The 551,992-nt window shown below is 40.7% G+C and overlaps 1 protein-coding gene across 1 annotated transcript; it reads right to left on the reverse strand.

Moving 5' to 3' along the window:
• Nucleotides 1–17,136: 17,136 nt before the first annotated feature.
• LOC309575411 (VPS10 domain-containing receptor SorCS1-like) lies at nucleotides 17,137–279,138 on the reverse strand (the record flags this gene model as incomplete). The annotated part of the gene is made up of 28 exons (XM_082285827.1): nucleotides 17,137–17,193; nucleotides 18,526–18,644; nucleotides 20,097–20,257; nucleotides 20,437–20,542; nucleotides 23,826–23,925; nucleotides 33,389–33,520; nucleotides 35,889–36,001; nucleotides 36,979–37,102; nucleotides 38,923–39,056; nucleotides 42,965–43,151; nucleotides 51,832–52,003; nucleotides 52,801–52,914; nucleotides 60,482–60,612; nucleotides 62,337–62,454; nucleotides 63,414–63,521; nucleotides 64,560–64,651; nucleotides 65,868–65,944; nucleotides 66,420–66,522; nucleotides 73,082–73,228; nucleotides 77,288–77,467; nucleotides 82,599–82,688; nucleotides 84,903–85,021; nucleotides 93,478–93,542; nucleotides 108,323–108,396; nucleotides 121,743–121,901; nucleotides 162,167–162,266; nucleotides 195,349–195,416; nucleotides 278,497–279,138. 28 exons carry the CDS (start codon nucleotides 279,136–279,138, stop codon nucleotides 17,137–17,139), a joined length of 3,792 nt encoding a protein of 1,263 aa, XP_082141953.1.
• Between the last annotated feature and the right edge of the window lie 272,854 nt (nucleotides 279,139–551,992).

The raw sequence follows: 551,992 nt of genomic DNA on the forward strand, positions 1-551,992 counted from the left end.
TCGTTGTGTGCTGTGCCCATCCTACAGAACACAATAGGACTTACCCAGAAAATGGATCTGATAACCTGGCAGCCAGTGCCATGCTAATTCTCACGCTGTTGTGCAGCCCAGCGACTAAATTACAGTTATGCAGGATTAATTAGTACCATTTGCTATAAAGCTAATACTCAATGTAAATGAGGGGGATTAGCAGGGAGTTGTGCAGTGACTTACGAGAAATGAAACACATTTTTAAACAGGGATCTTAGGGCATATAAATTAAACACCAAGGGATTTACTTTCAAATATCAATGGCCCACTGCATCAGGTAGGGTTTTGCTTTGCCATGGCACTGAAATATGTCTGCAGAGATTGAGCCGTGCTCCACCAGCTGCAGCTAAACATCCTTAAGTATTTCAGGAGTCATCAGCTTCTATATTATAAAGCCCAGAAGGGACCTGCAGTGGACTTCTAAGGGATTAACTCATGTAATGGGGATATTGCAGCTAGTTTGATCTACATTTTGTTTAAGTTTCTTTCTAAATATTTCTAGGAAGAAAACAAAGGCAAGCAAAATCTATAAGCATTTGATGCTCATCTAAAATTGCCCAGTGATACAGTGAAAGTTCTTGTTTTGCTATTGTAATGATTAATATCTTCCTTATTAAGATATATGTATCTTATCACACGCTGTTTGTTCAACTTTGGATTCTAATCCCTGGGTTTAGTTTAGCTCTATCAGCTTGAGTTTGAGTAATAAAATCATTCTCCCCACTGAAATCCATATGAAATGGAATGAAGCTACTCTACCTCTTTTAAAAACTATTAGATTTAATTCTTTAAATATTTGTCTTTGAGGCATGCTTTTTTAGTGATTCATTCATTCCTCGTTCTAGAGCAATGGGTAATATCCTTCCTGAACTGCAAATGCCAGACCTGGACATAATATTCCTACTGCAATTACACTGCTATGAAATGCCAAGTAAATCCAGCATCTTGATCTCTACTTAGAATTCTCTTGTTTATTCTGTAATACACATTTTTCCCTGGAGTCTTCTTTTGGCAGCATCATGTTCACTTGATTCAAAAATGCTTATCTTTGTTTCAAATTCACTACACAAGAATTCTTCTCTTCCCCATTTACGTAGGCTGTAGCTATGTCTAGCACTCTTCATTCCCCTTCTATCTCTGCTGGGATACACTGTTTACACACACATTAATTTCCTTAGGAGGTTAAGGTGCAAGGATCTTTACAGCAGGAACTAGACTCCTATGTAGTGTCTACATTGGGCACATTGGGTGACACTGCAAGTTTGGGAACACCTGGTACCCAAGTGGTGACTTCATTGAACAGAAAAGGGGTTTGCTATTCGTTCTCACTTCAGAAAGGTGAAGGATGGTACCACAGGTGGCTGAATGTTTATGTTGTTCCTTATACTCTTCTCTGAGAATCTGCAAACGGATACCATCTGAGATAGACAGACTTAGTCTGATCCAGTACAGCAATTCTCAGTTTGTTCAGGAGGGAAGAAAGAAGAGGAAAGCTAATAGGAAGATGCAGTAAATTACTCTTCTGTCCCAGAAGAAACAAAAAAAATTACTACCGAGCAAGGTATTTTGCTCAAGACTAGGCTGGGCTTTGATTGCAGCCTTGCTCTCTCCAGCTGGCTGGGCCCTGCCCATGCACAGCCCTGTGTGTAACCCTGCCATGCTGGGCACTACACCAGGGCTTAAACAAACTCCTGTAAGGCTGGACACTGGAGTCTGCCCCAAGACTGAATGTGGCAGCTACCAGAGACTGACCCTTTCTGTGGCAGTGGCAGAGAGGAGAGTATGGAAACTCCCACAGACCAACACTTGCACACTGCCAGCTTATTTATGCTCCCTGGTCCCAGCAGGCCACAGAGTTTTGAAGACATCATTCTTCACGTTGTGAAGAAGGATGGTAGAGAAATCAGAAAAAAAGACAGAGCCAATAACTGCAATCAGCTTATATTTATCTCCCCCTGTACCCTGCCCTTGCTTTTTTATGAACTGGTTCAGAGCAGAGTCTCCAAATATCTCTCCTTCCCCATGCCAGGGTGTATTGAGCATTTAAATTGCACAGGGTTAGAATATTTTTCTAATGAGAAGAGGTGCTATGAAAGCTTTTATGTTGTTTTCTTTTTTATTTGGTTAATACACTTAGTGAGTGTGAATGAGCATCTGTGTAATGTTTTGTTAATGTGACATTTATTGACCTCTTCTTCCAGCCCCTCCTCAAGCTTGTCTGCAAATCAGTCTGGTTTTGTGTTTAATGCAAGTTATCAGTCATCTTTTGATGAGCAAATGGTCTCATATTAAGTGGAAGGAAACATTCTAATGTATTCATTCTATTATTGTTTCTTGGAAAAGATCCAGGTTTGCAATAAACCAGTGATTGGAAATGCTCAAAGTATTTTAATATCCTAATTATTTTTATTTAACTTCCTCTAATAGTTTAAATTGATACTGAATTTATTTAGAAGCTCTTACAAAGGGATTCCCCTCATCCCCTGCCAAGTAGTTCAGAAACACATACTGAACTTAAGCTGAAGACAAAATACATTATCCCTATTCCAAACTGCCAATGACATGAGAAGGGGAAACTTTTGAATGAGAAAGCAAGGTGGAAGGAAATGAGAAAAAAAAAACAAAACCAAAAGCAAAGAATGCTGCTATATATACACTCAATTATTGTTTTAAAATTCATCTGATTTAAAAAAAAATTGTTACAATGGTAAATTTTCTGTCTTCAGGAGATGATAATCAGGCTTCCTGACTTCCTGCATTTCTGGCACTAAGACAGATTTGACTACGTGGAAAGACCTCCTCATAAATTGCAGGTCTCCCAGCCGACCTTTTTTTCTTTTTCCATGCTATCTGCATTTTCAATTGTTACAGCCATGCTTTGCATTTTTCATATAAATTTTATTTGAGGTCTTCCCAGGAATGCTTTGCCCATGTCCAGTATTTCTAAGCATCCTTTCACTGCCTGGATGGACTGAGGTGACTTTAAGGTGATAATGCTCAGTCCTACAACAGACGTCTCAGAAACCTGAGGGACTGTAACGAGAGGGCTCATTGCTGCTATAAAGGTCCATGGGACAATTCTTCTACTAAGAGCTTTGTAAGGACTTAATACAGGCATGAAAATGTTATTGCCAGGCTCTTCCTGAGCTGAATCCAGCCATGTAGATGGAAAGTGTGTCAGTTCTAGGGGTCCAAGTCTTTTCTAGGTATTTCATGGCATTAGAGACATCAGTAAAAGCTACAGGTAGGACCAGTGGCCCACACTGCTCCTGATGCTTCTGGGACAGTGGCTATCCACCCTTGCCTGGACAAGCTGATGGCTCCAGGCCTGGATGTCCAGAGGGACTTTGGACTACAACAAGCAAAGCTGCCATTTAGGGCAGTAGTGGATTGACTTGTTCAAGAAATTCCTTTTCAAACTCCCTTCAGCTCCCTTCACATTGTTTTGCCCCTAACAGAATCAATTCCATTACATTAGCATAAAATCAAAGATGTGGAAGACTGAAAAAAGGTGAATAGGATTTCTTATAATAAGTTAAGAATTTATGGCCCATGATAATTTCGAAAATAACTGTAGCTTGACAGTAGCTATGCCTGTAAACCAGCATCTAAGGGTACATTACGTAGGAATTAAATTCATGATGATGACACAAAAGTTTTTCAAACAATTTTGCAGACCCTTGCTCATTAAATTAATTTTGAAGTGCTGATTTGGCACATTTTTTTTAATGCACATTAATTCATTATATAAACCTTGACATGTTCAGATTTTTAAAAATAGAGTTTAAATGCCACTGGAATTTGTTTGAGAAATTTACTCTATTTTAATATAATATAATTCCAATCCCCATGTCTTACTTCTTTGTTTAGTTGCACATGAAGAGATGAGTGTTCCATGTCATGCTATGTCACTCCAGGAGAGCATGTGAATGAAGTCCTTGAAACTATTTAATAGCATCATTTTAACTGCGGTACCTGGGTAATACTTATCATTCACCCATCCAGACCACAGACGGGGGTCAAACCACACCTAAAGCCACTTTAGATGGAGTATCTGCATTCTGGATTTTGTCATGCCTGTCCCTGTGCATGGGAACAAAGCATAAGCTGTTAACACTGTGAAGGACTGATGGTAGAATGGTGTGATCACAGTGCAAAGGCATTTAGTCCAATGATAACTCAGGGTTTTCTGAATATTTATCTAGGTATGTACCTGACAGATTAACAAGGCTATGATTATCTGGATTTGCTTGAAATACTTAGCTATGATCTAAGTATTTATTGATGTAATAATCTTCTCCCAAGTCACCAAACATGTACTGAACCCCTCAAGATGTTTTAACTCAGTGTCTTAAGGCAAAGATTTCCTCCTTGAATTAATCAGGGAGTTGGAGTATGTCTTTGTTGCTCTGTTCAGTCCTTTATGTGATTAATTGCAGATTCTTCCTTTGACTATTGTAGCAATGCTTCACCCACTCCACTTTGATGTAATCTACCCTCACAAATGAGGTCATTTTGGTTTTTTTAAGTCTATTGTCTGTCCAAAAATGCTCTAAGATGTCACATTTTCATATACAAAAAAAAGGTGGAAGCCACTGGAAGGTGTTTAGCCCCTACAATATATAGTGCTGAAGACTATGCATAATTGAGACAAAAATCAGTGTTTCAGTGTACAGGGAGGTTTCTTTTTTAATGCACTTTTGTAGGCAAACATGAACCTTGCAGTCCTCTCTAGCACACCACTTCTGAGCTCGAAGCAGCTCACCTCCTTGGAGAAGTTAAGCTGAAGATACTCACTGGAGCATCAGTTAGAGCATCCCACCTTCAAAGCAAATGTAAGTTCTCCAGATGGTAGCAGTTATCCTTGCCTGTGAAAATGGGATGTAGATTTATGGTCCTTGAACCACAGCAGATCACAGGAAATGTGTCTCACCCCTTAGTACTGTAGCTGTACAGCATGGACATCCTTAAGAGACTTCTGACTGGAGTTGGGGTTTAGCTCTTTTATACAGCAAACACATGATTTCTTTCCAAAAAGAGACCTTAGATGTGTGCCTAAAACAAATTTCCACATCCCTTCATCAGACTGTTCCACCCTCTCTCCTTTCTCTCTGCCCCTCCTTTCTCTTTAATAACAATGGAAACAATTTGCATGATAAACTAAACACAACTTAATTTCCTTGTACCTTATAGGAAGAAAATAATTTGCAAACTAAGTTAAGTAAATGAATAGTGTATGAACTGCTGCCATCTCTTGGTTATATTCATCACTCCAAGTATTTTGGGCGTATTCATCTAAATCAAGAAGATTAAAGCATTTCTTAGTGTTACTTCTCCTTTCCCTTTACATTCAGCCTTGCAAACAGAAAGCAAAACATCATTTTGTTTTTTCTGACACTGTTCCTGAAATTGCCAGTTGCAAGCATTAAGGTAATGTATAAAATTCTTCTTTCAATTTTTTTTTTTTTTGGGGGGTATGCTTAAGCTAAGTAATTTTTCTTATTTTTCTGGGGTTTAATTTTTGTTTTATTTTAATCTCCACCTTTGCCGAGGTAGTGATTATTTTTCCAAGCATTCAGGTGTAATTTTTCTACTACAACAAAGCAAGTTAACTTTATTACATTAGCATTCTGCTAATGAAAGGCATGAGGACAAAGGGAGGGAAGGGCAGTAGAAGTGAGGAATCACATCTGCCTAAGTGAAACAAAATACATCTCTGATATAATTATTTCCATGTTTGAAGACTAACATGCTAATTTTATGCCTTACACAGTTGTGTTCTCTGATTAGAACCCACTGAAGGTAGTGGTATAACCCCAGTGCATTTCAATTGGATGATTTCAGCTGGACATTGTCAGGTTTCTAGTAAAGTTGTCAGTGGAATGACATTGGTTTCTCCCATCCAATACTGTTCACCACAATTTCTGCACGTTTAATCAGCTCCTGCTGATTTCAGTAGGACATCAATTGACCTTTTCTAGGTCAATTGCAATGTGTGGACAGCTAAAATACCCTTTCTGAGCAGTCATTAGATGCTCTCTAAATGATAATACGGATGATGAATTGAAGCAAAATCCAGACAATTTCCCAGTGGCAGCCACAGAGGCAGGATTTTCACCTGTTCCTCACTTTTTGCCACTCCAGTTGATGTCTCACTTGCTCATGAACACATCTGCTTGCAGCCCTGCCTTGCCAGGTGCTGTGGCTGCACCACAGCCACTCACTCCAGACAGCAGCAGAGACTGACCGGCGGCAATTTGTACTGAGAGCACAAACAGAAGGTCTGAGAGCAACCTAATTAAAGCACTCCTGCGTTGTGCCAAAGGTTACTCTAACACCCAGGCTATAATTAGCAGATCCTCTCGCTTTGCTGAGAGAAGGCTCATCCACAGTCTGTCTCTTGGAGCAGAAGCAATTAGGAAATCCCATCACTCTGATAAGCAGTTGCTTGTCATGTCCTACTAAAAACACCTCGTGGAACTGAGGCCTTACAAAAAAGTTTCTTTATCTGGAAGACCAGAAATTGCATCGTCTTTCCCCAGCTGGCAAGAGACACCCGGTCATAGCTGAAGATCTCTCTCCCATGGGATGGACACAACCCTGCAATTCTGGGCCAAATGACTCTTTTAGCTTTCTTTTTTTATGACTAAATTATGTAATTATACCCAAACTCAGCTAACCCCCCCGGCATTAAGTTTGAAAGGAATTATAGAAAGTAACAAAAGTCACCCCATATAGCAGGTTTTGCTTCACTGGTTTTTATTCATGAGTTCGGTACGTGACAATTTACTGAAGCTGATTTTCTTCCTCACTGACGTGATTGAAGCAATATCACCCCAGAGAGTTCCTGTTTGCCTGTACACATCACTGCAACCCTCTCAGCTTCCTCCAAAGCAAGGGCAGAGCCCCACTGTGCTGGAAATTTGGCAGGGTGATGTCTGTTCTCATTTCATAATGGAGCCATTTTTTCTGCTCTCCTTTTGTCTTGCTAAAATTTCTTCCTGATGACTTGATTAAAGGATTTTAAAAAAAAAAAAAAAGGCAAAAAAGCAGCATGGTAATTCTGATCTGGAAGAGCACAATAAATACCAGTAAAAGTGCTGTGAAGCAGTGCTTCACCCTCAGCGTGACTCAGAGATAGATAAATAAAGTGCTTTGGGCTGGGAGCTGAACTAGGCTGCTCTGATGAGCAGGTAATTGCCAGAGTGAGTATGACTGGAAGCATGAAAATGGGGTGAAAAGCCACTGTAGAAGTACAAGCAGGACCTTCAGTGCTAAGATCCGGTTACCTAAGCAGTGCTTTTCTCACACCACTTATTTATCACCTCCCAGAAGGAAGGATTTCTGCAGCTAATTTGTGGAACGACCTATCAGTAGGCTGTCTGCCTGAGGATGCAGAATTTGTAGTGATTATTGTAGCCTTTTCCTTCCCTGTGTCCTGCTCACAAGAGATTACATGGCATTGCTCAAAAAGCAGGGAAGTAGCCTTCATAAGCAACAAAACATATTTTTTGGCTTATATCTTAAATTTTTAATTTTGTTTTTTTTACAAAACCAGGATGTTTAAACAATGCCCAGCCCTCAGATGGATTCAGACTGACAGATTCCTTCTGGGTGTGGATACTTCCAAATTGCTCTTCCACTGATTTTTTTTTTTCCTAACCTATCATTAGATTAATTGGAGGAAAATGGTAGGCCACTACCATTTCAAACTCAGACACATCCTGGTGGTTTCCAAACCTGCTCCAAAGACTCATCTTTCCTGCATAGCTGCTTTATCAGGTTACTGGGTGGGGTTACTGTCATGAGAGACCTCCACAGAACCCTGTATGATGCCTTTTATTTTCTGGCATAATTTGCTTTCCTCTGAATGTGAATCTTTACACCAAAAAGACATGAGTAGTTTAATTTAGAATAGATGCCTTTTCTAAGGAAATATCCCAGCTCACGTAAATGCCACCATGCTCAAAGCAATAACTGGACTGAAGTTTTTGTGTTTGTGGTTTTTTAGGGCTCAATGCAACCACTCCACACTCTCTGTGCTGAAATCAGGAGCAGGCTGGGAAAGGGCACAGCTTCGACAGCTCTTGCCTCATGTTCTGACTGCCTGGGAGGATAGACTGATGTAGAGATGTGAACAGGGTTTAGTCCTTACAGTCAGTGGGCAAATGAAGGATTCTGGTTTCTCAGGTGGCCAAGGGCTGAATTCACTTAAAAAAAAAAAAAATCCAATTGAGAAAAATGTTTTATTTACTTTTTTTTTTTTTAATAGCTGGGAAAAAACCATTTCCCTAGATGATATTATAGTAATATTCAAATGTGATTCCCTGAGAAATATCCCAGCCAACACACTTAATTTTAAATTAGTTGAGTGGTTATTTGGCTGAAAGGGATTTTACAAACAAGATCTACTTATGAGTCTTCAGGCTAAGGAAACATTCTAGTGAAGTTAATTAAGAATGGGATTCTTTACTAACTGTGTCTGCTGGTTAATATGATAATCAGGACTATGTTTCCAGCCACTGAGACTCTAATCAAACAACAAAAAAAGGTAATAATCATCCTCATGCTTCACAGGCTTTTTTTTCTTGGAGGAACCTCCTGGCTGAAATGACAAATATTATTCATAGTGATGGTATTACTTGTCTCAAGATCTACAAACTGTTAATATGCTGGTGTTTTAGGATTGAACGAGATTCAGAAGGGGAGAAACTCCGTCAAACTTTATCAGTAGAATCTTCTGATACAGGGAAATGGGCTTTTATTTTTCCTCTTTGTTGTAAATGTCTTCTAAAAGGCTGTCATAGAAAAAAATTAAAATTTGAACTGTTGACAAAAATGAAATACAGTTCTGTTTTCTTAATAAGATGGCACTATTTTTAGGAAGACAATGTAACAGGTTGTTTTGGGGTTTGTTTGGTTTTCTCCAATGTCACTTCATTCTTGGAAAAAAAAAATCTGGTGTTACAAACAGCAGTGAGGAGTTTCCAATGTGTGTGGAGAGCGTGTTGCGTAACACTCCTCAGCACTGCTGTCTTAGCAATTAATCAGCAAAGGGTGTCACTAAATGAGGACCAGCTTGGAAAAAGAGGGGAGGAATCTTCTTGGCAGGAGCCTTTGGGAACAGTATTTTCAAGGAGACTTTGTAGCAATGTGGAAATTATTGCCCCCATTTATTGGCTGATACGAGTTCCTGGTGATGCCATGATGATTTTTGGCCTTTTCTTTTATATACCTTTTATATAGCTCTTATGTATCCTCAGTGCTCTTAGCATGCATCCTTGTAATTCCTTAAGCCTGATAATTTAGCATAGTCCTAGTATTCTGTTAAGACAAGAGGCCAAACATCCTGGAGGCCTCGCAGCTGGAGGCCGAAAAGCCCTACACTATCCTGAGAAACCAAGGTCCTCTCTAGAACACATCCTGTAAACTAAGATAAGACCCATCCAGGCAGGAATTCCTCAGGATGGGAGGGCGTCAAGCTAATCATTCAAGCCTCTCACTGGGGAATCTTTGTTAGATATGCTAATTGGCAAGGTCTATAAAAGGGTATATGCAATCTATCGCGTGTGTGCATTTCGGCACATTCCACCTTGGCACAGTGGTGCACCTCATTAAACACCGGGGTAAAAACCCTTTCTCCCTTAGCCATGTCTGGCTCTTAAGATCAGGAAAAGGCACCACTGGCAGGTGAACATGGGGTGTTGAACTCCAGGCAGCACTTCCAGGGTTTGCTTTGTGGCAATGGCTACTTAAAACAGTAATTTGCACTTCATGCAAGTGAAAATGCTCACAGCGTAAACAATTCCATCTTTCAGATTGGATGCCAAATTTCGTTCAAGAATGGGCCTTGATAACTCTGATGGACTCTCAAAGCTGAGCTTGTAACAAATCTTTTAAACTCCTTTGTTCTTCAAGAAAAAGAAAGCATTTTTAGCTTTTTGAAAATTATGACCAGAATTCACATGAGTCCTCTATGTGCTTATAAAAGTCTCCTTTTAATGTACACTTTACAGTACTCTTCAAAAAAAGCACTCATATATTCAAAGATGCCAAAATCAAAGGCTACCTAGTGTCCAGTTAATCCAACCAGCAGGTGTCTGGAGATAGCTGGTGGAGATTCTCTGCAGACATGATGTTAATGCTTTTTTGGACATCATCTAGTAAAAAAAGAGAAAAGGATAAAAAAGGAGCTTTAAAAATTATTATTATTATTATTATTATATTTGTTTTATTGTTATTCTTATTATTAATGATTTTATTATTATTTTCCCAGGTCTTCAAGTCCTAGCTTCCCCATAATTTGTCCATGATTTTTCATTAATATGAATGAATAGAGCAAGATCTGAAAATGGCATCCAAACCCAGTTTCTCTGTTATCTATTTGTTTCTCAGGAGTAGAGGTGGTCTTTTTCTTCAAGTTTTGGAAAAGTGCATGTTGGTATGTTGCTATGCACAATGTGAAAATCAGAATATCAAAAGAGAGCCAATATAATATTTTTTGCATCTAGTTCAAACAATTCAAAAAGTAATGTTGTCTGCCTTCTGCATTATCATCATAATTAAAAAGGATAATTAGAAAAAGTATTATAGAGATGAAGCAAAAGTTCAAGTAAAACTAAGGATGGAAGGTAAATCTCCTCTCCCTGAAAATAGAACTTTGAAATTAGGAAAAAAAAAATAAGTCCAACAATCAAAGGGAAAATAATCATTGCTTTTAATTAATGAAAATGTTTAGATTAATAGGAAGGCAAAATAGATTCCTATGGATGACCATAATTTCTTTTTTGATAAGAGCTGCTGAATGTAATCCTCCTATATCATAACATACACTGAATGCTTGGAGACTTCGAGCAGCAAAGTATTGGTGAAAATAACCCAGGGTTTATTTTCCCCCGAAGTTAACTCCAATAACCCTGACAGCGCCTGAGAAGAAACAACTCTTCTTGTAACTGTATCAAAGGGCTGAGGAACCTTAAAAACTGCTGTAAATGCAGTAAGTGCTTCTGTTTTACAGATAAACACTAAGGCCACATGAAAGCTGTGGGCTAAGTCTTTGGGCACCCTCATAGAATGAGAGGAAGCAGCAGGCAGTGGGCTAAGCTTTCAGGTCAACATGGTATGAAAACACGGGGAAAAAAATAATCCAGTAATGAAAATGAGTGCATGTGGATGGGCAGGTCAGCCCTTCTGATGGAGCACTGCTGGCAGACTGACCACGGAGCTTTTCTCTGCAGCCACATCCAAGCTCAGATGGGCCCTGGCTCTGACCCTGGGCCAGGCTTAGCTAAATGTGGTGCCAAGGGAGATTCATAACCCAGCTGCTGATTTTAGGACTTCAAGTGAGGAAAAAAAGCCTCTGGACTCATGAGGAGCCTCTCTCTTTTCCATTAAAGGAACATTTTTCAGAGTGTAAACATCATCTGGGTAAGTAACTGCTTTCTGTGGCTTTGAAAATTTCCTTCCTGAGCTGCAGATTATTTTGGGATCAAGTTGTCTTTCATCCTGTGACAGTCAGTAGTGCCAGGGCCTCCAGTCACTAATGGAACATCAATAATTAACCAAATGGTAGTCCTGCAAGTTCATCTATAGTGGAAAAAACTATTATCTACACAAGCCAGTGCAGCAGCAGGGGAGAGCCTACTCCATGAACAGCCCACTGCAAGATTTTATGTAAGAAATCAGTGTCTCAGAGGCCAGTCTCTCCACTCCTGTGACTCTGCAGCTGAAGTAGGATTTTTTTGGCTGTATGTTTATTATGGCTTCTTCTGGATCTCTTGAGCAAGCACTTTCCAGAGACACACATAGGTGCAGCTGTTCAGGGGATTGCAGCTCTGACCAAACAGCTTCACCTCACACATATAAGGCCACAGAAGAAGTGGAAGAAGCCTCAGGTCTTTGGTCTAGACATGTAGCTTCAGGGGAGCATGAAGGAGGATTACAGTGGTTTGGATCTCACACTCTGTGTGGGACTAGGCAGCTGTGGAATGTGGGAAAAAGTTATTTGCTGTGAAATATCTAGTGTAAATATCCCACATGGCGCACACCATCCAATTCTCCACAGTGCTGAGTCTCATCCACTCACTTGATGGGACATCAGGCGCGAGTCACTTCAAGTGAGCAGTCTGCTTCAGAGGTTAAGGAAAGTTTCCGGCTTCAGCCAAAATCTCAAGAGCAGGACTCTGCCCTGGAACTGCCTCAGCCCCAGGAGGGGCCCTCAGCCTGGAGTGCAGCCCACAAGGAGAGATGATGGGGACGTGCTGCAGCCCAGAGCTTTCTGGTGTGGAGACAAAGGTTCAGCCCTTCACTGCAGGGAATCGAACAAGGATGTTCCTCTCATTCGGGCAGGGTTAATAGTCGAAGGTTTTCTCCCCGAAAGCACTCAGTGACACCACATTTAAATGTACTGCATGCATTATTCATCTCTTTGCAGCAAGCAGCCAGAGCAGAGGCAGCTGTCAGTCCAATTGTTGTTTCAGAGCTCTGCCCTACAGCTGCCTCATGGGGGCACAAGAAGGAATGATGAGGTCCATGGGACCAGTGCCCACGCTCTCAGGCTGGGGAGCAATTATTTGCAAGGGTAGCTGTAGTCCCAGAAACGTCACCAAGCTTTGTTTAGGGAAGGCTGGAGGAGGAATTTGTTTCAGAAAGGGAGGGGTTTTTTCTTGCATCTGTGTTGTTCCAAAGGCTGGCAGTCGTGACTCTCTTCTCAAGGGTTTTGCTACAGTCTTTCTCTTGCACCTTTGTCTCTCAGGGCTTCTCCATAAAAAGTATAAAACTCTCAAAACTTTGAGATTCCAGTTTATTTTCTCTGGAGTGTGTAGAGAAGGTCTGTTAAGGTCCAGTCACCAAAATGGCCTAAGATTACACTGTGAGACCCAACCTGCAATGCAGAGGTGGTGAGAAAACCTGCCCCCTAATTTTTTCACCTTTACTGCCGAGGTGCACACAGCACCTGGCACTGGGGTGGCTGCACCACAGTGCAAACAAGAAGGAAGACATCTTGAAATCCTCACACTGAGAAAAATACAACACAGCTTTCCTTTACATCCCTCTTCCAGCACAGAAGATAAAGCCATATTCCCCAGTAGGAAAACAGGGAAAGGAAAAAGCTGAAGTTAAAACTGCAGATGAAATTTATCTCTTAGGCTAATGACTTGGTACATGATAGCTCTTTGATCTTATCAATTAGAAAACAATCTGACTTCAGTCTTTTCTTCTGGGCATTATGGCCAAGATCATACCAATACTCTAAACTAAAAGGATCTGTTTTAGCTCAAGTATTATTTATTCACATGCTTTATGATTCTGTTTCATGGAGAAATGTAGGGACAGCATCTCATTAACTGAAGGAAAATAAAGTTTTCTTTTTCAACACTGAGCTCTGCAATCAAGGGTAATGCTTAAAACACTGAATGTACCTAGAGATACAATGTGACAAAGAATCTTCTCATGCATTCAATGAGAGGTGACAGCACACAGATAAAATACTAATCCCTTGTTATCAGCTCCGGATAACACACTAAATGCAATTGTCAGAAATTCTCAGCAGAGGTTGACAGGACCAAGACAGGGTTTATGTAGGGTCACTGGAAATTCCTGCTTCATTTGCATAAGCACTTCAGCAAGTACTTCAAGAGTCCTGATTTTCAGAAAAAGTTTAAGCAATTAAATGTAGTCACATCTTAAGAGCAAGCAATTGTTTGAGGCCCAAATCCTCAAAAGTATTTGAACGCCAACAACTACTGATTTCCAGGAAAAGCGATCCAGCATCCCAGCTCAAATGTCCTGCTAGGTGGAGAAGTATAAATGTCTCTGAAGCCACAATGTCTGTCTCATCTGTATGTTAAGATGATGGCAGAGAATCAACAGCAAATTAGGAAAATACTTTATTTGAATTTTTAACCGTATTTTAACTCTCTACTCCTTCTGGCAAAGGATGATGAATTTTTTTTGTTCCCTCAAGGGATGACAGTATCCTTAGAGGAAACATATTGGATTTTATAAGTATTTGGTATTCTTTGTTTACTCTCACAGTGTTCATCCATTAGCAGTGAATTACTGTGTTGTTAAACCAGAAAATAACTACAAATAACAATCAGTCTCTGCCTCAGGACACACAACTGGCTGAAGAGAATGATCTGAAAATGCTGCAGAGAGATGCTTGCCAAACCAGACTTAGTGTTTATGGCCAGAACAGATGCCTGCTAATTCAGGTGGGTACTTAAACTATTAAAGCAGATTATGGCTTCACACACCTCACTGAGTCACCTGCACTGTAGCCATTCCAGCCTAAATGGAGAAGGCTGCAGTGTCCACTTGCACATTCTAGGCTAATAATTGTTAATTACACTGGCATCTGCCCGGGATTGAAAACTACACACTCCTCCAATGGAAAACTCATGACTCCTGGACTTGCAACATGTCATACCACAGCCTTGGTTGTTGAGGACACCCAAACCCCAGACCTTTGAATACTTATGTGCATATATAAATTCATATCCTGAGGTACAAAAAAAGTCAGAGCACTGAACCTGTTACAAGAGGTAGAATGATCTGGTGGTTGCACCCTGACTTGAAAAGCAGAGAAGTTCTGTTTTCTTCTTTTTTTTCTCAGCAATATGCATCCACTGCGATATGGCAAGCTGACAGAAACTTCCTAAGCTTCATTTTATTCACATGTAAATGAATCAGTAATGCTAATAATTCAGACTTTCCTTCATCAGTGCTGGCAGAAGCAGAGCCAAAAGAAGATATTTTAAAGGAACCTTCAACAGAGACTGTGCATGGGGAAGGATAAGCATGGACAAGGAATGGAGCTGGATTTCCAGGGAACTGTTCAGAGCTCTATCATTGCTGGTTTGGGAACCAAAAAAACTTGAGGACTGAGAAAGTTACCTTTATATTGGCATCTTGCTTCTAGGAACTGCATTTTCCCCCATTTCTTAACATCCATATCTTTTTTAGGTTATCAACTACCTACTCTTTTAATACTGTTAGTGATCCCAGTCAGGGACAGAGACTAAAATGAGCAACAAAAACATGGGCCTTCATTTAGAGACATAATCTGTTTAATAAATATGACTGTAAAAGCAATAAACCATAGCAATTATACATTACGCTACATAGTATTTAACGAAAGGGAAAAAGAAGATGAAAAAGTACATCAAAAAATAATTTTAAAATTAGAAATAGTTCCAACACTATAAGAAAACTTTTTGATTGGCTTACTATAAAAATAAGTTGGCTAATGTTGGACTTCAGTGGGGACTATTATACAGTTGCAGCCAAAACTTTCCCATCTTTCTTAAAGCTGTAGTTGCAAACACAATAGCAAAGCCATACAAACTGCTGTGTTTCTACCTGTCTTCAGAGAAACTGCAGAAAGAGGCAGAGGACTCTGTACTGTGATAATCCTTTAACTACTATGGGCCTAATGTCCTTGGTATCATTTTTGTTTTGCTAGCAAGTGTGTTGATTTAGGTTTGTGCCCACTTTGTGACTGAGAAATTCAAACCCACCACCACGAAATCCCTGCCCTGGGACTCTGGGCCACACTGACCATGCTGCTTTCTCCTGGTTTTGACTCAAGTTGCCATGTGCAATGTCTACTGCACAAAACCCACCCATGTCAGCAATCAGGCTGCCTCCTACATGTGCCTCACTGATTATCAGCTGGCCTCTACTTGCCTCCTCCTAACATAGTTAGGCAAGTGTACATTGGTTACAGCATTTCTCTCTTTACACTCCAAACCGAAGTCCTGGTGCTAGGTTTAATTACCTGAGTTGGGTTGGAAATCAACAGTTGTAATGACCATGGGTTAGGCTTCAGACAGATATCCAGTGTCTTTGGAGGACTTGTTCGAGGTGTGCTAATCCTGCTTTCTGCTGTTCCCTTGCACAGTCTATGTGAACATGTCCTACAGCCTCATTTCCACTTGCAGCGTAAGATACAAGCTTAAGTTATTGGTAAGAAATCAAATCTTGTGTAAGAGTGGTCCTGCAGTGCTGAGGCTCAAAATGCACGGCAACAGTCCCAGGCCAGAATCTCCCTTCTCTGCCCACAGTGGAAGGGCTTGCAGATCTGCAACCAATGGGGGTGCCAAGAAAGCCACAGGAAAACTGTGCACAGACCTTTCCCTGCTCCCTATCCTATGGACAGGGTGTCTTTCAAAAAACTGACAGGCCTTTGGGTGACTCTGAAAAGGCAGAGATCTCCTGGGACTTCCCCAGACAAATTCAGCCATCAGCACTACATGGAGCTGAGGGTGTCTCTTTCTCTCAGCCAGAACTGAAGGTGTAAGGCTGATACAAAGTACAGCGTGAGTTCTTGCTGACAATAACCTCCTGCCTGCAATGAATGCTTGTTCTGGTCTGTTCAGGGTTAGGAGGCACCGTTATCTCCCCATGGCTCTACCAGTGGGATGCCTTGGTGTGGGCAGGCTAAGGAAGGTGTCTAAGAAGGAGCTTGGCCTAGCAGTTGGCATCACCCAGCCTCACACTCAGCCTCCTCGCAGTGTGGGGCACAGGCAGCAGCTGCAGCTAGAGGAATGAAGGGCAGAGTCCAAACAGAGACATAAACCACACTGACCAAGAATATTTTCAGTGCCTTTAAACTCCAGTGTGATTCTTTTTTTGTGTCCTATGGAAATCTGCTGGGGCGGCTACCCCTCCCGCAGCCCAAAGTGCTAAAAGAGCAGTTAAACCTAAAGCCAAGAACCCTAAACACTCCCTCCCACCTCCCACCGCCCCAGCCCTTCTCCCCCCACATCCCAGCCCACCCCTCTCCCTAAAGAAGAGACCCCCCCATGCATATTCTTGGCCTATATCATTATGAATTTCTACAAATTAGAGACAGATCAGAAAAAAGAGAGTGAAAGGGTGAGGGGAAGGGCCGCAGGAGTGAATAGTGGTACCAGTTCCTCTCCCCCCACCCCCCACTAAAATTGAACACCTGTACAATGCAGTTCCACTATGGTCTCAGTATAATGTCCACATGCACAGGCTTAAAGCTAAAAACCCTTTGTCATCTGAAGAATTAAAAAGTCCAAATGCAGTGAGCTCTCCTTTTTTAGATACAGATGTTGGTGTCCTCAATTCAACCATTTACATAGGTAGGGATTTCTTTTGTGCTCTGGGGCTCAGCAGCTGTGGAAATACTTCCTGTGGCAAAGAACAAAATAAAAGTCAGTAAATAACATGCATTATTTAGTCAGGGAAGACACTTGCAGGTATCAAATTGATAGCCTTTGGGATTCAGCTATTCCAGACTGACACATTCTTTCCAGAAATATTTTCTTGTCATTCAAACACTGAAGGTGATGTCCTGTTCTTTTGCTAATGAAGATGATTCACCCATGCTGAACAGTAGAGGGAAAGGCAGGAGCAGAGGGGTGGAGGGAAGGAGGGGTTGAGGTCCTCAGAGGAAATGTGTAACTCATTTGCAGTGATAAGGTGTTGGAAATTTCATAAATAACTTTAACCTTTGCATTTGCAGAAGAAGTGCCTAAATCACTCACATCCAGAAAACAGGAATGTGAAGTTTTGCTGCTAGAGTTTGGAGAGAAAATTAAATGATGCAGGGACATTAATTCAGATTCCTCCAAGGCAGGATCCCTGAATGTTAGTCAAAGGTGATGAAAAAAAAAAAAGGGTTTCTGAACATGCATACAAAAGAGGAACACCCAATTACAGTCTTGCTTTGTTTTCCCAAAAGAAAGAAAACTCATTAAAAAAGAAATTGCTGATTTCCAGAAACAGATGAGGTGGTTGTATAGGAGAGTGCCTTTGCACTTTCTATTCTGTTCACACCTAGGTCCAGACCTTTTCGTTTTGTCAATGAGCTCTGATTCAGTTTTCTCATTCATCTCACTGACAGGACAGAAAAACACTCTTAGGAAGAAGTTTGTAGGACTGATTCCTTTTAATACATAATTGAGTCTGTGTATCTCACACATTTAACTTTAGTGCTCATTAGTGCAGTTACAGGTGTGAACCAAGGAGTTGTAAAAGGCCAATTTCTGGTTCAACGCAGTGTCCAGTAGCACATCTGAAAAAGGTAGAGAATTCGGCTGTTACAGAAAGCCAGAACTGCTATAGATGCACCAAATGAAAACCTGCCACCAAAATTTTCTTTTCACTTCTCTTATCCTGGAGCCTCCTAGGGTTTAAGTTTCCACCACCAGCAAGAGCAGCTTTGAAGGTACCTTGCATAGAGCTAGCAGTGACTGACCCTTGCCACTGCAGTCTGAGTGACCTGTGAAAACACGTTTTTCCCTGCTCCTGGAACCACCACCACTGCATTCTTTTAGAAAGGGGAAGCTCAAAGCCCAAGCCCACCCAAGTATAGAAAGCGAGTTCCTGACTTGAAATTGGGTGTTTCTCTCTCAGCATCTTACTGCAGTTTTGCCTTGGAGGTTTCTAGGGGAAAAAAAAAAAACAAACCAAAACAAAAACACCAAACGTAAAAAATAATTGTTAAAGTTTAGGACCCACCGCTCTGGGTCTTGGCTTGAAATCTCTTGGTGATCCACAAGCTTTTTGGAAGTCCTCTGTCCAGACTACCTTGGTTGCATTTCCTTTCCTTGGGTTCTGGACTGTGGCCTGAGGTTGCTCTGTATGGGGAATACCACATGGGAAGGTTGGTCCCCTCTCTCCGTCCTGTGTTCTGCTAAGCAGGGCTGTCCAGGTCTGCTGATGAATAGCTGCTTAAAAGCTTTTAATAGCTAAAAAAATCTCCTTAGTGAACAGTTTAGGAGAGATAAGCACTGACTGCAGTGGAGCTTCCAGCTTAGACATCAGTTTCATCAAGAGTCTTTCTTCTTTTTCCTCCCAGGTTGTTTCACAGGCCCCAATCTTAGCACATCACACTCCCCCCGTTAATTGCCCTTTTCCTTGTTCCCTCTCTACAGTAGCTGTGACTCCAAGCCTGCTTTAACAGACACTCCAATAGATTTTGGGGACACCCTCAGGTGAGATCTAAGGTGTGATTAAGCTGATGAAACTGTGCAAGTAAGGAATCTCAGTTGCAACTGTGCTTCACTCCTGCCTAAGTCACAGAATCACAGAATAGTTGGGGCTGGAAGGGACCTCTGGAGAATATCTAGTCCAACCCCCCTGCTAAAACAATTTCACCCAGAGCAGGTTGCACAGGATCGTGTCTAGGAGAGTTTCGACTATCTCCAGAGAAGGACATTCCACAATATCCCTGGGCAGCCTTTTCTCTAAATTCCTCTAAAATAGGTGTATGTCCCTATTTGCAGGGGTACCTCCAGTTTGGACCTGCAGAATTGTCACCTCATGGGTGAAGCTGAGCAATGCATAAGCAATCCTGGCTTTAGAACATGTCTCCAGACTGAAACCTCCCTGCTCTGTCCCAACACTTCTATTGTAGCCAGGGTAACAGAAAACGTAAGCATGAGCAAATGTGTGGCTGATACCAGAATGTACTGTCCAAATCTATTCACTTTAGGTCCTAGAAAAGCCTGCTTTTGGAAATGCTCAAACACAGAGACCTGTGGGAGAAGTCGGCCTGAGGATAAAACCAGCTGTCCAGTACTGAGATCCCAGGTTTTGCTTGGTTTATTTGGGAATCAGCCAGACTAGCATTGCTGCTGGCAACAAGGTCTGGCACAGCACAAAGATCCCAGCAGTCAAAACATCAACAGATATTTAGCTTTTAGTCTTTACTTACCGAATCACCTGCTCACCTCCATGTTCCAGGTGAGGGTGGCTGAAGTTCTTCTGGATATGGGGCTTAGCCCCACAACTATATCAGCCCCAGCAAAATAAATTACATTGCCAGCAGGATTTTTTTGAGAAGGGGAAGGGATCTACGTAGAGCAACTAGGAGAGAGAAAAAGCCTGAAGTTGTTCCCCTCCCTTTCATCACACGGCAGTGAGGGAGAGGGAAGCGTTAGAAGGTTTCCTGTAGCAAAACTAATGTTGCAGCAGAAGAGGATGGGAGGAGGATTGTGCAGGAATATGGGAAGAGGGGAGGCTGAGAAAAAGGTTAGCCAATTACAAGTCAGAGTCTGACCAGCTGCAGGATGCTGCAAGTTATTTACCTATGGGGTGGACTTCCAACTTCTCATCTACTAGTTGCTCAGGGCTCATCAGCTCACTTTGAGGGACATTAGGTATGCTTTCCCTCTGACTGACTGGACTGACCATCTCTTGATCTTTTTCATTCTGCATCTGTGCATATATATTAAGGCCAGGAATCTTCCTAAAACATTAACAGAAACCATCATTGTGTGGTACTCTGGCAGATGATGTAGTATCAGCTTTTACAAATGAAAAAACAACTCACTCAGAAAAAAAAAAAAAATCCCGGTGAAACAAACCCCAAACACCTCAGTGAAAGGCAGCAATGGAGAGAAGGAAATGGCTCAGGGAAGGTCATACCTTTTGAACTTGTAGATGACAAACACAGCTAGTCCCACAAAAACGACAGAGAGGAGCATCAGCATGGCTGAACCACTATGACTGGGAGTGAGGTCCACCAGGGGAGCTGCAAGAGAGGAGAAGGTAAAAGCCAGCCCCAGCCTGAAGTGAAAGCTGCTCCCTCCAGAAATGCAGTTCATTCTCCCCTCTTACTGCACTTGTAGCATGTCTACACATCTCCAGGGCTTCTCCCCCTTTCTAATCCACCTGGGAAGAAACCCAGGTTCAGATCCCTTGTGGTCCCCAACATACCCCTTGATGGGACATTCCACAGCTTTCTCCTTAAAGACTTTTCTTTCAGATTCAAGAAAACAAAACAAAACACACCAAAACCAATCTTAATTAGACAAAGAGCCTCTCTCTATTTCTCCTCAGAGTTTTGCTCACCATTTTGCTGTAAATCCTCCCAAAATAAGGCCACCCAACCCATACAGAAGCATGGATTTCCCAGAAATACAAAGTGAATTGTATTAAACAGAGTTTCCATTCCTCTCACACACATACACAGGAAGGCAGTGAGCATCCAAGCAGTTTCACACGTAGGTGCAGAGGAGTCAGTTGTTCATGCAGACACCAATTCACTGTACTGCAGACAGACACAGAGCTCCATTACAGGGACCAAACACATCCTCACACACAGAATGTGGCCCAGGTAGTGCCCTCCTCTGCAAGGCAGTCAAAGTTAACTTGAACTGCTGCCAAACACATCCTCCCCCTCTTGCATCTCTTCACATGCACTGAACAGACCCCTCCTAAACCAGAGCCAGAAGACACAAGGAAACAGGCACACACACAAAGGCACACACATCACATGCACGTGTTTTCAGCTTCACAGCCAGACTGATAAAGTCAAAATTTACAAAGAGAGAAACCTTCCCCTTCCCACATCAAGCAGGCAGCAGAATGAAATAATCCATTACTATGAATTCCTCACACATCTCCACTCTGTCCCCTCTCCGTCTGTGTTTTGTGGGTCTCTGCAGTTCTGTGGGATGACAAAGTGGCTCTCCAGCCTATTCAGATTCAGCATCACTCAATGTTCTTGCTCTAATGCTGCACTGAGAGCCTAGTAATAAACAGCTATTTAACTGCTTTGTGAGGAATATTGGCATATTTTCCTCTGCCTTAGAGCTGAAGTTGTTGTCTGGACATTGGTTTGTTTTTTATCTCATGAGAAGAAGGAATGAACATGATGAATGAATTGCAATCTGTTGTCTATAATTGCTATAAATTAATCCTTCCTCCAGTATGGTCTGAACAAAAAAGACAGAAGTCTGAAATGAGCTGAGGCCAATGCCTGTCATTCTTCTGTGCTCCAGGGAATGCACACGCTCACACACAACACACACACACAGAGGCTCATTTCTACAGGTTCTGCTTGAATATCCTCTCCAGCCTACTTCAGACACTTGTACTTCAGCTGCTCCCTGCAGCTCCTCTGCTGCAGAAAATGCTGCTGTGCATGGCCAGGCACACACAGGGGTGGAACATACATGTGCACTGAGGCACAGCAGCATAAAGGTAGGTGTACATATATATGTGTGTACACTTCCAAAAACACATGCTGAGCTTTGTGGTTCAGCCAACTACAGCCTGTAACTGCCAGAATCCAACACAAAATAACAGTGAAAAGGCTGGAAAAGAAGGGATAACATAGCCCAGAGCAGCACCTTTGGGCATGTGCATCCCCTGGGACTGTGTTTTCTAAGGGTTGCTTCTGGTGCTGTCCTGCATTCCACGCTTCCCTGCTTCATTTTACTTAATTTTTTATAAAAGCTTGGATTTCCAAAGGACAGTTCTTCTTATTTCTTAACAACCAAAACAGTAGCTTTCAGCAGAGAAATAAGTCTCTCATCGCTTTTTGTCAAATTTTAAACGATTCACAAGTTTCGATATCATGAAATTGGGCCTTTTACTCAGAGAACAGTCATCACCTCTGCAGCTTGTTAAGGAGTCGTAATCCCTCAAAGACCTCACAGTGGCTGCTCTCTGGGTTTGGAAATACATAGTTTGGCCATCCAAGCTCATTTTGCATTCATACTGAATCCTGTTTCTGCAAGAGACAAAATCCTACAGTGTTCCTATAGGACACTGTGAGTCCAGTTACAGCAATCACTCACCAGTGGCTTTGAGAGAGTACAACAAAGCCTACCTTGCAGAACAAAGGAGTGTTTGCATATCTCATGGACAAAATGCACTCTTTCTTGGTGTCTGTGTGTAAATACAAATAAAAACGGGCATTTTTGGAAAAAATTATGAGCAATTGCACATAACTCCATTTTTGAAGCTCACGTTATATACTTTTGGTTCTAACTTGTCTAAAAATAAGCATCTGGTCATCTGTTCCACAGCTAATGGAAGGCAGAAACGTACAGCAATATTCCCCGGACAGATATTAGAAAGTTCTGCTTAGAAAAATGAAATATTGGAAACCTCAGGCCTTTCTTTTGGGGGGATTTAAGTGCAGTTACATTACACCCTTTCTTGATAGTCTCTTCTGCCTTACTGCTTACAAGGCAGCACACGGACTGACACCAGGTTGGGCCATCCATTCATCCCACAAAAAGCTTTTAGGAGAGCAGTTTGCTGGTACAAATGAACTGAGGGTTTAAGATTGCAGGTTATCAAAAGAAGCTGATACCAAATGATCAGAATTATCAGCAGTGCCTGGGGACAATGAACTCCTAAGAGTGTGGATGGGTTTGCCCCATCTCTTGTAATAGTTAAATAGGACCTGTGCTGTGAAATGAGGTTTTAGCATGCAGAACAGACAGAGACATAAGTAATTAAGTATCAGTACTCTGGAGATTACTTATTTTGAGATAGGATTAGTTAAAGTCCAAACTGCCTGATCTTATTTTTGTGCATGTGTATATTGATTCTAGTCTTTCAGACTGCTGAACAACTTTTGAGCAGTGTTTAGTTGCTTCGAATATTTGTTGACTCTAGAATATCTGAACATATCCGAGGCTAGCAGGTAACTTTTGCACTGTGTGACCCAGGCTGAAAATGCCATTGGTGCTGCTTAGCTGTTGAATATTTCAGAGCTAACCAAGAAATACACACTTCCACTGCTATTTATACCACATTTCCAAAAAAACAGTCAATTTTTGCACCTAAGAAAACAAAAGGATTAGCTGTAGATGCAAAAGCCACTATATCTTTTTGGCATGATATAGAAAGGGGAGGTAGAGCAGATATTGTAAGGTCTGATCATACACTGGGTTGTTATTGTGATATAAAAATAAGAAATGTTTAAAATACAGCTGTTAGCACACTACTACCATCAATATATTGCTTGCTGTGCTACAGAGCAACACAGAAGGCATACACAGAAAGAGGATATTCACCTGCTGTTAAGTGGGCAGCATGGACAAGGATTCGAACTCCTGGCTTCAACTCAAAATGGACCAGGTTTTGGTTCAGTTTCTGGATCAGCGTTTCTGAAATCTGGGAAGGAAAAAAAAACCAAACAAACAAAAAAAAGAGGAAATAAGAAACACATTTGTTTCTTGATCATTGGTTTAGATTGCCAATAGGTGGGTAGGAAATGGAGCTGCAGGCAAAGCAAAGATTTTTGCAGCCTTTCCGAGCACAGATTCCTATCACCTTACAATGAAGGAATTTGGACAGAATTATTTGTGCATGGTTAGCACTGACTGAGCAAAACGGTGCCCTGTCACACCTCTGTGGGAGTAGCCCAGCATCAAAAGGGAATTGAGCCCCAAAAGAATGTTCCACCCACATGTGAAAATGTCCACAGGACCAGCCAGCAGCAGCACATCAGTGAACTCATTCACTGTTCAAGGGAAAAGAAATATTTCATTTGTTAATGTACATTTGCACGTAATAAACAACTTCTTGCTTGTTGAGTGGCCAGTTCCATGAGCTTAGAGGATGTTCATAACATGTGATATACCTGAATAAAAATGAATGGTTTAGATCCTTGACACAGCTTGCAGTTAATTTTCAAGTTCTAAAAGCAAATTTCATTTCATCCAGCTCTGAGTTTCAAGACAGCTGCTCCCTAATCCTTAAATATGTACCAGAACCAGCTCAAATCTGGAAGTGTTTACTGACTACAGAATGTGGCTTAAACAAAATGCATGTTCCATCTCTTCTCATGGGTTACATGCATAACCCACTCTCTTCCATGGGGGAGACATTCCATAGAGCTTTCAGATCACCAGATTATCCTGCCATAACTCTGATGACATCAGTAGACCTCTAACAGAAATGAAGCAGATTACTCCTCCTTTCAGGACACAACAGAAAAGATGAGCATTTGCTGAAATAAGACCCCATTAAAACTGTATTTGTACAGTAAAGAAGCCAAACTGTGGTCCAATCTGTTGGCAAACATGCCTTTTTTTTTAAGTCAGTTCGTTGCAATATGCACAGATCCATTTTTTCCACATCACACTTCATTACATGCAAGAAGTTCCAGGCATGTTGCCATTAAAAACAAAAAATCCAGCTAGATTAATCAAGGAATGGAAGCCTATGGACATGGTGTTGATAGTTTGTTGTGTGTCTTTTGTATGTTCATTTGCCTGATGTTTCATGTATTGAACATTTTCTTACAGCGGAGATCAATTTTCCAATTGAACAGTCACAGTTCTCCAGGCTGGCTTATTAGGGAGAGGTGGTTGGAAAAGTGTAAACACAACATCCCCTATAGCCCTTAATATGCAGCTGCTGAAAATGTGTTTTTATAGCCATAGCAGGATCAAGAGGAATTGTATTCTAGTGCCCACCACTTAATTTAATTTGTTTTAAATAAATCCTTATTCGTTCTCAAAGATTAATGTAAAATTGTCAGAAAAAAAGAACATTCCAATAATTTTACACCATCTTTTTCATGTTCTTCACTTTTGTCTGGTTGAGCTATTTCAGTAAATTCTACCCAGATATGATTAGATGTTCCTTGGCTATCATTCATCACAGTATGAGATTTATCTGCCTCTTTTTTTTTTTTTTTTTTTAACATTCTTAATGGTTCTTTCAATACTCTTGGCTCATACACTTAATTTCTGGCTGCTGATCACTTGAATAGGTGCCTTTGGTCCAATATCAATTTGGCAATAACTCTTATAGACATTTTATTTATATTTTTAAATATATCTCTTTAAAGTTACAATTTATTTCATGGGTGCCAGAATGAGCAGTAAATATATTTCTTCCAATAGCAAGAAAAAATACCACCTGCATTCAAAGAGCCATCTGTTGAGCTCAGAGCAGCAGGGATGGTGACACAAAGATGTGCAGTACATGAAGAATGCCTGGGAAGCAAATTATAGCCCTCTTAAAGGATTTGAGCATATTAATAACCAAGATTGACAACTATAAAAAGTTTCTCATCTCTAAAACTGGAGCAACAGATGCAGACTGATATGCTGTAAACCAGGTACATTAATGGCTCAGGGAACTAATGGGAAAAATATCCTGGCTGTATCCAGTCCTGAACAAAACTTAACAGCTCTCTTCCACAACCCTGTAGGAATTTTCCTTTCTGCTCTGATGCTGCTGGGCAGCTGAGCCTCTGGGAAAAAAAAAAAAAAAAAAAAAAAAAAGAGAAATAAAAAAGCAAATACAAGACAGTAAACTAAAGAAAATAGCCAACCACATTGTACCATTCCTCTTCAGTGCACTGTGATAGCTGCACAAAATGGCAGGGAAACAGCAGATGTAAAAAACATACATGATGCCTTCTATACAAACAGAGGGTTAGTGTGATACATAACTGAGTCTGCAGCTAGCAAATGTTGCTGTGTAGTACTGGGGAATGGCTTCCTCAAGGATTTGGGCAAGAAATGGAAGAATGGGAGAATCTGGAGAAAGTCAGCATGAGAAGGTACAAGAGACTTGGTTGGGCACTAGTGACTTGAAAGGACAGTGAGCTCTCCCCTGGCCTGCCTGAGGGCTCCTGTGGCACTGAGTGAAGAGGCAAAACAGCAGCTGAGGGGTGCTGTGGCTGCCTCCCAGCAGGCAAGATGTGTGTGAGAGAGACATCAACAAGTATTCCTGTCTGGAGGGCCCATGGAAAGGAAAAACAAGAAGGAGAGAGGCAGTAAGGGTAAGTAGTAAGGAAAGGGAAGAACGAGAGAAAGAAGGAGTCACAACAGAAATTTATTATTACTGCATTGCATTTTTACTTGGTTATGAATGAGGACTTGATTGTATGACATCCTGTACAAATTCATCTCAGACTAAAATCATTTGTGCCTGAGACCATCAGTGTCTCAGCAGAGGCTTGAAACAGCCGTAACTGTTCCGAGACTACACACAAAGTGTCAAAACTGGCAGCAGAATGGTTCATTCTGCTCAGAGTATAAAGCATATTTCCTTGGCTCGATTAATACATGTTCTCTCAGTGGCTTTTTGTGTACAGTTTTTTGGGTTGTTTTTTTTTTTTTTGCCTCAGTCTTTGTGGACTCTGAACAAGTGAAAAAAGTGAGTAACAGCCCAAGATCTTCAAAAGTGCCAGAAGTTCTAATGAGAATCAAACATCTGCCTTCCTCGGGCAGCTCTGGAGATTCCTGACACACACTTCTGAGGGAAGAACAGATGCATTCAGACATGCTTTTAAAATGTTTGCTTGTTTGGTACAATATTTTCATTTTTCTTTATGTGGAAAACAAGATTCTTTTCAAAACAGACATACAGAGTGAAAATGCATTTCTGTACTCCTAAAAATTATCTGAAATAGAAACCATACATAATGGCTTACAAAAGCCAGTATTTGAGGTCAGTGAGCAGCTTACATAAACCTCAAGGGCCAAATTCACTTTGGGATTGGACACTGCTCTCTAAAGCTGTACCTGGCAATGTTTGTGGTCCTCACATGGTCCCAACGGGACCTGAAAGGTCCGTCAGGACATTTGCTTTGAGATTGGAGAAGATGTTCCCCTGCCTTTCTTACTATATCAAGTCTATTTCTAGCTCAGTTATCAGACTTTAATCTAGGAGTGGTTCTGACTTGTATAATTTGTTTACAATATCAATAAAGTGTCTTTGAAGTAAATTTCCACAAAATGGCTGATCTCAGTTCAATAAAAAGATTTCAATGGTAAACATTTTGGGGTTTGTTCTTCCCTTTATTTCTGCACTCAAGTGATACCATGGATGCATTTTGGTTTAAAAAGCAGAAAAGGAAACATCAAAGTACTTTGACCTGTTTCAAAAATACCAATGCGACTCCAGTTGAGCAGCCAGACCTTCAGCTAGGGAAGAGGTTGGCCTCAGGCCTCTCCCTCTTCATCTCTCCCTCCTGGAGATGCAACTAACTCAGCTGAAGACAAAACTTCTTAGAATAGCAACCTCCTAATTTATAGTCTTCAAGAGTCTCTCTTGTGAAAATAATTAGCTTTCAGAATTAGTTTTGGTCTTTAACTGAGCCTCATTGACTTTATCTGCTTCATTTGCAGAATTAAGCATGATGTGCAAAAATAATTCAGTAATAGGAACTATTCTTCATATATCATTTTTCATCAAAGGACACATAATGAATAATAATAACAGACAATTTGTGAATGGAAAAAAAAGAGATTCCAATTTAAAAATGGAACAAAACAAAAATTAATTTGGCTTCTCTTAGCATTTTGTCAGATTTAGGACTTTAAAAGAACCATGTGCACCAAAAAGCAGAATTATCACTGAGAAGGGCATTTTCCCATGCCTCGACTGACTTTTGAAACCCCTGGTGTAAATTAGTTTAGATTAATTGAATGTGATTCAACTGTGCCAGTATGCACTAGCTAAGAATCTTGATTATTTTATAGATACTGTGTAAAGATCTCAACTAATGAGTGCTACACTTCTATTCAATTCATTGAGCAAATCAATAAACAACTAAGGAAAGAATTATGCACATTGATTTGGGGGGAAGCAACTTGAACCAGCATTGGGAAAGTGCAGCGGGAGTCAGGGCCAATGTGGATTTCTTTAAACTGTGCCACTTGCTCTGGATAAACTTGGACACTTCACATGGGGCCTCTAAAGCTCGTTTGCCTTAGCACTGGAAAGAGCACAGTCTTATTGACTTACTGACTCCAGCAGGAATTTCTTCAGATCTTTAATGAAAGATGCTAAATTCAAGCTGCTGTTGAGGATCCAGGGACACTGTGAGAGCATGAGGCAGAGGATATTTCTGTGGTTACTCTGGGACAAGAATGGACCAGGAGATATGAACCCAAAGAGAACCTGCACATAAAAGCCAGGATCCATTTTTGATGAACAAAGGCAACCAAAAACAGTCTTGAGAATCAAGGGCTGCTCTGTACACTGAGCAAAAGATGAGAGGGAGAGAGGGCTGATAGTCATGTGGCAGGAGTTAAAGGTATTAAGAGACACACACAGCCTCTCCTACAGCACACAAGCAGCTATCAGGAAAAGCTGGCTAAGGAAAAAAAAGCCCCTGGTACAAGGTCTTTTGGCTCATATTATTCCATTCTCTCCTCACCTGCCTTTACTTCTTAATACTGGCCCAACCTCCCCTAAGTACCCAGTGCAAGACTTCATCATCATTCAAAGGTACAGATATTAAAAAAACCTCTCCTAGTAAACATCAAATGATTTACCCCATATATCAACCTCTTCCTGGAATTTAATTTCCAGGACTGATTGTCACAATTTTCTGTAAGATTTGAAGGCTTTCGCTGTCATAATCTTGTTGCTAAAAATATTGTAGTGATGGACACACCTGAAATACATTCAGAGAAAAGAAAAGTACTGAAAGCAAACGTGCTGAAACACTAAAGCTTAGGAGGGTGGGTGAAAGAAAACCCCAAAATATAAAGATAGAAGCTCCATCAGCTACAAAGAAGCAGATGTAAAACTAAATCTGCTTTAAGGAAAGAATCCCAAGAGAGATATATGCCTACAGGCTTCCTGAATGTCACTCACAATGGTTTTAAATTCACATGAGGTATTTGATCTCTGCAGTTCATCACTGTCCAATTGATATTCAGTCATCCATATCATTTCCTATCTTTTTGGCTGCATACAGATACTGGCCACAGCTGCAAAGTGTTGAGTACAGCTGGCTACCAACCAGCTGATGTTACCGTTTACCAAAGTCTCCATCCTGCTATGTTGCTGAGAGCTCTTCTCAGAGAAAAGATTAAGGGCCTCAAATGCCATTACCTGTTTGCTCCTACCCCTGTTTTGCATTATTTTACAGTAATTTTGAATAGGCTAGTGAAAAGCACGCAAATGTAGAACTAAACAGAAATTCAGGATAACACTGAAACCTTTACTTGATATGAAAACATCACTTCAGAATTCTCATGTACCTTCTGCTTCCATTTAATTTGCCTCAAAGAAGATGCATTTGTTATGCTTGACACTAGCAAACAACCTGGAAAGAAGATAATTTGTCAAATGCATAAATAAAAAGATAACCCCTCAGAATTCTCCTATTGAGTAAAACCATACACTGAAATAAACTGAGCAATTGTAACTGCCCTCTACTGAATTTTAAGTAGAATATTTTCCTACTGAGCATTCCTTTTGAACTGGATTTGTGCTAAAAATAACTCATTTTCTTGAAATGTTACTAATTAGAGATTTGCCTTTCACTGAAGAGAAAGAATTTTGTGCTTTTGAAGCGGCAGATCTGAATTCTGCAACCATCAAATTCACCAAGTCCATCCATGAAGATGGTGTTACAACTGCATTCCAGGCCAAGTGGCCAGTGGCAATTCTGTGTGCCTGTTTTTGCAAGATTTGGGATATTTCAGTGTTGTTGCACTCATAGCATGCAAATCAAAGACCAGTGTTTGACAACTGCCAATTATTTCTACATTTTTAAACAGGTTGGTAGTCTGTTCTCAGCTACTGTTAAATGAAGCAGAGCAATCAAGTGACTCAAATTAAAAAAAAAAAAAAAGGAAAATCACAATACTTTGGTCATAAAAGGTTTTATGAATGTGTTTTGGGATTCTGCAGGATAAAAAGGCCTTTTGATTTTTCAGGAAACAGTGAAGAATAACTTTGCACTGACTAAAGTGGAGTGGATCAAGCACTTTTCTTGTAGTTATGTATTAGGTGGAATTGTCCTATGTTGCACATGGAGAAAACTTCCCCAGACTCACATGCAGCAGCTTTTTTCAGCTGTCAACAGCAGTCAGACTTTTCAAAGATACTTTAGTCTCCCATGGAAAATACTAGGAATGAAGAGTTCATATTTCTAAATGCAAACAGATATGACAATAACTGATTCAATGTATACAGGAAGAAAAATAATTTGGGACACTTGTATGAAAGTGATACATCAAGTCAGGTGGAAAATGACATTTAGCATCTAACCACAGTCTCAAAGAGAGCATGAGACACAAATGCACTGCCCTAATGGAAAACTGCATGGAAATGTACATTTGTCAAGTGAGGTACTACTGCAGTCCTACTACTACTGTATCCAAAAATTCATGGCCTACTGTGTTCAGACTCATAAAATATGAGGGGCGCAAAGGAGTGTTACTGACTTTGACAAATGGGAAACCAAGACCTGGATTTTCAAGGGACAGTGGACATCTAAGTGCCTCTGAAGTCAACGGGAGTTATGTACCTAGAGACCACAGAGTGACTGGACAGAGAGACCTAAAAGTATGTTTACAAAGCCAAATGAGTATGTATCAGATAAAAACAGAACAGCTTAATCCACCTCAAGTGGAAAGAGCAAAATGTAAGCCTCCCATGGTTATTAAATATGAATGATATTAACTGGTAAATGTGAAGGTCCATGAAACCACATACCCCCCTCACTGTTACCCATGGCAGAACAGTGGTCTAGCTCAGGTGATGAAGAAAGGAATCTCTATAATAAAGTGCTTCCTTAAGGAACCTTATTCCATTGCAGTACTTGTGAAAACTATTCCCATTTTATTCCTGGTATACTTTGAAGTTTCTCTTCTAAATTAGAAAAAATAATTCAGAACTGTAACTCCTTTGGGTGTTCCCCTGTGAACCGGCAAACTCACACGCGTGCCTTTGAACAGCTTGTTCCTTGCCCATGAGCACAAAACAGACTTCTACCAGAAAAGAGCACTATGCATCAGAAGTACCCCAGAAGCAACTTAAGCAGCAGCCATCAAAAACATCTGCTTCCAGAACTCATACCAGTGACTTCAAGCATGGGGAGAGGCTGTTGAAAGAGTTCTGAAACACTTTGGGAAAGGCACAGTGAAGGATCACAGCCAAAATGGATGACAAAACAGGAGCAGTATCAAAATACGTGTCAGAGCAGAGGGCAGAGACAACTTTGGTGGCCCTTGGACAGTTCTCACTGAAAGCAACACCATTTTCTACTAGAGTTACTAGGAAGGGGAATGCAGGACCCAGAGACCAGAAAGAAAAACATTCTGGCCATCCTGGAGGGAGCAGGGAAGATACTTTGCCACAGGAAAGAGCTGGCTGCAAATAGTTTCTCTCTCCTCCAAAGGTTACCATTTGGACCCTGCAAGATGCCAGAAATGTTGATGGAATTACACTGAAAATGACATTTCTTGTCCATAAAAAGGGCCATGAGAGCACTGCCAGGGCTTCCTTTCTCCACAGCCACAAAGACTCTGGTTTTACAGGAGAGAAAAAGAGAGGCATAAACAGAGGGAGAAAGAGTAAGCTGCTGAGTTCCGGAGGGGGAGCTGGGTCAGATGTAAATTTGAAAGTTTATGGACTGGCTTCCTTTCCAATTTGTGAAAGAAGCGAGGAGAAGGGGAAATGAAGGAGAAATGGAAGGAAAGATTTTGCAGAGCAGTAAGTCTCCATATTTTTTGTTTAGTACATGGGTGGTGAAAATTGCAGAAGAAAGTCATTTGTCAAAAGGAAAGATGACAGCTAGGAATGCTGAGCAAGGGAAAGCTTAAGAATATGGGTGGCTTGGAGGTTTGAGGCTCACTGCTAAGTTAACATGGCTTGAGCCACGGACATGGAGTATGGAGAGGCCTGAGGAAGTGGTGCCTCCCTAAGGACCAGTTATCTTTGCCTCTGAAATCCAAACTAATAAGCTGAGATACAGCAAAGGAGGCACAAGAGGACATTGTTCAGTGGGGCACATGGCAGTGTTAGGTTATCAATTGAAGTTGATGGCATTAGAGATCTTTTCCAACCTTAACAATTGTATAATTCTACGACATTTCAGGATTTTTGCCCAGCACAGTGTTTTTATCTTTTAGTTACAATCCTGCTAGGCCCATCTGGTTGGTAGGACCTTTTGGGTTTGCAGGGAGACACAGTCCTTTCATCATCATAACTTGCTTTAACTGTTCACAAACAATCCACAGTAGCTCAGCTCCACTTCCAGCACCATCAAGAGGGCAGGCAGATTGTCCAGCCCCATCCCCGTGCCTTAACTTAATGAAGTTCTGAACTGCCTGGGTTTACCACCCAGCTCTGTCCTCCAGTGCTTTCTAGACTCTTGACAGTGTCATAAGCTTTGCTTTATGAAGCTACTCCACAGTTCCTGTTGGCAGGAATCATCCCCTAAATCCTTCCTGGTTTCTTCCTGCTTCCATGAAGTAAACGGGACTTCCAAGGGAGAGACATGACATCATACAGATTTATGCCAAATTAACATTACTTACGGACCACAAGTGGGCATCTAAACTTGTAAACAAAGCTCCAAAGCCCGTTTCCAGTGTTGGGGAGAAAAATAAAACCACCACCAAGAAAACTGCCCAAACCAACCAACTAACCAACCAACCCCCAAAGCAAACAAAAACACAAACCCCACCTCAAAGAGGATGTAACATGTGTAACGTGTACCCCAGTGAATCAGATGCATTTCTACCATAATTATCAGTTCTAACCATATACAAATCCCATATACATACATATATATATATATATCTCATATATATATACACACACACAGAAATGCATAAACAAACACTTCTCCAAGTAATGGACACAATACCTGCTCTAGGTTTGCTGCTGTTCTTTTTTTCTCTCCTGTGGCATCTTGATATGGTAAAATGAAGAGTTCAGCAGATGTGGGCAGGCCAGGGAGCACTGCGACCAGAACATGCTTGCTGGAAATACCTGTAGCCTGGTACACAAACAATGGAGACAGAAACAGTGTGGATGGCACTGAGTGCTGAGAGCTTCTTTGTTAAGGCATCACAGTACTTACACCATGTAGGGTATATCTCGTACGTCTCGTTGGCTGAAATTTTTAAGTTAGGACTTTAATATCCCTAATTTTGACATATTGGACAAAATTCAGAAAAAAAGTACCCTACAGGCATTACTACCAGGGTCACCTCTGGTCTTGCATTTCAGTTGATGCTACCATGACACTACACAACCAGACTGTGAAGTTACTATCCACAAAAGGACTTAGTTTGGCCCTCAGGAAGTTCTGTTAGCCAAAGGAAGGAGAAACATAATTTGACGAATCTTCCTCCATTGCCTTTCTGTTGTGAATTATCCACCAAATGCACTTAAATCTCAAGGTTTTGATTTAGCCTGAAGTTTTCAAGTGCTGAATTTAGTCGGTCACTTTTAAAGTGGTGGAAAAAAGCGCCCTCAGATGTAAGAACAGATCACAGATGAACCACAGAGATTCCCTTGCAGTAAGGACTTGGAAGCCCCTCAGACACTAAGTGGACCTAAATCTCAGGAATTCTTCTCCCTTGTAGTTCAGGAGCAAAGACTTGGAGGAGGTGCTCATTGGAGAAAATGGTGGATGCAGGACAAGGAGTCAGCAAAACTGACTACAAATCACCATTTTCTGAGCTTGTCCTGTGGATAACCCAAGTGTGACTGCTTACAGTCCGGGGAAAACCCTGTGGAGTAATGAAAAGGGAACCCTTCCCCTCCACCACACACCAAGGAAAAGCACATGTCTTTGTTACCTTTTTTTTTTTTTTTGCTTTGTTTTGTAATGTGGATTAAGGAAAAAAACCCTATAAATATATAAAGGTCTCTTATATTCTTTCAGAGTATTCTGTGAAGCCAGAGCTTGCATTATTTGTGTTTGCCTAACAGGTTGCTTTAAGGTGTCAAGAAAAAGACACAGTATTTCCTCCATTTTCGGAGGCTGGGAACAATTTTTCTTTTAAAAGTGGGAGACAGGAGTCAGAAAATCAATGATGCGAGCAAATAATTATGATCAAAACATGAAATAGGGTATTTTGTGATAATATGAAATTATCCCTACTCAGAGTGAAGATCAGATTTTAGTACAGAACCATAATTTTGCATGCAGAATTTTATCCAAGTCTGATGATATTCTGTAATAAGAATACATAATAAAAGTTCATAAAAATTCTATAGCACAGCTATAATTTCCTATTGAATTATTTAGTTATTTGACTCATTTTTATACCATTTTCTTAATTGCTACAGAAATCTACTGGGTTTATCTTTAATTTTTACAAGAACTTCTCACAAAGGCTTGTTTAAGGTTAATCATTTAGCTATATAAAGATGGATAATTAGCTATCAATTTTTATTTTTTTTAATCAAATAACAGAAAGACTGTGTTTTCACTGCTCTGCTTTTGAAATGTAGCCTTGGTACTGTGGTTTTACAATTCTTTTTTTATGGCTTGATTTTGTTTTATCGAGATGTTTATATTCTGAAAATTCATCTTGAAGATAAATGGATCCTTGAATACTTGATACACACATAAATATGTCAGAAGATCAAGCTCCAGAAAAACACTATTTTTTTCTCTTTCCTCCTGTCTTTTAACAAAATCTCAGAAACAATCCAGACAAGTTTGTGCACCTGATTAGTATTCAGTGTTTTCCTACAATTTTTGCACAGATGATGTCACAAATAACATATAAGCTTTCTTAATAACGCCAACAAGCCTTGTGTCCTTTCCAAACCAGAGTATCTTTGATTTAAAGAAGCAGAAACACTATTTCAAACAATTCCTTGCACTATTTTTCTACTGAGCTGAGAAACCCCAGCTGTCTCTTCTAACTCTTCTTACCTCCTCAATTTCAAATCCAAATCTTCAGCCACACTAGAATATTTTTATGACATTCTGTTCCATAGTTAAAAAACAACTTCAGAGCTTCTCTATAGTGTTGATGGGAAAACCAGTATCCAATCCTGCCCTATGAGCCTCATGCTATATGAAGGACTTAAAACACTTGCTGTAGTGCTCTTCTGTATAGTAAAAATGGTTTAATTTTTGGTCTCCTAAGTTTTCTACAGCATATTTGCAATTCCATTAGAACAGCATTGCTTTACACTGAAGGCTGACTCTGAGCACCAGATCATCATAGGATAAGATCATTTCAACCTGTCTAACATTTAGGATGCTGGCCTCAAACTGTCTATTCTCCATTTCTGGGTGGTGGAAAGAAAGATGCACCTTGAGAGAACAGCTGACCCAGTCCTAGTGAAGGAACAAATCAGGAATTAGAACCCTTGTGACAAATGTTATGCACACAGCTTACCTCCACCAGAGCTCTCTTGACTACTCTGCTGATGTCCCTTCTCCACTCTGGGATATCTGGGTTGTAGTCATCAAGGTTCGGAGAGAATGATAACCTCAGGGACTGAAACTTCTCTGCAGATACAATGACAGAGTGGTCAGTAAAGACTGAAATGCCTTAATGCCAAACGAAGGGTCAGAACCTTATGAAACCTGGTGCAGCTCATGTTTTGCTTAATCAATTTGCAGATGGTGCACAGACTGAGAGAGAATCCAGCAGTGTGCCCAAGAGACTCAGAGACATGGAGAATCTGGGAGGTTCATTACTTGAGTGTCTTGGAACCAAAAAAGGTGATCAGTCCTTACTTGAGTGGATGAATAGCACTGCAAAGGGAGCTGCGTTGGGAACGTAAATAAAATGTTACCTTCATTTTGACTTCTGGAGCAAGCAAGCCCTGTGAAGGAAGCTGTGATTGGACTCTCACAGATATGCCCCAAACCCCAGAGATCTTAACTGGAAGGGGACAGGGATAAATGTGGGGAGAGGACTATCCTTGGAAAATGTACTTAATCTCTGTTGCTGTTACCAGAGGTGCCCACATCGATCACTGTCAGCTACAACTGGGATTCCCAGTGGGGTTTAGGCTCCATCTACACTATATGGTATTTGTGTGCCATGACTGCTCCTGATGAATGAGAACAATGTCAAATCAGTACAGATTTCTGTGCAGAACTGCAGCACGCAGCACTGATTTATCTTTCAAGCTGAGCAGCTTTTGTGTGAGTTAAGAGGCCTCTGCTGGCCAAGAAGGGGGAAAACCAGCTTGCAAAACAAACTAACATTTTGACAATCATGTAGGATGATCAAATAGTGATAGAGCACATGAAGAGGGCTCTGGGAAGGAGATCAATGTTCTGCAATCATGTCAGTCTGCACTAATGTCAGTCAGTGGCCTTCAGAGACATTACACTGAACTGGTAACACTGGAATTCAATTTATAATCTCACTCAAAGCATCCTGGAATAAAGACCTCTTGCTGCTGCCAGCTAACCTGGCTCTCTAAATGTTGACTATGGAGAATCATGTGTGAAATAAAAGGGGAAGAACTCACCATACACTGCAATAGTCTTTGTGTCCTGAAGAATGGTGTTTCCTGCTGAGACCTGAACGGTGATGGTGTTCATCCCTTCCACAGAAAATGTGAATGTGATGCTCCCTTCCAATGTGATCAGTGGCTGCAAATACATCATAAAAGGCAAAATTCTGTTAAGTTGGCTGGAAAGGAAGAGCAAAAATGAGTTTGGCTCTCTAACCTATTGGGATGGTTTGGGGAGTTAGTTCCAGACTGGAAATTTCAGACTCAGGAGGGGCCCTGTGACATGGCAGCTAATTTCCTGGAGAGGGCAGACAAATCCCAGACACGGATGTCCTCCTGAAGCTCAAAGTAAGGTACCCATAATTTCCAAAGGAGCTATGTTTTAAGATTCCAGTGCTTGCTTTCCACTTATCATGTTGGTTGTTCTGGAACCCATGTTAAAATGCCCATCTTTGCTCACTCCCCAGAGAGGCCCAGATCCTGATACAAAGGCCTGCAACACTCATTGCTCATCACCCTCCTTTCCCAAATCTAGTTAAGTGCTTTGTTTAAGGTGACTGAAGGGGGTTGTCACAGAACCAGCCAAATTAAGATTTCACAGTTGCTGTTCCATGTTATCCTTAGATACAAAGACATCGTTTTTGTTAACTGCTGATCCTTAAGAGGACATAGATCCCTTTAGATCTATGTCCTCTCAATCAACCAATTATCAATGAGTTGTGTCCTCCAGCAGTCTCTGCCTTAACTTCTCTTTTCACTTATTAATAAACTCTGGGTGAGATCTTCAAAGCACCCAATATTAAGTCAAACTGTTGCCATTGTAGTCTAGAGTAAAACTCTCACTTCAATGAGAACAGAATTAGACCAACCCTGATCACTTACAAGTTTAGGAGATCAGAGGGAAGGTTAAAAGGTGACAATCACAGCCTGTAAGTACCTCTAGGGGGAGATGATTGCTGATAGTACAGAGAGTTCTTTAATCTACACAAAAAGGCATAACAAGATCTAACAGCTTGAATCCCAGACTAGATAAATTCAGACTACAAACACAGTGCATGAGTTCAAAGCTCAGGATAATTAGCTGTGGGGAAATAGTTGGAGGAGATGGTCAGAAGGAGAAGAGTGCATTTCCTATCATCTGAGGAAAATTATTAACGCAAAACAACACAAAGTCAGGTTCTGCCTTAGTCACAAAGAGTTAAATAAAGCAGAAGGTACTGATCAAACTCTCCAAGCTGCATTATACAGAAGAGAACCATGTGTGATTATGAAGGTCCCTCTTGGCTCTACAAAATCCATGACAACTTCTCCCCTCACAAACTAATTAGGGTTTCTGGGTACTTCAGCCACAAATTTATGTGAAGTAACAGTGTTAATGTCTGTGAAGATTTACCAAGACTGCAAGCACAGAGGCAGCAGAATGTGATGGATGATACTCTCATATCTGAGCAGAGCCCAGGGGCAGGGAAGTGTGTTGGGGAACCATTTCATCCACCTGTAGTCAAAAGGTGCTTTTGCACATGTGGTTTAGCATAGGGTGCTGGAGCTCAGCATAGGTCAGTTCCAGGGATAAAAACAGGTTCAGCTTGAAAGGTTATTTTCCTAAAAAAACCTGCCAAAGTCCCTTCTTTTTTTTCTTGTTACTGAAGAAAGGAGGGTAAAGAAAAACAGTAGAAACTCTTCCAGATTTTGTTTAACTATGTTCACCTTGGATGGAATTAAGGAAAAAAGCTATTGGCAACTTGCATGAAATAGCAATAAACCCTGCAGCTAAGTCACAGCTACAAACACAAAGCACTACTTAGTTGGTACCTCAAAGAACCATTAGTATCCTAATCTTTGTTTTCTAATTTTCTTGCATAGATGACTACATAGAAGCATTCCCACATCCCCCTCTCCTTTCCTCTTCTGTCAGAGAGCTCCTCCAGGATTATTTTGATCTCAATCAGGAATACAAACCTCTGTGCTGTTCCCAAACCACCAGACGTAAGTGAGTGTTCCCACTTGGCTTGGCCACAGCACTGCTGTGGCGTTGATCTCCTTGTTCTTCGTGGTGACAAAGGGTAGAGATAAGTGAACGTGTTCCAAGGGGCCTGCAGAAACAGAAGCAGCAGGTGAGTCCTCCCTCCATCTGAAAAGTCAGCCTGGGTAGGATAGCCACCAAAAGTCTTCCCTGAATCACCGTGGCACATGACAGAATGTTTTGGCTTGGTACCGTTTCTAGAGACAAAGGCTTAAATCTGTACCTCAGAGAAGAGGAGCCACCCCTACACCTGGAGCTGAAAAACCTGGACTCTATACTTCATGAATGTCATATAGTGAGGAGCTTATATGACTTTAAAAACAGGGACAGAGCCCTGTTGTGTGAATATGGCCTTCCCTGGGAAGACGTAAGAATATGCAGGACAAATGGCTTCAGCAGACATGAAGCATCTCTGCTTGAAAACTGCTAAGTTTGGTGAACTTCAGCAGAAACTGTTTCTGAGGGCAGCTGTTCACTGAGTGTCTGCATTTTAATGGTACCTTATACTCCCTCCTTTTCACCAATAAACTCCTTTATTTCTTCAGTATAAACAGAACATAATTCATTCGACAAGTGACATTATGCCCAGGGTTACACATTTCCCATCTTCTGGAAACAGATGGGTCTTTGTTGTTAAATCTTGTTCTATAGATTATTTTTAAAATGTGTTCTGACTGTTCACTAAGAGAACAAAGCAATTGTCCTGTGTGACAGGGAAAGAAAAACAAAGAAACCTCAGGTGACATGGGGACATGGGTTCCTTAAACAAATTAAGGCCACATCTACACGTCCTCTATCTGTGAGCACCCCAGTGATGAGAACCACAGCCACAGCCTTGCATTGTTCATATGGGGTTGAGATGCATTGCCAGAGAATTTTATTTCCAGGGAGTATCTTTCAGGATACATCCCATGCATGAATCACCACTTAGACCTTGCTTTTCAACCTAAATGAACTCCACACACTATGGAGAAAGCATCCTGTGTAACACCATAGGCAGAGAGAGGGAAAAAATCTCCAAAATCAGACTGTATAAACAATGCCAGAAAAAGGACCAGTGTTCCTGATCTATTACTGAAATGCATCTTTCTCTGGGTTGTAGACACAGCCATTGCTTAACGTGAAGCAGCCCAGTTAAGTTATCCATTATCAGATTCACCAAAGACTGCTATACATGAGACCATGGCTTATTTTGCCTTTTATATGCAGCAGTCAACACTCTTGAAAATTCATGAGATGCCACAACTTCACCCTTATGTTTTTAATGGCATCCTTCTGCTCAGATCCATTTCCATCACCAGGCTGTTCCTGCTGTCAGCAAGACCCCAAGACCTGAAAAACAGCAATTTCCCCAGCTTAATGCAGTGGCAACTGTAACAATGGAGCCCACGAAAAGTCGGATACACTCCAACATAACTGCATCACTGCTCTGAACAGATCTCAAACGATCCTGCACAGCAGAGAGTGCCCAGAACCTCCTTGGACCTTCCCCCATATGCTGGCTAGGAAGGAATATGGAAGAATGGCTCAAGCAACCCAATTCTGCCTGAGCATTTCCCAGCACAGCTGGGTCAAGGAGGCTGAAAAGCTGAGCTGTTATCTGGCCAGCAGATGGGGATAGCTCACTCTGGATAGGCCTTCCCTGTAGGAGACTGCTTTCTCCCAGGTAACTTTGAAGAGGATTCAAGAAAATTAATTTGTGAGCTTCATGCAGGGCCATGGAGGCTACAGGCTTTCACCTGTATCAGGAAAAAAAACTGTGTGCAAGCTCCAGACAACTGAAAGAGAGAAGCTTCTCAAAAGTCTCACTTGCACAGGCAATGTTATTCTGAAGCATCCAGGCAAATCCATAACTAACTTTCCAGAAGCAAATGTTGACATGTCAGGACAGCTAAGAGACAGGCTGTTGGCTTGAGCAGTTTACACACAACAGTTTATATTGTCCATGCCACTCAAAATGCTCCTGTCTCACAATAATCTGCATTTCTGGATCCCTGGGCCAACTGCAGGAAAGGTGCTGCTGCTGTGCACTGGCCACATGCTGCAGCAGGATGAGGAGACCATGGGATGAAGGCTTTACTTTTACCTTTGAGATCACAAGCATTGAGGTTTGGTGCCTGCAGCTTTTTCCTGCAGGAAAAGTGCTGGCCACAGGTAGGGAAGGTGCTGGAAGTCCCAGACCTGACTGCAAACATTCACGTATTAACCCTGTAATGAGGGATGACCCAGTCTGTAGTCCTTCCCAAAACTCTGGATGGTCAGGCTGCACACTGCTTTTCTGTGGATCTTACAATACAGCGTGTGTGTGTCTAATTTAAGGACAGATATTTTTGCAAAACTCCCAAAGGCCAAGCTCCAACACCCCAAGCAGAGTACTCAGCAGAGGGCTGAGTGGCAACACAAGCATTCAAAAAGGATTTAGAAGCTTTTGTGGATCAGGGTGTTAAGACTCTGGAGGGGGCTGGATTTACTGTACATCTCTGTCCTCAGAAAGCCTATTGCTAGTCTGAGCGGCACCATGCTCATTTGTAACCTGTTTTAAGTCTCTAATTCTTGTCATGTAGAGAAAGGTGAGACATATCCCTTAGAGCTGTCACTTCTCCAGGGAGTCTGGCACATAAAATCTGGGCCTGGCTGCAATGATCACTCAGTGTTTAAATCCTGTGCTGGTATTACCTATGCAAAACACAGAAACATACACTATCAGCTGCTAAGTCACACAAACAAATCTGAATATTGTTTATTTCTAGTACAGCTTAAACAATCAAAATGGTTCATAAGCCTTCAGTGACTCAATAAAATGAATTAGAACAGCTGTAGACCAGAAAGACACTATGAGTGAGTGAAGGCTGGACACCTGCCAGCCAAAGGTGTTTTTGAAAGGGGACATTCAGGGAGATATTTGCTCCTGCTCCTCTAGTCCTCCTTCATAAAAATCCTATCTCCCACAGTCATACCTCCCACTGTTCCATCTGTTGATACAATGGTGCTCCTCTAAAGAGCTGCTCTCCTACCCTGAAGAGGCAGCTGCTTTCATGCTGTATGAACTAACCCCAAAACTAGAGGTAAAGTGTAGGCAATGTGCTAAATCATCTGAACGATATGTGGAGTTAATTTGGTAGAGGGTAAACAGTATTTCTGTAAACACAACTTCATGTTTTGGAATTTCCTCTTTTCTCACTTAGTCTGGCACAGAGGCACACAGTTGGAAATATAAATAATAAACAGAAAACCCACACTGCAAAAAGAAAATTATGGCCCCAAACAAAATGCATTAGGAATGTTACAGAATTTCAAAAAATAGGTTGACCCTTTGGCTTCATAACCATGTGCTAGAATAAATAGCAAAGAATTCAATGTTCATTTTATCCGAGAACTTCAGATACATTTCAGTTTTAAATCAGACACATATAAAGTATAAAAATGTTAAAAAAAAAAAAAAACAGCAGAAAAGCAATGTCAGGATGATATTTTTTCTTGCAATACTATTTAATACAAAGATTTTTGGTTTCTATGACAACAGAAACACTGAAATGCACTGGTTTCCATCCCAGAGGTGGGTGTTTCATCAGAGGGCAAAACATGCACAAAATAAAATTCAAAGCTTTTAAAAGTCATTAAAGATCCCTGAGTGTCTTTGTTGTTCTGGAAGTGTTAAGCTTGCTAATGAAAATGCATTTCAGCAAGGGCTGGACAGTCCTTTGAGGTGTCCCAATTTAGACTAGCCAAAATTAGAGGTAGGACATGGTTTAAAAAGCAGAAGTTAATGGCTGGACTCGATGATCTTAGAGGTCTTTTCCAACATTAATGAATCTATGTTTCCTCTCAGTATGGAATCAACAGTCTGTCTGGAGGACAGGTGAACCCTCATCATATCCCACCACTCTGGACCCAGCTGCCAAATTCCAAATGTCACTTCTAGCTACAAGTAATAATTTGTGAACAACAGAAGCTGTCAAGGGGTATGAACATACATACATGTTACATGCAGGTAGAGGACAGCGCTGTCAGAACCCAGGCTGTTTTCCACCAGCACTGTCACTCGGAATATGCCCACGTTCTGGTAGATGTGCTTGATCCCATCTTCTGTTGAGCTGAGATTGGCATATGACACAGCGATGCCGTCTCCAAAATCCACCTGAATGAGGGATCTCTGGAGGTCTCCCTATGGTGAAAGAGAAAGGATTGAAACAGACTCTGTTTGGCTTTTGAGAGACGGGATCAGTGAGGTGTCCAAGAGACCAGAATGTAGTAAAAAAGTCTGATGGGCCAGAGGAACAGCGTGCACATGAACAACCATGGCTGCTAAAGATCCCTCCCTTTCATGTAAGATGCAGTATCTTGCCTTACCTTTCAACATCCTCACTGCCTAGGAGATCCCCCTCTGGCTCTGCATGGTGCTCATGCTGGCTATGGTCACATATGCTGGCTACTGCTGTGGAGCACCACCACAGCCTGGTGCACTGAAGCAGTGGCCACTGTCTGGAATGATGGGAAACTAATAGCTGGGGGAAGTTCATAGAATTTCAAAGGAGATTTCATTTATGTTGGGTTTGTTTCTTCTTCCTTTTCTTTTCTTTTTTTTTTTTTTTCCCTCTTTTCCTTTGAGACAGAAACATTCCTCTGGACATCCAATTCCCTTTCTGGAATGAAAGGTAGGCATGTGAATGGCTGGCATCAGGCAGGTTTCCGCACCAGAAAGAAATATGTGAATGCATGTGACTATAAGAGGAAATTGTAACAGAAGTTTTCTATTCCTCATGTTCTCTCAGGCTTTTTATAACTTGTTGTGAAGGCAGAAATAGTGGAGGCTTGCCTGAATGGAAAGCAAAAGGAGCAGAGCTATACCTGATAATGGCAAGAGCAACAGATTTTCCCAGACACTCTCTTTTAATAGACTGAAGCTTTTTTTAACACTGCCCTGGCACCCTGCTGGAAGCTCTGTTGCTTCCAAATAGATGAGACAAAAATAACAGTGTTGCTCTGTTGTGGAGAATCCCAGACTGAAGGTGTGGCAGGGGAAATGATCTTAAGTACAGAGTTATGACCTTTGTTGACCTATTTGAAAGATGTGCAGCTTCAAACATGATGCAGTGCTTTGGGCTGTACTGGGTGTCTGTTTGACTGAGCCAACAGAAGCCACCAAATGTGATGTGCTTCCATAGCCAGAAGTGAACATGCATGACCTCTGAACCTCTTTCAGAGAGGGACTATATTATCTCAAGTCCAGTGCTGACTCAGATCAAATACAGAGATCTCTGAAGTACCCTTCGATACTCTCCCACTTCCTCCAGGTCCAGCATCATTAGGGCTTTAGTTGTTTTTCTTACTCAAAAGGAGATGATGTCTTTGAACAGTAAAGCCATACTGCTGGGACAAAAGCTTTTCACGTGGTTAAAACTGTGCCACCATAGTGCCCCTGCTGGGTTTATCAGCTCTGAGGATATTCGAGGTCATGCAGCTGAAGCCTGTTTCAGGTCGTGAAATATTCCTGCACATATTTGAGGCAGCAGCAGAAGATGAAAAGGGTGACAGCCTTTTAGAGTAGCCTTATTTCTGCAAGTGTCAAAATTTGTGTTCTAATGAACCTTTTTTTCCTCTTGTCTTCATTTTGTCCATAGCCATGAAACTCATGCTGTCTACAGGTGTAGCCAGGGAAAGGAGCCATTTCTAAGGCATGCAAGATTTAGACTTCAGTTCTAGGTAGAGAAGATGCTGACAGAAACAACTGAAAATATAATTAGAGGAGAGCTTCAGCTGCTGTTCCCTCAGTCTTTTTCATTTGTCTTGGCCTTTCCTGTTTTAAAACCCTTTGAACATTTTCCATTGAGTAAGATCCAGGTTATAACACTCCTCTGAAAATGCCACATTGTGAAAAGCTGACATTTAAAATTCTAGCTTAGGAAGTGGGAGAGAAAAGTCAGGAAAACAAAGAGACTGTGTTTTGACTTGTTCTAATATTTTATCTGTGCCAGGTAAGAGCACGAGCAGAGCAAGACAGGAAGAGAAAGCAGATGAGCCAAAATCCAAACTTTTCCCACACGGCCCACACCTGATTTAGACCAACCCAGCTGTCACTGTCTCTGTCTCTGGCATCTCTCCAGAGCTGCTTGAAAGAGATTGTTTTACCAAGAGAAGTTCTGTTCTGCAACAATTTGATGTATACTGTACATCTTGCAAAAACCCCTCCTGCTCCTTTTTCCAGCTTCTCCTTTTTATTTTGTCAAGTTCAATACCCCACAATAGGATTTTTCTCAAGCTCTTAGCCCAATTAAGGCAGACACGTTCCTGCATTACTTGCAGGAGACAGACACTGCTGCTGTTGGAGTGCTTTCATGGATTAATTAATTGTGTCTTCTTTAGATTAACCCCCTTCTCTGCAATATGCACAAGCTTGGATAAAACCTCAAGTACACTGCAATCTTGATAAAGGCTTTTGTGCAGCACAAGGCTTAAAGCATATGCTGAACCTCATGAACTTTCAGCCTGAAAAGAATCCCTCATCATTAAATTAAAAACAAGTTTCCCAAGGCCCCATATTAAACCTTTTACCTAATTAGACAACATTAGTTACTAAAATGTAAATCAGAAAATTATTATTTTCTAAGGGATTTTCTCATTGAACATCCAGGTTTTTCTCAAGCATACATAAAATATCCCACTCTCCCTCCTTCCTGGTCCTCCTTCCTGGTCCTGCCTCCTAAGCCAAGTGCACCTTCTTCCTGCATCTTGACAAAAGGAGCCTAGAATGCACACAAGACCTAGATATTACCAAAAAACTCTGAAGCTTCCTGCGTCATCCAATACAGTTTGCAACAATATTTTTACATTTTGATTACTTTTATGCAGCTCTCAATATTTTGATGGATGTAAGACCCACCTAGCAGGATTCTCTCTCTCAAACACACCACTGGAATCTTGCCCTGAGAGTTGTTAATAATGCATTTTCCTTATTGACTTTGAGTATTTGTATCTAAATGGAAGTATTAAAAAATGGAACAAACACAGCTCAAGCTTTTTAGCTTTGGTTCCCATGTTTCAGATTTCATTTTTAAGTCTTCAATTATGCACCAACTTGTGTGTCTTCCTTAGAGATGTTGACAATAGATTTAATTATCCTTTGCAAGAAACAGACACTGCTGCTGTTGGAGGGTTTTTATGGATTAATTCATTGTGCTTTCTCTAGATTAACCCCTTTCCCTCTTTGGCATTTTCCTGTCACCAAAAGAAATCATTCATCAAAGATATTTTCACTGGAAATGCGTATCTACACACGGCATACCTTTAGCCTGGATCCATAAGTATATTCTTAATTTTTAACAGATATTTAAATCCAGCTTGATCAAGAACTGAAAAACATGCTTTCCCATTTAAATCCCTGCTTTCAGAGAGATGGCCTTAATTTTTCAAATCAGAAACTGAATAGAAAGGTGTCTTATAGCAGGGCAAATAGCTTGATACTTTTAACATATGCTTCTTTTTCAACACCAAACAGTGAATTGTACTGATCACATCATTCATCCTGACTGCCAGTTGTGCCAGCTGAACTCAGCTATGAGCTCTTTTTACAGTACTAGATCTTCTGTGCCCCACAGGAATCAATAACAGCCTCTCAGGATTATGCAGAATAATTCAGCTTGTGTGACTGGAAGAGCATTACAAGACTGTAGTGCTGTGTATCATTAGGAAGGCAAGGTCCACTTTCATACATTTTCATGGAATTTCGACAGTGAATTTAAAAATGCATGAAAGGCTCTGATTTCTCCCAACCAGCTTGTCATCATCAGAAAATGCAATTATAATTCAGATGACAGTGGTACGGGGGAGGGTACATACTGATCCTTCATTTATGTGTTATTACAGGAGTGTAGTGTTTTTAGCAAGATAAGCAGCTGTGATTCAGCATGTGCATTGAAAGTTAGGATGAAGGTTTCATATTTCTGTAATCATTACTAACAAACTTGTGATATCAAAAGAGGGAACACAATGGGATACCGCCAAAAAAAAAAATACAGACTATGCTTTTAATTGCTACTAGCTTTGCATCTTTAATTTGAGTACATCAACAATCAAAACAATTCTAATGCTAAGCTCATCTCCAGAAACTTCAGCTGAGCTGAATACTGAACTGCACCAAACAAGAGTGCTGAGGTAGGAAATGTTAATGGCATTGTACCCCCAGCAGGATCCCCAAGCTCATTAAATGTACCCGAGACACAGTGTACCTTGTACAGCCATGTATCAACATCGTCATTACAGAGAGCCACGTCAGTCTTCAGGAAATTCAGGGCTTCATTTATATGTTCACGTGGTAAGAGAGAGTTCTCTGGATTTATGAGCATTCACTGTGCAAATGCAAGGCATGGGGGGATATGAGGCAGAAAGCAAAGGTCTGTTTTCAAATAAAGGGAATAGAACATCAGAAAGTTTAAGTTTCTCACTCAAGGTCATGCAGAAGGAGCTCAGAGTGTGGTTCAGGAATGAGTTCAGATTGCCTGAATTCTAGCCTGTGGCCTGAAATGTAGGAACAAATTAGCTGTCCTCACACTTTAGTCTAATCCAAACATCACACAGCAGCAGCAAGTAGTTCAAAGCAAGCCAAAATCTACTCCCAGTGGAGTGACTTTGCCAAGTGAGAACTGAGGCAGACCTGGAATGTCAAAGACTTTTGGCTGTCATTTTATCAAGATAAAAAATAAATTAGAGGAGGCAGTTTCTCTGTGAATTATCTGTAATGAAAGTCAAAGCCCTGAACCTTCCTGCCCCACCAAATGTCTTTACGATCCATTTCCTCAGCAAAGACATGTGAGCAATCAGATGAAACAAGCTGGAAAGCCATTGTGCTGAACAGCATTGCTCTGGAGGCTGCAGCTTTCAGCGTCTCTGCTGAAGCAGTACAGCAAGCACAAGTGTCTGATGTTCATACAAGCAATTCTAACATACAAATAACAATTGTGGTTGTGACAGGCAAGAGACCTACATGGCCACGTGATCAGGAAGGCACACAGAAACAGCACACACTTAATAAAATCCCTCCATTTTCTACAACAGAGAAGCAAAACATGCCAAGGACATTGGGTTGAATAACTTTAGCAGGAAAAGTGCCTTTGTAACTTTGCATTTTCTTTTGTTGCTGTTCAAAAATAAAGCAAGGATTCAGGTTTTTAGACTAAGAAGTAACTCTGTTTAAGCTTTAAACTGGCAGTATTTTTAGGCAATGACAAATTTGCTTTTAAGCATAGCTACTTTTCTCATGTGCTGTCATGTAATGACAAAAATGCTGCTGGTATTCCACTTATCTCCATGGAAATTTAAGAGCAAAATTCCCAGCTTAAGTATGATGATTTGCTTATTAAACAATTCCAAAATACTTCATAAAATGCAACACATGCTAGTTAGGTAAAGGAAATATTGATGCTTCCTGGTTATGGTCACCCAGTGAAAATATCATGATGATTATACCCAGATTAATTGGACAAGTAGCTTGGCCAAACCTTCCCAATAAAGGGACCATACATAGTAAGTGCACGGTGACCTTGCAAACAGTTTTGAGGAAGTCATACAGAAATTCTAAAAGGTGACAGGAAGACTTAGATCACTTTTAAAAGAATTCTTACATTCAGATGATTTAAATATGACCTGTTGGTTAGGTTTGCTTTTAATGATATTTATATGCTGCCAGATATAAATGCTTCACAGAAAAATTTCATGTGAGTCAGGGTTAGAGAAACTGGGCCAGAACCCCAGCTCTCAGAAATCAGCAGTCCTCTGTGTGCTCCTGGGTTTGGTTCCTGCCCTTCCTCCACTCACACAGACTTCAGTGATGATTTTCTTTCGTGTCTTCTTCAATAGCAAAACACTTGTGAATGCCTTGTCCTTGTTTCTCTTCGGGCATCTTTTGCTCACATTGTGTTTTTGTCAGAATACACAGTCGTGGCTCCCAGAATCACTGCAAGCACAACCAGGCTCCACAAGGAACCACTGTGCTGTGGTTCCTGCCCCTGAATTCCACACCTGAGTGAAAACATCAGCTTTTCACTGCTGCCGTTTGTCTCTCCCTGCCCTCTTAGCAATCTGCCCCACTACAGAGATACAGTGAATTTTCAGGGCCTCCAGTGAACCTGCTTCTGCAGTTCGTACCTCTTTTCAGACCCAGGTGGATTCCTAGATGGAGCAGAAAGTCCTAGAAAGATAACAGGAGTACAAATCTCAAACGAACTCTTGTACCTTGGCTCACCAGCTTCTCTTTTTTTTTGTCTTTTTCCTGCAGATCAAGTGGAACATGGGCATGAAAAAAGAGAGCCGCGAGGCTGCAGTGTATGAAACAGCTCTGCAGATTTGAAGGCTTCAAACAAACTGTCTCAGAGGGATACAGGAGATGTTAAGATGCAAAGGGAAAGGCCATTGCTTTTTCACACCCTAAAAGATAGCAGCTGTCACTCACACTAAAGGAGGAGTCCTCACCAGGGTGTAGCACTCGTAAAATATTGCCCACCACTCCGGGGGGGCAAGGGTTGAATAGGACACACTTTTTTCACATGCTGTTGGGGGAAAAAAATGCACAAGGTGACATATCCAGCCTTTTTTAACTTGACTGATGCCTTCCCTTCAGTAAAAATGGAGCGGCACAGATTTTTTGGATACTGGAGATCCTGGATTGTCCTGTGCTGTGTACCTGCCCAGGGCAGAACTAACTAGAAATTGGCAAATTCTTGTCTTGTGATACCTCTGCCTTGTATGCAAGGGAAAGAAACTTCCCTTTGAGAAGTGGGGTCAGATTAAACAATCTCCAGAGAACCCTCTCAACCTCAATTATTCTGTGAAATCAATATCAATTTTATGAAATGTTCTTTTGCTCTTTTGATGGGTTGTTTAACTTTTCTAGTGAGTGGTGTGATTTTTGTTACTGAAACAGTTACATTGGTAAATGGTTTAGTCTATATACACTTTTGCTGCTACAACTACATTTTATTCCCCTATAGCTTGCACATAACTGGGAAAATATTCCTCTTTGTTGAATATTTCTTCTGTTCCAACACCCACACAAAGTCATTGCCAGATTGGGTAGAATTCACCCAAAGGTTTTGTTGGTTGCTCTTTAAGTTGACAAATCTAGGAGCAGGAGGTCAAGATTCATCTAACAGGGAGAGCAATTGGAAAGGCTGGAGGCTGATCAATACTGTTTCAGCCCTCAGAGCGATTCCTAACCTCTTCCTTATCAGATATACTGGAAGAGCTCCCTTTAGATCTCCTCAGAACTGACTCACTCACTCATCAAAACATACATTCTGTACTCCTTGACACCCAGCATGAGAGAGACACCATCTCATACCAGAGAAGGTGTTGCTTCCAGACTCTGGCGAGCACTGAAGCAGAGCTGCCAAAAAAGATCAGAATGAACAAAAAAGACAGAACAATGCACAGCAGCTCCCTGTATGACAGAGTGGTCCGGGTACTCTTACATGATAGCACTCACAGAAGAACGAGCAGGACATTTGTCCTGAGTTTCCCACACTGTGGGTGATTGTCTCTCCCTCTGACTATGGGCATAATTCTTTGACAGTTTTGTGACTGACTATTCAGATTATCCACCTCCTTCTCCCAGTTTGATTTAAAATTTTGCTGAGAATAGAAAGGTGATGCAAAGCATACTTTTTTGACTTTTTTATTTTAGAGCCTGGAGACTGACTCTTGTTTTGGACCTTTTCCTCTTCATCTTTAAATGCATAAATCTGTAATTTAACAGATAAAATTATATGTTCACGCTGTTATTACAGCATCACAGTAGCAATGTTGTATGACTGTCAGTATCGAAATAAAGTGACCATATTTTGGAGAAAATAAACATTCAGGTCAGAAACTGCTTCAGGTTAGGTATGATTTATCAAATGGTGTTGCCTTTACAAGTCAGGACACCTGTTTGCAGGGAAAAACATCACTAACAGAGGTGTAAAAAAACCCTCATTCTCTTTCCTCACAGATGACATTTACTATGGAGAGGGTCAGAAGTAATTTCCATGAATACTCTAAAGGGATGTCCATTGTCCTTTGGTGCTAAAGCATACTTGTTTTATGATTTATTGGCCAGTTAGAGAGGAAAAGGGGTAGAAGTTTAAAAAAATCGAATTAGATTAGGCAAAAAGAGAAAACTGCTACTTCGTAAATGTTCCTGTGAGCCTGCAATTGAACACAAATAAAGAAGTGCTGAAAAGGAAAAAGAGGTGAAAAGATTTAAATATTTTTTACCTATGAATTCAGGAATGGAAGTAGCAGAACAATGAAATACCAAGTTAAGTTACAGATGTAACAAAAACACAGATCAGAGCCTGAATCAGCTTTTGTATTAGCAATAAATTTCAGACTTAGTCCTGCTGAGGACATCTTGAGACTTCACCCACAAATGCCTAAACAATATGTACCAACTTGTGTGATGGGGACCCAGCTGCACATGCAGTATTTTCTTATCTTTGGTTTAAAGTCAGTGGAAAATAAATATGGAAATTCAGTTTCGAAAAACAGCAGGAAGCAAAAAGCACAGTTAAAAGTGGGGATCAGAACTTGAACCTGCAGTCTTCAGTTCTCCTGTGAAATTCCCAAATTAAACCAGTTCCCAGTTTTTATCAACTTCTCCCAGATATTACCCTGGGCACCACAATGCTCTGACAGCCCTTTCATCTCCATACATCATCCGTTACATTTTAGAGCAAACTCCACCCAGCTACATCCTGGCCCTGACTGACTTGGTATCACCCTGTCTCGCTTCATCTCTTCGCAAACTTTGCGAGGCATGAACCACACTCAAATACGCCCATGGGCCTGGGATGCAGTGTAAAAACAGAGCCTACCTCCTCCAGCTGCACCAGGAAGGTGACGTTGTGCCCCTGCTCGGCCGTGAGCCGGCCGTCGGCCGTGACGATGCGGAGGCCCTGGGGGGGCTTGCCCGGGCACTGCTGGGGCTTGGCCGTGTACCTCTCGCGCACTCCGTCCGTGCAGTTGTTGGAAACGACCTTCCGGTACCTGCAAAGGGACGGGGAAATCCGTGCAAGGTGCTGACAAGGAGCACAGCAGGGTTAACTGGGAACAGGTTCCTTTAGGCTAAGGAGATTGTAAGGAAACAAAGATTCCCAAATATATTTCAGCATTTGTCTCAGCCAAGCATTCCTCACGTGCCAAACACACCCGTAGTCCATACTGGTTGTTAATGGCATGTGATAATTTCCTGCATAGAATATCTTGATGTCATATGAGGTACCATAAATGGCCTAAACCATAAAATCATATATGTTATGAGTTAAATAACTATAAAGTTATAAATAAATTACATACACATACAGTATGGCATTGTATTCAATTATTACACTGTTAGGCAATGTTTAATAACTTTTCTCCTATGTTCCCCACTTCCTGTTAGTTGTGAGGGAAATGTCTCTAAAGATGTAATCATCAAGGGCTAGAAGAATGAAGAGTTGAAGCAAAAGCAAATTCTGCCCATCTTTCAGTGTACAAACTCTCCAAAACCAGTTTGGGTTGCTTTGTTTGCTTTAATCACTCGCATCATAAATGAAATCTGCCAGTATCTTAACTTAAACTACATCTTCCATGGACTGCCAAGAGAGCCAAAAAACCATCAGCATTCGAGCTAACTACCCATCTTTTACTTCAGTTCATCTATACATCAATTTCATCTCTCTGCACTAATTTATTTTCCAGTGTTTCTGCCTTCAGCCAGCTCTGACACACCTACAGTAGCTGTAATTGGGTTAAATCCATATGGGTGCTAAATATAGCTAAATAAAGCCTGGTAAGCCACTTACCCAGTGCTGTTGAGATAACTCTGTCCAAGGCTGCAGTCTTTTGACAAGGAGGACGGGTTATACCAAAATGCTGGTAAACACTGGCCATTGCTGTGGCGTTCATATCCATAATCACTGTTGTAACATTAAGAGAAACCGTCACATAAAACCCCAAAAGAACAAACACAGGTATTAGCTCATGCTCTCTACTATTAATACAAGTTCTGATTTTCCTGCATCTGTTTACTAGGATTTCTGATTTTATTCTCACTGATAGAACAGATTCTTCATTCCACTTCAGCTTTTTCATTTGGGGTGGTTACCTTGCATACATCCCAGCATACAAAAGAAGAACCAGAGCAGGCAGTTTATGAGTATTGCATCAACTGTTCTCTCTCTGTAGACTAACAGTACCTCTCAAGATCAAATCTAGGTTCAAATATAAAAAAAACCCAGAAATCTAAGCTAAGTTAAATCATGACTGTCTCAATCATATCTTAGAAAACTGAAGGGCTAAAAAGCTAATTGCATTTGGAAACTATATCACACAAGATGTAGAGGAAAATTTACAGCCCTGAGAGAGCTCTTGCCTGAAGGCATTAACAGCGTATTTGGTAATGGGAAAGAAGTCTGTGATCTTCAGTTCTCTTTTTGTTTGAAAGAGGAAATGCTACCAAAAATCAGGTTAGAAACAATGAGTCAAACTTTAATCTTTTGTCACAATTTGAGTTTAGTTATGACTAAGTTTGCTTTGGTTTCACTAAAAAGATTTCAAATTGTTTCTGATTCCAAGTAAACAAAGACTCTATAAAAAATGTTATTATGGGAAGAAAAACCTCCAACAAACAGAAAACCTCTTTAATCAGTATTCCATTCACATGTGGTTTTACTTTCCAGCCATTGAGTAATGAGGACTACTTGGTTGCATAACCATTCTTGTTCCTTTTACTAAGCCTTCTCCACAGCTCATAATGGAGAAGTAATAGGATGTCATTTCTGAGAACTGCTACACAGAGTCCACCAACTCCATTCCAATATTCCAGTTGCAACACAACCCTTGATCTGAAAATGGCACTTTTCTGCAAAGCATTTTTTATACTTATTATCTACAGTGTCTTGGTATCAAGTAGTCTGGTTTTCTAAGAAAAGAGTATTAGAGCAGCATTAGATTATGTGATTAAGGGCTCATATCTGTATATGTATGTAAAAAAGCAGCGAGAAAAAGCAGGAGATGGATGAACTCCCAACAACCTGGTCAGAGTTAGTGGAGCCCCTGCTACAGCTCCTCCCAGGGCTGTCACAACACAGCCATCAGTCCACGGCCAGGCTGAGACCTAACAGATCATCAACAAGAGAGATATTTATAGAAAAATATTAACAAGAAGAAGAAGAATGTTTAACTTAATGAAGACTTTTTTCAAGTGTCTTGAAAGAGCATGATGACTTAAAAAAATTTAACTACTCACTAATAAACAATTTTAAGAAGCTTGGTACTGGTCTAAGATATAAGACAAAGAAGAAAAAAAGGAGAAAATATGTTTCAATTTATCTTTTTAAAGTTTTTTGTACTGGTTATCAAGAAAAGACATCGAAAAGAATTCTGTCACCACTTTTTACTTCTGCTTCATTTTCTTCTGAATAAAGAAAAAGTGTTTTGAGGCAATCTTAAATTGGCAAAATTAAAAAGATGACATTAAGCAAAAGAAATTTAATGCTGCATATCACTTGGGAAAACTCCTGAACATCTATTAGGCTGCATGACTGTTCCAAAAGAACATTTTGGCAGCTGTGGTGCTTGGGGTATCTACAACAAGTAATTGAGAACATACTCCAGGAAACGGCAATGAAGTAGATGACCTAAATGGTCTTTTCCTCATTTTTTTTGACTGAATTTTCATCCATCTATTTACTCAGATGGTTGCAACTCACTGTTGCTTAATTGCTTTGGAAGCATCAGCCAGCCAACTCTCCCAGTGCCATGTGCTTCTATAAACATCCTTGTTGGAATAAGAACACTATAGCTGCAGAATACACTTTGTAATGAAGAATAACACCATTCTGATTTGCTTGGAGAAAACAAATATTTACATACAAGTGGGACTCCTGTACTTTTGTAATTCATTTGTAAACACTCTGCAGCACTGTATTCCTAAGTTATCGTGTGTGACTCTAATTAAAAAGCTGTAACACTGTACACACACAATGTTCTGTAACCAGGTGAAAACAAAACTAATACAGCAAAATCTGTCTCAGAGGGGATCAGTACTCACAGTCAAATTTGATGCAGTAGTCTGGGATTTCTTACTATTCACGTGCCTAGATTCAAGCTACTATTTTGGTTCCTATTCCTACCTGTACATCTGGGCAACCCAAGCTGGACTTAACTAGTTTTGACTGTACTTGGATCATATCTCTCAAAGTCAAGAGAAAGAAATCCTAGGATTTTCCACAGCAGAAATAGTTACAAGCACAGAAGTTTCACAGTGTTGTTTTTTGGGCTTGCAAATCATCTGGCTCATTAAGGCCCTACAGAAATATCATCCCAGTAAATGACATGAATTGCTGCTCCATATCCCTCTACAGATGCAGCAGCCACTCGTTCACCTCCGCAGTCTTGGAATCTAATGAATTCCTTGGCTACAGGCTGCTGCAGGCAGAACACTGATGCTGACAACAAATTGCTGCCTACAATTTGGCACAACAGGCTTTGTAGCAATCAACAAGCATCACCATCAATTGGATTGCCATAGCACGAGCCAGTACAGCAAAGTCTGGAGATGGGGAAGGCATCAGCCTCAGCCTGCAATCAGCTCCCCGAGTCATTGCCTGGGAACTGGGAATTGGAATTTGCATATATTGATGATATTTTGTGCCTGCCTGAAAAGAACTCAGGTGACATAGATAATGTATCTCCTAAAAAGGAGTGGAGCTTTTGCCATCAGGGATTGCTTTATCAGTATGAAGCAGCCTATCTTGTGGCTCTCACTGAATATGGTTTTACCCTTTTACTGGTTTAAACTGGAATCCTATTTTTCTTAGTCAAGTAGAACTGCAAGCTCTTTTCTGTAATTAGATACAAATTCATTCTCATTCCAGACGTTTTGTATCTCTGCTCAATGCTCATGATAAATTCCTCTACCTAATGTTATTTTCAGCACAGGTAATAATCAAAGAAAAGAAATCCCTTAAGGAAGTTTGTAATTTGAAAACAGACCTGACAAACATACTGTTTGGAAGAACTGTTAATTCACATGAAATTATTAAAATCCTACTGCTGTAAGATATAGAAATAACCAGTTAATTTGGATGAGTGATTGCCATGTTCATAGCTTCTAAAAATCAAGATATGATTTAGCATGTAACAGAGAAATTCCTTAAGATTACCAGCTTCACTTTAAGGTCAACTGTGCCAGAAGCTGGAAATGCTACTTGTGTTTTTCCATGCTGTGCTTCCCAAATGGTTCAGACACTAAATGGGCTGGAATTAAGCTATCTCTGAAAATAGTCACTTTTTTTCTGCAGCTTCCAAAAGCCCTGGTGGGAAAAAACAACTGGAAAAGTCATGGAAATTACAGCAATGGAAAAGTCTCACTAGTTTTATATTCACCCAATACCATTGCCTAGTATTTAACCATGATGCAAGTCTAGATTTGTGTTAAAGGGGAGCTGTGCTTGCTGCCCAGTCCTACAGGACCTGATATGGGATTAAACTCGGAGAAGGATGGATTCAGCTACAGTCTGAACTGTGCATCTACAAAGGTGTATGATTATAATTGCATCACTGTATTTGGAGTCGAGCTATACCAGCTTATGTTAATACAGAACCTAAAATCCCCAGAATCTTTCCAATAAATCCATGCCCAGTAGATATCCAGGACCTTAAGATGCAGAGATGAACTGCAGGCTTTGCACAGTGAATCTGCATTTTTCACAAGCACCCAAAATGAATTAAAAATTCATTCTAAATTACTATTTGTTAGCTACCCAAGCCCATAGCAATGAGAAAGCAAAGTTAGTTAACCAAAGGGTGCAAATGTAGGTGTATTTCAGAGCTGGCACCTGCATGATCTGAACTCATGGCTGCTGACACAAAGGCAGCAGAATCTAACCACACTCAGTGTCCAGCCCCTGCCTCCCCGTGGTTTGTCAGAACAGTTTCTCCTGATGCAGGACTCTGATGTTTTAGCATAGGAACTAACCCCAGCAGGCAGGGCTGTAATTTAAGTGCCAGAGATATAAAGAGCCAGCCAGATCCCTGCTGATATAATTTGTGAAATAAATAGACCTGATTCCCAATTTCACTAAGGCTCCTTTGTGCCTCTCTGGCTATCCAAAACCACTAGCACCAGTATCAACAGGTTCATGCTTCTCATGAAGGCGTAAGATATGGGACTACTGATAGAAGAAGCCCTCTATTAATGACAGTGGGTTCAGAGGGAGGACTGACAGTGAGACACTTTACTCAGAGTTCCTATTAAAGGGCCTGGGAGACAGGTGCCTGAAGGATGACCACCACCGAGGGTTTCCATCTGTGTCTAGGAGGTGTTTCTGCTGAAGAGATATCGCTGTAATAATGCTCAGACAGCAGGGAGGAACACAATGTGAGGAAAGCGGGTAAATTAATGCTTTAATAACACCCAAGTAACGGTGCCATCCATTTACCCAAATCAATTAAATGAAGGAGGAGATTCTTGTTTCTAGGCTGTTGCTAGGACAGATTTGCCGAGGGCTCTTGTGCATCCCGAATCCCCCATTCCTGAAGCGCTATTGCCCTCTGGCTGCCAGCCCCACTCCCTGCACGGAGAGCTGGCACCTGCTCCCAGCCCTTCCCGGCCCCTCTGCCTGCCAACCCGGGATAAAAGGGGTCTGCTGGCAGAAGAGGCCCGGTTCCACGGCTGGAAAAGCTCCAGTCACTTCTAATGTCACTCAGTTTTGTTGCTGCGTGAAACAATAAACAAACGTGCCCTTTTCCTTGAGAAAGGATTACCAACGGGCTGCACACAGATTTGAAATGAATCTGGAGTTCTGTGATATCACAAGGAGAAAAAAACATTAGAAAATCTTTATGTCTTTTATAACTGGTATTTTTCCTCTGAACTGATAAAAAAAGACTTTCAGGATTAACAGCAGTAATACTTTTTCTCACTTTACCTGACCACAGAGACACAATTTTTTACTCCAATCTCTGACAAGCTTAGATAACAAAATTTTCTGCATACAAACTTATTGTTTAAACAGCAAAGACAGCACAATGGCAGGGATGGTTGTTGTCTTCTCTGTATACATGTCTGGGTCCTGTAACCACTGATGTTAATATAAAAAGCTGCCCAATTTATTTCAAGATTGAAAAATCAAGTGTTGGCAACTAAGGGACTTCTCCGTGTCTGGGGGATTCATGTCCCCTTTAATCTCCTTCAGTTAAGAGCCCTGCCCAGCAAAAAAGAAAAAAAGAAAATTTTAAAAAAAGGAAATAGAGTATTCAAAAGTACTGAAATGCCATGAGTGAGGATAATGAAAGTGCTTTTTTCTTCCTGAAAAGGAAAGACCTCCACAGAGGACATCCTTCCATAGCAAGAATTAATTCCCTAATTTTCTTGCAAACCTCCCCCCAACTTCTGCAGGGTAGATTGGCAGTGAAGCCTCATGCAGAGCTCAACAAGACAGGCACTGAAAGTTACAGTGGTGCAGCAAGCAGCTTTGCCTTTCTTAGCAGACAGAATTGCTTTTTTTCTTGCCCCTTTCTTTTCTCCTTTTCTGTCCTTCTTTGGCAGATCTATGTAAAATTATGCTCCTGATGAGTATTGTTGGTAAAAGTTTCTGAACTGGATGCTTAAAGGAATATTTCAGGTTTTTTTCATCAGATGCAGTAGGGAAGGAAGCTGAAATGGATAAGGTAGAAATTCAGGTCTGAGGACTGTAGGAATAACTTGAGCTCAGGGAGAACTGGAGTGAAGAACGACAGTCTGTTCTAAACTAAAACTGATTCCTTGAGAAGGAGAAAGGTCCTTCTTGGTCAAAAAGGACCTAATTCTGCCTCTTCCAACAGATTTGAGGCGTCTTGTTCATGCATGTGAACTGTGAGCGCCTGTTGTACATCCCCAATCATCCAAGCTTTCTCCTACATTGTCCCACAGCCCAGCAGAGCTTTTGGACAAAGTTTCCTTGAGGTGAACATTAAAGAAATAAAAGCATGTTTTCCCCCAGCAAATGTCACTGTGGTACTTTTTTTCTGTACCTAGCAACAAAGTTTTGTAGCAGCAAGCCACACAGTCAATTTTAATAAAATAAATATATTCATTCTCAGAGAAAAGTTCTGGAAGGAAAGCATATTTTTATCAAAAACTTCAGGTTTGTGTGTCCCTTATGAGTGCCAGGGATTTAAACACTAATGGACTGACTGTGAGTCAATTGCAACTATTTTATAAGGCCAGGAGGTTGGCTCAGCATTGTACTGCCTGCCCTATAAGAGGGTCAAAATCTTCAGGGAATTTCCTTGTTTAATGATGGTTTGGGGTTTTTGGTTTGGCTGTTATCTTTTTTACATTACCAGAGAAATGTTAAATGATTGACATCCAGGACCTTTGGACACCTAAATGATGAACTACACACAGATCTTCTTCCTAGAAAAGAACTAAATGGAAAATGGGGAAACCATCAAGAAACCACATTGACAGAATCTGTGCCAAGATATGTCCATAATTGTTATTGTTTGGAGCAAGAGGATTGACTTTTTTTGACACAATATAAAAGCCTCCTGCAATTCTGTGATTTTATGTAGAAAAAATATTCTATATTTATGGAGGAGTGAGAAGGGAAACACTATACATTTCCACACGAAATATTGATGAGATCAATCTTTTCAGGATTCATGTAGCAGATTCTGGGTTTAATTAGTAACATGACATAGATCTGGGTGGGTAAGGCACAAAGGGAGTTTATTGGCACTGCCAAAGAGCCAACATTTCTCTCATCCAAGATACTCAGGAACTTGCAGACTTGGAGGAAAAAAAGTAAGAAAGAGATTTCAATAATGTGGTTCCCTGCCTTTTTTGTGCAAATTGCTGTGAGTCAGCAGTAATACTGAAATTAAACCAGCAGCCGAAGATTTTATCACGCCATGCATAACTCACCCATGGACTCTATTTCCCATAGAAAGCATCACAGAAGAAAAGGCTTCAGGAGATTAACTCAAATCACGAAGGCAGTGTCTGCTGGATACTGTCAAACATGATGGTCCAGATGCAACAAATGACCCTGGAATTTCCTAGATTCCTGACTGCCAGAAGCTGAAGGCATACTTTGCAGATACATATATTTACTTTTACTCATATATACATATGTGTGTATGTGTTAAGAATTTATTTTCTATTTTACACAATGCTGTTACATGTCTAAAGACTGTTTTCAGCCACTCCTGGTCATTGCTAAGGTTAGATGTGCTAAATTGACCTGTTATCTTACTGGTGCACAGAGCTGAGATGTGACCTGGAAAATGGTCAGCTCAGCATCAATTTCGTGGGAACTTCAGGAGATTACAGATACCTATTCCACCTCTCCTTCCTTTAACATACCTGCACTATCAGGGAGCAGCCAATTCAATACCTACATGATTATTAATTTCTACTCTCTGCAAGCTTACAGCCTCTCTAAGGATCTCTGTGCTGCTTTGTGAGGGCACCCAGTCCTTCTGCCCACTGCTCACCAGTCAAAGTCTGCCTCTGTGCACACGCACGGCTCCGAGGTCATAGCCCCAGCATATTTCCCTTGCATGCATTTCTTCTCTGACTTGCGCTTCCTGTAGATCCTTTTTGCTCCCATAATGCAGGCTTCTCCCTGGAAACAAAACCAGAAATATTTCTTTGACGCCCACCAGGCTATTTGTGTCACCCACTTTTTCCAAGCCTGTGCAACAGGACGTGTTACTCAAGGGAAGAGGATGGGAAGCCAAATGCCATCTCAGTACACTGGAGTTAATTAGCTCTAACTGAAACTAAATCAACTTTTCCAATACACACTAAGAAATTACCTGAGATTACTTATATATGTTATTCAGTTCTGAATTCGTTCCAAAGCCAATAAATATTTGTACAGGCCCATTTCACAGCAACTGAGAACATGGTCTGATTCCTCTGCAGTCTAAGGCATAGAGCAGGTTTATTTCTTTGGCCTGACCTCTCCAGGAATACCTTCATTCAGTAGAAACTAGTAGTGTGTGTTTATGTAAATACTTTCCATGGACGAGTTCGGTTTTATGGGGGTTTACTTGTTATGGAGATGCTAAAACTTCCTATCTTCAACACCCTGCTTAATATTTCTATCTAGGGAACAAGGCTCAGCCTTGCAATCTCAGTGGAAAGGAATTCAAAAGGCAAGAGTACACAGCAGCTTTCCTAAAAATAGTTCTGCAAGCTCCAAAGCCAACATCCTCAAAGAAATACTGCAAAATCCTTGGTATTTTTGCTTATTCAAGCACAAGAAAGCAAAGAACAAAATACAGTGGAGTCTCGCTTATTTCCTTTTATGCTGTTAAAATCGTTGTGGAAAATTTTTTCATGGCTTTGATTTGATGATTTGATGGCATGAAACAGAAGAGCCTGAATAGCAACTAGTATAAAATGCTATGCTTCCTTGAATTTCAAGGAAGCTGTAGTGATTTTCAGCATCTAAAGATCTAAGTAATAACTGGTATTTTTAGTGTAAAGTTGTGCCTTGTGTGAGCAGCTAGTCTGAGTCAAGCTACTTTCATTTCATATTCATTATTAAATTCTTGCCCAGCAAGATATATACAGAAAGACAACCTTTGATGATATAAATGTGTGCTTTGCTCTAGACTTCAGTGGAACCTGTGGTGTTTATATAACCACAGAATTTGGGCCATATTTTATTCTAACCTGATGAAACACAGGTTGTTGTGTCAAACTTGGCAGAGCTGGGAAGGTGCCCCGAGGCAGATGCAGGCACTGTGCAGAGCACCTCACCTTGCTGGGCAAGAATTCCATAGTTCAGAGAGGGATGGAGCAGCTACATCCAGGATGAACAGGGCAAGGCATGGGGGCCAATAAACTGGGGAAGAAAAGTGCCCAACTCCCACAGCAGGGACAGACAGAACAGGGATGAAACCAAGTGAGCAAGGAATGAGGCTAAGAGGGCCAACAACTGGAGAAACAAATGTGAAACAACTAGAATGGTCTTAAGACCCTGACTCTGAGGACACAGAAAGATGGAGGAGAGAAAGGAGGAAAGGACGTAGGATGTAAGAGTGAAGGGGTTCAGGCCTCAGGGGCAGTTCTGCTGCTGCTGTTGTTGTATTGTTCAAGTCTGTCTAAGTCTGAAGTAACTGCCTGTGTTCAGGATGATACCCAAAAGACAGCTGTTCACCCTTCAGGGATCACAGAGCCTCAATCTGAGGCCAACACACTGATGTAACAGAACAGACCCACCCAGTAAGGGATGACCTGACACACCAAATTGTTAGGAAAGGATATTGGATCATGCTGATCTTGAACTGTAGGATCATTAGCTACTTCAGGTCAGATCCCAGCCTCCTTGCTTCTCACCTGGCTATGGAGTTGCCAAGGCCTGTAGTCCTCTTCTGCACATCTCCGATCAAAAATGGACTTGTAGTCGACTTTCACTAGCTGCCACTCTGAGCGGTGGCTGAAATGTCCAAACACACTACAGAATGCAGCAGGAAGAACATACAGTAAAAGGAAGTCTGGTAGTTACAGAGGTACAGTCACCACAATTTCCAACAGAGATCGATTGCTTTAGGAGTGACAGTCCTACTCATTTTCACTGGACTGACAAAGTGAAAGTGAAACTTAGCCTGCTAAACATCTATAACCCTATTAGAAACTGTGGAATTGTATGTAGCTTTTATTCTGTTCACTAAGACCCTCCCACTTATGACAATATCCAAAATGACTCAACTCAAAGAGAAAAGTCAAGAGAAGACTTGATGTGGGGCTGGAGACAATAATACCTTCAAGAGTTTTGTCTCAGTTGTAAGCTTTGGGAATCCCTTCCATGCAAATTAAAATCAGAACCTGAAGGAACATTCTTCATACATCTTTATTAGCTCAGGGTAGTTTCCAAGCCATATATTCTTCTTATTACAGGTCAGTCAGAAATTGAATTTACCTCCCGTTTTTACAAATCTAATCTCAGATAAAATATCACAGTTTCTGGCATGATGAGTCCAGATTTATGCATCATGCAGAACTCAGCATAACACATTGAAACTAAACATAATTTTTCATGAGTCAGCCTCCAGGCAACATTTTGTCATTCATTTTTACAAAAGAATGTCTTCACTTATCTGTGCCTCATTAAAAAAAAAGAATGCAGCAGCAAAAATACAGGTATAAAAATACCTCACCATTTTTCTTTCAAATATTAATCTGTCAAGAGTAACTCTGCTTTATATCACATTCAATTTGAGGAGTGAGGTTTCATGCTGATAAGCTAAGTGATAATGTATTTGCAGCTTGCAAGGAATCATGCTGCTAATCCCTCAATCATATCACAAACAAACTGATGATTTAGCAACAGAAGACTCCACACTCTTGGCTTCAGTTTGGTCCCCAACCAGAAATGGTTCCCCTCAACAGCATCATTATGGCATGCTCACTTACGTCATGATGAGGGTTTCCTCTCCAGGCTCCCCTAAAACTCCATCTACAAACAGTGGGAGGGATGTGAAACTGTACTTGCTCCAAGATCTCCCTTCATCAAAACTTAACCTAGAGGAGAAAGCAGAATTGGTGTTTTCTTTCCTTACTCTCCTGTTTTACTCAAGGGGACTTTCTAGTCTACTGCAGCTGCTATGGAGAAGTGAAAAACAGCTTTTCTTTTTGGATTCTGATTTTTTAGTCCTTTAAATAAGTATTTTTTGGGGAAGCATCATAAATCAGAGCATTGATCAAGCTTGTCTGGCATCATACCACTAACTCATGGCCAATATTTAAGTGGTAGAAACTAGAAGTTATGGTTGAAGATTGATGCTCAAAGGGCAAAATGTAGCCTAAGGATAAGATTTTTTTTAAATAAACAAGTGATTTTGAACATCTTGTTTTTGAGTACCCAATATAAAACATTTTAAGGAAGTTAGCTTTCTGGAGCACAACAGTCTCTTCAGACCAGGAGTCCTCCCTGTGGCGAGTGTAAGTGAAAGCCTGGAACCACTCATCATTTCTTAAGACTTGTGTCTGGGTGTTTCAGATTCTGATATGACACTGACTGTGGTGGAAGTAAGTAACACAAAACAGCACAAAGCTCTACTCTGCCTCCTCACTCAAGAGTGCCAACTGGTGAGGACACTTTTGCATTATCAGTTACATAACCCTGAACCTATTCAACAAAATTCTGGTTCATAAGTGCTGCCTGACACACGGAAGGCAAGTTCATGAATAATGTTGAAAATTTAGACTACTTTGGCAACTTAATGAGACAAAGGCATAAACCATATATATCTATATATATATATTTTTTTTTTTTTAAATAAACAATCAAATTCAGAAAGCCAAGCTGTGGTAAACCAGGAGTGTTGGGAGTGTTGGGAGTGTTGTGGAATTACACTGATGGTATCTTAGATCTGGCCCAAGCCAAGATTATGTAAACTGTAATTTCCAGGATTTCTTAGCTTTATCTGACTTAATGTTTGCCAGTATCTTAACTAACGCTTTCTAGATTATATCTGCAGAAGACTGGATGCATACTAACTGCCTGCTTCCTGCCTCAAAAGAGGGACAGCAGACATTTAGCACAGATGGAGTCATTACCAGAGGTGTCTGATGGGAAGAGATGTGTGTTTCATGGCCACAAGTACTCCGCCTTGATCCAGGTACAGAACACTGTGCTCTTCCTCAAAGATCTGGAAAAAAATATGTGTTTATTTAAAGCTATTAACCTTAGTATCCAGAAAATGTAATAGCTCTTTGAGTAGGATCATGACAGAGGACAGTTATGTGCTAAGAAAATTATAAAGTAGAAGAAATTATAGATATAGTTGCTGGACTTGGTTTTTTATTGTTTGGGGGTTTTTTCCCACAGTTTTTCCAGGTTTATGGAAGATTCATTCTTCGCTTGCTTGACAGAAAGTTAGAAATAGGACTTTTTTGCAAGGATCAACAATTTCTCTCCTTTTGATGACAAATTTTTGTTTAAAGAAGAATTTCATGTGTTTGCACATGTCTGGCCCTAGCTCAAATAATTGATTTAGACAGAAAAATGAGGCTAGTCAAACATTGCAAAATAATTAGATTCTTGGATTATCAAATACTGGAAAAGATTTTCTCTCCCTATGTCTTTTTTGTATTAACTTTCTGCAAACATCTGCTCTCCAGTCTATACAGCAGCATTTGTTAGTCTGAGAAAGTTACTCATTCTCTCCATTACTTGATATCCCATTCAGAAAACAGGAGTAACAGAATTTCCTGATCTGAGGATAAACACATTACAGGGTATTTTGTAACAGGTGAGACTCCACTAAATATTAGGAACTAGATATAACTTCATTATCCAGTCTCTTTCCACAATTAATGGAGAGTTAGGCAGCTTTGGAACAAGGGGAACTGAATTTTGTCTTTTCCTGCATTAGCTTGAGAGCAAGGCACAATAATCCATTTATACGGACAATGAATTTAGGACAACTCAGCTTAGGTGAAATGGGTCCCACATGGAGTGACAAAAATTAGGCCAGTGCAACTGCTGATTTTTGGGTAAGTATAGTCATGGACAAAGAGAAAAATGGTTTGGTTGGCACAAAGGATGTACAACAGTAAAAGGTAACACTTTCTCTCCCCTTATTATTCATAATTTATTCTGTTCTCTTTGCTATGGGGTTAAACCAAAGTCCAACTCTGAGCAGAATAAGAAAAATAATTTTCAGTTATATGAAGTCTAACAACATATTTAGTCTTTTTCTTTGAACATCTCTGTACCTTTGAGAAGGGAAGTTTACTCTTTCGTAAAGATTTGCAAAAAGCTACCCTGAACCAAATGAAACAAAAATTAAGTGACAGATTGAATCTACTTTTATGACATTTCCTATGATTAATATTTAAACCAGGTGATTCTGTGTCATTTACCTGCCTCCAAGTGTTCCCAGCATCAGAAGTAACAAACATGCTGATGTCATTGTCTGATAGTTCAGTGCCTATATTACCTGTAAGGTGAGCACTGGTTAGTGAAGGAACCCTCTCAGATACAGCAGAATGAGCAAATCAGGGGAGTAAATCTATTTATTTATTTTGCAATTGCAGAACTTCTGGGTTTGGGAGGAAAATGAGAGGGAAGGGAAGAGGGAAGGGGGAAGAGGCAAGGTATTCAGTTTGATAAAATTTATATAAAAGACCCAATACATGCAACTCTACACACCTCCATATGCAGAGGAGATGCCCTGATTTGGTCTTACACTCACAGGAGTAGAGGGTTAGACATGATCTCCTCAGTCTTGAAAGGCCAGTTTCCATAAAAAGCGTATGACAAGCTGAAGTCCCATAAGGAGTTTCATTTGACAGCCTGCCTCCTTTCCCAATACTGCTGGTGTGACACACCACAGCCACCCAACATCCTCCACAAACTCCAGAGTTTGTCCAGGTTTGCACATCATACCCAGGCAATTTTGAAATGTTTCATACCTGAAGCTACAATGATACTGGGGGCAGTGTCTCGGCTGGCGATGTTTCCTGAGGTATAGGGGTTGTCTGAGACCTTCAAGTGAAGATGAAGGGAGCAATAGGGCTATGGAGAAAGGGGAAATAAAAGTAAAAAGCAGATACAACAATGTATGCTCCTATTTCTACAGGCTTAGAAACACAACAGTGTCTTTCTGTATTTCTTCCTAACCATTGCATTCAGTCACCCTTAGAAAGGCACAGCCACTTCGCTATAATTTTCTGACACAACCCATTCCCAGTGGGAAACTTATCCACTAGGCTGAAACCCTCTCCCAAGGACAAGACCTTTGAGGCCATAGCTCAAAGGAGGGGACCAGGCTTGCACAGGCAGGTGATGGTAAGGAGCCACCCAACTCTCCTGGCTCCTACTCTTTGAGAAGCAATCATGGATGCAGATATGAAATGACTCTCTGAGCAGCACTGCCCAAACTATCTCTGAAACACGAATCAGTATAACCCCACTGGTGTGGTGCTGAATCACCTCTAATTAGCCAAGAAAATACAACTTATTTTGTACCATTTCTTAACTCTTTTTGACATATAGCTGTTCTGAAATGCACTGCAATAAATACAAAGAAGTACCACAACTGGGAAGTGTTAGTTTCAAGTTTAAAGCAAAGCTTCATTGCCCATCTGGATGTGACCTTTAAGATTTCAATACAAATACATCCATGGAAACCTCACCTATTTGCTATTGACTTTGTATGCTGGGTACTCAGGTACGAGTGGTACAGAATAAATCAGCTGAGCATGAGGGTGAGACAGACAGGCAGATTTTCAAAGCTGCCATTACAATTCCCTCCAAATCTGTAATGTGATAATTTCTGAAAATTTCTGAATGCTATTTCCTTCACTAGGGTTTCATTTCCAGCATTTTTTCATCTTTTAAACCTCATGAAGAGCCCTTAATGAAACATGCTAAGAGAAGAGCAGGGGAAGAATACTGGCAAGAAAACATGAAGAAAACTGACCCAATCGAGGTGGATATCATACAGGAACAGAACTGGGGCAAAGCCCATGCTTCAGCTTGCCCAGCTCTGTAAGAGAAAGAGGGGCTGCGCAGAGGGACCTTCAGGCTCAAAGGAGGCAGGTTTTCCTGAATAATACCAGCTGCCTAAAGGCTAGATCTGCAGCCCCAAGAGTCTGGCAGGCTTCCTCTGCAGGAGACCTAGTCCCATAGGTCACTGGAGGAAGACCACTTATCCATCCTGTCTCAAAGTGGGTGAATATGACTGAAATGAGAACTGCCCTGTGGAGAATGGCAGGGTTCTTTTGGCAAAGGCAAACGAGGGTGGTGAGGAGAGATGGGAGCTCTCACTTATGTGAGCCAGGAAAAGGGGACGTGGGCTGTGCAGCTGGGAACATGAGCTGCCAAGTGGAATGTACTGAACAGCCTAACTCCAAGTGACAGCCTTGCGAGGGCAGCCGCTGGAGCAGCCCGGGGCGCCGGAGGGAGTGGAAAACAAATTGAGCTGACATGAATGCAGGAAGTGGAAAAGCACTGCAAGAGCATGAACTCTTTCCTTTTACATTTTGATAGGTTGTGAGAAGACTAAATAGAAAACATATTTTTAAAACTAACATGCTCCAAGCCCACTTCAGCATTTTGAAGACAGAACCTCATGGCAACTCGGCCAATTCCCAACTCAGATGAGACCTTGTTAAGATTCAATCTTTGTGCTACCAGAGATTTCCTTTCAAATTTATCTCATTTCACAGATATAGTATATAGAAATGGAATATATCTCTCAAATATTAAAAGCCAGGCCATCTGTCTAACCAGACAGATGGCCTTTTTAGTGGCATGACTTTTTACTGGTTGGAGTGCAGTACTGGTTGGAGTCTCTAGTGACAACTGGGTGTGGTGTGAAAACCAACCTTTCCTCTCCTAGCCAAACACCTGAAGTTACTGCCCAAGGCCATCCCTGACTGTGTTAGCATTTTCTTCCTCATCCCTGATGTACACCTTCTCCATCTCTGTCCTTATGGTTTATCAACAGATATTTTTCCAGCTGTTTTGTGTGCTTTTGTGTTCCTCATCTAGCTCCCACAGCTGAATTCACATACAGACATCTCACTGGTTTTCAGAATTTTCATCAATTGTCTCTCTCCTTTTTGTTATTACCAACAGGCTACTAAAATCATTATTATCACCAGAATAATGGTTTCCTCTCACTGCCTAGTTCCCAGCCGTGCCAACTGCTGCACAGCCACCAAGGGAAAGGCAGCCACAGCATGCAACATTTAGACCTTAGACAGAAGATAAAGCATAGGTGACACAGGCCACTGCTCTGCTCACTGCCACAGTTTTTATAATTATACTGGATTTTATTACCTGCTTCCTAACATTTTCAAGCCAGCACTCTTATGCTTCCCTCTCAGGAAGCTCATGAGTCCTTAGTAAAGTTTCTCATAAAGATTCACAAACCCACTTTTAACTGTTCTGCAAAGCCTGCCTGAACTGTCTCCAATGGCATGACACATTACAAACCAGTATTAGTGGCTGTTCCTCATCAGAAGTGGGAGAAAATACACAAGGAAAGTAACATAAGGATGATGCTGGTCATTCACAAACCTAGGGGTAATCACAGTATTTGCTCACCTGCAACAGCAATGAGCAATGAAAAGAGATGAACACTTCCAAGAGAGATATTCAAAACACCTCACTTAGATGCCTAAAATACTCTGTAGACAATAGCACAAATGAGGAGAGGGTCTTTGTCCTGAGATCTTTATAAATTCATATGGAAAAGACAAACAAAATGTGGGAGGAAATAAACAGATGTCTGGGGAAGCGAGGCACAGAGAAAATAAATGACTTGCCCAAGGTCACATAGGACGTTGGAGATAGGTCCAAAACTTGAATCAAGATTCTCCTGAGATTCAGCTCTGTGTTTGAACCACAAGTCCATCCTTGAAAGCTAATTGATTAAGTCTCCCAGGCAGATGCTTATTTCTTGCCAGACAGAACTACTCCTTAGTTAACCACTTCACAACACATGCTAAGTATCAAACTAAACCAGCATCTTTGGGATAAAATACCTTGGCAGCTATTTCATGAAGATTAAGTGCATTCATCTTAGGAAACAGGTGATATAGACAAGAAAAACAAAACCCTGGGATTAGATGGAATTTCACTGCTTTCCTCCCTCCTCATTATTTAGAGCTGTCTCACAGAAAATGCGAAGGAATTCTGACTCCCTATGAAAAACCACCTTGAGAGTACCGTCAGTAGAGGGATGGTTCTGTCTGGCTCTCCTTGTGCTTCAACCTGATTCCTTCTTAACCTCCTTAGCCAACAACTTAGCTGCTGTGTACTTATTTCTATTTTAATTCTCACTTAGTTGAGGCTTAAAGACCAGATGCACAGAGGACACAGCACTGCACTCGCAGGCTGGGGACTGTACTGTCACTCTGGGAAATGGCAGATCCCATTTTGCCAGTGAGCTGGAACACATGTCATTGCTGAGTCCTGAGCTATTGCTGGAGACAATTATGCTGAAAACCAGCAGTGGGAAGGCATTAGTCTCTGCCGTGGAGCAAGGATGGGAGCTAAACTACATGTATAATGGACTATGAAGAATTCACTTATCTATGCCATAAGGAAAAGCAGGATCGTGTCAGGAACATTTATGTCTAGAAGGAAAAGGAGCAATTGACATCAGGAGGTAAAACTGGCAATGCAGGGGTGGCTAAAGAGGTGAGTGGAGTTTGTGAAGTGTTTAAATGCTAAGCTATGGCATACTGACAAGGAACAGAATTGCCTCAGAGCAGAGGAAAATTCCTTTTCTCTGCATTTTTCCTCGGCAGAAAACCTTTATGTATCCCTGACTTATTTCCAGGAATGTACACTTACAGTGCTTTTGCTTCAAAAATTTCTCTCCCTCCCACTCCCAGCTTCTGGGGTTTATTCTCTATAATTGCTAGAATTCTTTGATTCCATATTCTGCCTTCGTCTTCCCCACTATTAAGCGTGAACCTCAGATGGGATTTTTAAATAGCTTGTCTCTTGCAGAATTGCTATTTTGCTTTGTAATTTGGTACCTTTTCTGTACTTCTATCCCTCCCTTTCCATGGCAGGCAGACTGCCTGTTCCTGTAAAAACCTAACAAGTTTCTTTAGTTCAGATTCCAGCTATTTGCTTTCTTTCAGATTTGCAAGTTGACCACCTGAGACTCTGCATGCTCAGCTGAGGTTTCCTGCTCCTCTGCCATTCCAGAAGCTTGTGAAAACCTAAACATAGAGGACTGCTCAGACAATGAAAGAGGCCTCTTGCCTGTTTTACCCAATGTTAGGGGAAGAGAAAAAATAAACATGGCTAAATATTCCTCAGGCCTTATCACAGGGAAGCGCTGATAAATTACTTTCCATTCTCCTGAAAGGACAAAGACTGAGATACAAAGTTAAAGTCCATTGAGGATTTGTCCCTTAGCACCCTCAAATCACAGAAAAATTCCTACACTTCAGCCCAAGTCACAGAGCACTTAAAAAGTGTAAACAGCTTGACAAGCCTCCGCCAAACTTGCACAGGTGGAAGGAATTCTCAGAGCAAGTACATGGTTGCACAGAGAGCAAAATAAAAATGAACTCATGTTTAAATAGTGGTTTATGCACAGTGGAGCTCCAAGGATGTAAACGCAATCCACAGAGAACCATGAGCTTCTCTGGGTCAGTTCTCACTGTGTCCCTACAAGCACCCATGATTCTGCTCCTGCTCTTGACCCTTTGTCTAGCTTGTTCAAATTTACCAACCTCAAGGGAATTCCAGCTTATTTAAGCACATCTGGTCTAATTTTAAATGAAGTTTATTGTGTTCTCTGGTGCCCATGGGTATAGTAGCAGATATGGTATGGATGGGAAGGCTTAAGGGAGCCATAACTCTCTCTCTCTCCATAAGAACTGTCCATTTCTGACTCATACACAGATGTAGGACCACTTCCATTATATAATGGGTACCTACAGTGGCAGGCAAAGCCTTGTATACAAAATACCCAATTCCTTCAAACAACTGTTCTGTAAGGGCCACACAGAGCAGTATCTCTGGCTCACTTATAACCAGAATGGCAAGTTAGACTTTGCAAGATCAATGTACCAAAATACCAGGAAAGACCTCTCAGAACTCTAACTTCAAATTTATGAAACAAGAATAAAGTCTACTTTTATTATTTTACTTGCCTATGTGCTTTTTTTTTGTTCTTCTGCTTTGCCAGCCCCCTAGAATATTTTACTGTCATATCATATTGAAGAAACCTTGAGTTTCTGATAAAATTGGTTATAATTTGAGAAGGTCAGGATGTCATTTTTTTACTGAATATGTTCACTTGAGTTAAAACTAGATTATACAATCTATTTGAAACACAAAGGCTTCTTTACACAGTCCCTTCCAAAGAACTGAATTCTTTTATGCCTGCAAAGTTTTTTGCATGTCATCTTTTTTGGTTTTCACCTCATAGAAACATCTGATTAAGAATTCACTTAGTTACAATTTTTAAAAATTTGAAAGAAGAAAACAAACCCAAACAAATTTAGTCATGATCTGAAATAACTCTTCAGTCTTACTGCCCAGTCTTTCCTATTTTGGTTTTTCCAAACTGGACAGAAAATGAAGGGCTTGCATTTTGGCTCAATCAAAAAATCAATTATTTGAACAGCTTCAAATATTTCTTCTTTGCTCTTGCAATAGTGCATGACATTCAGTTAAGATATAAGTGTAGCATTCAGCTGCAAAATATAATGCTGATTCAGATTCTAATGCCTCAAAATGAGATTTTTTTTTTTTTTTTTAGATGGAAAACAACATGCAAGTACAGGACAGCAGCAGGAAGAGTAGTTTAAATAGATTCTGCCTGGAACCATATTAGAATTAGTATAATATGAAAGCTATTGAGAATCCCAAATACAGGGGTTCTGAGTATTATCCCACTACTGTGTATAGATTGTATCAGCTGAAAAATATGTCAAGATCAGTTTAAGCTTTCTAAGTTGATAGAGGTCTGCAATTCTATTCACATTGCTTATACTTCACTTTCCCTCTCAGAAAGTGTTTGCATATAATGATGATTAAAGACTTAGCTATATGTGGATCTATATCAGTAAGTACAGAGATAGATAGAATTTACACCAACACAAAGCGGTACATATATTTGGATGAATGTGTCGATTCTCACTTCTGAGCTCTAAGAGAAAATAATGAATGTTAATAAATATTAATGCCAACAGAGCAGCCTGAAAGAAATCCAAGCTCTCTTTTCCTTTGAGCCTGTTTCCAGCTACTGGATCCCTCAGAGTTCTGAGCTACGGCAGCTCTCGCCTCCCATCTAGTGTCCAGAGAACTGACTGCCAGACACAGCACCCAGCTTCCCCTGCTCTTCCAGGGGACACAGCACTTCTGCAGAAGGCAGCTGATCCAGGATGCTTACTTTTGTTCCAGAAATTAAATTAAATTAAGCTAAATTACAATGCCAGCTCTTGCAATAACCCCTGGCAGCCCAAGCCTGAAGTACTGCACTCCATGAGATACACTTCATGTAGAGAGGAGCTGCCCTCTCTTTCTTGTGCTACCCAGTAGAAAAAGATTGTTTTGGGGTATTACCACTCCCCAAATTCCCCCCTCAGGTACTTACTAGGAGACAGTGAATGGGATTTCCTCTCAGATCTGTGTGCGGAGCCTGCAACAAACTCCAGTCTCTCCCTTTATTGTAGGTGATGAAAGTTTTCACTTGGTTGTCAATCTTCTTGTTAGCCAAGAACATTCCCTTTATCCCTGCTACCTAGGAAAAATTGACATGGCTGAAAAATAGATCAAGTCCATGCAGGTTCTGTGCATGTCCCTTTTTCTCTGTCAAACCCACCAGGGCTCTGGTGGCTGTGTCAGTGTAGTCGGTGTCAGGGCCAGAACTGCCAATGTACATCAAAGGAAGGCAAGTTGGGGTGCTGGGGAAAAGACAAAGCCATCACAGGTGCAAAGGTGACAAACGGGAAAGAAATCTTGTAATTCAGAATCATCAAGGGAACATGGCAAGATGTCAACAGCATTATCTGTAAAGTGACAACCTCTCAACTGTGTAGGCATCCTTCCCCCTGAAAGATGAAACATGTACAGGCAATTATTTTTCTCTTGCACAGCAGCAGCAGGAAACAGCAGCAATTCTGGCTTTGCAAAGAAAACAGCAACACACACATAAACTTGCAGTTTCTATTCTCATCCAGCTTTCTTCAGACATGTCATCTAAGGACCTCAATGTGTTTCATAATTATCAGTGTTTCAACAGGATAACTTGGGGGACAGAGGTATTTTTATTACAGTTTTGTATTTTGAGGAAACCAAAGCACTGGTGACTCAAGCAAGGCCATACAGAATGCTAGTTACAGAGCTGGCAATGAGATCCACATCCTTTTACTTTTTCCTGGTGTTTTACCCAACAGTTTAAATCCACAGACCTGCAGGAGGATTTTGCAAAGACATGACGCTAACAGATTCACACTGGAACCAAGCCTAAAAGTATCTTAGTGAGGAGAAAAAAAAAGTCAACCTCAAACCACAACTCACACTGCAGAATGTTCCCATCTTCTCAGCACACCGAAAATCAATAGCCCAATAGCTGCTGCAGCTTGCGAATGAATTTGTTAGGCTGTCATTCTGCAATCTGAGTGCGGCAATAAAAAGGGAAGTGAAATCAGGAGAAGAAGAGGGAAAGTGAGAAACTTCTTGGTTTCCAGCAAGTCTGTTCAGTCATCCATCTCACCTCTGCTTATGATGTAGAATTAGCAGACAGAATCATTCATCAATACTTTTTATACACAGAGATTATTACTTAAACGACATCACATGGCAAACAGTTACACAGCAGATTCAGAGCTTTTTCCAGCTCAACCCATTTAATTATATGGCTGGGCTTGGATGCTGCAGCTACCAGTGAACAGGACCTTACTGCACTTCTAATCACGTGCTCTGAGAGTACTTGGGTACAGTGCTTTGGTACAGTCATTCAAATAGCACCTTCCTGAATTTCATTTGAAGTTGCATTAAGACTTTGACATGGCTTGCTATAAAGGGCAATAGTCTTTAAATTCAATAGTTAACTAATTCATTGTTGATATAAGCAGAAGAAAGATAACCTTTTCAATTTCTCAGCCAGATTGTTTGATCCTACCCAAGTATTTAGGATTTCTTTGCTGTAGTAGAAAGGCACCCTGAAAAGACAAGGGTACTCCTGTCTCCCAGTGATATTGCATGAATAGACAAGGATGGAAAAATAACATAGTTCTGCCTTTACTACCAGAGGCTACAGGCTATAGTTCCAGTTGTACTTTGCTTTGTTGCTGTCCCAAAATAGTTCTATTATGTAGTCCCTGTGAAATGCTGGCCATAAATGATTAAAGAGCATTTTATATATCAGGCAATAAAAGTGTTCCGAAATCCCGTGAATTTCTTCTTTTTATGATTCTAGTCATGGGCTGGGACTCAGAATCCTTTCCTGAGAAAGCAAAGTTATTCTGTTAGTCTTGGACAGCTTTATCTTCAAAAAAGACTGCACACACTATACATGCTTGTGTACTCTCAGAAGACAGATCTATTGCATATACACATGTATATGACACACATATACTGCATATGACACACATATACCTGCATATACTCATGCATATGACACACACACGGAGCTGTTCAGCCCTGCTGCTCACAGAGTCATAACAGAGGAAGACCCAGGCAAGCAAGTGCATGACCACCAGTGGCCAGAGAACTTTAGAATCCTCACCACCCTGAATGCATTGTGTGCAGATACAAATGCCGCTCTACAGCTTCAGAAAGATCCATACAAGACACTTGAACACACAGCTCTAAAGACATTTTTCACTCCCCATCACCACCTTCATACATCAAACATATACTTCTCAGCCAACATACATACTGTTAGAAAAAATTAAGTTCCAGAGTGATAGGCATATATACCATAGCTACAGACACACCTCCTCACAGTCTGTTACCACTTCAGTCATGGATTATCACAGGCAGGACTGTCTTGCTGTGGACCATTCCAACAGAGCCATACCGCATCACTGGGAAGACACAGGAACTAGAAAGGGCACTCAGACCCAGTGGTCAGTGATTTAGCTCTTCCCTTACTTTAGGAGGTGGTCAATAGGACAGCCTTTTTGGGAACTCAGAGAGACACCGTGAAAGAACTTTTATTTTCTCCTTGTACCCAGTGCAATTCCCTGCTGAGCAGCATTGAGCAGATTTATCCTTGATTTATAATCAGTGTAGGAATTACACACACAAACATGTTCACTAAAATGCAACCAGAAGAACTTACTTCTAACACCTAACAAACATGCACACAGACACCTGCACATTAAACAGGTGTTTCTTTGGCATCTTCTCTAATGATAATGCTTTTTAAAATATATTGCTGCCACCAGAGAAGGACTCAATTTGCAATCTCTCCACTTACTTTTAATTTATCTATGGATTTTTTTCCTTCTCTTGCCTTCCTCTCCATTTTCCACTAGATCACTATAACAACCTGACTCAGAGAACCATGTTGGCTGGCTCTCTGCTCCCTTCTAGCAAGAACATCAAACTGAAAGGAAGGTTTGTGCCAGGTTCCATGTCAGCCAATATTCCTCCAGTCTAGATAATCAGCAGATATGACATTGTAAGTCTGATTCCATCAATTTCAATCCAGGTTGCTGTGGGGTGTCAGCTGAATAAAACAAAACAAAAGATTTTCTTTACCCCCTGGGATGTAGGACACCTTTACATAATGCAGTAAAGCTGCTTCCCCAGCTGACAGTAATAAGAGGCAACAGTTTTTCCATGGGCTGCCAGCACTGCAGAGAGATTAATGGTAAAAGATGTCCAAATGACTGAAATGGCAGTGCCCATCCTCCTCCAGTCCATCTGTGCTGATGTATAACTCGGGCTCTCTGGACAAGGTGGTTTCCAAGTAGAGGACAGCTGAAGGAAAACTAGAGAGCAGAGCTAATATTGAGACAGTGATGGGGAAATACAGGAAGCATCTTCATCTTCAAAGGTACTCAGATCTTTCATGACCTTTATTCTAAATGGTCAGAAAATACCGTGGAGGAGACCTGAAAACAGAACCTGACCCTCAGAACTGCAGCTGAGAACTGAGTTTCTCCTCAGCTGAGTGCTGTCTCCAGGGGGAAAATAGGCAGCAGAGCAAGAGATGTACAAGGGCACATGAAAAGTCCTCGTCTAGGGATGAGTTGTCATAAAAGACAACGCAAATTGTCCTTTTTGCAGGTGAGCTTAAGCAGAAAACACTTGTTCAGAAAAAGGCTCAGGGGTAAAGAGGGCATCAAAACGAGGTAGGAGTTTCCATGCTCATGGGATAGCCCAAGAGAACATATATATAAACACCTAAGTTCCCAGAATAGTCTAAGCTGAGAAAGGTGACAAGGACAGCTGAAGATTGCAGTCTCTCCTTAACTTCTAAGAAAAGAGATTAGACTGCCAGAAATGCAACAATCAGAGAATGATATTATTATGACTCTTTGGAGCTTTCAGAGGCACAGAGCCAATATGGGTCCCAGCAGGATTTTGGCTGAGAGACAGAGTTCTTCTTAGCAACTGAATGAACTATTCCACAACTTTTTCCTATACATCAGAGAGCCATGAGCTCATATGAGAACCTACTGGTGAATACAGCAGTGAATCTAGGGAGGGTAAAACTCTGTGTTTAGTCATTTGTTGGCTTTTCTATTCACATCCATATTACGAGACTGATGTGCAAGGAGGAGATGGTACTGGGCATCATGTGAGCTCCTGAGATAGCAATGGGATGTCTGGAGTTATGACATACCTCATAGAGGTCAATCATCACATTCCCCTCCAGCCCTTGACTACTCTTGACATTTTCCAAGGCCAGGGTGAAGTAGATCCCTCGGGTGTCGGAGATGTACAGATTGTATGTGTCGTTCTGGTTCCACTCTTGTACAGCTGCAAACACCTGATTCTCATCTGTGCTGATAACATGCATGTCCTGGGGAAAGAAAAGAGAGGCAGGTTACTAGAGGGAGCTCTTTGCTGCCATTTCCAAGGGCACCAAAGTAATTGGGGAGGAGCAAGGGATATATTTAGGCTGGAGTTTAATCGGGAACTAAGTAGACAATACTGCTGCATTGTACTGTTGTATTGTCTACAGCCACTGTAAGCAGGTAATTCCATCCAGGAATATTTTACACCACCTCTCTTCTACCAATTTGCAAAGCAGTAATTAACTGATGAGGTACTAATTGAACATTTATATTGGCACTACAGCGTTATACAGCAGCACTTTCACTCCCCTTACCAACACCTTCATTTTAATGAACACTTTGTCTGGGGAATAGGGAGGGTTGTTTATTTGTTTTTTTTTTTTTTTTTCCTTTTGGCACCCGAGTGTTTCCACTCATGACTGTGCAATCACAGATATTAAAAATGTAGGAGTTTAAAAAAAAAAGATCATCTGAAACATCTGCATCTTGCCCAGCATTCAGAAGCCAAATATGCTCAGGATCTGGCACAAGTAGGATCTAATGAGGGAACATCTGCTGTTATCTACTGTTTCTAATGAAAATGTGGGCTGGAGCCAAGGCCCTGGACCATTGTACAAAACAGCACACCCCAAGAAATAAAACAGAAAAACAACCCTAATCCTCACTAGATATAAAGAACAGAAATGTAGTTAGATCACTAGCACTATGAGTGAGGTTTTGTTTTACTCTGTTTGTTCTGTGCATTACAGCAGGCAGGAAACAATGAAAATATTGCATAAGTAAAGAAAAAACAGGAACTATTAAACCTGATCCCATCTTTGAATGCCTGGAGAAATTATTGCCCATTTAATTTTATTTTATATTACAATGGAAAAAGCCACCAAGAGAGATATTGTTATAATGAAATTCCCAGGTTCTATCTGCCCAGCACAAGCACCCTGAGTTCTTTGGTGCCATAAAAATCTGTGGAGGTAGGAAAAGAAATTAAGATTTCTTAGCACCAGGTGATTCCCAGAAGACTCAGCTGTTTGGTCTGTTTTGGGCAGATATCCCAAAGTTATTCTGCTTCCATGAATCTCAGCCAGGCCTTCTATATGCAAAGCTGGGAACTTTATCAGAAAATATACTCTTTGGAAGCTGATGCTACTTCTCCCTTCTGCTAATAATAGTCTTCAAAAATTCACTGTCTGGTGGCTTTTTAGGGAGGATTAATACTTCCAGATGAAGCATTGTAATGTAAAAACAAAAAATAATATAATGAAGAAATTTGATCTATAAATTTGGAAGTGGATTCACCATGGAGTTAAGATTCAGAACAGTTGCTTGTTCATCCAGATCCAGATCTGAATACAGAGTGGATGAATATGCCCTTGATTTACTTGCTTCCCTGCACTGGAGAAAATCGTATCCCAGAAGATGGGCTCGTTTTGTGAAGGAACAGATTGGCTTAATTCCCACGGCAATAGGAAAGGTAATGTAAGTCCCACTGACTTCTACTAATTTTGGCTGTGAACAGACATCCTCTCTCAGCTCCAGCTGTGCCAGTAGGAGTTACAGCCACAGCTGTTTGTCTGTGGCTCCATATTTCAGACTGTCACCCTGGTTCAATCTGCTGGTAGATCTACATCAGCAGGTGTTCCCAGTGTGCTTCAGGCAACATTGGCTAGCACAGCTCTAACCTCAAGTGTTAATTTCTGCATATGTGCACGCATGGGCAGGCCTCTCCATTTAAACACAGACAGAAATTATAAGTAAAACTTTTTTTGTCTGGTGAATGTACTTTTTCATTATCTTACCATTTCATTCAATAGTTTTGTAAAAACTGGGGGAGAGGGGTAAAAAGATACTTTGATCAACACCAGAGAAATCACAAATGCTGAAGAAGCAAACAGGTTAATTTATTTACTAGATGCTTCCTACATTTGATCAGAGCATGCTGTAAGATGGAAGTCTAAAGAAGATTCCAGTAAGGCTGAACAAATTTAAACCTAGGAAAGCAGAGATTGAGATTAAATTGGCATAATAGATGTAATGCAGAAAGTCAAATAAGATAGCATTCCAACTGTGTGTCTTTGGGGATAAATTAACTTTTCCTGTTAATATGGCCTTGTCCAACCGATGTGGCAGCGATGCAAAGCTTTGATAGAAAAGAATTAGTATATGGGCATCAAACAGGTCTTGGACCAGCATCAGGAAATTCTTCATTTCCACATTGGGAAAATTAAAATCAATCAGTGTATCATAGACAGCCTTCACCTTGATATGGCACAAGCTCCTTACAGAGATGGAAGAGGACAGGAATGTGAAGCGAGGCACTTTTCTCAAACAGTCATCATCAACTTCAGGGGCTCCCCTTGCATCTGTCTACTCTATCTCTACTGAGAGCCTGAGCTTTTTTCTCTCTGTTCCAGAACATACTGGAAGTACATTAATATGCAGTTCTACTATCTGTCCTTTTGCTTTTCCAAAGACAACAGTAACATGATGCTGTACATGGGTTTGATCAGGTGTCTAGTCAAATGACTAAAAGCCAAGGCTTTCAGAACTACTAAACAATTGCCCTTTTTGTATTTTGTCAGGGAACTTTTTTCCTGGCAAGTTAAATAGTAGGGATGTGTAATGCCAGTTTTATTCTGCCAGCTCAGTAGGTCAGAGCACGGTGCTAATAACAACAAGGTTGTGGGATCAATGCCCATACGGCCCATTCACTTAAGAGTTGAACTTGATGATCCTTGTGGGTCCCTTCCAACTCAGAATATTCTGTGAAATGTCTGTGAAGATGCTGGCTCTTGCCTCTGACTTCTGTGAAATTACTGGGGCTGTCAGCTTTTTTAAGGTCTGCACTTTATTTATTTATTTATTTATTTATTTATTCTTGTTATTGCTTATTCCATCAGGATGTACACCCTGAGGTTGAAATGAGGTGATGAATTTAAAACAGAGGTACCACATGCACCCATCTCATCACTATTATTATTAACTCAACACCAGTTAAGACAGGTCTTTTCAGAAGAGAAATTGCTTGACTTGCTTCAGTATTCTCAAATGTCTGCCCAGCGTACTCGTCTAAACTGGAGTAAATGCACCCCGTGTGATTATCATGAGTGACACTACAGTGTGTGACAGAGCCCACATTGTGGTGCTGTGGTACAGAACAGGCAGCATCAACCCACAGATCAACGCCACTGCAACAACTAACAGGTCTCAGTAAAGACTATTTACAGGGTTAACACAACCTGTATGTGCATATGCAGGCATCTGCTTGAATGGAACAGAGTTTCAAGCTTATTTAGGCTTTTAATCAAAGTATCTATAAGGCTGTTAATGTCAACAAGAATAATATTTTAGCTTGATTTGCTGTAGGCCATCCTGCCTGAGCAACAGCATCACCTGCCAAAGCTGCCTGCCATCACACGCCTCCAGTTCAGGAAGAGTGACACACAGAGACAAAAAGCTTGGTATTTCCATCCTCAGTTCCAGAAGTCACTTAGTACTGTTCACCATATTTGGCCCCTCTTTCTTATCTGAAGGAGATAAAAGAATCTGGGCATAAAAGAAGCTGTATGTTCCAATTCCTTGAATAATATAACTCTCTCTGCATTTTTCATAAAAGTGACTATCTTGCTTTGATAGCAGCCTCCTAGACAGCCACAGTTCCACTGTAGCTCCTCCCAAGCCAAATGTAGCTCTTCAGTCTTTGAAGATATTCCGAGATTGTGACAAAGCATCTTTCTTTGGGTCAAATAACATGAATAGATTGCTCCAATTCCTGTTCTCTGGAGCACGTTGTAATTTAATTCTAGCTCATTTTCCCTGGCTCTCCAGTGATTTCTTTGGGAAGGTGGACAAAAAAATAAGTATGGGCTAAAGGAAACAAGTTTAAAGCAAATGGTGTCTCTACAGATGGTCTGAACTGGCTGTGAATTAAAATTTTTATTTGGCTTTTACAATAACCATTCTGAAATGCAAGTCCATTGCTAAGGGCTCCTTCAAATAACATCTGTTTAAATCTGATCTGAATTTACAAAGTGATTTCTCTTGCTTGGGCTGAGCAATCTTATCTTCAAATGTGACTGAAAATTTTGAGGCAGACCACAGGTCTCCTGTGTCAGAGCTAAGGTCTCATGGCTTCTGGTATGGTCCTCAATGTCCTGCAAGCTGGGTTTCCAGGTGCTGTGAACAGGAGCAAAGGCTTCAACAGCAGAGTAGAGAAGGTGACGCACCCAAGGGCGGGGTTTCACCTGCAGTCTGTTTATATGAAGGTCACCCAGTCAATCCACTATAAACAGGTCTGTTGGGCTGAGGAATCAAAGATAGCCAGTTGTGAAAGCAGCTGAGTTATCCCTTTGGACATTTCCACCTACAAAATCTGGCGCACCTTCAACTTCTAGGAATCGGCTGACCTTGCACTTTCATTTTTTCCCTTCTGACAATCCCTGCTTAGTTTCTGGGAATACGTTTGTCTTCTGATGTTAGACCTCATATAGAATCCATAAGATAATTTGCTACCTTTCAGCTTAAATCTCATTTAAGACAGACTATATCAAGAACGAAAAGGCAAAAAAAAAAGTCCTCTGTAATTGTTAAGAACCCATTAGGACCTCAGCTGCAAATTGGTGGTTTCTTCAAAATGGAGCTAACATTTTATATAGCTCTTTCAAAACATTCAGCTTCAGAAGGCAGAAATATCCTTTCAAGCTCCAATGCTAATTCACCATTGTTAATTAGGCCAGATACAGAGTAGGCACAAAGACATCTTTCTGCTTGGTTCCCATTAAAATCTACTAATGAGGCAAAGCACAAAAAAGCAACCTATACAAGATAGTGAGAAGAGAGGGGAATTTTAATACAAAAGAAAAAAAAATAGAGAGAGAATCCCCCCAAAACTTAATTAACTAACCATAAAGAAATGGTAATTGATGTGGGCTGTGGTATCTGTGTACATTTCATGCTCATGTCCTTGACTAGCCAAAGTGCTGACTTTTGGTTTTAGTCCTTTCTTGCTTGCAAATGTTCTGTTAAAGAAGAATGCTGTTTTCACACAGTGCATGTCATCTTGCAGTTCCTTGTGCTGTGATCTGTGCAATCAAAATATCTATAGGTTCATATGGACATTCTAGCAGCAGCAACACCTACCTTGGGCAAGGAGTACTTTGGCAGCTTCATCTGTGCAAATGGACTCCTCCTATAAGAAACGTAATAATGTGGTCTTCCTCCTGATGTCAACTACGAGAAAAGCAGGAAAGTTACCATCAGGTTTTTCTTAATATTTTTTTTTTATTATCAGACAGAATATCAGACAAAAGCTGTCAAGAGAAATACCACAGTGTGGTGGCAATGGCTTGAAACTGCAGTGCTGTTACAGCTGAGGAATAAATTTTGATCCAACTGGCAGCAGCTGAAAAAGAAAACAAGAGGAATCCCACTCTCACCAAAGAGAGACAAAGGCTAGAATCTCACGTAGAAACTTGTGAAAAGTGAAGTCTTGACTTCAACTGGGCCATTATGTCACCTGCTGATACCACAGCTCTCCTGTGCCTTACCAGAAAACTCTCTGTTCTTTGCTATCTGCAGAGCTGCCCTGCAGGCTGTTGGTTAGATCAGCAGATTGGCAGACATGAGGCTTGACTTCTATTGCTGCTTCCAGCTTTGGTTCCTGCGTGGCCCTGGACGAGCCATCACAGGTATCTGCTACGAGATCAGCTAAATATTCACAGGTATGGAGGGCAAGAGAAACTTGGTTGATTTGGCATTTTTGTGAATCTGACCATATATTTAAGTGCATAAATACTGATGACAGACCTTGAAAATTCTGGGTTAGAGCAATGTGAGGTATCGTTTTCTACCACCTATTAAAGGAGGGAAAAAGAAAGAAAAAAGCTCTCCATTTTCTCTGGCTTCCAGTACTGCTGAAGTATAATCAATGTTTGTAAAGTACTTTGAAATCTTGGATGAAAGATACTGAAGAAAAAATATTCCAGGGGATTCTCCGTGCAGAACTTTGCTTTAATTGCTTGATACCTGAGCTTATCAAGACTAAGTGTTTTAAAAGGCACGGCAGTAGTTTAAAATGCAAGATACACAGATACATCTGGTTCATACCAGATTAAGTATAATAAGCACTATTTCTCATTCTAAAGCTCTTCAGCTTTTTTTTTAAGGGAAGTGGGCAAAAGTTAAGGAAGAAAGGCCAGAAATATTTTTAATGGGAGAGCGTGAGTTTGTAAACAAAACAAGTTTAGTAGGAAAATAAACTCCCATTCCTTTACCCTAGTGCTTTTGAGCCTACTAATTCCTTCCAAATGGCTTAGTTGCAGAAAAGCCAGATGGAGATCAAGGAAGGAAGGGAAGGCTAGAGGGAGGGTGCTCATCTATTCTTCCAAGTAAACACAGCCTGGCATAGGGTTATTCCTCCTTTGAAGAACAGAAGGGATAACACCAGGTCCAGAGTCAGCCAGGATGGCTGAAGAGAAATACTCCAGCTCCTGTGTCACTCGAGCCACCAACACAGTCATCCTGGAATGAGAGAGCATGGCTAAACAGTGACGCATGCCCCTGTTTTCCCTGCCATATAAACATTTCCTTTTTGCCCAGACACATTAGGCACAGAAGCTGTTCCAGAGCGTATGTCCCAGATTTATTTGTGGATTATTTAGACTGGTGTTTATGACTGAGTTCATTAACTGAAGCAAATTAGCAATCAACTAACCCAATGTAAAATCTCAATCCTCCCTCTTCCCTCCACTCACAAGCATGCTAAAATATAAACTGTCTGGAAGCCCAGTTTAGTGCTAATGATCTCCAGTTCACCTCCACGTTCCCTACAATTCTGTTGTTATTTTTTTCCTCTTCAGCTGACATTAAATGGACACTGGCAGCAGCCTAATGAAACCCACAGTGGTTCAAATCTATTCACCAGCTCTCACCTGGAACACAGCTTGCCTGAGTACATCCCATCTTCTGCCTTTTCACTGTAATCACAACTGAGGCATAACAATACAGCCTGATTACTCCTTTGGTGCTTTCCCTGACTCCCTCCCTTCTTTCGTATTTCCCTCTCATACTCTACAAAAAGCTTTGGTCTACTCCGTTGTAATAGCAGATGAGTGACACTTCCAGCTGGGGGGTTAAAGCAGTAATTCCAGAGTGCTGATGAGATTGCAGGGAGTGGCATAGAGCACTCCAGCACACGCAGTACATACTCCAGGCAGGAACTCTATGGCCCTACAGTGACAAGATACTAGAGCTTAAAGGAACACAGCTAGCATTGTAACAAACTGCTACAATCCATTCCATGCCTTTATGGATCCAGTGTTGACAGGGTAGTTGCAAGCTAACACATATGCACACACATGCAAAGGAACGCAAGAGAAAATAATAGAATATAGAATAATATAATATGAAGTAATAGAATAAATAAGAGAAGAAGGTGTTCTGCACCTGAACAAAGACATAATCACCCTGGACGATCAGGGAGTTATGGTCAATGTAGCCTGGAAAGGGTTTGCTGCGAGTGGCTTCACTGCAGTTCTGCATCTTGCAGGTGATGTATTGGGCGTCTGAAAGGAAAAGAACAAACACAATACACTTGAGATCCTGAGCACAGATTCTTCCTACTGTCATAAAACTGTTTGCTGAGGCAGCACTTTTGCTTCCCAGATTCATGGGAAGTGAATTGACACCAACCATTCAACACCACACAACCCTTCTTTCCCTTACATCCTTTGTAAATCCACTCTTGATTATTTTCTCCCTTTAAATTCTTTACCTGCCTCAGCCTCCCATCATTTCTTTCATTCTGCCCTAGATCAGACATCAGAGCTATACATTTTTACCAAGGGAAAGCCTTCTACGATGTATTTTGTATTTCCTATAGCACTTACACTCTGTAGAGTAATTCAGATCAGCTTGGAAAGTACCTCAGACCAACTCCTGTTCAGGGGTTTTACCTACTTCTCCACTGACATTGCAGGTTGATGCACCCTGGCAGACCTGGGCAATCATTCCACATTCTCTTGTAACTAGAGGCCTTAGCAGCTGCAAATTAAATGGCCTAAATGCAGCCATCCACCTTGCAGCCATGCAAGCCATCTCATCCACTGTCACTATGTGGGATGTCCTCACCTCCTATTCTGAAGTACTGCAAGGTGCTCATCTCATAATCTGGCACCTGAAGAAAAACAATTTGAATTTCTTCATGGGTGCAATTTATCCTAGAATACAGAACCAGATTCTCAGTACTCTGGTTGCACTCTTTCAGATTCGTTAAGAATTTGTACTTTGTTTTATGACAAACCTCATCCACACGAGGAACAATTTTGGCTTTTTAACATTAGCACTTACATGATAGAAACACTACATTGCATTTAATGTTGGAAGTACTTCTAATCATTTTCCTTGGAGAGACACAGCCCCTTGTTTGATATAATTGCCACCTTCAGATCAGAGAAATAGCATTTTACACTGAAATAGAAATGGCTGGAACTTTACAATCTCGTATTTAATCTTGGTTTTAATTAAAACTATCATTTGACATTTCTTTCCTTGCTTCTAAGGGCTGTTGACTTCTGCTTGAAACAGACATGCAGGGTAACGAACCTTCAGGGAAGTTTGATGAGGGATGATTTTTCTCCAGCATGTGCAGAGTTCTTGGAATATATAAAGTGCTAAGTATTATTAGTCACTGCCGTTTATAACATTTTATGCTTTCGCAGCTCACTGCAAAACATTAATGAATACAGCCTGGGCAGCATGATCGAAATCCATTTCCCTTCAGAGGGACATGATTTTTTCCACATTAGCCACGAGAGGGCAGGGAACGACGTAATTCCCAGCCTGCTCATTCCAGTGAGCTCAGGAAAGTTCCCTCTGTTCCCCTGCATCTAGGAAGGAAGGGGACAGGGGGGCCGCAGCCTCTCCTGCCACCCAGCAGTGCTGTGTTGTGCAGCATGTCCCCTCCTTGTCCTAAGACAGAGTACTGAAAGGTCACCATAAGGTCTCCTCGGAGCCTTGTTCCCCAGGCTGAGCAACCCCAGCTATGTCAGCCTTCACAGGGAGAGGTGTTTCAGCCCTGTGATGATCTTTGTGGCCTCCTCTGGACTTGCTCCAACAGGTCCACAGCTTTCCTGTGCTGAGGGCTCCAGAGCTGGACACAGAACTCCAGGTGGGGTCTCTCGCTCTGTCACAACAAGGTTCCTGAGTCAAGTTCGTGCCAATCCTGAGCTTCAGCAAAGCAGCCTCAGTTGAAATGGTCCTACTGCCACCCTGAGCTGCTGCAAAGACTGGGTGGCTTTTCATAGATGGAATTGAACCACCAAGCATGGAGATAACACAGGATCAGACCTCTGTTTTCCACATTATTTCCTTTCCCCTCCCCATTGTTTTCTTTTACTTCCCCTGGTACACCAGCTGTCTGGGACACACTAAGAGGAGAGACTCCACTGCCATCCTACTTCCCATGCAGAGGGGTTATCTAAGCTGAGAGCACAGGAAGTGTTTGCTTTTGGGACCAGCCAGCAAAGAAGATTAAGGAATCTCCTCCACAAGAGATTTTGAAGAGCAGGCCAGGTTGACATCCATTAGAGAAGACTGAGGTTCTTTCAATCCTGCTTTAAATGGAGGAATGGGGACTATCCCTATTTCTGCTGGATTGCAGGAGTCTGGGCAGCAGTGATTGTACCACTGATGAAGATTTACTAAGGCAATTCCTGTGAACTTTTACAGTGCAATTCTCCATGGCTTCAATTCTAAAATGCCAGTAATAACTACTAAAGGGCAGAGCACTGAAATTGCTTAAGCTAATCTCCCAAACAGCCAACACTGAGATGTGCACAACAAGAAAAGCTCTTCTTGCTACAGGAGACAGAAAGAAGGAAAAGCAGGATTCTTGCAGTGCCTGGTTCTCACTTATTTTTTTCCCAGGGGAAGATTTTCTGTGTTCACATTAACTCAAGAATTTTTTCCTTTTCATTCTCGTGGACATTTTATGTGACTCCATTGGCAGAGGTTTGTAATTTAGCATTAATTAATGTCAATTAATGTATTCAGTTGCTAAGCTCTGGAATTAATTTCATTAGTTTTCCTGCACAGATGTTTTCCCTGCCATAGGTAATTAGGACATCATGCTTTTCATTTCCAGAACCCTCACCTCCAACAACAGCTGCTGTTTTTAATATACAACAACAAAGTCACACTGTGTCTGGAGAGGAGAACATAGCAACTTCCAGCTCTTACACCCCCAGACACTTTGATTTTGACAGGTTTAGATACCCAGAGTAGGAATCTTCTCAGGGAATGACAGCTTTTTCTAAAGAGGAAGCAAGAGAAGTCACAGAACACAAGAACGGAGGAGACATCTTGTACGGGAAACCTCTGAAAAAATTAATCTGTTTTAGTGGTGAAAAAGAATTGCAAATGCTAACACATAAAACAAGTTAAGAGGCAGGGGGACCCTGTGCCATGAAATATTTTAGTCTTTTCCATGCTGCATGCTCGTATGTTCTCAACAGAAATGGATCCAGCCTGTCCCAGAGACATTTCTTGGCTCAGCTGGTGGAGATGGAAGATTATTGGTGGCTACTGGAGGCTGGTGAGCCTCTGGAAAAGGGAGAGGTTTAGATCCCTTCCTAAAGCAGTGGGACTTTTTTCAGGATATTTTGTTGACAACTGCTTTTTTTTTTTTGGATTAAATATCAAACCCTAATATCCATTGCTTCCTAGTGTAAGCTTGCATGTATATCTTCTGAAAACCTTATTTAATCACAGGGAGAGTCAGCAAAAATGGTCACTGTACTCTGCAAATGTATGATTTATATTCTTCTTGTCTTCAATTCATTGAGGAATGGGTTTTTCCCTCTATCAATAAACCCACTGAGGACAAATCAGGAGTTTTATACAACGCAATCAATGATGTGTTTCTCTCACAGATTTTCTGTGGAGTATCGCAGTTCATTACTGAGCAACTTTGATATTAAGGGGTAGTTTCTGCTTTGAAAGGCTGACTGGCATCCTGTAACTAATGAACCACAAGAACATGGTAGTAACACGTCACTGAAAGATGCAGGCCTGTAACCCCTCTTTCCCAGTGACTGGTAACAGAAATCTAAGTTGCCTCAGCAGTCCAGGGACACCTTCAGCATTCAGAACCTCCCACGGCAATAAATTCCACAGTTTAATTAAAATTTTCTCCCATACTGTAATCTTTTTTTTTTTTGAGAAACCCACAAAATGACTGTTCTTTATCCATTTCCATCTGGTCTGTATGTTGACTTGTGAAACATTCATGGAATGGGAATATGTTCATGACTCTCCAGGACTCAGCAACTGCAAAGCAATTAACCAGTAATGAAGATCAGTGAAACGAAACCATCCCATTTACTAACTACTCACAAATCTGGTTTTATCCTGCTGCTACTCTTTCTTCATTGCATGTCAGCATCAGAAATCTTTCTTTACATAGGGAAGTATATCCTCTGCCATTTCTGGCATAAAGATGTAATTAGAGAAACTAACAGATGTCATTCTCCAGGACAAATACTAATCATGATCAGGAAAAAACACTAATCACAATCAGGAAAAAAAAAAAATCACTGCATGGGTTTAGGGCACTACAGGAATTAATTCATCACTGTAGCTATGTTAGAAAAAGATTGCCAGGCTAGGTTGCCTACTCATTTTTTCCACAACAGTGATTATTTTATTCTTCCCAGCAATCTTCTGTGAAAAAACAGAAATTAAAGTGCTAGTGCAACTTTGTGATTCAGACACTATTGGCCAGATGCTCAGCCCTTGTGGATCAGCAAGCAGAACATGTCTGCTGGCCCCAGGTGAGACTTTGGTCTTACCTGCATCACAGCAGCACCTAAATTACCTTTCAGTAAGAAAAGTTGCTGTGTAAATCAGGACAGCAGAAGAAAGGCAAAGGATGCAACACTACTTTTTAAATATCAGGAGCTCTCTAAATTTTTGCCAGCACATTAGAAAACCCCTTAGCTTCTTTCATCCACACTTAAAAAAAAAACTATAAATAAATTAATGTCTTATCTACAAAAGCAAATGCATGTCTCATAAATGTAACAGTTGTTTTACTGTTTTCCTGTCTATGGAAACTGTCATTTAGACATCCTCTGAGTCAGTTTTGCCATTCTCTGCAGGGCCAGCAGGTACCCAGTTAGTTTCCAAATGCCTTATAGGAATCCATCTTTCTAATTTGCACCAACAGTCTGGATTCCTCTGTAGGCACCACCTGAATAAAAACTACCTCCCATATAATTAGCTTGAATCAGGCCTTACTGGGATAACCCTACCAAGCTCAAATCAGATAAGCCTGTTAATTTTAGGATCTTGAGTATTCTTTACAAACCTGAACCCCACATGTCATTAAGTTTATACCTTCTGAAAGCACTTCAAGTTGCATTTGAGAAAACCTAGATTTAACTTCCACCATCACCCTGCCTGTAAGAAAGAGAAGCTTATTGTGCAATTAAAAACCGTAGGGGATTGTCTTACTGGGGCGTTGACCTGAAGCCAGACAAAAAAAAAAAAAATCACAGTTCCTGCTGACTTTGCTGGTTTGCCTTTGATCCTGTTCCAATATCAAAGCAGAACACCAGGGACACCCAAGCATATAAATGGAAATGTGAGATAACATTCATATGAACTTCTTCCAACCAGAAAAATCAGTTTTACCACTATGCTCTCAGCCCTGGAGTGATATGGATTGGGCCTGAAGCCTTTAAAAATAAACAAAAGCGTCACATTCCACGAGATGAAAATTTGCGTGGTGCTTTCCAAAACTTAGACAACAGGATGAAAAACATAAATGGCAAAGATTAGCCCAGCAAATCTGTCTCCACCAACAGAACTAAATTGAGCAGGCTGTACTCAGTTTGTTCATCACTACCTGCACCCTAGTTTGATGAGATACAGTGTGTTCAGAAGGAGTCCATCTTTTTTCTGGATCCCAAGGGGAAAAAAAAAGATAGGGAGAACATGCACTAAGGAACAACATTGCTAGCCAGATCCTCAGCAGGTGTAAATCAACACACCACTGAAGTTATATTGATTTATGCCTGCTAAGAGACTCTTGTTTTGGTCTTGCAAGCCTTTTACATGATGTACATAAGCACAATAAATTAAGTACACAGACAGACCACAATCAGGGAGCAGAGAGAGTTACTGGTGTTCTAGCAAGGAGAGCCCAATGCTCAGGTTGTTGCTCACAGATATTCTCAGACAATTCTGCCAGGGAGACCCTGTACCCTGCTGACATTTCTGCTTCTTCTCACCTAAAGTCACAATTCTGCTATTCAGCTTCTGCTGGAAAAGATACCAGCACAGAACTGAGGGGTTTTTTCTTATCTGTATTTAGTTCAGCAGGTTTTTGCTTAGCCCTTTTATGTCCACTTTAGGATCTTTTATTTTACTGTACAGATTGTGTGGTTGTTTACACACTACTCCCCTTTCTTTGCTTTTTTTTCTCTCTGTCTTGTTTTTGCAAATCTACCTTTTCAAATTTAATTCCTTTATTGAAATTTTACACTTGGTTAACTCTCAAAAGAGATGTTCCAAACAAAGTAAAAGTAAGCAAATGCAAGAACATTGAAAAAAACCCCAAAAACATAAAAACTCAAGAAAAATTATTTGCAGATTACCCTCAGTCTGGAATAAAGGTATCTTTCTTACTTCAGCACACTTCACTCCATTATCCCACTGGTAGAAACACACCTGCTCCATTCCAGAGGTTTGTTCATCCTTTGGAGGGTGATGATTACTTCGTGCAGGAAAAGGAAACTGATTAAGTTCTTGAAGAAAGGTCTAATAGACAAGAGACCTGTACATACCAAGTTGCTCATGGTAACTACAGTAATGGACCATGTGCACACTCTGTCTTGGCCTTAAAATCCTGTGACCTGCAGTGCTTCCAAATACCTGGCAAAAAAATGCTGTGAGATGTTCCAAGGTTACTGCTTCCAGCTACCCACCACAGTCCTGTAGGTAGAGACCAACACTCCTTGGAACAAGGGGCAAAACAGAGCACACACTTAACAGAAAATCCAACACCTTATATCACCAATGAGGTGAGCTGGGGACCTCCTGATACATTACGAGAAGTTTCATCCAAATGACTGATTTGCAAGAAGGGTCACCACGGGCTGAAGGTTTGACACCACTGATATATTTGTATTTGTAGTTCTGACACTGAATAAACTGAAAAACTTCAGTTGTGCTCCCTCACAACTCAGCCAATGTAAGTTGCAGAATCTGTTACTGGTGCTGAGTTGATGAAATTTGTTATTCCCCGATATATTCTTTTTACTAATATGCCTGACTCCTCAGTGAAGCCAATTTCATCTACCTGTTTCTTGGTTTCCACTTAGAGAGCTAAAATGAAGACTATTAATTTGTCAAGAGCTCAAGAAGTGTTCTGCAGAAATGTGCTACAGCTGTGCAAAATGCTCTTATTTCAGCCTAGGAACACAAACAAGACTGTTCAAGGCATTTGGAGCATGGCAGTTTCTCTGCCCACTGTGAGCTGAATATCCCTCAAATGCATCACCAGAATACAGCTCCTTAAACATCACTTGTAGTGCTTCATCTCAATGACCTCAAATTTTAACGACTTCTAACAGCAGTATTTTGTGCTGAAATAGGCATTGTCCTGTTAGAATTATTTCCTTCTTATTTAGCACATCACAAGAAAGAAAAAGCCTCACGTTCCCAGCCTTGCTGCCACATCAGGTAAGTGAAATTGAGAGGAGAAATAATAATCATAGATCACAAATTAAAAGAAATAGAGATCATATGTTCTTTCAGTGTCACTAATCCTGCATATCTTGAAATGAAAAGACCTTTAAAACTTTATGGTTTCTATCGCAACTGTTTCTTTTCAAAATTCATCTTCCAAAAAATTCTCTTTCAAGCTAAATTTCCGTAAGTTAAAAACCAGATTGCCTTACAATTAACTCTTCAGGTATTCTTTAAGTTTCCAATGACAAAATGCACATTTTAAGTAACACCAGTGTATTTGAGGGTACAATTCAAGGGAGAACTTCATCCATTTAAAAAATAATTAATTGAAGGCATCATTAATACTTATGTATTGCAAATGGTAAAAACCTTCTTGTTATGTTGCAGGAAAACTGCTATTTACTGAGGAAACAATATGGAATTAAAATGACTGGATCTCTGGCAGCTGGGCTTCTAATGTGATGCCTGCCTGAGGCAATCCAGTGTTATGGAAAAGAAATCCATGGAGAAAGATCTGCAAAGGCAGTGGAGCTCAAAGATAAACCTTGAGAAAGCCTGGATGGGAGGAGAAAAGGCCAGCAGGTGGCTGAGGGTGCCTGAGAGAATTTACAGCCAATTAGGAGAATATTTTGGAGTTGCAGGTAAAAGAGGCTCCTGGAATACAGAAAAAAAAACAACCCAAAACCAAACCAAACAAACAAAAAATCAAACACCTCAAGAGGCAAAGCAGGGAGGGAAAGAAGCTGATGAAAGTGAAGGACAACGACAGGACATGCAGTAACAGTGAAGAATGCACTTACACTGGTCATTAAAAGGTTTCTAATGTGAGAGAAATTAGGTATTTTCAAAGGTAGTACCTAAGGCAGAGTATCCCTGGTCTGCTAAAGCTATAAAGCCATGAACAAGGTGATTTTATTTACTGTGTGAACAAACAGCAGCTAGACTTTGTGACCCAGGAACTTCAATGTCATGTTCCCATCAACAAAAATCATAAGAAAAAATAAAAGTGTTGTGTGTAGTAACTCCAGTTACTGCTTATCACCTATTCTTCCTTACCATGCCCTCAGCTGCTTTCACAGCCTGATAAACCCAACTTTTTGCCTTGCTGGAAAGGCTTCTCTTCTGACAGACCTAACTTGCAGCAGCCAAACTCCTCATACTAAATGAGTGAATCACTAAAAGGAAGTGAGATTTCTATCATCATCATGGTTACAGCAATAAGAGGAGAGCCCAGTATACCACAGTATCTGGAAGGTGATGTACTTACGACCATCCACTGTCCTTGCCTCCAGGTGCACAAGGTCAGGCTCTCTTCCATTCCCCATCATAGACCTGTAAAAGACAGATTGAGACAAGGGCATTAAAAACAACATATACCATGAATGGCTGAGATATTACTTTCCAAGGAGATCCTGTTTAGCTGGACATAAACCCATACTCACAAATAAGAACTGATAATTTTGAAAGAATTTTGGAGTTTTCCCTAACATGAACTTGAATACTTTGAAGAAATTCTACCATTTTATCTAATCAATGTCATTGTACGTATGAGTTCTTTATTGATCACGTCTTTACCTCACTTCTTTCCACCTGGAGACTTGTTCCTGTTCTTGTTGGCACCTGAAATTTTGGTGTTTCTCCTGGTTTGGTCAGAAAGATGCATTTCAGTTCAGGGTGGGATACAGAAGACTTTAACTGAAGAGATAATAGTATTTGCCAGCATACTAATTATAGCTGTTCCTTTATATTGCACATTTTATGCACATTTGCTTTATTGACACGCTTAATGATCAACGTTCCCTCATTAATTAAGAAGTTTTTAAAAACTCATTTCATCCTGAGACATTTTATCACTTCTGATCTAATAAAAACAGTGTTCCATTAATAAAAGAAACATTACAATGAAAATGACTGTTTGTTCCCTCTGAATTAACAAGTAACAAAGACATTGAGGAGTAAGGAGTTTATGGAATTAAGTTTTGCTTCCATTGTTGAGGTTCCCCTGGACTGGCAGTGTTGGCCTCATCAATTCCCTGGAAGAGTCCAAATGGCCAGTGGTTTGATGGGCAGCCTGAATTACGGGAGTACTGACTGCAGTATGTGCCAATCCCACTGTACAGAAGCCTCAGCAGCATCTCTGACAATCAGCCTTGTTTCTGGTCCTGATCCTATCATCCAAGTCATAATCCCGGATTAAAGCTAAGGGTTAAACAACCAGTTTCTTTTTAGCTGCCTGACCTCCTAGTTAATAGAGGCATGACGGAAGACACACATTCATTTCCAGTGATAAGCAAATTAGATGTTCTCTTCAAAGCCCCATTATTTTTCAGGAAATCAGAAGAGAGATTCAAACAGTGATTTAGACCTTAATTCAGTTCCCACTGACTGCAATCAGAGGAACCTCCAGTGCTTAATCATCATGTGCATTAACTAATAACTATTATAAAAATGTTAACAATAACAAGACTGTGTCCTGATTAATCCTTACCTTTGCTTGACAAAACATGCAGCAATTCACTAGGAAAGGTTTTGTTCTCCTTTGTCAGGGACTGAAGTTTCAGAAAACACTCTGAGCCAGCACTGCTTTTACCTCTTCTTCATTTTTAATAAATGGAGAGCCATTTTTAATCAGTTTATGGCAAGGTGTTATTCCCCTAAACATTCAACTTCCACTTAAAATCTCTGCTTCCTGGTAATTGACACCAAGTATGGGGAGAAGGAAGCATTTTCCTGGGGGATTTTTATTATGTCTGCCATGATCAGCAGATTTAGCACCACCATGCTGGGCCTGCTCGCTACAATTCAGTTCAAGATAGACAGATGCCAGTGACAAACAGCTCTAAAAAAACTGCAGAAGGACAAAGTTTGCATTATGGCATATCTCCTCTCTATTCTTGTTTATTTAAGTGGGCTTTAAATACTAGAACTGGAACACTGGAATAGCCCACTTGGAACTGAGCTATTGCAGAGGACACAGCACAGCTTTGTCAGTTCATTCCTCCTCCTGATGTCACACACCTCCGTGGGGATGTGAACTCTCCAAAGAAACAAGGAATATATTCCACAAATTTGAACATTTTGTCATTTCAGAGCACAACAATGGTGTTCATCCAGCAAAGAACCTGCTGCCCTAGTTAAAGCATGTGAGTGTTCACTCAGGTGTTTTGTGAGTTTCCTCCTCACAGAGCTATTCTGACCTCCAGAAAAACCTCTTTTGCATCTTCTCAGGCAAAGACAGCAATTTTATGAGCCATAATTTACATCAAACTCTTAGGTGTCTTAAGAGCAGCATATAAAGATCTGGACCCCTGAAGCCCTGAAAGTAGTCACCTGCATATGGCTTAGTCTCACACTACAACAGCCAGTATTGGGGCTGTAGAAGCTTCAACTCAAGGCAGAATTAAGCCATCAATTTTCCCAAGGGGATACAGAACAAGGATGGCTGACACAGGACTGGTGATAAACCTCCAGGACTTCCTTTCTTTTGATATCTGCTAACCCCTGCGATTTAGAAATGTAATGACAAAGATGAAAACTAAGGTCCAGAGGAGGAAATTCCTGAAGTCAAGTAGGACATCTGAGGTATAGTCAAGAGCCATATCCATGTCTTCCTATCTGCCAGATCTTTCTCCCTACCTTAGAAAATACACATTTCATTGCTTTGATATATAATAGGCTTAATTTATGTGTGACAGCACAAGGTCAGTCATAATATTAAATGACACAGTCAGGCCCATAATATTAAATGACAACATGAACAATCAGCTGTAAAGAACAGGCAAAATACAAATACACATCTGCTCAAATCAATATTAACTGTACAGAGCTGACAGCCAGAAACCTATCACTTCCATCTGGATTCTGCTGAGAATGCTTACTGACCAGGATTTTTGTAATGTCACATTTTTTTTGGATGATGCTGTCTTGTTCCATGGTAGACCTGGGATATTGCTCTATACATCCCTCCATACCACCTGAAAAGCCACATAAATTAATACCATTCTCACCCAGTTATACATTACAGATATTTAACTCTGAACTAATCTCACTCAACTCTCTTTGCAGGCAGAGAGGTGAAACGGGCATTTTTGCACTGTGGATCAGCTGAACAGTGTTAGATAGGACTTTATGAGAAGAATTTATCCTAGAAAGGCCTGTTCTTCTCCATCGAATTTAAGATGTCTGGACACTACACTAGAGACACCCACATGTGATCACATAAAGGTCCCAAAGCAGGAAACAAAACAACCTGAAATATGTTTATTACCTAATTTTAAAACCACAAATTACAGATGAGCTATGGATTGCAATTAAAGGGGTAATTGAATGTCCTGAGCAGTCCCCTTTCTGAGAAATGTTTTATACAGCTTACATCAGCCTTACTATTTACTCTAGGACATATAAAAGCCTAAGAGATAGTCAGAAATGCAATATTGACCACAGTGAGCATATACAGGAGAGAAATACTGTGCTTTTGGTTGCACTGCCCCTGAGAACACGCTCTCCGTAGGAAGATAGACATATCCTTCTACATGCATAGGACAATCTGTTCCTAAAGCATCTACTGGAAAAAAGGTGTTAAGAACTGTAGGATATATATAAGAAATCTTGAATTTTTAGTATGTCAACCAAATCCATCACAACACTACCAAGCAGTATAGCATGCAGCTATACTGTTAGCAGCTTTTCTTGTCTTTTTCATCTGGCTGGAGGAAAAAAAACATCATCCTTAGAAGCTGAGAAGGTCAATGTACCTCTACAAGCCTGGGTATTATTAAGTAGTTTAAACCCATGGCAGCAGTATGAAAAAGAATTAATAACTGATTACAAAGAAATTGCATTCCTGACCAGACTGGAAGGTTCTTAAACTAAAGATAGAATGATCAAAAAATAACAATCTTCACATGGGGAAGAAGGAAACTACATGCTGGATTGGCCTAAGACAGCACCAAAGCCTCCAACACAGTGTTTCTAACTTGATACAAGTGCCCACTGTACTTCATTATCTTACTTCTTACTACACATACACTTACTGTGTGCATGTGGTCAATGCAATGCTTCACAAGCTAGACAAGGAAAAATGCTGTGTGTTCAACAGCTAATAAACCAAGCAACCTACAAAGAGCAGGGCTACAGATGAACACCATTCTGGGGCCCACTCAGCTACTGATTTGTCTCAGAAATCTCTAAAAATAAACAGTCCAAAATTTGCCATTCCCTATTCTGAGCAACTTCTGTTCTCTATGCTGGCAGTGCTTTCTTCTCGTATTTCTCAAATCCATTCTTCCCTTTCAGCATCTGTTCTCAAAGACTAAACACTCATATATGCACAAACTTTTCTTCTTGCCTCAATCTATGTTTTCACTTTGTGGTAAAATGCCAGCATGTCCTTTGTCTGTCCCTTTAATCTTCGGCTTTCTGTAATACTCCCAGAAACTTCAGGACACCAGGGATATCCTTGCAATTCTTTCTGTTGAATGGTGCCTATTGTATTTTTGTGATTAACTTTTAGTGTTTTGTTGGTATAATTGTCTGGATGTTTTGAAAAAAGAAAAAGGAAAAGAAAAAGAAAAAAAAATCTTTTGGGAAAAGGAGGATTTAGAAAAGCCAAAGGGAGGGCAAGGCAGTGACCCCGCTGCCTTTACACTGCAGATGCTTACATTTTGAAAAATTTAGGACCCCCACAGTCCTATTAAAAAGTTGCTTCCTAAAATTTTAATCACTATCAAGCCTGCTAAGTAGTTATCTGCACTTGAGAGCCTCACAAATCGATACCACTGGCTGCAGCACAGTAATTGCTCTGAATGCAGATTCTACATCCACCGTGAGAAGCAGCACAGGGAAAAGACCCCAAATCATCCCCTGGTTTAGAACTAGGCTGAACTAAACAAAAGCAGCCTGGCACTGCCCATTGCACAGTAAATGCTAGTTGGCATATTTCTGTAGTGACCAACCCCTTGCCATCTTCTCTGTCTGAAACATTTCTAAAACCTTGGCTTCCTTGGCCTGTCAGCTCCTCTGAGCCAAGAAAATTCAATAGAGACCCTGTTATCCTGGGGTTTCCACCTCTTCTATCTTTTTTCACTTCCAGGGACAAAAGCAATTGTTTATGGATGCTGGGAACTGATGAGGCTTGCAAGGCAGTCAGACCACTCAGAACTGCAAAAAGGCATCATTGTGAAGAAAGCAAAAGCTTCTACTTGCTGCACCTAATTTCAAACTACTATTTTTTCATAAACAATGAACTCGAAACACCAGACAATAAGGGCTGCATCTCAAGGATTTGTGCATTCTGGAAAGTAGCTTTGAGTGCCTTTGCTTTTGGATGCTTGACTTCAGACACAGACACACTGTACTTGGGACTGTATGCACAAGAAACTTGATGGCAATCTTTTCATATGTATTTCTTGTATCATACATGCTCACAGCAGCCAAGCTCAAGCATCTTTTAAGACAATCAGTAAAAGACATTGATATTTACAGAATCTTCAGTGCAAATGGCCCAGAATGCCAAATGCTACCATGTCCTTTCTACAGACAGAACCAATGTGGATGTCCCTCATTCTTTATATGGACACAGAGGCCTTATGCAGCTTTCCCATGTCTGAGAGGAAGTGACCAAGTGCAGAATTAGGACTCCTGTGACCGTAGCTCACCTTCTTCAGAGGTGAACAGGTATGATTTGTTCATGCAGCAAAGGCTGGCAGACAAATGACATAACAGCATCTCTATGAAGGTAGATGGAAGGAGATTCACACAGTTCTGGCCATTTTGAGCTTATCAATGCTGAGTGGGAGTAGCTCAGATGTGGCTGCAGTGCAATGCCAAACAGAAAACTGACACATGGCTTGGAAAATCCAGTTTGACTACTTTGCATGAAAAATGCTCACGTGCCCTCCTCTGCATTCTACAGATGACTTTGTTCTTAACAAGCAATATATTTGTCTCCTGACCCTCAGCATTCCTTCTTCCTAGTCCCAATTTGAGCAAATCCCCATCTCCACATACACCGCATTACACAGAAAGACTAACTAACTGCAACAATCACATGGAAGAGGGAATGTACTCCTAGAGATCCTCATGCCAAAGTTATCCTATGTGCATAAATATTCTAACAAGCTTTATCCTGTCACAATAAAGCTATAAAGTTGCTTTGTTCAGCACATGATAATGGCTTTGTAATTCAATTATTGGTAGAATTTGCCTTTGGGGATTTATCTTCCTTTAGCCTCAGCACTCATGCGGATCCCTTATCGTAAATCTTGCCAATGCAAAACCAGCCCCTCCACTGCCTGTGGACATATCCTGTCACTTCATGTTAAAAAATTGACACCTTCCTCCAACTTAGTGAATGGCAGGTTTTTGGTTTTGTTTTAAAGAACAGAATGAAAACAACAACAGTGGATGACGCTCATGTTGTCCTCAGTAGCATCAATTTTTTGGTCCCACTGATGCTTCTGTAACACTAAATCCTAATTGCCTTTCATAAAAATAGTAACATGTAGCACTGAACAGGGAACTTTTTGTCCAAAGATACAAAAGTACTTGACAATCAACCTTTAAGTAACCTTCCCTGCATGGTACTGATTTGTTCAAGACCTATGGAAAAGTACAAGACAAGCAGACCAAGTTAGAAATAGGGGCTAAGGAAAATTTTTGTTCTCAGCTTTATAGATAAACTTCACTGATTAGTCAAGAGCACAGGGGCCTCATTGATTTGACCAAGATCACACAGTTGCTATGTGGCAGAGACAAAAATAGAGCCTGAGAGTACTCCAGGCTCCTTTTTCTTTTACTGCTATATTGACTCCATGAGGACTTTGCAGATACTCTGTTCCTTTTTTTTCTTGCAGAGGTCGGTGAATCTGCACCAGGGAGCTTAGTGTGGGAGGCAATTCTTGTGGTTTCTTTAGTTCAGTCCCTATTATGTGAAATTTCACAGGTTTTACTATTCCTGGAATATACTTTAAAGACTGCTTTCTAGCTTTAATATCTCTTAACCACATCCTCCTGACATGTTTTAGAAACACAGGGACAGATTCCAGATAGGTATAAATCAGCACTTCATTTCTATATATCTGGCAAATAAATCTCCCCTGACCATAATTTAATTAGTTTCTCCCTGTTACATCTCTGCACTATTCTTTCCCACATAGTCCAATCCCATGAAATCATACAATTTGGTGCAATTCAGCTGGCAGCCACCAGGCCAGATCCATTCTACGGTTTGCTTTACTTTGTCACACTTTCTTTAGAAGGGATAGAAAACAGCAGTGCAGTGAGCAAAGCCCAATTTCTCCCAACTGTGCCACCCCACAGCACTGACCCAGAAAAGCAGGTGGCTATTGCTGCCAACAACAGTAAGTAAACGGGGGTAGTGGTGTGACTTTCAGGCCATGGGGAGTCACTTTTACTCTCACCATCTCACCACCTAGTTTTAGGGCTAGTTTTAGAGCCTTAGTGCATAATGACCCACACCCTTCCACACTCTGCCACAGCTTTGAGGGCATTAGCAAAGAAAGCCTTCTCCCCTGCTGCTGTAACACCACCGCTCTCCATGGGAAGCTCCAGAGAGGAAACTTGGCTAAAACTCTGAAATAGATGGATGCAAATTCCCAGGAGGTAGCTGTCTATTGCTGGTAACACAGGGTGGGAGGAATGTCTTAAAATGAGGATCTAAACTAAGTGGATAAAATTCAGTTATCAGGACTAAATCCTGATTTTAAGATAGCCCTTCAGTCTTGTATCTTTTTTTCATATATTGCAGGAAACAAGACTCAAGCTGGCTTGAAGAGAAAGGAGGAGGAAAGTACCCTCTAGTTACAGTCTCTGAGCTCCCCTCCTTGATGTCATGGACCAAACCTACCTGATTCACAGCTTCTCTGCTGGTACAGTCTAATAGGATCACAATTTCCTACTGTGTTAAGACCATGTCTCTTGCATCTTGTAGTGCTGTGGCCCAGTCAGGCAGCTCTGGAGGAGGCCAGCAGGTCATTTAGAGCAGGAGTGAAAAGTCAACTCTGGTAACACAGTGTGCTGCTCATTAAACATACAAGAGAACACAGCAGTGCAACCTTCCTGACACAGATCCAGACAAATCCACAGGTGACTTAACTGTGCACTGCTTCACCTTCTCAAGGTGCACACAGAGAAATCAGCTGCTTAGTCCAATGCCTGCTGGAGACTCACACATCCCACAGTGCTGCACAGCACTGAAGGCTCCTGCTGCTGATTAACCCTCAAATCAAGACTCTGAACATGGTGGATGGATGCCTGTTACAGTGGGGAAACTGCAACACGTGTATCAGACAACGAGGCCCGTAGAAAAGAAATATATATGGACAGATTCTTGATAGCTGTTTCAGAGATGTTTATTTCTCCAGCCGCATGGCCGGGGCTCTGCTGAGGAACTGCTGCAATCACGGGACCCGAGGGTCCTTCTGCCCGCACAGGGAACACAAACCAACCCATGGGAACGAGGCTGAGCAGGGGCAGGGAAACCCCGTGCCTGTGCCCTCAGGGCCCCTCTGCCAGGGATACATGGCAGATGGGAGAGACCCCAAAAGATGCCTGCCTACTTCTGCAGAACTTTAACGAGGGAAAGTGGATGATGTAGAAAAGCTGAAGCTCATGGGAGTCTGTACTCATTTATAAAGTATCTCTGCATGATTTTTTAAGAAATATCTGCTAAATTGGGAAAACTAAAACACACCAACCTATGCATCAATCAGACTGAGGCTTCTCGGTCCCAAAAGGCTTATTCAGATGAGTATTTGCTTCATTTAGATATCCTGAAAACTGTTGTGGATTTCTCTGGCATGTACCCGTAACCACCATATTTAAGCTATGAAATACATAGATTTTAAATTTAATTTCATCCCTTCAACTCACTGAATAAGGCTTGTGTGTCAAGTCAAGTGGATGATTTTCTGGACAGGCTGTCACAATGCACTTTGATTGGCATCTTTCCCATCAGCCTCCAGCAGTTGCCCTGCAGTGATTAAAAGGTCTTGTTCAGCTATACACAGCATCATTTGTAAACAGCCCAGAGACTGAGGCATTTAAATTGCCTCAGCCCACCTGGGTGGGCGTGCAAATATCACCAAGCCAAGAACTGACAGGAACACTGGGACAGTTCACCCAGCTTGCTACAAGTGCTTGAATATAATGAAGTTTTTAACAGGGCTTTGACACCTCATCCCCTTGATTTTCAGCTCTTTCAGCTGCTCCAGTGAACACAGTCAGAGCTTTTAAAATACAGTCACCAGCCTCCTCTGGAAAAGGAAATATATATACTCTATAATTATGCTCTGAAGATTAACTTTCTTTGCCACTATGCATAAAAGAAACACAAATATAGCCCTATCTACTCATCTGTCCTCCCAGCTGCTTATAGGTTTTTCTCCCTTTCAGTGTGTGTGCATATTTTTAAATTAATTGATGGGAGAGGTTGGTTGGCTGCTTTTTTCACAATGGTTGCCTCCATTTTCTTCTCCTATTCTCCATTTTTTTCTCATTCTCAGAAAAATACAAGACTGAGTGAAGACCTAGCAACATCTCTTACCAAACTGACGTATCTCCTTTAATTTCTTCAGGGAATCATTAACATCATGGACACATGACCCTACTGGAAATCATCAATGGTGTGGGTTGGAGAGGATCCTAAAGTGCATCTAGTTCCAGTTCTCCTGCCATGGGCAGGGAAACCTTCCACAAATCAGATTGCTCAAGCCCCATCCAATTTGGCCTTGAACACTTCCAGAGATGGGGCATCCGCAGCTTCTCTGGGCAACCCATGCCAGTGCCCCGCCACCCCAAAAGTGAAGAATTTCCTCCCAATATCTTATCTAGACCTGCTCTTTTTCAGCTTAAAGCCATTACCCCTTATCTCTCCATGCCCTTGACAAAAGACAGTCTCCAGCTCTCTTGTAGTCCTTTTTAGGCAGTGGAAGGTGCTCTAAGGTCTCCCCAGAGCCTTCTCTTCTCCAGACTGAACAATCCCAGCTCTCTCAGCCTCATAGGAGAGGTGCTCCAGCCCTCTCATTATTACAGCCCTCGGATCTTCTTGAAGTATGGAGTGGTATTACTTTTGTATTTCCCCTACTTGGTTGTCTGGGTGCAACACTTGAATAAGTAAAAAAATAAAATCAATACCACTGATAGAGATAATGATTGTAATTTGATGACCTAATTTGCTAGCTGGGCTTTTCTATTGTTCATTTTATGTTAGTTTTTAAGACACTTTTATTATTTGATTTTATTTCTTTCCTCCCCCTCCAAGTTTCTCAAGGTTAGCTTCAGATCAGAATTAGATGAGATTCTTTTCAGAAAAAATGTCTCATTTTGATTAAAAAACATTAAATTTGCAGACATTTTAACAAGATTTTTAACCTTTTTTTTTTTTTTTTTTTTAGGGCCAGCTCTAATTGTGATGCCTTGACTTACTGACTTGTAGAAAATAATTTCTGGTGGAAGGCATGACTTATTTTGAGGACCAGAATAAAAACCTGGCTTTTAATGACCAACAAATGTCTGCACTTGTATTTTGGTCATATTGAACTATATGCACTTTGAGCAGTCTTTCTGCAACTACTGGTCATGGATGTTTGGATTTGTAAGCCACAAAGTATCACTATTGAACTATGACTAGATGACTGGACCACTTTAAAAATGGAAGAAAAAAGCAACATAATTCCCAGTGCAACTGGTTCTCTGTCTGGGGTTGCAGTGTATTCTATTACCATCCTCATGAGCTGTTGAAATCAGGTGGGGCAGGGTTTCCTTGCCTCCTCCCCCCAGACTATCTTCTGTTAATGGCCCATCATTGTCCTGCCTCATGACTCAGAGATAACTCCCTCCGGACTATCTTCTGTTAATGAGCCTAATCAACACTTGGCCTCATGACTCATTACCCCATTGTGAGATGCTCCACCCAGAGGGAGCAACCAAGCATCCCATCCTGGATATAATCTGAGATTCCAAACACCACAGACACCTTTCCACTGGATTCCCAGAGGACAGGAGCTACATAGCCAGCACTGGACCTTCTGAGGAAGAGCAGACCCTTCTACAGGATCACTGCTTCAGAAGACTGCAGCCACCATTCTACCAGACTGCTACCACCACCCTGCCTAACAGGGTGTCAGGTTGTATCCTGACTCTGTCAGTTTAACCCAGTGTTCTCTGCCTTTATTTTTTTTTTCCTTTTCTTTTAATTTCCCTGTTAAATTGTTATTCTGACCTGGTGCCTCCCACGGGTTTGTTTACAAACTAGTACATTCACCACTTGTGTTCACATTTGTATCCACTACAAAGCAACATCTATACCAGCAAAATTCCACAATAGGAATGTATACCAAAACCCAACAACTGTCACAAAAATAAACCCAGAACTATTTAAATAAAGCTATTTAAATCTTTATCCAACTCTTTTAACTAGGATCTCCTGCATTCTCTTTTCCTAATACCAACTACATTAGTAAACACTGTGCTATCAGCAGTAATCCATGTATATTAACTTGTTGTTTCTGCATTATGCTGCTGAATTAATACTGCTTAGAATACTCCTTCCTAGCAATTAGGGTATTTTCGTAGAGCACAGTTCCAGAATTACCAAGTACCTTGAAAACTTCCATGCATTTTGCTGTCACAGCACATCTAACAGCAAAATCTCAAGAAACTGCAGGAAAAATAATAAAAAACATGAAAATTGTTGATACAGTGTAGAACTGCTGTGTCTTGGGCTTGTATGCAGTGTGGATTCTTCCATGTCTCCACCTGACACATAACATGCGACTTACTCTCTGAGTGGAGTACATTTTCTTCAGTACACCACTTCCACATCCCTAGATTATGCAAACAGGTATGTGATGATACCCAAATTACAGCAATTATTAGAGGTGTCAGTTTTAGAGTAGCCCATCACTAAAGCCTGCCCAGCCGCAAGTGTGTCCTGACAACCTTTTAATGAGGTAGAAAATTACAGATCTCTTTTTTCAACGTCTGTTTTACTTTGTTTTTTGGTGAAGGATTTTTAAGACAAGAAATCTCCAGTCTTCTCTCATTTTAAAGGTTTGAATTCATCTGCTCATCTCCCACCTGGTAGCTCCTTTCAGAGAGTGACATTACATCTCTTTCATTGCAAGTGTGGATGTCAGGGCATCACTTAGAGCTGCAGGTGGAAAAATGAAATAGGGGAACAGAAGAGCTTTGAAAAAAAAGTATTCTATTTCCATATTAATGACTCCTCTTAATGAAACAGAGGATGCAAGAATAAAAAGTACATATGACCTACAAGGAACTGAGTTGTGTCTGCACAGTGTTTTATCAGAGTTATGTAGTAAGCATCATCAGACTGTTTTTCTTCAGGGGTTTAAATTTCTCTGGAGTGGTAGGAGGAGGAAGTTTTTCACAGAGCAGCCAAAAAAAGCAAATAAAGAAGAAAATTCTCTTGGCAACAGATATAAGAAATGCAGCTGTAAAAGACTACCACTTCTCTGACATGGTTTGCAGGTAGAGCCTTTTCAGAACTAAAACTAGCAAGCTCAGTGGAGTCTATTCACAAGACTCTGAGTGACCCACAAGCTATTTACAAGACAGCATGAGAGACTAAAATGGCGATGAAAATATCAGTGAACAATCAGGAAAATGCATCTTTGCTTTCATCAACCATTCAAATCCATGTAAAAATCTTCTGACGTCTTCCAGGTGCGCCTCCCCTGTCAAAACAAGCAGTGTAACTAAATGCAGCCTCAAGAACGCCTGATGCCAGAGGCCTTGTGTCTTCCAATTTCAGAGAAGTCCTAGCTTAGAGAGTACTGGAAGCAATCTGTACTAGAGCAACTCCTCAACCTTCCTCAGATATCAGAACATTTCTCTCATTCTCTGCCCACTACAGCTGTGTCCTGGTTGATCCCTTCAAAGCCACTGGATTTAGATAAACCACCAGAACAGGAGAGTATCCCTATATTTTGCTTTAAGTTGTGACTTCAGGACATTTTACTTCACTATTTATTTCTGCTCTTAAGAAGTCAGTCCTCTCACTTCTCACATTGATTACACTCTGCATATTTATAAGCCAAAATATATAATTATAAATTTAAAAAGCCCAACCAACAACAAATCCCAGAGCACTGAGCAAGGCTCAGCTTGTACACCAGCACTTGCTACAGATATGGTGCTGTAGAAATCTGGATTTCAACTGTACTTCCACACACTCTTACACCCCAGTTCCCTTTTGCTTTTCTTGCTTGGGGAGTCAACAGTGACCACGCATTCAGTGTAAAGGGCTGCCCTTCTGATTCAGCATTTCAGTGCTGTGTTTTCCTCAGGTACCTGGCTGCACAGAATGGAAATGCATATTAAAGCCCAGTGTTGCTCTCTGTGGTGTTTTCAATCACACATGCACAGCTGTTTTCTACTGTGGATGTGTTTGAGGACAGACAGAGTCCATAGAATTGCAGCTAAAAGCATTCTTTTTGTCCTAGGGTCATTATGATCATCACAAATATGCCAGAATGAGATGCAAGTGTCTCTACAAATTGTATTATTTTCACTTTTGACAGCAGAAGTGCAGTCTAGCTTACACTGAGGTGTGTTATGCAAGGGGTATTCTGTTCAAGGTGAAAATACAGGCTTGCAGTTTCATGCTTTGTGAATGGCTGTAGGAAAATTAGATGGGTGGTTGGAACATCTTTTCATCTTCTAACTTGCTCTTTTCCTTTGAAACTCCAAGCCTGAGTTCCCTTATTTGTTAGTTTCTATAAGGCCTTCAAAGTTTGAGTTCCACAGAAAGGGAAAATTATAACTTCATCATTGTTCTTATTGCAGGCGTCCATCAGCTCAATTCACAATAAACCAGAACTGTAAGCAATGACAAGAAACTTCAAAAGGTTTGGAATACTATACAGGACATGGGGATCCAGGAACAGGGACAGTCTTTTCAGCCCTCTGACCCCTTCAGCAATTACAATTTTGGTACCCAATCAGGATATCCGTATTTCTATAATCTTCTTTTATTAGCCAAAAAACCCCCAGAACACATGTAGAGCTTTGTATTTGCATCTGCCATTTTGAGACCCTTTTAAGAGCTCTGCAGGAAAAAAATAGTGATATGACTGTCTATACAGACACTCCCACAGAAATGGCTTGAAGTTAAAAATGGAATTTAGCTTGCATTTGCTTCAGCTAACACAGGTTCTAAGAAAGGATTAAAAAGCAGAAGCAGCAAACAAAATCTCTGGTACATCCTTTGCAGACCAAATATAAATTCAACTTTAGAAGTAAATTTGACCTAGAGCTCTTCCTTCTTTTATAAATAAAAAGAAAATATTGAACTGAACCACTCATGAATATTGCTGTGTTCAAAACCTATTTTTGACATAAATTTAGAGTTTAGAAACTATGCTGCTGGTCTCATTTTAATCACTGGGTTCAGCTTCTCCTGATTTCACTATGAGTATTTTATCAAAAGCTTCTCCTTGAAAGGCATATTCAGAGGACATAAGCCCACTTCTGCTCACAGGTGGACTACTGCCTCCATTTGGAGTTGATGAGAAGTCCCACAGATTTACAGCAAAACACAAGAAAACAATATCTTTGATTTGGACTATACAACCATGTTTGCAGGGAAAAAAAGGGTCAGCGACTCCTTCATCCCTCAGCTTTCTTTTCCATGTAAGTCAAAGCTACACTAATTGCTGCCTAGACTAAGCAGGTCTAACAGTAATTAAAGCACAACACTAGCCACTACAGGATGGCATTTCTACCTGTGGCAGAAATGCTGGTGTCCTCCAAGACTCCAAGACTTCAGGCTTTGTTCCTTAATTGTAGCAAGACTGGACTGAACTCTTTACTCTCCAATTCTAAGTCAATGCTTTCTACAGACTATTTATTCAGTGTATTTCAGTTCTGCATCACCCTTAGATCAAAGACCCAATATTCCAATGTCGCATAAACACATAATGCCCCTTTCATACCAGTTCTAAATAAATTTCAACAAATCAGCAGTGCAGACTGCATTCAGACACATTGCCTTCAAGACCTCATTCCAACACCTCAGTATGCGTGGGGAAGTTGTTTCAAGGAATCCAGGAAGAGGGTTTTGGTCTTACCAGTAGAACCTGTTTGGTGTAACTCCCTCATGAAGCAGCAGCCATCTTCTGCCAAACTCCACGGAACTGAATAACTGTGGACAAAAATGAACAGTCAACACAACAGTAAAACACAAAGATACCAGAGAAATTAGAATTAGAATTAACCTGAAAAACCCTCTCCCAGTTCTGAGATAGTGACTTGGACTTTTATTTATCCCAGTCTCAAAGGGACACACCTGGGGCAGCTGAAACATGTCTGTGGTGCCTTTTATTGGCATAGAGAATACTAAGATGTGTGATATGGGTATGATACAGCTGGTATTACCTGAGGGATCACTTCATGGTTGCACCCAGCAACCTACCCGGAATGAAAGTTCATCATCCAGTTACCTTCCTGAATACTATGTCAGAAGGACATTCTCTTCCCATCAGCAGTGCCATCCTTAGGAAGCTTTTTCAATCTGGCACCAAAAAATGTTCTAACATGTCTAGATTTCCCTTGCAGGACTGGATGAGTTTAAATAGCACAAGTTCCTTGTTCCAAGGAAACCTGTGATTTTCCCTCTGCTCTTGTACTTCTCCTGCAAACAACATGACACCTTCTCCTTGTCCGGTTACACAAACAATACCCAAATACATCAATCATTTCAGAAAATCTTTCCATGATAAATACCAAGCCAGGCTGAGAAAGGTCAGCAAAAAGGCATGTTACAGGTATTATAAATCCTTTAACATGTCTTTGTGGAATGATATACAAATGTTACTACTACAGAGCACTTACAAACAGCTGCTCTCTGTAAGTGCTGCCATCAGGTAATTCTCAGGAGGCCAGTAGAGGGAAGGATCACTTGGGTTCTGTTATTTCTTTTGTTTTATTTAGCTTCAAATTTGTCATACGGAAGGATGGAGAGGCAGTCAGCCCTACACTTGCAGATTCATCCTATTTCCCCTCCTTCCTTTGCCTGGTAGACTTGGTCAGTCCCCTTTTCTGGCAAGGCAGATGTTGGACATTGTTTTTTGAACTATGATCTCCCTTTTCATGACAACTCTTAAGGGATTTTGCATAAAACGCAAATGATCTGAATCTTTATGTGACAACCATGGCAAATTTTTTTGGAACACATAGTGGCAGTGGATTGGTAGGAAAGAGAAAGATGGATGACTGTGAGAGTAACTGAGGAGAAAAAATGATTATTTAAAAGCTTTGGGTTCATCAGAAGGATGACTTGAATTTATTTTAAGAATTATGAGACTGGGATGTAAAAAACCTTGAGGTCTACTTATTTGGATATTGATTCCAAATGGAAACCCCAATATCTCTCACCCTTCCTATGGTAAAAACTTGGAAGAACATGGAGAAACTAATTAAGAGAGCTTTTTAGTAAACAGTAGACTGGCATGCATTAAAATTTACTTTAAAATATGAAAGCTAAAAATTCACCTCTTTCCCTTTCTCTTGAACACTGTCAAAGAAGAGAGAGGAAGGAAGGTGGAGAGGACAGAAGGTAAGAGTAAGAGGGAGAAACAGTTTAGTTCTGTGGCTACAAATGCATCCAATTTTAAAACTTCAGTGAGTCTGCTATTTTTCCTTAAGTAGAAGATTCTAGGTACATTTTTACTTGAAACTTTAGGAAATCCTAACTATAACAAAGGAAAACTTTCCTTTTTGGAAATTGAAGAAAATCTTTTGGAACACTGAACAACCACTTTTTGAAGTGATTTGAGGTCACCTATTCAAGAACCTTACCATTACAGGAAGTATTTTCCCTCCTTCACATTCAAAATCCATTTCTAGCCCTGCTTTTATAATTGCGGCAAGAAATAAAAACATGACAACAATAAGCTATTTCTATTATCTATCATCTCTCTGATGTCAATGTTTTCCTTTTCATAGCAAAGTAGTTTCTTCTGTGCCAAGTACTGTCTTTGACATACAGTAATTTAAGTTTCAATAAAGCTCATATGATCCTTTAATTAAGAACAGGGAGCAATCCAAATTCAGCAAATCCCTCTGTGTTTCCAGACGAGGGATAAATAGGATGTAAGCTTTCCAGGGACATTGACGTTCAGATGGTTGAAGTCATCATACTGAATTTTGTTTTCCCACCTTTGTATCTCTCACTCTTGTCCCTCTCTGGTTTCCCCAAGCACAGCTTTCAGCAGGTTATTCTCTCTCTGAATTTGCTGGTGACAGTAATGGTATCTACAATGAATTAATTCTCTGTGCTGGTGTAGGACCCTCCTCCACGCCTGCAGCCCCACTGCAGTGCCAGCTGCTTGACAGCCCCAGTGCCACAGCTTCCCTCTGGCTCTTCCAGCACAACTCTTCCTCCAGAGGGGCCTTTACCTGGAGCATCTGTCAATGCCCCCATCACAACAGAGGCTGTGAAGCTGCATAGCACCCAGACAGCCTTGCTTTCTCCTTATCTGTGCCCTGAGGAAGACATGATTCAGGCAAAAATGTGGAGAAATGCAAGAGTTTCTAAGTCTGTTTCAAAGGTAAGAAATGGATACAGCAACTCTACTGTCAGGGCTGGACTCTTAAATTAGGAGCCAGTGCCCAGTGAGCTGGAGATAGTGTGTGAGAAAAGGCAACAGCTCTCAAAGGTAAATACCAGCTCCCTGGGAACCCATATCCAAAGCTCTCATTGTCTTTGATAAGACACTTTAATAACCAGGCTTTAGAAGGCTTTTCATCCTCTGCCATTATCTCAGCACCAGCCTTGGCCTTTACTGACTCACAGCAGCACAAGCAGCACTAATGTATGTCTAGCAAATGGGGAATTCCCTACCTTATGTAGAATCCCCCTCGCCCCCCAAAAAACTCTTTGCAGTAAGGATATTTTATTTTAAGTATCATTCATTTTTAAACTGAGTTCATTTAGTTGGACCAAAAAAAAAAAAAAAAAAAAAAGAGAAGTATTTGAAGGCTACGTTTTTGTCAAGAATCAGTTATGATACAGCTGGGATTATTCTTCCCCTTTTATCTATTGTAGTGCTTGTATGGATATTTTTTAAACCCAGCATGGTATTTTGTTCTTGTTACAAAATCCCTCTCTCTCCTGGGACTTCTTGTGATAGCCTTGTGCAGGCAGTCCCTTCAAAGATGACATTTTGTTTTCTTTGGCAAGCACTGCTGTCTGATGACAATTTGCATTATTAGACTGAAGTTAGATAATGTTCCTTGCTACACTTATTTTTCAAGCACAGATAGAAAAGGAACCTATTACAATTTTATTGTGTTTTCATCTGTGGGCCAAGCTGACATTTCTGTTGTCACAGACACAAAACTGTTATGAAGTACAAATCTTGTATTGATCTCTCAGATTTGACCCTTGCTCATCAGGGAATAATTCTCTTCCTGCTTCTTCTCTTGTACACTTATTTTTCTGTGTAATATGCAGATTCTGTAAAAACCATTAACAGTCTGGGTTTGCTTTGTTTTGCTTTTTTAGATCCTAATATTCTGTGAAGTAGAAACTTACCACTTACCTCATTCATGTAAGAAAACAGAAATGCAAAGCAAAAGAAAAGGCTGGTCTGAGGTTACAAATACTTTCTGAGGCTGAACAGAATTCAAATAAACCCTCTGAATGGCGAGACAATTCCCCAGCCTTCTCACAACACGACACCACTGTCTCCTGGAGCAGGGAAAGCTGACATCTGAAAACTGAACTTCTTTCCTTATCTACACCAGACATGACACAATACTCCTCTCCTCCATCCTTTTTGTTTCCCAACTTGTGTGCGAAGCATAAGAGCTGCTCATGTATTTTATGGGATAGTGTAAGCTTCACCTCAAAATGCTCTGGCATGTCTAGGTAACAGCAGGATACAGTTGCCATGTATTATTCTTTTTCCTATTCTAATTTCCCGACCTTTCCAGCACCAACTTCAGACTTGATTAATTTTTTGTTTTGCCTTTCACAGTACAAAAAAGCCAACTAAATTCTATACAATATAGGGAGAAATCATGATGTCTTCCAAAATGTTCCATTAAGAATAACTTGGATTTATTTGACCCACCCATTTTGATATAATGCCATCTGAAGGGTCATTATGCCAGTCAAGACCTACCATCACCCCTTCTGTTTTCAACAGATTACTTTTCCTAGCTAAACCTTTCATGTGAGGAATGTCTTGTGCTCCCATCTTCACTTTAGTGCCTATACAGATTGCTGCAGATAGAACTGAACCCTGAGTGTCCATCATGTTTCATCATTCAGCATTTGAACTGATTGGATTAAATAATTGATCATGATGCTTCTCTACATACAGATCTTGAATCATGTGGCAATTCCATGTGCTTCCTATGCTGATGAGGATATTCAATTTTATACACTGGTTTAATCTCACGCAAAAAAAAAAAAATGCACATAGAAATTCAAAACCTGGTTAAATAAATGTTAAATTGGATGTTGGAAGAGACATTAGGGAAATACTTTCAGAAAGCTCCTAATATTTTTCTTTTACTTAAGAGATTTCCCATAAACAAGTTATAATGGAATACAGCATGGAGTCTATTTGTTGACTGGGTTTACCAACTTCAGTATTCCAATATTCAAAAAGAAAAGGCTCTCTCACCTATAGTTTCCATGCACTCTCCACTCATTCTCCCTGGACACAGATCAGACCAAAGCAAATCAATCTACACTACATTACTGACTCTAAAAAAACCAGATGCAGCTGGAACACTAGCTCAGAACAGCTTTGAAAGCAGTGGGTTTGATTCAAATTCACCTCCAATTCTATGAGAAGGTTTTTACTAGTCAGTGCTCCTGGTACTTTCTTCACATATGCTCACTTCTTGACTCTCATTCTTCCTGGTGTTTCTATGAGATGATTAAAACTAATGCTATTCATGGTGTTTCCCCCTCACCCCTTCACACAGAATTTATTCACATACAAAAATCCTCAAAACACCAGTGCACCTAAGCCACAGATTTTGCACCGGTGAACCACATAAATATTTTGAGAGATCTTTTTTCCCCTCAAATTTCAAATTCACCAGAGAATGTAACATCCCAAAAGCACAGTTTAGTTTTAACTATAAACATAACAGAGTCCAAATGGATAAAGACAACTGAGATGCAACAACACGACTTGAAATACATGACAGCAAGTCCTTCTTCGTCTTATAATTCATTTATGCAGAATAAGTTTATTGCTGATAAATTGTACTTTGCTACTACTACTTTTACTACTACTACAAATGCAGGCACATTTGAAGAAATTCTAGTCTTCTACAAGGTTTCAGTCATCATTCTTGTTGTTCATAAGAGCATTTTTCAAATATTATTAAACTGTGAAAGACCGTATTTCCAACTGATCTAAAATCTCAGGAAAGCAAAGAACAGTAGGGAAAGCATCATGTGGATTGCTGCAATTTTGGTGATGTACTTCTCCAATTTAATCTCTCTTGCCTTTCTTTTGCTTTCTATGCAGTCTGCAGAAAAAGTGGGGTCAGTGCATTAGGGCAGGACTTCAGATTGAACATGTTTATATAGGCATAATCAATAGTCCTTTATGGTTTTTCACACCCTTTTGCCCCTGACTCTATCTGTTGGATGAAAAAATTACCACAATGGGAAAGAAGTTTCCACGGTGGTAAAAGAGACATTTTGAAACAGGAATGAAATGGAATGAAAAGGGACTTGGATGGACATGTTCCCAACACGCATCCAGTGCAGCTTACTTGAGTATCAAACAAAGTACATTACATTTGAAGAAATTGCTGCACAGGACATTTCTTCTTCAGAGCAGCCAAAGGTTGGGAGGAATGCTGCTATTCCCTGAGTCAGACTATGGACCAGGCTTTTCTCTTCCAACACTGCATTTAACAGAACAGTATGTTTTGTATAAAAAAGCAGCTAAAATCATATATGGTATTTCCTTCCTAAAATAAAGTGTAAGACTCATGATTGAGGATACAGAAACGGACTACAGGGCAGATCCTCATTTACTCCCCTCATCTTTATGCTATTTGTAAGTTCCACTGTTAAGAAGCTTAAATATCCTTGAAGCAATAAAGTTCACAGGATGCTGCAGAGATTTTGAACATTTTAAGTTGCAGGCAATGCATTAATCACGCATATGGAAGCCATCAATAAGGTTACCCAATAATTGGTGTTTATTGAATGCTGATGGAAACTCATCAGAGTGATAAAGCTGCCAGATACCTGCTTCACACCCACTCAAACACCAGTTATGTCTGCAGCTCTGCAGCTGCTTTTGCTGATGAACCACACGCTAATGCCATGCAGAGTTGTTTGGTATGGTCATGACACAGCAATTGCTTTTGTGAATGCTCAGCACATCAAAGCATCCTAAACATGACCCCCAGCTTTCTTCCTACCTATCCCTCAATAACTCCTCACACATTGCCACCTATGAGCCACATCAGCCAGTGTTCTGGTTTTGTGGCAGTTTGCAAGCAACTGCATTAGGATGATGTCCCCAGTTCATTCAACTCACACGCTAAAAAAGCGACAGGAAACATATTTTTTACCAGGAGATATTTAAAGGATTCTGACTGGCATATATATTTTAAAGACAGAAGGAGCCTCTAAGATCATCAGTGTGTTCTCCCCCTAACAGCTGCTACAGCATCTTTACCAGTAACTCAAGCAGTAGAGAGAATTATTCAGGTCAACAACTGATAGCTGAACTAGATTGTATCATTTGGAAAGACACCCAATCTCAAGTCCAAGGGATGATGACTTTACCACTCCACTTAGTATGTTGTCCTCAAGGTTAATTCCCTTCTCTACTAAAATACACTATCTCTGTTACAGGCAACAGGGTACCCAGCACTTGCTTTCTGCTCTGCTATAAATTTACTAAGTAGATTCATAATTGCTTAGATAACTGCAATAAATAAGTGCATTTTTTTGTTTAAACACAAATTTCTGTGTGTCGTATTTGAATGAGAACAGAAGAGAAAAGGCTTACTACACCAGAATTTAGGGCAAAGTGTCAGAATTTTCATGCACACATGCACAGCTTTAAATTTAAAAATAAATTATTCTTTATCATTTGCATTATATTAAAACCTATGGCTTCAAGTGAACGCAGTGTTGACAGGCACTTTGTATAATAAGGAACTGGAGACATACTGGACATACTGTCTGTTTCAACCAAAGGACAGAGACAGAGAAAGAGGAGACAGAGGTGAGTCACATACAGAAAAGTGAAGGAATTGCTCAACACCACAGAATCAGCAGCACATCAAGTGATATGGAGTACATGTCTTTATTCCTAATCCAGTGAACCGTCCAACTCTGATGGAAAGGAAAAAGTAGGGTTTTTTTCATGGAAGTAGGAAAAGCAGAGTTATATAGAGCACAGAAAATCTTGCAGAGAAACAGCTCTACCCTTAACTACAAGTATGTATCCAAGGAGCCCAAACCAGAAAAAGAACAAGTTATCTAAGGGTACAGAGGGCTGATGTTTATACAGATGAATAAGCAAGGACATATTGATTTGCCTAAAGATTGCCTGAGTGAGTCAGTGGTAAAGAGCACAGTGATTACTGCTTGAGAGTCTTTCCTTCTGTTTCACTGATCACACTCCTGGCCCAGAAATCTATCTTCCACTGGGCTCTGCTAGTTGATTTTTTTCTTTTTCCTTTTTATTTTTAGAGTAGGAAACAACATTAGAGATTCCTATCACTTTTAATTCCATATTTTACCTTAATTGTTACCCCAGCACATTATGTTTAGTGAGGTCTGTAAAAGACTGATGGGTACTCTAGGAAACTATATTTTTCAACACACTTTCCACACTGGCTTGTGGTCAATTTAAAAAGGAAAGGGGAAAAATAAAAGATACAATCTGGCACCATTATTCTCCTTTTGATGTCCCTTCCTTGTTTATTTTCAGGATGCTGACTGCCACCAAACACTTATCAATTTGCCTAGAGATAGCAAGGGATATTTGCAAAGGGTTGTGTGCAAGATGTGTTACCAGGATGCCTAACAGGTGTCTGTGCTTTGAGTCCTCACACACAGCCCTAGCTAAAATGAGGGTATTTCTCTGCATTGCTTGTTAAAAACATAACCACATGGAATGTCTTAAAAACAGGGAAGAGCATTCACAAGGCTTTTGTGTGGAAGGCCCTATGCATCCCTGGCACAAGTGCTGGTAACCCAGAAGAGTTATCTGAGATCGAGCAGAAAGTGCAACCTTGCAAAATCTGGGGCAAACAATTTTTAACATGGAAATTACTTGTTACTTTTTCATCTTCAACAATGTGCATCAAAGAGAATCAAGTCTGCTAGAAAACTGGTTTGGATTATTAGTGGTGCCCCAAATATTAACACAAATAGTGTAAGACTGTTGCAGGAGTAATGCCACAGGGAAAGGGGGAGTTATTCACATAGGCTAATGTTAGCTTTATGCAAACTAGCTCCCTGGTTGTGTCCACAGTCTGTCAAAAGAGATAGGCTTTTCCAGAGGATGATTCAAAGTGGCTAATGCTTACCACTCTAGAGAAGCTTTCTTCCTCTCCATTAATTTTAGATGGGATTAGCCTCCCTCAGCCAACATTAGCCCAAGTGAATAGTCCTCTAAATTGTTGTCACTACTGCTGTCAGCAGTGTGGGAGAAGAGAAAAACACACCAAAAGGAGGTCACTTGATGGTAACAGCTTTTGGGGTTTTTTTTGCTTTTCTTTTTTACCTATGGTACAATTTCTGATAAAATTAATCTGAATCTTATTCTTCCTTCTCTGGTCTAAGTAAGAAATTACTGTTACCATTGAAACTAGGAGTGTTTAAATACAAAAGGAATAATTTATGTTGAAAGGAACCCCTGGAAATTCCAGGTGTGATCCTTTCTAAGCAGATTCACCCTCAAAGTAAGATCCTAATACAGTGGAATGAAAGGTTTTAAAATTACGGAGTGTAATCAGAATAGCCCATCACATCTTAAAGAGTGAATACTGGCTACATCTTTGGCAGACACTTCACTGTCAGACACACGTAATAGACCAAAACACATGGATAGATGGGGCTGAAGGTACTTTTAAGTGTTGGCCTGCTCCCTCACAGACACCCTGTGGCCATACGAATCTGTATATCTTTTCTAAGTGGTTTCTCTGTCATCCCAGATATAAGAATACCTTTCTCTTCCACTTACATGCACGAGGAGTGGACATCCTATAATGCAGAAAAATGAAGATGATGACATGGCTTGATGTCAGAAGATAGGGTGTCTCAAAAGTACCAGAATCCTGATTTGCCAAACTTCAGCACTTCAGAAATACAGCCAAGTAACAGTCCCTAACTTTCATCTTCAGCATGATACACAGAGTAATAAAGGTAGACAGATGGAATCAGATGTTTGGAAAAGGTTGAAATGAATAAAGAAAGAAGAAAAAAAAACCCAAAACATAAAACATCTTCATTTACTAGTGCTATGTTGACAGGGCTCCTCTAATTTGGGGTGCCTCACTTTTCAAGAGTTACTCTAAAATGAGAGACGAGAAGCAACAATAACTCCATTTTAAACCTGCTTTTCAGCCTCTGTTGCTGCCTTTCAGTACTTGAGTGCCTCTGTGCATTTATTCCTGAGCTGGGCAATTACGACTCTGCATTTTGCCTGTCTGACTTTTGTTTCCCAATTCCACCTTTATTTCATCTCCCCAAATAGCTCTGTTATTCCTGGCTGATTACTAACCACTCCTCTGTGTGTCTGACCCATCTGAATAGCAGAAGATGTCTCCACATGAACTAGAGGCTCTCATACTCCACGGTCTGATTACACAGCAAACCACTTTTGAAGATTACACAGTAATACATTAGTAATACTCCCATAAAATACAGCCCCTCATTCTACAAGCAAGCTGATTAAACCCACGAGAGCTCACATATACAAGACCTCCAAAAAGCTTTTGCCTCACAAGCACTGCTTTACTGTGTCTGGAGTTTCCTTCTGATTTGTAATTCCTTTACACAGAAAATAGAGAAGCATGCAGTAGTTCTGCAATTATGTGGTAAGAATCAGCCAAGTAACAACTGTACTTTCAGCCAGAACAATTAATGCAATCATGAAGCAATTAGTGCAGGCAGCAGATGGTTTGCTGCTCTTTTTTTTCTCAAGACTGGCAGGAAAAAGCCATGACTGAATAAGGGACTGGTCTGTCAGCAGTGGTAATTCAAGTCCACTGCCCAAGGCAGAGACACAGGAGAAAGATATGTGAACAAAAGCAACCGAGTCACTGAAGCTTAACGAGTTATTGTTATCGGCTGAACCCCAGTAATTAACCACATTCACTCACAAACAACACCCAAGAAACTGGGACATAAAATTACTTCAGTTAAAACAGATTTCCCTACAATTGAGTAAATCCCTATTAAAACAAACAATAAAAGATCTTTTCATATTGATAGACTCAGTGGGCTGTGAAGAGATTGAGGGATGGTTCTGGGTGACCCATTTACTGTTTATTACAACTGAGCAATGAGAGGCATCCACTACTCTTGGCTTTGCCCTCATCAGTCCTCAATGGCAAGGACAACTTCTGAGAACCAAAACAGTCCAAATCCAATGTGATTCCTGTCTCTCCAGCTCTTGCTCTATTCACCACCCGATTTTCCCCATCCCACTTGCTGCAATGACACGATGCAAATGGATGACAACAATCAAGTGGCTTGCTAGAAGGATGTAAAAGTGTTTTCTAGTTGATTATCACCTCCCTCCTGTCAACAGCAAAACTAAATGACTGCACCAATCCTAACTGGTCAAAATCCAATTTACTCTTCAAAGCCCCCATCACAGCCTCTTGAGTCAGTGGCATCAAAGTTAGTGGCCTCAAAATGTAAATTCTTTACCACACAGATATGTTTCCCTTGCCTCCTTGGGTGACTCTCAGTCAGTATGCACATGGAGCCTGGAATCCAAGGAGTAATGGATTCTCTTCCCTTAAATACGGCATTAGCACAAGATCAGGAAATAGCTATCAGGAAATAGCTAACAGCAGTGTCATTTGTTGCAAAGCACCCCTCAGCTCCCATTGCAATTATCTAAATACCTGCAGGACCTCCTAATTACTCTGAGAAAATTCTGCCCTTGGATATACAAACACAAAACCAATGGGAGTCATTTACACTTAGCCATGGGCTGAAGTTGACCCTTAGTTCGAGTTACATTTAATTTAGTCCAAGCTGATTAATACACTTCGCCTGCTGGTTACCCTCTACAGTTCTTGGCCAAAGCTTGCTGAAGTCAGAAAATGTATCCATTAGGCTTTAAAGTAGAAACCAGGCCTGTGACTCATACCCATCCAGTGTACTTTTAAAATTCTATTTTGAAGTTAATTGGTACAGATCTACAGACTTTGTGCTACCTGATTTTTGTCTTGCAACTACAGTATTGAATTACCAACAGTTATCCAATTTTCTAATCAATGCCATAACAAAAAAAATTTTATAATACAGCCTACGTCCTCTCTCCCTAAACACCCCTCACACACAACTTCAACACCAACCCCATAAATTCATGTCAACACACACAGACCCTTTGTTCTTATATCCAGATTGTCTTTTAGGATTCTGTGGAAGAGTGGGAGTTTCCTACGAAATAGTGACAATATACTTCTTGGTAGCCATCAATCATAAATTAAATAAGCCTTAGCTACATGGCCTCTAATTTAGAATTATTTCCTGATTAGACTGAATACCCTAACAACTGAAATGAATTTTCTACTACGTCCTACTTTTATTTGACAAAGTTCCCACTGAAAGTTTCATTGATCTTCATATAATAAATTTCCTATTACTAAAACACAGTAACTTTCATTCCAACGATCCTAAAAAGACATCAGAGACCAACTTCTCTTCTGTTTCACATCAGTCCAGAGAACTGAACAGCCACAAGGGAAAGGAAACATTTTGGCATTGTCCAATTACACACTGTACACACAGAAATAATTTAATCTGCACCTTCCTCAGAACAAAGTATAACCATACTACACTCTACAAAATCCTGTGAGAGGGGTGAGTGAAAAGTATTGCATGCAATTGACTGTACAGAAAGAATTAGGAGGCAAGACGCATTTCTCAGTTGCAAAGGGTATTAAGCTACAGTCCTGGAAGGATTCTGGTTTTGAGTGTGAAGTGAAGGATGGAAATATTCCAGAAATTTCAATATGATCATTTTTCAACTTTACTTACTTAGTTTCCTTATGCCTTTGTTTTCTCAGGCTTACAATAAGAATAAAAACATGTCTAATTAATGCAAAATGAAAATCAGTAGTTTAATTATTTCACAATGAATCTAACAACACAGATGGAAAACATCACAGATTTCAACCTTTTATGTTGATCCTTACATTAATGTATAACCTACATGAACAATTCAGCCAACAGTTAGATTATGGATTACATTCATAGATTCTATTCTCATAGACTCATCATACACAAAACAAAGGCAAGACCACTACATTACTTTGTGTAAAAGCTTATATGCTAAGTGCCAAGATATTGCACTCTTTTACCCTTGCTGGGAGCTCAACAAACTCTTGGTCTTTTCACAGTTTTATTCAAAAACTTTAAAACGCCAGGATGTGAAATCTGCAATTTCTCTGAGCAGTTTGCTCCAAAGGCTAGTCACCTCACAGATGAGTTTATCTGCCAGTGACTCCTAACCATCAATTTTTGTTAGAAGTTTTTATCACTAAATCAAAATGGTTTCTCCTATGATTTGTCCTTCCCCATGGAAATGTTTATGCGCAACAATACAGTTTTCCTTCAATATGCTTTCTGTTGAACTAAACAGATTGAGGTCTATCAAGTCCTTCAGTGTAAGAAAACTGACTTGTGAGTATTGATGTGTCCGATTTTCAAAAAATTCCAACAATGAGTTCTCCACAATAAAGTCCTGTGTTGTTGTTTTAGGTTGGGCAGCAAAAAATGAAGGCAAATCTCACAGCATATTTATTTGGCTGATGGATTACCCATACTGAGGGAACTGGACTTCAAGGGAAATTGATTCACTGCTACTTTTTCCTCTTAGAAAATAAAAAACTACTTGAAAATATGCCAACCAGAGAGGAACAAGGAGTGTCTTATACTGTTCTTGGAGCTGATACTAAACTGGAGGAAGAGAATTGTTGAATAAGAGGCCAAAAAGCCTCATTAGAGGTTTGTGAAGGATCCTAGTTGTCTTCTGTGCCCACTGCCTGTCACACAATACTGCCAAAAGGATGGATGAATAAACACAGACTGGCAGATCAGTAACAGAGGGCTGGGCCCCAGGAACAGAGCAGATGCCCACGTCCTTTACTTTGACCTTTACACTGAGGCTCGGTCGCTGTTTTCTGCTTGGAACTACCAAACTGGTATCACCCTGAAGACTATCCTGAATGCTCTGCAGCAGTTGCACAGAGAGATGGGGAAACTCTAGGTTCTGCCTAAGCAAACAAACCCACAATTCTTACCTTCTGATCTTGGCTGTAGGCTAAGATCCAATCTTCCTGTTTGGGGTGGAAGAGCAGACTGTGGATGTAGAAGTTCAGACGGTATTTTTGATAGGTGGCTCCTTCATCAGAACTGATTAATAAGCTGCTTTCAACTTCTGGATCAGTCAGCAGCATAATCTGTATGGAAGGGAGAGATGAAAACACAGTGGTTAAGAGTCAGATGGAAAACTAAGCAAGCAACTAGGAACTTCAGAGAAGCTTATTATATATGACTATTACAAAATGCTTCAATGTAATGTCAAAACCACCATAGCCAATGTTTCAGGAATGAAAACAGTATGTTTCAGCTATGTATACAAATACATAACGTATGATCAAACAGGCAGAATGACTTTACCACTAGTTAAACCAGACCTAAATGAAGCTGTGCTTAGGTTATTTGAAAAATCAAACCTGAAATTTTTCACACTAGAGCACAGAACTTACCTGGGAGGTACAGTGGGCTGCTAGAGTTTTCAAGAATGATCTACTGGAGTGGCAGACAAAAAGTTAAGTGTGACTGATCTCTAATGGTGGGTTTTGTTAGACTCTGGCAGAAATTTCAGAGAAGGCAGTTCCACTGCCTGAAATGTTACAACCTGGCTGTCTGCAACAAGCAGTCTTGCTTTGGCACGAGAACACATTAGATAATGTACTGGGTTCTTTCCACCTCCAGTTTCTACAGTGCTGTGAATTATAGATTTGGTGGTGTATCAGAAATAATCTCTGCATAGCAAATTTGCTTTCTAGCTCTGTCCAGGAGTGTTAGCTTAGGAGTGACAAAAGATATATATATGGCTTACAGTTGTAGCAGCTACTTTACCCCATTATCTGTGGTATTAATTAATTGGTCTGCATTGCTGATGAATCAGTGACAATAATGAGTTACTGCTCTCATGTGTCTCTGCATGAGAGAATATATAGGTCTGAGCAGTAAAAAGTATTTCAGTATTTCAGCAAGCAACAGAGTAATACCCCTAAGGAATGGGAATGAGGCATTCATGACTGAAAAACATGAAAAGTTTTAAAGAATATTCGCCTTGAAAAGGTATTAAAGGCTCGAATCATTAGCATTTTTATTTTATTTTTTCTAAGTTGCTTTGCAAATGGCAAACACTGATCTGTTTTTAGACAAGCCTGAAAGGAAAGGATCCACACCTGTCATTTCTCAGAGCGAATTCCTATCTGGGTTTGAGCACTGCAAAAATCACACACTATTTCCTTCTCTTCTTTCATTTAGGCAGGCAGAGTTAGATACAACTTAACTCACTACCTATGAATTATAAGGAAACATAAAGAACTATTCATAGGTGAAGGTGTAAATACACATATAATCTACACAGAATACGTCCTTCATTATTGTGCAGCTGCCAAATCTTTTTTTCTATCTCTAGAAACCCCCTTGATGGCCTGTGACATAGACACCTGGGGTTCTGCAAAATCTCTGAACTTTCAGATCTTGAATAATCTCAGACCAGTTACAAAACCCCACAGTATCTCTAACATAAAATAGGTAATGTTTCCATTGTAGCATAAAGGTAGAATCTCCTATTATATCTGATTTACTTTAGAAATTTGTAATGAAAGTGTGCATTTTTAAACATTTTTATTTTCATATAACACTTTCAAATACACCAAGCATATAATTCATGTGATTTTTAAACTGAAGATTGATTGACGGTAGAAGCTACACAGTAGGGTTTATTAATAAAACTATCAATATATATAAATATACTGTCACTAGGTAGCCTATCCAGCTTCTGAAACCAAAAATTGTGATGTTTATCAGTTGGTTCCTTTTTCTTATCACAATAATTTCTGGGACAAGGTTCCTATGTTAAACATTTATTGATTCAGTACTGTGATTCAAGCATGATGATTTTCCTATTTTTATGACTTCCTTCTTGAGTGGATTTTGTTTATGTTGGTATTTGGAAATATCACAGCACAGCATTAATTTGGACTAGAGCAACTAGAGCAGAAACAAGCACAAATCAATGGGCTTGATCCGAGCTCCCTGAAGTTAATAAGAGTCTTGTCACTGCCTTTGGATTGTGCCTCCAAGGCAAGTTGTTAATCAAAGTCCACTCTAGTCTCACATACTTCCTTCTACCTGTGCAAGGAACTCATCTGACCTCATCACCATCACATCCAAGCACATCACTGCCTTAACACATTTTCTGTCAGGCCACTCCTCTGAAGTGTGAAAGTGCTTTTATCTGCATTTCTTAGAAAGGGATTGGAGGGAGAAATTGTTGAGGCACTGAAGCACCTAATTCCTCACCCAATCAATAAAAGTTAAGTGCCTAAACAGACTTTCAAACACTGCTGACTTTGGCTTTAATCTGCTAACTACCACCCTGGGCTACTAGTACTTTGTTTTCAGGTGTCCCTGGTCTCCAAAAGCCTTGGCTTTGCACTGTGATAACCAGCCATTCTGTAGGTAAAAGAGCTTCAGGACACACCAGTTTTGTTTCATATGCCAGTAGCACCTCAGATGTGGCAGAGCTGTGCAGAACTGCTGTAAATTTATGCGAGGGCACACAGAGAGTGGGAGGCAGGGCAGGGAGTTGATGGATGACTCTATGCACCAGTCAGATCGCTAACTATGAGACCAGCTTTCAGCACTATCTGCTCCACTGCTGTACCTTGTATTGCTAATCACTCTGCACACGTGTCATAAACTAAACAAGCCAGAGCTGATTATCTGTCGCTACTCACATCACAGCCACAGCACCATGTTTTTTATACGATAAGAAAAGCAAATTTCATTACAACATATCTGTGTGTAAATAATCAGAGTTACAAGCCCAAAAGATAGTATTTATTGGATAAGTAGAATAAATCGATACCTGTATGAAAAGTATGTCAAAACAAGAGGAAAATGCTGTGTGCATCTATATAAACCTTCCAGAGCAGACCAGGAGTGTGCTTCTGAAATGAACACTCCAAAATTTTTGGGGAAACCCCTGTAGCAAGTCCTTGTGTTCAAACTTGGGCCACGGTGATCTCAGAGCACAGGAAATGCATTCCTTTGCAAGGAAACTAAATGTTTTCCAAGCAGTGCTGGGCGTTCAGATTGGAGTATCACGTTAACACTACTCCAAAGTCAGACCCTCTACCTCCAAAATGCCCATACTGCAGATGTCATCTCAACATCAACCATTTCATTCCACAAACACACTTTCACTGAGCTGCACTACATGCTAATGCAGTTGCAGTCATGTTAGTTTAGTTTTATTGCCTAAGTTGCCTGGAATATAAATGAGAAAGGAGAGAAAGTACAATTAATTTTAATGCTTTTGTTGTTGCAGCATATGAAATACAGAGTAAGTACACTTTAGAATTTCCTTTTAAATAAATTAAGCCAATTTCTGCTTTTAAGTACTCTATTACCCACTGACTTTATACAGCTGTTTATACAGAAAATACAACTGGACAGAAAAGTGTTGAACAAGAAAAGCATAAAAACCAAAACCAGCAACAATAACAAAAATTAATCTAAGTTTAGACGCAATAAACTTGAACAGCTAAGAATATCTAAGATAAAGAAATTAGAAAGAAACTATTTTTGTGATTTTTGGCTTGACTGTAGAAAGCATGCTGGATTTCCTGAAATGTGAGCTGCTCAAAGAAGCATCAAACATCTTGCTCTGCTTCTACAGTGCCTAATACAGCATATTCTGCTTTCTCAGAAATACTGATTTTTGGATGAGTTTATTCCAAACATCACAGAGGATTCAAGATGACTTTTGCACATGAAAATCACACCCTAAATTTAGGTCCCTAGAGGTCCCTAGAGCCTGTAGGGAAAGGCAACCTAGCTCATGAAATCAAATATGATCTTTGAGGTGTTCCCTTGCCAAATGACGTGAAATTGCCATGGGATAAAAGGCCGGAAAATACTTCTAAGATCATCAAGTCCAACCATTAGTCTAACACTACCAGGTCCGCCCCTAAACCATGTGCTTAAGCACCACATCTACACACTTTTCAAACACTTGCAGGGATGGTGACTCCACCACTTCCCTGGACAGGCTGTTCCAATGCCTGACCACCCTTTCAGTGAAGAAATTTTTCCTAGTATATAACCTAAACCTCCTCTGGTGCAACTTGAGGCCACTTCCCCTTGTCCTATTGCTTGTCACCTGAGAGAAATGACCAACCCCCATCCATCTACACAACAATAACATTATCAGCTTGGTTGGGCTCTATGTGAAGACTTGGGCCCATGATTTTCATGTTGACAGTTTTTAAACTACCTCTGATTCCACCACTACAAAATTAAATTATTAATGCAGGAGTAAGAAGAGCCATATTCATCTGCCTCTCACTTCCAGCAAAAGCCCTCTGTAGTGGGAGCCCAAGCTTAGAGTGCCTTTGGTCTGGTTTATTGTTGTCTTATGTTAAACAAAAGCGAAGAGTGTGTATGAGCAAAGACTCTACTTCTTCCCAGCAAGAGTAATTACTCTCTGTTCAGATCAGTGTTCAGCAATGATCAGAATCTGCTTATTCACACCAGGCAGAGCAAGAACACACTGCACTTCCTGATGCTCCAAATGGATGGGTTTTTTCCTCTGTAATAAAAAGCCAATACAGTTGACACAGGCTTTTGCAACCAAACGCAAGACATCCATTTATCATCTCCCCTCTAACAAGGGAGAAACGTGATTTGCTTTTCACAGAAATGACAAATGAAAACCAAACATAATTTACAGACCTTAAAACAGTCCACATTTTTTTCACCCTTCTTTCAGTGCTAACTCTGCTGATGACATTGCCATTAACAATTACATAGATTTTTGCTGTTGTCACAAAGAATCCCAGGAATTCTTAGCAAGAGGACTCTGATTTTGTTTTTAGAGATGGAATTGTGATCCTTATACATCTGCCATAATGCTAGATTTAGTGGCTTAGTAAAAAAAAGTCCAGAATTGCTCTCAATCTTTTATTTTGGCCACTCATATCTCCACTTGGACTAGCTTTTTGGTAACACTGTGTAGAAAAGAGCATAGTGTAAGTGAAATAGAACAGTATGAAAAAAAAATACAAATATATTTCATACAGTTACATGTTTTTTCATTCACTTCTATATCAACAGATATCATCTGACCAGAAATAGGGATAAAATGCAAATCAGGTCAAATCCACTGAAAGAATTTTCACTATCCATACCATCACATGCTTCATGCATAGACCCACCCCTGGTCATCCACACAGGACAAGTAATATTTCTCACAACACACAGCAAAAGAGGAAATCAGCAACAGAAACCAGAAATGTCCTACTCCTAACAAAAGCAGGGCATTCCCTACTTAAATTCGCTAAAGAGCTGCGGTTTTTTCCAGCTTCTCTGCATGTCAGTTGCATAATTTTAGCAGGTTGTGGGGTTTGTTTGACTGCAAGAGGATCAGTGCTGTGCAGTTCCAACATAATGAAATGTCATTTCTGCCACTTTACATACCACTTCTGAATTTGGATTGCCTTTTACAAGTGAGTGTGAGAGTGTGTGAGAGTGAGAGTTTGTGTAACTGTGTGTGAGTGTGAGTAAAGACAGAATTTGATCCTCCAGATTCAGCACTTCACGCATGCATTTCAAAGAAACATGCTCTGGTTTTCATTAACTGAACTCGTTCATTGCTTAAGTTTAGAAGAAGCCTAGAAGAAGATAAAGTGAAACAACGCAAAGAAAGGAACTGCTTTGTTCATGGAATTCTGAAATAAACGCAACACTACTGTAAAGCAAATTAGACATTCCTTTTACAGGACTGAGTTGCTGGAAGCAGTACATGTTTGCAAGAGCAAACAAATTAGAGACAAAATTACAAAAGCAATAACACAAGCATTTAGTTGGATATTAATAGGGAAAGAGGAGACTGACACCTTCATGAAGTTTTAACAATCTTTCCTCATGGCTAACATCAGCTGCTGCAGAACTGTGCACATGAGTAATGTCAATAAAATTTGGCCCAAGTTTCTGCTTCAAATAAATTGGTTAACAGTATGAGCACCTAAATGAAGACACAAAATGAGCTAAAACTGACAGTTTTGAAGCTGTCTCTAATGCCAACTAAAAGACAAGCTTAGTTGCTGAGCAATTTCGTTAAGACACTACTGAAATAATACACCAATAATTCAATTGAGGCATTGTGGAGTATTTCATTGCCAGAAGTTCATGTTAACTCAGAAAGTGCAGCAATTTTGTAAGGAAAGAAAAGACTTCAGTGACAGAATTACACTTTTAACACTGAAGAAAAAAAGAAGAATATTGCCTTTGAATGATGACCTGGTTTGGAATGGTCTCAGAGGTAAGTAGAAATGACCTCTTTAATACAAGGAAAAGGTCTGTGAACAAGTTATTTTGCAACTATTACTCAGTGACTTAAGAAGAAAGAAGTTCTTATTCATACGAAGACACATAATTCAAACTCACTAAATCAGCTTGCACTTTGCTGATATGGAGGGTAACATACTTCAAGTCACTGTCAAAAAAAAATCATACTCATGATGACTAGACAGTGTAATTCAGATTCAGACTGAATCCAGATCCAGACAGTGGAAACTATCATCACTTCCCCCAAGAACCCCCAGGAGGTCCATCCATAACTGGAGGGATATGATCATCTTCTTCAAATCTTGGCTGTTTAAATGTAAGAGAAATGACATGGCAAAAGGTTCAGACAGTGAATTCATCTTGTTTGCACCCATGAAAGATTTAGTACTCATTGAGTGATAAGACAATCTCTTGTCACCAGAATACTAGATGGCAAAGGACTATCTTTTAAGAGAAAAATTACCATCTGCCAGTATTTTTGAAAGCTGGGATTGCACAGTATTCCTAATAAAATAATTGTTGAGAGTTGCATTTGGCATCTTGATGAATGTCATTTGACATAAAAAAGCTGGCTGGTGTATGGAAAAAGAAATCAATTTACCTGTTCTGTATTATTCAAGATGTTCATAACAGGCCAAAAGTGACCGCAGTATAAAGCAGCCAATGAAAGTTCTATTTTTTATTATCTGTAGGAATCATCTGTGGTTGTTTTACTAGATAGAAGGAGTGAGGGTATGTATGAACAACAACTTACAAATATTTTATGTGGTGGTGTGTACTATATATCACCAAAGTCCCAGGTATAGGGTTGGGTCAGTGCAATAAAGACTCAAGTAAAGCAAACATGAGGCTGAGACACCTGAGCAGGTGTGATTCAGTTGTTCTCTGTCAATCCTACTTGATATGAATGGGGTATACAGAAAGTCCAGAGGTGCAGGGAGATTTTTCCTAAGAGACAACAGCGTACAAAAACAACCCCTCCCTTACTCTGAGTGTCACTGCAGCAAACCTCTGAAAGCACCAACTGGGATGGGACTGTTCCTGTTCCTACCAAAATCCAAGAGAGGGCAGTGCACCCCCACAAGCTTTTCTCGTTACTCAGCTTCGGGACATCCATCCAGGAGACAGGTTCCTACCTACAGCCTTTTCTTTTTGTAGCTGAGCGCTGGCACAAGCCCCGTTTGCAAAAGCGCTCACCTTGGACAAGACCCGAATAGATTCAGCTATTTTTTTTTTTTTTTTTTCCATTAAAGCTGAAGAAGTTGCGGCATCTTCAGGGTTTTTGTGAGCTGCTGAGTCACTGCTTGTGGGCTGGGTTGTGCACAGAGAGAAACATCGACCTTCACCCTCTCAAGAGTAAGCTGCAATCCCAGCAGCCAGGGTGAACTATCAAATTATATACTTCTGCTTTGAGGTAATAATTAATTAAAGGATGAAAAGAGATGAGATAGGGGAGAAAGGAGTCACTGAAGATTTGTGTCACTTTTTAAATCTTAGGGTTTTTAAGTCCAGCTTCCATTTCCATTACACCAGAATTAAATGAAAATAAAGATTCTACATTTTGTCCTTACCTGACTTAATGCACCTAGTGTTTTAATGAGGACTGTAAAAAAGGAAACAAGCTCTTATTGCATCATCCTTACCAAAAAATAGAAATTGAATGCTAAAGACAATAAAGACAGCCTTTCATTAATTTAACTTAATAGATTACTGCAGGATGTTTCTGAGTTACTTTTGCCTTACCTAGAACTATACAGTGATTTAAAATTTAAATTATTTAATTTAGATATGTAAAGACATCTAGAGGTCATTTATTTCAAACTCCTTCACACTGAGGCAGCTTCAAAGGTACAGATAGGTTCTCAGGACCTTTTCCTGTCAATATTTAAATATCTTCAAGGATGGAGATTCCACAACTCTTGGGGCCTATCCAATCTGATATTGTTTAGTTTTCATTCAGTGTTAATTTTAAATACCTGGGGTTATGTTAGTTCTAGAATAAACAAAACCACAAATTTTACATTCCTTTTATCTTAAAAGTCTATCTCAACTTAGCAAGAGCTTTGGAAGTTGGAAGTGCTGTATGAGCCCAAAGCACCAAGGTTAGTTTCACCCGCTGGGATCCCGTAGCAGTGCTGAAAATAGAACTCGTCAGGCTCAGCTCCTAATCACAGGCATAAACATGAGCTCTGGAGCAATCAGTTCTGGGGGAAGGAACATGAAAAGATTAAGCTTCTTGGTTTTTCAAATCTCACTCAAATCAAATTCTAGATTTTTATCTCTTCATTCCACAGAATGGGTCTAATTTAGTAACCTGACATGAAATGAAAATTTCTTTTTCCTGTTTCATTATTACTACACACTGCTCTCTTCCTTTACATTTGACATAAAAAGCTTTATCATCATAACCAGCTTGAAAATATATTACTCAAAACTTAAGTAAAACACAGTAGAAACTTCCATTCTGAAATGAAATCTAATTCACAACAATGACAGATTATTATACTTTGAGAAGAAATAAAGAAACAAAGGCAAAACACTCAGGAAATCTACAAGTACTATAGGCACTTTATTTTGGACAGTGCAATCTAGTTTCAATTATTAATTATCCATTCTTTTGCAACAGATGTTCTGCATTGTACTGAACAGAGAAAAAAAAATAAGCTGAGACATTCTTCAGTCTTACTTGCTTTGGGGAGAAAAAGATCCTCAGCTTTGTAGACATCTGGAAGGAGCTGCGTTCATACATATTGCCCCTACTTTGTTCTGTTGCTCAGGAAGGCATTCCTTTCACTAAAGAATCTCATGAGATTAATTAGTTAATCTTCACACCAACTTTGTGCTAGAGAAGTAAAGCGCACAGATCAAGAGGGAAAATTACTTGGACAAACTCCACTAATCAATCAATGGCACAAAAAGAAAGAAGCCACTTGCACTGTAAGCGTATTACAAACAATAGCATTTCCCAGCCCCAAACACTGGGCCCTCAGGGTTGTTAATCCTAATGAAAACAAGAGGAAACTTTTGGCCTAAAAGTGTGGTAACCCAAGCAGAGCTCCAAAAAAGATAGGGAAAAGAGGGTCACCAAGGGAGCAAATTTTCCCTGAAGGGTGAGTTAGTGATAAATGCACGGTTCACATGATGAGCCCTGGCAGGGCTCCAGTCCAGGTTGGACGGGTGCTGAGCTACCTGGTCTGGTGGAAGGTGTCCTGGTCATGGCAGGGGAATTGGAACAAGATGATCTTCAAGCTCCCTTCCAACCCAAACCACTCTATGATTCTGTCTGACAGTTATGCCAAGCCTGGGCAAATGGTCAATTCACTGAATACCCAGGTTCACAGCCAACTGTTTCAAGCCATGTCACTTGCCTGTGGCCAGCCCTGGCACCTGTGTGCCGCTGTGCTGTTTAACATTTTGGGGTTCTTACTCTTGCCTATGTTTTCTAGCACACCCAAAGTGAAGAAACAAAGGGGAGGGAACATCACAAACGAAATCACCTCACACTGGGCAGAGGTGACCTGCTGGTCTCCAGGACATTAATATCCATACCTGCTCACCTCCATCTCTCTGCAAAATGCTGTTGTCCCTTCATTTCTTACAAACGATCTCATCTCATTTCACCTAAAATTCACCAGCTGAAACTGTTCAATGAACATGGCTGGTTTTATCCAGAGCACTTAAACCAGTCCATCAGTTCTCAGGCGGGGACTGGTGCTTCCAGCAAGCAGAGTCCTCATGAACCCCTGGAACCCAGCAATAACTTAGAATAAAAGCTCCTTAAACCAGGTAGGGTTAGTAAGAAACTGCTAATTTGCCTTCATCTGTTTTCCCTTTACTTGCCAAATTACTGGGACTGACTTCATTGCAGCTGGTGGCACTATACCTGTCTGAGGCAAATATCAGATCCTTTAGAATCTGGTGCTTTTGTGTTCTGAAAGTGAGAATTTTAACTGAAAGTGCAACAAGACAAATATGGGAGTATTCAGTTGCTACTCAAAATATATGTTCTGACTGGTAGAAATTGGAGGAAAAGTAGAAGTACAGTTTTTCAGGATAATTATCAATGTTTCGGAAAAAGAGTAATTCACATTTCAGACTTTTCTTTTTTTCCTGAAATTGTACAGAATCTATGTGAAAGAAAATGAAAACTTATACACAGCAAAAATAAGAGCAGTAAGTTTACTAAATTGTCTGCAATAATAAAGGTTATTTTTTACATAGTAGAAGAATTTTTTTCCATTTACTTTGCTCACATGTTTTATAAAGACTTAGTATATTAAAACTTAACTACCTCAAAAATAAGGATCTGGTTTCAAAGAGTCATTCATAAAAATGTAATTTCATTTAGGATTTTTTTTTTACCTTTTTGCTGGTTTTAGGGTGAGGAAAGCAGGTAATTTAGTTGTTGTTTACTTCTTAAAAGCTTTTCTATGGAACTCTGAAGTCTAGAAGCTTTATTTTAACAAAGATTTAAATTCTTTCCAATTTAAAATTGATTCTACCAGCTGACAGCTTTAGAAAAGGTACATATTATAAGACTCCTGACATAATCATCAGAGTTAGCACCACAATTTCTGCACTGAGTTACAGTTCTTTTCTCTTGGGAGATGGCTACAAAATCTAACAGTTCTTAGTGGTATTTTCTTACTAGATTTAAATGAAATTGCTTTCAAGTAATTACCTATCACCACACATCTACACAACAGATGATGGTAACAGCTGAGCATACATTGCTGGATCTATCAACTTTGTCATGGTATACCTGGTTCTGCTACTTCTTGATTTTTAGGCATGAAGATGGGAAAAAAACCTAGTACAGGGACTAGAACTGAACATGAACGAAGTCTTTTTCTTGCAGGTATGAATCAGGTTGATTTTCCTGCCCTGTAACGGGGTCATGGAATTAGAGGAGAAAGCAGCAAACACAGCACAGAATCTTCTGATCTGGTCTGTCAATTTTTCACTTCTCACTGTACAGTATAAAGTCTCTTCAGATTCATGGCACACAGTTCTGTTCTACCATCTACCTGCTTCCAGGCTTTGAGTCATCTTTAACCAGAATATGTGCTCATACAGCTGGAAATTCTTCCTTACTCATGCAAGTAACTGCGCCTTTCCCAAATAAATGACATAACACTTTTTGTACCTTTTAATTCCAAAGCACGTGTCTATGTGTTAGCTCTCCTGAAGCTCCAGGCTTTATTTCATTTTGGCTTCTTACATGGTAATTCTCAAATGTACATGGTAATTCTCAAATGTTCTCTAAAATTTCTACTTAGTTTAGTTTTAATTTTTCCCTCTGACTGTGAATAAAGCATGGCTTCACTAATTATGTCTACAGCTAATTCTTTTTATGCATATTTATCTGATTTGCTTCTCTCCAAAGCATTTTTTGTATTAATGCATTAATTTCATAATCACTTCAAATTATGTTCCATGTTGCATGAACAATTGGGAATTAGCATCTGCTTGCAAATTGTTAGCTTGGCTTTTCATTTTTGTTGTTGCAGTTGATGAACTCAAATTATCCATACTGAACGTGCCTGAAAAGAATTCCACCTCCAACAATAAATAATTCTCTTTACTTTCTGTATTGGTTTTTGTTAAGGGAATTCAGTGCAGTCATGCAATAGAATAAAACACTGTTTTTCTTTATCAGTTTTGGTGTAACAATTGATTACAGTTGATGTAGAGTCACCATGTGACACAGTCTTTCATAGATGTTCTGAGGTAGCTACTCTGCTAAATTTTGCAATTCTATTATCATTCTCTGGTTACCACGATTCAGGCTCTCAAATGGAACCAAAGTGTCACAGACCATCCCTGATAGCAAAGCAAGTTTAATGCAAGCATTGAGCTCACACTAAGCAAGGGCAGCGTTGTTCAGCTGCCAGAGACTCAGTACAGCTGTTTTTGACAGAGGTGACCTCCTGAGCCTATTCAGACATGGGGACATGGAAGCTGTTCTGGGTCACACTGTGATGTTGCAAGAGCATGAGGGCTAAAATATTCATGAAGAAATGATGCCCCATGCCTCATTTCCCTCTTTGCACATACCATACGACATCCAAGGCGGATGGCAATCTAGAAAGTAAAGTGCTCTTATCCTATTACTACTCCATTTCAGAGTTGCCAATGTTTCTTCTCCTTGACCTCTCATTTTTCCCTTTCTTTCCATGCAATTTTCCTTCTAAAATCAGTCATTTCCCCCAAATTTTAAAATAAGGGCGGCAAAAAGAGTATGATACATCAATCTGCTGAGATTTTGTTACTACTCCACCTTCAGCTCATGATATCATCTACATTTACAATGCCTAAAGCAAAGGATCAGCATTCTTGGTTTGTCTTCATATATCAGCACAGCAGGCAGGATCAATTAGTTCAATACAGAGAGAAAACCAATTTTTAAAACAGAACCTCGGTGCAAAAGCCTACTGAAGTTAATAGAGCATGATTAGAAGTTAATGGCATTATTAAAGGTCGAACCAACTGAGGCTATACCTTTCTGTCTTCATCACCTAGTGCATAGTTCCACCAATGAAAAGAAATCCACTTTTTTCAAGAACACTGGTTTTACAGAAATACTACAGCAAGTTTTATGTTTTCATGTTATCATCTCCAAATAAAGCCTTCTTTAAGACTGAATGTCACCTGTGACATGCTGATGGAAAGTTCAATCCATAACCCTCCTTGGCTCTTTAATAAGGTGACTAAAGCTTTTAGCAGTCACACAGTGGTGGAACTTGCAAGAAGGCTTTCTTGCACAATAGACATTTTAGTTATTAAAACCAAACCAGGGCAAAGCATTGCTGGATTTTTGTATGACTATTACTGTAAGACAATTTATCTTTCTGCTTAAAATGGAGCATACAAGGATGAGCATTAAAACCTACTCTAATTTTAGGGGTTTTTTTTAAAGGAATGAAAGATAGTGGGTACTTTAGAGTGACCTTCCTAGCTGTGTAGCTGATCTTGCCAAATCAGAATCCTACTTATTATTACACTAATTGCCAAAACTGTACAGAAGCAATCCTCTAGTGAAGAAAAAGAGGAGTCATACTTAGCAACAGTTTTAAGACTATAGAATTTATGGTATTTTTAGTGACTTGATCCCATGGAGTCAAAGATCTGCTTCTTCCCTTAGCAAAGTTCTGTGAGAGCATGAATTGTCCTTCTGTGTCATTCTTCATGTCAGGTATTTGGGTGTCTGCTCACCAAACTTCAATTAATGTTTGAGAGGTTGAGGCACTAACGACTTCAAGCAGTGCTATTACTCATGAGATGACAAAGGAAACTTGGACTAAGACTGTAATGCTTTAAGGGCTTCACAGAGTGGGATGTTAAACTGTTTGATAACTCACTCCTAATTATGGAGACTACAGAAGCAATTTAACTCAATCAACTAGTTGGCTTCAGTGTTGTACTTTCTTTATCAGAAGCCAGTGATCAGTATCAGCTTCAGCAGCACTGATGCAACAATGGCTGTTGAGTGCCAATGACTGCTAATGAGAACTTGATCAATAGTATTTCTAATGATGCAATTCTGACTGTAATGGGGCTGCTTTAAAAAGGAAAATAAGTTAGGAATGATTCTATCTTCAGTCACTGCAAATTCCAGTGCTGCCTGTTTCTTGCTATTCCACCTGCTGCTTAACATTCAATAAGTATTTCTACAGTTGTTTCTGCATTGTCCAACCCCTCATTCAAGACTTCAAGGGTCACAATGCTTCGGTGGTTATAGGTACTATGCTGTAGAACTCCTGAGTTACCTACTACTGGTTTGGTTTTTCTGTAATGCCTAGTGGATGCAAGGTGAGAGCAAAGCTACCATTTTTTACCATTCAGGCAGCATCAAACAGGATCATCTATTACCAGCATTTTCTCATACAACTTCCTGGAGGGTGCACTCCAGATACAGACAGGTATTAATGTCCAGGTCTGTCTGTTGCTCAGTGATACAGACGAGGCTGTTTGATTGGATGGTCCCAGCAATATTCCAACATCTGCGGTTTAAGCTTTATCTCTGGCCATGTTCACCTCACAAGTAAAAACCAAACAATAGACCATTTTGGCCCCTGGGAAAATTATCCCCACTGCCATAGGGGAAAATTGCATAATACAGTGCAGCTGATTTGTCTAAGCTCTTTTGTGCATAAGTTTAAAAAGTGTCCCCAACACATAATTTCAGGTGGCAGCACATTTCACGCATAAAGAAAACAAGGTGTGGTAAGCTAGTGATTGAAAGAACACGCTCTAGACACATTGCAGAGAAATCACACAGCCATGGGAAAAAGTGGAAAGCTCAGGAAATACATTCTAACAACTTTACTACAGAAAGGGTTTACCTAAGTCAGAAGCTAGAGAGCAGGACTGCATTTTGAAGTGAAATTTCAGAACATTCTCAGTTAAGACAAATGTACCAGCATTACATGTGAATGCAGTGAAAAACCTTTCACAACAAATATGACTGGTATGAAAAACAGAGAGAACAGAGGTGAAGCCAAACAACACTGTGAAGTCCCTACTATTCTGGATCATTTGCTGTCGTCATCAGCTGGAGTCATAAAAGAGTCGATTATATTTTGTTTGTGCACTGCAAGTATTAATAACCCCAAAACATAGGGATCCAGCCAATGAAAGACACCAGTTTAATTTCACTGCACGTGTGTGGGTGAATGAAAAAAATCGTATGTAATAAGAAAGCTAGAAAAGTAAAAACTATGGCTATATAAGTCAATTCCCACAGTCTTATTTATTGTACATTAGGTGCCCATGTGTACGTATTTCTCCTCACTCTCACTAAGGCTTAAGCACCATCAAATTTATCACACTGTTGGAGTGAGCATGTGGACAGTAACTAGGCAGCAGTTAACATGCAGAAATCGACAGCCCAAGGTGCTTGACAGTCATTTGTTATGGAGACATAACCAGAAGCAGAAAACAATCAAGGACTGGCAGGCAGAAAAAAACACAGAGGTAAAAAAATCAAGAGTGTTAGTGGTCTTGGCAACCAATTTTAGCCGCAGCCTCTGCTCATAAATATGTTATTAATTCCAATCATTACAGATAAATCGAGCATTTAGAACAAAAATGTATCCTTCTCTAGTTGATGCACCAACCCTGCTAAAACAATACTTTGGCTGTAAGTAAGACCAAAGCACACACAGAGAGAGTTCACGCTGAATTTTCTGCTTCCCTCAGTGTACCAGCAGGAGAAACCTCGAGGCCACATTATGCTCTAGGGGAATAAAATCCTTGAGGAGCCAGTAGTGTACAATGAACATCCCAGAAAAGGAAGAGAGGATAAACTGATATTGTCAACATCAATAAACTAAAAGATGTTCTTCCTGACTATAGTGGGTCATCAAGTGGTGCTCAGGATTACAAGTGGTGTGATTTTCTAGTAATTATTGAATGTGGTGAAGACATTCTTTTTCACATAATTACTTAATCTTCTTGAGTCATTCAAGGTATTTGCCATTCTCATCAGCTGAACTGTCACTATATGAAACAGAATTCACTGAATTAGAGCTAGGAACATGACAAATAGCAGACTTTGCTAGGACTTTTTATTGAAAAAAATTATTTGGAAAGTATTTCCTTAATAAGTTCTCATTATATTATTCTATTGTACCTGTTCCATCAAAAAAATGTCAGAGATGTCTTTTTCCTCATTTTCCCAAATTCTAATGGATAATGATGTACTCAATTGTTAACATTCAAAGTCAGAGAAATGATTAACATTTCTATAAATGATTTGTGAATTTTAGGGATTTTTTACTTTAGAAATAATTGGCATCAAATTTACATCAATCTCATAATGATAATTACATTTATCTAACATTGATTTCTGTGGGGCAAATGATCCTCAGAAAATTTGATTACCTCACATGTATTCATTGAGTTATCCTTTGAATATCATAAGTACAGCAAATATTCTCACCTTCACTTTTAATCACAGAAAGATAAGGCACAAAGCAATTAAACAGCAAATTCATTAAAAGACATAAGGAAGCCTGTGCCAAGGCTCAAATGCTCAAGTGCTGTATCTCTAACAGAAGACTTTCCTTCTTCCTATCACATGTTTCTGGGCCAAGTGTCTTCTCTGGGAGACAATCAGGCTATAGACACACTGTCAACAAAGGGAACTGTTGTTGTCAAACATGAACTTTGTGACATTCCAGTCCCAGTCTCTGAATAGCTTTGAATACAGCGATTCTCTCCTTTTAGAAATAAGGTTAAAATCCATCCAGCTGAATGACTCAGTCTGAGAAAATATCTGAGGCAGAGATTACATTACTGGAAGTTGGAGGTGGAAGGGCTCCCTCAGGTCACCAGCTCCATTGCTATGTTTATACAAAATATTTAATATATTTTGTATATTTTTTGTCTTTTTGTTAACTTCCAAAGTTCCTGAATAAGAGGGATGTTTACTGCAACTTTTCATACAGTGTCACTGAGAAATAGCTCTCTAAACTGACTTGCACAAAGCCTTTCTGAACTGCTTTATGAAAAACTGCCAAACAATGCTGCACCTTCTCTGATGTGTGTTCCAAAGCTCCCTGGAGTCAAGAGAGGTCTCTCCTGAGGATTCAAGCTGCTGGAAGCCTGAAGTTTTTTATTAATTCACAGAACACAAAACAGTAAATGGGTATTCCCTCGCCTCTGTTCAAGTGCCTGAAGTATAGATGCAGACAGACTGAATTTCAGCCATGTATGTAGTTTTTAGCCAGTGTAACCCCTGGAAACTGAAGTGAGCAGCTCCAGTGCTGGCACAGTCGAGCACAGGGAGGTTCCCCAAATGGGGGAACCTGAAGGGAGAGCAGAGAGACACAGTTAAGGGATAGGGACAGCTGGGACAAGTTCCTGCTCTGCACAGCACATGCATCTCCTCTGTGCCTGCCCCACCTCCCCAGGAGCTAGGACTAATATTCAGAAATATTTCATCACCAGCAGGGATGTCAAGCATTGGAACAGGAGGCTGTGGGATGTGGCTGAACCACCGCCCCTGGAGATATCTAAAAGACACAGATGTGGCCCTTAGGGACAAGGTTTCTATTAACTCGGACTAGGTCAACAGTTGAATTCAATGACCTTAAAGGTCTTTTCCAACATAGATGATTCTATGATTTAAAGCTTTCTAAGACCACTGACCAATGCATGTAAATTTTTATGAATAATGAAATTTGTCCCTCTAGAGCTGGCTGGCTCGCTCTGCATAGCCAGCATGTAACACACAGTATGTCCTATTCTTGGTACACTGGACATCCCCCTTCTTTAGTGAGATTCCCTCCATAGCCTAGACCAAATGTCATGGAAACCAATGAAATCTCATCACTATGAGATAACAATTAACTGCTTTTCTTAATAAGCCAACACTTTCTCCTCCACATATCCTGTCTTCTTTATTAACCTTGAACAGAAGTCGCATCCAGAAACCTTTATCAATGACTCAGACTGAGACAAAAAGTCAGTAAAGAAAATTATATTGCCCAGAGCCTCCTTTCAGCTTTAGTTTCTTCTTTGGTTTATGGGTCATTTGCAAATCTGTTCTGACAGGAATATTAGGCTGCTATATAGCTATAGCAGAAAATTCACCAGAGATTTAAGCTCCAGTGAATGTGCACATTCCCATGGGCCATGAATGAGTTTTTATATCACCATTCAGTTCTGAATTGTCAGCCAGCTTTTCTCACCTATTAAAATGAATTTTAAAAACCTTTATAAAGAAAGCCCAACTTGTGTGCTAACCAGCTCTCTAGGAAGTTTGCTACCTGATTACATACTCTCTCTCAAACAAATATTTAAGTTATAAATGTTTCTTCAGCATGGGAGCATGTGGATTCCCCCCTAGTTCCAAAGTACTTGCACAGAAACATGCAAAGCTTATAATTTTCCAGCTTTGCAAGCCTACTGAAACATTTGCAGTTTTTTTGTAGGCATGTGTCTGAGCTAATCGCATAATTTTTTTACCTGACAAGCGAAACAGATGTCAGATGACTAAATTCATTGATTCAGCTGCTGATTTGGCACAGCTTTCCCCCTTTTATTATACTCAGATCTGCCTTGTCCGTGTTCTCCTGCATAATAAAGTCACTGGAACAATTTAGATAGTGAGTAAAATGGCAGAACTCCAGAAAACTCACTGATTTCAACCTTCTTATATTCTGCAAACAACCTTCTTGTACTCAGAGAAGCATGGTATAAACTTCTATACTTTGAGAAGAGCCAGATTAAAATCCCAGCATGAGAATGGTGCCAGTTTCCACATTTAGTTGTGAATTTTCTAAGAGCTACTGAAAAAATGCATTGAACGCTGTGAACGTCGTCACTAGACATGTTCTTCTCTCCAGGGCCTTTCATGGAGTTGGCAGAAGGCTAATTAAGGAGACTACAGCTCAGTGTATCCTGTCCATACTGACATCCCTCCTCCCAAGCCCCCTCACAACATTGACATCAACTAACAAGACAAAACAGGTATGGAAGAATGAAGAACCTTGAATTCTGAGTATATTATGGCTTCATCACCTGTTTCTCAGATGGGAGATGATGGAGAGAAGAGTAGTTACATTGCTTCACATCAGACATGTCATATACACAGCTCTGAACCCTCTAGGCCAGCAGAGAGAAACAGGTTTTTTAAGACACTGCTTCAGAAAATCTAGTGCCACAGCAGGTATTAGGATCACAGGTCATGGGTGTCGAGATCCTCCTGTCTCCTTCACTTTTACCTGCAGATTTTCTTGTCCTTCTTCTTGTGTTGTCATTGGCACTCATTCAACTCAATCTGCCAACTGGTTTAGTGACCTCCCATTGCAGGGGCACACAGCCCTAAACCAACTGGAAACAATTACTGAGCAGGGCGTTAAGGGGGACAAAGGGGACTTAATCCTGACACAGACTGTTGCAGTGGAACCTTTTGTTTGATTGCTGGACTCCTGACAAGTCCATGGTCTTAATGACAAGAACAAGTCAAGAATGACACTTCATGCCTTTGCAATCTTAATAATAGGCCTAAAAAAGGCAAGGTGAACACTCTTTGTGAGACTTTTCATCCCTTATTTGAAAGGTTAATGGCTGGCTTGATTTGTATCAGAATAAGGTTTTATGTGGAAGCAAATCATCATGCCAGGTTGAGTCAATACTGCTCAATCTCCCCAAATTCTTTTTCAGACCCAGAAGAATTACCTCTTCTGCAGATCACAATTATGGGCTTTAAAATCTAACCTTTTTCCCTTTCCACTCTACCTCTTACTCTTTATACCAAAGATGAGAGTCTTCAGAAAGCCCCAGAAATTAAGCTCTTGAACAGTGCCAAAAAAAAGAAGAGCTGATCAAAGGGTTGGTGGCAGATATGGGACTTGATACCTCAAAGGGCATCCAGCCTACAAGTACATTTTATATCTTTGAAAGCATGGAATTCTCTACCTACCAATCAGAGCAGTATTTATACAGCCTCAGAGGCACTGTAGTTACAAATAAAATGGGAGGTACTTGTTCCAGAGATATTAAATAATTTCTACAATAAGAGATGACAACAAAGAGACCAAAGATGTTACATGAGAGTCAAGATTGCAAAAGTGAGAAACTGTCAGATATTCTGTTCCATACCCTTAATATTATATTCAGACCTCTTGCTTGCTATTTCTCATCCAGCTTCAGTTTCCACCCCATCCCCTACAAATCACGAGATATGAGATCCTAAAATTCTGCTACCCTGAAACGGGAAAATTTTATACTCTACCTCATTTTAGTGGTCCATTCTCAAGGATAACTAGTTGCACTAAAAATCAATACTTCACAAAACCTAGTCACATTTTCATGGTTTTTTTAAGAATCATCATCCAGTTTTGAGTTGGTTACACTAGGAAAAGTCAGAAGTAAAACTCAAGACTTGCAGCCAATTCATCTCAGCTTAACAACTTAATGTGTATTACCTGAGGCATTTCCCTTTCTGTGAACATATTTTTATCCCCAATACATTAGACTTAGATTAACCATTTATCTATTTTGGCCTAAGCTTAGTTCTCCCATTTTGCATTGCCAAGCAAAGAGCACATATATGGACATTGATGCTAATCAATCTAATAACACCTATCAGCCTGGTAAACTCTTTATTTAACTGTGTGCCTGAGACTACAATTCTATACTGTCATTCAAAGATAAAATCAGAGTAAAGAAGTTTAAGGGCAGCAGGTAAGGGAGAGGCACAGGCTACAGGCATTGTGGAAGTTATTTCATAGTATCTGTGACCATGTACTACAAGTCACATAGCTGATGGTCTGGCCCCCCACTTCTCTTTCTAGAATATATTTTATGAGTTTTGCTAACTGAAAACATTGCTGGGAGGAAGCCACACTGACCTCATGTCCAACTAATCCTGTTCCATAAAAACCAAAAGAGCTAATAGAACACCAAAATGTTAAAATAATTTTAACCTATTTCACATAGTAGATATTCCCATACTTAGAAGAACACGTGTGTGCAAATACACACACAAATACTTGTGTGCATACACAGCATTTTAAGAAGGAAAGGTTTGTTTAACAAACTGGTCAACATTTTAATATGTAAGATGGTCTTACTTGATAGGCCCTGAGTAAATTTCCAATCAGTATAAATGGCTTCGGGGTATGTGCAATTCTTCTTCTTTCTTTTTTTCATTTTTTTTAAAGGGGAAAAATACATGATTTTCAGTGTTAATTAAAAAAAACCTCCAAAAGCAGGCATTATTTGCAGCATCAAGCCACTCCCCTGAGGACTCAGCTACTGAAGAAACAGTTAATAGTTGTAAGTAATATTCAAAGACATTAAATAAAATTCCTCTAACAAACTCCTCCAACACTGGCTAATAATGAGCAAGACCAGCATTACACAGATCTTTGAATGATGAAACTGCATTTTAGAAGTTGATTTTGTTTTTCCTCCAATACAACTTCAGCAGATTTCATCTGTATCCTCAGAGAAATCCTACACACCCTGTACAGGTTCGGAAGCCCATGCCCAGACATATTAATGAACCAGTAAGCAGAATATATTGCCTATATCCCTAAATAGGCTCGAATTAGGAAGAGCAGGTGCAGGATTAGCAGAGAATCCGGAGTAGAGAAAGGATTACACAGACAGGATTTGAAAAACCCAGCAATAATCAGCTCTTGGACAGAATTTAGAGCTGCTTTGGCTTAGCTGATAATGTTTCATAGGGTTTTCCCTGGAGTTCCTTTTAAGAACATCTGAGGGAATTGCAAGTTTTGTTTGTGTTTGCTTTTCTTATCTTTTCCCGCAAAGAACAGCTGGATGTGGATGAAGCCAATATGGACACAGGAGAGATGAGAAACTGAGAGTGCACAAAGCTCCTGAGACAAGGAAAATCCTGCGTCGCTTGACACGATGAACCAGATATGAGCCTTCATTTAGAGCAGGGCCCTGAGTGTTCCTACAGATAAAAACAGGTATACAAGCAAGGACATGAAGAACAGCTGGAAAACAAAACAAAACAAAACAAAAAATATTAAATACTACAGTGATAAGAGAGATTTTATTCAGACTGGCCTCCTGACTCACTAGTTATTTAGTAAATTTCCTATTTTCCTTACTGTAAAAATTGATCACAAAGCAGGGATAATGCCACGTATCTAAATCAAAAACAAGGAGAAAACAGGTGAAGTGAAAACAGTTTTTAAGACAAATTCTTAAAAAGCTACATGCAGGACACAGCTTTTTCAGAACAACCAAGGAAAAGCCCATATTTTATAACTATGCTGGTTGATAAACAGTTCTGGTTTCTAACAAGCAGAAATACATATTTTTGTTGCAAATATTTTTCGTGTTTCAAAAACCAGACGTTTCAGGAGAACCACTGTGAAGTCACATATCTTTGAAATCTCAGAAATACCAGTTTAATCTGAAACATCTTCAGGGGGGAAAAAAAAGAGAAAAAAACATGAGGAAAGCCTAAACGTTTTATCTACTTCAAAATGAAATGCTTAAAAATGTGTCACAAAACATTGCTTTGTTTTGCAAATTTTGGCAATAAAAATTAATTATAAAATGTTTGAATATCAACAGAACTGACATGAAAGAGGAAATCAAACAAAATTTTTGACCCTAAGTTATGTTTCCTCCATCTCTTATTTCAGAAAAAATGAAATATCAACTTTCCATAAATAAAATTTTAAAAAAAACAAAGTCCTAACTATACAGAAGGCTAAATATTTAAATATTAAATATTTCCTAATAGGTGTGCATCTCCCAGGACAGTAAAAAGAAGAAAAGAATTGGTACTAACCCTCCTTGTAGACCTGGCCCTGAATTCTTCACAGAATTTAATCCCCCTCAAACAAAGGATGGTTCAGAACTGTAAGTTTAAGCTAGAGGGCCTGGGAATGTTATGCAAATGTTTTAATGCATTGTGCACCCATCAAGCAAACAAAATAATCAACTTGATTTGCAAGAACCCCCTACCTATGATTCTGTAAAGTCCCTCTTCCTAATCCTCTCAATTCCTCCCCCACCTTGACTCCATCCTTTCTTTTCTTTTATCCTCTGATTCCACCTCTTTTATTTTTTCTCTCCTTGCTATTCCAGCAGGCAGGTGACTGCCTGCTCCCTCTCTGGTTCATTATTTTGCACACCTCTTTCCAACTACTTTATTAATTATCACTTGTGTTAACTCAACATCACAACAGTCCAATCATAGTCCAGGAGTCTGTTGCTCCAATTAACATGCAGATATCAACAAAGCAGTGGGTTTTGCTGCAGAGAACTACAAAGAACAGTACCTGCAAAGGTATAAACTAAAGGCAGCCAAAAGTAAGCTGAAACCCAACTATGACCAGGGGTTTTCTGTCATAAATGAGAGAGAGAGAGAGAGAGAGAGAGAGAGAGAGAAAAAGAAAACCCCTTAGTTTTTTTAACTATTGGCATAGGGCAGTGGATGTTCCTTAGAAAGCATCTCCTTCCAAGCATGATGGGCACACTGAGAAACCATATAAAGGCACTTAATTGAAAAGGCTGCAAGCAGAAGTAGGGACTAGAGTCACAGATTAATGGGAGGCAGCAGCTGACCTCCTAATAAGCAAGGTATGGCAAAGATGGCAAAGATAGCAAAGTCTGGAAAGCAAAGACCTGCAGCTCTACTTCTAGTGTGAAAAGCTGGGGAGCAGTGCAAAGAGATGTGTCCTGTGGCTGCAGCAGAAATTGAGGTGTCTAATTTCTGCAGCTCCACTCTCTGTGAATCAGAGATGGCCACATTTGTAGGGGACAGGGCATTGCATTGACTGAGACATGAGATGCTCAAGGCCTAAAACAGGAGCATTAGCCCTGTAGTCAGCAAGGAAAGGCAGCATGTTAGAAACAGGAATGCCAAAAGAATTCGCCAGGCTTTGACACAGCCTGAATAGAAAACCTGGCCGGATATAAACCAGCTTTATGGCTCCCTACAGCTGGAGCCACAGGATGGATGGAGCTTTTTCTCCTTTCTAATGACCACCACCTACAGAGCCAGTCATCTGGATCAAAGAGGAGTTGCCACGCTGCCCTTCAGTAGTCCTCTTAATCCACAGCAACACACTAAAATAGCAACTAACATCTATCAGGCAGCTCAGAAAGACATCTCCTCCTCCTCATCTCTAGCATTAACATTTCAAAAGCAAATAAATCCTGATTCACAGAAAAGGACTCAATGTCCCCACAGACAGGATCATGCAGTGAGTTATTTGGAAGCAAGCAAGGCAGACACTGAGTTTTGCTGGTTCAGAACATCAGGGATGTGTTTCACTCCACAGCAATGAAGGGGAAGCTAGAAGGGAGCAGGATCCAGTGCATACCTAAGTGTGGGTGAGTTCAGGCAAACCACTACTAAATTAATAGTAAAGAATACAGCTGTATCTATAAATAAATCTATTCATTGCAGCAGTACCTGAGTAACTGCTGTAGCTGTAGTGGGTAGCTAATAGCTACCCAGCTCTGATGAGAAAAGTTACAGTTCCCAAACCCTGACGAGGGATAAGAAATGAGGAGACCATCAGAACATCCACCATCTGTGTCTCCCCACCTGTCAGAAATTTAGGCCAGCAGACTTTGGCTCAGTTTGCAAAGGGGAGAAGGAACCCATCTCCTGTTTAACTCTTGAGAAGCCAGAGAAGCTAGAAAAGTATAAACCTTCACAGGTCCTGACATCAGGGACCTCAGAAAAAGCCCAGATGAAGTCAATGATAAAGTAAAACAGTATCAAGTAGGATCATACAGCTGGATCCCTTCATCTGCAGGTTAGAGTATCACCCAGCAGACCAGTGATACCCCAACTGTGACAAGCAATTCAACTGCAAGAAATCCTATTGCATGCAGCCAAAAATGATGTTACACTGCTTCATGGTCCAGTGGGCAGTCTAAACCCTGAGTAGGAGGAAACAAGCAAGAAAGAGACTTCCCTAAAAATGTTTCTGTGCTGTTACAGAGACTGTTAGCTCTATCTTGCAATGACTGGGAGCCATCACCAAACTCACAACTGAAAAACCATCTCAGAGCTTCCCTGTCCTCTACAGTGTAATGTCTGTGGGATGCACGCTCCAGGGGGTGGGATAGTTGGTCATCAGGATCCACCTTTCTTCCTGCTTTGGTCCATCTCTCTCTGTAGTATGTATGATTACACATGTGTGTGTATTCCTCAGTGTCACACTTCACTTAAATTTCTAGAATGCACTGGGTGAATTATTGACGCTAAAAAACTCATGTTACCATTGTTGCAAGTCATGTATATATTTCATTTTTTCTTTAATACAGTAGTTCGTAGACCAGTAGTGTATATAGGGAAACCATAGTGACATCTAAGTAGCATATGAAACCAATAAATATTAAATATGTAGGCTTATATATGCGGCTTGAGTACAAACATGTATGAAACACAAAAAATTTTATTTATCAGGGTAACCTCTGTAACACCTCAAAGGTTTACAGGTTCTGACACCTACTGAAATGACACATTAGAAGGTCTGAAGTCCATGAAGGATGTTGCCTGTGAGCCCAGGCTCATCCACGGGCTCAGAAAGAAACTTGTACTTTCTTGCCAAATACTTTACTCTGGTTTTCTGTGCTGCAATGATTGGAGACTGCAAGAGGAAGCTCTTCTGACATGCTAAGAATAATTTAATTTTGCATTCAAAATTAGTCTTTTTATTAACTTCAGTGGATTCTGGATCAAGATCTGAGAATAGTAAAATGAATGTTAACCAAGTGAGAGCCTGTGTGGCTGATTTTCAAACAGTGGAATACCGATTAAAAATCAGACCCATGACTTACAAAAGGCTTTGATAAATTTGCATTTAAAAGCTTGTAAACCATTCCCAAGACAGGCTTGGATTCTTTTTTCCCAAGTTTTCCTTCTAATTCACTTAGTAGTCTTCTCTGTACATCCATATTTTTAATTTATAATGGACCTTGTTCTTATTTTCACCAAAGACTGCAATAATGTACTATGTTAGTAATTGCAATTTAAGAAGGGTAAAAACATCTTGTTTAACATTATAATCAAACATTTATTTTTCAAATTACTCCAGTTATAATCACAATTAAAATCAGAGCAAAACATTTTAATTATTCTGATTATTACTCAGCGTAACAAGGCTACAGCCTAATAACCAGATTTTATTGCATGGAAAACTTTTGGGCTTCTTAGTCATTTCTGCTTTTCTTTACTATCATTTATTGTAGCTATTTTAATTTATTTTAGTACATGACAGAGAACACATTTAAGAGACATGTAACAAACAAGTTTTAAATGGGCCTATTCTCAACACTGCAAGAACCAAGGTCACCTCAGGGTGGTGGGGTAGCAGAGATGAAGCCTCCCTTTCCTTCATGTTCTTGAATCTAGAACATTGGTGGCCACATGAAAGAAGTTCCTCTCACATATGCAAAGTCCTGTCTAAATGTAGCTTTTAAGAGTCAATAAATGGTTTTACTATCTGAACACTGAAGTGTAAGCAAATTTCCCTTTAAATGCCCATAAAATATACTTACCCTTTCCAAATATCCTTGCTGTGGATTACACATTTATGACAAATATTAACATAAGTAAGTTAAGTATCCTCTTGAAAAAAGTACCTCTAATTTTGCTGTAGTTATTGGGTCTGCTTGTTGTGTTTTTTTACTGCAGGCCTCCAGACTATACTTAAAACTACTGTGCTGATCACTTGCATTTAATAAAGTTCTCAAAACTATGTGCAGGAACAATGTTGGCAATTTCTGTTCTCTCAGGCATTTTTTAGGTTGGCTAATTACATTCTCTCTGCCTAAATTTCCCCTGCAGCTTTAGAAAGAGATTATTTCCTTCTTCCTTTCCACACAAATACTTTTGCAGTTTCACCACATGCTGTTAGAGAGGGCCAAATACATTCTGACCTAGAAAAAGATATATTTCAGGTACAATACAGAAAGGAAATGGAGATTTTTTTTGTTTGTTTGTTTATTTCACTGCTTCTTAGAAATGTTAGGTTATGCCAGCTGAGACAGGCTACCAGGTGTTGTATTTGTGTGTGTTTGTTTGCAGGGCCCTTCCACATACTCCAAGAGGGGAAAAACTTACCTTTCCTGCTCTCCACAAATAAGTGAGGTGGAATATTTTTTCTGGATTGAAACACATTAAGAAGGAGACTTCCATTTAAAGAATACTCACTGAAGGTACTTGCTGAGAGCTGGGTACCTGCCTGACCCTCTGTGAAAATCACTCCTTCCATCACACACCCATCACCATTAACACTGCCTGTGGCCACAGACACCCCATCCCTGGAGAACCCCAGGAAAGAACCCACCTGGGATGAACATCTGACCCAGAAGGAAGAAACACGTGGACTAATTTCACTTTAGATTAAACTCGAGCTGGACCACAGCAGTCTTCAGTGTGAATGATTTGACAAATTACTGAGTAATATTTTATGACATTTAGGAATGGATTTTTCAGAAGGATGAGGCATTTATTTTTTCTGAGGTTTTGCATTTTAAGGAGAGAACAGCCTTTCCACTGTGTGGATTTTGAAAGCAGGCAAAATTTGAGAGAGAGAGAGAGAGGGTTTTGATTTTTATTTTTAAACTCTACCCCTCCCCAGCAAAAATAATGTTGTTTTATTTTGATGAATCTGCTTCACTTATTCACAGTTTCATTAAATATTGGTGCAGCAAGCTTAGGAGGTATCTTTTTACTGAAAGACAAGTATTTTCCATCTCGAGTGGTAGAGACCATATATCTCTCACATAGCAATAATATACAAGTGTGTACAGTATAATGTAGCACCTATTCATATAATTCCAAACAGAACATACACACACAGCTTTAGTGTGGCTGTAATGCAGATATATTGAACAATATTAACCTTCTTTATAGTGGGAACATACTTTTTTATTATGCACATGAATTGACTGTTAATAAAAACGGTTTGCACTTACACAGCACCTCACCCCAAAAAAACTCAGTGAGATTTTCCCAGTGAAATACATTTCTGTTTTGCAGAACTCAGGAGCTACCACTTCCCAGTGCAAAGCTTCAGTGCAGCTTTTTCAAAGTTACGTGCCAAATGAGGAAGCAGGTAAGGAAATAAAAAGTTATAGTTTATTAAAAGTTTTTACATTTGTTAAACTCTCTTCTCCACTTTGCAGAAGTAAGACTCCTACAGATATGAAAATAAATCAGTTAATTTGACTTCTGACATCTGTGGAGATGCAGTGACACAGGTTGCAGCCACACAAGGAAAGCACTCCAAGCTCCTGACAGGCTGTTGTAACCTCTATAGAAGTCTGTGCCCCTTTTGGTGGAAAGTGAATTAGCTGAAGGATACCTCAGGCTGTGCCAGCCTATCACTTGCAGGCATCAGCTACAATAGAGACAGACTCCAAGGCTCAGCTTTATTCACACTGGGATCCTCCTCATCAACCCATGGGTGATTTTGTCAAGGAGGCACCCTAGCAAAATAAAACTATCTACAGATGTGGCTGTATTTACAATGCCTTCAGGGACCTAGATGAAGAAAGGATCTAAACCTCAATTCCTCCTGACTTAGCTCCACCAGGCTACACTGCTGAACACACAAACTGGTTACGTTGCATCTGTTGTCCAAATGGTGGAAGAACCAGCTAAACTCAGACTGCCTGCAGATCCTGCCTGGTTGCAAACACCAGCAACACCCTCAAAGAGCCATTTCATGGCTGACTTTTCTGATCCACATCAACCATTTGGTGAGTATCAATCACATACTTTCATCTCACAATATCCTCACCAAAAGCAAGGGAATCCCAAGGCCCAGAGAAGTGTGGGGTTTTTTTCTCCCTGACTTTCCTTTTAGCACAGACTTGGCATGTTTGCAAATCTCACCTTTAGGGCAGGCTTAGATTCAGTCTTGAAAGACACTGAGGTGGCAGTCACACTTACATAAGAGCAGCTGTATGTAGCATGATTCTAGTGGTTCTAACATCACAGAAGCAGACTGAGCAATGGGTAGATGTTGGAATTTGGAACAGTTCCAGAAAGGACCTAGCCTTAAACATTTTTTTACCCACAACTCTGCTAGTCCTTTGCAGTGGGTTTGGTTTTTTTTTTTGCTTTTACTGCATCTGTATCCACAGCCTCAATCTGAACAGCTAATGGCATGATCCTAATTATATGGTCAAGTAAACAGGCAGGCTGACACATCTTAAGAATAATACATACAATTTTTTTTACTTGTCTTGAGTCTGAGCTTGTGGGTCTCTGCTGTGACAAGCACAGCACTTGCTGATAGCCAGTTACAATACACTGCTTGATCATTATCAACCACCAGGAGAGAAAAATGCTTTTATCAGTATTATTTTACTGTTTATTTACAGATGTGAGCTGCAGTCATACTGTAGAAAGAAAGGTACACCTATCCCGTGTACTGTCATACAAGAAAGGACAGGCCCTGAGACTCAAGAGAGCTGTCAGGTACACAGCTTTTGCTCCCCTCAACTTTTAGAGCACAGCATTATTACTAGTAAGGCTCACAGCATGTTTGTCCTACAGCTGCTGGAAAACCTTTTCTGTAGAATAATTGGGGCACATTAGCTGAAGGAAGAAAACAAAAAGAGGAAGGAAGTAAGCCATGTCATCATGTGAAACATGTCGATTCTTTCACTTGGATTTTTCTTATATCCATGATGACAAGTGGAAGAGAGATTAAATTAAAAATCTCATTAAAATGTTATTGTTGTCCCCAAGGTACATACATATGTGGTTTGGAATTTTCACTCCTGTCATCTTTAGAAAAGTTTCAGTAATAATGAAAAGAAGAGGAAAACCCAACAAGTTCTACCAGGCAAGGAGCCAGAGCTCCAACTACAGCAAATATGATGGGAAAAGAGTAATAGATTTTAATTGGTGCCTGAAGGGGGGACGTCAGTCTCTTTGGAACAATGGGAGCCTTTGGTGGTAATTGACTGAATGCTCCTGTGAGAGCTTGCAAATGGCAGCACAGGCTTGAAACAGTAGCAACAGGAAAGGTTTGGCATCCTGGAGCAGGTGTGAAAGTTTTGCTGGTAGGGGTAGTACAGAAAGAGAACAGTGACACACCTTAACAAGGAACATGACTTGGGAGACAGCTCTCAGCTCCAAGGTTTGAAGTGTCAGACATATTTTTGTTAGAGAAATGTATTTAAGTTTAAAAAGGAATATTGCCATGCCACTGGTGTTAGGCACACAGGGGTCTGGAGCAGCAATGATTTGCCCACTTCTACACTGAATCACTGAATGACTGAATTAAGCTTCCTCTATCACTCCATGATAACCTACTGCTGCTGTCCCAAACAGGTTCAAATGACTGATGCTTTCCTTTCTGCACCTTTTTTTTCTTTTTTTGTGAGAAGGTTTGTTTATATCTTTAAGCAATACAAATGAAGGGCACAAACTTGCATGGGTGGATTGCAGTTTGCAATTCCATCTCAGAAAGAAACGGTACAAAAGGAGATCTGGAAGACTGGAAGATTGTCATCTTCCAGAATCATATTCCAGAATTAGGGGAAAAGATGATTTTATGGATAGGATTTCAATGAAAATCCTGTTGAGCTTCTGTCTGCAGCTGATTATTTTTTGACCTTAGCAAAACATACATTTGATCTCATTCATAAACTAGGACTGAAAATATTTCTCCTGAACTACCTATTAACAAAAATCCATAAATGAGCAAAGGCACTGAGCAGAAGAAGGGAAACTCGCACTTTCTTCCCCAGTTGATACTACTTTGGTTCATCTGCAATTGTTCTTTACTTTCTGGGAGCTGAGTAACATGACACTAGGGAGGGCATATGGATGTGTTTGTATTTCTCCCTTAACTGCCCAAAACTAAGCACAAACTGCTGTCATTCAGATAGGCTATGCTATTACATTGATTATTTACCATCAGCAGTAATTATAAATGGAAAACAAGTTGTGCACCAGAACCCAAAGAACAGATGCTGTTCAAACATGGAGAAAAAAAAATCTCTTCCCATAAATTCTTGACTTATAAATAGGACAGAAGAATCTTGGTCTTGACGCAGAAGGGTGAGTCACAATAATACAATTTTATGTTCTCAGGGCTGAATAATGTCCAGGAACAGCTGTAAGCCCATTGCCATGCTTATTATTAAGGAATTACTTCTAATGGATTGTTTTCACCAGAAAGCTACATCCAGAGCACACAAAATACTCAAGAGTAGAGTTCACAGAAATTGCTGAACCTATGAGGAATCAGAAAGAGAGCCCAGCAATCACAGCAAATACACAAGGCTAAATCCTCTAAAACATATTCTGTCAGAGAAAAAAAACCAGCACAGAAAAATAATATTCAAACTCTGTGCAATGTGCTGTGCAAAGGAACCCTAAGCCAAGGGAAGGAGATTTTCTTTTAACCATATCTGATGAAGATAGATCTTCTAATCCTGCATTAAGATTAGGCATCACAAATTGAGGTTCTGTTGGTAACTGTGCAGTTGCATGGAGAACATATTCCACGGCTTTCTGTCTATCTTTGGTCTGTGTGGAAAAAGATACTGATACAAACACATATGCATCTCATCACACCACAAAAGAGACAAAACCCTGAGAAATGCCTGCACAGAGAGGATTTGTAACGCAAGGACCAGATCACAGTTCCCTTCTAATTCTCCTTATTACCTCTAATGAAGGAATTAGGTACATGGGACTGGAGGCTGAAGAGATTTTGTGTTTACACAGAGGTAAACAGAGACCTAAATGTTATGTGCAGAGGAGAATTCAGTGTTTTACTGCATTGAAGCTGTTCAGAGCAGACTTTTAACAATAGAATCAGCAAAGTGATTAAAAATGTAATTTAAGTACCATTATTATGTTCTCCTGTTTTCAGTAGAATTTATCTTGGTAAATCTCTAGAGAATTTTAAAAGGAAACATTTCAAAACAAAATGGTTTTAGCTTTTTGCACCCAAAACGTTGTTATTCTAACATCAATCTCTTCAAGACAGAAAATTCTTACATGACCTCAGCAGAAAAAAATAATGTTTTGACTAGGAATAAGTGCTTTCAAACAATATGATTTTTTTTCTTTCTCTAAATAACAAAATCCATTATTCATAATATTCTGTATGCAACAGAAAACTGCAAATTTGGTTTTTGCTTGTCAAATACGGTGCTAATTTAAATATTTCTGTAAAACACTATTTTTTGAAAATATTTCACCAGCTTTTTAGCTGCACTGTCAGTTTAAGAAAAAGCAACAAAAGTGTTGCTCACAGATTTATGGTAACAGTTGGCCACACTCAAAATTTACTACCAAGTACTTCCCTCAAATCCTCACATGTTCTTCTTAGCAAACGTGCACAAAAACACTGTGAAGGTGCAAGTGTGCCCTGCATATTCACCATGGTCTGATTTCACTCCCCTGTCCATGGAAAAATGCTCAGGAAACAGTGGTCTAGGGCTTAATCCACAGAATCAGAACACACAGCAAGAACTCCTCTGATAGTTCTTTATGAACACATTTTGGTCTATTTGGTGAATGTCACTCTCAACACCACCCTCAGCACTGCCTCCAGCGATTGCCATTATCACTGCTCTGCTTCCTCAACAGCTTTCTCTCCTTTGTTCTCACGTATGCCTACAGCATTTACCTTTACAGAAACACTGACCACAATCCAGTACTTCTGAACATGGTAGAAGAGATTCCTCCACAGAAAAACGGAGTTTGTGCAAATTTGTGGGAGACCCATGCCCATCTGAAAGCCACGTCGTGGTAAACAGAAAGAGAATGAATTCTGTGTTTCCATCCACAGCCTCCCTATGCCATTACTCTCAAAGCTGTGGCAAGCATTGTATTTTCCTTGCTTCCCAAGTTATAGGCCCTTCCTAAATGTTTTAATTCCTTTTTTGACTACTATTGAGAAACAGGTGGAGAGATGGGAATCAAAAGACACAATAGAAAATGTAGGGATTACAGTGCCTTATTTTCAGTAAGTTTTGACCCTTGAATTCTCTGTTTTCTGTTAAATTCTAGTTGGTTTGTTGTTGTTGTTGGGGGCTTTTTTGTTTGTTTTTTTTCTGGGGGGGGTTGGTATTTTTTGGGGTTTTGGGGGGGGGTTTTTTGGTTTGGTTTGTTTTGGGGTTTTTGTTTCGACTTTTTTATTTTGTTTTTTGAATTATCAGACATAATATTATTACTATTATTATTATTATGCCTCTGGAAAATCTCTCTCTGTCCCCACAACAAGAAACCTAAGCCTTTCACTTAGTAGCACTAAAAGGAAAAGCTCACTTATGGGTTTTGCAGTATCTTTTTCATACCAGACACTTAATTATTCTCATTTTCTCCATGAAGATTGGCTGCTTCCTCAAGGACCTCTTATTCTCAATTTGATATATGAGGCATCACTTGTTGGTCTCTAATTCTCATGCTATTTGCATACAAGTAAAATTCCACATTTTCTTAGCAGTAGATGGCTTTCTAATTACATCCATTAATCTTTGCCATCACTCCCCTCTCTCTGCACTTACTAGCACTTATCAATCAGAAGTTTAATAATCAAGAACATTTTTCTTCTTTATTTTCTCCACTTTCTTCTCCCTGTACTCCAAGTGCAGCTAGACAGAAGGCAAAACCCTCGAGTATCCTGTCATTTCATCATTCATTTGTTCATAACAACGTATCTAGGCTGCAGGAGTGAGCAGTTGCAATCTGCTGGCAAACATGCCCTACAGATTACACTATCTGCTAATTAACATAGAGTACTTTGCTGCAGGCCTAGCAAGGGAGGGCTGAGTGGTCAATATTCAAACAACATTTGTTATTTTTTACATTATCATTTCCAACCTACCACAAAAGAGCCATTGAATGGTCATATCACAGTATCACGTTCTTTTTCCCTTGAAGGTGAACTTTTGAAGATGTATAGTATGAAGACAACTTCCAAATTTGATGACCAAAAAAGTATGTTCCTACCACAACACAATAGGGAAAGGAGGTACATAACTAAATCTCTCTTTTATCTTTAATACCTCAAAATCCAGAAGGTAACTGAAAACAACCCTGCTGTACATATTTTTAACCCAACTTTATGGGACACTGAACAAACTGATTTTCAACCACTTGGGACCAGTTTTTCATAGTAAAAAAATATCAATATTACGGCAACTGGCTTTCTTCCTGGTTTAAACAGCCCGTCTTACTTATGGAAATGGATGGAACTACAAGTTTGAAAATAAGACAGGTCTGTTCTTGCACTACCATCAATCCCAGCTGCCTGTATATGGTCTGCAACTAACAACATACTGCCCCCGTGCTCTCTAAGCTGCTGGCATATATCTTTCCTTGCCAAAAAGGGTATCATCTGTTCCAGGGTATTTGGTGAATCAGGGAGGAATTAAAAAGGGATAAAAGAATTGAAGGACATTCAACAAGAGATTATGTTGCATAAATTTTAATTATCCAGTTTGTAGAAACCAGGGAACAGACTCAGAATGGAAAGAACACTTTTGAAACTCTAAAGTTGAATTCCATGGCTTATACCTCCCTATCATTAGTTTCAACACCCAGTGTGCCCTTGGAGACTTCTGTGAGATACAAAGGCAGACTGTAGAGCTACTTTGAGTGAGGAAATGTCAAAACTGCCACTATTTTTGATAGGCTTACAAGAGCAGAAGTGGAATAAATGGGCTTTGATTTCACTTCATATCCAAGAAGAGATATGGATGTAGAGTAATGGCAAGGGCTTTGTGTGTAATGGCTATTGTGAGAGCTGTCATGTACTGCAGCCAGGAATCAGAAAGTGTGGTAGCAAATGCTGCCAGACATTTCAAAAGTAAAAATATTCACTTTGAAAGATGAGGATCTGCCTTCAATTTGTTACCATGCACTAAATGATCATTAATTATTGGTTTCCCCATGAACTCGGTCTTAAAGACAGCACCAGCTCTACAGTCACTCCACTTGACACATCTTTATTGACTTAGAGAAACCACTTAACTGCCAGATCATATCCAACAGATGTGAGGGACAATCCACCTTTCTAAACTAGTAAAAAATTATCCTTGTTTTCATGGAAGGCAGAAAAGACAGTCTTCTGAAATGGAAATCAAGTCTATACTTGTTCATCTGGCTCACAGCTAGAATTACTCTTGAATCTAAAGGTATTACAAGCAAAAGTGAAAACTGTAATTGCATTAACCCAAGGACATCCCAAGATTATCAGATTTTCCAGTTACCACCACCAGAGGCTTGTAAAGCAGGCGACTTAATCCATCATTACTGCTGAACTGCAGAAAATTAAAGACTTCTTAATTCTCAGTGTGAGACATCCCTTTTCCTGTGGGTAGTGAACTGTTTGCATGTGTACAGTGTTATCCATTGAACCACCCCTGCAGTCCAAGATCATTCTCCTGTAGGTTCAGGATTTCAACCCTTTTCTGGTGAGGTGGAATCTTTAGCTCAAACTGCTGAATGAAACAGATTTAGGCCACCGTATTTAGAAAAACAATACAAGTGAAGAAGAATCCCTACGTTCTCCCACTGGAAGAGCATTGGATTAAAGGCACTATCTAACCCAAACTGCCTATCAGGTAAGTGAAAACAGGAGATAAATCCCACACCACAGTCCCTCGACTCCCTCCCTCCAAAACACTCCCTCTGAAGCAAATTATGAGGCTATGAGGAATCACTACTTGTGGTCATAGCATAAGAGACATTTCATGCACCATTCTATGCTATATAGTGTTTCATCAAACAGAAGTTTTCATTTGACCAAATTCATGTTTTCATCTTTCCATAACATTGCAGTACAAGGGGGTTCCTCCCTTTAAAAAGGTAAGAAAACATTCTCAATAAACATCTCCTTGAAATCTCCTGTCTACTACAACATTAAAAAAAAAACAAAACAAAGAAAAACAGACAAAAAACCCAACCCCAAAAAAACACCAACCACAAAACCCCAAACAATTCCAACCATTCACATATGCCTTTTTGGTCTCTTATGACTGCCTCTTTGAAGGCTGCACTCACAGCCTGCAGCTAACAAGGACCTTTCCTTCCAAATGAAAAGAGGAGAGCAAGAAAATAATTGATTTTATCTCAGCAAGAGGGGACTGCAATCACACAATGTGCTATTGGCATGACTGACAGAGGCTGGTTTCCCAGTGTGCCTAATTTGCTAAGGATGCCATCCCCTGACCACCATGGGACCGACTCAGTCTACACTGAGGTGTGCTCAGAGCTCTGCTGAGTACCAACCTCTCCAATATAAACTGACAGCCTTCACACTACGATTTACAGAGGCTACAAGGAGGACACTGCTGGAAATAACTGTTTTGCCTTGACTGAAAAAATCAAGAGCTGCCATCACATCAGAGTTCTGAAAGCTTCCATGGTGAGGCAGGTCAGAGAGAGGATATTTGGAAGTGTTCCCAATCTGATTTTAGCAACTGAGGGTAAACAGACTCTTGAGAAACAGCAATGCCAGGTGAAACTGTTCACCTCTATGGACATTTTCCCCAACTCTCAGAAGAGTGGGTACAAAGGCAAGTGTAAAGCACACAGCTCTAGGTCTTACCCTTTATCCAAGGGGGCAGTTTGCATTTCAGAAACAGAACTTCCCTAAAGCAAATAAACTCGCCCAATACCACAGGATAGAAAGTAGCAATCAATCATTCCCATTTCAGCTAATAAGGGTAAATTTTCTACTGTCTTGACTAACAGAAACTTTTGCCAACTATTCTGTGCAGTACCACCAGCCAATGCTAGAAAGAACAGAAGGCTAGGCTGCCATTCCTTTAATTTCCTTTCATTTAAAACTCATTAATAGAAATAAATTTGAAGTAGTTGGGGATCTAGCCAGCATTGAAACCCACACAATTATATTTACAATAAGTATCTGCTATCTTGGTGCTACACACTCAACAGGACAATGCTTAACACACTGTAAAGGTGATAAACACAAGCAGTGCATATCAAGGAAGAGGAAGGCATCTGTAATCCATTCATCTTTAAAGAGAGGAAAAAAAAGAAGGCAACACTGTTCCACACAGCAATTAAAATCTGAACAGTTGGAGGAATAAAGTGAAAAAAAATCAAGGCGGGCCTGCGGAAAGGGAGAGAAAAAATTAAACAAACAAAACAAACAAACAAACACTACCACAAAAATTCAAACCCACAGGAAATATCTGATGCACTAGTCCCATTAAAAGCATAAAAGTCACTGGTAGATACTATCACCCAGCATTTATTAATTAACTGAAGATATACAGATACAAGGGGCTCGAAAGTACAAAGAACGAAAGGGCTGCACAAACCCGCTCTTTGCAGAGAACACAGTGTGCTTCCTACAAGGATACAGCATTTAAATTAGCCAGCAGCACTTTCTGAGTCAAAGAAAACCTCCACTTAAACAAATTCTAGAGTCCCCACCATGATCCTTTCACTTTTTATGTGTGTATGCCTATGATTTTCCATGCAATGAGTAAAAATAACCTATCTGAAAGGCTTTTATAGAGAAACACTGTAAACCTTAGTGCATGTGAGTTTCTAGGAAAATGAATGACACACTTCTGTGAAAATGTAATTTCAAGGTATCAACTTGGATTTCTATTTTAGTTTAGTTTGTAACCCATCAGCATTATTCTGAAACAGTATTTCTTCATGTAGAAGCATTCAAATTTTTTTTTTTTTCCTCATTGCAAAAGGCTCTATGAACCTAACAAATAAACCAATGTTGACATACCTAAGCCTAGGGATTTATTGCACATTGCACATACCTCTTCCGGAGACTTGTTGACAAATACTCAAACAGGCTCTGTGTCTTTGGCAAGATCCATGTGGTACACTTTTTACCCCTGATCTGTGCCATCAGTCATACGACCAGGTAGCACAGTAATTCAGTAAAAGGAAAAGAATTCTAAAAAATGTTTCCACTTCTCTTTGCCAAGACTTACACATTACTATGTTAGGAACCACTTTCTGTCATTTCCTTCAGTAAATATTGTAATTCAGAAAAACGCCAAGCAACAGCAATAGGTTGTCAGTTTAAATTGTAAATAATGGTTGACTTTGTTCTAATTTTTGGTTTCCAAGCACCCTTTTGCAATATGACATTGCCTGCAATGTCTGGTTAAAGGATTTAATTTTGTTCAATAAAGAGACAAGAATTGGAAGTCAAAAGCTTTTAGAAATAAATTGGCATTCATGGGCTGTGGAAGCTCTGCAAATACTGGGTATTTATAGACCCATTTTTTTTCTAGATAGAGAAGAGCAAATAAATTACAACAAACAATTTATTCAACACATGCTGTTTGTTCTTTTCCAGAATGTGAAAATAATCAGAAATTCATGAACAAAGCTATCAATTATTTTAATAAATCCAATAACATGCATTCTACCATTCACTGTTCTAACTGTTCTGCTTTGCAAAGAAGAGACAAGACTTCCATAAATGGTACACTTGCTTTTTTCATTACAAGCAATCAGTCCTGAGTCAGCTAAGTTCAAAATTTACCTTCTGTTTCAATGGAACTACTCCTGAAAGTTAAATATGTGCTAAGATAATTTTTTTTTTTCCAAAACAAGGCAACTTCAGTAAGTTAAGTACATGCTGACCCCCCTTATGGATCACTGCTGTAGCAAGGTCTCTCATCCAGTAACTGCAAGATGAAAAATGCACCATTTCTTTTCCACTACTGAAGAAGCCTTTTCTCTCTGCTAAGGCAGGCCTTGTGGAACAAAGGACATCGAAGGCTACTGGTGCAGTCAGAGAAATCACCACATATAGCTAATATTTAGGGAAAATACACTGTCAGCATTTGCCCAGCACTAACTGCAGCAGTGTATAAACCCTTCACATGAAGAATACGAGTTTTATAAAATTCATGGAGTTTAGAGTAGTTGAGTTGCACCTTTTAAAAGTACTTCTGCAGCCATCCACCCAGCCCAGATTAGTGAAACATGATACAACTTTCAAAATGACCAGAATTTCTGAAAGTGTTATCAGAATTTCAGGGGAGGAGAGGAGATCAGGTCCCAGGATCCATAGATTTTTCCTTGGTGGCAAAATTTATAAATATGTTTCCTTCCTTTTCATTCCCCAACAAGCATAATAAAGACCTTGACTTTTAGTATTTTTGCTTTCACTGTAGAAGTACTCTTAGTGTGGAAACATAAGGTAGCTCTACACTTTCTTCCCTGTGCCCTCTTAGCCTTGGGGAACTATATGGGTGTCTAAAATTAAATGTTCATTGATGGAATGGCCTGATACTCTAGAGAAACAGCATGAGCAGGGCCTCCAAAAGTTCTCCCTGCAAGCCTAACTCTGCTTCTGCTGAAATAAACTTTGAAAAATTCAATCTTAGACCATGACATAGGTCCTCTCATCCCAGGTGTTGCAGCTTTCCTCTGGCACTGTCCCATATTGATTGTAGGCCAACTTTACACCAGACTTCTGCCAGAAAAGATGGTTCCACACTTCTGCCTAAAAGCTATTTTACTTTCATCTACTTAGTTTTTGAGCTGGAAGGGGATTAGTCTTCAGGCAGGTCAGTCCTGGATCCAGCTCATCAGATGGCTATACAAACAAGGGTGGCAGAGAAAGGCAGGGAGTGAGAGGGTGCAGGATGCAGCCAGAGGTGATAAAGGCTGTTCAGCACCAGCCTGCACTTCACTTGGCTTAACAAGCATGCTGAAGGACATTTAAGTGATCTGCTAATTTCATTCTTTAGCTCCTAGAGAAGAGCTTCATATCTTCCTAAGGGTCACCTGCAATGAGATGACATCTCTCCACTAATTTGGGGCCATTTAATTGCAATTTGAACTGCCAAGCATTGTCCTCTCTGGTTAGGACAGCTCCCTCTTCCTTTCACAGTCTGTCTTAAAGAACACTTAATTGTTTCAGTATAGTGAGAACAGCATTGTAGTGACCTCAGCTGCCCAAATACACCCAGCCTCCTTTAGAGGTGACTCTTTACTAACACTTTCTGCCAATGCAATTCAGTTTTGCCTGTAGTGACTCGAACTATGCACAAGGACTGAAAACCAAGGAGTAGAAAACGAAAAATTTTGTCAAAAAAGTGTCTCAAAAAAGGCATCCAGATTCCTTTCATGAGTATGTCAGCATTATAAATTCATAGTAAATTGTTAGTCAGTAGGGTGTCTGAATGATTAAAACCTTCTGAGGTTCTAAGGCATTTTCTCTGCAGGAATTTGTCAAATCCTGTTCAGTTCACTATTGGGAGCACTTAAAAGACAGATAATGTTATATACAATCTGGTCACTGTAGATGCATTTCTGCCATTTTAACGAGTCTCTCTCCCTTTCAGACAACAAAATCAACACCATCCAGAAGGTGAGCAAACAATTACATGCGCGGTACATGTGACGCCAATCCATTTAATGGCCATCTTTCCCTCAAGTATTACTGGTAACAGGTATAGGTGGTACTAAAGCCACACATTTTTTCAAGGCAAGAGTGACAGAGAGATTCCTGCCATTTAAATAGTAACAGACATTGAAAAAATTGGAAGAGATCTCCAGGACAGAAATAGCATCATAAAGCCAAAAAGAGCTAACCATATCATCACCTACCTTACGTTTGTTTGTTGGGCAAACATACAAGTAGCTCAAAATAGTCTTCAGACCAACTTTATCATTCAGTTTCTCATATGTTGTCCCATAATCTGTGGACCTACAATTCAAGAGAGATTCTTATAAGTACAAACACTTAATCACAAAACCACAAGTCACTTGGCAGCTTTTCAATGTAAGTCATGCTTTAAATAGCGGAATGGCTCTCTAGAGCTTTTTCAATGATTCATGTAGTATATAATGATACTTAATTATATACACACAGCATCATGTGAGTGTTGATAATTTGCATTTAAATTAGATTAGGAAAAATTAAACCAGCATCTTCCCAAAGCATCTTAAATATGTACAATAGGAAATACATTCTGCATATAGAAGATGATAATGATTGTCAGAGATGCCAAACAGCAGACAGCAAGAGACTAAGGTTACCAGTTCATCATACACTCCAAGCTTAGTTTTGTTAAGATGGCTTATCTCAGTGTATTCCAAAGTACCTTCTCTGACACTGACTAGCAGAGAGGATGGACACATGCATTTTATTCTTGCTTTAAAAGCCACTGTCCAGTAGAGAAAATGAAGCATTTCTGAAATGAGTGTTGCCCATAAAAACACTGACTACGTGTCTTGGGGAAGAACAAAATAAGTGAACAAATGAGACTGTCCAGTATTCCTGTAGGAGCTACACTTCACATGGGACCAGAAGCAGGATCAAGCATCAGCAGAGGTTTTGTTCATTATGCAGCTCATACTTGCCTGAATTCTGTCCCAGTATCCCAGGGATTTAGATAATCAGCCCAAACCAGTACAGTTGGTGCCCATAAATTGCAGAAAGGGACATGTATCTGGGTAACAGACATTCAAAAGCATAACATATTCCTGTACCTCACCTGTAACATGTACAAATGGGCCCATACAGAACTTCACTTGCAAGCAGTAACATGAATTTTCCCTTTTGCTGTGCCCTCCAAAACCAGACATTCTAAAGCAAAATCTTGGCACCCAATTTTTGCAGGTTCTCTCCTATCAGGGCTCCAACAGTGGCTAAATTCACAAAGGCATTTAAGACCTTTAATGCTTACTCTTTTTTTTTTTTTTTTTCTTTTTGGTGGAGTATGGAGTGTGGTACATTTCTGAATCAAGTACCATACCTACATTCATATTTCAACTTCTGGGATTTCAGATTTTGCAATCAGTACATGAACAAAACAAGAAAACAGCAGCCTAGGGTTTTATCCACGAAAGATGAATTGCACTAAAACGTGAATCTGCATTAAAGTTGAGTCTTTCTATTTAGAAACTTTATAGAAGCCTTTGCATGTATCTGCCTGCTCATATAACAATTGCCCTATGGTTTAATATCCATAGATTTCTCCTTTCCTCCAATAAACCCATGCCCTCCCATGTGCATGTATGACCTTTGGTGTTTAGAACATTAACATCATCTGCTGACTGAGCTTTGCCTTTATAAGGTCATCTCTCTCAGGAGCACATAGAAACTAACTGAGCTATTTCCTCAGCGGACTGAAGAGTAGGATACTGTTATGGTTGTTTCTGTTACCAAATATTTCAGAGATGCTCCAGCATCCAGGTAAGGGGATCCACAGCAAGATGCTGAACACAGCCTGGCCAAGGACTGCAGCTCCACTTCGCTACCTTGCCCCACCTCACCACCCAGTCTTCTCAAAAGTGAGTATTTCTGCTGCTCTCTGCCTAAACCCCAAAACCTACCCTTTGTGAAGTTTGAGCTGACAAAGACATACAAAGATTGTAAGGAGTAAATCTGACCTGCTGAGTTAGGAAAAATATATTAACAAAATAATGCTGCTTTTTCTCATACACCAGTGACAGTGAATTCAAAATGGGATCTTTCTAAAGTGGATAGGAGCAAAGAAAATCTGAGACATAAAGCTTGCTTTGAAATTGTTCAAGAAAGGCAGCCAATACCCCTGCCACAACACAGGCAAACTTATGTCAACATCCTATTGCAAATGGTAATCTCAGAATTGCCAGCCACTTCTTACTTCAAATCTCTAGGCAATTGTTTTGCATTCATAGCTTTATTTACAGGTAACACTCTATACAGATGGAAGCCTGTGCTTCTGTCAACATCTATAAAAGAAACTGAAAGATTTAAAGGCTTAGAAAAACATTTTTTTTCAGATGAACGAATTCGCAAGCAATCGAAGGAGCTACTATTAGATCTTACTCTCATTTTCATGTTCTAAACTGACAATAGCCAGTCCTTCTACCTTCCCAGTTACCAATTTTTACTTTTGTACCACTTTACAAATACCCTTAATTTTAATGGGGAGGCAAACGTTATATATACAACAGCAAATAGACATCCATAACTGTTTTAACACAAAGAAATGGTAATACATACATTTGCAGAGCAGTGGAAAAAAGAATTAGATCAAAGGAAACACTGCATCCATGGGAAGTCTCTGCTGGGATCTAACCAGGGGTATCACCAACCTGCATTCATCTTATTGCTATTACATATATATATATGCATGCAAGCCAGCACTGATTAGTAGCCTACATAACGAGCTATTTGTTTGTCTTATTAAATGGGTGTTATAAAGCAGCACGAGACTCCTAACGCATAAAAACACATCAGCCATTGCATGGCCCAGGAAGCCAGCCTAACCTGGAAGTGCTGCAAAAGACAGATGCACCTCAGCAGGGTGTAGGCACTAATGACAGAGTGGGATCACCAACTTCAATCCCAGTTATCTGAAGGGGAAAGGATAAGTAGCAACCAACCTCTCCACATTTTGTGTGGAAGGCTGCTCCTCTGAAGTTCTGCAGAGAGAAATCAATTTTAGTCCATCCATGACAGGAGCAAGAAAATGCCCAGAAAAATCATCAGAAAGGACTAAACCCAGGACATGTCAAGCTTAAAACACAAAAATTAAACTCTGCTTTCTAAATAGCTACAGCTAATGAAATAACTGCATGTAAATGAGTGAACAGGAAGCCCTATTTTATTGTGTCTTGTGTAGATGCGTGTTGCAATGGTTTCTCAAACTGTTCGGGGGGAGAAAGGGGATGTGAGTCTTACATTGTGGAAGTCACTGAAATGCAGATGATAGTAGAAGAATAATATTCAGAAAATAAAAGTATTTAGACTCAATTCTGAACTTCACATTTGTCCCACCATATTAGTTGCAATTGCTATCATTAAATCCCAAATTTTACCAGTAGCTGTTTAAAATCCAACTCCCTATGTTTTCAGTAAAGTGGAAGACAATGCAAGAAGATAAACATTTTCATGATCACTAGCTCATTTCACAGTATAAAAAAGTACCAAAATTATGGGATTGAAACTCTGATTTTCCCAATAATAAATTATAACAAAACTAGAAACATGTGGCATGATTTCTATTTTGCAAACTATTTGCAAGAAAGCTGACATTTAAACAACTTCATTATTATTCATTGACAGGGTTTTTCCCTCTCCTTGCGTCAGGGTAAATGACATTTCTATTACAGTATTATAATAAACTCCTGCACATTTTAAATAAAGTCCCTGAATTCCATTAGTCCACCTACTGTCATGAATATATCTCAATCCATTCCTACCAATATTTCACAATTATAATAGGCATTCTGAATCAACCAGCAACATGAACCCTATGGAAATTTTCTTCTTTCTCAAGAAGCACAGCCTTACATTCAGAGTACTGTCAGTTTGAATATAGAGATTAAATACATCCCCTAGTTTTCTCCTTTGTTACAAACTTGAGGCTGACTGTAGTTATTTTACATAAGATGCTGAAGACCTGAAGAATCGAACAGTTGATCATTTGGTCAAGAGGGGTTTGATTTTTTTTTTGCATCAAGATCTTTCTGGAACACTCCATGAGAAAAAAAGAAAAACATTACTTGCAGACTTTAAGCTGTCTCATGTCTCCTGCTTATTAGAGTACAGCTTTCTTCCCATGTTAACAGATTAGGTTACTTGTTATAACACACATCATTAAGAAGCAATCACTGTAATTGGCACCATTTGCTTTTTTTTCTTCTCCCACCAGTCACGCCTGGTTTTCACACATTAACTTGACTGCTTCACCCAAATCCACCACGAGAACACTGTGTTTCATGTCCTTATTCCCCTCTTCCCTCCACAGTTGAATTTGCTGCTCTAACTGTGGTCCAAGTGGCAGCCGGCCCTGGGAGGCAGGACCAGAAGCAGCTGTGATGTGATCAGTGAGCAGCAGAGCAGGGCAGCCTGTCTGACCAGGAGCTGTGTGAAGAGATGGGCTCTGCCCTTTTTCTCCCTCTGCACATGAATTTATCCCTGACACAAGCCAGGCATTTTTAAGTTAAGCAATGACTATTAGATCTTGTGTTCCAACCTCACACATAACTGAGTTTGCCACCTGGTTTGCCTCCAAAGGGAATGGTCAGGTGAGCACAAGATTTGCCAGTTGCTATCATATTAATCTCTACAAGAACAGATTTTTGGAAAGAAGCCTTTCAGATCACAGAAGGCAGAACTGCAGAGCCTCAAGCTGCACTTACAAAAGGCTTTCAAACAAACAAGTTTTTGAATAAGGAATAAAGACATTAATAATGATCTTTCATGTCTGAATGTGAAAAATACTGGAGCTGGTAATTCTGGAGCAAATTTATAATCCTGTATGCCATGTTTTAAGCCTGTTTGTAAACTTTGCTGTACAGCTGTTGACTCTTGCACTCTTTTTTTCTGGGGAGACTTTGAGGTTGAGGTGCTATTCCTTCATCCCTTAAATTGAAACGCTTTACTCTGGTTTCATAGCCAGGTAGTAAAGTTTCCCATTGATTTTTGTCATACCACCATGTTTCACAAAAGCTAGTAATGTCAAAGTCTTCTTCAACAGCTAGCCATTTATGTTCACATGTTCCTCCTGTTAGCTTTTCACAAGGCATTGATAGATATCACTTCTGGTCTAATGCCTCTTTTGATTTAACTCCTTCATGTGCGACCCTGGTATTTTTTCCAGAAAGTACTAATGCCTCATCTCAGTTTCTTAGGGTGAAACTTTTTTTTTTTTAAATTCATTCTTTATTTTCACAGAAAGTTACTCTTGCTTTGCAGATTACTTTGCTTCACCAGGACACTTCTCACCACTGTCTGTCTTTTTAATTCATTGTATAATTCCCCAAGGCTTTTCACATTTCTAATGGGATCTATTTGCTTAGCTCATGGAGACTGACACATTTTGAATGGAGTTTTACAATCCCACCTGGAAGAGCAATTGCAAGATGTAAACACAGGAAGTTCTGCATCCTTGGACAGAATTTCCATGTAGAAAAGAGTTTCATAAGAGTATTGTAAGAGTTTGGTTCAAGAGGGCAGTGGTCTGACAGCAGGGAAAAGCCAAACAGCTGGTCAGCATTTCTTTAAAAATCTGTAACAGCACTGTGCATGTCACAACACTAAAACACTTCAAATTTAGCCAGGAAGTTGAAATTAAATTTACAGACATTTCCAGAGTAAAGAAAAATAAAGATATTTCAAAACTCAAGGGACCCACATGTCTCATGGCCTAAGTGAACACATTTCTTACTACTTTTTTCTTATGAGGCCCTCAGCGTGCTGGCAAATAGGACTGTTCCCACTCTCTAGGTGGGGAAACAGAGGGAAAGACAAGATAATTAATCCTGCATTTGAAGGAAGTCTGTGACAGAGCCAAATTCAAGTCCCCTCAGGCTCCACCATCTTCCCACTCCATCCTGACACTTGTAATTTTCTGGGGTTTTGTGTGTGCAAATAAGGATTGGAAAAAGTCTTGCTATCAATGGCAAAATGATGAAATACAAAATTAAAAACACTTTAAATAGGCATTTTAAAACAGATTAAAACCTTCATTTTGAAAATATTTTGCTTCCAGTCTGAGTTGTGACTGTAGATTTTACTAGAAATTAAGTCATAAATTTCTATGAGTTTAATGAAATGTGTATTTTTTCCTCTCATGGGAAGAATTTTCTCATCACAAAATGAAGTTTCCCACCTGCAAAAGCCACCAAAAAGACTTGGAGAGGGAGTAAAAAAAATTAAAAAGAAACAATAAGAAACCATTAAATTGACATTTTTCTGCATAATCAGTTAAAGTAATTCAATTTTCTTCTTTTCATTTTCAATCAACTTTTATTTGGAGTAATCTAAATGAATAGAAACCTACACACTGAAATTTCTTGTAATTTTTGGCTTAATATAGTTCAGCTGATTATTGCTATAAATAATTTAAAGATGTGACAAGCAGGAAAAGCAGCTCATATTTTATCATCCAATCCCCAGTCTACATATTGTGTTGGATATTTTTTAAAAATATTACCCAATTTAGAAAGAAAGAAAATAGGGGAGTGAGAGGGCCATGAGACATAATCTGTAGGTGACACAGATGCTTGTTTCTCCTTCAAATAATGGTTGAAGAAAACTCAATTTGCCTATTGCCTTCCATGCTGTTTCAGTGGAGAGTAAGTAACTCAGGTTACCAATCTATGGAAGCAGAGAATACCTGTTCCTCTGCCAAGGTAATAAGAATTTGGTCAATTGCTTCAGAAGTCATGGGATGATGACAGTGGGAATATTCCAATGGAAGACAAGACAGGTTGTATGGGATGAAAGGAAATCCTGCAGTCAGGGTTATTTCTTACTCTCATCTTTGTCAGATGAAAGGTGAAGGACATGGTCAATTATGATGAAAGTGCAAGAGTTTCCAGTTGGACAAGACAGAAGAGCAAATCCACCATAATGCACAGCACTAGACAGCAGCAAGACACATGACTGTCAAATGCAAGGACAGGGAAAGAAGAGTTCCTGTAATAATCAGGGTAGCACATGAATGAGAACCATTATCCTGGTTTTGGCTGGAATAGAGGTCATTTCTCCTTAGCAGCTGGTACAGTGTTCTGTGTTGGATTCAGTATGAGAATAATGTTGATAACGCACAAATGTTTTGGTAACCTACCCTAAGTCAAGGATTGTTTAGTGTCAGTGAGGAAGAGCACAAAAAGCTGGGAGGAAGCATAGCCAGGACAGTTGTCCCAAACTGACCAAAGGGGCACAGATAATCAGTAGTACAGAATCAAAAATATGATGAGGTAAAGCTAAAACACCAATAGAGATGTATCTGTTTTAGCTCTGGGTGACATGTATTTCAAACCCTCCTATCTTACCAAACTAGCCTTGGAACAATAACTCAGAACAAACTTTCATGTGAAAAAAATTAGAGACATTCTGTGCTTGTAAGATGTCATCAAAAGATTTTTGAAATACCAGTTTCTGATGTCACTGCCTTTTTTAGCAGAAGTAACATTCTGCTGTATTGTGGAGAAGGGCTTTTTATCTTCAGGCTTCAGTGACATTGCTGCATAAAGGTTGGATACCCAAAGAAAAGAGCAAAATCAAGTATTTTAGCCTGAAAAAAGATCAAATTTGGATTAGATGGGAATGATGCACTTTTCCCCTCCTCCTTTTACTGCTTTTCTAATTTTAGATGCCTGTCCTATCTTGTTTGATAGATAAACATCCTTTAACTGTACAGTGCAATGGTTTCTCATGTCAGCAGGCTAAGAACAGAAGATTCTGGCAGTTGATAAAATCCATATTCAGATTCTCCACTCCTCTGCTAGCTGATCAGAGATCAGATCCTGATCACACTCTTATGTAAATCCAAACTACTATGGAGATGCACCATCATAAACATGAAACTGGACAGCTTCAATGATCAATTTGCCCTTGCTTGGAAGCAACTGCTTCCAGGAAGTCAGAAGGATCTTTGCTGTCAGAATGCAAGACATGAAGATTTTTATTTCAAGTGTACAATTACCGAGCTTTTGTGTGAAAAATAATGCACTGAGATGTGACTGGACTCTGTTCTAGAAGTATTTCCAAGGCACTGTTTTGCAGGAGTAGACTGTAAATCCACTGTTTCCTATGGGCAGCCCCGTTTTGGGGCGTCACCTACATTCTGGAACCCCTCTCTGCTGTGCTAAATGACCACTTGCAGGATTAGCTCTGGGAAAGGGTATAGAATGTCAAGGGCAGAGGATTTCTGAAAAATAACTGTGGACTTTCCACCTATTTTGCCTGGTTGCCAGACTCCCAGCAAGGCTGGTGTTTTCCACTGATAAGGGGAAGGAACTGGGTCTTCCCTCTCCATTGCTTCCCTCTCCTCAGAGCAGCAGAGTGGGTGACTTTCCGGAACTTTCCCCATCAAATCTCCCTTTCAGCTCCACATCTCCCTGAGGCCTCAAAGACTCATCTCCAGTCCCTCACTGACTAAAGCAGCATAAGTCAAGAGCAGCACAGGGAGGCTGGCGATCACAACCCCTTCAGCTATTCTAATCCAGTGCTGGGTGAAAGCCAGCAGTGAGAAACAAAGGAATAGCCATCAAAGCAAGACCTCCACTTGACCCTCTCAGTGAAAGGCTCAAGAGGCTGGTTCAAGTGATGCTCTGGCTGAAACATTAGTGCCATCTCTCCTGCTCTTTCTGTGAGTCATTTCATGCTACAACATCCAGATGCATGTGGGAAGGACCAGTAACTCCACATTTTTTGGGTGGCTAATTAATATACACCAACAAAAATATGATACCAAATACATACCAAAAGCTGACAGGTTATTGATGCTTGTTCATCTGATGGTATGTATGATCCAAGCACCTTCTCTGTCCCTAAGCCCATAGTACTGGTTTTCAATACTTTTCCATTTGCCTTCACAACATTATTTTGAGTTAAAGACCCCAAAGAAAGGAATGAAAGTATACTGACAACAGGCTTTTTGCTTGCTACCTTCAGAGAATTTTGGGGGATCAGTGGAATGTAAGTGGAAGAGCACCAGTCTGGAAGATCTCCCTGTCCACCTGACTTGTTTGTCAAAACAAATAAACAGGATAGAATGCAAATTTCTGCCCTTCCTTCATCACGGTGGTGAACACCCTGCAACACTGCAACTCAGAATGCAGCCATTCCCACAGACCCAGCCTGGCTTATGGTCATCAACAAAACAAACCTCAGCTTAGCTGTGATGGATATTAAAGTCGTTCTTCCATACGTTTAAATCAAAAGCTGCCTTCTAAATTAGGATTGAGGATGACTAATGATTCTTCTTGCCATATGTTTACAGGGGCATACTGACATCAGCACACCCTTAATGCCAAATTCTTGCTCATAAAGTGGTTCCTTGAGTGTTGATTCTTCCCATTTTCACCCCAGTCTGGTGTAAATCACACAAATAGCTGGGACTGGAGCCCAGCAATCATCACACTATTAACTTTCTAATTGATGGTAATGGCCAGAATAAATTTCAGGCACCCCAAGGGGTTGTTAATGGATTTTGTAGCTTGAGGGCAGAGCAACAGGAAGCTTTTCCATTAATCAGGGAGATGAGACAACCATACATGTCCTACACTTCCCACCCCATCATAACACTGAGGTCACTGCAGCTTGGCTAGAAAAACTCTCACAGCAGGCTGAGCTCAGTTAGAAAGTTTGATACTTGTTCAGCAGAGCTGCCTGAGCATCCACAGCCACATTATACACCCAAAAAGCCGCTTTAGCCCACCTCCAATTAAGAGTAAGGAGCAGTTTTACTGAGCCATAAATGCACTGCAGGTCTTCTTCAGGGTATGTACTAAAAGCCAGAGAAAAGATTTTCTGGCTAGCACCATCCAAGCATTTGCAACACAATACGCAATCTTCATTCTATCCTGCCAGTGCAAATCAACAGCTAGAAAGCTTAAAAGATCCAGACAGCCCAAGACATTATTGTCAAAATCACTGTCCAAGCCCCTTAGTTGTTATAATGGAGTAACTCCTAAGGACCAGTAGCATTTTAAAACCAGCTAAAAATGTGCTTCGTGCATTAATTCCTATTAAAGTTAGCTGGAAGATGCAATTCTCATCCCTCAGGCAATGCTAATTTTTTTTTTTTTTTTTTGCCTTGCTTTAAAATATCATTATTCCCAAAGTCTGGATGGAGTAAGAATACAGGAAGGAAAGAGATTAAATTAAAAAATAGTAATTCAGAGTGTTTCATTTCACTTGTACCAGTGTTACCATTATCCATTCAACTGAATATTTTATAACACAGTCTGGCTGTCACCCTACAGGAAAAAAATCTCCAATGAAACAAGGAGAAAAATCAAAATGAAACACACTTTCAGTTTCAGGTTATTCCTACATTTTCTGTCAAGATTTCATTTTTAAAATATTGCAGAAGATTTATCTGAATAATGCTGCATTTCCCAGAAGAAAATTGTTCCACTGGAATGGTTTTCAATTCATTCTCTGAGTCCAAGCAGTGAGCACAATGAGCTGCTAGCTTGACTCTTACCACACCACAGTACCTAAGAAGAAATTTGTTGTTGCTGGATCTAAAAGCTGTGCTACTGGACTACTCTACCCAAGAATCACTAATTAATGCTTTAAAGCAGATAATGAGTGTTACTTTTTTTTCTTTTTAAAGCAATTTGAGTGATGCATCTCTACCAGTTGTGTCAACTTCAAATAATAAACACCACCCAGAGCCACGCAGCTTTATTTTTTATCTCTTGGTTGGTGGAAGCATATTTATCACTATGTATCTCAAGGATCGGTGGGGTTATAAAACTTGCTATTTATAGCTACTCTTGGGGTATTGAGCAAGTGACAGTAATTTGTTCCTGTGACATCTAACCTTAGGTCAACTCCAGTAGCAGAAGATGGATTTTTACAGGAAATGAAATGAAAGTACACAGCAGAAGATTAATGCTGTTTTCCAGGCCTGCGGAGAATGCATGCTCCCAATCACTCTACGAGAAAAAATGGTCAGGAGCATGTGCTGTGTGTTAAGAACAGAGCAAGCTGTGGTCAAGGTGAGCTGTTCAAACAGTCTATTAGCAAACTGATACACTGGCATTTGTGCATAGAGGAATTGCAGGCTGACAGTCTAGAAATGAGCTCAGCTCTTCGGGTTCTTTGATTTTGAAAGTCATCTTTAAGTCAGCAACAGCTACAGATAAAATGGGATTTGCTTTTATGTTAGTGGTAAAAGATAAAAGTAAGTTAAAAGATAAAAGTAAGCTAAAGCTTGGCTGTAAATTCCATATAAGAAACATTTTGTACAAGATCAGGTTACTATTTTGCCCTGCATTGCAGCATCTTGTTTTAATTACATTTTCTGTTTGTAAGAAAATAAGGACTGCATATTGAAACATGTTCAGAAGAGTCCCTGACACTAAAACCCTTACTGATGGGCTATATTAGTCCACTACTCACAACATACATTAAAGTCTCTTAAAAAAAATATTGACCAGAAGACTTACTTTCCCCACAAGCCAACTGTTCTTAATTTATTTGGAATTAAAATGATAAGGAAGGTCTTTCCAAAGATGTGGGTGTATAAAGACATTAATTATACAATCTAGTCATTAAAATAATGCTACTAACAGGAACTCAGCCAAGTACCTGAAAATTCTTTCCACCTTCTTGTAACAGACCTGTCATCCTCAGCCACCACCAACGCCCTTAATAAAGGTGTGTCTTCTAACATGCTCAAAAAATTTCAGCTTTGCCAACCAAATTTCACACTTGACTACTAAAGCCATATAAGCCCCCAGTGTCCCAAAACAGCTGGAAAAAGCCATGTTAATTTCACCTGTGTGAAAGCCAAGGCTGGTAGAAAAAGTGTTATTAATTACAAAAGGTTCGATTTGAACTTGGAGTGACAAAGGTCACACAGCTACATAAAGATGATATCCTCAAGAAGGACCTTCATAAGTCCCTGGACATTTCTCTGGGAGATGGTTGCCAAGTCCTATCCTGCTGTGTGATAGAAAATCACTGATAAATGACTGTAAGTGGAAGGTCTTCAATTCAGTTTTGATTTATTAGTGCCCAATTAGAACAGACACTTTAAGTAACAGTTGCTACGGTAGCCAAACACTGCAGCTGTGACTCTGGGTGGTGGGGAAGGCAAGGAGTCAAGAATAGGTGCAAGATTTTGAATGTGCAGTTCGAGTGGGGAGCAGACATTAATGGATCACAGGTATGCCCCCAAATCCCCCTTTCAGCACTATCTACACACACACACACCCCTTCACCACCTATCACGCTGCCAGAAATCCACTCATTTATTGCTTAAAGGTCCTGTAGCAGGTGAAATAAGACCAGACAACTGTGACCGATCCTTCTATGTCTTCACAGGTCAAATTCCTGCCAAAAATGCACTGAATTTCCCTTTGCAATAGGAGAGAATTGGAGGACTGGAAATACACCAAAAAAAAGTAGTTGATGATTTTTCACTGCTTCAGAATAAAGTTCCCTGTTCAGCGCATCTAATTTTTGGGTGAATAGGGCACCTTAACCTTCACATCATGTATGGGTTTTTCCGTCTCCATCCTCTTCCCCCTGTTTTAAAATTTATGGTTACCATTTAGGCTGATTTCAATTTCCATTAATAATATGTGCAACTGATGTACATTTAAGTGATTTTAATCATGTTGTAGTGACAAGTTTAGCTTAAAGCAGGGCTTCACTTAGAACTATCAAGTAAATTTCTCTTGAAAAGGTCAGTTTAACATTTAACAGGAGGGCCCATTCCAGACAAATTAGAATTTGCTCCACTTGCTTCAAGTGCAAACACTTTTTAAGCTGGCTTCACGAGAGGCATGTCAATCAGAAGAGAAAAGTGTCAGGCACCCAAGAGAAAAGGTTCACTGATGCCTCCCCACACAGCCAGCCCAAGGACTGCTCAGACACGTGGGCAAAACTGAAATATTCCTGCCTCGCTGTTCAAGATCTGGGGCCAGACCAGCCCAAAGAAAGCAGGGAAGGCAGAGCTGGGGGAGATTGGACAAGCCCCTGACAAGTCAGACTTCTTACTTCTAGTTGCTGCAGCAACAGGAATGCAGTGGGAACAGCCTTCTGTGAGAGAGAGGGGTTATTGTGTGTGCATCCCACGAGGATTTCTTATTGCTCCTGCGCCTGGCAGAGGCAGTTGGGCTTTCCAGGAGAGCAGCACAATAAGCAGAGAGGCAATACCTGTAATGCTGTCTCAGTGGCACTCTCAGCAGTAGCCCAATTCCATGCACCCTGCAGCTGGTGACAGCTGGCATCACCACAAATAAAACACAAGAAATAAGCCTGTGCTTGTTGCACTTGAATCCTTGAACCAGAACCTCTGGAGAACACAGTGACATCAGATCTTGTGGTACCTCCACGTTGCAGATGAGCCTTTCACTGTTAACAGTAAAGCAGAGCCTGTAACCTCCTGTTGCTGTGCCCCCCATGCAAGAGTGTAATGTGTCCTAGTAGATCTTTTTCCTTGAAAATAAATTTTCCCTAAGGATGCTCTCCATCAAGTGACAGTTTCTGAATAGAATCAACACATCTTCCAGGGACCTGTCCAGCCTTCCTAGTAGCTGCCTGAATGACATCATCCATTTAGTGACAGGTTTCACAGTCCTTTTTACTACCATGTTTTACTAGTTTCAAAAATGCAAAAATCCTCATAAAACAGAAACTCTGTTTGTCTAGGCAGCCAAGTAAGTTTGTCCAGACAGCTAAGTTCATAATGGTGTAACTTTCCCCTGACAACTCCCAAGTTCTCCAGGAGTCCTGGAGAAGCCTCAAAGAGTATTTTTGACATTTGTGCTGTCACACTGCCTGAACAATCTTCATTAGTTCACAGGTTTGTGCTTCTGCCTAGAAAGAGTGGCTGGGGGGGAAAAACAAAGCAAACAACAAAAAGAAAAAAAACCCACAATAAAAAAACAAAGTCATGTACACACAAACACAGTGTTTGAAAGTTCAGGGATAAAACTGAAATTTAATTCGGGCATCTGCAGGGTCACTTGGAAATGCTTCAGATACGTTTTCACTTTAGAAAATGCCAACCTGCCAAAGCAAAACTTTTCAGAAAAGCTCCGGAATGGAATTTCCTTGGAAAAAACCAGAAGGAGCAGATTTTTTTATATCTGAGATGTGAAACGTCCAGGCTTTGTAGGAAAGAGAGGACAGTCAGCTCAAGTACTGATGCATCCGTAGCTGTCTAAGCATTAAAACAACAGCTGGGGCTGCTACTGCAGCAATCACCAACACAGTGAAATTAGTTTCAAGCAAATCCTCCTTTACAGCAAGGCAAACACTGAGATGCAGTCATCCTCAAATGATACAAAACTTCAATTTAGGAGCATCATCCATCTGAGGGGAGCTCTCTCAGCCACTGTGCTACTAATTGTTGTGGGTTGGTGCTCTCCTTCACCCCTTTGAACTCTGCTTGTGTGTAGGACAGAGAAAGATGTTTAATAATGCAACCACACTCATGATTATGGAGAAGAGTAATAGATTCACCAGCAATTTGACTAATCAAGCTGACAAAGTGATTGAGTTCAAAAAGGGAAGGACTCTCCCAGCAGCAGTTCATTAAAATAAAAATGAAATTCTGCACACTTCCATTTTAGCAAAATTTACTGGTTCAAAAGAGGGAAGAAAAAGGAATAGCCTGTATAATCTCAACTATCAGCAAGAAAAATCAGGTATAGGGTACAGCTAAGACTGGATTAGCTCTTTTAACTTCATTACAATTAGCAAACAAAACCTGCAGAGAGGAGGTTCTGCAAGGAAAGCCCTTGCACCTAGAACCATTAGGCCAGGTGATTGTGAACAGTGGTTGAACATGACAGGTATTCTCATAGCAATGGAGACAACCATGGCTCTGAGGGAGGACCATGACAAACCTCAGAAAGTAAGACAGAGTTTTTTTATGAGAAATGTGTGTTTGCAAGAAAAAAGTAAAGCTGCTTTGAAAATGGAAAGCTGACTCATCCACACACAGCACAGCAGTGGTCCCATGAAGTTATCAACACTGTGTGAGGCTGCTGAGAGTCAAGGAACTCAGCCTGGGTGGCAGTGTGAGAATATATTAAAGTAAGTGTCTTTTTGTGAGAATGTTTTATTTATAAGAGTAGAACAGAACTGTTGGAAAGAATGAAATAAAACCCCTTTGATTTTATTTATTATCTTACTTCATGTTAAAACTTAATGGGAAAAATCCTGAAGTTATTAACAGCTAAAAAAACTACATGTTTTATTGGATTCCTGAGCTGTTAAAAGTTTTTATAAAGGACATTTCAAAATGGTGTAAAAGATGAGATAGATGAGAGAAGCTGCTCCTGAAGAGAATGGAGGAAACAAGAAAACATGGCTCAGGAAAAGCTACCTCTTAAATGGCCCTTAAGGACCATTAAGGGACATTGACAGAATCAGGCAGAGGAAGGGCTTTAACCTGCGGGTGAAGAAGCAATTGTGTCTGCAGAAGAAATGTGTTACAATCCAAATTAGTTCAAACCATCCAGAAAATCCATCAGTCAGGCATCCAAGTGGGACAAACAATCCCGAACACTGTAAACGGGTAACCAAAAAAAGATGGTACTAGTGTTCCAAGACTGGCTCGATGGCTTGGTCACTGATGCAGGACAGTAGGAGAGGGAACCTGAGGGTGGGGGAGAAACTGCACATTCCAAAATTCCTTGTGGCAACACCAGACACTGAACCCCTTGCTACCAAAAAAAGGAAATTGCCCTGAACTCTTTTACTTTTGCATTTGCCAGATACATTTTTCATCCCAGTGGTGTACAGACACCAAAAGAAAAGAGCATATGTTACCAAATTTCTTCAGCCCTGTTGAAAAGTATGGAAGAACACCAACTGTATTTAGGTCCAGACTCAGGAACATAACCAAATTCTGCAGAACAGATGTAACCACCAATGCTGGGAGTTCTTATTGGCCAGGAAGTGGAAATAAGGCTAATCTTATAGTCCCACTTTCACATTCCAGACACTTACAGTTCGTTGGGAAATTTCTATGGATTAGGTCCCAGTTCTTTACTGAGTTTCTATTCCCAAGGAAGGAAATATTTAACTGAAGCCACCATTCCCAAATATGATGTTGCTCAACTATCAAAGAAAAAAATGGACAGCCAAGGTAAAACGCCTGTTGTCAATTTTTTTTGTCTCAGCACGAACTCATTGAGCTCAAATGTATCTTCTAAGGGCTGTGTAAAGGTGAGCAGGTAAAGGAATCTTATTTTACAGGGAAACAGAGAGGGACAAGCACACAACTCTAGTGATTGCACTGTCACTCCTGAAACATGAGGTCTCTATGCCTCCATTAATTAAGGCTGTTGAGCTAGATCAGAGGCTGATCAGTCTTCAATCCCTGGACTTGTGCATAATGATTAACTCCTAGCTCACCTTAATAAAACCTTGAACCAAGCATCTCCTTTGGGTACTCAGAGAGGGAGAAACCAGCTCAGCTAATTAGAGTTGTCACAGCAGCTAATCAGCACACCTACATTCATCCCAGTGATTGGTACCAGCTGGGGAATAATTTCAAAATTTACCAGGGAATTAAGAAAGCACACCTTTGGGACCTGCTGGAATAGAAGTTTTTGGCTGACAGAGCAAAAAAGATGCAGGAGATGAAGCAGCAGCTAAAAGTAAAGTTTGCTTTAGAAAATCAGGAGTGAAGACAGGCAAAACACACCAGAAGTGGTTCTTGTGGAATTGATAGATCATCTGATCTGCAGCGCTGGTGGGCAATGGAGCAGTAGTCTACTTTAGAGGAAGCACTCGTAAGAAAGCGTCATAAATTAATCCCAGCAAGTCAGCCTAGAGTGCAGCAAATGACAGCACTGGAACACAAACAGTAAGTAAATCACATCTACCCCTGCCTGGGGACTGGGTCTAGATCTCTGTTCTTTACCTCCAGACAAACCCAGTCCTAGTCTATTATTTCAATTAATGGAACAGTCTTTTTATAGTGAATGAAGATATTATTACTTGTCTACTCTATGACTCTGACAGAAAGGCAACACTAACAGTGAATCTTCCTTACTGTACCACTGGGCATTAACTCAGCTGGTAGTGCTGACAAGTCCTGTCCAATTTAGAGGCTGCTAAGTTCAGCTCCTTGAGTGCAACTACCTCATCTTTTCAGGACTCTGTCAGTAGACGAGTTATGCTGCCAGCCATGTCCCTTCAAAGAATCCAGGTCTCTTGGCAGTTTATCCCCCTTTTTTTTTTTCCTTTGGCATTTAGACATTACAGACTGGTATTTCAGATATAGCCGAGGTTTTGAACAGACTGTCCTGTGAGCTCTGTAAATCAGGAGCAGCAAGCTTGGGCCTTCTGTCAGGACTACTGACAGCTCATGATCTGAGCAGATGAGATTTGTCTGCCACAGGTCTCTGCCACAGCTGTACAGCCACACACTGTGCACAGCTGGTGCCTAAAACCAGGGCAGCCACCTGCACCCCCTCCACAGAACCACAGAGCAGGAGAGGCTGTGCACCCTGCTGCAGAGAAACAGGAACTAAGCTCAGTCAGGGAAGTCTAACAGCTACTGTGGCATGCCTGACATGTTTTTTTCCTGTTTTGTCTCCCAGAAAGGGCATGGTGACCCCAGTAACACATAACAAAACAGCCTTAGCTGGCCACTGATCAAACCTATCTACCCCCACCTGTCTGATTCTCAGACAAATTCTTCTTTAAAATTTACCTTTGCCTTATCTCCAATTCTGTGGATGACAACCCTATTTGTGCTGCTGAGGCAACTGAGTTTGATTCTTCATAGAGCCCTCTAAGTTCATTAATCTCTTTATTAACTTTAGCACCTATTCACACACTGCAAATCTCTCCTAGGAATAAGATGCCAACACCAGAAGGTGTAAACTCCTCCGAGAATTAGGGCAGCAACCTGAGAATCACTGCCTGATGTGCCAGCAACACTTCCTTCCCTGCTGCAACGGGCTCACCTGTGTGCTGTATCCACCCAAATCACAGGATACTCAGCTGGAACAGTCACAGTGCAAAGAATGTGGTACATTACTGGTTGGTGCCCAAACAAACAGAAAGGAGCCATTTTACAAATACTGAAAAATACTCAAAAGAACTTTGTGTTCCTACGGATGGTAGAGAAAAGACAAAACAAATCAGACAACAAAAATTCTGTCTTTTTGGATAGGTAATGAGCCTGACCCAAAGCTTACTGAAATCTGCACAAGCCTTTCCACAGACTTAATGACAGTCTACAGGAGACTCTGTGTAATTATCCTATATAATTACATAAAAGCCTGCTAGAGGGTTAGTGAGAAGACAAATGTTTTTGACAACAGGAAAGTTCCAGACGGCCATGTGATGTTCCAGAAGAAAATATAAATACGTTACTTAGCTTTCAGAGCAAGACTTAAAGCTTCTTGACACTAACAAAGAAAATGTCAGAAGCAGTGAGTCCAGAGAAGCAACATTTTAGAAAGGAAAGGAAGGGACAAACCTATGTGGGAGGACAGGATGACAATGCCCAGTGGGATATTAAAGCATGTATGTGATCACTGTCAAGTGTAGGCCAAATACACATGTAAATTAAGGCATCTGAGATGTTGCTGATTCACTTAGCATCCTCTACCCCTTCCTGGATGAATTTGAGCTCATTAGGTGCAGCTGGAAGACAACAGCTCCTGTGAGAAAATCAGGTGCCAGAATGAATGGAATTATGCAACCAGATTTAGACCACACAACTTGTGTACTTTCCCAATGTGCCAGACCAAGCTATGGCCTCTTTGTGTTTTCCAAATTAAGAAAAAAGCCCACCACCAAAAACAGAGCCCTGAAGTTACTAACACAAGTGTCAGTGCTCAATCTTTAAGGGAGAGGGGGAATTTCTGCATGAGGACAGACAGCCAGGGTGAGTGTTGGTACAATCCCATGCAAGGCATTACCTGCAGCCACTGAGAACAATGCTGGCAATAACTGCATGATTCCCCTTTTCCCCGACTTTCCAGCAGTGAAAAGCAATTTTGCAGCCAGTAGAGGCTGACTCATCGTATCAGATGGTGAACTTCCAGACCTTACAGAAGTTAACGCTGCCTTTCAGATTTCATTCTCAGAACACAGAAGACAGAGCTTACTAGGATTTTAAACTCCTCTGCTTTTTCCTTTCTGACCAACTTTTCTACATGTTCTTTTGGAGAGGCTTTTCCTCACAGGAAGACAGATCTGTCATACTGGGAAGGAGCAGGTAGATTCTATTCTCTACATCACATTCAACCAGAAGAAGGCAGAGAATCCACCAAATTCTTTCAGAAAATTCAAATACAAAGCCAATAATGCCCCCATTGTAGGCTTAGGCCCACAAATTAAATAGGAGTAACTGATGTTTTTCATCATGTCCCAAGCAACTGGGTCTTAAGAGTCAAGGTTGTTGCCACTTCTCTGAAGAGAGAAATATTTCTGAGGTGGTAAAAACAATCTGGCCAGCCTGCAAACAATACAGAGGTGAAGATCATCCAAAACCATCACTACTTTATTCTTCCATACTTCCATTCTCTGGTAAGCAGTGCGATACAAACGTACAACAGCACGAGTTTACTGAAGAGTCAGAATTTTTCTTAACTACTGAATGGAGCTTTCCAAAGTTTCCCTTTTTACTTTCTCTATTCATTGAAAGGATAAGGCAATGCTTAAAGAGCAATCAATAGAACTCAAGAACACTCTGTTCTCCAGCTGCCATATGAACCTCCTTGCCCTAAAGGCTGCACACAAGTGAAATTTTATGTCATTTACTGCTTTTTCACTTTCACTCTCCAACATACTGAGTGGCCAGTTCATTTAGAAGATAAAAAAGAGCTGTGTGAGTTTTCCTTCATCACACAGTAAGATTTCAAAAATATAAAGAAGTGTAGGAAAAAGAAACTGGACGGCTAAAGGCACAGAAAAACCTCTTCCTTCTCAAGCACTAATTCAGCTCTCTGCAGCTGACAGAGGCCAACAACCACCTGGTGCTTTTCAGCTGTCCATCCTCCTAAATGCTAAAAGATTTTATTGGTTCAAATGATGGATACATTCTGAGAACAAAAAGTAAACCGCACAAATACACCCACCAAGGGCTAATAAATACCTCCACTAAACGCTTCTGCTCTTTTAAGAAGTTGCGGAGCCAGAAGTCAGTATTAGCTGAAAGGCTACATCAAAATAGTAACACACATGGCCTGGCCTTGTTGCTATACCCTTGTCATCTTTGCATGCTGCAGGTTCACTGGATCAAATGGATCTTTGGTTCAATCCAAAACAGCCCTCAGTACAACTGCAATGGATCTTCCTTGTTCAGTGATCAACTCCTACTGACTTGATGGAATTACTTAAAATAAAAAAGGCTAGAGTGCTAGTTATTATAACAGGAGTAAATAGCCTCACACATTCCCTCAGTTAAATGAGACACACTTGGATTATGGATTTGGTTTGCGGGTAAATTGCAACATGCAGGTCCTCTGCATAATAACTCTAGATCTTTCATTTTCTTCAATACCAAACTGAAAACCACTTTTTTTCCCCCTTTTTTGTAGAGCACTGATCAGCATTTCAGGAGTTACTGTGCATCAAAGATAATCCACAAATATAAATGAGGCTATTATATCTCTATACATGTTCTTTTCATGCAATTTCAACAGAAATTCTGCAAATTAACATGCCCTGTTTACTCTGAGAGCTTTATTACATCTTCTTTCTAAAACAATTGACTCAGCATGTTTCTTCTGAAACAAAAAATAGCAACTGAATGTAGCAGAAGCCAACTGCCAAGCCCAGTGCTTCTATAATTACATTAATAGAGGGCGTGAAGAATGAATTTATACTTATTACAATACCTACCATTATTTTCTAATAGGACATAGATTGAATAGACTTTACAGCTACACTAACTGTATTTTTGACCCACCTTTTCTGTTTATTTTGTACGTTAATGGTGCTAAAAAGCTAAGTGGTAATAGTAGCCATCCAAGTAATATCAATAGTAAGGAGAAAAGCCTAACAAGAAGGGGGATGCTGCTTTTACATCACTGGCCAGCAGTAATTTCTGGAGCTTGTGGGAAGTGGTGCTGTTTGACTCAGGTCAGTGAATTTACTCCAGCTTCTACAAGCAGAAGGGCTGACTCCCCACACAACACTTCTCACCTTAACCATGTCTAATCTTCTTTGCTCCAAAAATCAGATTTCCTCCCCCATCTCTCATCGGTGTTTGTCATCCTTTACCTGTCCTGAGTAATCATTTGGCCACCTTATTCCACCATTCATATCTTCTTCCCTTTTTTATATCTCCCAAGTCACTAATACAGACACCAAACTTGGTTCAGTTGCAATTTTATGCATTTGCTATATCCACGACCTTAGGAGGAGGTTTCTGATCTGTTTAATTTTACATCTATTTTTTAATTGAAATCAACATTTCAGTTAGTCTCTAACTTCTGCCCATAAATCCCATCTTGGGAAGAGTTTTATTGAAATTTGAATGCTGTCTTAAAAATCTTTACATGCCAAGTCAGTATCTTAAACATTTCAAAGTTCTAATTTCTTCAAAAATTCAGCTCCTGGCTCCTTACCTTACATGGTCATTGATCAGATCAATGCATTTCGGTCTTTTCACTGTGGGACATGAAGTCCAGTTTTTTGCCTTTTCCCGCTCCTACACACTGTCCAGTCTTTCTCCATGCAGTAAGTAGATATTACATAGTCCTGTAAGTTCAACCTTCAGCCCTTGTCCCTGAAGTTATTCTTTGTTGAGCTACAATACATTTTTTCAAGTGAGCTCAGCTTACTAAGCCATCCATTTGCCCACTGTGACTACCTCCGGTCTCATTTTGATTCACTACCCCGCCTGTCTCAAAACTTGGAAATTATATCAGATTTATTACCAGACTAATGGCAAAGAGGGCCTATATCACTGCACCTACAGCTAACCTTCCTGAATGTCATTAGACATATCTTGCCAGGGAGAGATTTCCTTGCACATCAATTTCGGTTCTCATGAACTTGCTGATTCTTGATTATGCCTAACCAAATATTTCACTATCCAACAGCCACAAACCCATACAGCAACAGGACGCAAATCTCCAAACCCCAGCCAGTATCCTGTTCTCTGAATCATGCAGCTCTCTCATATCACAGTAAGTTCATTCATACTCCTGCTCACTCAGATCACAAACTGGGCTGATTAACGCACAAAGAAACACTAAATAAGAAGTAGAATCCCTGTTCTGAATCCAGGGCCCTTTTGCTTCAATCAAACAAATTATTGTGTCGAGGAAGAAAAGCCAGGAGATTGAAAACAACTCCTCCAAGTCTCTCCTAAGGCAGCATTTTGCTTCCGAATGCTGTTGTGCATCATCTTAATAAAGCACTTAAGGAAATAAATCATAGGCTATTAAAACACTAGTGACATCACAGTTGCTTCTTTAAGCAACATCCACATCTTGGATTTACAATACATGTGTGCTGAGTAGCTGGTGGACTGTAAAGAAAAAATTAAAAAAAAGCATATTGGCTTCTTCCTTCTTTGGCTCCTTTACCAGAGATAAAGTCGACTGGGATTGTAATGTGCTTTTCTTACAAAAGAGTTAGCATTGTGAAAGCTGTTAACATACAGGGAGAGATTACAAAGAATAAGACCATTTACCTTTGAAAAGGGAGCACTTAGAAGGAAAATTTACTGAGGTCTTTGAGTTTCTTTCTTACTACCTTCACCGTGACTAGCCTCTAAATTTTATGCTGCCTCATAACAAGAGAGCACATCGTCACTCGAGCATTGGCAGGGAAGTGAAGAGAAATTATATTTCCACAATGCCTGTAGTCAGTGCACACTGCTCACAGCCAAAGGAGGTCAGAGTCCCTGCAAGCCACAGATGCGCTCACTGGAAAGGGCCAATAGTCTATAATTGAGATAACTTACATTTTTAACTAGATAATAATGTCATATGGCAAGCCATCAAAACTCATGTTTTGGGGCATAAGCTGATTCCTGCAGAAGAGCAAGAAAGAAAAGTTATCCAAGAGGTAGTAGGTTTCTTATTGAAAGTTTAACACTGGTAATAGCTGTCATTTATTGGGCACTGCTGGAGGCAGGCTAGGAAAAAAAGAATCTCCTTCTTGAAAACACTAGCAAGGAAAACTCATTTTGAGGAAGAACTGTGCAATAACTTCACATTCTTACCTACTCCACAGAATGGTGTTACTTTCACTTAGGCAGTCCTATCATGGAGTAAGGAGGAAAAGAAAGGCTCTTGTTCTGCCTCACTCACCTCACAGAAAACACAAGAACAGAGGAGCTGAAAAGTTACAAACACAATTAGGAAAAAAAAGCTTGTTCCATCTCTTCATAAAGGAAATAAAAATTTCATGTTGCTGCTACCTCGAGTGCTTTTCCCAGCAATGCCACACAGTCTGTGGTCATAAAACATCTTCTGTGGTAATTTTCCTTCCTTGGAAAGAGTTTAAAAGGACAGGTTTGGTTCTGATTTCTTACCCTTTTGCAAGGATTAGCCTCTGTTCAGGCAAAATCCAAACTAACAACATCGCATATTGGCCCAAAGATGACAATCCACCCTGCCTGCAAAGGCATACAAGGGTTTCTAACGCTTCTGTTAGGTATTGGAAGAGAATATAACAGACATCTGGCTTGGTAAAGCAGAGTTCAAATCTCTGTTAGACTTCACCCATGGATAGAGACTGTAGGCTTATGCAGCTGTGTCTCCACTCTCACTCTTCCAAGACGGGATTTTATTAGCCAGTTTAATCTAAAACTCTCAGCTCGTGTACTGTACATGGGCAGGTAACGTAACCCCACTACCCACACATGCCGTGGTGAAGAAGCTTGCCTAAAGCTGGATGTAGGAAGGCCAGGACTCAGAGCTGTCGCTCTCATTCCACAGCTCTAAACAGTGGAGAAATAAAGGAGACCAAAAATGCGTGGTTTTCTGCCTCCTCGATTGATCTTTTGGAGCTGACAATGTAAACACTTGAACTATCAGTAAGAAAACAGTGACTTGTTGATAAAACACAATGGGAGCTTAGAGCTGCCTAAAAATTCCTTTTATCTTGCTGTATTACAGAAGGGTAATTAAACAGACAGTTGTTCTGGCCTCCTATTTCCCTTTCAGGTTATTTGAAAAAGATTTTCTATTCAAATACAAAAAGACAATGCTGGCCTGATTTTGACTGCATCCCTTTTTCCCCAGAGGTTACAGAGCCCATCAGACTGGCAGCTGAATGCTGTGAAGACTGTAAAGCCTACAGCTTAACAAAAATCTCTCAGCAGCTCAAGACAGGCAGTCAGAGCCTGCTGGGGAAGACTGGCAGCTATTAATAAGCGACAAGGAACCTGCCATCTCTTCTGTCTGTGTCCTTTCCACCTGGCTTTGTTTCTCCCTAATATATGGGAAACACTTAGCACTCAGTTAACTCTGAGGGGGTGTCTCCTTTGTTCCTGTTCTGCCAACTGAAGAGAGAGCATCTTTGTAGCATTACAACTGTGAAAGAGAAAAAATCCTCCACTTTCATCAAAAGTAAATACTAACAGAAGTTCAGTAACAGAACAGAAGGTCTGTTTGGTTTTTTTAGTGCTGGATAGTGTAATCATATAAACCAATGGCCAACATTCAGCTGGTTTTCAGGAAAGCCAGTCTCAAGGTTCTGCTTGGCCTGACCTGAGCTGTGATCTGAGCCTTTGGTATGACAAAGAGGTACCTACGTGCCCAATTCATGGAGGAACCCACCACATTTTTATTCCAGTTCCATCCTATCCTGATTTGTCTTCTCAGCTGAGATACTTCAAGCAATCAAGAAAAAAGCTCTCAGGAACCAGGTGTGAAGAATCTATGTTTGGGCTTTCCCATCTGTACAGCAATTGAAGTTATTCAATTCTCCCTTCACTATGGGAAAACCAGGAAGTGGGGCTTTCTACCACAGAAAAGCTGAGATTGAGAGCAACCACCCAACTCCAGCAGCTCAGGCTTGAAGGAAAACCAGAAGAAAATTAACAAGAACACCTACACAGATATGTACCTAGCCATAAAATACAGCAGTAAAAGTACATTAGTAGAATGAACAACACACTTTCTGCAGGAAATTTGCCTTGGAGAAAGATCAGATATCAGTCTCTATCTCCTCATGAAGTCATTTAATGCACAATACATGTGGTGTTTCTGAATTTCTATTCCTTTTCAACTCAGCATCTCTCATAGATACTCCCATCTGTGTAGATTGCAAGATCACTGGAAAGAGATTTTATCTTCACACCCAACTACATAGCACACACTAAAATGCATGCTGGAAAAATTCATACAACTCTCTAGCAGAAGAAACTCATTTGGAGGATGGGGGAAATAATGGGTGAAAGGAGGGCTTTTTACCTCTCACTGGCAAAGCACAGTATCAGTTTAGAGCACATTACAAGTGATGTTCATAATCAAGAGGACATATCTTCCTCTGCCACTTAATGCATCCCGCCAGTGAAATGACTTGGAGTAATAGTAGCAGGAAGCTGCCAGACAGGAGTGAAAAGTTCCTGGATTCCCCCATGCCTCCTCCTATGTAAGGGAAACTTGAGCTGCAAATTAATTCCTTGCTCACCAGGAATCGAGGTGCCCCTTGGGTTGTCCCTGTCATACAAGGACAAATTTCCACAGTTCTGAGTACACAGAGGCCCTCAATGGTACAGCCTAATGACAAGGGCAAAATGACCCTTCCTTGCCCTAGCTGGGCCAGTGACATGCACAATACTCACTAACACTTCTGTCCACATGCAGATCTGGAGTCTCACCCAATAGCTTCAGCCTTCCTAAAGGACTCTGTTCCTTCCTACTGAACAGCTCATGCCTTGACGTCCTACTTACATACACACACACCCCTCCACAGGCATGGGAGCCACTGGCAGCATCACACTCAAAAGCCAGCTTTGCTATCATTATTGAAGACACAAGTTGATTAATTGCAAGCTTTATTTGTTCTTTTCCATTTTGCCGAATTATTATTTGGTAGGTCAGAGAAATCAGAAAAAAAAAAAGACACTTCCAAGCAAGCCCTTATGTTTCAATGTAAATGGTAGTCAGTTTATGCTGCACAACAAACATACCTTTGATACATATTTAAATATGCATTTTTACAGCACATCTTTTCCAGGTGCTTCACTAAGTCCTCCAAGAAAGACCTAATGACATATGGCTGGCTCTTTCTGCAGTAACAATAAACTTTGACTGTTTCCCTGGATAGTTCCTGAAGTGCAGATGCAAAAATATTTGGGACCTGGATCTGAAAACCTCAGAGTTCAGATCTCAAGCTAGTATAATGCATTCAACTGAACCAGCTCTCTGTTAACCCAAGCTAAGCCCCAAATACACTTTTTTCCTTTTGGTGATTAGTAGCGGACATATCCCTCTGAAGAGATGAGTACAATTTTACCCACCTCTGCAAAAGGACTGCATAGGTATGAAAGGAAAGGAAATATCAGAACACAAAGGGTGTTCTGCTTTCTGTTTATGAACTGGTAAGTACTGTGTGGTTTGTCTTTCTCCCTAGTCATCAGCTCCAGCCTAGCTTGTCTGCAGTTATTATACAGCCACAGCAGATGGATGAACCCTGTGGACCAGAACCAGAGACAGTTCTGTTTTACCAACATCATTTGAGCAAACAAGTGCAGCCTAGGAAACAGATATTGAAGTTCATCATCTAATTTTCAGGGTAAGAATGACAAAGTACATTTAAACACTGTATGCCTATAAAGTGGCATGAACATGGTGCATTTGTTACTTACAGTATACTGCTAATATATGTCAGTATTAATATTCATTATCTTGATTTACATGTTTCTTTCATGCAGAAAATGGATTTGGATTCTTTCTGATTTACTTGATAACACTCCTACATTTCATGACTGGCTGCAACAGAGAACACATTTTTAATAGGCTTAATAAATTTACATCATCATTAGCACTGAATATTTTATCCTCACAGAGCAGGGAGTGAGAAGCATATCACTAAATCCTCAACTGATAATATCAGGGTATGACTCTTCAAGCTAAGTTAAGGGAGAACTTACATGAGATTGATTAGACAAACATACATGATATGCCACAAAATGCAAAGGTTTTACTAGCCCTTTTTCTTTAGAGAATGTAAAACTGGTAAAATTCAATAAAATTTAAGTTTCCTGCTAAACTAAGCATCTGCTGTGGGTTGTTACCTAGGTAGGTCATTTGGGGGGGGGGGGGGGGTTGGGTGCACTTTTTGTTTGATTGGTTGGCAGTTCACCCTTCCCACCCTTCATCTTTCTTTGAGCTGGTTTTGATAACAGGAAGAACATCAAAGGAAACTTTGGCAACCAAGTAGAAGAGTTGGCTGTGCTAGAAATTTTTATTACTGTAAGTCACCAGGGTAAAATGAGCCCTCTCAGGTACAAAAATTGATAGCTATAGAAACTGTTAGGTCCCTAGGGGTCCTGATGGCTGAACAGGGTGCCCCCCCCCCCCCCCCCCAAGAAAAAGGCTGCACTGAGCTCCACACACAGGGCATAAAAATCCATGTTCTAAACCCACTTGCAGTGCAGGCAGATCTCCCACTGTGATCAAACCATATAAAGATACTGCTTCCTACAGGAACAGCTGAGTGTGCAAACCCATTCTTCGCTCCCCCAGACACCCTCCAGCATCTCTACACAGACCAGCCAGACGTTTCTACGTTTTCAGGAGAGAAAATAAAAAAAGGATTAAACCAAAAGACACAAGGAAATGTCATTGTTACAATTTCACTAAAGGCCCATAGGAGATAATGTAGCAGCATTTATCAAGTTCTGATATTCATTTAAGAAAAGTTACTTACACTGAGCAACTGGAACACTGTATTTATAGATAAAAGCCTTTCAAATAGACCTTTTCAAGTTCATTTTTCCCACAGAACTGCTGGCTAAAATGTGCTTAATGAGACTTTCCTTCCCCTCACTTTTTCAGTTCCTCTCATATGGATTTGCTTCTCCTACCTACTTCACCTGGAAGACCCTAACCTGCTGTTGCAGAGCACACTGTCACTAAGCCACACACTATGACCTTATTAGTGTGGCTCAGCAGGTAGAAGATAAATGTGAATTGAAAACAGTCAATCTGCAAAACAGAAGTAAAGAACCTGCATAAAAGGTCCAGGAGAATGATGAACACAATAACAGAATGTCATAGGTTAGCAAGCAGTAATGAGTATTTTGGACCAAACCACTACACTGACATAACCTAGAAATTCCCCTTAAAAGAAGTAAGCAAATGTGGACAAATATTCAAGTCTCCTGTTGCAAAAACTCTCTTGTCCAGAGAAGAAAATCTCCACAAACACATCGACAGTTCTGGGTGGCTACAGTTCTGATCTGCAGAGAGGGCAAGGAGCCAGGAAACTGCATGCAGAAATATCAACATGGGAGCCTTCAAAACACCTTTAGTATTTATAGCCACAGGGCTGGGGTCAACTCTGACTCTCCTCTGGATTACAACCCAAATTCCCTTCTTGAAAGGACAGAGCTGCAGGATGATGTGCAGTGGTGGTGGTGAAAGAAATGGATAACTAAACTGATGGAGGGGTTAAAAACAGCAGTTCAAGGTTAAACAAAATGGCCATGCAAAAGCTAGAAACAGAGGTAGAAACAGATCAATTTTAAGCTTTCCAAGAATGAAAAAAAACCAGAGCAACTATAAACAACCCCTGCTTTCCATATGGGAAATTAAATCTAGATCTACATGAAACGTAAGTATTTTTCAGTGTCCTTGAGATTTCTTTATGGCATATGTGCAGAAGCTTCCGTAATGCAGAAACCAGAAGCAGCGAAGGGCAGGTTGGAAGTAATAATTACTCCTGAACTGGGGAGCTCAGAGCTCAGGCAAAATGTTGGAGTGTCAAGATTACCATCAATAACTTCCAGAAGTAGCACAACAAAAGATTATGATTTAAAACACTCTCACACAAAGCAAACTCTACATCTTCCTAATTTCTGGCTGGAAAGGAAAGTTTAATTACTGTTATTTTTATACAAAGTTCCAGGAAATTACTCATTTCTGACCATATAAATACAGAGCTGTAAGAAGGCAAAGAGGTGAATGGCAGCACTCATGGTTTGACAGCCTCTCAAGGTCCTGAGGGAAAGTGTCGCTTATGCACATCTTTCCAAAGCATCATATTTACACAAACAGGAAAAGATTAGTCCTCCCACAGCTGTCTATAGCTCATGGGTACCATGTGCACTATTCTGACATTTTTATTTATTTGAAATGTAAGCTTATCTTACTCCAGTGGTAAAAAACATCTCCAAACTCTCACAGATTAATCCTCTTTTTGATCTGAGAGATATGTACAAGAGGAAGAGAAATAAATCCAATACACTCCAGTTAATTGCTCAGTGACAGATAATCTTTCCTCCTCCATTTTCTTTCTCTTCTATAAAAAGAATAACAAAAATTAAATAAAAAGTTCTCAACTAAAACTGCGGAAAAACCTGCTGAGAGGATAACAGCATAATTAAATTCAGGCCCAGCCTGATGCAAAATTTCATTTACCATGTACAGAAGCAGCAGTTCACCTGCCATACAAAGCTCAGTGCACACAGAGCCTAAACAATCTAGATAGATTCTCCCTGTCTCTTTCCTCTAACTGTATTTCATCCCCTCATGTCTGTCACCAGTGGTCTTTTAATTCATCAGTAGTTTTAGAAGGATGATCTCCATCTGTTAGTGTTGCAGCCAGCTGTAGTTAAACTGGCTGAAAAATAACAAAGAAAAGTAATCCTAGCAGGAAGTAATGTGTTTATAAAGAGGACAGATTCATATCCTGTAGGCAGTGGCACAGTTGGGTTATAGGTGGTTACAGTCCTATCAGTAAGACTGCTTACACCCAAGTACACTTTGGAATGACAGATGTGCTTATAACCAACTATTACATAAATGACTTGCGCCAGTGACATGTTTCTACAGCCCCTCATCAACCTTTTGAGAGCACACTCGGCACAGGAGGCAAGAGTGGTATTTCTTTGCTATGTATTCAAGACAGATTCCTCTTCAGTTGTGGGTACCTGCAGAACTACCTTTCTCCTCTGTCCTTCAGAAACAGAACTCCTGATATCAGAAAGCAAACCAGACATAAGATGATGTTTTCTTCCATTCCCCAGAATGAAACCCAGAGGCACGAAATAAATTGCAAGGTATGTTTCACCCCTTCTCTCAAACCTGTTTTTTTCCTATCCTTTTCAAACAAGCAGGGAGATTTAAATTAACATGTCACTTAAGCAGCCAGGAGGAGCAACAGCTAATAACTCTTCCAGGTATACAGAATAATAAGATATGCCCACCTCACCATCTCTTTCCATCGCATTAAGAACAGAGAAGCTGTCCCAGGATCCTCGTAGGCATAATTACCAGTGACCTGATGGCATGCCTGCGTGTTGAGGGGGGATCTAACAGCAGAGCCAGATGCAGGACAGAGCACAATGTAACCACCAAGGGCTTGTTTAAGGTCACAGGATAGAAAGAAACACAAAGAAGTGCACTGGCAGCTTCCAGAGCAGCCATTGAGCACTGAAGAGCCAATCACAAATAATGGAGCACTGGAAAGACAAGTGGGTTACTTCTGGTTTTCCAGCATTGCCCCGTTCAAAGCACTTGCCCAACGGTTCTGGATGGTTGGCCATGCAAATGCAATCAAGTCCTGAAAAGTGACATGTGCCAAGTGAAGCTGAGGGTTCAAAGTAAGACAAGGGGTTCCTCAAATAATTTATGGAATTCCTTGTTCTGAAATGTCACAGGTACTAAAAATTTTAACACACTCCGAAAGATATTGAGAAGGTCAGCTCATGGAATATTAATCCTCTGGTATATACTAAAACAGAAAGAAAATTATTCAGCTTCTCATAGACCTTACACTGAAGGTTGAGGATAACTTAAAGCTTAAGAATGAATGCTAGTATAGTACTAGAAGGAAGTGTCAGATATGATAATCATTTTCATATGGTCTTGGTGCCAGCCTGTTTGGGGACATCATGCGGGAGTTGCACACACCCTCAGCTTTGAGCCTCCCTGGGACCTGCAAAGCAGCTGCACAGCTCCTTATATCTCTCTCCAAGTCCTCTTTTCTCCTCTTGTCCCTCTCCTGCTCTGCTTGCCAGAGCTACCAGAGATTTAAATGACTAATGAATGCTTACCCCAATTAATATTTTGACATCTGGTCATCTTAGAAGCAGACCTGAAGAGAGCAGGCATAGAAACTGGGAAGAATAAACAGGAAAAGCAGTGTGATTTTCTCCCTGTTCTTTGCTACTGGCTGATGTACTCTTGGGGAAGATCATGCAAGAATCAAGAAACCATAAAATCCAAGAATTAGAACCAGGCTAATTTTATGGAATACTAAGATCATCAGGAGTGTGCAATTACTGGTGCTAAATAGACTGAGAATTGTTTTTCACAAAATACTCAGATTTTTACTTTTTCTCAGACTGTTTTTGGTAACAGAATTCCAAACTAGAGGAAACAATCATGCTATTCTTATGATGTTAATCACATTCTGACATTAGGACTGCCTGAGGTCAGGAAAAGTGCCCTGCACTCACTCTAGGACTGCTACACTGATGAGGTCCCAGCTATTTGTTACATTCTCCAGTGGCATCCACGCAATCCCTCCCTTTTTAATCAGGGCAAATTTTATGCCATTGTGGAATGCTCCACAGAAAGCAGAAACAGAAAAGAGCGTAAGGTCATCAGCACAGTTTTGTGCCGCATTCATACATCTCATCAGGAAGTGTGCTTTCCACTCTGATGTGGCTGCCCTAGTTTCAGTCAGAAAATAGTATCTCAACATAATTCTGCATCACATAAGCAGATCTTCAGCACTGTCAGCAATGGGGAAGGAGGTGTCTTTGCATGCTGAAATGCTACATCTTCTGCAATGACTGACAAAAGAGAGCTGAGTATTTCCCAGGGTGGAATGGCGTAGGGTAGTCAGAGAAAATGGAAATATTTTTCATATTTATGAATATTCTTTTTTAAAACCATTGAGAAATTAAACAAATCTAGCACAAACTCCCTTTAGAAAAACACTGCCAAAGCCACAGTCCTGAAAGACCCTTTATGTGTGCACACACCATAGTAAACACAAAGGAACAGAAAGTCATGGCAGCAAGGTGTATGAAAGAAAAGATTGATTAACTTCCCACAGAAGGATGAAAAACCATTTATTCAACCCCACAAAATACTAATACTTTTGAGTATTCCTGTTACTGCTCAGAATAAATCTTAGAAGTACTGTGTTTCTTTAAGTTTTAGTCTGTTTGTTTATTTTTGGGTTTATTTTTTCAGGCCAGGGGGTGAAGCAATAGCCCGAGTTCAGAATATCCTTCATATCAAGTCCCTCCTCTGTCATTCTATTAAAACCTGCTCAGCTCCTGAGCAAAAAGCTTATTTGTTCTACTTCTGACCCCAAATTCCCCCTTAGAAAAGAAAACCCCTTTCCTACACAAGTTTATTACAAGTTCGTTCTAACAAGAAGTTTTAGTTTCAAATACCCAAACTTTTCTTCTATCCTGCCAGTAGCCTATCCACCTTCATCGGTGACCTGCACACAAAACTCCTAAACTTCCCACCAAAGTTTCACAGATGAAACCATGAGAAAACCTCCCTTTCAGCTCATGAAAGTAGTACCAGGGATATATGAAAGAGGAAACACCTCTTAGATTAATTTTTCAGAGAAATAAAAATAGACACCATCTGCTCCCATTGAATCCAAATAACTGCCTTAAGAAATTGTTCACGGCCCAGCTCTTTCCTTTGGTTCACATGGTACATGATATGCTTTTAAATCATGAAAGTATCAAAACATTCCCTATAAATTGGTCCAGCAGTCAAGTTGACACAAGTGGAAATCAATTATCTAGTACTAATCCCATCAGTTCTAATCGACAGACGTTGAATACTCACTCATAGGTATTTCCCCCAGGCTCAGAAGCACTGGCTTTTCTTAAGGATCATTCGGGCAGACCAGCCATGAGATCCTTCATTATAAACAAGGACTTTAGGCTGCTCAGTTCTCCCAAAAGTAAACCAATTGGTTGATTTCAATCTGAGTAAGATGGGAAAGGGGAAATCAAAAGACAGCATAACCATGAAGTACCTTATCTAGCTGAAACAAGACAATCAGACTTCAGCTTTTTTGTCCTTGAGTATAAAGAAAAGGAGTGAGAGAGGGTTTAGCTAGAAACCTTTCAGCACATTTAAAGAAATCCAATTAATTTCAATAAAAGAATTGTATCAGGCTTTTCCTATTTAAGTAAGGTGGTAATTATTAACTCAATTTATCTCCGTACCTCCAAAGAGAGCTCTCTGTGATGCTTCCCAGGTTGTAGTCATACAGCTTTGTCAGAATTAGAATCACCTAAAGGCAAAAGAAGAAATCATGGTTAGTCTCAAACAATTACAATCTCACAGAACTGAAATGACCCCGGGGAGGGCTTAGGATTCCTTTAATGGGTGCTTAACATAATTGAATGAATAGTTAAAAGCATTTGCCTAAACTGACATGGAAAGAATTTGCAGAGATACATGTTGAGCCAATTGGACCTTTTTTTGTTCAGTTCCTCTGCAGGACATCACCAGCAGGTTCCTCCCTTAACCCAAAGAGGCAGAGTGCAGTGGGAATGAGTTCAGACCTAGACAAAGCTTCAGGATAGAAGACAAGATCTCGTATGCAGTAGAAATAGTGATTATTTCCTGCTCTGTTTCACAGACACAGAAGCTGCTGATCCTTTCCACAGCTGTGGTGCACAGATAACCCACTGGCCTGTCTCCAGTCAAACACTTTCTGGGTGCAGCAGATGATTTGACACAAGCAAATGATCACCAATTTTGACTTGGGAGACCCAGCCTGGACATCAGGAAAACACTCAATAAGGATAATAGTTCAACACTGGGACAGACTACCCAGAACATCTGTAAAGCCTCCATGCTTGGAGTTTCTTAACACCTGGCTAGACAAAGTCATGGCTGACCTGACAGCTGGTGATAACACTGCCTCGAGTAAGAGGTTGAACTGTGGACCTCCAAATATCTGTAACAACCAGTGTTTCTACAACTCCAGTGAAAAGTTTTAGGTTCAGACAGAATGGAAGTGTTTCCAAGTTTATGACTTTCATTAGCTCTTTTGATAAACAGCTTTTCCCTCCTGCCAAAACAGGCACTTCCAGAATAAAATTATCTTACCGGGGGAGGAAAGCAATTTTAGCAAAAAGAATTTCCAGCAAAAGATTTCAGCCCGCTCTTTTGTTAGTGTCTTCAAAAAATAATTTCTGACTTTAAAGATGATGGGCTTCTTTAACAAGATTTACATTTGGGACAAACTACCAGACCATTACTATTGCTACTAATTTATTTTGTGTGTCTCCCTCCAGGTGACTGTATATCTTATCCTCCTCCCTATCCCATTAAAACCGCAGTAAATTAGAGACCCAACTCTCATCTGACAAAACCTCTGATCTATATACCTCTTACTATTTTCAGCCTGGGTTCCTAAGAAATGAGGCTCACAGACACACAATCCCCTGGTCCCTGGATAAAATTGCCAACTTCAACCAGTTTGGCAGAGCAGCAAAGGACTGTAGGAATTTCAGTGCCCATCAGCCCAGTGCCAGCTGGCACAGGAATTGCCACATGGGGAGGAACAGACCTCACCACTGCCTTTTCCAAAGCCAACAGCCCATCTACCTCTTACACACCAATAGCTCTGAAACAGCCATAATGGGAATTGTCTCCTTCCAATACGCTCAGCATGTGGGACAGCAGAAAGAGCTGACGTGGGAGCTAAGGGAGCACAGTTACTGCAAGAGAGGAAGGCACAGGGGGCAGAGAACACACCTCTGACAAGACATCTCTTTCTACAGCACAAATCCCAAATCACTCTTAGCATGGAGAAGGGCTGCCCAGAGCATTTCGTATCTGCACGAGCACAACTCACGTGCAGCTCATGGGGAAACTCATACAACAGCCACAATCCCCCTCTGCTCCCCAGGGCGCCCTGACTCGGACATCCCCTCTGCTCTCCAAAACTCCAGTGCTGGCAGGGAGGAGCTTCCCGCTCTCCTGGCAGGTCCCTCTTTGAAGAGTCAGCCAAGATGGGAAGGCCCAGCTGAGGCAGAAGCCAGAGCCGGCGTGGGCACAGGTTCTATGCCAAGGCTTGCGTGAATCAGGGTTTTTAAGTCCTAAATTTCAAACTCCACCCTCCCAGGAATGCTTATCAATGACAACAGGGCAGCTGTCTGCTCCAGATACAGAGCTGTGTCACTGCCACCCCTCACAGCACCCTCTGAACACGTCTGCAAATCCCCTACTTAGCAAGTACATAAAAATCAAGAGGGGAAGATGAAGGAAGGGGAGGGGGTGTGCACATAAAGCCTTTGTGATTAACAACCCCCTGAAAGGTGGCAGTGAGCTCCACGATGTTCAATGCCAGCCTGTTTGGGGACATCATGCGGGAGTTGCACACACCCTCGGCTTTGAGCCTCCCTGGGACCTGCAAAGCAGCTGCACAGCTCCTTATATCTCTCTCCAAGTCCTCTTTTCTCCTCTTGTCCCTCTCCTGCTCTGCTTGCCAGAGCTACCAGAGATTTAAGTGACTAATGAATGTTTACCCCAATTAATATTTTGACATCTGGTCGTCCTAGAAGCAGACCTGAAGAGAGCAGGCATAGAAACTGGGAAGAATAAACAGGAAAAGCAGTGTGATTTTCTCCCTGTTCTTTGCTACTGGCTGATGTACTCTTGGGGAAGATCATACAAGAATCAAGAAACTGTAAAATCCAAGAATTAGAACCAGGCTAATTTTATGGAATACTGAGATCATCAGGAGTGTGCAATTACTGGTGCTAATTAGACTGAGAATTATTTTTCATAAAATACTCAGATTTTTACTTTTTTCAAGTTGAGGAAAATTTACAAATCTTAAAACAGCCATGAAAGAAAACTCCATTGAAAATTTTAATCTCATCATTTGAGGGAAGAAAAATTGTAACTGTCATCCCAAAAAGAATATGAAATGAAAAAAAAAAAAAAATTAAAAGTGCCAATAGGAGAAATCAAAATATTTCCCCTCAAGAGGGCCGAAATGTCTCTTTTGTTCTTTTTTCTTCCTTGAGAAATTTCAGTAAAATACACACAATCTTAAAGTTCTGTAGTTCTCTTGGAACTGATGGGGGAAGAAAGCCAGCTGCATTCCATCACAACTCTTTGACAGAGCTCTAACAACCCTCCTGCAGAGGCATCCCTGGACCCATCCAAACATGCATGTCAGCTACTGACTAGCTACATCAAGAACCCTAAGCAATATTGTTATATCCTGACATTTTAGTAAATTTAGGATAAAATCTTAGCATTTACCATTCCTAAGATAATATCTGTATTTGACACCATGCTGTGGCATACACATGCACCAGCTTCTGGATTAAGAGCTTAGGTATCTCTACTTGGTGCAGATACCCTACTACAAAAACATGTGAGAGCTTTTCTGTCAGAAGCTTTTTAATTTTTGAGAATCTGTATCAGCTGCCAAATCTCTTTAAGATTATCCATGGTTTCAGCAGCCTCCTTGTGTCATTTACTATGGTTCAAATACCAGTAATAAATCTGCTCAAGCATATATGTACAAAAGAAATGAATCATTGGGCAGAAAATTAGTTATTTCTGCCCTAGAAGTCACTCTTCTTTTTTCCCCATTGTAATGATACTTGAGTAACCTATTCAAGGCCATGATTTTTGATATATTTACTTTTTCAGAAATCATTTTTCTCCTTTGCTGTTCTCATTTCTTTGTTATTTAGCCTGCAAAGGTTAGTTCATGTTTAAGATTGTTTCTTTGTTTTTTTTTCCCCCACCCTCTGTGGCTGTCACTGTGTAGTACTGAGGAACCTAATGAACAGAGACATGCATATTATGTTGTTCTAAATGTCAGAATAGGGGCTGTGAAGAAGCACAGTAATGAAATGAAAATAGTCTCTCGCCTTTTCTTCATTTCTTGCCTTGTTTTTGCTTTCTGGGACTGTGTGTTTTTCTCCCTTTTTTACCACTTACCAATCAATGCAAGCTAACAAGAGCAAGAAGCAAAAAACCAAGCAAACTAGAAATAGAATGAAAAGGAGCTAAAAATCCAGTCTTATTCCAGCTCTGCTGTGAATACAGATAACTCTTCCTCTTGCATAGAAATACAAGGTTTCAGAAAGTCTGTTATTCATTAGGATCAGCACTTGAAGTGGATTATTCTGCCATAGCAGGTGGGAAAGAGGAGAGACAAAAGTTTATCACTTCTGCACTGACAGCTCAGAGCAGAAGATATTTGATCTTGTGTTTACCACATCCCCAGTGAATACACCTACCAGGAGACAGAGCACTAAAAATGGTTTCAGTTACATACAAAGTGCAAGAAACAGACACCTGGGAAGACAGACTGACAAAAGAGGTACTTAAACCTGGCCCATCATTTCCTAAAGGAAATCAGTCCCCAGTGGCTATTCTAGGAAGGAGCAGGCATTTGCACCTTGGACACCATCATGTCTTTCTTCAAACCATAAGAGCATTTTCAAAGAAAACCTACTTTGTTAATCACTCCTAACCTGTACTGCTTTTTGAGACTTGGGATGTGAAGGACCATCTATAGGTTCCAAAACATAAATCAGTGTCTGGGAAGAAGAGACTTCCCTGTGAACTTGCCAGGTTAGTCCCTAAGAGGATCTTTGCTATCACAGGAGAAATTCTAGGGCAAACAGGGTTAAATTTTTCCCAGACCTACCTTGGCTTATGACCAACTGATCCACTCTCTCATCATATCCTTCCATGAACTTCTGACCCGGGTTTACACCTGGCTGAGATCTTTGTCTTGACCCTGTTTTCAGCTACTCTGTAAATACTTCTAGCAAGGCTCCCTCAGGATATCAGCCAGAGTTTGTCCTTTACTGCAGTGCAAGTTCCAAATGTAATTAAATGGTTACATTTAAACTGACTTTTCTCCCCTGGCAAAAACTATTTCTCTCATCAAACAGTGCTGAACTAACTGGCCAGGAAGGTGGTGAAAGTCTGCACACTGCTACTGATCAGGTTCATAACAAACTGGGAAGGAAGTGACAGGCTGCACTCTGTGCCCATGTAACTCATCTGGGGTCATGACGTGTGTCCTCAAAGCAAATCAGCCACAGCTACACAGAATCCAGCACTGAGGAACTCTCAGCACACTGGGGCAGGCAGCTGTAACACTCCCCAATGCTCACTGACCATGGCAAATTTACTCCTGGGAATGCTGCAGGAGTACCATGTCAAAAGATGTCCATACTCATTCAAGCCCAGCTGAACAAGGACAGGGACTACAACCATCACTGTGTTCAAGGTTTGATCACCATTATTAAAGACCCACGACACAACCTGGTCTGTGATAATCCAACTCAAGTTCATTTACACCAACACAGCTCTTCAATAAATTTTATCAGAGGTACTCCCCTCACTACCCCCAGGCCCTCTCAGCAAGTACTTCCCACCTTACACAGCACAACAGGGTCTAAATTCATAACAAACACTTTCATGGCTTTGTAGTGATAATATTTTCTTCAAACAGAACATCACCATCAAATTTCTAAAGGTGTTCACTGTAGCTTCTTGGGCCCTGAATTTTACAATGTTACCTCTAGACTGACCTAACCCTGTGCCAGAAAGATGGCCCCTACATGGGGGCCTTGAATCCTACAGGATTCAAATGCTGATTTCAAATCACAGTAGGCTTTCCTTTTGAAGGCAAAACCAGAACTTCTGCTTTAATGTTTTCAGACTTTGATGCTTTACATGTAGTTTTGCATGCATTTCAGTCAAGGCTGAAGCTGTCCTGGGATAATCCACAGCACTAAAACCATGTATTTATTAGTCTACTTTCCCCGACTTGCACACCATCAGCTCTCAGCATGAGCTGAGCACAGCCTGCTCATCAACATTTTGTTGGAATCATTTGGAAGTGGTATTTTTGATAAAGTATTTCTAGTACTTGATTTCTAGCCACTTACAGCAGCTTTCTGAATCAGCTTCTTGTGAGGACTGCAGATGTGGTGATCAGACATCTCCTTTCGACCACTGAAACCCCAGGAGAAAAAAAAAAGGAAGGTTCCCCTGCACCCTGCCACCCTCGCAACCCAAAGAAAACCTTGAGGATGCTATTTTGTCCTGACTCCTTATCCAGAACCATGCATTTTAACATCTCAAGCTGCTATCTTCTATGCCTTGGGAGCATATTAATTTCCAGCATAAGAGAACTGACCTGAGTCTTCGTAACTCCACCTTTAGGTCTGTATTAGAACTAGTAACATAGCAGAAAGCATCCACTTTCAGTCACGTGCCAGCTCCACACTCTGCACTACAAGCTGATCTTCAGGATGTGCCACAGCTTCAGGAAAGAACAGTTGCAACAGTCTTCCCTCTCCTGTGGTGCTTTCCACTCATGCAAGGAGCATGCAACCCTTCTGGGACTCAGCACACGTGCAGTTTTGCTGCTCTGCTGTTACCAGCTGAAAAGGTTTAGTCATAGGCACTGCCTCCCATAGAGACAGGCAGTCTGCAACATAACTCATTTGTTAATAAAGTATTGCAATATTTTACATACAGCTATGTAAAAAATGGTAGCTAGATTTAATGGTGTAAATACATTTGCAAGACTCTCCTGATGAAACAGTCACGCTGCCATCTAATTGGGAAGAGAGAAACACATATCCAGGCACAATCAAGACAGTTTAAGTACACCTCAATGTGCAGTGATCCATGAATCCCTTATTAAACTCTAGAGATCCTTTCCATCGCCTACTTAACAGGAACGTAAGTCAATAACAAAGAAGCACTAAATTAAGTTTTCACAAGCTTGCTGGTCTGCTAAAATTGAGCAGGAAACTAAAAGATTTGAAGCTTTTCTATGCATTATGCGTTAATAAACCATCATTCTCAGGATGCTGTGCTTGAGAGTGTGCACATTCAAAAACTGGAAATAATTGGGCAGCTATCTGTTCCCTTCTTAATCTCTGCTTTCCCAATATCACCCAGAACCCTGGGACTGTAAATAAGGGGGAACACAACCAGAACACAGAAATATTCTCAATGAACTGTTTGGTGAGACAGCTACAGGAGGAAATGTTTTCAAATAAATTCACAAATAAGCCTGAATAATTCACGACTGAGAATTTTACAGGCTGCTCATGAATAAAAAAAAAAAAAAAACCACCAAATTTGAGAGAACTCATTATTTGGGGCAAATTATACAAATCTTATTCTTCCTATTATTTTTAGCAACTTTGTGCCAGCCAGCAGTATCAGGGACTCTATCAAGTACTCTAGTAGCAAGAACTATAGAGTCATGAAGACTTTTGTGATTTGCTTTCCACATGGACTGCAGATCAACAGGGGTGCAATGATAGAGGAGGACAACCACATGGTTACACAGCTAAACTACCAACTCTCCATTTCTGTCTCTGTTACAAAGAACCCATAAAGTAAAATTCCTTCATTCTTCTGCATCTACCAATGAACTGAAAAAAAGGCCTGATATTGTCCCCCATCCCACCTGTGGCACAAGCGACAGAAGTTTAGAGAGAAAGCATTAAAAATTGTCCATGTAGAGGGTGGCTCTTCCCCTCAATAACTTCCAGAATCAGCAGATTACACTCTTCCTAATTCAAAAACTATTGCGATTATTGTGCCTAATAATAAAGGATCAGAGAGAGCTATCAAGGATGATCAAATATGTGGAATGGCCTTTTTTTTAGTGAGAAATTACTCCAACTATCAATCCAAGAAAGAGACAAAGGAGATATGAAAGACATCTGTAAAGTCATGAGTGTACTGAATTTACTATTCACTAGTTTCCAGCATACAGGACCAAGCAAAACTGGGAGTTTAAAAATATTATGTATATATGAGTAGGGAAGGTCATTCCCACTGCATTTTGTGGATACTGAAAATTTACTATAAGCCCAAGGGGAGACAGAAGTTCAGGGAAAAAAATGTGGATTGAGGTCAGTTAAATAACACTGTATGTAGCAATGTTTGTGCAAGTTTTCCCAGGTATACAATTTTAGCCACTTAGAGTGAATATGGCCAATTCTTTTGCTCTTATAGCTATCATCATAGGTAGCTTTAGGACTCATGAACTTATATAAATTTGTTTATAGTTATTCCTATCTTCACATCTATAAAAACCACCTGTAGGCCAGAAATTCAGTGTTTGCCAAACACAGATACCAGTACCTCCTTTCTTAATCTTGTATAATTCAATCAGCAGAGCAAGATGCATGGCAGTTTCTATTATACCCAGCTTACAGGGGTCCCTGGCATGGTGACAACTTTTAGAATAGACAGCAACACAAATTACTATAAAGAGAGGTAAAATATGGCATCCTTCTCCCTCAAACCTTTTAAAGATGGTCCCAGTCTTCATGCCTGTCATCAGGATGAAACAGAAATTCGTTACAGCCTGAAAAGAATTTAAAATACTGCCACCACCAAAGCAGAGAGAAGGAAACTGTAATAGCTAAAGCCCAAAGGTCAGGACACTGAGTTACTGCTTCTCCTGGCTTTGAAAAGGACCTAAACTTAGGCCTATCACATTCCAGAAAAACACCTTGGCCACTGACATGCTGATTAACTTAAAAAGTGGAATTAATTCCCTGCTCTGAGTCCTTTTTTTCCACACTGAAATCCCCTTTCACAAATTCCCCTTCCATTCAATAAGAATGTGCTTCATGGAAATATTCCTGAGCAGCTCCAAACATGATTAACTAAACCAAAAAACCAAACACAAACCCAATAAATTAAAAGAAGCAAAAGGACAATCTAGGGAGTAAATTATTGTAGGAAAAAAAACCCCAAAACAAGAGATACTTGGGTTTCTAAGCAAATGTAATAACCAAATTTCTTCCAGTGGCAGAATTAGGCAGGAAAGATGGGAAGGAGGACAAAAACAATGGAATAGACATCCTGTCATCTTGAAATGTTTTAATACAAAGGCAAATAATTATGAAAGAGACATGGTTTCATTTCAGAAGACAAAAGCTGGTACAGAGAGAATCGATTACACACTATAATTGCATTGACGCTTAAAAGCCATTAGCATGAGAGCCCTGTGCATGTTTCAGAAGGGAAATGCAGTCTTCTGTTTATTCATGTCACTGAATACCCACACAGGCCTTTAGGGGATTATTTCAGAATTAAGACCAGAGGAGGGTAAAGCCCTAAACTACTTGGAAAGAAAATTCTTCTCTTATGCCCCATTATATTCACTGCCAATCAGCAGCTTGTGCTTAAACATGCAGTCACTGCCAGTGATTTGGAGTGGACACCCAGAAAGGGTGGAAGGGTCAAGTGGAGAAAAGCAGTTTGCTGTTCTGTGCCTGGCCTGCTCCTGGCTTGCTATTGAAACACTCAGAAACATTCCAGAGGCTCCAGGCTTTGCCAAAGGACAAAGATTTCAAGTGCTGAGAAACCGCTTCTGAAGGAAGTTTGGAAAGCCAGCAGATCTACAAGTAAAAACTTGCTTCTGAGGAGTTTCTCAGACACCTGATCACATCTGCAAACTAGGACTGCAGCATAGCCAGTGGCAGCTAAAACACAGCAGCACACAACATTCAGAAAAACAGAGAATATGCAAGAAAAGACTTTATGAAAATATGCCAGTTAGCCACTAGGATCCTACTTTGTAAGTTGTATTTATGGTGGTGCCTTTCTGGTTAAGACCTAGAAGTTCCTAAAGGATTTAGAAATACCCATGAATTCCAAACACACAGAGATTTTCCCCAGACCAGTAATCCAAGCCTCTACTTGAACATATTTACCCAACTCTGAAGAAAGCATGAAGAGGAAAAATAGCCCAAAAAGCAACCAAGGTGAGAAAGGCTGAAGATACTTATCCTTGGGAAAAGAACCCTGTCCCGGGGGAAAGACTGGGGGTGGGGAATATACACAATCAAAAACCTGGGATTTATGCAACATCCAGATTGTTTATTCTGGAGCTCACTACAGAATATAACAGTGAAAAATTAGCATTCAATGAACAATTTATTTAGCACTTTACTATTGTTTCAACAAATCACTTTCATGAAAGCGTTGTGTATTGAAGCAATAAATCACTGTTTAGCACTCTGGCACAAGCAAAAGATAATACCTGACAGTATTATTGAGTGATGTTGCATGGCCACAAGGCAACTACAACAGAGATAAGGATGATATCCTTAAATAATAGACTACCTTTCTCCCACTCCAGGGGAGAAATTGGATCTTTAAGGTAAAACTTTCATCCTGGGGCAGCAGAGGTAGTGAAACTTAAGACCGTAAGGTGCCTTTTGTCTTTAGGTCACAAAAGTGTCCAGAAAACATTAATTGATCACTCCTTACAAGAGCTCTGTGATGTAAGTTGGTTTTATTACAAACATCAAGCATAGAAAGCTCAGGAGAGTTTGTTACGGGAGGTAGGGTGGGAATACTTACTCTGATGAACCCCTTGGTCTTCATGCTTGAAATCATTCTTCCTGTCCTCTAACAGGGTAAGAGGTGGCTTCATAAGATCCTGACCTGCTCTGATGTTAAGTCACAGCTTCCCCCCTGCCTAGCTCTAAAAGGACATGAGCCAAAGCTTTCTATTCCCCTTCTTGTAATCCTACTGGATTTTGCATCCACCCATAACATAGATTTCTCTGACTAATCTTCAGTGAGTGATGAACAACACTACATTAAAATACACAAGGTATGTTTTTCAGAAACTGAGAAAACAAACAAGTCTGGTGTAAAGGTGATTTTTATTCTGCACAGTCTTTTGCCGCACTGTGCTGGGGACATTTATTCTTCCAAACACCTGTTCATCCAAAAACACTCTCTACCATTCCCTATGCATCTTACACTTAAAAATGATAATAAAATGCATCACCATTGACAAACTTGGTAGGTCTCATCTTATGGCAACCTCCTGTTAATGGACTTAAATTAGAAATTAATTTGGCTCAGGCCTAAGATTCAGAAAGTGCCTTATGAGCTCTCTGGATGCCAACACTAACTTAGTGACTTGTTACCCCTCAATAGTGATAGGAAGAGAGGATGAAAAATCAAGCCCTTGTGTTCTCAGCTTCTCCCAAATCAGCAGATATCTCAGGGCCAAATTCAGCACAATACTTACTTTGTGTGTTAATCACATGAACAACAACACAAAGCAAGAATTTAGTGCACTTGGTATGCCATGAACAAATAAGACAAACCACCCATTCAGCTTGAACTCACTGGTCTCCACAGGCCAGGAAATAGGAGGAATTAGAGTAACACATGGCTTTCTAGTGTCTCCTTGCTCTAGAAAGAGACAGGGCAGAAGGTAAGGACAACTAACCTTAACTAATTAGATGTCTTTATTACTGAAAATTGGATCACTCCAAAACTCCAGAGGAGTGAGCCCAGTCTCAAACAGATATTTCAATCATCACTGAGTACATTTTGCCATTTGACAAATTATTATATATGCCTGATTAGATAAGAGAAGTTCCACAGTTCCCTGCATTCTTCCACCCACTCCAGCTGCAACAAAATATGCCATCAGCAGCTCTGTATTCATACTGGAAGGCATCCTGAGACCAGTTATAATGGAAAGGTCGTATTTTCCAAGCTGTTTATAGACAGTAATTTGTAAAGCTGTAACGTCACATGTTGTCAATAATTCAAGGTGGGAAATTTAAACAGTTAATAGATCATCAATTCTTCACTTTCCCACCTTATCTCTTTCTCCCCAAGGAGCTGTTAAACCATGCTTCATCAGGGCATATTCCTTGAACCTCAGACTCAAAGGTTTCATTTGTTTATGGAAAGAAACTTAGGATGGTAAGATGTGAGTAATCCCATAACAGGCACCCAGGGATCATAACAGACATAAAGTGCACATTTCAGACTTGGGATATAAATTGCTGTTAAAGGTCTATTCTCACTGGGACTCTATATTCTATAAAACAGGTTGATGCTGTCAGAATGAAAACTGTTGCGTTTTAGCAAAGAGAAGAGGATTTAGTCAAAACAACTTGTTAAATTAAGATACATACAAACTAAGATCCTTCCCCCAGTTCTTTTTGGGGATAAAAACAAACCAACCAGACACACAAAACCCTGTCATCAACAAATGAATTACAGGTTATTTCTTTTTTTCTTCGCACTACCCCCATCCAATTTACAGCCACCAGCTAAAGACAAAACAGCTCCCATGGGTGTCATCAACTCTGGCAGCAAGGCAGGGCAGGACTAGGAACAAGCACAAGCACCAATGTAATGACAGTGTAAGGGGTTTGCACCTTGGAAAGCTGCACCCATCTGTTGCTGCATTCCCACCTGGGATCCCCATGAAATTTCTTTCAGCAAAACAACCTTTGGGAAACTGAGAACATCCACTGACCTGCAGCACTGATGGAAACTTCCTCAGGAAGGAGATCACACAAAGCTTCAAGCTGCATGTTCACATTCTCACAGAAAAACTGAAATTGTGGCTATTATGTCAAAGTATGTCCAACAGAAGTGAATTATTCCATGTTGTAATCAGCCATACTATTTATAACTAACATATGTAAGACAATACATTTAGCAGCACAGTGGCCAAAATGACAGTCCCCTCAAGCTTAAAAAAATTTCAAAAAATCAAGGTTTTTATTCTTTAGAAAGTCCTTTATTGCTCTCTACACCTTTCCTTCCCCTTAAAACTTGAGTCTTATATTTCCTTTGCTAGAGTTTTAAGTATGTTTGCTGCCTCCTACTTATAAAATAAAAAGAAAGACACATGTCTGCTGGCTGCAGAGGGTTCATCTCTTAAAGTTAGGGGGCAGGACAGTAACTTGGACTTCACATCTCCTCTTTCCACTGGCACATATTTTATCAAGAAGCCACCTCAAAAGGAGGGGAAAGTCAAAGTATATTACAAACCAATGCACAAAAATCTTATTAACCCACTAAGATGTGTGACTAAGTTCCTATTATCTGAAGGATAAAAAACCTAAGCTGCCTTCTGCCTATATCCTCAAGGCTTTGGCAGAACACACAGGAAAGGCATGTCCCAAGTGACTGGTGAACTTCATTTTTGCTCCTTCTCTTCCTCATTCACTGTCAAGTGAGATATAAGAGGAGATATTTTTCTATATATAAACTACCTCAGTTCAGCATTTTCATGTGGTGTTTTGGGATTAGAGAAGCCAAGTCAGTTCCTGACTTCCTCTCTCAGCATTGGGCAAAAACCAAAAGACAAAAGGCTACTGAGTAGAAGCCCATTACCAGAACTGCAACACCCAAACCACTGACCATTTTTTGTAACATCTGACCAGTGCTGTCATCCAGGTCCAACAGTGATGATTAAAATCATCCTGTGGAAGCAGATGTCCTTCAGACTTCAAACATTATATGAAAACAGCACTGGTTTGATCATTCCCTCTAGTGAGAGTACTTTTGATACCTAAAAGAAACCCCAAAACTCTCTTACATTAAACAAAAGCATACCAACACATGGGAGCAAGGAGGATTTCTTTATTGGGTGTCATCTTAACCCCAGAACTAACCCACACACATCCCAATCTCCCTGATGGTTTTGCCATATACCCCTTATTGAGCTTGTTAAAAATGAAAAACTATGTACTAACTGTCATTTTCAAAATTCCTATAACTTGAGAAAAATTTATATTACTTCTTGCCAGCAAAACTAACCACCCTTCCTGAAGTGTGTAGCACAGAAAAATGGCAAATTCTTCTCAATACACTGCAGGGAAATGTATTCTTTCATCAACTGTATCAAATGCAACAGTGAAAGCTGGAGAAAATCTATTTTGAGTTCTTCTCAGAAATTCAAACTCTAATAAAAACCTTTTAGACTGAAAACTTGGGGTTTCAGGATTTCTGGGTATTCTTCCACAGCTTGTTAACATTACAGAAATAACACCCTACAGATACAGAAGTACTGATTTCCAAACTCTATGGGCGAGAGTAATCCCCAGAAGTCTAACAAGGGATTCAAATACTTGAAGCTCTGGCAAGTCACAGATAATCTGGGAGCACTAGAGAGCATTGGCTTAGAGATTTAATTTCAGAAGCACTCAACAGTTTGAAAATAATTTTTGTACTCTCAGGTACTCCCTTCCTACAAAAAAACCCCCTTCATTTCCGAGTGCAAACCTGCAGCAAAATAGGCATCTCTCCTACTTAGACATTTCTGCTTTTTCAGCATTGCATTCCCAAATTTTAGTCCACTGATCTTTCCACTCACCAACAGCAAATCAATCTGCCCTTGCCCTAGACTAAGAAGGGGTTTAGAGACCTGAATTCTTCCCAAAAGCTGGACACTGCTTCCATACCTCTCTCATCTGCATGCCATTACACCCAAAACACACTAGAGAAAGAGCATGGATTCATTTGTTATAACTGAGACTCCCCCTTAAGTAATTTCTGAAGGAAACTTTCAGCCCTGTCACCAGTTCACTGACCCGTCTAAATTTGTCTTACACTTACAGTCAGCCATTTATCAAGACAGGTATGAAATGAAGCTTTACATACCATTCCCTTTGACTTACGTTTTACATTTGACACATGTGCCTCCAGGGGAGCACATACCACTTTTTCCCCACCATCTCATCTGCTTGCTCAACACCTGTCCTCAAGGAGAGTGATATTTCTGTATTTCTGCCTTAAAGCCACACCAGCTTTAAGGCCTTATGTAAGAAAAATATTCTCATAATTTCACCTACCACCTTTATCCTCAGCTGCTTGTTCCATTTATATCAGTAAAGAAAGTAGATTATTAGCCTTTATGCTTGGCTTGCCATTAATCAAACAGCTCAGTGTCGTACCATAAGCACCACCAGCAGTTCATATTCCCCAAAAAGACTGAAGAGGGAAGAAATAACCTGGTATCACTTGATGTACTTCCAGTGGAGCACCAATAATTTCAATCAATTGCAGATACCATTTAGGGAAGACAAAACATTTCCAGGAATTCTTCCAATGGGAATAGTGCACTCCGAGGAACAGATCTTCAGCCAGTGGAAAGCAGCAGAACATGAGGAATTATTGCCTGCAACTTCCTTCAATGAAAGATTTGCCTCACTAGGAAACAAACACAGCTGGGAAAACCCAAACAAAAAATGAAGTAGGCAAGGGCTGCAACTGTTGCCCCCATTTGCTCTAAGCTCAGGAGCCCCGAAAAATAGGTTTTTTTGTAGGAAGCTCAGCTCTCCAAGGGCTTTCCCTTACTATTTTTCTCCTGCAGAGACAGTTTCATGCATACATTTGAAGGCTACCCCCCAAACTGAAGAAAAGAAATTCTGTTAGCACTGAGCTTTATCTGTCAAGAAACTAATGAAAGCCACTTCCTAATTTGAAAAGGACAACACTGATGCTATTTGCGCCATGCTCACAAAAACCACATAACTCAGAGTGGCAAGTGTCTGGGTAAGCAACACTGCATGTTACCCTTCACTGCAAAAACACTCCCTCAATTTTATCACTGGCCTTGCAGTATCTGCTGTACTAAAGATGTAGCTGATGCTACAAGAGGGGCTTATGTGCAATTTTATGAAATAAAAAAAAACTTGCTTTCCCATTTTTGTTAAAAATTCAGAAACTATCCCTAAACAACAAAGCATATACACCTTTCATCTGGAAAGAGTCTCATGAACTTGTAAGTTGTCATTATGATTTTTCCTCAACTGTGAAGATATAATACCAAGACACAGCATTACCAGACAGTGGCTTCTCTTTTTAATGGGGTAAGTTACAACCAGTGTGAAAAGGTATCAGCTCTACAGATTTAGTTATGACAACCAAAACCAAAATTCAGTTCTCCGTAATGAGCCTCCTATCACTTTAAAAGGGTTTATCACTGTACCAATGCATCTAAAGATTGAAGACTACTCAATTGAAACTCACTGACATGTCATTAAACCAGTAAAATCTTTCCATAAAAACTGTCTTATCCTTTTTAAGCCAGTTTCTTCTTCAATAGGAAAAAGAATGTTAAGCATTTTAGAAGATGATTAAAACAAAACCAAGCTGAAAAATAAAAATGTCACATTGTTTCCCAAAGAAAGAACCCCGGTCCTCTGGCTTTAATTTCCTACATAGAGAAAATACGTTATTTAATGTTATCTCCATGTTAAATTTGAAAAGGTGCTGCAAATACCAGCACAAAATGAACCAGAACATTTTGCTGGAAAAGAAGCAGATGAAGAAGCAGTAATTCTGGTTCACCACTACCAATCTTGCTAGGAAAAGGCAGACAACCTGGAGTCAGAGACAGAGCTAAAGAGTTTTTTGTTGTCACCTCCCAGCTTTTCCTATTCCTTCCTCCCTCTGTATGCAGAAAGCAAAGCGACTGCTCATGTCAAACCAGTACAGTGACAAGAAACTCTGCGCCTGGCAGAGAGAAAGGAACAAAGTGAATACAATCCTTGCCATCAGCTGCACAAAGCACAGCTCAGCCCAGCTGGATGCAGCAGCATTGAAACACAGAATGGCATGAGCAGAAGCCTGATGCTAAATTTTATTTTAGGTTGTCTCAAGTAAATCTGTAGAGCTGCACCCAGAAACCCCCCAGTAATCTCCCCGAGAGCCCATCCAAACCAATGCTGTGCTCCCCAGAGGATCAGTTCCAGTGAGAACTGCCAGGCAAAAGCTGCACCACATTTGTCTTCAGGTTTGTTCATACTCAGTTTTCTTTTCCAGACCCACCGTGCTCACTATCCTTAGAATTCTGAAACTGCATGCTGCCACGGGGAAGAGTGATCCGTCCCACCAAGTTCATCCACACCAAAGGATGAGCTAATTGGGAAAAGGCCACTAGGTAAATAAAGCACAACTGCAGCTTGTGCAGATGCAGAAATCATGGTCATCATTTCCACACCCAATTACCCAGCTTGCACTGGCAATTACACTAATTCCCTGCACAAGTTAGACACAGAACTGCACGAGCACATTGTTTATGCAGTAATCTGCATTTCCAGTTATTACTGTTTTTTTTTTTTAATTGACCCTAAAGCTTTTAGTGGCCAATACTGAGACACTGGTAAGTAGGAAGAGTAGTAGACAATGCTTTTTTCTAGATATGTACATTCATTTCATAGAGACACTTCTGTTTTGCTGAATAAAAAATTCACTCTCTTCTTTTTCACTTCCTGAGGAACAAAGTTCTGCTTTCTGCCTTTAAGTACTTGGGGAAAAAAAAAGCAGAGTATATATAGCAAGGGGATGAAGGGGATGTAGCATTATGGTGACAAGCAGTTTGCATTAGTATAGGAGCAAATTACTGCTTCAATTCTAGAAAAGTAGAAAAGCTGTCTAATACAGTCCCTCCTTCCACAATGTACAACCAATAATTCACAGTAAAGACTGTTTGGGTTTTGGGTTTGTTTTTTTTTTGGAAGACGTGGGTGGGAAGGTCAAGATGGTATGAAACAAAAATCTGTATTTGGTATCAAACAAGTCTCACCATTTAATGGAAACAGAAAAATGCTATTCGCTATGCTTTGTAATTCTAAAACTCTTTCCTGTCTTACCTGGTAGAAAAGAAGACAGAATAAAATGGAGTAAAAAAAAATGTACCACCAAATGCATACAACAGACAGGAGAAAAGCTTTCAAAAATCAAGTGTTATATCTTCTGAACTTTGATGGAAAAAAATAGTAGCAAAAAAACCCACGTTATCTTTCTCCATTTACCTTAAGATGTAATTCAGGGTGTCAGGTATGTTTATCTTTCTGCTTGCCTGCCTATACTAACCTGGGATGTGACCCTGCATGGATGGAGGTCCCCAAGGAAGCCCTGAACATCTACATTGATTGTGGTGGTCAAACTTGGTCAAGGGACAGCAAGGCTGCTTCCAGCACAGCAGTGAAAATCCCTGTTACCTCAACACAGCCAAATGTGTATAGAGAGTACCTTACCAGGACAGTATATAACATATCTACATATGCAAGACTTTTAGCACAGACTTATAGCCTCAGTTATGTGAGTACACTATCAGCAGTCTCTAGATTGAGGGCAACTGCTCTGCAATTAAATAAAATACTTTCTACTTACTAAACAAAATGTCATATTTAATTTTTTTTATTTTTCTTCTTCTTATGTAAATAGACTATTATGACTTCAGGTTCTTAAATTGCTTTTAAATGCTGGTGATTTAGCTAGAATAGAAATAAGCAATCTAAACACCCTTCAAGTGCACTGTTCAATCTCAAGTGAACTTGTCTATTTTTGCATTAAAAAGGCACGGTCTCATTCACTATTCCCAAAGAAAATCAAATTGAATTATTCAATAGATTTTTTTAAAAAATCTCCAAACAGCTGTTTTCTCCACTTATCCATCTTCTTTAGAACTATTACATCCTTCCCTCCTCCGCCTCCAGATAAAACCGCAAACAAAACATGAAAACACACAGCAAAATCCCCTACAGCAAGGGGTTCACAATCAGTTCTACTGTGAGCTGTCTAATTCTTAGCATTTCAAACAGTCATCTGTTCCAAGGTGGTGGTAGTTATTCCAGCCACCACAGCAACACAGATCAGTCCCTCGGCAGGATTTCAGTCCCTCACTCTCAGTAGTGAATTAGGCAACTAAAAACATTCGTGACTGGAGACCTGAGGTTTTCCACCTCTCGCTAAAGCGTTACATCAGAAATGACACTATTCTCCTTTGCTTTCCACTCAGAGAACAAATCATCTCATTTTATGCAGGGAGCTAAAGAAATAAAGGAAGCTACATAAAAAAATAGGTTCACCTTTCATTCTGACTATAAGATTGTGTAATTTTTTTTTCTGTCCAAACCTAGCTTCTGCAAGCTTGTCATTTATACTTATGAGTCACCTTCTATTGGCAGCTGTTCTCTGTCTTTCTCAGGGAATGAAGGAATGAGGTCCCAGAAATCTGTTTTGAAAAGAAAAAAAAAATCTAGCCAAGCAGTATTTCCTCTCTCCCTTTTTTGAAGGAATATAGTTTAGGTACCTGTAAACAAAAGGATGGAGATGCCCATGTGAAATTATAAAGTTACTAAGAACTCAGCATATCACATCTCCTAGGTGACTTTGAACTCTTCAAGCATCATGCAAAAGATAAGGCAAGATGAAGAGCTTCCAAGTGCTGGTGTTCCAGGAAAACGGGGCAGCAACATCAAACAGAAAATTAAACTGTATTTGTGGACTGTTTCTTTGTGTTTCATGCCATGATATTTTCACTGGCTAGAACACTGACATTTATTAGCTCTTGGCTTGTAAAGCGGACACAAGACTTATCACAGCCCTAAAATCAGATATCAAAAGTAATTTTTCTCCCTGCTTTAGACTGAAATCACCTCAGAATCTATACAGCAGTGCCAGAGCCCCTCTTTTTCCAAAAGCAAGTTTTGAGACTGCAGCTGAATGCAGTAGGAAGCAAGTTATCTTCAGACCTGCAGCATCATTTGTCATTAGATTAACACAAGAATGCCAAATTTAGGCAGCCATACAGTCTAAAAATCTAAGCAATGGAAATAAAAATCAGCAATACAAAATCAACTGCTAGCACCATAAGCTTGCATTTCAAATCCCCAGTTTCTATCATCCTCTCTAAATAGGATGTTGTCATTACCTGAGCCTCATCATTTGCACATTAAGTTGGATAAGATTAATTATTTCCATTAGCCCGCAAAGCATTACAAGTCTCATGGGGGAGATTCTGCTGAATCCTTACTTTGAAATGCAGCAGTGGTTAAAAAACAAGCCTATGGCTCTCAGAAGAGCCCTTGTACTTCACAGCCTTGAAGACAGACAGACGTCCGTAGCACTTCAGCAGTGCTTACCTTGGGCTCTGCTTCCTGAGCTGCGGTTTTACACTCACTGAGCAGCAGGAAGTCTCCTATAACCTTTAGCTATTTCATGTAAAAGGTGTGTGGAAGCAGTGCTGGTTTGGGGTGCTGTCTGCCATTAAAAAATTCAGGAGGGGATATCATAGAGCTGACTAGCCAGCCCAGTGCTTGCAAGACAGACATGTCTCTGCCATCTGCTCCTGGTTTTATTTTAGACCCCACAGTGCAAGGTAGCACATTATCTAACTGCCCTGAGTCACTGATGTGCCCATAACAAGGAGCTCAGAAGCTTCACTGTGAACTGCAAATCTCAGACCAGATGTTCCAACCCTCACTGCATCACAGACAAATCATTCACAGGTCTCACACCAGAAACACTTCTGTAATTACACAGCTCTGTTGAACAGGTGTCTCTTAGTAACCAGGCTTTTATTTTCTGCGCATCTGTTTCTTTGCAACCTCACACCATCCCTACTGATGTTATTATTGCTGCCCTTGCCAGAAGAGAAGCAACAGTTTGCAAGTGCTTTATCCAAAAAGTCCAGAAGTTTTGCATAAGAATCCAAATAGACAATTTCCAGAAATTTTAATACAGTGCTGTGTAAATAAGCTGGTTTAAAATCTCATACTATTTCAGAAATAATTCCTCTGGACTGAGTCTTTGCAACCACTCTACAGAACCCAACCACGTGGGCAAAATTTTTGGTATTACTTAAAACACAAATCATCTTTTATTATTTTTCTTTTCAGTTCTTGATACTTACAGGATCATGTTTATCACAGAATAAGACTGATGTCTTTAATAATTTGGCAAATTCCATTCCAGTGTGCATGTTTTGTAAATGATGTTATAGACTGTAATTGAAACAAACTGTTTACAAACTAAACACAAATTCCTTCAAGTTGTTTATTTGGAGCAAGAATAAAAAATCTGGCACTATTTTTTTCAAAGCAAGCAGCCAAGTCTCAGTGTGATGCTGTGCTGAATGAGCAGTCATACAACCAAGCCCTGCTGAACTTCCAGGAAAACCCAAGAAAGACTTTTTGTTGCAACCAGAAAAGGAAGGCAGGTCTATAAAACAGTAGGAGCCTAAAACAAGCACGTGAGACAACATCCAGGCAGAAAAGCAAAACAGGTCACAAACATTTTTAAAAAATTGGTTACAAACTAATGAATTGGTGTATAAATAAAATTGTTTTTCTCCAAATACAGCATCAATCTGGAGCATCAAATCACAATCAGCATTTATTTCAACGCCTTTTATTAAGATGTAAGTATGGATGGGCCACTTATCTCCAGACCTTGTCAATCTCTGGGAGATTTTTCACACACAATGTCTCAGCACATATTCTTTAGCCTCCTGTTCTGGCAACCCTCTTCATCTGTACACACACAAGTACTTACAGAAAGCATTCACACAAACTCACAGGAAGGACTTGAGTCTGCAGGCAAAAATATGTTCCTTTAAATGACAGCGTTTCTCAGTAACAGCACAGCAGCAGCAGAGGTGGGAACTAACATCTTGAGAGGGATAAGTGACATGATCTCAAGTATTCCCCAGAAGGAAAGCGGCAAAACTGAGCTGACTGGATTTGGCACATCACAACATACAATCTGCTCAAGCCACAAGGACCATTCAGATTCTCCAAGTCCAAAATATCTCCTTACTCTGAGTCAGAAACTGGTGTGGTGTGAAGGTGAGCAGCTGGAGGTGAGGGGATAGGACAACCACAACACAGCACCAGGATGAGAGCATCACACAGCCGCATTTGCTCACCTGGTCACCTCCAGCATTTCTAAACTAGAGAGATGTATTTTAAAGAACTCTGAGCTGGATCAGTACAAACTGGTAAATTTGTCATCAACAGTGTTTTTTGACCAAACATGGAGTGACACGAAGTTACGTAATTTCTCCACTGTCAGTTGAACTCTTTGCTCTTTCTTGGATTCAGTAAAGTACCAAAAATACAGGAGGGATTCCATGTAAATGGCATAAATTGAATGGGGTTTTGCAATAAAAGTTACTTCTTTGGCTTGAAAGCTCTTTTAGTTTTGTTAATTAACATGTTGATAATGAATACTTCATGCTGAGTCTGGTGGTCCAATTCAAATGAAAGAATTTAACTGGATAGCAAGCATTTTGAGGGAAGGAGATTGCAGACTTTTAATGTCCCTCATGGTCTTTTTTCAGTCAACCCATACAAAGCTCTTCTCCCTGCTGTTTGCCTATAAAATGACTAAACAAAAACATCAGTTATCCATGCAGCTGCACCTCTAGGTAGAGCTCCCACTGATTTGAAAAAAACAAACAACAACAAACAAAACCAAACACACATAAAAACAAAACAAAACACACACACACACAAAAAAAAAAAAAAAGCCCAACCAAACAAAAAAACCCCAATGCACCAAAAAAAACAGACAACTTCTGTATGTTCCCATAAGCCATGTCCCAGCAAATCTCTCAATCATTTCAAGGAGAAATTTTTTATACTAATTAGAGGTATATAACTTTTATTTATGGTATAATTTTATTTATGGAATTTAGTATCCCTAAAAAATAACTTAAGAGGATGAGAGTCTGACCCTAACTGTGGACTTAACAGCTTAGTTTTAGGTAACACAGTTTGGAAAGAGTGCCCATAATATATGGATAACACAATACGTATGTGGAAGCACTTCAGGTTGCTCGAGCAGAAATAAGCAGTTGATTTATCCTATCAGTGACACATTTGCAACCACACTGGATGCTGCATAAAACATTACCCTGGGCACATGTAATGCACAAGTTTATTTCCCTGAATTCTGTACAACTTTACTTTATGGCAAACACTAGAGGAAAACTTTGAAAGGAAAAAAAAAAAAGAGACAAATCAAACCCTCCCCCCAAAACACAAATAAAAAAGCTTGTCAGATTTCCTCAGCCTTGACACTACAAGGTGTAGTTTGAATGTTCAAAAACTGTAAGGTCAATTTATCAAGGAGAGAAAGAGGGGAAAAGCAGTAACTGGTATGTGAAAGCATTAGATCACTGCAGGATTACAATAAAGCTATCACTGAGATACAGCACAGCACTGCCGGAAGTAATTAGTACTCAATCTGGAAGATGTATATTACCAGCAAGAGATCTGTGATTACTTTTAGTTGGGCTAATGAAAGACCTGTGCTTATCCCTATTCCAATTCATTTCCACTCGCTCCTATTCGGATTTATCAGCATTGGGATTAACATCAGTAATGGGGCTGTGTGCATATTTACACATCGTAATTAAGTGCTGGGGGAAGATGGAAAGGAGCTCTTTTAGATCATTTATTAAAATGCAGGCAGACTGCTAATCAGAGTTAAAATTTAGGGAGAAGTTACTACAAAATAAAAACCCACTCCAGGATGACCAAACAAGAGTTCTCCGGAGCCCTGCTGGGGGCGATGAAGTACTGAGGATTCACTGACAGCATCAGAGGGCCTTTGGAAAGGGCTGGAGTACCCATCTGAAAATCTGTGTTACAGTTAAGGCTGGCTCAAAAGCTGTGTTTCAAGCAGAGGAATGATTCACCCATTAGATGCTACCCATCATATCAAAGAAAGGTGAAGATCTTGGTCATTATGGCCTGGATTCAGCAAAGCACTTAAGCACATCCTTTACAATGAACATCTCCTTGATATCATCCCAATCCAAAAAACTGCATAAAATATTAGTAATTCCAAGGTCAATTTCCCTTGCATTAAGCCTCTGCTTAACCTGACCTGCTGCTAAATCTCAGTGTTGCTGGTTTCAATGCCCAGCTGCATCTGCAGGTTGGCTGTCAGTGGGCCACACACACCGAGAATTGTTGCTAACATTGTGGAGCAGCTCATTCACTGCAATATGTTCTTCACCAAGATCTCTCACGTGAGATCTGCATAAATTTGCTTTCTAGCAAACCTTCAGAAGGCTGGAGATTTTATTGGGTACTGCTGGATTTATGTAATTGATAGAAACTAGTCTGGTAGAGATTACAGATCATACAGAAATCCATCAAAAAAAAAATCCTCTGGCCATTACATATGTGTTAAGTATTTGTTCTCTATCTATTGATGTGATTTATTAGATCTTCCACTTACTACTGTACTGTAAAACAAGCATTTGAGGCTCAGTCAAGATTTGGGTTTCTTCCCAGAAGTTACGGTGATTGGATTTTTCACAAGTCCACAAGATTTCAGGCAAACTATGTTCAGTGTCCTAAAGAATTCTTTTCTCCAAGGGCTATCCTTGAAGTCCAGTATTTTTACAGCTCCCATTAAAAAACACCATAAGCTTTCTCCCATCTTATTTATCTTCTGGCTTTCCATTTCAGTAGCAAAGCCAGTACCAGCTGCATTCATGCTTTAAAATCCTTAGCAATTAATTAATTGCATTTATATAAGTGCCAAGAAATTTTACTCTTAAGACTATATTTTACTGTCCCTTCTGCTGGAGCCAACCTTTGCACACCACATGCACACACACAAGCCAAAACCCAGAAATGACTGTATGCAGCAACACAGCTACAAACCTCATCAGGAAAACCGAGTACATTATAAACATTAATTAATTTCAGCCACATGCCCTCCTCAGTGAAGTGGGTAATTACTATCCCCATTCAGCACAAGTGGAAAAACTAAAGGAGAATGATTTGCCCAGGTCAAACAAGGTGTATGGCACAGAACAGAGCGCTCATAACTCCAGCCAACAAGCCATCCTTTTCTTTGTATAATCCACATAATTAAATTCTTTCAGTCCAGTATGCAAATTACCAGAAGTCAATATGATGAAAGCAAGGCTACAGTTTCTTCCTCAAACTTAAATAACACGTCCATCTCCTCACTTGCCTACTTTTAGTATTCTCATGAATATTCACATCAGAGTTTCTCCCTCAAAATGCTCTGGAGAAAGAAAAAAAAGAGTAATGACCTACTTAAAAAAAAAAAAAATCTAATGACCTACTGCAACTTGGAGTCATTTATTGGCTGTAAGGTGATTAACTGTGAATGTATAGCCTGAAAGGCAAAAAGCAGAGTTTGTGGACTGGGTCCAAAGAGAGCAACCAGGTTCTGATGATAAAGAGAGACCTGCCCGCAGTAAGTAGGTTTGAACTGGCAACTTGACAGGAGCTGAAGAGATTCACCTAATTTACATATATATTTGGACTTTTTTTCTTTTCTGGGGGGAAGGAGGGGCAGGGTACATCATAAATAAGCCCAACTTCCTTGCTACAGCAGAAGCACCTTGTTAGCTGATTTCATCAGCAAGATAAGCCTGAAGCTAATTGTTTCTCTCTGTACCCTGGGCTTAAGGGAAATAAGTTTGCTGATGGGTTAATTCAGTAGAAGAATTAACTCCCATAAACACATAGAATGGTTTTGGTGGGAAGGGACCTTAATGATCACCTAGTTGCATACCATGCTTCCCACCCTGCTCCCTTCACAGTGGTGCTTCCCTTCAGCCAGTCTCAACGCCCTCATGGGTCAAAGTAGAGGGCACTAAATTTTCTTTTATAGGGCTGGGTGGAATAAAAACTGCCCACAGCGCTCTCCAGAATCACTACAAGAAGGCAGAGCCTGCAGTGTTGACTCTGCCACCAAGTTTTTTTCCATCAGCCTCAGGAACCTCATATCATACTCTTTTATCACTACTTTCCATTTCCTTACCTCAGCAATTCTGTCAGATGTGACCGAGGGATGTGGTGGTCAAGCCATCTCAGCTCATCAGTCCACCACTAATGCCTTCATGTGTAAAGACATCTCTTGTTTACATAATACATCCTTGACACCATTTCTATTTGCATTAAATTAAATTAATCAGCCAGGCACTTGCCACAGCAATCCATGTAACTCAGCTTGGCAGCATGATATTATCAGTAGCTAAGCAATATTAGCTTTGTATGATTAGGATCTCCTGGGAACTCCTTCCATGAGAGGACTGCAGGTGTTGTAGTCATAAAACATTATGCTCCCTCCTAAGCATCTGTATGACAGCCTTTTGCAAGGACAGCATAGAAAACTGGAATGGCAGCTCAAACCTGAGATATTAGTGTGGACATCACAGGTATGCAAGTCCTTAAGTTATCAACTCATCCTCCAGCAAGAAATCCTACAGTTCATTAACCCTTTCAGTAGGTGTCACAGTGCAGGCACCCTCAGCCTACTGTCAGGCAGGAGACTGTCTGTGGGTCACCATCAGGAAGGGTTTCATTAGGTTGGCTTTTTCCTTACTTATTCTGCCCCCAAGATGTTCAATTCTTCAAACCTGCGATGCAAATTATCCCCATGTGTTTACTCACATTTTAGTTCCTAACTACTATAGGAGCAACCCTGCTTTGCTGCTGTCAGGAGAGTTGCCCATGCTGGGCTGCTGGGTGTCAGCTGGTGAGGGCTGACTACAACATCTTCTGGTGACCTGCTTGCTTACTAGAAATAAATATCTTTGAACATCTTGGCACACATGCCAAAGGATTCAGATAAACCACATGTTTCAGGACAAAACTAAACAAAAAGACATCAATTAATAAAAATAAATTCTTTAAAAGATAGGATTTCTGTCTCTACTTCTGTCTTAAGGACTGGGATGGTAATTTCAAACCGTGTTAAGGATAGCATCAGAAACAGTCAGGACAAATAGTGACAGTCTTTGCACCCACACAAGCAGATTGTCCCAGTTACAGGAAAGGTTGCCTAAAGGTACAGCTTCTGCCAGAAGAGAGAGCAGCTGTTGCACTGTAAATAGAATCAACTTCAGCATTAGATTACAACCGATGTGACAGGGTTTTGGTTTTCCCTTTACATTCTCTGTTAGCCAAAGAACATTTCTGCACTTAGGTTGCATCCAACCTAAAGGCAGGCTATTAACCAGGATGGTTTCCCAGGAAAAGGGCAAAGAACACACACAAACAAACAAACAAAATTTTTAAAAAATAAAAGGACATTTTTCCTCCTAGTAGTTTCAGTGCAATGAGTAACCCAAGCCAATCTATGCACTGATCATTTTCTTAGAGATAGATATGCTTGACTCTTGACCTGCAAAATTACTAACTTTTCTAGACACTTGTGCACACGTGTACATGCATGCAAAACCATTTATATAAATCCATACTTGTGTGTGAAAAATAACTTGTCAAATCAATGCAAACCCCATTGACATTCCTCCTGTGTTTTTCATGTATTTTACTGAGGCAGAATGTTCATGGAAAAAAATTAATTTGCCCATCTGAAACAATTCACTTCCCTGCCAGCATTCCAGCAATATTTTTTTTTTTAGTTTTAAAGATAAAACTTTTTTGTTTTGCTACTGTGGAAAGATTTATAACAATTTGCTGAAGCCTTAATTAACTTGAGAAACCATGGGAGTTGCCAGATAAAAACCATTCTTGGTAGAAAAAGCCAAGAAAATATGAATACTTTCTTCCAGCTTGGAAGTCTGCTGCTTCATTTTTTTAATTAGTCATACTGCAGAAGGTTGGATTAGTCATGGAATCACCTGAAAGCTGTCATAAAAACCCTCACAATTTTACTACTGAAATTACACATAGATTCTAAGATTTGAAGAATTTGACATTCATATCCCATATATTATGATGCTGAGTAAAACTCGAGACAATACCTGATATCTTTAAGAGGCTCCTACACCGGAAAAAGGAGGGAAAAATTGCTAATTTATGCTAAACCTAGCCAAGGAAAAAGGACGTTGAAAGTGAATTTTCAGTAAGATCTGAAGAAGAGAGAAAAGGGCCAAACTCTGTGCTTATGAAAAACAAGTAGTTCACAGTCATTATTAGGCATCAAAAAAATACAGGGGATGACTTCCTTGCTTTCACAAAGACCTGATTCAATCACATTCAGTAGGAGTGCAGAGTGTTTTTACTGCTGCTTGTGCCACTCTGGGTGTACAGGTGGCTGCAGGGGAACAGGCTGAGGCTGCACTCTAACCTGAGAGAGATTTGTCTAAAACCTTCCCCAGTTTTGCTGTTGTTACAGCTGGACCAAGCCAGTGTGTTACAGTGCTACTAAAATAAGAGTTTAGAGAAACAGAATCAAATCAAGTGCGGGATATAAATCATTGTGCTTATAAACAAATACTTTTATTCTCACTGTTAGAGCCCTAGATCAATTCAGCAGATCTTTCAGACCCCCCAGCAGGAATGGTCACAGCCACTTCTCTGTGGTTTAATTGTAACACACACAGGATTTCAATAAATCATCCCTAAGCCAAGAAAGAACAAAATGTGTCAATGCACAGTGTAGTGGCCAGGAAAGGTCAATACAAGGATCCAAAGGCAGCATGGACCATCAGCCGTCATGAACCACGCTGAGAACCCTTTATTGCTTCTAGAGTACCTGCACCATGTTGGTCTTTCTTAGTCATAATAAGAACAGATCAGAGGGATGATGAACATTAAGGTGTCCTCTTCATTATGAGCTCCAGCATTCCCTCAAGTATTTTCCTACAGCAATTATCAAGACAGCATCCTCTGCTGTCTTGACACTTTGTTATATCATAGCTCTAGTACACATTCCAAAAATAAACCTGCTAGTACCAACGAGATCTCCATGTGAGTGGCTGTGGGGGCATGAGAGTTAAGGAATGGCAACAGGATCACCCGAAAAGAAAAGGTTTCCATTTTGGAGTCTCAACCTATCCACCACTGACTGTACCTTGTAAAAGCAACATAAACCAGTAAACTCAGTAGCAGCAGGCCACATTAATATTAAAATAGCCATGCTGCAAGTACTACAGACTAGAAGAGGATGTGAAACTACCAGAAAACTACATTTAAAGTAGAAAAGTGACTTGTGTTTGTCCTTATTACTGTGACGGAGAAAAAAATAATATAATCATTGTAGCACATCCAAAGCAACTACATTTTATTATCTCAGGCTTCATCTTTGCAGCCAAAGAAGGATTTATGCTGATTGATTGAAAGCATTACCTAGAGTTTGTGCTATGCTTTATTTATTTGCAAAGAAGGAGGCTCAGCACTCATTAGGTATTTATTGCATTGGCCAGTATTATCAAGGCTTTTGAAGTGCTATAAAACAGGCTAATCAGGTGAGCAACATTTATATTCATGCTTAGAGTGGTTACAAATGAATTGATCAAGTCTAAGGAAGCTTTCAATAGATGAGGTTTTGCAGCCCAATACTTAAGAGATGTTGAGGCTCTTCTAAACATTACCTTAAGGATATTACATGGGAACTTCCCTGTGTGAAAACAAGCTGCTCAGCAAGTTTGGTTTTCCCCAGAGAGGGCTGCAAACTTGGAATAGCATGATTCCAGTATACTCCGGTGTAGTGTAACTGGTACATCTCTAACCCATGGATGGAAGGAGCAAATTTGGTTCTACAACAACAGGAAAGTCATCACTACAGCCACTGGGCACACCTGCAAGGCCAAGTGTGACCAGCTTCAGAAATGATGTGATATTTAGAAACATGTCTATAAGAACACCGTGCAACTGCAGGAGCAAGACAGAGCAAAGGCACCACGTATGTCCAGCTCCAGCCTGGATGGAACATGTCAAAAAAGGCATGGCAGTACTTCACTTGGTGTTTCCTTCAAGTATTCTGCAGTGGAAGGAGAGCCAGCAGAATTTTTTATTTACAAACTAACAGGGCAGCATTTTTTCATCCAATACAGAACCAAGCCGTCTTGCATTCTGCTTCAGGAATTGTTACTTTTCAGATCAGATGTGAAGCCAAGCCAATGCCCTAATTCCAAGAATCATTAAAGATCCATCCTACTGCATTTTTTCATTAATGTTAATCCTGATGTCCTGGCCATATTCCCACAAAGATAATTGCTATTTGCCTCTGCAAATACTTCCCTTTGTTTCAACAGGGCCTAAGCAGACAAAAATCATCCCTCTGTAACACCACCAGCATGTTTATCCTGTTCTTCCCCCAGGTTCTCTGCTTGCTGTATTGGGAACACGGTGTACTCGTGTCTCTTTTCGCAGCAGCATTACATGGTGTCATTTCAGCAGGAGATGGTGCAATGCCACATGCAGAGTGGAAAGAGGGGTTTTGTCAACACTAGACAATATCCTCTTAGTGCTAAGAATTTCCTAAGTAAGCTGAAGCAAACACACATTATTCAATGTTAAGTCAGAATCTCCCCAAGTGTAAGAAGGAAAAGAACCAACCCTGAGACCAATGTGATTTTTATCGGACAGCAGGAGTGAGTGGCACTTGAGTGGGAAGACACCACACTGCACCATATATAGGACTCTGGCACCAAACCCCAGCTTCAAGACTCAGGGACATGGCATGCTTACATCTCCCCTCCTTCAATCTCATTTTTAATTGGAATTATTTTATGTTCAGGGAGGTTGTTATTCACTAAGGGTAGGCTTCACCTCTTGGGAATTAAGCAAAACTTCAGGAATTTAACCTGGTCATATTGACACTTACTCTGGACAACATAGAGGCACTCCTGGAGGGAAAAGTCTTTAAAAAAACATTTAAGACATTTTCTGGCTCATCCTTTGCAAGTTGCATCATCTCCTAGCAGGAGCTCAGGCACTAGCTTTTACAGTAGAGCAGTTTGTTCTTGCCTAACTTTAAACAGAGAAGAGGTGTTTTAATTTAAGAAGATATTTGTCCAGAGCAAGTGTAGCAGAGACTAATCTCTCCATTCTCCAGAGCTGACAGCACAGTCCTTCCAACAAACATGAGAGATGTGGGAACTATTTAAAGAAATCCTTAGCCAGCTGCATGCAGCACACTGCATGAAACAATATTCCTACAATCCTGTTATATATCATTAAATGCACAGGGTGGAACATCCTTTGCTTGACATTATTGTTTAATGGCACAAGGTAATAGCCATCAAGTTACTATATGAAATCCCAAAATATTCAAAACAGAGGGGAGGGACAAGGGGGTAAACCTACAAACTGTGACCTGTTAATGGGGTGTTGGCTTCTTTTCAGGTTCCAACAATCCACAGGCACAGTAGGTTCACTTTTAACCCCTTTAAGCTGGCACAGGTCAGAGAGCCCATGCCCTCATTCTCAGGTCACCAGGCTGCAGGAGCCAAACACTTTTCAGTTCCTGGGCAAGCAGCAGGTTTTGAATCTGTACATGGCATACTCAAGACTGCTCAATGCATAATAAAGTACCTTCTTTTTGCAACCTCATCTCTCCTTTAGGTAAAGCATGGACAATTTTAAGGAGCAATTGTAAGATTTTTTTTCTCTCATTGCTGAGCTAGCACAGCCAATATATCATCACTCCCATTTTCCTCCTTCCCATCACTGCTTGTCAGTCACAATTAGAATCGCTGCTCAGCTCCTGGATTGCTGCTTATGAACAAAGGCAACTTTGAAAAACAAAAAAAAAAAATCAACTTCAAACCATCTGATCTCTCCTTTCATCCCTAGCCAACAGCAAACAACACTAAAACACAACAAAAACCAGATGTTCATGCATTCAACAGAAATGATCAGAAACATGTCACTGTCTTAATCCAAGTATTAAAAATGCAACAATCAAAATGAGGTATTAACAAGGGATTAAAGGACTTAGAGAGTACCCAGTGGTGTTCCTATCGTTACCAAGACATTACTTTTACGGCTATTGTGCTTTTTGAAAGTTTTGTAACAGATCATTAATTTGACACAGAGCAGAAACTTTCACCCAAACACAGTCCCAGTTTTTGAGTGGTACTAATATAGCTATACAATTTGTCAAACTTTTATCAAAATGTATCAAAACAAATTCTTTACTATATTCTGGAAGATGAAAAACACTCTGCAGATAGAATGCTGGATATAATTCAGTCAGTCAAGATATTCGTGTTCATCAGAAATCAAAGGCAGTAAATTGTTGCAGTGCATGTGGCAGTGCCCACAGCAGCAGAGCATTCAGAGGACTGGTGGACAGGCCCCCAGAACACAGAGATCTGATTCTCACCCATGTTACAGCGAGCTCTCATGCTCCTAGTGGATCCTAATTTACATGTTTTAAGTTTATTGGTTTAGGAGTTCTCCACCCAGTTTTATGTATAAGTTCATGTTTATGTATTTCCCCTAGTTGTTTATGTATTAGTTCTGGACAGTTCTCCCTTCTTTGACACCCCATTGGTCTATTCATGTAATTCCCTCCCCTAAGTTATCCCTATTGGTTATTCCCCCGTTATCTCCTCCTCCTCAGTCGATCCCCATTGGTTGTTTCCCTTTGTTCCACCCCCATATAAAACAGTGTGCTCTCCCCTTTTTCCTGGTCTTTGTCCCTGGACCCTCCACCAGCAATAAAGCAGCTGGAACCTACACAGAGACCCCTCTCTCATCCCTTGCCTCTGACGATGCTTCTGCACCACCTTTGTTTGGGGCTCACTCTCCCAAATGAGCCAGCTCTTCCTGCAAGCTGCAGCTGACAGCTTTCCCTGCAGGCTGCAGCTGACCCCTGCCTGCAGTAGCAGAAGCCAAGGACATCTGCAGCTGGACACTGTGCTACCTCAGGCAGCCCCAACAGTGTCAGTAAATGAGGTTCAGCTTTGCACAGGATGTGTAGAACAACACTGCTTGTCTAATGGGAATTGCTTAGCTATCGTTCCACCTAGAAGCACGCACAATTTGAACACGACATGACAACTTGCTTTTCATCACTTCCCGTGAGTGTTCTGGCTGATGAGACTCTACAGGATTTGCAGCCGAGACTGATGGTAATACCTGGCCATGTATTAAGGTTGGCATTGGAGAGACACATAGTTTAAGGTCCAAATTTGGACTAGAGGTGCTAGAGCATAACTTCTTACACCAAAATGGGACAAAGCTCTACTGATGGTGCTCAAACTGCCCCTTTACTTCCACAGCAGGGGCATTAATTTCAGTAGTTGGTTCTGGTGGATGTTGGATACAGGGTTGCAATCCAAGATTCGGTGGGTAGGTTGTTGTTCTCCTTTCCCTTCATCCTCACCAAAACACCAGCTCATACAGGTCTTAGATATCATCTCCCAGATCAGAGAAAAATTCAGGAAAGAAACTGTCAGCAAAAAATTTTCCTCCTATCCAAACAAACTGGTACTAACACCTAAGGGATATAAAACCCATGACCACACATTAGTGATAACCAGCACATCTACAAATTTAAGATTGTGACTATTTAATATCGCTATTCAAAATAAGGGGAGCACCCAAACAATGCCAAGGGAAAAAGGAAAGAAAACCGATCCACAAGTTCCTTGAGAGCAAATGGTGTCACAAGGACTAAAATTTTGGGAAGACTTCTGTGTTGATGGGCAAACAACATCAGAGGTCAGAGATACTCTGTATGCATGTTATTACCTGCAACACCATTTCATTGCAACTGACATGTCTACAGCAAGGACTTCCAGCTGCCAATGTTTACTGAGCTGAAAAAGGTCAAAAAAATAGAACTGACCTTTTCAGGTGGGCCTGCTGGGTAAATGTGAGGCATTGCTAGGCTTGAAAATGGATTAAAGGGGGCAGAGGGGGAGGAAAGCTCTTGTAAGAGCCTCCGTGGGTAAAAGCCAGCAGTGCCCCCACCCCATCTAGTGAGCTCTCAGCAGTCATTTGGGCTTTGCTTTGTTTTCAGAGTAGGGGCTTTTGGCCAAGTGTCACATGTGACAGCAGGAGTGGGTCTATACAAAGACTGGAAAGCTCTCCTTCTCAGTCACCGAGGAAGGCAGACCCAAAATGAGCCTGCAGGTGCATCCTGTATCTTACTGCTGTCACCACTTGACAGACACAGAAACAGTGGCATTAATTTTCCATCAAATCTTAATTCCCCATGGCCCTTCCTTTAGGGAGAAGGGAGCACTTTGTCTCTCAAGGCCAGGGACAGAAGCTGCCTTAGCTTTGCATAGTCAGGAGTTTATCAGTGAGCTCCTCTAACACCCCAGCTCTTCAGCAGTAAGAATTACCCAGGCACTCGCTCTCAGCACACAGCACTGTGTTACCTCTTCTGGCAGTGCTACCAAGACCTCTTTAAGAAGTGTCAATAGAACAGAATTGCAGAAAGTTGTATTTACCAGACACACTGAACATGCCTGATCCAACATCAACGTGCTGCTGCTTCTCTGCCTTTCCACAGGAAACACTGAGCAACTCCAAAAAGATCGAATTACATTAAGGCAAGCTTAGTCCAACCCTCAGTATTTTCAAAAAAATCTCAGACCAAGAGCTGACATCCAGATTTTCAAGAAATGAGCATTCACAACATTAAAAACTGCATGCAGGAGGAGAGCAACTGCTGGCTGATGTCCTCCTTTGGAGCTCCTGACAATAGCTAGATACTAGGGGAAAAGCACTGCACCAGGAATGCCTGGCCTTTGGGTGCAGTTTTCCTCTGTGCTTTCAGAATCTTGTCTCACTGCTTCCCGACTGTGGAGGACATGCACAGGGTAGAAGTAAGGTCCTTACACAAACCCAGGAGCAGCCATAGCTCCTGTGAAGTGGCAGGTTCAAACACAAACCCTGCACTTTTGAAACCATAGCAAAATTTTTAGGAGTACAGCTACTCAACTTGTTGTCATATTAGTATGAAGATGCTATTGTGAAGTCACAAATAAAAATGGACAGCAGCCAACAATATGAAAGCTTCATAATTACTTTCTTTTAATATAGCAAAACACTGACTCAAAAAGCATATTCATCATAACTGTATCATTCTTTCATATAATGTTAAAATTCAACATTTTTGTGACTTAAAAACCTGCTGAAGGAAGTGACTATCACCAAGTCAAATGGACATGAAAATAAACAAGCAGAAAAAGAAATACAGACTGACCAGTAACACATTTAGAACAGTCCTGCCATTTGAAGAGAGCATGTCATTTCACATGCCAGAGCAGTATTTCCCTTTGTATGGTTTTTTATTTTACTTTTTCCCTAGAACATTCAAGTGCATCTTTAATGTATTATTCAAACAGAACGAATGATTAATTAATCAAAACTCCGTTGTATAGGGAGAAGAAAACTGGGCTCTTGTGCAACACCCGGCCAGATGCTCCAACTTAAAGGGAATCATAAGGGAGGATGTGTCAGCAGTAGTGCTTAATTATGCAGTAAAAAAAGATGGAATTTCAGAGACAGCTTTTAGGGGTTTAGCAGAATCTCTCTTCAGTGCTTCTCTTCACCATATATAAACCATGTGCCCCTTTCCATATCCTATCTACCAGAGACACTGCAGCAAAGAATGCTTGATCCAGTATCATGGAAACCGGCTTGGATGGAACCATGAGCAGCTGGATTCAAAACTGAGCAATAAATTGTCCCTAAAATAAACTGCTTTAAATGACAAGTGTCCCTTGTGTGTATCTCAGTACTTTTTAGGTAAGGAAGACAGACCACGTAACAAACCAGGAATCCGCTCTGGAGTTAAGAAGGTTCTTCTCTGCTTTTGGCTTTGTTGAGCTACATAAGCCTGCTCAATTCTTGGTGTTTCCTTTCCCACACTGCATCTTTTTAAAGCTGATAATTCAGCCCTCAAAAAAAATTACAAAAAAAAAAAAAGAATTTAAAATTGTTTCAAATGCTTAAAACCATCCTAATACGTTATCCTAATCCCATCTAGGATAGGTTTGAGCAGGGCTTTTTCAAAAAGGGAACAAATTTCTTTCCAGGCTTGTCATGGGCAGGAGAGGAATCAAAACCTGCAACACCTACAAAGAAAATGCAAACTGGGTATTAAGAGAAAATTTCCTTACAGCAATAGCAATGACGTATGAGAACAGGTTACTCAAATTTTCTGTGGAGCTTCTATTCTCAGTATCCCAGACATTCTGAAGAATAGGCTGGATACACTTCTGTCCAAACTAGTTCAGGCTGAGTTGCTCTTGCCACAGGGCAGAAATGAGCTATATGAGCTCTCATGATATCTTCCAGCTCTACTTTTCTAGAATTTCACATTTTATAAGATCAGAAATTTAAGTTTTAAATTAGCATATCTTTTTCAAAGGATTGAGCTGTTCGCTGTTTCCATTCATGAAAATATTTGTATTTGTCTTAATTCAACTATACATAAGAAATAGGTTCTTCAATTTTTTCTTTTAATGTTTTGTACAACGTAACATTTTCGCCTCTGGCTAATACTCCAAATCAGAAGCCACAGGAAAACATCAGCCCAAATAACTGATTTTTTTTCCCCTGTCATTTAAAACACAAGGTAAGGTTTTAAGGGATTAAAAATAACGTAACAAAAATAGGGAATGAAATAACTGTATACTACTCATCAGTCCTAGAGCTGAAAGACCACTAATTTGGCTCCAACCAGTGTTATTTATCTTGAGAATCACTACCTGAAGCCCTTAAGTTAGAAAAAAAAAATAAAAGTCTAAACATCTGGTTCGAGTACATGCAAAATCTGAGGATAGAAAATTTATCATTTTGAAGATTCATATTTACTTACAATTCTTTATTGTCCCCTCAACTCCATATTTCTTTCCCTTACCTACTGCATCCTTCTCAAAGTTGCACCTTTCCACTTTCACAATCACATGCATTATCAAACTGCAGTATCATGACATGGTAATGATGAACACAGCAAGGGCAGTAGACTCAAGGAAGAGTCAGCCATGAGGAACAGACCACCACAGCAGTGCTGCCTCAGCCATACTGTTAAACTTTCTAATTTAACTACCTAAATGGGCAATATGGTTTTTGCTTTTCCCAAGAAAACATACACCTGTATGCAGAACCAGGACATAACTGATGCCTTTTCCTGGTCTTAAAATCAAGAGGCATACACGGTTAGAAGGGGAAAAGGGATTTTACCTTGGTATTTATTCTTAAGGATCCTTAGGTGTACACGTCCAGGTCATATGCATTGAGATGTACCCCACCGAGTCTTTCCCTGTGTCTCTGTGTCTCTCTTCTCGTGTGTTCCCGTGTGTTCCTGTGTGTGTGTCCCCCCAACATCGGGTATAACATTATAGGCTTTACTAATTAGCATATCTATCAAAGATTCCCCAATGAGAGGCTCAAGTGAGCCCCCCCTCCCCAAGGAGCCTTCCCCTGGATGGTTCTATCTCAGTTTACAGAATATGTTCTGGAGAGGACCTTGGGGTCTGGGGCACACTGATCCCTAGCTACGAAGCTTCTAAAATGTTTAGTCTCTTAGCTTAACAAACAAGTCCAAGAATGTAGGCAAAAAGCACTAGGAATACAGAAGTTGTAAAAAGGTATAACAGGGGTATAACAGGGGTATAAAAGAAAAGGCAAAAATCTTCATGGCATCATAACCACAAAAAAAATATAAAATAAACACTCAAAAATACGCAATATGAGCAAAGGCAGCTGCTTCCTGGATACTTTTTCTAGGTGAGAAGTAACTGGCAGATGCAGCTGTCCATCCTGAATTTAAAGAGATCACTCTGCTTAGGTCCTTTAGAACAACAGCCAGTAAAATCAGTCTGTAAAAAAGTGAAGCCAATTACTCATTGTTTGTTCTTTTTCTGAAAGGTGACAATTGCTAAGGGCAAAGTACAGTGATACACAGGTATCTGAACCGACTGTGCCTGAATCAGCCAGTATGTCCAAATGGCCTCAGGTGAAACCAAGGTGACTGAGGAGGCCCCTGGAAGCTGGGCAGCCCTTCTGCATGACTACTCCTGAGCTAATTAGCCCTTTCAAGAAACAGGAATCATTAGTGTAATTTGAGTACCTTGCTACAAAAGGCACACTACCTCCAGGCACCTCTGCCTCATGCAGCAGTAGGCAGACCTTGAGAGCTGGACAGCCGTGCTTCTACCAGAGTCCTGCCTGTAAGACATTGATGCTGGCAAATTGCTAAATCCTCCTCAAAAATTTAATTTCCATGCTTATTGCTACTCCTTCTCCATTTTCTCTCTGTTGTTGCAGGTTAATTTTTTTAAGACCTAAGCCATTAGGGCTTTGGCTAGTTTAATTTTTAACACTTACGCTGACATGGGTGATGCAAAATGGGTTGTTAATGGGTGTATGATGATGCAAAATGGGTTGTTACGTCATCTTTCTTTTGATCAAAGGAGGTTAATTTTACTTAATACTAGTTATGACAAAAGCTAACCTATAGGTTTCCCTATAACCTGATCTTTTTCATGGCACTGAATCAGGAATGACTGGTTGGCAAGTGCCAGCAAGACTGGTCCTTTGGTTGGTTGTGAACACTAGCTTGTCTTAATCCAGCTAGGTTAAACTCTTTCAGTTTTTCCGAAGTCGAGCATCTCCCTTAACTCCCCTAGAGATACAAGATCCATCAAGTATGTGTATGATTGTGTCCTTTCTTCCAAGCATCCTCTCTGCTGCCCAAAACATTGTCCACCATTAGCATCAGAGTCCAGACAGCCCTCAGACTAAGAACAGTCCCAAGAAGCAGCTTGAGCTGATTTTCTCTCCCCTACCCAGTATGTCCAGCTCTTTTTACATTTGTTCTAGCATCTCTGTGAGATGTATGACCAGGAGGTATCTGTCTGACTCCACTTTGTGCGCAGTTCAGGAAGGACAGAAAAAAACCTCACCAACATGCTTCCCCCTTTCCAAGAGAGCAGAGCAGTTAAAAAGAGTCAGCAAATAGTCATTACAAACCCAAGCCTTGCTTTCCACATTTGCACATCAAATGTGGTGATGAAGATAGTCAGAGTAACAAGAAGACAGAGTGGCAATGCTACAGATTCCCTAAGAAATTTCAGTCCATGTTTGGCATCCTTTAAGGGAAATGAAAACAATTAACTCGTGTTTTTTTCTTCACTGGCAATGGAACAAAGCTATTTAATTTTAGAACAAGAATCATCTCCTGTCTTTCATCTAAGGGCGGGCAAAGGAAGGTTGAAAGGTCACAAATCTAATGTCCACAGGCAAAACCATGGCTGTGTCACTGCTCATCACCAAGGAGTGGGGACACGTGACAGGTCTGGAGCTGTCAGATATATCCCCAGCCTGATGGTGTCCTCAGGCTTGCTCCATTGGCCAATGTGGTCCTAAAACTGCCAGAACAGACAGCAAGGGGGTAGCTTTGCTCTAGTGCACCCTTGACTCCCTGTGCACACATCAATCAGTGAGGAATGACTTTGCACTTGAATTCAGATTTTTGTTGGAGCTCCTGCTTTGAACACAAACCCATGTGACTGTCTCCAATATGGACACTGCAGGGTTCCATCTCTGCAAATCCAGATGCAAGGGTCACAGCTGTACAGTCACACTGCCAGGCCACTGATTGATTCTCTTAATTCAAGTGCCTGATCCCTTCTATTACAGCTCCTCTTCCCCTTGATGGCTTACATCCCAGCCACCAGATTATCCTTCATTCTGAGGATCCAGGGTGTGCTTTGCCAGCTGCATCCAATCTTGCACCTATTCTTCATCTCCATTTCCACTACCAAAGTACTTCAAGATAGTTCTTCATGCAGATCAAGGCTGAGTGTTTAAAAGTGTATCACTTGTGAGCTCTTCCGCTGGGCCCTTCCTTCCAAGAAGCCCATCTGACTTCAGTATCTGATTGCTGAATAGAGGAGGGTACCCAGTTCCCTGGATCTGCTCCTGTTAATACAGCCCAGGATACTGTGAGCCATCCTCACTGCCATGCACTTGGCTTGGTTTACCTGCAGCCCACCAAAGCACTCCCTCTGCAGACCTGCTCCCCACTCAGGCTGTTCCCTGGGGTTTATTTCACCCCAGGTCCAGAACTGCTTAGGTCCCTCTGAATGGCAGCCCTGCCCTTGAGCTATTTACTGACTAGGACCCCAACTCTGGTGTCATTTGGGAAATGTAATCTCCAACATTTCTTTTGTCACAGCCTACTTCTGTTTTCCCCTACACACAGCTACTGAAAACTCCACCCTAATCATGGTTTCCTGTACTGTCTGACCATATAAAAGAAGCCATTCACTGTTAAAATATTATGTGTCACTCACATCCTCCAGGATCATGACTGAAAAAAACTACAAAACTCACTAACACTTCTGCCTTCATGAGGCAGAAAACCAGCATTTTATACACTGTCTTTGAGTCCCTTTCTCTCCATTCACCATCCAACCTGAGCTGACAAAGAAAATTGGATGTAGCCTCACTGAATATTTTTTTGAGCATTCCCCTCAGTTTGTGGTGGGTAAAAGCACAGCCAGGCCTTGCCACATTGGAAAGTGGCTTTGACTGTCAGAAGCTTCTGGGGAGGTTTGTCAAAAACTAGCCTCACTTGTGTTCATTAGCCTTTTGCCCTTATTTTCAGTGCACCTGACTGCTTCACCCTTTCAGCATTTAATTATTCCCTTTTCCAACCAAGCTGAAGGCTAAGATTTGGCCTTGGGCCCCTCCGTCTGCTCCACATGAGCTCATTAAAAAGTTGGTGTTCTGTGAATTTAAGAAACAGACAACAGACAACAAAGATAAAGAGGTGCTAAGAGATAAAACTGAAAATTATAAAAACACTCAGTTTATGTAATTAACAAGACCAGTGTTCATTTCTAACCCTTCCAGGATAATGCTTTTTTGTTCACCAGTCTTGCAATGGTTAATCGTGGAAACCAGTAATGTTCTGCTATTCCACAGCATTTCATGAGCTTCCAAACAGAGTTTAAAATAAAATAAAATCAAAGGTAGGAGCACTTCTGTTAAGACTCCCTTACAAAAAAAAGCCTGAGTTTTTCTCCGTTTTCCATCTTTGCCTTCTCTCAAAGGGCAACAGGAAGCACACGGATAGCTCTGAAAGACCAACACTGAGATTTCTCAACAAATGCTTGTCTGTCACAGAGAAACCAACTTCCTGAGCATAAATTATTCATGTTCAAGGATAAAAGTATCAGAGTGGATAACCCAGAAGATTAGGAAATTTCTTGCATGGCACTTTTCTCCTTCTGCAGGGCAGGCTGTTTCTGTTATTTGTAACTAAGATTTGCCAAGAAAGTTAAACTCAGCCAAGACATCTAAAGGTCTTTTTGGATCACTATTTTGCTTCTCTCCCTATTACTGTTCATTATACAAAAAGCTTCTTTGATATTTCCACATCATTTATTCAGACTAAAGAAACAAAATACAATTCAAGGGTTTCAGATTATCAAACACCACAGATTCCAAACTATTATTTCCACCAAATGGGAGATGGGCACCTGAACTCAGAACCTTCTTTTAATGCCAGTAATACAAGCCATGATGGAGTTATCTTGGGTTTGTGTTTTAGGGAACAGGGAACAGGGTGGTTGCTTTTTCGTCATCTGCACTGTTCGCTGAGTAGCTTAGGAAGTTTGTAATGCTCTGTAATTTATGCTATTACCCAAAAATAAAAAGTGTAATTGCTCATGGTTACACATATGGGGAAAAGCAAGAAATAACTGGAGTTGAACTAGGACAATCTTCTCCTGAATTAAAAGATCATTTGAGGGAACAGTAAGTTACAGATTCTCCCTTTCTGTGACTTACCTCATACATTTTTAGGTAAAACAGTGACTTCTGCTGTCATTTCTATGCTCCTATTTAAGATGCAAATCCAATGAAGTAGCCACAGAGGTGAATAAGTTTCCAGCCTCAGTTAGGGGTCAAATTCACCCATTTCTGCATTTTCTATAAACCTAGAAATTCAGAACTCTGTTCTAAACCCTGCCTATTACACATTCCCAGCTATCAGCAGCAAGCCTCTGGGCTGCTTTTTTTCAGTGTTTCTCATTTTGTATTTTAATGCATGATTCATACAATATTTGATTTACCCCTTCATTAACTTTCCCCAAGTAGAGAAGGGTGAATGCTGTTAGGTCAAAAGCATGTGAAAAATTTCCTTCTTTTCGGTTGATCTATTCACTGAATCAATATTCTTCCTACTCAACCAGTTCTACTCTCAGGGGAAGTCAGATGCTCATGGCCCTGACCTTAAATATTGGCCCTTAGTACATCACTTAAAATGATAGACAGTAATTACCGAATTGGTGGACAGAACTGTCAGTTGAGAAAAAAAACAGGAAGAGACAAAGATGATTGGAAAGAAAACACAGATACACTGAGATCAGGCTAACAGGATCTCACAAAAAGAGTGATATATTGTAGCTTGCCTCTGATAACAAATACATTGAATCTAATATTTTTATGAAAACCTATGTATCTTTCAGGCTGTAAATTCTGATTATAAAGAACTTTGATTCAATTCTTTGTATGTCAGACAATTTATCCCTTCCCCCTTCAATTCTTCTGGTCAAACCCTTGGAATCTCAAGAGCTCTAGGGTCTATCTTCATGTGACCAAAAAGATACTACTGCTATCTGGTATGAATTCAGACCATATATTCCAAGAAGAGAACATCATCTGAACTGTCATTAGCACCATTGCCTCATTTGAGATGAACAGAACTGATTTAACCTTTTTAATTAAAAACAAAAAACAACAAAAACCCCACAGACAAACAAACAAACAAAACCAGGTGCTAGAGTGGTCACCTAAGCTCTTCAGTATCATAGGAGCCACGTTTGCAGAGTTCAAGAGTCATAGATTTAGGATTCATAAGTCTTCAGTGATACCCACCTTATCAAGTCCTGAAAAGAGCTAGGCTTGCATAGGGCAGGTGGTCTTACTTCCTCCAAGTCACATGGCTTCAAGATATTTCTTTCTCTGCTTCCAGTCTTTGATTTTAAAAAATCTAAATTATAGCTAAAAATTTTTAAACTTTAAGCATTCTCCCCTAGCATTCCTCTGGCTGTAAATATTTTGTTGGCACAATGCATTTTGCAAAAGAGACACTCTAATCCAGGCTACAAAACAAAAGCTGTGCCTCAGTACTGACAAAAAGTGCAATACTGCTACAGGCATTTTAATATACAGCAATTCTTTTCTGTTCCTACTTGCCTCTGAGACCAACAAAACTAATCAATGAAAATATGAAGCATATTGCAGATATATTTCCTCCTCATCTCCAACAGAGTATGCCATGAAATGCCTCTCACACAATCCAGGTGGTTTCCTATTGGCCTCTCAGCTTACTGCCACCCCAGCAAACAAGGCTTTGGAGCAGTGGTTAAACCAGTAGAGGCTTTACAGAGGTCTGTTAAAAACATATGAAAAAAAATCCCATTAACAACTTAAGAGAAAAGGAAATTTTCAGTAGGAATTACAAGCATCAACTTTGCCATTTGGATGATACCTTGAAAGAGAACAGCTACAATTTCTCAAAAGAATGCTCCGTTTTCCAAGACCTTTTTGCACATTCAAGAGAATTTCTTAACAAAAGCAATTACTCCAAGGTCAATACAGGTGGACGTGTAGTGCTATTCCTGGTCCAAGAAGAGCATGGAAAACTATCAGTTTTCAATACTCATGTGAAAAGACACATATTTGTGAGCATAATGTAAAGGTGTCTAGTTTTGCCATAACTATGTTTTCCTAGGAATAGGGAAAAGGAAGTAGTCTTCCACATATCAGTGAAAATCTGAAGGTTCAGAAAATGCTCTGAGTTGAAACAGCACGAAGGTTATGATGGGTTTTTCACTGAACCTTCGGCTCTGACAATACAAGCGACATTGATGGCTTCGATTCACATGGATATTACCACCTTACTCACTTTTTCCTTACCTCCCACAGCCAGATTTGCACAGAACACATTGTAGCAATGAACACAAACATAGAAAGTCCCCAAACTCTTCCTGACCCTTACTACAGAAGGAGAATTTAGCAATGGGGAATTTAATTTGTTCTTCAAAGTACTCAAAGTGAATTGAGGTTGACATGCAGGGAAGAAGATACTGCTTTGCTTAAAACAGTTCCCCTGCCACTACTGAAAGCTCTTCTGTGGTACTTTCCTCTCTGCTTTGGAGCTCAGGAGAAGGAGCAATGCTGGAGATAAGAGCACTCAGCTGGCACATCAAGTATTTCCAGGCAAAACTCTTTCCCTGTGCCTTCCCCAAGGTGACCTCCACCCACAATTTCAGCTGACTAGTTTTTCAGACAGTTTGCAGTGCATTCACCAAGTAGCCATGTGTCCTTCACCTGAAAATTGTTCCCATGTGATTTATACAAAATAATCAGCCCAAGTTCTTTTGACTGGACAGGTGTGTCCTGTGGTACGTCTCCCAAGCCTTGGCTACAGAAGCACAACTCCACAGTCTCCTCTACACGTCATATTTCATTATAATTCTGCTTATAAATCAATATAACTAAAAGCAAGAAACTCCCCATGGATGTCATTATAACTCAGCATAACGAAATATTTTATTTGTATCACTGATTCAACACTACGCTAGTCTAGAACAGATGTCTTCTTATTACTCTATTTAGAAATAAAAGAACCTTAATTTGAAATATTTACCAGTCCAGGATGGTGTTTTTTACCCAATGCCAGTTTTAATTTACCATGTAAGTCCTAATTAGCAGATACAGTATTTTTATTTCAGGCAGCAACTGCTGGCTTTATTTAAATAAAAAAAATATTTAGAGAGAAAATGTCATTGGTAAGTTCATTTTTACAAGTATATATTTACATGCTTCAGATACCAATTATGAAGTATTAAGAGCATAATCAGCAGGGTTATCTTTGCAAGTTTGTGACTTCTAAGTCTCTGACACTTGTGGCAAGGTTCAGGACAGCTTTAGTTTACCAGCTGAGAGAATTTTTTTTATTCAATATCAAGCAAATCTATCAGAGGTCAGCTCAAGCATGGATTTGCTTTTAAAAAATTATCTGAACTCCTTAGTCATAACAAGTACCAGGGCTGCTTTAAATATCTTAATATCTACCTTTATGTTGCAGTATTACAAGATGATGGAAAAGTACCATCCTTAGCCTGAAGATGTATAGCCTGCTTCTGGACTGCTGTCAACCTCAATAATGAGAGTCAGAACAGAAATCCTCAGTAAAGTGGTAGATCTTCGATGACCCCTCTCCTCTAGCTCTGCACATAAGTAGGTGATTTAAGTTGGACTGACATACAGGAAGATCTCCTAAGATCTAGATAAGATGGTGATTGAATGGCTCTTTCTCTTCCTGATCAAAGAGGGAAGTCAAACTCTGTCTTTTAAGCAGGTGATTTTCCTCAGCTATCCACCACATGAATAGAAGCCTTTGAAACAGTTGGTCCAAAAGGAAGTACATCTCACCTGTCAAGAGAGATGTGGCAAGAATAGGTCTGCTGACTGCACTGGCTTTTAAGTGCTCATGAGCTCTTTGTTCAAGTATGAAAACATTATCATCAGCTTCCAGATCAAACTGCTGCACAGAAAAATACTATCTGCATGAGGGAAATTGTACCTGCAGATTTTAAGAAAGAAGCCTTCCTGACCCTTTAAATTCAGGAACAAGGTGGGAAAAAAGAGCATGTAAAAACTCAGGGTTAACGGAGTCACTGGTAACAGTCACCAAGGACTCTGTCAGCAGTTCAGTGAAGATCTGTGTGGATACAGTCTCCAAGAAGTCTTGGGTCATTTGGAGCACAGATATCACCGTTCATTTTCCACAGAAGATGCTACTTGTTACTCAAGATGGAATTTGAGAACATTCTAGTTTTCTAACACTCATTATGCAGATCGAGCTCTCAGAGCCCAGTTATTCTCAGCATAGGAAGATGAGCAGTTCCAGATGGAGGATCTCACACATCTGCCGGCACAGGGTCGGGAACAGGCTCCACGTCCAACCTGCAGCTAGCCAAACCTTACATGCCACAGTTAAATACAGACTGGTATTAAATACTAAATGAACTATTTCTACACCAAAAAAAATCAGCCCTCTTGCACTGCAGAGCCATTGCTGGGTATGTAACCTAATAGTTACGCTTGACAGGTTTCCATATTGTAGAAATACAATTTCAGCCAGTATCGCCTGCAGTGCATGAAACTCAAAACCAGATGCACAGCAGAGGAAGAAAGCAGCTTAAATATACAGCTTGGTCTAGTACAGAACCTGAAGATCAATAAAACTTTTTTAGCCCACGAAAGAGCAAGATGCCAGCACAAGACAAGAAGAAAACTCTTCTAGATTTGATCTCACCTTGCCTTTCTCATAGCTGTGGACAAGTCAGCAAATACCAACACTGCAGCAAATGCAGTGCCAATGAAATGTCAACATGCAGGAGCTAAGTTAAAGAAGAATTCCCAATTACCACAGATTTTAGCACAAAACTTCTCTTACAATGTTAACTTTTACTTCAGCACCTAACTGCACAGTGATATTAAGGTCTCAACTAGAAAGTTGTGTACCAGAACTTACAAAGAAGATCCTAAAAACCCAAGACCTTTGTCTGAATATTTCATTCAGCAACACTGAGTTCAGCAGCAGCTAGGAACAAAGTAAGCTTAACTTTAAAAACTAGACAAAATTTTTTATTATCAAGTGATAAAATTACTTTTTGTCCCACTTTGCTCCCATCCCTCCTGTCTCTGCCAAGACTGAATTCCTTAGAAACTTTTTTATTAAATGTATCTACTCTAAAATAATTTTCCTCAATTATAAAAGAAAGAACTTCCCTTTATTTTTAATTAAATTTGAAAAAAATCTTTACTGTAACCAAAGGTAATTTAGACCTTCCACCAAGAACTTAGCACGTTATGCCAATGATAAATTTCAGGAAGTTGCCTGGGTTGGGTCCATCTTTTTAACAAATAGAAGCTGAGGAACTTTCTGTTGTATTTCAAAACAGAGTTTCAATGGACATGCAGGCTCAGCAACGTTTCATTCACCCTCTTAAACTAACGAAGACCTGATCTACAGCTCATCAGGAGACAAGAATTGTTCCAGCAATGTCTGTGAGCCTTGCATCAGGCTCTTTGAGAAAGCAATGATTTCTTCTTGTGCCATATTTTCAGACTAGCAAGAGGAAAAACCATCTTGCCATCAGCATCAACAGTAAAGTTCACGTTCTTCAGTGAGTACTGGATTTCAAAGGGTGTTTGTTCCTCAGTCCGACTTCAGATACCTTGTGGAAAAACAACTGCTGGTAACACATGATGTAAGTATTGTGGCAAAAGAAATAACTGACTTTAAAAATGCTGGTCTCTCCACAAGGTGGAATAGCCAAGTGCCACAGTGAGGTGAGTTCCATGTAACAGTGGTGGACAGAAGGAGGGAAAATTATGTACAATTCAGCATGGACACAGTCTAGCTCACAAGCCCATCCAAGGTGGGGGGATGGCAGAAGAAAAGGACATTAAGGCACAAGAACAAGTATCACAAGATATTTTTGGTGGTCTTTTAAATTGAAAAATTTTTAACAGCAATTTGAATGTTGAGGGCATTTACCCATAGTTATGTTTGGGGGCTTTCCCTCTCCTTTGTTTTTTGTTTGTTTTTTTTTCTTTATTAAGCACTACATTTTTCTTTGTAAAGTTGCGCTTTTCGCACATACTAGAAAAACAAAACATAGTTATAAATGGCTTTGTCAAACATCCATTCAGGGTCCCTCCATCACTGTACTTAGTTCCCTACAGTTCCAATATTGAGCAGACCTGAGCAGCACTCCTGAAATAGGCACAAATATCTTTCTTGCACATTTCCACACATAATCAGCCCTTCTCCAGTATGAGAGCCCAACATGTGATGCATTCTCTGGGTTTACTGTTGTCAGCTCACTTATTTGCAGTTTTAGTGTTATTCAGCACCTCACGCTGAGCTGCCTTTTCTTACTGTGAACTGCTCCTGGATTTGTCTTGCACTGCTATTTGGTTTGCCTTTAAAAAAGAAGAAATGGTTCCAAGGGTCATTCTGTTTTCAAGGAGACAGGCCGCTTGTATCTTTGAAGAATAAATGTGTGAAGACACTCAGAAGCATAATTGTTATTTTCTTTTTAAATGGCAAAATAGCGTGGTTTTTTTTTTTTTTTTTTAGCTTTGTTTTGCCAAAGTTCAGGAAGAGCATTCAGTGCTGCAGTGGTGAATGCACACAACTGTCTGGACTGTGTGCAGAACGAGAGAGCCAGAGACTCTGTTCCCAACTCTGCTGGGAAGCTGGGTGTTATCACTCACCCCACACTGCACTACTTTTCTTGATCTCAGCTGGATAGAACCCCTCTGGGACACATTGCCTGGTATGTGGATTTTCATCACCTAAAGGAATTGTTCCAGTTGTCTACTCTGGCTCCCCCCAAGGAGTTCAAAGCCAACCCTTGAAGTATAGCACAAACTATCTTTTATTAATCCATGGAAATTTCATGGTTTGGATCCCTCATTTTCTTTGAGGTTTCATCCACTTTCCTCATTCTTCCAGACCTCTGCTTCCAGAACTCTGCCCAAACATCCTCTTCCCTCTGCTGAATGCCCCCCCTGGATGTGTCCCCTTGGTAACCCCTTCATCTCCTGCACACACCTGGGCCACACATCCCTTCAGCTCCAAACTTTATTGGGGTGGTTCTTTGTGGGCAGGAGTGGTGATATGTACAACTCAAAGACCCATGGCAAGGCACAGCCAGGCCTCAAATCTCTGGAAATTGTCAATAGAGCAGGAATTGTCTGTACAGTGGAAACACAGCCATGGCTTCCTCTTAAAGGACTGCAGCAGCTCCCCTGCAGCCACCTAGGTTCCATTTTTGACCGAAGTGCAGCTATTGCAGCAAGGACCCACATGTCCCTTGTCACATTCAGTAGGTGGTACTTACAGGCCAATTTTCTAAGCAGCTGTTTTGTTGGTAACATTTTGTGAAGTAGGCTGCACTTTCCAAGTGAAAAAACCAACCATGCACAAAAGCGGCTGTAACACCACATTACATGCTTTGGATATGGGACTTGCAAGGCAGCTGAAATGGTAACCTTTGCTCCCAGCTACTCCATTGATTCAAGCTGTTAATGCTGCACGTGTGTGAACAGAATCCAAAACTAAGGCCAAACCCGCCAGAGCTGAGCCAGATCCCCATCAATAGAGGGGGAATTTGTAGCAGCTTAGAATGTACCATTTGAAGGTTTAGTTTGAGCAAGCAAGGTTTTGATTTGGAAGAACTGGAACTGAAGAAGATATGGGCAGATTTTTAAACCAAACCCCCAAATCCTAGTTCTTTAAGCTAGGGATGGTTAGCAGTCGTATTAACCTTGCATGGCTACCCAGAGAGAGGCACAGATGATGCAGGGTTGCCTACTCAGTGATGTTTCTCACAGCCACCTCCCAGCAGAGCTCTCCACAGTCTGACATCTCTGGCTCCTGCCCTGATGGTCCAACACAATGCTTGCTTAAACTGCTTTTCCTTCTGCCCTCCTTGCAGGGACCGTCTTTATGGGTGAACATCTGATGGGCACACTGATGGGCAATCTGGCACTCTCCAATCCAGCTGCTCAGCCTGCAGAGCCAAGGGGAGGCTCAGTTCTAACACTGCAAAGGGATTTAATAATCAGTTGCAAAATACTCCTACCAAATAAAATCCTGCCCCTTAAATGGTTTGAAACGTTTTTCATGTGTAGCTTCAATCTAGGAAACTAATGAAAACAACACAAACAAAAGGAGATTCAGCTTCTGAGCAGCAGTACAAATATATGCAGACAACTCAAATAATTCTTGCTGCTTTAATTCCCTGGAGATGTAACTGCATATATTACACAAAGCTTATGTATTAAAAACCAGTGTTTCCAAGCAATGAAATTGCTGCCATAAACATCCCTGGATCCACTTTTAGAACTACTCTAAATAGCCCATCTCTGTCTTGGTTTGCTGTCAGGTTTCCACTGATTTTGTGAGCATTTTAACACTGCCTCACCTCTCCATTTACCTTGGGATTTTACCCTGCATCACTCAGGATTCCTGAGGCTCACCAGCCAGGGCCACGTTCCCAGCACATCTTGATCATCCTGCCCACATTAGCTCCCAGTTCACTTCCCATCCTTCACGGCTTTACTTGCAACCAGGTGTACCTTCCATGTATAATCCCTTGTCCAGCACCTCCCACACTGGGCCCTGGTATTAAATCCTGGCTACTTCTTCGATGTAAGTACCAATGCCTGTCTTTGCTGTGCTTCTGGCATTTCTAAGTGTTCATTAGCACAGTACCCAGATATTAAGCAGTGTACTTTCAGCTTCATTAAATATAACAAAGCAAAATCCTTTCATAAGATACTTTTTGTGATTGACTGCTCTTCAAATATTTGAAGAAAATTATTAACTGGGAATTTTGTGTCAGAATAATTTGCAGGTAGAAAGATTCTTAGAATGAATTTTCTATAGATTATTTTGAGATCCTCTTTCTTCTCTCCCTTCTGCATCTAAAAGGGATTTTGTACCACTGGAGAGAGGAGGGGGAAAAAAAAAAATCAAACCAATACCGGCCTACTGAATGTGACAAGTGACATCTAAGAAGACTGATGGAAGTAGAGTGCCCCAATTTCTCCTTCTCAGCTATACAACCTCCTTTACTTTTAAGTGTACTCGTGGATCTCTGTGGAGACAGCACTGACTGCCTCCATTTCTGGCAACTGGGTTGGAAAGCTCTTGCCAGCCTCATATCTCTATCTGTAAACAGACTGGGGATGGGGCATGAAGCATCTATGTAAGCAGCAAGAAAGCTGTACTTCATTTCAGTTCTCCCCACGTTTTTTAAACCCTTTGGAAACAAACAAAAAACCAAACCTTTTCACGTACTCTTAATTATTTTAATATTAATGAAAGCAATGCCAGCCAGCTCTAATGACAACTAATCCCAGACAGTTCCTGTATTTGCTTTGTTTAGAATATTGTCAATACTGTATCCACAAACCAGTTGCCAGGGATTGTGATCAGTAACCACATTCTACATTAGCTTATAGGGAGCTCTCAGAGTCAGAGACCATGAGCAGCTATAACATCAGAATACTGAAGTATTATTGTGCTATTTTCTATAATCTCCCACATGAGAAAACTTCATCTTCTCAGTAAAATGCTCTCCTGTTCTACACTTTTGACCAATGTGATTTCGTAAATTAAAGTATTGACACTACATATTCATAAAACAGTGTGCTTAAACAGGAAAAAGCTGAGCAGGTACAAACTACCCGTCAGCAACTCACCCAGTAGGAGCATTATTATTAACCACATTATTCTTTCAAGGAATGAATCCCTCAGCCCTGAGAAGAATTTAAGCCAGACTTAAACAGCCTCATTCAATCAATGGGATCCCACAAATATTTACTTCTTTTCCTGACTCAACGTTTACTCTACGTATCCCAAAAGAATTTTAAAACTCCTTTTGCTCAGACCCGTAAACCCTTCTTTATCCAAGTAGTCCTTCTTGCATCCCTATTCTCCAAAGTTCCAATTACTTGTTGAGTGAAGATCAGCAGAATTTAACTGGCTCAGTGAGAGAATCAGTTTGTCAACTGATGCATAGCAGCAGTTTAACAGTGAGGATCAACAATACAACATGCTGGCTTCAAAAAAAAAAAGTAAAGAAAAAAAGAAGAAGAAAGGATAAAAAGCTTGCCATATAAATTCAGCTGGAAACAGGAAAACAAATAAATATTGGAAACATGTTGGGTCAAAGATGCTGATTTTGAGCGATCTCACACAAATTAAACAAAGGAGAAAAGGCAAGACTATACTGCCAGTAAACAGCTACTTTAGCTTTCAATTAACCGCTATTCACTGCTCATTTTCTCTGCAGCTGCAGGCCCAAACGCCTGACTTCATCTGCAATGCAATTCCTGCACCCACGGATTCCTCCACCATGGAGGATGTGTTTCTCTGTGAGTGATGTTTCTCTGCATTTATACCCCACAGCCAATTTATTCCCAACCTCAGCTGAGCAGCACCCAAGGAAACAGAAAGGTAGCTCAGAGGAGAGCGTTTCTCCCTGTACTTCACCCAGAGTAACAGGGAGAAAGTGTCAACTCCTGAGCTGACTTGATTAGTGTAACCACAGCAGTACTGCCTAGGGGGTGCAGGTGTAGTAATGCATATATTCGCACCCATTCACATTCTAACCGAGGTCACCAGCTGTGTTCCCCATTCCCTGAACCCCCAAAGCAACCCCCTCTCTTCTTTGTAGTGAGTAATTCTCCATCTGCTTCCCAGACTCACAATGTCTAATTTAAAGTGGGGTGCCAAGGGGTACCTGCATTATCTCTGGTCTGTTTGTGGGAGCCACAGAAGGCAGGGTGCACAAAAACTGGAACAGCTGAAAAAACCTAAAAAACTCTTCCCAACTGGACAGCCTGTCATCAGGAATGAATTACAGCAAGGAGAGCTGCCTCAGAGCTATCAACACAGGAGATTTGGTATCACCTAGCTGGTTTTGACAGGCTCTCCTTCGCTTTAAGCACTGAGGAAAATCCATAAACCACACTTTCCTTACAGGAATGTGTCCAGATGCAAAAGAAACAATTAAAAAGAAGAAAGGAATGCAGACATCCTTAGGACAGCATCACACTGGAGCAGATAAGCAAAGTGTCCAAGTGACTTAGGAGCCTTGGCCACAACTCCTCATTCTCACAGTGCCCACGTGAAGCACTCAAACCCCACTGCCTCTTTCAGTTCCTCCATCATTTCTAAGCAACAGGTTTGCACTGTCATGCTCCAGTTTCCACACGGCTTTTAAGCAAGCCAGGCTTTTGCAAGCTGTCCTGTGTGCTGCAGGTGGCTGTGTCTGCAGGTCTCCCCTCCTGCTGCACTGCCTGGAACTCCTGGCTGACTTGGACCAAGGTTTACATCTGCAGTACCACAGAAAAATCTCTAAACAAGCCAGGCAGCTGGGCAGAAAAGAGACATCCAAGAAACATCCCCTGGGAATGCCTGTTCTACAGGAAAGGCCAAAATAACCTCATATTGAACACGTGGGAAGCCTGGAGAGAGAATTAGAAAAAAAAAAACAACCAACCTCATGAAGTCTTAGCCCAGGGGAAAGTTTCAATCAGAGCTGGCAATGAACCACAAGACAAAGCCATTGGAAACCAAGCTCCATTACTTCCACCCCACACAGAACTACTTATTTAAAGTATCTCTTATTTGAAGATCTCAGCAATTTAATTAAGTAAATGGCCCTCAGTGGCAGGCAAGTATCATGATGCTTATGTTACCGATGGCTTGCACTAAAGCACGGAGCAGTTAATTGAGTTACCCCTGACCACACAGGAACCCACGAGTCCTGCCTTTCTGGTCTTTTTCTCTAACTGATAAAGGCACTCGACTTGATTCACATTTGCAGGTCTCTACAGCAGTCCCACAAGACAAGACCCAGACAGCCCCATCTGCACAGGAGGCCAGAGCACCGCGATGAACTGGCAAGTCCTAACTTCTCCTGAACCTCTTCCCATTTAGCCCAATCTAAAGACTGCCATGCTTCCCAGCAGAGTTGCTCAGCTGTACCTCTGCTCTGACTCTGCATGAAGAACCACAGCCATGTCCAGGAGAGGCCTTATAGCTGGGTGCAAGAGCACATGTAAACATTGGGCAACAAGCAGCTCCCACCTCCAACTATGAAGCTGGTGCCTTGCAGGGGGGCTTCAACCAACCTGGACACAAACCATCCTCCGGGGCCAGTGTTCCTAGCTCACTGTGCCTTGGATGCAGTCCCAAAACTCAGAGCAGATGGAGTTCCTCTTGTAGATGTCGAGGAAAGTGGTAATAGAAGCTTGTCCATCTTTCCATCAGCTGTCCATGATAATTAAGATTTTATTTTTGTTTTAAGTAATTCCATTGTATCAGGTCTATTTACTGCCAGATTGGGGGTTGGGTTTTTTCCCAGCTTTTAACCTTTTGATTTTTCTTGAGGTCCAAGGAACTCAAAGCTGAGACTTACCCAAAGTCAGAGCACTGCTTCCCAGCTGGCTAGAGGCAGGCAGATAGCCCCTCTGAAACCAAAAATTAAAACATAAGAGCATGAAAAAATAAAACAGATCCTCGCATTCCTTACTTTACATCTCCCATTGCTATAAAAGATGTTAAACGTTCATCACAATCAGCTTCTTCCAGCAGCTGGAAAGCTGGACCGTGAGTAACTAAAAGAAGAAAGGCATCAGAAATGGCTTGCATGGAATTATTTCAGTTCCCATGAGGAATCAGAATCATAGAATGACACACTCCTGCTATGAAATCTATCATTCATTAAACAGTACAGCTGGTAACATCATTAGGGCTAAATAATGATTTTAGCAAATAAAACAGCATGGGATACAAATAGCAAAGGGATTAAATCGAAGAAAAGAAAGAGTCTGTGTGTATGGAGTAAATATATGAGTATGACAAATTATAAAGATTAAACAGAACAAGAAACATAAGTGGAGAAATACATTTTGATTCTATTAGGCCACATAAATTTGTCATTGAAAATAGAGTCCTCTACAGTTGGACCAGGCAAAGTGAAAGCAGGAAAAAAAAAAAGCAGAGAACAGCCTCTCGTTGAGCTATTTACGTATTTGTGCTCTGTGAGGCCATAACAGCCTCCACAGTCCCCCCCCCCAGAGAAATTAGCTGCTGGGCTCCCACCCTGCACACAGATCTGGAGCTAGAGACATGTCCACTCACCCAAAGACAAAGCACATCAGCTTCATTATCTGCTCCTGTGACAGTTTGCAGGGCTCTTCTGATGGGAAAAGCCCATCACTAATGCTGTAGCAGGGCAACTGCAGTGTGCCAGCATTTAAAAAAAAAAGCCAAAATACATTAAGCCCATTCTCATCTTTGTATAGTTATTTATTTTAATTTAAAAAATCGTAACATTTAATTACAAAGTAATAAACCCCCAGTTGGATAAGCACTAGTTAACACACCCGTGAATCTTAAACATTACTGAAGTGAAATTTGTTCAGTCTGATACACCAGTTCAATTAAACTTAAGGAGTACTGAATTCTCTGCAGCTAATCCTCATCTAGCTCAGTCATTCAGAAGTTAAGGGGAAGCTTGTTTTGTAACTCCTCAGACTCTAAAATTCTAACTGATAAAAGGAAGGAAGCACACACTGTGTCACTTCCAAGCAATGTCAGTAACTGGTGGATGCAAAGGAGAATTTCTTATTATGCTGAAGGAAACACACAACCACATTGTGCAGCTGCTGTTTAGAACTCTGAGACATCTCCTGGATTATCAAACATGTTCTAAAAGGCATCCTGTTCAAGGGAAGAAGAGGGGTAAATAGAAAACTCCATAGAATGGAACTTACTCTGAGCATAACAGCCCTGAGTAAAATGTTTTAAGGGGTGTTTTTTGGTTTTTATTAAACCATGCTCATACTTCAAACAATGGCAAGTTGCTAAGTGCTCAGAGAAAATAATCATCAGGATGCCTGAAGGCAACCTCATCTTCTGACACGTGTAACACAGGCGAGTGCAGGAACTATTCTCTATTTATGTTCTGCTTCTTGTAACAAGAGCCAAAATTCTCTAGAGGGGCAGGGGTCTGCCTGGCTGGGGAACAGCTCTCTGGGGAGGTGCAGGGGTCCTGGCAGGCAGCGAGCAGAGCACAAGCCAGCCCTGCACCCTGGTAACAAAGGTAGCTGGCAGTCTTGCAGGGAGCAGGAACATGAGCCCAAAACAGTGATCAAGGGAAGTGCTTATTCCCTCTCCTCAGCATTTGTTAGACACCATTTACAGCATTTTGCACCCCCAGTGCAGAGAATAAAGTGGAATAAAGTGAATATTTGAATATTCCACTTGGAATAAAGTGGAGCTTGCTCAGGACAGAGCTATCTGGACAGTGGGGAACACCTCTGCAGAAAGCCAACAGGAGTGAGCTCTGCTCAGCCCTGAGAGGAGGATGGCTTTGAGGGCTCCAGAGGTGCCAACAGGGAGCCCATCAAGAAGAGGCAGGCTTGTCACAGTGGGGAACGGTGGGAGAATGAGAGAACAGGTGCAAGTTGAAACACAAGCAGTTCAGCCTGGACACAAGGGAGAAACATCTCCCCTGTGAGAAAGTCAGGCAGTGGGACAGGCTGCCCAGTGAAGTCACACAGCCTTCATCTGAGGAAGTTCTCAAGATCCAACAGTGAATAGCTCTTATGCACCTGGCTGGACCTCAAACTGTCCCTGCTTTCAGTAGGAGATTAGAATGGAGATGCCCTGAGCTCTCTCCCATTCAGGTTGTCCTCAAATGTGTGAGCACAGGTAGAAAACCTCAGGACTTTCTCTTGGACTGTACATGCAGACTGATGGCTTAACTCATGGATTTCTGGGACCCAGTTTTATTTGCCTGAAGAGGTGGCAGGCATGCATTCGTATCCACACAGCAGGAGGAGAAGCTACTCCATTTATGGCTTTTGCCCATTTCAGTGTAGCTGGTACTATGGCATGTGCCATGTGTGTACTAGAGGGCAGGAATAAGCCTGCAGCATTGAAGCCCACACCTGTACCTGCTTGTAACAAGGACCAGCCCCTGCCTTAACCTGCCTTGTCTTTGTTCCACCTGGTCCACAGATGCTTTGGTATTTGTTTTTTCCTAAATCCCAGAGTGCTGAATATTGTGAAATAACTGGGCTTGGTTGCAGACCAATTTTGTCATTATATAGGTGTTTATCAGTGAGCTCTGAATCATACAAAATGAAAAACTCAAGTATGTCAGCCAAAAATAGCAAGTAACTTTGAAGTAGAATTGATCATCTGGACCATCAATACCTGTATACAAGGAAGTACACAGATACCTCATGATCACAGCTTATGTTTCATATCAAAAGGTAACCAACATTGTCAGAAGGGGCCAAGCAGTGCAAAGGAAACAAAATTAACTTGGAGACAAGATGCCTCTTTCTTTGGAATAAAGAAGGGAAAACCCAGCTGTTTCTTACCCAAGATGCTCTGAATCACCTGCTTCTAATGATCATTCGAGAGTAATAAATAATCAGTCACATTTTTTCCTTGTAACTTAACTGCTCATAAGTCAACACAATTCTTCATCTGAGTCTTTTCCGTGTCACAACCAAGCAGCCTGTGGCAAGTGCAACCATCACGGTCACACTGATGACTTTAATAGTGGAGGATAGAAAACGGCATCTTATTCCTTGCCTCTTACTCCTCCTCCACAGTCAGTGTCTGCTTTCCTGATTTCTGTTTCTCAGTTCTTCACTGAATGTTGGGGGGGGAAAAAAAAAAAAACCAACAAACCAAACCAAACCAAAAAACACACAACACAAAAAGCCATCAGGAGTTTTGTGCAATTCATGTTGACTGTGAAGAACTGACCTCCCACCAAGGGCTCAGCTGCTCCATAGCTGGGAGGCCCATTCTCCTTCCTGCCTATTTCATTTTGATAGACCAAGACTCCCTGGAGTTTTACTAACATATTTATGCACTATGTGGGTTATCCCAACAGCCACCAATAAATCTTATTATCTCTCCTCCACAAGTCTTGATTGCACTGAGTGATTGATGCACTAAAACTTGGTATAAACATGGAGATAAACATCTGCCATTCCCTTCCTTCCTTGTCTTTACAGCACCAGCAGTTTAGAAGTGACAACCCATTGCTTCACTTTTAGCACAGCCTTCTAAAACTGCCTGAATAACAAGAGAGGCTATGCAGAAACACTCATCTTTACTTCCTGGGTAAAATAAAGATTTTACAGAGCTCATCTCCCACCACAGCCCCTCTTCCTCTTCAAGAAAGTACATGGATAGTGCTCTTAAAATAGGGGATGACAGATGTCTAACAGCAGCATCTAAAGCAGTGGTACCCAGCTTCTGGTTCCGGGAGACTGGTACACCAGATTAAAGCTACATGAAGCTGTCATGCCTTCCTTGGGAGGAAGGAAAAGATTCAGCCAATTACATGCTCTGCATTTTTACCTACTGATCAGCAGGGCATGCAGACCACTGACTCACAGACTGACAGAAATCTACTTGTCCCATGGAAAGCTACTGCCTCAAAGAACTGGCATTGCAAATAGGCCCCAGTGGAGCAATTTGATAAAAGCTGCCCGTTGGGGTCAGCAAACTAGGAACCCATCCAGGTGCCCCAATTCCATTCATGGTTTCCATTCAAGATGGATCAGCCCCCAGCATACAGGCATCTAAAATACACAATCATTTTATCTGCTAGAATAGAAATTACCTGGTAGGTAAGAAACCTGAAGGGTGTAATCAGAGCTGTTGTTTCCAGTCTGAATGCTCATGTAGATTTTCCCCTCCTACTGAGGTTCTCTTCAATAGTTTCTTAGACCCTGTCTGACCCTGGGAATGGGCAGGACAGAACATCCCTTTCCACTCTGCAAACACTGCAACCCACAGCTCATGCTTAGGAAAGGCTGCAAGTGTACACATACACATAATCCTTCAATGTCCTTTCTCAGCTGACTTTCTTTGTTACATGACAAAAGACACCCATGCATTAAAGTGAATTCAAAGCCTAAGAGAACACAGTGAGCTGTAAAGTCTAGTTTAAGAGACAGGTTATCTTTCTGATAACTCCTTTGTTATTAGGAATAAGAGTTGGTCAGAAAACCTATGGCTTTCTTTTGCAAGAAAACACATCAGAGAAAAATAATTCTCTCTGAAAATGTTCAGTGAAATTTCTGGATTGAATTTTGATTTGATTTCTAGACAGAGTTTTGCTTTGACCTCGTTTGCAAAAAGAATGTTTCTTTACATTTCATTTCAAAACAGCATTTAAGGTACAGGTGGAGAGCAGAAGAAAATGGAATAGGGATGACTACTTTTGCATTTCCTATCTCTTAAATATTTACAGTAGAAAAACTAGAAAAAGGTAGGGACCAAAATTAAGAAAGAATGACAGGGTTAAGAGGATGCTGGTTTTTGATTGGAACCAGGAGTTCTAGTCATATGAAATGAAAAAAAACAGTTAAACACTATTTCCTTCATTTAATTTGGCTAAAACATACAATGCTGTCAAAACAAATGTTTTTGTAGTAGATGTTATCTTCACTCCCAAAGAGTATTAGCATTAGAAATATTTTGTATTGAAGAAAAAAATAATTCCATCTTCTTTAAATCCATAGAAATAATTAAAACTACGATTCACCAGTTCTGCGTGGTTTAAAGGAAAGCAGATGTCTAGTATGCCATATTAGTTTATCACAGAGGAAAATGAAACATGAAGCAAATAGCAATTTATTGTATAAGTAGTATCACCACAAATTCATCTCCTCTTTTGCTTTGGTAGTAAGCTAATCTTCTCAACTTAGTATATTTAAGGAGCACACAAGAGGGCTAAGCAGGGAAGTCAATTCACTTCACCTGACTGGCAATTTGGCCCCAGTCAGAAGTGCCTCAGAAGAGCAGGCAATGGTGTTGCATCATGGTGAAATTCACCTCTCCTTTTCTTACCATTTTAGAGCCACTAAACCAGCAGGTACTTGCTGTAAGCTAGGGTAATCACCAGAAAAATGCCCCAGGGCTGGGAGGGAACATCATCTTCCTCCACCACAGCAGAAAACAGTGACTGTTGGTGAGAAGCCTGCAAAAGGCAGTGTTACCCAGCCTATCCCTCAGCATAGTCTGTAATAAAATAAAACTAGCCAATACAGAAACTCCAAAACCACTTATCTCAAAAACACAACATAAAAAATTCTTATCCTGAAGTGTTTCTTTCTATTTAGATGTCTTTCAGTTTTGCTCAGCTCCTGCCACAAACTCTGGAGCAGCAGGGAGAAAGCACTTAAACTGTCAACCCTGATGTGCTGTGCCACACTCACACCTACGAGAGCCACGGGGTGCTCAGCTTGCTGCCAACCTCAACAGAAACTAACAGGGCACCTGAGCTGGGTTTAAGGCACTGGTGGCTTAGGGGGCACTTCAGCAAGATCCACTGGGTTTGCTTTGGCATCTGAAGTAAGAGCTTGCCAGGTGCATCCTCTCCCAGAGCAGTAATCATCCACAGCATTAGCAGAGTTAAACACTTCACTATTCCAGCCCAACACAGATTTTCATCTATTAGTGGAAAATGAGATGCCTCCATCCATGCCATAAGAGCACACACACTCCCCTGCCTATATATATAAAGCCCTTTCATTTTATGATCAATACAATAGTTCTGTGATAGAGAAGGCTATAATATTTTATTAATGTTAAACTTGTTCACCTGGGAATCTATACAAATCACTGTAATTCTGCCTCACTAATGTTTGTTATCAATCTTCTCTTCCCAATAAAATGAGAGCAAAATATTGCAGAAGTCCCTCTCACTGAATTTATTATTTTTATATTCTTTTTTTTAATTATTTATTTTTCAGCCTTCTCTCTCCCCCAGTTGTCTGGGCTTCTGTCCAAAGTCACAATGAGTTGAGAATAGAATGTTCAGAAAGTATTTTATAATTCTTTAATCACCTAACTCTGACATACTCTAGTCATTTGGGCTAGAGCATTTTGATATAAGCAGATCCCATGTAGCGACAGAATCGGGTCAGCAAGGCAATTAATCATCTTTGCATTTACACTCTCAGCAAAACAATACAAAACCAAAAGAATGGATAGAGAAGATGGGAGGAGGGACACCGTAACCCAGCTCCGATGGGCAAATAATTGGCTTGGTGTTGCTTCTGCAGGCACAGTGGAAAGGTGCACAGCTCCCATTTATTAACCACTTGCAGAACCAGCCTCCAGGAACACACAACAGGACGTGGGAGGCTCAGTGTCCGCTGGCATCTCAGCAGCGGGTTGCAGCAATTTTCTGTGCTTAGCTCTTCTTGCATTGATAGGGGCCTAGTATCCTAAAACAAGGAGTTTGATATACCTCAGCTTGTAAATGCTGTGTAGTGCCTAAGGCTTGATAACTACAATTTTGTGCTTGTGTTTTAACAAACTCAATGGGAGCAGTACCAGTACAGTCGAGCATAAGCTGTTTTATCCACAGAGTGTTATTTCCCACTGTCTGGTACCCCACACATGCCTCTCTACTTTCCCCTATATGGGACACAATTTCATCAGAAGCTTTAAAATTCTTATTAATAGTGCCTCTCTAACTCTTCTGTTGATCTGTAAGCTCAGAGAGGCACATACCAGCAGTTTCCACGACAGCATGAGCAGGCTGCCCAAAATGTCCTGAAAATGGTCTTCAAACTAAATCACAACAAAAGAAACACCATTCTCCCCCTTTCCACTCCAGTACCCCTGGGAAAGAGATCTGGTTGCATCTGGGAGTAAACTGAGGCACAGAAGGGGTAAGGGCATGGACATTTGAGAATCAAGGAGAATCACTGATCTTTTTCCTGCTTGGCCACTCAGATGAGGAACACCCCAGAGACAGAATAAACTCAGCAGCATAAAGCCCATGGTGAGACAGAGATCCAGGTAGTTCCCAACAGGGTGTAAGCAAGTCATGGGGTGATTATCCTCCTCAATTCACGGGTATTTTAGCATGGTCAGTGCTTCCTATAACCTAGAATAGACATTGAAATGGAAGGATCATAGGATATGAAGTTTGGGAGTCAGCTCTCATGATGCCTATCACACAACAGATTTCAGCCAAACACTTGCAAGGAAGAACTTTCCTAGACATTATCCATCTCCCATCCCCACTGCACACATTCACACACTGCTTGACAGGAATCCAAAAACTACCCTTGAAAAATCTCCCAGATGCCAAATGCTTATGAGTTAACTTCTGATTTCAGGACTCCTGCTCTGACATCCAGTGGCCTGGATATCCACACATATCACACACACACAGCTGTGCAAACTCAAATATTTGAAGACTTGGGGAAACTCAGAAAACGCTTTTCACCACTCCATGCTGCCATTCAGAAAGTTCAGTGAACACCACCAAACTCCTTCTCTGCATTCCTGTCTTCCAGCCTCACGGATCAAGAAATAGGCTCTCACTAGTGCCATCACTGCCCTGGTACTGCCAATAATAAGTTCAGCCAGTAAAGAATTACTTATACAGAGCCAGGATCAATAAAGCTATAGTGTGGCAAAGGCAGTTCTGGCAGGCTTTGCAGGGGCATAACTAGGAGTGATGGGCTGAAATTAAGCAGAAGGAAAATTCTGGCTGAATAGCAAGAGAAATTTGCTTTGCTAATGGGTCAATCAATTAGACCAAGCACACAACTCTCAAGGGAAGCACGCAGGGAGACCTGTCACTAGATCACTTAAAACTGGAGTGAAGGAGCTCCGGAGGTCGTCACTGCATAAGCAGTTCTGCAGTATGCATTTCAGGAGCACTGCAATTCCGTGTAGCCCATGGGCTCAAAGCTGAAACTGCCCAGCTTACACCACCTTCCGAGGTTGTAACAACCCTTTCACAGCTCTCTTCACCCTTCTCTTGTATTTAACCGTCCCATAGTCTCAGAATGGCATTCATCTAGCTAAGTAATTGAATTTCAGGGTCTTAATTATCTGAAATTTAGCTATCTTAGGAGCTCTCACTGATAGAGCAAGCTAGTGAAATAGGAATTTTTGATAGAAAGTACTGAGGTCTCTCCAACAGCCATCCAGAGTCAGAAATAATAATTGTCCAATTCTTTGAAAGCTAAGCTTTTACTGAGTTACCTGTTAGACCATAGCTTCTTAAAAACATTAATTTGATTAGCTGCAATCATGTGACCATGACATAAAAGACCTTTGCTTGTTTACCAAGCAAAACAGAGGCTACAAAACAATAGGACTTTTGTTTCTACTGTGCAAATACCACAGAGTGAAAATTAAAAGACTGTGCTGGCAAAACAGCAAATGGATAAACAAGATCTTAATATAACTACACTGACTATTAAGGGAACATTTTTCAACACATGCATCAGAAAGACTTTAAGTACTCTCCAAAAAATATGGTAGGGCAAACAATTTAGAACCAGCAGTATGCCAGCTCTTGTTCTATCAGTGCAGGGCTACATATTTCCCACAGCAGCACATATCAGACCTTTCTGACTTAAGAGACCATTACCTGCTCTCTTCTTGAAGTGTCATTCCTTCTAAGTAGTGGGATTTGAGCCTTGGACTGCCATCATGGTGCTCCCATCAAGACATCAGCTGTTACTGAAGAAGAGCCCAGGGAAGACCAAAGCTACAGGAACAGCGCAAAATTTCAATGGGCAAGAGCACTAGAGAAACAGGGAGAGGCCCATAATGCAACAGAATAAGTGAGAGTTAGGAGCTGGCTAGGCTCTACATGTGCAAATGACCTGAAACATGTGACAGAGGCCACTGCTCTGGTCAGGAGTCACAGTGACCAAACCATGCTTGTCCTGAAACTACCCCAGATCGGGAATACTCTCCAGCCTGGAGATGTGCCTTGAAGTCAGTCTTCAGCTAATAACAGTATTTCCTCTGCTTTTTCTTCAAGAGATAGAGTTTTCCTTGTCCTACAAAGATCAAGAAGGTCAAATATCCCATTCGTCACCCAGATTTCTCAGACACACTAGCCCAGATTGACTCAAGGCACTAGACATGCCTATCTCCTCAGCTGCAAATTGTTTCTCAGCTATTGCCCTTGTCCTATTGATGTGACAGAACCTGCCATAGCCAAGGTACCATTATGACATTTGAATCTTTGTCTGCTTGCCCTCTTTTAAATGGTTCACTGCATTTCTTTCAGGTACATTTTGAAACAAGGCACAATCTCCCAAGCACAGACTCCAGGCTGCTATAAGTTAAAAGACAAGCAGGTTGTCTAAACACATTCTCACTGCAAACTATAGCTGGAAATCAAAAAGCGAAGAGATTTTGCATATTCAGACCTGTGAAGAAACCAGTATCTCTATTTCTCCAATAGATGGTGCTAATAATTTCTCTCTCAGATATTCATAAATAAAGGTGATTTGCTTCTGTGGCAATGCTGCAGTGAGAGCTGTGAAATGGGGAAGAGAAAGCAATGCACAGAGTCCCAGGAGGACCCCAAGGGGCTTCCATAATAAAGATGTGAAATGAGAATTCTGGCTCACCCCAGCAGTGCTACTGGTGTTTTCTAATCTCTTTCCTGTAAGTGTTAAGTTCCCGAAACCTTTCCTGAGTCTTTGCAGCACCCTCTTCCCTCATGTGAGTAAGGATGAAAAGTGTGAAACTGGTAAAAAGGCTTTTGAGGAAAAGTGAACTGGCTTATCAAGGCAAAACAATGGCAATAACAGCTTCCATCTTCTGTCACTCCTCTGGAATGAATGCAACACCGAAGCTATAGAAACAACAGTTGCTTAGCATTATGGTTATCAATCAACAGCACGTTTTCACAAAGGACTGTTGACGTTAAAAACATTTTCCAAATTTCCCTGTTTGTTTTTCCCCCAAATGCATAAACAAAGATCTGCTTAAATATGCCTCAAAGTGTTAGAAATCTACATCAGGGCTTGAGAACTAGGTAATTAAGAAAGAAATTCACTTCCCTAATGGGCACAAAAAAAAAGCAAGACAACAGAATGTTCAAGTAGAATAAAATTATGTTATTGAGAATAATTGCAATGTTACCAATTTCAGTTGTTTCAAGAGCTCTTAGGAAAACTATCACCTTGGCTGTTTACAATCATCTTATTTTTGTTTTTAGCACACCAGAGCTGTTGCATTTGTCCAAGGCTCAGAGCATTATCCTACAACCTCGGCACAATTTGTCTCAACTTACATTCCCAAGTGCCTGTCCTAAAACTTTCATATTCCTGCTGTATTTTCTCACTTATGGCTTTGTAAGCCAAAAGGGCTACTCAGATGTTCCAGTTCCCAAGCAGTGCTGAAGCAGACGATAAGAATGAAAGACAGGGTCAGGTAATTTTTAAGTACTATACAGTTTACTTGGCTGCACTGGTTTATGCATTAGGACTAGAAAGTAATGGGAAACTCAGGCAGTCGGACACGGATGTGGTTTTAACAGCAGAGATGCCATGGTCTGAAATTTAATGTTTTCTTCCAGGAAGTGAGAGCAGGAATCAGGCAGACACCCCTGTGGAACACACAGCAAATGGAAACTGCATTCAGCCAAGCACGTTCTCTGCAGATGAAGCAGCACTCACGGACAGCACCCGAGCGATCTGGCCAAAGAGCCTCTTCGCAGAAAACAGACAGCAAGGGAGCAACAGACGAGACAGCAGTCACCCTTTGCCTGGCACTTCAGGAAAGAACAGTCTTGAGATTCACAGACAGCTCTTCACTGGCACACATGAATGTGCTGAGCACAAATATAGTGAGGGGGAAAAAAAGTAAGACCACAGACCCAGACAGGGCATGTGCCTTGGTACATGTAGTACTCCTCATAACACAGGAATCTGTGTTTGCACAGCTCAACTTGTGAGCCCTAGGAGATCTTCCCCATCTAACTTTGGATCTTATTAACAGGGTATTTTAGTGCACCACAACCTCTGCAGAACCCAAGAACTGATGGATTCCACGAGAAGCAAGGAAAGCATTTTCATATTCACTCTACAACTGAAGAGACTGAATCACCACGAGGCACAGGGATTTTCTGGTAAGTGTAGGAACTCTGCAAGAGAGCAGGTAACAGATATCCTGAGCCCCAGCTTAGAACCACGTGAACTATCCTGCCTCGCTTCTGCCTACAAGACAGCTTTCCCCAAAAAAGACCATATATACCTGAGTACAAAATCAGAGGCAAATCTCTTGCTCTACAGAACTCTGAAATTAGCATGGAGGAAGAGAAGAATACTCTTGAGTTGCAAATGAATAAAAATCAAGCTAATGTACAGCATATATTGCTGATTCTCTCATGCTTGAGTTTAAGCTCTGAAATATTAACCACAGTCATTATGGAAGGCTCACTTCTGACAGTGTGTCTTATGGTTCATTTACCAAGAGAAAATGGGTGCAATTTTAGCCAGTGTTAAAATTAATCTGCTTTTATCAGAAAAAGGAAACTAATCCCACCTTACCAGCTCTTTTGCACTCTGAGAGAAGACTAACAGAGGCAGAAGGATTTAAATAACCAGGCTTCTTCAGTGAAACCGGGATTCTGTACGTTTTCACTCATCTAGGTTGAAAAAAATTTTCTCCAAGAGGAAGACCAACCACTTCACCCAGACAAGCACAAATCCTACAAAGCCAAGTACATTGCCGACCCTGATCTGACTCAAATTGGGTTCCTAGAAGACTTTTAACTTTTTCTTTGGGAATGCCAGTTCTCAGAAGCCAATTAAATCTGTGATATCTGGGAAGAATAAAGACAGTAGTAACTTCCTACTGTACACTCAGTATCATCCACACACAGTCCCCAGAGTCACAGGCAAGCAGCTTTATAAATCCTTTCACACACACTGAGTTCACCTAAACTTCTCTCCAAGCTCTTAAATTCCTGCTCCAGCCCTGCTTAAGGCAGAGAAAAAATTTCAACTGTTGCATGCCCCCCAAGCCAGAGAAGGTTTCCTGGCGAAAGAGGAGAAAGACAGGAGAGCCATGAGGAGGCAGAGTTCCCACATAAGTTCCCACCCCTTTAGACCAGCGCTCTAACTCACACTGGCTTCAGAGACCAAGCAGATCCCTCTAGTTCCCATCTGTCTTCTTTAGGTCCTTTTTGCATTCAGAAAGTATTTTTCAGTTCTGCTGCTAAACTTTAATCACTCACTCTGTAGGTCTGAGTTCTCTGTAGATTGTTTCTATTGACAGCAAATCCTGGGAGAATTATTATTTTTTATCAGTATTATTATTTCCCAGTAGTGCACACATAACAATAGCTCTCCAGATACAGCAAATAGATATGAGAAAATGAATGGAACCATAACCACCTCATGTCTTTCATTTAAGACACTCTGGTTTTAGTCTTTTTGTTCAGAAACAAATTTAACAAGAATTTAGGAGTTGTGTGTTGGGGCTGAAATAAATTAGGTGAATAGCAGGAGAGGGAAGCCTGCTATGACTTCAAAGTACAATCAACACAATGATGGGACTTCATGGAATAAGAAAACTAACCCTGAATTTAACACAAATGGCTCCATTGTTATCAAAGGTTCTGTACAAGCTCTAATGATAATTCAATTGCATTGTTCATTGGGGAGAAGGTAGATGAAGATCATTTAATGTTTTATAATTAGAAAAAATATTTCATCCTGGCTACAATTTACCTTCTGTGTGAGGGAACAGGAGTGGTGTCAAAAGTAGGCTGCAGGTAGCTGTGGCTATGTGGACAGACCCATGTTCTGCCCAAGCACGCACCAGGGGAAACGCTGTTGGGGGGCAGTGGATACCATCAACTGGAAAATTCCTGTCAAGATCTCTACATTGTTCCCCTCATGTTTCCCCTTTACATAATGGATGGGAATGCTGGAACATTCTGTTTCTGATAAGGCTGAGCTGAGAATAAGCACTTCTCCCACATACCTTAAAATATTGTTTTTCTCTTCCAAAGTGAACACTTCCAATTTATTTAGAAGTTAGGGGGATGCTGAAGTGGATTAAAAGGCAGGACAAGTTCCAAGCCCCATCTCAAACAAGACAGCGCCTCACAAGGAGAATCACAAGGAGAGCCTGGCATCTCAGTGGAAATGCAGCTCAAGATACCATCCCATGCAACTGCTATGCCTTAACCTTGATAAAGGGACAACTACACCAGGTTCACCTGGCACTGTCTGGCATTTTCTTACACACAGGGTGGGGATATCATTTGTCCTGTGGCACCAACAGGAGCGGTGCTGGTGCAACAGGTGGGAAAGGGGCAGCTGGGGGTCTCTTCCCTGTCATTCACCAACACAAGTGGCCATCCTCACTCACACACACCCCAGGGGCTAGATTATAACCAGAGCGAGTCAAACACATCCTCAGTGAAATTGCCAAAAAGAGTGGCGGATCTAAGTGCAGATTTCTTTTCACATCTCACGACAAATCGAGCAGAAAACTCAAAAACCCTTTTGACCTGAAGGCACATATATGAAAAATCTTCTAAGTAGAACTATGAACGGTAGTGCAAGTTTTATTCTCCAGAAGGAACTATGCACTATAAAGACAGAAGGTCTCCTGCCAAAATACTGGCTAGAAAGATGGTACTTGTGGGTTAATGTGGGTGTTGGCAGATCTTCACAAGAAGTAAGCCAAGCTGTGTTTCACTTTCACAAGTTAAAGAAGTTGGAATGAATGGGGGAAAGGAGGGGAAGGAACATCAAAAAAAACCAAAATCAATTGGCATGGGAGAAATCACCTTCGAAAGAAGCCGAGTCAGCCACTGCTAAGTGCTGTTGTAATTCTTGGTCATCCCAGAGATTGCCAGCCCCCTTGAGGTGATAACTGCAGGATATGAGGTGCTAGAAGCTGCCTCTTTATGCCTTTTATAACACATCAACCCATTTAAAATCATCCCTTTGCCACCAGCTGCCAACACCAGCTTAAAAAAGAAAGAAAACCCAACAAAGAAGCAATGCCATAGTGCAAACTTCTGCAGGCAGACATGCAAAAGCTTCAGCTGGAAAAAATCTGAGGATGTCAAGTGAAGCATCTCACACTAGCACAATTTAAAGAGGCAGCAAACATTAGCCTATCTGTGGTAACTGTCCACATGAGGGCTCCTCATCCTTAAGTAGAAAATACACTTTAAATGCATAAGCTAAGGTACCGTAAACACAAGCACTTGAGGTAACCTCCTGCAAGCCAAGAGTATGTATGACATTGCTCCTCCTTAGCTCAACACTGACAGCCCACTTCACCTCTGAGTCTCAAATGCAAGCCAGGCTGGAAACATTCTGCTGTAATTGCATTGTCAGCCACAGGAGAGCTCTTTCTAAGTCTCCACACTCAAAAAAAATGCACCACTGGATTTCCCCACTGAGCACAGCATGATCCCTTATCCACATCAACTTTTATCACGAAGATACAGGAGGGCCTAAAGGCTTTTGGTTACATCATCCTTCTGAAAACAAAAGCTGCAGCTACAGAATTTGGTTGTCCCCAAGTATTTCACTTCTTTCTGAGCCCAGACAGCCTTTTTCCCGCTGTAAGAGCTTGTACCTCGACAAATAGCAAGGCCATTCCCTGCCAAATTCAAGAAGGTAAACAAAATACATCTCTTCTGGCCAGATGTCTCCACACCAATTTGTGTAATTGCCCACATCCCTGAAGAGGGCCTTGTCCACCTATTACAGCTCTGACTCTAAGCACTGAAATACAATTAAACCAGATGCATCAGACACAACTTACTGGCTGGTTCATGTCAAACCTCCACAGGTGGTGGCTAAGAAAGGTGACTCTCATTCACAGATGCTGAGAACAAATAGCACAGTGCATGCAAGGAAAGTCACAGCATGGAAAACCAAAGATGAATTATTTCATCTATGCCTCACCCTCCAGCAACATCTCTGCTCACTGAGTATGAAATTTTGGCTAACAATGTTAGTATCTGACAGTGTGTTTCCTTATCACATCCTCCAAGCTGTTTTACCAAGACATAATCAGACTTCTTTCTTTTACCCTGGCTCTTATCCTCTTCCTGTGTCTTTTGTTACCAGCCAGTGCTACATCACTTAAGTCCAAAGTCCCCAAGAGAAAAAAACACATTCCTTCCCAAAAAACTCATGCTTTTCTTTTTGCATGAAACCAATCCAGCTATCTGCATCTAAAATAGTGAAATGTTCTTTTCCCTCTAGAGTCTCCTTTTAGCCTGTTCTGGAGCTAAAACCACTATTAAAACCTATTACTCTGATTGTATTACCCCAATCCACAACCCTTGCCTTCTCTCTAATTTTCCCCTGCCTGCTCTTCCACTTCTCTAGGCCATGTTCCACAAACTTAGCTTTCTAACACCATCACATTATTCTGCTCCATCAGCAACTTCCATTTGCTGCCCCATTCCCTGTATCTTCCAGGCAACATCTCAGCACACAGTTTGCCAGCCTTAACCTTCCCCAGTTTTGCTAAGCCTTCTCTCATTCTCCACTTCACACTGCCCAACAACAGAAAGGCTTCCTACCTGGTTAGAACACATTTCTCCCCCAGGACTGGTTCTTCACTGGTAGAAAACATTTCAAAGGTGGGTTTTCCTTCAGTTGAGACCACTCAACATCAGCTTTCCTCAGAGATTACCAACAACCATGGCTCAGCTTCTCTGCTAGAAAAGGCTCTTCAAAGGACTACTTACAGTTTCACAGACTTCTACAAAAGACCCTCAACTTTCTACACTTACCCCTCATACCTCTTCCGGGTCATTAATCACTTACTCCTTCCACCTCAGAAGGCAGGGAACTGCAGCCACATGGGTCCCTTTCAAGGGCCTATTTACACCCTGAGAGTTTCCTTCACCTTCCTTCAGATTGCCTCCTACAGCTTCTCCCCACCCCCTAAAATCAATGCTCATCTCCTGTGTGTTTGTGCCCATCTGTATCTTCTTTATCTTTTTTTTTCCCCTTTCAAAAGTTAATTATCTAAATCACAAAAAACTTTACTAGGCTGGATGGGGTGATTGCATAATCAATGGATTTGTAAACCCCATGTTTCTGCTGCTTCTTACTGCCTGTTCACACATTTAAGCAGCAGCAAATATCCACCGTACCTCCTCCCTGGGTGAGGCCACTGCAATCAAGCTCTCTGAGTCCTACACGAAGCACTCCAGAGCATTCCTTGGAACGCTTTCTGCACTGAGGCAGCTGCATCTGTCTGCCTCCCAGATCATGGCTGAGACAGTCAGCTCTTCAAACCAGCAATCAAATGTTTGTCTTTAAAGCATGTCAGTGCTTTAAAAAGAAACATCGTACAGGATTTGCAATTAACAGGGAGGAGACATCTCCTTGTTCCACACTAAAACTTTGTCAGCGATTAAAACCTTCAGGAGGCTCCAGTTTGAGTGGAAATTGCATACCTTGGGATCTTGGCTGTCAATCTGCTCAGCAGGGGAAGGGGTCAGAATGGTGAAAAACAGCGATTTGGGCTTTCAAAAATGTTTCTCTTGCAATTCGTTCTTCCCTTGAGTTTCTGTCTAGTTAACAAATGGTGAAGCTGCAACACATCTGATTTTGCACAGAGCTATCCTCAGTGAAAGCTAAGACTGTTTCAGGAACAAAAAGCAGTATTTGATATTCAAGTTCCCTTCACCATAAGTTTATAGCAGCCAGTGAAGATCGTCTTATGGCAAAATATTGCCTAGATTAATTTTAAAACTACCTTCCAAGCTACATTCTCCACCTGAATGTGTCAGAAGCCAGCACTTCTGAGGAATTCAGACAGGCTAATGCTTGGTTTCAGTCACAAGAGGGAAAGGCAAGATCATTAATTTCCCATGAGTATCAGTCAATATTTTTCCTCTGGTAGTCAGTAACACCAAAGCATTTCCTTTCCATAATGTCAGAACATTAAACATTAATCTCAAACATATACAGAGATGTGGTTCTAGACACTTCAATGATTATCAGTGGTAAAATCCCCCTAAGTGCTTCAGAAAGGAAAACACTGGAGCCTTTCAGACTATCCTCTGACTTGCCTCCCTGCAGCACCTTCAGTGCCCGAAGAACTTCAGCAAAAATCCTTTGGTGATGCCCTCCACATGCAACTGAGGAGACTCAGCAAAGAGGAGACAGATGGAACCAAGTCTCTCCAGGACAGAAATATATGGCTTTGAATACACAGGGCCCATTACCCTTGAAGTGGGGGTCAAAGAGGACAGAGGAACAAGGAACTTCTACACTTATTCTTATAGATTTGGTATAGCAGATGTGTCCACCATGTTGTCATTATCTTGGTGCCAGAGCAAGTCAATTGGCAAGGCTTTCTCACTACAGCTTTTGACACTATCAGAATGCAGACAATTTTGGTTGATATTTTAGTATAGAAAATGTCACTGAAAATGACATACCTCCAAGAAATTTTCTGGTTTTGACTAAACTGTATTTTCTAACAGAAAATTCTTCTGACAACTTTCTTCTCCCTGACAACTTTCTTTCCCCAAGTGGCTCTAATATTAGTATTTAATGACTTATGTGTCTCAGTGGTGTTTTCAATTTACTGACGTCATCTGTCCTGTGTAAACTCAACACAGAGGGTGAATATTTAAAACTATGTGTCATCTATCTTCTTCTGTCCTTATTGCACTACTGCATTCATTCCCCATCCTTCATTATACCATATATTGCTACAATGAAATATTTTCATCTCCTAGCAGCTGCTACTGCATAATGTATTTCTGGATCATCTGAGTAGCTTGTTAGGAGGAAAATTTACTAATGAGTTAAAATTTAATTTGTCTTGTGTCATCCCAGTTCAGACATCAACCACACAATGCCAATACTTAAGCAGAAGCCCAAAATTACAGACATCTTTTCTCTGAACCCTCTCCAGCAACAATCTCCACATATGTCCTTATTTAAACAAAATGATCTCTATATAAAGGATTAAGTACAGGTTTCCTGAGTAACATTTTATAATGAGATGCTGATTCTTTTGTACAATATTCTCTGCTCCTCATAAAATTTCTCAAAGTATTCTTTCCCCTGCTTGCTCATAAAGGTTTGTTTCACACCAAAATTCACCTTGCCAAATACAAGCTTTCTCAGAAATTACTCTTTCTGCCTGGCCTTTCAATACCTCAGTGTCAGAAAGGAATAGAGATGGATTCTTCTTCTGCTTTCCTCAAAGCAGTTCTTGGCTTAGATGAATACTGATTTATGTGAGTGGAAAAGGCACAGACTCCACATTTCTCCTCAACTACTTCATCCTGAGATGGTGCCAGATGCAATGGAGATAGGAGATATGGGAAGGATAGAGCAAGGCAGGCAATGAAATTTTCTTCTCTTTGTGTGTGCATTTCTCTTCCAGTCTGACAGGAACACTGGTGATCTCTTAACTCTTTTTGGAAGGACCTTTGGAAAGTAGTTTGGGGTTTGTTTTCTTATTTCACTTTAAAATCGTCCCTCAGATGCCCCATTGATAAGCCTGCCTTAAGAACTTGAACAGCACTGAGGAAACTTGGTGCTGCTGTACCCAGGACAGACACTGACAGCAATTTAAAAAGCATAGCCATCAAAGCACAGAGCACAAACATTTCCTGGAAATACTTGTTACACTTAACATCATCTTAGCAGTTCTAGGAAACATCAGAATCTCTTTGGTTAACTCTGCTTTAAGAGAAACATGATGTTCACTTGCACTGAAGCAGTATTTCACCTCCACTGTTTGCTGTGGTGAAAACACAGGTGTAATAAAACTGCCAAGACAGAGCTGTTTCTCAATGAGGGCTGGAAGGGACCAGCACCCAAACAGGACAGGACAGCAGCACAAAGCAACTCTGCTTGGGATAAAACTAAAAGGAGAGATTGAGAAGCAAGTGGGAAGCACCAGAAGCATTCATTTTCTCTCTCTGAATCCACGCGCAGATCAGACAAACCATCAGTATGGGTGTTAACTGCTCCACTGGATATTGTGTGTATCTACACCTCATGTATAAACAAACTTTGACACTGTAGTGACAGCCTGCATCCTTGTGCCTGTACTGGTCTTGTCCAGCTGGCAGGCAGGAAGGGATATGGCAGGTGGACATAGCAGGACCACCACCTTCATGCTGAAGCCTCCAGGCATTCCCCTCTGGGGTAGAGTGTTATTCCTGCTGGCTGTGCAGCCCCCTGCTGCCAGCACCTGCAGGATCCCGTTTAATTGCTGCCCTGGGCTGTCACAGGAGCTCACCAGAGCATCGGTGCAGGCTGCCCTGGCTCGTGGGCTGACCTGTTCATCATGAGAGTTACTAGGGTCATGTTCACCCTTCATTAATACAGAAACACTTGCCTTCCCCAGCCCTTCTGCATCAAGAGAAAGCATCAGCACTCACACACCTACACACAGGTGTGTGCAGCTCTTTCCTCATGTGTTTACTGTTTATCCTTTTTTTTTCAGGAATCACACTCAGAACGTGTTGCTGTCTGAGCTGTCACTGCCTGTCACATTACAATGACGGTCGCTGCTTTCAGAAGCCAGTTCAGGTTGTTTAATCATCACTTCCCTCCAAGCTGTCCATCACAGGGTGGTCGCCAGGCAACAGCATCAACAGACAGGGCTGTGGGTGGCTGATGAGGAGGAGGAGGAGGATGCAGCACACATTTGCAGGGAGGAAGAACTCACGTTCCCCTGGGAGAGGGAGGTATGGGAGCTACTGAGTCTCTCTGATGGGATCCCAGCCTGCAGCATCATGAAAGTAACAGGGATTTCAGTGATTGCTGAACCCAGTGTTTGGTGGAGGGAAAAATATGCCAGGAGCCTGGCCAGTGGCACGGGAGTGCAGAGCTGGGTTTCCTTTCCTCAGCTCTCATACGTGTCCTTGGTCCAACTCCCTCCATCACAGGTGGGATGGCAGGGCCCTGCTATCCTGCCCTGGCCACAGCCACAGGCACAGCCTGAGGTATCAGACAGCTGGAATCAACCACATTTACTCCTTTAACAACTTTAAAATTAGTTTTTTTGGAGCGGATGAAAAGTTTCTGGAGAAAAAAGAAAGATCAGGCGTCATCTTACAAAAGCTGAAAATAAAATGGAAGGCAACACCAAACTGGAAGCTTTTCGTCCAAAAGATGAGGTGGAGAATATTTTCATTTATTTTTGTTTCATCTTTTTGTTTTCCAGGATACACAATTAAACAGTCATTTTATTGAAACAAACACACAGATCTACATCAAAGCATCCTTCAGCTACAATAACCTAAATATTTACTACTAAACTTCATTAGCTCATCTGTAGTGACACAAGGTCACTGGATTCAGGCTAAGTCCAGATCTGTGTAGGCCAGATCTATATTCTTCTCATCTCTAGCCCAGGTTCTGTCACTCTTAATATATTGAGGGGTGTGTGGAAACATGAACACAAATGAAGTGGAGAAGGTGTAGTGCAGTCCCTCCCCATGGTTCAGTCCTCAGCCAGAGTAACATCTCGGGGAATAATCATTCCCTAAACTTCTCTAATATGGTGGCATTTCACCATGGACCTGTGCATTTTCAAATTAAGTTTACTGCAGCTCCTGTTTTGGTGGTGTGTCTCTTACTAAGCTGTTTAGCCTGTCCTATTAAAAAAATCTATTATAAAGTTTCAATCAAAGTAAAATCTCACTTTTATTTGCAAATAGCCATTTCCAAAATTTGATTGTGATTCCAATAATGATTAATTTAAAGATTTTATCTTTCATCTACAGCAATGTATTTTTTTCTTGGAAAACTGAACTGAAAGCAATAGAAAGCAAACTAATTTTCCGTATCATGTTCTTTGGCATACAGAGCTTGATTTTCAGCGTAAGTATTATTTTTCCACCAGAAAAATATATTTACACTTACCTATAAGTTCATTCTTAATAAGGTCCTCAAATATTCATTTGAATATTCAGTGAAATTCACTTCTCTTACGTTCGTTTTCAGAGAATATTCAGTGAAAGGCACTGGCACCATTTTTGGCCAAGTCAGGGCACATTAAGCCATTTCTAAAGATTTAAACTGACCCAGTGACACACACAGAAAGGGACCATATGACCTCTTTCATCTACTGAAATTATACTTTGCAGTTAGAAGAAAAATTTTCCAGGCAAAGTCCAAATGATTAAAAGGCATCCATTTCCACATTAGTGAGGAATTTCCCACTGCTTCTGAAACAGGAATTTTATGATTACTTCACCCCCCATAAAAAAGTGCACCTGAGAAAATCCTACACTGAGCAAGGACAATTTATGGAGATAAAAACATGCCTACATTTGTTATATAAAATATTTCCCTTGAATTATTTTCTCCACCCTAAATTTAGTGGGGGAGGTGAGAATGGGGGGAAAAGAGAAACATTTGAGAAAAGACACAGGATATCTCTGTTGGGTTATCTAAATAGCCTGAGATTTTCTAAGGAGCTTTTCACTTTCTCCTGAAGATGTGAATCAAAATTATCTGCAAGAGCTCATGGCACCGCTGTCCTTACATGATTATCGGCAAAGGTGATCTCAAACCTCATAGAATTAGGATGTGAACACTGACACTGGGTTGGGACCTGGTGGTGTAAGTGATCGAGAGCTTCCCATTTGTAGGTAAACAGTTTCCACCCAAAAAGCCCAGATGAGATGAAGGGGTTTTGTCTGAGTTTTCCCAACAGGAAGAGAGAAACCACAAGGTCCGTGACTCCCTTGACCCTCCTGCCCCTGCAGCAGCAGTTCTGCCCCAAACACGGCCCGGGGAGAGCGCACTGGAGGCCCTGTCCCAGCATGGGCTGCTCCTGTTGGGGATGCTTGGCAATGACATGCCCCCACATCTGCTGAAAGAGGTGCAACTTCCCTCCTTCTTCCCCCACACCACCTAAATCTCCACCTGCTTCCTCACCCTCCTGCTCCCCACTCGTCCCACGTCAGGGGCACCTCAGCACAGCTGCCCTGAGCACATCCCTGGCATGGCAGCACAGGGGAGTCCAGAGGCAGCTTCAACAACCAATGTGCAGTCACAAGAGAACAGCACTCCCCTATTGAGGGACACGATGGGAGGTTAAATTAAGTTCTTAGAGACCCTCTAAAAGGAAGGAATTACATTTTAGGACATATCCTAAAATATCCTGTTCCTTCTGAAAGTACTTTTCTTTTATGTTCCCCAAGGAGAGAAAGTACAGTACCAAGTAAAAGTGTTATTGTGTTACCAGCACTGAGAATTAGGGATTAAGGGCTCCTACGTTAACTGTTGTTTGATTTAAGACACAGTCAAAAAAAATCCAAGTGGCACAAAAAATCATTTTACTGCATCAACTTTTATATGCATTTGAAATTCCAAAATAATTACTTTATCACCCAGTGCTGCCATTTGAATTGGAATCAAGGTCCATTTTCATTTAACATAGAAATGTCAGTTAGAGCTGTGGGAGTCATTGATTTTTTGGTTTGCTGGCCAGGTATAAAAAAATAATTGAGGGGAAAAAAAAAGCACCTTGTGTCACTCTTAATTTTTTCTCCTCCTTGGAAATGTAAACCTGAATGCAGCTTTGCATCTGATGAACAGGATCCAGTACACACAGATTTTATGGTAATAGAAGTTACCTAAATATAGATAAATATAGTTTGAGGTGCTCTACAATTCCCAGACCTGAGCATCAGGTAGGACACAGTTCCCACAGGATGCCCTTACCCTGTGAAGCAGCAGCCAGATGTAATACCATCTCAGGTATCACTAGATGCCTCTGTCCAGGACACTCAATCAAGGTTGTGTATCACTGGATCATTATTAAATAAAGAACATAAGAATTGGAAATCGGCTCCAAAAATGCTGCCTTGATTCAAAACAAAAAAATGTTACATTTAACCTTTCAAGATTTGGGCTTGTTTAGAGCTATTTCTCAGGAGCCTTGGAATCAAACAAAAATCAGTGTGAACCTACGAAATGCTCTGGCCAAGCCACAGTTGCATTTTCCAGAGAAAGAGGTCTTTAATGGGGCAGTTTCACTCGCCTTGCTGAAGCTCTGCACAACATGAGGGTTGTTTTCACTCTGATATAATATGAAAGGTGCAGAGGATGTGAGATTGTCCAAGGCCTATGCTGACCTTGCAGCCCTTCATACGTAAAGCTGTGTCACAACTGAATGGATCAGAGTGGTCTCTAATCCCCCCCAGAATGAATTAAGGACTTCTGACCTCCTTGCTTCCCCCTCTGGACTGGCTTCACCATGATCACCAGGTTAGGGAAATACACACGTCTTATTTGAAGCCACGAGGAAAGGGAGAAACCCATTTTCTATTATAAAGTACTGTATTAAGAAGATTGAAAGCTATAACCCGATTGCTTTACACAGTTTATAGCCTCTCGATATTGCATGAATGCCAGTTGCAACTGTCAGAGCTCCTCCATTATTCTCCTTAATCTCCCCTTGTGATGGGATTTGCATATCCCACCTGTCAGTGGCAGAAGCTCCTCACCGTCTCCCAAACTCTTTCACAGAGACCACAATCACACAATGACAAGCCTTTCTTCTAGTCCTCAAAGATTCTCTTTCACTTACTGCTTTCTCTCAGAGCACGGCTCTTCTTATTAACAATTTCCCATGTATCCTATTTCATATTCTGTATATGAAAAGCCTATGTTTTATCCTGTCAAGAAATATATCTAGAGATGGACTGCAACACAGGAGAAAGAAATACTATGGCTGTTGACTCTTTTTTTTTGAAAAGTCAAACACATGCACAAGAAAATAAATACCAAAAAACCCTCAAGACCTCTGGTTAAAGGAATAAAGGCCTAATCAGTTACAGGAAATTTAGAGGAGGAGGTTTCATATTTAGAATGGATGTGAAGTATTTTATGACCCAGTAAGAGTAAATATAATCAAGAAGACAAAAGTTTGAAACAGGGGACTTTTAGCAATATTTTAATTTATTTTTTTCTTCTGGTTTAAATTCCCAATTTTGTTTCCTCACTTTTTATTCAGCCCTTCCAAAATATATTCTCCATAGCTCTAGCAAGAGATTAGTCTGAAACAGTCTCAGCATCCGGTGCATTCTACTCTTAATACTATTATATATTCTTATAATGTGTACATAATACAGACTCCATCTCACTGAAGTGTATTAATGCCAGCATCCTCCTTGCATGAATCTTTTTTGGGAGCTGTTTTCAGCACTCTAGGAATCAACCTCAATATGAAGAAACTGACACTGAGGTCATTCCTCACCGTGGGTCTCACTGAGCATCTGGCTCTGGGCTCCACATCCATATTCATTACCCTAAAATTCTTCCTTTGTAATGATTCAACTGCCATGGGAGGAAGGGAGCAATGGGCTATCACAGCATCACACAACGTAATGCTGGTCACTCATGGGATGATGTTGGCACATTCTTCATTCATCCTTGATAGTTCTTCTTTGGAGCCACAGCTCTGCCAGCAAGGGAGAGACAGAGGCTATACACTATATCCTCTTGCATGAACATGGCATTTGGGCAAAGTCTCCAAGTGAGATGTGGAAAAAACCATTTTGATTATGGTCCACCCTTCTGGATTGAACCGAAGAACACTGGCAATTTGAAGTACTCTTGCCATGCCTTTACTGCCTCACTTGTAAAAAAGAATATATTTGTTATCATCTCCATTCATCAAAAGCAAAAATCAGATTCAAATTCAAGTTCTTGGGAACCCGACTCCTAGAAATTCCCAGTTCACTTTCCACAACCTGTCATACAAGTAGATACAGAAAGAACAGTGCTTGCTTCATTTAGCAAACCAGAGGCTGAAATGGAATAGCGTACTGCCTGTAAAATACTTCCAAGGGATGTAAGTGCCAGGGAGGGAAAATAACTTCAATTAAATGAAAAACAAAAATGAAAAAAAATTAATCTAAATTGCCCAATGGCAACGTTAGAACAGAAATCAGAGAGAAGCTTCCAACAGTCAGGAGAAAAAGGCTTGGAACAGCTACCCAAAAAGGAAGAAGGCAATAGAAGGGTGAAAGGGTTGATAGACACCCAGCTGTTTGTACGTTTGTAGTTTGATCAGCTCATGGCTGTAGGATGCAGTACTATGTGCCATTCTAGAAGTTCCTCACTTACAAAGTAGGTCTGAACACCTCAGCTGAAAATCCAACAACAGTTCATTCACAATTATTTTGTCCAGAAGGAAATACAGTGGAAATACAGAGGTGCATCATTATTCTGCCTTACCTGTGCCCAGTTTGTCCTGTCAATAACATTAAGTAACATCTTGCAAGCGATACCTAATGCAGAGTCTCATCTTGCCTAAAAGCTCTCCCATAAGAGACCTACCTCTTCCCCTGCTGTCTAGTGTAATCACCTGACACGAGCAATGATGACCTTGCAGGCTTCATCCTGCACTGGACCCTTCAGCTGTATCGATCTTCTGCTGTGGATGGAATATAAAACCTGTCTGGCCATGGCTGTTTTGCATCTACTCCCAGCTCCACCTCTGTATCTCCATCAGTCTGCTGACGATCTGCTGCTGTGGAGGACCTGTGAGAAGCTCAGCTTTGTCTTTCCAACCATGTAAATCACAGAAGCTTGAACCAGCTGTTTAAAGGTATCATGCTCACGTAAAAGCCAACCCCCAGGTATACTGCCAGGTACATGCTCAAATTCAGTGCCACACACTTTGAGATCTACACCAACGTCCAGCCCAGGAGAGCACTTTGTCCAGTGCAAGACAACAGTAAACTGCCATTATAATAAATGAGTTGAAACCCATGTTGCTTTCCCTCACAGCCCCACATTATAGCACCAGCTGTAGCATCAAGACACTCACTCAAACTCCCTTACCTTTCAACCTCCTCCAATTTTGTCTCTCTTTCTCCAGAATACTTTCAAATGAACAAGTAAGACACTGATCTCACTCCACACCAGCTTAGGACAGAAGCAGTCTTCATTTTTTGTAAGTTCTGAAAAGCATCTGTATCCCAAAAGCTCATAATGGACATCACCTAGAGACTAGCTTCTCTCCATTAAAACCAAGTCTCACTTTTAGTTCCACACATAAATCTCTGCTAGCTGTTTTTCCCTAGTCTACAGCACGGCATTAAGGCTGCTATGGGGACTCCAAATCTGCAATGTCAGGACACACCACATCAGCAACACGTTTGATATCTCCATGAGCTAGGAAACCTGCCAACTTCCACACCAATGATGACACTTCTCAGTGGTGCAAAAAGGCAGGAGATCACACTTGTTTATCTTGTAACAGAGATTTGAGAAAGATATTAGCTCATTTGAACTTTCACTCCAGTTTTATGGGGGCCAGTGCAAAGATGCTCAGGATGTACCAATGCAGGTCACTACTACCAGGACTCATTTACAGACTCAATAGTCTAGGCTTGTTATATTGTCAAAATGATTCCAGGCTGGGTGCTGGCTTGGGCCAGTTAACACCTTCTTGGATCATTCCCAGAAAGTCTGGCACTCAGTGCAACCAGTGACCCTTTCCAGCACTCACTTTTGCAGCAGCCACTCTTCTCTGTCTTGCAGACTGAAAGAGCTCAGGATCGTGGAGATGCAGGACAGTTTTGTGTGGCCTCACTCACCTCCACTGGAGTCGGGGATAGCCTGAGGCCCACCTGTATTTTAATATAACACTGGATACACTCCTGATTTCATCCTCATCAGTCACTTGACAAGCCAGGCTCCCTCCACCTATGCTCCCTCTCTCTCCTGCTGATTCCATCAGTGAAACAAGGTACACAGGAGGGATTAGTGAATATCTGAACTGTGTCCCTACAGATGAGCAGAGCATGCTCCAAGTGTATATGAATGTGGATTTGGAGAAAAAGCTGTCCAGGGAGTACCTAAAATAACTGATGCACCAAAACAAGCGCTGATCTAAAACAATTTATGTTGATGGAGTTATACCTGGACAACTTGGACTATTATTTATTATTCTTATAATTCCTGTGGCCAAGCATACAGCAGGTTCCTCAGAGAAGAATACCATCACTTCAGTGGTGCACACACTTTGTATGAAATCACAGCCAAGCCTGAGAGAAGCTGCAAACACCCAGAACAATCCCGTAGAGAACCAGGAGTCCTTGCAGGACTTCCTTCTCCTCCACCAGCAGCATTGCAATTATATCCACACCACTAACAGAACAAGGATACAAAGAACCACAATGATGCTGACAGGATAAGGTACACTGCAACAGAAAAACTTGGTGGTGACAATGCTTTAATTTTCCAGTTTTTTCACCTAACAGGATTTCAAATATTTTGAGCTTTATTTTTGATTTTTCCTGTACTCACACAGATACTGCAAACTGTGATCCTCTTCACACTGCCCCTCTGCCTGGGCAAAAGGCAAAAGTTGTTTGACAGCAGCACTTAGAGAGCACATAAGAATGAAAAGGAGCAGAGGTATGTTGCAACCCCTTGCCACAGCATGGAAACCAGCAGGAAGCCGGCAGCTGCTGCTGGTGGAGTCCAGGCAGGGCACTGGGGTTACACAGCATCCCCACAAGCAGCACCATGGGATCCTCTGCGACCCCTATGCAGGCAGAACTACGTATGCTGTACCCTAAAGGAAGCATTTCACCCCAAGCCCATCCCACTCCCAACTCTATCACAGATGGGTACCCAAAACCTCCACACAGAGACAATGGGTCGGTGCCACTTTGGGCTTCCTCCTGAACACACACCATTGCTTCAGCTGAGCCTGAACAAGCCTGTTGTGCATCCAGGTCCTGCTGGGGCCCAGCTTCAGTGAGTGTTGTGAGGGAGCTGCAAGCACAGCATGAAACAGAACAGCACTGCAAGAGCCCCCGCAGTGAAGGGGGGAGCATAAAATATCCCTGTACACAATGCAACCTGCAGCTGTCAGGGAAGTACAGTCACAAAACATTTCCCCACAGCTCCTTGAAAACATTTGTACACTAACACACTCAGAAAGTAAATCAGTCCCTGACAACAGCAACCCACACTACCACAGTGGGCAGAAACACAGACACAAATATACGTGTACCTAAACACACATATAACAATAGATGTGTCTTGAAAAACATACAGGTGAAACATAATTGCACTGATAGACCAGAGAAACTGCTGCCTGCTGGGTGACTTTTTATATCAGAATCTTTTTTCTCAGCAAATGGGTCACTTGAAACCAGAGTCAGCCTCAATTCAATTTGTATGAACAGACCTGAGTTCCTACAAGGCAGCTTCTGTTCACACAACTATTTAAGAATAGTCTAGCTGAGTTGTGAAGAAAGGGGAAAGTGCTTCAAAATAGAAATGACAACTATTCCCCTGTCAATTAATTGATTAAAAACTTCCCGATGAGACCATCAAACCATGTCCCAATTAACTAGGGCTGAACCCCATGGTGAGGTCCTTATGACATCCGCTGCAATTCTAAATTGAGTAGCTCAGTACAATCTGTACCAAAAGGAATTCATAATGACTAGACTATCATTTCAAAATGTTATCAGTCTCCTAGTACTAAAGCTAAAAGGGAAGCCAAAGATTTCTGCCAAGCAGCCAGAAACCTTCTGGCATTACAGCTGCAGACACCTTAGAGGAGCACCTGAGTCCCCGTTTCTCCTGGGAAGTTGTATGGGCAACAGTCATGTAGTAGTGGCATCCCTTTCTCTCTCTCATTAGCATTCTGCTTGGTGGCTCTAAGAGGCAAAGTTGGAGAATTCGGACAGACAGATCCCTCTACTTCTGCTGGTCCACAAGCAGAGTTAAGGGCAGGCAGAAAGCAGTCCAAGCAATTTACCTTGCCTTCCCTGGGCCTTGGCCCTCAGCTCCAGGTACTGCTGCAGCAGAGGCTGGAAGGATACAGTGCCCAAGTTAACCGGGTAACTTTGATGTCATGACTACGGCTCCAGCCTGGAAACCAGCTGCCTACTCCTCTGGCCAGTTTTGTTCTGCTTGGCTCAAGTCGGAATTGTTCTGATGCTGTTCCTGAGATACGTACAGGTTATGAGGACAAAAGAAGAACTGTCCTGTTTAACACCTTGGTGACAAGAGGCAAAAAGCAACTTTATTCCCTACACAGAGACACCTTGGAGGCAAAGTCCTGAAGCCCTCCAAGCATCTCCCACATCAGCAGGGCCTGGGGATGTGCCCTTGGGCTGATCTGGGCCCCCACAGCTGTCAGAAGAAGAAGCAGCAGCAGAGGGGCTTTCCCTGGGCATCCTTACAGCTGAGCCTCCCGGGCTCCCCGTGAGGCTTACCCCGGGGAGATGGTTGGATGCGAAGGCGGATCCCCTAAAATGACCCTCCCCGTCGCGCCGCGGGCAGTGGCAGTGCTGGATCCTTCTCTGCTCCGGGGCGAGGGACAAGGGGGCCGGAGGGGGATGTGCTCAGCGGGCGGGCGGGTAGCGGAAAGTTTTTCTACTCCAGAAGAATGGCCCTTTTGAAGCCCTTCTGCCCCACTGCACACTGCTAAGCGAAGCCAATCCCCGGCGCCCGGAGGCGCAAAATCCCCTGCGAAGAAGAAATACCCAGCACCCCCCCACCCCCTATTACACACACACGAGGGGGGGAAAAAAAAAAAAAAAAAGGGGGGAGGGAGGGGGGAAATAAGGAGCGCACGGAGCAGCCGCCCCCGCCCGCGGTACTCACGCTGCTGTTGTGGCCGGACCAGTGCACCATGGCCTGGTTGTGCGCCGAGTCTCCGGCCAGGGCGAAGGTGGTGCTGGCCAGCCGCAGCTCTTCCAGCCCGAAGCGGGCGGCGCCGCCGTCCCCCGGCTCCCGCCCAGCGGCGCCGCCCGGCCCCGGCCCCGGCCCCGCGGAGCCCCGTGGGCTGCGGCCCCAGCGCCGCTGCACCGAGCCCGGCCGGCCGCCCGCCGGCGGGGGGCCCTGGAGGGGTCGGTCCTCGGCCCGAGCCGCCGCTGCCGCTCGGGGACGGCGCTCCCCGGCCACTTTCTCTGGCTCCCTCGTCACTCGCCGTGTCTCCCAGCCGCTGAATTTCGTCTCCGCGGGAGCAGGGGCGACGGCCGCTTGCGACCCGGCATCCTCCGTCCCGGCTTCTTGCCCTCTCTCATCTCCCTTCTCCCCGAGGAACCTCCTTTGCTCCTCTTCTCCTCTATCGGTCCTCAAGTGCATCAGTAATCCCTGCTGCGGCTGCTGCTGCGGCTGCACCTGGGAACGGCAGGATCTGCAAGTTATTTCTGCACCGGTAAAGCCATAAGTGAAGAGGAAAAGCCATGTCCAGTACAGGAGAGCAACGTGCCAGGCTGGGTACCAGCCAGCAACTTTTTCCATCGCTGCCGACTGCTGATGAGTGCGAGGGAGAAAGAGCAAGTAGGAGAGCGCAGGAGCGAGGGAGCCGGGCGCTGCCGATTCAGGCGCCGAGGGGTAAACACGGCGAGAACTCCACGTAAAGTTTCGGACTCTTCTGTGCTGGATGCAGCCGAGGGGTAGAGGAGATTACTTTCTTCCCCTCTCTTTTCCCCCCCTCTTGTTTCCTTTTTCTTCTTTTGCACTTTTTCCTTTTTTCTCTTTTCTCATTCCCCCCCTTTTTTTTCTTTCTTTTTTTTTCTTTTTTCCCAAGACTGGTGTTGCTGATCAGGCTTGTGATGGAAGGCAAAGCCACAACCACACGGGGGAGGAGCTGATTTGAAATCAGAGAGAGAGGGAGAGAGAGAGGAGCAAATCCTGGCTGGTGATTTCTCGCGGCTGCCTCTGTGGAAGTCTCAGCTCGCTCCTCTCCCGCTCGCTCTCTCTCTGCTCCCTCTCACTTCGCCGCTTCTGCATCACACTCCTCCCGCAGCCGCCCCGCCAGGACGCCCCGTGCCTGTGTCGTGAGTGGCTGGTTACTCACTCCCCCTCTCTCACACACACTCCAAACACGGACTTATCCCAACTTTTAAACTCGTATCATCCGATCCCTTCCTCCCCTGTGCCTCCCATCAGTTCAAACACCTAAAGCCTGCTCCGCAGCATACTGAAACCTCCACACATGGACTGGAAGCAGATGTGCAGAGTGAAGGATCACTACATGTATGTGTGTATAGTCTTCCCAGAGGAAATGTTTTAATTCGATTAATTGAGTGGCCCTAAATATCTGAGGAGGCTCTGAAATGACCCATTCTTTCTCCTTCCTCCTGTGACTGATGTAAGTGCACTGGAGTTGCTCGGAATAGGCACCTGTGATTGCTTTCACAGGGAAAAGTCGCATTTCTGCCCCTCTATTCCCTCCTCCGCTTGTGCTTCACTGTACTGCCGCTTACAGTAGCTGCCGATGCTTAAATAAATCACACATGCACGGCAGAGATGTACCCACATAAATGCTGATGGAGACAGGGACAAGCTTTTGGAAATGACATGACAGCGCTCGGTGGAGAGGGAGATTCCCCTCCAGTGGTTCATCAGCAGAAAAAAGCCCCTGTTGCTCTAGCTGTCTCTCACGCTTTTAGGACCAGCGATTTCTCCCCCAGGAGCTGTGCTTCTCTCTCAGTGTATGTCCTCCCCGGGGAGCAGTAATAGTGGTGGCCGGAGGAGATCACCAAACGCTGCCTGCAGAGGCTGGTGTCTGCTGGGCACGGGAGCTGCTGCTCCCTGCCTACAAGACAGCACTGTTGGTGACTGCCTACACAGCAGGACAGGGCCCTGAGCTTTGACAGGCACTTGCAAATGCCCACAGGCATTGAAACAGGAGGGAATTAAAAGCTCTTCCACTGGAATTTTATTCCATCCCCGTCTGCCTGTTCTCACTCATTCCCATTTGATTTACAGGAGAGTTTATTTTTTAATTAATATTTTTTAACATTTCCTTCCTGACACAGAAGACCTTATTGATTTTTTTTTTTTTTTTGGCAGGGCATTTCAGAAAACGATTTACAGATTTGTTCCACATTCTTCTAGAGATTTCACTCAAATGCTCACTGGTGACACGTCTTGGGATATTAGCACAAGACCAGAGGTGAAGGGAGACTCACAATAATTCAGGCTGGGCATAACTTCATGCTGCTTACAACAATGATGGATTGTCTGCAGTGTAACCACCTGACCTCAGCTAAATCTACCAATTAACTGCATACCTGTTTCCACATCTCCCAGCTAAATGGTTACTATTAGTTACAGCCTGTCGGGTAATAACAATAATTAATACTCGTGCTTAACTCCTTTCCTTTACTGAGCCCAAAGCTCCTCACAAAGGCCACTTCTGTTGTATAAATGGAGGAAACTGAGTCACAGTATGATCAGCAAAGTAGTAAGGATTGGAAGTGGAGCTACCTTATTATCAGTCCAATCCTTTGTCTTCTATACAACAGATTGACCAGGTGGATCTAATCCCCAGAGGATCGACTAAAAAGTGTCACCTTCCCAGCACAAAGTCTCTTAAGGAGGCTTTAATCTAAAGGAATGAAATTCAAAGAGATGAGGTGAGACAGAAAAAGAACTTGAAAGAAGGAAATTCGAAAGAGGTCAGAGGAAATTTCACTTGGGATTGTAATAGAGATTTGCATGCCAATGAGTGGCTAAGGCAAATGAGAGAAACAATCTCGATGTCTCATTTAGGCAGATGATTATCTCTGAATTGTGATAAGTGGCCAGTGAGTGATACGGATGTGCCTAGTGGAGCACACCTTATACACTGTGAGTACACTACACCTGCAGAGCTCTTCAGCAAATGCACACAAGAGTCAGTCATGGAGAGAGAATTCTGGATCCAACCTGAGGACCACAGGCACATTTCCCTGTTGTGGGTGGATACAGGACAGAGACATACAGTATAAGCCTTCCCCTGAGCCCTATTATCCGTAATTATCACTTTAGGAGATTCCAACAACAGCAGAAACTGCACCTGATCCCTTACTTTTAATAAGTAATAATGCAGTAGCATTTTTAATGGACCTGTCTTCCCAAAATTTGTCTAATCTGTATTTATACTCTTGGTGTCTGAGGCGTGCTGTGATAGTCAAGTTTACAGTCTGATTATGTGTACTTTTGAATACTCCGGGTCTGCGCTTATCTGAGAGAAACATTTTAAATCGCTGTAATCTAATCTTGCTGCCAGCCATCTTTTTGCCACAGATGATGTGATGATTGAGCCGTCAGAGATAAGAAACCGGAGTCTTTGGCACAAAAGAATAATCCCCTGTCCTTTGATGTAAGGGATAGCTTTCTCTTTTGGGAGGAGGGTCCGAGCTCGTATACTCAGCCAAAAAGAAGCTGGTGTGATGTGACTGAACTCCATGGCTGTGTCCATGAGAAAGGAAAGGCTGCACTGGTGGTATCCTGACCTGAGACACCACCTGATCTGACATTTCAATACTGCATGTCCAGCTCCAACATCTGGTGAGAAGGTGTTTTCTGTGAGAGCTGCTGCGCTGCCTGGTCAGGAGACTGTTCTTGTGTTTCACATGGCCAATATTGCCTGGGGAAAGGGGATGTGAGCAAGCCGTGGGAGCCATGGAACAGGAGGCAATCACGGGCAGTATAAAACATGATACCACGCGAGTAAATGAAAATGGCAGGTTTTAGCTGGCCTCTTCACCCTTTGGCAGGGGTTTTCCTCTTCACCAGGAGGAACTACCTCAAAGGCAGACATCTGCACATACACAAGAGTGTTGCGGGAGGTTCTTGCTTCTGGGTTCAGGAAGAACAAGCAGGAATCTAGTGAAGGGAGTAGATACCAGTGCTAGATATCTGTTGCAGTGGAGCAAGCATCTTCCTCAGGATTTATATAGCCTTGAGAAGCAGGAACAGCATGAAACGTGGATGAGTACACAAAACTTCACTCAGGACTGGGCAGGTTCTGAGACAGGTGGAAATATGGGCTTGGTCAAGGACATAAATCCTTATGACAGTGATTGCAATAATCTGCCATCTGCAGGAATCCTTTCGCCTGGAGTGTTTCACAGTTGCAATCAGAGACTACTTGTGAAAAATGTGGTCTTGAGAGACTTCCTGGCTCCACAATATTCCTGTCTTCTGAAACATGCTAGACGATGTACCCTGCGTGATGGAAGCACCTCAGGGACTATGCCAGCACTGCCTTTTCTGTGATGGAGTAGGAAGGGAGAAATGGGAATGAAAGAGGATACAGAGAAGGAAACAGAGTTGGGTAGGCTTAACCAGCTGAGTTTTTAGTATAAGGCAGGGGCATAATATAGCCTGGCCTTTTGTGAATCTGAATGTCTTTTAGACAAAGGAGTATAATCTTTCCCTAGTAAATATTTGTATAATCAGGATTTTGTGAATCTGCACTCATTTGAAATCATCAGTTTTCTCAGAGAAGATTGTGTAATGAAGGGAGACCAAGAAGAACACTGCTCCATTGATTCCTATCAAGCCATGGTGAGTGATGAATACTGTAGTTTGACATTACACATAATTCCCCCAAACGGAATCTCTGTTAAAAAAACAAACAAACAAACAAACAACATATCAGGCTATAACAGGTCTTGTTGCAGTTTCCATTAGGGAAAAAAAATCACTTTCAGCTGTAAATATCACAAAGAGGTTTTTTTTTTCTAAATAGGGTCTGGATGCTTCATTCTTTAAATAAAATGGGGACTAATTATATATATCAAATCAACTATTTCCAAGTGCTTCTTATTTCACTGAACAAATGAAAATTATTGAGCCTTATGGTTTATTTTGTAGCAACATTTAGATAATTGTTACATAGGTATTATTAGAAATAAATCCTATAACTTTTATTGGGGCAATGCATTTGACACAAAAAGACCAAAATACTTGAAAAAAATCTGGATCTGAAAGAAAATCTCTGTCTTCTTTCCACTAAATTTCATTTCCCTTCCTCAGATTATTTTTGGAAAGGTGATTGAACTGTTTATTTTTGACACTAATAATTCCTCTAAATTAATTAATATGAAATATCTCCTTTGTTATTCCACACAATCAAACCCCAAACCAGTGCTATCCTAAAATTAGGCTGCTGCAGCTTTTAACAGGGACTCCTATTCATCTGCAAATGTGTTGCGATTTTGCTTTAGTTGCCATAAATATTAACAGCGAGGGCTTTTTGTTCTTGTACTCCCTCTTGCTGCAGCCTGTTGCAAAGACTGAGGTTTAAAGTAATCTCAAGAAAAGTGCAAGACTTTGACACTTTATAGCTTAGAGAGCCATTTTGTTTTGCTAAAGCCTCAGATGGGGAGTTCATACATTCATTTATCTGGCAAGGAGGCTGGGTGGTGAGCAGATTCAGTCGGTGTGACTGCCTCCAAGTACAGGAAGGTGCTCAGCACCAATACCTGGTTGCAGTTTTCCTCAAATCCTGTTTATACTGAAATATCTAGTCATGCTTATTAGCCAGCAGCTCTCTCTGGGGACAATAGGACTTGTCTGGATTTTCTGCTCTGGAAATTCTCTCATGTAATTCCTCTGTTTCACTTCCATTTCTGGATCCAGAGTGTTTTCACACCATCCAACCAACCACAAATGGGACAGCAACGCCCACACTCATGGTACAGGCTCTGCATTTTACTCTCTGGGTTCAGACCTCCTTCCTGCTCTTGCAGCTGCAGGTATTTCTTGGGCCAGCTGTGCCCAGGCAATGAACCAAGGGTGGATTTACCACGGGAGGATGGGAGCATGTTACCCCCTCCAAATAAGCTCATACTCCCAGTCAGGTGCTGAAGCAATACTCATATGGCAGCACAACTACCATATCCATGCTGGTGTTGAATCCAGCACTCTTTGCCACAATCCTGGGACTGAATCCTGTTTCTTCTCTAGTGACAACTGCTCCTCTGTGCCTGCCTTGAATGTCACTGTTCCAGCGATTCTCTCCCCTTGTGATCTGGACACATCAATCCATTGCCACCGTATGCTCCTGAGTGTTGCTCCCCTGTCAGGGATTACCATGGGATTTAGGAGTGAAAAAACCCACAGGCCACAGAAGACAGTGGTTGAGAAAATCTGCTGCTTGAAATTCCTAGCTGACATTCTCTCTTGATCAGCTTTTGAAGCCTAAGAAACCTGGAAAGCTGCCCTGAAAAGCTGGTCTTAGATTCTGGTGGGTTTTATAGTTGGTTGAGTGTAAAGTAGAATTGCAAGAACTGCACTTACATCAGGACTGCATATACTCAGCTGGCGCTCTGAGCTTGCAGCTCAGGAGACAACTGAGCTGGAGCTCACAGCTAGCATGAGCTGTATTATAACAACTTGGAAACTAGTAAACACTGGTGAAAGGAGGAAGCCTGAGGTGTATCTTTTAGTCAACTCATTCACCACTGCCAATATGAATGATAACCACAGGGATGACCCAGCAATTGTCACATTTTATCCTGACTGTTTTAAAGCAACCCCATAATACCCAGAAGGTTTTTGCCATCAATAACTAAAATGTATGCTATGAACACTTCCAACCACATGAAAGGCAAGAATGCAACCAGGAAAAATGAGAATGGCTTTGGCAAATTGTGCTTGACCAACCTAATGGTCTTCTGCTACTAAACAGCTGACTATTTTAACACCAGCTCCAACAGCAGTCTCATGGTAAACTGAGGACTTATGGGCAGGTCAGAGCAATTGGAAGTTGGTTGGATTGCAACTCTCAGCAACTGAGAATCAACTGACTAGAAAACATCTGGAGTTTGCACTGGGGTGCAAAATTTCTCTTTGCAAATAAGGCAAAATGCATATTCCTCTGCCTTTGGAGTTCTATATCTAATGTAATGCTACTACCAGTGGTGGCACCCATTGGCACACAACAGCTGTGCCATAACATCCTAAATTTGGCTATAGTAGAAAAACTGGCCATTACCTGACTCTCTCTTGTTCCTGTGGGCATGTATCTGTCCTGTATCTGACTTTCAGCAAGTTCTTTTCTTTTTGTTGTGTGGAGATGCAAACTGTAAACTTTTCTTTTTCATGACCAAGAGAGGGTCTTTGCAGCTATTCACAATCATTTGCAAGTTGCTTATCTGCGTCCACTGAGTCATTTTCATTCTATCATCTTCTAGGCCTTTACAGTTCCTCAAGAGAATCCTGGCTGCTGAATGCCTCTGATTGTCTTGCAACCTTGCAAATCTGCAATTTGAAGCAGACTGATCAAGTGCAGATAATAGTTTCCTGTGAACAATAAATATCAGTCAGAGCCTGACTAATCTTCCACAGAGTCAGGATACTTCAGTAACATAAATCTTAAAAGCCTAAAAGGCATAAAAATAATTTGTATTTTCTTCCTTTTTCAGAGGATACCGAACTTTAGTCATCACTGGGGAAGTTCTCCTGACATTCTCTCAGCTCTGGGTTTATCTGCATTGACAGGACAATAAAAATTCTTGTCTATCACTCTACTGCCATCACATTTGGCTTCTGCACTTGGTTGTGGAAGAATTTAATGGAGGTAAGAGAATAATGATGAAGAGAAAAAGATTACAAACTTAATGGCCTGTGAATGCTGTTTACACTTTGTCATCGTTACAGATGGTGTTCTCTTTCTTGTGCACCTTGCTTGATTTCTCTTAGCCAGAAGTGTTGATGAAGTAGAAGTTCCAGGTACAACTAAAGATAACATTTCTAATGGAAGAAAGAAACCTTTTTACTTTAAACTACCTTTTTACTGCAAGAAAAGTAAAAAATATATGAAAAAAATGAGAACCCTTGAGGCTGATGGAAGATGTGAGCTTGCTCATTGACAGTATTTTATTTCAGAACTGAAAAAATGACCAGGAGAAAACTTCTGTGAGGCAACTCTGTCCTGCTTCACTGATGCATTGTTTCTTAAGTCATGGTCAGAAATCCTTTTCTGGAGACAGTTACATCACTCACAGGTCAACCAGCAGAGCTTTCCATACGCACACTCCCATGGTAGACAATCAGGAGGGAAGAAGCTGGTGATCATTAAAACTGCTTTCATTAATTCAGCCATTTCTGCATTAAGCAAGGCAGAGGATGCTCACATGAATTTTGGTGCTAGATGATAAGCAGTGCGGACATCCACATCTGAGCAGCGCAGTGCAAAGTCAGAGACGCTTCCCCTACTGGGGCAGCTGTTTGGAAAGTTAATGTTTTCATAGCATCCAAGTGTTATAAACATATATTATAGTATTGGCTTCTCGCAAAGTATTAAAGTAGATATTATATAATGTTAGAAATGCTTTTTGCTGTGTGGATGTAGTTTTCTCTCGTTTTAGCAAGAATGTTAGCAAGTGTGAGCAAGTAAGAGAACCTCCAAGGGAGCAGAGGATGAGGCCCAAGGAGCTGCTGATCAACACTTTGTCCAGAGAACAAAAGGGCCCAAAGGCTACTCCACCCGGGGAATGGGCAACCAGGAGGGTCCGAGAGCTGCTATCACCACTCTGCCCGGGGGACAAAGAGGCCAAAGCTGCAATCAGCCCTGACTGTCTGGAGAATTAAGAGATCCACCCCACCATCGACTCTTACCTAGCGGGCCCAACCCCAAGAATCAAAAGAAATAAAACCACAAGGCAGAAGCCTACGCATGCTCTAAAAAGGCGGACCCAAGGAGTGGCCATGCAGATCAATTCCTGGAAAAGTTTGAATATGAATAGAGAACAGACAGTAAAAATGGTATAAAAAGGACTCACCTCGAGCATCAGGTGTGCTCTTGGCAGAGTGCCAAGGCACCCGGCCGTTATCCCTTTGCTTTATTTTATGTGTCTCTTATTGTCTTTATATTAAACTCTTTAAATTCTAACAGGAGAGTGAACCTCGTTTTTCACACAAGAAAGATTCCATAGAATAGATTCCAAGATAGATTCCATAGAATCCAAGGCAGATGAAGAGAGGGAGGCTCCCTCTCAGCTTTTCTCCCTCCAGCCTGGCAGCTCCTTCAGTAGCTTCTCAGATCTGTGGCATCCAGTTATGATTCTGTAGGTCGGTGGGACAGGGAGAGATACAGCCTCTAAGGAGGGAAGAGGAAACAGTCCTGAGAGACAGCTTGTCAGTCCCACCTTTGGTGAGAAACTCCAATCTTCCAGAAGGAAGGATTTGGAATGGCTAGTGGAAAATCAGGAGAAAATGCAAAGGAAATCCGTATTTCTTTGTTGTCAGTCTTTTCATCGTGAATCATGTAGTGAGTGTTAGGCTCCTGATGTCAGGGGTTTATATAAGATTATAAACATTCTTCCTTTGTTTTCTTTGCTTTCTTAAAAAAAAAAAAAAGAAAAAAAAACTAGTCAACTGTGGAGAATAGTATGAAGACAAAGGTCCTATTTGCTTTAAATCTAGTCTGAAGTATTCTAACACAAAAAACAAAGCCAAAGCAGTAAAATTAAAATATTCCATTTGAGCATTTCAGAAAGGAAGGGTTTCTCCTTCTTTTTTCGCTCTTTTTTTTTTTTTTTTCTTTAAAAATAGCTCTGGATCTATTTTTGCCAGCCATAAAGGTTTTTTAAAATATGTATATTTAAAACAAATAGGCTCATCTGTAGATACATAAAAGGGAAACAAAAAATGTTTCTCTATCTGGACAATCTGTTAAAATCACCTTGAAATTAATATTAGATTTCTGAATCTTTTTGGGTCCTCTTTTAAACTCCATTTGGCATGGAATTAAAAATCAATTATTCATATGATTTAAATTAATTGAGATGTTTTCCAGAACACCTTGCAATATAAAAATAATTTCTAGTTTGGTGCTAGATTTTTTCTTGTCCACAGCTCTTAACAATTTATCTGGGACATCTGTGGGTGTAGCACCTGAAGAATTAAAGCTCATATACAAACACTTGCTTCTGGTAAACAGGACACTGATAATGTAATTTTAGGGTTAAACTTGATATTATTTATAAAAGTACTCTATAAAATAATTTCAAAAAATTTAAAAATTATGTCAGGTTTTGATCAATGCCTTAAAAAGAACAAAAAAAGTGAAAGAAATCCCCTCATCATCAGTAAAAAACCCTTTCGTCTAGAAGAATGAGATTTATTAAATAAGGGTGATGAAAAAGCAATAACTCTGTCAGTTTAATACATGTATACACACACAAAGGTCAATAAATAGCCCAAGTAATGGAAGGAGCTCATAAGCAATGCTTCTGCTGATTTCATTGCAAGCATTTCTTGAGATTACATTTATTTTTGTGAGTATTGTTGCTTGGATGGCTCTGTGTGCTTAATATCTGTTCTCACATCAAGAAAGCTTAGGGGGAAAACTCCATTTGCATGTATTTTCATGCAATTAATAGTAATTCAGGGTTTGTGCTTTTCTTGTGCCAAAACCGTGCTTGCCAGTGTTTTCAACCCTCCTAATGCATATATTAGTCCAAGTCCGAATCACTCTGATTTTCTCCTGTTTGAAACAATGTTTGTTCAAAAGATACTAAGTGTGCTTCTCTTTTGTCTTCATTCAATCCAGAGTAGTTTTTAACATTTTTATCAAGACTCCTTGATATTCTGTTTTAAAATGGCTTCAATTTTCCAGTCTGACCATGTCTCCGTGTGCATTTTGGTTCATTTATGCCTGATTGCAATCAGTGGGAGTCTCTTCCTTGATTTCAATGGAATTTGGATCAAGTTCATTTGCAGCATAAGTTAAATATGTTTGCTGTCATGGAATAAGCCAGCTGTCAGGGCAGCAGCATCCAGGGAATTTGAGAGAGCAAGGAATAAATTCAGGATCTCAGATCTTGCTTGGGAGGAACTTCAGCAAATCCTGGTTTATTAGTGGTGACTGCCCTAAATAACATGTCTTGAGTGTCTGCCCTTTAACTGCAGTAAAAACTTCTTTTCTGACTCAGGCTCTCCCAGTAGTCAGCTCATTTTAATATTTATTATGGAGCCTCTGTCTTCTGCAAGATTTCCTTATCATGATTTCAAATACTCACTGACACACTGGGCATTTTGGTGTTTTCAGCATCTGTTGACTCTCTGAGGTGCAAACTCTATGTCTTTTATAGTTTGGTTATTTTTTCACTTTCCAAAAGGTAAAAATAAACAAGGCATGGGGCCTGGACAGTTTGTTTTGTTTTGTTTTGTTTTGTTTTGCCATGCAGGTGCATCATTCTGAACAATCTTATTTCATCTTTGTTGTTGTTGTTTTTGCCAGACAACATAATTATCTTGATTGGTGGGTGGCCAACAAAGTTTTAATTAGATCCAGGGGGATTTGAGCAGGACTATGTATTAAAAAAATGCAAAACAACGTTGCTAGAATTATTGTTTATTTATGTTGTGAGGCATCCTCTGTGAAATATGATGTTGCCTCTTTGCATTTCCAGTTCTGCCCTCTCTTCTCGTGCCTTGCTCTTTCCCTTGGTTCACAGGGAATGGTGACTGGCATTAACATCCCTGCACTGAGCCAACCCTGACAAGCTGTTGCTGCTACAAGATGTCCAGCAGCTCAGCCCCTGCCAAACAGAGCCATTGATCCTCCAGCTTGTGCCAGTTCAAAGGAGCACAGGATGCATATCCAGCTTTGTGGAAGGGCTGACAAGTGGTTTGGGGCAGGTGATTGGCATGGACATCAGTGAGCAACACTGAAGGCAGGGAGAGGACTGCACTCGGGAGATCTTTCTGGCTGGTTATAGTTATTAGCTTTTGACTGGAAAAACGCTGTTTTTTATTTATTCAGTAATCTAAAAATATCCTGGTAATGAATTAACCTGAATAGGGGGAGGGGTACAAAAAAACGCATATTGATTTTCTAAAAGCAGGCAGGAATGCTGTTATTTTCCAATTAACGTTCAGCATTAGAGAACAATCCAGCTGGAAAGAACCAGCTAAGCAATTCCAAGCTTTTTGCTCTCTGCACTTCTTCTAGTGATATTTTTCTCATTTAGCTTCTTAAAAAAGAAAGACCCTAATAACAATTTAGGCCATTTCTTTGGCTAATGGGGATTACCTTGTTGTGGGCTCCAGGGGTGTGGCTATGGAATAACTATGGCTATGGAATCCAACTGTCCACGCTGAAGCGGAAGGCATGTTCATCTAATAAAGGCTGCCCCTGCTCCAGTACTGGAGAAAAGTGTAAGACAAGCCTTCCAAATGCAGTGTTCATTATAAGGATGTTTCTCTATAAAATTCAGAGCAGGTCAGGGTTTCTGGTGGGACTGGTGATGAGCTCTAGTCTAATTTTGGCTGAGTCGCCCTTTTATTTCCACTTCTCTTTTTTATTGTGTCTGGTATAGTGTCCATGGCTCTTCCTTCTTATGGCTTAGCATACTGAAGGCTCACCAGATTCAATGGTAAACAATGAGTAAAAACGATATCATCACATCCAGCTCCTTCAGGTCCCTGTTTGTGGCCACTGAGTTCAGCTGAATGCTGTGACCAGGAGCAGCCTCCACCACAAACCCAACAGGCAGCTCAGGGCCACACCACTGGCCCGCCAGTGAGACCAAGCACTGGATGCTGCAGCTCATGGTATGCACCCAAAGCAGCAAGCACTGATAACAGGGAAGCAGATTGGAAGTAGGGAAATTACCACTTTCTGAGTAAGCATGTGCACACACAGGTCAACATACGTTCTCATAAACTGAGATCCTTATTTTTTAAACAGGTTTCTGAGGTCCTATCTGAGTTTTCAAGTTTTCTATGCTTTCTGAATTTTTATTTTGCTCTCTTGCAAGTTGCCCTTTTCAAATTATTAACTTGTGCAGGGGTGAATTCTACTGAGTTTAAGCAACAGCAGAGGCTGTCTGGCCAACAGCATATGTTGTATTTCCATGTAATTTCTCCCTTTTCTTCCAAATGCTCAAGGGAATCTGGCTGTAGAAAGTCCATATTGGAACTTTACCTGGTATACAAGTTGTGGACTCAAGTGCTGAAATAGAATTCAGCTTTTGTACATCTTAGACTTGGCAAAGCATTTGGAAAAACTACAATCACCCATTGCTGCTATACTGAGACAGAAATGTTGCCAGATATTTCTGAACAGTTTTGCATAAATTTCAATATATATGTTCTTATTTAGCAAGTGTTTATTTAGCTATCACTGTAGTCTTCCTTTAAGGGTCCAGGAAGGGCCCAGGGAGAGCGACAAAACCACCAGCTTTTGCTAAGGAATGATATGCCCTGCAGCCATACTGTGTACTTAGAGTCTGGAAACAAATTTTAGGGCCTAGATTTATTTATACTGTTTAATAGATGCTTTGATAATTATTTGCATGGGAATGGAAAACAAATTCTCCAGATTAAAAACCATAAAGAAAGCTTGTTTGGATTAGCGTGATCAACCAAAAGCATCCATTTGATTCTTGGTATATATATAATTTACTGAGCTGCAAAATAAACACACTCTACTGTTCCTCTGTTGAAGACTCCAGCTGTAAATATTTCATTACTTTAAAAATGCATTGCTATTAGATAGGTCTCTTTTTGTTCAGCAGAATCTAGTTTTAAGAAATAAAATAAAATAAAGTAAAATAAAATAAAATAAAATAAGCTTTCTGTTTCCTGGAGAATGTTTTTTAAACATTAAATTTCAATTGGGTGAAAATTGCTGTTCCACCTGTTGGATGCCAGCAGAATCATCCCACAGGTAAGTGGGGGGTTTTTATTAGCTTTGAAGGCATAATCAACCCCTGTTCTTACGAGTGCAGGTGTAATCACATCATGACCTGGTCTGTTTCTCCCTGTCCTACTTGCAGTTCATCATCACGTCTAAAGGAAAACAGGTCTGCTGCTTGTGTTACACAAGGGGACAAAGACCAGGTGAAGCAAACAGGAAACATCATCCACAACAGGAGAGAGAAACGGAGCACAGACTTCCTCTGTTCATAAAGTACTGAAAATACTCACAAGCAGCCTGGGAATAAAGACCTGTGACCAAGATGGGGGGGGTTTATGGCACAAAGGTCCCATGGGACCATTATAGAAAGACAGGCTGTGACCTGGTGACACCAGCATTAGAGCTTTTCTTTATACAGCCAGGACACTTCCTGCCTTGCTTGAAATGGACAAAAGCCATGCTTTTGTAGAGGATTTCAGGATGGTTTCTTCCTGACTTTGAAGAAATAAAAAGAATGAATTCTTTGGTGGTTTTCCATTGTTGGAATTCTTTTTCTGGAGGAAAAAAATAAAAAACCTGAGGTGTTTGGGGGAATAATTTGATGGTGTTGGGCTAGTTATTTTTATTCAGGAATTGATGGTTTTTGCTGTCAAAAGCCTGGCACTGTAAGAAAAGGATTAAATATGGGCACAAAGATACACAGGAAGATTTTTCTTCTGTGTGTGATATACCAAAGCCACAAATAATCACACACCTGTAAGGAACCCACGTAGAACTTTGGCACCTTCTATTCCACTTCTCAAGAATAGGTCCCCATAAAACAGTGTGCCTGAACATTGTGAAGTACCATTTTTTCTAATTCATTATTGTGCTTCTTGAAATCCTTAAGGAGCCCCAAACAGAACATTGAACAAAGACCACAGTCCCTTCCTATAAAAAGTCACAGTCCAAGTTATCCAAGTGTTAAGAACATTTAGCCTGTACACAGAGGAGTTGAAAGCCATCCAAGACTAAATCAGTGTAAATTACATGGCTGGAACAAAACTTGACACCAAAAAATTGCAGGATTAAGCCTACAGATTACATTGTTAATGTTGGTTGCTTTCAAAACACATCGACAGATATCCCCTCTTCCTCCACTGAGCATTTAGACAGTAAAACACCTGAGAAAGGTGTTGCTTTGCAGATTTGCACTCTCCTGAAACTTCTCTTTCTATGAGCCCTGAAGGACTGTTTTAGTCCTCAGCTATGAATTATTTTTGCAAAGTAAATTTCTTATGTAGGAACAGCTGCATAGGTTAGGGTTGCTAACATTGACATGAGAGTACTTTGTGGCACTTGAAAAGCCATTGAAAACTCTCATGAAATAATGACATTTCAAGGCAGACTTCTTCTGCAGAAATCTGAAATAACTTAAACCGATTTTACATCTCATCAAAACTCAAAACACAGATACTCTGACTGCTGCAATCTGTCTCACTATTTTACTATTTCTTAACAGTGTTGTAGTGGTTCTGACAAACATTGAGATGTTAAAATGGTTTTTTTTGCTTATCAAAATGCATATTGAGTTATAGGAAAAGTTTCAGGCCTGTGGAAAATTGCATACAATCTTCATGTGCACGCTCTGAATCCTCAATTGGAATAATAACCTGAAAATGAGATAAATTTCCCTCATTTGCTCCTGTATGCAAATTAGGCACAGAGCACCTGAAATTATGAACTGACAATATATATCACATATGGTCGAAGTTGTTCAAAATATTAATATATTTATGGACAATTTAGAGAGTGTGAAAAAGCTGTCAAGAAAACGCCTGCAGTGTTGCTTCCTATGACAGTATCAGGTAATTTATCACCATTGCAGCTACATCCTGTTCACAGCAATGTTGAAAGTCCTAACATAGGACTCAAAACAATAGTCCTAACAATAGACTCAAAAAAGTCTGTTATCTGACTTCTTGGATTCCTCAACTGCTGTCTCAAGAGCTGATAGTACATCACACTGGAGAAAAGCGATGAACAGAAAGTTGTCATTGCTCTGACTGCATGCAAGTTCATGTCCAGCTCACACTCCACCACTTCTCCTCCAGGTTCATTTCAGAGATTGTATTTGTTACTTCCTTCTGTTCTCTACTGTCCTGTAAACTTCCTCACAGCAGTTAAGTTTGAGCATGTAGCCTGGGGAAAGGAGTGACTTCATGAGCTGGATGAATGCTCACCTTGTTAGTTACCTGTGGCACTGCAGATGCCAAGGAGGGAAGATAAGCCTTGGACAGTCATGCAATAACTCTTCTTCAGCACTCTCTCCAATCCCCAGCACTTTGCAGCTCAAGGACTGCCCAAACCAAACATGATTCATGTATGTGCAGTAATTCTTAGTAGATTTCCCTTCATGAGTTTGTCCAGCCTCTACTTGAATCAGCAAACTCTCCATATCCCCAACATCCTGAACCAAGGAATTTCACAGCTGCACCCTGTATGAAGAATTACCTCTTTTGCTTTCTCTTGGACATGCCAGTTTCTGACTAATCATGTGTCAGATAAGGGACAGAACGAGTGGTCCAACCTTCTCTCACTACTCAGGAGCAAGAACATTTCTCTACAAAAAGTTATCCACATCTACTAGAATCTAGTCAAGCACTGGCTAAATATGACATAAAGCTAATCAGCATTTCATGCACTTCCAGGTGAAAGTTTAGAAAACCAGAGCATTTGTTTTTCACTCCAAATCATCCCAATTTCAAGGACATTTACACCCTGTCTTTGCACACAACACTTAGCTAAAGCATGCCTCATTAACTCACACGCAAGCCTTCATGCCTCCATAACTTAAATTTCTTTTCTCACCTTCCTCAGATGATATTTCTTACCTCATTGTTGAAGCTCAAATTGATTTACTGCCCCCAAACACAATTCAGATGCTCTACAATTTCCTGGCCCCTTTAAACTCTCCTCAATGGCAACGGGTATGGAAGTGCTGTTCAGGTCCTTGCATTTAACATCATTTGATTCTTCTCTCTCTGTCCTCCATCTCCCTCACCTCTCCTTATTTGTATTCTCATCAGTGTCACATTAAATGCTGTGGAACACGCTTTTAGGGTAATAACAGGCCTGAAGTTTATGAAAAAAAAAAGATTGATATCAGCTTCATAAAACTCAGGGGAAGCAATATCTTTTCTGCACCTTGCCTTTCCTTTAACTGCAGCTACCTTTATACATTGTAGAGGGAAAAAAGAATTAAAAAAAAAAAAAAAAGGGAAAAGGTGCTATCTCCAAACAGCAGTGGGATTTTGGAACCTGGTGTGCCATTAATTTCTTTATCGCTTTAAAAGCAAGGAAGTTGCACTTGCTTCTTTGTGTATTTCAGTGGTGTGTTCCTTTCAAGGGCTTGGTAATCTTTTTCCTTAAATGTCAGTAGATTCTGAAACGTTCAGGCTTTGTAACCAGTGGTTTATAGCCGTCACACACTGAAAGGGCAGCAGATGAAGAAACTGTCTATTATTGTAAAGAAATTGAATATATGCCAGGTATCAGGATGGAACAAGACATGAGGCAGTGAAATCAGGCTGGAGTTTTACACTGATGCCCAAGCTGGTGGCACCCAAGTACCCCCTGTGAACCTGCACCATCAGGCTGAACTATCTCCCTCACCTATTCATCTGCAAGTTGGCTCTTCTGAATATGGACCCAAAGCCACATTTGGATCAGGGTTATACTCTCACTGTGCATGAGAGGCTTTGACTACAGGACTTGATTTGGGATCCATCACTTACTTCAGCACCCATTCCATCAGATCTTACCGCTCCAGAGCAGTAGCTGTGTCAAACACAGCCTGCTGCAGCCACACGAGGGGAGGGTGGGCTGCAGACCTCACAAAGCTCAAGGACTCTGGCATAGCAATCCCTTTTAGGGTTGTACACCAGTTAAGCAGCATGAGGCTTTTGAGCAAAACCTCCCTGCTTTTATTCCAGGAGACACTGGAGAGGCAAAGGGAGGTAATAGACCACTCAGCCTTACAGCACCTGGAGACACTCTCTCACCAGGAAATTGCCTGTATGCCTAAAAGCAGCATCTCCCATATCCCTGTATCTTTCCGAATCAGTGCCTTAGCAAAGTTTTTTCAAATAATTTCTCTTTCAATGGCCTGTTTTTCTATTCCCAAGTTACATTTTAACCTTTGGTTTTGCAGGTTGGAAGACTTTTCTATTTATTTTTCTTCCCTTTTTTGTTGCAGTCATTTTTTGCAGTTTTTACTCTTGATAGTAGATACTAATTTTGACAAAAGAGTAAAAGCCATTGCATTTCAGCTTTCTGCTTCACTAACTCTAAATACTTGATTTCCCCCCATTTTTAATTATTTTTTAGATGCTGCCAATTTAGCAAAACTTGCTAAAATGGACAGATGAGGGGTGGGAGAACCTGAAGAAACAAGCTACCTTGCCAAAACCATCCCACTAATCCCATCAACTAGCCCATGTGTGCCAGAAGCAATTACAAAACAACAAACAGGCTTTTTATTTTTAAAATTGGCCAAATCGTCCTGTCTCCACATACCCCAAGTGCCAACAGGCAAATTGCTGTAATACAGCTATCCCAGCAGAGGCATGATTCTTAGCTTAGCAAAGTCAGTGGGAGTTTCTGCACAGGCTTTTCTCTGAGCTCTGGAACAGACCATAGACATTTAAGCCACAGCCCTTCACAGGGATATGCCAATAGATGTCCACTTGGTGCTCAGCATCCCAAGATGGAAGGTATGGAGATGATTTTGAAATCCTGAGTTCAGGTAATATATTTGTCCAGTTTTGTCTGCATTCTTCTCCCCTCCTTCCTTTTTAGTTTTTTTTTTTTTCCTGTCTGGGGAAAATGTTTTCCAAAAGTGTCCACCTCAGCTAGATGTGTGATGACTCACGAGGCAAAAAGGGAAAGCAACCAGCAGGTTGCAATGTCAAAGAAATTGACAGAGGATTAATAGTGCTCAAAGAGCTGTGTTGTCAGATAATCACTGAATATAGTCACTGAGTACAGGCCTTTCCCCAGTAATTTCAATATCAGGCTCATCAAAGTGTATTCTTAGTCACAAACGTGTGAAAATCGAGTAATTCTCAGAAAAGTGTTCAATAAACACACATTACCTGTCCTAGAGGACTTTGGAGCATGATTGAAAAGCTTTTACAAGGATTGTTACCTCTGAAAGGGTAATATGGCCACAGCTCTTAAGCTAATCATCCTTTGGGTTGCAGAGCGAGAAGACTTTGCAGAGCTGAGTTAACCATCAAAAGAAATTGAGTATTGAGTATTTATGGAGTGAAACAGCCCAGACTGCCTGACCACCCTTTAGGTTCAGAGTAGGTCCTTCCTTTCTGAAAAATATTACAGAATGAAGTCTTTTTTCTGCTCAGGTAAGAGGACCTCTTAGGGCATAGCACAGGTTGACCCAGTTGAAATGAAATAATTCTATAAATACCATGGATTTGTTATAGGAAGCTAGCAATGCCCCGACCCCAAATCAGATCCAAGCTCTAGAGAAACACTTAAGTAGATTGAATGAACCTTGTTGGCTGGAGAAATATCTCCAAACTGGTGAATTAATATTGCAGACCAGAGGATTATTCACTAGAAAGCTAAGGGGATTTTGCCTTGGAATATAGCTACTGGATTTAATCTCTAGCCTGTGCTGCCTTTGCTCTCCCAGCCCACCTCCTACAGCTGCTGGGATTTGGCTCCTTCTCTACTTTACAGTCTAACAGAAGTACATCCAACAGCATTTGAGGAGCTGCTTGTGGCACTTGATAAACAGCTCTGGATGCAGCATTGTTAATGTGTCTGGAGACGTGCTGGGTGAGGGATGCCTCAGGAGTCACCTCTGTCCCTCAGTGTGCTTTTCTCTACTTGGATATCGGGGCTGCATTTGTCTGGAGTCAGAGGCAATGGCTGGTAAATAATAAGAAGTATCAAGAGGGAGCAGATGAGGGGAAGAGACACAATTTACTGAATAATAATGCCAGAATTCAGTGCACCAGAGCACTTTGATTTAGCCATTTCAGGGACTGGCAGCCCACAGAGCAGCACTTCACCTGCTACAAGAACATTGCAAATCTGAGTAAGAACAGGGAGAAAGTGTATAGATCGTATCCTGGGACATGGAGCAGGCAAATATTTAAACCCTTAGCCAACTGCTTCTCAAAACCATCCTTCTCCTGCCACTGCAGTCTCTTCCATCACTGCTATTTATATGAAAATGGAGACAGTAAAAGCAACTGTAAGGAAGATGAAGTTTGCTTGGTCTTTGGTTCATTGACAGTGGCCAGAAACAGCTGCAGCAATCACATATTGCTCCCAGCTCGATGGGAAGAACATGTGGAGACTTGGAAGTTTAGCAGTTCTGAGTATGGACAAGAAAATAGTTTCCTCAAGGAAAATGTTAAAGATCACTGTAATAGATGTTCTTTCTATCTTAAATATGAGTTTGGTGACCCTGAAACAGGGTGGCTGGATCCAGTCCCAAATGGCTACCAGAGCACTTGAACCCAATATGTAGGCATTTAGCTCCAAAAATGGTCAAAAGAGCCTGTGAAAGCGGCACAGACAAATACTTAATGCCCAGCTGTTCCCTTGAAAGCTTTTGCAATTATTGCAGCTCAACATCAAACTGTACTGACTGCAAGCAATTCTTACTTTGAGACATTTCTACTCTTCACTTTTACTTCCTGAGGACAGAAACACTCTCAGCCTTTTTACTGTTCTACAAGGAGGCTTGAGCAATTAGTTTTGTTTTACCACTCAGTTCAGAGTGGGTGAAGATTTCAGATATAAACTGAAGAAGCATCCATGGATGCAATGAAAAGCACAGTCATGAAGATCCTTTCATGATTCACTTTGGTGACCCCATCCTCTCTCCCTGTTTCACCTTTCAAAAATATTTCAGCTCTGAAATGTATTGTTTCCTCTTCCTCAGCCTATTCCACCCTGGCTTTTTAAGGTCCTCTCTGCCCTGATTTTATCTCCAGTGCTGTACATCACGTATGTGCTGTTGGCATTTCCACAGAGGTCACAATTTTTCATCAGCTCATAAAGACACACACTTTGATGCAATCCAGTAGGAACCCCTTTATACAGACATATGAGTCAAAATGAACAGGAGAGTCCTTTTGGTTCATCTGAAGTTATAAATCACACCCAGCATCCTACATTTCCATAGCAGAACATCTACACTACTTTGCTGGGCATTGTGTGTGCTTATATATATATGGATATATACACATATAAACCCCACACATATATATGTATAGATGGAAGAAGGCACACACACTGTGCATGTTGATATATAAAGTATATGTTATTGGCTCCCCTGGTTCTCTGATTTTTCCGTGTTATCCCTCTTTTTTTCTGATAACAGCACTCAGGAGCTGTGAAAATGGGTATTTTTGAATATATGGCATTTCACCTTCCCAAACATTAGTCTGTATAAGACATATGTGTGAATGTACAGTTGTTTGCACTTAAATAATTATTCCTCTAATTCTGTAGCTGAAGATCTTGAATTCAATTTTGCTTATAAGGATAATAAGGATTCATTATGAAAGAGAAAGATAAGAGTTCCTCCTTCCTCCGTCTTTGTAACAGGAGTCCCAGCAGGCACATCATATTTTCTATCAAAAATCCTGCAGGCGTGGGTTTGACTTACCTGTTTCCCTACGAAACTATATTGGAGTCAGCTTGATTATAGGTAAATTTCCATATGGAAGGAAAGAAACAAAGAAGAAAATGCTGGAACCTGACTGCCCTCTGCAAATGTCCATTGATTAACTCAGTTACCTTAATGATACTAGGTTGTTCTGATTTCAGTGAACCACTGCAACATAATAAAAAATCAGGTTGCTGCTATTTATTTCTTTATTGCTGGTAACAGAAAGACACCAACACAGAAAGACACAGTGCAAGGAGAGGAAATTGTCTCTTGGTAAAGATTAAAACTGTAATTTGGGATCTTGTTCGAAGACACAGTCTAATTAAAAAAAAAATCTATTAAAGAGCTACAAAAATATCTATGTAGCATTATTAAAATAGTTCAAGCTGTTATTGTTTGCTATTTTTTCATCCCTAGGAACCTTAAAAAGAACAATATTCAAAAAACAGTCCTAAAATGAAGAAGTGGTCAAAAGTTTTGAAACTCATACAGGGAGAGAGAAAAATAAATAAACCTTGGGCATCCACTTTCACTGAATTGTTAAATAAAATATCTCAAAGGTCCTTTGCCACACCAAATAACAGAAAAAAATTTTGTTTGGTTTAGTTGGCTCTGATTCTGAAAAGATCTCATATCAGCACTAGTTTTTAGGAAATTTCATCTAAGTGTGTCAGAAAGATCATGAGGAATTCCTGAGAGAGATCTCGTTTCTCCAGTGCTGCAGGCAAACCTTTGACTGTTTCGGTGTGGGGGAAGAAAATCTTAGGCACATACGTTCCAACATAAAGTCCAGTTTTATCTGTGCAAATTCCAGGCAGTACTGGTCTCACTCTGCCTCTGCTTAAGCATTCTGCAGTAAACAGCCTACATGAAAATTCTCATCTCTCAACCCATAAAGAACACGAAAGGTTATAGCCCCAATATACAGCTGCTCTGCCTCTCAGCTCAGCCTGTAGACGTGTAGCTCTCCAGCCAATTCCCAGCATGAAAATCAAGAGCCAACTCACACTGAGTTACAAAAGTGCTGCTGGAAAGATGATCCCAAAAACTGGGGCTCAAGCCAAAGGAGAGAGCTCCTTTATCCCATCTTTCTTGCTCTCAATTGATCTTCATGACCAATTTGCAGCCTCCAACTCCTGCATTTACTTGGACAGGGAGAGTGAGGCTTCATCAATGTTTGTTACATTTTATGTACTGTGATGCTGAGGTCTTCTGTCCTGTGGTCACAACTTCAGGCAGCACAGTCTTTTCTTCTTTTCTTTGTTTGAGGTCAGTTGTGACTTTATTTTTGGATGTTACATTTGCCTGAGGAATTACACAAACACACACCATGGGCTGCCTCACAGCACCTTCAGTTCTCCAAGTCAGAGTAAAAACACCATATAAATGGGAGTGGTAGAAAAGCCTACAAATAAAGCATTGATCAGGAAAGAACAAGCCTAAAGCATATTTTACAAACAACCACTTTCTCATCATTTGCTAGACCACACTAATGGAAATCCTTAAAAAAATAGCTTAGAATGTTGGATGAAATTATGTTTATGGGTTTTTTCCCTCCATGGAAAGCCAGTTTTATTCCCATTATGTCTGATGTTCCATTTTTTTGCCTTAAAAACAGAACAAATAAATATTGTAACAGAGCCTAAAAGCAGAGTTAATTAAAAAGACCAAGATAATTGACAATTCAATAGTAAACTGCTAGTGAAAGCTCTGAAGTTTAAATTGGAGTTTAAAATTCCTCCAAGTTTTGCTAATCTTTGATGCCCAAGGGAACAAAAGAAGTTTTTGTTTGGGGAAAAGTTATGATTTTTACATGACAATCACCTTTATTTAGCCTGATTTCCTAAGGAAATAGGATACTTTGTCAAACTGTCTGTCATTCCTCCCTTAATTACTTTTGAACACACTTGCCAATTTCAAACACATTTGAAAGGGAGATAAGTCCCAGGAATAGTGACGTCTTGCAAGTATCACTGAACTGCCAGGAGAAAGGAGTGAGCTGTGAAGGACTGGATCCATCCAGCCAGGAGCAGGGAGACCTCAGCTGCTGCAGACTCTGTCTGGGAAGGAGAGGTGGCAAGCCAGCATGGGCAGGGACCCAGGGAAGCCACAAGCACACAAGGGTGAGTAAAGGGAGCTGCTGCTGTTCCCAAACAGCTACAAGTGTACACAAAACCTGACTGCTCTGGCCCTGCTGCTTGTGAAATTCACAGTTAATTTTCCTGATACCAAATTTCATCTTTTTTTTTTTTTTTTTTTTTTTTTTTTTTACTTTAAAGTAATTTTCTGTCATAGATTCAAGATACTGGAAGTTTTCATTGAGTCAAGGAAGAAGACAGCCATTTACTAAATGCTGTGCCATGTGGATTGTACACCCATCATGACTGATTGGGTTTTACTTATATTATTATTAGTAGTAGTATTAATATTTTTGTATTTAGAAGTCTCCTGTCCATTTTCAACTAACACATGATTATTTAAGAGAAAACAAAACACATTTTTGAGCAAATATTTTCAAATCTTTTTTGTTATTGTTGGCCAAACTCACTTCTGCCTCATCACAAGGTAGTCTGCACTGGTAAATTTGTAAAATCCATGCAGAGCAGAGGTTATGGGCAGAGAGAGAAGGGATAGGGAAACAAAATAGCCATACTGTAGATTCTAAAGAAACATACTTACTCCTATAGAAAATGACAGGTATATTAGGGGAAAAAAAGGATTAATTTCTTCAGCTGTAAAGGACCTCACAGTCTATTACCATCAGCTTGTGGAAGCCAGTAGCCATCATGGCAGATGTCTTTTCTTTTCCAGTACTTCAAGAAATTAAACTGTCAGTCTTCATTTCAGCTGGTGGTTTCACCATGACATTATGCTGTGCTTAAGAGGGTTTGAATTCAAAATAATTCCCTTGGCTTCACTGTCTCCCTATATCGGATCGGTATCTCCTGATGAAATCTGGGATATTGCATTCGAGACATCAAGGCAAATGAGGGCTGGCAAGCATGAGGTCGTATTGTATTTTTGGCAATGAAGTGCTCCTCCTGGAAACCCTGGAGGACATCCAGAGCCTTAAGCTCCATTTTATAATCTGGGCTGGGGAACAAGTACTTTAAGCAATTTAAGATAAGACCTTCTCCCCTCAGCTAAGACAACGTCACAAGGGACAATCCCCGCCCCCCAATCCCCGTGCAGCTCTACATAGTTTGGCAGAGTTACACTCATGATAAATCTCTCTTCTCTGCCTTCTGAGAAAGGCAACAGAAAATGAACTATTTAGAGTGTCATTACAGTACAAACTTACTTCTCTTGGTCATTCCATAAATTTTGCTGTATCAATTTAACAGCGCAGATGTGCAAACTGTAAGTGACTCTTTGTGTCTCCAGGGATTGTAAATTTGAAGAGGAAAGGGAGGACAGCATGAGCTCTCCACATCTGGATGTGGAACTCATAACTCAGGTGGCAGTGTGTACTGTGGGATCAAGGGATGTCTTCCCTCCCAACGCTTTATGATTTAGGGTGACTCAGTAAAATGCTCACCAGGCCAAAGGTGGGATGTGGAAAGGTCTCCTGTATTTAACTCTGAGGGAAACCTGTCAGTGACCCTCAGCACACTTAAAGAATTATTGCCCTCCAGTTGGAAACACAAATTCACATTTCAGAGCTTCCTAGAAAAACATCTGAATTGTTAAGCCCCTGCTTCAGGACTAGTGGAGATCCATGGGATTTGCCAGCCCTTCTGCCTTTCTAACCTCCTAAAGAAACTCATACACCTTGCCTTGAGTTTTGTTGTGCCTCTCATTCCAAGTCACTCAGAGATGCTTTAAAGGCTAGTGTCAAACATCGAGGCCTCTGAGGATTAAAGGCTGTATAGGCAGAAAAATATTTCTTCCCAGAAATGGTCCCATGCTCTGAAGCATAAGGATTGATAACCCCTGTAAATTTTCTCTTTCCCAGTGCAACTGCTGATGTTACTCATATGCAAGTGCCTAATCCTTTCCTGAATTATTTGCCTTATATCAACTTGAATTCACAAAATAACTTTACAGGTAAGTGCCATTTTCACCCCTAAACTTCCCAGAATGCTCTTGCCAGTGGCCTTTTAGCAAAGGACTGATTTAAGGCTGATGGTTTGCACTTTGAAAACCACAGGCTCACTTTTTATGGAGAAAAAGAGACCAGACAGGTCTGATGGCTTACATTCCAGTAACAACAAAACTCTTTGACCAGGGACAAAAATGACCTGATTGCAGAGAAAAACATCCCAGAGCAACTAAGAAACTTTCTTCTAAAGACATTTTTAAAATGCAGTGGAGAAAGTAGTTGGGACTTTTAACTCCTCCTGCACATATCCCTCTCTGTCCTCCACACTCCTCATCCATCAGTTGAAGTAGATACAAATATGTTGCTTTTCCTTTAAGGGCTGTCATAGATTTTTCTGCACTTTTAGAGCAAGGAAAGAAGACATTTTAACTCTTTGAAATCACACTTACCTCTTTAGACCCTGGGAGAGAAAGGAGTACATCCCACATTATGACATATCCTGTTACCTGCCCTATCAGACAGCACTCACAGGCTCATCACTTCACTTCTTGCTTCCACACCCAACAACCTTTAAGCCTGCCCTTACAACTGTTTGTACAATCACTGCACAGCAGAACCTCTCATGTGCTGAGACACAACAAGACATCTGCATTTTGTCATTTTGTCTCTTATGGCGATGTTTACCAGCACTGAATTTATTTCAGGGAAAAATGAAACAAATGTAAAGACTTAACAGAAAGTAGGTTACTATGAAATGAGAGTGTCTGGTCACCTAGCGTTTCAGGCAGGTGTAGTGGCTGCTAACTTGAGGGCTCTGAAGGAGTGTATTGTAGGCAGTGATTAGCAGTGTCTCCAAATCTGGTCAGGCACTGTTGTTGGACACAATGTCCAGAGGTTTTTTTGAAAATGAGATATATACAATATATTTTGTCTTTAAACAAAAAAGACTTTTAAAAATGTGATTTAGGATTGCTTAGGTTAGTTCAGCAGAGATATAAAACCTGGCCTTAAGTAGTGCAAGATAAGGGAATGGGCTCCTTTTGAAAGCATTTGATATCTTGAATAAATAGCTTTATTTTGAAAGAATCTGCTTAACTTAGAAGATCTATCTTCCTTGTGTTTTAGACTGTGATCCATTATCTAGTGTCCATCCTGAAGGTTCATTTACACTGTGACAAAAATAAAATCACCAGTGATATGAGTCTGGTAATCTCTTCCGTGTATACTCTTCTATTTTAAAAACCACATACCCAGGCTCTGTTTTTCCTGAGCAGCACAGCAATAAACCAAAATAAGTAGTGTCCTTGGTCAAAAATCACTGCCAGAAATCAGGAAGTCTGTCACTTCATGGTTTTTATTCCACCATGCAAATTTCTTCTTACTATCCCCTTGTTAGTCCTCTTCTTAGCCTTCCTGTTTTCCCAAGCCCTACAGCCTGCAGACCTGAAATATCTTCTCCACTCTCTCTGCAGAACATACACTTCAATTAATTTATTCTGCTTTACCTACAGCCAATGCTATGGATGGTGGTTTCAGAGTTTGAAGCTCCTTCACTACTTCAAGCAGTTTAAATGGCTTTTCCACTGAACTCAGCTCCCTGTAACATCCAGGAGCCTGTGACTGACTGGCTCAAAGTCACAGCACTGGTGTCCTTCAGCATTGCAACATTGGCCAAAATTCCCCTGCATTCTGAGATGCAGGAGAGAAGAATGAAACCATTTCCCTGCTCAGAAAAAGCCCAGTAAGGACATTTCTGTTCTCTCCATTTTTCATCTTTTGTAAAAGTCCGTGAGGGTATTTGCTAGCACTGATTGATTGATCAGCTTCTAGGACTGGCATTTTTCTGTGTATCCAATTAAATTTGAACATACACTGACTTCTAACACCTGCCCTCTTTGTCAGGCTTCCTTGCCTTCTCTGTGGGGAGGTCAGAGAGAGTGAGATTAAGATTATACAGAAGAGGTAAATTAATCCAGAGAGACAACTAAAGTAGTGAAAAAAATCTGTTTGCAGGAATGTGACAGATATATTCCACAGATATTTACAAAAACCCAGAAAGTGATAAACTGGCAATGAAAAACAACTTCTGTCTCTACTACTCACCACAGACAGAAAGAACAAACATTTAGAGAATTTACACTAAGGCAATCACCAATCTAGACATTGCTTTTACACTGCTCTTTGTGCTTGTTCTTGAAACCAGAGGAAAAAAATATTTCTATGCTCCAATTAAATGTGAATTCATTTGTATTTTTCCTCATCAAGTGTCATAATGAAAGAGAGGAAACGAAATGTAACTTTACTGTTCAATCAGTGAAAGCTGACAACCAACAACAAAAACCATTAATCTAAATTAGCAGCACAAGAAAAGAATGACACAACACTGTCTCCAGGACTGGATGGAATTGGTACATATCACTGAGGGCCACCTCATGCATTCTGAGTCACTGTTAATTCATAAGGATCATGATTGCAATTTGCTACTGCACATGATACTTCCTGCTTTTTGGAGCAAATTGTCCAAGCACATATCACCAATAGGAACATGTTTTTAGGGGATGAGGATGTCATCTGAAAGCATCAGATCTTTTCATGGGGCAAGTAGTCAGCTCTGGATTTTAAAAAATGGTTATTTTTCCATTTGCCTCCCAAAACTCCCAGTGATTTTCAATGTGCTGTCTCTGTCCCCCGTGTCCTGTTTGAACAGCTTTCCAAGCTGTTCTTGCTCCCTTCCCAGAGGTCCTGGTAGATGGTGATATTCCTGCTGCTCTCTGGCCATACACCTGGCCTTGTTTGTTTCCAGTAGACAAAAGCAGTGTGGGAACAGACCACTACTTTGGAAACTCTGACTTCAGAGGATTCTCCAAGAGTTCCTGCAAGTGCAAGCACCTTGGAGACGCTCCAGAGGAATGCTATGCAGTTTCTCACTGCAGGATTCTGTGTTTAGTGATCCCAGTCAGGTGTGGGCTGCCTCTCAACAAACTGGAATATCCTCCAAGCAATCTAAAAGCTACAGGAAAGATCCAGCAGTACCTTCTCATCTAACCCTTCCCTTTTTCTTCAGAAGCAGCACAGACAGCGCCCCCTCTTTAAAAAATCCTCCCCATACTCCCGTATGAATTGCTTGTAATGAACCCACTCAGGCATGTATTACTCCTTGAAATGCAAACATAATTGTCTAACAGTGCTCAGCCTGATGAAGCACAAAAAATGCTTCCACAAATGTTTGTTTGTTTGTTCCTCAACAGGAAAATGTAATGCAAGGAAATCTCTTGCAATTTAGGTGTCTTGAGTGGAAGGTTAAAGAACTGGTGTTTTTCAATTTGATGCCTTCCTGAAGCTTCTGATTCCAAAGAGTATTTGATCTGAAAAATCCAAAACTGCTCCAAAAACCAAACAAACTCACAACAAAACCCCCACAATAAAAGCAAACAAGGAAAACCCACCAAAAAAAAAAAAAAAAACAAAAAAACAAAAAAACAAAACCAGAAAACCCCAAAGCAAAAATCAAAGCAAAAAGAAAGAAAACATATATGTATTTTACTGGATAGACAGGGACCTGAACATTTTCATCATACTGAATATAAGCTGAATATAAGTGTCTTATTCAAGTTATGGGGTCCATTCTCTAAGCCTTTGCAATTTGTCAATTAAGGATGGAGACTGGAGAGGCAGCCTTCAGCTCTCCATAGTACAGAGTATTTTAGGCCCCTAACACCTGCTTCAGAGCATTAAGGCTTCTTATTACATGAGACTAAATTAATTGCTCAAGAAGATGTTGTGTAACAAAATTCATAAGACTCAGCACAATTTGTACAATGTGAGAAACCTTCTCCTCTTTTTGTAACCAATGAAACATACTCAGTATCACCCCTGGAATTTGGGAAGTTATTTGTTGCATCCTGAGTGGATACCTCTCTTAATTTTTGGATGAATTGATGGATCATACATGGCTGACTGCACTTAGAGGAGCAACTCTGATTTAATGGCAGCTTAGACTCTGGGTGCAGTTATGAATGCTTCATTAAGCTGGTGCGATGAAAGTCATCTTGGGTTTCAAACTGACTCTGTTTACAAACCCTAGAGAGAAGTGGGCACTTACAGATTATGATTCATTTATTTTTAAAATATTCCTTCACCATAGGATGTATAAAACATGTTCTCAAAGTACCCCTTGTGTCCATGGACTCCAGAGGGAGCAGAGGATAGCCACTTTAGGAGGCTGTCTATATACCTACAGTGCACATATTTAGATGATGACTATTTCAAGTGTTTTGAGCCAAGGACCATCACAAAGGCCAGGATGGTAAAACCCTAGATGAGATGTTAGCTCCAGACCAGAGCTGGAATTTGGTACTGTGAGAGACTGAGGTTAGTGGCTCAAACAATGCTAAGATCACTGGAGGACCTTGCCCATTATGGCAAACTGCTCATCTGCAACCACCCCCTGCCCTCTGAATATGCAGCTGTGAATTCCTGTGAGCATGGAAGGGTGCTCAGCTCCCTGTTTGCAGTCAACTGAACATCTCTCTTGGCTCCACTCCCTGCTGTGACCACATCTCCCTGACTGCAGAGGCACCCAGTGAACACTGAATGTGTCTTAATATGGAACTGAATCCTGTTCCAGGAGCATAATACTTTCAGAGATGTTACAATGGGCATTATGGCTGTAAATAGGCATCATTAATCCAACTGTTGTAACAGATGCTGTAAAAAATAGGGACAAAACCTCTGCAGACTTCTGGAGAGAAATTCCACTGGTGCAGACTGTTTGGAACATCTGTGATTTCTGTAATTATTGCCTGTTTTTCCTGCTCAGATGTGCCCATGCCCAGATAAAGCATTTCCAAAATGATAAACAGAGGAATAAAAGTCTGAAAAGACACTTGTTGTTAATTATTTGCATTTAAGGCGGGGTATAATTAGTTTTACAATTGCTAAGGCATTGACAGCAAGCAATTGCTGTCTTCAGTCCATCCATAAACAAGCTTATCAGTTAGTAATTAGAAGAGACCACACATGCCATGGATTACTGTAGCTGTATAATGATATGGGCTTTGCCTTTGCTTTTTGCTTTGTGTATTTGTTTGGAGTTTTTTCACTGCTTTTTGATTTCCTTCTCATCCATTCTAGTCGGCACACCTGAGTACAGAGCACCCTTTATTGAAAATAGGAGGTTCACATTGATTGTAGCATTTAAAAGAGACCATTTGAGAAGACAGCTTAGGAAATTATAGAGATTGCTAAATTAGAATGCAGCCCATTCCCAACAGAAAGGAAAAAGTCAACACAGCACCAAATCTAGCAAGGTGACATTCTCCCAAACATCGTTAGATGAAAAGATGTGGATTTAAGTAAGAATCTGATGGATTTCTTTCTTAGGTTGCAGTGTGACATACATTTGTCTTGGAAAGGAATATACAGATGCTGATTTCCTATTCAAGGGAAAGAGTCTGGTCTTCTGGAAAAAGTGCTAGCAGTAGCAGTTTGGTTTCAGAACTCTCCCAATGGTAAGGAGGTGCTGGCAGAAGTGGAAATAATGCTAAGATGAACTCACAGTGAATGACTGATAGTCAAAATACAGAGAATGCCATTACTAGTATTGTCAAAATTCAAAGCAAGTCCATAACTTTGCAGAAGCATAAATACAATAAACTTGTATTTATTTCTTTTACCCCTGAAGAGCTTATTAAAAATGAAAAAAATGCTAAATTTTCCTGATTTTGCTTCTCTGTGTGAATCACTGCCACAATCTTAGGGGCCCCTTCTCTTCCTAATTGCTGGAGAGCTAATGGCACAGTGTTACCACCCTCACACAGACACACACACAAATGCTTCCCCCACCATATACAGACATTATGTCATGTCATCTTTATAATACCTACATAATAAAGGAGAAGTGCCCTAGAAATATTCAATTATAAGTATGTCATTTTTATAGATCTGAAAGTTTTATCATTTTCAAACTTTCACCTCTGCTCATGCAGATACATTTTTTTAAGTAAGTTTGGAAAAATGAATCACAAACCCATGGGAAATATATCTATTTATTAATCCCTCATGGCCTGCTGTCAAAAGACTGGTGTAGAAACAAGTTAATAGCCTATACTTTCTGTTCTGGCAGATTACAGGTTTTTCTTACAAGCGGATTAACATAAAGGTGCAATTATCCTTTCAATTGTATTTTTACATATAGCATAGCATAATGTAGAGTTCATCCATGGAATTGCATATTTTTTGTCATGTGTTTAGTGAACCTGGAGATTACAAAGGAACTTGCTGAGGCAGAAGGACATGGTTTAAAAAAAAAGAAGCAAATTTGCCAAAGACACACAAATTGAAAAAGCTGGGAATGGATTTCATGTTTCTTAGTTTTTCATTTAGTGTATTACCAAGTGCAACATTCTGTTTCTGCTCTTTAAGCATCTTTATGACCACTCCTATGAAAGTTCACTAATAAAGCAATCTTTTTTATAGATGCATGTACTGGTGGTCCCACCTTTTGTCTTTCATGCATGGGTCAACTAATTGTACAAAGGGCACAGGCTCTTAATTCTGCCTAGCATGAAATGAGAGCATGTGGGTTTTTTTTCAATTTTCAGGAACATACTCATGCATTCTGCGTGGAAAACCCCAAGTTCATGGAACAATGAAAGATCATTTTTATATTGTGTAGGAAAACTACCCTTTTTACACCCCGCTGGCATATTTCTGTGAGGAGAAATGTATCCCCAGCTTCATGCAAGTATGAATGAGAATATCAGCACCCTAGTGACCCAGTCTTGCACTGAGGTGGCAAGGCATGTCAGTGCTCTGTAATATATGATAAAATATTCTCCTTACAATAAAGAGTAGATGGTGGGCTTCTGTCTTGTGGGCAACATGCTCTGTGAGCTGCCTCAGCATGGGGAAGAATAAACCCTGCCCTATAATAATACTCAGCATACAACTGCAACTGATGCAAACCAGGACAGGCCTAGGAGTGAAAGCTGGTTGCAGCATATTCCTGCTAGGATAGATGACAGATTTATCAACTTAACAGAACTGAGCTGGTGGGAGTGAGAAAGTTCTTCTCTGGGTTGCAAGCGTAAGATGTCTCTTACTTCCCTGGAGCCCCTCTGGAGATGCAGCTACCCCTAATGATGGACTCAGAGTTCCCAGGGGCATGGTGGCTCTCCACTGGATTGAGACAGGGTGTACAGCCACCCTGCTCCCCTGATGAATCACCTGTTTAAAGATGCATGACTAGAGACCAAAAATACTTGACATAACCTCCAGGCTACAGCTGAGCAGGTAAAAGATGTTGCACGAGGGACATTCTTTTCTCTATGACAAAAGTTTTTTTCTTCCCAAGTTTTTTCCCCACATTATTCTGAAAAATGAAGAGAAGGGGTCAAAAAGTAATAACAAGAGACAGTATCTTCATCTACCTAATCAAATTCACTACGCTAAAAAGTGTCTCATTTACTACTAAGTTGGTTGCTGTGCCATTCAGAGGACTTTTCATGTCTTTTCAGAGAGTCACAGAATATTCTGAGTTGGAAGAGACCCCCAAGGGTCATTGAGTCCAATTCTTAAGTAAATGGCCCATCCAGGGAGTGAACCCACAGCACTGGTGTTATTAGCACCATGCTTTAACCAGCTGAGCTAATCTCAGGGTCAGGTTTTATCACCCTCCAGCTTCATGCTCAGCACTTCTAACATATCCAATATTTTTTCTGATGTTGAGTTTGTCATATGCACCTACAAATTCCATTTATTCCTTGGTTCCACTCGTTGCTCACTCTCTGCCAAGTTGGAAGACCCACAGCCATCTTCTTTCACTTTTCTCTACTTTTACTTTTCCTTGGGTTCCTGTCTCATGTGTGAGTAAGTTAATACCTTTAGTGGGTGGTTTTCTTATTGTGTTTTGCCTTTGTACATCAAATCCCATAACATTTTTGTTTTCATTGCTAATGTCCCATGTTGGGACTCTTGGCAGTATGTCCTTACCCCTACTATAAAAATTATCTATTCAAAGATATTTCAACACAATCAGATCCCAGTTTCACCAGGACAAGGGATGTTTCCTTTGAGAACCCTAGCATAGGAAATAACCACAATCAATCCATAGCCCTTTCTAGAGAATAGGAATGATTGTTCCCTTTAACCAACAAAGAGCGAGATACAAAGTGCTAAGGTAACTGCTGGAGTAAGCCAGATCATCACAGGATAAAGGTTCACAGTTATCCCAGTGCTCAAATGACCAAACCATCTGCACTGAAAAATAATTCAGAATGTAGTGCTTATTGCCTTTCACCCACATCAAAAGGCTAAGAGAAAGTTCCTCTGAGAAATGAGAAAACTCTTAAAAAGATTAATTTATTGAAAACAGAAAAATTGAAAAATTACAGAAATTAGAAAAATATAAAAATTTGGGATCCTATGGCTCAGTAGATGGTATGCCCCAGGAGCGCAGGGATTTGAGATCTTCTGGCTGAGACAGCACTAGACCTCAGGTAGAGAAAAAGAACTTGCAGTGCTGGGTTAACTTAAAAAAATTACTAAAAGCCCCTTAAAAGGGGTAAGGCTTTGAATGCCCCAGCACCGATGTCTCCCACAGCTAGTCTGGAGAGAGCAAGAGGGGAAGAGAGAAGAGAGCCCGCCTCTCGGCTTCGTCCTTTTTATAGTTTTTGCTCCGCCCCCAGTTTGCCCACAGCCCGCCCACAGCCCGCCCCTTCGGTCCAAGGCGATTGGTGCTTTCCCTTTGATGGATCATCTCTGTCCACCAATGGCTCATCGTTGTCAAGGGGGGGTGGTATCAGTTAGAGATAAGGGAATACAATGCTTTCATTAAAATTCAGGTATTCGGGTTGCCATGGAACTTGCGTGCAGAGTAATGGCTGTGGCTAAAAATAGCTGCTGGCTATTAAGACTGGGTCGGGTTTTGGCCTTGGAATGCAAGTCCAACACATCTCACAACACTTGTAAAAGTATACAGTAAACACAGGAAAGGTAACTCTTGTGGTGTACCAGTGGTTTGAAGCTTGAAAAGGAGCAGGTTTGTGATTTTTAACTGGGAAAATTTTAACTGGGAAGGGTGCAACTCTATTAATAAACTTTAAACAAATGGAAACACTGATAATGGAACTGGATGTTTGTACCTGGGCTGATGGGTTAATTGTAACATTCAATTTAAAAATAATTAACTCAAAATTAATTACTTAAAGCACTTAATATGCGAAGACCAAACACAAATAGGGATTTCATGTATGACATTCCTCACTGATTTTGAATCAAATGGCTAGAAATTCAGTCAACTTTTGAATCAAGCAAGGAACTAGAAATGCTTGTAGCATGCAATGCTTCATGGGCGGTGTATTTTGGTACAGAAGTCATCCTTGTGGAAGTACTGGGATACAAAACACTTGTAATCAGGAACCAGTGAGCCCTGTGGCTGGAGAAAACACATCTGGAATGAATGAAAACAAATCCTCCCACATTCATATGTCTAAACTAAGTACGTGTACTCGCAAACACCGAAAAGTGTTATCTTATTCACAATAGCCCAAACATAGGATGTCACAATTCCCAAGTGACCCTCTTCAGATAGACACTTAAAGATCTTATAGAGAGCTGTGACCTCCTGTAGAGGTCACAAGAAAGGTGGTCCAGCCCCGATTCTCAAAGCTGAATTAAATATTTTTTAGTTTGTTCTTTTTAAAAAATTTCTGGGAAATCTCTTTTTTGGGGTAGAAGTAAGGAACAGCACTTATTTAAACAGTTATTTAAACAGATGGTTTTCCACTTTGGACTGCTTTCTGCCAAAAGAAGGGCTCAAATAGTGTGTGAAAGAAAAAAAATCCTAGGTCAATATATCTCTCTGATCTTGTCTCTCCTGCAGTCTATAGCCAACTTTTGCTGCTCACATTCAGATCTCCTTTTGTGAGCACAGATTAATCTCATAAATTGAAAGGCAGCTCACAGCACATATTGCCCACAAGACAGAAGCCCACCATATACTATTTATTGAAAGACAGAAAGAATTATTTTTAATTTGTGGAACTCGACTAGGGAGAAGCAGATATAGCTCAGTTAGCAGAGACCAGTGCCTGCATATTAAAAATACATTAAGATCAATAAATGGATAACTGAAACATCTATTAAAACATATCCACCTAATATAAGACATGCATAGCTGTATAATTGAAATATATTTTCTGTCCATATTTCTATGAGATAAAGGATTTAAATTAAAATATAAAGCACAGAATGATACTGCTCACTGTTAATTATCCAGCAAATAAGATTATTATATTCTTTTAAAGTGATTTTTGTCTGAGTGTACACTAGTACATGACTTCAGATTTGCATCTGGTGAATGCAAATCTCTATCAATCCACTGTCTGGGAAATAGATGGAAAAAGGGAGAACAGGTTCTGCCAGTGCTTTACCTCTTGTTTGGAAGGAGCTGCTCTTTAGGACTACCAGAAAAATGTTTTATTTTATACTCTTCCTATCCTTGTCCTTATTTTCCCATCTTTGCTTCCATGATCCTTCCCGTGTTTTACTCTTTGAGGCATTAAAGTTGTTAGCATTTTCTTCTTGTCCAGAAACTGGAGCACAGTATCATTTTAAGCATATAATGAAGCAGATTTGTGATCAGCGCTGGCATAATCAGGAAAATAGAAGCATAAGGTTTCCTGAGCTAAAAATAGAATTGTAAAAGATTAATCAGTCTTTTTACTATTTATGGTGCATAAAGTCTAAGTGTAAAGGAAAATATTTTGTAAACTAACATTTTGGGGTATTTTAAATGTGAACCAAAATGTAATGCAGGCTTTGAGAGTGTCTTGCATCCTTGGAACTGAGCTCATTCTGGGACACATTTCTTGTGTACAAGCTTTATGCTCCAGCTCTGCTTCTAACCTTTGTGGTAGGATCCTGCTCTAAGCATGCTCAAGGTTCAGTCTGAACTATAGAGTGACTTCCAAAAAGTCAAGTTTAATATCAAAAAGACACAGTTTTCTATACTTTTTGCTAGTACCACTTATCTTCAGGGATAGCTCTCTATTTCTGAGGAAACTGGTGGGATATCCTGTGAAAAAAAGGACCAAGAGAAGGGTACACAGCTTTGGGGAATTCTGATGCACCAAACTTCTTAATTTCCTTTTCTTTGCAGTCAAGAAGGGTGTTAAAATACAGTACAGCTTACCAGCAGCTGTCAGCTTTTCACTGTATCACTCCAGAAAACACGAGGATTAAGGCTGAGAGGGCTACATTAGATCTACATCCAAAACATCACCAGAAGTGCCAGGACACAAGGGGCAAGAGTCAGGAGGACTGTGCATTACACAAAACATTTAGCAACAAGAGAGCTGAGGTGCATGTGTAAAGGGAATCCTTCCTGGCTCTGCTCTAACTGTCCTGGTGCCGTGGGGAAGCTCTGCAAAGCTGCTCCCTGGCATTTGGAGAAATCCACCTTAGAGGAAAGTCCCCTTCCAAACAATAGTGCTGTCACAGAGTCTTCATAAGATGCCCGCTGAGAGGGGAAATCCTGGTTGTGCTGTTGACTTTGCTGGCCAAAGTGAAAGGAAAAAAATCAAGAAAAAATAAATCAATTTGGCTTTGGTAAGATTTTGATGAGTCAGAGATGTGCTTGCTGCAGAGACACTGGGATTGAGTCAAGAATACTCTGTCCTTGAAAAGTAATTGGCTAAAGCTCAGACTTTTACAATATTTTGGCATTTCTGCAGTTCATATTGCAACACCCTGCTCCCTGAGGAGCTTCAACCCTCGGCAAGATGATGTAATCCGCATACATTTTAAGTGCATGGGAAAAAGCTCCTGAGTTACCATGGAGCAAAACCAGGCCATGCCCACAGAACAGAACTCCTGGACAGGGACCCTGATACCAGCTGTGCACCTAAGCTGATGGTTACAGTCTTGTCGATATCTAAATCCTCACTTTTCTCCAGAAAGGGGATGAGAAAATATTCAAGACCACACCTAAGTGTCACCAGTGTCTGATGGGTATTGAGTTACACCGATTCTCAGCTGGAGTCAAATCCACTCCTAATGCTGGGGTCTCCTGAACAAGGTGACCTACCAAACTGCCACACTGAAGTGTCTTGCTCTAAAAGGGAGAAAAAAAATCATTCATACACTCAAAGACAAGAAAGGTTTTCTTGCAGTTTCATGTTATTTTAGCTTGGGATAGAAGAAGAGCTGGCATTAGCCCACGATGCAGTCAGCTGTGGCAAGTACTCGGCTTATGCTCAGAAAATGATGTTAATGCAGCAAACTCTGCACTTGCAATTAAACCTCATCAGCAGCTAGTTAATGCTGTAGCCTCAGTCAATTAGCTGCACAACTAAAACCACTGTAACTTTGCCGGGAGCACAATCCAGCAGAGCTCATCCAGCTCAAGAGAACAGGGTTAAAGGATACCAGTATCTGTGAATATTGCTCAGCACTTCCTTAATAACGTTCATGTAGGAAATCTCCGTCCCAGGTAAAATCCCAAGTCCCTGCTAACCAGTGTCCCTTTGCTTTTGGAGGGAGCCACCAACACTCAGAATCCCTAAAATTCAGACAACTGTCACAGCATTAATATGGCTTATAACACTATTTTTTACTTTCTTTTTTTCCAGAGAAAAATAACATTTGAGTCTACTACATAATTTTGTTTTTTTTTTTTCTTTCTCCTCCAAGAGAAAAACAAGCAGACAGAAACTGAAAGGTCTGGCAATTTATATCATGGGAATCATAAAAACTGAACATGTTTTCAGGATTTGTGATCATAAACTGGGTTTGGAAAAGGAGATATATTTGCTTCTTCTTTTCTTTTTATTTTTTCTTTTTAAATTAATTTTCCTCTCACTGAAAATGACTGCTAATGTGCAGGGTTTGGGGAGTTTTAATTAATTCGGAATTTCAGCTCTCTGGTGCAACAGAATTTTTACTACTTTATAAGCTGCAACTACATCATTGCTGCCATTTATGTCCAGGGTCATGACTCTACTCCTTGATAAATAGGGACATGTAGAAGTCCTATTAGTGAGTTTAGATTTATGAGCAGGTTTGAGTGACAGATGCTTGCATGTCATGAATACAAGAGCAGTGAGTTTCTAAATACGACAGACTGCATTAGGCATATGGATTTATACTGCGTAAGAACTACACAGCCACCAGAGACCTCCCAAAGTAGAGGAATACGTAATGTAAAGTTAGAAATGGAAGTCTGTCTCACAGAAGCACACAACCTGAAAGAACCTCAGCCACATCAGTTCTTTGATGCTGCAGGTAATCACAGTAACAATATCAGAATCCATCTCTAAGCTATTTAGGCTTTTTCCTAGAACACTGCATAAAGTTGGCTGTAGAAAATTTTATATCCATTTCTTTTTGTTGGAATATTTACTTTTAACTGAAATAGCTTGTCTTCCTCCATGTTTACCTACTGAGATGTAAACTGACAGCAGTGCATGCCAGACATGTTCATTAAGGATAAACCTTGACTTCTGATACATTGCTTTCATGTCCCACTAAAAGACAGACTGCCCTCAAAAAGCAAGAGATGCAGCTCATGGAAAAAGGGTGCTAAAAGAAACAGATTGGGACAGGGTGGGAGATGAGTAATTAGTGGGAGGATAATAAGAGGGGAGGGTTTCAAACAAACCTGCAGTCAACAAAGGGCAGAGAAACACTCTCAGTGCCCTCATATCTCTTCCATGTTTCTGCTGGGGAGGTATTTGGCCAACTCCACCTGTCAGTTCTCAATGTAATCTACAAAGTAGTGATGGGAACAGTGGTCACCACTGGCAAGGTGGATGAACTTTTTCCTAGCAAGCAAATATCTTGGACTGACAGCTTTGGGGAATAAACCAGATTCTGAAGATGTGTTGTTTCATTTCCAGCTGTGGCTCAGTTAAATGCTCAGTATGAAAAAACAGGATAAGAAAAGGTGTCTGAGATTTTTTTCTCTGGTTGCCCTCTCAGTGTTGAGGTATTTCTACCTCTATATTTACCACCTGTCTTTTAAATAAGCTAGTAAGGCCTCCCCTGTTCTCATCTTGGGAGGTCATTCCAGAAATAAATGGAGTCACTGCTCGAGGGTTTTACTTTATATTCTGGCTCTATTTCTCTTGGCTCAGTTTCATCCCCTGAAGTCAGTGTGCAGAAAAAGATTCATGGATTTTTTTAAGGGCAGAAAGGACCCCAGTGATTGTCTAGCATGACATGTCTAACACAAGGCAGAGATCTTCACACTACTCATTTTGATTCCATATCCAAGAACCATAATGGTTTTTTCTTTTCTTTTTTTTTTTTTTGTCTTTTTAGGAGAGATAAATCCAATGTTGAATTTAAAACTTCCAATGATGGGAATCTATTGCAGCCTTTAGCAAGTTGTTCCAGCGGTTAGTTTGCTCACTATTCAAATTCACACTTCATTTTTAGTTGGAATTTATTTTGTTTGAACTACAAGTCATTGTTTCACCTTAGTTTGTTACACTGCGGAGCCTTATCAAATGTATTCCTTCTGCCCTTTCCCTTCCCTCTATGGATATATTTAGACTGCAATCAGGTCATTCTCTAAGCCTTCTTTGATAACTAAATAGAGTTGCTTGAGTATTTCACAACACGGCATGTTTCCCAAGCCCGTAAGCATTCATGTGGTTCTTCTCTGAATCCCCTCCAATTCATCAATATCCATCTGAAGTGTAGACACCAGAACCAAGTAGTATTCCAGCAGCAATCTCACCAGTGCCAAATGCAGAGTTAATTTAACCTCACTACCCCTGCTGAGTTCTCTCACATTTAAATGCTCAAAGTTTACACTAGCTTTTTGAACCATGCTCAGTAAGCATGAAGACTATGGCCCCCATGACTTCTTTTCTGCCACTGCCTTCAGAAGTCATCCATGCTATATGCATAACCTATATTTTTATTTTTCAGACATATAAACTTCGATTTGGCTCAGCTGAAACACATGTTATTAGCTTGATATCTTCAAAGAGCCAGATCACTCAGCAATCTGTTCCCTTCCATGCTCCTCCAAGCTCATGTTATTTATAGACTTAATCCATAATTACATTCTGGTTTTTATTTCCAAGTTGTGGATATATTTGTTGAATAGAGTTTTTCTGAGCAGATTCTTGTAGGAAACACAGACATTTGAAAAAAATTCTCTTTTTGTAATTAGATTTTGAGAACCATTGTTTAACAAGGTCTCAATGCATTCAAAGTATGCCCCAATGATTTTATATCACTGTATCTTACAAGTACACCATGGGAATATCATTCCAAATGTCTGAAAGTCTGTTATATCAACAATATTACACTGATAAAACAGATACAAAACTTCACTTTGAATAATGGTATAAATTCAGTTAAACAATACCCGTTTCATAAAAATGTGCTGATTGGCATTTGTTATTCCCCCCCCCATTAACTCTTATTACTATAGTTATATGTCAGACATGCCATTACTTTGCCAGGAACTGATGGTGGGCTGAAAAGCTTGTAATTACCTAAATCAGCCTGTTGTCTTTTTTAAAGTATTGGTACTGTTGTGATTTTATTCAAGTTCTCTGGGATATTCTCTGCCTTCCTAGAATCAATCAATATTGATTGTCGTTGATCACTACTTTTCTTTCTCTTAGCTGTAAGCTCTCTGTACCTGCTGATTTTAAAGGTTCTCTTTGACACTATCCCAGATTGTAGTTGCAATGATTTCTTCATCCTGATCATCATCTGTAATGGTTTAACCCCAGCCAAAACACAGCCCCATACCAGCCATTGTGAGGAAAATTAATTCAGCCCTGACCAAAACCAGCACACACCTGATGTTAACATTCATTGACTTCGAAATCTGGGACAGAAAACTTTGCTTTAGTAATATGGAGAAAAATTTGTTCCAGTAATTTTGAGAATTTCCAGCAATTTAAATACGTTATTGTGTTTCTCATGGTTTTGACATAGTTAAACAAAACAAAAAAAAATTGCATCTGCTGACTACAAGTTTCTACGTGTCTCTTTGTTTCCATTTAACTTGTATATACATTTTAATATATATAAATTGAAATTTGGCTACTTTCTTTTTCATTCTGAGTACAGTTGGGTGGTTTTTTAAGCAGTGTCATGTTTTCCTCAAAGTATATGGTTGTGACATTTTGGAATTTAATGAAAGGTTCGTAAACAAGTCCCAATTATTTTTTACATTTTCCCATTTATAATGTTTTATCCTTGGAAATTTAGCTCATAATTGCTTCTGTCTCTGAGAATCTGACCTTTTTAAAGCATGGGGTATAAATATAAATTATTTTTAATTTATTCTGTTTGCATTGAAGACAAGATCACGTACACCTCACTCATGGTTTCCATACCCAATCAAGTAGAAGTCTTCCCTATGTCATCTAGGAAAAATTCCTAAAAGCTATTGACTTGGATTCATATTTTTTGCAGGTAAACTTGCTGTTTAGGTTGATTAGAACATCTCTGAAGGGTTCGTAGATATATTCCACTCAAGTCTACCCACTGGAAAACAGCAACATCTTTTTTAAAAAAAGGTAAGCAGGAGAAGTAATGGGACTGTGAAGATACAACAACACACAAGGAAAGCAGTGTGAGGAAAATTTCAAGCCGCTTGGACTTGAGCAATAATGGGACTGCCACAAAAGGCAGCCCAGAATCAATAGCAAATTTCCTTTTTAATTCCTAGCACTATCTGCCCTGAAATGTGTCTTTTGATGTTTGTTTCAGTATTCTCTGTGGATTTGGCCTATTCTTAGGTTGTTAACTTCAAATTGGTATTTAATCCATTTTAAAATCCATTTCTACCCATGTTAACTTATCCATCAACTATTCAGTTTTGAATTAATCTCGCAAATAAAATGAGATAGAAAGAAATAAGAAATAGTAACTGGTACATTGTTCCAGTCCCTTCTGCTTTTATTATCATCTCAAAAGAAAAACTTTGATCTCTACGCTTTTCCACCTGAGATCTTTTTTTGTATTTGAGGATCTGAGATTTTTCTAAAGACTAAATAACAGTGAATGGCACAAACTCTTTCTTCTTACACACATTAGCAATAGGAGAGTGGACACGTGTGGGGGTGTGACAAAGTGTGTATCCAAAAGGAGGGCATAATCTTAATATAGTATATTCTTTCTTCACTACTATACCTCATTTAAGAGAAAAAGTTATTGACATGCATGCAAACAGAAATGTGTGCGCACAAATCTGCGATGGCACCATCTTATCCAGATGGAAAAGAAATCAAACTAACAGCCTCAAGAGCTAGAATCACAATACTCAGTAGCAAAAGCTAGACACTGAAGTCAGTATTATAAGAACAGGTAATACCAGAATAAATCTCGTACACATTGTCAGTGTGTGAAATGTGTGAAATGTGTGAAATGTGTGAAAGAGAATGTATTTCTGTATGAGTTCAGATTTCCTCATACAAAGGCTTGAAGATTAGTTAGGAAGTACTAGAATTCTGTCCTAGAGATTTGCAGGAAAAAGATTGTTTTTTCTAAATATCAGTAGAAAAGGAGTCAGGCTGATGTTCTAATAAGGCTGCGATGACTACAATGAATTGATACCTTTTTAGCAGCATGAAGAATGAGGAGTGATGGCTAGAGGTAGTACTTACTCTCACTAAAAACTGGGATTTATACAATGTTTTTTATTCCCTGCACCTGGAGAAGATACAGATTTTTTGCTGTAAGGTTGGTTGAAAAAAAACCTTTGTACTTCTGCTGCACTTCGTTGAATGAAATGCAGCTGTAATTAGGTCAGATAAAGTAAAATGAGAGAGAGGACCAGGCTGTCTACATTGTTCAAGTCAATCTGTTTCCTTAGGCTATGCCTGTATTTGTGCTTCACACTTTTGGAGTTTGCTCTTACAGTTGTGGCAACCAGCCAGCCATCCAGTGCCAGGCACCGTTTTGCAAACATGAGTCTCTTGATATTAAAAGTGCTCCTGAGACCCCCCAGCTTGTTTGTAAGAGGGAAACACTGACCCCCTCCTAGTTCATATCTGCTCTTTCAGCAAACTGTGTAACTTCTGAGATGCTGAATCTTAATGTGCTCTCTGTGATGTGCAATGATTTCCATTTTGGTTGCCTTATTTCTTCCAGGCCAAGGTCCTTCTATTAATATAGTAGCAGTGTTTCTCCTTAGGAGCAGAGGTATAGAGGCACATATGGATAATTATTTTCTATAAAAAACAGATCCCCGTTTTTTATGGAAAGGTGTGTCTTTGAATTGTAAGTGTACAAAATTGCTTGATGGTTTTCATATCCTGGAATGATTTTTCACATTTGCTCTAAAGTATTTGTTCCACAGCATTTTCTTGTGTATATCAGTGAAGTTAATTGTGCCATGAGGACTTCAGATGAGTCTCAATTGCAAGACTAAAATCCTAATCTGAGTTCCTGCAAAACTACAGAGTTCAAAGATCTCTAGTGTAGAACTAGAGGTTTTGATACATCACACTATGAAGTCGCAAACCTAGAGAGTCACTAGATTCAAGTTTTTGTGTGGTTCTGCATCACGAGGTCTAGTGTCTCTCTAAGTGCTCTTCAGTCAGACAGCTCCTAAAACTTCATAATATTAAATGGGCAAGGTCAGCTGAAAGGCTATTGCCATTGCCACTTTACAGAATTCAGGTTCTAAAGATTTTAAATGAGTTGCTGAGCATCAACAAGTCATCTATGTCAGGATTTGATCACTGATCTGTTACCCTTAGTTGCAAAAGTTTTTATAAATGCCTCTTTAATGGCCATCCTGGAAACAAACTTACTGAGTTGTGATTCACCATAAAATTGTTCATTAACGTAGGTGACCTGCTCAATCAACCTGTAACTGCAAAGCTGTTTCAGGTGGCCCAGGCCCCTGCTCAGATGGTCCTTCACTGCTCATTCCTTCTCCTGTGTTGTTTGCTGGCTCTCATTCACATTTCACTGAAACAAATCACCATCTGCTTTACTGCAGCTGTCCTTCTGCAAGGGTTGAGTTTTTAAATGAGAATTCAGACTTTCAAATTATAGCTGGAGGCACAGGGAGAGAGGAGAAGGTATCCCTGTCTGTCTAGCTGTTGAAGAGAAGGCCCTGGGGTTGATCATCTCTTTACAATCTCTAACAATAGACATTCCAGTCTATTGTGTCACATGCAGCCCATGAGTGTAAGGCATGAAGCAGGGAAGGCAGGGAGGTCAGAAGAAGGAAGGCACTTCCCTCCTCTGCAGCAGCAGAACAAGACTCCAGAATAAAAATGATTTTAAAAAATAGTAAGGTAAAAGACAGGGAGGCAGGCATGCTCAAGGATTGTTTACTGTCCAGGAAAAGAGAGCATTTTTTTATGCAGCAGAGCAGAAAAGGCTGACTAAATTATAACCTTAGCCCCCAGCAGCAATCAACGAACTAAAGAGGAAAAAAGGAACTCAGGGAGAAAGGAAGGAATGTAAAAGAAATAGAAATTCATAAAGAGCCTTTATCAATATGGGAGAGAAAGCACAGAACTTGGTGAGTGAAATAAGAAGGCAGAAACAAGTTAGAGGAAAATGAGAAATAGATCAAAAAATGATGAGCCCTGGATACATTCAAATGAAGGGTATTTTTGTAAAAATTCTCAGAAATATTCACAATGTGTACAATATGAAGCTGTGCTGGTCATACGAACTGGAATCACAAAAGAAAAATTACTACTGAAATTTTATTTTACTTATAGTCCTTATTCAAACAACATCATCTTCACACCAATCAGCTCTCTGGAAATTCAGCCAGAGTCTTCCATACCCAATCTAAGATTTGTCTAGACCAATATGTTTTGGTAAATAAGACAAAAAAAGTTGAAAATGGAGAAAATATTCAGCAGAAATAAAAACCCCAGACACCTGCAAAATTCATGTAAAACTTGTTTCTCAGCCAGCTAGTTAAAAAGAGTCCTGGAGTTTAACATCAGCTTAAACTGATCCTTTACCAAATGACTTTGTATGCACACACTGTGAATACCTTAAGAAAAGCTTTCAAGAAAAAGGTTCCTAAGTTCCTACTCACCCCCACATTATAAATGGTTCAGTAATAGCAAAAATAACCCATAATAAGGAGCAATTATCTAAAATGTTTCTGAAAGGATGTGGTGAGCTTACTAAAATACAGACTCTTACTGACACAATAAATCATTGATTGTAATGATCTTTTGGCCTTAAAATCTTTGAGAGGTATCTTAACAGCTACATGCATGAGATGAACTGAATGGAGGATGGAGGCTGTGTCTGACAGATAACTTGCTTCTATCAGGAAGTTGGTTAGATTTTAAACCATTTTTATGGAGCCCTGTCTCTATTATGATGGCTAGATTCAGATCATAATAAAGTTCTGCTAATTAAACTATCTGGCTATCACAAACCTATAACTTTGTAGCACTACTACTACCATGGAAAAGAAATTTCAAGTACAGCAAAACACGTGCTCTTTAACCAACTTTATCCTCTCTTCTGCTGTTGTTTTTTTTTTTTTTTTTAAAGGAAAGCAACAAGTTTCTCTAAAGAAGTCCCACAGTATCCATCATGAGAAGCTGTGAAATGACATCTTTCCATTTCCAGGAAAAATGTTCTTGGATTCTTCTTCATAGTTCTGCTTCTGCCATTCAGAGATGGCACCAGAAAATGTCAAATACTGCAAGTAGATCTCTATACAAAGTGTATGTGCCCTGGGGCAGACTAACACCTGATGTTGCTAACAAGGTGAACTCTCTTCTGGGATCTCCACCAGACCTCTGGGACCTCCACCAGACCTCTGGGACAATTAGTAACCCCAGAAGAATCCACACCATTTTTTCCATAAGACTCCACAGGTGAAAGATGTGAATGGGATGAAGGGACACTATGTAATTTTATTTATTTTTCACACCATAAAAAAATGACCCAGCGCAGATTCCTTCTGGATGCATGTACAAGACTGATAAAGCATCAATTAAAAAGACACAATATTGACTAAGAACCAGCCTGAATGAATTCCCTCACACCTGAAAAATCAAATTCAACCTTCTCCTACTCCTGGCCTCCAGCAAAAGCCTGAATGAGTAGATAAGGTTTACAATATGTCAAGGAGCTTAAAAAATAACTTTTTCAGATCAATAGAATGAGAAAGAAAATCCCAGGACTGAAGTCACCTACTTGGAAAGATTAGTGTACACAGTGGAACCATGACAGAGAGTACTGGGGAGGATATTGAGCTCTTTCACTGCACCTCATGGGACCTGTAGCTGAAATGCGTCAAATACCTTGTAAATGAAGCATCTTGAGAACAATGCATTCTATAGGATGCACCTCCATGCTTCTGGGAAAAAGAAATAATAGATTTGGGGCTTATGAGAGTAGAAACAATTTCTGGAGATCCAGTAAGTAGTGGAGATGTACCCCAGAAGAAAAAAGCTGGAGGGTCAGGGCAAAAGTTTCCTGCTTTAACTATGTAAGATTTTGAGTTTTAAATGTTTTGAAAAATAAAAAAGACTTTATTTTCTCAACAGACACATTTTCTGACATGAATGTAGTATTTAACTGAAAACTGAGGATTTAGTTAAAAATGACCTTTCTCTTCCATTTTTACAGGAATCTTTTGATCAGCTATATGGGTGCTATAGACCAATTGAAATACAAATAAAAAGGGCAAGGACTTATGCTTCAGCTCCAGATCCCAGCAGGACTGATACAAAAAAATACAGGAAATATCTCCACTGCTGGGAAAGTCAATAGTAAAGATGCAGACTTCAAAAGAAATCAATAGTACGACAACACCACTGCAGAACGGACCTGCCTGTTAGAAGTGATATCTCTTTGCCTGCTGACATACACGGTATTTTTAATCTAATGATTTCAGCTACCAAGACTCATGTGTCTCAAAATCATGACATGAGTTTAAAGGGAGAAAAGTTAAAGGAAAATGTGTTTTGCACTTTGGCATTTCAGGGGTTTTTTGAGTATTGGTATTTTTTGTTTTGTTTTGGCTCGTTAAAAAAGAATGTAGCTTGTAGCTTTTTGCTCACAGCTCACATGTTCACTTTTTCATGTGACTATGAGGGATCAAAACCAACTTTTCTTTTTAATGAAAGTTGATGCTAGTCATAACAATATCTTCGAGATGACTGTTTAGAAAAAGAACGAAATCAGTGAAGTGAAATATGTTAAGTTTGCAATATTGAATATCTATTACTCCATTTTTTCCTCTTTTACTATTGTCCGTTGAGTACAAATTCAGGACATTCAATCAAAAAGGCACATATGAAACAGTAGTGTTCAACCTTGGAAATTGTTTTCATTAGACTGTTACTATAGCTTATAAGGCTATTTAAAATATTATTTATTCTGTTGCAGTTACCCCTTTTTTTGAAGGAGAAGTAAATGGCTCTCCTAAGCACAGCAGTCACCTACAAAATGGTCACTCTAGAGCACATCAATTTTCAGTAAAATATATTTATTCTTGAGGATTCTGTGGGATTGGTGGCCAGTGCTTTGCATCAGTCACTGCTAAGAGCTGTTGGGTTTATTCCCCTCAAGCCATGGGCAAGGAGAGCATTTCTATGATGGTCTGAGGTATTGCTGGGCAAGAATAACAGAGGAGGGTCAGGTCAGTGTGCACAAACTTTCCTCATTTCCTGTGATTATATTCACTGTCTAGTACCTATAGCCAAATCCTGGCCTCCAGAAAAGATTGGAAATGATACAAACCATTTCTGGTTCCTGGAACTGACACCTAATAGCAAATGAAGGATGGAGAAATGCTGACACCCAGGAGAGGGATCTACAAAATGGTTGTGGCACTTAGACAAACATCAGTAACAAGTCCTGCAGGGATCACAGGATGTGAGTTCACTACAGTGAAGGGTGACACCTGGTAGAGACCAGGGGCATGGGGTCCTGTGGGCTGCCTTCCCTTTCATTCCCCCAGCTGGGCAAGTGGCCTGAAGCCACAAAGGCTGGGATGGCTCCAGTATGAGCTGATTATGAGACTCCATCTTTCTAAACCTCAACATCCTCCTGCTCCCTGGATGTTTCTTTCAAGGTGCATGAAAAGCTTGGCATAGTGATATGCACCTCAAGCTACCCAAATGGCCTGACTGACTGAACTATACTTAGTAGGCTTAGATAGTGCCTTTAAAACCTGTACTGATCCTTCCTGTTAGACATTTCTTTTCTAAAGCCTAACCTGAATCTCTGTGTCTCAGCAATGTAAGCCCACAAGTCCTCATCCTCTCCACAGCAGACATAATGATCAGAACCCTTTCTCTGTGCATCTCTCAGATGTCTCTCAAGACTTGTGTCTTCCCCATGCTATCATTTCCATGCTTCTTCTGAAGCCACTAACCAAAAGAAACCCCACCAAATGTCAGGGACTAGCAGTCTGGGTTACCCTCACAGAGACCTTTCAGGTCAGTTGGTTGAACTGGGCAGAGGCCCAAAGACTTACTTTAATGGATGGGATGTATTTTCTGGTGACTGATTGCTTCCTCAGTAAATTAGGCAAACACTTCTGCACTGAATCCAGTGACTGATTGAGGAGCCCTTAAAACAGTAAATCCATTCCCCTGTCATTTTTCTGGACAGTAATGGTTCTGCTGTAGTCACAGAAAAATATAGAGCTACCCTTTGCATTGATGACATCCTCTTTTAAAGCAGAAGTTACAGTTGCTAAAGCAGCACTTTTGTGGACCCAGTAAAAAATCATTAGTCTTGGTGTCTTCTCAGTCATTATTACCGCTGAGGACATCAAGCCAGACTTGAGGGATGTGCATAGTCAAGAGTTCAGCATAGTGTGGAGGTCATACATGAGTAATGTTTCATTTCCTGAGGGCTTTTAAGTGGAAACCTTTTGTGTTCCTCCAAAAATGCAAAGGTGGATTATTTATGTGTAGATTCCGAAGTAATTCCATTTTTGTGTTGTCAGGCACATTAGAGACTGAAAATACCTATGGAAATCCCACAGTTAAACAAAAAATTAAGCACCATCTTGGCAGCAAAGAAATGTGAGAAGTAACCACCAGAGACAGCTGAGAAATCATCTTGTTACCACATTAAACAAGTTAAAAAGTGCATTAAACAATCTCAGGAAGCATGCTTTTCTCACCATAACCTTCAAGTTACAGGTTTAAACAACTTAATTCAGTACTGTAAGAGAAGAGCAACAGAAAATGTATCCCAAAGGTCCTCTCTTTTCTAATAATTTTGCTTCCTCTTGTCTCCCATGGTCTTCACTGCTTCTTCTAATAGTCCACTACCTCTGTGTCTGCCTTGGCTCAGGTTGCATAAAGATTTTTCAAATCCTAGTAAAGGGATGTAGTTTGTCAGAACTGCAGTGCACTCATATGAAAAGACATAAAATTGTATTAATAATGATACAGTACCCTCATGTTCCCTTCAAGGACCAATTTGCAGACCCTAACCAAAAGCAGAATCCTTTTGTGTCAGACACTGCACAGATACATCAGAAAATACAGACCCCATAGCAAAGCTTTAAAAGTCTGTGGAGAGACACACAATCTGGCACCTCTACCTTCAGGAGATAATTATTTTACCTTGAAAAAGTCACAGAAGTGTCTTTATATTTAAAAAACCATAAGAATTAAAGGGAAATATTATTCAAGAGTAGGACAATTTTCGAATATTCCTATGGCTAGCAAAAAACTGAATGACTTTGAGTGCAGTTGGGTTCTCACGAGAGCCACTACTCTACTTGATTGACAGGGAAAATGATATCCTTTAATTCACCTTTCCCTCAGAGAGGGAACATGCGAGGATGAGAGCAGGTACCGAGCACATTGGGACACTGCAGTGTCCAGCTGAGCATGGGGCAGCACGAGCTGACGGGATTCCATCCCGTATCTGTGTTCCCACACCCACTCAGCCTAAGCCTGCCACGGGGATGGCTGACTACTGCTCTGATAGTAAATCTCTAGGTGCCTATGGAAGCAGAGGCTCAGCTCAGGTCACCAGTTCTTGCCACTGCTGAACAAAGCAGGCAGAAGTCACTCGCTTCCCTCCATCCCTGCCAATTTGAGGTGGATTCAAACCAGGACCTATGAGAAGGGTGAAAGGCACCTGAAGCCCATTAGGATCTGCATTTCTGAGAGCCTTGATTAATTAACCTCCAAGCTCTGGTGATTACTCTTCTGTGTCAGGGAGGTTGAATGAGGCGGGGTTTATAAGTTGTCCCTACGCCTTTGTGCTCATGTAAACACAACTCTCTTTCTTCCTGACTGTGGTTTTATCAAGCAAAATGCACACAGTTGGCACCAAAGTCATGTTCTGTTCATCTCCAAATTCAAAGCCACTATGTGAAGGGCCTGTATCAAGGTGGACACAGGCAAAGTCTACTGTAATAGCTGGTCAGATCCCAGAATTAAACAGAATTCAAGGAGCTTCTTAGGGAGGCAGGAAAATCAGTGGTTGGGGAAGTCATAGAAGAAATGGTCTAAGTGGTCTGAGAAGCGTGGACCTCCCCTCAAGGCAATAGCCCTTCAGGTGATATTAGCAGATTCTGTCTGGAAACAAGAATAAAACAATGTTTGTCTCTCATGAGAACCCATCTGCCCTCACTTAGTCCATACTGTCCACATACTTCGAAATGCCTGAGAACCCATTTCAAGCTATTAATTGGTATAAGTGGGAAAACTGAGGCACAAAGACACTGAACTAAAGCAAGAAATTGAAAACATTTTTTCTGAATCCAAAAATAGTCTGTAGATTTCCTCCTATGTCTAAAAGATCCAGAATGCAGAGAACAAGTACTGCCACTACTGATGACTAATTCAAATGGGGAAATTGTTCTGCTGATTACACCTCTTGCCTTCGAAATTTTGTCTGGGCACACCAACCTTTACTTCCTGGCTGAAATAGTTGCCTTCTGTTGTTATGTGCTGCCTTTTCATTTCTGGCAATTCCCTGCTTGTTCTTGTTTTTTAATGGTGAGTTAACTCATGAACCTGAAATGAATAGAGTGCTAACTGGGTCAGCCCCCTTCTCTGACAGTAATTTATGATATATTGCTTGGTCACTGCAGCTTGGTGCTTACTGAGGGTCTGACCCCCATCATCTAGAGTGAGTGTTTCATATTCTCTAGCAGTTGCAGCGCCAACAAAATACCCCTCAATCCACTCAGCAAGGCTGATCTGTGGGGACAGAAGTCACAGCACAAATGCCAGGGGCTGAATAATAATCGATAGCTCTGTGGTGAATTTCCATGAAGAAATAATGTCAGATACTTTTAGTAATTACAACTAAATCTCAATTCCTACCACATACATAGATGAAATACATCTGTTTGCACTATGATGTGAAGTTAATCTCATCATTAATAATTCTTCTCGTATTTATCCTAATATTGTTAATTACATGGGACTTGCAGGGTATGAGTACAAAAGCGTATGTAATTTGTCTTTTTTCCAAGAATTTCCAGTGCAATTTACCATTAATTACTTGCTGCTTAATACAACAACCTCCCCCAAAGAATAATTCCAGCATTATTATGGCATCTTAGAACAGTTGCTAAGGCTTTTTATTCTGCATAATATGTCATTACCAAGAAGGGTGAAAAAAACCCTACAGCCATTCTTACATTCTAAATGGTATGCTAATAGACAGCAAAATTTGGATAATTTAACAAGATAAAGGCTGTCCTTGAACTTTACTTATTAATGATAGATCCAATCTTAATTTTAATGATTTATGAGCATGCTTATATAGCATATTCTCCAGCGTAGGCCTTATCCAGTGCTTTGGACAGATTTTCTTTGGCTTTAATGTCCTTTTGATAGGCACTTTATGACCGGAGTGTTAAAAAGGAACATGTTCTGGCCAGAAGCTGCTTTGTATTGCATAGAGCATTTAGCACATTTCTAGAGGGAGTAGTCCAGCTCCAATGTGGAGAAAGAGCAAGTTGTATAATGTAAATAGTGCTCAACTTTGATGTCTTTATAGAAGATTTAGACTTGAAGGGTGAGGTCTTTGTAGATTTTAGATATAGCCATTGCATTATTAAACTGGCGCATGTGATCATGACTGGATTCTGTCTAAAATTAATGGAAGAATTATAAAAAACGGGTTTATGACAAAAACTTCCAAGGATTAATTTTGAGAAATGCTTGCTGTGTCTAAATAAAAAGTAAACTTGGGCACAAACTGGGAGTGTAGCCCCCTGATACTCCAGGGTGGGGAGCTGATGGAAGACAATTCTGGCCCCTTTCTAATCCCCATGTGTCAGCTTCCTTCCCATGGAAACTGGCATGTCATGCACAAGGATGTCTGGAGAGACAATACATGTTCAGGGCACACCCCAGCTTGGATAGAAGCAATTGAAATCAAGACCATCCTTCAGTCCAAACATACAGAAAAACAAGGTACATTGGAAGCTCAGGACCGTGCTCTTGGAAAACTCACAGAATGTCTTTATCTGTCGAATCTGCTGCTCAAACAAGGAGAAAAAACCTTCCAGACATCTAGGGGTTTATGTCCCCCAGAAGATACTCACTGAGCAGACACTAACACAGGGAAAAGCCCTTTTTTTTCTTTCTGAGTCTGATCTCCAGTTTCAATAGCATCACCAAAACCAGCACACAGAAACTGCAGCCCTACCAAAAATCCAAACAAGAATTAGCTAGTGCACAGGATCACAACACCATCACATACAACAGAGGAAGCTTGTTTGCCCATTAGCTCTGTTCTCGGCTCTCTGACCTCTTTTTGCACTGATTCCTCTTCCCTCCATGGAGCAATTGCTAGCAATAGTTAGCAGCAATTGAGGCAAATGCAAGAGAGTAGCAAGAGAGTTTAGAGTGCTGCTGGGATTCCTTAAGTATTTATCAGACATTGATACGGCTCCCAGGTTCCTCCAACTGCAAATTACCTAAGAAACTGACAACCACAAAAGGAGATGTCTGTCTGGCCTGTGGTGCATCGTAGCTCAATCATGGGTTTTTATTCGTTTCTTTCTGAATTTTTAAACTTGCCTCATAAACCTGACAGCAGCTCCCTTCAATCTAAGTGGCAATTTCTATGATTCTAAAATTCAGTATTGGATTACTAACCAACAGATTGTAAATAAGCTCAGAAGGCACCAGAATTTCACTTAGCTTCAGCATACTATTCATCCACCCATGTTACAACTGACTAAAACTCAGAATTTCAAACTGAGTTGACTAAAAGTTTGAAGCTTTGAGGTTTTCCAGAAACCAAGTTTCAAACTTCTTGATAATGCCAAAATGCCTTTGTAAAAGTATTTGCAATGGGTTGGATTAGACTGAGCTAACTGAATTGCACATTATTATATTGTGAAGCTAAAGCACTGCTCCTGAGCCTCTCAGAAATGAAGCACAGAAAAGTCCCATGTAATCAAGACTTGTCTGTGAAATATAGCAGCTTAGTCAGGTCCCCATTTCCTCACAGAAAACTTTTCCATTAGAAAAATACTTCAGCAGTACCTGGTTGGTCCCACAGCAGCAGTTTTTCCAGAATTGAAGATGATTTTGATGAGAAAGGGGTAGAAAGGCATATTTAGTCCTGTAAAACATGGAGCGAGAAGAGCTGATGATACCATTTTGTTCTGCTTTGGTATTGCCTACTCCAGAATTTCAAATAGTTTACTCAACAACTTCTATGGGGAAAAAATCCCAATGAAACTAACAAAAACAAACTGAGACTTTAAAAGCAAATGAATTGTGGAGCAAATATCTTGGAAGCATTGGAAACACAGGAGCATTAGATCCTAGGAGAAGAAGAAACTGAAATGAGACATTTCCATATGTTTTACAGACTTCTATTGTGTACAAGAAAAGTGAAATGCCTTACATTTGCTCTAAACTAGTTGTAGTACAGGTTAAGTAAGTGTGACACATAGACAACTTGTTCCCTCAAGATGGGAGGGGGAGATCTTTGAATTGTGGTGATATTCCCCCACCCCTCAAAGAAAAAAAAAGTAATCTATCTACATTTTGTTAAAATGATGTTGATATTTGTAAATTTACCAGATGCAAACATCCTGGTACAAAGACACCATTGTCTAGGGACTTTCCCACTGTTTCACAGGAACTTTGAAGAGATATTGGTGTGATGCTGGAATCATCCTACTTATGAAGCTCAAAAATTTGAGCTAAATGGGAATATCCAACAGTGTTGCCACTCTAAAAAGCTTCTGACATTCAGTTGATCTTATGATGTGAAGCTGATTGCTTCTGACTCCATCCATTAAAGGTCACTGGTTTGTATTCCCCCTCTCTCTCTGTCTCACACACACATGCACACACACCAATATTTTCTTGTATTGTCTGCATATTTTCTGTGGTATAGAGCAAAGCCAGACACCAGCTCAGTATATATCAGAGGATATGACACCATTCCCGAGAAGGATTATGCTGAAATGTTGCTATCACTCAGCACTTGTAGCATCTCTGGGTATTTGGTGTTCACTTATCACATTTTTCCTCGGGTCCCGCCAAGTCAGCTGCTATACATCTTGCATCTTCCAAACAGATAAGTCACCTGCACTCTGTCAAGTTCTTCTCAGAGGTGCTTTTCCTATGGTAATGCCATCCATGTGAGCTACAACATTTTTTAGCAGCTGTCCTCTCATTCCAAGCAGCCCCCGTGGCTGATCACTGAGCAAGTGTCACTTAAAAAGCATCGCATGAATTCTTTAATTATTTACAAAAGCCCAATTAGAATTACAATAAGAATGAAAGATTCCTATGCTGATTTCACAAAGTGGGAATGCATGATCGTTAGGAACACGTGGATTTCAATTGGTCAGGTTCATATTACATTGAATTCTGAATCAGAGAGTCTTCTTTTCTCATAAACATGTTCATGCTGAATATTGTTTCTCTCTGAATATGTGTAATTACAGTTTACATTGGTGCCTTTTGAGATACAGCAAAGTAGGCAGATGTGTAAAACACACACCTTTTGCTAATGCAGAGGTACCCTGCCTGAGGTGCAGTCCTGATCTCTTGTGGAGCATTTTACCTCTGGAGGATGAAATGGAGCTTGTCTTTTCGAGCTGCAGGTGGATAATTTTTCAGTCACGCAGTCAGGAAAATCATTGAAAAGGGATAATTACAAACCATGGACAGATGATGGGGTTTGTTTTCCATCAAAACCAGATGCCAAATGTCCTTATATTCAAGATCACTAGGCAATTCACTGCTTAGTGGTGCTTAGACAGAAATAGAGCTTTTTTAGTTTAACACAGAAATAACATATTGTGGGGTTTAGATTTTGAGGTAAAATCTACAGTGGATAGCTATAAGTAGTGCATAAAATATATATTATTCAGGGTCCCAATACCTATTTTTCAGTGAGCTCACAGACAGTATATTCAGTAAAGTCAGCCTTTCCCAAAGTCTCTCCCAATAAGAAACTTGAAAAATGGCTATTTCATGGACAGTTCTTTCTATAGATATTTGCTATTGAAATTTTTTACAGTAACAGTGACCAGGATGGAGCACAATACACAAACAGCTAGGATTGATTCACCAGGATTACAATAAAACCCAGGAATATAAGGCATGATTTCCGATCAGAGTGATGAGATTTTGTTGTTCCAAAGACTTTTCTCTTTTCCCTTATCTAGGCATAAAGTTCATCTATTTCTTTTAGAAGGCCACCCCACTAAAATATGCTTTATGCTCTGATGCCTTCTCTGTAGGCTTTCCTATTCTGTTGAAATTTCCCATGTCTGCCAGAAAGCCTGGATGAGCTGAACTGAAATCTGACATAATTGGCAACATCCAGTTTACACAGAACTGGGTATGTCTTGACATTTTTTGGTGTTTTACTCAGAGCTTCTATGTAGGGGGCATTCAAATTTAGTATTTGTAATATCTCTGTCCTTGGGCAGAACTTCTTTCCTTGTAAGAGCTTGCTATTTACTGACTGTCACCACCAGCTGTGGGGACAGGGATTCATGCTTTTGTTAGGATCTGTAGGTTTAGAACATGGGGGAACAGGATTTAATTCCAACAGTACATAGATAGGGGATAAGTCAGTTGCACAAATGGCGGTGAGTTGAGCATGAACAGGGTTGCCAGGTATGAGTTTCTCACCTGTTAGATGTGTTCTTGTGGATAGAGGATTTCCTAGGACATCTCAAAGGACACAATACCCTTGTTTAGGCAACTGAGTCCCTTCTAAGGTTACTGTAGTAGTAACTGGCAACAGAAGAGATAAAAGTCTAAGGAAGACAAAATAGTAGATAGCCTTACTTTCCAGCTGCATAAAATTCAAACTGTGAATAGACAGCATTTACATCCCATTCCTTCTAATCACAGAACATCTTACATTGCAAAAATCATATTTAACCCAAATCCAAACAAATCCAAAGGTTTGGAGAAGCCCTTTAATGAAATGGATTCCACAGTCCCTGGTCAGACTCCAACTATTTTCGGTACTGTTTACATCCAAATATTTGTTTGGCACCTTACAGTGGTTTGAGGCACACCTTGGAGTTGGCTCTGAAAATTTGACTCTGTGTACAGTTCTATAAATGAGTCCTTTGGGTCATATAAATTTAATGTTTTTAAATGTTTTGTCATTGGATATTTCTCTGATTTATGACATCCATTTCAGAGAGACATTTCCTGTAATAACAATGCCTTTTTGATCCTCCTGAATACTGAGGGATAACATCAGAGGGCAGAAAGAAGGAGCATTTCTACAAATTACTGAGTATCTTTTGCTGAAAAATTAAAAAGGCACAAGAAAATGCTCCTCCCATCAGAGTTCCTTGCTCTTAGTGTATGTTTCAAACTCCATACATTGGTGCTCCTGTTCTATCCCAGACTTAATTCAAGAAGCCAGTAGTGCATGATAGTGTCACATTTTCACTCTGGTGGAAAGCAAGTGAGCCCAAGGACAACTTCAAATGCTCTGTTTCTTTCTTTGTGATACAAGTGGGCTATGATGCCTCTAGCTACGTCTTTTTGCTAACCAAACATGCATCACCCCACCTTGGATAGTTCTTATGGATTCAGACAGAAAAAACTAATTTACGATTTTACCAAAAAAGCAATTTTGGGACTAGAAGTGTTTGAATTATTTCTATTTATCTGGAGACATGCAGGCTTGTCAAGAACCATTGCTCATAAAAGAGCAAACAAGTGCAGCTGGTCTATCACAAGAAAAGTCCAATCCTGTTTTGTTATGGATTAAATAGAGGTATCCCTCTTTAATATCTGCCCTTACAGCCCTTAGTACAAGGCATTTTTGTATTGCTAAGGCTGCTGGTCCTGCCGTGTGCCTCCAGATCACTGTGACTAACAAAGCATGCAGATTTTGTCATCCCAGCCTGCTGGCTCTTACAGCAGCTGCCAGTCCAGGTCACCCATCCCAGGGCAGAATGCTTGGCTGTGTTATCTTAACATGCATCCAAATTTCAAGGGAGAAGCCAGTTATGAAAAGATCAGTAAACAGGCTTGAGCTAGAGGCAGAGGCTACATTCTGGGCATTCTGAGCTGCAGCAGAAAGCACTCACTCTCAGAGTACTCAGACCCTTGAAGCCATTTTTCCTCTACACCCATTTGGGCATCATGGCTGTGAGCATCATGGCTCCTTTTATTGCTAGAAGCTAAAGTGACTTGCCAAAGGTCACCTGGGAATTCCCTTCATGCCTTCGTATCTGCCTTCACTGTCTTCCTTTCAGTCTTTAGCTTACATTGCTATTTACCATTATTATCAATTCAGTTTTTCTCTTTGATGTACAGAACTTTTTGCTAAGAGGAAGCTGATTTCCACCAACTCTCAGCTCATCAATGCTCCAACAATTCTATTTGTAGTTAAGTATCTCTGGTTTTGAAGAGTTCCATCGTTTATTCTAAATTTCCTTTCTGACTCTCTCTAGAGACTTCAGATTAAACAAATTCCCGTGGAAGCAGCTCACATTACTGATTAATGTGAATAGGGTCTCTCCTTTGCCAGCACTTTGTTATTTCATGGATTCTGCCGTTAGTTAGAACCGTGGCTGGAAATTTACAAAGCTGTGTTCCTTTTGATGTAGCAAGGGCAGACAAGGCCAGTGGATGAAGTATAAGCCCATGAAAGCTGAGCACCTGATTAGCAGAGGGTAGCTGTATTCAGAAAGTCACTGGCCAACTCAGACTCTTCACTCCTCAATAGAGTTATTAGAAATGAGGAGGAAAATATTACCTTAAAACCAGATTTGAGCCGTATGGAAGGAGTTAGACTCCTTTTTAAGTATGTTTTTCCAACTAATACTCTTGTGTAGCTTAAAATTATCCTGACAGAAAAACAATCAAGGCAGCTTTTAAACTAATGACACAATCCCATGGATAATTTCCCCTAAATAGCACAGAGATGTGACTGAATGATCCTATATATCATTGTGGGAAGCAATTTTCCTCAATGAGTTCTACCTGCTGGATATTGCAATGCATTACAGAGTGAGTAAAAGCCTTCCTCTGAAATCAGATTCAAACTGGCTTTGGAGCAAAATTTAAACCCTGAGGGTGAGAGAGCCATGATTATATTCAACACCTCCCTTTGATTCACAGGTTCCACACATTCCTCCCCACATCTGTCAACCCCTGATATGAGTTATTCCCATGAGCTGCATGGCTTTCAGACTGTCTTCACAGGTGTTATTGAGCTTAATATGGGCTTTACTGCTGCATGATATGTTGCCTAGCATCTCACAGATGTCTTTACAGTGTTCTCCTGCATCAGTTTCTTAGGTCTTCAGCAAATTTGTCCCCTCCTTACTGGCCAGCTCAAGGGAGATGAAAACTCCCTGGATGATGATTTCATGTATTGCAGACCACATACTTGTTTATATATCTCATCAATATTTTGTCTTCCACTGCAACAGTCTGGCCAAGTCAAGTAGCAGAGAACTGACTAAACACTGATGGATCTGTCAACTCCCAGAAACTTTCTGTGGGTTTTGTGCTTCTTTTCCCTTGGCTAATTATTCTGGCTAAATGGACAGATCAGCTGGGCCCACACCAGGGGATTCACCTCTGTGATGGGCGTTCTGCTACACAACATTGCCTTCACCAGCATTTACCCCCATTCTGCCATCCACAGACAAGTTTCTTGCAGCTTTGCTGCCCAGGGAAACTGCTGCATTTTATCTGGGTGGAAAACTCTCCAAACCTTAAGTATAGGGTAGCAATCACTGCTGCATGGTGGTGACTGGATCCATTTCAAATGAGGCAGTGGACTGTCTTGAAGCAGTAAAGCCTTTTGTGTCATAGTCTGCAGCTGGAGGTGGAAAGTGTTCATAAGCCAACAGCACCAGCTCCAGAGTCACATCCCTTCTCTGTAAAGCAGCTCTGACATGCAGTGCAACAAAGACACAAAGCATTAAGCAAGACACTTGTTTAAAAAACAAATAAGCAGGACACTGTTTGCATTTCTATAAGCTGAAATGTGAGCAAAAGCTCAGGAGGACAAAGGCAAAAGGTAGATACACTGATGTATTTTTTGACAGAAATAAAGATCAGAGGGCCAAGAAAGCCAAGCCCAAAGTTCCACAAACAGACTTTTCACACAGCACATTTCAATGGATATGGAAAAAAAGCTCCACAAGCAAGTTTGTATCTTTGCTGTCCTGCAACCTTCATTCCCGGCCATTCTGTTTGTCACAAATAAGCAGTAATTTATGTTTTGATGACTCGCCCCAGCAAATAGAACCATAAAAACAATCCCCAGCCATTTGTTTGTGTATATTTTTTTTCCTAAGGCTCGAATTTATTTTAGATGACACTTTTTCCCCCCTTGGCTGAGACGGGATATTTTCTCCATGCTTTTTATCAAACTGACAGGTGATATTGCTTTAAATTGGGCTCTGCATCAACAACAGAGGCTTTCTCATTTCTAACCCCAAGTGTCAGTCAGGTGGATGGGAACTCATTTAGTCCCTTATTTACTAAATGCAGATTGGGTTTTCAGGAGGCAGGAGTGCAGAAGAGGAAAGCGATGCCCTGGGTGGTAACGGGAATGAACGAGAGAGGACAGCAAAAGAACAACACAGCATGAAGCGGGCGGGAACTTACTGTGGGTTGATTAGATGACATCCATCTTCTTGTCTATAAACCATTCCCACAAGCACAGCTTTCGAATTCACTTTGTCCCCTGTCATGGCTCCCTCCCCACTAACAGGATAAAAGGTGACAGGGGATCGGAGGATGTTCCTGATGGATTTCAGTGCACTGGGGATGTAGCTAAGGGGTTTCAGATCAGAGGTGAACTATGATTTGAGACAGACCCATGAGAAATCAGGGAATTCAGGGATTCAAAGAACCAATCTAGGTGCTCAGGAAGAAGCAGTTTCCTGAAGAATGGAGGCACATGGCTTGTCTGCCATGGTGGCCTGCCTACTTACTCCTCAGTATCTGGAGGATCCTGAGAGCACGTTACCCAGAAAAGATGACAAAAAATGAATCTTGAACCTATACTAAAACAGAGAAAGTTTCTGGACAGTTTGGATACATATATGTATTTGTTAAAGTGGGAATATGGGACAGTTCATTTGGAAAGCAGCCTCTCAGAGAACATTGTGTTTGTCTCAGAAATGTACCAACAAAAACCAATTATGAAATTTTAATATATAATCTTTTATTTTAATATAATCTTATGATTGTTTCTAAGAGGATGACAACTTTTACTGAAACCATGAAACTATACAAGCTTTGATATCCCTGTGTGTATTTCTCCCAATTACTATCTAGACTTCTACAATGTTTAAGCTTCATATTGACATTACATGTGTGAGCAGCCTGCAGATGCTGAACAGGCAGGGAATTCTGCTGCCTTGGCACACGATCTCCTGCTGCTGGAGCACCAATTAGCCAGAAGGAGGTAGAATGTTTCACTGTTACGAAAATGGGAGCAGGATTTAAGTAGAGCAACTGTTGCTGAAATTTAAGGGAAGAGAGGGAAGAAAGGAGACCTGCCCTTGTGTCATCTTATAGAAGGTGTTATAAAGTGTTATCTGTGACAACACACTGCTGGAAACTAGAAACAGATGATCGAAATCCATGCCAAAATCTTCTTAGTGCTCTCTCCCCCCACTTCCCCTATCTCCAACTGCATAAAAATCACCTGGATCTGAGAACAGGCGGGACTGCACGTGATTTACACAGACAAGTTTTTCCTCTTTCTAGTGATCTCAATATTTCCCTGCACTCTCTTGACAATGTTTATGATGACTGGTACCTATTTCAAGAAGGACTTTATGATTCACACTTTAAGAAAAGCAGCCAGGAGTCATCCATGTGAGAAAGTTTCTGAATAACTCCTGTGATTCCGCATGACTGCAGCAGCATCCCGTGGTTTGCCCACGCAGAGCTGCAGCCCTCAGTGAAATGTTTAGCTCTCCTTCCTGTTCACTGCCCTTACTCAAACCCCCCCTCGGTACCAAGCAGAGCCACAGAACATCCTGTCCATCAGCCTCATTGTTCTCTTCACAAATTTTCCTAAATGCTTTTAAACAAAAAAGCCAGGTTTTGCTAGATAAAATAATTTTGTAAAGAAGGCGCAACTTAAAGTGACTTGATGAGAAAGGAGCGTTAGAAAGTTTTACAGCCTGGAGCTTTTCAGATGCTGGAGGACAGAGGTAAAGCCTGTTGTCAGCTTGGCTGCTGTCAGTGGCCCTCTGGGGCACAGTAAATTCATAGAAGTCCTGCCTGTTTCCTGGGCCATTTCTCCTTCTGTCTGGGTGGCCATGCCCAGTTGTCCCCACTGCTGAACAATGCTCCTGGCTGCAGATGTTTGAGGGGGGTCTCTTCTTCCTACCCAGTCGTGAGGTTTGTGACCACCTTTCAACTGCTCCTGAAGATGGGGCAACATTTCCTTCCCCCAGGTGCATCCACCCAGTCACTCTGTTATTTCTAAAATGTACAACAATATGTAAGTGAAGAGAAATAAATAAAATGGGTGCTGTCTACTATGTGAATGAACAGGAGTCAGTCAGTGACATTAAAAAGGGCCATCCAGGTGAGTGGAGCAGTGCTGGGGTTAGACTGGTAGTACACATCCTGGCAGCTGTCACATTCCTACATCAGTCCTGTGCTCACTCAGACCTTTTTTACCTGAGCACAATTCCCTCAAATTTAGGGAACTTCTGCAGAGAATCTCCACCTGGAAGAGACCTGATGTCTGTGTCTGTGGCACAACACACATAAACACATACTCAACATTGACATGCCATTGCTGTGCCTTTCCAGATGGTGGGGAGGTACTTAAGTCAGCAGGGAGATTTTTTTGCTGTCATCACCTGTTTCTGGTTTCTGTGTACTGCTTTCTGATAAGTGCTACTAGAATTGGGAAGCACATGAATATATGAAGAATCTTGCTGTCTGTTTTCTCAGTTGGAAAGGGTATGCCTGTCAAGAGCACTACAAGACAGTTCCCATCTTAAAAGTAAGACAAAGTTTGTCATAGTTTTACTTTAAGGCAAGTAAGAGATTTCACCTAGGTTCATGATTGTGTTTAGCTTTTAATCTGAAAGTGAGCCAGAATAGATTTTATGAGCTCACAGTGACTAAGTGTGAAAATAGGTGAAAGATAATTTTCTAAAATTGTCTGAATTTAGAATAGATCATGGGAACAAGGAAGGCTCTGTGACTCTGAAAAGTCTGTGATGTCAGATCTTGTTCCACATTAGCATCTGAAAGACTTAGGCATATATAGCATAAACAATGTCGAAAGAACCCAAGTCGATTAGATATCTTATGTTATAGCAGTGATTGTGAATAATTGAAATATCATAACAGGCAGAGAGATGAAGTCACATGAGAAAAACACAGAACAAAAATTAACCTAGAAAACTAAAAGACATATCTGCATGCCACAGAAACCCAACAATGCAAATGATACAAATATAATAAGCAACACTATGCCATCAAACATTTAAAATGGCAAAGAAAAAATAGTTCACCTAATTTAAACCCCAGAGTTTTCCCGTTATGCATAAGAGAGTCACAGAGATGATACATATGTGCAAGAGCACTGCAGGGCACTCAGCACAATTCAGATTGACTGCTAAAGAGAGCTCTCATCTTCTGGTCAGACACCATTTTTTTCCAGCTCTGGAAAAAGTGTGGTCAGAAGTGCAAAGATAAGGACAGGAAAAGCAAATGTGATTTCTGCCCAGAGCTTAATGTATGCCATACATTGGTCTTGGCCTAGTTTTGCCACACCAAACTGCTATTTAAATTCTACTTTGATCACGGAGCAGCATTGGCTGAACTAGTGGTTATCCCACTAACTTCTCTTAAATCAAGGATTCTTGAATTTTAACAGAGCCCTGAGGAGAAACTTATTTTTCCCCATGGCACCAACAGAGATTAATATTATGTGATCTCCAGGTGACACCTAGGAGAGGGCACCGCTTCCTGAGTGGCTCATGCCCTGGAGAACACTGAGCCATTTAGGGCAGTGGGGGATTCTTTCTAAGAGGCTTTAAGAGAAAATATATGCTCCTGTATTAGCTGAGCCAAGCCAAGGCCACTTGGCTGCTCAGAGTGAGATGACAGCAGCAAACCAGTCTGGCTCTTCCTTCATTTTTCTTTGCTGAGCTCTCACCTCCCACATTCAGTCTGTACCACACTGACTGCCATCACCTCCCACCACAGGGACCCAGAGCCTGAGATCTCCAAGCAAGGAACTGTCTGTCCTGGCCACTGGTAAAACCAAGTCAGATGAAATCTGAATTCCTCCTGGAATGGCAAAGAACCATCCATGCCTATCAAAAATTGTCCCAGAGCTAAAATGACTCATGGTTATAAAATTCATCACACCCACTTCCCTCCTTTTGACGTCTTTAGGACCCTCTTACAAAATGCCAAGGAAAAATAGTTCCTCAGTTAACAAAGTTTCCCATTCAGAATGTGGAGGATTTGGTAACAATAAGTTTTAACATAGTGTTTCCCAACAGTGATTTACATATACATTCCTGTAACAAACCAGATAATTTTCCATTCACAGAACAGCTGCCATTCTATTTTACAGGGACTGAACTTTTAAACTGATGTATTTCCACAGGAGCAGAGAAAAGCAGAGTCAGGAAGACACCTTTAATGAGCACAAAGCCATTACCGATACTAGTCCTCAGGAGAAATGCAATAGAATAAACCTAAATTGGTGTCATTTCTTCAATGATGATGGGGCAATGCTGCTTGACACCCACAGAGGATCTGATCCTGTTAACCTTCATTGACTCAGACATATGTTTCCCAAAGCATTTAGCTAACTGGAGAAAAGAAATGTAGCTAAGATTGGGGGATGAGGATGCAGCTCTTGAGGAACAGGAGGGCAAAGGGAAACTACAGGCTAAATTTCTGCCTCTCTGAAATGGCAATACAGTGCACTATAGAGGGTGTTCTTCACATTCAGGAGAAATACAGGCTGACTCTCATTACTAACCGGCACCACAAACCTTTCCAAATTCTGTGGTCTTGATCACCTCCTAAACCAAGGCACTGTGTCCCTGAAATCCCCCAAACAGGACAACAGCTTTGAGCCTCAGCTCTCACTCTACAGATGGCACTTTAACACCCCTGGGTGACACCTTTGCCATCCTTTAGGGCCCTGCAATACTGAGGGCCCTGCAATTCACTTAAGAAATAACCCTAATAGTTAATCACATGCAACCCAAGCAGAAAGCATCTGGATTTTGGGAAGACACAAGCACAGAGTAGCGCATGTTTCCATTAGGTGATTTGGGTCGAGATTTGAAAAGCCTCCAAACTGTATTACAACAGTTGCCTCCAGGTTTGATGAACTTTTAGGGGCAGAAAGGCATAAGACAGACACAAATTTCCTTTGGACCCAGGCCACATCAGCCATCACCTGTGCAGCCCATTCTAAATGCCACATTGTTCAGTTATAAAGAATGAAACGGGATTCATATATCCCAAATCTTTCTCCAAACACGTCCATAGGGCATCTCTGCCACTGGGAAGCACCCACAACACAAGGACCAAGCTTTCATTGTCCAAAAGCCTTCAAAATCAAAACAAATACCTAATTTGGTAGGTAATCACCAGGGGAAAAAAAAAAAAAAGCAAGAAGTTAAGAGCAGAATAAAGTAAGAAAAGCGATTTACAAAACCTTTATAAATCCAGATGTGTCTGCTGAGGATCATGCAGAAGTGGCAGGACTATGGGGAGTACAGAGGAGGTGTCACAGAATTTAGTAGTCTCCCTATTATTTAACAGCTGTTACTGGCAGGGGGTAACAACACCAAAGCTCCTTTCTCAGGTGTTTCAACAGAACTTGTAGACTTTTAATACTTAGCTGAGGACTACCTATTTGCTAAATGGATATATCTCAGTATGACCACACAGAACATCTCAACCACATTAGAGCACCTGAGGAAACAGGACTGCAAAGAAACACCAAGAGCAGGTAATCAAAGATGATCATTAATTAATGATTCTTCAACCGTGAAAGTCCTTCTCTCAGTATGATCAGCTAGTGTGCAAGGCAGGGTTACTTTCACGTTGAATAGTTTCTTTGTTTTCTTGGGGGGTTTTGGGTTGGTTTTTTGTTTGTTTCTTTTTATTTTTCACTTACTCCACTGCAAGAGGGGACTGTGTAGGTTTTTTTAATAAAAGGCATATCTCAGAACCAGGTTATCTGAGGAAATGAGGCCTTTTCTAATTTCAGCATCAGTCTGTAAGCAAATAGCCCCAGTTTAATAAACCTGTTTTATTATGATGGGAGTTTTTTTCCTTCACAGTCTTGTTTGTGCATCAGGGAGTAACAGCAATAAAATCTCACATTCCACCAGAAGGAAATATGTTCATAATGTTAGTTAACAACCTATAAAAATGTTTCCCTTGTTGTGAAGAGTGCACCAGTCTGCAGGGTAACCAGAGGGGCTAAAAAAAAAGGAAAAACACTCTTGGCAATAGTTCCTGTGTTTCCTGACAGGTTTCATCTGTTTCAAACCTTCCTTTGGTTTCATCTCTTTTCAAAACCAAAATCTGTATTCCAGATTTTGCTATGACCTCTCTGTCATTAGGACTCTGACACTGATAGCTTTTCTCTTAGAAAAAGCATCCTGGTGATTTCCAATATGAAAGTACAGATCAAGAAGGAACACCAGGATGTGGTGTTGCCCATTTTACCCCCTCTCTCACTTTCTTCTAAACTGATATTTAAGGGCAATTTATTTGCTCTTCTATGGGGAGATAACAAAAGTCCATGACAACACTCCCAAGATACAGTTCCTAAAAGTCATTAGCAGGGGAGTATTATGAAGGTTTGCTCTGCTACCTGATAACACTCCTCTTTCACCCACCTTAGATAGTTGGGGTTTTCAAGTTCTCTTGCTGTCTAAAAGGAAGAGTCAGGCACATCCAAAACATTATCCTACCTCTTGTCAATGTTATGGTTCATGCCTTAAACATTTTTATGAAGAACTTTTACCCATTATGACAATACTGTATAAAGAAGCTGTGACACCAAAGCCCACCCTACCCTGAATATCCAGAGTGGAACCTTGGACTGTGAATTCAGCCACCTAAGGGAACTTGAGAGAGGATAAGGTGACACTATTATTCAGTCACTTCGGGTCTAAGAAAAGCAAAGAAGGCTGAGGGAGAAGAATGCATCCACATGAAATCCAAACCCAGCATCTGTTCTGCAAAATCAACCCTGGCTGGGTTTGGGCTGGGGGAGGCCACAGCCCAAAGGCTTTTCTGCTGAGGCCAGGTTTGCACAGACTTCCTCCCCACACCCAACCAAGAATAGAGGAGGAGAGGTTTGGTTGTGTGGGTAGCCTCTGGCTCAGCTGTAAAACCCCCCACCCCAGGAAGGCCACATCCATGGGACATTCACACAAGGGGCAGCTGAGGAGGTGCCCTAATCCATCAAAGACCCCCAAAGTGCTCCCCAGACTCATTGCTGAGGACTTGCAGCAGAGGTCTGCTCGTGATGCAAAGGGATGCAACAGATCCAGCATCTGTTGTGAGAGACTGTGTCAAACTTATCCCCCTTCAGGGGAGGTACCTGAGTGTTCCCACCTGGCCCAAACATATATTAATCCACCTAACTCTGTGTTTTTGAGGGAGCCTCACCACCAAGACCTGATGGAGAGGATCAATGGGAGACCATTGGGATCCACGGAGTGGTGATATTTTCTACTTAATTTGTCTCTGTCACTATCTTTCTCTCCACTCACCTCTTTTTCTATTTCTTTCTCTCTCTCTCTCTCTCTCATATTTACTATTATATAAAATCCATACTATTAACTTTGGCACGTGGTCTCATTTGCACCTTAATTTGGGCAGAGGCATTTCTAATAATTTTAATAACTGAATCTTAACACATCTATAGTATGACTGGTAGCGAACAGGGACTCTGGATTTATTTGAAATAATGGAGAGAAGCAGCATTTTCTTTGTTCTGGCAAAACAGACTTCTGCACACCTTAGAACAGAGACAAAAACCACTTCATGCGTGCAGGCTCGGCGAGATAATTTGCTTCCAACAGCAATTATTGCTTCCAACAACAGTAATATATTCCTAACCACACACTAATTTTCATGTAACCCTGAAAAAAACTATCTTCTGAAGTCCAGAAATAAGTAGAATCACCAAAGTGTTATTCCATTCCATATATTATTCCGTACTTCCTTGATAGGGAATACTGACATTTTATAGCCGCTTAGAGTTGTATTTAGAGCATACGCAAGTGCATCTTTTGCTGAATTCAGGCACCTGCAGTTTGCATCTATGATTAAGAGAATAATGAGTGATTCAGACTACTTACTATCCAGGGACTTCCAAAGCTTGCTTATGGAGATGTACAACTCCATAGCATAAGGAGCATCTTGCAAAGTCTGACTGATATTTTACTTTTCTTTCTCCTGAAAAAAAACCTGGAGCACACCTGATGGATGCAGCAAGAAACCACACTCTGAAATACAGCATGAAACCACTGAAGATAGCCTGGAAGAGAATTAGTAGATTCAGACTCTCAAATTGTTTATCAGCTGAAGAAGCTTCTTCCTTGTTAACTGATTTTCATTGTGCCAGTCTTTCCTGATTTCTACAGCTTTTGAAACAAGGTCACAGCATTACAGTCAAGGTTTGCTGGGCCCCAAGCCTCATATTTAAGCTGTATTGTTCACGTTCCAAACCTGATCAAATTGTAGATTTTTTGACACTGTTCTCAGTTCTTTTTGTTTTTGAATGCATAAGACATTAGAGATCACTTGCCTGGTGACTTGCAGAATATAAAGACTGAAGTTATTTACTGAGTTGCAAACTGAAAATTGTTGTGTTTCTGAAAACCACAATGACATTTTCATACTGTAAGATCAACTTATCTAAAAACATTACATCCACAAATGACAATTACAAGAGGATTAGAAGAACTCAAACTTTTACCCTGTAAATGGGAATATACTTTCTCCAGACTGAAAGGAACACACAAAGAATATCAACTGTGAAACGCACTATTTGATACTTAGGAGAAAAGCATCACTGCTAAATTAAATCAGGGTCCAAACCTCAAGAGAAAAAGCACAACCAAGTCAGTAAGGAGTTTTAAAATGCTTTTGCCCAGTATATTAATACTGTTTGGATCAGGTCTTCAGATTCGTTCACTAGGCACATATTAGGGATTTTCGTGGTTTTCTCTGTGCCACGTGAATGGCTGCACCTCCCTCCAGAAAGCCCTGGTTTCAGCAGGAGTGCCACGTCCTGCTGAAATAGAAAGAAGGATGGAGGAGAGTTTAATTTGACGAAAGCCATTACAATTCTGGAACATACAGAACATACATACATACAATTCTGCATTGTGCTTATTGCAGTGAAGTTCCTTGTCAGCTGCTTTTCCCAGATGTTCCGTGTGCATATGGAGAGAACTACCTGATGGAGGGCATGAATCCATTGGGAATGTGGGGACTTGTAATAGTGCTCAAGTGTGGGCTTCAACTGTGGCTCCACCAAGAAGAATACCACTCTGGGGACACCAGCACTGTTCTCCAGTGCATATCAGAGGCATAAAAATTCAAGGCAAATTCCCACCTAAAAGCAGCCTTTCCAGTTCACCAAACCAATGTATATGGGTCCAGTGTAAAATCTCAGATAGACTTTAAGATATCACCCATTTTTGGTTTCTTCTAATCTGGGATGGGGCCAGTCTAGCTTATACCAAGTCTCTGCACAGGCCCTTTTTCAAAAAACTATCTCAGTTGATCCAGTTGGCTGAATATCCAGCACAATTTCTCTCTCTATCCCCTGAAAGAGCAGCAAGGCAAGCTAAAGAATCCCACTGGCTCAAAATAGATTGCTGCATATGTTCATTTTTCTCAAATTTTTCCTAGAGCCCATATCAGAGGCAGAGATTCCTTTGGTTGTTTCTAAGAAGACCAATTTGCTATGGCACAGTCAGCAGCCATGTTTAGGCCAGGACAGATTGTTGGCCAGTGAGTAGGTGTGGGCATGCTGAAAAACATGTTTTTCACCCATATGGACAACAGATGGGATAGGAGAAACTTTTTCAAAAGAAACACATGTCACTTATGATATGGCTGCTTGGAACAACAACAACAGATGATACCAGTCACTTCTCACCAGGCCCTTCATGCCCTCACAGCTTCTTCCAGATTACATTTCCATCCTCTATTCCCTCTGCACCTGTACCAAGCTACAGTTGTTCACACACACACACACAAAAAAAAGGGGAAAAACAAAAGGGAAGAACAAAAGAGAGTAATGATGGTTTTTTGCACACAGTTTGAAATTATGTGCAAAGTAAAACACTGATTTCTCTAAGTTTCCACCATAAAGCACACTGTGATTTTTAGGAAGCATTTAGGTAGATGGTGAATTTGGACACACCAAGAAAAAACATTGCAAAGTAAGGTGTGAATGGAGAGGTGCAAGGGACCACACTCAGCTTTTGCTTCCAGTGAGTCTCCATCTGGTTGCTGTTGTCTTAATTTTAAGACCAATAAGGACGATTTTGTTAGGTTGAGAAAGACTTGTTCATTCTTACTCTTGAGCTCCATAGTTCTCTTTCTCTCTCTGACCCTCCCCATCAAAAAGTAATATTCAGATTTTGCCAATTTAATTCTGAAATCCAAGGCTTTCACTTGAAATTCCCTTTTGACACACACTCAGCCAAACATTCCCACTTGCTGGTTATTTAAATAATATAATTGGATCACATTTTCTCAGGCTTCTTTGGTGATTCTATCAGAAATGTGTAGGTCCCCACGGAGCTCTTATCTTTATCAGGGAGAAATAAGTCTGACTTTTCTTACTCTTTTTAGTGTAGTTGAATCTTGGAAATCAGGACTAATCTGTGATTGCTCAGCACTGCTTTCCCTTCAACAGTGATTACATGTTTTCTCAATTTTATTCCTCAAACCTGAACACTGCTGTGAGCAAGGCCCTCGTTCCCCAAGCCTTCTAGCAATAACACTACCTTCTTTGATTTATACAACATTTTTCTTACAAGATTGCTTAGAATACTTATGGCATTCTGAAATGCACCTGAATACAGGGTGTCTTTTTATTTTTTACTTTACTTTTTCCCTTCATTTAAACTCCCAAGTCCCTTCCCTTTTCAGTATGCGGCTTTCAACGTTCTTTCTTCTGAAATGTACCTGGTTTTTTCCTTCATACTGCTGCATCTTCTTATGCTGCTGTTATCTATATTAAGCTGCTTTCCAAACTGCAGCCATTGGAGTTAATCTAGAATTCAGTTTTTCATATGCCTGTTGCAAAATTTCAATTATTCATTCCTGTGTGAGGAGGGGTTTTTGTTTGTTTTTTTCTTTTTTTCTTTTTTTCATCATCTCTGAATTGAGAATTTATCTTTTAGCTGCTGACATTCAAGTAATTTACTTATTTAATAAAACCCCAGGGAGTTCTGCACTGATCTCAACAGCATTTCACGTTTTCTTTTTTTTGGCATGTTCCCTTCCTCCATGAAGTCATACTGTCCCCAAGCAGAGTCAACGAAGCTATTGAACAGAGGGGAGAAAGAAAAGTGAAAATCAAAAAGAGGAAATCAATAGCTATGCACGTTATTTGTTTGATGTTTTCATAGCACCCCCTGGTTCTCCAACCAGAAGTAGGTTAGGCCAGTATCAGACTGACATTGCTTTCCTTTACACCATGGCATCAGCTCTCAGTGAGCTGATTTAAGGAGCCACAGAACCTATTCACACTTTTCCAAGCCAACCTATTGCACTTTGAATTCTCACCTCCCACTGGCACCCAGTAATTGGGATGCTGAATTCTGGCTCACCCTGGTTATGAGAGGAAACAGGTCTGCTGTAACTGAACTTCAAATGACTCGCTGAGTGGGGCTGTGCTGAGAGCATCCTTGGGGGTGTTACTGCATCTCTGCTCACATCCACAGATGCAGCAAATTGGTAACTTGCAACTGTGGGAAAAACAGTTCCCGCTCAGACTGCACCATCGGTCTGGCGTCGCTTGTTAAAACATTTGCTTTAGCCTGAAGGAAACAATCTTTAAATGCACAATCCCACTCAGTGGACAGTGCTACAGAAGCCTTAACAAACAATCCCATGGCAGGAGTCAGAGCCCTGTCTCAAGGGAAAACTAACTTATCCTTGTATTTAATTGAAAGTATTTGTGCAACATGCTACTCCACATTCAAAAAACAGTGAAAGCTTTCAGATACAGATCCAATACACAGCAGAAAAGAACTTGCCTGTAACTTTGTGTTATTAGTCTGAATGTAACTATGATTGTTTTTCCTGACAAAACTGTAACCACACTGAGTTTGCTCCCTTGCTTAAAGGCAATGTATAAGCAGGTCAACAAAATCACAGTCTGTCTTACATCAAGATAACACTGCAATGTATTGAAATACAACAGTGTATTTTGCATGTTCAGATGCTAGAAGCAGACAAACAAAAAACCAAAACCAGCTCTCCTTCTGTATTAGTATGAATCCTGTTCAAACACAGCCAAACCCTTGTGAGTCCCCTCATATAATCCTAATATAGAAAATAATAATAAAAATATGAAAATATAAAAATGTTGAAGCATAAATTAGAAATGTTATACCAATCAAGATGGAGAAAAAATTATTTTACTATAATAGTTCAAAAGCTCACTTATTCGTCCTCTCCTAGAAGTTATAAATATTTCTTTTTCATTTGAACTGGTGTAGCTGAATTCTAGTGAAGCATATGCTTTGCCATCCAATAAAAAGTTTCTCTCTTGATAGCAAAAAGATACACTATACACTTCATTTCCAAAAATGCCAATGCTGTAATAGAAATCTTCCATTTGTACTGTTGTCTGTTACTTCTTTTATCGTTCCTTCCTCCTGGAAAGTGCAACCCCAGGCAGTCAGGGTGGACAACAGAGCAGTCCAGCAATGCATTGTCTCTGTGACACACGTGGTACTGCTGGCTTTGGAAACTGGTGTTCCCTTACTGAAACTCACTGATGATTCAGCCATGCTCTCAAAGAGCTCTCTTTTTTTGACACAACATATGCTTTTTCCATACAGACTCTTCAACCATGGAGTAACACACAAAGGTTTCCAGTCCTCCTTTTCCACATTCAGAACCTTTATGTGTCTGTGGTTTGGTAGAGAGGAGAAAATGAGGGGAAAGCTTCTGATTTCCAGAATAACAAAATTTTCTTAATCTTTGTCTCACTGATGCATCACAGGATCAAGAAACAGACATAAAGTGAAGGAATGAAATGTTTAGATGAGAATATAGCAAGTGTTAGATAAGCATGTCAATTAATCATAGAGGGATATTAAAAAAGTTGTCAGCATAGCAATAACCACTGTGTATTTATAGAAACATTTTCATTATCAGTGATTTGGATTTAACCCTTGGTCTGGTGAAGCAAAACACCACCTAGCAAAGATGTATCCCAGGCTTGGATTCAGTGGCAAAGGTCCCTTATTGGCATCAGCAGTTGCCTCTCTGACTCTTCTTAATTGCAGTTCTCTGTCCAGCCAAGGCACAAGGTAGAAGGATGGGTTCAATTCACCCTGCAGTTTTCCTCCACATGTTGACATTCATTTTCCTCAATCCTTGAAGATTAGAATGACTGAATGTTTCCTGTGCTGGCCAAATATCCTTAAGAAACTCACTAGACCACATATTTCAAGGCTTGATATGCTGCTTAGTATCTTAGTATATGTGTTTCATAGCTCTGGAAGAATGTCTCTTTTTTTTTGCTGCTGGTATCTGAAGCAAACCTATAGATCTGATGACTCCACATCTTTAAAGAGACACAGACCAAGGTCAGTGTCATCTCCCTCAACTGCAGCTCAAGCAAGCAATTTTCTCTAGGGAGTTGCACGTCATGTTTGCCCAGTTGCTTCTGATTGTACACAACTACTGTCATTTTTCTGATTGGAGTGAAACAATGCAATGAGAAATTCGGTGTAATATGCTGAAAGACCCAGCATGTGGCTGGAAGGGCATTGATCAGCAGTGGTGACTGTGGGCTGGGATGGGAGGTTAGTGCAGTCCAAAGGCCAGTAAGTGTGCACACAGTTATTCCAAATACTGCCCCCATGAGCTGACAACATGATACTTTCCTGGAGCTTCCCTTTACATGGAACCATATTTTCCAAAGAATATATGCTTGTCTATCAATATCTATCCTAATTCATATTTCCAAGCTGGTTCATGGCCTAACAGCAAACAGGACACAAGTGGGAAAGTCACTTCACTTACCACAGGCAGTTAGGATCCTTATTTTAAGTTATTCCTTAGTTCTGAATCAAATCAAGTGAGCTATCGCCAGAGAGATGATTCATAACCCTACAAATTTCAGGTATTGTACTCCATTATTGATACAACTCATAGATCCTAAAAAAGCACAGCAAAATTCAAGTCATTCATAATTTAAGTACTGAGAGAGGTAATACTGTGAAAGTAAGTGCCTGAGTTCCCAGCCTGGTAAATGGAGAGAAACATTTCAAATGTCTCTTGAAGGAAGTCTTGTCCACCAAAACCTCCTACTTCCCACTGCTTTACCTACCCACCTTTTGTGTGAAGTGTGATTTACTTTGCCTTCTCCTGTCATACAAAGCAACTTAAGTTTTGAAAAGCAGCAACAATTAACAACAACCCTCACCCCAGACTGTTCAAATGTGTCCATTTGGCTCTTGGTGGCATCCAGCATGAGCTGGGCAACAGCACAGCTTCTGTATTGCATTCATCTATCATGGCCTGTGCAGAGCAGAAGGCACAGACTGATGGGTGTCTCAGGAGCTGCTATGGGAAGATGAGACATGCATCCCTTAATTCCACTTAATGGGCTGTACTCTTCCATAGATTAGTGAAACATGAAGTGGTGTTACAACTCTTTTCCTTGAGAATCAATGAGGATACTTGGCAATGATGTCCCTGATGGAGCAAGAACTTTTGCAATGTCAAGGATGAAATATTTAAGCTCCCATGGAAGGCACTTCAGAAACAATCTTCTATTTATTCAATCTTATCCAGATTTCTGTCTGACTTCACAGACTGAGATTTGAGTCTAACACTACTCATTGGATATTTATTCCTTTCAAATCTGGTTCCACCAACAACAGGGCTTCACAGCACTTTGGTTTCTTCAGGGTGACTGGTAAATTAGGAGAGAAGAAGCTCATGTACATACATGTTACATCTATATAAATGTTGAGTAAGTACATGTGTGCATGTATGCTGAGTAAAAACAAATGCATCTCCATATGTGTTTGCCTCTAAGGATGGAGTCCCATCCAGGCTTCTATTCAGCATGCATTTATAAATTTTAAAAAATTGAATTAATTATACCTTAATTAATTTTTTTTTTCCCCTCCCACAAATCTTCCATTTTATGCTATATATCCTGAGTTATATGTTGCTTCCAAAACAGGAAAATACTCACTGTTTGAACTAGTTAAAAAACTTTGTCATGTTCACAGTGGAGCCAACACTGCTTTCAAGGTTTTAAGAACTACACTAGAGGTTTGCTTTATTACTTCTCCAAGGAATATTGATAGATAATATAGAATATTGATAGAATATTACAGGAGATTTTTTGTGCAAATGAAGTTTGGATAAACCTGAAAATCAAGGCTTAAACAGAATAGTTTGGGATTTTTCTAATGAGGGCAAAGATATATCAGGGCAAAGTATAAAGAGAGTAATCTGGCCATGAATCTCGGGACAAAATGACACTGAAGGGAGCAGCCATCTATCCTCTGTATGAAAGCTTTAAAAAACTCTCAAAATTCAGGATCCTTAAGCTTGGGAGAGTCTAACATAAACACCAGATTTGCTTCAAGGCAAAAGGGAAAAGTTTTAGTGGCTTCATGCAATGTCTGATGATGATATCATATGCATCTGTTGAATTAGCCATTTTTTAATATAAAAGTTCCTAAATTATTAACTTTTTCTAAAGTGATATTTGATGGGAAAAGTAATATCCGTATGAAGTATTAAGTGCTCCTTATGAAAGAGCTGTATAAATCTGACAGAGAATAATAATTATGCTGTCAAATATAGAAGATTCCATTTTCTCTGTACTATCTAGACCACCAAATTTCAGGGACTATCATCAGGATACTATGATTTATTTTGTCTCCAAAGGCTCAGAAGATGCTTTTGCTTAAAACACACATCTAACAGTTAATTTTATTTTTTTTCTGTTACTGCAGCAGTTAGTTAGGTTTTGAGTGATGGCTCTCTCTGATCACAGGCAGGGAAATGTTAACTGGTGTTTATTCATTCTCATGTTATCACCTTGCCCAAGAGAAAGGATGTTTGTGGTTTGCAGAAGACAGACAAGAAAAATACCTCACAGTTTGGAACCACTTGCAGCATGAAAGTCCCCAAGGCATCTCTGCGTGTTTCTGTCTCTGTTCCCCCACAAGCCCCCTGCGGACAATTTGATTCCTTCATTTGAAGAGAGAAGCCTTTTCCTCCTGCAATAATGTGTCCAGCTGATGACAGAATTTAATCTTTACAGTAAAATTTAGCTGAGTCACTGTCATGCTTATTGAAGGAGTATGAGGACAACTAAAGTCCCAAGTTTTTATCTGCCTTTATCCCACTAAGGAGTTAACATGTCCATCTCCAAAACTCCAAATTAGACACAGACAGATGCACTTTTATCAAGGACTGCCTGACTGGATTCCTAGATGAGTTACAGTATCTATGGGAACTATAATTTTAAATTGTCTTGGATTTCTGCATGTTAATTTTCAGTCAGAACATTACATTACAGGAAGGTTTTTGCATTGACTATTTTAAGAAGCTTTCCAAATCATTAATTCATTCATTTCTGTCCTTTACATCAAAATTTAAATCCTTTTCCTTTAAGATTTGTCCAGAAGATTTTACTTTGTAAATGTCTTCCACACAACTGAGTCACTTGCAATCTCTTCTGAGCCATCAAGGAAATGAAAGGGACATGTGTTTAAGTACTGGTACAAGGATTCGTTTTGAGATGAACCTGCATCATCAGTTTTAGTTCAGCAGAGCTGAATTTTACTACCCTATCTTTGGCCTTGCTTCTGGACATCATCAGGCTAGTATTGTTAAAATCTCCATGAAATTAGAAGGATCTGGTAGGCTCCAATCAAAATTTTCTTCTAGTAGACATTTAGGACAATAAAAGCATAAGTCAGTACTGTAAATGTGAAGAGACTTCACTGAAGAAATGGCAGAAAGTCAATGTCTTCAGAAATTGCCCTCAAAGAACAATCTCTCCCTTATCTTCCCTAAATAGCCAGAGAAGTCTCAGATCCTCCCAGATTGTTTACCATTTCTGAGACTACAAGAGCTAACTAGTCATGAAATGCCTTCCATATCCACTGCTTCCTCATCCTCTATTTAACTTAATTGCAACCAAATTCTCATTGTAGGTAATATTCAAAATACACACCTCTCACTACTATCACAAATTATACATATCAAATAAGAAGACATTACTCACATTTTCATTTCATGTTCAGGTAAATTTAATAAACCATCTCCCTAAGATGACAGTTTGTTGGGCAATAAGGAGTCTGAATTAATCTACTTCCTGCAGAGTAAAACCACTTAAGTATGTACACGTCATGTCAGCGTTTACAAAAACCTGTCAAATTGTCAGTTCCACTAATAACTTGACAAAACAATTTATGTTTCTGGAAGTTAATAATAGGGCGTTGGTCCCTTGGATCTTGAAGTTACACTTATTTAGATGAAAAATACCTATAAGTGTTTTCCAGACTTGCCTCAAGAATTATTTAACAAAAGTTACAGTTTTCTAAACAATTACAATAATGGATATGCCTTCTTTCATAGTAATTCACATAGCAATTCCCATTGTACTGTCAACAGTTGCTGTTAATAACAATAAATGGTGGGGGATTTTTTCCTTCTGTGTGGCAAATGCAAGATCATCATGAGTGCATGATAGGAGACCCTTTATTGCCAAGTTCTGTGTAACTGGAAGGTCAAAATTTTCAATGGAGAACATTTTAAGAGAGAAAAATATAAGAGAAGGCTAAGTGTCCACATCATAAGTCTGTTGCTAGAAGGCAGTATCTAAGACTGCATCTGCAGTAAAACATCTTGTTAAAACAGAGTTAATTGCTTGATCAGCCCCACTTCCAGAGCTTTAATTTACATCACAACATTGCCTTGGAGCATGTGAATTCAACTCCTTTAGCATGGAACCAAGCCACTCCAGCTACTAATAGGCTTTCAGCTTATGGGACACCATTAAACTGGTCCAAAGTAAAACTCCCTGAAATACCTGCAAGTTCTACATACCTTTTCAGCAACATTTCACTCTACAGATCCACCCTTCCTCCAGCTGTCTAGAGAACAGCTCTAAGCACACATCAGCTAAAATGGGTTGGGTTTGTTTTGGGTGTAGTCTGGGTGAAAATGCCGGAATGATGCTGGCTGATGAAAACTCCTTCTTGAGATAGTGCCAGAGCAGCCTTCATTCCACGGGTGTTTAAAGGGTCAGTGATGGTGTGACTAAAACATTTTGTTACATCTGCCAGGCAACGTGAGAAAATCATATGGGGCAGGTCCTCCACGTCAAACCTGCCTCTCCATCCCACCCCTGCATAGGGCAGACCCCAAACCTGCATTTGGGTGAGCGCCATGAGTGGAACAGCAGGTCAGCAGGAGTGCTCCCTGTCCTAGCAGGCTTCCCTACGCCCATCGGCCACAGGCAGTGGACAGTCTTTCTTATCAGTGGTCTTACTGTTAATGGATGGAATGTGCATTTGGTTGCCAGCACAAGAGAGACATCAAAAGTTAAAGACATGCTGAGACTTGGTAGAAAACTTGTACAACATTAATTTTAGGGACACTTCTGCTGAAATATCATATCTTGAAGGAGGGTGAGGTATGCCTCCTTTTAATTACTATTCTTGATGACAATAGGAAAAAAAAAGAGCTTTGTGGCTCAGAAGTTCATCTGTCCCTGCTGCTTGCTTTCCTACCTGAAATCAATCATGTTTGATTCCAATTATCCCCCTAGAAACTAATTGTGACAATACCAGGGGAAAGAACACACTTTTCATTAAAACCTCATGTTGAAATTAAAGTAACTTTGTTTCTCTTCTGGTATTATCATTTATCCTTGAGGTGACTTGTAGCTGATGAGGAAATTCTTTTTTTTCTACCTCTTCCCTGTATTTCTCTTCAGAATTATTATTCCCATCTGAAACTTTCTTTAGCAATGTTTGATTTGCCAGTCAGGGCCTTTCTGTGCTTTACCCCCTCCTCCAGGAGGCAACAGATAATATCCATAAGTGAGATGCTCAAAGAAGTTCCACCGCTATAAAGGCTGGTAATGGAGTGGAGGGTCAGACCTGGTATTTTAATTATTTACTAAAATGCTGCAAAGAGTCTAGAGATGTGACAGCAAATGGCAGATATGGCTGAGAAATACATGAACTGCCAAGCCACAAAATTCCCATTTTTCTGCAAATGCACTGTGTGATAATTATTAAACATATTGAGCCCTCCCATCCATAAGCAGAGCTCTCTATAATGGGAATGTTTTTAAAGTTATCTGTGAGGCTAAAGTACATCTTTATGTCTGGGAGGATAATAGGATAAGCTTCTTTTCCATTGTAGATAAAGAAGATGTGTTTAAACTTGCCCAAGGGAAATTTCCAGCTGGCCAATTACTGCTAGTAAAGATTCCCTCTATAAAATGGTATTTCTCTAGGGTCAGCAGGCTACCAAATGTGTTTTCTAAAGACCAAAAGTATGTAATTACTGAAAAGGATTTCTGGACCTTGCTGGTGGTTAGTGTTGTTAAAATTGACCATTTTTTGGGTAGCATATTAACAGAAACAGATGGACTGGCTCCCGAGATCTTATTATCAGAAGAGGTTGCAGTGCTTGTTGTCTTTCCACTTGGAAAAAAAATAAAGAATAATAACAACAAAAAAATGGGAACTCCCTTTCCCAAAGAAAGAAAGTCTAAAATATACTTATGGGACTATGATGCCTTAAACTTGGCAGCAGACCCCAGCTTGTGGGTAGAAGAGGACAGAGGGAAGAGAGAGAGACGTATTTATAACCCCTTGTGTTGTGAACAACCATATCAAAAGCATGCTTGTAAATATTTTCAATCACAGTAGTGTCTTTAATAGCCTCAACTTCTTCAGAGTTAGATTGCTCACTGCTACAGCTACACATTGTCAAAGGGAGATCTGAATTGCAAAGTTTCCCAGCTAGAGGGTATCTCATGAGGTCTGCCAAGGGAGCGGATGTGACCAGAATGTAACTAATTATTCTGATAAATACCTGCATTTTTTTTTTGACTATTCTAACATTTCCTTAGGATCATTTTTGAGCAAAGCAGGAAATTTTCATGCAGACTGCAAGGACCCCCCTCAGGTAAGCCAGAACTGAATTTTCTCTGACTACTCTCTCAAAATTGAATGGCAGTGAGTGAAAGGACTGAGCCCTTTTCTTTCCTGTCATCCCATCTTTAAGACTACTGGGATTTGATTCCTTATAAATATTAAAGAATTAGGCCCTGTAGTCATCTGGTGAACTAAAAAGGCAAAAGTTACCTACAATTCATAACTGCACTAACAGCTGAACACTGACGCAGCAGACATCTTCCATATGCTGCTTCCTGTAGGCATAGAGTGCAGAGGGAATAGCTAAAAGCATCCCTTTAACCCACCTCAACCTCTCACATTCACAGAACAAGCTGAGGGAGCTCTCTTAATGTTCATGCCTGACTTCAGCACAAATTTGTGTGCATACAAAACTGTGGCTAGACTGAGTGCCTGGGAGGTGGATGCTGATGGTTAAGTGATGACTTTAATTCCTATATCACGTACAGCTGCCCCATCCATCCCACCATCATAGGCAAAAAACAGGCTTCCAAGATATTTAAAAGCAGAACTGCAGTTTGTAAAAATGGCCCACTCTCTTTCCTTCAAGCAAAAATATACTAAAAGATGGAGCAGCAAGAAATCAGAAATCAGTGTATATATTCAGATATGATGGAACAGCTCAAAAAGCAAAATAAAACATCACAAAGAAGTAGATTGCATGTCATGGTACTGCATTCAACTAATGGCCAGGCAAGAATCTGCTGATGTTTTTAAAAATGCACATTAGGAATAATTTCAGGGCTTTTTTTGCTGAATTTCCTGTAAATAACAATCATCCTGCTCATTATAAGAATTGGTGATGGCAATAACACTAAATACCATTTGACTTGTTATTTCATTAACATATCCATGTTCCACTTTATTACTCAACCAAAAAACTTGCTCCAAGTAAAAACTCAGTTTCTACTTCATGTTCCAGAGAGTATTTTAGCCCTGACTTCTTTTTTTCTTTTTTTCTGGGACTCATTGTTGTTCTTTGACAAAATTTTAACTTTGTGGGGAATGGAAAGGAGAAAGAAGTCATATTTTGGAGGTCCTTTCATGGAGATCAAAAGATAGCATTCATTGGGAAAAAACCCTATTAAGTGGGAGAAGAGAGAAGTGATACAAAGGTTTTGAAAAGCTTGGGATTTCCCCCTTAAAGTCCTTATTTTATAATTTCCTATTACAAGGTTTACAGATTAATTCAAGGCAAGAGCAAAGCCAAATATCATATAGAATGTAGCTTCCTATTCTAAAGCTGTGCAGCCACTATCATTGAATGCTCTGGACGTATTTTGCCCTTTTAAATCTCTTTTGGGTTTCCCAGAAAGGCCAAGCTACTTTCAAGATGAAAAATGTTGAGAAGTTTATGAAAGAATTTAAACAATATGCCTGCTTGTGATCTCAGGGGAGTGCACTGAGTGACCCAAAAGCCTCTTCTGGTCCTAGTTTTACACCTTCCTATGGAAATACCTTGTTCTCAACAAACTTAGTGGGATTCAGAAGAATTTGTCTCAGAGGGTCAGGATATGCCCATCAGGCTGAGAGAGATATCAAAGGAACAGGCCAGGATATATATTACATATATTGATGTATTGAGATCCTTCTTATCCAGTTAAGGTGATTATAATCATATAATACAACTCTAATGAGCTTTAGTCATCTGGGAAGTGTCACAGCAGCACACAGGCTCAAATTATAACCAAGGAATGGAGTGTAAAATGTATATAAGACCACAGAGGCAGTAAAGGGGAGGGAAGGAAAGAAAACATCCCCAAACGATGCATTAGCTAATCCTTCTACCAAAGGGTGTGAAGTTAATTTCATCAAAAGCTACTGTAAAAAGAGGTGTAAAGAGCAAAGGTATCAATACAGAGAGTGTCCCCACTATTTATCCCACCTTGGCTTGTACAGACAAGATCAGGATCAGAGATGCTCCTCCTGTGTCTGTGGCAGCTATATGCTGTTGATCCTCTGATAGCATTGTGATGGGGAGTAGATATGCTAAAAGAACAAAAGAAAGGGAAAATCTTTCACTCCAAGGCCTGTTTGAGCAGATCCCCCTTCCAGTTAGATGAAGCTGGGGGGAATTCATTTGCTAGACATTAATTTTTTCCACCTCATGACCATCTAGACAGAGCTTTACATTAATACATGCTTCATTATATACAGTGAAGTTGAATTTGCTATCTGAAGAAATAGCTAAATAACTCAAAAGGAGCCAAGGATGAAGAATCATCTCTACTGACAAATTCAAGGACTCCTGACCAACACTTGAACACCACTTTGGAGTCATTGTCTACAGTTAGAATAAATCATAACACCTGCTGCTTCAGTGGAGGAAAAAGATACAGAAACAGCTAGGAATTGTGCTATTCCTTGGCTGCTTCTCTGTTCTTCAGTAGCTAAGAATTTGGCCCAAAACCTTTGTTTGATAGAAATTACTCCCTTGCTGTCTTCCAGCTTTTTCTTTCTCTCTTTTTCCCTAAGATGAAGCTGAAATAAGTTTTATTTGTGAAATTACAGGTTCACTGGGATGGGAAAGCCAACCCTAATAACAATCTTTCAAGAGCTAACATGCTGATCAAATCCATATTGTTAAAAACAACATTACTTGCACATGGGAACAATTCCTGAGGCTGTAAATAGGGGAGGATACCTGGAGAAAATTGAGTTTCATTTTTAATCTTTTTGATTTTTCCTGGCACCTGCTGCTCTTCCTCCATCACTGACCTTCTGAGTCTCAAGGCCTCTTTCAACACCTTTTGGCACCAGCAGCTGGATTTACACAGATGTGCCAGCTGGGTGTGCCAACAGAGACTCCAGTCAATCACACCTTGCTTGCAAAGTAGAGTTTAGGGGTTCATCTGCATAGAGCATTAGCTGGACAGACACCCCAAACCCTCTTGTTATGCAAAGGAAAGGTGGGCTGCTGACTTCATCAGGGCATACAACAGGTTCCAGGTTGCCTCGGGTATTTGAAACTCGCCTTTCAGATCACTGCTACTTAATTAGGGAGCACCATTCTTCTGCTTTGGGGACTTGATGGGAGATTTGCCTAAGCAGATGCAGGTCAGAGGAAGCTTCCATCACACTCCATAGGAATCAGACCCCTCAGTTCATCTTTTGAAAACAGACATCTATTTTTGAACTTGTCTTTGCCGAGCTACCTTATTCCCATCTCTCAAAGGAAACCGGTCATTCCCAGGTTGTTGGAGCTCTGGAAAGCAATGTGGTCTTTTCTCAGCACACTTTGCACAAGCTCCAAACTGTGAGCAGGGCTAGAAACTCTCATTTTATACAATTTAAATTGATTCCACAATCTCAGACTCCAGCTGAGGATTTAAGACACACTCCGAATTGTACAGGCTTGTGATCATATCATGAGAGCTGGATCCATTAAAGATGACAACCATAGGAAGATGTAACCAAGGACTATAATAAAGGCAGGAAGAAGCTTTGAGCTTTACTGTGGAAAGTGATAGAGAAGAGATATTAAGGAGTTGTATTAACAGAAGGGATGCAAAAGGAAGGCAGTAACTCCCCTTGTCAGTGGATTCAGAGAGTGAACTGAGATATTCCTTTGCTTGCTCAAACTCTTCTGTCTTAGTTGCAACCCCTGTGCAGAGGAGGCTCTTGTCCTACCATTTCCCCACTGAAATTTTACCTTGGGAATTGGTAACAGAGCTTTCATATCACCACAACTGGAATCCTGAGTTCTGCTGCCTGGCTTCCAAATTACTGTGACAGAGTAGTGACAACTGACAATTCCCTGCCTTTTAAAATGCCTCAGCCCTAGTCAATGAAAGTCAAACAAGTAGAAAATGTGTGAAGATCTGATTTCTCAGACTGATTATATATACATTTATGGGTGTGTAAGCTCCAGGCCCTTCGTGGTTAATCAAGTACAGTATTAAGTGAGTTAATGAAAATGGAGTAGTTATCTTCTGCTAATGTAAGAGATCATTTGGGGAAACAGAAGTATTGTGATTACACGGAGGGACTTAGAATGAGGTCCCCACTACCAAAACAGAGGAAAGAGCAAGATGAAGCTACTCTACTAATTCAGAGTCACTGGAGAGAAGACATTGGAGAATTTAGTTCTATTCTTTGCACCATTACATGGCTTTCCAACAAAATTAAAACCCTTTCTTTTCCATCAGAAATGGCAACAGTCTATTTGTTAGAACTAGGACTGAATTTTAGCCTTGTTCTTGGGCTCTGAGCTGGCAGACCCATGTGTGTCCCTTACTTTATTTTCTTTCAAGCTTGGGCATTTCAGCACCACCATAGCACAGTGGCACAACTGAAAACTGATGCTTAGTTTTCTGAAAGGGGAAGATCATATCATTCACTTCTCCAAGGTGGAGACACACCTAGGAAAATATTTCTAGAAAGCTCCATTTCTAGGTTAAGTTAATACTTGGAGGGACTGGGGAGAGGATAGAGAAGAAAACCAGCAATCAAAGAACAAAAGTTTCTGTGGGAAGTGGTGAGATACCAAGTGTGAGCATGTATTTGCCAGGGGTGAGGTATTTATTTATTTATTTAGACCAGCTATGTCAAGAAAATAGATCAGATGCTATAACAGCTGGCAGATGAAGAGCAAGATGTTCCAGGAGCTAGCACTAATGAGCTCACAGATAATCTCACACTGCCTGGCGCTGAGCTCCCCAAGTTGACAGAAGCACTGGCATCACTACAATGAGACTCAAAGAGAAGTGAGGAAGTTATTTAAGGAAAAACAGTGGTGCAGTCACAATGCTGTGCATCACCAACAGTGTTCAACATACACACCATGGAAGTATTTCTCACAGCCAGTCCTATTTATGTCAGAAGCTATTAAGACTCAAAATTGTAACTGCAGAGGTTCCCCGGCCCTGTGCCTGATACCAGCTGCTACTATGAAAATAGTATTTTCAGGAGAGTTTTCTTTCCATTTCAGGATCAAATAAGTGATCAGATTTTTAGCTCCATTTTGTTTGGGTGCATATAAAGTGTCAAGGGCTTCCAAAGGTCAGAGAAAGTAAAACACACACACACATACAAAGAAACAAAACAAAACCAAAAACAACCCTTCAAGACCTGCCAAAAACTGCAGCCAAACTATCAGTATTCTGGAAGCTCAACTGTCAACTTAAACATAAATATAATGACTAAAGGTCTCTCACTGTCTGGCCTGGGGAGTTTCTTCCCTCAGGCTCCTTTTTCTCCCTACTAGCATTCCCTAATTCTGCTTCTGTTTGAAACAAGAGAGCTGTTGAGTTTGTGACAGAACCACTTTAAAAGAAAATTAGACAACTTTGGAAAGCTGAGGGCATATCACTCTTTAAATGCAAGATGTTCCAAGATGCTACCTCTTACTTCCAGAGCATCCCACTGGCAAGCAAGCTCTGCATTCGATTGACATCTAGCTAGCATTAAATAGGCCAAGGCACTAAAAAAATTCATGAATTTACAAAGCAAAGTAAAAACCATATGATTTTTTTTTTGCTAGATATGGAGTTTTGATTCTGGTTCGATGCCTTACTTGATTTTAAATGAACAAAATTTTTTATACATGTGTCTATTTAGTTGAAAGGCAGGCTACGAAGACTGCAGAGGTATCAGTAGTTGATTATAGAAATTTATTTATTCACAGCACAAATCCCACTAGGAGATGCAATCCATTTGCCAAAGAATCCTTTAAGCAGCCGTATCAAGCCACAGCTGCTCAAGAGGGGAAATTTGCAACACTTAACTACTTCAATCTAATTTCCAAAATCCCCACTATCTACAGTATTTAAAGCCCAAGAGCATGGATTTTGTATAATTGATCTTGGTGCTGTAGGATACCTAAGTAGAGGAGTACATTTCTCTTTTGCCTTCATGTCTGAAAAATAGATGCTGCTGTGCTGGTAATGAGAAGAGTGAAGTGATTCCTGGGATGACTGGCACAAAATTGCCTCAGCATCACAACCATAACAGGGTTCCGTAGGTAGAGACAGGCAGAGCAGCTGCAGACAGAAAAAAAAATGGTTTTTAATAAAATATGGATGTTCAAGCAATAGGCTGGAAATTAATTTCTCCTATCATCTTTCTCCAAGAGCACAGTAAGACGTTAGGAAGGCCCAGAAGCTGAGACTGTACTGAACACTTGCAGCAGCTTTGGAGCAGCAGCTTCACCTGCAGATGTTGCTCTAAATACAACATCTAAAAGGATGCTCCAGCAAGGAGAGCAGAAGGACAGCCCATCTACCAACATCCAGCACTGCTGAGCTTGCTGGTCTAAGGATCATGTTCATCCTCCTTCACTCTGGACTTCCCCTGTCCTATAAGTAAGAGGTTTCATTCAAAACTTTGTACAGTACTTTGTGCTTTAGTGACATGACTTTTCTTCATTTTTTGGTATTATTGGGCTACAAATATCATTGTGCAAATTGCATGTGGTTTGGCTTTAACTTTTTAATTTCTGAAGTTTGGATATCAGGCACTCTCATCCTGTGTAATTCTATCAATTCTACAGATACTTCCTAAAATACTATGTAGGTTACCTCCAGTTTTTGGAACAAAGTATCTTTCAGGGTTGTTTGTTAATATTCATTTATGGGAAGTCACAGTATTACTCCAAATTCAGATGCAAAATTTTATCCTGATTTGCACTTAGGGTGGTGGGAATTCAGCTTACAAAAGAAACAAAATTAGGAAATCATTGACTTAGAAGCATTGGGACTGGACATAACTTTGAGGTAGCAGTTGGTCTATTCCTTGATTGTATTGGAAAATTACTGGATTTACATCTAACCCTGTCTTCACAAACTCCAGTGAAGTTTCCATAATTCATATGTCTGTCTCTCTTTAGATGCTGGGATCACTTCTTTGGTCACCCTTAAGACCTAATATTCTTCAACACGTGAAGGCTACAAGCAGAGGAAGTATTGGAGATGAGCGTTTTTAAATGCATAACAGTTTTTCTGCATTTAGGTAAAAGCTCTCTGGAGTTTCTTAACTAGTTTATTATTCCTTCCTGCTGTTTGGTAACACCGTGGACTGTACTCCTCAACTCCTATGTCATGCTCTTGCTGAATTTGCTCTTGCTGAATCACAGGCTTTTTTTCTTGCACACAGTTCCTCTGATTCATGAAGTTCATTTTGAATTCTTCTCAGTGTCTGTGGCATCTGCAGACTTTCTGTGTTTCTAATAAGTAAGCTATTCTGCCTACATCACAGGGATACTAATAAAATAACGATTGATTTTAATTTATTAATAAATTACTAATAAAGTAATGAGCACTACCAGTCCTAAGGTAGCTCCCTGTGCACCCAGTGTAACACATCCTTCCAATCTGGAGAGTACCAGAGTACCACTAGCAGGTACTCTGAGTGCAATTTTCCAATAAGTAACTTGTTCACTTTGCATAAGTTTCATTTGGAATTTTTTTTCCTAGCCTGCTGCTTTGAATGATATAGGGAGCCTGTTTGTTTGCAGGGAATAGAGCTATTATTTCAAAGTGTCTCATAAAAGGGTGGTTTGTGTTTTCACCTAATTCAGATAGGCACCATGTATGTAGCATCCTTAACCTTAATAGGTTCCAAGGATCAAAGGTGCCTTCCCTCCTGCTTCCTCTCACAAGGAAAGGAGGTGATAGCAGAGCACAGTGAGGTGGTGGGAAAGCCATCAGGAATGTGTCTGATACAGTAACTGGAACAGATGTGTCTCTAGCTATCAGAAAAACACAGCTGCTCTGAAAATAAATGACAGACGTTTTACAGACTAAAAAGAGATTTACAGCACAAAAAGCCCCACATCATTCAGTTGCAACCATAGAGACAGGGGACTAATTAGAGCAAATCTAGAGCAGATTTTCCCTTTTGCAAAACAAGAAGTGCTCACATCACTTGCAAACAAGCTGGTCTTGGTACATGCTCCATGTTATCCCAGGGTCTGTGTTCTCACAGCCCTGGCTCCCTGAACGCAGTAGCTGTGGTTAGAACTTCTGTGGATATTAGTGTCATTATCTCTAAGCAAGCATCACTAATTATATCATTAAGGATCTGGTATATTTTTTCCTAAAATTCATTGCTTTCTACCCATCCCTCCCCCTAGTTCAATTTGGTGACGTTCCATAGCCATGTGGTGCTGTATCACAGCTCTGTGAAAGTATTCTATATGAAGATTTAAATAATAACACAGCTAAGTATTCCTCACCATGCAGGACAATCCTTTTTAATCATCCACTGGGACTTTGTCCTGTAATGGTCCACACATTTATCTTATTCAAGCAAAATATAGATGACTAAAAGATAGCCAGAAATAAAAGGTCACATTTAGGAAGCAAGAAATATTGCCTTTCCCCCCAAGAACAGTGAAGCATCTAGTAAATCCTTAGTAATGAAGAAACAATAAATTTTTGCCAGTATACACTGGCCTTATGAGAGGGAAAAGTTAAATTACTTCCATCTCACTTGGTGACACAATCCCCAGACAGCTGCAGGAAGCTTTTACCTTGTTGCTCATTCTCATTCTTTAGCTTCAGTGGAAGATGAATTGGGAACAAAGGGAAGGTCCAGTTCCAAATCCATCATTCACCAGCCCCCTTCCTGAACCAAAATTATTAGGTCGCCTTCAGGATTTGTCAGCACTTGCCAGCTGGTCTGGACATCCAGTTGTTTGGTTTAGGACTCATTCCACAAAGCACTGCCATTGCCCTCCTGCCCTGCTCCACGTGTCCTGACATGCTGATATCAACCATCTCTGAACATTTGTGCAAGCACTGGCAAGCACTTTCCCCTCATACCTTGCAGAAAAAAATGGAAGAAAACCTAATCTGTAGGTGGTCAAACCCTCTGGCTCTGTGTGCCACAGAGTGCTGCATGACATAGAGGAGCATGCACCGTGTATCTTGCTCTGCCAGAGCAATGCTACCTATTTATAAGTTGGGACGTGATTTGAGTTACAGTACAAATTTCCCAAGTCAATTAAACACTGTAGATATCAAATATAAATCCATACAGCAGAAGACAACAGGAAGAAAAAAAAATCCTTTGCACCTTCACCTAGAAAAACAGATGGGTGTGTTGGAAGCAGTCTGTGGGAGTTAGTCATCTGTCTCAATCATGAGAAATCTTCTAGGTCCATTAGAAAAAAGCTCTGCAATAAGGAAGATGCCATCATCAGAATTTCCTTGTCCACAGTTAGTTGTCATACCTGTTAACTTGTCCTTCCCAAGCTAAAAAGGAATTTCACCTGATGTAAGAAAAATGCTTTGTTTATGTCTTAGTCCCTATGGAGTTAGATGTGATGAAATTGTAACAGATTTCTATGGAAGACAAGCCTTCCAAGAATAAAGCAAGGAATCATATCAATGGCATTTTCTTTAAGTTATAGAGTCTTTTGTAGTAGCTTTAAGACTTGATTCAGTGAACTACTAAGGCATACACTGCTTGTGCACAGCGTTTTCATTTCCTTGACTTTTGCCAAGGATTTACTGTTCTCTGAAAGACCAAGTTATTAGAGAGTTACCTAAGGTGGGAACTTACGTTCATTTCATCAGAGAATTATCCTTCCTGAAATATTTTCAGCTGCATTTCATCCTAATTTAGCTATCACACAGTGCATGATAGTCAATGACGTACTCCCCAACTTTGGAAATAGATTTTTACACTTGATCTCTGTCTGCATATTTGTTTCACGCATTAGACCACCAAGAGGCCTCCCTAATGAACAACAGAAAGTGTGGCGCTGTATTTTCCCCACTGCTTTTCCTATTAAAGGTCTGCCCCCACGTGGGCCCCCACTTCCCCTGCCCCTAGCCCTGGCCACCCCCTCGGGTTCTCCCTACTGGTTCCTGTACCCCAGCTCTGCCCGTGGACCACCCCTGGGCCCCTGAGAAAACCCCCCCTCCCTGACCACGCGGTCTCTCTCGGGCACTCTGCCTCTGGGAACCAGAGGACCAACATGTAACAATAAAGTTTCCCGATGGAGAGACCCTTCTCACCTCCTTTACTATCACCATGTTGTGGGGCCCAGCTGACTGGAGCAGGAGCTCAGGGCTGTCCAAAAGGACTACGGGAGGGCGGAATGGCCGCCCTGCCCTAAGCAGCCCCGCTCTGCTCTCCAGGAAGGTTGCAGCTTGCTAAACCAAACCTAGCACTGCAACAAGAAAGGACACACACAGTTTTTCAAGAGAAGAAAAAAAAATCCTTCATGATCAGACTCCCTGCCAGGCTTTGTGAATCCTGTTGCATTTGAAAGCAGTAAAATCATTCCAGTTTCCTAGGGTCATGTATCGTTTTCAGTAGATACATCAGTCTCATTATTTTATTGGTCATGTCTTCCATTTTGAAAATTGGTCTGAATACTGAAATTCTCTGCATGAATGAGTTTCCCTGACCTCCTTCCTCAGCCTCCACTGTGGCTGCCAAACCAGTCTCTGTCAGTTTGCCCCTTATTATCCTCCTGGTAGACCTTACCTGCAGATGTTTAAGCCCCTGCGCTTTCTCCTCAAGGAACCACCATGTCTCAGCATGGTGAAACCAAGTAACATCTCACCATCACTTTGTAGTCTGCAGTGGTTTGCTTTATGTCACTGCCTTCTGCCATGGAATTCATCTTTTTCTATCTCCATTGGAAATTTCTTACCTTGATAGGCTGAACGATCCTATTTGTGTTGCCTGAAATCCTGCAAGGTGAGGGCTCGCATTCATCCTATCCTCAACTAACCCATTTGCTTTTCCTCCTCTGCCATCTCCTCTGCAGAGTTCCCACATAAATGAGAAAAATCTTATGAGTAGTCCCACAGTGTAAAAAACTTGCCCTTTGTTATTTTGAATTTCATTCCATTTCTATTACCTCTCTGAAGGTCACATTTGAACAGTATCCCAATGATTCTCTGTACTGCTGTCTCCAAATTTTGTACCATCAGCAAATTCCTACAGCACCAAAGTCCCTAATGTAAATATTACACAAAACTGAGCCTAAAACCAGTCATTAGGTAACTTGGCTAGGAGCCTACTTCTAGTCCAAACCTTCTCCATTTAATATTCTCTTTTATCCAGTTCTTTCATTTTTGAACACTATCTTCATTTTAACACACAAATCTTCATGTAATCCTACACACAATGCTTTAATGAAGAAGAAAAATTAGATCTGCTTTTTGTTTGTATAGAGGGATGTTTATATTTTAAAAAAATTTACATTTGCTTAGTATGAACCAAATTTTAGCAAATCTAGGTTGTGTGTTGTCCGGATTGCTATTTAAATCCAGGCCTTTATTTGTTTGGTTTTTTCTTCCAAATACATTCTAAGCCTCTATACACAGCTGGGATCAGTTCAGGTAACTAGACATTTCTTTCAGTGTCAATGGCTATGCCATTCATAAAAAGGAATATCTATTCTACAGCAATTTCAGTAACTTCCCATAATTTCTATTTTATCTGTTATGAGGATGGTTGATGCCTCTTCATGTTATGATCTTGTATATTACACTACATTATAGTTATTCAATAAGGACTAAGGTGGGTTTGGTTGGGTTGGGGTTTTTTTTGAGGGTTGAAGTGGTGTCGAGTATATCTCCCTGGTTTCTGCAATGGAATGCAGTGCCATTTGGAATTTTAGTCTCTTTCTCTTTTGAGGGAATAGGATAGATTTGCTAATTAAAAAAAAAAATCAAAACAAAGAAGACACAAAGATAACTAAGTCTTGAATTAGTGCAAATTAATTAATTTAATCAATATAAAATTAATATAATTAATATAAAATTAATATAATCAATATAATTAATTTAATTATTATTTAATTAATTAATTATTAATTATTAAAATAATTAATATAAATTAATATAATCTCCAATGATCTGACTAGTTTCATTTTTTCCTCAAAAATACTGTAATCAAAAACTAGTGTAGATTTTTTTTCATGCTTTATTTCTGTTATTATATGTTTTATTATTCTACCTTAGGGTTTCCGTAGAAAAAAATCATATTTATATTCAATTGAATATTTATTCAACAGAATAAACCAAAATCCCAAAGCAATGGATATTTTTCAATCTGGGAATCAGGACAAATCAAAAAACTACAATATGGAAAAATTATATTACAGGAACACTGGGAGCTCAATAAAAATGCACAAATTGCAAAGGTAACAAAGAAGCAACTTATTTTGGACAGCAAATCTCTTCTCATTCAGATACAACAAGCCTATACTTTCAATGTGTCTCTGCTATTGTATCATTAATTATTCCATGGCTTATGATCATGTGAAGATTTCCATACCAAACAGCTATATCTGCATATGTCCAATAGAGCTTAGCAGAAATTACTTTTCAAGTAGTTTCACTGGTAGCAACAGGCTTGTGAATAGAAAGTATCCTAGCACTTCAAGTAGAAAATGTTTCAGATTTGTCCTTCATTTTACCTAGAAAATTAAATTATGGCTCAAAATCACAGTGCATCCAGTGGCGAGAGTCCCATGATGAAATTAAAAAGATACCAGCAAGCAAATCAGAGGCATATAACCTGTTTTTAAAAGCAATAAAAATAAAGCCTCATCTCCACAAAGGAAGAGGCCTAAAAAGATAACCTGCCTCGAAGATGACCTTCAAAGGGAGAAAAGACACCAAACCTGAGAATAAGTGCAGGTGCTGAATACCCCCAAAAAGCAAGACTCGCAGAGGTCATTCTGCAGATAGATTAGTATAAATTAAGCCTTAAACAACTGTTTATAGTCCTTACTGGATAGTTCCTGATTTACCATTTTTACCCAGGAAAGCACCAAACAGCTAAAGTAAATTACATTAAATTTTGATGTGGAGAGATTCACAAAGCTCTGGGGTTTAAAACAGAATGTTGTAAAATGCTCACATAACTTAGCAGCACAATGCTCTTGTAATATGTCTGTGTGGAGTTTCTGCACAGCTTAAGTGTCTGTCATGCAAATTAAAATGGTCATTTGAAGAAAGGTAATAGAACTGATGTGCAAGTATCTCCTGATTGCTGATGCCAGCCTTTGGTAGCCTTTGTGAATTTAGACAATACCAGGCTGTTCTCTAAAGGTATTGAATTTAAAGTAAAAGAGTGATGAGAGTAAAGTGTTAAATCTCAGAAGTGAACAGAAAAGTCTACCTAAAATTTGGGTTTGATACTGAGAACTTCATACATGTATATACATACACACATGCACGTGTATAGATGTATATATTTATGTATATAAACATGTTGTTTCCTCTCCTCAATAACTTTGAATCCTTTAAGAGAAACATTTAAATACAGCACTGAACAAAACAGTAGCTGATAACATGAGAAATAGAAAAGGAGGGACACTGATATCACAAGCACAATGTAAGTAAAGGGAATAGGCTACTGCAAGCTAAGGTAAACTGCAGGCATTTCTTTCAGCCTCCAGATCCCACTTTTGTTTGGCCAGCTAAAAATGTATTCTTAAAATATCATAAAAACTTCCACTCCAACTGTCTATGTGATCTATGCTCTCATTGAACTATTCAGCTGGGTTTAAGGGTGGGATATTTTCCAGGGACATTACTGTTCTTTCAGAAACAGGGTTCCTTTCTTTGCTGGGTCCTTTTTCATTTTTCTTCTAGCTCAGACAGGCAAGAGAGAAAAAGATCAACACGAAGACAACTCATTTTTTTCCCTCAGTTACTTATAAGAAAGGATGAGGGAAAGACCTGGATGAGTTGTTACCTTTGAAGCTACTACTGTGGAATGGATATCTTACAATTAGAGATTGATAATACCCACTGGCTGAGACAATGGGTTGATGGGTGCTTTACAAATATGTGAAAAGCATGTTCACCCAATGCTTTTGGATTCACAGAGTAAGTTCTTCTGCCCTCTCTAGGAAGGGGCGGGGAGGTACAATGAGAGAGTCTGACCCTCAGAATGGCTTACAGAATTGCCAGTCCCCTCAATTACCCCACTCACATTTGGGGAGCTCAAAGAAATGTATCACATAATAATATGATTGTCTCTCATTCAGTCTAGGAAGATCATTATCTCCAGAGTTAATAGTACAATATTTAACCCAGCAGAGTGTATTTAGAGTTGCTATTAAACAACAATATTGAGCTAAGCAATAACCAGTCCTTGTCTCAGCTATTTGTGATTCCATGGATATATTATATGCATCACTGGCTTTCTATTCTGGCATCTGTAAACTCTTCTGACTGGTTAAATGTTCCAGCATTGACACTAGAAGCAACAATCACTACATGCCGATTCACTGCTAATGAAGGAAACAGATCCAAGACCTAGGGTCACCTTCCTTTATCCACAACGCATTCTAATTTTTCTAAAAGAAGGTTTATCTGGTAGGAAGAGAGGAGGAGGGGGAGGGAGGAGAGTTCTGCTGGTTTCATTGTACTGCTCTGAAAGGAAAGCGAGATAAACAGATAATGATTTCTCTAACTCATATGTATGTGATACTCCCCTGGTACCTATGCCTGCAAAGGCAGGAAAAATTGAAGTGTACAAAGCAGAGCCTCAGTGCTCCTTCGTCTTGAGTCAAGCCAGACTGTGTGCAAGCCCCTGCTAGAAACTTCTACCTACAGTTAACCATCACTTTTTTCAACTCTTAACACCTTGTGCTACAAAGCAGAAGATACAACACCCATCAGATAAATCTGCTGAAAACAGAAAACAGCTGCACTTCTATGTTCCTTCACATTGATTACTTACAGTCTCCCAGCAGCTACCAAGGGACAGCACTGGCAGGCAAGCTGGTTGTCAATACAGCCTAGCCTGGTGAGATCTCCTATCACCTTTCTGAAGGAATTCTTCCTTCTAAATTGAGAATATCAAAATCTTGAAGTGTGTGGCTAAAAAGGCTAGATTGCTACCTCCTCAAGCTAGATAGGTATAGAACACACTGGGCCACATGAGGGAACCACATTGATATGCAGTTTAGATGGGCCCCTAAATGGTGTAGGAATGATTTTACTTCCTTAGTTTCCCCTCTAGTTCAGGTGAATCTGTTATTTTTCCCTTCCTCTGTTTCTGGAATGTCATGTAGTCTGGTTAGTGCTAAACATCAGTCACGCTCACCACACAGGCAGCCATATTTCAGCAGGAAGGGTGGGTGATATTCCCTCGTCACGAAGTACCACATATACAAAAAAAGTCAATATAGAAGTGAGTCAAGAAGAGTTCAGGAACACATATATTAGTGGTAAGCTGACAAGCATTAGCACAGAAAGCTCGCTTTTAATTCTCTCCCCTTCCTTGTGTCACCATAAACAGCCCCAGTCCCACCCACAACCCAATCCTTCACAGCAGTGATTAAAGTAAGAGATCTTTCCCTGAGCAACCTACTTCAGGGGGTACCATGGAAATGGCAGATGCAGGAATCTCAACTGTCATCCTCCTAATGAAAGGCTGCAGTGATGACAAACACAGGCAAATTCATTACGAAAATGAGTGTTTATTCCTGATATGGATGCTAAATAGATTCCTTGTTTTATCTCATCTCCTTTTGCCTGCCCTAGAAAGCTCCATGCTCTACTCGCCATCTGCAGCAGGGCAGAACCTCTACTGGCAGATACTATGGAGTAAAGATAGCTGATTAGTGTGGAAGGAGATAATTTAGATTTTCATTGCACTGAGGCCGGAGATAGGAGCCCGTGGAGAAGGGGAAAAGCCATTGAAATAGTGGATTTACAGGGAGAGAACAATTCAAGGAAAGTCTGAGAGCCAAAAGGCCAGTGGTGATCCTGCAGCCTCAAAGTCTTGATACTATTAATGGCAACACTTCACCTAGGAATTCCTCTACTCAGTTCAATAACTTCTGGCGTGGTTAAAAATCCCCCTCTTAGAAAGAAATCTCATTTCAATTTAAACACTGCAAGCAATGGAAAACCTTCCTCTTCCTCTGAGCAGTCAGCCAATGTTGTTAATTATCTCTGTTGTTAAGAAAATAAATGACTCAGAATTTTTTTTTTAAATCTTATTTTCATTTTTAATTCATGTAGTTTCAATTTCCAGCTACTGTTTCTTGTTATGACTTTGTCTAAAATTAATGAGCACTTTTCCATCCCTGCACTTTATACTAGATATCCCCAATGGAGATAGTTAAAGAATGTGATGAGGTTACCTTTTAACCTTATTATAGACAGAGGCAGCAAAATCTCTCCTGTGATGCCTCCCCATTCACTTCTTAATGCTGAACTTCAGGGACCACTTCTACAAGTGAGGAAGCAATTTATTCTCTTTGACAATGCAGGGCTCTCTTGGGGAATTCTGCAATAAGTGCAGAACTGGTGGCTGTTCTCAGACACAGAGATCTGCAATACAGGCTGAAACCACCTTCTCAGTTTTATTTACCTCAACATTTAACTTGTTGAAACAACTTTTCTATGCTCACAAAAATCTTTTTGCCTACACAGGAAGATACATGCCTCAGCTCTCCCATTTCTTGGCCAGCCATTCCCCTCTGCATTAGCAGAAAGAAAACAGACTTTGGAAATTTTGTGAAGGGAGAGTGAAAGCACAGGGGACACATGGCAAGAAGGGTTCAGCTGAAAACCTTGACACTTAGGTTTCTTTTCCTCCTTTTACAATGAGAAGAATACCTTGACTAAGAAATCCAAAAAGTGCATGGGATCAACCCATAAAATTAAGCATATAAAATTTTGTTAGAGGAATGTAAGCTGGCAGTCTCACTCATTTAAAATAAGTTTACAACATAGAATTATGTCCTTAGTCTGCATACTAGATTGCACTGGATAATGTGAATACCAAACACATGAGAGGGTGAAATTAGCTTAGTAAGTTGGTTGGTTGTTTTTTTCTTTCCTATTTTCCATTTTCGCTAATCTTCCCTCTAGGTAACAAATATTTCTTTCCGTTTCTTTTTTTTCTTAAATCTCATCAGCATTATTCTGTTTGCACTGTGGCTGAGTTTTATCAAGGGTTCAGAAGACAGAGATGTAAAGACATGTTGGTAAAAGTCCTAGAGTCCTAGAGTACTTCTCTGAAGAATTCCTTATTTTTCCCCTTTTTTTTTTTTTTTTTTTTTTTGAGTTATTCATATAACATCTGCCCACAAGACACTTTTCAGCTGCTACAAACAGGAAGCACCTTTAATGCAATGTTTGTGTTTGACTCTGGAGCTTCTAACCAACAGAAGAGAATCTGCTTTAAGTCCATGGTGATTTAAGGGCGTAAGCCCCATCAACTCTGAAAGGAAATTAGCTGTCTGTTGTAACTTTTACAGCTTTACCTGCTCCAAAAGAAAGACATTGTGCTGTGCCCAGGTACACCAGCAAGGGCAGAGCCTTTTCACTAAAACAGAGTGAAGCAATTTAAAACCAAATAAAGAAGCAAATACCCATGCATGAATTTCTGCAGATTCATAGCATTCCATGCAGTTACATGGAATACCACGTTGTCCTGTGGCCCCCTGCCTGTTAAATACCAGACCTAAACTAGTTGCTCCACAATTATAATGCAGTTGCTTCGGTGGTAAATCACTGCAAAGTCCACCCAGCAGTATCAGGCCGAGCAGTGGAATTCAGGACAAAAAGACAAAAAGTTCTCCAAAGCAGAGTAGCTAACTTTTAGCCATTGCAGCTCTCTAGAGAAGAGATATGGGTTTCTTAAACACACCAAAGGTAAGATTCACACATCACTGAAGCTCTATAAAACCATATAAAAATTATGCATCAAACATCTCATCCTAGCATCAAAATTTCCTTCTAAAACTGGTACATTAAATAGGTGGATTGAACAGGCATGTGATTTTCATAGGGCAGGAAAGGATCCTAGCTAATGAACATGCTTTAGAGACATATATTTTTGTTTGTTTAAATTACAGACATAAATCTGCATTGTTGTCAGTTTTTTACATCTCACACTGACTTCTCATCCTGTGAGAGGGATTTTACTAAAGAAAGAGTCATAAGACTATCAAATAATTAACACAAATTTAAAAAGGAACAAACACTCGACAAGCATGGTACACTCCACCTTTCCCAAGAACAAGTGTGTAATCATGGATATCAATCCATCAAGTCATTATAGTCCCTAGTACTATGCTAAGAAACCATAGCTAAAAGGAAGAAAATTATTTTAGCACTTTGTGACTTATACTAAATGTTCCAAAGCTAATATTGCAGGGGAAACTTCACAACTGCTTGAATATGTCTCTCCACAATTCTTAATAAAATCTCAAGTGAAGGCACAGGATGGGAAGTCCTTAATCATTTCTGTGATCTTGATTGGCATTGATTTCTCGTCCAGCTGAGAGCTGTTCATTTCCACAGGGAATACCTATTTTCACAGGAGTAGGAATGACATCAATCCAAGAAAGCAAATGAAGCTAAAATTAGGCATTTTTTTTTAGCTTGTTTCTGAAAAACCCAATAATTGACAGGAGCATTACTCATCGCAGCATCTGAGAAGAAAGTCTCCTGAGAGCAATCCTTTTTTTTGCTCCTTCTCAAAAATGCACATATGTTTCCTTTCATTCTTTCCTGTGGGCATAAGGCATCAAAAAGGAATAGAGCTTCTTAGACATGTTCACAATTTAAATGCACTGTACGCTTGGATATGAAATCATCCGTTCCCAGTAATGGTAAGCAGACTGTGCACATCCATAGATGGTAAGTGATAGAACGTGGTGAATTGCTTTGGAGCCATCTCCAGGAGGAAGGAAAACTTTAATGGACACCCCAGGATTATGCACAAGTACACAGATGTGAAAGAGCAAGTCAATACAATCCAGCCACATTGAACTGATGTAATGTCTCCTGCAACATTGGTGTCACAAAGCCAATTTCATGAGCTAACAGGAGACAGAGCCTGACCTGAAAACATAATTAACACTGAGGGTTAACCCAAATTAAACCTAAAGGTTTTCAATGAGTCTTGGCCTCTTTTTCATCCAGTTCCTAGAAGATGTTTAGCTGCCACCTGGGTGCAACCATGCATAATGCCCATAATGATCCTGGACCTCAGAAACTAGAGGCAGGCTTTGGATGGAGTCCACTGGGCTCTGAAACAATTCACCACAACTCAATGACCTGGAAGAAAAGGAATAACAAATCTGGCCTGGCTCAACTGTGCAGCTCATGGTTTGTTTGCAGAAAGCACTCACTTTTCCCTGTGAATGAGATGAACCTGTGACCTGTTATGTATCAACCGAACATTTCAATTCATCTGGAAGTCAGAAGGGATTAGCAGCTATAGCTCCACTCTCAAACTGTACATGGCTTGCAATTAGATGGAGTAGATACACAGGGGTTGTTGCAGTTCTTGGCATTTGTAATATTCCCCAGCACTCATTGCAGGGTAAAAATCCAAATAATCCAAGGCAAGAGTTTAACAGGAAAAACCCCCCACACAGTTATTTTATTATTCAGTTGCTTTTCCTTTTGTCCTTTCACACTATTTCTGTCTGTTGGATGACACAAAGGGAATAGGCCCAGTGGTGAGAAATTTCATTCAGATTTGTCCCATTCTGACTCCTCCAGAGATACAGATAATTTAATGCCTTGGATTGAGCAACAAACCAATAAGGGGCCTAATTTTGCAGACACATCAGATTCCAATGACAAAAGATTTGTAGAACTTGATCTAATGTGTCTTGGTTTCTCCCTTGACCTCAATTCATCTAGCTGCTCCTCTTTCCATTCTCCAAGGCTTGCCTTCCCTGAGAGGCTGGGAAGATGCAAATAATAAACAAATCACTATCAAAATATCATGTTTTGGCTCACACTCTTCCCTTATCTGTACTGATGTGGATCGTGCCAGTCTGAATCTGACACCTCAGTAACTTCACAAACTGAGGATCAAAGGGAGAGGACTCACCCATGGCAGACAGACTGACAAATAGATGCAGTTGGGTTTATAGGTGTGGGGTTCAAAGAATTGCTATGCCTGGCCAGCTCTGTACCTGTGAAGTTAAGCATTCTAGTAAGCTGTTAATTTTCAGAGTGCCAAAGGGAAGTTTATGGAGAAATATAAAATAAAAAACTGCCACATTTTAAGGCCTCCCAGAAAGAACATCCAGAACAAATTTTCTTCTTGTTTAATCAAACACTTAAGACTTTCAATATCCAAGATCAGATACTGTCTGATTGATAACGACAGAATCTACTGATTCGTATGGGGGAATAATTTAAATTTCTTTAATTAAATATATATTTATACTGTACAATAATTTTTCTTTCTTTTCATTATCTATTATTCCATCCCATCCCAAAATGAGAAGCTATAAATCATCAGAGCCACACAGTTATCAATATTTAATGTTCCTGTTGATTTCTCTGCAGTTTCTCTTGTCTTTGTGAGAGAAGCCTGGAGCCCAGCTATTAATCAGGCTCCTGGATTTTTTTTTAATGATGTGGCAATGAAGCAACCATTTTGATTCAAGGAAACCAGAGCTTCCTAGTTAGTATTCACTGAGATACATTATCAAGTTGGCGTATTCAGGAGAAGATCCACATTCAGTCAAAGTGTATCTATGTTGCCTTTACACCAATATTGGTAGGACTAAGCAGTCATTACAAAAATCAAACCATTTAAGAGGAGAAAATTTACTCAATTTAATTTGACAAGAGATTGATTACATTCTTATGAAGATGATGAAGATGTAATTTCTTTTTGAGATCAGCGCATACTTGGAGAACACATTTAAGCTTTCAGTCCTTTGACAAACCCCACAGGGTACCACTGGTGCAACACCAGCAAGCCCCACTACCAAAGAGCAAAACTGCTGCATTGCAGTCGCTTCAAATGTAAGGGTCCTACTACACCCTGGGTGATAAAATCAGTGTTGCTGCAGGATGGAGTTCAGCTGTGAGGCACATTGCCACCCTGCTGCACAGGAACAGAGAGCACTGCTGAAAAGATAGCTTAATGGTTTGCACTAGCACTTCACAAGCTGGACATCTTTATTCTGAGCACACTAATATCTCAGGCATGAGGAAAATTCAAACCACAGTGTTAGTCTCCAGTACTCATGCTTAATGCCAGACTGTAAGCTTTTCAAAGGCAAGCCCTGTTACTGATCCCTAGGTGTGTGATCCAACCAAATCTAACCCCCACAGCCTGCTCACTCCCTAAAGACTCTCTTGGGAGGCTGCTGCTAGAAGCAGCAATTAGGGTTGATTGAGATGAAATTTGCTATGCAGACATCTATCTAAGAAAAACTGTACTAGAACCATTAACTCATTTTACTCAGATAAATGAACAGCCAGTGTTGGTAGTGCCAACAAACCTGGTTGCAAGCCAGTAACTCAGGAAGATGTCTCTACATCCTGAGTATAATGTCCTTCGTTTGAGGGAGAAAAGGACAAGACCACAAACGCTTTGGTTGTTTGCACTCTTGTTAGTTGGTTGCACTCTTCTCTTTGTTATCAATGAGAAACAATTTAATAAGAGATTAATTGAGACTTCTGCCTCATTCATTATCCGTCTACTATTATTATTGCGTCAAATAAAGCATGTGTTTTTTGCCTCGGCCTTCTCTTAATTTAGGTGTTCTGTTGTGGTTGTCTGACCAGCCTGCACTTTACTTGCTCAAGACCCTTGATAAAAATCACTGGCAAAGCTGGTTTGCAGCACAGAAAAGAGTTGAGGGTCCCACAGACAGTTTAATAAAGGTAGTGTCATTTTCAATTATACAATACAAACACTCCAGTAAATTCTATGTCACATCACCAAGGAAACCCACTGCAATAATTCAGTCAAAGCAAAAGAGAGGATTTCTACAACAGTTTAATAATAACAATGTGTTCTTCTCTGTTGCCCTTTATGCAAGGATATCAGTGCTTTTCACCAATATTAATTCATTTTCTAAACACAACCTTGGAGTGTAATTTCACAAAATTAATTGAGTATGACATTCCTACATATCCCTAACTGTAGATCCCTTGCCATCTCCCTGCAGAGCAAGAAAAATCCCCATGAGCATCCCCAAGCCACATGGTAAGAAATTCCTTCCACCACCTTTTGACATCTTGGACATGACGAATGTAAAAATTAAGGAAGTATAATATTCTTGCATCTACTTTGCAGTTCATCCAAATTCTCTTTTATGGTCCCCAATAAGAACTGGAATACATAAAGCCAGGAGTTACAAAGGCTGATGGGTAATGAAGGACATAAATAGTTGGATTATTTTATAACCCTGCCTCTTACCTCACCAATCTGTATGCAGAGCCTCTGTAATGATATAAAACAGTGGATCAGGGTCTCCACCCAAAGTGTTACAGTCAGAGTGAGAAACGGCATCATAATGGTCAGCAACTGAACAGAGCCCCAGGCTCATGAGATCTTTCTTCTATCCCCAGACATGCTCTAGCTCATGTCCCAGTGGAGCGCATTTTCCTGATTCACAACTCAGTTTCCCTGTTCAGGAAAACAGACCTATTCTGGTTGCTGCAAGACAAGTGCACAGGCTGATTCTCTCTTGTGCTTTCACATCCTGGCTCAGGAGACAAAGAAAGGCAAAGTATTGCCCAGGAACTTTAGGAACTGACGGAACCACAACTAATGGTTGCAGCTTATATTTTTATTTCTACCTTTTCCTCCAACTTATTTTCCTCACATTCTTGTCTCTATTCTCACATAGGTCAACTTGACCTATGTTCAGGTCACTGCAAGTCTCTTTATTGACTTTGTATCTCCAGTGGAGATTCATCCTCCCACTTTTCTAAATGTTAGTACTCTCTCATTTCTTGGCAAACATGGATTTTTAACAGATATAAATCCTTAGGTGTTTAAGGGGACATTGCAAGGGGAAAGTGGGGGGGAAAAACTGCATATGTTGCCTGGACAATAGGACTAACCTACTTCACACAGTTTGGGAACATCACCTTAAAACCAGTGAAGGAACAGAAGCAGAACATGCAAGCTATAACTCAGATTTTAATGAGACAATTGTGATTTCAGGCACAGAAATAACTATTGATTTGATCATCAATGAAAAGGTAAAGATTCAACTTCTTCCCTTCCTGCTCAATCCCTGTAGCCCATCACCTTTCAGAACCATGACTCACAAAATAACACAGAACCAAAATGTCACAGCAGACCCAAAGAGGAGTTTAGGACACAGGTTGTCCTTAGTTTGCACGAGAAACACAAACCTTCCATCTTATTCCTTAGCTGTAGGACATTTAATCCGTACTGACACTTGCCCTCACCTGGGGCTGCTCAGTATTTACTCAATTCTAGCTGTGGATCACCAGGAGCAGAGCCAGCCCTCCTGCTTTTATTCAGTGTTAGTTTTTAAGAAAATCATGATGGATCAAACAAAAGACTTTTTAGTTTGGTGTTCTGTGCCCAGTTCCAGCTCAGAGCAGACACTTAAATGAGAAGGCAAACAGAATTTATATCCCCAAGAAATGGCCTTCCAGATCCAGAAATCTGTGGATCAGAGCTTTCCAGAGCAAGAATTGAGGTCTTTGTGATTAATCTCTTTTAATGGATTCTTGTTTTATAAATAGCCTCATGCATTTCTGAATCTCTTGGAAGAGAGATCATATCTGTAAACTCCTGAAACGGCTTTGATATCACAGCATATACAGAAGGTCCACTTCTGGTTTGCTGGGAACATGTCAGCCAACTTCCCCTGGTCACAGCTTCCCTCCAGTGGTCTTGCAATGGGTAGTGCACAAGCTGAGGTCTGTTAAGCAGAGATAGGTTTGTGCAGTCTGGTGGCTGGTCTCAGACAGTGTGCAAGCATGATTTTTGGAGACCTCAACAGTTTCTAGTATGGTTCCTCAACCACTAGAGAGCCCAAGAGTGTTTGCAGTTGTGCATTTTCCCCATTACTTCACATCACAACTCAGTGAAAGCAAAGGTACACAGCAGGGCATCTCGAGTTTGTCAGTGACACAGAGAATTTTAAGCAGACAGCAGAGCAGAAAACCCCATTGCTCTCTGCAGAGTGCTATTAGTGTGGCTTATTTTGTTCCCTTGCTAACTCAAGCTGGAGAGTGAAAAAGGGAGCAGAAATGTATCTGCACTGGAGTCACACTTTTCTTCCCACTTTCTGCCTTACACAGTGAGTCTGGCCCAAGGCCCAGGAGCAGCCCTTCACCCTCTGCACCTTTTCTTAGAGGCCTGAGCTGGAGCATGTGCATTGAGGTGATTTCCACTCACTCACCAGGACCCAGCTGACTCCTTACTTTGTCAAAGTCCATTACCAGAACACACTTAGAGTGAATGAAGTTAGTTTCCAGCACCATTGCTTTTTTCTGGCTTCTCTTTAGACAAAGTTTGATGGTCTTCTTTCCACTCTGAATCTCAATGGCTTGGTCAGGCAGTGTGGCTGCATTTCTCTATAGAGGCAATAAACTAAATCATGACAAATAAGAATCTTTGACTGCCAGATGCTGGTGTAAGGTAAGAGCAGTGCTGTTATTCTTTAGGACTTTAGGGAGATCTTGCTAGAGGAATTTTTTTTAGAGAAATGAGACTGCAGAGCTGTGAAGCTGTCACTACTGGACTAAAGAGCAATGCACAAGATCCAGAGAGATATTTAAATCCGGTAGTGAAACTTGTGCTCAAATCCTGGATCAGAAGTGGGCAGAGCCAAAACTAAAAATAAAATAATCCCCCTTCTTAAAGGGCAGTTTTCTTATGATTAACTGGGAGTCTATTACTTGTGTCTGGTCTTTCCTCCTAGAGTCTACATACCACATATTTATCTCTTATTGCTTGCACTTTATAGTATGCATATATTTTAGGAGCAATAAAACCCACCTACTTCAAAACCTATGGAAAATAGCAGAGACATAAAAAACAATTAGAAAATGACTGAAATATACTCAGATCAGACTAATTCCAATTGTCTTTTACAACACTATATACATATAAAACCAAAACCACATACATATATAAGCTTCAACAGAAATAACATTTCCAGCAATCCAGTTTATTCTAGATTTTGTGAAAATCCTAAATTAGACTTGGCTTGAATGCTAGCCATAGCAATGAGCAATTTCTCAAAGGGTTTGGCCTTATACTAAGCTACTCTGGTAATAATAATGCCTGAATCCAAAGGCTCGTTCACATGGTCTGCTGCCTCCTTGTATGAACTACTGACCATCTGTGTAAGAGTTTCCTGGGAAATGGATTAAACTCAAACATATGAGGATCTCATACTGGTAATAATGTGAAGAAAAAGTTCTTATTTTCCCCCAGAATTTAAGGCTTAATAAAAGTAACTCAATTTGAACTAGACTGTGTTGCCAGGAGCTACAGGTGGGAAAACGAATACCGAGAGATTTCTGAGGATGTATTTTCATTTACAAAAAAGTATCAAAAGGAGAAGAAAATGCATGAGAATGAGAATAAGGACTGACATTCAGTAAATGATAGATACTAACACATGAAAAATAATAGAAAGCCCCTGAAGTCACAAATATCCCAGGTGTGCATTTGTAGAACCATATCCTAATTTCTGAGGTCTCTTTTGACATCCACCATGTCTTACATGTTGGATGTGTGGTGCCTATTCAGAGCTATAATGAAGTATGTTTATACTCTGTGTGCAGGCAAGGCAGGGAGTTAAAGGCTTTATGAGTTTTTTATTAAACTCTGGGTGTGTGCTTCAAAGACATGGCTCTCCAATGAACTGTGAATTTAACATGGTTTACACCGTGACTGCCAGGAGCTGTGAGCATACACACAATTTTTGCAGTTTGACTAACAAACATTCATCCAATAAAGAATATTAAAGTAGTGACTTCTCATCCACAGAACAGCCTTGCAGGTGAAAGTTTGGGAGGTTTGGGTCATTGCAGACTTCTAATCCTGTTAAATTGACACAAGCCTTCCTTAAAATTTGTGCATGAAGACATTCAAGACTGAGTGATGAATTTCCATTTACCATCCTGAACACACACAAACATGCACTGGTACAAACAGTGGAAGCAGATGAAGGCTCTCTGACTCCCTGGCTGTTTGCCTGTCTCATTGCCAGAGTTTACTGGCCTAATGGAAGACCAAACGGAATTTGGTCTTCCAAGAAGAAGAATTCAGGAACAACAAAAGGGAACATTGACATATTTGTATTGCTTCTGTTCCTAATTTTGAATTTTAGAATAAAATCACTATTAGATATTTTAATTTGAGACCCTATGGAAAACAGCAGTGGAAGGGCAGGGACTTAGATGTTTGCTGTACTGTTCTGGGGGCAGTGATCTTCAGGACAGGGGCAAAGGGATACGGGAGAGTGGCAGTGCCTTTAACTGACTATCTTTAATAATATTTGACTCTCAACCTTCACACCTTCCCTTGTCTCAAATGCATTCACCAAACTTTCAGACGAGTTTAATCCAATCAATTCCAAACCACTTTCAAATTTATATCAGGCAACTTTGCATCTAGGAAAACCTTTGATGAGCTCTTTACTGGGGCCTTGACTCTACAAGCTCTCAAGTATACTCTTCATTTTAAGCACATTCCTCAAACCTATTGATCTCAATCCACTTCAGTGGATTATAAACATGTACTTAAAGTTGGAGACCTGTATCAGTGCTTGCTTAATACAAATTTTTCAATTCTGAAGTGGACTAGATTTAGATACACTAAAAATGAAGCTAATCCTTTAATATTTTATTCATTTGCATAGACTTCTCACAGGCTCATTATCAAAGATATTTGAGAGCTTTGTTGTACTGGAAACCAAAGCATTGCAATAGAAACAAGCCTGAAATGGTAGATTGGATGGTCAGGTCAGATCTCCTATTCTATGTCTCCCATGGTACAGCCAAGAATTGACTCTGTTTTGCCTATGACAGTCACAGGTGGCTGATCCCTCCCCATCTTTGTCCCAGCCCATGAGCCTTTCGCTATGTTTTCTGTTCCCCATCCAGCTGAGGGGGGCAGTCATAGAGCAGTTTTGGTGGGCATCTGCTGTCCAGCCAGGGTCAACCCACCATAATGTTTTAGTATTTGATCTTTTATCTTGGCTGCTTTTACTCATCTTTTTTCTAAGCTAACACATTATTCTCATCGTTCTTCATGGAGGAATCTTTTCCTGTGCTTGATATTTTACTCAGCCTTTTCTGAATCCCCTCTTAAGTCATCCATATCCTTTCCAAAAGGGAATGACCAGTACCTTATACAACACCAGGACTGCAGTGCTAATTTTCTTAATGGCCCTATTCTTTAGTAGAAGCTACTCTTAAAAGCACTTCTTTTTTTCTTTTTTATTTTTACCAATTATTATTAAGTCATCAATATTTATTTATTAAATAAATTATTACTAAGTCACCAATATTATTTTATTGAGTCACCAATAACCTAATAGACAAAAATACCCAGAGCTACAAATGTACAAAATTACAGGACAATACATCAATTTCATTTCAGAGAGCAGAAGATAATAGCAGCTATGGAAAATTAGATGTGCTGCACAGGAGGGGAGGGTGATGGTGTAGGAGGATTTATTGCTATTGATTTATTTATCTATTTATTTATTTTTACTTTTGTTACCATGACCTAGTTATAATTCACTGATTCTGAGACGGAACATTTGAAGGAAGGAGCCTTACTTGGTTGATATGGCAAATATATATTATTCTAAACATAATTCCCCCAGGTGATTACTTGTCAACATCAGTTAGTGCTCAAAAATGGATGCTCTAGAATTGCCAAAGTGAAGGAAATTCTTTCAAAAAACCCAGAGAGCAAAATATGGAATGGTTAATTTCTACTTCTCCTAATGAAAGAATTAAAGGCTATCATGAAATTTCCAGGCAATGAGTTCAGAGCAGCCAGAACTTCATCACATAACTCTGAGTTAAACTTTGGAACTCCTTTCTGCAGGCTATGGATCACACCAAAATGTTACACTGTGTCACATTTGGAGGGGAAAAAAAAATCTTTAAAGAATTATTAAACAAAGATACCATCTCTATCTCTGAAAATTCCCGAACCACGAGCCACTGGGTCTGGGAACATCTACAAGAAAAGCACAGCATAACTTTTATGCTCTTAAGTTCCTCTTATACATATATGTGGAGAAATATATGCTAGTAACTACTGCCAAAAGCAGCATAAAAGTCTAAGCAGTCACTGGCCTCAGTCAGTGCGACTCTTACTATTATTTATGCATTTCAGCAGAGAGGACTTGAATCCTGGGAGAGGTTTCTCTTTATTCTTCATCTTTTTCCACTGCTACTGTCATTGATATTGCTATCACTTTTACTATTAATCATAACCATTATTATGAATCACAACAGTCTTTGACATACTTTCATTTCTATTAATAATTTTGCTGTATCTCATTTCAAATAACATCATATGTCAGGCAAGGCCTGTACAGAACCTTTGTGTTCACCCATGAATATTCACATGAAAATCTCCACAAAGCTTGTAATTTCTATAGACCAAGCACATAATCTGTAAACACAAAGGGGAGGCACATGAAAAAGTGGTGCCATTCACCTGAGATGTTATATTTGTGTTTTCCAGTCCCAGTGAATTGACAGCACTGCCAGAGGCCAACATATTTCATAGCATGGCCTTGGCTTACCCCAGATTTTCCCCTGTCATCTTCTTTACTTGGACTCAGCTTTGGGATGAAGGATGCATGTGACTGCCTTCCTTCTAGGTCCTGGTTTCCAGAAGGAAAAAGAATGGAGCCAGAGGGTAATGGAAACTGAATTGAAGCTACTGAGGTGAGGAAAAGGGTGCCAGTGGACACCCTTCAAGCACAGGAAGCAGGGAAAGTTACTTTTAGCTTCAGTGCAGAGAGGTTTAGGAAAAAAACTCCAAAATAATTACAAAAAACTACACTTTTAGCTTCTACATCTTCCCTCAGACCAGGCAACCAAGCTTCTCTTCTGTTGTCAGCATCCTCTGTGAGCTGCTACTAATCATGGTCTCATCATCATAAAAAATATTTTAATTTATTTTTATTTGTTGGGGTTTTGTTGGGGGTTTTGTTGTTTTTTAATTCTAAATCTGCAAAAAATTAGACTTGGTCACAGCTGAGAGTATTTGACCATGTCACGTCTCAGAGTGGAGCTTGGGTTGGTTGAGTGTAGCTGGGTCACCCTGCAGTGCTCACACTGCAGAGTGAGCACCAAGTCCTGCCACGCCAATCAATCTTCTCATCAGCATTAAAGAGTTCAGGGCTGAGCATCAAGTCAGAGTTTCTATCAGGATTTACTGCCTTTTCATTTTGCTTCACAGGCTGACAAGTGGGCTTGAACACATTTCAATATGCTGATTCTTCTTTATAAAAGCAATTACAAGCAGAGAAGCGCAGAACAACCTCAACTGCTGGAAAAGCTCAATTGAATTTCTGATTTAGTAAGAAGTGGTTAACTCCATTAATGAGAGCTACCAAGCACCCTGCTTGATTTGTTCTTACAGGACTCTACCAGACCCCTGACTTAGAACAAGGGAATTTTTATTTATTATTTTTACCGGGAATCACCTCATTATAAGACTCAAGACCAAATTATGTGAATTCATTTCCCTCTGATAAAAAACCAGATATTATTGACACCTTTTAGCATTGCAGATGCACCAGCCATCTTCATATCAGCCAATGAAGATATGGAAGGCTACTTCAGTTTGGATTAAAATGATTTTTATTCCTTTGCCCTTGGCTGATGGGCCATTTACTCTGGTGTATTATCTTTGGTAATGCTGAATTCAATTACAGACATCCATAAACAAACTGCACTATTTGAATTTGCTTCCTTCATAGTACCATGTGTTTTAAGCTCAGCAGTGATTTTGAAGGATAGGGAATAGGCAGATGGTGCTGTTCCACTGAACCTCCTTTAGGGTTAATGAAGAAAGGCTGAATTCAACTGTGGGACACCAACAAGCAATGCAGTAGCAACCCATTTTCACACCAATGTGTTTCCCCCAGGCCCAACTTACTGTCTGCCATTTCAGCTGTACTTTTCCCAGCCTCCTTATGCCTTCTCTGAGCTGCCACCCACCCATTCTGGACCTACAGGTCTCTAATACATTCTTCTTCCTACACATTCAGTGATGCTTATAAAACAGGCAGCGATGCCCTATTCCAGTAAGGCTTGTGTGACCCTTAATTATTTTGGCCACAATACTACAACAAAGTCCCCCAGAGCCAAAGGGATGAGCTGCTATACTTAGTCACACACAGCTCTCTAGCTGTGCCTGTACTGAGTCACACTGCCTCTGAGTCTAGTGTAGGAGGAGCTGTGGATAAGAACTGTCACACATTTACTGCTAGATCCCACCAGCACCTCAGCTGACCTTGGCCTCCTGCTTGTAGCAATGTGACAGCACTTGTGACCTCCACTCTGCAGGTGACATTCCAGATATGAATGAAGGAGAGAGAGAGGAAACATTTTCTGACTTATTTTCATAAGCAAAAATATTCTCCACCTCTCCCTGCATTCAACTAAACCTCCTCCACATTAGTTATTCCATGGCATCCCTGTTATAATGGTTGACAAGTTGACTCAAGGCATATAAATCCCTAAGAGAATATTTTTTCAAGGGAAAAGAAAAAAGGAACCCATCTTAATGGCACTCCTGCATGCATATCAATAAAAGAACTTCGGCAATCACTTCCTGGGTGTAATTACATTCATCTGCATCTGTGACTAAGTGACCTGTCAAAGTGTCAAAGGATCTAGTTTGGAAATTAAATCCCCCACTCATAACAACAGCCCGTGCCAACACCTGCACTTCTCCTATTTTCATTTTAGCTGCACAGAAACTGTCTAAGCTTGCTGTTAAGCCGTGTCTGTGGTACAGAGCTGCAAAAGTGTCTATCCTAAGCATGTAAGATCAAATCCTAGCATGACAATATTAAACCTGAGCTAACATCCTTGGAGATTTGAGGAAAGCCAGGCTAATAAAGAATGCTCCAAAAAGGGTTAAATTTCACTTGGCATGGGAAGAAAGCAGTGTACTAGCATGCTGGAAGAAGGAGAAAAAAAATCTTTTTACATTATTGAAGAGTTATAATTATCATGCTGGCAGCAGGAATTTTTTTACACAGGCCAATACATGATGGTCAAGGGCCATAAATTGCAAATTAGGCTAATTTCACAAGTTAACCTCAATGAATTAAGAATCACTTCTTCCACCTCTGTGACACCACTTGACATCTCCCTGGGTAAACGCCATTGATCTGCGGCAGTGACCAGTGAATCCCAAATGGGTTCTTTCCCTTTGTCAAATGTGAGCTCTGTTACTGAATGGACAATGGAGGAGAAAGAATGTGAGGAGCAGACAGCAGAACCACATTATAGGGGATAATAAGGTTAGAGGCTTAATTGAAGAGATCTGATCTGGTGTTTTTAAGAGGTTAATCCTGATCCAAACTACAAGTCTCAGGGGTGTCTTGTAGTCTTAGCAAGCACCCCTCCTGGGGTTTTGGAGCATGGTTAACTTAAGACACAAACCATTAGCTTCTTTCTAGTTATCCTTGATCTCCATGGTAAGCCACTGGTATCCAAAAATCCATTGAAGATATTTATTTTTAAAATCAGGCCCATTGAGGCACTCTAAGTGCCGTTTGTATGACCCAGAGGTCCTCGTATGCCCTCCCCTGGACTCCTAAACAGACCAAGAACTGACACTGCCTATGGGGCACCTCAAAGGCTCAGTAAACAAGCTGGCTGCTTTCAGGTCTTATTTCTCAATAACCCATGTAACCCAAAGATGCCTGGAAAACTGCCAGTGTGACCCTCAGCTGAGAAAGTATGAACATCCCTGTCAAAGAAAAAATGCACTTGGAAGAACCCAGCATAGCCTCATAAATAACTTTAGTCTGGGCTCAGCATACCCCATATAATAGGTTCATTTTCACACTACATCGTTTTCCAGCCAGATTGCAGATATATACCTCACCCCCTGTTCCAAGCAGAGGAGAAATTTTACTCAAGACCCATAACAAATGACCAGTCAGAAATGACAAGCCAAGGAGAAAAAATTACTGACCAATGTGCAGGAAAGAGCATCTCCATAAAATACAGCTAGGTTGGGCTGATTCTGAGCACATGATATCATATAAAGGGACATAAAATTGCTTTCTGCATTAAGTACAGAGACCAGGGATTGTTGCAGCACTTAAAAAGTTCCCTACCACTCTCTGATGTGATGGGAGCAGGAAACTTCTCCCCACGAGTCCAATGCGATAGTAAAAGCATTTACCTGATGTCCATGGCTGCAGCTCTCCTAGTGTTAATTGCAAATTAAGTTGAGGTGAAGGACAACAGGATGTCTCCTGCCTCAAAGCCAACTGAACTTATGTTTCTAAAAATATTTTCTTTGCTGAAGCCTGGAGATGAAAAAGTTATTATCACACAAACTATTTTTGGTCACAGTGTCAGGTTTGATAAAACTAAACCATATTGCAAGCGTGTGATGATCTTGTTAACACTGTAAGTACCTGCTGAATTGTTCTGGATGGTATTTTTTGTGGTTTAATTTTTTCAGACACCACTTTTTCAGAGTGACATTTTTTTAAATATCCTTTCATTTTATTTCTAAACCTGAACAGATAGCTGGAGTATTTCAGTTCTGTTAGAACTGGGGTTTTTTTGGTTATAAGTGACATTTATATTAACCATTTTACCACATCCATTGAATTTTGTTTTAACCAAAATAAAAAAAAAAAACCAACAAAAAAAACAACAACAACAAATATCAAAAACAAAAACTTTACCTGACTTTGAATTTGGCATGGAACAGAAAGTGTTTTGCATTCAGATCTTTTTGCAGCAGGCACCATAAACTCACTGATACTTCCTTTCTTGCAGGAGGTTTGTGCAGGTATTTTCTCTTAACCCAAGAGCAACTGCAGATTCTGCAGTTCTTCTTCTCTGCACAGTTTAGTATGACAGTTGTTGCTTCTGCCTCTGCTTTGCTGTTGTCTCACTGCTGTGCCCCTCTCAGAGACACCATGACCCACACAGACTACCCTCCAGAAATTCACACCACGCTCATTTCCCACTTCAGTTCATGTCTTTTATAAGTAGTGGATCCTCTGAATTAATACCAGCTTTGCCTGTGAAAAGTTTCAAACATACCAGATTTCAAGGATAGAGCCATCTTTAATTTGAGAATCTAAAGTATAAAAAGGAAAATAAATATTTTTTTAGAACATTCAAGTAGTATCTCATGTATAATCATTTAATCAAGACAACACCACCTTCAGTTATTTCCCTGGCATTCAACAGGCACTGCAGACTGGATGCTACAATCTGCTTAATGAACTCTATGTGTTTTCTTCAAGAAATTTCTGATCACTAAAATAATGAAGGCTGATGTAACTGGGTGAGCCGGGCCAGACTAAGAATCTGCTTGTCTTGTGATAGACAAGCTGAGCAGAGCACCCCTATTAATTAATTACTGATAAGACTCTGAAAAGCATTAGATAAAATTAATTAAAAAGGAAATCAACTGAAGTCTCCACAATGAGAAGCAGAAGGTGAAGGACAGGGCCCAGCATACGGAGAGGTCAGATCAGCTGGAAAGTTATTGTTAATGAGGGGCAAGGGAGCATGCATGTCAGGATTTTGGACACTACTATTGTGATAACTGTAGAATTCTTCAGACATCAATATAATGTAATATTCTAATGGTTTCATCCAGTGCTATGTAGGGTTAAGAGAGATGCAGCAAAGAACAAGAAACATTAAATTCTGTTAAGGTAACTGAACTATTGCTTAGAAATTAAATATTATTAATCAGCCAAAAACCATCTAATATGAGTGTATTAATTTAAAAATAGCTGATGTAATTCTGATGCACCTGAATGTCAAGACCTGGTCATGCTGCTGCTAGGTAGCAAAATTCTACCATTGTAACAATAGTAAATCCTTACATTACAGCAAGGAGAAGACTGAGATGGAGAGTTTTCTTCTTGATCACAGTTTATAAAGGTCTAATTTGTCTTTTTTTTTTTTTTTTTTTTTAAGAATGATCTTCTCTATCCATGATACCCAGAGATACGGCAGAGAGGTGGGGTTGTTCAGCCTGGAAAAGAGAAGGCTTTGGGATGATGTTACAGCACCTTCCAGTACCTAAAGTGGGCCTACAGCAAGGCTGGAGAGAGACTTTTGCAAGGGCATGTAGGGAGAGGACACAGGGGGATGGCTTTAAGCTGAGAGTATGTTTAGACTGGATATTAGGGAGAAATTCTTTACTGTGGGGGTGATGAGACACTAGACCAGGCTGCCCAGACGATCTGTGGAAATGTCCAATAGGTTGAATAGAGCTCTGAGAAGTCTGGTCTCGTGGAAGGTGTCCCTGCCCATGGCAGGGGGTTTGGAACAAGATCTGTAAGGTCCCTTCCAACCCAGGCCATTCTACGATTTGCCACAGCTTGAAATCCTTTTGTCACTCTAGTTGTATTAAAGATACCAGTGCAGTTCCACTCATAATTGCCAATTATGCTGGCATGACTGCAGGTTTGCTGAGTGGAATTCTGTGGTGTGTGTTCTGAAGGGCATGGGAATTGAAAGCTGAAGTTATTTTTTTCTGCTTTGATTTTGGTCGTGTCTTGCATTACAGAAATTCACAAGAGCAGGCAATACGAGGAGGTTGCAGAGTCCAGAAGATGACTCTTCAGCTTTACTTAACTAGTACTTTGAAGACTAGAAAGTTATAATTCTGAGTTTGGATTTAAGAGGTCAAGAGGCTTCTAGTTCTTGAAAAGGATAGACAGAGTGATTCATTAGAGCATCAGAAAACTACACAAGGGTTTTGTGAAAGGCGGGAAGTAGCTGAGGAGGGAACAAACAGTTTCTTGGGAAACCAGAGGTAGCTATTCTTGACTTTCACTCAAAGAACCTTGACTTCTTGCTCCTCTTCCCTTGCCCTGCAGTTCTATTCTTCTACTTGTTCACTGAAGCTATGACTTCTCCCCTCATATGTGACCTGACAGCCTCTTTTTAAACCAGCTGCTCTCTATTTTCTACATAAACGTCATAAATGAGCACATTCTAGCATTCATTATCCAGCACATCAGGTTAAGGACAGCCTATTACCTATTTATGACTTATTTTCAAGACCACAAGAAAAACTCCAGGTACCAATAAGCAGACCCATGTCTTTCATTTTCCAGGTGTTCTCCAAGATTGAATCAAATGATTAATGATCTGTTTCTACTCAGTATTGTGTGAATTTCTATTGGCAATTACCATGCTCAAGCAAACCCTTTACACGCAGGGCGTGCATGAATAGTTCCGCAGGCACTCTGCACAAAGCATTATTCCTTCTTTTGAAACCACACATCTCTATGTCAAAATACATAAAAACATACCTGCATGGAAACACCGGTACCAGCATACAGAAACAGTCAGAATCATACATTCACAAGACAACATTTGCCTGTGAATACAGACAACTGCACAAGAGACCTCACACCCATCTGCAGGTACACACCTGGCTGCATGTATTCTGATGCAAACACGTGCACACACAAGCCACAATCAAATGCAATCACAGCTGCACATGAAACACCAAAAGATACGCTCTGCTCCTTTATAAAGCCAGAAATAGTGACATCATAGAACTTGTACTGTCCAACTGAACCACATTTGAATTCCATCCCATTTCAGTTCACACTTGAATTTCTCAGCACAGTAAATCCTTTTCAAGGCTGTGAGACATGAGAAATGAAGACAACAATGTCAATGATATAAAATTAATAGTGCAAAATGGCAATAAAATGGGAAAATCCCAGCACTGCCCATAAAAGCATATTAGCCTGACCTGTATTTACTCTTATTTTCTGGAAGAATTAGCTTGTTTCTCAAAGCTTATGGGAAACACTAACAGTAATGAAGCAGAAAAATGATGAATGTTAAAACTTTAGGGTGATCCGTAGATGGTTGTAAACTTGCCCCTCTTTGCTGCCCATGTACTTTTGATGAGCTTGCAAAGTTTTAAACCTCCTAAATTTTAGACAGAGCAGTTTTATTTCTTTCAAGCTACAGTGGAAATAATTTCCTTATCTATCATTTAAAATGGTTTAATACTTTCATTAATCCACACATCATAAAGCTGCAAGTGATTTTTATACATATTCCAATCACTCATTGTGCCTCCCAGCAAACAGAAAAGGGCTGTTTTTTGCTGATTCTGAAGTTAAACTTAAGGCCAGTATCTCCACAATCCAGGCTAGTTGTGAAGGTAATGATTTAAAGGCAGACAGAACAGAAGCCATCCCTGCTCTGTCTTTAATAGACAGGTCGCTGGCCTTTGATAGCTATCAGGACTGCTGACCTGCTGGCAAGGAAGCATTGCCTTGCCACCTTTGATGGAAGCCACATCAGATGCAGGTTAGAGTAGCAGTGGGCTTGTTAGCCACAGGAACCAGGCACCCTCTTACCCACGCCTGCATCCTTGGCTCTAGATGCTGTGTTGTCACAAGCAAAACGTGACAAATCATTTCCAAAATTCATTGACAGAACTGAGGGGTGGCTGAGGACAAACAATCAAGACACAGCTGCCTTGAAAAGACTGTTGGTGGGGGCTTCAAGCAATTCAGTCCCAGCTGTAATCAGTGGTATAGAAAATAATCATGTTGCCAACTAACACTTCCTTTTATTAGGATGAGGGTTTTATTTTCCATCCAGTCATTTCATGAAAATCCACCTAAAAGACAGATTTTTGTCAAAGCCCTTTCTTGTCCTTAAAAAAAAAAAACCAAACCAACATAACTTCACCAGGTATCTACCGAGCCATCAATCTGATGATTTCAAGAGACGTTGAGTTGCTCAGCTTCTGCTTTCTCTACCTTTTTTCATTTGTCAGACAGCAATTTTCCCATATTGTGGGCTTTGACAGCCCAAGAGCTGATCAATGATTTAATAGACAGAACCTTGTTATTAATGTCTCACGATGGTATCAGTTTAAGCCTAGATCTATAGAGCATCAGGGCTTAAGCACTTACCACAGCACAAGTTATCAAGCATCCCCAGCAATGTCAATAGGATTTTTGGCCAGCTCTCTTAATGCACCCAAGAGCTGGCTCAACACTTCTCAAAAACATATGAAAATTCAATTTACCACCCTATGGGTGAGCTGTAGCTGCCATGAGAAGGGCACAGCTCCCATGAAAAGTGTAAAGGTGAAACTCAGAGTTGGACTTGTGCGCACCTGTTGACACACAGGACAAAAGAGAGCACAAAACCTGCAGGGAATGGCCCTCTCCCCAACAGCAGATCTTATTCCACACATCAGCCTCTGCCTCGGAACAGTCACACTTTCTTTTGCCACACATTGCAGATGAATATCCAGAAGTCTTGGCCTAAATTAAGACCTGACCTTGGCTGCCCTTTTTGTGATTGGTATCAGTTGAAATTAGGCCCATAATTATGGGACGTTTTTCCTAAAATGAGGTACAACAGAGTCAATACTATTAATTTCAGCATATGAGTGTGGGGGAAGTGGCACAGGCAGCTCACTGCATTCTTCACCTGCAGACGGGCTGTATTGCGTTTTGGTTGGGTCTCAGTGGGAATGAGAAAAGGGTGATGAGAAAAGGGGATGAGGGGCAAGGCTATTCCCCTTAAGACCTCTGACAAACCCAAGCCATAACATCACACACACACTGAATTGCGAGACCAGGCTTTCTGGACCACTTCTCTGAACTTAGGTGCCCAAGATCTGACTGTCCTACTTAGCCTGAAAGTTCCCAAGGGCTGCACATTTCTCCACAGAGGTGCTCTGGCTTGGGCAATGTGGCACCTATTATCCTTCTAAGTACAACAAATTCTCTGTTTCACAAGGTAAAATAAATTCTATTTAAATTCATTTAGCAGTTTAGGTGGGTATGGTCATCCCATCCGCCCTGCTCTTCTGCCACCATCTCCAAAGAATTAAGATGCAGAGACAGCAGCTTGTTCCCAAAAACATCGAGAAAAAGTCCAAAACTGAACCAGAGTCTAACTGGGGCTACATAGAACCTGTGATAAATGCTCATGAGTCATTTATGCTCAAGAACAAGCATCCTTTGGAACCACCAACCATCCCAAAGAACCCTGTGAAGGGGTCCAGCCTCTTGGCCCTTTTATGTGTCACATTTAGTTCACTAGTTTGGGTCCTCCATGATATTAGTTTGTGAGTATCTGATGTGAGAGAGGATCTCCAGCCAAGTGGAGAACCAGCTCCATTCTGCCTCACTTGCAGAGTTTCGATGGAATTGCAAACAAACGTAGAACGGGACCACATACTTTCAATGTGCAGTTGGAATGCTTCTCCATTTCTCCTCCAAGTAAGTTCAAACCATTTGTCAGTGGCAACCAATATTATTCCTTTTCCAAAAGGTCTACTCAGTGTGTCAGCCACATTATCAGTAAGACAAATCCACCCGCGCAGGTCATAAACAAAATATTTTTGCCAAACATTCTTCCCCTTCAGATAAATTTCTCATTTGTTATTTCAGTTCACTATAACACTTTTTTTTTCTTTTTTTAATATTGAACTAGAAAATGTCTTATTTGTTTTTCATGAATAAGAGAGGTGGTTTTTTTAATACTTATCCCTGGTATGATAATTTGGAGAAGAGCACAGAGATGATAAATTGTTTCTTTCCTTAGAACTACTGGAGGGAATAACTATCATTACAAAATGTTGGGGAAAAATTAGCTTTTCTACCTCCCACACTAATATTTAGGAAACCTTGGTGAAAGTCATAAACACGGGAGGTAAATTTTTCCAATTTAGCTTTTGCTGAAACGCTGCAGGGATGAGAATGATAAGGCCACAGCGGTTCTGTGAGGCAAGTTGCCAGTTTAGCACTTGCATCTTGTTTGCTTTTCAAATGGTTTTCAAATGGTTCACTCCCAGTCCTGTCCCAAGTCTCTCAGATGTCTCACCCCCACCTCCAGTGGCCCCACTCCACATGACCCTGCTAAACACTAATGGGCCTTTAACCCTCAGACCCCTCAATGTGGGGCAACCTCCTCGAGTTCTCATGAATTCAGAACAACAGGACCTCCTGGTACTGCAGTGCTCCACATACTCTGATTTATATTGGTTCACAAACAAAACAAAAATGAAAACAAAACCAAAAAAACTCACCCACAAACCACAGAGCAATTTGTAATGTGCTTGTTTCAGGTTTGAAGGTGTGTCAGGATCTCAAAGCACTATTTAGTGAACTGAAACCTGAGGTAGCTGTGAAAGTGAGGACCAATACTGAGACCAGAGTAATCATGCTAAACTCAAACTGCTTCTACACCATTGCTGAACATGGCAATGATCTTTCCACTTGATGCATCTCTTCCAGAACTATCTTGTGTCATACAAACTTAATCTGCCATCAACATGAACTGCTAGCTGGCAGGTAAGATTATCAGAGCATTTGGAAATAAAATGTTTTACCTGAAAATCCACCAAAAGTCTTTATCATCCTTGCAGGGTAACTACTCCATTTTAAAGTTGTTTTCTTTTTTTTTTGTTATATTTAAGAGCTTTTATAATCCTGCACTGAAGTGAAGGTAAAACCTTTCAAAAGTCTTTGTCAAAACATTTCTCTTCAGATAGCAATTCCATCTGTTTTATTTTTCTCTCTCTTACTGCTTCCACACTTCCCCCAACATGCAGATCACCTCCTGGATAAAAGGTTTACAAGCAATTTTTCAGCCTTGACAAATACAGTAGTTGGGTGAGGTTTTTTCCCATAAAATTAGACTTTGAGCAGAATGTTTCACATACCTTTCAAAATACAACAAATTATTTAGAAAAAAAGGCTTAGCAATTCATACTCTGATTCGGAAAATTTCTCCTTATTCTCAGGACCAAAACTACATGAGTAAAAGGTCACTTTCCAGATGTGTGTCTATAAATAAATATATAAAATACCCACAGAGGCATATATGAGCACACATATATCTGGGGTATTTCAGTACCCCAAAACAATACCTGTCCACTAAATTTCATGTGTAATTAATTTTTGATGTCAATATTGGTTTCTATAGGATTTGACAGATGCATCACAGCACTAATTACCACACTCCAAAGCATGGCTGAACTTGGCAGCTTTCTTCCCTACCTGTCACCGAGCCAGGGACCTCTTTGTCCAGAGAGATGCTTCAGGCCAGTTCTCAGGTCTGGCTTGACCCACATCTAACATGTTCTGGGGCAGTGGTTCACCCAATCTCTCCTGCTAGGCTGGGCAGACTCATTCCCCAAAAGGAAAAATTCTGGGAAAATTCTTTGCTGACTGCCACAGCAGTCTCTTCCTGAGAAACAGAAACCTGCAGGTAGAGTTCTTCTCTTTGAGCCTCCAAGGCAATGCAGAGGATAGAAAAGCCATTTCAGGAATGGTCCTTAAGAATCTATTTTAGGTGACTAAAAGAAAGAACTGCCTGGACAGATTTGCCCCATGGGTAAATACCTATTTCCCAAGCCTAAGAATGGGACCTTCAGTCTTAGCCCAGAAAATCTGTGAAAATAAATGTAAAGCACCCTCACTGGTGCCAGAGATCTTTGGTTTTCAGCTATTGCTTCTCTCTCCAGCAGTTTAACCTGACAGAACAACTTTCTCCTACCTGCCTTTGTCCTCTTTTGGTGCACATTTCCCTTCAGTCGATGCATAACAGAAAATCCATGGGTAGCTCAGCAGTTACTTTTGATCAGTAAAGTTAGATGAGATGAATCACACCCACAGAGAGTAAACGATTTGTCAAGGAGGAAGGGCTGAGGCTCAGCAGGCACCTGCATCCAACTCTCCTCACTCTCAGTGCCTCACCTACTTCCCTGTGTCACCCACCATTTGGTTTATTGCCTCAAGCTGTGAGGGTTCACCCTGCCAGCACTGAGGCAGCACAGAGCACTCCCCACATCTGTTCCTTCCAGTAGCCACAGCAGGGCCATTTACCAGGCTTGCCCACACTCCCTTTGTTCCCACATTCCCCTCCCTTGGCTCTGCCAGCTATGTCCATCTCTGCACAAGAGCAAGGCTTGACAACTGCTTTTCACTTAGTAATTGTGATAGGTTTTACCCCAATCTTACATTTGAAACTAATGAAGGTTCAAATCTATTTAGAATGGGAAACAGAATCTATAATAACTCTCATTTGGCTCGAGCACTTGGAAACGTGTAACTACTTAATGTATATTTAGACATAGTTTATAGCATCAAGGTATGTCCTTTTAACATGATAAAGTTGCAATCCAGCAGTAGTGTTGAGATTAGAAATTGGCAAAAGAGAAGGAGAGATTGATTTAAAAGGGTTTTTCATTGAACCATAACCTCACCACATGGCATTTGCTTCTGTGCTGTCCTTTTAAGTAGCTTTTGCTCATGCATCACTTCTGCTCCAATGTATCTTCTCTTAAATGACAGGGGTGTACAATCCATATTGAAACTGCCGAAAGACTGCACAAAATATATAATTCTGGACTGGGGATTAGCCACAGTTCTATTTATGGTCTGTCCACAGGCACAGGAAATACTGAGTAGTGTTAATAAGAGTGGTAGACTTTGTGGAAGACTGGAAGGAGAGAGCATCGTAGGAAAGCTAAAAAACACTTCTGAAGACTTTAAAGTATCTGGTGGTTGTAAGGACGAGGTTTTCACACAATAAACTAGAAAAACTGCATAAAAAGAAACTGATTTTAAGCAGTTAAACACACGGCATTGATTTTAAGGTTCTTTAACTTTTATAATAAAATAAGCTGAACAATCCTTTCTGCTTTTTTGGAAATCTTAGTGAAGACCTTGAAGAATTTTCGGCTTCTTCTGAATTGTTAACAATATATATCAGTACAATCTGGTGGTCAAGAACTCAACTTCATTTGATGCAAATGATGGAAAAGCAGAAAGAAAATTCCCAAATGGTCTGGTCATGGAAAGAGAAGGAGCCTTATACCATCTGAGTCTAAAGAAAGAAAGAAACAGATAACACCTTGTATCAAGAAAGAATTAGAAGGAAACCATGCAAGCGGTAGAGGGGGGAATAATCACTTTCAAAACAAGGAAAATGGTATCTCCAATAAAGCCAGATTAGCATCTGATATGTTGAGTTTTACATAGTGTGACTGAATTACTTGATAATATAGCAATTACACACTTCCAGTTAAAAACAAATCAGCAATTACAAGTCTGCTGTAATTAAATCCCCACAATAGACTTGGTGTGAAAAGGAGGAAAATTAATCAAAAGATAAAAGAAGTGGCATAATTCAATACAGAAAAGAATCAACAGTAGAAAAATCAATCAGGAAAAGGACAAAATCATGATTTTCATAAATTACACTGTGACCTTTCAGAGAACTGCAAGATAAAAGAGACAGAAAGTGATGTCATTGTCACTTAGGCAAAATGATTTCTAACATCATTTCAAAGAGCTACACAGTCTCTTTATGACAGTTAAACTAAAGAACACTCAAAAGTCATGTACATCTGAAAGACTGATTTCTCCTTGAGCCAGAATTGGTTCTAAAGGCACAAAGATTGTGTACAACAGTTTGGAAGAGGGGTATCTGAGATTCTCATGGTCTGTATTAATAGGCTCTTTTCTGTGAATTCCACTTACTGCCTTTCTGGAATTATCCAGGTTTCCTCTATTCTTGCATTCCAAAAAAACCTGGAGAGGCATAGATGACCTGCTACGGTTCATGCCTTATGAGTCTATTTGCCTCTGTGTCATTTCTGGTACATGATATTTCAAAGGCAATCCACCAAGCCTGTTAAATACAACATCACCACAATGGATCGGGGAGAGAATCTGAAGGACAAAAGTGAGAAAACTCATAGGTTGAGATAAAGATGGTTGAATAGGCAAAGCAAAGCAAAGTAAGGAATTCAATCCCTATTTCCCACCAGCAGGCCACCCCAGGACAGCAGGGCTCCATGGCACATCATGGTTACTTGGGAAGACAAACTTCTGCCCACCTTTGTCTTTTTCCCACTTCTTTATATACTGAGCATGATGTCACATGGTGTGGGACATCCCTTTAGTGACTTGGGGGTCAGCTGTCCCAGCTGTCTCCTCCCAGCTACTTGTGCACCCGCAGCCTCCTCGCTGGTGGGGATGTGAGAAGCAGAAAAGGCTGGGATGCTCATGCAAGCCCTGCTCAGCAATAACGAAAACATCCCTTTGTTATCAACACTCTTTAGGTCACAGTCCAAAACATTGCACCGTGCAAGCAACTGTAGAGAAAATTGAATTTACCCCAGCCAAAAGCAGTGAATAACTGCACTTTCTGAATGAAGTAAACTGCAAGGAAAAAAAAGGTAATATTTCTTTGCAGTTTATTCTGATGAAAATGGCTGAACACACCACACTGACCGTAGCTGCTCCCAGTACACCAGGCAAAGATAGGGCAGGCTGCAAAGTTCCACCATTGCACTCCACCTGTCACTGCAGTTGTGCAGGCTTTGGAGTCACCTCCTCCAGAGGCAAAGGGTAATTCAGTCTCCACGTCCAATTCCCAGCCTCTGGCTCAGCATATCTATAGAGATTACCATCAGCTGTAAGGTCAGGTTTCAAGATGTGGTGATTAAGAATAGGAGTCATACGTGAGACGTCACCCAGGAGCTATCAGAGGGTAAAGACTGCATGGAGTCTCTCAAGTTATTCCCAGCCCAAGGCAGGCTCAATACCAGTCACCTCCAGCTGAAGGGTGCCACTGTTCAGTACAAACCTCGAGAGCCAATCTGTCCATCAGGCAGGGAAAATATTGAACAGGAGAGAAAGAGAAAGATTAACTCTTCATCAGAGTCAGTACAGGAGAAGAGGAGTAGCTGTCAACAAAGCTCCTGGGGAGGAAAACAACTTAATGGAACAACTCCCCATGCCAAATAGGAAACTGGGCCTTGCAGCTGACACAGGATTCAGTTGCATCAAACATGAAAAATACTCTTAGTGCTTGCATTGAAGTGAATAATTATGTAGCTGCTCTTTTGAGGGACACGAGGGATCTGCAGGCTGCACGTCTGACTAGAGTTGTATCCTCACTTGGTGCCAGAACCATTATTTTTGTGTTGCAGGCTGTAATTCCTCTTGATTATACAGAGCTAAACCCCAGCTTCTTTCCAATCAGCTTGAAAACAAACTGATGGTTTTTTGATTGTGCTAAGGATATATTTTGGCACATTTTGTGCAGAAATCTTCGGCTGGAAATATGGAACACATCTAACTTTTTACAACATATGGAATAGAATACTATTATATACTACTAATAGGAAAAAAACCCATGTTTATTCCAGTGGTAGAAGATTTTTGTACCAAGCCTGTGCTGCTGAATATACACTTGCTTTGATCTTTTTCTTTTGCCACAAACACTAACAATATTGTAAAAAAAAAAAAAGGAAAGATTAATAATTCATCAGAGATGAGCTGAATATTTTTCCCCTCCTTTGTATATAAGCAGCTTGGCAACAAAGATAACTTCAGGATCAATCTTACCCTTATTTTCTATTATGTACTTCCTGTTGTTTCCAAACAAGATTAATTTTGTTTTATGCAAGTCACCAAGTAGTCTTCACAGAAATAGGATTGATTTTTGAATTTCTTTTCTCTCTCTCTCTGTCCTTCTCTCCCTCACTTTTTATTTTATTTTATCTGTATTAATAAAACCACTGTGACTAGAAAGTTAAATTTAGAATTATTTTCCACCTGGAGAGGTTTAGAAACTTTTCCCCTCCTCTTTTCACAATGGAATTATTTCTCACTCAAAACAGAAAGTAGATCTTTTATGCAACAGTTTTATAAAACATATTCTGGAAGGACCTAAAGAAGGAAAAGCATCATACTACTGGCATAAATCATCTCAACAAAATAGACAGTAATGGATATTCTTGAGCAAATTCACTTCTGTTTTATTCATTTATGGACTTAATTCAAAATGAACAAGACATCATGAGCAATTTCTATATATTTTGCAGTGGTTTTTTTGTTTGTTTGGGTTTTTTTAGAGAATATTAAAGATTTTTCTCCTTTTACATTAAAAGCATCTTGACAAGGTGGAAAAAATGTTATTGATGCAGAGAATGGGAATTTTTATTTACCTGTGGTAGCACCCAATGTGAAACTGAGCAGGGGGAGAAAGTTGGGATTTTGTTTGGTTTGAGAATTTTTAAAATTTTTTTGATGTTCACCATATTTTCTTACTTCGCTCATGGCTGACTGCAAAACTAAGATGAGATCTTTCACTTACTGGTGATCTTCCTAAATTTAAACTTGCATGGATTTTCACATTTTCAATTTCAGTTTCTCTATTATTTTAGTTTCCAGGCTTTATTCCTGAGTTTATTGCTGCTCCACTGAACACAGCACTGTCTGGAACGTATTTATATGACAGAAGAATAGTTTTCATTTAAATAGCCATCATTTGAATACTATCACTAAGATATGGTAATTTAAGAGTAGCTCAGAAACATTTACAGGGAGAAGGTAGAACTGGTTTAAACTGTTCTAGCAAAATTACAGCCAGTACTGTATTTATCTGAAGACACATCATTATCTCTCTGGCACATAACAAGAGTGTGTTATAACCATGGACAAAAAGCCTTAGAGGAAAGGGATATACTCACAACAATTAAGACATTGCAGTCAAGGTAGCTGATGATTTGGTGGGAGCACCTCCAAAATCACGGATATTGACCCACAGGCCACTGATTTTCCAGTGAGACTACTCATAGTCCAAAATTCCAGATGAAGTATTGACAAAATAATTTCTTATTCTTTCATTTTCATTTCTTCCTCCCACCCTGGAGCTGCAGGTCAAGAGTCATCCTGTATCCAAAGGCATTTTAAGCATCAAAAGGAAGAAGTCTTTGACCTGGACTTAGTATAGTAGTTTTAGGAGCAACCAGGAAGACATCTGACCTGAAATTTAATGCTGAGCAGAATCACCATGACAGAAGAGTTTCCCTGGACAGAATGCCTACTCAGCATGAGGGGCTGTCAGGAACAAGTTCATTTTGTTGAAGCTTTTGGTGAAAACAAAAAATCAAAATGCTATTGAAGCATTTAATTCTGAGGCAGTCAAAATATTTTGGATTAGTAAGACAAATTGCTTCTTTTCAAATACAATATAATAAAGGCAAATTACATTTCCCATCAGATAAAAAAAAACAAAACAAACCAACACTTGGAGGAATGCTTCCATATCACCAAAAAAAAAAAAAGAAGAAATATTTCTGCTTCCCTTCAGTGCACAAAGGAGCCACACCTTCAGCTCTCTGGTTGCCCTACTAAGTGGACTCTTCTCATTTGTTTGGCTGTAATGTAACAACAATTAATCTGGAAATCTGATATGGCAAAGTTCTGGTGGTCTGGAAAATGAAGGAGTCCAGGTTTTACTGCAGCAACTACAGATAGTTTCTGATTCCACCCAATTCAGAAATACTGGCTAAAGACTTCTCCATTGTTTAGGGTTTTTTATCTTTTAAGTCCCCAGAAGTGTAGGGAAATAGAGAGAAAGGACAGAAGAGATTTACTGCTGTTCTGAACAAGCATGCACAGCTCACATCTTCAGGCGATTGAAAGACAATGGGGAAGTAAACCTCTCCATAAATGTATATGCAGCCAGCACTATCTACATAAGGGCTTTGATTCATATCCAGACATCAGGATTTTATCTTCTCTTTGCTAAAAGGACAGGACAGATACTGCAATGAGCTCATTTATAAGGAATCATTACTCCCAGGAAGTACAGTCTAGGAAGTATTACTGCTAACACATTGAAAAGCACTGGAAAAAATTACAAATGTTGAAATTATTCTATTGTCAACTTCAGAATTCAATGCAAAGCCATCTTAAGAGTGTCAAGAGTAGAAATGCATGCTGAGTGTAGCTCTGACATCGGTTTCTGTTTATTTTGGTTTTACAGACAAAGTATTCTCTTTGTTAATGGGGGAAATAACCTATTTTTTACTTCAGTCAAGGAAATTTCTTTTTATTTCCAAAAAAGAAGAGGCTCTAGAAAGAGAATCACATAATCAGGTATGGCTGTCAGCAGCATATGGCTTTGAGCAGGAAAAGGGAGGTTATTTCTGAACTTGTGAGGATGGGAGAATGTCTTTTATCAAGATAAAATACAAAACTTGTTTTGAAAACTTTACAATATTTCATCTGGGTTCAAACAAAAGCTGCTGACGACAGACACAAAGAATTTACATTTTCAGAGCTAGGTGTGGGAACTGCGAAACGAGCAACAGAGCTGTTGACTCTGAGTTATTCAACATAACCCCTTCCTCTCCAAAGACTTGCACAAGTGTCCTTCCTAGTTACAGCATGCTTCAGAAAAGAGCCTTCCTTTCTCTGCATATTTTTCATTCATTTTTGGACAAACACTGTTATTTAGAGCTTTTGTGACAGAAATAGGGAGGAGAGAGCCAAGCTGCTCGCTAGGATTGGGTGATATTCCTTTGTGATGCTGTTGGGTGCTCCTATGTTTCTCAAATCCAGTGGTTGATCTGATATTTTAAGCAAGCTTTTAGGATCTTTATTCCAGTTAAGAGATGAGCCTTAAAAATTCAGATAGCTCAGAGAAGTGTTCAAAATACTGTTTACCTATCCAAGCAAATCCCATATTCCAGATATTCAGATCATATCCAGAGAAATTATTACCAGACCCTGGAATATCCTTCTTAAGAAAATGATCTAGCATTTTCTTCTAATGAACTCCGTGAATGTTTTATACCAGGCATAGAAAGCAAAACACAAATAGTCACCTAAGACAGGTCCACTGGTGTGAATCTAGTATCTAAATAACACAGCAGAAAAGTGTACTGGATAAAAAATGTTTTGAATATTTCAGAAACACTTGTAAAGCTGCTCAGGAGGTGAAGATTTATAAGCACATTGACTGCAAGTGAACTTTTCTGCAGATAAATGATGAGCTCACCTGCTCCACAGGCTTTCAGCATTTGCATTAGGATACAGGAGCAGACTATTAAATTTGCAGCTGTAGTCACTCCTGGCAATGATCCTATGACAAATCTTAGAGAACTCATAGAAATGCTTCATTAACTTATAGTGAAAGATAACAAAGTGAAGTTTTGGGCAATGTAGTGGTTAAAAACATCAGTGAATACAGCCCTCACCCCTGTGCCTCAGTCTACCAACACCACATTCTTCCAAGGCCACTCGTGGCCCAGCTCCCAGAGGTTTTGAGCATAGGACCAAAAAAACTGCACTATTTTTTCCCCTCAAGCACAAACACATGTGACCAATGCTCTTATTTTATACTCTTTTCCAGCATATGAGGCTGGCTCATTTGCTGCAGTCTGCTGCAGAAGGCAGCTGTCTATTAACCCACAGCCAGAGCTGATACACCATGGAGAACACACGAGTTATTGGAACAGACTGCAAAACCCAGCCCAGTGAGCACTGTGATCTTCCTTTACACCAAAAAAAAAAAAAAGAAAAAAGGGGGCATTCCTGTGATAAAACATCTTAGATGTGGAGTCAGACCACAAATGAACTTGCATGCATCATGGCATTATTATAACAGGGAAGAAGATCACATCAGCCTTCTAGTCTGGCTGCCTTTGGTGAAAGTGCTTCAGTGGGAACAAATTTAAACATTGAGCATGTCCCCAGATTGTTGAGCACCTTTGGGAATAATTTTATTCCCTTTCTCTCCATTTTTTTGCTCCCTCATTCTGGTGCTGCAGAGGGTGGTTCTGGCTCCCACCAAACAATTTCACCTGACATTTGCTTGCAGATTGTACCCTGCCATGGCCCTGTCAGAGATTTTGAATTGAAACACATCTGATTTATTCTTTTCCTAAGAGCATTAAAACAAAAATAGGGGTCAAAGTTTAGGCCTTCTAACCAGGTTTTGAGAAGTGTTTTAGTGGGTGTGAGGGTTTGCTTTTTGTTCTTAAGGAAAACCGAGGTTTCCATTGTAGCTTTTTTTTTGGGCGGTACTCAGAAATCAAATCCCCTGAGCCTTCCCCTCCAGCTCAGGGGAGCTAAGGACTCACACATCTCTTTCTAGTTTTACCAGTGTGACATTTGCACTCTCATTTATAAAAACACCTCCTACATTTCATTTGTGTTACCTGAGGGTTTTTTCCTGTGTTTATTGTCATTATTTAGATTCCTAGAGAGAAAATAAAGCAACAAAAATCAAAGAAGGAAAATGAAATAAACCAAATCTTTCACCTTTCACAGTACTCCTGCACTTGACAATAATTATCATCAAGTAACAAAGTAAAACAAATATTTCCTTTAAAGAGTTGCCACTAGCCAATGGAAAACTTCCAGTAAAGAGTAGATACTTATTCCAAACCAACCCAGATTGTATGGCAGAGCCAAACTTTACATTTTCCCTCCATTGATTTTTATTTCAGTTACCATTAGCATGAAAATAATGGCTCTGTTTCTTGGGGAGCTAAAAATGCCTCCTAGAAACTCTTGAGAAACATACCATTTAAAGGCAATTTCCCTGATATGGCATATAGATATTTCCCCCTTTTCTTTTTAAATGTTTTATAAATGGAGAGATTTTATTGAAAGAGGAGCTCTGTTCTCCAGGAGCTCTCTGAATCCTGCTGTTTATGTTTAACCTGGAGTCATGATAATCCCCTTCATTTTTTTTTAATTTGTCATTTCATCTTTTCTATTTTAATAAAATCAAAGTAACACACAGCATGCTCCGTGGTAGCATCTGACTTAATGCAATAAGCAATTATAAACCTTACAGTGGCTTGCAGCTAAACTTTTACATATTCAGTTAGCAGCAGCCCCAGCTTGGCGTGCAAGGCTTCGAGCTCAGGCTGAGGCAGCGGCTGGCAGAGCTGCACACACCAAAATGCTCCTTCTAATCATGTGTGTCACGGGCCCCTGCTGCTATTAGCCTAGCAAAGGTGGCTGCTGAGCCAAGCACCACAGCAAAAATGAGACCAGTGAGAGCAAGGAGTTGCCAAGACACTCAATAATTTTCCCCAGCAGAAGGATGAGGTTTGTTTTGCCTGTGAAGGAGTGTTACATGATCAGATGATTAAATCCACTCTAAGTTCATGTTCCTACCCCCATACTCACATATAAGGTGTTTTCAGACTCTCTTCTCACGGCGGTCAGGTATGACCAACACCCAGACATCCCCTCCCGACACTTCCCTGTCTCCTTACACAACCCCAGCAGCATCACTTACTTCCAATTCTGCAATGAGATCCTTGTGCAGAAACAGCCACTAAGGAGCTCTTTTAGTAACTTGTCCGAACTTTCTGTGCCAAAATCTGGGGAATAGCAATAACAACACAAATACAGAAAGCTACCCCAAGTCATACATACTGTGTCTGAGGTACTTTGCCTGCTACAGTGTAGTAAGAACATTGTTACCAGGCTCACAATACAAAGCAGCTATCCTTTTTACTACAGTAGCCAGAGGAGGAAAAGAAATACATTACACAGTGAAGGGTGTTAGTATGGCCAGAAAGCCTATAAATAGGAGAAAAGTGGAATCAGCTTATTTTCTTGGGTAGGTTGAGCTAAGCATGAAGGCACATTTTAGAGCACCCAGCAAGTCTGGGTGGGAAGCTCAGGGTATTTCTGTTAGGGACTGTCTAGACTGTGAGAAATTCCTGTGATTTCACAATGAAAATTTTACTTACAGAAACTCCCTCTGTTGCTTTATTTGTGTGAGGTTCAAATATGGAAGCCTTTTTTCTTTCTTTAGTGCTTGGTTCTTTCCACAAAATGTATGCTGAGATTAGGTTCTCAAACGCTCTGAGCACAAGTTATTCAGACAATACTTTAGTTCTGGGTTGCTGGCAGTCTTTGAAGGGAGACTTGTGCCTGTCAGAGCTTAGATTTTGGTTCAGTTGCTGGGTCTTTTTAATCACTGCAGTTTCTATGCTATCCAACAGGCATTCTTCCAGTCTAGATGAAAATGCAAATGATACAAAGCAGCTTCTCACTACAGGCTTTAAAGCTGAAGAGAAGAAAACATGTATCAAAAATTTCACTGGAATCTCAGTAGCTTGCGGTATGTAAGTATTAAATTGGACCAAATGTCTGAAGTTAATCAGAATGCTTGCTGCAATGCTGGGTAGTTATGCCCTGATGTCCCCATGACCATTGTACCGCACCTCTCATTTTAATTACTTTTTTGACAATGAGGGCTATGCAATGCTGATCTTCAAGTGCCGAGTTATGTGGTATTTAGATATCAGAGAAAGAAAACCCTCTCTGTTAACACACAGAAAATGGACTTGTACAAACAGAAAGCTATTTAGCAGTAAAAAAAGCAAAACAAAACAGCTCCACAAACACTGCCCTCCCCCTGTGTTTTCTCCTGCGAACAATAAAAAATGGCAGGTTTTGTGTTTTATATGGGGAGGGGGGAGGCAATAAATGTTGTGCTGTTATCAGAGTGAAAGACTGAATACTGGTAGAAAATGCTGACATTTTACCCCACAATAATGAATAAATACAACATTGTAACATTTATAAAACACTCATAACAATGAACCAAAGGGTACTTCTGTTTAGTGTGACTTGTATTAGAACACTAAAAGTGATAGTGTTTATTTAGAGCAGAGATGGTTGAGAAATTGGAATCAGAAGTAGGAACATTTCTGCAGTGGTGGCAAAGCTCAGACAAACCCTCTCTCCACCATGGCTAAAGTTCCTCTGCCCAAAGAAATTCTCCTCAGGGACCCTGGTCATCAGTTCCTATTGAGCTGGCTATTGTGTAATGGTTATTTTCATGCTCTACCTGTGTGAAATTAGTCTGTTAGTGCTCATCCTCAGCTCAGCTGACACTCGGGCAGCTCAGCACAACCTATTCAATGGCTGAATAGAGAATGATATCTCACTCTTTCCGAAGAGCTTGCTGCCCCATGTTATGGGAAAAATGTTTTCTCCTTCATATTCTGTCTCCCTCTGCTGATGCTCTTAAATGAAAGACTTGCTCACAGAAAGGCAGAAGTTACTAACTAGTAGAAACAAATATTTCTCAGAAATTACACTTTAGTAGAAACAAATATACATCAAAATGGCAGCAAGTTCTGGGCATCATTTAACCAAGGAGAAAACATGATAATCCCTGGTTAGAAAAAATAGGTATGTGGTTAAATTACTTGAAAATGGGCTGTGAAGCGTATAAAATTAGTGCAGTTGTATTGGCAAAACATTTACAAAATTTGCCTAGCGTGAGGGTCTGGTGAGTGCTGACAAGGAGAACAGTTGCTGCCTCGATAGGCCTGGAGGCCAGAAAGAGGGTGAGATGAAAGAATGCAGCTGTATCTGGCTCTCTGAAATAAATTAGGAGAAGGGGAAGCAAGGCATTATATGAGCTCTTGCCCATGAGACCCTTATTTCAGTGGAAATTAAATATGCAATGGATCTTTTATGCATGAAGAGAAAAAATGTTGAAAATTCCTTTTTGGAAATCCACAGTCTGCTTTGGGTGACCTCACATCTAGGAAGAAATGAGACTGAAAGCACCAAAGGGAGGGCCACCAGACTGACTTCAGACTGAAAAAATGCTCCAATTTTCTCGGTTTTGAAAATGTATAGAAAGTCAGGAGAGAGGAACACTCACTCAGATAATACAGATCAGACTGTCTTTTTCCTTTTCCCCACCTGTTTTTCAACTCTAAATTTCCTTCCCATCTGAGCTGCCTCTCTTTTTCTTCCTCACACTTTGCCCAAGGCTGTCAATATCTGAGCATCTCCTCTCCATGTCTTTCCCTTGATTCTCTCCCTGTCTCAGCACATGGGGAACACAGAAAACCAAACAGAAACACCAATTCCTTCACTTACAGCAAAAATCACTTGTACAAAATACCCCTGAGGCCTCAGATCACAAAAGGATAAAATATACATATTGTATGTAGCAAAAACAAGGAAAGATTTGAGTGTTTGGGGCTTCCAGGTGGAGAACAACAGTTCTTCATAAATTCACTGGTTGAAGTTCTTGTATGTTGTTGATTTCTCTGCATATTTCTCTGTTGCCTCATGGTTGGGTGTTCAGACCTTTTTTGGAAACAAGCAGAATCTCATCACAAGCAGCAGTTAAGATGGCTCTTCAGGCAAGAGTTTCCTGGTTTCCCTTCCCTTCCTAAATTATATCAGGGGAAATCCCTTCTTTTCTTGGATGTAAACTCAGCAGGATAAAGATCAGTATCATATTCACCACAGGTTCGAAACAAATCTAGACTGCATAAACCAAAAGAAAAGAAAATCAAAGTACTAATGCAGATAACAGTGATATGATGAAACAAGAGCTCATTCCTCCATGAAGTTTTAGTCCAGGACAACAACTTGGACAGGAAGTGTCTGTGAGCCACCAACACTTGAAATTTTACAGGCTGAGATAAAATAATTCCTTTGTGATGCAAATACTTCTCAGAGAGATAGTGCAGCTGATATATTGACGCCAGTAGGGGAAATTAATCAGACAAGTCATTGAGACTTGAGAGTTGCATCCTGTGTTGACTAATCAGAACAGTGCAGTTTAAGCCTGTGAATAATATCACACACTGGCTCTTAACGTAAGCATCTTAAATGTATAGTTCACAACAATAAAAAAAAACGGTCAAAAATCACTGGAAGGGTCTTTCCTTCTTTTACATATCAGTAAGAAAATTTTTTTGGATTAATTCTATGGTCTGTATTGCTGCTGGGGTACAGGAAGCCTTCATCAAACCTAAAACTGTTTAGTATCAGTTCTATACCTCAAATAATAGAAAACAGCAATGTAGACTTTCTTTTCTTAACAGCTTTCTGACCTTCTGACTGCAATTCCCACTCTGAGTGACTGCAGTTCAGGAAAATCATGTATTCTGAAGAGCCTGGTGGCAGCAGAGAATCTCATCAATTTTAATCCCAGAAAGGTTCATGGGGTTTGAGCCTGACAACAAAACATTGCACAACATGGCTGAGCAGAACAGATTTGCTCCCTCCTGACACCAGTAACAGAGATCAGCACCCCCTGCTCCACGTGGCCTTTGCCTCTGGATTCTGGAAGAGGAGTAGGAGAACAATTTGGCTGAATGCAGAGATGCCCTGTGTAAAGATAGGTACCAGACATGAAACACCAAGTGGCAGCTCCCAGGATGGAAGGGACAGAGGTCTTCTCATTTTAAATGAATGTGAAGCACTACAAAAGCTGGACTTCTGAATCTAATCCATCTCAGGGGAAAGATGAGTAAGGCAGGGACTGAATGTGGTTTTTTTCTTTTTTATCCATGTGGTTTTGCTGCAGGAACCATGATGAAATGCAAACCCAGTTCTTACCCAACTCCCCAGCATTTTGAGACAAAACAGGGTCCAGCCACCTGCCCTCCCCAAACGAAATGGAGTTGTGGGAATGAATTGCCACAAATAATAAACCAAAGGTTTGTTCCAGTCCTGAGAACTCAGATCCTTCTTGCTTGCAAGCTTTCTCCTGGGGCCTGAGCAGACCCAATGAGGACCTGAACAAATGTAAAGGAGTCTCTGTTAGAACAGCCTCTTGAATTCTTGTTAATAGTATGATAACATTTCACATTTTTTTCCATATCCAAAAATATGTTAGTTCATTTAATAAAGCACTATATTTAAGTAGAAAGGTCAAATGCTTCCACAAGGAAGACAGAATAATGAGCAATACCTAATTCCACAGTAAAACTCTACATCTCACTAAGTATATCACATTCATACTTCTCCAAAGCTTGTTGAAAACATATGACTGCACAGGGAAAGCAGATTTTATTTTGCTGCTCTGACCCACAGAATTGAGCACTGTTTACAACAAAAGCAGATGTTGCTGGCCTTTTTGGGTAGAATGCAGCATGTTGGTCCAGGCATGCTGATGCTCAGCACAACATGAACAACAGTGAGGTGCCTGGGTGCACGTTCCTGCTTCCTCAAAAATTCCTGCGCAGGCTAAAGAGTTGTCTTACTGTGCTAGTGTCTACTTAAAGCAAGGCTGTTTACTCCAGGTTCTTGCTGCAGAGCAGAGAAGCACCTGCACAAGTGCAGCAGCTCTCTGTTTACAGGTCTCCCTGTTTGCACATCACTGGAGACATCAGCATTGTCCTGAGCTGGCAGTTCTTTAAAAGCCTGTGGAAGCAGCTGTAGATAGAGGTATTGATTGAGACACCAAGTCCTCATCCATACCTTACATGTAAATAGGGAAAAAAGCGTTGCTAAATCTGTAGTCTTATCATAGATGGAAACAACTAAGGGCCAGTGGCTGTGTGGAAAATTATTAAGCTGTGAGTAGCAATACGACCAAGCAGGAGGAAGCCATAGATAACTGAATGGGTAATAGCCCTTCAGCAGACTGTAGGGAGCATAGTAAAGTTGAGATATTTGCTCCTACACTAACAGAAATCTGGATTTGATTTACCTTGTGAGCCACAGGTCGGTTTTCTTTACCCAGATCACACTAGGTGGGTATAATTCAGCATACCTGCAGCCTTCCTTTGAATAGCATGGTGTGAATATAACTAGCAGAACATATTTTTGATGAAGAAACAGTCTTCCTACCCATCTTTAGAGAAGGGTCTCAGCTCTACCGATGAGGTTGTATACGCATTACAAACATGTTCATGTCAAAGATCAGGGGCTGAAAATTTGTCCTGTGTTCTCTACCCCAATATTCTACTGACGAAAGTCTAGAAAGTATTTTTAAAATTATAACCCTCCTTTTTAGCTTCTAAAGATATAGTCCTTCTTCCACAAGAAATCTCCTTTGGACAGGAGTTCAGTGCTAGACGTAATACATCAGATGAGAAGCTCGATGTGTATCAGCAGCAGACCTAAGGGGCTGAGATTGTGGAGCCATCAGGAAGGAACATAATGTGAAATTGCTTGTACATGCTGTTCTTCTGCTTGCTGGAAAAGCTCTGTTCTTGTGACACTTCAGGGGATTAAGCTGATGAGTGTGCTATGCAACCAGGACTGATGCTACTTACAACAGCCTTTCTGAACCTTTTCTTTCCTTTTTTTTTCCTTTTTTTTTCTCCCATACTGGTGACCTCTTATCCAAAGTTCAAGCTCTTGTTGTCTCTTTAAATGGAATGTGAAAACATAAATAGCACATGTATCAGCTTCATCATGAAGAGTTGTGTCTGTAGGGAATAGGAGAAGTGATGAGGGGGAAGCTGCTTGTTTCCAGGCTGAAATACAACAGCTGACAAATCTCTCTTACTGTCTGACTGTTTTTCATTATCTTTGGAGACTGGTATCCTGGCTCAGCAGAGCAGGAGCACTGATGTGGGTCTCAGACCTAGAGCTCTTCTTCTTTGGTGGCCTTGGGTAGGTGATTTCTCCTGTGGTTCCTGTCAGGACTGCTCAAAGCCATCTTCCCTCAGTCCTCAGTTAAGCAAACACAGCTTTTGGAGAACAGTGATCTCATTGATTTTCTTCAGATGACTAAACTGCTGTCCTCAGATGAACATTCCCAGGATATCAGCTGATAATACAGCTTTTGATTCGGTCACCCACATAAAATTGTTCAATTGAAGGCTGGATTTTCACCACGGTCACAAGAGGTAGAGCTCAGCCTTATCTGCTCTGCTGTGTAACCAGTGAGCACAGTTGCTTTTAAAACTTGTAACACTGAACTTTCATGAGCTTGTAAAACAAAAACTTTGTGTTCTGGAACAACTGCTTCTCATGCAGAAGAAAAGATCCCCACTCTTTCAAATTTGCTGCATAGTGCATTTGGTGCAGCTATGCTTCTACCAAAGAAGGAGCATTGAATTACTTAAGAGAGACACTTCCTAGCCTGGCTCAAAGGAATGAAAATAACAATTGACTGGATATCTGCATGCTTTATTCTGGAGGGAAGAGCAGGGACCTAGTCAACCTCTTTTAAAGCTGAAAGTTAGGAATGACAATTTTTTGCCAGTTGTTCCAAGGAAAGCAGTAGATAATGCACAGTGACAAGTATATTGGCATAAACAGTGAGAAATTATGTGGTTGGATCATTTTTACCACCAGTAAATGTAATCTTGCTCCACACAGAAAGTAAGACCAGCCCATTTGAGATGCCAGTATTGCTCAAGCAATGTGTTTACTCATTTTCAGAGCTTGAAGTCTGTGAAATAGTTAATAAAGCTTCAAGATCTGTTGCACTGGATCGAGGACAGTTGGCATCTCCCTTAGAACTATTGATTCTGGGTTCTGGGCAGCAGCCATCATGTTCCCCGTGCCACCTCCCTGGCTAAACATTGAGGAACTCAGCTGTAGAAGATGCCAGTCTGCCTGGGTACAACTTGTCTGCAGTTAAAAGTGTGAGAGGACAGCCACACAGCAACAGCAGTAGCTTGCTTGAGCTCTGCCAGCTGCACTGATGATTTTCCAACTTGGATGCTGCGATTCCTGTCCTGCACAGGGAGAAGACACATGTGAGCCCCAGGTCACTCTGAATCCTGATCTGTGCAGCTCCTCTCAGCAGGATGCACAAAATTGAATCCTGGCCCCTGAAAACACAAGTGCTGAACAACCAACAATTTATTCTGCCACAGGATGGCAGATTTGGGGATGGTTTGCATTGAGGCAGGCGCATGTCACTCGGCCTGGGGAGCTCTGGGGAGTCAGACTTGCTGTTTCTATAGGTAGGCTGGGGCATAGTGACAGCAACAATTTTCTTCCACTGCCCTCCCCTCCCCCAAAGCAATTACCAAATTCCCAGGTCTCTGATGGAGAGAGGAACAAGAGAGCAGCTCCTCTCTGTATGACCCCCCCAAAGACCTGCCCCACACAGGGGCTGTGCCCACCCTCCACTGGATCCAACTAAATGGCACAAGTTCCCATTGCCAGGCTCAGAAAGGCAGCTTCTGAATTTTAAATACCGTAAGACTCAGTTGGTTTTCCCCATCAAATTGCCATTTTATGGGATAGTCTGAAACTTAAATACAATGAACTTTATTGCCAATCTGACATTTATCTGCAATGTATATTTACTGCCTGGAGAGCGAGGGTGAGTGCTGTGTTTTCTGCTCTGTCAGCCAAGGAAAAGATACAGCAGGACTCTCCCCATTACCTCCACTAAAAAGAATCAGATTTATTTACCTTGACTTGAGAGAGTTGTTTTCACAGGATGTCTCTGTACTTTTACAATCTGTGTGAGATCTACCTTGTTCTTAATAAGGTATAAATACATCCTTCCTCTTTGACTGTAAGACCATGATACAGGGGGGAAGTGCTGAAAGAGGAAAATATTTGTTATACTGCAAGATTTTTACAATACCAGTCTAATGAGATAATGTATTTATTTATTATAACAGTAAACACAGCTGTAAAATGGACCATAAAAAATAATAGATGACTCACAGATTTCTATACCCAACATGTCAGCTGTAATTGGGGAATAAATTAAATGATCCATCTGCTTGCCACCTTCTACACTTTTTCCCCTAGTATCCTCAATATTTAAATACAGTCAGCATTATTTATATTAATTACTCACTAACAACAGCAACAACAAAAACTCTGCAAGAAAATTGATTTGCCTTGTAATATAATTCCCCAGCCACATCACACACACATGCACTATATTCTTTCCCTTACACTTAAATTTAATGAGTGTGATGGACTTGCTTTTCTTTATTAATAGTTTTCACTTTATCATGCCAATACTATTGAGTCTTCTCTTTATTAGTGTCTTGGAGACAGTGCTAGCAATGATACATCATATAAAAGGTTGAGAGACAGTTCAATCCATTAAGCTGGGAGAGAAAGCTTCATCTCCTTTCCAAGAGCAGCAGCTCCAGAATACAGAACTCTGACACAGTCCTAAAATTGGAATAATATCAGCTGAAGATTCCAACAAAGGTGAATTGTTTGGGGTAACAGACCTTATAGAAGCAGAGAAATATTTCTTTTCTCGTATGTGTATACATTTATTGAGGCAAATACTGGCACTTGTATAAACAAGATAGGAGACAGAAACTGACACATAGCACGATCCAGACTTGGATGCAAAGAGAACTTGAATTTCTCTCATGTCCTTGCCCAATGTTAGACTCATCAGGGAACAGTGCCATTGCTTTGGGGAACCTTAATTGATCAGTGACAAGTTAAGTAATTGCCATCAAGTCTCTTCATTCTTCAGACTGTACATTAAATCTGGAATTACCGCAATATTAGTTTAGGAGCTGACTAAGAAAAAGAGGTGCAATGATGTAAGAAAGCTGTGTTGGAAATTCCTTTCTATTTTTGACCTAAGTGTAAAAAAGTCATATCTGGTGCAGAAGATTAAAAAGTCGTGAAACTTTGGGATTCTGTGTTTTAGAAAATCCAACCTTAAATGTTTCTGAAGCAGCTGTTGATTACAAAAGACTAAATAGCAAAGAATATTTAAGAGGACAGTGTTTTTTTTCCACTAGCTTAACCATAAACTGTATCCTAGGATGTCTGGACACAGAATTGGGTCCAAACTTTCTTCTCAATCCAGATTTTTTTAAAGTATTTCAATCTAACAACATTGAAAGCTTCATTAATACTTTAGCCCTGCTGCCATTATTGAAAACATCCAAATTATATAAATATTTACTGTGAGCATAATAGCACAATATAATAATGTAGAAATCATTTAAACCATGTAATTAAAGGAATTAATACATGAATATATTTGCAGGTAAAATTTACACCTGTCATTTTTTAGACAATGAAATTTTGCATAATTTATTTGGCATATGGTCAACTCTACCTCTCTCAAGATTAGCTCTAAAGCTAAGGGTTTAAAATTGTCCACAGTTAGTAAGGATATCCAGTTAAAATTGCCACTAACATAAATGAGCCTTTTTAGAACCATTCACATTTTTTCCTCCAATTTCCAAATACCTTAAGCTCACACCTTCTACAGGCAAAAAATTAATGTTGCCTGTTGCATTCAATAGAGTTTTTAAAATGTGTTCCCCCTGTTTTCTATAACATCTTTGTGCCTTCTGATGGACCATATCCTTCTATACAGCTGAAAGTTAAACAGCTAAATGCATGGAGTATTTTGAGGTTGGGGCTTTTCTCCTTGGTGGGCTATTTGGATGCTTTTTTTGGCAGAAAATCTTTCAGAAAATCTCTCAAAGAAGACAGCAGAATGCTCAGCCTTCACTGAAAGGGTTTGAAGTGCAACACATAGAAGATGCATCTGCAGTGAGCAGCGTTTTAGCTGGCAACAATAACACCTCAGTGATGGGAATTCTGCTTACAAGCTGTTTTGCCTAAATAAAAGAAGATGGTCAGGCAGCTATATTTCAAAACCAGTCAACAGATTTTCCATCTACTTTCAATTTTCATTCTCCTCTCATCCTTCTCTCCCAGAGTACATGAAGTACCCTACTGCAGGCACCCTGCATATGTTTCACAAGGGCACAATTTCATTGATTCACAAGGGCAAAGCTATTTTTTCTAGTTAGAAATTAAAAAGGTTTCAGTGTCTGTGGTGGCTGGTTATAGAGGTTATTGCTAGTTATTGCTATTATGGGATTTCACTTTCTCTATTTTCCATTTTAGTCCATTTCCTATTATTATTCCAAAGGGCTCAATAACAAAACAGCACTCAGGATGAGACAGGAAATCTGAATAATAGACATTATACTATTTTCTGAAAAAGAAAAAGGAATATGGGTTCTGGTAGCAACTTGGTGTGACATTTTTATCAAAAATAACGAGGGAGTATCTCAGTTTCTGTTTTGCATCCATCATTTCACCAGCTGCAGTAAGAGCCCATAATTCTTGGAGTGTTTTACTTTGGGATTAGCAAGTTGCAAGACTCCCCTAAACAAATTCACCTCTGGTGTAATTGCACAGACAGCTACAGAATTGTCCCAGGAGGGAATCTGATGGATCCTTCATTTGTAGATATTTTTTCTAGCTGTTTTTCTTGGAGGATTTCTCAGCTAGAAACTAGCACAGAAAAGTACCTTTTATTAATAGCACATTGGATCCTAGCAAGACAAAACATGTCACAGGTTAGAGAAAGAAAAAGCATCTCCTCCCTGCACTTTACTTGTTTTTTACCAACTGGGGCTATTCAAGACTGTTTTCCAGCGTGCTGTAAGGTGAAAACTGCCTTTATAAAGGGCAACTTGGTGCAATCAGTCCATTAACTGTGTTAGACCAGTAAGTTAATCTTTCTCAAGTCAAGGTGTCTTGCTTAAGAAAAGCTCTTCAAGCTTAACACAGTTCTCTGAAACAATCTGACAGTACCTACCTGTAATTAGCTAACACTACCCCTGGGAAGATTTTTCTCATCCTTCAATACCTGGATTCGGCTGCAGATGTATCTTGGTTGTCATGGACTCCAGCTGGTTTTATTCCTCAGCAGTATCTTTCCATAGTCTCAATAAAGATTGTAATTTGGGTTGGTTTTTTTCCTTTTCACATAGGTTAAGAATTAATCTGGGATGCTGACCAATAGTTTTGCTTTTGACGTCTTTGAAACATTGTCACCATGATTTACTCCAATTCTGGTGATGCTGAGGCACCCATCACCTCCTTGCTTCTCACTTAAAGTAACACTGGACTTGGGTTTTTCCCCAACACTCCTGCAGCATAATAAATATCCATGTTGCCACCTGTATAATCAATGCTGATCAACCTTGTTATCAAAAAAACTATAAAATAATGGCCATATGCAGCATTATCCACCCACTCATGAAATGCATCTATACCTAAGGCAGGGACATAATGGCTGTTTAAATTGTTCTGAGCAGATGCAGTAACATTTTAGGACAGGAAGAAGAATTTTGTAGTATATATTTAGCTGTGAAGGAAGAATCTGAGAAAACACCCACACCATCATATTCTGAATCCTTCTCATAGAGCAAAGCTTAATCTACACCATTAACTTCTGTGTGTAGGTATTTTGAAGTCTTTTAAGGTCTGCAAGAATTCAGGACTTAATATTTCATGCATGTCTGAATGATGTATTCTCACTCTGAGACATTGACTGAGACATGAGGAGTTTCAACAGCTGTATAAATCACCACATTTTGGATGCCATTCGAGTGCCACTGGGAAAAGTCTGTTCTACTAGTGCAGCCCTGCTCCATGAGGTGTGGCAGAATGGGCTAAATGTTCTCCCAGTCGCCAGCACTGTTTGTGGCTGATCTCACACAGCTTCACAACGAAGAGAGTCTGGAGAAAAGTGTGCAGGAGACCATCAGGAGAGCATCCTCATGAAAAGTGTGAAATGACTTCTCTCCATAGTTAAATTGCTATCAACAAATCTTTCGCACACACCCAAAAGGACAAAAAAGAGGAAGAAATGTCAGGGGCTACAAGGAGTGAGGATATTTCTTCAATGGTAAAAATGAACAGGATTCTTTTCTTCCAGATGTAAAATTTACATATTAAACAAAACCACCACTGATGATTTACTAGAGTTTTTCTTTCTGTATTGAATGGAATCTTTATATTTTAAGAACATTTTTTGTTCTGTTGTGTTATGAGCACAGTTCAGATTCTCTAAACAGTCTCACTGTCTATTGTATCAGTCATCACAGTCCAGATTTTTTTTTCCACCAACTTCCCTTTGGTTTCAATAGTATATGATTTTGTTTAGAGATTGTGAAATGCAGGATTTTCTAAATATATCACTGTTATTGATGAAAAAAGATGTCATCAAACGGATAGATAAATGTTTAACTAATTCTGTTAAGTCAGAATTCCTAGGGCTCTTGGAAAACCTTCCTCAAGAAGCAAGTAATGCAGCCATGCCAGAGAAGCTCAGCAACCAAGATTCAGCCATGTTGCAGCAGACAAATAAAATGGCTTATGCTAATTAAGTGAAAAGGAGAACAAAGCAGCCCCTGCATTGTGTGGGATTTACAGCAGCTGTGGCTGTATCTAAAGTCACATGGATTAGAGAGATCTATTGGTAGTTGCAATATCCCATATGGGGGCAGTCTGAGCAGTAAGCCAAGTTCACAGATAGCACTGCTGAAATTAATTAGTGTTTTCCACAGGATGGACATGGCTGTTAGGTCCATTCTCCCCCCTTGGAGTCAACAGGTAGAGGTGCACTCACACCCCATCATGTTACCTGTTTCTGCACAGCCACTCTCCAGCCATCCCATCCCTTCCTTGTTTTATCCATGCACTGGCACACCTATACATGCAAGTGTCTGCATGATGAGCTGGACAAGCTACGAGGTACCAGGTGCAAGGACAAGGTGTTAAACAGGAATTGAAAAAGAGGTTGAAAATTCTTTATACCAGGAGCTTTGTTTGCAACAATAGTTACAGATATAATACATATAATAGCCTTTCTGGAGTAAGGGTGATGCAAACTCAGGGGCACCATCTCTAGCCATGGTGTCTGGATAGAGGATCTTTGAGCCATTCAAGCTTCCATGCCATCAGGGAGGAAGGATGAATTTACTTATTCCTGGCTAGTGTAAGAAAATATCTATTATTTGTGTATTTCTTTTACCCTGAATAGAATTTATTTGAGCAACAGGGTGGGAGACTTTGGATAGCAACTGTCTGCAACTTCCTTTGGTAAATATTCATCACAGAGAAATTTTCTATCATGTAAAAACAATAACTGTTGATTTTTTTTAAAGCTGGGGTTAGCCAAACAGTGCTCTTAAAAATTCATGCCTGACTGCTGTTTCTTTTTTGTTGTTGTTGTTAATTTCTTATACATGAGTTTTTAATTTTTACTTTAGTGTTTTTTTAGATTTCTTTGAATCCAAAAGGAGAACACCTGCTGTGTTACCATGCCAATCTGACTTACAGAGAAGGATGAATGTCAGCATGTGATGAGCTTTCATTTATAGCCTAATAGCACTCTACTTCCAGAGCCTTTATCAGTTGAAGCTTACATTCAGAACCAAGAAGCCGCGCTGTACAAATCAATGAAGCGTTTTCAGTGGCTAATGCTAGCAGGCAGAAGTGTCTCAATATTGGCCTGTCAGAGTTGGGTGTAGTAAAGACAAAGAAAACACAAGCAAGGTCAGCTCCAAAGATGGTAAAATCAATCCATTAGTGGCCTAATATTAAGTGTTTTGGCCATTGGGACAGACGAGATTGGAGAAAAAATTTGAAGTCCAACAAAATGACTTTGCCACCAGCTCCTCGATAAGCCCCGTGGGCAACTACAATGATCCTCCAAAATGGGAGGAGAAACCCAGAAGAACTCAGGAGAAAGTGAGAACTTGGGAGACAGTGAGAAGATATGTTCTTGAAAATGTAACAATGAATCAGAGTGGAGGCAGTATCAGGCAGACAAGGGTCAGATGCTGGGCCATGGACATGACTCATGCCTATGGGATAAAAGGCAGAAAACAAACGATGCCTGGGAAAGATGGTACACTTACAGCACATGAGTTAGCCACTCTAAACAAAATGTCTTGAACTAAATTACATCTTTCAAAGGCCCTAAAAGAAAGGCTTCAAAACCTGAGGTGCAAGGTCAGAACACTTTTAGCCAGAAGAAAGTATTTTTAGACACTTCAAAGTATTTACCCTGCTGAATGCTAGTCAATACCATTAACTTGCATTTCAGACCTAGACGTAAGAGCAGAAATTAATTTCAGACTGCTAAATGAAATAATGTCTGTGTACTATAGCAATGCTAAAATCACCTTTGAATGGTTGAGGCTGCAGAAATTCTGTAGTGGTGGATCAAAAGCCCAGGATAATATTTCCGAGGGCCCCAGAAGCAATGGACTGTTCTGTATGTGGCTTTCATTATTTTTAGTGAGTATGCCCACCCTCTTAACCTCCAAATATCTTCTAATGTCAGAAGGGATTAAGGCATGATCAAGGCTTACAAAACTCTCAAGGTTCATCTGTGTGTTTCTGCACACTAGAAAAGTATCCCAATACATTTTCTGACTCATAATTTTCACTGTTTCTGTCCCAGCACCTCCACAAGCACACACTGTGAGGTTTGTCTCTCCCCAGGGAAAATTGTTTTGTCTGCACATCTTGGCTGGAGTCTGCTGTGTAGCTGAAAATTCCAGGGAGGTACCAACATCATCTTAGCCACACATCCCAATTCCCCACAACAGCAGAAAGGGGGTGTGGCTTCGATTACTACTGTTTTATTTGTGTCCTTGTCATTATCCAACACTCTACTCAGATGCTGACTTAACCTCTGCTGCAATTAGGTTCAAGAATGCTGTTCCAATTACTGTGCTGATTCCTCTTTGATGACCTGTTCACTCAGCAATTCAAAAGGTCTCCGCTAACAGGACACTCTACCTTGCACGACATTAATAAATCTTTCATCAGTACATTTCAGATTCGTTGCGGTTACAAGCAAAGTTCTTTGAACTTATGTTGTGCTGTTTGATGTATCTTTTAAAGATGCTCACAGCATAGAGAGGCCAGAACTGGGACAGACTCCTGAAAGATGCAGATACAAACCCTAGTTTCATACCATCTGCTGAATCTTTGAGGATGCTAAGGCTGGAAGCAGAATATCAGTTCTAACATTCCTCCAAAGGTTTCAGATCCAACCTCCAACTTTACATCATGGTCTGTCTGATCATCCAGGCTTAGAAAAAAATAGACATATAAGATAAGAACATGCCCAGAATTTATTGTTGTCTACATACTGAAAAAAGAATATATAGAAGTGATAATGCGATAATTGTGTAGTGTTTTATTTGATAGATAACCTCTCGTGGCACTTAGAAATGTCTTTTATTAGGTGAAATCTATTTTAATTTTTTTTTAATTTTATCTTTTAATGTGAATGTAAAGTGATTTAAAATGACTGATGGATTAGGTCTTCATCAATTAGCAGGAGACTGATTACTGAGGAGTATCAAATTGCTGAGTGTGATTAGACATTAACTCCATATCCAAGTCCCTGAGAAAAGCAAAGCAATCTTTCCCTGTTTAGAACTCCTTAACCACAAAAGTATGCAAAGAAACTGCCCAAACCATGCCCCAGAAAAGTTGCACTGAAAATAATTCTGCCATCTTCACAGCCATAGGGACATATTCATAGCCTGGGACAGATGGAAGTGTTTGTTTTCCTGTATTTAGTTAAAATTTACTGAGAGTGCCATTAGAAAGAGATCACAAATCATAATGTCATTTTGATCTCGATGGAGGCTTTCTGCAACAGCAGTCTCTCATCACAAGCACCAGTGATCCTCTCCTTTATCCATTTGACTCTTATTCAAGGTAATTTTTGCACCAGAACTGAGAGTTTGAAGTTTTGATTAGATGGATCTTTTATGGTGTGCTTACATCCCTCTTCTTTGGCATGGATGTGTGACATATTTATCCGGGATAATTGCCCTGCTTTTCTTCCTTTTAGAATGTCTTTGTACAGATATCAATCTCTGATTCCTTTTCTGTGCTGTACACTTCACACTATCTAGATAAAACCAAAATCCTCTTTTACCTGTCAGCAAGTATCCATTGTTGAGAGATGAAGAGCTAGCTCTATTTTTTGGGATCAGAATGCAGCTCTGTGGTGAATGGAGTGTTTGAGGGGGAACAGGGAATGCTACCACTATTTATTATTGTAATTTTTAATTATAGCTCTATAGCATATATCATATACTATAATTATGTATTTATTATTATCTTTCCATAATCAGTATGCTTGTTATAATTTCTTTATAGAATACATGTTAAGCTCAACTTCAGATGCAGACAGAAACTTCCTGACAAAAGGACTGCTTAGCTGAAAAATAACTGAGTCTCACTGGGTATTTGGGACATGGCTATCACATAAAACTTTTCTTAGCAGAGTGACCTGGGACTACTGGAAACAACCACCTGTGAAAGCCTCCAGAGGCACCACTCACCAAGAGGGTACCTTGGGGGTGACACTGTGAAAGATGTGGGAGCACTGAAGAACTCACATGGCTTCTCTCATCCACTACTTCTCAGTAGGACAAAACCACTGGAGGAGTGAGATCAGGTACAAGCAGGAGTGCTTTTGACCTTGGTCTTCAAGGGCATTTCTCATTTGGAGCAGAAATTATGCCAGAGGCTTAAAGTATAGATTTCTCTTGACAGAACTCAAGCCTCTGCTTAACTAACAGCTTGAAAACGTCCCCAGTGACTGCTGCATGTAACTTGAAAATTTTTTAATTCTTTGGAAAACTAATGGGAGTACAGAAATATAGACATATTTTACAGCCAAAATAATTTTCAGTCTTGTGGGTTTTGCATTTTTGTGCAAGTGACAGACACAGATTAAGAAAAAGGGAAGTTTGACTGAATTCTGCTGTTCAAATTTTACTTTTCTAACTGATAACTGAATATATTCAAGCATCCAGTAAGGTTCCCATACCATCCAAACTGATATAATGGCCTTCCATTGTTTATTAGAATATGTACTGAAGTTGCAGCATTTTACTTCCTGTCTTCAGAAAGCTGCTGGCCCCCTTGGGAAGCATTTCACCTTCAGCCTCACCCAGGCTAGAGAAGGGAAATGAAGCCATGTTTAACACTCCCTTGCTGGAAAGAGTAACTCTCCAGCGTCCATTTGATAGTGGGGGTGACCCTGGCACTGTTACAGGTGTGCACAGGCATTTTGTGAGGTCTGGGAGTGTCTGTGATTGTTGTCACGATGTCTGTCTGGCATTTTCATTGTTGGCCCCTGCCTTTCACTTGTTTGCAAGGCATTGACACTTTTATTCACAGCCTTTAAGAGAACCTATGCCAGCTCTCTGCCTGAGGCCAGCCCTCAATCTCATCCACAAACCAGTCACCTCTTCCACAGTAGATGTTCTTCTGTCCTGGAGTCATTAGCTCTTCCCTTCAGCAAAGGCTCTCATCCCACAGCCACCACCATCACCTTTCTGACCTCTTGGGATTAGGCTGTGAAAAAGCCCAACTATAACCAGCAGCCTGCAGGAGCAGGCATGCCAAGAGAAATGGGTTTGGCTGTGGTAACTGAGGTGAAGACACCAAACCATCCACCAGCAGCTGCTTTGGAGCTGCATGCTGCAGTACACAGGCCAGCAGAGAGCAGGACAGTGCAAAACTGCCCTCCACCCTGCACTGGGAACACTTCTGTGGGAAAGCACCAGGAAACATTCAAGATCAGGTTAGACAGGGCTCTGAGCAACCTGATGTAGTTGAAGACAGCCCTGCTAATTGCAAGGGGGTTGGACTAGATGGCCTTTAAAGGTCCCTTCTAAGCCAAAGTATTCTCTGATTTTGCTGAATGACTGTTTGTACAGCCAGGCACATGCAAGACATTTTCCCAGACACGCAAAACATCTCCAGGGTTTTCTACTCCAAGGAACGTGCCATGTCTGTTGGAAGCAATACTTGCTCCCGTTGGTTAATCTTGCTCAGTACCTTGTTTATGCCTTCACCATATGCTCACAGTCTGCTTGCAGAAGCTCTGTGGCTCTTTTTAATCTCTATCACCCTTCCTCTTTTCCAAAGGCTGTTTATTACCTCTTAAATTTTAAAGTTTAGTCTCCTGCACCTGGTACACTTCTCTCCTCTGCTTCCCCAGAACTGCTCAGGCCCCACAAGCCCTTCAGAATAATATTTCTGTCACCAAACCTGCAGCTTTGCTTACTGAGACTCAGCTGTTTGCCCGTACTTTGTCGCTATAAACATCTTAAATTTGAACACCCCCACCAGCTCTCTTACAGACTAATTTAAATTTATTTTTGTGTTCTTCTACTGCCTTACATATCTTACTCTAATTCAATCCTCTCATCTCTCTTTACTTTGTTAAATTGCCCATTATTAGACTACTGGATTCCTCCTTTCCTTATCCACCAGTTTCCATTCCTCTCATTCACCAGAAGTTAGACTCTTGTCCTTCACCTCGGTTTCCTCATTTCTTTCTTTCAGCAGTGATGCAAAAATGTTTTCTCCATAACGTCTACATATCTGCAGCAGGATTCACCTTTGGTTTCCTATTAACTTCACATTAGCCCAAACCACTTTTGGGTTTAATGATTCTGTATTACATGTTTCCTGAAAATCATTTTTCCTCAATATTTTCAACACGCTTACAAGCCTAACTTCTTGTAGTAATTATAGCTGAGACAAATTCTTTACATTCCTTCCTGCCAAAAAAAAATTATCAGAGCTGCTTCATTTTTCTACCAACCACCACAGAAAAAACTTTGATTTCTCAAAATTAGGCTGTACCTTCTCTTTTCCCTTGCATTTCCTGACATCACTGCCTTGAGCACTTGATGCAGCCAGTGAGGGTTCCTGGTAAATTCCGAGGGAGCCATCAAACCCCTGTCTCTCTACATGCACATCCCTGTGCCAAGAGGGATGTGGCAAGTTCCAGCTTTGTGCAGGAAAGCGGCAGAGGTTGGCAGCTGGGGGACATGCCGCTAAGGCAAGGAGGGAAGCTTTTAATGGGATTAGCACACAGAGGAGAAAAGAGGCAAGAAAGTACCAGACTTACAGAGGAATCCCTGTACCAGGAAAAGCATTCCCTGCTTTTTGTGTGAATGTTGCTGAGGATAACAAAAAAAGTACAAGAGAGCAGTGTTTTGCAGGTGAACAGGCTAGATTTAGACCAGCACAAAGCACAATCAATCAATTTTTGTGCTAGCAGCAGTGCTCAAAAAGTGCAGAGCGTAACTGAACTTATTTTACTTGTTTTATAGACTTTTAACAGGCTTTTTAGAGCATCTGGCAGAAAGGAATATGGCAAATTTTAACACTATTCATCATTCTTAAGGAACTGATCAAGCTTATAGCAAACTGATGGTTGGGCTATGAGAGTGAGGGAGGTACTTCATGATAGCACACTGCACAATTGTTTTGCCTCATTATCTTTTAAATATATACTAAATATCTGGAATATTAGAAGTGTTACAACTGTAAATATACCAAATATCTGAGGCCATAAAGAACTTAATTCCAAGAAGAGGACTAGATCATGATGCTTCTGGATCCACTAAAGTCAGTAAAGGTGATGTGAAGTCACAAGAGATGAAGATGAGCTCTACCTGAATATTCACAGTACTGAGTGTAAGATGTAAAGTCAATCACTTTTACATCAACAGATAATAGAAATCACTGCATTGCATATTTTCTACAGCAAAACATATTAAGGGGGTAGTTCAGCATACCTGGATAATATTAAGAAGAATTCTAAGGTTTTTTTGGAAGAAATAAAAGCTTAGTGGGAGCACCTCTGCAGTTCCTATTGAGTAAATACACTCATTTGTGCTATGTAAAGCTAATATAAATAGGTTGCCAGATGCTACAGCTGATATAAAAGAGTGGAAAAATCTGACCTAATGTTGTTCTGTACCTACACTGCACTCTGCACTGCTGTAAATGAGAACACAGGACACCAAGCAAGTGGGAAATGGAGGATAGTATTTTCGTTTGGAATACAAAGCTGTGCTGTGTCCTGCTCCAGCACCGCTCCTTTCATTTACATGGGAGCCCTGCTGCATCCCTCAGTGGGGATGGAATTAACACATTTCAAAATCATCATCTTTCTTTTTTTGCTAAACAATAGGAAATTTTCCCATGATGCAAAGCTTTCAATACAGGAAGAAACCTACATCCTTCAGCTTGTCTTCCATCCCAGTCTGCATCCCCTGAAATTATTTTTGTTACCTATACTCTGACAAAATGCCTGCTCCTATTGAGAAGTTCTGTTTTGTAACTTGAATGTCCATTAATATCACCAAATTGTGAAAAAGGGAAGCGTAAAAGTGACAAAATACTTCCAGAAAAGCACAAGGAGTATTTCTGGATAATAAAGACATTTTTTACCTGCCAGAGGACAGTATAACAAGGACTCATGACACGAAGTTTACTGTAAGATGATAAAGTCTAGAAAAAACAAGTTCCTAACTAGTTTGTATTTTGTGAAGTTTTTCTAAATAAAACCAGCTCTTGACTGAAAATTAATTTGAAATCAAACATCTTACTGGTCTCAGTATAGCAGTGAATTGGTGAAACTCTGCAACAGGAATCACATAGAATCCAACTCACAGATTCACAAGACTAAGATCAAAAGAGATCTCTGTTTTCTTATTGAAATATCTCAGGCCACCCAATTATCCAGTCCTGAGTCCAATAACTTGTATTTAACTAAAGAATTCTTTGTCTCAGATTAAAGCTTGTCTGCTATAAAAGCTTTCAGACTTTGCTGTAAAATCTGAAGAGACTTTGTCTCTATCCCTTTCCTTGTACTTTGTTCCAGTAGTTAATCACTATTACCATGTATTCTGAAAAGCCTCTTTTGAGTCTTAATTCAACTTCAGCCTTTGCTTCTTGTGGTGCATCTCTCCTCCAGGCAAAAGATTTTCTTAATATCTCCTATTTTTTTCTCTATGTGAATGCAGTTTATAAAAAGAACAAACAAATTTCCACCTACTCACACAGGGAATGAGCAGGTACAGCTTTTAATCAGCTGCAGCTTGTATCCATCCTGCCCAAATTCATGCAGCACACAAACTTTTCTGCTGGTTTTTTATAAAACAATTCACTGCACATTTCCAAATAGGGCTGCTGATCCACCCATCATAACTTTCAGTGTTTGAAACCATTAATATTCCTGTCTAAATAAAATATGCTTTGCATTCTCTAAATTTTTCTTCAAACTTTCCAATGCTGGTTGTTTCTTAACCTTTGTCTGAGGTGATGAAGGGTCATCTTTGTTATCAGACTACTCATCCTCTTGCAAGTACTTCTGTTTATGCTAATTAAAAAGAGAATGCTAGATTTTATTCCCTGAGTCTTTCACTTCAAAATGATTTCTTATCATTCTATCGTGAACTCCCTAAAATTTAGCAAAATTCTACTATAATTGTGGGCAATTATATTCCTGTCTTTTCAGTATTTATTGCCTGAACATGTAGTATAGCCCTTCCACCAGTGTACCTGTGAGCTATATGGGGTTAGCTAAGCAGAACAGTAACTTTAGCTGCTATTTCATTTCAACTACCAGCTCATCATATTTGGGTTGTTTTGTTTTGGTTTTAATATCAGTCCAACATTAGCACTGTCTTTCCCTTCTGCAGTTTCCCTAGCCAGCTAAAGTTAATTACACACTAAGATCAGGTAGACAGATGCTCCTCTGTTATAATATTCTTTCTTTTTTTTTTTTAACTCCTAGATTCTATTATCAGACAGAAAATATTCTCTAAAAGAAATTGCCTAACATCCTCATTTTATTCATGGATTGGAAAATTCTTCATCTTTGTGTGATAAGCTCATCACCTGTATTTTCAGCTACTGGACAAAAGTTGTCTTTGAAAAAATTTGGCTTTCTCTGCACCAAAACACATTTTATTATCTCTCTCTACCAACAAGAATAGTATCTTTTGCAGGGATTTTCATACCTAATAAAACTGACATGGAAGAATTCTGTATGACTTATAAACATGGATTTTTCTCTAATATTTGTAGCCTCCTGTTACTTTTTTTTGCACATCACAATTTCCCAGGGTTATTGATTGCCATCTGTTTCTCTTTTTCAATGTTAACTATAAATTGCTTGGGAAAAAAAAATTAACTGCCTCCCTTGCACATTAAAGTAGAATGAGGTTTTAGCCAAAGTCATTGTTTTTCCTGATTTGTCGGTTCCTAAAATTAAAAAAGCTCTCAATTTTCCTTCTCATTCTTCTTTCTATTCCTTCCTCTTCAAGTGGTTCAGCTAATGATTTTCCTTTCACCTGGTGAAGCTGGGCTTTCTTTGCAGCGCTGAGTAGCTGTGTGTCTCTTTGCAAGTGTTGTTATTGTTTCTGCCTTCTGTTTGCTCCTGTGGGTGTAAGGGGACAAGAGTTCTGCTCTCTGACCAACCACCAGCTTTCAGTCCAAAAAGTCACCTCCATCAACTGCTGTTAAACCCAGAATAAAATAATTTGTTCCTTGCAACAGTTCTGATATTAGAAAGTGGTTCTGACTCTTTTGTCAAATGATGTCCTGGCATGGTGTGAGGGCTGCCCTGTGCATCTCCCAGGTGAAGCCACAGTGTTTCTCTCCACCCAAACACAGAATTGTGTCTGTCTGCTGAGTGGATCCCATGGATTTTACTTACACAGGACTAACCTGTGGTCTCCTCATATCAGATTTTGGATATGGGGACAGAAAGCATCTGGGCAGTGTTTGTGTCTTCAGGTTGTAGCAAGAGATGATTACGAAAGATTCAGTAAAGAAAACTAGGTGTCAAAAAAATAATGTGTGAACATCAGAAGATACAGGCTGATTCTACTCTGCTTAGTGACACACAGCACTGTTTGGTATTAATCTTTCACTGCCATTTCTAATAGACAACTTAAAACTAAGCTGCACCTTATTATCTACTCAGTTTTCTTAATTTAATCAATTTTCTTTGACCAGTTTAATTTTGATGGACTTTGATCAAATTCCAATAAAATCAAAATGCTTAAGTGAGAATTACACAAGCTTTTGGATTTGTTTGGTGGGGTTTTTTTGTCTTTTACTAAAATCCTCAATCATTGTTTTTTTAACATCTTTCCTAAAAGAAAAGATACAACGAACACAGTGGCTAATACATTTAAATAACATTGATTGATCTCCACATATCAATGTCACCAATATGCCCATGAATGCCATTGTTGAAATCTTAGTTCCATTAAGGATCATTAGTTTCTTGAATGTATTCATTATTCAAAACCACTTGGTAGTTATTTTCTGCCTCTGGAGCTTGTAGGGGGTGTGTGTCTTCTTTACTCACTTAACATTAAAACATCCTTCCTGCCTTTGATAAGACAAAACTTTCATTGATTTGAGCAGAGATTAATTCTCTCCTCTAAATACCCACTCTCAGACTAGCATCTCTACAGATTTTCAACACTTAAAATGAGTTGTGAGTTAATCTGGCCAGTCCTTTTTTAGTTCTCACACTGATTAACAAGGGATTAGGTTTTTTTTCATTAATCACTCAGCTCTTTGGTAAAACCAGGAAATCTCTTCCACCATCCCTCACACTTTGAGAACTAATTTTCCAAAATACTTTCTTTTTAACCACAGTTTCTATTTTCAAAAAGACAATATTATAGTTGTATTACTTCAGAAGTTTTAGTGGCTGAGAATCTCATTAACTGCATTTCTGACCTTTGTATAAAAATTACCTCTGTCATATACTATATTTTTCAAATTATTTCTCTTGGATCATAAAAGAAATGTCAATATTTTTCTGTTTAGCTAGTGGGTCATATTCTGTTCTGGTTAATAAAAGAACCTATGAAGTAACTTTGTTCCTCAGTAGTTATACTCAGCATTGCAGCCAGCATGAGAGCAAAATTGAGATACGTGAACTTCTTTGGAGAATGATTTATTGCACTTTGCAGTTCATTGCTTTTTCACACTTACAGTTTTCATGAAATTGGGTATTTCTGCTTTTTAAAAAATCACCACAAAGCAGTAAGGCTTTTAAATTAAAAAAAACACCAACAAACATTTCAGTATCTGTTGTGTGAATGCAATTTAAATGAAAAGACAGAGGTTTACAAATCATCAAATATACCTGCATTCATTTTCCTTCTAGATTAGAAATACAAAAAGAGTCAGAAGATGAATTTGTTCCTTGACTAATGTTCCTGGAGTTATACCAGTGTAAATGTTGCACTCCTATCTCGTTTGAAAACAAAAACTTCATAAATTTCTGCTGAATGCACACTGACTAAGCATGAGTTAAAAAACCACTAAAATAGTCTAAACTTGTCGTTTAAATTTCTTTAGTCTGTGAGGTGCTGTACAGGCCCAGCCACACAACTCTGGGGCAGCCTGAGGATGATCCCACTTGTCTGAGCTGTGATTAACCTCTGGTTTTCCATGGGGCAATGGGCAACAGGTGAAGAGAAGCAAAATATCCTCATGGCAACCTCCACGCCACACCATCCTGTCTTCCCCAGCCAAGGCTGTATTTGCTGGCAGATAGTCCTGTGAATCTCACGTGAGGGGAAACACATGCATTTCAACATGGCTGTTTCCTCACAAACTGTTTTGATTTTGGTTCTTGTTTACTTTGGTGCTTGTGTATCTTCAGAAGAGCAGGAGATTGATTGTTTTGTTTTATTTTTAAATTCCACAAACATAAGACAATGGGGATGGAGTAATAGTGGGTCATATAAACCATTTAGTTTGAAAGTTCCCATCATGAAACATTCTCTTAACAATTTGGAAAATTGGAATTATTTGGTTTTGGGGTTTTTCTGGGCAAAAGCTAAGGCAATTGTCAGTCAGTCATCCTAAAGGTTTGGGGTGGGGGGGAATATCCTTTCTTTTCTTTGAAATTCTGGAAAGTGGGGAGCTGATTTTAACCACACCCCTCTCAAATATCTGTCTGGAATTGCACCAAAAAAGGGAGCAGTGTTGTTGAACTTGTTTTCCTTCAAAACTGAGGGGAAAGGGTTGCTGGCAAGACTTTCTCAGCTGCAGCTGGAGGCTCTGGAGAGGACACACAGACATCTAGTGGAGAAACTGCAGATCCAGGAGATACAGAGGGCCAAAACTGGGACACTTCATGCACGCACCCATGGGGGTTCCCCCCAGCCGCCCCACATCCTCACTGCCATGAAGCTGAGAGATAGCTCAAGGCCCATCAAACATCTGGAAAAGAGAGTGCCATGCCTGGAGATTGCTCTGTGCCCCCTTTCCCAGGACTCATTCATTGCTGTCCTTCCAAACCATGGACACATCATGAGAACGCACATGAAATTCTTTAAGAAACCTCCTATAATTCAGAGGCTTATCATGGCCTTTCAGAAGCTTTTGAAGTTCCCATTACTGATTTTTCATATCAGGAGTCCAAATGAAGCTGCTCTTTTACAGATTTGACCAAAATCAGGTGGTATAAATCTTACAGGATAATAACTAAGCAAGAAGCAAAGTCAAATTCAGCTCAAGACTGCAGACATTTAAGTCCTGCTGGAGCATTTGGGAACCATTTGGCCAAATTCAACAAGTTTGGAATAAAGGTGAATGAGGACTCTCTAAAAGAAAATATAGCTGTCACAGTATTGTTTTTCATACTGCCCATTCTTAGTTTCTGAAATATGAATTCAAAGCAAAACTGAGAAGGAACAAGGATTTTTTGCAAAAGACTTCATCCATCAAAACTGAATTGGAAGACCTTCCACTGCTTTTATTGTCTTTTGTCTCAAAGTCTTATGAGCATTTAGTCTTAGCACAACTTCATAACCTTGAACTTATTCTGTAAGAAATAGAAGCCTAGTAAAATATCCCAAACAAATTAAATGCAACCAATTCTTTGACATGCAAAATGAATTTCAGTTTTGCCCTACTGTGGTCTAATGTTTCATTATTATTAAGAATGTCATCGGTATTTTGCCTGCTGGGAGAGTATTTTTTCCTCTTTTTCAATCTTACTCAAAGTCTGCTAGTCTTTATTTTACTCATCTTAGCAGCAGAGGCTGGTGAGGAGGCGGGGGTGAGGTTTTCTAAATAAACTGGTGCTTTCTGCTTAGTGTTTCTGTATGGGTCAGAGTCACAGAGGGGCTTGCAGTGAAATGAGCACCTGCCACTTCCAATGACCTGTTCTGAACAAGACCTTCCCATATAACAAATATATATAAATACAAACAAGTCTAAATAGTTAGAATGCAGCATAGTCCCTTCTAAACCTATAAATAAATCATTTGCAAAAGCCCAAATCCTGATTCAAGTCCATGGGACCTTCTCCACTGACATTAGCACAAGAAAAATGAAGGACAATTTTTGCCTGATGTTGGGGATCCAGACAGAGATGACCAAGGCGCAGAAATGGTGGGTGACTCTTGTTTCTCAATAGAAATAGAAAATTCAATCTTTATCTAGAAGTCGTGGACTTTCTTGGCTCTCAGAGGCCTATCTTTCCTTACTTTGTGTTTTACTATAAAGACTCAAGAAGAGAATAATGTCTTAACACAAAGAGGGAGAGTGTCTTTATGCAACCTTTGACTGAAGAGGAGGAAATATTTACTTTGCTTTCTTAATCTCAATAGGCTGCCTCGTTTGACACGCAGAGACTTGCTTTGTATGCTTTGCGACAAATTGCATGGATTTGTCACTATTCTCTACGTCTACGAATATCCTTCCTAGGCTTCAGTTCCTTGTATTTTATAGTAAGGTGTTAAGGGACATGTATTATTTGGTGTCTGCTTAAAATTCATTAATTTAATACATGTTCTCATCTCACAGTCATTTACTAGAAAGCAAACAAAAATAAGCATGAACAAGACAAAATTTCAGGTTTTGTATTCTAGCAAATATTTGCTGTGAAAACAGTTGAACCATTTGCATTTCTTTTGAGTCAGACATCACCAGCTCGGATCTGTTATTCCACAATCCAGGCAAAAATGACCTTCAGCAGGGTCCCACAGCTAAGCCTCTGGATTATACCACCTTCTATATTGGTTACAATCCTAAACTATGAAATGCAAATTCTTGTACCAGTAGCATGTTTCCTCATATCTCTCTGAGTTATTGTACTGTAGGCAATGTTCATTCGAACACAATAAATCTCCACTGAGTTGGAATTTAATATACTCCACTGCCTCGAAGTACTGCAGGTATAAATATCCTGGAGTCCTTATGCTGCACCTGCAGAAGGCACAGTGCTGGTGTAACACAGCTACAATACTAAGAAAGGTTTTAATACAGAAATAATATCCCAAATTAACTGTTGTGTGAGTATTATAAAACATGAACGACCAGCTTTGCCAGTAACCCCTCTTCATTGGTTACATAAAATTAACTTGTTTTCTGCACAAGGTGCCTCACCCAGCAGCTGTTGTGATATTTACAAGTGTTAAGACTGGTGGAAAGGAGCATGTTTTGGGCTTTGGCTCAGCAGAGTTTGGATCTTTTCCCAGCCTCTCCAGCATCTTGGCAGTCCAGCCAGGTCAGTAAGTGCTGTCTCTGTGGCTGCCTCAGAGCCAAGTTTGCATGACTTTTGTTCTTCCACAGTGATTAAGAAACAGCCACATCTTTAGTCAATGACAGAAGTATCCCAGCTGGCCACCTTCTGTCTCACCAGCCAAAAGATCGTGCCCTTCTTAGAACTTGGCAACTAGAGTGAGGTTTGGTTCAAGTTTAACTCAAGGCATGAGCTCTGTTTAGGACCTAGAAGTGGGTCTACTTCAACCATTCTGACACCATTCACCTGTGAACTCTACACTGGCAGGATTCATAGAAGGAGACATAAATTAGGGAGAATTTTTTCAAACTTCTGTATGGCCAGAAAAATTCTGAGACCTGAATTCTCAGAATCTTCTATGATTCTGTGAAAATGGAATCAAGCATCTCAATGGAAATAGTTAACCATATCAGTGGGATCCCCCAAACCATATTGTTCCCTAATTCCCTCAAATTCAGGAGCAGAATTTCCTTTTTACACTCATGAGGAAACTTGCACAGGCAGCACAGAGTAGACCAGAGGCAATCAGCAGGTGATGTCAGCTGTGGGCCAAAGGACACTGCCACCAGTGTAGTGGAGGACTGGTTCAGACAAAAAGGAGCAAAGGGTTGAGATAATGAAACTCATTTCACACTGGTCCCTAAACACACCTTAAGGGGAAGAGAAAATCATGAAAGAGGGAATCATTACATTTCCACTCAGATAAAGGAGACTTTTAAAATGACGCTTTAACTTCACAGTTGAAATTTCCTGCATAACAAGTACCACTGGGATTCCCCTGCACTGACATTGAGAGATGCCCCAGTCATTCATAGTCAAAACAGGATGATTCAACTTTGTGCAGTCTGAATGTCAGAACTCCCTGGGCAGATGCAACTCATTATAAAAAAAGAGCCCTTTTGTCAGTAGATCTTATGTCAGTTAGGGAAGTGGTTTTACTACCAGGAAAAGAATTATTTTGGCTGCACAAGTTCTATCTCCACTACCAGAACTTTGCCACTGTAAATATACTAACCTGCCTTTGTAGTGAAGAGTGGTCCTCAGTGAGTCATTCATTGAGAGAGAGACACTTTGGAGACAAATAATCTACAATACTGATTAGTGACCATCAACACAATGAGTCTGTAGAGCCATCTGTTTTCCATATCCATCCATTACCTGCATTAATTATATTATCCCTGATCTTGCAACTGAATACCAGAGGCAGATATTCACTCTGGAACAATTAAGTTTTATTTTCCCCTTTATTTGCCTGAGTATAAAGAGGATAAATTCCTTTGTGTCATAAGGAAATAGAGGCTGCACTCAGAATAGGATGTGCATTTATGTACCCATGCATTGAATGGGGGCATGGTTTGGGGAGAAATCTGTGTTGTGAAGGGCTGTTGTGGGTCAGCCTCTGGAATTTCCCACATCTGGGAAATGTCTTTGGATGAGATAGAGTTTGGTCACACATATGCTTGGCATAATGGAGAGGGTTGTTCTGCCTCATCCAGATTTGTGCATAAACCCACACTTAAACCCATTCCACCTCTCAGTTTACCAGAATTTAAATGTGAGACATAACACTGTCTATTTAAAAAACTGAGGAACAAGGGGGAATAAAAACTCCTTTCAGGACATGAACTTAAATTGCCACGGGGTCCTTTCTGCTAAGCAAACAGCTTTTCTAGTAAACTGGAGCTGATGATTCAGCAATTGCTGGGAAGTGGCCTTTCAGCAGGGAAAACTGTCTGTGGGAAAGGTCATTTGAGCAGTGTTGCCTGTGGGTGGCACTGATGGTAATGGTCTCATTTCCTGAGGGTTTGTGAAATGGTCCAACAAGCTCTGTCAGCCTTCCTTAACCCAGTGAATGGTTTCTGGCCTAGAAGCTAACCCCAAGCCCTGGGGTAAGAGGGAAACTCTTTCGTGCCTTTGGGGAAAAGGTCTCTTTCTGGCAACCTGCCTCAACCTCAAGATAAAACCTTCTCCAGGTATCTTCCCTGAGGAATTCACAATTCCCTGCAGCTCATTTTCATCCCACCTGTATCCTGCTTTGTCTGCAAATCAGACAAATTGGAACTGTATAAATCCCATCACATATTTGTTTTCTATTAGTTAGGAGTAGACAGAATTTAGCAAATTAAAGAAAACCTCAGACTCCTTCCTTTCGAAACCCATATATTTGGCAATATGCTGCACACCCTAAAATGACATGAGTAGGATGCATTACAAAGGAGGAAACCTGGAAATTAACTCCCTCCACCCTGCTGTTAATCAAGAACAGATCATATTTCCAGGTCTGGCACTGACAGGTCTTTGGAGTCCGTGATCTCCATTACAGAGGCAGTTTCAGTTCTCCAGTTCTTATGAAAATCCCTAAACCTATTCAGTTCAAGAAAACAAAGTTCTTAAAATCCAGGTTTTAAAGCTCCACAGGTCTGATCTTTGACAGAAAGGTATGTGGATGTGTCTTGGAAAGGAAATGCAGGAATTTGTGTAAAATTAGACTGAATACTAAAGAGAAACATGATCCCTGGCAAGGGTACAGAGGGATTGATACCTCATGAACTTGTTCATCAAGTGCATGAACTTTTTCTTCCGAGAGCATTTTGGCCAAGTTGCTCATGCTGCTATTCAGATGCTTTACAGCCAAGGAAATAAAAAGCCAAGAAACCTTGTCTATCCATAATACAACATTGCTTGTATTACACGGTGTCTGGGTAATGTTGGGGTCTGGGTCATTGCTATCATGAATTGGAAACATGGCATCAACATGATGCAAAGACAGACAAACACACAACCCACACACAGAGTTTGTAAGACTGGGTCTGGTTGTCTGTTTGAATTCAGAGTAGCTGCACTGTCTGTATTCCTTATTCATTGTAGCAGGAAGCATTTCCTTTCAGTGCCTTAGTCTGTACAGACTGCTGCTATGGGCTGCTGGTCACTGATTGCTTTCCGTTCCTTCAGTCACTTAAGAGAGAGATTAATTATCGCACGTGTCTGCTTTGAAAGACGTTCACTCTGCTCCTTTCTTGAAGATCCTTCAGAAAGAGGTGACAGTGACCAACCTCTCACGCAAAGATTTCACTTTTCTTGCCACATTTTACTCTGAAAGCACCTGCTCTGCATTCAGCCAGTGCAGACATTTTCACATTCTTAAGTTGTTCATAAGTTATCCATGTGTTTTCAAGCCTTCAGGGAGCCAGAGCAGCTGTGCATCTCCCGCTGAAGGCCTTATGCACCCTGCAGATCCTCTGTCATGGTCAGTGTAGCAGTGGGTGGCAAAACATTACACGTCTGAATCCAAGCTCACCTGCCAATTGTGCTACATGTTTTGGAGTCAGAAGGAAACATCTTTTCTCTAGTCAGCTGGCATCAGTTGTCATGACACAGTGTAAAGTTGAATCCTGTTTGTGACCTTACTTCATCATAGACCCTTATTTTCCAAGAGATTCAGCAAAGGGTTTACAGCTGCTTGGCAGCTTGGCAGGCTGAAGTATTGATTTCTCAGTGCACTCTGCACAGCCCTTTGGGCCCACAGGCAGCCTGGGTCTCTGTCCTGGGTGAGTGTGAGGAAAAGCTCAACGAAAGCCTGATTCTGCTTTCTCGTGGCTGCTCTCACTGAGCACAGTGAATATCCATGCACATCAGCTCAGCAATGTAATAGTTGCTGCCTCACTGCATACAGATCACAATCCCCACCAGATGTTCATTATGTTGCCTTGATAGATAATATATTGGGTAAGGTTCGTTTATGACGGGTTTACTGCGAACTTCATCAGCTCCAAATGCTACAGCTCTAACAAGGGAAATTAAGGTCCTGCTGCAATCTCGTACTCCCAGATCGTGGTTCAAACAGAAGGGTGGATTGCTGTGTTCAATCGTAATTTCTGTCTCAGCTTAAGCACTGGCAGTTGTCAGCATGATCATGTTGGGCATAAAAGGATAGGCATCGTTGTAAGAAAAATATGGATGGAAACAGAGAAAAATAGCAGATATACAAGAGTAACTTGTCAGATGTAAAAATGAAAATGACTTTACAAGGAATTTATGCCTGCTAAAACAAGAAGGTAGTAACAGACTGGAACATAGCCCAGCATAAAATCAGATTCCATGGGGACCTCACAGAGTGTGTGTGTTAACCTCTACTGCACCATATTTTTGTACTGTCTTCATACTACATGCAAGAATTGCCTTTTTCTGGCTTTCTGACTTTTTCTGACTTTGAACCCAATCCTATGGCAGGTAGAGTGTCTCCAGAAAAGTACTGTCTCCCAGCACTGAGTAAAGTACTGAGCTCTTCTTGAAACAGCAACCCCTTGGAAAAAAGTCATAGCCAGAGTGAAAAACATCTGTCAGATCCAGTGGGAAAAATGTACTTAACCCAAACTGAGAGAGGCCTAGGGCACAGCGGTGTCTATTCACCACCTGAGCTGGTGGTGTCTAAAGCATGGGCTGTGCTTGGTGACTTTGTCATGTTCAAAGACACCAAAGCACACTTTATACACTTGGAATGGTGCTCAAATTATAAGGGACCCAAAGCATATTCCTTAATATCTCACACCAGGAGCTACTTTTAATGGAAATCAGAGTTGGAAGAAGCTCTCAAAAATCTACAGAAAGGTCGGTTTGGGATGGTGGAGGTTAACAGACACACTGACTCCATATAAACTTGTTATCCACGTAAATGTTCAGTCTTTCTTTCTGAATCTTACTAAGGTCTTGGCCTTAAGAGCTTCCTGTGCTATTTGGGTTGATTCTGCTATTATCAGAATCAATTTGCTCATTACCAAAAGTACATCTAAGTACATTAAGGGCCAGATTCTTGGCTGGTATGAATTAATCTCCCTTCCAGCTAGTGAGACTGCAATGTTACACCCCTACAAAGTGAATATAAACTGCTACTAAATCAGAATGTTTGCAATTTTCAGACTAATGGAAAACCAGGGCCAGTAGCGATGTAATTTCTTTCACATTATCTCCCCATAATTGGTGAACTAGCCTGAGTAAAACCAGAACTGATGCGATGACTGGAATTTGGCAGGACTGAAGGATTTGTTTTGTTACTGTTTGTGATGGCATCAAAACTTTTTATCCCAACATTTTATAATATATCGGTCACCTTTTACATCTATTTTTGGGAGAAGGAGAGTTTGCAGCTGTTAAACGTTTAATAACTCACAAGATGGCAAATAAAATGTTTGGGGTTTTTTTCCCAAGATTTCATAGAAGTAAGGGACACAACAAAATTGTGCAGCATGTTTTCTTGTTGGTAACTTCAATTTAAGTTGCTTGCTGTGCCAAGCCTGGATGCAGAAATCCCTGAGAGAGCAGTGACTCATCACATCACTTGGGAAAAATATCAATTACCCCGCATATTGCTGTACATACTGCTAAACCCCTGAGCCTGGAGACAGCATGGCAGTATTTCCAGAACACACATCTTCTCAAGGATTTTGGAGCTGTAAGGCAATTTCTTAGGGAAAGGTTAGTTAAAAATTATTCATGCTAGCAAAAATGAAAGCATTCCAGAGGACTATTAAATGAAAAAAAACCTGGAGGTAACTAAAATTATGGGTTCTCCGCTTTCTAAATCTCATTTGAAGACCGTAAAAGAATTCTGAATGTCTGTCATAAAGAGCATAGTTCATTGGCTTATATTCTTGTTCCTTGAAGCAGGTCCAGGATGCGTCGCCTCTCCCCATATCTGGATGGAGCTCAGATCAGAGTCTTGATTCACTCCTCTTTGCCTCTCATGAGCATCATGGAGCCTGAAAAGTTGTCTCTGATTTATTTGTTCAGATGTCTGAAAATACTGAGTAAATGTGCTTATCTATGAGTGCATGTGTGTGCAGAAGGACTAGGTCAGTGTGTAAAAATGTGGACAGAAAACTGTGTGGCAATTATTCAGCATTAAATAGCACACTTTTCTCAGCATGAGGCTTCCTCCACAATAAGTTATTTTTAAAGAATGTGAGTAAAGATGAAAGCTCCCATGGTGAAGCTATCAAAATGCCTTGATATAAAGTCAGTGGCTGTCCCTTTGAACAACCCGAACAATTGACATGAGGTGTGAAATTCTAGACAAAGGACAGAGAAAAGTCCGAGAAAAACAGAAATGCTCCTGCCTACAATGTCACTGGAGGCTGTATGTACATCATGTAGTCAATGTGATAACTAAAAAATTTCATCAAAGAAGGTCCTACTGCTTGTAAGAAGTTCAAAAGGGATCAAATTAGGTTTTTAACCCTATAAAATGGCATTATCTCTCAGCCAAATGAAAGCTGATAAAGGTCTACAAATGTCAGCTGTGCTAAGGAGAATTATTTCACACTTGCAGCCTTGAAATCAGTGGATTTCTTGATGAGTTGCAAATATAGATGTCATAGCATGTAAATAGATCTCGTTTTACATGAAAAATAGGCGCAGTATTTTCAGAGCTAGTATAGACCTCTAAGCTGAGCTCCATGTACAGCGGAAGTCCTCTTGTTCATAACAAAATGGTACCAGTATTACTGACTTTTTATTCCAGATTAAGTTCAGGTAATGAAGATTAACTCCTGCTTATTTAATCTCTACAGGTTATAGCTACTGCTCACCATGTAGATTAATTTAGGGTTTAGCCATGCAGCAAAAGTCCACCTGGTGGAAAACAGATGAACCCCCTAAATAGTTCCATTCCTGTATCATGCCACTTATAAAGACAAATTATCAAAATGCATCAATATCAGTCTTAAACTAAGGGGTATCTGCCAGGGACTTAGTCAGCTTTTGCTAGCTGTTAACATTGTCTTCGAGACAAGCGGTTAAGGGGAATAAATCAGTTTATTCAAACAAATTGTGTTTGGCTGTGTGTCTGTGTCCATGAATGTCTATGTTTACTGCATGTACCTACCCATTAAAATGACATTGCTGTCATCAGAAGGTAGCTACTGTTTTTGGTTCTTTGCTTAGTTTTGAGAACTTTTGCTGGGCTTTCACTTTGTTTTTGAGCCTTGATATGTGGTTGCCTGTGGGTTTGTTTTAGTTCTGTGTATATCAAAAGAAACATCCTTACCCAACAGGAGCTTTGAGATTGATTGATTGATTGATTGATTGACTCACTGCCTGACTGTCCTCCACTTTGCAATCCAAAATTTTTGGTTTAGGATAGATGAGAAAGATGATTTTTCAGGCCTCAGTGTCTCACACAGACCTTCTGACCCAGCAATTAGAAACCAATGCCACAAATCCCATGTCAACACCTGCACCACTAAATAACATAAATATAGACTCCAAACCCTTGCACTGCATCCTTGCTGGGAAGAAAGAAAAGAATATTCTTTGTCTCCAGGCAAAAAATCTTGTTATGTTTCCCTGCATGCAGGGCTATGTTCTGTACCTCATCTCGTAGTTCTGCAGTTAAGGAGAAAGAGGGGATATTGATTTGAGTACAGAAGGTTCATTTTAGCTAGAAGAGTTGGGATCTCAGTGCCTTGTGGGGAATGAAGGAAGCAAACATCACAGTGCTTCAGGAGGAAAATTGCTCCCAGTATTATGTACTTATGGAGGATTTGGACAATGAGAGTGCAATGCCTCAGCAGATTCCTGAGGACTACATTTCCCCAAATCTCTTCATTCCAACTTTTAGGGGCCTAAAGAAAGCCCTGGCATGAGGACATCTCTCTGCCCATATTCATGCAGCCTAGGTTGATCCCTGTCTGACGGGGTAGGAGTAGAGGGCAGGGAAAAGTCTTCCAGGGATTTCCTTCTCTCCACCTAAAGTAAAGGGAACTGATTGCTGTGCTGTGTCCATTGGGGCCTCAAGGGCAATAGCAAAGAACAGCCCAAATTACATGAAGGAAAATAAGACACAAAAAAGAAAATATCTGCTTTTTTGAACATCCCAAACTCAAGGAAATTGCCCCTGTACTACAAGTAGTTATTCCTTTTACCTCACGTGTGTCTTCATAAGCAAAACACTCAGATCTTCTTTGGCACCAATAACTTCCAATATAACTTCCATTTGTCCTCTTTCCCTGCATATATAATATCCAACTGGCTTATTCACTGGGTTTTCCATAAATTTTTGTCAGTGTGTTGTCTTATTCCACATAATCTCTTTTGCCGGTTCTCTCTTTTTACTTTCCCCTCCTTTTTGTATGCAGGGTCTTTCTTTAAAGCCTCAGTATGAAAAGGCTCTATGCTTTCTTTGTGCATATGGAGTCAAAGCTCAGATCCCTCTCCTCATTATTGGTATTTTCTGCACAGCCACAGAGAGGGGGAAGTTTTCATCAGCCTTTGTTATTGAATTCCAGTAGCAATTGCGCTGAGTGAAGACGGAGATGAATCTTCTTGCACAATGTGCCCACACACACACACAGAGCCCTAGACCCACAGAGGTGTCATTCTCCACAGCCCATGGGGAGTACATCCGAGATCCTGTCGCCTGGAATATCCCTCAAGGTGCAATATCCATTTGATGCTCATCACAGGTAGCTACAATATATTCACTAAGATACAAAGCATGGAATTTCTGCAGATACAGGGCTAAACTGAGTCTGAAATGCCTTCACATGTCCAGTAGAACCCATTGCAACAGAGGAGTTCAATTCCTAGCAGTGGCCACACCAACACTTTCATGGCCCCATTCCCGAGAGTTCCCAGCCAAGTTTGACTCCCTCATCCAATGTCTAAATTCTCTCCTCATACTCTTCGCTTTTGGTAAATCTAGCCCTCTTCTATACTGATCAGGGCTGTACTTTTGAACAGTCTGACCAAAGAAAATGCTCCCTGGGGCCAGCAGGGGAGGGAGAGGAACTTCCAGGGTGAATCAGTGAGATGTGCCCTATGCAGTATGCACAGATTGACTTTACAGCACTTGAACTCCATGAATGCAAATCATCCTAAGTCCGTGAAGGAAAGAGCATGTAAAACTGCCCTTGCTCTTTCTCCTTCTTTCCTTTCACTTTATCCTGTCAGCACCACATATATCAAACTGGAGCTCTGGGTTTTAACTAGGCTTTACTGTTTCATTCTGCTTCATGAATTTTTCAGTGTTTACACTTATGCTTAATATAATAAGATTGATAATGCAGCTGCCTGATAGATTCTCATCCAGGCTTCTCAGCAAGTGAGATTCTTATTCTTTCTTCCTAATTTCTGTAATATCCAAAAGTTCATTTTCACCTTTTGCATCTTGATACTGTTTTTCATCTTTCACATATTCATCTTCTGACACAATGTCTTCAAGGTAACAACATTTACCCAGTGGATTTATATGACTGGGATGTGATATGCTGCCTATACTGCTGCAGCCAGGGCACTGCTTCCCTCCCACAGGGAAGTTAGTGGAGCAAGTGGAGGATTTTACCCTGAGGAGCTCTGTGAGATGCAGTGCCACTGCAGTATGTCAGCTGTGTTGTCCCAACAGAGGGGGATGGCATTCATGTACTCAAAGTCCCAGTAGCTTTCACCTGTGAGCACAAGGAAAAAAAATCAAAAGAAAATGAAGAACCAACAGAAAAGAGGGATTAGTAAATATATACGTGATTTACAGCCCAGAAGACTGTATGCTTTGCCTCTTTCAGCCTTATGATCCAAAAACAATGGTCAATGAAAATGACTGGCAGCAAAATTAAAACAATATATAAAAGGGAGTAAGTCTTTAAGCAGCATGTATTGACTTTACTGCATGGGAAATCAATGAGACATACAGTTTAGTGGGATTAGAAAGGGGAACAGGATGTTCACATAATCAAAGTGCAGAATAAGCAGCAGAAGGATGTCAGATGCAGTACTTTAGGGCTCAGAGTCCTTTCAGACCCCTCACCACCATACACATCTCCCACTCCTTCCTTCCTTCCTTCCTTCCTTCCTTCCTTCCTTCCTTCCTTCCTTCCTTCCTTCCTTCCTTCCTTCCTTCCTTCCTTCCTTCCTTCCTTCCTTCCTTCCTTCCTTCCTTCCTTCCTTCCTTCCTTCCTTCCTTCCTTCCTTCCTTCCTCCCTCCCTCCCTCCCTCCCTCCCTCTAGAGAAACTCTGCCTGGTTCTTAATTATTTAAAAAAAAAGAAGAAGAAGATAAAAATACGCATACACACACACAAAATATCCAACACACACACAAAATAAACCCCCAATAAAATCAATTCAAATCACAACTCATTGATGAAATGTTTCTAATGATCCATCTCTTAAACTGACAAAAGTACTTACACACTTGGCCAACCCTCAGTATCTTGGGAATCTCCTGTATGTCAGCATGACTCATCACTCAGTGAATGATAAATACATGTTTAAGCAAAAAGCTGCCCAAGGGCCCTTAAAGTAAGGATATTTCAGCTGCCTTTTTTCAAGGAAGCTCATGACTTTTGCATGGTCACTATTCCTGTGAGACATCCCAATTAAAAATAACACAGATGGAGCACTTGGATCTGGGATCCTTTCAATAATTTATGGATCAAACAAAGCCCTTGTTCTTCTTGCCAACAACACACCTGTCACAGCAATACTCTAGCTATCTGAGAACTGATTTTTTTAACTTTCTGGGGCCCAAAAACTATGGAGGTTTTTTTTTCTCCAATTTAGTTATTGTCACTTCAAAATGCATGCTGCTCCTTGGTTTAAATGATAGGATTGAGACCAAGATTCTAAAAAAGTTTAAAAAGTTGAACAATACTAAAGTTGTTTTCATAATGTCACTAAAGTCTTTAAAATTTTTCAAGGGAAGACATGTGGACATATGGATTCTTCATCTGTAAAGAACTGGGAAAATTCCTGGATAAAGATCAGGAATTGTTGGTTGTTCACTAGAGCTGATACATGTCCTGCATTGCATAGTGCTACAAGGTTTGTCAAAGGTGAGACAAAAAATCTCCTAAAACCTCTCCTAAGCCAATCCCACAGCCACTAAACTCATCTCTTCCTGGGGCCATGAACTACTGCTTTTCCTTTGGAGAAGAGGAGTCCATGAACTGATTGCAAACAACAAAAGGGGAAAAGATAAATGCACCACCCTGCACCACGTGAAAAAAGATGGAAAGAAATTAAAGGTGTAAAAAAGCTTGCTTTTTATTTGGTTGCAAAGGAAAGCCTCTGACTCAGATGTGTAAGATAGCTCATGTTTTCATTCAATTTTATTTAGGGGTTGTGCAGTTTTATTTTTATTCTTCAAAAACTCTGATGGGCTGCATATGACTAACACAGCATCAGATGACTTTGCTTCTCAATGTCATGGCCGTGTCAGGGACTGATTTAAAGAACTCAGTAAAACTGCAGGCAAAATGTTTGGTGATCTTCAGATAAGTATTGATGTATATATAAACATTTCAGTTCCATGATGCTTAAAGAAAAAACAAACAAACCCTGATTAAAATAAGCAGGAGTTTTAATTCAAATTTTTATCTCTGTATTTATTTTTGTCACAGTAAACTTGTAAAAGCAGCTTAAGCTGTGCTTTTAAAGATTATATCTGAGTGCTGATATTTTCTAATATGTTTGAGGATAATTGGAGCTGTCATCTATTATTATTAATCACACCCTTGGGTAAATGTTTTGACAATACAAATGCAGGGCCATTTAAAAAACATTAAAAATTGCAACCCTGACACTTTCTTGTCGCTGCTCTTAATGATGGCATCACTGCTAATCTAGTCATTTGAGTCTCCAAATATTTACAGTGTTTACTTAACAAGGAAGCTTGCTCTCCTACCAGAGTAAGAAAAGTTGAAAGAAAGAAAAAGAAAATTTTAAAGCTGTCCTGATCTGTAATTGTTAATGGATAATGATTTGTCGCAGGAAAATTTGTTGAGTGTTTCCCCTCCTGGTATGATGTATTTCAAGTGTTAGGTTCTTGTGGGGAAAAAAGTAAACTCTTTCATAAAATTTAGAATTTTTCATACACCCTGACTTCATATCTATTTCCATAATTTAGTCTTATTTTTAAAGAAGTTTCATGGCAATACAAAAAGCAAAAAAGTCAGCTCAACATCAGCTTTCAGAGGCAGAGGTGATGCCATGACCTCCTCAGCTGTAACTTTCTGCACCCAGCCCTCTGCTGAACACTCTGCAGTAATTTCCCCATTTCCAACATTCAGGTATGAACATGTGCAAAATTCAGACAGGTAAATCTAACATTTTCATTGTAAACCTCTTCTTGCCTCTGTTCACTAAAAGCAGGCAGGTTTGCAACCTGGTTTCTGTAGGGCTTTGCCTTCCCTCACCCCTTCCCTTTCCAATATTAAAGAAGACCACAGCACTTTCTACTGTAGGAAGCTGTAGTTAAAAGTTACGGTTGCCTTCTCAGTGTGTGCTTCTGCTAGGAAGCCTTAACTGCTCTCTGGGGCCAGTTTTTTGCACTGGTGCATATGTATTACTTGTAGTATGAGCAGACCTGGCCAAGCATAGCCTTCCCTGCTGTTAGCTTTCTGTTTGCATTATGACTTCATTTACTGCTGAAATTAAACCTCTCTGTGTGTGTGCATGCGAGTTCTGATTTCCCTGGGAATATTAGCAGGGGCTGAAATTCAAGTGTAACTGTGGAAAGCACTGACTTCCTCAAAACTTTTTCCTTTTCCTCCTCATCCCCTTATCAAGTTAAAATAGTAATCATAAGCAGCATCTCTTCCTTCTCCCACACACTGCAAGTCCCAATTCACAGCAGGCCTGCTCCAAAGTCAGCTGAAAGACACCCAAGGATGTGCACATCCTCTCATTTGGGACTGCCTATGAGAGATGGAAGCTGAGATGAGTACATGCTGCTGCTGCTATCACGCTCATGGCTGCAGCCAACTTGGGGGGGGGGGGGGGGAAGCATGAGGCAAGTTCAGAGCATCAGAGGTGATCCACCCGCAATGTTTCCAATCTGCAAGAGAAAAAAATCTAATAACCACGTGTAATGGAGAGAGTGCATGGAGCTGGTGTGATGTAAAGACACAGTCATGAATCCTTAAAAGCAACAGAAGGAAAATGCAAAGCATCAGCTGAATAATAATAGGGAATCCTGAAGATTTAAACCAACTTCTTTAAACCAAAATTTATGGATGTGGATGCTGGTCCTCACCTTCACAGTGTCAGCCTTGCACTGGAGTTGTTGAACATTGCTGCCATCCTTGCTCACTGGAGTAATCAGGCTTCACATCAGTCCTTCACTTTCTAACACTGTCCCCTATTTTGTTGGCAAAACAGAAATTTTCATAGAATCCTAAACCAGTTTGTGTTGGAAGGGACCTTTAAAGGTCATTATTAGTCCAACACTGGGCAATGAGCAGGGACATCTTCAACCAGATCAGGTTGTTCATTACTCTAGGTGTGGACACTTGGGGACACAGCCTGACTGCCAGTCCTCCTCATCAGACTCCAGGTGATGTTCTTGGAGGGTTCTTAAGCTAACAGTGGAAATGGGTTTGGCTGATACACAGCATGGTAAAAAATTACGAAGCCCCTGCTGCAAAAGACCCTGCTGAAATCAGTGTTAGAGTGAAGATCAGCTTGCCCCTTTCCCTCCAGGAAATGCAAGTCCTTGCAATACTTAGGAACTTGTTTTGGTGTAGGTTCCCTCATTCCAAATATTGCAAAGAAAACAGGGCTGCCTGAACCAGGGGCTGTGAAGCTCCATCTGGATTTGAGAAGCTAAAGGTTCAATCACTTCTGCTCTGCAGTCTCTTCAAGTGGAAATGAAATTACTTCCCTTCCCCCTCTCTATTTAAAGGAATTAATGATGTTTTCTGTCCTGCCTATCTAAAGAGAGCAAATAATTGGAAGAGAATTGATCTTTTGAAGTAACAACATCAGCACAGCCTTCTTCCCCCCCCCACCCCTTCTACCTAATTCTTACTTTGGCAGAAGAAAGGTTTATGAAGGAAATTAGTTTCACCATTTGCATACACCAATATATTTAGCTGGTGGCTGTGCAGGTCCAATTAACTCAACTAACAATATGGGTGAAATTAGGTTATTGGATTATACTGGTAGTCAATTAGAGTTGCCACGGTTGAATTACTGCCTTTCTTAACCTTATTTAAAATTAAGAAACATGTTGATGGTGAGACTAGATGGTTTTGCTCCCTCTGGCTCCAAGATTAAAATATTTCTATTTCCCCACAAAACACCTTGAATCCAAGACAGTGTGCATATGGGCATGGATATGTTTTATCATCAGACACAGCTGATGCATTTGTGCATTTGGTCAGATCAGAACTGATTTATGAAAGCAAACTGATCTTATTATTTGTTGTGCTTCTCTGGACTTCTTCCATGGAAAGCAAAACTGGAAGATGCACCTACTGTACCCCAATCCCAAATGGGCTCTCCCTGCACAGGACCTGAGGCAGGGCTAGTGTGTATTTTCAACTCCTTAGTGTCAAAGACTCAGTGCATCCCCTACTGATGCAATCTAAACATGACTTCATGCTTCCTTAACAAAGTACACTTTTTTCCCCCCTCCTGTAAATGGTAAAGGCCATTTGGGTTCACAAATCCATTTCTCTCTCAAAAGGAAGTTTTCCTGATAAAACTAAAGTCTATCCCATTTTCAAGTGCTTGCAGAGGAGAACTAAAGACAAACTTACTGTTTCAGGTCCTGGGTATATCTGCTCCATATTTCTGACAAGGAGTTTGTATTTCTTCACAAAACCTCTTCAACATCAAAGCACATTTCATGGGTTCTGCTTAGAAAAGGCCACAGAACATGAGCTCCACAAAAGAAAGCTCTCTCCTGAGAGAGGCTGAAAGCTTTTGGTCCTGTGCAGTGGTGGTGGTGGTTTCACAAAATAAATTGGCCATTTGAAAAAGGGAAACAAATTTTTGGATCAGAGGAACTGGTTCATGGATGAAAAAACAAACTTTACATAGTATTTTAATGTGGAATTTTGAGGAATCTATAAACGATTTTAGAGTAAAGTACATTAAAGTTGCTTCAAAAAGGAAAACTCTAGTGTCCTAAAATGGACCAAACACCTATTTTGTTAAAAGCATAACCAAGTTTTTCAGTGCCTTTCAGAATGAGAAAATTAGCTGAAACTGTCACAAATGGAGGAAAAATATCAATGCTTTCAAAGAGCATGCCACTCCTGTTCAGCAAATGCTGGCACTTTTTTTTCCAAGAAAAATTATTTTCACTCAGGTCTTTTGGAGGCTGTGTATAAAGTTGTGCAGGAGAAAGTTAACTGTTCACCCTCCCCAGGAGCTGCCCATGAAGATGACACCTCAGCTGTGCCTCTCCTGACTGAGGATGAGAGCATCCAGGATTGAGCCTGCAGAGGGGACCCCCACCGTTCCCAACTGTGCTTCTCTTGGACAAGCCTTTCCTCATTTGCCTGCCAGCAGAAAGGACAGATTTTAGGCTGGGCTGCTGCACAGCCAGAGGTCAGAAAGGTACTCGATATCCCAGATCAGCCCAGCGGTGCCAACTCCCTGCCACGGTCATTCCTTGCCAGCAGGATGCTGGGGCTGCTTGTCCATGAATCAGCCCATTCAGGCTCTGTCCTGCTGGAGCAGGGCCCTCAGCCACTGATGGGCAGGGCCACCAGCAAGGCCATGTTCTCCTCCTCTCCACCACACAAGGCCATTGTCCTCCATGGATGCTAATGGACTGGGAAGCTGCCTGAGACACAAGGCCTCTCATTGTCCCTGGGAAGTGCTTTCGCTTGTCTTTCTCTTTCAGCTGGACCCAGCTACACACCAGTAACTTCCCAGACATAATGCTGCCCTTTGTGGCTGTCTCCAGCACCACTTGGAAATTCTCTAATGGGGACAGGCCCAGAGCATGAAATGAAGGGATTGTGTTAGCTGAATTGCCAGGCATTCTGGAGAAGGCCAGAGGCTCCAAGAAGGTGGCAGTCGTTTCAGAGCTTCACTGGTTACCTCCTCTCATCTCCCTTCCCCTCCAAAGCTTTACTGTCTTCTTACAACCTCCAGTTACAATAGAGTTTTAACCCTGTACCTATTGCACCTCCTGCATGTCTCTGAGCTTCCAAGTATGTGAACTTTGCATGTCCAAACTACAGACAAACTATGTTTTCTATGCAAACTGGGTAGCCTGCTAAATAGGTTTTTCCCACTCAGTGGGAGCTTCTGCATTGATGAGGGGACAAAAGCCTCTGTCTTCATAGTGTTTGACATTCTCACTGCTCCTGGGGCTGCCAGAACCACTGCCCTGTTTATCAAACTGTGGAGTCCTCCCAGCAAGGAGATGGTACCACAACGCACAGTGGATCTAGACAGACCCTGCTGTAATATAAGAGCATGCTCTGTATACAAATAATGAATGAGGATGCTGTTCGTGGGAGCAATTCTGTTCCCTTGATAAGTGAAATGGCTCCAGTGTGATTCAGGGCAAGGAAGAGCACAATCAACCATCCATCTGAGGTACTGACACACAGCACATTAACTGGCTAATTGCTTGATTCGTTCTCCTAGATGTTATCTAAAGAGAACAGCAAGGACACCAGAGAACCCCTTTATTAACTGTTGTTAATAACAACAGTTTATTAATCACTCACAGTAATGAGCAGTGCAAGAGATTTAAGACAGTGGAAAATAATCTGGTTTTTCCTAAAAGCTGTCTTGATCCAACACAGCTTCATGGGTGCAAGGTATGGTCATGTGTCCAAATTCAGGTACACCTTATGAAGGTGTTCTGCTTTTGCAAAACAGAGCAGTGACAACCCTTGTACTTTCAGTGTTGAGCTGATCACTATTTTGGGGAGGGAAGAAAAGGAGAAAAGGAAGGTAAAAATAATTTCATTCCACTGTTTTCCCCATATCCCCAGCCTGACTCCTTAAAAGGAAGCCTGAAGGAGGTAGAATGCTCTTCCAGCTGGCCTTGGAGAGTACAGGAAGCCTTGGGTGCTGTCTCCTGCTTTTACACTGTCCAAAAAAATTCACATTTTGAGCTTTTTGAAAGCACAGATACAGATTTTGGTTTTAACCTCTGCCCAAAAGGAAATGTAGTATGAAAACAGGAGAGTTGGGAGGGTCTGTAAGAGAGTAGAGTGGCAGGTACATCTGAAGGCTCCCATGATTTCTCTTGCCCAGCATATGGCACAGGCTCCTGTGTGCTTCCTCCAAACTCAACTGACAGGCACAAACATCTTTTTAATTACAATGGCACATATATTCTTTTATCAGATTATCCCAGAAGTGAAACACATCACACTTGAACTGTCATACAATTTTTTCTTTAGTGTTAGAAAGACCTGGTAAAAGTCAGATGGGAGAGCGACTGAAGACAAGCACATAGAAAATAGACATCCAGGTCTGCTTTTCTAAGCCTCATCTACTGTGAGTTAAGTCCCAGTTTTAGTCCTGAACAGCATTAAGCTACTGAAGTATTCAATGGGTCAGTGCAGGAATAATAGGAAGTTAAGGGTCGTGAAAGTTTAATATCCCCCTGCAAGATTAAATGGGACTATTTATTTCTTACTGTGATTTATAGTGCTCCCTTATGTTGGCACTCACACATCATAGGCAAAAAAAAAGATAGATTAATAACAAGAGAAGACTAAGAAAATATTTCAGTGGACTTTCAAATGCCTCCTTTATATGAAGTTGCACTATCCAAGGAGTGACTTACTGAACAGAAAAAGTTGTTAACCTGATATACCCTTTTTTTTGGATTCTGTACTCTTTGAGCATGTCATCCAAGCTGCTTTTCCTGCAATAATAACAAGGGTGGTAAACAGCTGGAATCTCATATCTCTAACTCCTTGGACCCTGCATGATGATAACATTTACCAGCATTTTGCTGCTTTTCCCAGAATCTGAACTGAATTTCTATATAAGAAACAGAGTGCACCAATGGGCACGTCAGGATCTTTCTTGACCACCACAACCTAGTGAACTGTTACAGGTAAACATTTGTGTTCTGAGGTGAGTCTGGTCTTGAGCGATGTAGCACCATTCACAGCTGTGAAGCTGTTATGTTTTTCATCCTAGGTACACCAAGACAACATTCATGGGCAAAATACATGTCTCTTAATCTTTGTGTGGAAAAATTACATATCGACAACTGTATTCAAAACATAGACAACATCTATGTAAATTGATGTGAAATTGAAGTTGCAGATCAGGCCTGAGCTTTCTTCTTCCTTCAGAATACATTTATAGAGTACATGTCCCTCCCCAGGGTTTCAAAATGATTTAACATTGAGTTAGTATCATTATTCTGAGGAGTTAAGTGCTGTGAAATTGTGATTATTTACATTGAAATCTGATGCTCTACAAGGTAGAATGACACACCTGAGGTTCTTGTGAGCCAATTTCATCAACAGAAATGAGTTGCTGTGGTCCCAAACCACCTTTTGTCAAAATGAACATGAACTAATTTATGTGTTTTTTGAAGCATTCAGCCCACTTCAGCTTCAGATCTTTCTTTTTGTTGTTGTTGAATTGTTCAGAATTATGGGAATTTGAAAACCATAATATAGTAGAAAATAGAAGGGAAGGCAGTATTTTTATGCCCACCATCAACTGAACAGGATTGTCACTTTATCCAGTACCAGGTGTTTTTTATTTAAAATGCCAAGCATGTGTCTGCTTGGTGGGCAGATGGGCAATCCATGTTTGTATCTGAAGGTAGGCAGTGTATGTCTGTCTGCTCTTTGAATAATTCCTTCTCCAGAAAAGGAGGTGACAATTTAAAGGAAATCATAACTTTCTAAAAAGAGCCACCGGGCAACTTCAATTCCCACAGAACCCAAAGAGATCAGAGGAACCGGGGAAGTGAAATGGGGTTTCTGGCACTTCCCACAGCAGATCTCCATTTTAAGGTTTGTTATTCCCACACTGGTGTTCAAGAGCCAGGTTGCTATTTACACAGCACTGCCATTGACATAACAAACCCTGCCAGACCGAGTCACACAGAAACACAACGTGCGATCTGTCAGCTTCCTACCAGCTAGCGTTCCCAGCGGTCAGCCAGCACTGTAGCACTGCACACACAGCACCCTCATCCCCATGCCCTGAAGAAAGGACTGGAAATGTTAAAGGATTTTAAGTGGGAGCAGCTAGGGAGAAAACTGGATAAAATTCAGGGCATGATTAGCTGCAGCCACAGTGAGAATCCTTGTAATATGGACATACCTGAGGTAGCTTTGAATTACCAGCCATCTGTAATAGCGACAGTCCAGAGCTCAGCAGCAGCTTACTGCAAAATCAGAGCAGTATCTGTGTAGGTGCTTCTGGCACCTTGAAAACTAATGCTGCTATATCCAGAGTGCAGAAAGAGATCAAGTCTGAAAGAAGAAAATGTCTGAATTAGAAAGAGGAGTACAGAACATGTTGAAGAGCAGGTAATATATTTCAAACAGGCTGAGGTTTAGGTGATGCTCATTCCAGAAGGGGTTATTTAGGAACTGATTAGAGCTAAGATGTAGAGAACAGAGCACAGAAAGCAATCTTGTAATGGGAGAGAGGTAGATGAAGTGACTCAGGACAACCTCCACAAGAAGCTGGAGATCACATCTAGCCAGTCATTATTTATTTTTCATTTTATATTTATTTATTATAATTACTTAAAATTTACAGTATGAAAAGCTGAGCGGAAAAGGGGCGCTAGAATCTGACCCAGCCAATCATACCCAAATTAGGAAAATAGTGTCCAACCCATGAAGGAGGTTGAAACCATCGAAGCTGCTTTGGGAAAGGGAGCACTCACTCGCGTGCAGCTCATAGGTAAGATCACATACTTTGAAGTTTGCAGTGCCAGGGCATGGAAAGTAAATGCCCCGAAGTTTGCTGTTGATAAATGATTGTGCTTTTGAAATGGTAATACGAATGCACTGAGTCGTGAAATGCAGCTATTATAATTAATCTTGCAATATTGTAAATCTGTTGGAGACAGATAACATGAGAATTTTGCTCTACTGTTTTACACTACAGCAAAAACCAATAAAGTTGTGTTCAGAAAGAAGCCTGAAGCCTAAATATTTCCAGGTGACTTTGGTGATTTAAAAAAAAATCTGTTTACATAACCTTTCAGAAAAAGTGAACATTATGCATAACATCAGTTAGCTCCACCCTAGAACTGCCCCAAGAACTACCTGAAGAATAAAGATATATTCCATATTATTTTAATTTTTATAGATAACTTAAGCAATTGAATGAACATCCAAGGGCTTGGGAATTTGGAATTTGGTTGGTTGGTTGGTTGGTTGTGTTTTGAGACATTGTCACTAGAACATTTATAACAGCAACTATTCTTCAGTTATGGATCTCAAAATCAATAATACCCTTTATACAAAGTGGATTTAGGGATGTTTCAGTCTATTTCAGTCAGTAAGATCCCTCATTTTCTGCATTGCAAATAACTTTTCTACAACTCCTCTTGCTAACAGACAAAAGAAACATCCAGCTACCAACACAAAGTTTGGACAACATCCACCTTTACAGACTTTGACAACACTTCCTCAGATCAGAGACAAACATGCATGAAAGAAACTTAACACTGGCATCACAAAGAAATGCTGGAGAAGCTTGAAAATCAGTCTGTGACTTTTTGCCTTTTATATTATGTCTAAATTTTGTTTCTAAGATGTCAGGAACAGTTGCAGCCTCAGATGAAACAGGGATTGTGTGCTTTCTTGAATCCTTTTGTGATGGATTGGTTGAAGTTGTTCTCCTTAGTTGCATGGATAAGCACTGACTTCTGGAAGTTTCCATGTCTGGTAAAAATAAAGCAGACCTTTTGTTCTTCAAAGAGGGTGTCTTGGGTATCCAGCTTGGGTAACATCTTCAAATAGTGATACAACCCTTACGTAGAAAACTCTCCCATCCTATTTCCTCCTGTTTAGTTTCATGAGGTCTTGTGTCTCAGCTCAAGTAAATCATAATACTTTTAGTACTTATTGCTGCAAGTAATACAGATCTGGAGCGGGTGATTTCTAAAACCTGGTGACTGACATTCTTTGAGAAACAGGTGTCTTGGGCCTATTACCACTGCTAAACAAAATCTTCTCTAGTTTAGCCCCCTACATGTCTTCTCAGCATAAAGATGTTCCTGAAGCAGCAGGAAACTGGCTGGACATTGCCCTCTCTACCCTGACTATATGCATAGAAAAAGGATTGTGAGCAGAAGCAAGATACAGGGAAAAGGACTTCAGTCTGGATCCATGCCACTTCAGATTTTGGCTCTTGTTTTCACTTTCTTTTTGTCTGGTAAAATCTGAGCAGCCTCATTTTCAGATGGACAACAGAACTCAGAGTGCTGCCAAAATAAGCTTCATTGCTAATTCTAACCTGTTATCTTCATGCCTGCTGGAATGAATACAGCCTTTTCGTAGCACCATGGCTGGTGCTCAGCAGGAGAGAGGGCAGGTAATTCATTTGGAAAATTCACCATGCAATCATTCTATCACTCTGCAAGAGTAGCAGTGTTTAGTGTCTCCATTTCTCTTTTTTTTCTCTCTGTCTCTTTTTTTTAACTCTATTCTTTCATTGGATACACTTCTAAGTACTTCTTGGAGACTATGAATGCATGCAAGGATGGACATGCCTGGATCTATGGAGGTAAAAAGGGTGTGAGTGATTCATTTTTAAGCAGTAGACCCCATGCACTTAAGTACCTACAAATTTCAGGAAGAAAAAGATCTACTAGCTTAGAGGGGAATAGCACTGCTTCAGCTTTTCATTAAATATATGTCTCCAAGCATTCAATGAGAAATTCAAAGCTAATCATAACTATAATTAACATTGCTCAGCATTGACTGGCATCTTCACTCTGAAGGATAGCATCACTCCTCCCAGAACTGACAACATCCATGGGACATTACCACAGTAGGCAAATAATTAGTCTGGGAGATCCTCAAAGCTCTGAAGAAAGGGAGTAGTGCCAATCTGCCTCTGTGAACTTGCCTTGGTTCCCCTCTACCTGCGCTCCCTCTTGCTGACCCCTCTCTGGTAGGCTGGTGGTCAAGCCTAACTCTGTAACTGGCTTCTCTGGTATTTCTTTGGTTTTCAGTTACACTTCTGCCTGGGAGCAAAGCAGGGAAGTTAAGAAACTTGGATCCCTGGAAGCATTCAGACCTGAGTTTGTTCCATCTCCACTTTCTGACCGCCTTCATAAGGACCTGGAACCCAGTTTCCCTTATCTCTGTGACTTGACTGTAGCAGCCACTGCCTCTCCCATCACTCCATCCTGCTCTCTGATCTACACAACTGCTCACCAGTTTAGTTTTCCTCCCAAGTCTCTTACAGGTGATAGTCCAGAGGCAGTTCTGTGTCTAAAGGTTTTCTGGATCCCCAAAGAAAGGTTCTCCATGACCTCCTTTCTAGCTACCACCATATTTCCAAGCTGCCTTCCTCTCAGGTGCTTCCCTTGTAAAGCAGGGCAGCGCTAGCAGAGCAGAGTATTTGATCCCCATCGCTCTTGAAGGAGCAGACAACACTTGAAATAACGTTTTGTAGCTAAATGAGATTTGAGTTCATACAGAAAGAAAAAGTGTAAAGTCTCTTTTCCTGCAATCACAATGTCATCTTTTATTCCAGCCGTATCCTGGGTTTTCTTGAGCATGAACAGCCACCAGCAGAAATTTTATCAGTGTTATTAGGACCACCAAAAACAGAAGTGTCTCAGCATGTTTTGTTCTTGATCTTGCTTGTATCACACACAAAGCACACTTTGTGTTGTCATTTTTCTCCCCTTGCAATCTCATGTATTCAAGGAAGAAAATCAAGCCTGAACAGTGAAAGTTCCAGGACAAACATTTTGTTGAGCAGTTCCCTTTTGATCTAAGCAGCTGATACTTACAGAAGCAACATTAATCAGAATTGTTTAGAGAAAAAAAACCTCAAAACCCTCATTCCAGCCCAAGTTCTGCTTGACCTTTTTTATGCAGAACTTCACCATTCTCTGTAACCAGTCCCACAACAACATGCTATGCTCTTCTGTTTCCTGCAGTGCTCAGTAACACAGGAGTGTCACCTGAGGGCATTTGTGGGAAATTCAGGGCAGCTGGGGGGTACAACTCATCGCCAGCTAAACGTGGGGAAGGCTGAGGTGAAGTGAGATTGCTTTGGGTCAACACCTCCCTCTCAAAACCTCTGTGTTCTCTAGGGTCAGTTCTTACCATTGTGCCTGTGCTGCCCTCTGAATGTTGTGTCATAGCTACCTTCAGAAGGATCCAACCGTAACAAACCTGCTGAAAGAGTATGAGAAGCTCTCCATTCCCATCCTGCCTGCATGGCTGTGAACTGGTGGCAGAGCTTCTCACCTGATGCTGAAACATTTTGAGTCTGTCTCAGGGAGCAGCTGAGACACAGCTCACCCCAGAAACGGGTGAATACTCAGCAGGTTACCTTTGCTTTTCATCTCAGCAGTCTCCAAAGAAGAGCTTGCAGTGTCAGTGCTTTCTTTGATGCACAGATTTTGGATGGTGGCTGTTGAGATCGGCAAACATTTGCTCTTTAACTTCCTTTCTCTAGGTACAGTTTTGTACATGGTACAAAGGTGGTTCCTCAGATACAGAAACTGAGGAACAGAGATCCCTAAAAGAGAGATTACGCCTTCCAGCTTTTTGCATTCAATTTTCATTTGTGACTTAAAAACTAATCCAGATAAAACAAGGGAAGCTCACACTTCATGTTTGAAGCCCTGACTTAAGGTCACTCCTTTTCTTTTGTGGTAAGAAACCAACCTGCAGGGCCTCAGTGTGAGGTGCAATTTAGCAGCAGGACAGAAAAATAGTTTTGTAGAAAAAGGGCTTGTTCGTTTTGCTAAGAATTGTTGGAACAATTTCTTCTTCTGTTATGAATGCTGACAGGGAACTTCTTTTAACCTGTCACTCAGTCAAAAACTGTAGCTGCAAGATGTGGTTATTTATCTTCTTTGGAAAGTTGAGAACACTGAGGGAAAGAGTTCCCCCAAAAGCATCCCTAGGAGCAGACTCTACAGATGAATTTTCAGTGCATGACAGCAGTAATTGTTTTACTGGAAGTTTATTGGAAAAAAAAAAAAAGAAAAGAAAAAAAACACAGGCCTCATTTTGAATCTGGTCTGCATTGAGAGCAACCATGTTAAAAGTAGAAGCTGCATTTTAATATATGCAGAAGATGGGACTTCATTCCACACTCAGAAAAAGGAATGTGCTGCTACTGAAAGAACATAAAAAGAGCTTAAAAGGGGTACAAAGGGACCCTTTTTACATATGTACCTCATCTCTTTTGAAGTTCTATGTAAAGAGAAGCCACAGTACTCTCCTTCATTCCAGCCTGTGAGTGCTTCAGAGCGGCGCGTTCTCTTGGCGCTTCAATGACAAAGTGGACAGTGAGGAGCCAGCCTGGTTGAAGGCAGCAATTTCCCCTTTTTTGGCAAAGCTGCTTGTCAGGGGATGCCAAAGAAACAAGGTGTGGAGGATACCTGGCAACTATTTCAACCTAAACCCAATCCTCTGTTTAGATCTGGAACATCTGAGGAAAACTGATGCATTACTAATGGGGTCATTTAGTGTGTGGGGTGTGATCCTGGAGTGTGGACCACCAGGCTTGCCTTTCCCTGGGGGAATCTGGAGCACTTCAGGGCCAACAACAGGGGCCACGGCACAGAGTCCATCAGTCCTGTAGCTTCAGCACAGAAGAAGGAAAGAAGGATGCAGTATTGGCTTCTTTGCCATAAACCTGCAAACATGCCCTGATGCTCCAGAACTGCCCTCCCAAATACTCTGATATCCTCTTCCCAGGATATCCAACATATGTGGAAAGGCTGGGAAGTTACACATGCCTACAGGATACCCAGACCTCCTAGGAGTTAGGCAAAATACCCAAGGGCATCTCAAATGGCATTGCACACCTGAAATATGCCTATCTGATGGAAAATGGTACAAATTAAATAAATCGTAACAATCAACACTTTAAATTGCAATGATCAATACACTTGCACAACAAAGATGGTATAGTAAGATATTCACACATTTCTAAAATAATTGTTAGGTTTATTACCTATCAGCTAAGAAGCAGGCGAGTTCTGAGGGCTTGATAAGATTTCTAAGTCTGGATCCAAAAACGTATGTTTAGACCCTGGTTTGCAACCAGGTAGTGCCTGCCTTAATCACCACAACACCAAATGCATCCCTGGTCACCAAGCTGCAGAAAAGAATGCATCCTGATCCTATCACTTCATGCATGCCATAGGATATGTCATGGCTGGATGCTGTGATCCTCTAAAAAAGAGATGTTATCCATGCTCATGGCAAGAATCAGTGCCAGCCTCCAAAATATTCTGATCTAAAAAATCATGATATCTTATGAAAAATACCCATGGTCTAGAAAGAAAAGCAGATAACAACTGTAGGAGAGTGATGAACAGACAGTAGATGAAACACAGAGAAACTGGTGTGCCAGGGCTCATCTAAAAACAATGGTACAGTGGGAAATGGATTTTGACATTCTGTTTAGAAATCGACCAAGAATTGAATTTTAAATCAATGACGATTTTTGAAAGCTGTAGAATCATTTTATTTAAGAAATAATTAAACCACTCATCCTGATCCAATAAATATTGAATTTCAGTGTTGATAATTTAAAGGAAAATAGGAAAATAAGTAAGTCCTGTACCAAAATTTTTAAATATTTCATGTAGAAGTGTTGGAAAGAAACTACTGATTTATATGGATTTCAGGATTCTTGGGGGTTTTATCTAATCATAAACAACTGTGGGAAAGCAAAGTAAATTTGTTCTTTGTGTCTGTGCCATGAAATCTGCATTCTCTGGATTGTTTTGAAATTCTAAGAGTGGAAAATTAATTTCGTTTTATAAGACCACCTTAGAAAATAAAGACTGCTGACTTCTAAAGGCCAAAATTATATTTAAAGATTTACACATAAACAGCTTCAGCTGGTTGTTTTTCTGTGTTTGCTGGCAAAGCTTTTATTGCTACAGATTCTTTTTCTAAAAAAAGACCCTTCCAACTGAAGATTAGTTAGATTCAAACTATGTCAGAAGATGAGGTATTTCAGCTGGTAGAGAACACAAGGCAGAAAATTATTATAATTTTTAACAGCAGAAAGAATAGAAAAGCAAGGCTTTCAAGTTAAGAGAAAAGTCTTCCTGCTGCAAGCAAATCTTTTTAGAAATAATTGTCTATGATTAGTGTTTTAAAATCTGCAAAAACGCTGTCTTGCTATTGAGCAGAGACAATGCTGAGTTGAAACAGAAATGTGTAAAGGGAAGAAGAGGAATTGAATCATTTTATTTCTATACTTACACCTGGACACATTGAAGCTCTGCATGTCTCTTGCAGAGTGCTGCCAGCCAGAGAGCTTCACCTGCTGTGAAGGCATCTATGCACCAACAGAACACTCCCCAGAGCCTGGAGCTGCTGGCCTGATTTTTGTCAGGGAAGCTGTGGGTGACTATGTGAATCTCCTCTTCACCAGCTTCAGTGAGCCAGAAGTGCTAATTGCAGTGTCAGGATCCAGGGAACCCAGTAACCTTATAATCCCTGCTTCATTTGCAGAGTGTGTGTCCAGTGGGCACTGGGGCTTATTGGGGGTCACTGGCCCCTAACAGATACACAAGGGTTGTATCCCAGCCCCGTAACCTGCCTTGAACATTGGCAGTAGCAGACATTTAGGGAACTGGTGCATCAAGCAAGTTAAAAGGCTTCATTTCCTGACAACCTTTTTCAGTTCCTGGTAATCGTCAGTTTCAAGATTTTCTGAGCAGGAATTTGCCTCAAGACTATGATGAATTAATGATGAACTGAACTCCAGGAGTATTTATCACACTCTGGAAATATTCCTTCCGTGGACTTTCCCACTGCTAAAACAAACCTCACACTTTGCTCCACCTTTAGCACATTTTCCACCATCATTTCAGCACGGCCTTCACCTAGAATTCACCACAGACCAATATCACAGACTTCTCCCAGAGGAGTTACCCCCATGGCTTAAACTGATTGGATAACACTGTCCCACTCTTTTCCATTCAATGATAACCCACACTATTCATTCACTATCAGATTGATGTGTCTGTAAAAAATGACAGGCTATTGGAATCCTGCAGAGGTATTTAGTGGCATTTGGATCACTGCATGAATTTTAGGAGTACAGCTTGAGGCTGGATCTAGCCGTGCTATGTCATGAAGAAAAGGCAGCTTGATTCCACATGTCTGAGTGCACAGGCCACACCGGGCAGTGCTAATGAGCATCTACAGTCCCTATAACCCAGCTGGTGCATGGATTCCTTTGCAAATCCCCTGAGCGGTTATTCTTTCTTATTACGCTAACACAGAGAAGAAGCTGTTTGTAATGTGGGAAGAGATCAAGAGAAAAAATGATCCACAGCCAGCCTGTTGAGCCCATAAATGCATCCAAACAGCAAAGCAGTGGAACAAAGCGATGGCTGTAACACCTACAGTGTGTCTGGGCCTGCGTAATCCCCTTCCATCAGACTAGTTATTGATCAAACACATGGCAGGAAACACCGAACAAGATTTTGACAAGTTAGGTAGTACTTCTGCTGCCAACAGTTAAAAAATAATTTATATTGTCCCAAACAGACAGGAAAGCTGTAGTTAACAGTGAAAATTGCATTATTTCCTGTATGTTTAATGGACATGAATGCACGAGTATAAAATTTCATTGTTCATTTATGCTTTTGTTATATAGACACTGTAAGACTGTTTAGTAATCCTCTCTTTCCCTCCTCTGTATGGAGTGCTGTCCGGTTTATTAGCTGAGATTTATTCACTTCACCCATGTGTTTTATCATTACTTTTAGTTCAAAATCAGAGCTGGAATTGTTAATTATACCAAAGGAGTGCTGGAATTCATCCAGCAGGGTCAAATCTCCTCAATATTCCTGACATCAGATCTAGTGGTCAAGTCACCACAATAGCCCTGCCAGCAGATCTTCTGACAAAACTGAGTGAAAAGCTGCTTTTCCAAGTCCTGAAATACTGAATTGACCTCCAAATTTAAGTGCAGAAATAATCAAATGGGTGTCTGGGGCTCAGAGACACTTTCACCCTCTCTCAGCCTTTGGGCAGGTAGCAAAAGCAAGCAAAATGAGAAACAGGTTTCCCAGCATCTTCCCTAAAATCAGCTTTAGGGATTGCAAGATTTCTCTCCTGAGATGAACACAATTTTCCTAGCCTGAGCTCCTGATACAAGGTATTTTGAAGTAATCAACATCAGTCAGGCAGGAGAACACTGTTTCGGAGAGCTTTAAGTCTGAAAGAGATTTGGCCCAAGCCAAACAGGAGAGTGTGGTGGGATGGGGAATACTGTACCACACCACACCACACAATCCCCATGAACACTGGCACTCACACTGCACTTCTCCGAGCAAGGGAGGAGCCCTGACACCCTTAAAAAATTCCTCAGTTTGGTCTCTACTGCTTTCCTGGTGCTCAGGATACTGGAGGGAAATCTGTGAGCTGCAGTAGAAATAAAACAAGAAATGGTGTTGTCTTTTCAGTAAAAGGCATGAGGATCATTAAAAGCAGGTGTGGGTGGTGAGACTTTTTTTTACCCACAACCATATTATGACTTTTTTGGGGGGGTAGGGTACATAAGACTGAAAGCTGTTGGAACAAAAAGACAGAAACCAAAAAAGAAAAAACCAAATCCAAACAAACAAACAAATGAAAAACCAAAACATGCAAACAAAAAAACCCTACCCCCTCAAAACATACAAAAAACAAAACAAACAAACCAAAAACAATTACCAAAAAAATCTTGACCAATACAGGAATATCTTCTTCTTAACCTTCTCAGAGACAAGGCTTTCCTTGCAAACCAGGTGGCTGTTGGTTCTGCCTTTCAACAATTTGCAAAACCCCTTTTAGCATCATTGTATGGTGTCTGCACAAGCCATTTGAGAGGCTGGGATTTTTAAGAGTGTGCAGAGTCATCTGTTTTCCCAGAATTGCTCTTGTAGCAGAGACAATTTGAGGGAAGACCATTTATTAAAAATAAATTGAAATGGCTGACCAAAAGGTTTTCTTGGGAAAGGAAGAGCTTTGAAAGCTTAGGTAGGATTTGTAGCTGAGGAAAAAATCCTCCCTGTGAGCAGACAGGCCTCTGCAAGTTCTGCCAGAGCAAAGTAATGGGAAGAAATGAGATTTTTCAAACTCTCAGCAGCAGGGTCTTCTCCCTTATCTGGATGCTTTTCCTGTGTTTTTTCAGGAATTGAATAAGGCACATTTACTCAACAAGCCCAGATGGAGCACCGCATGTTTAAAACCTTCCCCTCCACTGCCCCCTTCTTTTTTTTAACCAAAGTGGACTTCCCATTTTCACATGACCTTTTCTTTGAAGCAAAGAGTACGGAGGGCCCTGAGGGACTGTGGACACCAGAGGAGACTGGGAATGCTGCATTCTCTTCTGAGTTCACAGTGTAGCAAACCAAACAGTGAAGGGGACAGAGGGGGCCACCATTTTGGACCATCCTGTCCCTTGTAGTGCCTCTCACAGTTGTGAGAGTCTCAGGCAGCTCCTGCCCTGTGCAAGGTCCACGGGTTTGCCAGCACCAAGAGAGGCACAGCCTCAGTTGGTGTAATTGATTGTTTGTTTGTAGTTGCACTTGTAAATCTGGGGGTTTTCCTTTCCCAGGTCTCACTTGCCAAAGCTTGTTCTTGGGTCACACTTCATTGTTGGGACAGCTCCCTCCATCTGCTTATTCAAAGGGTGGAGAAAAGGTGGATGTGGAGAGAAGAAACCCACAAAAAAAAAGCTGGAAAAACAGTTACCTTGAAGGTAATCCTTAAATCTCTAAATACAGAAAATATCAGAACAAAAGAGCCAGAATTGATTATATTTAAAATTCATCTATTTAAGTTATAGCTGCTGATTTTGATGCGACATGACTCATAATTTTTTTAATATTTTGCATCAGTGGTGCCATAAACTCACTTTCATAGAACAAACATGAAAAATATCAGAAGCACAAAACAAGCCACAGCTGAAATTTAACCAAGAAATCTGTCTTCATCAGGCCTGCATTATTTTAGATCCACAGTGTTTCTGAATGGCTGAAAAGAACAGAATGACAATAGATAAATTATTCTGAAAGCACTCTAAAATGTCAACACTCACCAGTGAAGAAACTAAATTCAATCTAATAACATAATCCAAACTAGAAATGCAGGTTAATGACCTTCTACTTCACTGTCTAATGGGGCACACATCGTACAAGAATAAATGGATTGTGGAACCTAACTACTCATACTGGAATTTTATAAATAAATTATTATAACACCAATTGGGACTAAATTACCATGTTTTAAAGTCATCTAGTAATTAAACTTCCTAGTGGCACAGTACTGAGATCTTTTATGCTGTAGAAAAATATTTTCTCTATTTATGGTACTGACAAAACATTACTGATATAATTTCTGCCTAACTGTTTTGATCCCCAAAACAAATTCCCTCCAAATCCATTACCTTACATTGAAAATATCTAGAGGGTTAAAGGAAGAGATTGAATGTTAGCCCTTTAAGTCTTCACAGGGAGATGAATTACCCTGCTTTTAATGCAATGTTAATATTTCTATTATGACATCCTTCTGTCAAACACTTATCCTGTGTGGTATTTAAATCACGAAATTTGGTCCTATTTCTTGTGTAGCACTAGCACAGAACTGCTGATGGAGTGGGAGAGCCAGGGATGCTGTGGCAGGTGCAGTGCAGCGTGCTGGGGGTCTGATGCCCTGCTCCACTCTTCCTTCACACCCTTAGGTCCTGGCTGGCTCCGTTTTCTCACAGAACTTAGGAGAGCTCACATCCAACAATGGTGTTTTGCACAGGAGTGACTGTGAGGTCCAGTTTAGTGTCTATTATTACAGATTCAGACAGTTTGGTTACTGAGGTGAGATCTGCTTGCTGTTTTATTCTTTAGAGGCCACATAAACAGGGCCTCTATGCAAAGCAAGACATATGGCTCAGCCTGTGGCCTGTTGCTTTCTGTCAATACAGAATTTACTGTTTAATCAATAGGAAAGGATTCGGGTTTTATTAAAGGAAGCATTAGCAACACTTGAGGCACAACAAAATCTTACTACATGTAACACCTGGATTATCCCCAAATACCCCTGGCAGGGGCACAGAGGACTGCTGCTCTCACCAGGGCAGGCCTGACAGCCCTTGTGTTCCAAGGGTTTTTCCACAGAGTTGCCTTTTTAGTGCCAGAGCCTCTGCTGAAGCTGTGCACACAGCAGCGTGCTCCATAGACAGTCCCCTCTGTTTTGTAAAGGCAAACATAAAAAGCCCAGAGAAAGCAGCAGAGCAATTAAAAACCTTTTTCTCCTAAATACAGCATTAGGAGGTAAAGGAAGCACTCAGCTTTCTGAGCCAGCATCCTGTATAAAGGGAAGGAGGGTATCCTTCACTCTCAAGGGGCCTAGATGGGATCATGGCTTTGTCTGGGGACATGCAGAGAGGCAAAGCAAAGGATGGGAGATTGGTGGTGGTTTGCATGTGCAGATGTGAGCCCAGAGAAGCAATTAATCCAGTTGCACAAAAGACTGCCATCAAAATATTTTTCTTCCAATTAGCAGAGATGCCTCAAAGTGCAAACTTCATTATTTTTTTCTAAAGCCCCTTCTGAATCTAGGGCAATAAGTCAGTTGTTCCAGGGTTTTTTGAGATCTGAGTTACTTTCAGGACTGCAGTTCTCTCAGTGGCAGCCCCCTCACCTCCCACAGCAGTGCAGTGTGCTGAGCTCACTCCCATCCTGAGTTTACATCCTTTGCACCTACCTTCAGGAAAGATGAGCTGACAGCAGACTCATCAGTAACAGCAATGAGGTGCAGTCCTTAAAACCCACAGTGAAGATATTACAGTTCTTTGGTTCTGCAGGTCAACTGATGTGTTTAGCCTGAATTGCCCAGTAACTAGCTTTAAACAAGCTTTTCTCTCTTTATTTCACTGCCATATTTTCTTTTTCCTCAGTTTCTAAGTCTTTAAACAACTGGGAATAGATCAGAAGAGCATCAAACACCACAAAGATTTATTTTATCGGCTTTCTCTTGTGTGTTTAGTACCTTGCAAAGGTGCAAGCCTGATAAATGTCAAAGGGTTTATGCAGCAAAAAGCATCCAGAAGCTTGGAGTCTTATCTGGGTTTCTATAGTATGCAAAATTGGATTGCCAGTCTCAGGAGAGTAATCTCATATAGGATTTTCTAATCCTTCTGTTGGCAACTCCAGCCTGCAAATGAATAGGAGTGGGAAGCAGTTCACCCAAAACTATTTAAATACTGAAAGCTTCAGTCTCTACCAGCGTGGCTATCTCTGAGAACTCCTGCTGGAACCACAAAGCACTTCATGCACAGAGATGACTGTTTCACAGACACAATTACAGCTGGTTTGTTGCCCACCTCCGCACAGGTGTGTCTGCATTCCTACTGGTGCATAACAGGTTTCTTGGAACAGGGTACTGGGAAGGATGCTTTGTGTTGCTCAGAAAGCTTTTCCAGAAGCAATTTGCTCTGCTGGATACTGGCTTGGCTCTAATTCGGGCCCCACATTTATTCACACCCCTTTATACTGAAAATGTGACATTTTCCTTGAGCTGAAGTAATACCTTTTGTTTGGCAGTGAATAAGCAGAAGTTTTGCAGAGATTCTGCAAGGCAGAAGGCAGCATTAGGCATCAATTTATTAGTCATTAGCTATTTGGTGTTAAGTGATTAAAAAACTCCTCTACCCTTGCCAGGATATAATTCAACTCTTTTGAAAAAATTAGCAAATTGTTATCTCCAAAAAGGTGTAATGCTGATCAAGTGAGGCTATTTTTCTTCTACGCTGTGCTAATCACTGCCTTTCAGCCACAGACAGGCAGAACCACCTTGGATATCTAAGCTGTACTGCGGCATCAGGCCCCAAATAATGCAAGAAGGAAAAGCACCCACATGCTCATCTTAACTTTTCGTACATATCTCCCTGTTCAGTGAGAACTGTCAAGCTCTTTCTCTCCTCCTCCCACCAGGGACAAATAGTTTGCAAATCAACAGTCATTCCGGACATTGTAGTTTTGGTTAACAACCCATTTTATTCAATTTGGGAATACAGCATTAGACTCGTGCTTTTTTTTTTTTTTTTTTTTTAATAAATTATGGAAGCATTTTCTTTTTGGCTTGTGTTTTCAAATTAAAATGGAAAGTACTTTTTTTTTTTTCTCTCAGAGGTAAAATACAAGCCTTCACATTAGAGCTTCTGCTTCTGTCAAGCTGGGTGAGTCAGCAGAGAAGTGGTGAAGAGAGTCCTCCCAGACATACCAGAGAGGGAGTGGAGACTCCGGGGGCAGGGAGAGCTTCCTCCAAAACCCTACGGCTCTGGGATTTCAATTTGAATCTGAAATCATTCAGGGCTAAATTTCAATAATTTTCAGGAAATTGGTGATTCTACAAGAACAATTCACAGAAAACCAAGAGGAAAATTTAAGTCTGAAAAGGTGAGGCACTGTGTCATAAATGAAGAGACCTCCGCATAAGCCTACATGGCAGGGAATTTGTGTTTTACTCTTTGTGTTCACAAGGTCGTCTACATGCCAAAGCTCTGGTGTCATACACAGCATTGCTGTAAAGCCACAGTTAGGATGATCAGCGGGGGGACACTCAGTTAAGAGATATATCTCTCTCAGACTCTTCAATCTCCTGTTTTTCCTGCCATAAGAAGGCATCAGGTGGCTGAGTAATTCAGGTAGCTGGATAATTCAGGTACTTGGATTTTCCCAAATAGTATTAAAACTTCTATCAGCACTCACTGAAATGAGCTCCCTTAAGATGTGTTTGCTCATAAGCATTGCACAGCATCTTTTGTGTAATCATGACAGTATTTTTCTCTGAAGAATGAAGCAAAATTTTAACACTGTCAGAGGTAGTTCCTGAAGATGAAATAAGGCAGCTTTCACACTACCGAATTCATGCTCCATGCCCAGATTGGTACATTGGATTAATGGGGCTTCAACAGAATGTCAGTATTTTACTTGACTGGAGGTTCATAACTTCTTACACTGAGTTTCAGGGTCTGTTCTTCAACTCACTGTAATTATAATTGGCAGGGGGAACTGCTTTACAGATGACCCTCCTCCCCAAGTGACATTCCCACAAATAGAACTTAGCTCAGTGTAGCTTGCAGCACTTAGGCAGAGCTCTGGACTGTATCACAAAGTCTCCTTTAATAGGTTTGCCTCAGTAGATGTAAAGTCCTATTGAATCTTAAAGGAAAGATCATTTGAAAGGTCTATAGACGTTTCACTTATTGCCTGTCACTGAAAGCCAGCAAGTAAAAGATTTGAGTGAAAGGGTCCCTTCGAGTCCCAAATCTGTAAATCTGACAGTCTACACAGACCCTGCATATTTAAAATTGGGGTAGATTAAAGAATTCATTTCTCTTAGAAAGATGCTGTGCATGCTACTCATCCTCTGCTATGCTGCCGATGCCTTGTGCTTTTTCGTGACAAAATCTATTCATTTAATCTGCTCCCTTCTGATTTCGAGCTTGATAACATATGGCAAGTCATAAAACAGAAATTATCACTAATAGATAACTGACAATCAATTTCCATTATGCCCAACAAGATGTGACTGAGCCTTTTTTTTTCACAAAACATATTGATTCGCAGAGCTGATTTCCCTGTCATTTCAAACATCTCCATGGGATATTTCTATTGAGCTTGCTGAATGCATTTGCTGCAATGAAGCAGATGCTTATTTTCTCTCTGGCCTAAAGATTATTTATTTTGCCTTTGAGTTAATCTGAAGGCCATATATCAAAAAACCCTATCTGTTATATAAGAAAAAGTCAAACCTCAAAGGATAAACAGAGGAGAATGACACAGATTTAGTATTGAAATTGTTTAAGGTGACATCATTTCACAGCTTTTCATCCAAGCTGCAAGACATTTCTATGGGACGTGAGGTTATTTGCTCCCTGGACTACGGTCAGGACAAAACGTGGCCGTAGCTCCATGGGTTGTGGATGCTTTTCCACCTGTGCAACAGTGGCCCCAAGGGGATGGGGAGACCCTGCCAACAAGATGCCCTCTGCAGTGGGACTGAGTCCACACAAAATGTCCATTGGTGTTGAGAGCTGGCACAAAGGTAATAATGTGCAAGGTAATAATGTGCAAACCTGAACAGCTTTCTGACTAGGATTGGCTCTTGCCCTGCTTCCCAGGAGGAGAGCTGATGCTGAAATAAGGGAGAACAGTCATAATGTCCCTAAGTAGTCATGGGAAGAAGAAAATAGAATAACCATAGAGAGCATTTGGGACAGAAAAACACATAGGGTGTCCACCTTGTCTCACCAGGACAGTGTTCAGGATCTGGAGGGTGAACTCAAAACAAGGTAACAAGAGCTGCCATTATTGCCTGTGCTACCAGGACACTGATGTATTTGCTGCTGGAGTTATCTAGGAGAGTAGCCCAGCCCTTACCAGATGTTTAAAAAATACAGGGACTGCTGCCATGGTATCATGGCCACATGTCTGCTCTACTTGAGGTGGCTGGGTCAGGGCACAAGTGAGGGTCACATTAGTGAGAAGTATGTAAAGTCCACTTTGTGAAAAGTGTAAGATTTAGACCAGCAAATCCCACAGTAAATGGCATAGAAGGTGGGAAGCAGGGGGGAAATAACCCTTCCAGGCTCTCAGCATTTCACCATGAGAAAAAAAAAAGGATTTCATCATTGTCTCCAAGTAAACCTTACCTGTGTGTTTCTAGTGACAGTAACACTATCCCTTATCCCTTCTAAAACCTACTAACAACATTTAACTCAGTGACTCTCTTAGGGAAGTGAATTTCACAGCTTGAGTACTTTTTAATTCTTTGAAACCTGCAAGTCATTAATTTAATCAAATGAACCATTACTCTTTAGTTCAGGGATTTAAAAAGAGGTCTGATCCGTTTTTCACCCTGTCCATCAACCTTGCAAAGGAAATTACTGTAGAATTTCAATTAGAGGCAGACACACTGCTTGGGACTTTTTAGAGTGATACTGGAGGAAATCACAGCAAATGTCTATTGTGGGAATATACTGGTTGAACTGGGGTGCAACCTCCATCACTGCAGCTGGTGGAAGCAGCCATGCCTGTGGATTGTGCTTCTTTGATTTCCACCATATCCTTTATGTCTACCTGCCCAAGATTCTTCAGGGAAATCCCCCACGCCAATAAAGTTATCTCAAAATGCAGACATCAATACAAAGACTGAGATGCCTGAGAACCATGCCCACGAATAGAGTGGGAGACTACATTATAAGCCAATTAAACAGGGAACTGAAGCACTGGGTAGTAGATGAAAGTATGTTGGATGAGTATGATGTAGTCTGGCAGTGTGCAGCAGATCTCTGCTCTCAGGAGCACCAGAATCTTACGTACTGTAGCTCTTTACCTAAACATCCAGTTTAGGTGTCCAACAGGTAATTTATCACATATTGTACTTCCTAAGTTATGTTGGAACACACCTTTATTCTGTGTGTACCCAACAAAGACTGAAAAATCTTTCAGGATTAAATTGTACCAGATACAAAACACACCTCGGATAAAAGTTCAAGACCCAGAAATGCCAAGAATGTATCTTCAGCGCTAGTTCTCAGGCAGCTGTAAAAGAAGATGTGAAATAATACAAAGAAAGAAATTAAATGCTCTATTTCAATTCTGTAACTGGGTTGAGTTTATATGTACATATATGTATGTACGTGTACATACATCCAGCATTGTAAAACCTAGAATTGTTTCAAGGAGAAAGATTGTGTGGAAAAAAAATGGAAATGATGTGATTAGGAAGGACAGTAAGAGAGCTGAAGTATTAAATGGAGACTTCATAAACATCCTTGCACTGGGATGCACTGAAAATATTGCACCTAAAGTCATGCTGGCTGTGTCTCTGCTACTGTAAATAGATCTACAATGAGTAAGGTGGGTGCTTAGTTTAAAAAGTAATGCCAAACAGTAAAGTCATGAGGAGGATAATGTGAATTAACTTAAAGTAATAAATGTGTTATTAGGGGGAAAAAAGTCCTTGCACTCTGGTGTACTCATCCACAAGAATGATGGGAAAGCAAAATAAGAGGACAGATTTATAATAGCGGAGGCTGAGTCTAAGGGTTCGATGGATCCTTCTTTGGGTCCTTGCTCCCACACATGGTTTGGAGTTATTAAATGACTTGAAAGGCAATCGTGGATTCCAATATTTTGCTCTTTACCAGGACCCCCGCATGAGATACAAGGTACAAGATAGACCTGAAACCAATTTCTGCAGGAGGCGTAAAATCCTGTGAGTAAGAACTGGGTGGAGATGGAAGATGTTCTTCAAGTGGAAACAACTTCAGATGTTTTTTTCATTAATTTTCTCTCATACCCTTTGAAAGGTTAACAAAAACACTTTTGATAGTCCATAGCTGAGTGTCCTTGGGGCAACTGGAGAAGGATTTGTCCCTAGCGATACACAAAGACACATTAGTATTTCTACAGTGCTGGCAAGGTTCGAGTACAAGATTGGGCATTTCTTTTCATTTAAAAAGGTTCTGAACACCCTAAAAATCCACTTGGTTTGCACATTCAAAAGAAAATACATTTTTAAACGTGAAACCAGACAGCAGCAAGAAGTTTCCTCTGGTTTAAACAGAATGTTCATTTCAATTAGCTCTTCCTACCTCTATTAAATAATTCATATTAATAACACTGCAGTCATAATCTCTTTTTTCATATGCATATGTACAGGAAGATACTGCTCATGGTACTCTTTGAGCCCAAGTGATCCATTTGGGTTTGGAGAACTTTATTTTCTTTTTGCTTTGTACTGGTTTGGGAATTACTGTGGGACGAAATTGTGGGAGGCCCACAAAATACCAGCGGAGGTGTCCTTGAGAAGATTAAATCTGTCTCCAGCTCCAATTCACCTTCCCAGGAGACAGAGTTTGCTGGCACATTGGCAGTGGCCAAAGAGAACCTGGACACCTGGTTGCCTCACAAACAAGCCCAGGAAGAAGCAAGGAATTAGACCTGGTTTGGAGTTATGATTTGCTAGATCTGACTTGAAAATTTTATGTGGTTTCCCCGATAAGTGGTGTCATCAGCTGCAGTTCCAGAATCGTGGTTAGGCTGTGCTTTGTGCATTAAAAAAGGAGCAGACATACTTTATAATATTTAACCAGAGATTGAACACAGTCCACTGAGGCCAAGAACATATTGATTCTGGTAAGCTTTTTACTGTCTTGTTTTGAAATTTTTCCAAGAGTCAGACTCCTCGGAGAAGAGATAGATCCAGAATCCCAGCAAGTGTCTCCCCTGCAGATCTCAAACCATATACACATCTACTTTATTCTGCTGCATTTTTAACAGAAAAAACTAAGGGGTTATTCTTGTCACCATCATTGAGTTACCTGAAGGAAAGACACCAGGTACCTCCCACGTTCATTAGCACTTTCCTCACAGCTCAGTTCTGGGCACTGGCTATGTGTTAGTCTAACACACACAGACCTCATTGTTCACTTGATTTGGACAACAGTGTCTGTTACATGACAATTCTTTTCACTGCAGTGATTTTATTTTGTAGGAAATTACTTGGAGTGCTCATGTGAGTGGGATATTTTTAAATCACAACTGCAGTGAGTCACATCTTACATCTTTCACTTTCTGAGGCTAAGACCACCAGAATCTTCTTTCTCCTCTTTTAAAATAGATGTTTTTAAAAGTGAACTTTTAAAATAGTGTCCCTGTGGTCACCTGTGCAGACCTCATCTGTTTGAGTTCTCTCCTCCTTAGCACCTGGTATGCTCTAGATAAGGGACCTCATTGAGTTCTCTGCTAATTGTCTCAAAAAAAATTTGGAAAACGTTTTGGGAAAGTCTTGCCTGATAGGATTGTATTTGCATTTTTATAGGCACATCTCATTGCTGGCTTATAGAGATCCTGCAATTAAGACAGCCAGGCCTTTCTCTTTGCCTCTCATTTCCAGCTGGTGTCCTCCCCAATGGGTCCATCCAAAGAAGAAATACATTTCATTAGTCCCTGCACACATGACCTGGCAATTTGGGCAATTACATTTCATCCCATTATATTATTGTAGTCTGATTGTTCCAAAGTACCAATTCAGGCTTCCTTCACACTGGCAAAGCTTTTCCTCTGTGTTTCACCAGCAAAGGCCCACTCTTTGTGCCAAGGTCATTATGGAAAATACCAAATGTGATCAGTCCCCAGGATGATCCTTTAAAAAACTCCAACTCAATTAGCTCCTCTTCCAGCACAATTTGTCTCATCAGTTACTTTATCCACCTGTAATTCACCTATTCATCCTCTCTGGCTTGCCTTCTCATGTCCCACACAGCCTCAAACCCAGCATTTTGTTGCAATTCAGGTATATTAGTTCCACTAAATTCCTCCGGTTTAGAACCAAATCAGGCTGGACAGATAGATCCCACTACTCTGCAACATTCACCTCCAGTAAACACTGCTACCTTTTTGCAATATTTTCCCATTTATCTCTACATCCTTTAATTATTCTGTCCTTCAGATTTGCCCTAATGCTTTCCATATCTTCAAGGTCAGAATAACTCCCTGCTGACTCTTCCTTCCTCCTCCTCTCTTCCTGCCCACTGTCTTTTGGGCACCATATGTGTCAGTAGCTGCCTGCTTGGCACCGGAACCCTCTCTTCCTTTACAAGTCCATGAGTGCATTTCCTGTGCCAAAACCTCTTTTCTCCAAGAGACAGAGTGCCAGATGTCCCAAAGCTCAGTCATATTGAGTTCTGAATTCTTGCTACCACGTCAGATGTAATGATTTCCATTTCCTATATGCTCGTTCTTGACAGGAATGCTAACCTTGCCTCAGTATTTTCCATCTTGCAAAGAATTATGTCAAAATAGTGACTATACTTCAGGCCGTATCCCAGTTAACTCTAACTCTCTCACCATTGTGTTATAACCTATGTCTTCAATCCTTGCTAACTCTTTATTTACAAGGATACATTTTGCTCTAATCTCAGAAAACAGATTATCTCATTCCAAAGAAAATAATGTGGATTCTACAGTTTTTAAACAAACTGTGAATATGATCTAAACCAGTCCAAATTCATCTAAATTAATAATACTTACTTTTCTGACACAAATTTTGATGCTTAAGAATATTTGAGATATTAAATATCCTTCTTTTAATTTACTTAAAGATAAGAAATCTCTCCTCCAGGGGGACAGAAGATCTTATTAACCAGTATTTATAGAAAATGTAGATCAGAAAATTACTGCTTGGAACTGCCCTAATCCTGAGAGGGATTTAGGGGCTGAAGAAGCTTTCAGATGTGTCCTGCATGTTCCATCCATCAGGCTTGACTCTGCAGGCTCTGCTTGGCCTATTAATTACCTCAGTCTCAACAACCAGAGCATCTTATGAAATAATAATGATGCTCAAGAAAGCTGATGTGTTTTAACCATGTGTTTGCCAACCCACTAGTGTATTTCCATTTATCAAGAGAGCCATAACTACTGAAGCTTATCCAGCACTGAATTATCAGTGATCCTTTTCTTTTAAATCCAGTTTGGAGTCATTTTTTACGTGACAGAAAAAAAATGAGGGGCATCTAAAACCTAAAGGCCCGCGCCATGCTTTATTCATAACCAGCGCAGAGAAAAAGGCCAATTCCTCAAACCCAATTTCAGCTGAATTTGATTTATAAATAAAGAGTGGCCAAAAAGAGAATTGAGTGGGGGAAAGGCTTTAAAGGGAAGTGAAGGAGCAACGTCTCCCCTGAGGGCTGAGATTTCATCTGGTCCTTCTGGCAGATATCTGACAACTGACAAACCCTGGGAAAATAGAGCTGACGGTAAGAAATGGCAAACGCAGCTTGTTAAGCAGAAGACCAAATGACACTGCTGTAATTTGCCAGCATCTATTTAAAGAAGGAGCTACAAGGACTTTGCACAGACCTTGACAGGGGACTCTGGAAGACTGTCCCGAGCTTCCTGTCTGTTCTTTCTAAGAACGCAGTTTCCAAAGGTTGAGATTGCATTAAGTTAAGGGTGTTGAAGGCAGGCAGGGATTAGCACTGCAAGACAGAGGTGGGAGAAGAGCATCTTGCTGTGTGCTGTTGGGGAAAGAGCATAGGAGAAAAGCAAGGGAGCATGTCAGAAATTTAAGACCTAGTGTTCCCCAGATAACTTTCCCTTTCCACTAATATCCAAACCCAGAAACGCTTCCTGACAGTTGATGGAGGCAGTGTCCAACCCACTCCAATGTAACTTCCTGTAGCTAAAAGGGATTCTTTCTCTTTTCTACCCCAAATTAAACTTTTATCATTTTTGTCCTTTTTTAATCACTTTTGTCCTTTTTTCCCCATGAAAAATGAGAGTACTGCACTCATAAAAGTAGAGTCTTGCATTTATTTTATGCCCAGAACAAGTGGATAATCTATCTACATGGAAGAGCAGGGCTCAGCCTAGACAAGTTCCTCTTTTCAATTAAGCAAGCTGGTGTCAGCATCCAGGATCCCAGGTGCCAGGCATTAATTCTCAGCAGCTGTGGAGGCAGCCCACAGCATCCACTGGTCCAAGGGTGCAGAGCCAGAGGTTCCTCTGTGATACAATTTTGTGTTGTTGAATTCAATCTCTTAAAAGAAAGAGAATACTGAGGGGAAAGGCAAAGATCAGAAGTTGAATCACACAGGTCTGAGTACCTTGAGAATACAGTCCTAAATGACTCAATTGTCCTGCCTTGGTCACATCATAATTGATGCTAATCCTAAAGCTGTAGTGGAAAATACTACATTGTATGCACATGATTTGAAAGAAATGGGGCTTTCTTCTGTATTAACAAGTCATGTGGGTTTTTTTCCTCATTCAGGCTCTGCAAGTGTTTGTTTTACCACCAAAGAGCTTAAGAAAGATGTGAACCAATTTTTTTCCCTTTCTTTTTCTCCCTTCCTTGCCACCTACCACTGAGTTACTCAAAGCACTAAACTTACTTGCAGCAAATCCAGCACTCAGTTTGGGGAAATTCTTCTCCTCCTGTTCCCCCTCACACCAAGAACAGCATTTTTCTATGACTTTTACGAAGTCTCTGTAATTAAGCAAGAGGTGAAGTATCCTGAAACAGATTGAGGGACTTTGTATGTGCAAACTGGCCCCAAGGTCATGAAAGCAGGGACTTGACCATCCAAACACAGAAGCATGAGTCAAAAGGTTACCACTCATCAGCTCCATCAGTACAGGTCAGCTGGAAGTTTGTTTTTCACTCCAAATTTTAAATTATGGGCAAGGTTTTGAAGTCTTTCTACCCTCATCCCCTGAAGGAGACTCTGAAACTGTTTTTTGTAGCAGCAAAAATTAGCCTGTGATTATATAATTACTGGGAAGTTAAGTCCATGGTTGTTTCCCTGAATATGATGGCATTGAAAGTACTTAAACTAATGCTTATCTCTGCACTTCTGAAACTGCTGGGATCAAAGTTCAAAACTGTAAACTCCAGCAAAAGGAGGTCATTGTCATATGCTGTGTAACACCTAGGAAAACGGAAGCCTAATCCTGCTTAATCCCCTACAATTTATCATTTTTTTAAAAACTTCATTTTTAAGCAAATACAAATCCACACATGTAGAATATGAAGTGTCCAGTTCTACTGGTGTGGAATGCTACAATGCCATATGCAATTGCTTAAAATGAAAAGGCTATTTCAAACCAAGCCCTAATTCATTTCGCATTACTATTTATTGAAAATAAATCATACAAAGACCCTCCATAGGGCTTTTAAGGTGCTAATTAGAAATTTTAGCTGCAACAAGATAAGCACAGCCTCCCATTTTGGGGATTGAAAAGCCAAGAAATGGATGTGAAATGAGTTTCCCTGAGCTACAGAAGGAGACATTGCTGAAAAGCAATACGAATGCAAGAATTAGGGAGCTGCTGTGAATGACAGACCAGGGACAAATTTTTAAACTCTCTGTATTAAGTGTAATGACTAACTTAATTCTTTTGCATATGAATTTATTCTCCCTGGCTCATTAGTCCTACAGCTAACGAGCTCAGATACTTGACATTGCCCATGGTGGGATGCTTTCAGGTCCTGATCACACCCAGATTTCTTCAGTCCTGATTGGCAAAATGTGACACTTGGCATCAAATCCCAACCTTAGGGTAAAGCACTTTGCATACATTATCTGCAGGCAGCAAATGATGCCTTGGAGCTATAAAATATGCTGGGAGAAAGGAAGGACAGATTTGATTTTTCTACACAACTCCACATGCCATCTCCCCTTGTGCCTTACTCTGTTCCCAGTAATTTCACCACATGTCCTTTGCCAAGCTGTCTCCAGGACTCACAGGTAAGGCAGTGTGGTTCCCCACGGCATGTGGTTAGTTTACATCATCTATTTTCTCCTGCTCCCCACCTTTTTACTTGTTGTTTTACTTTGAAGGTAGTTGCTCATTCATTGATTCAAGGCATTAACAGAACAGTGATCAAATAAAAAGCCTCCAGGCATAAACATGACAAGAGAAAAAAGAGAAGGAAAAAAAATTAAAAAGAAGGCTGCAAAGAAATTTTCTAAAATTATATTATTCCAGTGGTGCTGTACAATTTTTGACCTTAAGCAAAAGAAAGTTGATGACTTTAATAGAGTTTCCCCAAAAAGCTCTGTCTTACTCTTTCCTCCTGAAAAAAATAATAACCCAATCCTGCTAACATATTTTTTCAATCCTATCTTTTAAGAAAGACGCTTTCCTGCCCTATCAGAGTAATCAAACCTGTGATTCACAGGGCTGGCTTCAAGCTACTACCCTGGGCATGAAACAGCACTTAAAGGAAATTAATCTGAATTTTGCCTCCTAGAAAGGGCATATTTTCACTTTATTTTTAAATTAAATAAGCAAAAGTAGAAATAAGGGGAGCAGAGGTGGATGAAGGGTGGAGCTCATTATGAAACCGCAGGGCAAAATTGGTTCACATTAGAAATGCTTCAGAGCTCAGAATTAACTTTGTTCCTTCGCAGTAAATAAGCTAGTGAGCAATAAGAAATATGTAAGTACTGCCAGGGGGGTTGTAGATTGGTAGACACAGGGGTTTGTTTAATGTCTCCCTCTACATGCATATTGCAGTTGATATTAAAAGTTGGATATTAGAATTTGCCTTGGACTATTCTATTTATTATTTGTGCTGTGATGGAGAATGAAATTCTGCATCCTGTGTTTTATGGGTGGTTAAGCCAGATAATCTAATCATCTCTCCTGGCCCTACAATCTACGCAGCTGGAGGTTACAATAGGGATTGGAAGACACCATCTTATTAAGTACCAGAACAAAGCCACCATTATTGTTTCTTGCTTTGCAAGTATGCCTCAAGAGGAGTGCCCTGTTGAGTCAGACAATCATAAGGTCAAGCCATGGTCTCTGCTGAGAAGCGTTTGCAACTTAAGGTGAGAGAAACAGGCCAGAGGGGAGGGACAGGTCCAGTGGATATCCTCTCTGGTGCCAGTCAGCGCGATATGCCTGGATCCTGGCTTCATAAAAGTCCTTTCCCTGAAGATGTAGCTATTCACCAGACATTTCACTTTTCAATAGACCCAGGATTGCTGTCCAGTGCCCCAAGGGCTACACATGGACTCTGGGAGGAAGGGACCCAAAACAATAACAAAGCTGGATGGACAGAAGTTGGTCTCTGCAGAGCCACCCAGGAGTCTCTGCTGCTCAGGGATCTACTGGCCAAAGCCCACCCCTCCTTTCCTTTGGATTTCCAGGGTCAGGATGCAGCCATCCTGCTGTCTTGTCCTGCCTCTGTAGGGTTGGCTAGAAACCAGGGACTATAGTACAGAGGGGATGATCCCTGGTCAGGAACAAAGACATAAATAGGACAATCTCAAAGAAGTGACTGAATGCTGCTCAGACAGCAGAGTATCCTTTACTGGGGCTTTAATGTGCGCTGTCCAGTTCTTTCTGATGAATTTGGAATGCTGCCAAATGGGTCGAGTTGATTTTTTATGTCTGTGCGTAAGTCTGTTTAGGATTGTGAAGGACATAAAAATGAGATCCAAACATTGCCAGACTCCTACTTTGGGGATTTCAGATGCTCATTCAAGGTGTATGTCCCTCATCCCATGGGGGAATGGAGAACTGAGAGCCATTATACCTGTCTCTTGTCTTGTGGCCTTGCCTGAAGCCCTTCTCCTCCTTTGTTTCAGTCCTACCACCTAGGAAAAGCACACTATCTGTTGTGTGTTGTGCTAGTCACATCTAAGTGGTGACCTTTCAGAGGAGCTAAAAATTTTACCGAAAGACGAAAAAAAAACGAAGGGAAAAATGTTTTTTATCTGATTCTATCAATTTTAAAATTTTCACAAATGGAGATAGTGTGTGCCATGTTATTAACACTTGGGAAGATGGGAAGGGCTGATATTTGAACAGGCTTTTGCTCTTTTCTCTACAATGGCAATGAACACAAATTCCAGATTCTTATCCTGCTAAAGGTCAATCAACTTTAGCAAAAAACCACAGGAACGGCCACACTGTCTGACACTATTGAACACACAAGTCCTTAGGGAAAAGTAAAACTGCACAATTATATATGATGTTTTTCCTAAACCTCCTGTGGCCAGTCTGTGTAACAAGTCCAAAGATTTCCCTTTCCCAAGTATTTCTCTAGTCTTCCTTTGAACCTGTGTATGTCTGCATCCAGACTATCCCCAGGAAATGAATTATACAGGTCAACCACAAATTCTGTGAAGACTCATCTCCTCCTGCTCATTTTAAATCTGGCTTCACCTGCTGTGGGGCACTTGGGCTTCCAGTCTTCAGCCCCTTTAAAAGTAGGGGGTGAACTCTACTAGATCCCTCTCTGCCCTTTCTGGATATTTATACCCACTTCTGCTACTACTTTCTCTTCCTAGCATTTTAGTTTTGGAAACTTCTGCTCTGGCCTTTCCTCCCTAACTGCTTGCTAAGCTGTGCCTTGAAAGATTTCAGGCAGCTTTGATTCTGTAATTTCCCTGAGATATTGGCTCCCTTCCTCAAGGGTTGATTGTATACTCACAGCTTATTTTCTTCCCTTTTTTTTAATTGTAATTATACCTCCCATAGGACAGCTGTTGTGTTTTATACACGCAAAAACATCCTGAAAATTTAATGTCAGCATAGCAATGGGGAGTTCAGAATCTAAATGCAACCATGCATTCATTTCCCTTCCACTGTTCATAAATTCTTACAATACAAAAGCTTCCAACTAAGTTGACTACCTTTAAGTCACCTCCTATCAAGTCTTCCTTTATTTAGTCATCAGTCAAGAATTGTGTCCTGGTTTTTGGGGAAAGGAAAAGTCTTTTGTAGTGGAAGAAGGAAGGAGGCTGCTGGCTAGACTTTCCCTTCTCTTTTGTTTTAAATGTCCTTTATGTGTGACAGAGAGTAGGCCTGCTTTATACAACAGGCCAGAACAAAATATGCAGCGCTATTCCTTTCCCTTTTCTCATTTGTGCAAAACCAAGGAGGTGCTACATTATCTGAAAGCAGAACAGACTTATCTGTCACTCGCAGACCCTGGCTAATGTGTGAAGCAGTTGTTCCACAAATGTGCCTCAGTGATATAAATGTAATAGAGGCAGTACAAAGGCATGGCATTAAATCAAATGTCAACTCCAACCTTTGGAGGTCAAAGAATCAAGAGCAGGGAGTCGCAGAAGTTCTTTTTGAAGCTCCCTGGAGATTCCCTATATGACATCCAAGGAAAGCTCACGATACTCCCGGTATGTTTGCACACCCTGAGGTGCAAAGGGCTTAACCTTGCTGGATCTAGAGGAAGCTTCAGGATCCCCCTCAACCTGGGGTAACAGCACCCCTCTCCCAAGGACCCCACCTGGCTGGCCCCTTGAGTAGTGAGAAGTTTGTCCTTGCTGCAAAAGAGAGAAGGAGTCTCCAGCTGCTGTGTTTTAGCTCTTGAAGTCACTCAGCTGCTTTTGCTGGACAGTGTTTTATCAGTCTTGTGACATTTTGCAATAAGAAACAGCAGTGCCTTGAAGGAACCCTGAGAAGCAGGCTGATGGTTTTAGAGCACATGAAGGAAAAGGGACTAACTTAGAAACAGGGTGAGGGGCCTTCAGTTCAAGCACATCCCTGGCAAAAATAAAGGGTTGAAAGCTCCAAGTTTGCTTTAACCACGGTCTCAGTCTGTCTCCTGAAACAACATGTGTTCCATGGACAGCAGCAAATCTTGAAGTACAGGAATATTGCCTCAGCAGATCTGAAAAAACTGAGAGAAATGGAACAATGTCATCCGGGAAAGACTCTCCAAACAAGGGGAGACCTTGGAACTGATTTGACCAAGATCAGTCATGCCACCAGCACATCAGCACACATCCCTGTTCTGTCCCACGGTGCTACAGAACATCAATCTCAGGGAACAAACAGTGGATGCCGTCTCCCACCTGGAGGGTGGCCCAGGATCAGCAGAGTTGGTCCCACGGGTGACATGGCAAGAGACCAGCCCCATCACTGCAAAGTCACCTCCATGAGGACACAGACACACCCAGGTGATGTATTTATTCCTTAGTTTCTCCACTGCCAGTTTCCTGTCAGATTACTGAGCTGGTGGCACCCAGGACAGCTGCAAGGGAAGAGTAGAAAGGTGTCACTGGAGCCTGTGGATCACTGCTGGCACAGGCACACGTCATGAAACAGGCATCACAGAAGTATCAGAACAAATAGAAATGTGGGATTTCCCACGAAGATTTCTCACCCAAGTACATTGTTAATTAAGCCTGACCCTGCTTAGCTTTGTGAAATAAGAGGGAGGTGTCAGGTCTTTAGGCTAAACAGATTAACAGCCAGGTAAGATATAAAATACCACACAGCCCAAAAGGACGAACACCCAGCTTGATATTGACAGTGCCTTTCAAAGCAGGTTAATTAAAGTAGTAGTTTAATTTTCTCCTTTTTATATACATTTTTTCAAAGAAAATTATTACTTTGAATATTTCCCTGTGTTTTCATTAATTATGAAACCTATTACAACAAGGAACTAATTAGGAAATATATCTGGGTTTGGAAACAAACTGCATCAGTGCATCTTCACAAAAGGTTTTCATCTTCTTGAGACAAAGATCGCTTTCAGCTATAATTAAGGCTGATAAACCTGGTAAAGAGGAAATTAACAAAAATCGCAGCATGCTGAGCAGCTCAAAGGGCTTATGAAAATATACTTCTGAAAATTAAAAAAATAAAATCAATACACAAGTGAATACTCCTCATGACATTCTTAATTATACCAAGAAGTCATGGGAGTTTTATCAAATCAAGCATTCTCTCTGACTTTTTACACTTTGATGTTTCATGCCATTTAATTGCTACTAAGAGTGGAAGTCGCTTTTCCACACACATTAGGGGAAGCAGGAATCAGCCATAAATTCCTAGAAAATGGCTTGTACAAATCGTTTCCTTAATCAAGAGAACTAGGAAGCACTGCCTGATTTACTGCTCCTTATTTTTAATGCGTGTTTGTCTTTTGAGAATAGGTGTCAGCACCCCAGGGCCTTCTCTCAGGTTCTACCCTTGATTTATACTCAAGCTCTGGGCAGATTATTTAACCTCTTTCAAACTCACTTTGTCTTCCTGTAAAGTGGACACAGGAATTTTTTCATCCAAGTTCTGGATCAGCCCTGGCTATAGCAAATGTTTATAATGTTCTCTGTGAACTTAGTACCATAAAAATGGTAAATATTGAAATATGAGGCTGTTTCAGATGCCACCCGGGTTCACATGGGAACCTTCTTGTTCTGTGTTCTTAAATAGGGAATGATCTTGTGCCGTATTCGACACCACCTGTGAACTGTCCGTAAAGAGAAATAATCTAAATTTTGCCTGTAACCCTACAAAGTAGGTTCAGATTGAAAAGTCTCTTAAAAAAAAAAAAAGGCTGAAAATACAATTAGACCACAAGTTGTAAGTCTTAGACATGACATCTTTAGCATAACAGCAAGAGGCATTCTGTTCCAGCTGATGACAAGGTGAGATACAACCATTTTCATTTCTCAGGTGAGCACTTTCTAGAAAACCATGAATCTCACCTGTAACATTGTCAGCCTGCAGTCTCAAAATACTTATGGGCTGAATTTAAAGTGTTGCAATCTTCTCATTGTCAATTCTGTCAGAGTACTGAATGTGACACCTAGGGTAAGCAAAGAGATCCTGTAAGAAGCAAGACTAATGGGAAGCAGAATTATTGGGATGCTGACCAGGCCCATATGTTTAATAATCACCTCACCTACTGAGTCATTTGTGGGGGTGACAAATAGCACCCCTGCAGGGACTCATCCCCTAGCTCCATAAGCCTGGGAGAATGTACAGATCTACTTCAAATCTGATAAAAAGGATAAATACAAATATCACCTTACTCATAGTTGTGTCTGAAATTGGTATTAGCCTGCACCAGGAGATGTTCCTGTTTACCCAGAAAGATAGGGGCAGATGGGTACTCCATGGATGCTGTAAAGATGGATTCCCTGACCTTTCCTTAAATAGTAACTGTTGTTTTGAGAGGAGGGTCTGTCTTGAGAGCACTACTTTGAAATTGGAAGTAACATTGAGCTTCTCAGTAATCCAGTTTGCTCTGTGTACCTTTAGACAAACTAGATAACCCAGGGGGCCCTGAAACACCCTAAGCTTCCCAGAAAGAAGATATGGTTATGCCAAATGCTCTCTACCAGGTGTCCCAGAGGCTGCTTCTGCCACTCAGCAGGATGGTGGGTGTTAGTGGCTCTGTCAGCGACCAAAACTACACTCACTTTTGATTTTCTCACAGCTTTCCAAGCCCACAAGAATTACTTGGAACCATCAAGGGATTTGAGAGACAAAGAAATGACAGTGCTTTCCATTCTGAGAAGAATAATCCAGAAAATTGTACGGTTTTTCCTCTTTTAATAATGTGTTAATAATGTTCATCAGCAGATGAGAAGGTTATTAACCACCCCACTGAAACTCTTTTTCTCTGTCTATATTTAAAGGCTCCATGTGTTGATCAAAGGATGACATAATTAAACGTTCTTCAAATGCTCAAGCCACAATAGCTGAAAGCCTCATTTTATGTTTGTTGTTTTTGCATTGTACTTTGAAAAAATCATGGGCTGATTAATCATTTAGCAAGTACTAAACTCCCAACCATCCCCTGCACACAAAGTGAATTTGATTCAAGCAAATATCTTTTTGACAAATGGCTTCAGCCTGCCTGATTTATCGGCATAATGCAAACGGGTGGCATTGGTTTCAGACTTGTTTTTTTGTGTAGGGTTTTATATTCCTGGCTGTTTGCAAGGACATAGGGAGAAATTGTTTGGTCTGAAAAGCAAAAATGTAATCTAGATCAGTTTGGAAATATGTGTCTTGACAGTATCCAACACCAAAAAAGCATAACACACACAATTTTGGCTCTGCTTTAGGTAGTGAAAGTCATAAGCTGACTCTAAGGCAGGAAAATCAAGAATATGCTTGCAATTATGTGAGACTATCAAATTGCCAACCACAAATTAACTTTGCAAATCATTAAGCTCTTCCACAAAGACTCATGTGAAGCGAGATTTTATACAGGCTGTGGTAACATAAGATTAGGGTAAATTTGACAAGCAAAGCCTTTCCTTGTCTAGTGCAAATGGCAGTCCCACTTTAGGAAGTTACTTCCCACAGTGAGAATCCATCCTTCCCACTCATGTTCCTGGGTTTTGCAATGCTATCACCCCAGTCCCCATAGGACACAGCTTTCACTGCTGCAGGAGGGCTGTGGGACATCAGCCCATCAGCTACAGAGCTGTTCTGATCCAAGCCTTGGGTAGAAAATAGTCTCTGTGTCATCCTTACAAAGCTTGGACCAAAGCCAGGGCACGCAGTGTTCCATGTGCAACAAGTGCCAGAGCTTCCTTCCTGTCCTTCACAGCTTCCCCAGCACCACCACCACCCACAGATAAAACCATCATACTCAGACACGCTTCCCAGTAAGAAAGAGGCAGTGGTCTTGTGGAAAGCCAGCTCCCTGGCTATGGCAACCCAACTCCCTGTCATGCAATCTAACAGACTGGAAATACTCTGCCTCTTCAGATGTCTCACACAAGGTGGTCTGGGAATGGGAGTGGCAACTCTTCAGGTGTTTTCATCTATGAGTTCACATCCATGCTAAATTAGGTAGAAAAACTGTGCAGCACAGCTGTATGAAACCTGTATCAGTAGCAATTTACTTCCCAAGTGGGACACAAACCACCAGCAGCAACCTAGAGACCGCACTGCTCCTTTCTTGCTGCGTCCTGTCTCACACCTACCCCAGCAACTGAGGGGTGAATTTAGGATTATGTTTCCTGAACAAAAAACAAGAGGGAAAAATTTTGCAAATAGGGCAAAAAAAGAACCTTTCCTTTCTGAAGTGGAGACAGGTGAGCAAGCTGGGGCTATCAGTCACTTGAGGTGAATAGGTGAACCACAGTGTGTGAATGCTTTTTTCCTTCCCAATACCCACTGTGTGGACTGGGGTCAGTTTTGCATACATAATGCAGAAAAAAGAGACCAATTCCCTGGAAAACCAAATTACCTCATTCCAGTGGCACCTGGCTACATGGCAGTGGGGAGTTTTTAACTCTTCCCAAAATTAATGTGGTTTTAATTGGATCCCAGATTCAAATCAAGACAAGGGAAATTCTGTTTCTTCTTAATCAGGTCTAATTGTTCAGGTTTCCTCCCTTGGTTTAGAGTCCTTTCCCTCTTTGGAGCCAGAGTATCATATTTGGTTACACACTGTAGGAAAACGGTTTATTTTGTCTTTATTGTAACCCAGTGAAGACCTCTTTCTCCAGCTGAACTAGCAGACATAATTAGAAAAATAAAATAAAATTAATGTATTTTATTTGCCAGAAGAGAAAACATTTTAAAATTCTATTACTTTGTCTTAAATATACAAGCATGATTGTCCAACCTTCTATTCTCTCTGTTCCCATCTGGAGTGTCAGATCATAGAATGACTGCATAAGGAATTCTATGAAGGAAAATAAAAGCCTCAACCTCTCAGAACTCTGATTTCTTTAAAATACAGAAGGCTGGAAAGGGACTGAGCCCACTCTGTTGTTGAGGTACCAGTATTTTACAATAACTATTGCCCATATTCCTCCCAAGAGAACTGTGACTAAAAATCCCAAACCTCATTCACACCCATAGGTAAAAAGATTTCAGGGTTTAACAAGAAGCATCTTGGTAGCATGGAAACAAATTTGCTACCCTTTCTCAAAGGCTTTTATTATTTTTATCAGCTGCAGTTGCCTCAGGATCTCACCATATGAGGTACTGTGTAAAAAACATGGAGCAGGTTTCTGCTAGAATAAATTATGTTTAAGCAGAAGGCTTAAGGCTTAAGCAAAAGGCAAAGTGTCAAATGAGAAAAATAAGAGGGAAACTGAGGCATGGGAAGGGTGGTTAGATGTCCAAACAGGAATCTTCAGCCTTGACTCCAAGACCCCTGAGGACCAAAACATGAGAGCATTCTTCCTCTGTCAGTCAGACAAGGCAAGGGTGAGAAGCCCTGTGCCAGATTGCCCATGGCCACAAGATCTGTTTGGCCATTGTTTTGTCTGTCAATTCAGGGAGATCAGACCACTGGGAAGAGCAGTCCTACTCCTTGTGGGGCGGCTGAAGGGGCCTGCATGGAGTTAACTGTTTCCTGATCAGAAAGATGTCAACCTGTACCTCAACAGGGCAGTTTACCAGATCAAGGCTGTTCCCAGCAAGTGGAGATGTTCTCATTTTCTGTCTCTGGTCTTGACATCTCCTGGGGATGCCTTCTCCACATCAGTTTTCCCACATAATTTTTCCACTGTTACTTAAGTAACACGACTACTGATGAAAATTGTACTGTAAGATATACAGGTAACATAGTTCTTGAAAACATGTTTTTAAGGTACTCAAAAGGGTTCAAAAATGGAAGATGATCTTGTGCAGGTGGAGAAATTAGGGATGAGGGTTTCCCCATGTACATCCAGTGACATCCTGGTAAAATTAGGATAAAACACCATTTTCAGTTCAACACAAGTTCAGCTGGTAAAGGCAGAAAAAAAAATAGAGTTGACAATATATTTGAATCACAGATTTTCATTCAGACCTATCTTTATGAATAGGATAAGTGATTCTCTTCCTTAATGGTTTAAACTCAACCAGTGGAGCAGCATTTTAGCATGCAAACATCTTCTGGAAAGCAACTGCTCCATAAACAACCCCTGTTTCATATCATTTACGTCTGAGAAACACATCCCATTAGGTCAGGACAAAAAACCCAAAATCACAGAGAACAAGCTCAAAATCTAGTACTAGTTCTGAGATATATGCTGTTGTTCTTCCTAATTATTCTTTTACTTGCAAATATTGTTAGTTGCAAATGCCTCTTTCCCTGGAGTACAGAAATGAGAAGCAAGTCTGCTTTGAACAAAAGCAAAAAAAAACCCCAACAGCTACTATGTATGAATGATGGGGGTTTTTTTAATTCTATCTGCATGTATTGGCAGCATTCCCATAATAACTTTTTTTTTTTTTTTAATTTCCCTAATTTTCCGTTGGGAAAACAATACAACTGAATGGGCCTGAGTGCATTAATGAGATTGGAGGCAATTCTTCCTACATTCCTATCAGATAGAGATACTGAGGGAAAGATAAGCAAGAGCAGTTCTGTTCCACAGTTTGAGACAATAATAGCCTGATTAAATTTAAAATGCATTTCTTGTTTCTGTACAGGCTCAAATCTAAAGATGTTATGTTAGGGAACCAGACAGCCATCTCTGAATATGGTCTCCAGCTGTTAGGTTTGAACTTGTCCTTATTTTCTTCTGCTTTCTTTCTTGACAGAATGAGAGAAGAGATGTTTTACCAAGAAGAAACCTGAAAATTGAGCTACAAGTTACAATTTTGGAAGCTTCCATTTCAGAAGCAAAAACAGGTTAACCAATAAATGAAAATATCTGTTGGACTGAGAGACATAACTAAACTTTTTTGAGGACAGCTTCTAATTCAAATAGGTGGACTGGTGTGCAGTGGACACTTTACAATCTTTTCTTGAAATCACTTATGCCATTGAAATCCTGATGTAAAAGGCTTGAGGGCTTCTGTCATTGGCTCTCCCTTTACAGTAAATGAAGGTGCTGTTCTTTGTTCTTTAAAGAACAGCATCATTAAACTGTTATAACACCTTGCAGACCTTACTGCAATTCTTTCATGCCCTGAATTAATGGCAAACGAACGCTGGCAATTATCAAGAAAAAAAGTTAGGAACATCCAGTGTAAGAGGCACTTTATTTCTTTGACAAGTATAGTTTCTTTTTAATTTTTCCTTTTGCTTTACAGTACATTAATAAATGCTCTGGAGTGTATTTAGTATAAGTAATGAAATCTTAGTAATACAAGGCTTCACTAAAAGCTTCTGAAGCTTGCTGACAAAGAAGCAGGGACCTTGGGGGAGATATGGTTCACAGATACTTCCACGGAAATTAGCAGCCCACACTTTAGCGACATTCTTCCCAAAGGGGGATGCTGCTCAGCTAATATGAACTCTGAATTTGGGAACCCTTTCCAAGCTAGTTTACAGACTTCTTAGAAATTCAGTGGAGAAAGAGGCTGACTCATCCTCATCCCATCTGAAAGAGGATGTCAGACTGCAGAGGCAGCAGAAACCACCTCCAACCCGATTGTAGATAGACCCAGAGCTAAAACACCAGCCTTTGTAGCATTAGCATTAGTGACAGTCAGTGCCCATCAAGCCCTGATTATAATGACAGCAGCAAAATCCCCACACCTTTCCTACAGGGATTCCAGCACAGCAAACAAGCTGTTGAGGAGGGCAGAGGCTCCAGGACTACCCAGCCCCAGGAGCTGGGATATGCCTATTTGAGGTCATCTCTAGGACAGAAACCTCCAGGATTTCAGCAGGATTACACTGGCTTTCACATGGCACACTGTATCACAGACCTGCAGTCACTGCTGGCTGGACATGCCGAGTGTTTTAAAACCACTACAGTTCAAAACAACACCCTTCTGTTCGCTGCAGCCTCCCTGGCCTCTCCTCAGTGCAGGAGTAGGAAGGGAGAGGAGTGTCCCAAGCAGGGGAAACACACACTGAGGCAAGTGTTGGCAGTAGTTCTCAGAGCCCATCTATGCAATGTGATATCAATTTGTCTTCCTTCAACAGCAATCATGGGATGCTTCAGGGTGGGATGGAGAAAGGAGGACTGCAGTAATAGAAGGAAAATAAAAAGAAGATGGAGAACAAGTGTGAGAACACTCTGCAGGTGAATTTCCAGTCAGAGGGGAGATAAATTACAGCCTTCTACTTAACGCAGACAGTAAGACTGAAGTCAAAATGGAAGATGACGCTGGATAGAGACAGCAATAGGCACACCAACCTCCTTGTCTTTGAGCTGCCATGATTCGATTTCCACCAGTGTGGTAAAGTTTGACACATCTCTGTGGGGGATGGATGCACCTGCAGCTTAGCAGCCATTCCTTCAGCTGCACTACCTGCTTCCAGCTCCTTTTCGACCAGTTAGTTCTTGTGCTGAGTCAGACTCGTATTTCAAGGCGGAAGGGCCTGGTTTAAAACCCTTCAGGTTATATTTTCTGATCTGTGGGAATATGCTTAATTATAACCTTGCCTACTGAAGGCTGGTGTTTGTACAGCACCTGGCATGTTAAGGTTGTCATCTGTGAGTAGATATCCTAGAAATTACCATGTCTCAGCAGTGGCAGTAACAGTACAGTATAATAATTCTGGTAGGAGATTCTTAAGACCTCAAAGGAAAAATGCAGTTGATGGCACAAATTTCTACTAAAATACCTTCTGCTAACCTCCCTGCAAGAAATGCAGAAGCCTTCTGACACACTCCTTCATTCCCTGTTTACAAACCTGTGAAGGCTATAGCACAGTAAGGATCTAGCTAAGGAATGTCCATCCCCTATCTCCCTCACCAACAGATTCAGGCTGATTTCCTGAACTGCATAAACATGATCCCTCACTAATGCAGTTAGTATCAGTCTCAAGAGAAAGCAACCACTCCAGACAAACTCAGGGCTAAGACTTTCCTATACTTCTTATCTTACAGTGTAGCAAAGTGCCTCTGTTTGGGAAAAAAGTAATAAAATAAGGAAGCCCTCTTAACTGCAGGATGTTTCAGAGCAATCACATTAGAAAATCATTTTCCATGTCTTGCAGCTGCCAGCTTTCTACCAGCCAAAAGATGGGAGATGCAGAATTACTTTCATAATGTCTGCTGTTACATTATTTCAGCCCAACATTTCTCATACCTGCAAGAAGTCTCCTCTGCTCTTAATTTGTTTCACTGTGGCATGGACCTGACTGACCTCTCTAGCAGGCATTGTGGCATTGAATAGACTGCAGTTTGGGAAGGGTTTTGAAGCGAGGAGATGGCAGGGAGAAGAGGTACCTTGCCTTCAGGTTTTGGAGAGAAAATGTACAGGTGAAGCAGCAAATTTACACAGCACTTTGTTGTGCTATTTACTTCCAACTTTTAACACAATTTACAACACATTTTTAGGAGGCAGCATGTTTTTTCTTGCTTTTGGCTTTGAAGTAATTATGTTTAATGTGTAAAGGTGTTTACCGACCTTCATATAACTTCTAGCAATAAACTTATTTTATAACAAAAGAACCTGGAATAAAGATGAGTACAAAAAGTCAAATGCAGACTAAGGGACAACTTCTTTCAGGAAGAATATAACACCCAGGGGCCAGATTCACACAATCTCTGTGGGACCAAAAGGGCCAAAGTCTGCTCATCCCCATAAATCCTTTTTGTGTCACTGTAGCAGCCCTATGGGGACTGCTAAATGCTGATGAATAGTAGGTTTGTATTTCCCTTATGTGGAAGACAACCATCAAAGCTCTCAATTCCTCTTCCCTAAACACACCCCTCTCCAAAGTGCAGCTGTGCAGGAAGAAGTGGCACTTCAACAGATGCAAGGTTCTGAGATGCTGTGCACTAATTAAAATAGCCCTGAGGGACTATTCTGTCTGCCACCACTCATGTCATTAATGCCTCTCTCCTTCCCAAACAGCATCATCCCCAGCACAACCCTTTCTGTCACATACCCAGCATAAATAAGCTCCTCCAGCTTTTGCCTTCCTGTCCTGGACGACAAACCATCTTTAAAGTCTTAGATCATACTGTGCAGATACATGTTTAGGAGGATTAAATACAAAACATAGTTTTCCACAACTGTGTCTAGGCATACCTAGAGCCAGACTCAGAGGCACCTGAAGCACTGTGCTGGAGAGATAGAGGGATGTTGGGTGACTTCCAAACCAAGGATCAGCTGAGCACAGGTTGCACACAGGTCCCCAACACTGAAATTCAACAGCAGCAAAACCACTCTGCTTGAACAGGAGTTTGAATCCTTTGCCCCAGCTATAATTCTGAGGGGCTTTGGAAAGAGAAGATGATGCTTTGATGAGCATTTCCAAGTCCCAGGCACAGATAACCACACTGCAATAATCTTAACAGAGCCACTGCTCCAAGTGTCCTATAAATTTGCTCATCAGAGCTTGGCTTTTGGAGGGCTTCTTAACACACCACTCATAGTGACATGCAATTAGCTCTAAAGTCCTGTCCCCATTCTCTACCTTGCTGAAAAAACAAAGAGCCCAGCATGGTACAGGTTGAATTTGGTGACTCTCATATTCATTGAATTTTAGTGTCAGGGTGAGAAATTTTGTTGATTCCCACTGGACTAGTAATGTATCAACATGGTTTTAAACCCTAATGTGGCTCTCTGAACAACAATGCATCAAATATGCTTGGTTTTGTTTGGGGTTTTTCTGGTTTTGTTTTTAAATAGTGTTTTATCCACCCTCTACTTGGTTTTAAAAGCAAGCAAGAAACTGAATAAAATGCTGAGGCTTTCCAATCAGATTTAAATTCAATACAGAAATGAAAGTGTGAAGGCTGTATACAGGCCATACAATTAAGCTTAAAAGCTTTGCATAAAAGCAGGAGCACAGTATCACATCCTTGTTTTATATGGCACTAGATTGCTGAAGAACATTTTTTGTCATAATGTTACTGATACTTATTTGATAAAAAAACCTGCATGCCTTCACGATTTGAAGGAAACAGTGCTAGGAAGATGCCGTACCCTCACCTGCAGCAACCATTTCTTTACATTTATATCTTGGAGGTGTTGTTCTCAGGCCCTACCTCAGACAGCAAAGAAAATCAGGTCTGAATAAATCCCCTGCAGTTCATAACTTAGGAATACATTATGTGTTCATAACTTAGTAATACATTACCCTCAGTAAGAGGATTCCTGTGTAACCTGATTGCTCTTGGCATCATTTGAGCGACAGGTCAAGGATTAAACATTCCAGATCTCAGACTTTCCGCATTCTAATTCTGCCACTGATTTATTTTACATCACAATCTCATTTCTGTGCTCAAAGAAAAGTTTTTCCTGACTAAATCCATCCTTCTAAAGCCTTTTGCAATTCCCCTATCCCAGACTGCAATGTAGACATTAGCACCTACATATATATATGTGTGTGAGTCTACAAAAAGACAAGTGTGTCACTCAAAGATGAGTTTTCATGGTGGACCTCTGGCCTTGCTCTCATCCTTGGTTTAGCTCACTGTGCAAAAAGTGGCCTGTGCTGTCTCTAGAGAAGGCATGGATTTACAGTATTTTAATTCCAGCCACTAAATAACACTGAGCATAAAATTCCTATAAACCAAGAGGTTCAATAATAAACATGATGTCTTATACAACTGTGATTTTTCTGCCTGGATTTCAGATTTGTCTGGTGGGTTGTTTTGTGGGGGGGCTTGTTTGATTTTTTTTTCTCCTCTACAAGTACATGGATGCAGGTATCCATGAGCTCTTTGAATTCTTCAAGTTCCTGAGCAAGGCCAGGTGCTTAAACATTTGAATGACCTCCAGTGGATGTGATTAAATTTTCTGAAGGAAAATGTACCTTGTTGTGCCAAGTAAAGAGACAATATGAATGGAAAGTTGACACCAAATTCTAGGCTCCTTGGTTGCCATGATACCTGACTGATAACACTGTCATTTTCCCTCTTTAAGTCTCAGGCTTGCTGCTCACCTTCATCAGCACTGGTATCATTTTCGTTTTCTTCATTTCACTTGGGAAACCACTTCAGCATTTATCACATCTTTCACTGCACATGGTTGTAGACCTTGAAAATCCTGCTGTACCCAGAGGATCTAAATGTGTTTTGAGCAATGTAGTGCAATTCAGCCTGAAAGGCAGGTAAAAATTGTAGGCACCAGGAATATATGGAACACTAGCATTTTGCATGTGTATGGGCATGCTCCTTCAATCAAAGAATGATCACTAATTACCATAATCTTACTGCCTACCCTGCAACAACCGGGGGTATAACGCTCTTTCAAAGAGCTAAACCACAGGAACTGTTTTATGGCACATGAAAAGTCTAAATCAGTGCTGTGAATGAAATATAAATTTTTAAGGGGTTGTCCATAGCTATATAATTAGAAATTAAACATTTCAAAGAAAATTAAATTATATTGAAAAACTGAGGCTGCCAGTATACAGTTTCTACAGTCTTAATACAAAAATTTATGATGTTCAAGTGAAATGTTTTCATAAAGATCATTATCAAATGACAACATGGCAGAGAAGAAGGGAGGAAATGAGTGGGTTTTTCCAAATGTATATAACTCCCTAGTGTACTGAAGACAGAGAAGCAAGACGAATATTTCACATCAAGAACTGGAAGAGAGAAGATGCTTGTCACAAAACAATGGGATGATCAGGGGAACCCACAACAACTGAGTCACTAGGCAATTTAGAGCCTGCAAGACCATCTGTTTGGTCAGAAGAAAGAAACAGTGTCTGTGGCCTTTCCTGCAGTGGGCATAGGTAATAATGGGATTACCTCAGGCAACAGCCACCAGCACAAGCCTTGGACAGCAGAGAAAAAGTGGCAGTGGACAGAGCTGCATGTAGACTCAAACAATGCCTCCCCCTGGGAGCCCCATGACTTGTCTCCAGTAGTCCCCAAAACTGTGATTAACAAGAATCAATGCTCATTTGGCTGCTGGATAACAGGGAAGATGGAATAAAGTATTTCAGCTCACCTCTGAAGCCATTTATGCACAAGATTGTAGCTGCAAGTGCTTCTGCTCTGACAGCCTTGGCCCTTGCATCGCTCCTGCCCTACCCTCACTTCATGTCAAACTGCCCTGAAGCCCAAAGTCAAGAGGACAATAAGACCTCTGGAGATCTCTAAGCGTACCAGTTAACAACAGTTAACTTCAAGCACAGGATCAGTGAGGAGCTCTCAGGAGCTCCTGCCAGACCTTCACCCCAGCACCTGCTCCCCCCTCCGTGTAGGCAGGGCTGGCAGAGCCAAGCTGCCACAAGATGAAATGGTACATGAGCTCCATGTCTGGGCACCAGCAGAGTGGTCATGCTGAACAATGAGGGCTCCAGCTGAGTCAGGGGAAAGATCCATCTCCTACACAGGTGAGAGTAAAAGAATACAAGCTGGAGCCAAAAATATCTTGTATAACTCTCCATTCCAGAGCTCTTCCGTATCAGATGCACTAGCCTCCCTACTCATTTCCTCTTTCTGTTTTTTTCTTACCCAATTAGCACCTCATTAACCATCTCCCCACAGTGCCTGTAGTCTCAGCCATATTTAGCCCCTCATTACATGACACACAGCTTGGTAATCATCACTGCAGGGGGATCTGCAGATGTTCTGCTGAAAAACTCAGCTCCTCCAGCCATGACCCTGAGCTCTCCTGGAGATTATCTCTTTGTTATAATTTTGTAAGTATGCAAATAGCCACAGGTAACATAATCCATTTTTGGTTGTATTTCCTTGATGACAGAAGTGCAGCCACCTGTGCTGCAGGAGAAAGGAGTCTGTGATGGGGGCTGCTGGAGCATCTTTTCATTTCTCGGAAGTCATGTTTCCCAATTTTGCCTCACCTACTTATATTGGTATTATAGGCATAGGTTCATGGTCCTTCCCTCAGTTACTACCAGAGCATCTAAATACTGTCTTTCAGGAGTACAGAATTGAGCAGTTCTGCTGGTTGAATACAGTGGTGACATGGACCATTGGAACAGGAGCCTGGGGAGGAAATAGGACAAGTTGTGGAGAATTTCTTTGGCTAAAGTGGGTGAAAAGTGTTCACCATTTTATTTTTTTAAAAATACAAAATGCAGGTTGTAGTTCTCAAACCAAACACCCTGAAATCTCTACCAGCTATTTGCTTGGGGATCTGTTCATTTACCACCACACATGTAGGGCAATCTGGAAACAAAGACTGCTTCATGGTCAGGAGATCAGCAGGAATGTGTCTCAGTTTCCCAGGAAAACCCAGGCCTGTATATATGGAGTGTTGACACTCACTATGAACTGTTTTCAGTGAGGGGTTCCCTGGAGAAAAATCAGGCATAAAGCTGTTGGTCTGTGACATGTGCACCTAAACAGACAGTAAAACAGAGGATGACACAAAGATGGTTCTTTACTCACTTCCAGATTGAATTTGAAGACCTTGCCTCCTGTATGCACAACAAGAAACAATTTCACCTTTCCAGTCCAATTCTCCCCACCAAATTACTGAACCTTTGGTCTCCAGAGGTTTGTCTCATACAAGCTTAGCCATGTCCAGAGGGGAATACAAGATCTGTCTTATTCTATTGCCGCTGTCTGTGTGTAGCAACTGTTTTCTGAGGCAATGAATCAGAGTGAAAAAGAGAACACAAACTTAAAAAAAAAAAAAAAAGAGAGAAAATAATAGATATATAAGGAAGAAAGGAAAAAGAGGACAATAGTTGACGGGTCATTATTGAATCAACAGAAAGATGACTATATGTTACAGCTACAGAGTTGTTACATTATACAGTTGTTTCTTGGCATTCTTAGAATCACAATAACTCAAAATATGATACTATAGCCACCTGAAAAACATCATTAGGACAGATACTGATGTAAATACATGTGGAATGGCAAATTTACACCAGTCAATTTGCTTTACAATGATCAGCATCATAGGGATAAAGAAAATCCTTGAGAATGCAGAACAGGGATTACCCAATAGCAAACACTTCTGTCCTGCCCTCACACACAGAGCAACTAACCTGAGAGTCAATTGCCATGACTCCAACAACTCATGATTAATGTATGTGGTATGAAATATTCAGGAGAATATGGGTTAATAATGCCAGTACAAACCAGGAGAGACAGCCCTGCATTCATCATTTGCTAATGTTCAGCCTTGAGCCAGACCAGAGTGGGAGACACAAGATAAATGAGAAAGAGCCAGACAGGTTCATAGTTAAAAACATGATAACTTACCACAGTCTTCCATTGGTGCTGTGCTGGAAAGGAGGGAAGATGATTTATTGACATTATCTTGGTTTATTTTTGCTTAAAAGCTTGGCAATGGAGAGTAAATTGATACTGAAAAAGTCTGTGCAGGGTCCTGGTAGGAGACTTGACATATCCTTCTAAAACAGAGTTAGTAAATGTCCCTGTGCAGTCTTTCAAGCAAAATGGAGAGCAAGGAGGGAAATATTCTTTAGCTGAACAGTCTTTTACTGGTGCTTTCACTACTGTGGGGTACAAACAAGCAGAGGGAAGAGAAAAGCAGTGAAACAGGTGGGGGTGAGGGCACTGTCAAGTCAAACCTTTCTTCAGCGTGCCAAGCTGGAGGTGCTGCATTGTGGCATCCTTCACTTTTTTGATCTCTGTCAATTGTTGAGGTGAAATCTGTGTCTCCCCAGCATCCAGAGGGAGTTCATATTTGACAGGCTGTTGAAGGAAAATTAAAGGACCAGGGTAATGAGCTCGGTATCAGGCAGAACTACCCACCAACAGAAAGTGTTACAGTTCATTTTTGCTTCCCTTAGGGTGAACTCTTGGTTTTCTTTAAAATAGTCCATCTAAACTTTTAGACTCCAGACAATCTCAAAAAGTAACACAGGTTGTATGGAGCCTCTTGTAAAAGGGGGTGAACAATAAATATTCATGGGTGAAAATGCTGAGAAATGGCTAAGTAACTTAGGCAGAGTATAAGGAGACAGCCTGAGGTGGAAAACCTTCTTTGGCTCAGTGTTTTCTTCTTGGTAAGCCATCTGCCAGTGCCTGGTACTGGGGGCAACAACAGGCTAGGAAGGCAAGTCAGAATCAGGAGACAAATCAGCGGGAAAGAGGATGTAATACATTCTTTAAGACCCTGTATGTCTTGATACGGAGTAACACAAAAACCCATTTTCCAAAGCTGAAGCCTTTTGGGTATTTTACAGTTATTATTTTTTAGAAAAGAAAAAAAATATCTGAGTTAAGCCCCCTCAATTTATCTTGTTCTGTTCAAATACAGCAAAAGATTTATGTAAATTCGTTATTTCTCTAGGAGTGTCATCTGGCTTTGCTTTTTATTAAAAATTAATACATTTGTCTAGGGAAAAAATTAAATTCCTTCCTTGGCAAATCCTCCGGAAGTAGAAGTTAAACTGGAGGAATTAGAGCCAGTATTGTCTTCTGGGGAATCTCATCAGAGCAGATCCTTTTCCTGGTCTAGCTTTCATTACATAAAAGCTTTTCTGTACTTTCCACAATCACAGAAAGAAAGAGAGGAAGCAATACAGTGAGCCCAGGCACTGACCATGGAATGGAGCTTACAGCTAAATCCTCTCTCTGCACCAAGAGGAGGGGAGGAAGGAGGTCAAGATGCAGTTTTGTAGTCACTTGCTCTGTCATTTCAATATGAGTGATAACCTGGAACTTCCTGCTTTGGAAAATGTGGAAATACCAGATTACTCCGTCTCACTTTCTCTCCCCCCCACACACACACCTCTTCTGCAGCCAACTGGCCATTTTCTGGACCAACAAGCAGTCCAGTGAGGTCTCCATGTGGATGATCTCCCTGCTTTGTCTGTCACATATCACTACAACAGTGTCTGTATTGCCAAAATAATCTCCACAGCTCATGCCTGACCCTTCTCATTGTTCTGATGAGAGGGGCAGGAAAAAAAAAAAAGGCAATAAAAAACATATCTTCTTGTGCCTTTCTTGCACACTGGATGCCTTCTTTTCTATTCTCAAATGCTTTCTGCATTAGAAATTCTGTATTGTTGTGATCTACCAAAAAAAAAATCCATTTTCAGCACCTGTGATGTGACTCTATTTCAGTTCCTCTTCCTTTTCAGCTCACACATTTTGTCCCCTTTCTTTTTGCCATTTTTGCAACAAAAGGAATTCTCTGTGATGTATCAAAGAAAGATCTTCCTAGGGATCCATTCAATTGACTTACTTAAAGGCTCAGGTTGTGAGTGCTGTATGTAGAGGCCTTTCGAAATGTACTGACACTAATATTTTAAATGAGTTTCCTCTCCCCTTCTCTCCCACTGGTTCTGATCAGGGAATCTGGACAGTGTAAGGTCTTTGATATTTTCCCTCTTCTCTTTGTAAACAGTTAATAGGGAACAGGGCTCAGGTGTGCAAACCTGCAGTAAGCATTGAACAAAAAACAAGACACAAGCCTGAATTCAAATGTCACAATATCTGGCGAGGACTGGAACAAAACCCAACTTCATGAGAATTTTCTCTTGCTTTGATTGCCAGGAAACACATGTGTTGGCCCTGTTCACCAGCCAGGCACTGAAGTATCCATCTTTGTTCCATTTTGCTTCTCCAACACAATAAAATTACTCTCACACTTGGTTCTCTGTTACTGGTGTAGAAATCAGATGGCTCATGAGGACCAAAAGAAACACGGCTTCGGGCTAAACTCAAATTGCAGTTTTTATAGGTAACTGTAACTGTACTGGCAGTGGAACGTTCTCATCAGCAGGGTGAATATGCCCTGACTGTTGAAGGTCTCATTTTTATAAATCGATTCTCTTGGTTGGTGGATGAATGTGCTCTCCTGAGCTCTGGCTGACAAGCCAAAAGCCCTGGCCTTTGCCCATACAGGGGACCCCGAGGCAGGCAAGGCACTGCCCCTTCTCCTTCTTGGGTCTGCACAGGGTCACTTCTGGCTGTAGTCAGCAACAAGCAAAATAAGACTTCCTCTTACTCTAAAGAGAGAGTAGATCCTATATCCAGGAATGTGAGTGTGTGTGTCAGGGTTTTAATATCAAAAGAAATTAAAATAATGATGTAAAACTAATATGAAAATTTGCTACAGAACAATTTGATTGTTCTGGGAAAACACATCTCCCATTTTTCATCATGGTAATTAATTCCAAAGATTAGGAGGATTCATAGATGAAAATGAAGCATTAAGATTAGAAGAAGGATATGTACTTTACTGGGCATTTGGGTATTAATAGGATTTTTTTGTATTAATTTTCAAAGCAGAGCAGAGATGATGAAGATATAAAAATAATACCTAATATTTATATACTGTAGTGCTTTTCATCTTCAAAGCATTTTGCAAACATTACCTCTGTTGCAGAGGACTTGAGAAGAAATGGATTTCACTTTATAAATGAAAATGTTTCAGTTGATTCCGTATTAAACTGCAAACAAAAGACATCTCTGCCATTCATGTCAAGTTACTGGGAAGTATTAAACTGGAGACAGATGTACATCAAGGAAAGTTACTATTGAGAAAGAAAAATCTAGCTAATTGAAACTATAAAAATAAATGCTTAAAGAAAAGAGGATAAGTATTCATACATCTTCATGGGTCAGACAAGGTGAAATTCATTCCTGTGCACAAAGGTTTGAGTGGAATGCAGTTGGTGCATAGATCCTATCTGGCCTTTTGATTAATTTCACCTGCAGTCTCCAAATAAATGGGTGCACATTAACCACTGCACAGTTCATTGCAAAACCAACCCATCTCCCTCCTTGGCTCGTCTCAGCCCAGCCATGAAAGTGCACAACCCAAACCATTCTTTCCAGTTAAACTGGGTACCACCTCAAGAACCACCGAGCTGCTGCTCAGTATGTCCTAACTGCCACAACCTGGTAACCTCCATTTAAGAAGGTCTGCCCCAAATATTTTCATTCCTGGCTATGACTTGTCGTAAAGGTCATTGTCAAACTGCCTCTTGTGCTGTTCACAAATCATCCTGCAGACATGGCCCCATCATACCTCAGCAACACCAGGTTCACCTTCCCATTTTTCCATCATGACATAACACCACAGATTTCTGATAGTTTGTGAATATAACCATGGAGCCAAGATGTCCTCAAACTGCCCCTTTCATTTGTTTGTGAGCTCCTTGATACCTAAACTCCTTAACCCAGGAGAGGTGGTGCTAACCATGGTATCACTTTAGTCATCATCTTTGACCTCAAAGTATCTCTTTCTCTAAACCAGCCTTAAGCTCATCCCCGATCTCCCCACGGGAGAAGCTCCTGTGGGTCACCCTGGAAAGCTCATGTTCAGGTTGAGACAAACACTCTAGTACACTGAAACAATCTGTCTGAACCCTCCAAGCATAGATGGCACGCCAAACATCCTGCGATAACTACACAGCTCTTGAGGGGCTCTCTCTGGGCAGTGCCCAAGCCCTGATCTCAGTCAGCCACTGTGGTCCCTTGGAGCAGCACAGCTCACAGTGTCACACACCATGCAGCCTCGGGCTCCTGCAGTACCACCTGGCTCACAGCCATGAATCCAGGAGAACAGCTGTGAAAACAGCATCTTGCAAACTGTAGGAACGCATAGCTTAAATAGCCAAGAGGAAAACAAAACACACCCGAGCCCTTTAATTGCTTCAGTTTCTAAAGCACAAGGAAGAAAAGGGGATAGAGAAGCAGCACTCTGATCTGCTTGCTTACAGATATGGATTCACTTAGCTTATTGCCTGCGCTAGTCTCTGCTTTCTAAAATCTCTCCTTATTAAGAACTCAAGCAAATTACCACTGAAGAGCTCTTATCTACCCAGTATTATAAGAAGTGAGCAAAAGACTGATTCAGACCTCATGGAGAAGAAGTGCCTTACAGCTCTGCCTGAGTGCATGAGCAGAAGGCAGGTTCAAACAGGCTGGAATAATTATAATGAGTTGTTTGCTGTTCTGCCTGGCTGGAAGGTGTTTGTTGTCATGCTTTTTTAATTACTGAGTCCTGTAGCACAATTTTCTTTCACTTGATCATTACAGCCACCTATGACATTTAGAAAGAAATAATTTGTGTAAGATATGGTGACTAAAGGAAGAGTTGCTATCTAGTGAACGGAATAATATGCCATGGAAAAAGAAAAATTCAAAAGGGGTTGCATCTATGACACATGAATATAACCTTTATTTGCAACAGTTAAAGCCCTCAAGCACCTGAAAGTTAACTACTGACACAATGCAGTAACTCTAATTTAATCACATTTGCCATATGCAGAGACAACACGCAACCCAAACCAGGATTCCAACTACCTGCTGCTTTAAAAGGTAGTATCATAAATTGCTCTGGAAATGGTAATGTGCCAAACAAGCCAGAAGAGAGTATCTGAATGGGGAGGGGGGCTGTGGGAAAGGGAGATTTGGAACCATATAAAGACATTTAACGATAAAACCTGAAAGCCACGCTCCTACTATCTGGAAGTTTACTGACAAAAAATTACATGTCTTAACAGAAAAGTGAGAGCAGCAAAAAGATATAGGAGTATGCATCCACATAAATCACATATACAGACCCACTCAGAGGTAGTGTGCATGCATGGATTATAGATATATTGCATATGCATATGCACTTCCTGGACCAGAAAAAAGGTGGTAATAATAAACATGTAGTTCAGGTTTATTTAAGAAAACTGCTAAGAGAAGGAAAATAACAAACTTTACCAACACTTTATGATGTTTGTTGCTCTCCTCTGTGATGCAAAGGAGTTTTTGAGGGTTTTGGTCTAATATTTCTGAAAGGTATCAAGCTTGTCATGGGATGCTGACAAATATTTTTGAGTAAGTTAGGCTGCAGACTCAGGGTGTTTGCTCTCTGTGGGTGCTTCTGACCTCAGTTTTTCTACAGTTTTCTGAGACTGAGGAACTGGGATGAATGATCACATTGTTCTCCCCAGCTCTGTCTAGCCCAGCAAAAGGAACCCGAACCCAAGTGTTAACTCATTGTTACAGGACAATATTGTCACAAATAGTCCTGGAAGAGCAGAACTGTTTGATGCATACATTTTCTAGTGTTCAGGGCATCGAGTCAGGGACATCCTTCTAATCTAATATTAATGTTCCAGGACGTTAAACAACAACTATTTAAAGTTCAGCCTTTTCAAATCAATAAGAACTGTTCACTTATACTCAAGAGTTTTAACTCTGAATGAGAAATGTACCCTAGAATGTGACAGTAAGTGCAGAGCATCAAGATGCAGGAGCAGAGCCAGGAGTGATGATTCAGCCTTGGCCACAGCATGGTGCCCAAATTCTGATGGCCTGAAGAGGGGTCACAAGTACCACCAGGGTCAGGGCAAATCCCGTTCTGTGAAAGACACAAGGGAGCAATGTTTCCTTCTTCAGAGAGAAAGCTCAGGCGTGACTTGAGTTTTGTTGACAAGGGCAGGATTCCTCTCTCTGCATGTTATCTGTCTAATATTTACATATCTCAGCCCAGCTGATCCCAGAGGCGCTGCAAGCTCCAGAGGCCAATTCGTGTGAGCTGCAGAGCGGCCAAAGGTGATCGTCCCCAGGGGTGAGAGCCCCCTGCTTCCAGCCAGCCCCAGGGAGCACCCGAGATGCCTGCTGGGGAACAGGGACCTCACAACACTTGAGTTACCTTTCTCCTGTGTAGATCCTTCATCATTTACATGGTGAGCTCTGCAGGCCCTCTGCTCAGCTACCTGCCTCCCTGGAAATGTGAAAGCTTGATATCCTCATCCCCTCTGAAATCTGGCTGAGACAAACTTAGGCAATCAGGACAGACCTGCTTTTGGAAATAAGACAAAAGTGGTGTAAGAACTAAATGAGAACACAGTTTCCTTTAGGGAAGGATTTTATTTTCTCGATGACATTTTTATTCTGGGACAACAGAAGGGAATAGCCTAAATCTCACACTTCCATAATGATGTTTGCTATACAGCCTGCAACAAGTCAGGATGGCATCTGCCATTACACTGAATGGGCTACAAACAAGCCTTGCTTTCCTTATACATGTTCCTTGTATAAGGAGAACAGGGAGAGAAATTATCTTTTAATTAGACCCACTGATTGAGCTGAAAAACACCTATTGTGCCTTGTGGGGGAGAAGGTCAAAACCTTCTCTGGTCCTCCAGTCATATCAGCTAGGTTACCAAAAGTTAAGGCCTGCCCTTGCAATCCTTGTCATGGTTATAGTAGCCTTAGAAGTCTGTTACAAGTGCTGATATCAATATACCCTGTAAACCTGACAGAGAGATTAAAAGAGAGGGAAGTCGCAAGACTGAGGTGGGCTTAAAGCAAAAACCATACCCACAACTGTTACAAAATGTGAAAGATAAGATTACTGCATCCCAGCTAGGAAAAAAAATCTTGGCAGCACAGTGACTAAATTATTTCACTTCTACAAACAAAAAATAAATAGGTGAAGCTGTATTGAAAACTGAGCAACTTCAGAGCAAAGCTATAAGAATCTTCGACATTATACACAAAGCCTGTTGAACTTTTTCCCCCAGAAAACTCAGTCCTATCTTAATCTAAATTTTTGGTAGAAATATAATTTTGAAGTAATTGTATTTAAAGAAAAGTAAAATGTTTGGTTGGACCAAGTCACCCTAAAATGCTGCATCTGAGTGATCAGAGTGAGCCCCATCACTTTTTCATCATTCATTACAGGTTACTTGCCCTCATTGGACTATAAACCCCATGAGGCACTGAGATGCGGCTTTGCATAATTAGAGCATGGACTTACAGCACAAAATATTATGGTGCCAGCACAGGCACACAGACTACTAATAACCAAGCCCCAAAATGCCAATGCACTCAAATTCTGTTGGTCGGAGACAGTCAAAACATCTTAGAATAAAACGTGTTGAAACAATGCAACTTGACATTTATAGATCAATAGATGTTTGTTTTCCAAAAGTTTTGATCTTTTAATTTTTTATTCCAATTTGTGACTAAAATAAGTGTCTAAATATCATAATTCCTCAAGGGAAACTCCATTTTTCAATCTTCTTCAACAATAAGACCAAACTTTTCTTCCTGATCCACAGAAAGCTGTAGATACGTAGACAGGGTCAGAATTCACTTCCTGTTGCTCAGATAGAAATCTGATTACATACCCAGAAGATTTCACAGATTTCCAAGTAATTTCCAGATTTGAAAGCTTGAACACAGTTCAGGTTAAAACTGGGTCTCAGATGCAGGAGGAGCAGAAGTTTCCATATTTCTTGGCTTTTTTCCTCTTGCAAACCCCAAACCCCAATGTCTTTGCGGAGGAGCTGCTGCAGGAAGAGGAGCAGGCATGGCCCAGGTGCCAAGGTCGCCAGCACAATCTGGGTATTGCACTACAACCAAATCCATCCTGCTCTTTCTGCCTCCAGCTGGACTAGGGGCTGGCTTCCTCAGCAAACTCCACGTGTTAGAGGAAAGCCTTCTACTTTGAAACTAGATTAGTTCTGCTTTCTGAACATCCAAAATTTATGATATTTAACATGCTGAAATTTTATTGCCTTTAACCATCATATTATAAGCATGTGAAGTTTCAGCAAAATTCAGGGAAAACTGTTTATTCTAAGAAATGCTTGGGTTGGCAATCCAATAAACTCTCTAATAAGTTGCAAATTTAAGCCATCACTGGACCACAACCAACAGGATAATTAGCTCGGTGTGTACCTCAGCTCTTTTTCACTGCACAAAGACCCTGTGACACACAGGTGAGACCAACCTTCTGAGGGACAGGTCTGCAAGGCTGGTCCTCAAGAAATGAACCTTCCCTGAAGCACTCCTCAATTGTTTTCATTTTCCATTTCTGCCCTGCATTATTATTATTATTGTTCATTGAGGTTTGTTTGTTGTAACAAAAAATCCATCAGAGATGAGCCTGTAACTGCCACATGCAGACACCCAGCCAGGAACATCCCCTGTTCACACAGAGCAGGAGCAAACAAAGTAAAAGGATAAGGGGGGAGAGAAAAGCAAGGAGGGAAGATGTGTCTTACCCATCCTGACTTGCTGGCCTGACTTGGTGGATCCCTTCACCTTGACACTGTTGTTTCCTTGGCTCTGCAAACAGACTATTCCCTCACAAAGTTGGAGCTGAATCACTCATTCATTGCTCTGTGATCTTCATGGTTAGGGAACAGAGTGCTTGAAATGCCATGGATTTGTGGCTGCATTTTCACTATCATCACTAGCTAAGGGCAAGGTCCTGTAGGAGATATCTTGAAATTTTTCTCCAGCTAATGTTAACGTGTTCAAAAGTTTAGGGAGTGTGCAGTGTCATCTTGTTTTCTTCTCAAACATGTCTTAAAGCAAAAACCTTAGTTTCTTGGGAAAAAAGTTCTAATTCTTATGGTGTCAGAAAATGATGTAGTTGCCCTGCATAAACCATGCAGTGTATGGTAAGAGATGAGAACAAACTCACAACTAACTAAATCTTTCTATATAAAAAATTAATTCAAGCATTGACTGGAAACTATTATTTGCTGTAGCCTGCAAAGGTATCTGGATGAACTGCTTTTTGTGTTTAACACCTTCCAGGCCTGTGCTGAGACACTCTTCCTACCATATGTACAGTGAACATAAAAGACCTTTGCTATCTTCCACCAGCTTTACACTAGATAAAATCTGTTGGCTTTAATGAAGATGCACCTTTTTTAATATCTGTGTAAGTAAAAAGAGAAGCAGATCCTCTCAGTGAAAATGTCAGTTTGCTAATGGTGTTCATTTTTACTCAGAAATAATGAGGATAAATACCTGAATTTCCCTAGCATAAGGAATAGTGCATAACAATGAGATTCATCTCAAGCATTTCGACCCATCCAAAGGATGTATTCCATCACCCTGCACAGTAGATACAGAAAGGGAGTCCATGAAGAATCCAATCCCGTTTAGGTGTCTGTCCTGGGATGAGATAAATCTTCACTGGAAATTTTTCTCCCAGGCTCCATTGACCGTAAAGGAAATCTTTATTAGTAGCTGAGGATAGAAGACCAAATGGACATCAATCCCATCACTGGTCCCTGCATTTGTTAAAGACCTGCAAGGCTGCAAATGTTCAGCTCCATTATGAGACAGTGCTCCAGCCATTCAACATTCACAGTGAGCTCAGTCAGGGAGCCTGCACAACACTCCAGCAAAGTAGACAGGGAAGAGCCCTCTGTTCTTCTCTTCTCTGTCAGAAACATTCTCTGAAGACCCAGCACCCACAGCTTTGTGAGCAACTTTTTTCATTAGAAATGAAAAATAAAATCAGAATATTCCTTTGGTTGATCCCAGACATTGTTTTTCTTCACAAGCTGTCTGGTGAAGTAAAGTATTTTGTTTACCAAGATAATGAATAATTTGTTTCATGTTATTTGCTTTACTTTTATTTGTTTTTAAGTTAAACACAGCCAGGGTTGTTTCCATCAAATTGAAAATTTGATGCCTTCTGTGCATAACAAAACAAACATTTTTGTTCCTTTTTTCCCCAAAACAATCCTCAACTAAATAGGAATAATTTGGTTTGCATGAAGTTTCAGTTTTCAACAAGGAAATTATTCATCCAAAGAGACTTGAAATATGAGGATCATTAACTAATTACAGCTTGTGATATCCCCAGTGCATTGGTAAGAGGACACTTTCCATGTTATTAAATTCTGGCCAGGATGAAATCAATGTACTTGCAAAGGCTGATGAAGCACCAGATCTTTTGAACATGACCCTAAGCAGCATATTCAGAGGCATCAATTTTCTGAAAAAGGTGGGTGCTTTCTTTTTACCTTAGTTAAGACCACTGTGTGTTGCCTAATGTGTCATGTTTTTAATAATGTTGCACTCTGTGACATATGGTGAGAAAAGGGCTCTGAGTTCACAGAGATTGTGTAGCTTCATGTCACTGGCACCAGATACTCATTTATCCACCAAACATTCTATGATGTTCTTAAAGGCATCTGGTCTTGGCTGCGTCTGACATGCAGGGACAAAGTGGCCCAGAAGAAGAGAAAAGATACTTTCAGCTTGGAAATCGATGTGAGTGGTATTTTTCACATCAGAAGCAGCCCATGAGAAGGGCCTTTCATCATAAGGGGAAAGTGGTTATCAGAAGAAAAGGGTTATGTAGTGCCACCATACATCACCCCAGCTTACAGAAGCGTGGAGCCTCACAGGGAGCATTTTTGCTGGTGAGGAGTAGGGCAACACACAAGCCACATTTCCAGGGAGATATAAATCATAAATCACAAATAGGTGTCTAAGAGCCTGTGGTTCCTTAGGCATCAGTATCCTTTCCTTTACACTTAGCAGGTTCTCACGTTTCTAAATTCTGACCAAGGAATAGTGCATAACAATGAGATTCATCTCAAGCATTTCCACCCATCCAAAGGATGTACTCCATCACCCTGCATAGTAGATACAGAAAGGGATGTCCATGAGGAATCTCTTTGAAAAGTCTTTGGGTTTGATCCTCCAAACCTCTGTCTACTCATTTGTCATCTAAATCTGCCAGTTCTTACTACTCACTAGGGAGTTTTCTTCTAGAGTCAGGAAATCAAGACCTTAAATCAAATTTCTCTGAGCTGACTTTTTGCACGTTCCCATGTTATATGCTTGAGTAATTCTGGGCAAAACATTTATTGCTGAGGTCTGCGCCATATAACTTGACCACTGAAGTAGTGATGCAGAAGACAGAGGAAAAGATATACTGGGTTAATGAACCATGCCCACATCTATGCTTTCTGAAAAAAACCTTTCAAGTGGAAATTATTGAGGCTTCCTTTGTGTCATTCTATTTGTCAGAAGACCTTAGTCCTTCCGAATGTTTCACCACTGGGGTTTGATGGTATAATGATGTCACAGGGAAAGTTTTGGAGTGCAAGACTTCAAGAGGTCCTGAACATTAGAAGATGATGCTCCATTTTCCCTCCAAAATTTCTATGCCCAAGAATAGCTCTTCTAACTTTTGTGCTGAATTAGAACTCAACATTTAAAGAAAAAAAAATATATAGACTAAGCAATATTATACGCAGAGACAGTTCTATCCAACCTGTCATGATCTTCACATGTTAAATTTATCCTAAAACCTATTTCCCAATTGACTGATTTGTACTTTAGCAGTTTATAATATCGATAAGCAAAACCAAATTATTTCCTATATCATATTGGTCAACTATTTGTATTTCTGATAATGATTGTTTCCTGTTTGTTTTTCTCCACATACATGATCAAAGGCTATCAGAGAGATAGCTTGGGGGGTAGAAGAGGCATTTCTTCTTAAGTATTTTTAGCTCCAGCAGAAATATATGACATTGTGTTGAACATTTTTCATTTATTTAATGAGAAATCAGAAGGCATCGCCAGCCAGATGCTTTCCATTATGATCTCTGTTACAAACACTTGAGTTTGCCAGCCTGAGAATTAGATCCTGCTAGTTGAAGAATCCTACTAAGAAGTACAATAATTTGTCCTGCCACAATGAACTTCTTTCAAGAACTGAATGTAAAAATAGGTGTTTTGTCAAAAAAGTACACTGCAGTCATAAAACTGGAGAAGGACACAAATACTTCCGTGAAGTGTTTTCCTGAATACAAGGTTGGCTTGGTTTGGATGAGACGCTCAAACGTGGGCTATAGAGGAGGAAGGCATGTGCCATTGGTACCTCAGAATAACTGTTTTATGGGAGGCAGGAAGCAACCCTGACTGTACCTACATCTCATTTCACTGCCCAAGCTGGAGAAGCAGAGGAAAAAATCGTAAATATTTTTCTATTTATCTGGAGTTTCAATTATCTGGGCAAAGTCTCCATAAAAGACTATGCCTTTCCTGGTAGTTCCACTACTCCTGCCAGTGAGAATGCCAGTGGAGTTGGTGATTTTGCAACACATCCATGTTAGTGCCTGGATGCTAATATCAGACACATTTCTCTGTCAGCAGCTGATGGGTTTTTCAATCACCATCCACATAGGTCAGTCAAACAGCATTGAACCAGATGCTCACTCCTCTTTATTTCATTGCCACTCTCAAAGCCATCTACGCTTGACTGTTTGCCAATTTTTCTTTTAATAAAAAATCTCTTTCTTTCTGTTTGTGCAGAAATCCATCACAAAAAAGAATATTATTTACAGTATACCCTGGCTACTGGCTATGGCCAAAAATAGTGCTTAACAACAGGAGGAAAAGATCTGCCGCTCCACAGAAAGAGCTACATCTAATGCCAACCATATAATTACTGCTCTTTCCACCTCCAGTAAAATTTATAGGCAGTACTGTCATTTAGGGTTTCATGAGGACGGACTTTCATGCTTTATGGTGAGTACATTAATAGCTTCTAACTACTGAAATTTCTAATCATCTATATTGAAAAAAGAAATTTATTACCACACTATTAGAGCCATTTTAATGTTCTACAAGCATATTATTTGCACATTTGAATATAAGTCATCGGTAAGTCCTTTCTAAGAAGATTACTCTAATGTAACTAAATAACATGGTGATTCTGCAGACTATGGGTGAACATCAGCCCTCTGCTAACAACCAGAAAAACTCCTGGAGAAGGGAGACTTGAGTGATGGAATCTGTTTTGGTTAATTTAGCAAGGATTGAGCTGGTGATACCTGGATTAGGGTCACCAAGGAGCTACAGATTAAACCAATGGCTTACAGGCAATGAAGGAGGATTATGACTTCTGCAGAATGAAAACCAAAAGGCTACATGTGGAGCCTGGCTTTTCCAGACAAAGTGTATGACATTTCTTTATAAAGGTAGTTTGGAGGAGGGAAAACTATCTTGTTGTCATTCTTGTTTGCTGCAAAACTTCACCTGAATTGAGACATTTAGGAGCCTAATATTGTTCTCCACTATGGCATTAAATCTGTGAGTTCTCCAGCCCAAACAACTGCAGAGGACGGGGCCAGCTCAGCATGGGTTGCTCGGGGCTGTGTCTGGTCAAGGTTTGAATACCTCTGAGCATGGAGAATTCACAGCTTCCTTGGACCCTTGTTGCCATGTTTGACCACTATCACTGGGGGGAAAATCTGAGTATCTCTCTTTCTGCAACTTGTATTCACAGTCTCCTCTCTCACTTCCCTACTCCTGTCAGGCAGCTGAAACCAGTAGTGAGGTCTTCCCCAAGAGTGAGTTTCTCCCTGAGTTTGTCCTGGGAAACACTGATTCCCTACTGTTTGCAGGAAGCACACAGGAGTCCATAAGACATTTGAGGAGAACCATTTCTTTGGTTATCACCCCAACTACTCTTTCCAAACCAGGAGGGAAATCAGGTTGCAGTTGCCACAGCCTCCTTACTTCAGGTGCATGAACATCAGCAGATGAGAAATCCTAAGATTCCTGCTATTTTCTTCATTTCCTTCAACTAAATACCACCTCTCTGTAAAGATGTGGTAACATGCTGAGCCTCAGCAGTAATAGATTTCCTGGTGAGATGTCTACATCAGCTGCTCTGCAGCAACCTGCCACTGCTGGCATCTAATTATACACCTGGGCACTTTCATCTGATACCCATGTGCGGTGCAGCTGGAGACATCTGTCACTTCACTCAGCTTTAAGAGTTTCTGTGACTCACTCAGAAAGTGCTGCAGCAGGACCAGGGTCCCACAGCACGAGTAGATGAATGTGGAGAAGGACAAGTGCCTAGTGCTGGTGGATCCCCTGCACATCCCCTCCTCTCCCCCTCACTCCACTAAGATCTGCCATCAGATGCTGTGGCCTGTGGCTGGCTGGGAGCAGAGATGCTGACAGATGCCACCACAACCAGCACCCCCAAGAACTTTCCCTCCCCCACACCAGCACTTTCCAATCTTGTGTGCCTTCAACCGCAGTAGAGGCACGCTGTACTGGGACGCTGTTCAAATCCCCAGGTCTCTTTGCAATTGATTATTTCTCCAAGTTCCCTTTTGATTATCTGTCTGAAAACAAAACTCTGTAGCTAAGCATTACTTGTTTTTTATGTCACTGCTGCTGCTGTGTCAGGGCAGTGGTATTAATTTTGGACGCTTCATCGAAAAAATTTCCTTTTGTGTTTCCTTCTTGCAGCCTCGAATCAAGTAAAGCAAATGATGAAACAATCAGGACTGAAGACAGGAACAAGGTATTAGGCTTTTTATTACTTACAAAATTTATTTCACTGCTGTTTCAGCTTTCTCCACTCCTTGCCAAAAGGCAAACATCTGGATATATTTTGTAGAAACAAATGCTTAGGCTCCTGTGGCCACATCATGGTGCTGCACAGCATAGGGCCTTTTAAGAGTGCAGCACCTTTACGTGCATTTCAAAAGTACAAATAAGGAACAGAAGGATTTTTACACGGTGCTGATTTTATGTATAACACTGTCACTTCTAAATGTATGCTCACCATGCACTTGCAGCTCGGTACACCTGGTGAATTTGTCAAAATTGCGAAAGATGCCAGGAAAAGGCCATTTGCAGCCCATCTCTGTTTCAGTGATATTTGTGATAGTTTTACAGCCACAATTTTGCTGTGAGGTGTTGTTTTTTTTGTTTTATTTCCACTTGGCAGGTGTTAAACAACTGTTTCTTTATAAATTTTATTGCATGTGGAGGGCAGAAATCTAAAAAAAAATCTTGAAAAATAAAATTTTCCTATTCCCTTCAGCAATCATTGATTTTTTCACTTCACTAAAATGCTTAAGGCTTTACCTCTTTATCTGAAATTACTCTGGGAAATCGTTTCCAAAATTAGCCTGGGATGGGAAAGCCAGGTTGTCTGCAATCTCAAGCACATCTTGTGCTCCCCTTCACTGTTATTTGAAGCAAGATCTGAGCCAACACTTGCTGTCTGCTAGTGGAGTCACTCCATGCAAACACTCTTTATTTGCATAGACATCTGGATCGCCAGAAGATGGGGTTTAAATTTGGACCAACAGAACACACCTGTGCACACACCCTAAATTTTTCAACATCCAATGTATACAGTGGGGTCTAAAAAAAATGAAAAATATCAGATCCAAAATTCTTCTATTATTCCTGCATTAGGGTTGAGTGGATTTTTATTGTCTGGGAACTTGCAATATTGCAAATGGAATAACCATGGGGAAAAAAAAAAAGAAAAAAAAATCTCTTTAAAGGAAAGATATAAGTGGAGGCTGAAACAAAAAGTATTCATCTTTATTCAGAAACACCACATCCACCTGCCCACTTCCACTTCCACACAGTAAACTTGCTTTTAAGGCAGTAACATGCAGAAAAAAACATGCAAATTTCTGAAAGATTGAATGAAATATTGAATGCAGTGTTTCATTGTGCTGGCTACAGCCAAAACAGTGTGATTGGACTGACCTTTAGAGCAGACTCACATCAGCATCAACATCAAATAGAAACTTTTTTGTCTTGTGCAGGATGTTTAAGGATAATCCATTTCCCCTACCCAAACATATTGATTCCTTCTTCTTTCCTGGTGAACAAACAAGTGTCCTCTGTCTTTGCAAAACACACATTAACCTTTCTCTTCTGTGAGTGTACGAGCACGGATATAAGCATAAACATCAATTTTAAGTACATATACCTATATCGTCATGTTATGTCTATGTATGAGTGTGTGTAATGTTTGCATTAGTAAAACTCCATGTCACCAAAAGAAGGTGTCTGATCCTTTGAGAAATCACAGAATTGAGTATCTCTTGAATGGCACCACTTTTATCTGAGGTACAAACTGCGGTGGTACCCTGAGCCAGAGGCAGAAGCAGGAGCCTCATGAGGAGATGAATTTCACAATCTGCTTTGCTGGTGCACCTCCACAGATTACTGTGTTCTCCAGACAGATGGTCAGGAGAGGGGTCACCCCAGGCCCTGTGTGACAAAGGGACATAAGCCAGGGGTTGCTGCCACCTCCCAGGAAAATCTCTCTGGAGGGAGAACTGTGGTGAAAAACCAGCAGTCACAGCCAGAGTGGCTTTTCATGCCCGTGTCCCAGCCAGGGCAATCGGAAAAGTGTTTGGATCAGCATCTCACATCGTTGTGCCAGCATGGCTTGGCCAAGGGATCCTGGCACCCACAGACAGGAGAAAGAAACTAAACTCACCCCATGCAAACCACCAGTGCTGCTCTCTGACTGATGGTTAAGTCTAAGGTTGCTAATTAATCTCCCCATTAACAGGGCCAGGCAAGAGGTCCCAGGAAAATGTAATTTGAAGACTTGAGGTAAAGGGAGAAGGGATGCAGTTTTATTGCTTTGAAAATTGTACTTTAGAGGAATTAAACACTGGAAAATGTCAAGAGCTCAAAGTGAAGTGTTTGAAAGTATCTTTTTATGTAGTTATTTACAGCTTATTGGTTCAATGGAAAAAAAAAACACATCAAGAGTTTGATTTTTTTCATTCCACCTTAGAAGAGGGAGAAAATTCTCATCTCAGAAATTCTCCAAGGGTGAAAAACCATTTTTTCCTGAGGTTTGGCTGAGCAAGGGTCATTGCTGATTTCCCATGTTAGTTTCCATGGATTCTTCCCATTAATAGATCTCACATCCATCCACTGCTATGGAAAGCATAGCAAGCTCCTGAAAGTACAGTGTGCCTTGGTGATCTCTGGGCCTGAACAGTGATAATGCATCAGTCAGCACAGAGTAAGGCCTTGCAAATTGAGATAAGATACAAGATATAAGGAATAAACTATTTTATTCTAGACCAGACTTACAAGCTTTGATCTCACTTTCAGTGGAGGACACCAACTCCACCTCTGGTAGCCAGACCAAATCTATGTAACAGGAGCAGAGTGTGTCAAGTGTCCACCAAAGTCTGAGGTGTTGTGGTGAACCATGGCCAAAGCCAGGGTCAGCCAGATCAGGTGGACCCAAAGGTCCACTGGCTTGATGCTGCCCCAGCCCAAAACCCCTGAAATTAGAGGGAGCACCCCAGAGGCCGTGATCCGTGCCTTACCTTTAGCCGCAGTTCTCCCTTCCCTATATTTCTGATATCTGGCCACTTTTCTAGAGATCTAGGTTCTTCAGCAGCTAATTGGTCCTTGTTAATCCTCCCTGCCTACCCCTTCTCCCATTTGCTGTAATCCCTTCTCCCCACCTATGTAGCACCCCCTGGTTGATGTATCATTGGTTACTGTGCATTTTCTACACCCCTTTGGCAGGAGTACGAAAGGCCCCCGCAAGCTGCGGGGCTTTGGCTTCTCTGTGGGTTTCTCTCAGGAACGAACCTTTTTCCCCATAAAGGAGTCCCTCTGCTTTGCCCTCCCTCAACAGCGGGAGGCAGGGTGAACCCGGGCAGGTGCTTCGCCTGCCCTCCCGCACCACGTTCAGTCTCCGTCCGTCCTCGCTCGGGGCAGGCAGAAGATGGCTCGGTGCCTGGGACATCGTGCTAGCCAGCACGGGACCGTAGCACTGAGGCCCCGAAGAAGAGGCAGATGTTTCATCACAAGACAACGACACTGCGTGGAACCAGGTCACCCTCACTCCCCCCATCTGAGCCTGGGAGTCTTTAAGAACTTAAGGGGTCTCATCCAAAAAACTGGAAGCTGTAGATTATATTGCGCCATACAAACAGAGCAGAGTAAATCAAGGATGTTTTTAGTGTCCAAGGGGTGCTTGTAATGATAGAGACCTCTTCAGTCACTCAGTTCCTAGAAGTGCATGGAACAAATACATTTTCCAGCATTATCCCCTTTATAGGCACAAAATTTCCCTAAGTTTGTGCCTCAGAAGCTGCTTGCCATCACGTATTCAGATAGCTTCTCAGGTGCAGCAAGACTACTGGCAACCTCTCTTCCAGGGACGCCCCATCACAGCACTGAAAAGATTCTGTATAATTGGAAAATTAGTCAAGCGCAAACAGGTGTCAGTGAGCGATGGTACAGGGAGATACAGTCTTCTTATCTCAGTGTTTGCAAACCTGTTCCAGCTCTCAACAAAGGATTTACCAGTCTCAGTGGTAAAGGAAAACATAGCTCTGAAACGTGTCTGAACAACAGCATCCAGAGGGCTCTGGTATTGTGCTGGGCTGAATCCACCAGCTGTTCATACTATTTAACTCTCCCAGCTAATTCAATGCAAAGCCCTGCTACATCTTAAAGAGCAACTACCCATTAAGAGAGCTGATGGGGAAAAACTAATATATCACTTAACATTACACTGGTCAATAATCTACTAACTCTAACCTTGCTAGCAGAGGACTTTACTATGATTCATGGTCAATCATTTGAACTTTCATTCCTCCAGAGTTATAGCCATGATTAAAAATAAAAGGTAGATTTTCAGTGGACAGAAATTTAAACATTTAACTGTTACACACAGGGTTAATATTGGTGGTATTTGTCTTGGATTTGTCACAGGAATGTTATGAACTCTTGAAAACATGGTCCATGCTCTCCTTTCTTTCACTACAGGAAACAAGCTGCTTGCCTCCAGTCTGTGCCAAAAGCAGGTCATCTCCTGACCTGTTCACTTTAGTGGCTTCCTATCACACCTTTCTTAGAAATCAGGTCCACAACTTCCAGAGAGTGCATATGCTGCTATCTGACCTGACTGTTGGCAGGTACAAAAAGAATTACTCTGGCATGCCAGAGGCTGAGCTGCAGCAAGTGTCATCAAGATTAATGACTACATCATGGCAAGCTGGACAAATCAATCAGAGTCCTTGAAGGCAGTGAGAAAGACCAGACCCCATTACCCATCCAACCCATCTGTCACTATGAGCTCCAGACACTGCTCAGCACTGGCTGAGGGTGGACTCCACACCTCACTGCTGCCCTCAGCTCCTGAGTCACCCTGCAAATGCCACTGTCCCCGCATGATTTCCTGCACCAGATACCTTGCACAGCTCACTGGGAACATCCCAGCCAGCCATATGAGTGTGACCAGCTGAATTGCCCCCACTGCAATTAGACTTCCTAGGAAGCCTCTGCCTAGATTCAGATAGCTCTCAGTGTGTGCCATCTACTTTCCTTTCACTGGAAATTAGCCAGAGAAGCATGTTTCTGCAAGCACTTAAAGGGTGAAAGACCTTATGTTAGCTGAGCAAGTGTTAAGGGACATTAAAATAGGGAAGGAAAAAAAAAAAAAAAAAAAGAAAGGAAGGAGACACTGGTAAAACTTTTTAATGCAAGATTAGACAGGGCTTATCTGACCTGCCAGAGAGACTAAGAAGGAGGCAGGCTGTAAAGCAAAGTCAATGCATTGTCTCGTCCCCATTCCTCTAATATTCTTCCTGTGATGATGTGAAATTCTCCAGGCAAGAACAGAACCCCCCACCTCCACAGGGCACCGTGTCCTTGATAGAAAGGCGAGTGCGCAGGTGTATGATTCATTCCTTTGGTTAGGCATAGACTGAAGAACTCTTTTGCTCTTCAAAGCAGCCCACTCCACAGAGAGACATCTGGTAAATCCTACATGAGTTAATCTCCTGCCACAGTCTCGAAAATGCACACAAATGAAACCAGGTTCCTCCTGCTGGCAGCTTCTCTGCATGGGAGGGAATGATGAGCCTTGTCCTTGAAAGGTGATTGCTCCACGGGGTATAGAATAGAGCTCCCTGTAGGACAGGGTCTCGCCCCCATGTTGAGAGCTGATTCGATGACTGTGAATGAGCCTTTTAATGATGGACAAAATAAATCTGCTCTGGTGTATTTGTACCTGATGGAAATTGCAGAAATCTGGGCCAAAGTGAGGATGCTTGCTGGAGGTGGAAGGTGATCCAAAAAGTTGCTGTCCTTTTGCTTCACCCTCTGCCAGAGACCTTTGGAGGGGTTGGAGCTCCACGTTACCCCCCTCTGCCTGCTCTCATCTGCTCTCTGGTGTTTTCTCCCAGGGAAAACACAACCCCACGTGCCCAGCCTGACACTTTTAATACTCCTGATGGCTCTGTGTTTCACCTCCTTAAAGAAAAATTAAAAGAATAATATCACAGCACTTCTGAGTAAAATATCTTGCAGTTAAGTATCAACAGACCTGGGCTTGTCACTGCAGAAGTGACAGCAGACCCTTAAAGGCACTTCAGTTTCTACCCTCAAGATGCCAACCTCAGTCATGACATATCAAAACATCTTTGGAGATCTAAGCTCTCTCTAGAAGCTTCTTGCTTGTGATATAACAGGGGACACATCTAATCCTGTGGGATGTCCCAGCGCAAATTCACAGGGATTCCACATTTTAACAGATTGAACAGATTAAGACATTTTCTTGCCATTCCCATCTCAAACTTGGTACAGTGGGATGTACAACTTTGTTAGTGGATGGTGAACGTCAGATGTGTAGGAAGGTTTGGGCGTTACGCTCTGACATAGACCATCATTTATACTCATGGGGCTTTTTCCACAGAGGGAGAAGGGCCTGACTCAGCCACCTCTTGCAGCCCAGCAAGAAAGAGGCCTGGATCTTGTGGATTGCCTCCATACAGGTCAGGGTTAAACTGATGGCACTGATGAAATGTAAATGGAAGATATTACGTAAAAAGAATTGCATAATGTTCCCAGATGTTTTCAATTTTCTGAGTACTTCTAAAAATAAAACGAACTTTTAATACTTAATCAACATAGTTATTCATTCTCTTTTACCCAAGACGAAATTTCCCATGAATTTTTTATGGATGCACGTTAGTTATTATTGCCTTTGGCTTCCTGGTTCAGACACAGTTCTGCCCTCTGTTCCACTGATTGTACAAATTATCCCCCACTGCATAGACTGGGTACACTCTTAAGTCCTTGAAAGCTCTTCAGTTGATTTCGTTTAGCGAGACTTACTTCAGGAGAGGAAGATTTTCAAGGAATGCATTAGCTACCTATTGGGAACATAGCTTGCCCCTTAGTACCATCGGGCCACAGACCCATGAAATCCCCTACCCTGGACTGGCACCCATCTCCTACAGAGCCTGGAGCAGCCTGGCAGGATGGGCAGGGTGGGATGCGGCTTATTGTGGATGCCTGTCTACTACTTATTTCTTTTCATATCATCCTGCACTTGTAGATGCTGGTGGTAAGAGTTCTTCAAGCATGGTGAGACGAAGACTTACTCTGATGGTGCCAGGCTGGATTTCTCTTTTCAATTTCTCTATGCATCCAGTACTAATAAAAACATCCACTGCGGGGAGAGGAAGCCTTTAGGCACAGTAAATCAGTGGGATTTTTTTTTTTTAACTCTGGACTTAAATGACTCTGTGATTTTTATTTCTATGTTTATTGCATAGCATTCTACAACACATGTCCTTAAAGATGAGGATGTGTTTTCTTGATATATCAGAGATGAAATCCCAGCCGATTTGTGCCTAAGGTCCTTGTGTAAATGTGCAGGATGCATCCTGGCGAACAAGTGATTCAAAAGGAAAAGGAGCACAGAGAAAGCTTGAGCGACCACTGAGAGGCTGATGTGATTGTCTGAACAAATCCCAATGCTTGCATGACCACCTCCTGAAAGCAGAGTGCTGCAAACAACAACCACAGAAAATGACCAGGGTGATATTGAACTGTCAGCCAGAGACAACAGAGAGGACACTCAAGTGGTATGTCAGATCCATGTAAAAATAAAAGCCTGCAGCTTCCAAATGTTTCTGTGAGTGCTTTAGCTTGTCATGCCACCTCCCATCTCTAAGGAAATCATGAACCATCAGCAGGGAGGACTTTGCATCAGGGACAGGTGAAAAGCAGGAAACAACAGGACTGGTATCAATCCAAGCACAGCTACTGCTTGGCCCAGTATCAGCACCAGCCTCTGCTCAGCACGTCCCATACATAAAGCAGGAGATTGCCCAACAGCACCGTGCAGTCACAATTGCAAAGCTGAAAGGCAATAGCCCATTATGGTGTTTTCAGCAGCGCTGCTCTACACTCAAACAGCGTTTAGCAAAGTGCCTTGTACATCTTTTTCTGCCAGCGGTGGGAATCCATTTAGAGCAAGCCATTGAGCTTTATTTTATTTTAGTTAAATTTTTTTTTTCCAAATGCATTAAGATAAATATGTATATTAGCAGTCGCTAGGGCAAACAGAAAATATTCATTTGCGTTTATCACAAGCAGTTAGAACCCTACTACACTTTACCTCTCATAGAGGGAATTTCTCCCATGATGAATTAATCTTTATGAGCTAGTTTTTATTTCCTTCATTTCTTTGCAATGACCACAGCTTTTTAAATAAAGAAAATGAATGTTAATTTTTTTTGTTTAGTGAATTGCATTTTCTGCTAACCACTATTCATAAAAGGGATGACTGAAACTCAGCTAAAGTACTACCACTCAGAAACCTAAGAAGACCAGAATGTTTACTTCTGTCTTCAGCCCTAAATATTTCCACTGAATTGCCAAGAGCCCTTGAAGGGGAAACATTTTTGTAATGACCAGTGCAGTCACCAGGAGCTGTTACATTCTGAAATTAGCAGCAAGCTCCCCACAGGTTGTTATTTGGTCTCAGTTCCTGGAAATCACCAGACTGATCTGGTCTGCAATCAAGCTCGTTATACAGAGTTGTGGGATGAAAAGGAGATTTAGGACAGGGTCCAAGTGGCTTCAGTGGGGTGTGCAGCTGTATTAACACATATTGCCCATGTGCTGCAAGAACTGCAGTCACCAAACACCTGTCCCAAAAGTGCACTGAACCCCACAACCTCCCTTCTTTCCCTTATCCTCTGCCCATTTTCACGTAGAGAGTTTTTAACTTCCAAACCTTATGCCTTTTCACTTTTCTGGCTTTTAGAGGAGTTCCTCTGTCTCCCTGTCACCATTCAGCCAATGCCAAGGCCAGCTGGATGAGCTGCAGAGACCCCTGGGGACAGCACAAGGCCAGGCTATTCCATGATTCTGTGGCTCTGAGGACCACCATTGGGACAATGCAGCTTGACCCTCTGGAGGGCACTGAGTCAGTAGTGGAAAAGCTCTGACTTCCATGCCTCTGCTGCCTATCAGTTGAAAAGCCCATGGTATAAAAAGCCAATTAATTGATATTATTTAAAGACTGCTTTTCAGAGGAGTCCTTTGTTGGAGGGACTGAATCTCAACTCTGTGCTAAATTATGCACAGGAGTTAAGGGAGGTGAGAGTAAGAAATCCACTGGGTAATCATAATCACTGTGCAATTAGATTTGATATCATAATAGAAGGTTACTCTCCTAGGGGTAATGCAGTGAGGGTGAACTTTAAAAGGCCAGATTTTAAAACTATGAAAAAAATTATTAACAGAAGGCTCAAGGGCATAGTGAAACTCTTTAACAACTTAGAGCAAATTTGTTCCCAGTGTAACTCCTCTAGCAGCCCCAGGAGTTGTACCAAGGGTGAGTTTGGCTAATGTAATCAGTCTGGAGGCTATTTAAGAATCCATGCTAGAGAGGCAGATGGTGGTTGGACCTTTGATCTGAAAATAAGAACAGGAAGAATGAAATTTGCATGGCTGAGCAGGGTTTATTGAAAATAAACATTCTTTGAAAAATTAAAAAGAGATCTGACTAAAGAGGAGAAGACAGGTAGAGTAAATGCAGACAAGCTACAAAGGAAATGGATATAGGTCTATAAAAGAAAAAAAAAAATCAAGGTATTTCTGATGCAGCAGAGAAAAAAAAAATTAAACCCCCAACCAGGCATATAATGAGTGAAACTTAGAAAGTGCTGTTGTTATGTGACAGCTTTATTGTACCTAATTAACTCAAATATATGTATCTGCTGGAAGACACCACTCTCCATGGTTACTTGCTGTCAGATGTGCTAAAGCAGGCATTTCTTCTGCACAGCCCTCTTTGTGGGGAGAGGGGGAGGCTGAAAATCAGAGGATGCTGAAGCAGAAATAAACCTTGGCCTGAGTTACTCATACGGATGTAACTAAAGAGATTCCTTGTCTCTGCCACTTTCTGTGGGAAATTAGAGAGTGACTTCAGCAGTGATTTACTTTAACACTGTGGAAGGTGAACAGGACCTGAGGAAGGAGTTATGTAGCCGGGAGCTCATTGGGGCAGTAAATCACCTGGAGTAGCTGGTTCCCTGCCCAGGCTGTATAGAAAACAAACCACACAATAGTGAACCTGTCAAATAAGGTGCCCCACTCGCCTTACAGGCTGAAATCCCCCTTGGAAACAAACGGAAGGATTCAGTGCTGGCTCCTATTGTGCATCAACAGCAAGGGAAAACTCCCTGGGAGCTACTGCAGGAGCAGAACCCTGCAATGCCTGTGGAAATGCTGCCATCCAGGCAGTGGTCCCAGCGCAGTCAGCACCAGCACTGTGGGGAGCAGCTCACGGTTCCTGGGCTGGCTCACACCCCAAGAGTGGTAGAGACACCCTGGCTGGGAGATGATCCCCCACCCCTTGCAGCCACCATCCAGCTGGTGCCACACAGGACCCAAGTACAGGGATCTCAGCATGGACAAAACCAGGAAGTTTAATTACAGTTTTTATCAATTTTTTTTTCAAGTTTCCTAAAATGTCACCATTCTTTCCTTTCGTGTTTGTGCAGCCTTAAGCACAACAGGCCCTTGACCTCAGCTGTACCCCATAATGTCACTGTAATGAAGGCAAATAAATGACAATAGGGAGAAAACCCACTTTAGTCACCGTAAGGAAATATTGTTCCTTCAAAGCAATTACTCACCTGAAAAGTTAATAAAATAGTACATAAAGGTGACCTGGTAGGTATAATTTACTTGGCTTTTCAAAATGCTTTTGATAAGGTCCCTCATAAAAGAATATTAATGATAATGAGAATGATCTTACATTTATGGTTGTACCTTTCATTCAGATGAATCCCAAAGTGCTTTACAAAGTTTTTACTAACTGGTTGTACAAATCATGCATCATATATATCCCCAAAGCGTTGTTAGATCTGGGAGAAGGCATGACAGATATTTAATTACCTAGCATGCTGCTATTCAATATTTTAGGGCAGGGTGTAAAAGCAAAAGCTACAACCGTGTGCAATTAGATTAAATTCAGGCAGGTAAGAGCCACTTTCCAAAGCTGAGATTTGGCTGAAAACCAAGCTCATCTTCTTCAGTTGCCCTCACCCAAATGCTGAGGGATGCCTTAGGCTGAACAGATGAATGGCTCAGCTGGAAATAAAGGTATCTTTGTGGGATTGCTCCCAATGGACAGTGACTATCTCAGGTTGTGCCTGAGCATTCAGTTGGATGTCTATGGGCACCTCTACTTGACCATCTAACTCCAGAGAATCACCATAATTTACATTTTTTTCTCCAAATTTTCCTTAGCTTTTCACCTATGTCCTTCAGCTTCATAGGCAGCTGCCAATGCTGACAGCCAGCAGCAGAGAATCTTCAGCTCTCATTAGCCTTTGGAAGCAAAATCTGTTTTGCTTTGAGGTGCACATCTGAAACAGTGCTCATCCAGACCATTATAATCTTGAAGACCATTCCAGCCATAAGCATATTCCGCTTAGAGAGACCATCAGAACATTTCATTTAAAGGCACAAAATGTCTCATTTAATTGCCTGAAATCAAAGGTTTCATATTTTAATTAAGTTTTTAAGAGAACATTTCATTGCTTTGATTTTTTTTTAACTTTTTTTCCTCTCAGATGTGAAGGTCATTAAAGAATATCTTTCCTGATTAAGCAATAGTAACAGTAATTTCACCAAAGTAGTGCGTACAGTGTGGATACTACCCCAGACCTGAACTTCACACACCATCAGTGATCAGTAAATGAACACCACTCATTTACTATGCCTAAGTGCAAAGGGCTGCCTGAACTTCCAAGTCCTCTATTTCTTGTTACTTGCAAAGAAAGAAGATGCCAAGAAAGATGAATTGTAGCTTCTCCCTAGATACATATTCCTGCATGGTGAGGATGCTCTGGCAGCTTTTCTACTCTCTCCTAAATGAGCAGCCTAAAACCAGATACCGGAGCAGTGTAAAAACAAAGCCAGGAACTTAACAGGGGGACGTTGAAGAGGACCTTGGAGGTACCAAGGTGTCCTAGTTGTGTAGGCAGAAAGATTTCAGCTCATCTGTAACAGCCTTGGGCACACCTTTGAAATGCTCTGTCTAGCCTCTTCCTAAGGCAGCACACATCTTGTGTTTATCACCATCCTGCTGTATTTTTCACAGAGCTAAACAATGGACAGGGTCCCTTCCTCCAGCATGACAGCTTGTCAGACTTTGCAGTACAATCCATATTTCATATCAAAAGCGTCCCCCTCAAATTCAATTTATATAAATTATATATAGCTAGGTAAACATGACCTTCCTCTGGCAATTCTTTCAGGCCAGAGAGAGATGCCAGAACAACAAAAATCTTGTGAGAACAGTCATCCAGGGCCAAACTGTCAAATTACCTTTTTTTCCCCACATAACTGTTCTCAGAGGATATGAAGGTCTCATTTTTAGAACAATCTTCTGGGAGAAAGAGGGAAGACCAACGCTTATATGGAAACAGTCTGCCCCACTGTGCAGCAGGAGCCTCCCCTGCCCCCCAGCAGTACATTCACATTCCTGTGGAGAAGCTGTCTCACCGTCTACTTCCCACAGGCTCTGGAAAGCAAAATCCTTACTGTTAGGCAGTTTAATTTCAACTATGAGTAAGCATTCGCATACTTGTGGCTTATTTGAGGAGGCTCTTTAGGCAAAATAATGGTTTGAAACGTCTTTCTGCTGCCAGGGTGACATAAAGAGGCCTCAGCACGCCACAAGACTGCTGTATCTGCAACATAGTAATTTAAACTTTTATCTCCAGTAGGGCTCTTTGCATGTGGTGCACACCTGGCCACTGTAACCCGATCAACATTTATGGGTTTGTGTCTTTACGATGGGTTTGAGTGCCCTCAGGAAAGACATTCTTAATGCAATGAGCCTGCAAGAGGCCTTCAAAAGCCATGGGAATAAGGGACAGGAAGTTTTTCAAGTACACACAAAGCTCGACACCCTCTTAACACTCCCATGCCAGGGAGACAGAGGTGCAGGCTGCTGGAAATGGGGAAATAAGAAGGGAATAGATGGCAGATTGGTCCCCAATTCCCTACATTGTGCAAGGCACAGTGACACCTCAGGTTTCAGGGTGCAGATCTCATCCCAGACACTCTCTTGCTTTTGACACCACAGGCAACAGGGGAACTTTTCCTTGGGCAAACAATTACTTGAAACATTGCTAGCCAGATGCTGATTGCTACTGGCATTTGTCCTTCAGCAGCTGTCACAGTCGGCTCCTTGGGAGGTGTGGGAAATGCCTTGCAATTATGTGCTTTATGACGCACCCCAGAGAAATATTTGGCCATATGTATTTGCACAAGGGTGCACATATTCACTGCCCAAGAGAGTCCATGCTGGGTGCTATCAACACAAAAAAATTGCTCTCCCTTTTGCCTGTCATTGGTGTATCTGATGGCTCCCTTACACTAGTGGAAATGCCAATCCTCAGCAAGATCTCTATCTGATTTTCCCTTGCTGTTTCCTGCCTTGTGTTATTCCTACAGCCAGCTGAATCCCGCTTTACTAGGGGCTGTATCTCAACTCTTCTCAGAATTTCTGAGCAGATGGGAACGGGGGTCCCTGCCCACATCCTGTACCTGTGACTGACTCCTAAACATTAAGGGCAAGTGTGTCGGATGCAGTCCTGGAAACTCACTCTGCTCTGGAGTCTGTGGGACAGTCCACAGGGAAGATTTCATTTGTTTTGTCTCTGTGTCCCCCTTTTCTGAGCATCATTGGAAAGGCCATGGGGATAGCAGCTTCCAGTATTCCTTGGGAAAAGTGTTTGTAGGTTTGGTTTGAGTTGGGTTTTTTGTGTTTGTTTTTTTTTAATTTGAGGAGGGCATGTATCCACCAAGGATTCAAAATCTTTTTCAGATTTTGCCCTTGATGATAGATTCTGGACACACAAAAACTGTTTCTGACCTGTTACAAAGCCTGTCCCAGCAGGGCTGACAGAAAGACCAACAGGACAGGAGCTAACACCATCCCCACTCCACACATGCTGGCACTATTTCTGCTTACTTGTTTGGCTTTCTCTTTCACAAGCCTGTTTGAAGGAGTAAACCCCACTTCGTAATGCTGGGAGTTACCTGATCATGCACTCTGTAAGATGGTACAAAGTCAGGCTGAGCAAACCAACCAGAATTGCTTTCTCTTGATCCCCTAAATGTGTCAATTTACAATAAAACATTCTTTTTTTTTTTTTTTTTTTTTTTTAACATCCCCAGGGAAAGCAAAGGAAGGTCTGAATGTGCCACAAGAACTGGACTCCTCACACAAGCCTGACTCTTACTGGCCAGTGGTATGGCCTGCAATGGTCCTGCAGTAAACCTTGATGGATGGAAAGGGAATGTCAATAGAGTTCAGTCCTCTCATGAAAGCCAAACAAATTACTTCCCCACTTCCAGTATGCTGTGGTATTCTCTCTACATCAATCTGAGCTAATTTATTATTTTCAGGTGGTTTTATATTTTTTTCCCTTTCCTCCCTTTGAAGGTTCTAGAAGGACCTCCTGTGGCTTTCATGACGTCGCTCAGAGAGGCACATTGTGAGGCCTTGGTGGTTTCTAGGAATCCCCCAATTAAAATGGCTAGCAGCTTCAGAGGATTGTTGCAAAATTAGACCAATCTGGATGGCAGGTACAAAGCCTCCAGTTTGGGGAACCAAAAAAAGATAATTTTAAGCTTTAAAACCTTCCCAGGTTTCCACCCACCCTCCCAACCAGCTGGAGTTAAGCGGTATATGCCTTGTTTTACAAAAAATCCAGCAAAATTGTTTCACTTCAGAAGTCTCCTTTCAGACTTACTTAGGTAACCTCAGTTACTCATTTTTGGAGTTTTATAGCAGCTTAAGACCTGGAGAATAACAGTGTTTAACTGATCTTACCACTACATTATTTGTACCACTAATTCCACAGCAGTTGCTTTTTCTTCAGGACAAGGGAGGTAATTTTCCTAAAATTACATTGTTTTCTAAAACAGCTCTATTCAGGGCTATACATCTACCTTCTGGCAGCATAGTTTAATTTGCATTTAAATAATTTTCTGATATAGTAGGAAAAGTAATTATACATAACACTAAACAGTTTTCAAGCTTCAGCCTTCGATTGGTCCATGACCAAATCTCTTTCCTAGGTTCTGAAACAACCTTCCCAGAATGTAAAATTCCCACATACCAGAACCATGCTCGTTTTTTTAAGGTCCTCTATTTGTTCATTCATCTCCTGTGCTGAATTCAGATGATTAGAAAACCATGTTGGTTTTCTAATCCTTAGTTTCTCTTTAGGGTTGTGTCATTTTGGTCTGCTGATTTTCTCCTGGTAGAAAAGTTTAATTCTGTCTGCTGTCTGAGCAGAAGATCTTATGGAGGTCTCATGCTCATGACATTAAAAGCACCACAATGCACAATTTTATCGTAGTTACAGATGTTAAATCATGTCCTAATTCTGATATTTTTATCACAGATGAGACAGGGAATTGATGTAGCTTGAGCCAAGGCAATAGCAGGGCATTCATTTTTGATCTGAATGTACTGAACCTTAGATTTTAGTTTGATTCTAGAGGCCATTTGCCATGTGTAGATCCATATACACTTGCTCCTCAATTTTAAAGGCTTTTTATTCAGGTGAATTATACAACCAAAAAAACAGTCCTGTGGTCATGTAGATCACTCTTAGAAAGACTTCGTATCACATTAAAAGAAACTATCCCTAAAAGCTGTTTAACATGCCACAGCCTTTTTCCCTTAGAAAGGTAATGCCTATAGAAGATGAGCTGTATTGTTCAGTGCTCTGATTATCTGTTCATGAGCCATGTGAAAGGAGATGCAGTCACCTCTGCTAAAAGTGCCGACTCAAAGGCGTTAAGCCATTAACTGTAGAACAAGTCCAACGTGAAAGAGAGAATAATGCATCATAGGAGCCATCATATGGCCCATAAAGTCAATATTGAAGCCGTGAAATTCAGACGTGAGTGCTGCTTACCTCAAGGTTTAGGATCAGCCTTGACCTAACCTGTCAGCCAAGTCCCCTTCCACCATTAAAAGTGATTCAACCATTCAGATAATTCAGGACTGAAATCATTAAGGGCATGCTGTGGATCTGCCTTATAATCAATTCCTACCTGGTGCTTGAAGGACCCTCCATGCAGGTAAGGAGCATTAAGCATTTTAGTGCCCAAAATGTCTGTCTAAAGAGGTAGTGTACTGTGCAGTTAGTGCTAGGAAATCAGAGGTGTTGCAAGGCTCTACACTGAGCCTAAAATTGCATTGAAGAGGATCACTTGTCACCAACACTTTGGTATCATACATCAGATTTCATCAGGAAGGTGATACTGAGCCAATAGGAGGATTTTCAGACAAAACTTCCACAGCTAGTCAGACTTGAAGGTGAGTGACAGTGATCAGCCCTGCTATTTTCACCTGCCATCATGTTTTTATTTTGTTCTCAAGCTTGCAACCATTCCACAAATAAGTGCAGCAAATCGCTCTTGGATGACTCCTCATCTTGATGATGGTGGCAAGTGAAAGGTCCCTGCTGCCAGCCCATGAAAATGATAAATAATCAATTTTCACTGAGATTTTAACTACAGCAACCTGGGCTAGTAAAAGGTGTCCCTGCCTATGGCAGCGGGGAGTGGGAAAAAAGATGTTTTTTAAGGTGCTTTCCAACCAAAACCATTCCGAGGTTCTATAAAGGTAGATGCAAATGAGCAGATCAGCATGTTAAAGTGCAAAAGGAATTGGTCAGCCTAGGAAGATGGTCAGTAAAACAACTCCAGAGGACTGTTTAAAAGCAACAAATCTGTACTGGGGAACTAGGAAGCATTAGGTCTACAGCCGAAAGACTAAACAGTTTGCTTAAACCACACTCTGAACTCATGAAGGGCATTGCTACAACAGTGTCTCGGTATGATGTTCCCCTAAAGCTTTTCTGTCCTCATGATTTTGATTTGAATCATCAAGAAAAATTTTCTAAGAAAAGTGTTTCAACATCTCTCTCACACCTGGGTCTACAGCTTTGCCCCTCTCACCACCAGATCCAGCACACTCATAATCAAGTAACTCTCTGCAAAATGACTGCAAATTCCTTGATTACTCTTTTTTTTCTCCTTTTTCTAACTTAAAAAGAAAAACCAGTGGAAAACAACAACATGAACAACCACATGAGAAAAAAAGGCACAGCCTGGTACTAAAGATAGGCCTGTTTATAAGAGTAGATGCATCACAACAGGTGTCAGCTCTGTAATGGTGCTGCACAAAGCACACAAGCAGCAGCCAGGGAATGATGATAATAAAAAGAGAGTAAAGGAGCTGTTTTGAGATAGAAATTGCTATAAAATGGAGAATATTTTGCAATTTTGATTTATTTTCATGTATTTGTGAACATATATACATTAATATTTTTCTCTTTTTGTTCAATACAAAGATTTAACAGCAACCCGGAGCCTTAGTGAGATGATCACTGTATAAAATCAATCAAATTTCTCACTTTCCATTATTCCAACAATTTATCCACATTGCATCTCTCCATGTTCTCTCAGTATTCTTCAGTTAAGGATCTGATAGGTATTTCTGTTGAAGTCTGTTTTCGCTCCAGAAAAAGACGGGCTAAATCTTTTTAAAAAGAAGACAATTCCCAACTCTTGGAGATAATTCATGGGCATCCTACAGACTCTCTGTCTAGCTTTTAATGTGCCACTTCATCCTAATCATGTTTCCTAATTCGAAAACATATGAGAAAGATCCCTCTTTTTCTGCTCAAAGACTATAAAGTCTTTAGGACAGGATTCATGCTTCATTCTATTTTTGCACAGCATTTAGATTTCAGATACTTCAATTTCTTGCTCCTGATTCCTCTACTTCCATACTAGTAAATATTGCTTTTAATCGTCCTATCATTTTTTTTATTTCTGGTTATGGTTTTGTTCTATGAGCTAATTTAATTAATAAAGGTAATTATTTTAATTTCTTCTTTTTTCTCTTGTTCTAACAGAGATCCAAAATTCAGCACATATTTGTTGCTTTTCTCTAGGATGGGCTGGACTCCAGCTCTCCTTTGGTCTTTTCACAAGCTGCAGAAGAATTATACTGGTGTGAGTCTGACCTGATGTTTTATAGAGTTTTAATTTTTTTACTATACCCTTTGTGAAAGCAATGAACACACACATACTTCCAAACAGTTCTGGCCCTCACTGGATTGATGGAAAGAAGGTTAATAACATATCTGGGAAAAACAAATAGTTCCATGGATAGCACGCATTGATTAATATCTGCTGCAGTGCCAGCAGTGCTGGGGGAGCTACACGTCGTAATTCTGCTGTAACTGGAGATGTGTTGCCAAAGGAAGGAGAAAGGAGATTATCACACTGCTGTGCCTGGCAGCTCAGTGTAATGCACAGACACAGGGTTAATGTCTCCTCTCTGCTCCTGCTTTCAGGGACGGTGAAAGATCTGGACCACAACACTGCAGAGCTCTGGAAGCTCAAGACGTGAGCTCCATTTGAATGTGCATTGCCAGTAATGTGGGAAGTGCCTGGAGAGGGGTGGGGGGGGATTAAAGGTAGGACAATAAGTTTGAAGCATATGAAGCTGATGTCTCCCATACGAGCAGGAGGATCCCTGCACTGCGGGGCACAGACAGGCTGCACAGAACCCTCCACAGTGCTCAGCCCAACCCGGGCGAGCCCAGCGGGAGGGGCGGGAGATGCACAGGAGAGGCTGAGTTCTCTTACTCACGCCATCAGGGTGTCGTGGCTAAACGCCCCCACTTTTTATTCGGCAGTAAATAATTCATGTTCCCGAGCTGTAGGTGGGATACGTTTCAGGCAGAAGGGGAGGACGCCAATAAGCAGCTCTTTAAATATACATCGCCTCCTGTTTGCAGGCACTATGTGTGGGAGCAACTGTAAACTGAAATGGTCTTGTGTTTGCTGGCACCTCTGAATACAAAATTACCACCCTGGCTATTTATGGGGTGGAGGGGGAGGGAGGCTTCAAAAAGAAAAATCGGGCTTTTTAAACCTGGTACCTTTTTTTAAGCTGAAATGCTTGGCATTTCTGTGGCAGCACTGTATCCCCACTGGGCGAAAGAGTTACAGGTATTTTAATTATATATTAGTACAGCATTAAACTAGTTTTATTTGCTGAACATTCTGTCAATTACTGTTGTTACTTGAGAAGCATGACTGCTCCCAGGTTGATCGTGTATTTAACTAGCCAGTCAATGCTATTAATCACTAAGCATTTTCAGCCAAGGATATTAACATTGAAACCTATCCAGGAGAACTTATAAATGGGTACTGGCATTCTTCAGAGGGAAATACTGTTTTCCAATGCAAGAGAGGTTCTCTCAAGTCTCTTTTTTTTTCTTTCTTTTTCTTTTTTTTTTTTTTTCATTGTAATCTAAATTCCAAAGGGGAATGAATAATTGCCCTTAATGAAATAACTGCCATCCCAAAAAACTAGCAACTATGTAATCATCTCATTACCATATGAACGAAGGCCAGGATGTCTGTTTGTGTGGTGCAGCTGTTGTAAAAGCAGTGAAGTATAAGAAAGCAGACATGAAAACCAAGCAGGGACATCCTCCTTTCTGGGGACTGTAGCAGGGAGAGAAATGATCCAGGTAAGGCTGAAAAATGGTTAGCAGTTAAAGACTGGAAATGAGACTCTTCACTCTTGTTCTTGGTCATGGCACCCTGGTATTTTGAGCAGAAAAGATGATGGCCTTTCCCTGCCTCCTGCCCATTGAAACATGGGACACAAACATGACCTGAAGCCAGAGACATTGACACAACACACACCATTTGGTGCAATGAAATGCTACAGATACATGCTTTGCATTCTGCATTGCACTTAGTTGACACACAGAATATATTTATTTCTACATTGTGAATAATCAGCTGAAAACTCACTTTCATTAGCTTCATCTCCCCATTGTTGGCTCACATCCTGAAGTTTTCATACAACATCTGCAAAAGTATTAAACTAATTATAGAAGCCATCTGGAACGAGAACAGAGTGGAATAATCATTTTCTTTTCCTTTTTTTTTTCTTTTTTTTTTTTAAAAAAAAGCCCTCGCTAAATAAATGGTGCCATAATAGATGGGATGTCAAAAGAACAATGATCATAACAAATTCAGTGTCATTAAGGAGGGATGCAAGGAGATTTACATCAAGAAACTCATGATTGCTCGTTAGCAGAGACACAGCAGAGCAGCACTGTGATCCATCGATGACAGGGTGTGCGTACAGAGAGGGAAATCCTCCCAGAGACCAGGGGCTCACGCATGGGCAGCCCAGTTGCCAGTGGAGAAGAGGACCAGTCATTGCTTTGTCCTTGTGTTCTTCATTCAAGCCCAGGAGACAGACCCCTGAGGAAGGAAGGGTGAATGAGTCCTGGACGGTCACTTGTCTACCACCTTCCACTGCTGCTGCTGCTGCTGCTGCTGCTGTTCAATTGCCCAGCAGTGCCATGAGATGCTGACAGGCTACTGAGTGAGTGAGCAGTGACATTCAGCAGAAAACACATGAAATCTTGACTCCCACACTGCTGTGAGGTACTCCTCTCTTTAGCTGTGTCCTAAGTGATGAGCTGTAGGTCATCTTGTGGTAAAATGGGGGTTTGTATTTATTACAACTACTTTTTACTGATCAGAGGAGATTACTTTGACATACAAGATCTTGACAGTTATCTGCTTAATGCATGGCTTCTGTTAGCAGCACTTTCAAGGTAACCTGTGTTTCAGTGTTTTAGGAGGATGACGACATTTTGGTAAAGTACCTAAACATTTTGTGCTTGATACATATGCACACACCTGGAAAAGCGACACATATATTAGCATTTTCTGATGGTTCTAGTGGCAAATAATGCATTCACATCTCCATTCTAATACTAAGAAATTGATAACAGAAATATAGACAGATAGATAGATAGATCTTTCTCTCAAAGGAATATGTAACTTTTAATAATTTCTTTACCTATATTCTAACTAATTACCTTTGGCCTGAATGTACTTAGAGAAAAATCTGAGGTTCTCTTAGATACACAGCTGCTGAATCAATGGCATCCTGCTACAACATATTTCGACACACGTCATTAATTCTGATTAAAAAGCATCATCCAGTTGTGATTCTTATTAGAACTCTATTAGTGTCTCTGCTAATAGATGCAATCTCTGTTATTATCATAATTATTGTTATTTACCACTTATGTTACTGCAGCAGTGCCTCGAGAGCTCATTCATAAGCCATGCCCTTATTGGATCATTTGCAAATGCAGATTAAAAATATGTTCCTTGCCCTCAGCACTTTCCTTGGTAAGACAACAGATAAAAGAAGAAGGAATATAAAGAGACAAAGTGACCATCTGGGTCAGCACTGAGACATTGCTTTCAGCACATCTGGATCCTGAGTGTTGCCATGTTTCCACCAAATGCAACCGAGAATGGTACCCAAAGTTCAGTAATTCCATCTCAATTTTGGCATTGTCTGTGTCTTCAAATGCTAAGGGTGCCACTGCTGGTGACTCCTTTCTAGCAGACACAGGCATGGAAATTCAGAAGACATGAATCATGTAGCACTGCTGCCAACCACTAATTGGATGTGTGTGTCCAAGTAAAGTAGCTCCTGCATATCTGGCACTCACAGGATACATTCAAGCCATGCCTAAGACAATGAAACTAATTTACAGCAGTGTCAGTATAAGCAACATGTTTCTACTTTTGGTCTTATAAATAAGCAATCTGGTTTTAAAAGCGCCACATCCTGAAATGCCCACATCCTGAGTAGCAAACTTTATATTTGATGTCCCAGCTTTGGGCAACGTGTCCCACTTGTGTCCCATGCAGGGAGCCATGTCCCTGAAGACTCTCTGGGAAGTTAGCTGAATAGTTGTCCAGAAAGTCCCACAAGTGCAAGGGATGAAGAACAGGTTGGGGTGAAATAGAGCAGGGAGTGCAAGAAAAGTGAGTTTGGTGGAAAAGGAGAGCAGACTTGACTTTCTCCAACTCCTCTGATCCTCCCAACCATCTGGAATCAATCATTTGTCTCTATGTGGCCTTGTAACATTAAAATGAGCACTGGTTTGAGGTTTGTGAAATGCTCTGTAATCCCAAAACAAAAGGTATCAAATAACTGCAGCATGGTTATTGTTACAAATATTTTCACTCTGAATTATAGCACCATTGCAAAGAGGTTTTGCGTTCCTGCGTCCCTGTAACTCTGGACAGTCTTCTTTCCACAAATTCTTTTGCAATTTAGCTTGTAAGATTAATATTTTAAGAGCATCTAATGTTGCTAATTGAACAGGGAAACAGATATGTCAACTTTTGTTTTCCACAGGACTCACTTCAGAAGTATGAATGATAAATGCACCCCAAGAGATATTATCATAATCATCATTCCAAATAAATTTTTCAGACAACGGAGTGCATGGCAGATAACTTTCAGAGAGATGCATAAAACACACTCCACGCTAAGCTCTTTCCTAAACATTTGAATATGTAATTTTTTCCTGTTGTAATGAACTGATACTGTTTAGATGAGAAGGACCATGACCAGGTAAAGGCAACATGAAGGAGCTCAAAACCAGAAGAGGTACTGAATTTGCAATCACATTTATCCTGCGCACTCACTGTGGAGCTCCACATTTAGCAACTTGATAAGACCACACAGTCAATGGTTTCAGCAGCAGATTTTGCAGTGAAACAGAAGAGTGACCCTGTTATCGAAGAACAGCAGATATTTGTTGGTGTGAGATGGAGAGTTTTAATTTCCAGTAAAAAATGATCCACTGAGCTGAGAAGTGCTTTAAACCAATAGCTGTTTTTTCTGTCGTTAGACACCAATGATGTAAGGTGACTTCTCAAATATATTCTTCCTCAATTCTATAATTAATCCAGTGTTGTGGGAGGTGTTTCTCAGGGTTGTGTTTTACCCAAAAGAAGCAGTATTCCAAGCCAAGTGTCACAGCCCCATCTTAGATGTGTGAGGATCTCTTATGTGTGGCTGGCAGGTTGCTAACTGTACAGCAGGGATCCAAATCCTGTCCCCAAACCCCAGGGCATCACAGGTTGCCTGGAATTTTACTACATAGTTGGGTCCCCTCTTCCTTGGTGCAACAGCTCCTTGCCCCAGCCTTTGAAAATGAATTGTTTGGTTTTGCTTCCCACTCGTCTGTCCCTGATGCTTTTGTCAATAAATAAATAAAATATTAATTCATTGAAGTCTTTTGCTGGAATGAAAGAAAAACAGAAAATGTGTTTCATTTCTCTGATTTTTGATAAGGACATTTTCTTCAGAAATGACTTTCTGACAACTTTTCCATCAATCCTACTCTAAGGTTCTCTGCATTGGGAGCCACAAAGCTGCTTTCCCAATTATGCTGCATTTCTTTGTAGATTCAGCTGAAGGAAAACATGTTAAATAAATGATTTGTTTCCAATTACTCAGTCAACTCTAAAAACAAATATGCACACACGTCTTTACATAGAGACTTAGCAGGCAGACCAAAATATTTGCAATTTTATGAGCTTATTGGGAAATAAAAAAGACAAATGTCTCTTCTGATTGTGAGCAGGTACATCATCACTACTTGAGCATAACATGGAGGGCACAGGGTTTTTCTGTACTGCAGGTAACTGAAATAAGATAAAATTGCAAGCCTATAAATATTACTCCATAAATGTTTTATTTATTTTTCAGATAAAAATGAAGACACACAGCTGTTACAGTATATCTTTGCCTTCAGAACAGTAATATATCACAGTGAAGATATTTTGATGGTGACTTCCAACAGCTGTGTGATCCTCTTTCCTGATAAGATCATGTGTCATCATCTAAGTAGCAGAGGTGAGACTACAAGAGAAGTGAGCACACAAGGGAACACCCTGGAATATATGCACAAACATATTTGCTGGTTCATTTTGTTTTGAGTCTGTTTCACTCTGTTTGGAAAACAACTTCTGTTGTCTCTTTTTCTTACTTTAGTAACACTTCTTTTGCATACGTTCTGTTTGTTTGGTTGTGTTGGTTTGGTTTTGATAGTCCCAGGAGCTAGGTGCAATCCAATGTTGTCAGGATTCTCATGTTAAGGGTCCAGCTGAACATGTCAGCTTTCCCAATCGTCTGTCTATAGTGGTCCTTTCCAGCTTTATCACCATCCAGAGAATGCTTCATTTGCTGCATCTGCTGGCCTGAAAACAAGTTACTTTTTTACAGCCCCCTCCTGGGACTGGTCCACCCAGACAATGCTGTAGTGTTTGACCCATCCCTCAGAACCACAGGTGCAGGTAGAACAATTCACCTGTAAAGTATCCTGGACAACAACACACTGATCCACTCACTCACAGTCAGATGAGGGTATACTGTCCCAGGAAAAAGGGAAAAAGGATGGGATTATTGCACTGCATGCAACCTTATGCTAACAGCTGGTAGAGACACCGAGTTTCCAACCCTGCTGCCCTGTGTCTGCTCGTAACTGCAGATCTCAACCACCCCTGTCTGCTTTTCCTCTTTGTTGAGGAAAGGGATAGAAGAGGATTACAGAGATCTCAGATTTGTATTAGGTGAAATAATAATGCAATTATGTTGGGACTTCAGTCATCTCTGAACTAATCATATCTCCTCCATCTGCAAAATTATAGTGGAAATTGAAAACCTTTGAGCCTGTCATTAGCTCTATGATGTCCTCAAAAGACTTTTTGAAAATCCTGACTCTGGATTTTTGTCTCTTTTTGTTTACATACTTTGCTTCAAAAGGCAAAGTTTTACTTCCATGTTGAGCCTCTGAGGTGTGTGTAAACCAAAAGGTCCTGAAATTTCTTGCTCTTTTTCATGTCAAGAAATAGTATGATTGATACAACTAAGCAACAAATGAACTTTAATAACATTGTCTACTTGGTATCTTCACAGTCATCTTTGATCCAGGGAGAGATAGAGTGTTTGTGCAGCCCTAGAGTTTATGTAATTGAACAAGTCCCTTAAGCTTATCATGCCTAAACTCATGCTTAAGCATTTTTGTTACATGTTAATGAGCGCAGATTCAGCAATTTATCCAAGTACTCTCTTAACACTGATTTTAGCTTTGCAGATTTCCCAGCGGGCTGCCAGCCTCCTCCAACTAATTGACCTGGCTTCTGCTTCATGAAAAAGGAGGAGCAATAAACAGGGAAACATTCTTTTCCTGCAGCAGAAAAGGCCACTGTCATCTAGCAATCCTTTCTGACTTGACTGAGCAGGAGCTGGTAACTCCCTTGGCAAGAAAGTCCCTGGGAGTCCTCACCTTTGGAGAACTCAAACCTGTCTCTGCTAAATCCTCTCAGCCTCCCACACACCTGTGTGTGTTTTTTCTTGGCCTTCCAGCTCAAAGAGAGGAGCTGAAAGCCCTAGGCAGCAGTTTTTATGCATGTGATTTCTGACACTGTAGGATGTGGAAGTTTATTTCACCAAGAGAAATCAAATCCTAAGGCCTTCCCACCAGGTGTCCTGTCCTAATGCCAATCAACTAGGAAGTGGTACAAAATTATTTCATCATAAAAACTGGTATCATCACTGTTAAGTGATGAGTAAAATAGACCTTATATCATCGACACTTTCAATTAATTCCCACTTGAGTTGAGCTTGGAGAAGCTCAAAAGAAGATTTACCACATCTCCCAACCCTGCTTGAAAAGCTACAGCTGCTCTGAGTCTCAAAAATATTCTGCCTGAGGCTTTCCCATCCTCTTGCTTATCTCCTGTGGTTGCTGATGGGGACATGGCAAAAGGAACAAAGGTGACAGAGGAGCCTTTTGCTATATCCAGTAATGGTCATTTCTCAAGGGGAAGTGGGCAATTACAGGATAACCTATCTAAGAGGTCTCTTCTGGCCCAGGTTTCATTGATGACATTTCAGTATGAGCACAATACCTTGGTCTAAAGCAGGGGTAGAGTCCTTTTTTACTGGGAAGTACAGGTACTTTTGCACAGGGAAGATGCAGTTCCAGCAGGTGAAGCTTCATCAATTTATAAGGATTCAGCACTGCTGGTTTTTTAATCCTTATAAAGGAGAAGCAAGCCCCACAGGGTTGGGAGATCTTTCAAATTCCTGTATGGAAAATTCAGGGAGAAGGAAACAAAAAATCCTAGGTTGAGATTCCTGTTCACATCCAAGCCACCTCCTCCCTACACAAGAGAAGCCCTTGAGTGCAAGTATTTCCCTTTATGGAGTGACAAGGACAAAATTGCCTTGAGCTGTCTAAATGTACTGGCAAATTTTCATACTTCTGGGGAGCAACTAGACCAGGAAAGATGATCTTGTGATTAAAATTCCAGCCTGATACTCTGGATATCTCAGTTTACTCCTTGCTCATTATTCACTTTTTACCTGATACTGGAAAGGCCACTTAACTTGCTATGAACAAGTTCACCATCTTAAAATATGCATAACCAGATTTCCTTTTCCTCTGTTTTACTTATTAGAATGTACATTGTTCGGGTCATCTCCCAATACTAAAGGGTATTTAGTCATTGCTGCAATAAAAATACATAAGAGCAATAAAACAACACTGTGAAAGACAAAAAAAAAAAAAAAGTGCTAGAAATGCATAATGTCTCCCATTATCAGTATGTCTCTAAGTCCACTGAGAATGAACCATTTGATGGTGGCTCCTGGCCTTCCTGGCATCTCAAAGGGCTGCTCTGACCTGAGGATTCAAGTGGGCCACCTGCAACGAGAGGACAACACTGCTGGTTTATCAGGCTCCAGCAAAGCTCTCACAGGTTGCAAGACAGGTCTGGTGAAGTGTTTGCACACATGGAGCTAAATGCAGTATTTGTTATGTCTATAAAAAACATAACTTTTAAAAGGACATAAGGAATAAGACTGTGTCTCAATCAGATACCAGTGCCAGATATCTGAGGAATTGGTATTTCCACCTTAACCTTGTTTTTTCTCCAGTCTGTTTGAAACACTGCTTGTGTAGAAAACTCGTGTGTGTGTATGTGTGCATACACACGTGTGTTTGTGTGTTTGTACACACCAGCATTCCCTCTTCTGCAAATAAACTACACATATAGGAAAGTCTTGTAAAAAACTGTATGAAGTCTTAAGATCAAGGAACAACAGGAATTTCTTGAAGTCAGTTGAGTTGGACACAAAGTTAGGAACAGATCCAAAAGCTCTGTGAACTCAGCAGAACTGTACTGATGATGCCTTCACTCATTTACTGCAGAACTCTCCCTGAATGACCCTGCACAATGCATTTCATTACATATATTACGTAAGAATCATCAAAATAAAGTTAGTGAAATGAGAAAAAAATCTTCAATATTAAACATGGACAAGAGTGCTATTCATTACAAGTGGGGGACCAAAATTAATTGGAGTGAAATTTTACTCTATATATGACTGAGAATTTCTCTGGGCAGAGAGACTTCATGAAACCAAGGATAAAATGTTTGACAGCTGGGGGCAAAACCTCATCTGTTAATAAGATACGGCTTGAAAAGCATCTTACAAGGGAGGTTGACTTAAACAACAGCACTACCACCTTTAGGAAATACTGCCAGGTTACAGTTTGAGTTCTGTAATAGAGTAACAGTACAGTAATAGCACAGTAATTGATGAAAAATAAAAGTGATTCCAGAAAAATCTGTGGCCTTTCATTACAGTTTTGAAAATTCATCCTGTAGAAATTTATTATTATGTAAATTCACGTTAGCCTAGCCACATGTATTGCTTTGGGCGAGGCACACACAAATAGTCTCCATCTTCCAGCTGATACATGGTAAATTGCTGAAGTGCAGTAAATTAATCACATGCATGAACCCTTTTTGACAAATGACCTCTCATAATTACTACTTTTCCTAAGGAGACTTCAAGAGTAGAAATTTAATCATAAGGAGAGAAATTCCAGCAAATGATTCCTTCTAGTCCCAGATGTAAAATTTTGTATCTGTGGTTATACTGAATGTAGAAAATGACTTATTGCATTAATTAGTGGAAGCTTTTTTGGCCGATTCACTCTCTTGGCAATCCATGACATGGATGGTGCCACAGGCGTAAGACACGAGGTGTGTATCAAAGCTTACTCTGTGAGTAACTACTGCTGCTCCTCAGCAGTGCCATTTACCCACACGACGGGAATGTGCCTGGATCCGAGCCCCTGCCAGCAGAGGTCGGCCCTTTCAAAGGTAACCTCGGACAGCGAGGCACTCGCTCCTTCCCACAGCAGTAAGGAGCTCACTCCCTTTTAAACCCAATCTGCAGTAATTTCCCTGCGCCACCAGCGGAGCAATCATTTCAGCAGGAGCAGTGGACAGTTTGACCCCATTTAGTGCTTGCAGACCCAGACCTGTGTGATTTTGTCCCTGCCCACACCGGGTCAGCAGCCCAGAGCACTTCTTGCTGCTGCCATTCTCATCCCCCCATGCTGTGGGGCTGCCCCAGTGCCGGCAGGGAGCTGCCGGCCAAGCCTCTCTGCCCGGGAGAGCTGCGAGCGAGAGATAAAATAGTTCTGCTGAAGCGAAGAGCAAGAGGAAGCTTATTCTCACCCAAGGCATGAAAAAGCTGTAAAACAGCACGATATGTGCGGGAAGGAAATGGAGCCTGACGGGTTCATATCATGAAAGCACCGAGCGTAACCCATTAAAAGATTTTGCTATTACTTAGTGCAGTTGTAGCGTGAAGATACCGCAGGGTGGGAATCCTGGGTCTGACCACACCACCACAGCTCAGGAGAGAGCCAGACCTGCTCCTCTGCGTGCCTGTGTGTCAGGCTGTGTGTGATGTAGGTCAGGGCTCTGTCAGAATACACCCACTGTTTGTTCAGCATTCCACTCCTCCCCTCCTCTCAGAAAAGGGGGAAAAAAACGAGAAAGGGAAATTTATTTGTCCATGAGGCCTTTTTAAACAGACGAGGTAATTACCTGAGTACATCTATTATATGCAGAGCTGCTCCAATCATCACAAAGCACGATTGCTAAACTATAATTAACTGCCAAACACCCAACCCTGTTTAAGTCACCTTAATGCAGGGACATGGAACAAAAATTTCTATTGTCAATCCATCGTGCAGTGTCAAAGAGAGGGCGGGAGGCCAAGAGCAGGGCTTCACCCTGAAATACATATCTTCAGCTCACTGTGTCAGAAATTCTTAACACTGTATTTTTTTTTTTTAGAACAAGTCTACTAAAGAGAGTTACTAAACATACATCAGCAGCCCAACACAGCACTAACGGGAGCGTGCGGCAATCAACCAAATGGACCGAGCGAGAGCCGGGAGCAAGAGAGTGTGGGAGAATTTCAAATGAATTGGTGTGTTCATAAAAAATGACAAACGGCCCAAAAGGCTCAAGGTTCCTGTTCAAGGAAAGACAAAGGAGCAGTGCTAGCTCCAGGAGGGGGTCTAAATTGTGCTGGGGCTGCAGATCTTGTGGAGCTACCAGGGCACAAACCCCACTCCTCCTCCCCACTTCTGTGCAGGCTGGGCTAATCATGGGTATTTCCTGAGACCAGGTGCTGTGGCCTGTTTTTATCCTGTCACATCTGCCTCCAGGGGAAGAAGATGCATCAGTGGGACCTGGACATTTCCCTGAGGTCAGCAGTGCTAACACCACAGCAGCAGTAACGCCATGGCTGTTTGGGGCCCCTTCTGGTGATGGAAGGAGTAGCTGGGTTGTAGTTGTCTGCCCCCATTTCTTCTCCAGGCCCCAAATACTGTGAAGACAAATGCTGGAAACATGGGTTTCAGTGGTTGCTGAGACGGTTTGGTCCTAGCAGTCCCTCAGTACCCCACCACAACATCCAGCATCATGTAGTTCAGGAATAAGGGAGAAGGGTTCTGTCCTGTTTTTACTCCCTTTCAGGTCTGCCCAGTTCAGTTTTTTAGAGCTTCAAATGGGCTTTTGGTTTTTTTCTTGCGCCTCCATTTTCTGTGCCCAGGGAAGGCAGGAGTTCAGCTGGCTGCATCCCTGTGCCCACAGAGAGAGGGTCCAGCTGCAGCCCAGTCCGGCCCAGCCCTTCCCTACTTCTTCTCCTTTGAGGAATTGGTGCAAAACCAAAGCCAGCAGCAAGCAGAGTGGATAACAGGAAGTCAGAGTCTCAACATGCTCAAATCCCAACTTCACATGACAGTGCAAACAGAGTCATTCAAAAGCCTTGAGCTGAGGACCTCCAAAACTGCAGAAAGTGTCGCTGAGGAAAGAGAAATTACCTGGAAAGGAAATCTTCTTCCTGCTCAGCTCTGCTCTACCCTTCTCATATGGCATCAAATCCATCCCAAACAGCAGAGGCTGTTCCAGGGCAGAGCCATGCCAGAGCAGAGTGCACCACTGGAGACTGGTAACATGAGCAGATGTCTGCAAACATGGTCCTCCTGCTTCTCACCCAGCACCAGGAACTGCTCCACAGCCATCTCATCGAGAAACCTCTGGGGTTTGTGGAATTGCAGCTGCCTAGAGACAAAAGATGCCCATGAAGCACTGGGTGGGGGTACCCAGTTATTGAAGCACTGTGAGAGAAGTCCTCGTACATCCACAGGCTCATCACTGTCACCACTCAGAGGCATTGGACTGGACAGTTTCTTACTGCTGTCATTTCTCCTATGTCACTGTGCTTGGTGCTTTTCAGACCCTCTGGGATAAATTATCGTGGCCACCATTTAGTTCTGTTTAGAAATACATGTACCTACAATAGGATAAGTCAGTTGCTGTATGAAGCTCATATTGTACTCACAGAACAGCCACGCTGGCTCTCTGTCCAGACAAGAAAGCAGTAGCAGCAAAGACAGGTCATTACAGCTGGTTCCTTAACTCATATCCAAGAATTCAGGGGCTGGGAAGAATTACAGAAGACCAGAACAGGAAGAAAAGAAATATCTTGTTTCCCTACCCCCATTCCCATGTAATTCCACAGAGCTCAAAATCATTTTGTCCTGACTGCCACAAGCATGGAAGGAGAATCAGGAGTCACATATTTTTTGTTAGAGTGCTGAAAGGGGAAAAAATCAAGCAGAGGGTAAAGCAATAGCAGTTTTTATTTTTTTCCCTTTTTCCAGTCCTAAACTTAGTGGAAGTAAGGGGCATGCATTCAGGGAGGCCCCAAGAGACACCCCTGTCCTGCAGTTGACTTTGCCCATTGAGCAGATTGCTTAGTTGCATTTACACTACCTGACCCACTTTTCATCTCCCTGTTTGAAGAAAAAAAAATCATACAGAAAATCAAGCACAGTCGAGATGCACTTAAGAGGGGCTTTGAACTGTGTATCATGTAGAAAGGAAACTTGAGGAATAGAGAGACCTCATTTTACCCAGGGAACAAAAGGGACCAGTGTCATAACCTAAACTAGATTTACTCCCCAGTCCTGCCCACGTCACACTTCATCACTGCTCTGACAGCTGTTCTCAAAGTTCTGCCTAACGAATGTCATAATATGGCCTCACAAATTATTTTTCATCCAAATGAGAATGAATGGACTTGGGCTTCAAATGAGAGACAACTTCCAGTTCTCTCAGGAGGAAAATCTTCACATATGCATCTATGCACATGTATTCACATGTACTCACATATTCAACAAAAAAAATTTGTCTATTTGCAACCAAACCAGAAAAATTTCAGGCAATCCACCCCAACAAAGTTTCTCCTTCTATCTTTCATTTGTTAACATAATACATCATGGTGTCCTATTTTCTCTTGCATTTTTAAAAGTGAGATTTAATGTCCCCATTTACCACGGGTTTTATTGAATATAGAAATCAATAACAAACTGCTGGTCAATAAAGAGCTGCTTATGGAAGGGAAAATCTTCTTGCAGTGCTAAAAAGGAAAAAAATTAGAGAAATAATTAATATGTGTTTGACAGTGGCCACCAGGCTGTAACTAATAAGGGGAATGTATCATCTGTTAGGAGAAAGTTTTCATTTCACGGCTGCCTTGAAGACCTGGGGACATTTCTCTGGCTGTCTGCAAGAGCCAGGCATAGGTAGTTACCATCTCAGATGGATTTTTTAGCCAAGCAAGGAAATTTTTTTTTCATCTCTTTCAAAGTGCTTACTGTTGGGACAGAACAGTTTCCTCTAGTTCCCAGCAAGTCAAAAACCACTTTTACATTCCTGTGAAGGAGGACACAGATGCTAATACCCTCATCATCACCATCATCTGACTGTATCTGTTGTCTCATCATGGTGTAGATCCTGCTCCCTCACCGACACAGATCTTCTAGTTTATTCTGCATGGCTGAATCTGCTAACTGCAGCCTATCACCCTATCAGCTTGCCATGGTTCAGTGATCTTGGTATCATCCAGCAGAATGCCTGACACAGACCTAGCCCAATTCACTACAGAAGTGATGATATTCTACCCCTATTGAACTGGAGAGGACCCTGGTCACCAGAACAGGCTGGCTACTGCTCACGGGAATAAGGCAACAGGGACAGGAAGAAAAATGTTACAGTCGGTACTCTGCAAAATAAAAGTGCTTGTAAGAAACAAGCCCTCAAACTGATGGAGAGCTGAACACATCAACTGAAATTCACAAATGAGTTATTAGATTTTTTAGGAACTTCTTCTGTTGCTTCTGCTTTACAAATCCTGCAGTGAACTGCTCCAGATAGTCAGGGTGCCATGATCACCTCTGCTCAACTTCACTCCTGTGGCCCAGGGATCCAAACAGCACTGATGTCACACAGACCAGGTGCTGTGCATAACCTTTGTTTGTCAGATTATAACATCATTTCTTCCTTTCCAGATGAAGACAGAAAGATGAAATAATGGGATTGTAGCAGGAAATAGTGAGTGTACAAGGCAGATTTCAAATCCTTTGCCTTGACAGCCAGGCTATATCACCAAGGTTTTGTGGACATATTCCTGCTGTTATATCATCGTACAAACAACTTAAATGCACTTTTTACCTTCTTTTGCCCCATAGGGTTTTATTTTCTCCTTCAGTGCTATCACATTTTAGTTAGAAGTGATCACTCTACATTATCCCACTGTTTGACCCCTCAGGTGCTTCAGCTATTAGATTAGACTGCCCCATCCGTGAAGGCAAGGATATCGATATCAACTGTACATCCATCCTGATGAACCACTAACCACTACAAGATCACCTTGAGGGAGGAGGCATTTAAAATGCCCAAGAAATGAAATTTAGAGGGGAAAAAGACAAAGAAAAGAAAAAAAAGGACACTTGCCTGCATGGGGTACAAGTCCATGGAATAACAGCTTTCAGCAAAGAATATCTCCTTCTGATGAGGAGAAGCCGCCGAGTTGCTGCTGCTGTTGTTTTTTATGGGAGTATGAACAAACATCTGAGCTGTTCAGGTAGGAGAAATAATTGAGCCTGTAATCAGTTATAACTCTCCAGATGGAGCCTCATTAGCTTTTCAGGCAACATACATTAAAATTATGACCAGTTCATACCAAAGTCCCAACAAGTCAAAGATCTCCCAAGCATGTCTGCGACCTGTAAGGATCCCTTATAACTCCCACTGCTGCAGTATTTTAGTTAGAGAGGCAATGAGGAGAATGCTCCAGCTCCGAATGCAATCCATTCACAGCAGCAATGTGAAGGCATCAGGATGTAAACAGATGGACATTTGGTATATTTAGGGTTTAATCTATATGCAAATTTCTTGAACACACTTCAATAAAAAAATAATTCACAAAAATTTATGTTTACAGCTTTGGGTGTGATTCTTTATGTCTTTAACTAATGGTCTCAGATCTGTACTGTTGTATTTTATAACACGGAGCTGATAGATTGTTTGAACAGCAGCAGAACTGAACATTTCCTTTTGTAAATACAGAAGAGACCTGAGAGTTTTTTTAGATGAGTAACAAACAGTGGTAAGGCACACAAGACCTCTAGTTTAAAATTGCACTTCCCTCTCCCTGTCCCCAGCCCACTTGTCTTTTGAACAGGCACACAGAGCAGCATGGATACTCCAGCTGGATCCCCAGGCTGGAGAATCAGTGATGAGGACTCTGGACACATCTGTGTAGGTCATGTGCCCCACAGTCTAAACACAGAATGCAGTTACTTGAAGATTTGCAGAAAGTGAGAAACCAAAATATCATGGAGGAGACCCAAAGCATTGTCCTAAGTGAGCTCTAACCAAACCAGTGTCAGGTCAAGAGTATTCCTAAAGACACATACAGCACTGCCAGGAGGAGCTGAGACCTCCAGGGGATCTGGCTAGACTGAGTATAAAAAAAGAAATTTGCATCAGCAACGTCATATCAGGGCCAGAAAAGGGCCTTAAAGAAAGACATAGGTCACTACCTCCTCTAGTTCCTCTTACAATGAGAACAATAACTCTTCAAGACAGCCAGCCTTGATTGAAAGTCTTCAAGCAATGGAGATTCATCATTCCATTAATTCTCACAGTTTCTCATTTCCATGGCAGTGAAACAGTAGCTTTCATGCAAAATGAGAAGCAGGCATTTTGAAAGGAAATGCTCATACATACAGAAGGAATGAATCACAAATGCTCATACTTAATATCTGCTTAAATCTGTCACAGCAACATGGAGGTTATAAACAAGAGACCCAACAATTTTCAGATCTTTATCTAGATGCAATGTTCTTTTTAATTTTAAATCCTGTATAATGCAGGAAATGCTAAAACATATACTTTTGCATATCACCAAGCAATTCATATGGAGATGGTTTAATTGCCTAGTTCAGTGGGAGCCACATTAGTTATCTGCATGTAATTTCCAGAATATTTTATTCATATCATGTTTGTAGAAAGACTGAAAAAAAAAGGGCTATGTGCACTTTGATGGCTTTCTCTTAAAAAAGTAAGAATATTTACATACCATATCTGATTTAAAATGTACCAGTTAGTAATATTGAATTGGGAAAATTTAAATATAGTTTCAAGGCAAAAAAAAATGAGGAATACATAGAGGTAAGTTAAGAGCAAACCTGTTGCATGCAAAATCAATAAAAATACTCATTAAAAACCTCGGCTGCTCAGAGCTAATGGTTCTCTTAGAAGGCTCTCAAACACCTTAAGGGGAAGACAATGCACAATGAAGACATTTAATTAACCTTAACTCTGACCCCCACAGCAATAGTATTCACATATCTTGCAATCATTATTTCTTCCCTACCTGATATGTACCTCTGACAGCACACTTTTTCATCACCTCCTCATCACATGGATCTTTCTGTGCTCTTCTAAATTTCTCCAAGATAAGCATAAGGAACACTTAATGAAATCACAAAAGGGATCATAGGCAACGAAATGAGATTAAAGATAAGCATAGATGGAGATCATCTGCTGGGAAGATAAAATCTTCAAGATATGAGAAGATGATCTGTAGTAATGCAAATGCATCTGTTCCTCTCCCCTGGCTGCCCCACAACAGGAGATCGATGAAGAGAGAGGAGGAGTTAAGGGAGAGACAATCTTCTTTTTGACACACAAAAGAAACTACATGATCCTGGGAATGAGGAACCCTGCCAAACCACCCTGTTTACTTGATTCCCTGTTTGTAAGAAATAATAATAATCATGGCTTTCTCATGGGCACCAAAGTAGCAAGCCCTATGGAGGTAAGATGAAGGATGGGAGGAAGAGATTGGTCCAGGTTGCTTCTCAGGAAACTTCCCAGGTTTCTGCTAACACACTTTAGAATCCCCCCTCCCTCAACACTGTAACCAAGATTAGAACCTCAGACTGGGAATTGTTAGAGATTTACTCTCCAAAAGCTTTTTTAACTCAGCTTTAACAGCTAATTCACACAAGATCATACAGGACTCCTGAAAAGCATGCCATCTGGAAAAAGGAAAAGGCTGAGGATTTTAAAGATGTGAATAAGAAACACCTGATTTACACACAGACCCCTCAGTGTTCACAGGGGTCTGTGAGGACACACAGGTTTAATGGGAAGGGAAGGAAACCCCATCCATTACAGAAATTCCTGCTACGGAAGGTGATAAAAGAAAAGTGTCATTTCCTTGCCCCACAAAGAATAGCCACAAAGAAATCCAAGCAGATCTTAAAAAGGCAGATCTGCTGAAGGTTGATATGCATTAAGCCTTCAGCTGAACTGGATGAGCAAAAAACGCAACTGAAAGATGTATTTGAAAGTTATTTGGAGAATAAAAGAACTATCTGTTGTGCACAATTACAAAGTAGACATCCCAAGATAGCAGTTATGTGAAATAGTGACAAAAAAAACCAGAATGCAGACTATTTAGGAAAGTAAAATTTAGTCTAATATGGGTTATTTTTCCTTGACTTGTAAAGGCAGTGTGCTTTCACTGTACCAAGTCGTAACTGTGAACCCAAAAATCCTCTTAAGTCAACAAAGAGACTGCCATTTACTTTATCAGACTATAAATCCAGTCCCAAAGAAGATGAGTGCAATGTGTGTCATTGATAAATGATGGAACTGAGGAGAGCTATTTTCTAGCCATAACCAGTTCCTTTGAACTCAGCCAAGTGCAACTCATGGCTGAAAACATCATTCTCTGAAGCACAGCGTCTGCCAGGGCAGCACATGGGCCTTTTAAACAGAGCAGGACTGTAGCATAACCTGCTGTGGAGAGGAAAGCAGCTCAAACACACACAGGTGGGCCTAGAGTAGGCACGATGCTCTGGGAGCCCTGGTGGATCCCCTAGCTAGCCCATGGTTGCCCAAAGGTCTATGTGTCTGTTTTAACAGCTGGAAATTTCAGAAGTAATGTTCTTGTGTAGCCCCTCTCAGGCTGTTCAGGACCAGGAATTCAGTCTCAGGAGAGATTATAGGGTTCCTTCAATCACCAGATCCATTCTCTTGGAAGATGCTGACATGAAGTCAGCCTAGAGGGATCTAACCAGGCTGGATTGATGAGACGAGGCCAACTGTATGAGGTTCAACAAAGGGAGGTGAAGGGTCCTGCCCCTAGGTCACACAACCCCACACAGCACTACAGGCTAGGGGCAGAGTGGCTGGAAATCTGCCCAGGGGAAAAGGATCTGGAGGGCTGGTCAGCAACAGCTGAACATGAGCCAGTGTGTGCCCAGGTGGCCAAGAAGACCAAGGGCACCGGCTGTGTCTCAGAGATGGTGTGTCCAGCAGGAGCAGGGTGGCAATTAGCCTCCTGTGCTCAGCACTGGTGAGGCCTCACCTTGAATACTGGGTTCAGTTTTGGGCCCCTCATGACAAGAAAGACTTTGAGGTGCTGGAGCGTGTCCTGAGAAGGGCAACAGAGCTGGGGAAGGGTCTGGAGCACAAGTCCCGTGAGGAGCAGCTGAGGGAGCCGGGATTGTTTAGCCTGGAGAAAAGAAGACTCAGAGGAGACCTTATAACTCCCAGAAACTTCCTGAAAGGAGGGTGTGGTGAGGTCTAGGTCAGTGTCCCCTGCCACCTAACAAGCAATAGGACAAGGTCTTAGGATTATCAAGGTAGGTTTAGATTGGATATTAGGAGAAACTTCTTCACTAAAAGGGTTGTAAGGCACTGGAACAGGCTGCCAAGGGAAGTGGTGGAGTCAGCACCCCTGGAGGTATTTCCAAGACATGTAGATGTGGCACTTAGTGACAAGTTAGTCGTGGACCTGACAGTACGGGGTTAATGGTTGGACATGATGCTCTTAGAGGTCTTCTCCAATCTAAACAATTGCTGATTCTATTATTCAATCCTGTTTCATTTATGAGATTCAATGTGATGATAGGCCAACTTATCCAACCTGAGGGCAATGGCCTTTTGCACCCAGATGCAAAGAAAAATATATCAAGTCATTACTTTCTGGAGCAGACAGCCTCTGCTATATCATGTCATCATGCAGACTGTCAAAATAAATGGCTTTGAAAGATCTGGTAAAAGATACCAGGGGAGAGGCAGACAGATGGCTCAGATGGGAAAAGACAAACTCCTCATCAGAGCTCTGATTTGAGCTCACGGTGTCTTGGTTGTTTCCTTAGACCTGACTTTTCAAGGGCTTGCAGAGCTGCCTGCGTAGACAGACTGACCTGCCTGCGGGTGAGCTGCGATAGCATGAAGAGAGAGTCCAGAGCCTGTCTGACAAAGCTGCTACATCACTGCTCTCGTTTCCCTGGTAGAAACTCATACACATAGCTTCAACACCCAGGCTTTGATTGTGCTTGCTTGAAGTGAGTCTGGTGGCACCTTGCAGCAGCAAGTTTGGTCTCTTTCTTTGAACTAGACATGGAAGGGCCAGGCAACACCCCTGGTCTGTATTATCCCCACTTGAGCACCATCTTTGTGTCCTAGGTGTTAGATCAAAACCCAGGGACTTTTTGATTAACTGCAGAAGAATCTCTCTGGCAGCAGATATGAATGACTTCGTGATAAATAACTCCTCCGCTGCCCTTTGAAATCCTAATGCTGCTGATAACTCAGCTATTGAGTCATATTGGAAAAGAGTGGAGACCTTTTGCTCTGACAGCTCTTGTTTTAAGTCTAACTGCTAGTTCAATACAGCCATGAATTTTTGCCTCCTTTCATACAATATTTTGCTATCTAAAGCAGGAAAAGCAGGAGGAAAAAACACCCTCATCCTAGAAGGAAATTAGCATCCAGCAGCCTAATAACCCATTCTCTGCATCACATGCAGGGTGGTGTAATTAAAGCCATAAAATATTCAGAATTGATCTCCCCATTTGGAAGATACACTTGCAACAAAACTAATGATGGCTGCTGCTGTGTGCCTAGGAGAGGAGATCTCCCCCAAAAGGCTGTTCTCTGATT

Source organism: Coloeus monedula (genome assembly GCF_965178545.1).
Source record: "Coloeus monedula genome assembly, chromosome: 8".
NCBI classification, from domain to species: Eukaryota; Metazoa; Chordata; class Aves; order Passeriformes; family Corvidae; genus Coloeus; species Coloeus monedula.